Below are 576,716 nucleotides of genomic sequence, written 5' to 3' on the forward strand. Positions count from 1 at the left end.
ACGTGGCTACTAGAAAATTAAAAATTACACGTGTAGCTCACATTGTGTTTCTAGCGGATGGTGACACCTAGGAAACTTGAAATTACATATGTGACTCGCTTTATATTTCTATTAGATAGTGCTGTCACGCACAGTCATATCCATACATAGAATCTTTGTCACTTCTCCCTTAGCGTGTCTTAGAACTATCACCTAGGAGATTGATTATCTCAACTCCTTCCTGGAGTATTCTTTTCTTAACAGGTCTGTTATTCACAGAAGCATCATTGAGTTAATAAGGAAGCCAACATTAGTGGTTGTTTAGTTAGCCCTACCTTCCCCCAAACTTTTCTTAATCAACCCATGAGAAATCATTTTTGGTCAACTTAGATAAGGTTTCCTCCCCATTCCCCCCGCCCCCAAGAACAGGCCTGGCATGACAGACCACTAGAGGTCATAATAGATTTTCCTATCCTTGCCAAAATTGGAATAATTATCACCTCACTTAAAATGGCTGATGGGAAATGTAAGAGTTACTGAGCTGCAATCTAACTGCTCCGTACAGAGTTCCCATCCCTTTTTTTTCTCTCACAAGATGGAAAGGCAGAATCATCGTATGCCAGCATCTTCTTAGTGGGAAACACAAACTAACCAAGGTAAACCGAGAGCCAAATTAAAAGACTATCCCCTCTTTGTACAGCCTTTGGAATTTGTTGATACTGAAAGACGATGACCGTGAACGAGATGTAAGATGTTAGGGAGTATCTTGCCTATCTTTCTCTCCTCACTAACCCTAGCACCAAATATACAGTAGGCGTTCCAGAAATTTTTGTTGCATGGAACTGAATCATTCAGCAATGCAAATTAGCTTAATGAAACGGATGTGTTAGGGAGACCATTTGTAATAGAATAAAGAAAAGGAACTCAGAATAAGCACCAACATGTGAAATTATTCTTGAAGCGTCCTTCTAAATTTTATAGATGTAACAGGTTTAATTGAGCTAACTTTAGTTTGGGTAGAAGAAAGAGATTTCTACGCTCTTTTGAAGCTCATATTGCTACTTACCAGAACGCCAGAACTTCTGTCAGTCAATAGCACATGCAAAATTTATCCAGTATATTACTTGACATAGGGGTTACTCTGTCATTACCAACTGACTTGAGTCTGCCAGAGAATTTTGTAGGGAAGTACGTGCTGCCAGAAAAGAAGTGTCTCTTGATTGATTGCCACAGCTGACCTCAAAGCTCAAGGATCACTGGGTAATAACCCCTTTATCATATATTAACCACAAAGCCCAAGTCCAAATAGCAGCAAGAGGTCTTGTTCAAACCCACAAGACTTCAGAAAGGCAGAGACTGGGAGGATTTTTATCGTTTCTGCAACCCGCGACATCCCACAATCTCTGTGTGAGATTTGGTGTCTGATTTGCAATCCCTGAGAACAGATACGCTGAAAAATCTTTTGAATTAAAGGTTGTTCCATAATCCCAGTATTTCCTTCTTTTCCTTTGGTTTCTCCTCTTTTAAAAAACCCATTTTATCTGAAAAAATGTGAGGTATAATCATAATATTTTAAGCCATAAAATGATTATACATATAGATTGCTGGAATGTAAGCCAGACCAACAACATGTCATGAAAGTGGTTTATATAATTTCATTTCCTCTTTATTTTGGTACATGCCGGCTGAAAGGGGGAGGGCGGGAGGGAAGAGTGGAAGTGAAAATCTCCATGCTTTTGAAGTGAAGTACGTACACGAGAGTCTACACGATTGACTGTAATAGCACCTCAAGCCTATATGGTCTGCCATGTGTTATTCTAAATTTTCTTTGTGTTCTAAACTACAAGCTGCACTGGAAGTACCTAGGGAGCCTCAGAAGGGTTTAAATCGGGAGGACCTCAGATTTGGTCCTTGTATGTTTGGAAGAGAAGGGTCTGGTAACTGGATCCTCAGTCAATACGGGCATCGATAGATTTGAGATATTTGTATATTTTATATTTTATATAATAAATGTTATACAGCATAATTTATAAGGTTATATTTACTAAACTTATTAATATAAATCATTATGTTTTATTAATTAAATAATTGTGATATATAAATTATATATATATATATATATCATGACAAGCTCACTTCTGAGTCTATGTTCTATTGAGGAATCAAGTGTAAGGACTGTATATTAATGATGGCCTAATAATTGTCGGGTAGAAAGCTAGATATGCATTTGTATTTAGAGCAGATGAATAAATCATAGAAACCCCCAGGGATTATTTTTCTCTCATTTGTCTGCCATTAAGAGTGTGGTGTTTTGTTTTGTTTTATGTTATCACTTGGCAAGAAGATCATCTTTCTGGAAGTGAGGACAAGGGCAAGATCAGTAGCTCTCAGTGAGATAAGGCAGTTACAGTGTGAGATAATTTCAGCAATACTAGAAAAGTCTTTCCAATTTGGCTAAATTTTTCTATTTGCTGACTTGTGATTGAAACTTTGCCACTACTGTTTCATTTCTGCGATAAAGGCTTGCCAATGATCAATACTGTCCTCACTTCCATCATGGGGAGTAAGGTGGAAATGCGTGGAAACCTTCTTACTTGTGTTTTCCTTGGGTTTGAATCCTGAGAGAACATATTCATGGTGTAGAAGTGGACGAAAGAAAAACATCACAGATGGAATCATGAGAGAGAGACCGGCTGCAGATTTCATGAAGCTGAGTAAGGTTGATCCTAAGGAAGGGTATCTACCAAAACCTCTTTTATAGGCAGGGTGATGGTTTAACTGCAACCATGAGATCTGATCCTTAGGGGGATAAAGTGAGTAAGTTATTCTTGGAATGGCATCATATTTTAAGAAAAACACAAAGGGATCCAAGCTCCAGCTTGAGAAAGAGGGGGAGAAAGATAGGGAAGGGGAGAGAAAAAAAGAGGGAGAGATACAGAGAGAGAGAACGAACCACAGAATCACCACCTGGATCAGTCTGAGAGCAGCAAAACTAAATGGTGAAAATCTGCAGAGAGAATTCTGAATGCATGTACTGAGCTGATGTGTTCAGGTCTCTGGGGAGGGAAAGCTTACATTTTGGTCCCAACTAACTTTTATTTCAAAGCTAGAAGTGTTTATAACCAGCTATGTTTGGCATTGCAGCGTCACCGTGTCATTGATGGCACTAAGTAGTGGTTAGCTACCCAAATACCACCAAAGACTCTGTTATCATCTTCCACCCTCTCTAGCTAAGGAGCCAACATTCTCCCGTATTTACATACAAAATAAACTTTGTTTTAGACAGTTATAATTAGTCAATCTATTTTATAAGATTAATTAAAGGCATTTATAGCTATTTGTTAGAGCTAGTCCATTAAAAGGAAGATCTGTTAGATATGAAGATGATTCTTCTATTTATAGAACTCCCGGTGGAGAGCTTGTTTGTTTATGCAACTATGTAGCCATTTGTTGGCTATCCCCTAGCGTCTCCTCTTCTCCTGTCCTGTACCTACATTTCCCTCCTGGTTATCAGTGGACTACAGATAGGCAGATATGTCCCTTGTCTTTGCTGACTTGTTCCTTTGTTGTGGTCACTTATTCACCGCCTGACAAGGCCTGGCGCCTGCTTACGGGTCAAGGAAATAGCTGCATACCTGGTGATTATGGTTCAGTGAAATCCCGTTCTTAATTTGCCACCTGATATCCAATTCCCAACCTCAGCAATTGCTTAAGTACACTCACTCAGGTTTAACAAGAAGCTGACCATGTGATCTCCAAATCTGTCTGGAAGCTCAGCTAGATCATGGGAAAAAGCAAAAGACGCTTCCCAAGTCTATTCGATTATAGGTTACATGAAAGAACATGGAGTTTTGTTTGGCAAATAATGTCTTGGTAAGATTTGCTTCATTGCCAATGTATCACTAAACAATTAAGCATTTCATTTTCTTCATTTTCTTTTTTTTTTTTGTTTTTTTAACATTTATTTATTTTTGAAAGAGAGAGAGAGAGAACAAGTGTGAGTTGGGGAGGGGCAGAGAGAAGGAGACCCAGAATCTGAAGCAGGTTCCAGGCTCTGAGATGTCAGCACAGAGCCCCGACGCAGGGCTTGAACTCGTGAACTGCGAGATCATGACCTGAGCAGAAGTCGAATGCTTAACCAACGGAGCCACCCAGGCACCCCAAGCATTCCATTTTCAATTATTGATTCAGATGACCTGTCTGGAACAAATGTTAATGAAATGAGTTATAACTACCAGTTTCTATTCAGTATATTCCTTAAAAATAGACTCTCCACTTTCTTGCCTAGTAATATTATGAACAATAAGATTTCAAAGGTTGACCTCTTTTTTTAAATTTTATTTCTTTACTTTGAGAGAGAGAGAGAGAGATTGAGAGTGAAGTCAGGGAGGGGCAGAGAGAGGGAGGGAGAGAGAGAATCCCAAGCAGGCTCCACACTGTCAGTGCAGAGCCCAATGTGGGGCTCAAACTCACAAACTGGGAGGTCATGACCTGAGCCGAAGTCAGACGCTTAACCAGCTGAGCCACCCAGACACCCCAAAGGTTAACCTCTTATAGTACCTTGTTTCTATGAACAAACTCTGACAGTTAACGATACTGTTTTACATTATTCTCTTATTAGTTCATGTGTTGAAGCCCTGTTTTCCCAGTTATGGTTACAATTCATTGCAGGCAGCGTTCTGTCTTTTATTTCTTTTTCTTCTCTTAATATCCCACAAAAAAATTCAATATAGTGCTAAGGGCAGAAGTCAGTTCTGGACAGTTGCTTGTTCAATGGAATTGAATGGTTCCCCTAGTTTTCATCCCTGAAACTGCGCCCCATGACCAGTATCCACTGTGGTCTGTGATGCTTTGGTCGCCATTTGAAAATGTTGATCCTTCTCCTCCTCATCCATCAAGACCAACTTATGAACCACCTCCTCTGGTCGGCTTTCTCGGACTATTCTGCAGATAATGCACCTCTCCTCCTCCGTGCCCCACTGTGTTCTGTGTGTGTTTTGAGTCTTGTGTCTACCACCTCCTCTAGAACTTCTTATTATTCGTCCAAGTGGTCATATTCTCTGTTCGAATACGAACCTTTGTGAAGAGCGTCTCCATTATTAGTCCTTCACTGGCCTCAGCATATTATAGGCTGAATAATACGTTGAATCGTGAATAAATGCAAGTCATTAGGGGCTGTGTCACCTTTAATAAACTGCTGTTGATGCCTATTGATCAACTTTTAGTGAAAATTCCAGCAGACTTTAAAGGAAATTCCCTATGTTGTTTGATAGTTGAGGGTCTGTGTTGAACTTTTGGGTTATTTACTTTATGTTGTGCCTTGGCACGAGGGTCTGTCCGCATTTATTTCTTTTTTTTAATATGCCCGTAAGACTTGAGTTCCTCAAATTTCCCTTGCCTTTGCCTTCTAGGTCCTGCTCTCTTCACTTGCCCTTTGGGTTTAAACAATTCTCTTTGTACATTTCTACACTTGATCTGTTTGAGAGAACATTTATTTCAAATTCGGCTTTACTTTCTGTGCTGCCTAGAAAAAATAAGAGAGACCTCGTAAGAAGAGAAAACAATTCGGAACTCTGGAAGTTGTATGAGCCTCTGAGCTCCCCAGGCTATTTGGAAGAGAAGGTCTCTGTTGTGACCAAAGAAAAGTATGAATAAGAACAGGACTTAGAAACAAATGAAGCAGGGGTCGTATTCCATGATCGAGAAAGCACCTCTTCCTCCAAAATTATTCTCAGAAGGGCTCCTTTTGTAACTAGCTCATGGAGGTCAGCTGATATATCATTGAATTTGCCGAAAGACATCTTCACGTGAGACTTGTTCGCAACACACTATAATAAGATTTAGTCCTGCAGTGGTATCTGCAATCTTGAAAAGCTTTGCAGCGTTGCGGGTTTTTCACAAGTTGCCCTTCTTAAAGTAGTTGGATACCTATGCACCAAAAACCAAAATCATGCTTCTGACAAGGACACTGTTCATATCACCACTTGCTATAAGCTGCTATGCTTCCTTGGAGACACAAGGGAGAAACTTACGTTATGCTTCATGTGGTTGAAGCAAGGGTGACAGAAAGGACTGAAAGGGTCTCCATGTTGGGGAGAGGGAAGAGACGTATGACATCATCGAGACTTGTCGCTCTCTGGGCACGGTTCCACTGTTGTGTTTGAGGCTGTGTATTGTTTGCTTTCCTCATTTTTTTCTTCTCACAGGTTATAAGGAGCCTCCTCTCTTGAGGTTTCGGTTTTTAGATATTTCTTTTGATTTCCTCCCATATGTGATACTTCTTGGTGCCAATACTTTCTTGTCCAGCCGGTACAGTTTTCCTGCACGGTCTTAAGGGCCCCAAGAGAGTGTGGATCATTTTATATTTGGTCCTGCCTGGGGTGGACTTAAACTTTCCTCCCAGGTCAGGGGTATGTACCTTGGGCTCCTCCTGTTGGCTTCGGCAGGACCTGACAGAGCACTGAATCCGTTCCCACCATACTCGTGGGTGGTTTGCCAACCAGCGATGGTTTTCTCTGTGCCTCATGCTGGGCAGGTTGCCTGAATTCTGCTCTCATAGATGGGCGTGCTGGAGAGGGGGTGCCGAAGCAGCAACACAACTAACTACTCATTCTGTTCCAAAGGTTACTGTCTCTTTTCCTGGTAAGTGTGCATTGAAAAGCTTTTCATTCTCAACCACGTAGTTTCTTGTGAGGCTAAAACCAAGAAACATAAGAAAGTGGAGAAAAACTAGTGCTTTCTAGAAGTAAAAGAGGCTGACCTCGGTTGAACATGCGTTATGTTTCCGTTGTCTTGATTGTCTGTAAAGTGGCTGGAAGTCTGGTGAGGAGACTTCCAGGAAGAGGAGAAAATGTGGTCAATGGCTAGAAGGGCTGGCCTGAAACTGCAGAGCCCCCTGTGGCATGGAGGTGTTCGTCCCTAGGGGATGGCAGGGAGAGAGGAGGCAGGAGGTTCAGAGGCCAGACGCTGAGAGGGTACATTTCCCCCTCAGCAGGCTGGACTTTGGGCTGTAGGTGATAAGGAGCCCTTGCACAATTGCAAATGAAGGAGGCATGTTGTGGTGGAAAGAAGGGGAGCTTTGGAGGGAGCAGGTGAACAGATATCCAGACGGTCTGCTTAGCTGCGCGAACCTGAACAACAATAGCAGAAAAATTCATCTTCAGTTTCCTTATCTGAAAAGTAGATATAATCATGGTGGTGAGGATTGGATAAAGGTGTACATGCAAAGCATCTTGCCTAGAACACGGCACCCAAACACAGGCTAGGTAACTTAATGTGTATCCAAAACAAATGCACACAAATAGGGATATTTCTCCTTTACTTAGAAACTTGGGTGTTTGAATCAGGGGAAAGGCATAGTTGGCTAATTTGTCCCACATGAGTCGGGGACAATGCAGGCCACGACATAATATACTTGCTCCCCAACAAAGCTGAAAGGCACAGGGAGCATTCAACACGTTACATCAAGAAAAATACCCTAAACTTAAACAGAGTTGGAAAACAGAATAGCAGATTCACCCAGTTTTCTGGAGATGGAACGGAATGTTGTAAGCAGGCTGGCTAGCTGACTGATTTATAACAGGGACCCAAATGTCTAACACTTTAATATTCCCCTCCTCTGGCCTTACAGCTGGCACTTACTTGAAAGTGACGTGAAGGAGACAACTAAAAAACAGTAGAGTTGATCTAAATCACTAGAATCGCTTTTGGGTCTAAATGTATTTTGTGAATGTTACTTCATATTTCTAGGTTCAATATAGTATCGTCACTCCGACCCCAAGGCCCTTCTCCTTCCCCAGCATCTGCTCAGTCCCTAAATCTCCTCTGGCATTTCTGTTAGAAATCTGCACTTCAGAATCAGAGAGACTTTAATGCAAATCGCAGCTCAGTCACACATACTGACATAGGGAAGTTCATCTTTCTCTACATGTCAATTTCCTCGACAGGGCAACGGTATTATCGCCATTGGTGTTTCGAGACAATGCATGTAAAGTCCTTAGCACAATGTCTGATGTCTGGCAAGCTGTAATTATATATATAAAAAAAACCTCCCTTAGAGAGCTCTCGAAGGTGACTCTTCGTCTTCCCCTGGAATACAGAAACTGAACTGGTTCCTCTAACTCCAGTCCAACTCTTTGCCCTGGCAAGAGAGGCCATCTTTCGAAAGCCCATGACGTCACAACAGTGATAGGAAAACTTATGTGGTGGTCACCATAGAAATGGACATGGAAAAGGGGGATGCCTAGAAAAGCAGAGCCTGATTTGACATACTTGAGAGCAAATCTCTTGTGGTCCTGTTTAAGAGTGACCGAAGGAAAGGTCTTCTTGAACTTTCCAGGCCAATTTAACTCACGAGATTGAAGAAGAGTGGGTTGAGGTGGGGCGACATTGCCACCCTTAGCAACGGTCCTCTGTACACGGTACTCATGGCTCCCTAATTTTTTTTTTTTTCCTGAAACCTTCTTAAGACTTGTTTTGCTTTGGGAGAAGAGTCGTTGGTCTGTTGGGCAGAGGTGTGGTTGATTGACCTGTGCAGCCACTGGCGTGTGGTCCGACGGGGACCCGGGCTTAGGTAAAGGACGAACACCCTAAACGAAACCAGGCCACATCCTGACATTTTCAAATGTGATTTGGAGCCCAGCACCACTGCTCTGGCACCTTGCTGGAGCTTCATCCGCTTCCCCGTGTCTTTACTGAGATGTGGGGAAAAGGAGCCAGAAAAACACACGGACTACTACAGCATCAGTGATTTCAGTTAGACGCAGGCGTTTCCTGATACGAGTCAGTCCTACGCAGTGTCGTAAAATTCCCCGGGCTTTTCATTCAGGAGAAGAGTCTTTCTTGCCTGGAAAACAGGAGAACTCTCCCACGCCTAAGAACTTCGCCTTCACGACTGCCCTGCTAATGCTCAGGTTCACTGCTGAAGAAAAGTTAGCAGGACACAGCTATCTCAGAACTCAGGGAGCAGAGAGCTCTAGCGTGACACCCAAGAGAACTGAAGGCTTTTAAATCCCTTTCCATTTCAGGCCAGTGGTAGCGGCAGGGCCCAGGAGTGGGGAAGGGTGAGGGGGGCTGTCCGGGGCAGATGGGCGTCACATTACAGGGCCAGAGGGACTGGAGAAAGGGAACATTTGGCTCTCATTACAGAACAAAGGGACAGGGTGCTAGAAAACAGCGAATCTGGGTCAGAGGTACCTGACTCTCCCACAGGTGCTGGAGTCAATTTGCACATCTCCACTCTGGAGGGAGCCTCCCGAAGTCGTCTCTCCACCGACTGCATTTGCCAACCATAACATTTTACCAGGAACACAGCTTGTCAAGACCAGCCTTTTAGCTAGAGCAGCGGCATGATGAAAATCGCGTTTGCTCAGGGGCAAAACTCACCGCTGTTGAGAAGCTGGAGGTGTCAGTGCGTGATTTTCTTGAAAGCTCCTCCATATATTCGAAATCTTTGGTATCCTTTTAGTTTTTTTACAGACCTCCTTCTCTCATAAATTCTTCCCTTTCTCTTGGAGGGGGTGGGGCGGGGAGGAAGAGACAGAAAATCTGGGATTCTTGTGACGACTAGATATTGACCGTTAAGTCAAGATCTAAACACAACATTTTCCTTCCTTATGACAGAGTTGCACCCAATTTGATTGACACAGCATCGCCTTTTTCCCCCTTCCAGTTTTTGTTTCTAACTCATCACTCCTTCCCTCCCCCCCCCACCCTTTCCTACCTGCCTTCTGATGAAGCATTAATCTGAAAATCTGTATTTTCGGCAATGTGGCCATGAGTCAAAGTTTTTGGTGACTCCCCTTACTTTTTCCTTCTCTCCCCGCCCCCCTTCTTTCTTTTTTGAAATCATCTCCAGGCCTTAGAAGAGAGCGGCTTGGATGCCACACTGACGGCAGACCTGCCAACTTCCCACCCGAACCTTGTAACTGTATTTTAAGTCATTAACGATGAAGCCCCAGAAATGTTGGCGGAGGGTACGTTTCATCTGAAACAATATAAAGTGTACAATGAGAGAAAAGCAGGCCTCAGGTATTTGCAGGGGTCCTGTTATGTGGTGGTTGTGATGAAAATAGGCTTAGTGACTTTAACAGCTGGCAATTTATTAGCAAACCTGGTTCTACTAAAAAAATATGGAAAATCAGAATCGATGTCGAGTGTTAATCGCAAATCCTTTGTATTAGCGAAACTTCTGTATCGTGTTAACTTTTACTGTTGCGGAGAGCAGACATCCTCTGGAGCAAAGCTGGGCACATGACCTTCCTTTGTCAAACACCGCTCTGTAGGGATCCAGGCCGTGTCTGCCTGTGACATTTGGCCCAGAAGACAAAACCATGTTCCCTTAGGTGACTTGGCAAAACTGAGGTCAGTGTTCAGTCTCAGCGACTGTCCTTGGTGAGAGTCCTTTAAGGAGGCCTTTTGGGGCTGTCCCCTCCGTGTGCACTTGCGGTAGCTCCTTCTCGAGGCACGTCATCCTGCAAAGCTGTCCCTTTGGCTGAGTGTTTACACACAGCAATTGAAAACAACACGTTTTCTGCTGCCAACTGGAGACAACCGGAGCGATCAGTCTCTCTTTCTACTTTGGATTTAACAACGTGGCGGCGGATGAGATGGGAGACGTGCTCTGAGTATTCAAAATGAAAAACACCAGAACACAACTGCTATTTTATGAAAGAGGCTGGAAAATGGTTAGTAAAAAAAAAAAAAAAAATCGCAGATGTGTTTCCCAGATGAGGGGGAGATAGAAGGACTACTACATTCGGAAAATACCATGACAAGCGCAAATCTAGCCCTCGTTTTTCTCGACTTATTACTCGTGCGTTTGTCTAAGCTTGACTTGGGGGTTTATGGTCACTCTCAAGAGGATCGGTGCCGAGGGGAGGATTTTTGACCTTCCAGGGAAGCACGTTAGTGTTTGCTAGAATATTGACCATAGTTCTTTCCTGTATTTTAAGTAGCCACACTAAAGCAAGCTTGATGAATTGTGGAGACGACTACCCTCTCAAATTAGAAATTACATTTTTGAACATTGTTCCGGAAAAGAAACTCAGAAACATGGGTCTATTCTGATGGTAGCCCACTCAAAATAGACCTTTTGTTTTGTAAAAAACTATGATCACGAATTGCTCGCTTTTGCCTTAATTTCGACTCTACAGAAGTTTTGTTTTTTGAACGTCAAGATGGTGGCTTGTTTCGCTGGGCCACGTGCACAGCAGGCATTCGGTGAATGCCTAACTAGGGAATTAAGGAATTTTGTAGATGAGATTTCTCTATCCCTTCTGCTGTCTAAATAAAAATTTAAAAGAATCTTTTACTTAGACTTGACTTCTTTGAGCCTTTCTGTATATTTTAGTGATAATTTTTCAGATAGTTTAATTATGTGTCTAAGTGACACAGCTGGTTATTACAGTAAAATAGACACATACTGGTATTTAAATGTCTTAAATGATTGTGTCTGGGGGCGCCTGGGTGGCTCAGTCAGTTGAGCGTCCGACTTCGGCCCAGGTCATGATCTTGCGGATTGTGAGTTTGAGCCCCGCATCGGGTTCTGTGCTCACAGCTCGGAGCCTGGAGCCTGTTTCGGATTCTGTGTCTGTCTCTCTCTCTCTGCCCCTACCCCCCCTCATGCTCTGTCTCTCTCTGTCTCAGAAATAAATAAACATTAAAAAAAAATTTTATTTTATTTTATTTTTATTTATTTATTTATTTTTTCAACGTTTTTTATTTATTTTTGGGACAGAGAGAGACAGAGCATGAACGGGGGAGGGGCAGAGAGAGAGGGAGACACAGAATCGGAAACAGGCTCCAGGCTCCGAGCCATCAGCCCAGAGCCCGACGCGGGGCTCGAACTCACGGACCGCGAGATCGTGACCTGGCTGAAGTCGGACGCTTAACCGACTGCGCCACCCAGGCGCCCTAAAAAAAATTTTTAAATGATTGTGGCTGATCGGCAGCTACCGCAAGTGATGTCTAAGGATGATTGTTCTGGGCTCCGACAGTTCCAGTCCTGGAAGAGAGAGGACTACATTATAGGAACAAGAGTAATATTTTGGGGTCTTTGTTTGCCTTTCATAAAGTGTTTTAAAATATACTTTAAGGTAACTAAGCTTTTGTAAGAATGTATGTTTCGGTTCACCTCTGTTGTTGAGCATCCTTTTTATGGGACTTAATCAAATACGCTAATTCCTTATCTATTACAGATGTTCAGCTTAGGGCATCAGAATAACTGTAGTCAATTTACTCTCAGGTAGCCTCCATTGAAAGAATGGTGACCTACCTCTTCTAGAGAGGAACAATTGGCTTTCCTTTTTCGTTTGCAAGTGCATATATAATGTTTTCTCTATGTCAGGCACTATGTTAAGCACTTCACAAGACTTAATGCATTTAGTCCTTGTAACCCTATGAAGTAGGTGGTTGTATTATCACACCCGTTTTATAGATGAGAAAACCAGTGCACGGAGAGGTTAAGTAAATTGCCCATGGCCAAGCAGTAGTAGGCAGAGGAACTGACTTTGATCCCATGCAATCTGACATGAGAATCCTTGCCCTATTTCCTCTAGCACAGTGCTATCCCATAGAAAGACATCAGTCATTTATTTAATTTAAAATTTCTTAGTTAGCCACATTAAAAAAGTAAAGAATAAAATTTAACTTCAATAATATCTTACCTGATGCAACAGTTAAGGGGACATGTAGCATTTACCAAAGCAATACAGTTGTGTTTAACAAAAACGTGTTACATACTGCTTCTGTTTTAAAACTTAAACGCATGTAAGTTAAGCAAACTAAAAAATTCAGTTTCTCCACAGCACTAGCCATATTTCAAGTAGTCAGTAGCCACATGTGGCTTGTGGCCCCCATATTGGACAGCACAGCCATGAAGAACAAACTTTCTATAGAAATATATTCCTCGGAGATAGCTCCAGAGGATAAATTAAGGAGAATTAAGTTCATGAAATTTTGTTTTCCTGGTTAATCCAGGCATATTGCTACGACAGAAGGAAAAGCAAACATCGTTCTCAATTTCTGACTTATCAGAGGGCTGACCATCATTGGTTGGCATGAAGATATCCTCTTATGGAGCTTTCTGGTGGGTTTATGTTCTTCAAGATGCCATTTCCAACTGTGCTCAGACTATGACCTATTAAGGGCGGGGGAATCTGTGTGCCTATCTGGAAGCATTTCTCTCTTGAGAAGAAACATTAATACCACCAAACACAAGCGAAGAAAAGGAGGAGAGGTTTAGATACTCTGATTCTCCACTATCACCAGCCCCACGCTCACCAGATTTTACCCATGTTTTCGCCATTCACACATTAACAAAAGTCTAAAACGATCTTACTGTGGTTTTGTATTCCTTTCTAAATATAGACATAACCAATAACAAAATCTATTTGGAAGCTGGAAATACTAAATCAAATATGAGTGACTCAACTCTGAGTGGCAAAGGCCTTTTATTTTGTTTTCTCTTGATCACTAAGAATTAAAACATAAATCAAGGGGAGGTATATTCTACATTTAATGTGGCAAATCTGCATGTATTTTGTACTTATGTATGAGCCTAATATAAATTTAACTTTGCGGGAACTATTAATGTCATTTAAACTATGTTTTAATAATAATGGGGACAAACTTCCCACTCAGATCATTTATTATTAAAATATAAAAGTTTAGGGCTTCCTGGGTGGCTCAGTCAGTTGAGTGTCCAGCTCTTGATTTTGTGGGCCTGAGCTCAGTGTTAAGCTTCACGCTGTGTGTGGAGCCTGCTAAAGTTTCTCTCTGTTTTTCTGCCCCTCTCCCCCACTCATGCACTCTCTCTCTCTGAAATAAAAAATAAGGTAATTAATTAAAAAGAGGAGATAAAAGTTTACATTATTGCATAAGAATAAATATCTTGAGGGGCACCTGGGTGTCTCAGCCGGTTAAGAGTCTAACTTCAGCTCAGTTCATGATCTTGTGGTTTGTGAGTTCGAGCCCCACATCGGGCTCTGTGCTCACAGCTCAGAGCCTGGAGCCTGCTCTGAATTCTGTGTCTCCCTCTTTCTCTCTCTCTCTGACCCTCCCCCGCTTGTGCTCTGTCTCTCTCTCGCTCTCCCTCTCTCTCTCAAAAATAAACATTTTTTAAAAATTTTAAAAATAAATATTTTTATGAGCAGATGTAAATGTTGCTTAATTATGATTATTCTTTTTAGTTTTTTTTGTTGTTTTTGTTACTGAGGGGAATGTTAAAAAATTTTTTTTTAACATTTATTTATTTTTTGAGAGAGTGAGTGGGGGAGTGCGCAGAGAGAGAGGGAGTCACAGAATCCAAAGCAGGCTCCAGGCTCTGAGCTGTCAGCACAGGGGCTCGAACTCACAGACCGCAAGATCATGACCTGAGCCGAAGTCAGACGCTTAATAGACTGAGCCACCCGGCACCCCAGTGAGAGGGAACATTTTTAAATTGTAAGTTTTACCTTTTCGATTTCTCATTGAATGAGAAATCCTGTGGGGTGTAATACAAAGCAAAGGAGGTCTGGGGTTAGCAGATGTCATTTTTAATCCAGGAGAGCTGAATTTTAATCCAAGTTCTGCCACTTAAAAGCAGTTTCTCTCTAAACTTGAATGCTTGACTTAATCTTTGTGAGTCTCCAGTTTCCTGTTCTGTAGATTAAGGACAATAATGCATATTTCTTCAGGCTGTTAAAAAGAGTAAATGAAAAAACATATGTAAAATGCTTAGCCCAGTGCTTGACACATATTAGGAAGCTAATAAACGTTAAGTTATTTTCCACAGTTATACGCGCATTCTTCATATGAATGGCTCTTAATTCATCCAATGCCTCAAAATTTTAGTAGAAAAAAATGCTATTAAAATTGGTTTATGGCCTCTTCTCTTAAAACTCAAAATTCTTCATCGTGTCCTTTTTTTTCCATGACAAGTCACAAAATGATGCCTAAATTCCTGATTGCAGTGCTCAAAACTGATTAAACAGCAAATCATTTAGGGCCTGAATTTTTGAGGCCCTTCTAAGGAAAGGAAGACAGAAATGAACAAAAAAAAGAGGAGAACATAACATCTTGAACGATAGGAGAGGAGCTACCCTAGTGGTAATAGAGTAATAACTGAATTTAAAAAAAAAAAAAAAAAAAAAAAAAAGCTTGCTCTGGATTAAACCCTTTCAAGGGTGCTCCCTTGTAGCCTATCAGCAATGACTGGAGAGGCCCTGATGTCACGTCATGATGCACGCAGTTGGGCTATTTAAAGGCTGCCGTTTCATTTCCAAGTTTCACTCCCTTCTGACGTCTCCCGCACTGTTCATTTGGCACCGATGTCTACACTTCAGCAGATAATTTGCACGCTACATAAGCATTTAGAAAAACCCAGAGTTAAACCAGGGGTGAGAGTCATCGGTAACATTTATAGTTACTGAGCTCTTCGCTCCAGGCCCCAATGTAGGTCAGAGGGTGCATCTTTCCAGAGAAAAAGCACATTGTTTCAGTGTTGTTTCTTTCAAAGGGACATGACCATGATTTCCGGCCGATGTCAGGCGTGCCCTGGTTTGTCAAATGATTTTGTCAACAGATTGTTTTCCCCCAGTGCTAACCGCTCCGTGTCTCTTTTTGTTGAAACCAGAAATCCGGCCTTTGAATTACACTTGGCCAAAGGTAAATTCTTTTTCAGCGTAAGAACAACCCTTCCTTGGCAAGATTTTAATGTGAGGCAGTTAGAGAAACGTACCGAAAGCACGAAAAGTGCACTAAAGCCCCTTTGGGTTGAATAGATGAGCATGTCGTGGGGAGGGTTTTTTTTAGTTCCCAGGGTCGGAATATGTGCGCTGTTTAGGGCAACCAGCTGTCATGCCAGTTCCCAGAACTCAGGAAACAGAAACTTGCCTCCCTCCTGGTATTAACGCATGGGGGGGGGTGTGCCTGGAGCAGAGGGCAGGGTGGCTACGGAGCTGTGGGTAGTTTCAGGTGCTTGGAGGGCATCAAGGAGCTGTCCTTCTTTGTGCTTCTTTTCTGCAAAGGGGGCATCGCCTGAAACTGGCGCATTCAGCAGCACCGCGGGGTGAGATATGCGCAGGGCACCGTTTCCCTCTAAGGCAAACACCCTCGCTGTTGGCCCACGGTCAGAATTTGCAAGCTTAGCCGGCACCTTTGACCCCACCACGCAGCTGACAACACAGTTGCCAGTTGATCGCTTCCATTTATCCTACGTCAGCTTCTGAGGCACCGACAGAAAAGGAAATAAAGATTTGGGCAGTAACTTCAGGAACGAAAATGGAATGATCAAGGGTTTGCTTCAGTCCGCTCAGGCTGAGAACCATTTTTCCCAGCGGGTAAAGACGGGAACATCAGATCCATAAGAGAAGCTTCTCAGGGTAAAGAAATTGGACGCATTAGCTGAAGATCCAGATGAGGAAACCACCGCTTTATAAGAGTCCACCAGCAGATTGCTTAAATTGAGAATGCCCCAGGGGCGCCTGGGTGGCTCGGTCGGTCGGTTAAGCTTCCGACTTCAACTTCGGCACAGGTCACGATCTCACGGTTCCTGAGTTCGAGCCCCCACCGTGGGGCTCTGTGCTGACAGCTCAGAGCCTGGAGCCCGCTTAGGACTCTGTGTCCCCTTCTCTCTCTGCCCCTTCCCTGCTTGTATTCTGTCTGTCTGTCTCTCTCTCTCTCTCTCTCTCTCTCTCTCTCACTCAAAAAATAAATAGTAAATATTCAAAAAAGTATTGAGGATGCCACCCAGTTACGGGAGCAGAGATTGTTACCTTTCACATCCTCAGTGCCCAGCACTGTGCCTAAGAGTTTGTGCTCACAGTGTATTTGGATAATTAATGAGTGAAACCCACGACTGCCGACTGTCATTAGTGGTTCATCAGCCTGGCAGATGTGACCGGCTGTGGTTCCATAGATCAATTCTGTGACTTAATTCATTAACTTCGACACTAGAGCCACTGGTATTTCATCTGTAAAGTAATACTATTTATTACACCATGCACACTCACATACATGCACAGATTTTGCCACCAACTAATAGGACCAGGAGAAAAGTTATCTAACCAAATAATAAAAATGCACATTATCTATATGTGTATGTGTTTACCTCCAATTATTTTTTTTCTAGTTCATATATATCTAAAAGGTGAAATTTCCAACTCATATTTTTTGAGAACAAGTTGAGGAGGAAGGAATTGGTGTTTTTCCTCTATTCCCACCATTTGCTATACTTGAGGTCCGTGCTTTACAAAAGTTCTGAACATTGCCTCTCGTTGCCCACTCCAAGGGAAACATCAAGCCCCTTTTGTAGATGAGGATACAGAGGTTCAGACAAGGTACAACTTTTCAATTTTATGTAGTGAGGAAACATTTGAGCCGAGATGCAACCTACAAGTATCTTTGATGCCGGAGTCTGTGGGTTTTTCTCTTTACCTAAAACTCAAGATGTCATCAGCTGTAAAGCATTTGAAGCAGACACTGTATATAAGGAGATACTCTTCAAGAAGTGTATGTTAAAATAAATATAGAGAAACTAATTTCCTCACTTAGCGGAATATAATAGATTAAAAAGATCTCTCTCAAGAGGTACAAAATACACAAAACGACATACTGATTTGGAATAAACTTACAAGAAAAGTGCAGAAACTAATGACAACAAAGCCACAAAGCTTTATTGAACCAGAAGATATAAAACCCTAATTGGAGAAATATATTTGGTTTTAGAATGGGAGTTTTTCAGCATGGTAAAGTTGTCACTTCTCCCACATGTTAATGTGTACATTTAGTGAAATCCAAATCCAAAGTTCCACAAGCTCTTACTTAGAAATTTGATCACTTGGGGCGCCTGAGTGGCTCAGTCGTTTGAGCCTCCAAGTTTTGATTTCGGATAAGGTCACGATCTCACTGTTGGTAAGCTGAGGCTGTCAACACGAAGGCTGCTTGGAATTCTCTCTGTCTCCCTCGCTCTCTGCCCCTCCCCCACTCATGCTCTTTCTCTTGCAAAATAAATAAATCAACTTAAAAACAAAGAGTGTTGATCACTGATTCTGAAGCTCATTTGAAAAAATGCATAGAAGAAAATAGGCAACATATTTTTAAGAAGAATAATGAGGCACACTTACATTATTCCATATTAAAATAAATGATAAATCTTATTACTTGGAATATGTGGTATTGCCATTTGAATTTACAGCAGGACATTGGAAACAAAGAGATGGCAAATACATATGAGTAAAATGAATATGATAAAGAGGGACTTTCAAATTAGTGAGGAAATTATGGATTATGGAAATGATGGCAATAAGGTAATTGTTTTAAAAATGCAAAACTGAGTTAGCTATTAAAAATTTTATTCATGTGGTTTATAGAGCTAAACATAACAACTTAAAGATGAATGACTGAGGGGCGCCTGGGTGGCTCAGTCAGTTAAGCGGCCGACTTCGGCTCAGGTCATGATCTCGCAGTCCGTAAGTTCGAGCCCCGCATCGGGGTCTGTGCTGACAGCTCAGAGCCTGGAGCCTGTTTCAGATTCTGTGTCTCCCTCTCTCTGACCCTCCCCTGTTCATGCTCTGTCTCTCCCTGTCTCAAAAATAAATAAAATGTTAAAAAAATTTTTTTTAAAAGATGAATGACCGTGGAGTAAAGCACAAAGGCTGAAGACAAAAGAAAATATATATAGATCCGGGTCAAAATATCCTAAGTAAAATTAACGAACAAACTACAAATTCTAAAAAGTTAGTGTGGCATATTGTAGAGAGGTTGTTAAATCTTCAGATTTGTAATGACTTCCTTTTAAGTAAAAAGAATGAACCTAAAGGCAGAAAAAAAGACATGAATAGGCAAGTCACAAGAACTATATGACCAAGAAACTTCCTTTTCCTAAGATTTTATTTATTTTAGAGAGATAGCAGGGAAGAGGGGTAGAGATGGAGAGAGAGAGCGGGAGCGAGAGAGAGAGAATCTTAAGCAGCCCCACACTCAGCATGCAACCTGTCGTGGGGCTAGATCCCATGGCCCTGGGATCATGACCCCAGCTGAAATCAAGAGTGGGACACTCAACTGACTGAGCCACCCAGGCACCCCTGACAAACAAACTTCTAAGTCATTTTTTAAAATCCTTAGAAATCAAAGATATGCTAACTAAAATAAGGCATCATTTCTTAAAAATCAAATTCATATTCCAGGAGGTATCTTTCTTGCATTTGCAAGCTTATTCTAAAACTTACTTCCCCTCCTGCTATTGCCCTTGGTCAGCCCGGACAGAGCTGTCTTTTACTCACTCAGCATATGCTGGAGACCATCTTCTCCCACCCAACCTGCGACATTGAGAACCTCCAGATGCCAGATACCTCCTTGGGGCTTCTTGGATGAAAAGGGAATATGGCTTGTTTCCCTTATGCGATACCTCCTGTTGGAGGAATATTTGCACCATCCTTTTTATTCCCAGGGGCTTACTAAGTTTTATTGGAACAGCTTTTCATGGATTCCCCAGCTCTTTGATGGACTAAGGTATGATTTTAATAAAGAACTGGCCTGAGCGACAAATCCTGGCGTCAGAACCCATGTGGCACTCAGAATCTGGAAGATCAAATCCCTTTCAAGGGCCCAGTCTTTCTTGGAGGTTAGGTTCACTTTGCTGAGCTTTTCCCTTAGGCTTCTTGAACCTTCCTCGGTTTCACCTTCTGAGGTGAATCTCAGAGACTCCAGCCTGACCAATTTTCCCTTAGAGTTGAGTTTAGACACATCTTTTTTTGTTTCATAAACTCATCAAGTAGAGTTCATTTCTTTCCTTCTCTACGTTTTTAAAATGTCTCTAAATTTCTCTCATGAACTGGTACTGCTGCTATAATTTTATAATGTACTTTTAAGAGTAAATGTTATAAGTATGGAAAAATGCAAGTTTTATTTTGTGAAATCCCAGAATGTTGAATCCTTAGCACCACCATTTCCGTGAGCCAAGGATCAAGGTCTGCGTTTTGCTTCACTCCAGGAAGGATAAGCAACATTTACAGATATTTTAAATTGAATTAAGGCCTTAGTTTGTTTTTTAAATGCCTAGTTTTGTTAGTCATCCTAACTTTTTGCATGTAAGTTATAACTAGACTGTGGAGTACAAACTCACAGCTTAACCCTGGCATGGAATAATTCCGTTGAGGATTTGTTTCAAAATAAAATAGAATATTTTCCATATTCACTACCATTATGCTTCCCACAAAACACGTAAAGGATATTTGAGGAAATGTTTCTGATTTTCAGAGTGTCTCCTAAAAGCTGGTTTGGACATGGAAAAGAGCTAGAGTCATAAATTTTTTAAAGGTGTTTATGGGCAACTACTAATTTGTTCTAAGTTTACATTTCATATATTAAAACTCTATTATGATGACAAAGTTCCTGACATCCGCTGTAATACTTATACTCTAAAATCATTCTCATGTGGGCTGGTATTTATTTACTCTCTATAATTTGATTTTTGAACTCTCTAAAAGCAAAGATTATGGGCCTTTTTGTTTGTTTTTTAAATATTCCTTCCTGGCGATTAGCTGTGCAATCGGTATTTGAAGTTATTAAATAAATTAACATACGTTTATAGCCATTTATTATGTGAAATAAATAATAAAGAGAAGTGAAAGTCATTTAAAAGGAAAACAATCTTAGCCCATTACACCTGCTTCCTAATCTTCTTGAGGAAACAAAATATGTACACACAGACAAGATTAAAAACACTGAATGTCAGGGGCACCTGGGTGGCTCAGTCAGCTCAGCATCTGACTCTTGGTTTCGGCTCAGGTCATGATCTCACCATTCACGAGACTGAGCCCCATGTCAGGCTCAGTGCTGACAGTGCGGAGCCTGCTTAGCATTCTCTCTCCCCTTGCCCCCTCTCTGCCCTTCCCCTGCTCACGTGCTCTCTCTCTCTCTCTCTCAAAAATAAATAAATAAACGTGAAAAAAAGAGAACACTGAATGTCAACAAGTGACACAGCTGATATTGATTTCAATGAATCAGTATCCATACTGAGAAGCAAAAAATGATAATGATGATGATCCCTGCCATACGGTAGGTGCTTCAAAATTGCTGTCACTTGAATGAGTATATTTGTTAAATTACTTATCCAAAAAGTGCTTACTCCATGTCCCTTACCTCATAACAGCCCTGAAAGAAGACGTCGTTAACATTACTTCTGTTGAGGAGAAAAGTGATGGGCAGGGAGGACTCCAGTAGAATACGGAGTTTCATACCCACGTTTGTTTGACTCCATGGTCCATGTTTCCCCTTCCTTGTTCCACTGCTTCTTACAGAGAGACCACGGTCATTTCGGCCACTTTGAAAAGGTAGATCTACCACTGTAGACATGTTCAATTATCAAGTAATTCTGGCAAAAAATACTACTGACGACTCACTCTGTGCTACACATTGAGTAAATTGGTCAGTGTCTTTAGGAAGCTTAAAGCCTGTTCAAAAGGTAGCAACAAATAAAGAAAAATCCGAAATAAATGCAAAATTGAAATTCTAACAGCACCAGAAAGAAGACATACATTATACTAGACAGCTTACAACAGGTAGTTCCAATATAAGCATCCTAATCTCCAAAAGGTAAATAAGATTAAACTCTGTAAATTAAAAAATAAAGAATACCCCAGGTCCAAAGGATTTGGAGCAAGGGAGGGAAAAGATGATTAAGAAAGACGAATGATGGCTAACGAGGCTTAAGCTGAGGAGAGCAAAAGGGATAATAGTACGAAATGGAGCTGAGAAAGCAGGTAGGTGCAATACTATTCGGGGCGTTATAAACCATATTGATCATTAGTCTTATTTTTCTGAAAGCAATGTCAAACCAGTGAAGGGTTTTAACTGGGGAGTAGTTATGGTGAGGGTGCAATGAGAAAAAGCATCTTGACAGATGTGGAGTTGTGGTAGAGGGAGCCAAGTGAATTTGGGTAGACCAGAAAGAAGGTATTTTGTAGGCCAGTCAAGGGACGATGGCTGCTTGGATGATAGAGTCGGTGATGAAGAAACAGAAAAAGGAATTGATTTCCGAGCTTATTTAGGAGATAAATTAGCCTAATTTGGTGATGGATTGGATGTGGCAAGGAGATTGCTGAAGGAAAGGTAAGTTTCAAGGATGAATTCAGGTTCTTGGTTTACAGAATTTAATAGATATTACTTCCATTCACTGTGACAGGGAACAGTCCAGGTTTGGAAGGGAAGATCATGATTTTGGTTTTTGACATAGTAAATTTGTGGTATATGTGAGACTGCCTGGGGACATGTGAAATCAGCTGTTGGATACATATGTGTATGACTCAAAGAAAGGTCTCAGCCAGGAACACAAATTTGTGGATCATCTGAGTGTCGGTGATGACTAAGGATATGAGTATAAATGAGATTACTTAGGGAAAGATATAAAATGAAATGAACAAAGGGTCAGTGACCAAACACCAAGCAAAGACAACATTTAATGGCCATGAAGAAGAAAATGTACTGCTTCAGAAGACAGAGAGGTGACAGAAGGCAGGGGCATAGTATATCTAGAGACCAAGGAAAATGGTATTACAAGAAAGGAATGGTCTGATAGTGTTGAATGCTTTTGCAAGGTCACCTGAAAAACTTTGCACTGAGCCAGAGAAGGAAGGGAAAAGAATTTCTGACTGCCCCCACTCCCCAAAGAACTAAGGTGGACATATAAATTACTCTTTTCTTATTACTTAAATAAGAGAGAGAGAGAGAGAGAGAGAGCTTAGCCTGTTTCTGAATAATTGTTACTCAAGGAAGCCTTAAATAAGAGCTGTTGTATCTATTTCCTCTATCACCTTTCCCAATTTTGTCACCACTGGATCGTTCCATAGAGACAGTACTTAGATTAGTAATACAATGTCTAATATCTTTATCCAAGGATTCCTTATGCTATCTAAAATAAATTGTTATTGATGATACTTGCAAAACTGACTGAAAACCTGCTGTTGGTAATTTCTCAAATGCCCAGCCATTTCAAGATGAGAACGTTCAGGCAAGGGAACTTTCAGAAGGCTTTTTAACTTTGCTTTAGTTGGAAAGCCAGTTTTACATCCTCAAAGTAATTTAAAACTCTCTCCAAAGTTGGTTTTTTAAAAAAAATATGTATCTTTGACTCATTTAAATTGGCCGAAATGTCTTGTAATTTAAGAAAAAGCTGTAAATCTATGCATACATTTGGAACGAAAGTGCTCTGAGCAAGAGAACGACTAGATCATGAGAATCTCCCAGGAAGATGGTCTGAAAAGGGGAAGAACTGGAAAGTGGATTACCAGATCAGATGTCGTTGCAATAGTCCAAACGGGAAGCATTTATCACTCTCATCATGTAGAGTAGGGGATAGTAGTGGGAAAAAAGGATTGTTTCTGGAATAAAGTGGAGAAATTGAAATGATGCTGTGACTGAAGTGGAAGAAGAAGCACAGATCTGAGATTCAGCAAATATTTACTCAGCACTCTCTCACATGCAGAGTTTTCTCCATTTTGTGGAAGAGGAAACTCAAAGATGCAATAGTCCACCCCACAGCACTGCTGTAAGTTGTAGACCCGGGATTTCTACCGAACATTTCAGATACAAGGTTTTTGTTGTTTTGTTTTTTTCTAATATAAAACCATAACACATACCCCCCCCCAAAAAAAAAGGAGCTGAAAGGAGTAATTAAAAGTTTCGTGAGGAGTAGAATGCCACAGAACAAGTCTGATGAACAGAATGAACCAGAATTCTGTTTCAGATGGAAAAGTAGCTTCTTCTCTCTATGTCTTTCCTGCAGAGGCCTTGGTAACTACCACGAGTCTTTGACGGCACACCAAGAGAGTGGAGAAGGTCCATCCCGTGCAAGTGGTGTGGTCCCCGGTGACCACACTGAAGAACCACACTCTCACAGCAAATCAGTGTGGATCACCGGGTTGACACTTGCTCGCTCCTGGCTCCACAGGGAGCTGCCACACCAAATGCATGAAACAGTGACCATAGAAAGAATCGTGCTCAAGCCTTCAAAAGTTCTTATCAAAAGATTTCAGGTCGAACCCTGCCGTCCCACATTTATCATTTGCTCGCTCTCTCTCGCTCTCTCTCTCTCTCTTTTAAGCTGCGGAATAAAGGCTGTCAAGAATGCTGGACCTCTTGCAAAGAAATGGAAAGTGAGGTCTTTAAAGACATTGTTTATTCACCCCAAAGAAATCAGCTCTTATTTCAGTCAGGATCACAGAAGACTTGGATATATTTTATATTTTCTTTTCAGAAGTGTAAAAAAATACTTAAAAGTGCATATATAGACTGAACATAGATTTATTGCCAATGACTTTTGTAAGGCGGGGGGATTGAGGCTGCTGATGTAAGTTTATGAGTACAGCTGGTCCATTTAACGGCAGGTTTATAGGCGCACCTCAAGAACTGCCCCGTGTCTGTGGAAGGTAATAGTATCAAACAAACTCTGTTGGACATATGGGCCCATCTATGGGCAACGTACTATAAACCAACCCATAACTACCGCAGCTGTGATCATAAACCTTTTCAGAAAACAACCAGAAAAATCGGACTTAGAAATGTGTACCGCGCTTCCAAACGGGGAGAGGTGGGACCTACAACATGAGCGCCGACACGATGGCTTGGGTGAAAATATCGCCGGCTCAGGTTAAACCAACAAAACCGACTCCACTCTCCCACCGCATCGTGTTCATAAATCTCGGTTCAAGCATCAATGGCAATTAATTTTCTGCTTTTAAAATTCTAAGTGCCTGAGACCACTGGTATTCCACTAAACACTGGTACTCCTCCAGTAAAGTCACCAGGATGTCAGTACTTACCTGCCGTGTTGATCCAGTGTCTTATTACACAGGCCTGCCTTCAAAGATTTGTCTTCCATGTAACAAAGATACATTTCGGAGTTGAGACTTTTCATCCGTTAAAAGGGCATTTTGTCTGGCCTCTGACATTTTGAAATACTTATTTTCAAAACCATTTTATGGAAAGGACCACCAGTGGACGAGCTAAGTGCATTATAAAAACTGATAGAAATACTATGACTGGATATTCCCCCCCCCCCCCCCCAAAATATCGGTAGATATTTTGACTCTTTCTCTGCCCTGAGACCTGCCCTTGGGCCACACAGAGGTGGTAAGAAAGCAACAATTGCATTTAACTTATAATGAATATAGTGAAACTATATAATGACTATAACGAAACTCTTCAAAACCATATCCATTTTTGTATTTCATGGCGTCTAAAGTTCGGACTGGCAGAGTAAGTTTTGTTGATTGGCCAGCAGAATGCACAATGGTTTCATATTAAGGGAAGGCATGCACAGAGAAGTTTACTTACTTGTTCAATACCAACAAAATGTCACAGTGCGTCCCCTTCTGGGTTATGTTGACCTGTCTAGTTGGTGATGTCGACATGTTTCTCTTCTATTACTTCAAAATATTTTTTAAAATATGCATAAAGATCACTTATATTTTATCTACTATGATTTGAGAAAAATAAGTAATAGTAGAGAATAAAAATCTCTGTGTGTTGTATGTATGTATCCCTTATTCTGAGATTGACCTGCTATCTTTTTCCAACCAGTTACTAAATTTATTGAATCTACTTAGATACATTTTGAGTTGCACCGTAATTTGTTTCAATTAATACCACTTACACTAAAGGAATCTGTCATTGACTTTATAGTGTACTACAGTTAAATAGTGGGAATCATTCCTTTTTTTAAGAGGAAATATTTCTTACATTAGACCCCAAATTTTTAATATTTACCTCTCCAGTTGGGTCCCTTGCCAGACTTGCAGAATAGCTAATGAAAGGCTTTTAAGTTCCTAACTGTCATAGCATTTAGTCAGTTCACAGAATATTTCTGAAGGTTGATATTGTACCCTGAACCTTGTAAAAGATGAAATGACTAGTTCTTGAACAGAATAAATGAGTGTGGCTAAACTTCCCATTTTCTCTAGATGCCTGGTTTTTATTTTTCATGTTTTGGCCTTCTTGAGCCCGGGTGATTAGAAATCAGGGAGTACATCAACATATACATTATTTGGAAGTAATTGGATTTCTCAATGAGAGTTAATTTCAAGATGACTTTCAAAACATTGCAAGAAAATGTAGACAACTGTCTGCTTATGTGTTTCAAAAGGAACACCCACTTAAAAATGCTCAGAGTCTGAGCAGTTACCATATTCAAAATTCATAGCAAAATCAATCATTTAAATGAGTTTTTTTCACTCAGAAATGTTTATTAAGTACATACAAGGTATGTATATCTAGGACCTGGGATATAGCAGTGAACTGACATGCTAGCAGAGCAAAACAGACAGAAACAAAATAAAAAAAAGGTAGGTGGTGATATTATAAAGAATATAGTGGGGAGCCTGGGTGACTCAGTTGGTTGAGCATCTGACTTCGGCTCAGGTCATGATCTCATGGTTTGTGATTTTGCGCCCCGTGTCAGGCTATGTGCTGATAGCTCAGGGCCTGGAGCCTGCTTCGGATTCTGTGTCTCCCTCTCTGCCTCTCTCTCTCAAAAATAAATAAATGTTAAAAAAAGGAAAAAAAGAAATAGCAACAGGAGAGAATAAAGAGTGTTCTGTGCTGCAGCAATGAGAGGTTTTGGGGATGGATGGACTATATTTTACCAAAGGTAATTGGGGAAGTCTTCCTGAAAAGTAGGCCTATGACATTACGTAGAGGAAGAGAAGTCCAAGTAGAGAGAACAGCAAGTGCAAAAACTTGAATGAGTTTGTTTTTTTTAAATACAACCTATTGAGGTTGATACAATTTAAATTACTTTGACATTGTTTTTCAAGTACTGTCCATAATACTCATTTGAGGCAGGCAGTTCAGGAGCCATTTTTCTATTTTGCAAATGAAGCAACTAAAGCTCAATAAGTTTAGTGGTTTCCCATAAGTCTCACAGCTGCTTAGAGAGCTAGTTTGACCTTGAACGCAGTCTTAGATTCCATGATAAAGCTACCATGAAATTAATTCACTTGTTACCTAAGTAGAGGAGAGTCATATTTTTGATAGTATTATCGCTATTACAGTGGAAGGCTGAAAAGAGAAAGCTCCATACAGAACAGAACACATGGAAGGTACATTTATTGTAAGAGGGCCACTGGAAAATGTTGCCATTTATAGCATTGGCGTGGAAGGGCAGAGTTAGGTCACACTCTGGACAGCTGAAGGGAGGGGCTTAATGCACCCAGGAGTGATTGGGTATGGGATGTCAAGATGAGAGGGACCAAAACACAAGCATCACAATGTGATTGGAACCAATGGTGTGTGGGTAGCTAAATGGAATGGGGCAACGGTATAAAATACAACATTAGCAAATCTGCCTTTTAGTTATTTTTTATTTTCTTGTATTATTAAATATATAAAATGATGGCTCATTACGTTAACAACCTTGGGCAGAAGTTGGAAGTAGAAACCACATCAGAAGGAACTATTTTATTCATCCACCACATCTGTTCAAGTACAACTGGGCATTCCAAAAAAACTTTTGTGCTGGTTTAATTGTGCCAAATATTCTCTTTAGAGAAGAGGTCCGCAAACCACCTCACAAAATGTTATCTAATTATCTGCGAGCCTAATCCATCTTAATTTTTAGATGGCTTGGTGCTAATAACATTATTTATTTAATACTCTCCAAGTTTATAATTTAATCTTAGCTAAATTATTTTAAATATAATACAATAATATAGGTTGGTTCTTTTCCATTTGGATAATATCTTGAGAAAATAATGTTAAATAGTCTCATGTATATATATTCCTATTTCTTGATAAGAATTTTGAATCTAATTCTTGGAAGTAAGGAACGATAGAATGTCTTATTTTATTCAGCATATTTTACTCATTTTTTTTCTTTGCCTACCTCTATTACATCAATCAAATTTCTTTATTCCTTTTTTCTCTCCATTATAGGTTGGAAGCTTTGTAGTCTATTTCTACTTTATTAAAGATCAATCTTAAAATTTAATATGTATGGTGTTCTTTTCTTTTTTCCTTCCTTCCTTCCTTCCTTCCTTCCTTCCTTCCTTCCTTCCTTCTCTCTTCTTTCTTTCTTTCTTTCTTTCTTTCTTTCTTTCTTTCTTTCTTTCTTTCTTTCTTTCTTTCATGTATGGTGTTATTAACACATTTTAAATTCTAACTTTCCTCCTAGCCCGTAAGGGATCTTTGGAGAGTTTACTCCAGTGTATCCCTTGTATGTAACAGTTATCCAGTATTTTATTTCTATCTTATGTTTATGCTACCAGATTAATCATTTAGAAAATATACAGCCAAATATTATTTAGAATTACTCATCTATTGACCAATTTCATTTCACATCATTGCCTCTTGTATTCTCTATATTCCTTCTGGATTCAATTTCTTTCTTAAAATGCATTTTTGGGCCACCTGGGTGGCTCAGTCAGTTAAATGTCTGGCTCTTGATTTTGGCTCAGGTCATGATCTCAAGGTTGGGGAGATTGAGCCCAGCATCTGGCTCTGTGCTGACAGCAGAGTCTGCTTGGGATTCTCTCCTCCCCCACTCTCTGCCCCCTCCCACTCATGTGCGCGCGCTCTCTCTCTCTCTCTCTCAAAATAAGTAAACATTTTTAAAAATGGATTTTTATTTATTTTAGCCAATGGTGATCTTGCAAATGATAAACTGCCTAATAGTCTTTGTCTCAATATGCCTTTAAACCCTCTGTCCTGGAAAAATGTTTGTTTTATGTTTATTTCCAGTTATTTGTATTCAGTGCAATGAACTTGTTATTCCTTTTTATTCTGACTTCATTATTGCTCTAGAACTCCGCAGTTAATCTAACCACACAGTTCCTTTGTAGGTGGTGGACTTTTTCCTTTTTTTTCCTTGAAGATATTTTCTTTATCTGTGCTAGTATGTAATTTTGGTGCTATTTGTTTTAGGTGTGGAGTTATTTTTATTTATTATGCTTGGAACTCAGATTTCTTTAATGGGAGGACTCAAGTCCTCATCAATTTAGGAAAATTGTCAGGAATTAAATATTTGAATATTGCCTTTCTCCTATTCTCTTTTTTCCTCTTCATCTGAAACTTACAGATACATGTATCTTGTCATTCTACGTTCATATTTCTTCATCCCATTCACATTTTACAGCTCTTCATCCTTACCTTTGTTATTTTTGGGTCAATATGTTCTTTCTTTCTTTTTTTAAAATAAGCATGTCTATCTTCCAGTTTACCAGATTTTATTGGTGTCTATTATTTGGCCCTTTTTCGAGTCTGCCAAGCTTTCTTTCATTGATGTTTTTGGATTTTTATATAATTTCAACTCTCCCTTTTATGCTTTAATCATTTTTAAAAATACTTATTTTGTATGCTCTGTCAGACTTTTTCTATTATTCATGTTATTGGGGTCTAATTCTTCTACATGTTATGGCTTCTGAATCTCAGTCATGGGGGATTACCTCTCTGGATATTTTATAATTTTGGATTATAAATCCTAGACCATAGTAGCTACAACAGCTCATGAGCTAACCACCCTGGTTTAGCTCTCATTTTGTCCCCAGCACATAAGGAAACCCATTTCTTTTTGTGCATTTCTGCTATGTATTTAAAATAAAGGTTTCAGGGGCACCAGGGTGGCTCAGTCAGTTGAGCATCCAACTCTTGATTTTGGCTCAGGTCATGATCCCAGGGTTGTGGGATCAAGCTCCAAGTGGGGCTCCATGCTGAGTACGGAGCCTCCTTAAGATTCTTTCTCTCCTTCTCCCTCTGTCCCTCTCCCGTGCTCACACTTTCTCACTCTCTTTCTAAAATAAAAATAAAAAATAATAAAACTGAAAGTTCTATTTTATATTGAATTTCTAGGTGTTGGAGGTGGGAGGGCTTACAGGCTCTTGTTATACTTCATTTCATATGGATCAAAGAGGCATAAACTTGTTTCTTGTAGGACCTTTAAGCAAAATACATAAAACCAGGGAAGACTGAATTTCAGGTTCTTGCCTGTTTTTCTATCTGATCCTCAGACTACTGGATTATGGATTATGGAGATTATTATAGTCACTATTGAATTTCCAGGACAAACCAAAAAGAAAAAAAAAAAGAGAATAAATTACTCCCAAAGTAAAAAATTTGCTCAGGATTGAATGAAGCCTAGTCTTCACAGTGAAAGAAATGACTAATCTGGTTATTTTTCAGGGTGATTTGAAAAGTTCTCTTTCGATTTAAAAATTTCAATGCCATATGTTTATTCATTGTATTAATAAAAATACTCCATTGGGCGTCATTTTATAATTCCGAATTAGGCCATCTTTCATATTATCCCTAAATGCTTATCCAGATTTGGGGGCTATTTTGCTTCCTTTCTCATGTAAACCAAAATCATTCTAAATCACTGGAATTATTTCTTTATTAGAAAAAAATGTAAGATTCATAGTTTGTATAATTTTCTACTTGATTAATTTTTCTCTCTTCTGTGGTGTATTTGAAATAGAATGGTGAAATTATAAAGTTGGACCAGAAATGGAAGATTTGATTGTTTCCTGCCTCTTTTACATCAAAAAGTATATTTTATTTCAAGGGGGAAAAGTTTAGAAAGCTATCTATAGTAGAATGACTAATTTGATATACTCTTGGGTAGCAGTAATATTCATGTCAAGAAATTATGAAAATTTTATAACCTATGGTCTTTGTTCTAGTGGCCCTTCACTAAGCAGTAGAATAATGTTGGAATCACATGAACCATATGGTCTATGAATCAGTGTAAGTGTGTGTGCAATATAAAAATACATGTAGTAAGTGTGTGTATATAAATACACATATATGAGAAACTACTAACAATATGACTTTAACATACCAGTGAAAATCACATAAATGTTTCTAAAATAAATATTATTATAATTTAAATGTATATAGAAAGTGATTAATTCTAAATGTAAAAGGCTATCCAGAGGAAAAAAAATTATTCATTTTTTAATATACTATTCAGCCTAAGTATTAGGAATTTATTTATATTTTAAATAAAAATCAAAAGAAGCTTGCTAAAAGTAATATTTCAGAAGATTTATTATTAACGTCTTGATCTTACCTATTTTTTAAAAATTGTGTACAAAATTTGGTATTCCCGCCAGTTCTGCTCAACTTTTGGAGAGCTACCTGGAGTTACAAATAAAAGAACAGCACAATAACAAAACAAGAAGAGATTCAACCTGCTATAGCAGAAAAACAAGGGACAAAAACTGATAGCAAGCTTTTGGTTTTTTAAATGGGGAATTGAATAAAAGAACGTATTTTTCAAGTCTGAAAAGTCTGGCCTTGAAAAATAAGAGAAAGTCCATTTTCTGACCTTAAGCTCAACAAAGATTCATAGGATTGGGAAGAGAAGAAAGATCCAACCAATGGATACAGTTGCAATGATGTCTCCCACTTCCAGGTTTGGTACACAAAAACGTTCCACTGGATCCTTCATAGTCTTCCTTCTTTGGTCTATTGATGAGGTGCAAATGACCAGCCCAGGATCCATGAAATGGAAAAATCCAGCATACTTGAAGAACCACACAGAAATCTCTCCCCTTACCAGCATATCTACTGTGGACTTAATACAAATAAGAAATAGTTTGATGGATTTAAGCCACTGAGATCTGAGAGTTTCTTACATTAGCTACAATTATATAATAAGTAAAAATAAGTTAAAGTAAATATTCCAAACCTATATATCCACCAATCAGAAAGTTATTTGAAAGACAGCAAATTACAAGTTTCATATATAAAATAATTTGTTTTAATAATTTTTGAAGCTCATGTTAATAGCTTATATGAAATAGATACACTAAAGATCCTGGGCTTTGAGGAATGATAGGTTTCTTTCTTTCTCTCTTTCTTTCTCTCTCTTTCTTTCTTTCCTTCTTTCTTTCTTTCTTTCGTCCTTCCTTCCTTCCTTCCTTCCTTCCTTCCTTCCTTCCTTCTTTCCTTCTTTCTTTCTCTCTTCCCTTCTTTCTTTCAATAATGGGCTTCTTAGAACAACATTTATGGTAGAAAATCTAAGCAAATTAACTTAGGAAATAGCAGGTGCTTTGTTGAATAAATGCTCTAGTAATTGAACTGGACTTTGCCAGGGGGTTATCAGTCAGGAGATGACATTTTACATTGCATTATATACCTATTGCTACATAACAATGTACTCAAATATAAGCACTTAAAACAACAAACATTTGTTATCTCTCCCAGTTTCTGAGCTTCGCTGGTGGTTCTGGCTCACGTGGCTCCTCCACGAGATTGCAAACAAGAGTGGCCAGGTCCTTTATCATCTGCACGTTCAGCTGGGGCTGCAGGATCTGCTTTCAAGCTCTATGGTAGCTGGAAGGCACAGTTCTCCATTACATGCACCTTTACCTCTCCATAAGGCTACCTCATGCTATGGCATCTGCCTTCTCCCACAGCAAGTAATAAGAGAGAGAGAGAGATGGAAATAGAAGAATGATAGATGAGAGAGAGAGAGAATCCTGAGAGGGAAGCCTCAGTCTTTCACATCCTAATCTCAGAAATGACATACTTCCCTTCTGCCATATTCTACTGGCCATATAGACCAACCCTGATACAGTGTGGAAGGGGAGTATACAAGGGTAAGGATACGGTGAGGAGGCGGGGGTCGGTGGGACCATCTTGGAGGCTACCTACAACATACATATTATAACTTCTGAGATGTTTATAAAGTTAGATTATCATTGATGTTCCAAAAACTGTTAAATAATGTTTCCTTATTACAAAGAAACCCATGTTCATTAAAGACGAAGACATATAGACATGTGTAGGTACAGTAGAACTCTCCCTTCAGTGCCCTTTCTTTATCCTACCTGCATTCTTTATTTTATTTTGCTTAATCCAGAGCCATATTATCCCCAAAGAGTCTTCAACAGACAGAATATGTCAGAGAAAGATTTTTTGAGGATGCATAACTCAGTTCTAGGTTACTGGAAATCCTAGAAGTCCAGGGTTATGTTTTAAACTTCATTGTTTTCTGGATCACCTAACGCAGGATTTACAAGTGGTAAGAACTTAGTAAATAATTGTTGATTTGAAATGAATTTAATTCAAAGGAGTACCATGTATTTTCAATTCACAAAAGAAGAAAATTACATAGGCCTTTTTAAAATAAGAGCTTTGAAATAAAACTTTTTTTTCCCAATAAATCCATTAAAGAATTGGAAATAAAGAAATCCAGACCCAAAGATATATAGCAAGGCCCCATTTAAATGATGCTAAATTAGCTGAAACTTTGGTACTGTAGCTCCCTAAGGACTTCCAAAGATTTTTTGGCCCGAATACAAGGCTCACAAAATACTATCAGCTGGGGACCTAGGGCATGTTTTTCAAGTGGCTGCCTGGTTCCCTATTCGTGTAAAACTTTGTTTCTTCCAAAGCTTCATTTGTACGTTGCCCTACTCTATCCACCTTTCTAGCATCTAATGACAGAGCAATCTACCTAAATTTTAGTCTTAATTGACACATTGTTTTCCTCATTTATTGAGAAGGAATTGACACACATCATTGTATATGTGTATGTTTAAAGTGTAGAGCATGATGATTTGATTTACGTATATTATGAAGTGATATATATTATAGTCATAGGTTTTAGTTAACACCCAGCCTCTCGTACAGACACAATCCAAAGAAAAAAAAAATTCTTAAGATGAGAATTCTGAGCATTTACTCTTTTAACAACTTTCCTATTTATCATACAGCATCGTTACCTATATTCGTTATGCCGTACATTGTATCCCTCATACTTATTTATCATAATGGGAAGTGTATACCTTTTGACTACCTTCTTCCAATTCCCCCTCAGGTAACACAATTTTAACAACATGTAAATGGGCTTCTTAAATATTAGTAAGCTGTATTTTTGCATCAGCCAAACTCAGCCCAGAATATCTCATTCTAAATATGGAACATCTTTATGGTAAAAGCTTGAAATGAACTGTGCAATTTTTATGTCCAATTGCCTGGTGTAACTACTCATAACTAGTAAGTGCAAACGCTGTAATCAAAATCTTTCCCATAACAGGAAGTTATAAGCTTTTATTCTATAATAGGGACCCACCTATTCGTTTATTCCAAAATTTACCCTGAAGAAATGAATGTAAAGCTAAAGCACTTCATTATCGGAGACATTTTGATAGAAGAATATTTGTTGCTCAGAAGTGGATCTCTTTTGCTTCTTGAAAATCATTCATGCTTTTTAATTAAAGGGGCTACCATAGCATAGATTCACCGTGTGTAATCAACTTCAGTGTGGAATATTTTGGTAGAAACTTTGCTATAGAAATAATCCTAGCAGTTTTAAAGGCTTTCTTATATCACAGAGGTTTTTGTTATTTTATGTCACATGTTTATTGTGATCAGCATGTAATTTGTGTGTTTTTATTAACATGATCATTATTTTTCCGTATGTAGCTCGCAACTGTGTGTTACCAACTCAATGGCTATTTATTCATCTTTCTTACCCAGGAAAACTTGATTTTTTTTCAGATACTAGGCAATACTGCATTCAAGGAAGAGGTCCATTGTTTAAATCCAAAGGATAAACTATGACTGTTCGAAGCCAATCCTTGCAATCCATTCTCCTTTGTTGGTGAATATTTATAGGTGACCATGTGATCCATTTCTGACCGGGGTAAAAATAGCATAGGGTTTCTGGGAAAACACTTTCTCCCTGATAACAAGAGAGATGTGCAAGGAATAGCATCTTTTTTATTCTTGCCTTTGGATATTCTACTGAGAAGAAGTTATGACTGAAGCAGCTACAGCCAACACATGACCATGAGAGGAAACAAATTTCCCCCCAGTCCTCTGATCTTATTAAGCTGCGGAATTAACCACCCATAAAATCATCCACTTCCTGACTCTTTGTTATGTGAGATGTACAAAAAATGTTATTTGACCTTTATTTGAGTATTTCATTATTTGCACCCCAAAACATTTTAATATATTGTTAACGCTGTGTGCGTCATTTAACTGGCTAGGGTGTATGCAGCTAATTTATTTTTACCCCTCCTGGTGGTGTTTCGCTTGATTTTGTAATTATCAGCAATGGCAAATGTGAATAATGTTTGATATTCTCCTAAGGCGTTTCTGTGTTTATGTTTTTATTAAGTAGGCAAGATCATCTCCATTTTGCTAATGCCAAAACAGAGTGATCCCCTCAGCTACACAACTGGTAAATAATAGAGCTGAGGCTGAATTCTTTATTTTTTTTTTTAATTTAATGAATGAAGGAATGAATTTTTCAAAGTTTATTTATTTTGAGAACGAGAGAGAGCACGAACGGGGGAGGAGCAGAGAAAGAAAGAGAGAATCCCAAGCAGGCTCTGCCCTGTCAGCGCAGAGCCCAGTGCGGGGCTCGAACCCACCAACTGTGAGATCATGACCTGCGTGATGTCAAGAGTCAAGACGCGCAACCAAATCAGCCACTCAGTCTCAAGACTGAATTCTTTTAACTTCAAGTGTTTAACTTCAAAAACTGTGCTCTCGGGCTCTGCGTTCCACCACCTGCCTCACGGGCCACGATACCTGCAGGATACTATGTCTGCTACTCCAAGTCTTTGTGTTCTTAACTCGTTTTTCTTCGTTGTCATTTTTTCATGTTTTCCTAAATTGTATTTTCCCCTGTTATTAAGGATATTCGCGGGGCGCCTGGGTGGCTCGGTCGGTTAAGCGCCGACTTCGGCTCAGGTCATGATCTCACCGTCCGTGAGTCTGAGCCCCGCGTCGGGCCTGTGCTGACAGCTCAGAGCCTGGAGCCTGCTTCAGATTCTGTGTCTCCCTCTCTCTGACCCTCCCCCGTTCATGCTCTGTCTCCCTCTGTCTCAAAAATAAATAAACATTTAAAAAAAAAAGAATATTTGCAAGCATACAGCAATGTTGACATGCTTTTGTCGTGAACACTCGTGTTCCCACCACCTCAACCGTACTGTGAACATTTGACTTGTTCGATTGCATATTTATCCCATTTATTGCATCTCTAGTCAGGACTTCTCATTTTCTTCTTTAATTTTTAGTTCTTTTCTAACACGTGCACAGCCGCGCATTTCATTAGCAATGAAATTGGTGGTGGTCCTGTGGACACCGATTTCGTTGTCTGCGATCTGATGTTTCAAGTAGTTACCGGAGTGGGCGATGACTCTTTTTTTAATACCATTTTGCTGTATGTTAAAACAGTAGAGTTGCGCACTACGGGCATTATCACTAATGAGTTAAAATAATCATCAGGATTTACCAGCTCAGGTACGAATCTGTTTGGTCCAGTATAGAGAGATGGCATGTGCTGTTGCTATATAGACCAGGATTGCCTTTCATTTCCAATTACATTTACACAATGGTAAAAGGGTGTCATTAAATAATCATTAAAATAGACAAGTGAAATAGGTTTTTTTTTATTTATTTACTTTTGAGGGGGAGAGAGACAGAGAGAGGGAGAGGGGCAGAGAGAAAGGGAAAGGGAGATAGCACGGAGGCCAATGTGGGGCTTGAACTCACAAACTGTGAGATCGTGACCTAAGCTGAAACCGAGTCAGACGCTTAACCGACTGAGCCACCCAGGCACCCCTAGACAACTTATTCTTTAAGTTTATTTATTTTGAGAAAGAGAGAGAGAGAGAGAGAGAACGAGCGGGGGGGTGGGCAGGGGGGGCAGAGGATCTAAAGCAGGCTCTGTGCTGACAGCAGAGAGCCTGATGTGGGGCTCACACTCAAGCCCTGCGAGATGGTGACCTGAGCCAAAGTCTGACGCTTAACAGACTGAGCCACCCAGTCACCCCATTGACAGATTATTCTTACAATGATCTTGAAATTTTTCTGATTCAGAGTACTCATGCATGCCTTTTCTAATTTTAGAAATTGGAGGGGGTTGCTCTGCTGGTTCACCAGTGAGAAAGTCGTCTGTGTGTTTCTGTGTTGGGGGGGGGGTAGGTGCTTGTGAGTGAAGCCACAGTCCGCTGTCTGAGATTCCCCTGTGCCCTACGCCATGTGTTTCTGTTTCTGGACCTCTGGCCAGACTCACTTATGCCAACAGAATCATTCAGTGAAGTTCTTTAATTCAGCTCTAATAGACCAACTGGGAAATATAAAAGAAACCAGGTTTGTAGTTTGGGTCTCCAGCCTCTCCTTTCTGGTTCCATAACTTCTAACTCCTCGGCAGCTCATAGTAAAAGCCTTCCGTAGGCAAGTGGTGATGTTTTTAAAACTTATTTTTATCTCTATTATCTTCATCTGGGCAAAAAAGAAAGGTTCTTGTGTGTGGGGGGGTGAGATATTCAATATAATAAAAAATGATGAATGCATATCCTTATAGTCCAACTATTTGATGCACAAGATATTATTATAGGGCTTTTTCATTTAGTGTTTGCTATCTTTTCTCCTAAGGGAAAGCCATGCTACTGTTTAATTGTTCTGTGGTTCCTTTCCTTGAAATCGCTGCATTTCTCTGGGTACATTTTGTGTGCATAACAGAACTATTTTATTATCATTCTTTTTCCTTAGAATGCATTTGCTGGCCAGTTTCTTGGCTGGCACTCATTTCGATTCTCTTTAAACAAATGTTTGTTGACGTCCTTTGTGCAAGATACAGTCTGGGAAACAGATAAAATGGCCCAGAGCCTGTCTTCATACAGCTGATAGCTGATAAAATGCATGGCTGTTAATTATCTTATCTTCTTATTTTATCTATTTTTGAAATAGAATTAGTAAAATACATTTGTCAGTAATAGTTTTCTAAAGTTGTGCTTGGCTATCTTTTTTCTCCCCCACAACTGGGATATGTTTTATATCCTCTCAAAGATTTGATCATGTGTGGAAACAGGATTCCTATATTACATGCTACTTTATTTTTTTTTATATGTTTTTATTTATTTTTGAAGGAGAGAGAGACAGCGCATGAGCCAGGGAGGAGCAGAGAGAGAGGGAGACACAGACTCCGAAGCAGGCTCCAGGCTCTGAGCTGCCAGCACAGAACCCCAAACAGGGCTCGAACCCAGGAACTGTGAGATCATGACCTGAGCCGAAGTCGGACGCTCAACCGACTGAGCCACCCAGGCGCCCCTACATGCTACTTTAAATACTGAACACTTAGCATATTTCAAGGAAAGAGACCTAACCTGCAGTAAGTCCTGTGAACATAAAATGGAAAATACATTTGGTAAACCTTTTTTTTTTTTTTTAATTTACATTTAATTATTTTTGAGAGACACAGCGTGAGCGGGGGAGGGGCAGAGAGAGAGAGGGAGACACAGAATCCGAAGCAGGTGCCAGGCTCTGAGCTGTCAGCACAGAGCCCGACGCGGGGCTAGAACTCACGGACCGTGAGATCATGACCTAAGCCGGAGTCTGACGCTCAACCTACCGGGCGGCCCAGGGCCCCCCTTGGTAAAGTACATTTTTATTTTTTTTTAATTTTTTTTTTTTAACGTTTATTAATTTTTGAGACAGGGAGAGACAGAGCATCAACAGGGGAGGGTCAGAGTAGAGGGAGACACAGAATCTAAAGCAGGCTCCAGGCTCTGAGCCATCAGCACAGAGCCCGACGCGGGGCTCGAACTCACAGACCGTGAGATCATGACCTGAGCCGGAGTCTGACGCTCAACCTACCGGGCGGCCCAGGGCCCCCCTTGGTAAAGTACATTTTTATTTTTTTTTTAATTTTTTTTTAACGTTTATTAATTTTTGAGACAGGGAGAGACAGAGCATCAACAGGGGAGGGTCAGAGTAGAGGGAGACACAGAATCTAAAGCAGGCTCCAGGCTCTGAGCCGTCAGCACAGAGCCCGACACGGGGCTCGAACTCACAGACCGTGAGATCATGACCTGAGCCGGAGTCTGACGCTCAACCTACCGGGCGGCCCAGGGGCCCCCTTGGTAAAGTACATTTCTAAAGCAGCGGCCCTATGGTGCTCCCAGGCCTCCCTAAGGAGTGGGTTCGGAGGTGCTCACACATATCCAGGGCCTAATAAAAATGCTCACCCTGCTAAGTGAGAATGCACCCCAATGCCACAGCACCACTCACATTTCCTTTTCTCCAAGAAGCGATGCTTCCTGGGGCCGCCGAAGGAGCGTATTTGCAGTGGGCCACACACAGTGTGACTTCCACTTCCTCCGCTTCCTTGGGACTCGGCTCTGAGCATCTGCGTTTCTCTGGGAGAAGGCCATCTTCTCCAGGACCGTCCAGTCCTGGTGCCTTCTCCTTGCTCTGATCTTTGTTCAGAGGCCCCTTCTTCGGTCAGGCATCTTCTGTCGGCCCGAGGAAGTCCTGGCTGGCGCCCTTCTGTCCTCTCCCCACCCCACGCGTCACCGTCTCACGGATCAACGTCCTGGGGAAATGGGCAGAGCGATCTGAGAGTGACAGGAAAGGGACTCGCTGGGCTTATCCTTTGTCGCTGTCTCTCTCTCTCTCTCTGTCTCTCTGGAATGTGACCTCCAGGGAAGCAGAGACCTTTATTTTCTCATTCACTGTTGTGTCCCTCGTGCCTGCCTATGACAGCGCCTGGGACCGGGAAATCACGCTGTTATTACTGTTGCTACTTTTAACTTCTTGCTGGGGGATCCACGCGGCCCTCTAACGTGGCAGAACAGTACAGGGCGGGGGCTTGTCGCATTTTATCCCAAGGGGGCCTGGCAGCCGCGTGTTGTCGCGCAGGCTGCCTTGGGGTTTAGCCCACCGTTTTCTTAGGTTTCGTTGACTGACTAAATGAGCCAATGAGAGTAATAGAACCAGCAGGTGTTTATTACCATTACAACCTGACTTCCTCTGGCTGTTCGGGAAGGCCAGCTTCTAAACAGGGAGACACCTGAGCCTTTTGTGTGCCGCATGACAGTCTTGGGGTCCCCCCCCCCCCCAGCAGGTGTGAAAACAAAACAGGCTGGGCGACCTCTTTTCAGGGCACAGCTCAGAGTGGCCCACCAGGAATTAAGCAGAACATCGCTAGGGGCAAAACAGATTTCCATGTATTTAATAAGACCTGTGACCTGTTTAAAGTGGGTGGCCGGGGTGACAGGACATCGTATTCTGGAATAGTCTTAGATCTTCGGCTTTGACTTGTTGCATCCGGATTTAAAATCGTTACACGCCTCACGGTGTTCAACAAAATTTGTTAATAGAACCAGACTCTAGGCATAAAAAAAAAAAAAGATACACCCAAACGGCCCTTCAGGGGTCCCATGTGCATTTCTTGGGGAAATTGGTCTTTTGGATTACTCAGTTTATCAATCAACACTCTCAACAGGTGACAGAAAATTCGCATGTATGGTTTTGCTTCAGCTTCATTGCCTTATTTCAGACTGAGAGATATGGTAATATACACACCTAATTTTTCAATGCTAAAGATAAATTCTAAAATTCTTTTTCTAATTCCAGAGGCACTTCTTACAAAACTTGAAGGCTTGGTGCAGCCTTTGATATGACATGGGATCACAAATACCGATTTAGAGCAGCCTCATTATCTTCTAGGTATCATTCCACGTGCTAACTCATATATGTGTATGTCTATTACCATCTCTTAACCATAATCTGGTACAACACATTGTAAATTAGCAACACGAACCTCAGAGAGGTATAGTAATTTGTTCAGAGTCCCACAGCTTACAAACGGCAACACCGGGATATAAACATTTTGTCTGACTCACAGATTTCTGCTGTTTTCATCACACCAGGCTACTTCTCAGAAGACAAAGTCCTCAAAGTTCCCACAAACAGCACATTTAAATGTAGTGGCTAAAACCAATGACAACAAGGCTAATTTCTGTCACAAGGTGTGGTTCAAAATGGAATCCTAAGTAGTGTTTAAGGGAACTGCTCATGGTTCGCAGATTCAAAGCCAGAAGTTTCAGCGAGTACAGGCAAGGCCAACACAACTTGATGCCTAACGATGATGATTGCATTACTGGCAATTTTGTAAAATTGTCTTTGAAGCTGCATCGAACTGTAATTTGCAAACGAGTCTGAGCTTTGGTCCATTTTCTTGAACCTAGAGAAATCTGGATGCACGGAAGGAAGTTCTGGCCTGGAGGCCTCACCGAGGAGAATCTTTGAGGGGAAGAATAGAGTGCCCCTCTTTTCTCACCATCCATCACGTCCCGGTGTCCCGGGAGTGCGGGGCCTGGGACAGATTAAGGCAGCCAATAGTAGCAACAGGGGTGTGGCTTTGTTCACCTCCGTGCGATTCGTCTCCGGCAGACATTCTTTTCCTTCCTTGTGCTTACAGGTCAAAACAAACCCACCTCAGTCCCTCAGCGTCTCTTCATCTTCATGTCACTATTATTCTAGTCATCTGCCACACCCCATCACCACACATCACACAGACACACACACACACACCACACACACACACACACACACACACACACACAGAACAAAACTGAGTTTCTATTCTTTGTTATCACTACTTATGATATGGGAAGCTTGTGTCTTATTTTGATCACAAAGCAGCAAGTTCCTTCTGCTAATTAAAGATGGGCAGTGTGAAAGCAGAGGTCACTTGCTTGCAAAGAAAGAATTTTGATAGCCAACAAATGAAACTGTCGGACTTCAGTGGGAGTGAATAATGCTTTCAGGCATCTCTTCTGAAGTTATTCATTTATGCCTGGCCAGCTTCAGCTATGATAACTTCATTTTTGAAATGATGGATGATCCGTACACAAATAATTTACACGTCCAGAAAAAAAAAATCTTTGGGAAATTATGACTTCCAGGACTAGAGTTGAAACAATGCCAACTCCAAAGTTTTGTAAATTGGGCTCTAAGTGTGAAATCCTTCCAGCTGTTAAATGCATCGCATATCAAATTTTATTCACAGTTTTTTTCGGAGTATTTCCTTCTGTTCGAAGACTCATATATATATATATATATATGATGTGTATATATATATATGATGTGTATATATATATATATACATATATATATATGATTATATACACATCATATATATATATACACATCATATATATATATATATATATATACATCATATATATATATATACAGCTAATGTAAACATTGTTTTAAATTCTTGGGACATTATGAGAAAAGCATATATGCAAATTAGGTATACACAGGTCATATTTTCAGAGGGCTTGTGGGTTTTTTTTTTCCTGTATGGCTTCCTTACTTTTCAGAACACTTCTTCAAAAACAGAATGAACTATAACCTATAACCTGCCCACTTCATTATTTTAAAAGTCCCAAACAATCATACGTGAAGAGTGGCTTACACTCTTTCTTTGGTGGCTGTGACTTTCAGAGGTTGGCACGTTTCCCTGTTGCTACGACAGCTATACAGTACTGATGAGCCCCTGGAAGGAGGCGATGCGCTTCCTTTCCCCTTCAGGTTCAGCCAATCTAGTCCGAATTGAACCCAATCACAGACTCTTGCTTGTAGGATGTAACTGACTGTCAGCCCTGATTGTCAAGCTCTCTTTCCTCTTGAAGGATGCAAGCCTTAATCTGTGTTGTTGAGATGCCTAAGAGTCTGTAAACTCTAAAGTCTTTGATTTTCTGATAATCATGTTCTATTCATTCACACTTCCATGGTGAAATACCCCAAAGGGAAGCAAGTCTTCCCCCACAGGAACGTATGGTAATTTTTTCCACATTACCAGATGCAAGGGAGGAAAGCACAATGAATGGAAACTTTCTCGTGGATGTTTTCCTGACCTGTTTTGTAGGAGTCTGTCAAAGTCAGAGAACTGAAGACATACGAGTCCTTAACAGCATTAACTAATTCCTTCTACCTTGTACTTATTTTCATCCAATTTACAACTATTGTGAATATATAAACCATCAACATAAAAAGTTAATATGAAAGAATAGGTAAGCTATGAAAAACTTCGATTGGCTTATCAAAACTTGATTTATTCCTTTTTATAGTTTGCACCTTAGCTCTGTGGTATCTGTGAAATCCTTCTTTGCTCCTTGTACCACTTTACCGGCCAGTAGGAAACAGCATCACTGGGGACAGGGAGGTGACAAGACTGGTTCCCTGCTCCTTTGTAGAGGATATTGTGTTCTGACCATAAAAGTAAAGGGTGTTCCTGTGCTCCTAGTATTTACTCATAAACAAAAATAATCATCCATGCTCTTGCCAAAATTAATATTTCAGCATATCACTTTCGATTCTCTTTTCCTATGCATTTTTGAAAGCAGAAATTTTGAGACATGTGACAAATATGCACAATAGTCTTATAAACATGGAGATTTGAAATAATGAACCCAGTGAAGTGTTGCCGTGATGTAAGTGTAGATTTTGAGCTCTTCCCTTTCGTCCCGCTAGTACATACAATTCAGAATTTGGGGAAGGTCAAACACTCTTGCATTCACACACCAAGATAATTCCATTTACAATATAGTCATGGAATTTGTCATACTGTAATAATAGATCTTTAGTAAGCTGTGAATTTACAAAAGTTATACAGATTTCACTTTGTATGCATTTATTTTGCCATTAGATCACCAACTTTTAGACAAACACAAGAAAATGAAATCACAGCAGATTGTCCAGATTAGATTCATTCGTATGTGATAATAGCATGTCTTTCCTACATTCATCATTCATTTAACAAATATTGCCTGAGTGCATACTCTGTGCCGGGGACTATCTAGCTTAGAATACATCAGTGAATAAGGTCCTTTATCTTTGTCCTTGGGCACTTCCCTTCTAGTGAGCTCTTCATTTCTGTTCTCTAAGCTACTTTAAATAATAGAAATTTTTGTTAGCTTTTGATAACCTCTGAGTCCAAGGGGCACAGGCAGAAAAGATCTAATCCAAAAAGCACTGTTCACACCAATGTCCTATAGTAAGCTAAAAATTCCCGAGATAGCTGTCCGCTTTTATTTTACTTTAAAAGTTATTAATTAAAAATTCATTTCAAGGAGATAACATTGCATCAGTGTGGTCACCAAAGACAGATGTTGGGGTAATGAATTTTGGATAATACTGCTGAGGCGTTTTGGAGACTAAAAACTACAAAAGCCACTAAATTAGCACATTCTCTGTTTGGTCTTGTCCATGTTTGAAGGACCCTGATCTCTGCCAGGTCCACGGGGAAGAAGGAAACCATAAGGGCTAGTGAACTCTGTTCTTAACTGGAGGGTGATCTGTAGATGAGCCATTCATTGGAAGCATCCTATAATGAATTTCTTCCCCAAGTGTGTTGCCTCTTCCCAGACATGCCAAAATGAGGGTGTACACTAACCAGACCCAGGGGAATGACCTATCCCTTATAATTGACCTTCCTTGGTCAGCAAAGTGACCTCCAAGGATGTTCATACCCTAATGCCTGGAGCCTGTGACTGTTAACTTGCAAAAGGGATTTCCAGAGGTAACTGAGGAGAGACTGTACCCTGCCTTATCCAGGTTGGCCCAATATAATCATAGGAGTCCTCTAAAGCAGAGAACTTTCTCCACCTGGAGACAGGGCGGATGAGACAGAAGAAAGATGAAGAAGTTTGACAGGTGAAAAGAACTACCAAGACTTCTGGCTTTGAAAATGAAGGAGGCCATGCACTAGAGAATATGGGCAGCCTCTAGAAGCTGAGAGTGACCCCTAACAGCCAGCAAACAAAAAATGGGGATTTCAGTTCTGCAACCGCGGGCCACTAAATTCTGCCGACAACCTGAGTGAGTCTGGAAAAGTCTTCACAAGAGCCTCTAGGTAAGATCCAGGCTAGAGGATTCCTTGATTTTGACCTTAAAAGACCCAGAACAGAGAAATCGGTCAAGGCCACTCAGACTGTTGATCCACCCACTGAACTGTAAGAGGGTGTGTTGTTTTAAGCTCCTGAATTTGTGGTAATTTGTCATGAGAGCAACAGAAAACAAATACACCCTCCAATGTAATTTAATCCGTTAACACTAGGTATTCAGTCATGTTTTTGTTAGAAATAAATACATAAATTATCATATCCTGAGGTTGTGATAATTTGGCACTTACCTGCCCTCCTGCTTTTCCTAAGTGCTTTATTCAACATTCTTTATCCATTAAGTCTTTACCCCGGTACAGAAATAGGAAGGGCTTGAAGATGTTGCCGCTTAGTGGTTGTTTGCTGCCTGACTCCTTTCTTCTGTGACATGAGAGCCTATTTACAATGGTGAGTGCTACCGGGGGCCATCCACGGTGCCACCAAAGGCCTGGCCAACAAGGATCCAAATGAGCTATCTGAAAAGTTTGTGTACATAAAGTCCGGGTGGGGGTTCTACACTTACTCAGCAGTCCCTGTGCATCAAGTTGAGTTTCTTCTTCCTTGCCTAGAGCGTCTTTAAGTGGGTGACAAGTGTAGTATGAACTGGAAAACTTTATACCCTTATCTTCAGCCCAATTGTAAATCCAACAACATGTTGCGTGTCGTTCCCTTTGTATGATTTCACAAGGAAATGTAAACCATCTTTTTGGAAGACTGCTAAATGTCGTGCCAAAGACCTACTTTTTGTGCTTAACTCTCTCGACTGTATGCTCATTCGATAGCTATACGATTCTAAAAAAAATCTGATTTCAAAACAATTACCTTGGCTTCCAGGGAATAATTACTTTAATGATCTTTTAAATATTTTCCCCATAAGATTTGACCTTGCTGTAAATTCTTTATTGCCTATTTATATGGTGATAGGGGATTAGGCAGACACTGTTCTTAAGTCTTTATTGAGCTAAAGGAAAGTGGCTGATAGATGGCCTAAAAATCATGGGGAAATTTTAAGGGGTAAATGAAAATTCAATATTTCCAGAACCTACAAAACAACCAAAGTCAATGATAAAAGCAGACGTATTATGTCAAATTAACAGCAGAGCGAATCAGAAAATAATCAATTTTTGCATTGAGACTTAGAGTTGGAAGCTTTTGTTGTTTAGTGATTATGTACATTTCAAAATAATTTTATTGATATGTATAAATTAATTTGGAAACCACATTAATAAACTAATAAAATTAAAAGAAAAGAAATGGTGGAACTTTTTTTGTAAAAAGAGGAGACTTAGCCACTTAAATGATAGAGATGGAAATCATAAGGTCAGAGTTTGAACAAAAAGAAATGAATTATTTATTACATGTAACACACAAAAATGCATAATAGTTATGTGTTAAGGACTAATAAGCCAAATAAGTGTTGCATAGTTTTTGCAGTAACGATGGGTCTTCTAAGTTATATAAAATTTAACCACAATGAATACACAGGCTTTTATGGAAAAAAAATTTAAACCTACTAAACTGCCTGAAAGAACACTTGAATAAATAAATGGTATGATATGTTTGTGAACGGGAAAGTTTAACATTTTAAAGATATAAATTCTCCCCAAATTATTCCAAAAGTTTAGTACAATTCTAACATGAATTCCACTAGGTTATTTTAAGAACTTGACAAACTATTCTAAAATTGGTTTGGAAAAATTACAGATTTGAGAATCGCTAAATCAGTCTTGAAAAGAAGACTCATTCTTGAATCCACATGTGGATTGTAGCTGGCAGTGAAAGTACGCACCTCTCAGAAGTCTGATCAGTGGGTGTAATTGACTCAGTCCCCTGCTGCTCTGCTCTGAAATCCATTGCTGTGTTCGTGCTCAAGAATACACTTGCTCCCTATCAAGTATGAAGCATGGCAGATGCTATGGACTGAATGCGTCCCCCAAAACGCGTAGGTTGAAACCTAATCCACAATGTGATGCTATTTGGAGGAGGGACATTTGAGAGGTAAATGGGTCATGACGGTGGAGCCCTCCTGAATGAGACTGGTGTCCTTAAAACAAGAGAACCTGAAGAGCTTGCTTCCTCTTCTGGCTCCTGCCATGTGAGGATGCAAGAAAAGATGGCCATCGAAAAGCCAGGAAGCAGGCTCTTACCGGATGCTTGATATGCTAGCATTGTGACCTTGGACTTCCCAGGCTCCTGAACTGTGAGAAATAAATGTTTGTTGTTTAAGCCACCCAGGCTAGGCTGTATTTGTCACAACAGCCTGAACTAAGACATTAGGGATACTAGGGCAAACCCATTATCGGGAGACATGGAACGCTTCCAGTGGCCAACTTTGGTTCCAGGACTTTCGAACAGCCTTGCCAAGCTCTCCTTAGAAGTGCAGGGCAGCTTAAGAAGTTTCTTACTCGCTTCTCTTCTGCACTAGAGGTGAGACTGGCATTACCGTTTGATGTATCTTCCAGCCCCTCATTTTGGCACTGACTTCTTATGGACCCAGACTTAACACATCTTACATAGTCATTATGTAAAAAAACAAAAACAAAAACAAAAACAAAAAAACACCAGAGTGACCCTAGCACAGAAACAAACAGAACAATGAAGCAGAATAGATAGCTCAGAAATTAGTCTGTGCTTAAGTGTAGTTGATACACGATTAAAAAGCAGTACCACAAATTTGTGGCGAAAGAATAACCTGCTTATTGAACGTGGGGGGGGGGGGATGGGAAATTAGTTCATTACAGAGAGAAAAATTAAATTATGCATCTCTTTCACACTGTGTACAAAAATAAATTCCAAACCGAATAAAAAACTAAATGTGGAAGAAAGAGGAAAGAAATGGAGGTGGAGGAAGAGCGAGAGGGAGGAAGATATGCAAAGTAAATAAACTGGCATGTCACAGAAAGGGAAACTCAAATGGCCGATGAGATCATATTTTACACTCAAAAGACTCAAGAAACTAGAAAACCCATAACACTACTTTTGGAAAGACTTGGGGAAACAGGAACTCTCATGAACTGCAGGTTGAAATGTAAACTAGCTGTTCTGGAGAACAGGATTGTGGGTGAGAGAAGAGAGCTGGAAGCGACCTGGAGGTCCAAGAACCTAGGGCACAGATAGGTTACGTGTGTGTGTTCAGCAACATTCAGCAGCGGTAAGAGACAACAAATTAATAGGACCAATGTGGCTAGATCTTTAAATCATAAACATGATAGAAAAAAATTAGAAATAGAAAGAGAATTATTACGCAATATCATTTATATAAAGTAAGGGCACACACATACAATAGCTCACTTACACTCTATTATATGAGGATCATCACACAGCCAAAGTCTTATCAAAGCATGTCTTTAATGCGTTGGAGGGTCAGGGGAGAGGAGGGGAATAGTGGTAGGGATCTGGAATAAACAGAGAGAACTAAAACCAGAGGGAAACTTGTACAGACCAATGATCATGGGTGCCATGTACTGGGGAGTAGGAATAACCGACTTCTCAGAGCTTGATGTCCAAAGCAGAGTTGGGGGTAGGAGAAATATGAACAGATTTCCAACAACCGGGTTTTATTCTAGTTAAATCACTCTGAGCCCTTGACTCTGTCTTCTACCTTCATGTTTCCAGCCATGGTAGCATGCTAACTCTAGGAATTCAGCAGAACCAAAACGCTGAGGTTAAACTAAAATGCCCTGGACTAGTTTCCTTTTTTTCACAATAAGTTATGACAAATTCAGGAACCAAAAGCAATACACATTTATTATCGCACAGTTTCCATGAGTCAAGAGTCTGGTCATGGGTTTAACTGGACTCTTTACCCAGGGTCTCCCCAGGCTAACCTCAAGCCTTCAGTCATGGCTATGATTTTGTCTAAGGTTCAGGGCTCTCTTCCAAACTCACGGCTGGTGACAGAATTCAGTTCCTTGTGGCGTAAGACTGAAACCCTCGACTCCTAGAAGCCACCTGCTATTTCCTGTCATGTGATTCCTCTGTACATCATGGCAGTTTGCTCCTTGAAGGCCAACAGGAATATCACTACTACTGCTTTGAGTCTCTTTTAAAGAGCTCACCTGCTTAAGTCAGACTCACTTAAGGTAATATCTCTTTTGATTGACCCAAAGTCAACTGATTAAGGGCCTTAATTTATCTGCAAAATCTCTTCACCTTTGCCATCTAACGTAACTTACCCAGGGAGTTGTATTCTTTTGAGACAGCTGGGCAAATATTCCTCCATGCATTTGACAAATGCTAATGGCTCATCCATGATGTGCGAGGGACTAACAAAATACTTGAGAATGAGGAAGATAAAAGATCAACAAGATACAGTACTTGGCCATAAGGAACTCTTATTCTAGTGGTGAAGAGAGATGTATACTCATTTAGTTAAAATGAAGGAAAATAAAATAAGGTGGAAAATGGTGGTTAGAGTTTGGACTCTGGCGCTAAATTGCTTGTGTTCAAATCCTGACTGTTTCTTAGTAACTGTGTGACTGTGAAAAGGGGCTTAAATTTGCTATGATGCCAAGGAAGGAGATGAAGGAAAGAAGAGAAGAAATGAGGAAAATGTACATCATTTTTTGGGGTGAAGATTAAATGAATTAATAAAGGTAAAAAGATCAGAACATCACTTGGCACAGGTCTGGTGACGGCAGTAACCAGTGACGGCTTCTTCTGGAAGCACGGAGGAGTAGCCAATGGTAGCGCTTTATAGGTTTAAAAAAATGAGGCTCAGTAAGTTCAGTGACTGCTCTGTATTGACAAAATTAGTGAGTTAATAGAACTGGGAACAGAATGCATCAACCCGGATGCACAATAGTGTAAAGCATTGTACTCAGTAAACAAGGTAGTACTAGGGTTGAAGTCCAGCCAAGCAATTTGAGACTGGAATGGAGATGGTGTTTTTTGGTTTGGGTTTTTTGGGTTTTTTTCACATTGGCATAATGACCTTGACACAACTCCTTCATCATGTGACCTTGCACCTTTTGGCGTGGGAGTTCCGATGGATGATGATGCTAATTATTAAAAATTCGTCAAACCAAGAACAATTTTCAAAAATGTAGTCTCATCTAACTCTTAAAACAACTGACAAATGACTTTCATTACAAGCTCTCCTAGATCCTTTCCAGCGAACTAGGTGGACCATAATCGCCACAATTCAAGAAATGTCTTTAAATGATCTGTGTGTGTTACGTACATTTTGCTCCATTGCGTAAACAAACCTTGCTAACCAAAACAAAAACGATGCCAAATAGCAGGCCCATTTATCAGTACTCAATATTTGACAACGAACAACTACTTTGCACCAGGTATTATGGATACAAAAAGAGTAAGACAAATTTATAGCATCTCCAGGCAAGGAAAAATTCCAGCTATTCACCAAGCTGGGGCATCTGCTGCAGTAATAACACGATTCTAGGGAGACGGCTGGCTGCTTTAAACAGCAGGATAGCCTGCAACCGCTTAACTGTCCTCACCTGTGCCTGTCATGGCCCGCACTGAAATGAAAAGTCATTACTTGGTATTTGCTGGGATTAGTTTGAGCATCTGTTTATCCTGAACAGTAGATAGAAAAGAATTGCTACAAGTTAGTGAAGTTTGATCAGCTTAATAAAATCAGCAGTGCAATTCAATTCTGCCCACCAGACCAACTTTTCAATTCACATCCAAATTAATAATAGAAATGGACAGCTAAAAGATGCTTTGATCTTAAGGATTCCAAAGGCTTTGCAAATTTGGGTGGTTGGTGTTCAAGAACGGAGTTTACATACACAGCTGTTCGAAGTGGCAGAATAGTGTGGTAGTGTCTTCCACTGAGAGCAGAGTTAGGCTCCTAAAACATTCCGCTGTGTCACGGGGAAAGTAGGATTTGGGGAAATAAAGTCAAGACTCTCTGAGCAGTTTTATGTTCTTACAATAAAACGATGATGATAGTCACTGGCCAAATAAAGAGACTGTCCAGGAAATCTGGCTACAGATCAATGGTAGACAATAGGAACCACTGAAATTTTTTTTGTTGTTATCTGGTAAAATTTACCATTATCTGGTATATCAGATTTGTAATAAAAGTGTACAGATGAATGAATGTTGATGCTAGGCACACCCGATCCCATTGTTGTTGGTTATAAAGATTTTTTCCATACGTTATAAAAAGATGTTTGTTCATTTTAAAAAATGCCACAGGGGCGCCTGGGTGGCTCAGTCAGTTAAGTGGCCGACTTCGGCTCAGGTCATAATCTCATGGTCTGTGAGTTCGAGCCCCGCGTCGGGCTCTGTGCTGACGGCTCGGAGCCTGGAGCCTGTTTCAGATTCTGTGTCTCCCTCTCTCTCTGCCCCTCCCCCGTTCATGCTCTGTCTCTCTCTGTCTCAAAAATAAATAAACGTTAAAAAAAAAAAAAATGCCACAGAAGGGTGCCCGGGTGGCTAAGTTGGTTAAGTGTCTGACTTGATTTTGGCTCAGGTCATGTTCTCACGGGTTGTGAATTTGAGCCTTACGTCGGGCTCTGTGTTGACAGCATGGAACCTGCTTGGGATTCTCTCTCCCCCTCTCTCTGCCCCTCTCCACCTCTCAAAATAAATAAACAAATTTTAAAAGCGGCATGGAGACCTTATTCCCCTCTGTTACAGATAGCACATAACCATTTAACACAAAGTCAGTGGATTATATCTCGTGTCTTAAATGTTATTCGTCTTTCTTTGTGTGTAAACACAAGCCCTTCCAACATGATTTGAACTATTTTTTCAGGACGGACATTTCTTTCCTCAATACTCTCTACTATCTGAATATTTTAGGTAAAATGGACTGTCTCTAAGGATGCCCTAAAAGCCCTGGAAATAAAAGAGGCAGAGTGTGAGTGTAGTCTGAATGCCACCTTTTCAAATCCTTTACTCCGTTATCATGCAATGTCCTCTCAGCTCTATCCTTGGACCCCAAACCAAAGAAGACTTTCCAAAGCACGGAGCAGGACGGTAGAATCCCGAAACACCCTGCCTCCTGGAAGTAATTTGTACCATATTCACTTTCACGTGTGACAGTTTTGATTTGATCCTGCAATTAATAGGAGCTTTACAACCCAATTCGGATATGTGGTATGCCACGTGAGCTTTATCATCTTCTTAATTTCTTAAAGTTACAAACAGACATGTATGCTCATGTCAGAATTCCTCGTTGGTAGCAATTGCCTCCAAAACGCTGTAAAGATTTCAGTGTCATATCTGGAAGGAAAGCTAGCAACAGCATACCCTGCTTTTCTCAAAATTAATAATTCTCAACTCAATATACTGTTCCTGACAGACAAGCATGGAAATTATATAATAGAATCATAAAAAAAAATATCAAACAAATAAAGTCATTTCTCAGATTGAAAGTGTGGTGATTATTACCCAATGGCAAAAGTAGAGGGGAAAAGAAGGATTGCCCTTAGCCAATGAATTAATGTCGTTTTGGTCCCATCTGAGAAAAAATCTTGTCTTTCTGAAAAAGTCCAGTATTTATGCCCTTCCCGAAACATTGTCCAATATTGACTCTTCTGCTATGGGCCAAGGAAGTATTTTTTCTTTAGTGAGAAGGAAATTGGTAATAAGAAATTCATATTTGAGGAATAGTCAGATTTAAATCACCCATGCTTTCAGGGCACCTGGGTGGCTCCGTTGGTTAAGTGTCCAACTTCGGCTCAGGTCATGATCTTGCGGTTTGTGAGTTCGAGCCCTGTGTCGGGCTCTGTGCTGACAGTTTGCTCAGAGCCTGGAGCCTGCTCCGGATTCTGTCTCTCTTTCTCTCTGCCCCTGCCCTGCTCACACTCTGTCTCTGTCTGTCTCAAAAATAAATAAACATTAAAAAAATTAAAAGAACAAATAAATAAATCACCCATGTTTTCATCAGACACCACTTTTCCCTAATTTCTCTGCTTTATCTTTTATAATATTATAATATGTATAAAATATAATAATATAATATCATATTATAATTACCTTTTCTAATATTTCCAAAACATCCAGGAAAAAAAAAAAGAAAAAGAAAAAAAAGCAATGGGAAGCTGGCAGCCTGCAACCCAGCCCTTTATGTGTGGTCAAATAATAATCAGGTATTTACGGTCGCACTAGGACAGGATGGCCTGAGCCGAAGTGTATTGAGAAATTCTCTTCATGTAAGAATTCTGGGGGCATCTGGGTGGCTCAGTCGGTTAAGCGTCCGACTTCCGCTCAGGTCATGATCTCGCGGTCCGTGAGTTCGAGCCCCACGTCGGGCTCTGTGCTGACAGCTCAGAGCCCGGAGCCTGTGTCTCCCTCTCTCTGACCCTCCCCCGTTCATGCTCTGTCTCTCTCTGTCTCAAAAAATAAATAAAAACGTTAAAAAAAAAAAAGAATTCTGGTTGTTCCCTACCGTCACAAATAAAGGTAGCAATTATAAGCCCTAGGGGGAAGAATCACTAAAAACATTTTTGAAAAAATACTGTTTTCTAATCTAATAGAAGATTAAGAAAACTTTTTGTAATGTATGATTGCATACAGTTGTGTGTGACTGGTGAATGATGTCTAGGGGGATTGCTCAAGGTTACAGGAAAAACTCTAAGGAATTCTTGCAGCAACATCCTGAAATGAGAGCTCTCACATAATAGATTCACTGTGGTTTCCATCATGAAGCAAGCCTTACATGGGGAACATGCCATCTTTAACTCTCCAGGATCAGGGAGAGAATTGGCCCATACATCTGAGGGCTTGTAGCTTCGGTTCACCCTCTGTTTAAAGAAGAGAGTTAAGAGATTAGCTGACTTTGATCATTTTCCTTTTCCTTTTCATAATCTCCCGCTGGTGTTAGAAGATGTACGATGCTTCCTTTGCCCTTCAAATGGAAGCTAAAATGCATCAATGCATCAATAGATGCAACGTCAAGATTTCGCATAAGTGATCTGAACTTACCATATGCACAACTAAGAGTTGAAAGAAGAAAAAATCCTTCTCATCGCGAAGAATGTGCACACAGTAAGAGTGAGAATGTTCAGTTGTGTAGGGGTGGGAAATGGGGAGATTGGCATTTTTGGCCTTGAGTCCAGAAAGTGGGCCTTTACCTCAAGTTTTCTCTGTAGTTTTGACCTGATCATCCTTGTCTTTTAACCCCTTTACCATGATTTTTTTTTAATAAAAAGAAAGAATCTTTCTACCACTGTTGATGGATATGAGCCCTGGTGTTGTAAAGGTGGCAATTTTTCTCAAAGTAGGTTATGAAGGTAGTATTATTAATAGTGCAAACCCTAGTCAGATTTCCTTGAATTCATAAGCATCCAGAAGGCTAAAAAGGCAAGAAGTCAAAGAAATTTCTGAAAAAGAATGCTGGAGGACTTGCTCTACTGGCTACTAAAAACATAATACAGAACTGTAGTAACACAGCGGAGTATCCTAGGTTCAAGGCAGATCAAAGAGATAGAAAAGGAGATCTAGAAACAAATCTCAGTAATTGAAGCATTTTCCACATGGCAGAGTTACCACCACAAACAAAATTAAGCAAAACTAATGTTAACAAGCCCAATGAAATAATTTAATAAAGCGAAACTTTAAAAATTGAATGAACCACAGGGGAAGGAATTCAATGAATGATGCTGTGACAGTGGGTTAAATAAACTAGATCTTAATATCACAACCAAATAAGTTTCAGATACGTCATAAAGTAATGGCAACAAATAAAACTACAAAAAGAAGTAATTTCTATAAATAATAATCTGAGCCCTGATTTTAGGGGAAAAAAAAAAAAAGGAAGTAATCACCAAGGGAGAAAAAAGATCCAGCATATTTGAGTGCATAAAACATACTCAAACCCGATACATCAAAACCTATCAGAGGCAAAATTAACGGATCAGCAATAAACTTGGAAAAGGGTTTTCAGAAACATGACAGAAGATTATGCTATTACTTATAGTTCATGCCAATCAGTAAGTTTACCAATAGGAAAGTGGACCATGTGTAGATACAATTCACTGACAAGGAATATGTATGTGACTAATAAATACAACAAAACATGCCCTCACTATCAAATACATTTCAACTGCTAACAACTTAAAATAAGGTAGCACCATGACCTGCAGATTAGTGGGATAGAGGGAACGAGAGGTGCAATGGGATTGTCACACGTACCCTACCGAGCCCCCAGACCATCCTTTACTAGAGGGGTTTGTTACCCAACCTTCCTTTTGAGTCCCCAGTAAGGACGGTAGAAGGGTTGGTTGAGTAGAAGAAAGAGACAGCACGAGGGCTGTATTATACGAGAAAGTTTTTTCTGGGGCGCCTGGGTGGCTCAGTCAGTTAAGCCTCCGACTTTGGCCCAGGTCATGATCTCATGGTTCTTGAGTTCGAGCCCCACGTCGGGCTCTGTGCTGACACCTCAGAGCTTGCAGCCTGCTTCGGATTCTGTGTTCTCCCCCCCTCCACCCCTCCCCTGCCTGCACTCTGGCTCTCTCTCAAAAATAAATAAACAAACATTAAAAAAATTTTTTTTTCCAAGTTGATGTCCCAGTGTGACAGTGGGCCTGAAGGAATCGGTTTTTTTTTTCATCACATCCTTTTTCGGCAGGATCATGACTCTTTTCAGTAGACCCCTTCCTGGACTATACTGAAGAGAAAAAAAAATAAAACTCACATGGTAGAAAAGGGAGAACTTTCTAAAGTCCATCACCAGCAGCCTTTGTATGTATAGTTGGTCATTTGGGAGAAAAGTAAAGAGGTGTTCTCTATCATTCTGGGGGCCATGTCTGTGTGTTACGTTGTCTATTCCAAAGATTTTCTTTCTAGTAATGAACTCGTAAGCAATAGAGAATGGTTAAGAAGTTAGGTTATCAGAGCCTCTCCAAAATAGTCATTTATGATGTAAATGAAGCATTGTTGAGATAGTCCCTCTGATACTGATATTGGTAGCTTTAATTGCTACAAGCTTTCTAGAAGGCATTTAAGGTAGCAAGAGTTTTAACTTTTTAAAATATATCTTTTTGGCCCCTAATTACACTTCTGAGAATTACCCATTGAACAGACTTTTTTTTTTTTTTCTTTAAAGGCCTCCTTTGTGCTGGACCTTTTACTACGGGGGGGCCGGGGGTGGGGGGGGGCAGGGGTTGGTGATGGAGCATTTAACAAGGCAGACCAGGTGCTTGCTCTTACAGGACTTACATTCTCACGAGACCAGGGGTAGAACAGACAATAAACACGTACATAAACAAATAAGTAAACAGACAAGATATTATAGAAAGTGATACATAGAGTGAAGAAAAATTTGTTAGTGACCAGGGGGTTGTCAGGGAAATTCTTATTGATGTATTAAAGTTCTCCAGAGAAAGAGAACCGGTAGGATAAAGGTCTATTGATCATCTATCTTATCTATCTATCTAGATTGACCAATAGATAAATATAGAACTTTCAAGGAATTGGTTGACATGCATGTGAGGCTATCAAGTCTGAAATCATGAGGGCAGGTTGGAGGCTGAAAATTCAGGGAAGGGCTGATGTCTCAGTCTTGATTATAAAGGCAGTCTGGAGGCAAATTCTTTTCTCTTCTGAGGACTTTTGTCTTTTCTCTTAAGGCTTTCAAGTAATTGAATGAAGTTCACCCATATAATGGAATTTAATCTGCTTTACTCAAACTCTAAATGACTTAAATGATAATCACATCTAAAAAAATATCTTCACAGAAATGTCTAGACTGGTGTTTGACCAAACAACTGGGCGCTATATCCTAGCCAAGTTGACACTTTAAATTAGTCATCATAGGTGATATTGCAGCTTGACAAGTTAATGACAAGATGTAACCAGCCAGGTGTTCCTGGTGGAACAGATGCAAAGCCTCTAAGGTAAAAAAAGAAAGTGAGGTGTTTGGGCACAAAAAGAAGACCTCTATTCTGGGTCCCAGTTGCATGCCGGAACTTGCTCATATTGCCTCCCAAGAGCTGAATGTAGGACTATCTTTTCAACCCCACATTCAGTGACACCATGCTACTAGCTTGAAATCATTCAGAGAAATCAGCAAACGCTTCCAACCAGAGATTTTCTGACTCCCACTTTTTATACATTTGCCAGCATAATGCTGAAAAATGGAAAGAGATAAAGGGGTAGGCACGGCTTTAAATGTCCTGCGAAAAAATTTAGATCTCAGTTTAAGTGTGAAGATTGACACTGTTGAGTCATATGAGGAGTCAAAAGGACTCGTGTTGTATTGAGGACTGTGCTAGTGAGAAAGTAATTCAAACAATCTAGAGAAGAGATGTTGGTGCCCAGACTGGAGTTCTGGCATGCACAAGGAGAGAGATGGGCAGGTTTGTAGGACATGATTGGGAAGGACTGCCAATAGGTGGACGTAGGGAAGTGCAAGGAGAGAAATTCAGAATGACCCTGCATTATTGACCTAAGGGGCCCATTTGGGGGTCATTTTATGAGATGGGAACATTTGGGAGGGAGAGGTTCATCAGGGAAGTGGGGGAGGAGAACAATCAGTTGTAACTTTGGCTCCATTGACTTTGAGATGCCCACTAGACTTTGCAATGTCTGAAGTTGTTAAGGGAGAATTTTTATACATGAGTTTGAAATTCAGTGGAAAGGCCGGGGCTGGAGATGAAATTTGGGAATCATCTTTATAAAGAGATGCTAACTTTCCTAAGGAAATATTCCAAAATTCAGGGAAAGATTTAAAGATTGGGATAAAAGAAATACGCAAAATGTGTACATATACTGTATGACTGAGTAAGAGAGACATATGGAGGTAATAAGTCGACATATTAACAGGTTGCTATGGTTAGTGTAATTATGGGTAATTTAAATATTCTTTAAGGTTTTTATTTTTTCTGTGTCCTTAAGAAATTCACTACAACAAATAAATTATTCTTGAAATTAGGAGCCAACTGCAGTGAACTTGGATGACAAGTTTGGCTGTTTCTTATAAAACTAAACCCACTCTTACCAGGTCATGTAGCAATTGTGTTCTTTGGTATTTACCCAGAGGGGTTGAAAAGTTTGTCCACACAAAAGCCTGCACACAGTTGTTTATAGCAACTTAATTCGTAAATGTAAAAAAACAAAACAAAACTTGGAAGCAACCAAATGGTCCTTCAGTAAGTGAATGGAAAAATAAACTGTGGTCCATCTAGACAATAGAATATTACTCAGCACTAAAAAGAAATGAGTTATCAAACCATAAAAATTCATGGAGGAACCTTAAATGATATTACTAAATGAGGGAAGCCAATTTGAGAAGGCTACATAGTAGATGATTCCAACGATACGAATTCTACAAAAGGCAAAACTATCGAGATAGCAAAAGATCAGTGGCTGTCAGGAGTTAAAGAGGAGGGAGGAATGAAGAAAAGGGACAGAGAAGACTTTTAGCATGGTGAAACTATTCTGTAGGGTCCTATAACGGTGAAAGGAAGTCTCAACCTATATGTCTAAACCCATAGAATGTATAGCACCAAGGGTGGACCCTAATGTGAGTTATGGACTTTGGGTGGTAATGATGTGTTCATGTAGGTTCAGTGGTCATAACAAATATGCCACTCTGCTGTGCTATTTTGATAGTGGGAAAGGTAGCATATGCATGGGGCGAGGGAGAATGTGGAACATTTCTGTAGCTCCTTCTTAGTTTTGCTATAAACCTAAAACTGCTCTAGAAGAAACAGTCGTATTTAAAAGGAATGTAAAAACCTAGATTTATTAATGATAAAATTAAAATATCAAGTATAAGCAGCTAAAATTACATCTAGCTTTGACGTAACAAGCCTACAGTTATGTAAGTATGCTATTTTTATTTCGTTTCCCCATTACCACAATAATACATACCTGTTATAGACAAATTAGAAAGTACAAAAGAATAGAGGGTAATAACAGTTCACCTATTATTGGGTATTTAGTTTTGTTGATCCTGTTTTAATGGAGAATTAACTGAAATCCAAAGTTTGTGACCTATTTTTATCTTTCAATTATAAAAAAAGACTATGTGTTATTAGTCCCTTAATGGTGCATTTTTGTCGGAGGTCAAAAAAGGTTCACTGCTTTATATGGTTTTACATCTCGTGATATGATCTATAATGTTTAGCCTCTATGATACTGCTGCAGTCTAGTGTTTCACTGGAATTTTTCATTTTCACTTCAATGCCATAAAACTGCAACCTTAAATTTATTGCAATATTTACATATATGGCAGCTGTTAAAACTACAGTAGTTGAAATACACTTAGGGAATAGTTACGAGGGCAAATGTGTATACACACACACGCACACATACACTTTCATGTAGGTTATTTATTGTACAATTGAACTTCTTTTTTCTTGTGGTAAAAAAAAGGCATACGTATTGATATTTATGTAATAAAGTTACCCAATTCCCCAATTCCATTCATTCATTTCTTTATTCATATCAATATTTACTGAAAAGCTTATGAAGAACCTACTGTGTGGCAGGCGGTGAGCCAAACACAGCACAGTCAGGGAGAAGAAACACATAAAGAGAAAAACAGTATTGCCATATGGCAAGAACTGCTGAAAGGGGGTATAATCCGAGTCCTTTGGAACCACATGGGGGGATGGGAGAAGGTGCCCCTTGCTCTGGGTGTGAGTGGATGGATGCATTTCCCAGGGACGGGGAATAGCATTTACACCTGTGGGGAGCTATGAAAGAAGGAAGAACAACAGGAAATAAAGCTGGAAAAGAGGTTTGGATCAGCTTGTGATGAGTCTCGTGAACCAAGCTAAGGAATTTATGTATTGTAGGTCATGAGAAGTCAACAGAGCGGCTTCTTTGCATTGGAGACTATCACTGTCGGTTTGGCCTGGCGAGCTCATTCTGCACCAATGTGAGGACAGATTCCATTAGAAAGAAACTGGTGACCAGTGGGAGGCTGAGTTCAGTGCAAGCGATCAGGAGGACTGCAACTCCGGCTGCCTCAAAGGGTAGAGAGGAGCAAATTCATGGATCAGCAAACATAATAATATGAAATGATCGGTTAAAGGGAGCATAGGTGGGAAAGAAAGAAAATAGAGGATAAAAGTTTCAAAGAAACTTGGCTGTAAAAATCAGAGAAATTAGGAAGTAATTTGAGGGGGGTTAGAATCAAGCAGACTTTTTAAGGTTCAGGGATTTGAGCATGTGAATAAAGGGGAAGATACCGGGGGAAAACAGAGAGTAAGATATTTTTCTAATTGTGTGTAAAATAGTTGGTGTTTTCATTTTTCCTATGTGAGAGTGGGGGTGGGGGAAGGGCTGATAGATGTATTTTCATGTAGACTAAATAGATGACCTGGGAGAAAGGGTTATGGGAATCTGAAGATGGCTAGAAGGAAGGTGCCCCACAATGAAATAAAAGAACCCCAACTGGCCCTGTCACCACCAAGACAATTTCCAGGATGAACATAGAACTCAATAGGAACCAGAAGAATGGGTTGGATCCATTTTGTCTTTGCAGTGAAATGGTGCTCGACCTTGCCAGAGGAGACAGGTGCTTCCCTGAGTGTTGCCTTGCCAATAATGTCATCAAAGTGATATGCAGACCATACATGGGACCACTGACCCCACGACTCTAGTCCAGAGTCCACTACTTTCTGCCAATATGACTTCCAACAAACCACCTAACTTTCACTTCTGTGAACCTCCGTCCTCATTATGTATAAAATTTTGTTGCTATTATTATCTCCTTGCTACCCTCCTGGGTTTTATGAATAAATGATAATGCTAAGAAAAGGCACTGAGAGCTGTCAATAGCTATTCAAACATAAGACATTCATGTGGTTGTTGTCATTATTATTGTTACATTCACTCAATGAATACCATAGGACCAAAAAAAAAAAAAAAATTGGAGGAAAGCTACTACCAATACCTGACTAATTTGATCTAGCAGCTTAAGAATCTTCAACTTGTATGGTTGAGTTTTGCCAATCCGGGCTGTGCATTTGTGAAAAATTGAGAACTTGAGACATTAGGCTAAATTCTTTCCATAGCCCTATCGTTGCTTCAACTCACCCAGTATTAACTCCTTACCTGATGATCGTCGCCACCAGGGCTAAATTGCAAAGCAGATTTCATGGAAGAATTTCCAAAATTGTGCGATTTCTTTTATGCTTTCTGGACAGAGAAAGGGAAAGAGAAAAAAAGGGGGGGAGAACCTCACATTTATACCCAGCTGCCTCCCCCCAAATTTTCTTTTCTTTAAATTTTTAATTGTTCTTATTTATTTTAGAGAGAGAGAGACAATCTGAAGCAGACTCCAGGCTCTGAACTGTCAGCACAGAGCCCAACTCACGGCTTGAACTCACGGACCAGGAGAGCATGACCTGAGCCGAAGTCGGACACTTAACCGACTGAGGCCACCTAAGCACCCCTCCCCAACAACTTTCTTAGTACCTCCTCAGAGGTCCTGATGGAACACCCCCCTACACTTTTTTAGTTCCAGCTCCATGGACTTCATGTCAAGTTCCCTTCTGCCTCAATACTGCTCACACTTCCCCGACTATAAGGTAGGAAACAACAAAACATGACCAATCCCTACTTTCCTTGCCCTGCTTCATAACATTCGATCATCAGCAGATGTGAAATGTACCTATTTGTTTCTTCTGTGTCCTCTTTCATGTCAGTGTAAGCTCTGCAACGAGACTTTGTCTTCCTTACTATGGTAACCCTTGTGCCTGGTACATGGAGGGCATTCAGTAAAAATTGCTGAATAAGTGAATGAATGCATCTATGAAATGGATGTATCAATTTCAAATATCCTGTGTCTTTAAGAGGATTTAAAAAATTAAAAATATAAAGTAGTATGAGGACTGGTGCTGAGGATTTAAAAAAAGAAATAAAGAATGCAAAATTTAGGCAATTTATGGGCTTCGAAGTAATAGAGTAGAAGGTGTGGGAAAGAGCAAGATAAGGGGCTAGCACAACAGGTAAAACAGCAGGTTCTAATTGGGCCAACTCATCTCTGATCTCCTAGGAACTTTCCAGTTTTAGGGCCCAAATCACTCATCCCATAAACTCTTTGTCCCCGGCAAACGGGACCCTGGTTTTTAAGAGTCAGATGCCCTCATGAATTTGAATTCTCCATTCAACATTTATTAGCAATATGACCTTGGGTAAGATCTACTTTCTCTTTCATTCGTAAACATTTTCAATTTCTCATTTGTAAACATTTGTAGTTGGGAATGGAAATATCTGGGTCAAAGTTTTGTAGGGATTTCTTAAGGACAACTATGTAGACAGTGCTTAATAAAGTTCCTGGTACGCAATGAGTACTAGATAAACAGCAAATGGTATTCTTAAAGTGCCTGGCTTGTAATCGGCTTCAGTAAATGTCAGCTTAAAGGTGAGGGAGGATGCTAATTCCAGAGTATTTTTTGTGACTTGGACAATGACTTTTCATGACAGAATTATACTATTTCAAAAGGCATACTAAAGAATACTTTGTGGTATGGGGCACCTGGGTGGCTAGGCCAATTGGGCGTCCAACTTCGGCTCAGGTCATAATCTCTCGGTTTGTGAGCCTGAGCACTGTATCGGGCTCTGTGCTGAGAGCTTGGAGCCTGGAGCCTGTTTCAGGTTCTGTCTCCCTCTCTCTCTGCCCCTCTGCCATTCATGCTCTGTCTCTCTGTCTCAAAAATAAGTAAACATTAAAAAAATTTTTTTAATGGTATACTAAAGAATACTTTGTGGTACACTTTTACTACTGAATTTGCCATTCTGTTTGCTGAGATTTATTACCATTTCTTCATTTAGAAGACAAGGGTTTTTTGGTTTTGGTTTTTGGTTTTTGGTCATAGTCTTCGATATTATAAAGGAGAAAACTGTGTAGAGCATTTAAAAATAAAAAGTAAAAAGTATTTGCACATTTATAAAATTTCATACATGTTAAAACATTACTTAAATATTTCTTTATCTGTCAGTAAAAATAATCTACTCAAGGTTCTTCAAATAAGGTGGGTATAGGCTGGAATACTGTATTTTTAGGAAGGCATAATTCTTCTCATCAACAAAAACAAATGTTCCAACTAGTTGTATGAAATAAAAGCCTTTCAAATAGTCACTTGGAGTTGATTTTGGGGGGAAAAAAGTTCCCTTGTCTGTTTCTGTTAATGCCCACATGAGTTTTACTAGTTGCAACTGAAATCACAAAAACCAGGGCTTGATGCTTAGCTGGCAAAAAGCCAGGATAATGAAATTAATAACATATGCTGAAGAACCCATTTGTAACAATTTTTCCATTAAAAAAAAATGAGGCAGCTCAAAGTTACAGACAAGGAGCTCTCTCTCTGCCCCCACCCCTTTATTTTCTTTTGCCTTTAATATGTCTGAATGTTGAAGCCAATCGTTTTTAGTTACTTTCACAATCCACATCACATTAACATTTAAGCAACCCTCTGTTGGACGGTTTATTTTTGTTACTGTTTTTGTAAGTTTTTGTTTTGTTTTGTTTTTAGATTACAGTTGAATTATTTGAGTCTCCGCCAACCAGGGAAACTCCCCAGTTTGGAACCAAGCCTTATGCTAGGGACACTTATTAAGACACCATCTTGGTTGTGTTGGCTGGTTTCACCTGTCAGCAAGCTGTCATGGAACTTTTCTGCAAGGTAACTCTCAAATCGCAGAACCCATGACCAAAGGTACACACATCTCATTTAGAGAAGATCCTCCAAAGACCTCCCTCAGGGCTTCACCTTCAACTTATGCAGACCCCGGGTAAGCCCGGTAATCTCATCTGCAAACATATAACAAATTAGAGATGGCAAATTAGGAGGAAAGAAACAAACAGACTGAAAGTGGAAAAAGGCAACAACTCACAGCTAAGCAGGAGTCGGAGACGTGTTAAACATGCTAAAACCAGGCATTGGGGTTGGGGGGGGGCGCGGGACGGGAACAGGGCTATCATTTGTGGAAGGACTTTTACCAACTCAACAGTTTTGGAGGGCATCACAGAATTTCAGGAAGTGGTAGCCTTTAAATTATTATTATATGGTGATACGTGTTCATTGTAGATACATACACCTAAGTCGTAAGGAAACATCAAGTTCACTATTCACTATTGAAGAATGTGGGCAAGATGGTCATGCATTCTTTCATAGGTGTTAAAATAAAGATATCTGTATCTCTATATATCTTTATTATAAATCAACTCATATATTATAGACATATTTGTGTAATTGTATATGCCAAGAACATGTTCAGAAGGGTACACAGCAATGACGGATGCTAGAAGGTAGGAGAGTCAAGAGGAACTCCACGTCATATGATTCTGCTTTGCTACAGGTTTCAAAAGGAGCAGGTTTACTTTCATAATAAAAATGTTTAAATATTTTCTAAGAAAGCCAAAGCATTATTGCATTTTTACTCATGCGCACTTTATGAGTCACTATAAGCCAGTACGATCTTGAGGGACAGGGTCAATATTCATCCTTCCAACACACATATGTTGAACCTCTGTTCTGTGCTATATCTCTGTTCTAGATGTGGGGAGGAAAATGTGAATTAGCTGTGGGTCAGTCTCTTAAAGAACTAATAGTCAGATAAGCAGAGAAAATAGGAAAACTGTGGTGTGTGGAATGGAAGAAGTGAGAGCAGAAAGGCTTAGAACCTGTGGCCCCGAAGACCAAGCTAGACAGGATGCTGCCCGGGTGGATGCTGGGAGGCCAGCGGAAGCAGGGGAGCATCGGAGAATGGCGAGAGGGAAAAAGGGCTTTGCCAAAGGGATAACAGGGAGAGAGGTGAAAACAAAGCGCAGTGCTGTCAGTTACAGAGGTCAGAGTCATCTGCACTGCTCCCTTGTGTGGCGCCCAGCTTGTTCCATTGAAGATCATGGCAATGAACACAGACACCGCACAAAATCCCTCGACAGCATACCTGTGGGTTTACTCCTGCCCACGCCGATTACGCTTTTTTTTTGTGGCCCAACTCCCTCTGCTACGACCAGACACTAGGGCCCTCGAAGACGGCGCCAAGCTAGTGCAAGAGATACAGACACATTTAACAAACACTCTTAATATAAACATTTTTCGAAAGCATCGGTAACTTGTAAAGGGTTGACCTTGTAGCTCTTACAGATAGAACACTCAATATGGCTGTCCTCATCATTAGCTATACTTTCTTCTGCTTTTCAATTCAGGAATAAATCATGACAGTTCAACTGAAGATTCTTCCCAGTCAACGAAGAAGGCCACAACATTTGGCTTAAGGGGTCTTGTGTGCCTATCACCCTATTTCAAAGATAAGAAAGACAGAAACAAACTGTCAAAGGCATGCCATCTTCTTGACGTTTCTCCCTACACTGACTTCAGGAGTTGATATGACTGTATTGGGTGGGAGTGGGGGCGGGGGAAGAAGCGATACGTGTTTGGAAGGTTGTCACCGCACTGAGTCTTAGACCTGTTCATTGTCTCTAATTCCACGAGGACCGTACGCGTCTGAGCTCTGCAGCGCAAATTAAAAACAGCATGTTATGAGTGCTGCCCGTTGTAGTGACAGCAGAATAAACGTCACACAGCAAATTTCTCCTGGAGGAAATGTGCAGGAGTCGCTGAGGACTCAGGGCTGATTTCAGCAAGAAAGGCGGTGTGACAGGAGAAAGGAAATCACAGCTGTGTGTGTGTGGCAGGGTGGATGTAGGGAAAGAAGAGCACAGAGAAACTGAGTGACAGTAAAAGTCAGTGAATTGGCCATCCAGAGGTACTTACGGGGGGGAAATTGGGGGTGTGGTGAATAACGTGTCAGTGGCCAAACAGGTTACAGACACCAAATGTCATAACATGTAACTGAGAGAAAGAGGGAAACAGAAACAGAGAGAGGCTGTGCGCCACGGAACAAAATACAAATGGAAAGGAGGATTTGTGGCCTCAGACTTGGTGGACTGAGGCTATACAACCTAGGATTTCTTAAATATTTCTGTGAAGTCCTTAGAAGTCATACTAGAAAAATAAAACCTGATGAAGTATTTTTTTAAAGCTGTCGAGGAAGAAGGGGGACATTTGCTGTTAACTGGACATTAATGTAGTAAGAATGTAAGAATAATATGTCTGAGATAATAAACCAACGTGGAAGCGAATTAAGGATTCGTGTAAACCAGGAAAAAAAAAATGAACAGAAATTGCGAAGATGGGGAAAAGCCCAAGTCTTTTTATGACTTTGTGAGATAATAAAAAATGTGTATATTGATCTTTGCCCCCAGTTCCTGGTACAGAGCTCCTAAAATCCCTATTATTTTCTAAACAGTATGGAGATTCCTCAAAAAACTAAAAATAAAACTACCCTACGACCCAGCAATTGCACTACTAGGCATTTATCCAAGGGATACAGGTGTGCTGTTTCGAAGGGACGCATGCACCCCATGTTCATAGCAGCACTATCGACAATAGCCAAAGTATGGAAAGAGCCCACATGTCCATCGATGGATGAATGGATAAAGAAGGTGTGGTATGTATATACAATGGAGTATTACTTGGCAATCACAAAGAATGAAATCTTGCCATTTGCAACTAAGTGGCTGAAACTGGAGGGTATTATGCTACGTGAAATTAGTGAGTCAGAGAAAGACAAAAATCATATGACTTCACTCATATGAGGACTTTAAGAGACAAAACTGATGAACATAAGGGAAGGGAAACAAAAATAGTATAAAAACAGGGAGGGGGACGAGACTCATAAATATGGAGAACAAACTGAGGGTTATTGGAGGGGTTGTGGGGGGGGGAATGGGCTAAACGGGTAAGGGGCACTAAGGAATCTACTCCTGAAATCATTGTTGCACTAGATGCCAACAAACTTGGATGTAAATTTAAAAAAATAAAAAATAAAACAAGTTAAAATTAAAAAAAAAGAGTACTAGGAACATCTTTTGCTCCATTGAGGTGACTCTGAGTGGGCTTCTGGATGGGCACTGGTCACCCAGACCAAGCCATGATTAGAAGCTTTTCAGCCCTACCCTCATTCTTCAGAGAGGTGAGAGGGGCTAGAAATTGAGGTAATAATTGATCATGCTATGTGAGGAAGCCTCGGTAAGATTTCAGTAGAAGGGGGTTCGGAGAGCTTCCAAATCGGTGAACACATCCACATTGGGAGGGTTTCACACCTCAACTCTACAGGGACAGAAGTTACTGCACTTGACGCCCGCCCAGACTTTGTCTTCTGTGTCTCTTCATCTGGTTGTTCAGCTGCATCCTTTATCCCATCCCTTAATAGACTGGTGGATATGAAGTGTTTCCCTGAAAATGTGAGCTATTCCAGCAAATTAATTGAACCAAAGGAAGGGGATCATTGGAACCCCTGATCTACAGCCAGTTGGTCAGAAGCAGGGGTAATAATCTGGGCTTGAGACTGGTATCTGAAGTGGGGAGGGGGGGCAGATAGTCTTGCAGGACTGAGCTCGTAAGCCGTGGATCTGACACTATCTCCAGGCAGTGATAGAATTGAGTGAAAGTGTAGGACCCCCAGCTGATATCACAGAGAATTTCTCGTTGAGGCAGAAAACCCCCACACATTTGGTGACCAGAAGGGTCAGAAGTCAAATGCTCTCTGTGACTAGTAAGAGAAACTCACAGGAGAGAAACCGAGAAGGGAAAAACTGGGTTTTTCCTTACGCAGGTGGAAAATGGTAGGTTTTTCCTTTACAGAGCTCTATTCAAAGGAATCCATAGCACCCAAATCAGAATCAGTGTTAAAGGATGGAGTGTAGAAAATAGAGAATAGAATCAAACAAGGCTTCATTGCCAAAGACAAGAAAGGCCAGGATATTTTCAATATTTTTATCTTCCACATTGGCAAACACAATACGATGTGCCAGGCATTTTTCACAGGACTTTACAAGTGTGGGCTCATGGAATCTACATAATGGCCCTCTGAGATAATTATGCTGTGATCATTGTCCCCAGATGAAATGAATAAATGAAGAAACTAAACCCCAAGCTCCTCTCTTTTCCAAGACAACCAGGTAGAAAGTGGCAAAGCAGTTTTGAACTTCTATGTTTTTAACCTCTGTGCTGTATTAATTCTTTCCCTCAGCCATTACAGCTAAAATAGTCGGGAGGGCTGGTGTCTTTTTCTCATTCAAACGTATGTGACAATATGATCACTACTATTTGTTGGAGCTAACCTCCTCCAGTGAACACCCGATTATTAAATTATCCTTATTTAAATATATTTATCCTCACCTCTTTTTTTCCTTCCTTCATAAACATTTATTGACTGTCTAGTCTCTCCATAGATGTATGTTTGGCTCCATGGAAAAAGCAGAAGCTGGAGAATATACTTCCTGTTTTCAAGGGCCATGCACTAACTATAGAAGGCTAACTTGTAACAGTCCCAGGATCTCAGTGTCTTCTCACAATAAAATCTTACTTTTTCCAAGAAGTGAGGCTTGCATGGGCAAGGGAGACGGAGAGAGAAGGACCCTACTCTAGAGCTAATCAGGAACACACACTTTCTCTATCTTGGGCTGTGCCCTTCTCTGGGAGCCAGTTCCATCCAGCTGGTTGGTGGAGGGAAAAAAAGAGAATCGAATCAACTTTGGAAGGTTTGTAAGAACCAGACTAGACGGGTGCATCTGTTTTAGGCTCCCATTCGACTGGCTAGCTCTTGGGTCCAAGGCCACACCTGATGAGAATGTGATAGCCAAAAAGAGCCCAGAAACATCTGTCCTAGTCCAAAGTCAGGAAAAGACTCCACCGGCTTTTCCTGTTGGTAGCAATCGTTGTATTGATGAGGAATTAGAGAGGAAAAGAGAAATGGCTCTAGTGTGTGCATGTGGGAAGGGAGTTAATTCAGGGGTCAGAGACACAAAACCACTGGAAGAACAAGTTGTGCAAAAGTCAAGGAAGCTGCTGCTGATACTCAAGAAATCAGGAAGGCAGGAATCTCAGGGAGCCACCGTTGATAACCTCACTACCTATAGCCCTAATGTAGGTGGCTTCTAGAAAATTCTGGCAAAATCATCACATCTGTCTTCTGGACCTCTGCTGAGGCCCATATAGCTTCCAACCATGGCAGGAGCCATCTTGGCCCTTCCTCACTTCTGCCGGGAAAATCACACACAGGGGCCTGTGACTCGCAGCTCTTAAACTGGAACCCGGTGGCAAGGACATCTGAGAAATGTGGGTTCAGGCCTTCAGCGCTCACAGTAGAGGGAAGAACAAAGAATGGTGTGGAAATAGTTGCAAGATGTCAGCAGACAATCAAATGCAGGAGAAACATGTGTGTTTTCTTTGTGCGAGTTTTATTTTGGAAATTGAAAACTGTGTTAGAATCCTATGTATTAGAAATATATTCAGTCTTTCATTCACAGATGGTAAACTCCTTTTTATGTTTTAGAACCAGTTTTAAAAGAGTAACACTAGAGAAGTTAACATAACACATGTGCATTTGAGAAATTGTGCTTAATTTGGGGGTTAAGATCGATTTGTTTCCTAAGAGGTTTTGAGGAGAACAAATAAATATAAAAGTCATTAGATTCAGCACAGATGCCATTGTTCTACCATGATATTGATGGGCAGCAACCAGTCAATGAAATAAATCAATGTTAACATGTAATCCCTACCATTACGAGCAACAGTGGTCTCTGCCCTGTCTCTATTTTCAGCTCCAGCCTCCCAGGGGAAGGTTAGTCATATCATAGACTCAATATTATAGGTGATTTTGGAGGGGGTGTGGGGTGCTTGCTCAGTACAGTGAGGGATTTTTTTCACTTTGCCTGAATTCTCTGGTTGCTATCATTTTAAAACATGGCTTCAATGTAATTTTAACAGTTCTTGGTAAGTTTGCTTTCTCACTCCCTGTGCTGAAGTAATACGAATACTCAGGTGTTCGCATGCCCTGTTCGTTGCAACAGTAAAGCAAGTACCGTTGCAGATCACTGTGTGTAAATAAAACAATTGGGAGCCTAGGGCAATTCATAAAAGCCAGCCCCTGTCTAGGCCTGCATATAGAAACGAGGTTGTGCAAAACCACTGGTGCAAAAGTCACTTTGGGTCAGTGAGTTTGGCCAGTGGTTCTGTAGAGCCTAATCAAGTTTGATAGCTAAGCATCTAGGCATCAGTGGGGGCCCTCTGGGCACGATCCACCTCCACCATATCTTCTATGGGTTGACGGCAGAATGCAAGCATTTTGCTTTTATTATGAGTGATAAGTACATATTAATGTTTACTAAAAAGAGTAATAATGATAGCAACTGTTATTTACATAGTGTTACTTGTCAGACACTAAGTAAGAACTATTGGTATCTGCATTTTACAGATGCACTCATTTGAAATGCAAATAAGGCAGTAAGTTGCCCAAAGTTACACATAGAAGTAGTCTGCTTTCAAAATTCAAGTTCTTAATGTGGTAATATATGGTTCACAAGTGTAGTTATTTTGATCGCCTTAGTACACGTGGATCATCTGCCTATATGTCCGGAAATATTCTTACTAAACAAATCTTTATAAAAAGAGATGAAATTAGCCACCCTCTCTATTTTCACAATCCTGTATTAAGGCAGTAAGGCTAGCCCTTCCCTTGAGCGATGCTTGTCCTTGTTGGAAATGATTGGCTTCCTATTATAATCGCAGTGAAAGAAGGGGCGGGGAATATGGCTGTTTCCAGGAATATGTCATGAATTAGAACATAAAAATGAAAAGTCATCTTAGAGGGCCAGGGGTGTTCTCGGCCATCAACATATAATAGTTTCAATGCAAATGAATCTACATATGTATCTATAATTTTACTGAAAATCTATCTATTTCTATCTAATAGGCCAATGGAAAAGTACTATTTATAATAGCAAAAGATTGGAATCAAATTAATATCAATTAATAGTTAAGTAAATGGTAGTATGTACTTATAATAAAATGTACAATTTAAAAATTAGAGGAGGTCTCTGTATTAATGGGAAGCTATTTGAAATATACTGTTAAGATTTGCAGAAATGGATACATTACTCTTTATATAAAAGGGGTAAGAAAAAGGAGAAGCTATAACTGTCTTGGCTCACACACGAATACATTTTTTTTCTGGAAGGATAAACAAGAAAATAACAACAGGGGTCATCTGTGGGTGATGGGAATGGAGAAGATGGGGAATAAGATAGGAGAAAGACTTCTCAATGTATGCCATTATATCTCTTTTAATGTCCTAACTATGAAATTATGTTCCCTATATCACAAATTGATCAAAAAATTAAAAGAAACATTTACTGCATACTTGGGCCCGGACTATTTCAGCCAGGCACTATAGGTGGGGGTATAGAAAAGACAAGATTTTCAAAATCTTTATTGGGGTAAATAAAACATACACCACTTAACACTTACTTAGCAAGCAACATATAAGGAAACACAAATTAGGACAAGACAAACTGTTACCCTAAGTGCTAAGGGCATGCAGAGTAATGGCATGCAGAGAATGTGCTGAGTATAATCAGAGATGTCTTCCTGAGGGAATTGAATCGCAGGCCTTGTTGAGAGAACAGAGATATGGTGTCATAAACAGTGTGGCTTTGCACATGCAGCGTTATGGCAACTACCGTCAAGGGTGGGGAATCACGCTGAAGTCTTCAACATCATTGAGTAAGATTGAGGGGACCGTGCCTTGAGAGGGTAGAACACTGGTAGCTTGAGTCTCTCCTCACAAGAGAAAGGGGCTATTTTCATCTTATTTATGGAGGAATTGAGCTTGGTCTTAGTTTATATTTATTTTCTACTGGTTTAACTAACTGGATTCCATTGCTGTTTGTAATAGAGTTTTATCAACTCTCTCAGGTGTTGCTTCCGGGTACGTATTTACGCCATTTACGAAAGGAAATAATGTTACTCCTTTCTTTCCAATTTTTTGTGTCTCTATATTTTCTTCCTCTATTTAAAAATGTTTTAATGTTCACTTATTTGTGAGAGAGAGAGAGAGAGGGAGAGCAGGGGAGGGGCATAGAGAGAGGGAGACACAAAATCTGAAGCAAGCCCCAGGCTCTGAGTTGTCAGCACAGAGTCCAATGCAGGGCTGAAACTCATGAACCACGAGCTCATGACCTGAGCCAAAGTCGCTTAACTGACTGAGCCACCTAGGTGCCCCTCTTTCTCTATTTTAAGTGCATTTGGCTGGTACCTCCAATACAATCTTAAATAATGCCAATGATACTGGATATCTTTCTTGTTACTAACTTAGAATAATCTAGCTGGCTATTAGATTAAACATATTTTATTAGGTTAAAGAGCAACTTAATTAAGTGTTTAGTACTTAATTGTTTTTAAAAATGAGAATGGCTGTTGAATTGTGTTAAGTGCTTTTTCAGCATCTATGGAAGTAACTATGTTTTTTTTTTTTTTAATTTTAGGTTTATGAATAAAATGGATCATAATAATACATTTATAATATTGAACTATCCTTGTATTTCTAGAGTTATCTACACTAGATTGGAATACTGTGTTCTTTTCAGGTGAAGCTATATTCTTCTTGCCAATATTTTATGTAAACATTTTATATTGACATTTATACATGAGAGGTCCATATAGTTTTGTTAGGGGTTACAGTGGACAAACTTTTAAAGTGCGCTTGTGGTGTTTATGCCCTTGTTTAATTGTCTTCCCTTGAATATGGGTTGGATCCTTCCATGACTCGCTTCTAACCAATACAATATGGCAAAGCTGATGGGATAGAACTCCCATATTTACATTACATTATATAAATCTTTATCTTCCTGGCAGACTTTTTCTGGAGTCCCTCACTCCATTGTTGGCTTTGAAAAAGCAAACTTCCATGACTTCTACGGCCACAGAGAAATGAATTCTGGTAACAATTTAAGTGAGCTTGGAAATAGATTTTTCTTTTTTCAGGCATCCAGATTAGAGCGCAGCCCAACTAATATGTTGATGGCAGAAGACCGAGTAGTTGTGCCTGGACTCCTGACCCATACAAAATATGAGATCATAAACATGTGTTGTTTTAGGCTGCTAAATTTGTGATAATGTATGATGCAACACAGAAACAAATACAGGGATGATTTTCATCAGGCTTCAGTCCACAAGATACCTTATATTTTGTGGAAAATACTTGGAAACTTTCCTTTTTTATCTGTTTTTTGAAACTGATTAAATAACATTATCTTCCGCAAGTTTGATGTAAATTAGCCTATTTTCACTTGGTGCATTTTGGAAAAAAGTGACAGTTTTCTTTGTTTCCTCTTTGCAGTTAGATTTTTCTATTTCTTCTGGAGTCAGTTTTGGTAAATTACATTTTCCAATAAAAATGCCCTTTTCATCTAGATATTTTTCATTTATTGGTATGGAATTGGGCAAAATACTGTCGTAATTCTCTTAATTTTTTTCACTTCTGAATTTTTAAAAAATTAGGACAGTGAAAGTTTTAATCCAGCTTTTTCAATAAAAACAGCTTTCAGACTTATTTATTGCTTACAATTATTTTTTCATTGGTTTATTTATTTTCTTCTTTATTTATTTTATTCATTTTTTTTTTATTTGAGAGAGAGAGAGAGAGAGAGAGAGAACGAGGTAGGTGGATGAGAGAGAGAATCCCAAGCAGGCTCCACACTCAGTGTAGAGCCTGACCCAGGGCTCAATCCCACGACCCTGGGATTATGACCTGAGCCAATATCAAGAGTTGGATGCTCAACCAACTGAACCACCCAGGTGCCCCTGGTTTATTTATTTACGGATTAATGTCATCTCTATTAATCCTTACTAATATTCAATTTTTTATTCCTTTTCTTATATTTTTAATATATATGCCAATTCCATTTTTAAATCTTTCCTACTTATTGATAAAATATTTGAGACTATAATATTTTCTCTGAACATTGTATTAGCTATATCTCATAAATTCTAATATGAAGTGTTTTAATTATCATCATTTGTGAGACATTTTCTAATTTGAGATTAAAAACTCTTCTTAGTGAGTTGTACTTAGGACTTCAAATTTGTGGGAAATGGGGGCTTTTGTTGTTGTTTTTGTTAATTTCTAGTTTCACTGTATTGTGATCAGAGGATGATTCCTGTATTAATTTTACTCTTTGGAGTATACTGAGGTTTCCATTCGTGCCCAGTATGATTGATATATATACAAAAGGTTTATGAAAATTGAAGGTTTTTATTTTGAAAATTGAAAGGTTTATGGAAAATACATTTCAAATACTTGAAAAAGTATCTTTTATTTTCATGATCAGTTCTTGACACTTATCATTTGAGTTCTATTTCTTTTTTTTAAGTTTTTATTTTAATTCCAGTATAGTTCACAGAGAGTGTTATATTAGTTTCAGGTGCACAACATAGTGATTCAACACTTCCATAAATCACCCAGTGCTCATCAGGACACGTGCCTTCCTTAACTCCCATCACCTATTTAACCCACCCACTCACCCATTTCCCCTCTGGTAACCATCAATTTATTCTCTTTAGTTAAGAGTCTGTTTCTTGCTTTGTCTTTCTTTCTCTCTTTTTTCCCTTTGCTCATTTGTTGTTGTTTTTTTTAATTCCACATGAGTGAAATCGTATGATACTTGTCTTTCTCTAACGGACTTATTTTGCTTAGCATTATATTCTCTAGCTCCATCCCTGTATTTGCATATGGCAAGATTTCATTGTTTTTATGGATGAATAATATTCCATTGTGTATATCTTCTTTATCCATTCATCTATCAATGGACACTGGGGCTTCCATTTCTTGGCTATTATAAATAATGCTGTTATAAACATAGGGGTGCATGTATCCCTTTAGATTAGTGTTTTTGTATTCTTTGGGTAAATACCCAGTAATGCAATTGCTGGATCTTAGGGTAGTTCTATTTTTAACTTTTAAAAAAAGTTTTATTTAAGTTATCTCTACACCCCAAATGGGGCTCAAACCTACAATCCTGAGATCAAGAGTCACATGCTCTTCCAACTGAGCCAGTCCGGTGTGCCTATTTTTAACTTTTTGAGGAACCTCTGTACTGTTTTCCACAGTGGCTGCACCAGTTTACATTTCCACCAACAGTATACGAGGGTTCCTTTTACTCTGTATCCCCACCGACACCTGTTGTTTCTTGTGTTGTTGATTTTAGCCATTCTCACAGGTCTGAGATGGTATAGCATTGTAGTTTTGATTTGCATTTCCCTGATAACAAGTGATGGTGAGTATCTTTTCATCTGCCCATTGGCCATCTGGATGTCTTCTTTGCAGAAATGTCTGTTCATGACTTCTGCCCATTTTTAATTGGATTATTTGTGTTTTGGGTGTTGAGTTTTATAAGTTCTTTATATATTTTGGATGCTAAATACTAAATTCAATACAATATACATTGGATATATCATTTGTAAATATCTCCTCCCATTCCTTAGGTTGCCTTTCACTTTTGTTGATTGTTTCCTTTGTTGTGCAGAAATGTTTGTTTTGATGTAGTCCAATAGTTTATTTTTGCTTTTGTTTCTCTTGCCTCAGGAACCCTATCTAGAAAAAATTTATGTTGACAGCGGGGAAGTTGCTGCCTGTGTTCTCTTTTAGGATTTTTATTGTTTCAGGTCTCACATTTAGGACTTTAACCTATTTTTGAGTTTATTTTTGTGTATTGTGTAAGAAAGTGATCCAGCTTTAGTCTTTTGCATGTTGCTGTCCAGTTATACCAACACCATTTGTTGAAGAGACTGTCCTTTTCCATTGCATATTCTCTCCTGCTTTGTTGAAGATTAATTGACCATATAATTGTAGGCTTATTTATGAACTTTCTATTCTGTTGCATTGATCTAGGTGTCTGTTTTTGTGCCGGTACCATACTGTTTTGGTTAGTGCAGCTTTGTAATATAACTTGAAGTATGAAATTGTGATGCCTCCAGCTTTGCTTTGCTTTTTCAAGGTTGTTTTGGCTGTTTGGGGTCTTTTTTGGTTCCATACAAACTGTAGGATTATTTGTTGTAGCTCTGTAAAAAATGTTGGTATTTCGGTAAGAGTTGCATTAAATGAGTACATTGCATTGGGTACTAGAAACATTTTAACGATATTTGTTCTTCCAATCCATGAGCATGGAATATTTTTTCCATTTCTTTGTTTCATCTATAATTTTCTTTATCAGTGTTTTATAGTCTCAGAATACAGTTCTTTCACCTCTTTGGTTAAGTTTATTCCTAAGTATCTTATTATTGTTGGTGCAATTGCAGATGAGATTGTTTTCTTAATTTCTCTTTCTGCTGCTTCATTACTGGTGTATAAAAATGCAACTGATTTATGTAGACTGGTTTTGTATTCTGCAACTTTCCTGAATTCACTTATCAGTTTTAGCAGGTTTTTGTGCAGTCTTCTGGGTTTTCTCTATAGAGTATCATGTCATCTGTAAATAGTAAAAGTTTTACTTCTTCCTTACCAATCTGGATGTCTTTTATTTCTTTTTGTTGTCTGATTGCTGTGGCTAGGACTTCCAGCACTGTTGAATAAAAGTGATGAGAATGGAGATCCTTGTCTTATTCCTGACCTGGGGGGAGAGTTCTAAGGTTTTCCCTATTAAGGATGATTGTGGGCCACCTGGGTGGCTCAGTTGGCTAAGCATCCAACTCTTGGTTTCGACTCAGGTCATGATCTCATGGTTTGCAAGACTGAGCCACAAGTCAGGCTCTGTGCTGATAGTGCAAAGCCTGCTTGGGATTCTCTGTCTCCCTCTCTCTCTGTCTCTGCCCTGCTCAAATTCTCTCTATGTTTCTATCTCTCTCAAAAATAAATAAATAGGGGTCCCTGGGTGTCTCAGTTGGTTCAGCATCAGACTTTGGCTCCAGTCATGATCTCAAGGTTCATGAGTTTGAGCCCCACGTCAGGATATGTGCTGACAGCTCAGAGTCTGGAGTGTGCTTCAGATTCTGTCTCCTTCTCTCTGCCCATCCTCCACTCATGGTCTGTCTGTCTCTTTTTCTCTCTCAAAAATAAATAAACATTAAAAGTCTTATGGATTATCATTTGGTGTTTGACATTAAATTTTGCTGTGAAGATATATAAGAGAAGACTGATTTTCTGTCTCATATAAGTGAGATCTTTTCCCGGCTACCCACAGGATTCATTTTTTTTTAATCTAGTAAACTTACCAAAAATGTGCAGGTGTTGAACATCTGTAATACATAACCTGCTTTTTATATTTAGGCTCAAATGCTTTTTATTTTAGGAATGTTTTCTTGAATTGTATCGTTAAATATTTTACATATTCCATTTTCCCGCTTTCATTGTCTCCAATTATGCATACATTGTATCTCCTTCCCCTATTACCAACATTTTTTCTCTAATCCTTTTTAACTACCTGTTCCAACTGTATTCTGTTTATTTTTGTCATTTCTTTCATCTGTGTCCATTACTGCTTTTTCCCAGTATTTATTCACTTTTGAGCTCCTTCTGATTCCTTCTTCACTTTTTGATGCTTTAATTTTCCTGATGTCCTTACTGAGTTATGCTGGCTTACCTACTATTGTTGTGTCTCCATCTCTTCCTTAAGTTCTTGCTATTCTGTTTTGTGGTTTCATTCACAGAGGCCATTGCTACACTTACTTAAAATGCTTAGGTAAAATAATAAAATATTTGTTTAAAAGTTAGACTCTTCCATGGCAACATTCTTTTAAACTTGGTAAGTGGCTTTGTTAGTAAATTTTGTTGTTTGTTTTCTCCTTTATGCTTATGACTTCTTTGCATAGATGTGTACTAATGCCTTTTTATGGTTTATTATTATGACTTGAGTGTTTGTGGGCCTGTTGTAAGAAGAGTTTGCTGTAAGTGGGATGGAAGAAGGTAGAGCTCTAGAGTAACTGTTTTGTGTTTCGTTTTTGTTTTCTTGGTAACAGAGACCCTGCCTTATCTTCAGCTATCACACACCTAGGCTGCATGAAGCAAATATGTTTTTTTGTATAATTCTTTTTTTTTTTTTTTTTTTTTTTTTTGTAAATCCTTCTCTACTCTTTTTCTGATTTCAATCATTCTATTTGGTTAGGAGTGAAGAATAGTGACCTCTTCCTTCAACTAGTTCACTTACATTTCTGCATCACCCTTTGAAGATATAGACAAACAATTTTGGCCTTCAGGTATAGTTCTCTCCTCCAGGAAGTACATTCTGGTTACATATTCAGAACTCTGCCAGTGTCATGTTCCTATTCTCTAGTGTTCTCCACTCCTTTCCGTATAGCTTCTGCATAAACTCTATCGTCTGTGGAAACTTCAGACATTTTGTGACTTCAAGTGTTGTTAAAAATGGAATTTGTGGCTTTGTTTTTAAATTTTGATTGTTTTCTTCCTGATAGTACCTAAGAAAAGAGGAGAATCCTGAATGTAAATTGCCACATCCATACCAGAAGTCAATAAATTCTCCTTGAGTAATTCTGACAAGTAACCTCTAGTGAAGTTACATCACTTCAACAGAGTAACTATATATTTACTGTATCAGGGCAAACATCTGGTTTTATTTATTTTTTATTTTTCCTGTCCGGCTTCCTTTCCCTCATACTGTGATTATGATGGGGCCATCAATTTCATTACAATACTTCTTGGATATGAGGATAGGCACATGATTTTACCCCTGTAGGTATAATATTTAGCCCAGTTTAGGCACATGACCCATGCAGTATTAATCAGAGCTCTTTGGGGAGATTATTTAAGAGAGTGGGGAAATGATCTTTCTTCTTTCCAGATTTCAAGCTACCCGAATCCTATAACCCTAAGTAGGATTGCTTGTGGTAATCCTTTCTTTCACATAGGGAAAGACTTGCCTGAGAGTGAAGAAAGAGAGAGAGAAAGGACAATTTCTGATAACATCATCTAAGTGCCTGGATCCAACTATGCCTGAAATCAGTTTCTGTTATTATTTTATGACCCAATAAATTCTTTCTGTTGTTTGAGACAATTTGAATAGAAATATTTTCCCTGGCAAACCAAGCAGTCATGACTGATTCTAGGATTTTTAAGTTTTCCAGATTTATTATTCACTTAGAGAATTTTTTTTCCTCAAGTTCAAAACATTTTTCCATAATTCTGACCCATGAATATGATACCTAAAAGATTTTAATGTTTGATTAAATTATATTTCCTTAGGGGAAAACTTTATTTTAAAATTTATTTTCTCTTATTGCATAAATAAAAAACATTCTTTTATTTCTACACATCAAATATTGCTATTTATTTAAAAAAGGCATTTGCTCTGTTAAGACTGCAGACATTTATGAGATTTTTTTTGTGTGTGAGAATATCAGATAATCTTCCCACTAATTTTAATTCTTTTAATGCGTTCCCTCCAATGTAGCTCTGATTTTCAAGATGTCTGTTCAATGATTCGCTATTAACTGAAATATAGCTAGATGATACCATGACTTCCAGAAAGAAGAACGTTATACAGCCTTGATTTCCCAGGAGGTAAACTTGCCTTTGGTAGATTCATGAGGCCAGACCGACGGTTATTTTCCTTGATGTTAGAGCCAGATGAAAATATTTGCAACTCTCTGTGCCACAAAAGGCCTGAGCCATTGTAAATGCTGGAGGTCTAATGACTATTTGGTGAAAAGTCCTGGTTTTCAGGATTTGAGAATGAAAAGAGGTTTGTATAGGAGCAGTGTTCCTTATTGAAAAGAAAGATTTACAATTTATACATCTGGCTTTTGGTCATTAAGCAAAGACTTTTCTACGGCCAATGCAAACAAACTTGTACTTCAAAATCAGATAGGTCTTAGATTAACATTACTTCTACTGCCATCGTAAGGTACCCCACTAGTAAAAAATTGCCTTTTTATTAAAAAGTGACTCCCTGATAGGCACACTGGCTTTTGCATGATTTGTACATATTTTTTAAAAACCTGTGCCTGAAATGAAATAGAATTTGATTAATATCTATAATGTAAAAGTTGCTTAGTGCTGACTATATACGTAAACTCCCCTACTGTATCAGCCAATAATCCTTAAAGAAATTATCGTTTAAAATTTTTGAATAATATAGTATACACGTATAATCAATGCAAATGTTTTATTCTTTAGGAATAGGCATGCTGACATAAATGATCAAGGAACCAGATTAATTATCTGTTATTAATGAAGAAATTCTGTTTTTTCACAAATATAAGTAAAAATTAATCATTACAAATTTACATTCCACCTTACCTATAACAAAAAGGGACCTGGTAGTGATGTTAAATCCTGGGACGCTAAGCTTTCCCAAGTGTTCCTCAAAGTCAAGTGACTGTCTTGAGTCCTACAGCCTGGTTAGTCTGGGCTGCTGGGACAGAGCTATGTCCCAGGAGAGTCACTGTGGGGAAAGGGTGGTCTCACAAGACAGCACAAAAAGGAGCCCCAGGCTCCCGGCTACCTTTCTGTAGCCACCTCCCTTCCTCATCTTCAAGACTAATGGGCGTACATGGCCTGCCCCTTCCTCCAGACACACTGTGAATACTCTTATTGTGATTAATTTCTCCTTCTCAGCTGTCCACAGTGTTGAATTTAACCTGATTTGAACCGGCAAACATGTTGGGGCAAGGGAGCACAGGCCACGCACAGGAGCGCTAGTGTGGCCCAAGTTTTGTCTTATGTAACACTTTTGGATAATGATATGCATGACTCAGGATTTGGAAGGGAAATTATAATGAGAGCAAATGTTTATTGGGCGCTTACTCACCTCCAGGCACTGTTATTAGCACTTTACATCTACTAATGCATTGAATTAAAGAACCATCGTTAAATAATACAAGATGAGCGGTGATCTTCCCATTTTACAGAGGAAGTAACTGAGAGCTAAAACAAATTGCCCATCTTCACATAGCTAGTAAGTAGTTGATTGGGAATTCAAATCCAGGGAGTCTGGCTTCAGAATGCTGCCTGTTAACCACTACATTCTACTTTCTACCATTTGGCGTTTGATTCTCTTACCTATTAAAGGGTTTTGAGGAGGGGCATCTGGGTGGTTCCGTCGATTAAGTGTCTGACTTTGGCTCAGGTCATGATCTCACGGTTCCTGAGTTTGATCCCTGCATTGGTCTCTGTGCTAACAGTTTAGAGCCTGAAAACTGCTTCAGATTCTGTCTCCCTCTCTCTCTGCCCCTCCCCTGCTTGTACTGTCTCTCTCTCTCTCTCAGATATAAATAAACATTTTAAAGAATTTAAAAAGATTTAAAGGGTTTTGAGGAGAAGAAATTAAGCAAAACTTGAGAAAGGAAAAGAACGTTGACCTCTAAAAATAAGACAAGCGATCAGGGAAAAAGAAAGCATTAACGAGAAGAAACAGAAAAGAGAATAAGGAAAAAATCTCTCTCTCTCTCTCTCTCTCCCTCCCTCCCTCTCTCTCTCCCCCCCTCTCTTCTTTCTAACCTTCTCTCTAAACCTCTCTCTATCTCTCTCCCCCTCTCCCATTCTCTCTGTATCCACTCCAACCGCACCCCACCCCCCCACCCCCCCAACTTCCCCCCCCCCCCCGCCCTCTCGGCAATGATCTTCAATGTATTAACACAGAGGCAGGCTCAGAGGGAGCAGACTTGAACACAGAAGATACAAAAGATTAAAGCATTATCTTTCACACACTTAATTGAAGGTGAATTCCAATAATAAATGATTCAAAACCCATCAAATCAAACTGAGAAATGGAGTTTTAGAAACCAAGCCATGCAGTAAGTTTCCAGACAGGTCAAATTCATATGCACTCAATGATTTGGTTTAAACCCAGTACAAAAACAGCTTCCTTGGTAAATAAACACAAAAACTGGAAAACATTTTAAAGATACATGCAAAGTATTTCCTATTAAACTGATCACATATCTAGCCCGATCAATAACATTTAGGAAAAGAGAGTTGTAACACAGAAATTAAGCATACTTGAAGCTTAACTTAGTTTATTTAATGTAAACTTCTAACATGAAAACAAAAAAACTTGTCTTTAACTTTTCACACTCTTCTGTGGTGGAGACGTTCATTTATGTTTTAATCATTAGTATGTCACTGGTCATTTCAACACTGAAAAGATTAGGTACAAGCAAGATGAAAATGAGATATACTGCCTTAAATATATTCTAAGATAATTAGAGATTTTCCTTTGCTTTGGTTAAGAAAAAAAAAAATCTTTTGATGTTGTTAATAGCATTCCCGGCACTTCTGGCAAGCTTAAATGTTGCAAATGATACAATGGAGTATTCTAAAGAGATCATAGTAATATTGTTTTGGGCAGAGAACCTCGGAATGTCTGAATCATCTGCCAGACAATAACCTCGCCGTGGGAGGTCACTGGGAGAGATGATGGACAAGATAATGATTGACCAATGCAAGAATTGAGGCTTCTTCTTATTCGCTAGCCTAATAGTCTAATGCAAAACTTCAGTGGGTTAATGCACAAGGTCTTTTTCTCTTTAGTACAGGTAGCGCAAAAAAAAAAAAAAAAAAGCATTTCATATGTGAGTTTTGTCTACTTCAACTCTAACGACCAAACCCAAGACTCAAACTTTAGCACTGCCATGTGTAAAGAGGTAAATCCAAAGTACATCCATCGGCCCCAGAGGAAAGGGAATGAAGGTAAGTAGGAGAGAACTTCTTGGACAAGGACAGCATCTCTGAGCTCCACGGACTCATAAAAAAACAACGTCCTGGATTTCTTATCAATCTAGTTGAATAAATGAAACAGATGGCTACTCAGTGCTATGAAGAAAATAAAGCAGGCTGAGGTGATAGAAAGTGACAGGGTGGTGGCGAGTTTAGATATTGGAGACAGAAAGGGAGTCTCTAAGGAAGTGACATTTAAGTAGATACCTAAATAATATGAAGAAGGAACTCCAGCAAACATGGGGAGAAGACTATTCCAGGCAGTGGGACCACTGAGTATAAAGGCCTTGATATAGTCACAAGCTGGAGTGTTGCTGGAGGAACAGGAAGTCCAGTGTGGCTGGAGTGGCCCGAGAGAAGACAGAATGCTAGAAGATGAGCAAGGAGAGGAAGGCAGGGGCCAGATGCAGGGCCCATAGAGCATGCAGAAGAGCTTGAATTTTCTCCTTGTTATAATAGGAAGCTGTCAGCAGGCTTTTAAGCAGGGTGTGATGGGAACTTGCTTTTAAAAGATCACTGTCCTGCTGAGTATAGAGTCTGGGAGGGAAGAGTGAGATTTGGGAGACCAATAAGGAGGGAGTCTTACATTCATTTAAAAGATGACGGGGCAACTGATGAATGGATACAGAAATTGTGGTTTATATACACAATGGAATACTACGTGGCAATGAGAAAGAATGAAATCTGGCCTTTTGTAGCCACGTGGATGGAACTGGAGAGTGTTATGCCAAGTGAAATAAGTCATACAGAGAAAGACAGATACCATATGTTTTCACTCTAATGTGGATCCTGAGAAACTTAACAGAAGACCATGGGGGAAGGGAAGGGAAAAAAATAAGTCAGGGAGGGAGGCAAACCATAAGAGACTCTTAAAAACTGAGAATAAACTGAGGGTGGAAGGGGGGGTGGGAGGGAGGGAAGGGTGGGGGATGGGCATTGAGAAGGGCACCTGTGGGGATGACACTGGGTGTTGTATGGAAACCAATTTAACAATAAATTTCATATTAAAAAATAAATTAAAAAAAATGAAAGATGATGGGGGTGTGGATTAGCAATCTAGCAGCCAACTAGAGATGGGCTGTCTCCCTTGAGAGACAAATTTAGCAGAGAGATGTCAGAGATGTCCCGCCAGCATCATTGTGGGGCTGTGTCCCTAGTCTTTGGCCACTATGTAGCCACAGGGAATCAATGGAATCCCAATTCAGTCCCTAAGCCCTTTATAAGTGCCTGTTTAATGTTACCTCCAGAAGCTTCTGATAAGGCTCAGTAAATGATACAAATATTCCTTCAAGGCAATATTATACCGTATCTCTTGTTGTTACCTTCCATTCTCTCTTCACCTTGATCTATGCTCTGCTCTAATTCCACTCCAGTTCACCACAAAGGGTTAAACAACGAGCCCCAGGTTATCACACAGTGCCAGTAACACAATGGCACCATCAAATGTCTGATGTTTCCTGCCACCTTACCAAATGTACGAATGCAATCCCTCTCATTCTCGAACTCTCACAGATAAAGCCCCTATACCATGAATCAAATCTCCCCTTTCCCACAAATAAATTTAATCCTCCCAAAATGAATCCTCCCTCCCTCAATCCCACTGAGAAATGAAGGCCTACACTATTAAAGTCTTCATACCAAGGCCACCCACTGCCTGTTCTTCCCGTCGTGTCACTGGAGCTTTTGTAGCAACTTCAGCAAATGACAAAAACAGATCGTTCCAACTCTGAGCCTCTTATATTTTTCACTTTTCCAAAATTCTGCAGGATGGAAAGAACCCTTAAGTACGCTGCTAATCTCATTCCATATATATCCAATTCTACGTACTAAATCATTCAAGTGTCAACGCCATTATGGAATAGGAATCTTCTAGAATAAGAGTCTGGGACCCACAGATACCCTACAAAGCTTCTCATCAATCTCAGAATGAGATCACTCCAGACCATGCTTCCAGGAGCCCCCACCCCTGCCTAACTCTCCAAATTCATCCTCTGTCACAGCTTCTCATTTGGCGTATCTGGGAACGCATAGGGTGACCAACAATTCCCAGTTTATCCTAGCACTGAAAGTCATGTGTTCTGAGAACACCCTCCATTCCAGGCAAACTGGGGCAGATGGTCACCTCGCTACGAACTTGCTTTCTTTTTCTCACACAGGCAGGCTGGCTTCTCCGTGTGGAACATTCTTCTCTGGGCCTCTCCTTTTCAACATTCAGTTCTCTAGTCAATAAATCTTTTCAGGAAGGCCACCTCTAACCACCTGCATTATTATTTGGTAGCATTTATCAGTATCTGATATTATATCTTTTTTTTTTTTCATTTAATTATTTATCGTACGTCTCCTCCTCTAGCATGTAAATGCTACCAAGGATATTATCTTCTTTCTTGCTGTATGCCTACCTCCAAGAACAGTGCTTAACACTCAGTAGACTGTCCAAACGTATGGGTTGAGTGAATGGATGGCTTTTTTATTCTGTTCTAGTCTTTATGTCCTAAACTGTAAACATCATAATCATCTGTACCAACACAAACAGCAGTTTTATTCATTCGAGAATAAAAATTTCGAGACCAGTAAAATTTTATGGGCCATGAGAAGCCAGCAAGTGGGGTGAATCATTGAATTCAGTCAATCCATAATGAAATGCTTAACCAGATGGACAAACTCTTTAAGTGTTACTTCATAAAGAGATTGTTTTCCTTCATGTCCTTTTGGAACACTTGCGAATCATCTTCTTCTTCTTAACATGAATCCGTTCTTTAGGATGGGGATACTACCTTCCATAAATATTGTCTGTAGTCTTGCACAGGGCTGGAAGCTCACCATATCCTTGAACCCTTATTCCAAGCGTACTCAGTACCAGATATCGAAAACCATTTATGGACACCTCCTCAAGTCCCAGGGTATTTTGTTGTCGTTTCTAATTCTAAGATTTTCCAAAAATAGAATTGCTCCCAGACCTACAGAGTCCTTCAGCTGAAGTTACCATGTCAGACCATCTAGAAACCCTCCTTCCCCTCCCCTCGACGTTCCTACTCTACTAGAAGCCCTATAGACCCTTTTGAAGATAGATGATTTTCTAATCAACCCCCCGAAGAATATGAGGCTTGAGAGGGTGGGATACCTAGAGGTCCTCTTACTTTAAATTCCATTCTTGTGTTGCCAGGTAAAGAGCTTGATAATGTGAGAGTCCTTCCCAGCAGTGGACGACTGACCTCATTTAAAAACCCAACTGAAATAAACCTCACCCAGGCCGGACACTCCTTAGCCTTACAAAGGAACAAAAGGCTGGAGGGGTGGAGAGGTGGGGATCAGGTAGGCTCAATCCCAGAGGGTTTTCTAATGACTCTGCCAGGAAGGTAGGTGGACTGCTGATGATAAATAGATCGGAACAGCCTATTTTAAAGTAGGCGCCGGGAACCTGGCTACACAATGTTTACTGGGTCGTCTCCTGGAGGTGACTCAGTGGACAGGCATCTCCTGGAGGCCGGCCAGCAGAGCCCTGCCTAGGAGCGACACTTCCCCGCCTCCCACACTCTCCTCCTTCCTGCGGCTGAGCGCTCAGTGAGGGGGGAGACACCATCAGGCCACCAGGGTGCTGTGGTCCATCAGTGGGTGTCTCGAAAAGGTGGGGGTGGGGGAGGGAGATCACGATTTCTTTTCACATTCTTTCAAAATCGTGTCTCTCTCTAAAATGTGCGGCCCTTGTCGGAGGATTGCGATATTGGCTTGTTGCTATCGAAAACCCCGGGGGCACAGCCTGGTCCTGGGAGCAAGGGACCTCAGAGACTCAGTTGTCTGGGGCACCGCCTTGCCCACCTGGCAAAGCTCTGGGATTTCAAAGGTAGAACTCAGCACCCCCCTCCCCCCTCCCCGGTTTCCTCTCAACAGACCCCCATCCTCCTCAACCTCAGGGGCTTTGGTCTGTGCTGTGAGAAATGAAACATATTTTCCAATGTGTTTTCTTTCTTTTTTAATAAAAATATCAAAGGCGTACTGATCAGTGGCTGAGGAGGGAGAGCTGCGGCAAAGGCTATTTTTTAACTAGAACATGCCCCGTGCTGTGACACACTCATCCAGGGGCGGCGGAAGATTGATGGCTGGACATGTGGGGGGAGCTGCCACCGGCCACTGATTGAAATCAGACAACTGCAAGCTGGGAAGGAGAGCCAGGGGAAACCATTTTAACCACAGCCATCCCGGCCTCGCACACTTGGACGCGGCTTTTCCTCGGCCTGCCTGCCGGCCGCACCGCGGAGCTCCGAGGGCCCAGGGAGGGGCACACACCCTCCGCGTCTCTACCTCCCCTGCACCTTTGTAACAAGCGCCCACCCCCCACCCACCACCCCTTCCCCGCCACCCCTCCCCCGGCCAAACCGAGCGCCGTCAATTTCCCATCACAGGCCTGAGCGCTTGACATGCATCCCGGGCAGGTCCACGCTCAGGAGCCGAGGAAAGAGATAAACACGACCCCCACCCGCGTCTCCCGGGCCTCAATCCCCCATGATGCTACCGGCCTTTAATCTGGAGCAGGGTGCTTTTATTAGCTGTTCACTAGGCAGGGGCAGAAAGGAAGGAAGTCATGGGAAATTGTCAGCGCGTTACTTGGTTACCCAGTACCCATCAGCAGGATCGCAGCCAGAGTTCAGGGTTGTTAACAATTGCACAGCTATGCACTTGAACTGAGACATTTTTATTTCATTAGGGGTGTCCGCTTACAGCCATTAGCTAAGCAGATTGGCCGGGACCGAAAGGCCTTTTTGGTGCCTTATCGCCAGATCTCTCTTCCATTATTCAGGTCTTTAAAAAAGAGAGAAAGGGAGGGAGAGCAGCTTTAAACGCATTATGTTTTGTGACTTGTCTCTATCCTCTGGCCCGAGCAGTCTGAAATAGGTTTTATTAGAAATCATTATTTAAATTCCTGCCCAGGGGCATATCGATCTCCTGTGTATAATGGTTCCCAGATCACGGAAAGTAGCAGAGAGGGTCTCCAATGGGCCGACATAATGTCAGTGACAATTCATTTTTTTGCCAGTTAGGACGCTGGTTTAATATCCTGAAAAAGGCACTTAACACCAGCCTTTCATAACATCTGTCAGGGCCCGTCCAGGGGCTTGCTTCTCACACTGTGGGCTCCTGGGCAGTGCAGGGCCTCGCTCGGAAACATACACGTCTCTCCCAGGCCTCGGAATTCCTCAGGCATCCACCACCCCCGGCCCCGGGGCCCAATGCTGGCAGACCAGCTGTTACAACTTTCCAGGACACTCCTAAATTTTCTAAATGTGTGCCATATAAAAATAAAATTTAGGACGGTGAGCGTTCAGGAGCTTTGTATGTAAGAATATAACTCATCCCGTGTCTCGGGGTCCATTATTTCCACATTCTTCCTTAGCCTTGCAGCTTCCTCTGGTTTCCGAACAGTTCAGCAGGAATCTCGAGACTTCAGATTTGGGTCAAAAGATCATTTTTCCCCCCTCCTCTCCTTTTAAAGGCCCATTTTTATTTGAAAAAAATTTTTAAGTACAGTCATGTTTAAAAATTCTTTAATGTACGCTATACCTGGGATTTCGCAATGCTGAAAACTGCATCTCATTTCTGTCATTGGCTCACTCTCTCACTGTTACACTCACGCAATCACACACTCACACAGACCGTAGCTACCCTTGCGGCGAGCACAGCATAAGGCCCAAACTTGTGGAATCACTGTGGTGGACCCCGGGAACTCATGCAACGGTTGTGTGTCCACCAGACTTCAATAAACAATAATAAACCCACACTCCTCCACATTCACACCCTTATATACAGGCACACATACACACTCATGCAGTTTTCTCCGCAGTTTGAAAGTAAGTTGCAAACATCCTGACTCTATATTTCTAAGGACATCCGTGAGCATTTCCCGAAAACCATGTAACAATACTTTATCCCACTTACGAAAATTAACAATAATCTCATGATGTAATGTATTCACCATTCCATATTCATGTATCTCCAGTCATCCCCAATAGACTTTTAGAGCTCTTTTCCCCCTAATCCAAACTTCAGTCAAGATTTATACATTGCATCTGGTTGTGCTTTGTTTTGTTTGGTTTGACGATGTTTTTTTTTTTTAAAGGAATTGAGATCAATTGTCTTTTGTTTGTTTGTTTATTCATTTGGTTGCTTGTTTATTTAGAGCATGACTTGGGGAGGGACAGGGAGAGAGACAGAGAGAGACAGAGAGAGACAGAGAGAGAATCCAAGCAGGCTCCACGCTTGTCAGCGTGGAACCCAACGCAGGGCTCGAACTCATGAACTGTGACATCATGACCCGAGCTGAAACCAAGAGTCGGATGCTTAACTGACTGAACCACTCAGGTGCCCAGGTCAGTTGACTTTTAGAGTGTCCTTCCATATTTTCGGTAAACTTGGTTACTGAAATATACAGTGGAGTATACAAATCTTAAGCGAACTCTTCAGTTAATTTTTACAAAGGGACCACACTTAGGTAACCTGCACCCGAATCAGGTTCTGCAGCATTACTGGGATCCATAAGCTTCACTCAAGCTCTATCCCAGTCATTGTTCTCAGCAAAAAGTCACCCCTACTCTTTCTATCAGCATAGATGAATTTTCCTCCGCATCTCTCTTCAAACTGTGTTCAGTTAGTGCGGCTGGTGGCACAGGGAGTCTGCTCTTACTGGAGTCCTGGTGAGATCTCTTTTAAGCACATACTATGCCAAAGTTGATCTCCCATCTATTTCAGAGCCCTGGAATAAACCTGTCTTTAAAAATAACTGTGCACATGCCTCCTCATCTGCATTAGCTAGCGAAATAAAAGATTTAAGAACCTGTAATATTCTTAGTGTTTTAATATTGTTTCTCAATTGGATCGCTCGTGAAGACATTATATAAGTTGCATTGGATTCCATGTAAGTTTGAGTTTCTTCTCTTAAAAAAGAGTAAAACCTTAAGAAACCTAAACGCTAGGATGCTTTCTAAGTGCCCTTTCCTTACCTTCAGAAAATGAGATGATGAAACAAAAAGGTCACTGACTGGAACGCATCATTATGCTATAACCAGAATATTATTTAGAACGATTGAAAACAGGGTTTTCATGAGTAAGCAATGAAAAGAACATATCACATGGCCACAGCCTTCGGTTAAAGCCATGGCTTCTCCACTGTGTCTTTTAAAAGTGATATTCTATATTCTTTATAGTTGTTGAATCTGTCCTCCTTAATATTTGGGGAGATCTCAAGGTATTTTCATACTAAAATTTTAAGTCTCAGGAGCTAGCTGATGATTTTAAACATCCATTTTATATTCCTGCATGTGTGATCAACCTCCATCTTACTGAATTTGACCACAGAGTGATGGAAATTGCCTCTTTATGGAGGTTCTTTCATTCCCTGGCAAATATTAGTAGTGTTTTGGCTCCGAATATAATCTTATTTTGGAAGCCTGCTTGTAACACAAAGGTAAAAAAGCTCAGAGTTGGCTTGGGTTCCCTCCCGGTCTTTGTTTGAATGCCACAAATTACAGTATTTAAGAACTGGACCAGAGTCATCCTTCTGAAGGAAAAAAACAATGACAGAGTTCAGATAACATTGGAGCAGATATTAAGATTCGATGTCACATTCTTACAGGGAGGGTACTGAAATCCTTGAAGCAATGAGAGTCTGGGAAGTAGGCTTTACCATCTCATTTAAGTAATGGCCTCTTCAACCACATTAGGGAGTTTAACCTATTTCCAACTTAAACCCGGTATCCTGTATTACAAACTCTGTCAGACCATCACACATTCTCCACGTCGTCCAACACAAATTTGTGACATTTGTGGAAATCCCACTATGACTGCAGTTTTATGAATTGTGCTTCATTCCTCATATTCAGGTCACATGCTTCTCTTTTCTCTACATAAATTGTTAACCGGTCCCCCTAAGGAAGTGAATAAGGTGTGATTATTAGGTTCCAAACAAAAGCTTAGACATAGGATTTTCAGTTTTAACCTTGGTTAGGTAATCAGACAACTCCATCTAATTTTTAACGTTTTAGTATAATGAATTTTCTGTTATACAAGCAAAAGACTAGGAGTAAAGCACAACACAAGAAAAAATATTTAAACTGTTTCAACAAACCTGGAAGTCAAATGTGACTGATAAGCAGATGTTTGGACAACTCTTGTAATAGTCATATATTGCAATATACTTGAAACATTTGCAGAAGACAATGACCTGTAGTTTTTAGTACCCAGTGAAGCAGTGAGCTCTCTATTGTGATGTAATCTTTAATGTGTCTTTGTTTAGTTATTTTATAATACATATGTTGCTTTTTTCAGGATATAAAAATGCATTTACAGAATATCTTTCCTGAAAAATACCATGTTTATTACTTTTACTGGAGATAATTTGCTGTAAAATGCTGACGCTCAGTGAAACGATGAGAAAGAGAGAATAGAAAAATGCAACTTGCATTGAAAATTGAAACCTGCAAAGAAATAGCCTCTCAAATATGAAATTGATGTTAATAATAATAGCTAGTATTTACTTTTACCTTCACAGAAATTATACTTACTTCCAGTGGGAAGTGATCTTAGAAAATGTTCATCAACATTTTATTTTATAATCAGAGACATTAAAATAATGTGATTTGCCCATGTTTTCATAGGGAGATAATGGAAACTTTGAAAGTCTATTCATTCAACTAATAATTCCTGAATGTGCACTATGTGATACAGACTGCATTTGGTCTCAGGACTCTTAATCTGTTGATTTGTGTTCTATTCTAGAAGAACGTTTTGGTTGCAAATGATATAATTTCAACTCCGGCTGGCCTAAAAAGTAAAGGGTACTTGTTTGCTCATGGGACTGAAGCCATTCCAGAAGAACCATGATAATTTTATCTGTTTTATCTTCCGTGCGTCCACTTCATGCTTTGGCTGGTTTCCCATAATTTCGAGGACAGGTGCATTCTCACCTACAGTGGGGAAAGGGGAAGTGATAAAAAAAAAAAAAAAAAAAGAGAATCAAATTGGATTATATGCTCATCCCTAGCTCTACTGGGTGGCCGTAAAGGCTAAAAAGATTGTTCTGGAAAGAGGTATTTGGTGTTTCTGCAAGTTTTTCATCAGTTTAGAATAAAACTGTAAGTTCAAATGAAAGTTTTGAATAAGATTGTGTTGATATTTTGCTCATTCTGTTGAGGTTTCTGTGGTGGTGATGGTGGTAAGAACACTTAACACCAGATCAACACTTTAAAACATCTAAGTGCACAATACAGTATTAATTATAGGCACAGTGTTTTACACTACCTCTCTAGAACTTATTTGTGTGACTGAAACCTTATGCCTGTTGAACAACAGCTCCGAACTTTACCCTCCCCCCTGCCCCTGGCAACCATTTACTTTCTGTTCCTATGCATTTGACCATTTTAGGTACCTCATTCAAACGAATTCATGCAGTATTTGACCTTCTGTCACTGGGTTGCTTCACATAGTGTAATGTCCTTCAGGTTTATCCATGGTCTCACATACGGCAAGATTTGCTTCTTTGGTACCAAAGACTGAATGCTTTGCCATTGTAAATATACACCATATCTTCTTTATCCATTCATATGCCAGTGGATACTTAGATTATTTTCATATCTCAGCTCTTATGAATAATGCTACAGTGAATATGGGAATGCAGATATCTCTCCAAGATCCTGATTTCAATTATTTTGGATACATACCCAAAAGTGAGATTTCTAGATCATATGGTAGTTCTTATTTTTAATTTTTTTTGACAAATAACCTGATTTTAAAAATAGGCAAAAACACTGAGTAAGCCTTTCTTCAAAGAGGACATACAAATGGCCAAGAGGTATATGAAAAGATGCCCAACCTCACGCATCATCAGAAAAATACAAATCAAACCCACAGGGAGATGTGACCTCACACCTGTTAGTATGGCTATTATAAAAAATAAGAAGTGTTGGAGACTATGTGAAGACATTAGAACCCTATACACTGTTGGTGGGGATTTAAAATGGTGCAGGTGCTATGGAAAATGGAAAATGGCATGAGGGTTCCTCAAAAAAAAAAAAGATAGTTGTATTTTTATGTGTCTTCTTACTCCCCCAACTTCAAATACTCATCACTGAATATCAAAACAGAAGCAACCATTGAGATTAAGAGACATACGAATGCGGTGTTTGAGTGGGTTAAAGCAGAAAGTTAAAAAAGAAGAAGGAGGAGGAGAAGGAGAAGAAGAAAAGAAAAACTATCGGGGCAAACCAGGAGAAAGAAGTGGTCTGATGTAAATTCCGAATTTACGGTCATTAAATACCAGAAGCAACAACAATCATGAAGCTTTCATAGGTAACACCAATAATACACTCACTTAAATTCAAGAATCATGATTTTCTGACTTGTTTGGTTTCGAACTCTAAGCATCCAAGGACAAAACAAAAGAAGAAAAACATAAATGTTACCCTAGTACGCTGAAATATGCACGGGCACCAACCCTCAAGTGTATATTTTTATGCAAATTACTTGCCAGAAAATGAAGGCAAATTTTAATGTCATTCTCTTTTTCCTATCAAAATAAAAATTTCCTTGAAACAAAAATGATCTGATTCCATCAAGGGCAAAATTAGTGGTAGGAAATATTTTGGTATTAGTGGTAGTAATTAAATTACTTCTCGCTCTTAGATTCTCCAGCTTACTCAATCACTTCGCTTCCCTGTGTAAGAGAGCAAAAAGGCAAGAGAGTGAGAAAAGATAAAGGGAAAAAGACTTTATGCAGAAGGAAGAAAGTGGGGAATCACCATGGAGGACATGTTGGAGCCATTTTCATTGACCATTTTCATCCAGAGGTATTCCCCAAATTTGACGTATCATCTTTTCTTGCTGGATCCGTGGCCTGCCCCCTGCGATAATTAGGGTCACAGAAACCTAGTGAATCATGGACTGGTTTGCTGATTTGTTTCAGTGCTGTCTTCCAAATATAGCTATTTTCTCTAAAAGTGGTTTTGAGGAAGTGTACATAAAATGGCTTGGTTTAGTTTCAAAATGTTTTTCTAAGGCAGTATGGTCTGACCAGAGTTTCTTCTTCACTACATCTCATTCTTTAACTCCTCTTCTATTTGGCCTCCAATCCCAAATATTAGGTTGGAACTGTTCTCTCAAAGATCACCAGCAATCTCCTAATCACCAAATTCTGAGGACTTTCCTTTATGTCCATCCTTCTCAACTCTTCTATAGTTGGTTGGTCTCAAATGGGGCCGCACACCAGGTGATACTAATGTGAAGCTACCACTGAGAATTACTACAGTGGCTGTTCACAATAATGATCTCTTGAATTCTCCCGAAACTCTTTCCTCCCTTCACTTTGGTTTTTATGCCTTGGTCCTTCTGCTATAGTTCTAAGCAATCCCATGTGCGTTACTACTCTTGCCTCCCTAAATCCTAATTGTACTTCTCTCCTCATCCATACTCAAAGCTTTAAAAGTTCCCTTCCATGTTAACATCTAGCTTCTTTCCCGAACTCCAACTTATACTTCCTATAGCCCGCTAGAACTAGCCACCTGAATATTCTAATCACCTTTCCAGTTAAAACTCATCATTCTGGTGTGCCTAGGTGGCTCGGTCAGCTGAGCATCCCACTCTTGATTTCAGCTCAGGTCATGATCTCATGGTTCGTGAGCTCAAGCCCCACTTCGGGCCCCACACTGACTGCACAGAGCCTTGTTGGGATTCTCTTTCTCCCTCTCTCCGCCCCTCCCCTGTTCATGCTCTCTCTCTCTCTCTCAAAATAAATAAATAAAACTTTTTTAAAAATGTAAAAATTCATCATTCTTTTGCCTGCCAAACCCATCCTTTCCCCCTTGCCAAACAGCTCATCTTCTTGATTTTCCTTTATTAAAAAATACTTTAAGTAACAATAACAATAATACAATTTAATAATTTTAAAATATGAACGTCAAAGCCCTGCCAGAAACAAATGAAACAAGAATTTTGAAGGGTAAGCCTGAGCATCAGCATTTTTAAAAGCTCTCCAGGGGTTACCATGTGGAAGTCGAGAACATTACTAACCAAAATTCAGTATTTCATAAACACACTCTGCTTCCACTCATGGTGTCCCTTCATCTAGGACAGGACTCCTCCAAAACGACATGTTCTCCCAGGAAGTCTATCTCAAACATTCCTTTCTTATTTTCAGATTCTATTTTCCAGGCATAGTTTCTCCCTTTTAAAAATGTAAATCGCACTTGCCAATTTTCCCATTACATAAACCAAATTATGCCATATATCGCAGTAGCCTGTTAATTTGTTTTATTATTTCATTGAATGGAAGCTCAAAAGTAGTGACTTTCACACTTTAGGATACACACACGTTTCTGGGGGAAAGGGTAAACTATGTATTTCTGGGCCAAACCACCCAAACTGCTTATTCAATAACCTGGATGTTGCCCAGGCATCCAACTCCGTTGTAGATGATCCTAGAATCACACCTTGAGAAACACTCTCTCAGCCCAGAAACTGTGTCTTTCTCCCTCCACTCTGTATGCCCAGCAGCACCCTGCATGCTCACTGCACAGTGAATAACCGTGTCAACACTGTTGCTTGATTAATAAAGATCACCTCTCCTAAGCATAATGATCTACGAGGCTTTGTCCTTCATGGGTTGACTACATTTCCACAAGACCTCAAAGCTCTGGGTGAAGCTCTTACGTGAAACCACCAGCAAAGATAGTACTTTTCCAGTCCCTCCCTTACTGTGTGTCACTCCCTAATGCTATTCCCATAGAAGTGTACTTCCAAATCCATTCAATCTTATCCATGAAATAAGTTGAGAATTTCTCACAGTGAGAAACACTTGACTTTGTTACCATGCCAAAGCTCTCTGAATTAATCACACTGTCCACAGATTGGAATAGTTCCACCAGTCTGGATTTCATAGTTACTTAAAGCTGAGCAGACAAGAATCGCCCGGCTATGGAAAAGGAATCCACAGACTCTCTGAGGCATAATCAATTGGATTAGGAGTTTCTTTTCTGAAGCTAGTTTTGTAAGTTTGTCCCTTCTGAGTGTTCGCAGTCACCAGTCATCTGGCCTTACAAACTCAATTGCAGAGGTGATTTGTGCGCATGATTCAATAGGTGAAAATGATTACAATGCGGGTAATAACAAATTTAATTGTAAAAATGACCTTTTGGTGCCAACGCCAAACATTAAAATTATAGACTTATCTTGCTTTCAGATTCCTTAGAGAGCAATAAAATTGTTTTCTTTTATTTACGCTATAATGCTAAATGCAATGCCATTTTGTTCTTTACATTGCCATGGCTTAGTGTGAGAATGTTTTCATTAAGGTAGAAAGCAATAAAGAAGGAAATTTGAAAAAGTTTGGCCTGATTGTGTTACCACTCCTTTATCCTCCAGCAGTCTTTTTAATTAAGAAAGAGCAACCATTACACAAAATCAAAGTGGAAAAACCAGGAAGCAGGAAATATTTTTAAAGCACTGTGTTGTTTTAAGATTACCTAAAGAAAATATGACAAAATGAATTAAAATTTAATTAGACTATTACTGCTACAAAGAGATGCTTTTAAGTTAGTTTTATTTCTTATTAACAGTTTTATAGATTTTTTTCCACTTAAAAACACTGGCAATATTATCATCAAATAACTTTATTTTAACTTCAATAATGTGAGAACTAGGATACTTGAGATGTATAAACATCATCTCACTGGGCTCAAAGAGAGATACGAATCTAGATGATACAGCCTGTGTAATAATTTATTGATGGAAAGTATGATGTAAACCTGTTTCTCCTTTCTATGAGAGATACTTGGATGATTCCTGGATGATTTTTACTCTCAGGGCGTACTTAGAGCAGTAACAATTGTTGGTGCTTGTGAACCAGCATTTTATATAAGCAATTTATGTCTTTACGTTATTGGTCTTGAAATCATACATTTATTTAACAAAAATTTATTGAATCCTACTACCTCCTGAGGAGATAGTAGAATAAAGTAGAGTCCCCCAAAAGCTTACAATGTAATGGGAAAGAGATTAAAAGATAAATAATTTCTACCCATCCAGAGTGTAATCATCATAGCTTGAACAGGCTGCTATGAGATTACAGATGAGGCAGGGCCTAATCCCTTGGTGAACTGGGGAGAAAACATGACAGAAGTGATTTGAATTGAATCTCAAAAAGATAAGTAGATGTCCACTTGAGAGATAGAGGCTTTACACCAAGGCAAAAACAGTGTTTACCCAATGGGGAGCTTCAAAAAAAATATGGCTTCTTGGGGGGACTTCAAGTTGTTGAATGGTAGGAACACAAGTTGTGGATAGAGGAATTATAGGAGACCATATCTTAAACATCGTATGCCATGCCAGAGAGTTGGCTTCTATCTTAGGCTCTGTGGGCTCTGAAGAATTTTAACCAGGAAAGTGACATGATCCCATTGTGTTATTATTTTTTAAACATCTTTGTTGAGGTTTTATTGACATACAATAAACCATTTTTTTCATGGAAATTAGATATATCCATAACCACAATCAAGGTAATGAATATATCCATTACTCCCAAAATTTCCTTGGGCTCTTTTATTATTGTTCCTTCTTCTCTTTCACAGCCAAACCTAGGAGAATAATGAACCAGTGATCTTCTTTCCGTCAGTATAGATTAACATTTTCTAGAATTTCACATGAATGAAATCAGATGGCATGTATTCATTTTGTCTGGCCTCATTCACTCAGTGCAATTATTTTGATATATGTCAATGTTGTATGTGTCAGTGATTTATTCCTTTTTATTGCTGAGTAGTATCCCATTATATGGACATACTACAATTTGTTTATCCATTGTCTATTGACGGACATATGGGTGGTTTCCAATTTGGGGCTGTTATGAATAAAGCTATGGATATTGATGCATATGTCTTTGTGAGGACATACGCTTTCAACGCCTTGAATAAATACCTACAAATTCAATGACTACATAATATGATTTAGGTCATGTTTAACTTTTTAAAAGATTGTCAAATAGTTTTCCAAAGTGATTGTACCATTTATATTTGCCTCAATAGTGTATGAAAGTTCCAGTCCCACTGTATCCTCACCAATAATTTTAGCAATTATAAGAGGAGTGTGGTGTTTAAACATATGTGGTTTAAACATATATTTTCCCAATGACTACTGATAGTGAGCATAATTTTATGTGCTTATTTGCTACCTATATATCTTCTTTGATGAAGTATCTACTCAAATATTTTGCACATTTTTCCATTGAGTTTTTCAGTTTTACCTATTGTTATATTTTTAGAGTCCCTTGGATATTCTGGATACAAGTCCTTTATCAGATATAATTTTCAAATATTTTCTCCCACTATTTTTCTTCCAGGCTTCTTTTGTGAAGAATCAATGCTTTTAGTTTTTATCAAGTTCAATTTATCGATTTGTCTTTGTATAAATCATGCTTTTGGTGTCATTTCTAAGAAAGCTTTGCCTATCCTAAGGTCACAAACATTTTCATCTACTTTTTTGTAGAAGTTTATAGTTTTGGGTTTTACATTTATGTGTGTGGTCCATTTTGAGTTCATTTTTGTATGTGGTACCAGATGTCGATAGAAGTTCTTGTTTGTTTTTGCACACGAATATCCAGTTTTCCAGCACTATATATTTTCCCCTCTCCACTGAATTGCTTCTGTGCCTTTGTCAAAAGTCAATATTCCATCTTAGCAAACAACTATAACACATTCCACTCACCGACAGTATGATATGCATTCTTCGCAAGGATACATGGAACATTCCTCATGTTGGACCGTATGTTAGGCCACAATACAAGTGCCAATAAATTTGTAAAGGTTTCAACTGTACAAGGTATCTTCTCTGACTACAATGGAATGAAACTGGCAAACAATAACACAAGGACATCTGGAAAATTCACAAACATGTGGAAATTAAACAATACACTTTTAAGCAACCAATGGGTCTAAGAAGAAATCACAAGGGAAATCAGAAAATTCGTTGAGATGAATAAAAACAAAAACATGCTAAATTTATGTGATGCAGCAAAAGCAGTGATGAGAGGGAAACTGATAGCTGTAAAAGCCTATATCAAAAAATAAGATCTCAAATCAGTAACCTAATTTTACATGTTAAGAGAGTAGAAAAAGAAGAGCAAATCAAACCCAAAGATGGCAGAAAGAAGGAAATAACCACAAAATGCTGAAAAAGAGAAAACAAAAGAAACAGGTTGCTCTTTGACCCTCAGCATACTGGATATACTATACGCCTAAAATAATGGCATCGTCATAAGGAAATCCTAGTGTAGGTTCAAAATAATAATAAATGTGTAGTTGTGAGGTACATAATGAAGTTGACATTTGTATATCATTTATTATAGAAGAGAGTATGACTTTGGAGAACATAGATTTAACATAACTTGATCTCAAAATTCTACACATGCTATTTCCATTGTACAGATGTTCGCTCTGAGATTGTAGCTTATTACATAATGTACCGATGGGAAAAATATTCATTTCAACAGTACATGGCCAATGTTATTCACCATAAAATTCTGTCAGAGCCCAAAGTCCCTAAAATATACCTTGTTTGTGCATTAAAGGACAGACTGGAAGTTTTACAGGAAAATGACAAGGTTGGATTCAAGCAATATTTTTAAAAGACAAGCATAGAAATTGGTTGACTTTCAACCTCAGAATTTAAGAAAGTGTGATCTTACTCAAAGTGCTTCGAATTAATAGAAAAACAAAAATAGAATAGGGAGGGAATGGAATAAAATCCAGTCTTATGTGTACAGGGAATGATTTGTCAGTATCCCGTTTCTGGGAAGAAAGAAGCAACTTTCTGTCCTGGCTGATATTCTGAAAAAGCTAAATGATTGTCCTGAGTGAGGCTGCTAGGAAAACCACTGTGCATTGTTGTCATGTTTGATATATTTAAAACATAGAAAGACACGAAAAAAGGGATGGCATTAGATAATAAGTAAACCAAAATCAGTTCTTTCAATTTTTCTGTATGTAGCCTCATTCACGTAGAAGATGATGCCTGGTTATAAGCATAACCCATGACTATGTCTGCCCCCCGCACTGCACTCAAAACAAGAACCAAGCTGAGACCCAATGTGGCAAATTACATGATAGTGCTAGCCCGAGGTCAAGTACACGGAGAACACCTAACACGAATGGCACAAGGGAACCTAGGAACTGATACACCCAGAGGGTCAAGGCAACAGCGTTTCTATTCAAAGTCTGAAGCAAAATGGTCTCTGCAGGACATAATTTGGCTTCGGGGCCATCAGGCCCTCTACCCTTAGAGTCTAGAGTCTTTCCTATCAAAACCTTTTTAGCATCCACTCTTAAATGGATAATCATCTTTTCTCATGAAGTGAGAAGTCGTTTTACATTCTTAACAAAAACAAAAACAAAATCTTAAATAACCCATTGCAGAAATTTAGGAAACTCAGGAAGACGTGAAGTTAATTAAATCTGGAATAGGAATGCCCTAAGATTTGGATAGTTTCACATTCATCCTTGTATCTAATAACCAGTTGTTGCACACTGTGGGTGTGTGTGAGATGAAACCAGTTGTCCAATTAACTGTCCTGTGTGAGGCCGCAGGCTGAGAATACTGGTCTTGTCTGCATTAAGAATCTAGGGCTAGCTATATAGGATTGGGTTGGAATGGTGACTGGCTGTGGAGCGTGGAAAACCACAGAGCTGTCCAAAGCACCCCTTCTGAAGGGGAGATGGGCACCCCAGTCAACGATTCAAGACTGAACAGAGATAGGACTACAGCAGGATGGTGCAGGCAAGACCACAACCAGAAGAGAGAGCCAAAGGAGGAGACTTCAGGGGTTAGCATGGAGAAGGGAGCCCTTCTTTAAAGAGAACTGTCCCGTGCAGTAACGCAGTGAATACATTAGACGTCCCTGTTTTCCCAGTTCTTTTTTTCAACCTTGATTTTTGTTTTATGGAAACCATAGAAAACTTCTTGAAATATTTTCCATCGACTCCGTAATCAAAATATGGTATTTTGGGGAAGTGGATTCTTATATATTTAATTTTGCAGTCCCAGCCACCCACTCAGTGTCTTATAAGCAGGAAGGGCCTAATAATTATTTGGTTGACTTCCAATTAAAATTCATTATGGAAATATCGCACCAGTCCAATATGTCCTTGAAACATCTGACTATGATACAATTCCTGGACATCACTGGCAGGTGAATAATCATAACTCTCTGATGCCAGGTATTAGGAGTTGCCCCTGGGTTTCAGCGTGAGAGATTATGAACGCTATTCTGTCCCGCTTGTTCTTACTCTTGTAAAATCTATATTGAGACTTGAGACAGCAGGCAGTGCTCTGATCAGGTTTTCTGCCCCCAGAACCAGGAGTCAGTGGTATTTAAGCACTTTCTTGCTGAACTCCCTGGACATAGATTTCTGAATGCATGATATGGACAATATGCATTTGAAAAGCTCCCTCTTTAGTATTTTGTGTTATAAACAAATGTGCTTTAAATAATCTTAAAACAGTCACCCAAAGCTTTCCTGCTAGGAAAGACATAGCTGATGATACATTATCTTATTGCGTATCATTGACCACAGAAGTTTTCCTAAGAGCACCATACTTCTATTCAGGATTTCCACCCATATTTTTCTTTGATGTTCATTCTATCTTTTGGATACAAAACTGAAACTTTAAGACCCCCTAGAAAACACAAGCAAATAACTCCAATAGATTTCTATGACACTAAAATCCTTTAGCCTCTTTATTTATATTCAACACATAAATCCTCCTCTTTTTTCACAAATACTTCCCCCCAAATATTTATACATAGGTCTTGTGAGGAGGAAAGGCAGGCTCACACACACAAAAAGTGCCTCAAAAGAGGAATAAATTACAAACTAATTACAGGAGTATGCTCTAACTTGGAATGAGGGCACACATGAATTTCCAGTTGGAATGACCACAAGCACCTAGTATAAAAAGGTCAAAAGTGGCAAGTAATTCAGCAGTTAATCTGCTTAGCTGTGTTTGAATTTAACTCTCCCTTGAAGAAATTAGGTCTGCTTTTTTCCCTTCCATCATCTGTTCCCCACTTTTTCCTCCCAACACAGAAAGACTCAGCCCCGGCAGAATGGACAAGTGAATTTAATTACTCTTTTGTTTTATTTTTCCGGCCAGTAGATCACAGCTGATAACAGATATGAAAATGCAAAACCCAACCAAAAATATTCTGTTATTAATCTCTAAATAAATCTGATACTTAAGCCTATGTATCTCTGTATTCTCCCAAATAACCAAGCACAGAGATATAAGATCACTAATTAACATAATTAGAGTGCGAAAGTAACAAGCGGGATCTGACTTTACAATATATTTATTTCACTACTACGGTCCCTGTAAGTGGATTAGGGGCAGAGAGAGAGGGAGACACAGAATCTGAAGCGGGTTCCAGGCTCTGAGCTGTCAGCACAGAGCCCGAGTCAGGGCTTGGGCTCGAACTCATGAGCTGTGAGATCATGACCTGAGCTGAAGTCAGACGCTCAACTGACTGAGCCACTCAGGCACCCCTACACATTCCTACCCATATAAAAACAAGCTCAGAATCTAAAATGATAGCATTGTACTGGCATATACATCACAGACAAAATTAACGAAAGTGTGGCATGCATCTCCAATGCCACCAAATTGAACAAAAAGCTTATCGTGTCTTTATTGCTTTTCAGAATGTTAACACACAATTTTTTTTTTCCAGAATCAGACATTTTCAGAAATGCTATGATAAGGCCTTAATGGAAAAGCTCTGTTTTTCCCTTCTAGGAAATTATAGTGATTTTTCTTCATTGTCTGCTTGAGATAGTTTGGTATTATAAAATTATCATTATAAGTTTCAGAAAACCACCCTCCTGGATGGCATTTGAATTTCATTAGCAGGAAGAATCAAGGGGAAGTTTATGAAACTGAGCATTAGAGGGGTGAATATTTATTGGATTTAGAATATGTCCCGTGATGTGATATAAATGTGTCATCTAGATGGCTTTCAGTCTAGAAAGGAGAACATACTGGAATGCCCAGCAAGAGTAGTAACAAAAGTAGATAGCAATTCAATGTGGTCAGAGAGAGAAACAGTGTGATAGAGGGTGGCAAGATTTGGGATGACAGCGCGGAGACTGGATCCAGACATCGGCTTAGAATATAAACTGAGCTGCGCCCATGTAAAATAAGAAATGATGACTTCAGGAAAAGAAAATTGAGTCAGAAAAAAAAAAAAATGAACCAAAGAAGCTAGAACATCGTAGTCATCCAAAAAGAATAAAGAATCTTGAAAAAGATTTCTAAGATGGTCCAGAGCCTGGGGAGGAATCCTTGTGTGTGTGTGTGTGGGGGGGGGGGTCACAGAAGGAAGTTTGCACCTCGTCTAAGAAAGCAAAAACTAGGGATAGGATCCAGAAAAATTCAAAGAACAACATAATTGAGGAAGCTCAGCCAAGTGGCCAGGGAAATTATTTTAGGGCCTGAACCTGAACAAAAGTTTTAGAACTGAGTTTCTGAAAATCCCTCAGATTGGACAGTCAAGTTTTCCCTTAATCTACCTATTGCTACCGGTCGTGTGTTTTTATCTAGAATTCAACTAAGATAAGGCCAAATATATTTTACTTCCAAACTGGAACCAAGAAACAAGGGAGTCCTGTACATGTTCATGAACTGAAACAATATTACTAATACTTCTAAAAAATCGTGTTGGGCTGGGAAAGTGGACATGAAAATCAGTGCTTAACGTTGAAGACGAGTCTTAAAATCTTATGCTGTTTTACTCTCAGGTTTGCTATCTAAACCCAGATAGACACTCTTCCAGGTCTATTTCCTGCTCAATGGCATGAAAAAGGGACTTAGTCATTAAAAATCACACTGCAAGTCGCTTCAGGGTAGTGTATCAGTGATTTTGTGAATTGATGTTTAAAACCTCTGATGTCAGGCTACTTCTATGTTGGTCTCTCATCAATACTGATCTCTTCAATGTCTTAAAGAAAGCAAACAATAGCATTAACTCACCCGGAAGGGCATTGTTACTGGCTTCTCAGCACCTTGGAGATAACCTTTGATGACTGTGGTTGCATGGCTGAGAATCCATAAAGGTGCAGCAAAATTTACAACATACTGTGCAGACTACAATGGCAGCAACAAGTGACTTCACATACCCTTGGGAGATGTCCCCTAACAAATTTTTTTTTTAATTTTTTTTTCAACGTTTTTTATTTATTTTGGGGACAGAGAGAGACAGAGCATGAACGGGGGAGGGGCAGAGAGAGAGGGAGACACAGAATCGGAAACAGGCTCCAGGCTCCGAGCCATCGGCCCAGAGCCTGACGCGGGGCTCGAACTCACGGACCACGAGATCGTGACCTGGCTGAAGTCGGACGCTTAACCGACTGCGCCACCCAGGCGCCCCACAAATTTCTAATATAGGAGTAACTTTCCTATCTGTTGGCTTTAGGTAATCTCTGATTATTTCTGCTTATTATTAGTTGAAAGATCTGGGTGGTTGTTGTAGAGACAATGACAAAGAGACTACCTTGCCTTCTAGGGTAAGAACACCAAAGAGGAAATGAGACAGTGCTGGTTGTAAAAGAGGACAGCTAGATCGCAGCTAAACCCTGCTGAAGACGAAAATGAGTCAGAAAGATACCAAACTTGACCCTGAACTTTAGAAAGGAGGCTGTTAGGCCACCGTAAGAGCTGTATCACAGCAATAGTTCTCTGATTCTGATGAGAAATCATGCTGTGGTGACGGGCAGTGAGTACACCCAGTAACAGGAGCTTTATAGATGATCTACAGAACGGCCGTTTGAGAAACCTAACAGTCAAAGAAGGGACAGGGATAGTGCCCACATTTACTGAGGGTCTTCATATGTTATTACATTTCGTCTCAGCGACATTGGCACAAGATAGATGATAATCTTGATATATACAAAAGGAAACAGAAGGTGGAAAGAGTAATAGAATTGGTTTGAGATCTGGACGTAGGTATGTCCATCAGGTTGGGTCGAGGGTGAAAGATGTGGATGCTACCTCCCCTACTTGATGTTGGTTAAGATAAGACGGAATCTGCTTCGTGCTTGTGGACTCATAGAATCAAGAACTAAACACTGAAAACAGGACCTTTGAAGACTGATTTTCAAGCTTCGCTTTTCGGAGCTCTGGAGCTTTCTCCATAACTGTCTTGAACAGCAAAGGGGTTGAGCTGATGGGGCTCTCAGTAGCCACCTCCACTTTAATTAGAATCTCTGCTTTGTCTTTTTATACATCGGGACATACAATAATAGTTTATTTGGAGGAGGGACTCCACTGCTAAGGAAAATTTGAAAAGTAGATCTCGGAACTACCTAAAGGCAAACCGCTTTCATGAAAGTTCTCAACTCCACTGTTTTAGGAAACTAAAGTGATGTTTTTTTTGGAAACCTAAGAATTTGCTATGACAAGAATCAAATAATTTCTTGAAGACATGTATGCCATATTCCGATTGTCATTTGATCACAACTACTGTTTGGTTCTATTCAATAAGTGACGGTTTCATTACTTAAGGAAGAGATGCATCTTTTTTTTTTTTTTTTTTCAACGTTTTTTATTTATTTTTGGGACAGAGAGAGACAGAGCATGAACGGGGGAGGGGCAGAGAGAGAGGGAGACACAGAATCGGAAACAGGCTCCAGGCTCCGAGCCGTCAGCCCAGAGCCTGACGCGGGGCTGGAACTCACGGACCGCGAGATCGTGACCTGGCTGAAGTCGGACGCTCAACCGACTGCGCCACCCAGGCGCCCCAGGAAGAGATGCATCTTTAAGAAACTAAGACCAGGTGCTCTCCTCAAAAACCATTATATTGGCGTCTCTGTGAAGTCGTAGTGCTGGTTATAAAAATGGTCAAGGAATGGAGTGGCATCAAAGGCAATGGTAGAGGACCAGGACCCCTGTGCAGATGCTACTTATAGTACAAATAACACATCGTAACTGCAGTAGCTCTCTCTATAGGAGAGGATGAATCAGAGAGGATGAAATAAGCCTAAAGTTTATTTCTCTGTGTGATCTGGCAAGGTCTTTGTAACCGGGATTTCAAAAAACATCTTGGAAGGAAGCTTCCTACACTTTCATCTATTGAACCTAAAACATTAGTCCAAAAGATTACATTCTGGAAAAATCATCTCCAGGAATCAGCCATTTGAGTGTTTTAGTTATTGTCTTAGTTTTTCTGAGGTTTGGTGACCCATCCTTAATATACTAAATAGGAGAAAATAATGGCTGATATATTTTTTGGGCAGACTTCACCAAAAGCTAAAATTAACTTTTGAACAAAGACCAAGTTGGACAAGAGCCTTTTTAATTTTGAAAATTTTTGTGGGAAGGTCTGGAAATAAAAAATGACAAGTGAATGAGTTGGAAATTACTACAATAATTATACAACTTTGAACTTACCATCATAAATTGTAAATACTTGTTAGAATGCATACTACAGTTTCAACAAAGCAATACTAATGGGCATAATAAATCTTAAACTGGAGCACTCAAGTATTTAAAACAAGCACTAGACCAACCAAAGAAAATATTTTAAATGAGCAATGCTAAATGAATCAAGTCCTTTTCAGGTAGCACTGGTCTCCTGGATCTCATGGTCTGGAGCATACCAGATGGTTTTTGCACGTGTTAAAATCCTATTTGTGAGTATTAGTAATGGGGCAAAAAGCAATAATGAGATAGAACATTTAGGATGTAACAGAAGTTCTAACACTGTTTGAGCCAATGATAGAAGGTAGAAAATTAGTAAGGTGTTTTTTTAATGGAAGATTAGAGAAAAAAAGAATTCTGAGACAACAGTGTCTTTGCTACAACGTCCATTCAAGAGTAGTCATTTCTTTTTTTTTTAATCTGTTACAGAAATAAATCCAAATATTTAAAAAGATATGGTGGCATAATCACTAAGTATTGAAAAGTAATAAAATAAATCTATAGTATCTACATTATATATAAATTCTTGGGCCAATAAACAAGTCAAACTTTTGACATCTATAGTGGAGTCATTCATTCCTTCAAAAACATACTTTCTTCTGCGGTCTCCTTGCACTGGTCACCGACTGTAAGGGATAGAGAGCAATTGTTCTGAGAATATTAAAATGGAACAATAAAAACTAAAGTCTGCATGAGTTGTCAGCACCATTTTTATAGATGCAAATAGAGCATAATTACTTAGTCTGTTTGCATTTCCCATTCTCCTTCCTCACCAGTATAATGGAATGGCTCTTTTATACCATTGAAACTAATTTTAGCTATTTCCCCTCTCATGCGATGTGTTTGTGATGAGGAATCTGGCATAGGTCATTGGGGAGGTTCACATAGTTGGCAGACTTAGATGCTGTCTTTAAAGCGTGTGTCGGGGGCGGGGTGAGGAGTGAGGGCAGTACGCATGGGTGGAATTCATGATGCTGAAAATTTTAGAAAAAAAGGGGAAATGCCTTTGCTAACTCAATCATCTTCTGCTGACAGTAGCCTAGCCTTGGGGAAAAGGAATGCATTTATGTGAATCTTTTCTCTATTAACCTTCAGGCTGATTCAAATGTGGATTTTCCTCTTTTACTGGACAGGGCACAATGAGCCTGATTTCCCTTTTCTCTCTGGAGGACGTTGGCTGTTCCCGTAGCTGAATAATCTGTGCAGAACAGCCCTGCAGAATAGCAAGAAGCTATCCAAGAGCTTCCCACGTTGGGTCTTATTTTCAAATTCCAGAAAAGAAGAACAAATAGTCTCTTTGTACTTTACACTTTCCCTCAACTGTGGGGGGAAGTTCTCTGGATCCCACTCTAAGATTGAGTCTCTATATTTCTATACATCAATAAGTACATAGAAAGAAAGTGCATTTGATGCCATGAAAATGATCAGAGTTCAGCAGTATTCTTCCTTTGTCTCTTGAGTCTTTTATTTTTGAGAGATTTTATTTTTTTAAGCAATTCTAGGGTCACAGCAAACTTGAGAGAACAGAACAAAAATTTCCCATACACCTCCTGCCCCCACACAGGCATAGACTTCTTCATTATCAAATATCTCACCTATTACCAACATTTGTTACATTTGATGAACTTACTTGACACATTATAATCACCCAACATCCATAGTTTACACTAGGGTTCACTCTTGGTGTTACACAGTCTATAGGTTTGGACAAATAAATAATGGCATGTATCCATCATTATGGTAGCATACAGAGTGTTTTCACTGTCTTACAAATCCTTGCTCTTGAGCCCTTTTTATCTCCAGCTCAATCCATATATGTCATAGAGCCTTGAATGTTATAGCTCTTAAAAATATATGATGAACTAATAAATGAGTCTCTAAAACACCATAAGAGCATGCGGGTTAACTCAGCAAAGATCGGCCATGCTACCAATATGGTTCGGGACACCTCAGGACAAACGGATCTGAACCTTTTCTCTCTGAAACACCTGACCTAGGACGGGTGGATTTTTTTACTTCGTTATGCTCCTGGTACAGAGAAGGAGAAACACACAGAATGGCTGGGACTGGACAAAGTCTTTAGGAAACACTTCCGTATGACAGCCCCTTTGGCTGTTGTCAATGCATCAGAGATAATACAAGGTAGGATGTGCTGGGTAAGTAGTTGCTGTTGACTAATGACCTGATGATTACAGAAAATGGGCAAGGGTTTCTAATAAACAGCTTGTTTACATATGCGATTGAATTTAGTTCTAAGCCTTTATTACTTGAGAGATTAGCTCTCAGGAGTATAGAGAGGAAGTCACTGGTGTTCTGTGGGCAGCAGATAAACACAACAAGGTAAGAAAGTGTTTTATGTTCTGTGCTGGACCTGCCAGGGAGAGGGGCTGTGAGAGCACTAGTGGAACATTGGCAAGTCATTTTCCCATGAATTTGTACCGTCACCCGCAAGGCTCTTCCCGTGTGTCATGTCTGAAAATCCAAATGGTTTTGTCAGGGAATACTAGGCAAGTGATTTCGTTGCCCTACCTGGAGTCAAATTAGCAGCTGATTGTTACGAAGCTGTGATTCTGTAAAGTGAAATCCATTATGTGATGCTGGCATGGATCTTCTTTTCCCAAGGGAATATGCATAAAAAGCAACCAGTGGGGCGCCTGGGTGGCTCAGTCGTTAAGCAGCCGACTTCGGCTCAGGTCATGATCTCGCGCGGTCCGTGAGTTCGAGCCCCGCGTCAGGCTCCGTGCTGACAGCTCAGAGCCTGGAGCCTGCTTCAGATTCTGTGTCTCCCTCTCTCTGACCCTCCCCCATTCATGCTCTGTCTCTCTCTGTCTCAAAAATAAATAAACATTAAAAAAAAATTAAAAAAAAAAAGCAACCAGTATTATTTTTGAAAGAGATCTTACTTAAAGTGCTTCTCAATGAAAAGAATGATTCATAGTCAAAAGTTACTGTTTTCACATTAACGTCGCAATGTTTCACATTTGTTCCTGTTAATGTATTGAGCACTTAAGTTAAAAGAAAATTCATACTTGGGGCCTGTCGTCTCAAACTTTTGTTGTATCACGATCTTCTTGTAAATGTCAAAAATTCCATAAACCCCACATAACGTTATCGGTGAGGCACTACTCCTTGATTGGGAACTTACATAAGCAAAAGACATGAATGAATTCAGTGGTGTTTTGAATTGCTAGTATTTTGCTAATCACAACGGAAACTCCTTATATGTCAAACTGACATTGCATAAATGTGCAAAATATATAGTTTATCCATTCAATAGCAAATGTTTGACTTTATTGGAGAATGCATTTGTATTTGTATTTGCATTTGTATTGTCTTTGTAATATTTGTATTTGCATTTGTATTGTCTTTGTAATAGGCTTCTGGCCCACTGGGTTTTGTGGCCACAGCTGGAGACCCACTAATTTAGAGAATAAACCAGCTTGTATAAGAAAGATCTCATCAGTATTTTAAGAGGCCACTAGACAGCCTTCTGAAGGAGAAATATAGGAAATACTCTTTCTGTGTAACTTTCCAGATGACAGTACAACTTCAGGGGAAATGACTTGCCATCTGGATGGCTGTACATCTACACAGTGGGGATAGTGAGTAGACCACACTCTGTGTGGGCATATGAAGGCATCAGTCATGGACTTTTCACCTCATCCATCACTGACAGTTTGCTGCCATTACCAAAAAGCCCCACATAAATCTCTGTCCGTTTACATCAATCCGAATAATTTTGGGATCCAATTCATATTTTGGATGGTTGATTGGAAACATTCTTCACAATAATAATTTATTTTTTTTTAATTTTTTTTATAACGTTTATTTATTTTTGAGACAGAGAGAGACAGAGCATGAACAGGGGAGGGTCAGAGAGAGGGAGACACAGAATCCCAAACAGGCTCCAGGATCCGAGCCGTCAGCCCAGAGCCTGACGCAGGGCTCGAACTCACGGACCGCGAGATCATGACCTGAGCTGCAGTCGGCCGCTTAACCGACTGAGCCACCCAGGCGCCCCCACAATAATAATTTAAAGAACACATACACACAAGGATTCTTGGGTGGTTCTAGTTTATTAGTGGGAGTAATTAAATTTTACCTCATAAGCGATGTATCTGATACCAAAATAAATATAAAAAGGACAGATATATTATCTATGCCACTTTTTTAGATTTAGAATAGATCTTATATTAAAGTTATGAAACATAAAGGTAAGGTTTTCCTATTAATGTTGATGAAAAAATCCATTGAAGGACTTATTAAAGTACAGCACCTCACTGAGACATTTTGGAAATATCTGATATTCAATAGCTGGGAACATACCTTTTGGTATATTAGTGACCTAAAATCTGTAGTTAGTAATAATAGTAATAATAATAATAATCATAAGAAGAAGAAGAAGAAATAAGAAACTTTGACATTGCAGATTCCATGCTTTAGAAGAACTTTTATATATTTGTATAAGTTGCTATGAATAGGAAAGAATATAGGATACAGTTTAAGAGATTGAGAATGTGATTCATAAGAATAAAGTGTATGCTTGTGAAAAAAAATCCAACAAATCTAAGAAATACAGACTCAAATACAGTTTCATTGGCTCAACTAACCGTAAAGTAGAGGCTTTATTAAACTCTTAGCCTGAGAAATTGAAGATTAACAAAGCTACAATATATAATCTTGGCAATCAAATCTTCTTTTATAGTGGTCATTGTCTTCAATCGTAACGAATAAGCTCACTTGGGAAATTATTTTAGCAAAGGTATCTAGTATCCATGTAAAGTCCGAGATTTTAGTGAGTGTACCAAACACAGTTTAGTAGCCAGCTACATTACAAAGCTAACCAGCTTAATATAATTTTTCATAGATTTACAACAGTTATATATGATATACCATACGGTATATACCAGTTTCATACGACACTTTGCATTTTATATACAGTAAACCTCCGAGTGCATGTAATATTTGCATTTACTTGGTTTTCGTTTGACTTATGAGAAATTTAGATCATGAATACAAATAAGAATTATTCTGCCAAAAAACTGTTTCCTAATTTCCATGTTTTTTTTTCTCATTTTTAAGTACCTTATATTAATTGTATATGACTTCTAGTACTGCATTGTACTTGACAAGGTGGCGAGATTCTTGCTTTTCAGGTATGATTTTAAAACACAAACTAGAAATCGAATTACAATTTTATATCTAAGAAAATATTGTGTTTAAAATTAATTAGTTGAGGCTTTTACTCATTTACTTGACAACTACTTATTAAATTTCTACCATAGTCCAAGTATATTGTGAATGGAAGTAAACCTAAGTCCTGTGCCCTTGCGGAGCTCAGGTCTAACAGAAGTGACAGATGCCTCAAGATAGCAACATGTAGTAAAGATAGTTTGGACACATGTATGTGTGTGGCCTATGCAAACATGCCCAAGATGGGCTGTTTTCATACTGATAAGTTCTCCACAAGTGCATGGATTTCCATCAGGGCCTAGGAGAGTTAGAAAATGTCTACATCCATAAACATGATTAAAAATGCCTAAGCAGGGGCATCTGGGTGGCTCAGTTGGTTAAGCATCTGACTTGATCTTAGCTCAGGTCTTGATCTCAGGGTTGTGCGTTCAAGACGTGCAGTGGGCTTTGTGCTGGGTGTAAAGTCTACTTTAAAAAAATGCTGAAGCATAAAGCGAATTGCATCATCAGCAAAATGAGAAGGCAACCTACTGAATGAGAGAAATATTTGCATATATTTCTCATATATCATATATCTGATAAAGGGTTAATATCCAAAATATATAAAGAACTCATACAACAACTTAACAGCAAAGCGCAAACAATCCAATAAAAAAATGGGCAGAGGATCTGAATACACATTTTTTCTTTTTAATTTTTTTTCAACGTTTTTTATTTATTTTTTTGGGGACAGAGAGAGACAGAGCATGAACGGGGGAGGGGCAGAGAGAGAGGGAGACACAGAATCGGAAACAGGCTCCAGGCTCCGAGCCATCAGCCCAGAGCCTGACGCGGGGCTCGAACTCACGGACCGCGAGATCGTGACCTGGCTGAAGTCGGACGCTTAACCGACGGAGCCACCCAGGCGCCCCTGAATACACATTTTTTAAAATAAAGATACACAGATGGCCAATAAGTACAGAAAAGGATGTTAAACATCACTAATTATAAGGAAAATGCGAACCCAAACCACAATAAAATATCACCTTACACCAGCTGGAATGACTGTTAGAAAGAAAAAAAAAAGACAAGAAGTAAGTGTTGGTGAGGACGTGCAGAAAAGGGAACCCTTGTGCACTGTTGGTGGGAATGTCAATGGGTGCAGCCACTATGGAAAACAGTATGGAGGTTCCTCAAAAAATTCAAAACAGAAATACCATATGATCCAGCAATCCCACTTCTGGGTATTTATATGAAAAAAAGGCAAAAAAAAAATAATAACTTGAAAAGGTATATACAGCCACATGCTCATTGCAACATTATTTACAATAGCCGAGATACGGAAACAACATTTATGTGTCCATTAATGGATAAATGGATAAAGAAGATATATGTACAGTATATATATATAGTTGAATATTATTCAACTACAAAAAAGGATGAAATTTTGTCTTTTGTAATAACACGGAAGTACTTTGAAGGCGTTATGCTAAGCGAAATGTCAGATAAAGACAAATACTATATGATTTTACTTACATGTGGAATCTAAAGCAAAAACGAAAATATAAAATAAGCCCATAGATCTAGAGAACATACTAGCGGTTGCTGGGGGTGGTGGGCCAAACAGGTAAAGGGCATAAAAAGTTATAAAGTTTCAGTTATAACATAAGGATGTAATGAAAGGCATAGAGACTGTGGTTAATAATACCGTATTGGATATCTGAAAGCTGCTGAGAGAGTATTTCTTAAAATTTCTCATCACAAGAAAGAAACATTTCTATACCAGGTATGGTAACAAATGGTAACTGGACTTATGGAGGTGATCATTTTGCAATATATGCAAATACAGAATCTTTATGTTGCACACTTGAAACTAACATAGTATTATATGGCAATTATACCTCAATAAAGGGAAAAAAAGTGAATCCCTGTTGGTCCAGAGTTAGGGCGGTAGAGGAGTCTTCTAACAACATGAAGACTACCTACTAGCTATAATGTTGTCTCCAAGGCATTTTCAGTAAAAATGTACAAAATGACTGGATCAAGAGAAGATGTGAGTAGAGGAACGGACAGATAAGCGTGGTCTCCCTTAGTCCTTAAAACACCTGGATGTCAAGACGCAGCTACTCAAGGCCTTGGAATTTTGTGGGTATAGAACTTAATGCATGTATCATAATGGAATTTGTTCCTTTTGCCCAGCAGTTGGGGAGAGTGGATTCTACAAACTGTCTTCCTAGGAGAACTGGGAAGTAATCCCACTCTCCCATAATCCCCACAGGACAGGACTTCTCAGGTTCTGATTCACATAGGTGACAGGCCACTGCTGCTCCCTCTTTCTGCCCATCACTGTGGCCTCAGGCACAGTAGTCGGTGCCCACCATTAGGCCTGGTGGAATGCTAGAACCCCAATTTCGACGTTGTTTTTGTCTTTTGTTTTTCTTTGTCTTGGAAGGATGATGAGAGGCCAAAATGCTAATCAACTAAAACCAAGCAAAACATTGTACACAGATCAAGGGACAGACAAAATTTTTAAATAAAGTTTTGTTCCATAAATAGAATAGTGACAGAAAGGAGAAAAAATAAAATTTATTTCACAATAAGGTCTTAACTAAACTTTGATTCAAATTGTAATCATCCTTAATTAATCCGGCTCATTTTCTTTAAACTGCTTTTAGCAGAAACAAGCACATCATGAGAAAAGTTTTTCGAATGCTCCCAAATCTGACTTTCATGGTACGTCCTCAGACAATATACATTTATCCTAGATTTCTATATTTGCTCTATGTTTTGTTATGGTCCTAGCAGGAGAATTATTTGCTATTCAGGACTCTGAATAATGATAAAGTACATATTTGTCTAAGAAATAACATTCATATTCAGGATTGTAGTGTTTATGAACATATGGTAACACATTTTACAAATATTTTTGGATCAGACATTGAAATCTATAACTAGAATGTTTCATTTTCCAATGACCCCAAAGAGTTACAGGTTGATTATAGGTGGATCTTGTTGAGAACACAGTCAGAAGAATCTGTTCTGACCAGATTTAAGGAATAATTTATTAATATATCTGTATTATGATTAGAGTTAATACATCTATTCCTGCCTCAGAGCTTTTGTTCTTCAATTTTAATAGGCAAACGCAAAATGGTGATGTTTACAGATTTACATCACAGAGAGTTTTGATTCCAAAAATCTAATTTGTAGAAGATGGTTCCCATTATAAATGGATCTATTTATATCTATGGTACTCCTCTCTGTGCTCCTGATAGATCAGTGAACACAACAAACTAGGGGCCATGGCCTCTGAGACTTACATTTTAGTGGAGCAAGACAGACAACAGAACATGATAAAGAAGGGAATTACATGTGTGTTAGGAGGTGGTGAGAACTGTGAAGAAATGTGCAACAGCATACAGGGTATTGGGTATCCTGTGGTAGGGAAGAGGGTGACGAAGAAGGACGGATTGGAGTCTTTGACAGGGTGGGCATGGGGAGCCTTGCTGAGAAGGTGAAAAGTGGGCATAAACTTGAAGTAAATGAGTGAACCAAATGGTATCTAGAAGAACAGTGTTCTGGGCAGGAGGGAAACAGTGGACCAAATATTCTGCCCTAGCAATTTCTTAGGGCAGCTTCAACACTTGGCGTTCACCTCTTGATGTTGGCTTTCACTGATTTAAAAAAAAAAAAGGGGGGGGGGTTTGTTTCAGGAAGCACAGCTGCTTTTGGTCACACTGGGTAACAGAGAATCTATGCATCTCACACAGGCTATTGCCTTTCACAATTTTCTCTGACTCCTTTATTCCTATGCAAATCAAGCCAGGAAGAATCACTGAGGCACCACCAGGTAAAGATTCAAAGATTTACCACCTAAGAAACTTAAGAGAAGACCATGGGGGAGGGGAAGGAAAAAAAAAGTCAGAGAGGGAGGGAGCCAAACCATAAGAGACTCTTAAAAACTGAGAACCAACTGAGGGTTGATGGGGGGTGGGAGGGAGGGGAGGGTGGGTGATGGGTATTGAGGAGGGCACCTGTTGGGATGAGCACTGGGTGTTGTATGGAAACCAATTTGACAATAGATTTCATATTAAAAAAAAAAAAGATTCACCACCTATGTTGGCTAACCTAGAGACTTCATTTTCTCTTACCATGAATAGTCCTGATCCATAACAAATAAACCTGCATGATTTAATTCTTTCAGATGTTTAGAATCAACTCAGGTCCAAGCTAAATTCAGAGTCATCAATCCCCATACTGTTTTTTTTTAAATTAACTATATACCAACTGTTGCAAAAAAACTTGGAACATTGGGGAGAATATGGGTAAATGTTGCCAGCTAAAATACAGGAGGCTAAAGCAAAAATAAATAATTGTTTAGTATAAGCAGTCCCCAGTATTTTATGGGACATCCTCATACTATAAACATATTCTCTGTTTATCTGAAATTCAAATTCAAATGTTTATTTGGTAGACCTGGCAACTCTAAATAGAAATAAAATCAATAACATGTTTTTCTTTTAGCTGGAACAAAACTGATATCTGGATTAATTTCTGATTTTGGAGATGAGGCAAAATTTCTGAGCTGAGGCTGTTTACAATGTATCATGATACTTCATACCAACTTCGACTGTGTGGACAGCTTTCCATCAGATTCTAAACTGATACCGATACCATCTGATGGCCTGTATGAGGTCCTTGTTAGTCATCAGGTATGAATGAGTTCCAGTTCCAGCATCTCCCAGCATTGTCTGGAATAAAATCAGCTACTGTCCTCTGAGCTGAAAGGATGCCTTTTTCTTTATTATTACCCAATCTCTTAAAGCATCCAGTCCCTACTTCCTACTCTTTATGGCAGTCGGCATACAGTACTTTTTGTTCTAACAGGCGTATAATGATGTATCTGATTACTTATCACAGGCATTTTGTTTTTCAAGACACTCACAGAATGCCAGTGGAAGGAGCCTGGTCCTACTTAAACACGGACTCACAGTTTTTAAAATCCCTAAATGGAGAGGGCTTTTGCGAGATGTGTTTTAATTTATCGGCGATCCTATGCACCAGGCCCGTTCTCCCTCTTTGTTTGTCTATGTTAACAGCAAAGCCAGCTTAGTGCATTGAACGAGAGTCCTTGTGTAAGCCTGAATAAGAACTATCAGCTTTCCACCTATTTGATTCAACAATAAAGTTGTACTTACATTCCATTGTGTGCATGTGAAAACCAATTACTTCATGACATTATTCCTGACATTCAAAAAAAGAACAAAAACAAAAACAAAAAAACCCCCCTCTATCGGAATATCAGAGTAACAATGGTAGAAACATTCCCTTATGATAATGCAGTTTCCACATCCTATGTATTGAATTTCAGTAAGAGAAATACCTCTAGGAGCACAAAATCAACAGTTAGAATAGTGTTTGCGTGGGACAACCCAACCATCTGTCTCCAGAGGCAGGATGTAATGCTGGATTAGGGACTATGTCAATAATCAGACAATATCCACGCCATGGGGTTCATCATCATTTGAATTAGGGACTTCTTCCAAATGTCTAGAGTACATACACAAGGAAATTCGTGGTTTTATTTAATTTTTCTTCAGGAGTAAGGAAATACATCTACTCACTGTACTTTTACCAAAAATGATGAGTGTAAATCCTTTAGAATTATAAACACCTGTAAAAGAGGATCGATTACACCTCACAGTGTAAAATATGCTACTTTTGAGAGTATTTACTTAGCCACCCTCCCTCACCCCGCTAAATTAAGCTTTTGGAGACAATGTGTTGTTACTTTGCGTGAAACCCAACAAATGCTCAGAAACTTTTTCAAAAAAGCTATTATGAAATGTTTACATAGGACAATTACAGATGAAGCCTCCGTACATGTTAAAATCTGCCACCCTTCTGGGGAAGTAGAATATTACTAACATTTTGAAGTCCCATGCATACCCCTGAAAGATTATTCTCCTGAATTTTAAAATCATCACTCTTGTGGGGCGCCTGGGTGGCGCAGTCGGTTAAGCGTCCGACTTCAGCCAGGTCACGATCTCGCGGTCCGTGAGTTCGAGCCCCGCGTCAGGCTCTGGGCTGACGGCTCGGAGCCTGGAGCCTGTTTCCGATTCTGTGTCTCCCTCTCTCTGCCCCTCCCCCGTTCATGCTCTGTCTCTCTCTGTCCCAAAAATAAATAAAAAACGTTGAAAAAAAAATTAAAAAAAAAAAATCATCACTCTTGTGTTCTTTTATGGTTCTACCCCATACGTATGCATCCTCCCCCCCAAATATTGCTTGGTGTTTTCTATATTTATCTTACCTTTCTTTCAATAGCATTTGGGTGGTTTTCAAGTTTTTATAACTAAGACCAATGTTGATGAGAATTCTGTATACATGACTCCGATGTACACGTGAAAGTATTTTTCTGGCAGGGCGTGTGCATTGTAAACTTCACCACTGAATGCCAGACTTCCAACGTTGCTGCATTTACTTTTCCATCAGCAGTTTATAGGAATTGTCACGGCTCCACTGCCTCTTGATTTTGCCAGACATTAAATAATTTTGCCATTCTGCTGGGTGTAAAATGACTTCTCAACGGGATTTCCTGAGTACTAATGAGGTGAGCATCTTTCCCTACATTTGTCCATCTGATTTTGTTTGCCTATGCAATTTTTATTCAAGTCTTTCCCCTTTTCTCTACCTGGTTATTTCCCGTCTAAAAAAATCAGTATGTAAGAATGCTTTATACATTTTGGGTACCAATCCTTTGGCAAATGAAGATACTGTGACTTTTTTTTAAACCAGTTTATGCCTCCTCTTTCCACTTTCTATATATCTTTTGATAATAGAATGTTCAGTTTTATTATTGTCAAATTTACCAAGCTTTTCCTTTTTAAAGGGTTTCTTTTTGAACTTTTTAATGTTCATATTTATTTTTGAGAGAAATAGAGAGACAGAGCATGAGCAGGGGAGGGGCAGAGAGAGAGGGAGACACAGAATCCGAAGCAGGCTCCAGGCTCTGAACTGCGAGCACAGAGCCCAACGCAGGGCTTGACCTCACAAACTGTGAGATCGTGACCTGAGCCGAAGTCTGAGCCAACTCAACCAACTGAGCCAACCAGTAGCCCAGAGCTTTGCCTTTTTAGTTAGTGCCTTATGTGTCTTATTTAAGGAATTCTCCCTGTTTCAATGTTACAAAGATATTCACTAATATTATCTCCTAAAATGTTGAAAGCTCTGTATTTCACATACTATATGTTCATAATTCATCTGGAATTTAATTCACGGCGTAAGTCAGGAATTTTATTTAGTTTTTGTTGATATATGGATAACCCACTGGACTAATTTCATTTGTTGAACCTTTTCCCCAGCCATCTGCTGTCCAATCTTAGTCATACAGGAAAAATCCACGTACCCACAAGTGCAGTGAGGTGTCTGTTTTGTGCCACTTGGCAATAGGTTTACTCTTTTACTACATCACAAGTAAATGATAGATAAGTCATGATGGTTATCTATCATATTTGCGAGAAAAATAACAGATATCTGTTAGTTCTTTGTGAGGATGATCGGGACTGTGCTTGTCTTTTTCTCTTCCACGTATCTCTTGAAATCAGCTTGGGACTTTAATTGGAAGTAACTAAAATATCTTCATTACTTGGGGAGAATTGATATGCCTCAAATTATTGAGTCTTCCTGCCCGTAAATATTGTATGTCTCTTAACTTTTTCTTCAATGCCTTATGTTAAAGTTTACCATTTTCACCATAATGGTTCTATATTTTTCCATTTGATTTATTCCTAGGTACATTGCATATCATTATAAATAATATTATCTTTAAAATTTCATCCTCTATTTGGTTACTGTCTTTTGACAGCAAAATTCAAAAACTGAATTTGATTGGTGCTCTTGTATCAGTAAAAGAGCTAAAAAAAATAATTCTGTAAATTATTTAGGATTTTCTAGGTAGATGACCATATTACATAACAATAATGTCAATTTACTACTTATCTTCCAATCCTTGGGGTTTTATTTATTTTTCTCATCTTATATTTGTAAGGTGTTAAAAATTCAGAGTCGAATAAAAGTGATCATAGCAGACATTGCTCTGATGTTAAAGAGAATGTTTAGGGGCGCCTGGGTGGCTCAATCAGGGAGGCGTCAGACTTTGGCTCAGGTCATGAGCTCACATTTTGTGAGTTCGAGCCCCACATCAGGCTCTGTGCTGACAGCTCAGAGACTGGAGCCTACTTCGGATTCTGTGTCTCTGTCTCTCTCTGCCCCTTCCCCCCTTCTCTCTCTCTCTTAAAAAGAAATAAACATTAAATTTTTTTTTTAAAAAGAGAATGTTTAGCATTTCATCATTAGTGATGGGATATTTTTTAGATATTATATTCACCAATTTGAGAAAGTTTGCCAAGAGATTTTAGTTTGTTTTTTCTAAAAGCATAAATGATAGTGAATTTTGTTGAGTGTTGTTTCTAAAGTGAGAGAAGTGTATGCTTTTATGTTTTTCTTTTAATCCATTAAAGTGGTGAATTACATTAGTTTTCTACCATATTAACATTGCTTTCCTGAGATCAATCCAACTGGTCGTAACATAGAATCTTTTTACACATCGTTAACTCCGCATGTTGATCTTTTGTCTTTATTTCTCCCTCTATGTTCACAAGTGACATCATACTACAGTTTTCTCTTCTTTCCTTCTCTGCTTTTTTGAATCAAGACAATTCCTTACAAAACAAGTTAAGGAGCGTTCTCTCAATTGTTTTGTCTCTTAAGAGTTGGTAGCAGTAAGAACTATCTTTCCTTTGAATATTTTAGAGAACTCATGATTAAAATCACCCTGTTCTGAGTTTCCCTCTGCCCCCAAGGGGATTTTAAATGACATTTATTTTCCAATACAATAGCTCTCTTCAAAGGTTTTTTTTTTTTTAATGTAGTTTTAGCTAATGTTATAAATTATCTAGAAATTTCAATGAAGTATTCAAACGCATCGCAAAATAGTCTCTTACGTTTTTTTTCTTTTTCTTTTTCTTTTTTTTTTTTCAGAGAGGTGCGAGCAGGGGAGAGGGGAGGAGGGAGAGAGAATCCCAAGCAGGCTCCATTCTCAGGGCGGAGCCCGACATGGGCCTGGATCCCACAACCCCGGGATCATGACCTGAGCCAACATCAAGAGATGGGCACTCAACTGACTGAGCCACCCAGGCACCCCAGTCTCTCGTCTTTTTAATCTGTGCTGAGAGTTAAATCTTTTTTTTAGTTCCTAATTTTGCTGTGTCTTCTCCAGTTTACTTTTTTGTATATTATGCATGCATACATGTCTCTCTGCCTAGTAGTTAACTTAGAAGCTCTCCACTCTTTTTCTATTTTATTAGTGTTTACTCAAGACATTTTTTAATTACTAATTGCCTTAATATAGTCTATATTTAAGCCATTTATTTACTCCTTTCAAGCAATTCTAAACATTTAGAATGCACTCTAAACTGCTTTCCTCCAATTTATGTTATTCTTTTATTGCTATTTAGTTCCATGTGTTTTTTAACCTCACAGATGACACAATTATCATTTTATATAATCAAATTCCATACAGCTCATCCTTATATTTATCACTGTCTTTGCTTCCTATTTGCACCTCAGACTTTTCTTTTAGGAACATTTTTGTTCATGTTGAAGTTTGTTCTTTAGACATTCCTTTAGAGAGGGCTGATTGGTAGTAAACTTCTTCAGTGTGTGAGAAATATTTTTGTAGACCTTTGCATAGAATTCTAGGTTTGCAGGTAATTCTCTCAGGACTTCAAAGATCTCTCCTATGGTCTGCAAGATATTTTTCTTCCTCTTGAGAGATCAGCCTAGTTTTCATTCCTTCATAAGTAGTCTTTTTTCTCAGTTCTTTTGGTCTTGGAGGTCTATTATTTTACTACACTTTGTACAAGCGTGGATTCCTTTTTATGTATCCTGCTTGGGATTCATTGAATTGTCTCAGTCTGTCTGGTTTTTTATTTATTTATTTTTAGATCACTTATAGAAAGCTCTTGGACATTACCTCTTTACTATCTCTTTATATTGCCTTTCCCCCCACATATTATCCACTCTCTCGTTCTAGAATTCCATACTTACATGTTTTACCTTCTCACTGGACCTGGTATGTCTTTTTTCTTAACTCATTTGTTACGATTCCCTTTCTCTCTGTCTGTTCTACAAACTGGATAATGTCTTATACATCTTCCCATCTGTAACATCTCTCTTTAGCTATGTCAGATATTCTATTTAGCCTGTCCATTGAGCTTTTATAATACTTCTTATTTTTCATTTATCTTTCCCGCAAACATTCCTGAATATTTGCAGTGGTCTGCTATTCCCTTGTCATGTTCTTTCTACCTTTCTTTTTTTCAAATGCATTGAGCATACATATTTTACAATAAGTATATCCGTAGACTTGGTGCACTTTAGAATTTTTGAATTAAGACCTCATCTTTGTAACACTTTACAGGGGTACTTTCTGTGGCCCAGACAAACATGTCCTTCCCTACAGAAAATAACTCTTTGCTTCTGCCAGGTGGCTGGAGGCACTAGCAACCCAGGATCAGTTTATACTAAATTTTTATCTTAGAGTTTTTAGACCACACAAACAGAATGAATTCTGGCCCAGACCTACATAATGCCTTGCCTGTGGTTACAAATTCTCAGGAAAGGCTTTTTACCCCTTCTATCTGCAGCCAAATTTTTTTAGTTTTTAATTTTGTTGTGGTACTTTTTCTAATTTATTCTTTACTAAAGATGTTGTTTTTTGAAGGTTCTGGAATCATGAAGATGTTTATAATTAAACTTCCTGCCCTGATTGGTCCACAGGCTTTATCACCTATCGCCCACTCACTGGGTCCATTAAAAGAAAGCTTTGGGCCCCCGGGGCCTGGCAGATGTCCCCCTGGGCAGCTTCCAATTTAGTGCTGTAATAGATCTCTGGATTTATGCTTGCTTGTTCTTTTTGGCTTCTATGAATCTGCCTCCTTTATTTCTTGCCAGAATAGTTAAGCATTTAAAAAGATGGGTTTTGTTAAATTTTATCCAGCATTTTTAGGATTTTTGTACACGGAGCTTTGGGTTTTTTTAAGGATATCTGATCTGCATATTGTCAGAAATAAAAGTCCAGAAACCATCCATGCAAATAATTTAATAAGACTCTATTTATTCTTAAAAATATCTAAAGGCCCTTTTTATTAATATTTCAAGAGGTAAGAAAAAGTTTGCTAAGTCAGGTTTTCACTTGTGCCATGTTGCTTAAATCATAAATACGAAGTGCATCCTTGCCGTGTCTAAAGTTGATTTTACTGTAAATATTTTTGCTCATGTCCCACTATGAATTTGCTTTCACAAGCGTATCCAGGATGCAAAGTGAAATCTATTACAGGTTCTGATTCCCACATAATTTATAAGCACATACCAGTGTATCATGAAAACCAACTCACATTTGCATCCACTCTTGAGAATTTTTATCTTTCAGCCTAAATTTTGTGTGTAGGTAGTGGGAAATTTGATGGAAGTGTGTCAGTACTGGGGGGTGACTGCAGAAGTTAATAATCAATACCAATTCAAAGCTACAGATTTCAAATCACTCTAAGGCTGTGATTCCTAAATTTCCGAGTAGGAATAAAGCATTCACTCTCCTTTGGCATAAATTGTAATCTCCATTGCAACTCTACCTTATAATTGTCTTTCAGAGGAATTTCCAACATTAAACTACACATGTATTACCGTTGTATACTCCAACTCTATACAGAGAATCAGAATTGACTGTTTTTTGAGAAATAAAAGTCTTCAGCCAAAAGTAATGAAGATTACTGGAATGAAAATTAAATACTTCCCCAATTTGAGGATCAATAATAGGACAATAGTTGAAAGCATAGGGTAGTGGAGAACACTCTTCTCATCTAAGTTTTCTTTTTTTCCATTTTTATAACAAGAAAAGTATTCTACTGGTTGAACTGATCTAAGGTAACCAAGTATGATTCACAGTTACTTTTACCTAATAATTTAGGTTCACTTTTACTAGATCTGTTATTTCATCAGAAAGCTGCTTAAATGCTAATTTAATCTCCCAAAAATGGAACTATATGTATTGTAACATTTCATTTTTATGATTTTGGCTAGAAAGACCTGTACTCTAAAAACTGTAAGATATTGATAAAAGTAATTGAATATGCCACAAATAAATGCAAAGATATACTGTGCTCATGGATAAGGAGAATTAATATTGTTAAAATGTCCATACTACCTAAACAGTCTACATATTCAATGCAATCCCTACTAAAATACCAATAGTATTTTTCACATAACTAGAATAAATACCTAAAATTTGTATGGAACCACAAAAGGCCCTGAATAGTCAAAGAAACCTTGAAAAAGAAGAATAAAGCTGGAGGTATCACAATTCCAGATTTCAAACTATACTACAAAGCTACAGTAATTAAAACAGTATGGTACTGGCACAAAAATAGACACATCAGTGGGACAGAGTGGAGAGCCCAGAAATAAACCCACATTTATATGGTCAATTAATCTGTGACAAAGCAGACAAGAGTATACAGTGGGGAAAAGACAGCCTCTTCAAGAAACAAACAAAAAACATGTTGGGAAAACTGGACAGCCAAATGCACAAGAATGAAACTGGACCATTTTCTTATACCATACACAAAAATAAACTAAAAAATGGATTAAAGACCTAAATATAAGGCCTGAAGCCATAAAACTCCTAAGAGCAAACATAGGCAATAAACTCTTGAACATCAGCCTTAGGAATGTTTTTCTGGATCTGTCTCCTCACACAAGGGAATCAAACCAAAAATGAGCAGTTGAGACTACATCAATCTATAAAGCTTTCCACAAGAAAGAAAACCATCAACAAAACAAAAAAGTAACCTACTGGATGGGCAAAGGTATTTGCAAATGATACATCTAATAAGGGATTAATATTCAAAATATATAAAGAACTCCTACAACTCAACATCAAAAACCAAATACTCCAAGTTAAAAATGTGCAGAGGACCTAAATAGAGATTTTCCAAAGAAGACATACAAATGGCCAACAGACACATGAAAAGATAATCCACATCACTAATTATCAGGTGGTGCATGCAGCCACTATGAAAACTATTATGGAGGTTCCTCAACAAATTAAACATAGAAATACCATACAACCCAGTAATTCCACTTCTGGATATTCATCCAAAGAAAATGAAAACATACAGGTGCACCTCTATGTTTATTGTAACGTTATTTACAGTAACCAACATATGGCAGTAACCTAAGCGTCTATTGAGAGATGAATGAATAAAGAAGATGTGATATATGTACACAATAGAATATTACCAAGTCCTAAAAAAGAATGAATTTTTGTCATTCATGACAACATGGATGGACCTACAGAGTATTATGCTAAGTGAAATACATCAAACAGAGAAAGACAAATACCATATGGTTCCACTTATATGTGGAATCTAAAAAAAGAAAACAAACGAACAAATAGAGAACAGAAACAGACTCATAAATGCAGAGAATAAATTGGTGCTTGCCAGAAGACAGGGGGGCTGGGGGATTGGGTGAAACAGATGAAGGGTATTAAGAAGTACAAACTTCCAGCTATAAAATAAATAAGTCACAGGGATGAGAAGTATACCATAGGGAATATAGTCGATATAATATTGTAATAACTTTGGTGACTGTTATCTACTCCTAGCATGGTGAGTATTTTTTTAATATATATAATTGTGTAATCACTATGCTGTAGATCTGGAACTAATAGAATAGTGTATGCCAACCATACTTCATTTTTTTAAAAAAAGGCAATGTGTTTTTTAAATCATAACTAAATCAGTTTTCAGTTGATTGTCTTGGATTTTCCAGATTTGGAAAAAAAAATATATATATATCCAGATATATATCCTGTATACATGATTTTATATATGCATAAGATTATATGTCTATAATATATAAATGCAAATTCTTGTTAATATTTTATAATCTTGTCCAACTGGATTAATAACTCCTCAAGAATGATATTAAATAATAGCAGGAAAAAGTTGAATTATGTTAGGTGATAGATGTGTTAACTAACCTTATTGTGTAATCACTTCCCTAGATATACACACATTAGATCATCACATTGTACACTTTAAACTTATATAATGTTATACAATGTTGATTATATCTCAGTAAGTCTGGAAAACAATACCAGAGATAGCAACCTTTCTGGTTGTATTTCTAAATTAATGGCAATACTCTGTTTCACTAACAAATTATACATTTTAATTGCTTTACAGCATCTTTTTAATCCTAATTTATAAAAGTTTATTTTTCATTCAAAATGTAAACTATTATCAAATGATTGCTTAAGCATTTATTAAAACTATCATGCATTTTCTCCCTTTGAAATGCTACTCTGAAGCATTTTACAAATGGTTATTTAAATTTAAGCCATCAATTAAATGGATAAAGAAGATGTGGTATACACACACACATACACACACGCACACACACACACACAATGGAATATTACTCAACCATCAAAAAGAATGAAATCATGTTCTTTACAACCACACGGATGGAGCTAGAGTGTGTTATGCTAAGCAAAATAAGTCAGATCAGAGAAAGACAAATAAGATTTCACTCATATGTAGAATTTAAGAAACAAAACAGATGAACATATGGGAAAGGGGGGTAAAAGGAGAGAGGGAAACAAACCACTAACTACAGAGAAAAAACTGTGGGTTGATGGAGGGAGGTGAGTGGGGATGGGCTAGATGGGCTAGATGGGCAATGAGCATGAAGGCACTGGTCAGGATGAGCCCTGGGTGTTATATGTAAATGACGAATCACCGAATTCTAATCCTAAAACCGATGTTGCACTGTATGTTAACTAAAATTTAAATAAAAAGTAATAACTAACTAAATAAATGTAAGCTATCACTGTATTTTAAATTTAAACCATCATTGTTGCATTGTACCGTAACCTCTTTTAGAACCCGAGTCATTCCCTTCAACTTTTCTTGTCCTCATTCTTAGTTTGGTATTAAAATATATTGTCTGCTTGCGATTTTTACATGCCTTATCCCATTTAATTCTCACAACCACCTTGAAAGTTAAATGCAATTATCTTGAAGTCTGGGAAACAGGAAATGAGGTTCAATGAAAGAACTTACTTCATGTCTAACCACTGGTAACCAGAAATGTCTCCTGCCCAAATGTGGGCTCACCTCACGATACTGACTGCTGAACCTAGGGTGAGGTCAGTGGATGTTAACGAATTATGTGAACATGAACTCCACTGCTCTTACTTGCCAGTGGTCAAACTTCTTATCATCCTGGCTGGTGTGTGCCCCTCACCAATGTCCTCCCTCCCATCCACACACTCACACAAGAATATCCATAGCTACAGGGAAGACATACAGGTGAAGCCAATTTCTTTTCCTCATGGACAGTAGATGACATCCTATGAAGACCAGGTAACTATGGAAACACCTGAGTGAAGTCCCCTTTCCCTCCTTATTTCTTAGATCCTGGACTCGTTGTAGCTTCGTACCAGCCTTCTCTTCCTTGCCTCTGCTTCATCTCTAACTGCCACCAGACTGAGACATTCTTGATCAGGTAAGAGATAGTTCGTTCTTACCATCCCATAGGAAGGACTTGCACCCATTAGTTCTTTTTCTCCAATTCTAAAAGTTTCATCATCAAAGTTACCTTAATATAACATATTTTTGCCTTCCCACTCAAAATTCCCAAGAAGAGTTAAAAACAAAAACCAAACAAACAGACAAAACAGAAGTTGAGGGGTGCCTGGGTGGCTCAGTTGGTTAAGTGTCTGACTTTGGTTCAGGTCATGATCTCACAGTTTGTGAGTTCAAGCCCTGCATCGGGCTCTGTGCTGACAACTCAGAGCCTGGAGCCTGCTAAGATTCTGTGTCTCCTTCTTTCTCTGCCCCTCCCCCCACTCACACTCTGTGTGTGTGTGTGTGTGTGTCTGTCAAAAATAATAAACATTAAAAAAATTAAAAAAAAAAAAAAAACAACAGAAGTTGAAGCCAGTATCTGATTTACCGAAAGTCCACACAATTCAGTAATCCCAAAAGAAATTTGTTCAGGTAAATAAAACAATGCACAAATAGTTAACCAAATATCAGACTTAAAATAAAGTAGATGTTAGATTTGTAGAAGGCAAAGATATATTTTATTACCTTCATTATGTTCATGAAGGTTGAAAGCCATCCCATGCACCTTTAAAAAAATATTTGTGTTTGTGGAAAAGGGAATAAAAACACTTTCTAACCATCATTATTTAACTTCCTTTGAAAGGCAAAATCAAACATTGGAACTGATATATAATTATCTGGTTTTTACTTTGAGCGTATCACCTTGGAATGCAATAATCTGATTCTCAAACTTGATAAGATATATAATTTTTCTTTGCTTTCATTGAGCTTCTAAAAAGACTGTTTCTGTCCTGTAGGGTGGGGAGTAGACAAGGGTGATGTGGGGTGTTGGAGGGAGAATCCACAAAGGTAACAGACAGCTGAACAATTTAAAATCTCTGGGAAACTCCAGAGAATAAGAGCCACATACATGTTTCATTTTGATCAACAAACAGCCCGATTTCTGTTGCCTTTACATTCTTAATCATACGAATATGAAGAATACAAGGAGTAGGGTCTACGTTTCAGGAATACAGGGTTATTCATTTCTAGTCCCAAATTATTTGAGAACACATAATTATGCTTCTGATCACCATGCACAAAACCTAGTTCAACAAATATTTCACTCAATTTCTTTTCACACACACTTCTACAAAAGTCATAGAGGTTAAACATCTAGGATAAGGCAGGTAATTTGGCAACAGGTACAGGACCTCAGCATTTTGAAAGTGTCATGTATAAAATGAAGCATTGGGGGGGGCAGTGCCTGGATGGGTCGGTCAGTTAAGCATCTGACTTCAGCTCGGGTCATGATTTCACAGTCTGCAGGTTCAAGCCCCGCATCGGGCTCTGTGCTGACAGCTCAGAGCCTGGAGCCTGCTTCGGATTCCGTGTCTCTCTCTCTCTCTGCCCCTCCCCTACTCATGCTCTGTCTCTGTCTCTCAAAAATGAATAAATGTTAAAAAAAATTTTTTTTAATGAAGCATTAGGGTGGTGGGATTCTGCAAAGCAGCTATCTGGGGTCCAGCCATCAGTATTGGCACCTTTGAGCAGACTTCAGTACCAAGCAATGGCAAATCGAAAGCTTTTATTAAAAGCCCTGTGTTTATCGCAACTATGTTCACTGAAAAAATAGATGATAAAAGTGTAAGCATAAAACCCCACCCTTGTCCTCTAGGAGTTAACAGACTAGTTCAACTTACAAATCTTTCTCCACATAGCTTCAGGTTTTGGGGGAGGGGAAGGGGAAACCCTGCTCATGCCATAAATGGAAGCAATAATATCTCATGATGAATTGCAGGAACAATAGCGGTAATATCAAGGCTAGCCAATTAATCACTAATATTTTCACCAAAAAGCAAATTAGAGTAATACATTTTTTTGCCTTTTGCAATTCAAGAGTAGTTTGCCATTTTACACAATTGCACACGTCATCTTCCAAATAATTTGAATGGGAGACATGTAAGGAAATGTAAAGACCCTATTAGTATACATGTTCTAGTTCATTTACAGAAAACTGTGTCTCAAAAAGTGAATAACAGTTCATTTAAGGGCCATGAACGTCTTCATGTCTTCCAGACATCTAAATTCTTATATTTTGAAAAACGTATTTCTAAATCGCAAAAGAACAAGAGATTTGGGGCTCAACACAAAACAGAACACACTGTCAGAGTAGAAATTGTGGAGAGGTAGAGCATAAAGCTAGGATTTCATTCTGTTAGTAATAGAACCCAATAATCTCCATCTATTAGTAAAAAGCTGTGTGATCTGCACAGGTGTCTTAGCTTCTCTGGGTCTCCTTGACGAGGGGAAGTCGAAGTTAGAGCTGTATGTTCTCTCTAGCTCTTCCTCACTTGCAAATTGTATCCCCCGCGGGATATGGTGCCATGGTGCAAAGAAAACGTGGCTCAGAGACAAAGGCTCTGGGTTCCAGTCCCAACTCTGCAGCTAATTTATTTATTTCTTCACAGAAATGTCATCAGGCCTCAGTACCTACAAGTATAAAAATGTACAGTCAAATTAGATGATTCTGTGATATCCCTTAAGCTTCTGGAATTTTGTATTTGTTATGAATAGTTGCAAGTGTGTTTCAGGGTGCATTGTGCATTATTGTGAGTCAATAGGGGGAGCTCTCACATTGCCTTTTTAATGTATCCCACAAATAATAGAATTTACATGACCTTAATTGCAAACATTGGGGTGGATTATTTAATTACAATCAGGTACTTCTGAACCAGAGGAATCTCATTAGCCGCTACAGCAATCCACTCGGCTGTGCCCCTTTACCTTCGAGAGCTTTTTCATCATCCATCAAAGCACACGTTTGTTAGTCCGTGTAAGCCATTTCAGAAGTTGTTTTGTTTCTGTTTGTTTTCTGGACTCCAGCTCCAGATGAGGTTAAGGTTTACATTTGATTTGTACTCAAACCTAGAAGAGGTTAAGAGCAGCGGGAAAGGTTTATGGAGATCACAAAGCAAGAAACCATTTTGTTAGGACTGCAGTTCTGCAGGTTGAATTTGCTACATACACAGGCTGACATGTGTGTACTTAAATTATTATTACTCAATTAGATATTTCAGGGGTTGGCATCTTTGTCCTGTATTATTATTTTTTTTCAGTATGCTATATATAATTTACTGCCTTAGCTCACGGAATATAAAAGCAGTTTATCATTGAATCTCTAGGAAGTTTGCTTTCTTTAATTGAAACTGATCTCTTTTATGTTAATTAGAATATGAAACATGGGTTGTTAACTGTTGGCTTTCAAATGAAACTCATACGTTAATGTTCAGGTAAAATGAAAATGAGACAACACAATTTTAATAGATAGTTCTTCAATAAAGCTGTGGTTTATTTTTAGGATGGAATTTTATTGCTTACTGTGATTTATACCTACTTTATCTAAAGGTTCATGGTGGCCAACAAATAACGGCTCATATTTTTTGGCCATTTTTCCCTGAAAACATAACTACATTTTAAAATATGGAAAAGTAATTTATAAGGGAAATGAAAAAAGCTTACATGGAAGATTACATAAAATACATCTGTCTTTTCAAGCCATTGAGATATATAAACAACTCGTTAAAACCTTAAAATGCCAAGAGGAAGGACAAAAGATTCTTTTATTGCAATGAACTTTTGAAAATATGTCTTTTTTTTTTTACTTTAAAGGAGTAAGATTTTAGTTCACTTCTAACTAAAGCTCTTGATTAAATGTGTGTGCGCTTATATTTTTAAATCGTGTCACTTGAAGGCCATTCTTCAAAGGAATCCATGATAGAGAGAAAACAAAGGAAAAATAAACATGTTTGGCAGCCAAAAACCTTCCCCCCCCCCCCATGAAAGCACAGCCTTTTGTTTTTGACTGCAAAGGTTTTTCTTTTTCTGTCAAATGAAATTTTAAGATCACCTCTGAGTTTGGAACCGAATCCTTTACTGCCAAATCTGATTCCAATCCTTAAAATCTGTTTTTGTAATATTGCCAGCAATGCACTAACTTTAAATAGGTAGCCAGACATATTGGCAAAAAAATATACGTGGTTAATCAAATAAAACTATGTAGCAGTTTGGGAACAATCAATCAACTTTCAGAATCTTTTAAGTATGAAGCGGCTGCAAAGACATCATGCCTTGCAGTGAAATACTGCGATCAAACTACAGAAGCAGCTGCTTTTGAATTCATCTCCTTTGTTTTTCAGTTTTCATAGACCTCTCTTAACTATGAATTTTATAAGCTTTTGAAAGAAAAAAGCTGGCAGGCCTACGACTCCAGCTAACAAAGCAACGAGAACTGGTAATACTTTGGAGGCTGAGCACGCTTTGTGAACTGCCAACTTGAACTTATCTGGTTAGCTATTACTGTATGGATTGCACTTGAAATGTCTTACGATGACTGGCATCATTTCACTGAGAAGAAGCATATGTGTGAGGAGACTTAAACACTTTGTATTGTGCTTCATAACCTGATGATGATTCTTCTCAAATAAAAGACAGCATCCCCTAAAAACAAATCCCGATAACATTCTTCATTCTTTACCAGTACATTTCTGTTATGTGAGAAAATTACTTGTATCTTTTAATACACTCCAGTGCCAAACCCACAAGAATACTATTTATTTTTTAAGTGTTTCTCTTTTAAAGCAGGAGCTAAAATTTCACTTTACAAACGATTATTTGTGAAAAAAAGTTAGAATGTTTTCCTACTTCTATTTTTTCGCATTCTTGTTTTTTATAATCATGAATATGATGAATTGGGGTCTTAAAACTTGAAATAGTAATGAACAATCTGGTTCTATCAAACCAAAATGTTGGATCAGACCAAATATTAAAATTCCATTTCTAAACACTTGGAAAAAAAGTTCCCCTTCTTTTTGGTGGCTGAGGACAATTTTGTTGAATCTCAATAGTGACTAATAATATTAGCTCCTAATATATTATGTTTCTATGCAAGGTGTCTGTGTGTGTGTGTGTGTGTGTGTGTGTGTGTGTGTGTGTGTGATGGGCTCCCATTTTATTGAAGTCTTAGTATGTTTTTTTTCTCATATGTTTTATCAAATATCCCTATACTTAATCACAGATGAAAATCTAAGGATTATTTCTGAGGCAGAGACGAATATGTGTTTGGAAAATACGTGGCAACAGTGATAGAGTTTGTTTTTGAGCAATGTTCATCAAAGCATTGCAACAACAGATGTAATACTGAATTCAGAGCTAGAGAAAGTCAAAGAGTGGAAGAGTAGTTCATCATAAAGGCAAGACGAAGTAAGGAAAAGACTAAACCAATAGCTTAGCCGATACTGTCTCCCCACCCGACCCTTGGCTGCCCTAATTCCTTTGTAATTTCGAAAGTCCAGGAGAGAAGCCTTCTCTGCCCACATCTGTACATCCCCCTTGGTCCCCTCAACCCTGGCACACATTTTCCATCCTTCCCGCCTAGGTCAGGGAACCTTCCTCCGCGTGCTCTGATTCCAATGATACCTACATCATCACATTTACAAGTTTTATTTATACGTTTAACGCGTATTTCTCCGTCTCCAACTAAATTTCAATCTGGAAGGTGGGAGTGCCTATTATTTTCACATCCTCCAGTGCTTCATAAAATGCTTGCCTACAAGGCCAACGCAGAGCATGCACAGTTAAGTCCACTTGCCACCTGAAGACCTGAGTACTCTCAAGGTCAGACACAGAAGCCGTATGGGTTGGTTGGATGAGTTAAAAGCCGAGCCTGTGAAGAGTTGTGAGGGCTGATGAGCGAAGGACAGGCCAGCCATCCTGAGATCAAGCACTTGAAGTTCAGGCAGGCGACAGTAACTGAGTCACGTACAGGTCAGGTCTCCATGCTGACCCAGTGCCCAGCTCCTGTCAGTTTTTACTATGAGGGAATGTAGATGCAGCACTGCCAGAACTTGAAACTTTTCAAGTAATTGAGACAGATTTTGTTTTTTAATATGAAGTATCCCAGTTTTTAAATTATGGCTCAATATTTTTTAAAACACCCTGTTAACCAAGAAAACTGTGAACAAACCATAGACAGCAAGCGGGCCATCAATGTGGACTCTACACAGAAAAAAAAAAAATGCCATACAGGCACCTGCGTGGCTCATTCGGTTAAGCATCCAATTTCTCTCAGTTCATGAGTTCAAGTCCCACATCGGGCTCTGGGGCTGGCAGCTCAGAGCGTGGAGCCTGCTTCGGATTCTGTGTCTCCTTCTCTCTCTGCCCCACCCCCACTCGCACTCTGTCCCCCTCTCTCTCTCTTAAAAGTAAATAAAAATTTTAAAAAATTTTAAAAAACACTTTAAAAAAAGAAAAAAGAAAAATATACCATAAACATCTTTATTGAATTAAAATAGCAATGCAAATAATCAAAAACCTTCCCACCAAATTGGAAAAATGCATTTGTATGTATATTTTTATTTACCTTTGTTTGTATTTATATTTAAATATATGTTCAATTTTATATACAAAATTATACTTATATTTACACCTTTCTTTAAATGGATACATATGTGTATATTTGCATTTATATTTATACGGCAGCTTCGGCAGGTTAGGGCTCAGGATGCGGAAATTTAAGGTCAGTTCAGACCTGGATGGCATCGAGAAGTGTACAAGAAGTTGTAAAAATGCCGACCTTATTACTTGCGTTTGAATCCAAGTTTTCAGGCAGCTTGTTTTTCTGACCTGTAAAATCACCCCCGAATCTCCGATAAACACAGAACTAAGCTGAGAAGAAAAGGTATTTACAGCACCACCTTTGGATCATTTTAAAGCTGCTCAAGTATTTTTGCAGTGACCGGAGGGGATGGAATGCTGGGAAAATAACAGCGCTGGAAACAAAGCTGACTGGTTTTATCTCAACTTTTTATATCCAACTGAAGCACACTTCACCTGTGAACAGTGATTATTAAGTTTCTTTCACGGGAACGGGGCCTATAATTCATGAATGCTGCAGGTGTGAACGCCTCCAAGCCTTTTCTCGGAGTGAAAGAGCGTTAATCATTATTCATGGGTGAGATAGTCCATTTATTTCCACGGCAGAGAAAAGAATTCCTTTTTCATCTTAAAACATGAGACCTTCAATTTTTATAAGCTTCACAACAATAAAAGATTCCCTCTTAGAATTAGGTTCATTAGGGTTGTTCTTACCTCCTGCTTGTTTTTTAAACACGCGAACTTGTGTGAGTTACCAAACTGTCAATAAGAATCCGTGGTTAAAAATAACAATTATGTACTCCGTGAAATTTCCAAAGGCATCGGGTATTCTAGACCAACATTTATATCTGTGAACAGAGGACAAATCCCAACACAATGAAATGCAAGGGAGTGGCTACACTGGATTTTATTTGTATCAAATGTTGTTTGCCCTAAGGAAGCCATTGGCTGGAGCTCAGAAACTTTTTGATTGCACAGAGATTTTTAATTTGTTGTGAAAATCAACTGACCGTGTACATCCATAAATATTATCTTACTTGCCAAGATTTTAGCTAATATTCATTTAATTCCTTGCTTCATACATGTCACCCTTTTTCTATCCATTTTTTTCCAAATATTAAAAATATATTTAAAATATATCTACTTTATTACATAGGGACGGCTAGGCTTTTCTAGTTTTTGTAGTCAAGCTGCAGAATGTACATGGCATAAATTCCTACAGTTTATGTGAACAACAGATTGATGCTGAAGACAAATTAGGTATTTTAACAGTTTTAAAGCATTTTTCATTTGCCTTTAGCACTTTAAAAAAAAGTCATGCCAGATTAAAAAAAACAAAAAGCCAAAAACTTTTGTACCTAGCCAGATTATTATTAGTGCCTACTCAGATTATGAGTAACCAAAGAGGTTATTTTTTCCCCTATTGAGGTACAGATTATATACGTCACATAATAGAGAAACTCAGTCTTGTCAGCCTATAGTTGCATAAATTTATGTGATGTTGGAAGAGAAACTATAATTATTAACTTAACAGATGTAAGAACTAAATGACTTCTTTATTCAATGTAATCATCTTCTCTATTTATGTAGCAAAACCAAAACCTAAGATGGGAACTAACTGTTTAACTTTTAAATTTTATTCTTTAATGTTTTTAAATGTTTATTTATTTTTGAGAGACAGACAAAGAGAGAGGCAGAGAGAGAGGGAGATACGGAATCCAAAGCAGGCTCCAGGCTCCGAATGGTCAGCACAGACCCGATGCGGGGCTTGAACCCATGAACCATGAGATCATGACTTGAGCCGAAGTCAGAGGCTTAACTGGCTGAGCCACCCAGGTGCCCGTAACTGTTAAACTTTTAAACAAAGTTGCTGCAATCCTAAATTTGGTCAGAGAGAAGATAGTGAGATTACAATTTATACTCCCCCAGAGAGGTAAGATTTGTTCTGTAGTTTAAATCTATAGAGATTTTATCTTGGAACTAGTCTCAATAACCAGGAAACCCATTTAGATTCTTTTGTTCTTTTACCTTATTTGGAAATTTTGTCCAAATGTTAGCTAATACACCATTAAAAGTTTGGACAAGTTAGTGAGAAGATTATGAATTCTTCTGGTAGGAGGATGAGAAATTTAGTCTCCGTAAATTCAGAAAAGCATGCATTTTTATGTATTGGAAAGCCATGAATTTTAGCTTGTTCCACTTTGTGCTTGGGGTAAGACGTTCATTTACTATCATGGGGAGAAATGCCCTCCCATATTTTATCAATTATCTGGATAAAGAATTACAAGGCAGTCCTGATGGCCGTGTCCAGCCAAGGACCTAAAGTCAGAGACAACTGATAAACAAAAAACCATCAGCCAATTATTCCACAATGTGTTTCTATTTGCTAAGCAAAAGTGTCCCTTAAATTTTGTAGAGAATGGGGAATCATCTCCAAAGTCAAAGGTAAATCAGGCACTGTGGACCTATACCTTCGTCAGCTGTAACATAAATAATACATTAGCTTCAAGAGTCATCTTAGGGGTCAAGTTGACCTCTGACTTTTTCTATCCAAGCAGCTTCTTGCTGCCCTGACAGGATTGTGATGGTTTCTTCCCTAGCTATGCAGTGCACCTTTTTAACATTGCATCCTTCGTGTCTTACTGCCTCTTGCGTGCTCGCTCTCCTTGGCGGTGTGAACTGAATCCACCTTTAGGTCCTGCCTGTTTTTCAGGATGTCTCCACCTTGGCCTATGAGAAGACCACTGTCCAGGTTGGAGAGCTGTCAGAGCACCCCAACAGTGTATGTGAGGTACGATTTCCCACTCACTGAAAAACCTACCTCCCGTGAAAAAGCAAATTCTAGAGGAGAAGATGTACTTCATTGTTACATCTTTGCAAGCTTCCTTGAATCCCAGCACAAACGAATGGGATTGTTAGATTTAAACACTTGGTCTGTATTTCTCCAGAATCAATAGGAAGAACAGTGCTGAATTGCTTCCCCAACAACTTTCTCCAAAGTGAGGTAGAAATTGCTCTCAAATGCTAGTTATAAATGTGTAATCTGAACTCCAGCCACTCCGCAGGGCTGCAGAAGAATTTACGATGTGCTAAATATTTCCTTTGTTCTTCCCAGTGGTAGCCTGCTGTAGCAATTAGAAAGCAACTGACTCCACATGTAAACTGCTAGAATTTTCTAAAGAATTGTTGATAACTGTTCAACAGGCTCAGTGAACAGGATTTTCTTATTGTGCAGAATTCTGATTTTTTAATTTCCTTTCAAGGTTGTATTTTCTGAAATATTTTCTTGAATTTTCTTCCCGCTTCCCCTGGTGCCTTTCCATTGCCCTTTACAAGGAGGGAGGAGAGGTCAAAATGACGGCTATTAGCCAGTGGAAGTCCAGATTCTCAGACTCCTAACACTGCAATGTTTTTTAAAGCCTTATAAAGGTCCATTGTGTTGCTATCAAAAACACCTCTGACCTCCTCTTTCTCATTTTCATAGAAAGTGACAGCCCAGGCCCATCCTTCATAAAAAGGAAAAAAAAAATCTGCCAATACCATCCTTCTTCAGAAGCCAGACACTATTAATCATCAGCAGGAGGCAGTATGGCTTCAATTAGCTGCATAGTGTACAATAAATTCTCAGTTATTCAGTGTGTGTGTGTGTGTGTGTGTGTGCGCGCGCGCGTGTGTGTGTGTGTGTGTGTGTGTGCGTGGTGGGCTTACCCGGTGTTGGGCGCTTTTCAAATGCTTTACGTGTATTAATTCTCTAAGGATGCACTATCATTATTTCCACTTCAGAATTGAAAAAGGTAAAGTAGAGAAAAGAGAAACAACTTGCTCAAAATCATGTAGCTAATTACAGGCAACTAGCCCCTCACACTGAGCTAGTTGCAAGAGATCTGAGATGACTTAGGCACTGTGTCCAACCTAGAGTCCATCGTGGTTTCATAAAAAAAGTATTATGGTAACACGTGGTTGTTAACTTTTCTTTTCTTTCTTTGTCACGCCAGTGAATACCATTCAGAAGGGAGCAGTATGCTTAGCAAAGGCTTCCTAAAATGTGCTGGACATTTCTGTGTAAAACATTTCAGATAAGTATTGAAGGAAGAAGAGGAGTTAGTCATAAATGGGGTAGAGGAATTCCAAGAGGGGGAATAGCATAGGCGAGGGCAGAGATGGGGGAAAAGGTGTGGTGGATGTAGGCACTGCTCGGTTACAGTGTACGTGTGTTATTTGGATATAGAGAAAAGAGCGGAGCATATGACTACATTCTTTCAAAGGCTGGTTGACGCACAGCTGCCAGATTACTCTTGCTAATGGACAATTCTGTTCAAGACCCTCCCCTATTACCGAGTCTCCAACATTTCCCCACTGCTATGGTTTGAATTGTGCCCCTCTAAAATTCATATGTTGGAGCCCTTACGCCCCCAGTTCCTCAGAATGTGACCTTATTTGGAAATTGGGGAATTAGAGATACAATTAGTTAAGATGAGGTCATATGGGAAAAGGGTGGGCCCCAAATCCAATATGGCTGTCTTCTTTAAAAAGGGCGAAATTTGGACACATAGACAGACACACACAGGTAGAACGCCATGTAAACATGAAGAAGACATTGCATCTACAAGCCAAGGAAAGACAAGGATTGCTAGAAAACCACCAGAAGAGAGGCATAAAACAGACTCTCCCTCACAGTCCTCAGAAGGAAACAACCCTGTCAACACTTAGATCTTGGACTTCCAGGCTCCAACACAGAGGCAATGAATTTCTGTTGTTTAAGCCACCCAGCTTGTGGTATTTGGTAATGGCAGCCCTAGCAAATAAATATACTCACCAGTATAACATAAATGCTACATTTTTAATAGTTTTTTAATTTCTTCCAATAATCAGCAAATGTAGTAAAAATTAATAGGGAAATAACAGGATTGCACCTACCCTAGCTCCCTTTCCCACATTCTGAACTGGTATACCTCCTTCCTGAACTGATGTAAGGCACTATAGCACTTAACACTCTTAAAATCTATGCCTCGTTTTCTCGCATCCTTTAATTTATTCTTAATCACTTTTTACACCTAGAATATATTTTCTCTGCCCCATAATTACGACTCAAATTTCTACTCATTCTCAAACACCCAACTGAAATGTCCCCTCCCCCACAAAGCATTTCTTTAAGCCTAGCTCTGAAATTTTATTCTTCTTCATGGGGTCTCAAACGTTCTGCCTGGTACCAGACAAATAGTAAAACTGCTACTTGCCTTATGCACCTGAAGGGACTGTTAAAAACTTTAAAGCAGCGGGGTGCCTGGGTGGTTCAGTCGGTAAAGCATCCAACTTCCGCTCAGGTCATGATCTCACAGTCCGTGAGTTCGAGCCCCATGTCGGGCTCTGTACTGACAGCTTGGAGCCTGGAGCCTGCTTCAGATTCTGTGTCTCCCTCTCTCTGACGCTCCCCTGTTCATGCTCTGTTTCTCTCTGTCTCAAAACTAAAATAACGTTAAAAAAAATAAAAAAAAAACTTTAGAGCAGAGATATTAGGTACCTTACACTTCATTTATTATGGTATTTGAGATATGGTAAATAATCAGTATTTACATATCCATTCTACTTTAAATTTGAAACTATACCAAACATCATTAGTTATTCATAAAATGGATTTAGTTCTACATTATTGTAGTTGTCCTCCAATCACAAATGTGTTGTTCTACTTGACATTGTCCCCCATTTATTCATATTCTGTTCCTTTAATTTTATAACAGCTGCTTGAAGGCCCTTATGTTGCTAATTCTATCATCTTTGTCATTGCTGGGTCTGTTTTTATTGATTGATTTTTCTCTTCATTATGGAGCATGTTATCCGGCTTCTTTGTTTGCCTGGTAAGTTTTGACTGGATGTCAGACATTGTAAGTTTTGTTTTTTCATGCCAGATTTTTTTCTTCAGTCTTCATTACAGCATACAGATACATTTTTTGGAATTTTAACATTTGCTTTTAAGCTGGGCCCAGAGCAGCCTTGAGTCTCAGGGTCATTTTCTTCACCCTCTGATGCAATACCTTCTAAGGATTCTATGCCCCTCATGTACTAGGTCTTTGAATTATTCCCAGTCTTATGTAATACTTGGGGAGATGTTTCCAGGTATTTCTTCACAGTAATTCTTTCTCTGAATTCGGGTATTTTCTTCTCATATATCCAAACTGTTCAGCCAGAAATTTATAGGAGCACCTCTGTAGATCTCTGGAGTTCTCCTTCTGTCCAGATCCATTTTCTCTGATTCTACCGCTTGAATTCTAGCAACCTCAGTTTCCCCAAACTCCCAACTCTGTTTTCTCAATTCAACAAGATCAGTAAGTTCTATTTGGGCTCACTCTCCCTCCAAGGTAGTCTGACACCTCTCTCCTAGCAGAGTTCACTTCCTTTGTTTCCCTTCTCTCAGGAGTCACTGACCTGTGTTACCTGCTGTCCAGTGCCTGAAGAACCATAGTTGTTTGTTTGTTTGTTTGTTTTAATTTTTTTTTGTAACGTTTATTTATTTTTGAGACAGAGAGAGACAGAGCGTGAACGGGGGAGGCTCAGAGAGAGGGAGACGCCGAATCTGAAACAGGCTCCAGGCTCTGAGCTGTCAGCACAGAGCCCGATGCGGGGCTCGAACTCACGGACCGCGAGATCATGACCTGAGCCGAAGTCGGCCGCTTAACCGACTGAGCCACCCAGGCGCCCCTGAAGAACCATAGTTTTAAAGGTTTAGTCTAATTTTCTAGTTGTTTAAGGTAGAAGGGTAAATTTAGTCTTGATCACTCTACAGAAGCTGGTAAAGTCTTTATGTTGTGGTTCTTATTCTTGTGTGTTCTTGTATGTTGATTAGTGTGAACACTAATCAGAAGGTACTATAAGGGCACCTGGGTGACTCAGTTAAGTGTCCAACTTTGGCTCAGGTCATCATCTCACAGGTTGTGAGTTCAAGCCCCACATCTGGCTCTCTGCTGTCAGCAGGGAGTCTGCTTTGGATCCTCTGTTTCCTCTCTCTCTCTCTACCTCCCCCACTCTCTCTCTCAAATAAACATTAAAAATTTAAAAAACAAAAGGAGAAGGTACTATAAGAGTACAGTGACTGAGCTAAATGAATTTGCTCTTGTGAATACTTATATGGTATTATTTATTGCCTCTGAATCTTTCACTTTATGGTTTTTTTTTCTGTTTTTTTTTTTTTACCTCATGGAAGGACTATTTTAAATAAAATGTGGTTGGAAGGTCTACAAGAAGTGGATAAACATAGCTTTGGAGTTATGCAAACCTACATTCCAATACTGATTTCATCCCCTCAAGTGGCATAACCTATGGCTACTAACTTAATCCCTCTGAGTCTTTCTTCTTCGATTGTAAAACAGAAGCTAACACAATAATCCCATGTGGTTATTGAGAGGATTAAGTGTCCATCACATCTCTGCGGCTTTTATGGTGAAGCTTTATTCTGAGATCCACACAACAGGATGGATCAAAACTTGTAGGTGAAGTTCTCAGTAGAGTCTATCTCAGAACAGGCACCCGGTAAGTTCCTTCCACCTTCTCTTCCTCTCCAAACAACAGGAAACTTACTGCATTGGGAGTGCGGGGGATCTGAAGGTCGAATCTCTGTTGACTTCTCAATTTGGGGTATTTTCACAGGCACTTTTTTGCTGGAATTAAGAGGCTGATAAACCTAGTTCAGCTATTTACCACTCCATATCTTGAACCTGAGAGTTCAAAGTGGAACGATGAATTAGTTCATTTTGCATTTTGACAGGCTTTCTTCATATACTCCATAAACTCTTCTTTCAAGCACCTTGCCTAAAATTTGCCTGTGGTTGAGCCAGCTTCGTTCATGCGTTTTATTCTCTTTTATTTTGCTGGGTCCTCTTATTCTCAGGTCCTTCTCTGGACTTTCCCAAAGATTCATGTGTGGTCCCTATGCAAAATGCTAATAACTCCCAAATATTCACTGTAATTCTGTCTTTGAAATTCCCACTAATACCATTTAGTTACCCCTTATCACAGATTTATTCTCAACGTCTCATCACTTTCACTGTTAGCACACTATCATTCCAGTCACTAGCAGTCACACATCTTCCGCCAACGTTCTTTTATTGAAATTCTCACACTACCAAGCCCTGACAACTATTCCACTATGAGATCTTACTCACAGGAAGTGCTTTGTCATAAGAACTAGTTTGTGGCAAAGTGGAAAGAGCATAGAATGTGCTGACCAGTTAGTCTCGACAGAGAGAGAGAGAGAGAGAGAGAGAGAGAGAGAAGAGAGAGAGAGCAAGCAGGGGAGGGAGAAAGGAAGGAAGGAAAGGAAGAAAAAGCCTAGAGATCGTGCAGGCTTCTGGGAGGGTTCTTTCAACAAGTTCTTTCCATATCTCTTTTCCTTTAACAACAGTTGTTGGTTTCATCCAAGGATAGATCCCCTCGTGTCAAAAACTGAGGTCATATATTTCTTCTTCATCCAGTAGGAAAGGGAAATTGGTTTCCTGTGCCTTTATTAGACTCCAGCAAATGTTTCTTTTCATCTTATTACCCAGAACTGGATCCTAAGTCCCTTTCCTCAAACAACCATTGGCAAGAGATACTAGGGTTGCCTTTAGCTAGAATGGCCCACCTTTTGCGTGGAGAAAAATTCTTCACACTCTATTGCTGCTATTCAGTGCAGGAAGGCTAGAAGGGATGTTGGTGGTCTGAATGTTTATTGTCTACCTTCCTGATGGTATGGGCTTATTTTGTCTGTTTTCTTCACTGCTGACTTCCTGGTGCCCCAAACAGTGACTGGCATGTATATAAGCCATTCAATAAATAATTGCTGAGTGAGTATCAGTTACAGTCACAGGATGACTTCATATTTCTTAGAACTGTATTGCTGTTCATATCAGATCTAACAAATAATTGTTGAATGAATTCCCTGTCGAAGTCCTCTCATTGTGTGCTTCTAACCATTATACCTAATAAGGCTCCCTTTCTTCTCCATGTATAACTTCTCTCTTTCCCATCAAACACTAATATCAACTCTTAACTTGATCAGGGTTCATGAATCTTCCACATGGTTTGGTTTTGTGCATTTCCAAAGTTGGAATGATTCTCTTCTTTTTAAAGCAGTATATCTCTCTGAAGGCTTCTAAGATCAAACATTTCCAGCTCTGGTCACCGAATCCCAGCAAAACCGCAGCATTCTGGCATATTTCCTTTGTCTTTTGGAACATTTATAGGTATTTTCAGCTTTTTTTTTTTTTTCTGGTTCAATCAATCTGGGCAATGTATGTCCTCCATGTCTATTCTGGGCAATGTATGCCCTACAGGATACATAGTGGGCATGGGCAGTATATTAACGTTTGAGTGGCATAGAGATGATTAAGATAAAAAAGATAATATTGAGGCAAATGCTATTGCTTCTCATGTCAAATACGTGGAGTTCTCAAACCCAGTACCTCTGGGTTATTAGATAGCCATGAGAAACTTGCTTAACCTTCACATTTTCATATCCTGTTTCCAAAGGTTCCGATTTAGGTCTAAGGTAGTGCTGACAAGTGTGCTTTTTTATCAAATGTCTCGAATAAAAATTGGATAAACAATATTTGGCTGGATAAGCATTATTCAACCAACCTCTTCTCCTTCCATCAATGTCAGGATAAAGAAGTAACGTTTGGCGGGGCGCCTGGGTGGCTCAGTCAGTTGAGCGTCCGACTTCGGCTCAGGTCACGATCTCGTGGTCCGTGGGTTCGAGCCCTGCGTTGGGCTCTGTGCTGACAGCTCGGAGCCCGGAGCCTGTTTCAGATTCTGTGTCTCCCTCTCTCTGAGCCTCCCCCGTTCATGCTCTGTCTCTCTCTGTCTCAAAAATAAATAAACGTTAAAAAAAAAAAGTTTTAAAAAAAAGAAGTAACGTTTGGCCAGGTGATATATGGAATTGTTGAATCACTATGTTCCGCACCTGGGGAAAAAAAAAAAAGCGTGGCTTAATTTCTCATGCCAAATGAAAGAGTGAATGACTATTGCTGATCCCATGAGTAACTGCTAACCAGACTTACTGGAGTATTTAAACATATATTTAGAGAAGGGGTAGGAAGTACAGGAAAGAGGAGGGACGGAGAGAGAAGGTACTAGAGAGGAAGACTGAGTTCCAGTTGTGAAGGGTTTTGATTGCTCTGCTAAGAGGGTTGGATTCTTCTGAAATCAGTGGGGAGTCTTGCAGGGTTTCTGAGGAGGGAATAACACAATATAATTTGTGTTGTAGAAAGCTGACTGTGTCTGTGTGTGATGGATGGACCAGAAATGGAAAGCTAGGGGCAGGAGAAAATCACATGTGATCAAAACCACAAATGGTTTCTTCAGGCCACGGGGACAGGTGAGGGCCCTGGTGCTTAAGGGCCGATATACCACGAATCAATCAATCTCAGGCAAGTATTGTGAGTGATTGCCCAGGATTTCCATTTAGAGTCGCAGTGATTCATCTCTTGGTGACCGCTGGTGGCTGCTCAGAATATTTTCATTTTAGCGATATATCATTAACATACTTTTTAAGAAAAAAACTTCCTGTATTAAAAAAAAGTGGCTGAGACATATTGTTTACGTGTCAAGTTTATATTGGAAGAGAGACCCAATCTCCCAGCTGGCAGACTCAGGGTCAGGTGCGAGGAAAGCCCTGGTGCTCTATATTTAGAGCCCAGGAAATAGGCCATTGAAGGTGGCCAGGGAAACAGGCTTTCCCTTTATGATGAAAATATTCTCTGCCCTTGCCACAAATCTCTACTGACATTTCTCTTTCATGATCTTGCCAACGAGCCCATTTGCTGGACAAAGTGCTAGATGGTAAAACTGGAGACACTGGAATTTGTTCTTTCCTTTCGGAGAGGGCAAAGGACTGAGGGAGATTGAATATGCACCCAGATATTCAATGGGAAATGAGCTAATTTTTCCATTCTTTTACATGCTAAAGACAGTCTTTCAAACTCTGTATAACTCGGGGCACCTCTGGGTGGCTCAGTGGGTTAAGCATCTGACTCGGTTTTGGCTCAGGTCATGATCTCACGGTTCATGAGTTTGAGCCCCTCATTGGGCTCTGTGCTGACAGTGTGGAGCCTGCTGGGGATTCTCTCTCTCCCTCTCTCTCTCTGCCCCGCCCCCGCTCATGCTGTCTCTCTCTCTCTCTCAAAATAAATAAATAAACTTTCAAAATAAAATAAGATCTGTATAACTCTAACTGCTGTCAGCTACTTCCCAGTCCTCTTCTGGAAGTTTCCTTCCCCCACCCTCCATTTTAATCTTTACCCCAGGCCCCAGGCTTCCCCACCTATGAAAATCCACTGCCATCAAAACGTTAGCAAGAGACTGTAGGTTTCATTTTAAGATGACGCAGGAGAGAATTTTATCACAAAACCAGCAACCGCCGTTTGAAATACCCCTTTAGACACTTCTGCAATGTCACTACCTACTGAACTGCCTGGGAGGTCTCCCCCTTTCCCCTGGCCGCTCTAGCAGCTCAGTCTCCCTGCCTCCCTTTCCTCCCCCTCCCTCCCACTCTCCCCCCCTCCCCTTCAATCTGGAAGACAATTCTTCACAACTGATCCTGGTTCTTAGGAAGGCAAGGCAAGGCAAGATGTCCCCAATTTAAAAGAAGATACGTTTTCCTCCCATTATTTACCGGCATAACTCGGTTGTTGTTTTTTTTGTTTTGTTTTGTTTTGTTTTTTACCTATTTTTCTTTCCTTTTGTTTATCAGTGAATAAAAAAATTGGAAGATAGAACCAAATGAGGAGAGCATTATTTTCATAGTTAAATCTGCTGTAATTTGTGGGACCAAGGGAAACCCCAGGACTTATTTTTCACGTGTTCCTTGCTGTGTTTATTCCACGCTGGTCACTGTGTTGGGTGCTGGCATCTTTGCACTCAGGAAAGTGCCTGTAAAGAAACGAAGCCCAGACCAGCATCCACAGGTCCCTTATCCTCAAAACTTCTTTGAAAGAGAGAGAGAAAACGTGAGTGGGGGAGAGGGGCGGGGAAAGAAGGAAAGAGAGAGAAAAAAAGAGAATCTTAAGCAGCTTCCACATCCAGCATGGGGGTCGGGAGGGAGGGGGTGCGGGGGGGTAGGGGGAGTTGCTACCTTGCCAGGCTGGATCCCAGGATCCTGAGATCATGACCTCAGCTAAAGGCAAGAGTCAGACTCTCAACGTACTAAGCCACCCAGGCGCCCCTCAAAATTGATATTTTAACTGAGTGTTTCACTGGGTCCTTAGGCAGGTTTTCCCCATGGTTCTAACAACTGTCATGAGAATATATTACCTTTAAAAATTGTTGAAAATATAGTACATTAGGAGAAGTTTTCTCCAGGTTTGAACCACTCTGTCTGCCCAGCCCCAGCCACGATTCTATGTCCCAATCGTGCCACAAAGGGGGCATTTACTGCATACCTCAACTGGCCCTAGAACTAATTGGTCAAGCCACAAGATAGAGAAGAATCTATCACGTAGTCTTTTACTTGGGGTTTGAATAAGAACCTCAACCCAACTATGGAATCCAAAATGAGAATTGGAGGTAATGAAATGGCAGGACCAAGTACATCATTTTTAGGACCCAGAATGAAATGAAAATGCGGGGCCCTTGTTTTAGAGTAAGGAAAAGGTGTTGTTAAAATTCTTGAAATATAATGTCTTCTCCTTTTTCTACCGTCTCTCTCTCTCTCAATTTGTCTTGGTGTCTTTTTCATTTGTTTTTAATGTTCCAAGTAAAGAAACATTAAAACGTCACATGAACATGAACTTGGCCCTTCATCTTTATATCATAAAGGGCCAGTTTTATTTTATTTTATTTTTTATTTTTTAAGTTGACTTATTTATTTTGAGAGAGACAGAGATAGCACGAGTCGGGGGAGGGGCAGAGAGAGAGGGAGAGAGAGCTGATAGCAAGGAGCCCCACATGGGTCTCAAAGCCACGAAACTGTGAGATCATGACCTGAGCTGAAGCCAAGGATCGGATATATAACCGACTGAGCTACCCAGGCACCCCGACAGTGCCAGTTTTAAATGCAAACCTAAGATCATTTCACTCATATGCGAAATCACCAAAATTACACAACTCACGTTCCGTAGCCTATACATGCATATGTATTTTGTTCTTACTAGAAAAGCAGAAATGCTACAAAAATCACAACCGTAGCATCTGTCGATGTGCACACGTTGTTCCCAACAGTCTTTATCCTTTGGCTTCTTGATGGATAAGGAGAGACCAACAAAAGAAAGGACTTATAGGTTTGCTGTATTTCTCCCTTCCCTTCCATGTCATCATTTTTAGTACAAGATTTTGGCTAATTCAGGGAAGTAATGTAAGAAAGCAAGGATACGGGAGGGTTCTTTGGTGATCGTGCTTCTTAGAACATCATTGTGTTTTGGGTTTGAAGTATGTTCTAGTTCTAGAGGAAAGTATGGCTTCTTGGAGCTGTCAGCGCCCTGTTCACTCAGGTATAGACATAACATGTTTGGCATACACCCGGAGCATCAATGAACTCCCAATGCATTGTGAGCCTCCCAGAATTCTGTGCTTATGGGGAAACAAGGAACAGTGGACACACAAATGGAGCAAATCTGTACTCTTGAGTCCTCAATTGTGTCAGTAGATTTCAGTGGTAAAACACAAGTTCAAAAATAAAATCAAGAATTTCAAGATGGTGAAAATAGAATGCGAACCAAGTGTGAGTCCTTGCTGGGGGTGCAACTGCACAGATTACATGCCCAGGAAGCCGGTCCTGTGCAGTGACCGTTCTGTTTATCCCTCCCGCCCCAACTCCCCAGTTATCCTCATTCGGATGGGCACCTACTAGGCCATCTCCTCAGAACTGGGCAAGAAATCCTGCCTTCTCTTTTCTTCCTCATTTCCATGATCCTTTCCTTTTGTTATTTTTATTTTTAAAATTTTTGTTCTTCTCCCTAGAATCAGGCTCTCTGCATACTGGTTGGCAAACTTTTAGTCCATCTCTCTGTGCAAAAAAAAAAAAAAAAAAAATGGATTGGAGTGGTTTGAGAGAAAGATCCCCACTCTAGCAGAACTTCTTCAGCAGGTGATTTAGAAATACCAAGTCTAGTATGTTGAAGGTGAAGGGTATATCATGATGTTTTTGGAGTGTGTGCTGTGTTTCAAATCACTGTTCTAAATACGTAATGAGGAGCCCCAGAAGACTTAAAGAAGGAAAGATAATTGAAAAAAACAGGAACGGTTTCATTTTAGGAAAATCTTTCCGGCATATGCTAGAGACTTAAATTGGAGGAATCTAGAATAAATCCTGGGCACGTTGTAAAATGACAGTTACCCAAGACTCTAGTACTGAACGACACAATGATTCTTTGATTTCACTTATATGTTAGGGAGCCGAGTCAAGAATTAGTTGGTCAACAGCATCAGGACTGGGAGTATATATTTCCCAACTAGAAGAGACTGATGGTGGAAAGGGGACAGAAGGCATGTGGTAGAAGGCAGGTAACTCTTCCAGGGGCTGGAGAGAAGAAAATGTTTGGGCCAGTAGGTCCTGGTCTTCACCAAGTCAGCTAGCAAATGTGGCCCTTCATGAGGCTATGCAAGCTTGGAGGCAGCACCGGAGACTGTCGTATTGACAAATACTGGGAATCCCTTGGGATGAAGGGCCCCTCTCTGCCCTACTTCCGGACTGAGTTCTACATTGTTTTCATGTTTCTCCATGATGGTTTGGTCTAAAGATGTGAGAAAGGAAGAAGACAAAGTCATTACCATTCTCTACACACTCTGCCCATACTCCTTGGTTCTTGAGAGGCTACTTTCTCCCCAGACAACTGAATTGACTGAATTTTTTGTTGCATCCTATTAGAATAGAAAGGAACCCTATTAGTTGGCAGGAGTCGTTCCATTTTAGTTCTGACTTCACCTGGGTGTTTTGGGCTTGGTTTTGAATTGTCCGTTTTCTGGTTTGGGCCTGTCTTCAGACAATGGTCCGGGGAATTCAGGGAGATTTTCTGGGGATAGTTAACCTGTGGTCGGCTTGTGAAACTGCTTCTTATTTGAATTAAAGCCACGTGTGCAAGGCTGTGGGCAGTGCTGGGCTCTTGTGCATACATTTGGATTTTAAGAAAGTTTAGGTAGTTTGTCTTCAATAACAATGTCAAGATAAATGGAAACAAAGCTGTGAATACTTAATGTTTTCTTTTATGTCAATCTTTCTTACTGTCAGTATAGTGTAAAAACTGCTAGAGAAATATCATATGCCTGCTACCTCATTTGGAAATTCCCATGTGGAAATTCCAAGTTAACATTTGGAAACAGATAAATATAAATAAGTCAAGCTGAAACGCATGGTGTTTTCAAATTCTACTCTTAAATGTGTAAATTAGTCTAAGTCTCTCCTCATAATCTGGTGACCTAGAAACACTTTTCAAAGTTATATTAAAGAGGTAATGTAATTAGAAAGACCCAGAACATTCTTCCCTCCAGAGATAAATATTCTCAAATCTAGAGATAAAATTAAAACATCAGCAAAATGAATTTTATTATATTAGTATTGTCCATTCCATAGAAGAAAAAATGAAACGCATGCACTTCTGTGAAAGCTTTCCCAATCCGTGCCCCCAAAGATATGTCAATACCAGATTGATATTAGGGACTGGCTAGTACTTATAATTATCCCATAGTCAATTCTACTCAAATATTTCAAAAGTCTTTTCAAATTGCTTTACAAAAGTCACTTTAAGATATTATTTTGACTATCCTACATTTAAATCATTTTTTTAAACATATTATGTACAGTTATTTGGCAAGCAAACAGTATTAAATAAAAGACTAGTGGATCTCTTTTCTACCACCTAGACATCAGTAGCTGGGGACACTACACTCTGATTATTTTTATACTTTGTCAGGCATTTTTGAAAATGTCTTACTGTTTCACATCATTAGCACAGGCCCTAGCAAAGTTCCTTACACATCTTTAAAGACTGCTAAGTTGACAGGCATTTGCTGAACCCGTCTCTATACGAATCATGAGGTCTGATTGACAAGAAAAACGACCTCTCTCTCTCTCTCTGTCTGTCTTTAATGAAGCAGCTGCCCTTCTAAGCTTGATCCCATATGGTCCTGTTTGAGAAAAGAAGGGGGAAAAATTAAAATCAGTTCTCACTAATTAGAGGAAAATTGTATGTAAATAATGGAAAGGTCTTTTCATTCTTATGGCTGACATTTCTCCCAAGGCCTTAATTGACTGTTGCGTCTAAAGGGTTACATGCTTTTTTTAAGTGGCCTGTGCTCCTGGCCAAGTACTCGCTGGGACATGCTGAGAGTAGTTTTAGAACACCAGCAGCTCTTGCTATTTTAGTCCGTGTCACTGCTTGAAGTTGTAATTAATTTGGATAATACTAAAAATCAGAATTATGGGAGTTCTGATACTTTATGAGAATAAGCTACATTCAGTCTTGCCAAGGAAGTCATGGAACATTTAGCAGAAGGGCAAAAAGACTATACAGTGACAACGACTATCTCACATAGGAGCAGACCACAGAAGCCTTGGTAGGGCTTAACTTGTCCTTGTAAGTAATTTGTGGAATATTCCATGCTTGCTAATTAACTGTTCTGCATTTAAATTGTATTTTCTATCAGTAATAATGAGTGTTGTATTTGTTTTTGTTTTTAAGTCTGAAAATTTATTCATGGACAATATTTTAGCCAATGCCAATTTTAAATCATTTTTGTATATATAAATGCTCTGTGTGCCCATACAGCACAGTATTTCATTTTTTTCTCAATTAATACTATGATTACCTCCTGCCCCAAGCTTACCATCATTGTTAGAGCTCTCTCTCTTGCTCCTGATTTCTTTTTCTTTTAATTCAGTTTTACTTGTAACAGCTGAATTTCCTAATGGGTTTTTAATATCCTTCAAACTAGAAAAAGAATATAAAAAGATTATATAAAGGAAAAGTTTGAGAAATTAATAATGATGTCTAAGATGCTGAAGTATGATCGTTTTCTGATTTGTTGGTCATTCAAATCATGAACTTTGAAAAAAAATATTTTTTCAAAGTGATCTTCAGAGCACTGGTACCTTTTTATAAGATCCCTGTGAAAACTACTCAAGAATTATACTTTTAATATGTGCCCCTATTGGGTGGATAATAGGTATTGTAATAAATTATCTTTTAGAGAGATATTTATTTGGAGTCACTACAGTTACAGGTGCATGATTAAAGGAGGTAAAATATAATTTATAGTCAGAAGTTGTGCATTTAATAGTAACCACAGGCAAGGTGCCTGGCTGGCTCAGTTGGTTAAGCATCTGACTTCGGCTCGGGTCATGATCTCATGGTTCATGAGTTCAAGCCCTGCATCGGGCTCTGTGCTGTCAGCACAGAGCCTGAAGCCTGATTCAGATTCTGGGTCTCCCTCTCTCCCTGTGCCCCTCCCCCGCTTGTGCTCTGTCTCTGTCTCTCTCTCTCAAAACAAAAATAAACATCAAAAAATTTTTATATATTGACTGTCCTCTGTACCAGCTGTTTGATTTTTGATAAATTATCTTCTTTAAACTTCAGGTTCGTCTATAAACTGAGGATAAGAAATACAATAACCTGGTCTGTAGCGTTGAAATGAGGCCCAAATAAGCATGAGAATATTAAAATGTACGTTTATAGTCTGTATAAACAATTAATCATAATATGCATCCTAGTCCATAAATGCTTTCTTGCTTAATAGCAGTAGGGGAGAAATGACAATATAAAAGAGAAAAACAGCATAAGCTAATTCATTTTTTTGTCCTTACTGATTTCTTCGTTGTTCATTTTTTTTAAATTTATTTTGGAAAACTTGATAAGCAGGAACACTACTTTATTATGACTTTAATAACTAAGCAGCAGTTGTGAGGAAGTAACATGTGCTGAATTTAAGGACTGTGTTCTGTTTTCACCTATTGCTAACTCGATAGAGTCAGATAAAAGTCCTTGTACTGCCCCAAAATAACTCTATCAAATGGAGCTGTAAGTGTGGGAAATCTAATCAACCACGTACACTGCTTCCGGATGTGGCACACTCTTCTGAATGGTCAGGAATCGTCTGTGGTGAGCACAGGTAGGGGCACGAATGTCCTGTGCCCTGTTTTCCTCCCTGGATCCTGATGGTTTTTCTGACCTTTTTTCCCCCACTGGAGATAATTTTTTTTTTTTGGTCCCTTGGGAGAAATTGTTTATTGTTTCTTGTTCCATGAATTATTTTATGGTAATTGAGTAATTTTGTGCTCCCAGAAAATTAAGGAGAGAAAGAAAGAAGAAAGAAAGAGAAAGAAAGAAAGAAAGAAAGAAAGAAAGAAAGAAAGAAAGAAAGAAAGAAAGAAAGAAAGAGGGAGGAAAGAAAGCACTGTACCAATATAATGTGTATACAATAGGCTTCAAATGAGAGGGACATTTTGAATGTGTCCTATGGATTCATGTAAAGTATTTTGGAGGATCTGATGTTTCTTTCTCCAAAATGAATTTCTATGTGGCATTAACTTGAGTTTTAGAAATACTGCACATACTTGAAAATACATGTTTTTATTTAAACCACCTTCGTTTCTCCTTTAAAAACTGATGGAAACCTCTTAATGAAAACTTGATATATTTTATTGGTAAAAATATCATCCTAAAATGTGCCTTTGAATTAATCCTTCTCCAGAATACTTTCCAGAATATAAGCAGCCCACAACTATAAGAGAAAAAAAAAAGAAATAAAAATGCTGTGGATTTAGGTTTTTGGTTGACATTGTGGCTCTTACTGCCAAACCCTGTCATGTTTATTTATTTATTTCTAAATGGTTCATTTGTATTTATGAGTTCGAATGGGCTGCCTAGATATTAACTAGATATTAAGTTTAGTCTATATTGTTTTTATGGCACATCTCATAAACGAGTGCCTTAAACACTCTTAAACAAAAAAAAAATGTAAACACCCTGTTGTTAAAAGTATATCAGCTAAAGTTTTCGATCATTTCCTTTTTTTTAAGAGTACAATCCATGTTTCTAAGTTCAATTTTCCTTTATGTACACGTTCCAACTTTATTTCCTTCAGATCACATTGCTTTGTATGCTTTCTCTCAAGCATACCTACAATACAGCCATCTGTTGTCCAAGGGGTCATTCCTACATGAGTCATGCTGTGTCAAAATTTTGAGGTTATAAATGTTCAGCTAATTGAGCGGTCTGACTAGCTGAATACTTGTAAGTGCTTTATAATATCTTTCAACACTTCAAAACCCTGGCCCACTTAAAACTCCAGAATCCCAGAGCAAATGGGACAACCCAGTCACATGGATTCCTGCTGATAAAACTGAAACGTGTTGATGAATGTCTCCGAATTTGGAGCAAAATGAATGTATTTCTACTCTTAAATATTTATGTTTGCGCTCTGTCTATTTTACGACAAAGCAAGCTGCTGGGAAGTGAAAACTTAGTCAATCGGCCAATTATTTTGAGCACTCTGTATGAAACAACGAACTTGACTTGTTCTTCTCACCTATCGGTGTTTTGGCATCATGGATGCTTACAGTTTCTAAGATCTCTCTCTCTCTCTCTCTCTCTCTCTCTCTCTCCCTCCCTCCTCCAATTACTTTCTTTTCCTTTAAGAGACTCCACAGTGGTGAGATACTGAAAATGAACACACAAATGAACGTTTCCATAACTTATAGCCAGCCCACGCCACTCAGTTGATGTTCTCCCTGAGATTTCTGGGACACTCGTATTTTCGTGGTCTCTTCTGGCTTCAAGTGCCAAAGTTCACAGGATCCCAAGTCCCCCTCTACATCACCTCCACGCTTACGGCTCTGCATCAGTGCAAACATGAAACTCAGCCCTCTTCCATGATTCCCTCAAAAAAGTGACTCTAAACCAAAATTTCTGTGTAGCTGACTTTACTGAAGTTTTGGCAAGACTAAAGTAGTTTACTTAGCAATTACACAACATTTTGAATATTGGTGATGCCTTGACTTTAAAGTATGTTGGCCTCCAGCCATACATCACATGGACCAAACGCCCCCTTTTCCTTTTTGAGGATAATTCCACTTTCTATAATCAAGCCCAAACTGAGCTGTTGAGTTTCCAAGGCACACATGAGGACTCACTAAGTGTGCTTCTAAACACCTACTTCAGGTATTACCCATATTCTGTCCTTGCCCAGTCTCTGTACAAGGAAGTGAGATATATAAAAAAATTTTACTCTACTCTCTTAAGAAATGTTCATGCCAAAATCTCTCTCTCTCTCTCTTTTTCACACACACACACACACACACACACACACACACACACACGTGAGGGCACATCACTCTCCCCATGTTCACATTCCGTACAAGGCAGAATTATGTATAGTCCATTGGGTTTTAAGTAAAAATTCCCCTTGAGTACATTTACGTTAATGTTTAAGAGCTTTTAGTTGTTGTAGATATATAATATTTCAGTGGAAACTTTCAACTTGTTCTCCAGGTTAGCCCTCGCCTATTCCTCAGACTTTATCTCATACCAGACCACACAGGCCTTCTTGCTATTCTTTGAAGGGCAAGATCATTCCTTCTACATGGCTTGTGTACCTTCCAAGCTCTGTGCTTCTGGGCAGAACTGATTCACTCGCGTGATGTACACCTTATCCCCATTTTTTTCCCTTTTAGAAGTGACCATTCGATCTATAACCACATCTTCCCACCCCCGGTCATATTACCAAATATTCTCTATAAAATTCACTGCTTTTTTTTTTTTTTTGAGAAAGAGACAGAGAGAGCAAGCAGGGAAGGGGCAGAGGGGGAGAGATTAATCTTAATCCTAAGGATTAAGAGAATCTTAATCTTCGCTAACCATGGAGCCCAGCATGGGGCTCAAACTCACGACAGTGAGATCATGACCCGAGCCAAAATCAAGACTCAGATGCTTAACCAACTGAGCCACCTAGGTGTCCCACTGTCTTATTTCTTTAAAGAAATTAATTACACTCTGAGATTATTTTGATTTTTATATTTACATATTCTCAGTTGTCTGTCTATACTTACAGACAGGGTTCTTTTCTTTTTTTAATTTATTTTTTTATTAAAAATTTTTTTTAATGTTTTTTTTTTTTTTTGAGACAGAGAGAGACAGAGTATGAGCAGGGGAGGGACAGAGAGAGAGGGAGACACAGAATCCAAAGCAGGCTCCAGGCTCTGAGCTGTCAGCACAGAGCCTGACGTGGGGCTCCAACTCATGGACCGTGAGATCATGACCTGAGTTTAAGTCAGACTCTTAACCGACTGAGCCACCCAGGTGCCCCGACAGGGTTCTTTTCTAAATTGTTTACTGCTGTATCCCCAGGACCCAGAAATGTGGGTGATACTTAGTAGGAGCTTCATATATTAAAAAAAATACTTGTGTTTATTGTTAAAAAATGAAAAAAAAATTGCTTAACAATTTTAAAAAGTATAATTTTAACATAGCTTAAAAAACATCACATTATCTGTCCCCAAATAGCTAATATTAATTGGGTAATAATTATAATTACTATAAGGAGGACTTCCTGATGCTAATTTGATGGTAAAGACCACCATCTACTATGCCTGTATTTAGAATGTAAATGTTCAAATGAAATAGTATTAGCCTGGGAATGAACACAGCCTCGTTAAAGATTAGCATCATGGAATTCTAACCCAATCCTCTCATTTAACATCTGTGGCAACTTCGACACAGAAAAACTATCTTGCCTAATATTAATGGCAAATTTAAGTCTGGAATTCAGGTTTCCTGAATCTCAAATGACTAATTTTTCCCCCTAAGCCATGTCCCCAGTCCTAATCTAAGAGGAATCAGTTACTTCATGTTTCATTTATAGAAAAAGCAGGTGAAATTAGATGATCTCTCAGCATTTGCTGTTCAATCGCTCTTTTTCTCTCTTTCCCTCTGCTCATCAATTATACTCCGCAACTCGACTGGAAGCAAGTGTCTTAAATTCTCACTCATAGTCAAGCTCCTACTCAGGGATACCTGAGTCCCTAACAGCTCTCAATGTCTATTACTCAGGGGTACTGGTGTCATCTGATTGGTTGCCGATGATACACGGCACAAGAGAACTTACAACTACTGAATCCACACAATCCACACAATCCACACAAGTAGGTAAACAGGGACGGTGGACCATTTGCATGTACTTCTCTGAAGCACTTCCCGAGTATCGAAGAATAAGGCATAGCCAATCAAATATCATGTGGTAAAGTCAATTATGATCAAACTGAAGTTAAAGTTGCATTTAGGATAAAGTTAAAATTAAAGTACCTTGGGAGGCGGGGGGCGCCTGAGTGACTCAGTTAAATGTCGGACTTCCACTCAGGTCATGGTCCCAGGGCTCCTTGAGTTGGAACCCCCAGCCAGGCTCTGTGCTGACAGCTCTGACCCTGGAGCCTGCTTAGGATTCTGGGTCTCCCCCTCTCTCTGTCCCTACCCCTCTGGTGCTCTGACTCTCTCTGTCTTGCAAAAATAAGTAAACATTAAAAAAATTGTTAAGTAATTTAGGAAGACATCATTAGGACTTTCTGGTAACCAATGTATTTGGTTTAGGATTAAATTGCTTTGCTCATCATGGGGGTTGGGGAAATTTGTCAGGTGGGTTTCCTCTGTTCTCAGTGGTAATAGTTTGTGCTTTCAAATAAAACAGCTTACTCACAAATATATGTATAAGAATCTTACAGATTAGAAATAAATCTTATTCCATGATGGAAAAGTCCTCGGATGAATCAAGTTTATCTTCCTCAATTAGATCGTTATCCAATTTATTTTAATACCTAATAAAAAATTACAAAATCTACCAGTTAGTGCAAAATTTTGTATAGTCTAGTGAAGACTTTTTTTTTTAGAAGGAACCTGGATTGAAGTACATTTTCTGAGCTATTGTGTGTGTGTGTGTGTGTGTGTGTGAATTCAGAACCTTAGTTTCTTTGCGTGTTAGGATTTTCAAAAACACTAAGGAATTTAACATTTTTTAATGTGTTACCTTTGTGCCTGAAAAAGAGTTTCCTAAATCCTTTACAAGTTCCAGGAAAAGAGGTAATGATGTATCTTATACACAGACATAATAGCTTGTTCCTTCAATCGCTTTCTGTAGTATCTGGAGCATTTGGCTAAATAGGCCTTGATCTAACCCTCAGAAACCAATAAAGAGGTCTAGACAGCAAGTGGTAGGATGGGATAAAATATTGGGGCAAGAAATCTGAGATACATTTCAGAGGAAAATACAATTGAGATTTTTATGTTTATCTGATATAGTAGTGTTGATCTGGGATCTATGGACAATCCTGGAATATTCGGCGGGGGGGTCATCCAACTCCAGAATTTTAATGTAAAATTGTCCGTGTGCAGTTGTTGGGAGGCAAGGCAAGCAACAATCCATAGTTTTCATCGTATTTGCAAAGGAGGTCTGTGAGCCAAGAAGGCATTATACTGTGTCAACACATTATCAGAGAACGAGTATTATAAAGATGGAAAACAATATTAAGTTAGCATCTCTCTTCTTCCCATCTCCAATTGTATGTGACATTTTTTCATTCTCAGACTTGGAAATTAATTTCTAGGTTAGGACGGTAAAACTGAAGTAGATGAGAATAATTTAGTGAAGATTTAGGAGAGAATCTTCAGTGAAGATTTTAAGAGAACTTAGATTGAGTAGAACGTAAGAAAATATGGTTTAGTAGAAAAGAAACCAAAAAGGTTTGGCTAGATGGTAAAATAATAATGATTTCTATATGTAGAAAAAATTAATATAGTGATAGGAAGTAACTGTTCACCTTTATTAAATTTTGCTTTCAGGGGTGCCCAGGTGGCTCTGTCAGCTCAGGTTATGACCTCACGGTTCGCGGGATCAAGCCCAACATCTGGCTCTGTGCTGACAGTGCAGGGCTTGCTTGGAATTCTCTGTCTCTCTCTCTGCCCCTCCCCCCCACATGTGCATGCTCTCTCTCTCCCTCTCTCTCAAAATCAATAAATAAACTTAAAATTTTTTGTTTGTTTGTTTTCACTGGTATTGACAGCCAGTATTTACTGAAAACTTACCCTGTGCTTTAGGTAGTGCTTAAGCCTATCTTTTTTTACATCAAGTTCTCACAACAAATCAACGAAAGAAGGAAATTTGTCCCTCCATTTTTCAGACAAGGCAACTCTAATCATCCCGGAGGATCAGGAAGGACTTCCAAGAAGAGATGGCATTTAACACTGCATTTCCAAAGAGGCTCAAAACAGCAATAGCTACCTTTTAAAATATGAAATAAGCCCATGGTAGATCTGAGAACTTATTAAATACAGGTGCAAAGAACCCTGAAATTTCACTTCTTGGTATTGCCCCCAAGAATTGCAAGCAGGGACTTAATAGATATTTGTTCACCCATGTTCATAGCAGTGTTATTCCCAATAGCCAAAAGGATGAGGGCAACCCAAGTGTCCACTGGTGGATGGATGAATAAAGTATCAATTTTTTGGATGGTATAAGGCATACAATGAGACGTTATTGTTCTTATTATTTTACATCAAGTTCATCAAGCCTTGAAGGAAGAAAATTCCTACACACAGTACCACATGGGTGAGCCCTGAGGACATCATGCTAAGTCAAACCAGTCACAAAAGGACAAATGGTGTATGATTTCCTTTGTATAAGGTATCTAGATTCATCAAATTCACAGAGACAGACAGTAGAATGTGCTTTCTAGTTGTGACAGTGGTGAGCAATGAGGACTTATTTTTTAATGGGAACAGAGTTTCAGTTTAGGAAGATAAAGATTTTGAAGATGGATGGTGGTGATGGTTACAAAACAATGTGAATGAAATTCATGCCACTGACCTGTATGCTTAAAATGATGATAACGGTAAATTGTGTATTTTGTGTATTTTATCCATGCACCTGTCTATCAAAGATATCAGAGCTTAAGTTAATTTATTTGATATTTTTGAAGCAGATTTCTGTTCCTGGTTTTTAATACATATATGTCATTAAATTCCATTCTGGATAAAGCTGGGTTAAAAATTATACGTTGGTAAAACATAGTAGTTAATAGATTTATGTATGTGAGATCAATATAAATGTTTTTCCTTAACTTCCTGGATGTTATATAACTTAATTTAAATATGCTTAAAATATTATATAGTTAACATCATGTATCTCTATTATTTATTGAGTACAGTCCACTTAGAATTTCATTATCCAAATTGAAAATGTTGTTTGACATGGTTGATGACTAGTGGCTTATGTGGTAGGAAAATATTTTACCAGGAACTCTTGGCTAGTGGGAAGGCCAATAAGATGTATTATCAACACTTTAAAATGGTGGTATATTCATAGAGTGCACAGTCTAATAGATGGCTCACAATTTGACAAATATCATTTTTTAAAAATTAAATATACTGGAATGTCTCTATAATGTTTTCCAGGGATCTGGGATTTTTTTCAGTGTTACATGATCCTCTTTGGGCCCTTAGCCAGCCCTTTAAAAAATGAACATTAGCTGTAGGAAAATGTTAAATGAAGGCATATTGTGATGAATTTCACTGTCTAGTATTTATTTTAAAGGGTTTAACCTAATATACAACACAGTGAAACTTTACTTTCTCATACATAATGTATTAAAAATGTTAGGCCCTTAGAAAACCTTTCCAACGAGTTACAGTGAATCACAAATCCATATATATACTTAGAGCTGGAATTTTTTCAGTACAGTTTATTTTTTCATAGCTGTCTTGAATGGATATTTTAAACTTAAATGGGTTCCATTTCTCCTAAAATAAAGCATCTTTAGAGGAGAGATTTTAAGAGAACAGATGAAATTTCATTACCATACATGTGGTCACACCTTGTCAGAAGTTAGGTCCTAAATTTCACTGTGATATTGATATTTGCACACATTTAAAGTGACATTATTTGGCAAAAGAACAAGTATCTAGTTTGAGTTAGTGGTGCACATGGTGATGACTAACCACGTACTACAAGGTTAAAACAATTTTTAAAATCACTTGTTAATGTGATAAGACTAGGCTCATGTTTTTCCTAGTCTCGTTTCCAGTTGGCCTTTTTGTTCAGCCCCGCCAATAGGTGAATAAATGTTTGCAATTGACAGATGTATTCTTTACTCAAATAAAAAGGACACAAGGGCAAGATATTAATTGGAAAAGATTGATTCACACCTTTGTGGACATTAATACTTTATTTTAAAATTGAGTAGTGCTTTCGGTATAATTGTACCTAGTTTGACTCTGAACCAAGGATTCCACCTACATGGATGGACTGATGGGAGTGATCTTGTGGGAAAAATCGATTTCTGAAAGCATTCTGTTCTAGAGAATAATTTTGTGTATAAAGGGGAATTTCTCTCCCTTCTCCCTATCACTCTTCCTCTTGCAACCCATCATCCCACACAAAAAAGAATCTGTCAAGTTAAATAAATTCCACTAAATTCTTAGACTTTACTTTCCTTATTATCCTCACTCTACTGTGGTGTCCTTCACAATTAATGTCTTTTAGATATGAAACTTACTAGATATTTAACAGCTTCTATTTTTATTTTTCTTAAATTTTTATGGATTGACATTGTCAATAACTCTTAACAATTATTTAAGATATTTTTGGTTTTGTCTAATCACTTGAAAAATCAAAGCTTAAAAAAAAGAAAAAGAAAAATCAAAGCTTGCCATGGTTATAGTCACTGAGGCTATGCAATATTTCCACTTATATGTTCTATTCTTCACCTCATTTTCTTCCTTCCTTTCTTCATCCCTCCCATCCTCCTAACAGAGAAAATTCTGAAATGTTTGTTAACTGCTCTGCCTCACGGGAGCTGTTTTCTGCTACATGCAAAGTCCAAGCCATGGCCAAGGAAGCAATGGAAACTCTATTCTTACTTATCCCCACCATCTGAGTAACTCCCTAAATACTGGGAACCTGCCTCTTAAATTTCACTTTCTTCTACACCTCTGAAATAGGAATTTGCCTCCTCAGCTATGCAAAATCACTATGTTCTGCTTGCACTCCAATTTCATGTGCTCAAGTTCAGAAAAGATAAGGCTCATCTCATGTTTTCCGTTCTCTCAAAAATGACAGTTGTGTACCACCTGATGCCTAAAGCTTCAAAAGTCTCTATCACAAATTTACCGATGGTTGTATTGATTAATAGTGGGGGGACAATTCTCCTAGCAATTATTGCATCGTGATCAGAATTGGAAAGTCTATAGAATTCTTAAAAATAGTTTTAGATATAATTCACAGGTCATAAAATCTGCCCTTTTAAAGTGAACATTTCAGTGGTTTCTAGAATATTCACAAAGTTTATGCAACCATAACCACTACCTAATTCCAAAGAATTTTCAGCACTGCCCCCTGCCGCCACCAAAGAAACTCATATACATTAGCAGTCACTGACCATCATTCTGTCCCCTTACCTCCTGGAAACCACTAATATACTTTTTGTTTGTATAGATTTGCCTGTTCTAGACTTTTTATGTAAATGAAACCATACAATCTACAGGTCTTTGTGAACGGTTTCTTTAATTTAGCATAATGTTACCAAGATTCATCTGTGTCACAGCATTTATTGGACTTCATTACTTTTTATTGCTGAATAATATTTCATTGAGTGGATATATCACATTATTTATTCATTAATTGATGGTCATTTGGGCTGTTTCCACTTTTTGACTACTATGAATAATGCTGCTATCAATGTGTTTGTGTTTGGTGTGGATATATGTTTTCACATATGAGTCTGGTGTGGATATATGTTTTCATTATCCCTCAGATATCTATCCAAGAGGAGCACTGCTTGGTCAAATAGCATTTCTTGGTTTAACTTTTTGAGCAACTACCAGACTGTTCTCGAAAGAAGCCAGACCACATTGGGAATTTACATTTCCACCACAGCATCAGGGTTCCAATTTCTCCACCTCTGCCCACACTTGTTATTATCTGCTTTTTAGATTACAGCCAAATGAATGGGTATGAAGTGATATCTCACTGTGGCTTTTGATTTGCATTTTTTCCTGATGGCTAATGATGTTTGAGCATTTTTTCATGTGCTTACTGACTTTTTGTATATCTTTGGAGAACTGTCTACTCAAATCCTTTGTCTATCTCTTTCTTTTTATTTAAAACAATTTTTTAGACATTTATTTATTTTTTGAGAGACAGAGAAGGACAGAACATGAGCAGGGGAGGGGCAGAGAGAGAGAGAGAGGGAATCACAGAAGCAGAAGCAGGCTCCAGGCTCTGGGCTATCAGCACAGAGCCTGAGGTGACGCTCGAACTCACCAGCCGTGAGATCATGACCTGAGCTGAAGTCAGATGCTTAACCAATTGAGCCACCCAAGGGCCCTGTTATTTGTCTATTTTTAATTGGGTTATCTTCGTTATATGTGTGTTCTAGATACAAGCTCCTATTCAGATCTGTAATTTGCAAATTCTCTCCCATTTTGGGTGTAGTCTTTTCACTTTCTTGATGGTATCACTTGAACCACAAAGTTTTAAATTTGATGATGTCCAGTTTATCTTTAATTGCTGCTGTTGTTACTCAAGCATTTGGCATCATACGTAAGAAAGTTAACACCAACGAATTCATGGTCACAAAGATTTATGCCTCTTTTCTTCTAAGACTTTATAGTTTTACAAAACTTGCATTTGGTACTTTGATCAGTTGTTAGTTAATTTTTGGTTATGGTGCAAGTTAGGCATGTAATGTCTTTCTCTTGCATGAGGTTTCTGGTTGGCCCAGCAACTTATTGAAAAGACTCCTTCTCCCCCCATGGAAATGTCTTGGCCCCTGGTTGAAAATCAACTGGCTAAAAACGTGAGGGTCTACTTCTGGACTCTCAATTCTATTCCTTTGGTCTTTATGTCTAGATTTATGCCAATACCACACTGTGTTGAGTATTGTCGCTTAACAGTAAGTTTTCAAACCAGGAACTGTGTGTCCTCCAATTTCAATAATTTTCAAGATTGTTTGGGCTATCCTGAGTCAGATACTGGTCACATGAATTTTAAGCATCAACGTCAATTTCCCAATAACAGCAATATTAAAAAGCAGTTGTAATAAAAAAAAAATTAAGTTCATCTTGAGAGAGACAGAAAGGGGCGGGGAGAGGCAGAGAGAGAGAGAATCTCAAGCAAGCTCTACACTGAAAGTGGGGCTTGAACTCACAAACCACGAGATCGTGACCTTGGCCGAAGTCAGACAATTAACTGACTGAGCCACCCATGTGCCCCAAAAGCAGTTGCAATTTTTATAGGGATTATGGTGAATCTGCAGATCAATTTAGGGACTATTGAAATCTTAACAATACTGTCTTTTAATCTAGGAATATGATGTCTTTCCATTTATTTAGGTCTTCAATTTTTTTCAACCACATTTTATACTTTTCAGTGTATGCATTTTATGTTTTTCTTTTAAGTTTATTTGTTTATTTTGGGAGAGAGCGAGCGAGTGAGCAGAGGAGGGACATAGAGAGAGAGGGAGAGAGGATTCCAAGCAGGCTCTGTGCTGCCAGCAGAGAATTAAAGGATTAAACTCACAAACCGTGAAATTATGACCTGTGCTGAAACCAAGAGTCGGACGCTTAACTGGCTGAGTCACCCAGGCGCCCCTACCTTTTGTGTTTTTTTGCTAAATGTACACCTAAGCATTTTATTTTTTTATTCTATTGTAAATAGAGTTGTCTTCCTAATTTTAGTTTTGCTTTGTTCATTGCTACCGAACAGAAATACACTTGGTTTTATGTACCGATCTTGTATACTAAAACCTTGCTGAAATTGATTATTAGCTCTGACAGTTTTTAGTGGAAACTTTAGGAATTTCTATGTATAAGATCATGTCACCTTCAAACAGATATAGTTTTACTTCTCTTTGAATCTGAATGCCTTTCATTTCACTTCTTCCCTAAGCGCCCTGGCCAGAACCTCTAGCACAACGTTGAACAGTAGTAGCATTTTAAAGTTCCGCTGCCTCCAGCCGTGTCTCCAGCCCCAGCAAAACTAACCTCTATATTTCACTCAGCAAATATGGAATTTATTCAGTAAATATGGAGCATGTACCATGTACAAGACACCAGTCTAGAGGCTGCTTCTATTCTCGTGTTCATTATAAGGCGGTGCTCTTTCTAAAACACAAATCTAATTATGACATTCTTCCATTTCAAATTTTTATTGATGGCGCCTCATTATTATTAGAAAAGGACTTCTTAACAGGGCTTACCAGATCCTGCCTTTCCTGGCATGAGTATAAATCTCCAAACTTCTTGTTCGGCTGCTTCCCTCCCGAAACTCTTATCCAGGCAAACAATTTATTTTCGTTTTTCAAAAACTGAATACGGTCGATTTTCCTTGTTTGTCGATTCTGTATTTGTGAATTCACCTACCGGCTAACCTTTCCTTGTAACTTCAAAATCAAAGTCCCAGGGTTTTGCAGTTATTTGCAGACACGCATGTGCACATAGCAGCAAAACTTGTCACCTGAAGTGCACACTCCCAGTTGAGTCTGAGCAACTGCCCTTTTTTGGGGTCCATTTAGTATGATGTTTTTTCCCATTCTTGTGCTTTTTGGTGATGATTTTGTTGCTTCAAATGGCTTCCAAGTATAGTACTGAAGTATTGTCTAGTATTCCTAAGTGCAAGAAGGCTGTGATGGGCCTTGTGGAGAAGATATGTGGGCTAGATGAGCTGTATCGAGGCATGGGTTACAGTGGTGTTGGCTGAGTTCAATGCTAATGAATCAATAATACATATTGAAGCGGTGTCTTTAAACAGAAATACACATAAAACAGGGTTATATATCGTTCAGCAGATGAAAGTATTGTGACCAGGCTTGTGGGAGCCTAACCTTGTATTTTCCCAAGGGATGAAGATTCACTAGTTGTTAATTAAAAGTTTGAAGGGACTTCTTAGAACATAAGTTCGGCAAATAACAATAATAATGACAGTTATAAAAATAGCTAGTGTTTACTGAGTGTCAACTATGTTCCAGGTACTATGCTAAATCATTTATAGGAATTAACTTGTTTAATCCCCATTATCTCATTTAATTCCTGAGGTAGATAATGACTCCATTTTTTACATGAGATAACTGAGCCTGAAGGGTTGTTGGCAGGTGTCCCCATAAGCCTATTTTTCCCCCTGGTACACTGTATTCAGAGCCTGGGTATTACAAGTATTTCTTCAATGATAAATTAGCATTCTATTCTATTTGAATTGGTACGTACAGTCTTTAATATGTTTCTTGGTTATTTTCATTTTGTTCTTTAATAATAATAAGGGGAAGAAAGCCGTAACTTACTAGAACTATCTCTGATCCAGGCTAATCACTGGCATGTTTAGCAATTTCTGTGTTCAGTTGTGCCATTTTAGAAATCCAGAATTGTTCTTCATTCTAGAATATGTGAGGAGTATCTCTTTGGGGGGAACAGTGATAATTAAGTATCTGACTGCGTTCTTGATGATATTGAAAGTGGCAGGCTTCCTCAAAAGATGTTTGTTTTCTCCATCTGTAAGTTAGGGGAACTTTGTTATTATTATTTTTTTTAATGTTTATTTATTTTTGAGACAAAGAGACAGAGCACAAGTCAGGGAGGGACAGAGAGAGTGGGAGACAGAATCTGAAGCAGGCTCCAGGCTCTGAGCTGTCAGCCCAGAGCCTGATGCAGGGCTTAAGCCCACAAACTGCAAGATCATGACCTGAGCTGAAGTTGGTCATTTAACTAACTGAGCCACCCCAGGCGCCCCTAAATTAGGGGAATTTTTAAGCTCGTTTTCGATGCTGTAATTCTTTACAAAATTTTTTTTTCTTATTAAATATCAGGGGAACAAAAATTCATGGAATATGTTAATTTTCAATAATTTCCCATTAATATTTCAATCATTTGAAGCACTGTCCAAATAACGTAATGAAGAGGGGCGCCTGGGTGGCGCAGTCGGTTAAGCCTCCGACTTCAGCCAGGTCACGATCTCGCGGTCAGTGAGTTCGAGCCCCGCGTCAGGCTCTGGGCTGATGGCTCGGAGCCTGGAGCCTGTTTCCGATTCTGTCTCCCTCTCTCTCTGCCCCTCCCCCGTTCATGCTCTGTCTCTCTCTGTCCCAAAAATAAATAAAACACGTTGAAAAAAAAATTTTTTAAAAAAACAAATAACGTAATGAAGAATCATTTTAATTTTATTGATAAAGAAAACATAAAGGTTAGGTAACCTTCTGAAAGCATTGGATATACATATAAATGATGCCAAGTTCTCTTCACGAACCTAGATTTACACCGCATTATTCCCTTATGGTATTCATGTAACATCACACAAAATGTCATGAGATGGAATTACAGGGTTCAATTAGCACTGGAATTATTTATCTATAAGTCTTCTGTGATTTGTGATGGAGAATATGAGGGTTACTTAAAGGGGAATATTATGACAAGTCTCAAAAGGAAAAATGCCTTGAAAACCGGAACGAAAAAAAGGACAATATTCAAAGCATAATTTTATTTCTCACTTAGAATTCTGTTCCAGAGCTCTATTGATTGCAATTACAGATACCTATAGAGTTTCTGGGGTAGGGGCTATTCCCGAAGAATGCTTCTAAGACTCAGGGCCGGGTTAGCCTAGGAAAGGTGGACCAGCCCTTTTCAAAATAATATGAAGTCCTCAAACAAACATCAATTGATCAGACTTCACTTCCTAAATTTAAAACAGCCTATTGATTTAAGGATATATGTTCTATTTCGAACTATGAGGAGCCAGGGTACCTTCTTTTAAAAATGGGGAAATTGGCTGTAGGAAGGAAAAAGGAATCACAGGATTAAAACCCTATGGGGATCAAGCAACATTTTTGTTGAAAGACAAAAGCAAAGTTTTTACCGCCCAGAGGAACAGATCATCAGAAAAGGAAGAAGCTGAATACCTCCAGTTGACTTTGTAGATCTTTGTTTGAGGCCATCTTTCCTATCCCTGACAAAAAAAAAAAAGAGAGAAAGGAATCCACTGAGATTGAGAGTTACAGTGGGAAGTGTAATCTTTATTGCAACCCAAGGGAATAAATGATCCCAGAAAAATGAGATGAAAACAAGTGGCTTCTCTACTACATGTTCTCCCTGTAGAAACAGTGCCGTTTCAACACGTAGACAAAAATAAACACCATAAGGGTTCCATTACAAGGGCTCAATATTCGCATAGTGATACTGTTAAACACACAGGGAAAAGTCAACATTTTAAACTGGTATTAGATACATCGAATAGAATTTAAAGTGCAGGATATTTTATACTATTTTATTTATTTCTCAATTCTCTACCATGTTTTTAACTCATCAGCATGATTTCTAAAGCACATATTCTATTTGGGGTCCAGACCATCTCTTTTATTTAAAATTTTTATAATTTATATTTTGGCCGTAATTTCAAATTGTTGGAGGCATTTATGCTGGCGACTGCTGTTTCGATAGTCCATATTCTTATAGGTTTGAAGAGAAGGACCTAATAATGATATATGATGATGATGAATTCATCAAGTTTTCACAGAATAAGTGAATGAATGAATACAGAAAATTATTTTCCCTAAATAAAATTATCTCTGAGAAAACATTATTAATTGAAGCCCTTGTATTTAGTATTGGAACGCTTCTAAATTGTATTTCATGTATAAAATCACACGGTCTTACTGGTAACATTTACTGTCTGAAGTCCATACAGAATGAATGTTCTGTGTGGGTTGAATCCCACTTCCTTCCTTCCATTTTCAGCCTTAGTGAATTGTAAATGAAGAACTAAGAAAGAAACACTGTGTAAGACCACCAAGGCTTACAAGGAGAAAGGTATACTGTTCCGAATTATTAGTGAAAGTTTAATTCAATTCTATGTCACTTGGAATAACATCAACATTATTTTCGATTAGGCCTAGCCCTGGGCAAATTGTGAAATAAGAGAAGTGTGTTTTCAGGTCCTACCCTCCAGCTTTCCATTTTATATCCCAGAATCTCTTTCTCTCTTCCTTTGTCTGCTTGCACGTTCCCTGATCCAGGCCCTTTAAAGTATCCACAGCTGCCTCCTAAATGCAGCTGTACCCACACCAGCTCTCCCTCTGGGCCTACTGTGTTCACAAGTCTTTCAGATTCTCTGCCACCTTCCCATCCATATCAAAACTTTCTTGACTTTGGTTTCATCCTGTCAAGTCTCCACTGCCTGCTTTTTAAGGAGATTGCTAACTATTCTAATAAATGCAACCTAACTGATGTGATACTCAGATTCATGTATTACGGAAGAAATCTTCCTTCACCCATTTTTAGAAATTATTTTACTGAAGAAATAAGATAAATTCAGAAAAAAAGCACATTAGTCGTAAGTGTGCAATTCAATGAAGGTGAACACACATGTAACCAGCACCCAGATCAAAAAATAGGACATTATCAACAGCCCAAAACCCTTTTACTGAACACTGTATAGCCCCAAGACTCTACACTATTCTGACTTGGAATAAATACGGCATCAATACTGTCCATTTTGTACTTTACTTGAATGGAATCATACCACATGCAGTCTTTCGTATCTGGCTTCTTTCATTGCACATTATGCCTATGAAATTCCTCTATATTGTTGCACGTGTTTGTGAATCATTTTCATCGTGTATGTAATATTCCATTGTGTGAAAGTACCACAATTTATTCATTCTACTGTCGATCGGCATTTGGGTAGCTTCCGGTTTGGATATTATGAATTGTGCAGTGAATATTCTTCACATGCTTTTTTGTTTGTTGATTTTGTTTCGGTTTTTGGTGAACATACCTTTGTGTTCCTGGTGGATATAGACTCGGAGTGGAATTGCTGAGTCATGGAGTACACATATATTCAGCTTTAGTAGGGATTCAAAATTTTTTCAAAATGGTTAACCAATATATAATACTCTCTGCACAGGAGTTTGGCTTTTTCCCATATCTTCCCCAACCCTTGGCATTACTTCCTTTTTACTCTTAGTTATTCTTGTGTATCTCACCATAATTTTAATTTGCATTATAACAATGAAATTGAGCATCTTCTCATGTATTGATTGGTTTTCTATACACCATCTTTTGAGAAGCACATATTAAAGACTGTTGTCTGGTTTTCTATGATTGTCTTTTTCTTGCTGATTTATAGAAATAGTTATATTTGAGAAAGGAGTTCCAATCCTGGGAGCATGGAGGCAAGCAAGGTGTAGAAAGCCTGGGCAAGATGCCTATACATAGGGTTCTTTCTATTTGTCTCAGCCTTCTAGTGTAACTTTCTTGGTAACACAGGAATACAACTCTTGTCTCTAGCTACATAGACCATCCGAAACAATACCTTAGGAAAGGGATGACATTTACCATCCAAGTTACACATTAATGCTATTTTTCATCTTAAATTGGGGCTGAGAAAACCCTTATTTGAAGTCAAGATTCTGCCGAGCTGACATCAAATATCAAAACCCCAATGGAAAAAAAATGCAGAGAATGAGAACAAGTGAGGGTGAAATGGAAGAAACCTAGCCTTAGCCGTGTGTCTCTCAGCCATAGATGCCACTGTGATAATGTTATCCCACACATATGGTCACAGTAGCTGAAAGGACAGCATCACTGAAAGGCACCCGGAATTAACTAGCCCACAGTATTTGAACCAACCTGAGGAATTTTCTCATCAGTGCTTCTCCTACGAGAACTCAAGCAGCGATGCAGAGGATAACAATAATGCCAAGTTACTAATGCTGTCAGCTGGATTTTCCATTTTCTCTGAAATTTCTTACCTAGTAACAGGTCTACTCTAAGTTCTGAGGTTTGGCAATGATGTCTTAATTCAATTTGTATAATGGTGAACCCCTCGGTCTGCTTGGAAAGTTACACACACATCTTGGTTACTGACAATTTCAGTTTAGCCTGAATATATTTTTCCATGACTCCATAAATGCCACAGAAAGTAACCATCTTTTGTTTTCATTTTGGTCTGTTTTCTTTTCCCCAATGGTAGGTGCCAACCAACACCCTTCAACTATAGTGAGCTCTCTGCCAGGGTTGTTTGACAATCCATACCCATAGTCTCATTAACCTGCATTTGAATCTCTGCTGTGCTCAGCAGATTGAGTTAGACTAAGTGACTTGACCTTTTTAAGCCTTCGTTTTCTTATCTGTAAAATGGACTAAAAATAGTAGCTACCTTCCAGAGTTGTCAGGATTAAAGGAGATTATCCACATAGAACATTTGGTAAACTCGAAATAAAGTTGGTTAGTATTACTGCATTGTTTACTACATAAAGATTACTGCACACATCCTTACCATATATTTCCCTGTAGTTTGTTAACCTTGCTAGTATTTTGGTAGGGATTATTCTTTACCTACCTGCCCCTTAGCCATGGAACCTTCCAAAATCAGAGGTTAGGAAAAGTGACTTCTTGTTATCTCTATGCTAGATTTAGAGAAATCAATCAATTTATCCATGGTTATTCTATTTTATAAGCGAATAGAATTAACATGAAAACTTGGCCTCACAGAAGTTCCCAAGTGGTATACATGTAAAGATAATGTTTTAAGTACTAAGAATAAGAAGCATCATATTATCCAAGGTACCCAAGACATAAACATACACCAGCAACAGGCTCTAAATAGAGCAGGAAGTTGACTAAGTGTATCTTTTGTTACTCTCCTGTCTCTCCTTCTGATGACTTTCTTCTCTTGGGGTCTGAGGCTCCCCTCTTGAAACATTCTGGTTCCAATTTATCTCCGCTGTGACACTTCTCCCAAATCTATACTTCCCAAACCATTCAAACACTGTATCTTCCTAGTCTACATCAAACCATCTTTTTATTGTGTGACACAAAGTGTGACCCACTTTGCTATCACATTGGAAAAAGAAAAGTCCCACTAAGATACATTAAAAACATATGGAACCACCTATGCAAAGATATGTCCATGTGAACAGGTGAATCTTTGTTTATCTCAAAGAAAACAATTCTTTTTATAATATTGTTTTAATGTTTATTTATTTTTGAGAAAGAGAGAGAATGAGGAAGGGGCAGAGAGTGTGTGTGTGGGGGGGGGGGGCGACAGAGTATCTGAAGCAGACCCTACACTGAGGGCAGAGAACCCTACGTGGGGCCCGAACCCATGAACCGCGAGCTCATGATCTGAGCTAAAGTTGGATGCTCAACCAACTGAGCCACCCAGGCGCCAAGAAACCAATTCTTAATAGTGGAGTGTTGCAATCCCTTACAGAGCTGTGGGTGAGACATTTTGGGAGAAAACAAATGTTCCTAACAGATCACATCAGTCAAGACTATCGATGATTATACGGTCCTGTGGGCAATCCCAATCCTAACTAAACACATCCAGTTATGTGTATATATTTGTGTGGGTTTAATTGAACTCTCCCAGTACTTTTTTCACTACATGTAATTATGTCTACTAACATGACTCACTTCTTCCCCTCCTCCCATCACTTGAAAGTTGTTACAGGACACCATCTGAATGACGGCCATATTCACGCACCCATGATAAGCTGGACCTGAAAAGTAATTATCCTGGATTAGCACAGGTCCTCTGATGCGAAATTAGCAGCCAGACCCATGTACGCAGTTGGTCCCTGACCCCCAGTTACTCTTCACAGAAAATCTGCAGAAATATGAGTAGAGCAGCCCTTATGCTATTGGTTTAATTTACTTACCATTTATAGACCTGGCCTCAGTTGGGAAACAGATTTATTTAGTCACTGGGAAATTCATCCAACCTAGGTACATACTAGGCAACAATTAAATGCGTATTCATTGGCTGGCAAACAAGAAGGTGGGAGCGCCAGAATCAGTGCTAAAGCTGGAGCAGGCCTTTAGAAATAACCACTGAGCTGGATCCCCTTTTTCTCCAGATTAGGAAACTGAACACAGAAGTTAAATGCCAACAAATGGCGGCAGACGTGCCCCTGGTACCCGGGGCCCTGGTTTCCTATGTAGTGTTTCTTCCACTATGATCACTGGCCTATGCATCCAAAGGAAAAACTAAGGCGTAAAACACAGAGCAATGCTGAAGCTGTAAAGTGTGACCACCCGTTGTTAGGAAGGGCTTTGTATCCCACTGAGAGATAAACACCCTAAAATACATTTCACTCTCTCTGTGACTGTATAATGCTTATGACAGCTTCCACTCTTAGAGAGTTCTAACATATGCATTTAATCATTGTATCTCTCATTCTAGAAAAAAAATCACAAATTCATTTGTTTGCGGCTGGATCAGCAACTGGGCAATGAGCTCAATCTAAATGTCCTCTGATGGCAGATATAAGAGTCATCACCCGCAGTCATTCTGTTTGCTATCTATGCCAGTAACAGTAAAATATATGAAGTGTCCAGAACAAAAGTTTCTGCAGTAATTCAAGAATAGAAGAAGCTGTCTAATAGTGTCGTAGGCGATGGCGAGAATGAGAAGATTGAGGGAATAAAGCACGAAGTGATCAGTCTGATGTTAATATGAAGTTTTTTGTACTGAAATAAGAGTTAAAAGCTGGAGAACTGGAAAGATGGAAACATTGCAGCCCATGAATTTATATGGTACATATCATTTATTTTTTATTTTCTTAATTGTGGGGTTTTTGTTTATTTCTTTTTGTTTCGTTTCGTTTTGTTTTGGGTAGAGATTCACTGCCTAATGCCAGTACGCAGCACGTAGTCTGACATGTACTGACTCCTATCTGCTCACTAATTTGGAATCCATGGACTTTAATATTAAGTTACTTTTCATTTTGATTTCAAGGGCATTAAGAGTCTGCTATAAATCACAACTCAATTTAAAAACTGATGTATGTAAACTCTCGAGTAGGAAACAAAATTGAAACCTACTAACCATCAAGGGAAAACACCCTGTTGCCCTCTTGCACCTGTTGGAGAGTAAATGAGTCAGTCCTGACTCCTCTCTGTATAAAAAAGACAACTCTGAGAAACAGGAGGCATTGATCTTGTATCTTCCAGGGAGGCTCACATAAAAACGTGAGGGGTCACGGGGTGCCGGGGTGGCTCAGTCGGTTGAGCATCTAACTTCAGCTCAGGTCATGATCTCACAGTTTGTGGGTCTGAGCCCTGCACCGGGCTCTGTGCTGAACTCTTGCTCAGAGCCTGGAGCCTGCTTCAGATTCTGTGTCTCCCCCTCTCTCTGCTCCTCCCCCACTCACTCTCTGTCTCACTCTGTCTCTCAAAAATAAATGTAAAAAAAAAAAAAATTAAAACCATAAGGGATCAGTCACAGCCAGGCACACACAGAACTCCCAAAGTGTTCCCTACTGTTCCTGACCATTACACCACCTGCCTCACCCTGTGTGTTTTACCATCTCTATGACTTTTTGAAATAACAATTTTAAAACAGAAAATCCTAAGAAATTAAACGAAAGAGTTAAAAATGGGCTGTGTCCAAATGAGAACGACTCAAAACATGGAAATTATGGGTTTGGGAAAAATGTTTTCTTGGTTTATTTGATTAACACTTGCCACTGAGGAGAATTTTCCTTTGAGGTTTCTTATTCTGGATGGTTTTTAATGTAATTGGTTTAAGTGATACTTTACTTAAATATATCTTAAAAAGAAATCTGCCACTAACTATAAAATTTTCATGTTCAGTCCAATTGACTTCAAAGTAATCCAAAATGCTTATTCCCAAGTGACACCTATCAGTCTCCAGCTGTGTTCCTGATGGAGACTGACATCTGAAACCAACAATTAAAGTTACCTAATGCCAGGACTCTTTAAAGACTAAAGGGCTTTACAGTACCCTATCAAAGCGGCTCATAACCAACTCATACTATTATTGTTTCTATAAGTGTGGTGGGAGGATTAATTTCTTGACACCCATTTAACATTACAGGAAAAATAATTTTCAGAGCCAAGAGGTCATTCTTTGCCAAATCAGCACATTCACAATAGTATGTTTTAATGAAAAACTGAAAGTATTATTAAGGCTTTGACTATTTTTTTGTGTATTCTAGAACCATCCTGGCCCTTGTTCTCTCATTATCTACGTGACATCAATTAAGAGATATTACTTACATTTAAAACTTGTCTTAAAGTAACAGAAAAGTGAGAGAGAGAGAGAGAGAGATGAACAAGATACATTCCCATTCAGGTTGAGGTACAATAAAGCAATTTTCTTGTTCTGTGATGTAGAAGTCTCAAAACTCATGCAGCCATGACTGCCCAAAATCTCATAAAAGGTTGTTTTAGGGAAACAAACAAAAAATATCATTAGTATTAAGCTCGAAGCTTAAGATTGGATTAATTTATTTGTGCAACAAACATTTATTAGATACCTACTATTTGCCATGTCCTCAGATGATGCTTCGAGACTATGGGTTATGGATGATATCAAAGGAATTCTAGCTGAGACTGGGAAGTGAACATCCTTAGCTATGACTGCAACCAGAATCAAAACGTAACTCCTTTATCTAACCCTACCTCATTCCCCTGCTGCTTCCTACCACTCAGGTAGCCTCTTATCCAACTCATTCTTCCTTTGATGTTCACCCTTAAGAATAAGTTACCCGGACCACATCAAATTGATTAGAGAGATTTAAAGGGACTTAATAATGAAATTGTACAATTTGTTGAGAAACAATACATGATCTATTAACACAAAGAGTTAAGGCACTAGACATCTTGTACACTTCTAACAGGATTCTCAGTTTTTCAAGTTTCCAGAGGGGACACTCTAATCTATAGTAGACTGATGGATCTCAATTTCCTATTACATAAGCAAAAATGACATAAATAGCATATAAAATTACTGGTAGGATTAATACGTGTTGAATTCAAATTATTTTGGAGAAAGAAGCATACCTTTCTTGGGGTATTGCTTTTGTGTGTTATTTACTTTAGGAACTAGATTCTTTCTATATCAAAGATTCCATTATAAATAATAGGTTTTATTTTGACGTAGAGAATAACTGGCTTTCAGCTAGAAAACAGAACAGGATAAATGGCATTTTTGAGGTTTAATATCAAACAGGCTACTAAATAGAGAACAGACGTTTAATATATTTTTTCATTTTTTTTAAGTTTATTTATTTATTTTGAGAGGAAGAGGCAGAGGGAGAGAGAAAATCCCAAGCAGGCTTCTTACTGTCAGCACAGAGCCCCATGAAGGGCTTGATCTCACTAATCATGAGATCATGACCTGACCCGAAATCAAGAGTCAGACATTTAACCGACTGAGCCACCCAGGTGCCCCAAGACCTACAATATTTTTGAAGATGATCTACAGGGAGAAATTTTCAGTCAAATATCTCATCTTTTACATGATATTAAGCCATTCCGGTTTGTAAAATGTCAAGCAAACGTTCAGAAAAATGCTGTAAGGCTGCGTACATGAACAGCTTAATAGAGGTGAATTTCAGGCTGTGAACTGCAAGGCAATTGACTTAGCAAACAGTACCAGGAACAATACTTTGAGATGATGACTTCTAAATTGTAGGTTACAGTCCCGGAGGGATAACTGTTACAATCAGATTATTTCTGAAGAAATAGGCCGAGATGCTGGTAGGACTATCTTTGTTAGATTCTTGATGTTGTTTAGAAATACATTAGAAACGTAAGAGAAATGGTTCTACTTTTGCCCAGAATTATGGTTCATCTGTATCAGAAATGGGATTGCAGTTTTGGTGGCTACACTCCATGAAAAATCTGATGGGATTTGGGAAAGGCTAAACAAAAAGCAATTCCTGATGAGTTTTGTTTGTGTTCTTGTCTTCATTTTGTAAGATGACTGGACTCTTCAGTTTCTTCACAAGAAAATTCCAGAGGTCTCTTAATAGAACTTCATCAAGTCATGAAACTATGAAGAAGCAGTTAAGGATATAAAGAAAAGGGAAGAGTCTTTGCAAGAGGAGTTTTTGTGTTGTTGTTTTTTTTTTATTTTTTATTTTATTTTATTTTTTATTTTATTTTTTTTTTTTTTTAATTTTTTTTTTCAACGTTTTTTATTTATTTTTGGGACAGAGAGAGACAAAGCATGAACGGGGCAGGGGCAGAGAGAGAGGGAGACACAGAATCGGAAACAGGCTCCAGGCTCCGAGCCATCAGCCCAGAGCCTGACGCGGGGCTCGAACTCACGGACCGCGAGATCGTGACCTGGCTGAAGTCGGACGCTTAACCGACTGCGCCACCCAGGCGCCCCTGTTGTTTTTTTTTTAAAGTGTGGATTAACTCATATAAAATAATGAGTTATTAATAACTGGAATTTTGGGGTCATCTTAATAAGTACAAATTACAATTTTATTAGGCTATCTCAAATCTTAGATTATTATATAAATTTTCAAAACAACAAAAGAGCCACAGACATTCATTTTTAAACTGGTATGCAGTATTTGAAAGTACAAAATTCCATAGGTACTGAGTAGAGTAATCCTTTGTGAGTTTTCATATGAAACATTATTCATCTCCACCAATTCAGCAGAAATGCTAATGACGTTACAATAACAGATTTACTGCTTAATGATTTGAGGGATCTAATGAAATACAGATTGCAAAACTGAGGAGACAAAACATTTTCTTTTATCTTTGATCAAGAGCGGCACCAAGGTACAATTTGTAGACTCCATAACGAGCGGTAAAGTTAAAGTAGGAGTTAATCTAGCTAGTTACCCATGGTATACAGACCACTGATGGCCATGAGAAGCTATTTCATAAAAGCCCACACTTCAAAGTTACAATGACATGAAAAAGGAACTAAAGCAAGTTTTTATTTGTTTTGAAATACAACCCTCAATGAGGCATTGTTTGCATATTGAACTAAATGCATAAACAATGCATTGTGGGTTTAATTTGTGAAATGAGTGTAAGTCTTGATGAGCTGTGATGTTTGCTATTTGGAAATAGAAAACTACTTTTAATTTTACATATTCATCAGAGGATTGACACAAACATAAAATATGGAGGCTCCTCAAATTAGCTTGCAGTCTGATATTTTTGTCAGCAAGAATTTAAATGATTGCACAAGAACTGATTGTTTTAAAGGCTGTATGTTACAGGTTATGAAGTTTTATGAAAGCAAACACCGAATAAGAGTATTTTTAAATGTTCCGATATTAAAAGTACAAATGAAATATTTGCAGGTGTTGGCAATGGGTACCGAAAGCCACGCATGATCGTGTTCTCAATCTACATGAGCAGTTCTTGTGTGTTGTACATGTATCATGCTTTGTGTTCAGTTTGATAGTTTTTAAGTTAAGTATCACAGCAATGTGTTCAAAATGTAGTAGCATTGTTTTGCTATTTAATAGAAATCTCTTGATAAATAATATTATTAAATTATAATTAAAATATATTATCAAATACAATTAAATTATAAACTATATTCAAATAATGTATGAAATAACTTTGATATAAATGTAAATAATATAAATATGGCTAATATTTATCTAATATGGATAAAGCAATCACATCAAACATAAACATCTTTGAATTTTGATACTAAAAATAAAAGTTTAAACTCAAGTCATGCTTTACCTCAAAAATAGTGAATCTAAATTTTAAATTAAAAAAAGTGTTTTATGCACACATAACACTTCTGGTTTGTTCTTATTTGCCAGTTGCAACTTGCTGCTGAGTTAATATCCAACTCCTTTATGTAGCATTAATAATAAGGGTAGGCCAAACTCTCTTGATTCCTGAAATTTGATAACCATGGTAAATGGATCTAATTATTTCATCTGTGTAATAATATTTTGAATGATATGCTATAGGAAATCTATACCAAAAATTGTTTTATGCGTTTCCAATTATATTCAGAAAATATAAGATGCTAAAAACAATCCATCGGAACGAAGAGTTGGAAAGAAAGGGGGGGCATAAAAAGAGTGGGTCTTGTCAATTTCACTACTTCTCAATTAGTTGCATGTTTTCATAAAACTAATATTATATTTGGATTCCTGTTAAAAATGTGTCATCCACAGGCACAATAATATACACATGTTATGCTGAGTAACTTCAATCGTTGTGTGAAGAGTTGAGAGACCTCTACTCCATTTGCATTTCCCCAACATTTAATGAGCAAATAAATCACTTAACTTCTCTGCAACCAGAGTTTCGTAGCTAGAGAATGAGAAGTTTGGGCCACATTACAACCAAACTTATTTACAGATTATACAATCAGTTATTCTAGGACAATTATTATCCTACTGTTACAGAAAAAAGTAAGGAAATCTATTACCTGGAACTTTTTGGTGGGTTGCTGACAAGGGTGGAGTAAGCAAGTTAGAGAAACAGTGGAAGGAATTCATAAGAATGTATGATATATATATATTTTTTAAATGCAAGCTTCCTAAAATTCTAGCCCTGGAATTTTTTTTGCCTGTTTTTTGGTCCCATTCCTTGTTACATAATCATTCAAAATAGTGTGAATGCTTTTCACAGCTATTTATTTACCGGAGGCTTATGTGGATAAAATATAATTTATTTTTTTTTTTTTTAAATTTTTTTTTTCCAACGTTTTTTTTTTTTTATTTATTTTTGAGACAGAGAGAGACAGAGCATGAACGGGGGAGGGGCAGAGAGAGAGGGAGACACAGAATCGGAAACAGGCTCCAGGCTCTGAGCCATCAGCCCAGAGCCCGACGCGGGGCTCGAACTCACGGACCGCGAGATCGTGACCTGGCTGAAGTCGGACGCTTAACCGACTGCGCCACCCAGGCGCCCCGGATAAAATATAATTTAAAAAACAAAAGCAGGTAAGAAAGAAGATAAGACGGAGCCTTATATGTTGTAGAGGCCAACACTAAAACAAAAAGACACACGCTAGTCACCTCTACCCTTGCTGGGGATGAGTCCCAAATGTGGCTTTAAACTTTTTTGCAGGGAGCCACAAAGAGAAACTTGATTAGTTACACAATTCTTAATGCCTTCAAGATATAAATAGCATGTAATTCTGATGATACTATGACTTTGCCTCCACACACACGAAAACCAGTGTGTGATGCCATGAACCAATTCTCAACAACAGCCTACTCCTTCCACTGGCCTATTCTCCCTTTTAGGATTTCTTCTCTCTCTCTGTCTCTCTCTCTAATTATAGTTATGCCCGCTAATACAAAGGTATATTTCCATGAGTCCTAGGCAATACGAGAAGACTGAGACAGTATGTATGCAGTATATTTATTAAAGAATTCTCATTGATTTATTCAACACCTTTTTATGTAGTGACTACTCAGTGTAAGATTCTACATTAAGCGCTTCAGAGGATCCGAAGGTGAATAAAATCTTATAATCATCATACTTGTAGACTAGCATCCGTACCTCACAAACGACTATGGAGGAGTTCGTGAGAAAGAGCAAAGATCACCTATGGTGGGGGTAGCTGAGGGGCCGAGAGCAAAGCAAATAGCGCTGGGAAGACAGGATGGGACGAGAGAGTGAAAGCTCTGGGATGGTGATCATAAAGGTTTATTTCCCCCCAAAATAAAGTAGTGACATGGACAGAACTGTGTTGTAAAATGAGTAATCTGATAGAAGTGGGGAAAGGCATTAGAAATGGGAAAACCAATTGTATGGCTACTTAAATAGGATATGTGAGAGTAAATGAGGCAGAGATTAAGTTAGCATTAAAAAAAAAAAATACGAGGGCAGGGATAAAGCGAAGCTTATCACAGAAGTGAGACCTCTAGGATTCAGCAACTGATTGGATGAACAGGGTTAAGGAATGAAAGGAGTCATTTGTGCCTCCAGGTGGCTGGGGGGTTATTGGTGCCATTAATAGGTAAAGGAACACGAGGAGAGGAGTATCTTATTCTGGGGGTGGCTGGAAGGGACAGACAATGGCTTCTGTTTTTCTTGTATAGAATTATACATATTCCTAGGCAGAAACACTTCTTGGTCTGAAGGCCAGGGTCCAAATGCTACCTCCTTTCTTCCCTCAGATGGAAGCAAACTCTCTCTCTCTCTCTGTTCTGAACTAAAGTAGCAGGCTTGTCAATGTTTCTCGTAAGGAGCTTCACACTTTCTCTCTCATGTAATAACTATTTTTAACTGCCCTATTTCTTGCTCTAGACTGAAATTTTCTGAGGACAGCGACTATGTCTGGCTCATCGCTGTACCTCCTTACATTGAGTAAGCACGCTTGCATGCTAAGAGCAGATGCTAAGGGACATCCACATTTAAATGGCCAGAATGGATTCAAAGAAAGATAAAGGAAGAGTCAGAGGGGCCGGAGGTGAACAAGTCCAGCGCTGACCCATGGAAGCCGAGAGAAGAAAGTTTCAGTGAGGAGCTTGTCAGTGGGGCCATTCACCAAAGAACAGGTCTGTGAACAGGAGGACTGAGGAAAGGACTTGACAGTGAAAGAAGGGTTTAGGAATTTGATATCCTGAAACCCAGGATGAAAACTAGGCAACGCCACCAGGCTCTTGAGGTCCTCAGGACTGATGTTGTCGGTGGCATCGGTCCTTGCTGTTTCGAACCATTTTTTTTTTGGCAATAGAGCCAATTTGGGGGAAAATTAGAAGTGTTTGTGGATTTCTATTTATTGAAGTTGCTTCGCTGGCTCAATGGGGGCAAAAGATCCATGGTTATTATTTAGACTGTCTCTTTGAAGGTTAAAGAGAAAAATGCTACAGATTTTAAGCACTCAACTGTCCAAATGAGGCAGGATTAAGGAGCAACAGCACACAGACCTCCCCAAGGTTTCGTCTGACATGAGTATATAGCAATTTAGAGAGCACGGAGCTTTTTGCACTTTGTACTAGCCCATTTCATCTCGAAACAAAGGCATGTGCGCTCATGCTTTTATTTCAGATGGGGTAACTATGGTCCACTTTCAGTTAATATCAAGTTAGCAGGGAGTCTGCAACCAAATAAGTTCATTGAATCCGTGTAATAATGAGTGCTTATTAGATCCCCAGCACTACATGGCACACTAATCGAGGGAAAAAAAAAGGAAGTCATCCTGAATCCCTCTCCTCCTGCCTGTTTCTACCCCAGCCTTCCCTCTCGTCTTGGTGAGTGGTCCTCAAACTCTCCTCCTGAGCCATGTGTCCCGTTCTCTGTTGTTTTGAGCTCATAGGTGCTTTGGAAGTTCGGTCATGACGCTGGGATGCTTCGTCACAGATCCTGAACTGTAGGACACAGGCAGAACACTTCATCTCTGCTAATGTGAAACAGTACAAAGAATATAAAAGAGGGAAGTTGTTTTGGGCTTACAGGGTATCAAATTGCCCAAAGGGGATCCTACATGAGTTGGTGTTACCCAAAAGCAAATTAAGCAGGCAGGAGGATTCCCATCATACAGACTACTCTCTGCTCTACTGCAAGCAGAGGTGATCAACTGAAGTATTTGATCATCCTTCATTTAAGTACCGAATTTCAAGTAATTAATTAATTTATGTAAGTATTTATCTGGGGCGCCTGGGTGGCTCAGTGAGTTAAGCGTCTGACTCTTGGTTTCGGCTCATGATCTCACGGTTCGTAGGTTCGAGCTCCGTGTCGGGTCCCATGCGGCTGGTGCAGAGCCTGCTTCAGATTCTGTCTCTCTCTCGGCCCCAACCCTGCTCTCTCTCGCTCTCTCTCTCTTTCAACATACATAAACTTTAAAAAATTTTTATGTAAGTAAATATTGATCACCTGCTAGATACAAGGGACTACACATGAGAGAGAAAGATGGAAAGTTCTGGTTTGCCACATCTGCTCTGGGCAGTTCACTGCTGGGTTAAGATGTTTGCACTTTATTAAGTAGACATTTGAAACCTACTGTAGTTTTTTTAACTGAGAGAAGAACTGTACTTTAGAGAAAGAAAAACTCACATCTCTGTCTAATGGGTTAGCGGAAGAGAGCCTAGGGGAGCAGGATGGCAATTCTGACAGAAGAGGCACGTGTAAAATCTGGCCTGGGGAGGCAGCAGTGAGAAAGAAATGGAAGGACAGATATTTTGCCGGTGCAAAATAAACTTGTCCTGTTGACTTACTGTACCTGGAAGGTAAGAAAGAGAGTAAGGATGAACTCTAAGTGTTGGACCTCTATGAAGGTGGTGCCAGTGACAAAATTAAGTCAAGAAGAGGAGTCGGTGGGAGGGGCAGAGCGGGCGGGTGATGTGTTCAGCTCCAAGTATGTTCAGTTTGAGATGCCCAGACTTTTAGGAAGAAGATTTATGACCTAAAGTTGCCCATTTAGGGTGAAAGAAGGGATTACAGAAGTCAATGAAACTGTAAAAGAGAGAATATAAATAAAGAGAACTTATGTCTAGGTCTATTTTTAAGCATGATTAAGAGAATCTGTATCAACTAGGGAAGTACAGTCAGGGGATAAACACAGAATCATGGAAGTCAAAAGAGGAGAAGGCTACTGAAAATTAGCAGAAGGCTGTCAAGAGTACCAAATGCTTCCCCGAAGTCAAGGGTGATGCAGAAGAAATGACCATTAGGAGACCACTGATGATCTTAAAGAGAGCAGTCTCTGCAAAGAAAAGAGAGAAAAGCTAGATTTCTAGGATTTAACGAGGTTGGGAAGTGATGTGCTGAGCGTTGGCCACTTATTTTGAGACTGTTGGTGGCAGAATGAAAGAATCAGGTGAACAGGGAAGTCATTTTAATGTGTGTTGGGGACGGGGTGAGAATATACACCTGAAATTGGAAAACAGTGTATAAAGACATTGTTTCTAAATGTTTGTGTTCTAGAACACAGTGAAAAGAATGGACATTAGAAAGTTTTTTTAGGGGCGCCTGGGTGGCTCAGTCGGTTAAGCGTCAGACTTTGGCCCAGGTCACGCTATGGATCTCATGGCTTGTGAGTTGGAGCCTCGCATCAGACTCTGTGTGGACAGCTCAGATCCTGGAGCCTGTTTCAGATTCTGGGTCTTCCTCTCTCTCTGCCCCTCCCCTGCTCACTCTCTGTCTCTCTCCCAAAAATAAATGAACATCAAAAAAATTCTTTAAAAAAAAAAGAAAACTTTCTTTACAGTTATGGGGTACCTGGATGGCTCAGTCGGTTAAGCATCCAACATGGGCTCAGGTCATGATCTCAGAGATCGTGAGTTTGAGCCCCTCTGCCCCTTCCTTGCTTGAAGGTGTTTCTCTCTCTCCCTTTCTCAAATAAGCAATTTTTTTAAAAAGAGAAAATTTTCTTTACAATTTTCAGTTATAACACTTTCATTAAAAAATATTCAGTCTAAATAGATAGTTGCAATTTAGCAGTCTTCCTAGCTCTGAGATTTTATAAGATAAATAGGTAATGGAGCAAACCATGCCAAATGAATTACATTAAAATTGTCAAATTGATTTATTTGCCCTCCATTATTTGGGCGCTTTGGAATTTTACGTGTGTGTGTGTGTGTGTGTGTGTGTGTGTGTGTATTTTTTAAGTATTTATGTATTTTTTTAAAAATATTTATGTATTTATGCCTTGTGAAGGCACACGCATGTGCATGAGAGTGGGGAGGGGCAGAAAGAGAGACGGAGAGAGAGAATCCCAAGCAGGCTCTGAGCTGTCAATAGGGCTCCATCCCAGGACCCTGGGATCATGACCTGAGCCAAAATTAAGAGTTGGACACTTAGCCAACTGAGTCACCCAAGCACCCCTGGGCACTTTGGAATTATAATTAGCGGACATTCTTTATGTCGATGAACATCATAAGGATATATAATAAAGAGGTGTATAAAAAATAGATTAGTTAGGTCTCTCCTAGTTTGAAATGTAGGTGGGTAGAAGCCAATGAAATAAAAAAGGACAACAGTGATATTGTTCATGCATTGACTACCGTGATCATTTAAAACTGGGCATTTGAAGTACTTGAGAAATCAAGACTATTACAATAAGCCAGAAGAAACTCTGAAGTGAGAATAGAGAAAAAAGTTACATGTAAGTTTGTTAGAATATGAAAGTAGCATAAGTTGGGGGTGATTTGCAATGGAGCCAAAACATAAGGCCACAGAAGAACAAAAACAAAACAAAACAAAACAAAACGAAAGGGCTCACTGTAGTATGCTAATGAGACCACACCTGGAAGAGTGTGTTCAATGTGGGATACGTCTAACAAAAATGAACATCTAGGAAACTGGAAATAGTTCAGAGACAAGCAATAAGAATGATGAAGGGGTTGGAGAGACTGAGCCGAAACAAGATTAAAAGGCCTTACGTTTGTTTAACGTGGCTCACAGATGACTAAAAGTGGGCATGATATCTGTTTATAAACAGCTGAAGGTTGGGTGTAAACATGAAAGATAGAGTAGAACTGCATAATATGGTACTAAAAGGATTTAACCTGAGAAAAACTTTCAAGAAGAGAATTCAAAAGTAAATATAATGAAGCTGTCTCCCAGAGAGTGTGCACTTATTTCCTTTTCTTTAGAGACGTTGCCAAGAATGAGGAAGTTTAGTAGAGAGCCCAGCAGAAGAGAATGACCCAACAGGTCCCCTGCAGATCTGATTTCTTCACTTTCACCAACCAGTGGAAACCTTTTTAAGCTTGATCTGTTTGCACAGAATTACTCAGAATGTGTGTTTGTTTGCAGATTTTAGTGAACCAGCAGCATAGCACTTTAGATTCCTGGGCAATTGTGTCTTATCCTCCTTTGTTCCCGTGGTTTGTCATTGGGAGGCTAGTTGAGTAAAACAGTGGTAAACCTAGTTCATAATGATGCTGGCCTCTGAAAGGCCATTCTCCCCAAGCTCAAGGGGTTTGCTTAGCATTTACTGAGAAACGACTGAATAACTTTGTTTTTTAAGAATCGTGTCTACTACCAGCTGGAGTTCAAAGGTACACCACTGGAGTAAGTCCAGAGATCAGTTTTGGGATTGCTTCTATAAGCATCCAGTCTTCTGGCTTCTTCTTCTTCTTTTTTTTTTTTTTTTTTTTTTTTGGTGAATGCAGTGTCTTATTAACTTTTCTTAGCCTAATGTTTGTTCTTACTCAAGTGATAGAATGGTTTTCCCTTAAGGTTGCTTTTAAATTAAATAAAAGTAAAAATTATGTTTTGGATTATGAGCTCCTAGAGGGCTTTGTTTGTTTAATTTGTCTTCTATAAAACCCAATGCCAAAACAGTACTATGCACCCTTGACAAATAAACAAATAGTAGTAGATAACCATAGAAGCATCCCGCCCTGCGTGCGGGGGTGCGGGGCGTGGGAGAGGGGATTGGTTAAAGGAACTGTTAGTAAGAGAAACTTACATGCCACCAATGTTCACTATAAAGTCACAATATTTTTTGTTCCCAAACAAATGTCCTTTGTCAGATTAAGTCGGATATTTATGGATATTCTGATGGCCTGATTCGTATTATGTAGGGTCTGTATTTCTGAATCACTTCCAAATTTTCCAGAAGATTTTGGAATTTCCCCAACTGTCTTTTCAGGCTCTTTGGCCCCTTCTTACTGTTGTGCTTTCTCCTCTCCCCTTCATGGCCTTGTAGAACTTTGCTGCAGTACCAGACTGGGCCAATAGATGCTGCCATGTCACGAGGTTAACAGTTGGAACGTTTCTTTCTCAGAGGTTAAGGCCTAAAACGAAGTGTGAGTGTAGTCCAGTCAGAGGGCAGGGGAGAGTAATGAGCAACTGTGATAGCCTCTCCAGAGAGTAAATTGGCTTTTTAATTGTGTGCTTATGAACTGTTTGAATTTTACCACAAGTAAGATACTAAGAAAAACAATAAAAAGTAAATCAATTTCAAAAAGACACCTCAACTCCAGATACTTCAAGTATATTTTAGGCAAGGAAATCAATAATTGAATAAAAACAGAATGTTAAAAGTAATGCCTAAAAGCATCTTAGACTCAACGTTTCTTTACCATAATGGAAAGGAAAGGCCTGAAATATGTTTTGGGGAGCCTGAAGGACAATGAGGAACGTATTTATTTAAAATAGTATTTCTCAATTTATTTCATTTGCGAGGTCATTTTCTATTCATGGTAAATTACATTGATTTCTCATTTATGATGATGATGATAAAAAGTTTCCTTTGTTACAGAAACTTACAATACAAATAGTTTAAAGAAAAATATTAAGTTAATAATATTACAGGTGATCAAGCAATAATTATAAAAGTGACACTCAATAGACATGCTGGAAATAATGCTTGTTTAAACAACCGATAAGTTTCACCTATACAGCCTTAAAAATCTTTGTTTCCCATGCTCAATTTCTTATTTAAAACTTGGACTAAAATACGACTTTTTATATCACTAGTGTCCATATAATATGTGTACGTTTAAGACTAGATGGACTGGAAGACAGTAATAAGCTGAATGCTAGTATCGTGATATAATTCTAGGTTTTTAAAAATAACTCCGGTAAATACATTCTTATGAAAATGTACAAAAAAATCATGTGGGAGCAAAGTAAATTGAAAGCAAGGTCAGTCTTGCCTAAAATTTGATTTTAAGAGGGAGTAAAAAAAAAATGCTAAAAATTATATTTGTACGAACAATATAAAATTACATTTGTGTGAAATTTTATTTTATCCAAATTGTGCATCTCCCCACCTTTATTTAGAGGTCGGACTAACACAATATTTTATACCAAAATAAAATTCATAAATTTGTGGTCTTATGAGGAGCGTATTCAATTCAGCACTGCATTTACCTTCCACATGATATTTGGTATAGACATGAAACATATACACTACACTAAAATATTTACTATTCTTCTGACTACTCGGTTAATAATAATATTGCATCGCAGTGGCTGACAGTGGTCCTTGGGTTACACAGAGGCTGGTTTGAATTTCCGGTCTGCCATTTACTAGGAAGCTGCTACAAATTCTGTCCTCTTTGTTTTCTTACCTGTAAAATGGGGGAAGATAAGATCTGTAAAGGTAATTAACATCTTCCCATTGATATTTCTGACTTAAGTACATATTAACTGATGTCCTCTACAGGCCGGGATGTGCTTTAGACCATGCCCCAAATCCTCTTTGCACCAAATCCACCACCAGAACCCCTTCCACTTCAGGAAGCAGAGAAGGGAACCTGGTGACTGGCAAATCTAAATCAATCTGCAGGAAAGATCGAGACCCAGTGAGTGGCGAGAGCGGCAATGAGTGCCTGTATCGGTTTAAATTTACAACCTCACTTTTTCCATTGCCGGCTCATAGTTGTGGGTAATGCCCCACTGATGAAAAAATAAGTTGTAACTACAAGAATTCGATATGGGTTTTTGCTTTTGAACCTGACGGTCTTGCTGTCAGTTGCAAAAGACCAAGCGGAAACAAAGGGGAAATCTTGTTCCGAACTTTTCGCAGAAAATAATTCAGTTGAGAAAACATTAAACTGCATTAAATTTTCTTTGAATAGGGGTAAATTCTACTAGTGACCTCGTAATCTCTCCCACCACATCTAAAGCAATGCGGGGAACTGCTTGTCGAATCATCCGCTTTCTGGTTAGAGTCCACTGGGCTGTCTTTGGGAAAGTTACTTAGGTTTCTTTGGGCCTCGGTTTCCTTATCTCTTAGTGGGGCTTAAATAACCACCATGGAATAACCGCCTTAGAACTGTGAAAATTAAATGAACTTACCTACCTACCAGAAGGGACCAGTACAGTCATTGACAGTAAATTCTCAATAAATGAAAATACTTATAATGATGTGACAATTAAGGAAGATGCTCCTAAAATATAGACGGTAGGTGTCGGGGAGAGGTGATTAAATGGTTGCAAAATTTATGTGTTGTTTATTGTCTACTTTGCCGAGGCCTCTGGTTATGATATACACACACCTTCCCATAGAATATTAAATCCTATGTGGGTGCATAATGCATGCGCAGAAGGATTAGGCATGAAATGTCACTTCAGCAATGTGCCTGGGGAAGCTCTGACGCTGTCTGACCTTTGGGCGTCTGGGAGGGATGCCTATACCTGTGCCCAGCGCTGGAAGGGGCCCAGGCCCTGCCCAGCAAAGCCTACCCCCCAGACTGCTTACTCCTTCCTAGCATACATGTTCGCCGAAAAAGGTATTTTCTCCCTTCCGATTGGCGTAGGTTGGTTTTTCTTTTACGTGGTTGCAAGTAGAAGTCCCTTCAGTCTTCTCCCTTGGGGTAAGTAGAAAGGAATCCGGCCGGGGGCCCGAAGTGGCCTACACCCGGGGACTGGGTAGCTGCGGAGAGTAGGAGGCAACTCGTGGGCTGCCCCGCAGAAGCAGGTGGGGGCAGACAGCGGTTCGGTTCCCTCGTCCGGGGAGGGGAGTGCGGCCGCGGGTCCCTCCCCTCAGTCGCTGGTGGCAGCGGCCGACGCCAAGCCGGTGGGGGCGGGGTGGGGGCGGCGCGGAGGGCGCGGAGATTACTGCGGCGCCGCCGGGGACGCCAAGGGTCCCGAGCGGTCCCCACGCGGGACCGCGAACGATGACAAAAGACAGTCACCGAGATCGAATAAAAAGAAGTTGGTCCCCGCGCGCCGCCGGTCCCGGGGCCCCCGGCGGCCTCCAGTGGCCGCGGGCGCCGGCGGCGGCGGCGTCCCCCGCCCCCAACCCCGCGCGCAAGTGCAAGGCTGCCCGCCGCGCGGCGCACGCTCCGCGGCTCCCGGCTTCCGCGCAAAACTTCGAGCCTGTCCACGTGAAGTTGTCGCTCCCGTTCAGAGGGGCAAAGAGCTTTGGGAAAAGCTGGGCAGTGGCGACGGCGGTGGCTGTGCGCGCGCTCTCTTTTTCTTTTCTTCCACTTTTCCCCTCCCCTGCCTCAGTCCAGAGTTTTGGCTCCTCTCCTTTCCTCCTCCCCCTCGGAGCCGGCTTCTCCCCCCGCCCCGTTTCTCCCCCACTAGTGTACGCTATTTGTTGGCGGGGGTGGGGGGGTGGGGGTGGGTGGCCGAAGGGGATGTCCTGTTTTCACCAGAGGCACAGCGCGAAGGGGAAACTCCGACACTGGAAAGAACGAGAGTAAATACCTAAATACAGACGCACGGATCCGCGGCTGGGACAGACACTTGAACTTCGGATCCCGAGGCGGTTCGGGCTGCGGGAGGTGAGTGTCCCTTCTCCCCGTCCCCTCCCGCGGGTCCCGGTTTGCGGGAGCCTGCGGACTCTTTCCGGCGAAGTGCGCGCGGCTCCGCCGGGGACGCCAAGCGCCGGGGACGGAGGACGCGCGGCGTGTGGGCGCCGATTCCCGCGGGCGTCCGGAGGCGGAGTGCAGCACGCCCGAGGCCCAGGCCGCCGGGGCTGCAGTGGTGCCTTCCGCCCGGGAGGACGCCCCTTGCCCCGAGGGTCTTCTCCGAGCCTGCGGGGCCGCTGCGGGGCGGTGGCGGGACGGGGTGCGCCGCGCCCTACCTGTACCCGCCCTCGGCTCGCCGAGGCGCGCGCCACGGGGTCTCCCCTACATCCTTCCTGTGCCATTTATTACTGGGATGATCCCCCTAGATAAGCCTGACGCAAGGATGCTGACCCGGTCCGGTGGAGGGCCCGGGCTCCTGGCATTGTCACGATTCGGGATGCGTATGTACGTTCACGGCTGGTGCTCCGATCTCGAGGCACGAACGGGCCTTTTAAACCGCGGCCATCCCACTTTAATAGTTTTTATGCGGCGTGGACCCAATGTCTCCTGCAGCTTGCCAGGGTCCGTGAAATTAGAGGCGCCTTGTCAGAGGAGTCGCGTTCATTGGCTCGGGACGCGGATGCCATGGAGGGATTATAACTTCTCCAAACGAAGGGACCTGGCTGCGGAGAGCAGGTTTTCTCTCGTTTCAGAGCTTGCTGGGGTCCCGGGTGGTTGTGGCCCTGGAAACGGCTCTCTGTTTTAGCGTGTGGTTCAGCGGGATTCGGAAGTAGACCGCGTGTGTGCTGGTGTTATTTTGCGCCACCCAGCAGCCAGAACTTTCGTTTAGTAGCACTTTAAAGATGTTTCTCTCTTTGTAAGCTAGCATTATTGGGAGCAACTTGGAGCTGTAAGGAAGTTTGCGGACCGAGTCCCACGGCAGAGCTGTGGCGAAGCCGGAGAGCAGTCCCCGGTTGGGGTGGCAGTGTCTCTCCTCCCCATCACCCCTCTCGCCCCTTCTCTTGAAGGCTCGCGGGGTTCGTCCTTGGGGTGAGTGTGTGTGTGTGTGTGGGGGGGGAGGGTAGTGTTTGGAGACAGTCCCCTGCCCCCTCGCTTCCCGCGCCTCTCTCCCCAGCACTGCAGAGCGTGCAGTCATTCATGAATCCCTAACCTGAGACCCGAGGAGGGAGGCGCAGGTCCCTGGGCCCTTCCTGCCAGGGGTGCAGAACAGCGACGGGGCGTGTGTTTTGGTTTCAGAGCAGTTCCACGTGGAGCATCTCCGTGTGCGTGTCTGTGTGTTGTGTACTTGATCTGTGAGGAGGTAACAGGAGTCTCGTGTTCAAACCCAGTGGGCCGTTGGCCATTAATTTGCTTTCCTGGCTGTCATTACAGACACTTCCAAAATCTGATACCTCAGAGAACCAACAGGTTAGGTTTCACATTAAGAGCTCATACTTAACAGTTTTCTTTCTCCCTTACCCCTTTTGGCTTGGCACCCTGGGATCAACGTAATTGATGTCGCGAAACATATCTTCTCGAATATGGCATTTTGTTCCTCTTCTCAGCGGCCACTTTTTGCACCCTCCTGCATTTGTCAGTTTCTGTGCGGGCTCCTTCGGGACTTAGGTGGGAGTCTTAGGAGCTTTTAACAACCGCGGGCTCACCTTTAGCAGCTTCTGGAGTTTCATTTACACTTAGGTGACTGGCAGGACAAGGAGTTGAAGATGGTTTTTGTTTGTTTGTTGGGTTGTTTTTGTTTTTTATTTTTAACCCCCCCCTCCTCCCCCCAGGACAGGGATTGCACTTGATAACGTTTCCAGAACTTTGGTTTTAAACAGAAACGTTGCCTTTTTTTTTTTTCTTTTTTCTCTTATAATGTTTGTGGCCAGCTTGTAGCTGAAGAACCAAAAACCAGGAAAGGGGGTGGGGAGAGAATCCTAAAACAAAATATTTGATACGTGGTATGGTGGGTGCGTTTTGGGGGACTGCGCTCAAAAGGCAATTGTGTGTGTGTGTTTTAAAATAACATTATCCCAAGAAATAAGTAGCAGTAGTAACAAGAGACAAACTGTTTTGTGTGGAGCTCGACTGCCAGAATCTGATTTTTATGGCAACAATACCAAAGGCAGATATAACCGCATCCATTTTTATTGTCGTTATAAACCATAAAAATAGTTTGTTCCACCCGATTAAAAGTTGTAAGCCATTCAGAACTAAACCAATTTTTAGAAATGACTGTTCAAGAAAGAAAGTTAAAACTTTTGACAGTTACAGCTTTGAAAGTAACATAATTAGATTATTTGGAAACTCCTTTTTTTTTTTTTTTTCTGATTGGTAGGGACATATCCTTGTCTTTCAGAACAAGTGAAGGTCTAAAATCAGTGTAGTTTTGAAAAGCCTGTTTTTCTTTGTCAGTTACCTGAAAATAGTATTTTAATGTATTTATACATTTTAATGTATTTATAATTAGAGGTTGTTTCACAATTATAACAAGTAAGAAGATTGACTTGATTATGTTTTTTATTAGGAATTATTTCAGTGGCTATTAGATACTTAATTTCTCTTACAAAATGGAAAGCTTTAAGTAAATGTTTATAGCTAGTATTTAAATACTGTGTTCAAATTTTTAAAAATTAAAGAAATAAAACATAAGATTTGTATAAGAAGAAATTGGTTCAGGAGCAATCATTATTCTTATTAGAAAATATAGATGCTGCATTCTAGAGGATTTGTAGAAGCTCGTGGAAAAACTTGTCTTTGCATAAAAGTTTCTTTCTTGAAGGGAGTTTGGCAGATGAGTAGTTTGTCATTTTTTCTTTTAAGAAACCTCTTTGAATTAAAAAGAAATCAAGTTATCCATTTCTAAGAGTTTCCTTTTTATTTATGTTGTGATTTGGGGTGTAAATAAATTTTACATACCCACGGGAAATAGAGTGTCCAGTTTCATGTTTTCAATCTCTGTTGCAAGTTCTAAATGACTGATGCCATGTCTAAAAATATATTTATGTGGCTTGGTATTTCATTTAAAAAAATTTATGCACTGAAATGAAATTATCCAGAATCTTTAGAAAAGCAGAACAGTAGAAGATCCATAGCGATTGTTATGAAGAGTTAGGATGTCGGAAAGTTCCAATTCTAACTTTCAAATAATGAGGTTAACTTATTTCACCCAGTGAAACCTTCCATTTTAATAGAGAATTCAAGAAGAGGGGAGATAATCCTTTTCAAGACTTAGTGAAATGTTAAGTAATAAGAGTGCAGGTATTTATTATGTTTTTTCATTATCTTTTTTTTCCCCCTATTAGGTAAATGCAGGAACACTGAACATTCAGTAAAAACAGGCCCTCTTTATAAGGAGTTTATTCACCATAGTTCTGTATTGCAGCTGCTGATCATATTTCATGGAGCTGTTAAAGCACTTAAAACCTAAAATTAGGTACTGTCTGGTTGTAAATATTTCAGATCCCTCATTTAAGAAACAAACAGAAAAGCGTGGTATCAGAAGTAGAAGATGTTTTGAATCTTCTCATTGAAAAACTGAACAAACCTTTATCAAAGACCTTCTTTTTCCGGTGAGAATGTAGCCATGACAGTTGTTTTTAAATGGGTATTATTTTTACATAGTCTAAACTCTTATAATGTGTCTTCCTATAAAGTGTCTTAAACTAATTGTATTCAGAAATACAGTTGGGGGATTTTATTACAATGGTTACTAGGTGCATGAAATCAACACGGGACGGGATGGACGAGACAGTTGCAATGTACCTGCTTCTCTCATGAATGTTTCCTGGTGAACTAAGAAATGACTTGATCTTTAAGGCATTTGTTCTAGAGATGGATGAGATGCAGTGGTGTATTTAATTGCAGTGTGTGTAATATTGCATCCAGTTAGATGCATTTTAACACGGGGAGCCCTGAATATTCATTGAATTGTACATGGAGCAAAACTTGGCATCATTTATTTTGAACTTGAGTGGAAGAAAATAAACAAGAAACACATATTCAAAGGCAGTGCAAGCAATTTTGATTGCTTTTAAGAGGTTTGAAGACTTTGTAAACATTACTGTCACCTAATATTACTCCTGGCAGTTCACGTTAGTATATGCCTTGGTGATACGCCATTTTACTCTTGAAGTTTGTGATTCTTACCATGTATCCAGCTATGTTTCTGCTAGTAGAGAGGACTGAAAGTGAATACCACTACCCTTACTGCCCTAACTCCTTTTCTGTCTTCCAGAAAAAGAGATGAAATGCATTAATTTAAAAATAGGAACCATTTTGAGTTATCAAAACCACATTTTTATGGTAGTTTAAAATAGTTTCAGAGAGTGCACCTCTGGATCTCACTGTAACCTTTTCTGTCATTGAGAGGTGCTAATTGATCTTAGGTCACTGACATAATAGTATAGTTTGATATTTGAAACCGTTCAACATTGGCCTGGCCCTTTTCTCACCCTGAGATTTCAGTCCATGGCTGATGAATAACACCATATTAAAACGTCAGGAATTCTAATTTTTTTTTCTCTCTATGAAACATTTTAATACAACATACTCATTTTTGAAGCTTTTATTTATGTACAATAAGTACATTTATTTTAATGCACCTTTGAGCTATGGGAGAAAGACTGATATTATCGTGTTAGGATTTTTTAAATATTTTTTTTTCACGGGTAGATATTTTTAGAGTGAAAATTTGAGGCAGAGTTTGATTGCTGTGATCACATTGGAATACTTTCAACGCAAAGTTGCATTAAACTACTATTGAATAGCCATCTCGAGATTTCACACCTACAGTATATTTTCTTAGGCATGTTCAATATCTTAAAATACATCTGAAAATAGAAATTGTCAGGTTCGTTTTTGTAAAGTTGTCATTTTCCTTTCCCTGTAAATCATTCCCATTGTCAATGTCTGTCGTTATTCTCATCACAGCATCATAGCTGACATTTACTGAGGCTTTACTTTAAAGTGTGGAATAACCAATTTTATCTTTTCAACTCTACCATAAATTAGGTACTTTTATTATTCCCATTTTACAGGTGAGGAAACTAAGACCCAGTCATGCAATGGAGTGGAGCCAGGGTCCCAACTCTGCAGTCAGACCTCAGAGGTCTGATTCTCAAGGGCTGCATCAGGCAGTCGCTCCCAACAGTCATATATGAGTTCATTTTTGGTGCTTTCCGAACAGACGTTTTATTTTTTGTATTATTAATTATGTATTTCTTTAAGGGTATTAGAAAAATATGTAAAGTGACATATTGAACCTATAATTTCACAGATCATATTGTTGAAGAAAAGGACAGAAAAAGTATTGATGTAAAACAAGTTAAATTTTAGAAAGCACCTATTTAAAGAAACGGATGAAGTAACAGTGAGTGAGCGCTCGGCTAAAATAGCCCAAATCATGGAGGTTGGTGGCAAATGACTGAATTTGGAGAAACTATTACCCTACAATGCTTCCCAAATGTCAGGAACTTATGAGCAGGTCTTTTTAATATTTAACTTACGTACCAACTTTTCCTTTGCTTTTCAAGCCTTATCCATTGGTTAGATGTTGTTGATTTTGTTAGATGTTATTGGTTTTGTTGTTGTTGTTATGATGTTGCTGTTGTTTTAAGTCTGAATGCTGGTTGTGAATCTCAAATCTACACATTTATCTTGAACCAACTAATAAAGGCTGCTTGATGAATTTCTAGAGGCAAGTTTAAATTGTAATGGGTCACTCATATTTTGGAAACACTTTCAGTTTGCATGGATATCATATCAGACTATATTTTTAAGGTTTTCTCTAGGTGAACACTTGCTTTGCTGTTGATAATCTGTTTTATAACTTTATTGTTTCACTGACACAGTGGTTTTCATTTATTTATTTATTTATTTAGCCACAGACCCTTTTATTAAAGTGAAAACTGACACTCTGCCCACAGGAGGAATATTCACTGCCCTGAATGAAGCAGAACATGGGTGGCCCGTGAATCACTCACCAACACTGCCCTGCAACCATTGCCCGCTCCCAGTCTCTCTGAGGGTCTTTGAGTGTGTGAAGATCTCTGAAAAAAGGTCCTCTGAGAAAGGGGCCCATTCAGAGTACCTGCTGTATAACATGTTGAAATGTCATCCACTAAAAAACAAAACAAAAACAACTCTCAAATACCACAAAGTATCTCCAGTGTAATATGTGGGCAAAGGCATGCCTGCCCATCCTAGTATTACTTGGAATGTTCTTCTTAACCAATCTGCCACTTTATTTCAGTTTAGCACTTGGAAAATAAAAGTAGCCGGTATGTTTCCCACACGAAGGTTGAGGTCTGAATGAGGCACACTGAATTTTTACATGCAAATGTTTGCTATATTAGAGTATCTTTTTTCCTTTAATGACTTTCTGAAGAAACATCAGCAGTGGCAGAAATTGACATGCCCTTAGATTTTCACGTAAATTATTGCTGCCATTTCTGTGATTCTTTCCTCTTTTCTTCCTAAAATGAAAGGGACATTTTGTAGTGAAGGCTACAATTAAATCATAAAAGTTTACATTCATATGCCATTAAGTTTAATTCTACTCACAAAAGCAACAGCATTCGATTTGAAATTCTATACTTAATCAGGTAGGTGTACCACATACTGGGAGAGCTTATTCTCTGAAAGGTCACATACACAATTCACAGACCTCTGTGCGTACCCTACAGAGTGATCTATTCGTTACAGTTCACCTCTGACTCTGAACTCCCCAATGTTAAAGGATTTGAAAAGAACTAAATGTTCTCACTAAGAGATTGAATACTTCTAACCTGATGTGCCTAGTGTGTTGAAAGTGATGGTAACTTGGGGAAGTCAGCAGGTCTCTGAATTAGGTAATGCTTTTCACTTAAAAGTTTATATTTTAATGCAAATGTATATTCATGTATGAGTATGACTCAAGTAATTCTAGCCAGATTTAATCACAGGTGGGTGAGTCATGTTCAGATTCCCTTTTGCAGATTTTCTGTAATCTCAAACTTTGCTTCTAGTAGGTATTTTAGGAATGCAAACTTCAAAAATTTCTGTCAAGAACAGCAATACTACTAAATTTGTTCACACGAATCTTTAGGTGTTCAGATGATGTTGCTGCTTTGTTTTTCTTAGTTGACCCAAGAAGAATTGTAATTTAGGTCCGTTTTCTCTCCTTAATTATTGCCTTTGGATTTTAAAGTCTTCATTGGTGAAGATACCTAACAAATTATGGGTACCCATACATGATTTTTAAGCGCTTTTTCATTTTCAGTGTTGCTCAAGACATGTAAAAATTAGAGTGAAATGAATAGGTTTTTCCCTACCGTGTATTAATTTTGGAGACGTTGGGGCTTTTAGTCTCTTTTAGTACGTTTTACTTTTTCTTGGCATATACCATTCACAAGGAATGGTTAACGGTAATAAGTGAGTTAACCGTGATAACCGAGGTCTCAGGTTTAATTCTCAGATGATCATATTAGCTTTTTGGGTGGACACGTGTCCTATATACACTTAGTCATATTGTCTTTAGTTTGGTCCTGGGGGACCATCGTGGATGATGCTGGACCTGTCTCCAAGACTCTCCTCCCTATCTATAAGATGTTCAGTCACATTTGTTGACAATTTTTAGCAGGTACCTCTTGCACTTCAACATGCTTCAGAAAAATTCTCTGTTGCCTCTAGGACAATTCCCAAATTCTTAGGGAGTACAAGGCCTTTTGTGCCGAGAACCTTATTTCTCAGGTTGCCTTTCTCCTCCATCACCAGCTGGTCACAGGAATCTCTAGCGGTAGAGAGAACTGCAGTTCTGAAAGAAATACCCCCGCATCATTGCCACTTCATTGCTTTGTGCATGTGATTCTTTCTACCCGGAAGACAGCTCTTCTGCCCCTGAAACTTGCTTTTTTACTTCTTTTCCAAGACTGCAGACATCGAATGTTACCTCTTCTGGTAAGTTCATCTGTCCTCCAGAGGCTGAGTTGGATGTTTCTTTCCTTTTTGCTGTCAAAGCACCCAGCTTCTACCTTCAACCCAGCACCTGCCACATTGACATGTAATAGAGTTCATGAATTCAGATCCTGCTCTACACCTGTGTGTTTACTGATGCACTTACCGGCATTTTTCATCTCCGTATTTCCAGTGAGCAGGGGTCACTGTGGAGTGAATTTCTGTGGAGTGAAATGCGTAAGGAAAACGGGGATGAGAGCAGTGATGGTGAGACCGGACATCCTCTGTCATGAGATTGGGGGGCCCCATGAGCGGGGTAGCTGTGACCATGAGACGCAGGACAGCCTTAAGAACAACCTCAGGGATTTTTTTGTATTAGCCCAGTAGAATTACGACTCTGAATCTAGGCCCAGCTTATAGGATGTGTGTATGAGTGTAGAAATGCATTTATTTCCCTCATGACTCTTGAGAAGTCAGTGGTCCAGTGGGTCAGCCAAGGATCCTAAAGGTCTTTGAAGATACGAGTATTTCATTGCACTTGAAATCCGAGGGAGCTGATTCTTCTTATAGCATAATGATTAAGTACAAAGAATATGGAGGCAGGCTGCTTGGGTTCAAACCCCAGCTTTGACACTAAAGACTCTGGAATGAAAAGCATGTGACTTAAACTGGTTTTGCTTCAGTTGTCTCCTGTGGAATAGAACATACTCTGTGAGGTTCTGATGACAATTCAGTGAGTAAGTGTATGTGAAGTATTTAGAATGGTGTCTGATAAGAGTATTAGCTTCTATGATTATGATTGTTACTCTTCATCAGGTCACCCAAAATGTTCACAGAGTTTTAGAGCTGGAAGTCATTTTGGGGGTCATAGACTGGGGACTATAATTTGAGTCTCCAGTGGTCCAAATGCAAATTTGGCATTCTTGGGTGATCTTGGCAAAGCTGAGACTGTATTTGGATCCCTGAGAGAAGACATTAGAGGGGCCCCAAACTGGGCTTTGGCCATTTATGTTGCACAGAATTTCTTTTCACCAGTGCTTCCACATGCAGTATTCTAGATTTTTTTAAGACTTTGATTTATGGGGCTCTCCAACTTCCCTAAACAATTAATTTTTTAAAAATGTTTGTTTATTTATTTACTTTTGAGTGGGGGGAGCAGAAAGAGAGGGAGGCAGAGGGAGAATCCCAAGCAGGCTCCTCACTGTCAGTGTGGGGCTTGAACCCACAAAACGTGAGATCATGACCTGAGCCAAAATCAAGAGTCAGATGCTTAACCGACTGAGCCACCCAGGCGCCCCCAGTAATGCTATGACTCTTATCTCTGCAGAGACAATAGGGGGTTATAAGCACTCTGTTTCAGAATTTATCACTCAGTCCTTGGATTCAGATGTGATGAGTGTATAGCAGAGTGGGGCTGAGGGAGGAAGGGAAGTTAAGATAATTGTTAGTCGAGGTTCTGTTTTTATTGCTTACCTGGAACTTCCAGATGCATCTGTCCTAAGAAAAATGTACTCACATGGATGTTGTACTTGAATCCCTTAGCATATGCAGCCCAGTGTTTCTCAGTAGTTGACACATAGTGTGACATTAGTCTCAGGTGTTCTCAAGCTCTTATTGGCATTTGGGGTTGATGATTGTTGGCGTGTGTATATGGCTGGCTGATGCATTATAGGGTGTTGAGTAGCATTCCTAGTCTCTATCCACTAGATGCCAGCAGCACCTTCCTTGGAGTAATGGCAGCATCTCTCCAGACATTGCCAGGCATCCTCCGGAAGCCGATTGTCCCCATTTGAGAACCCATGACCAGAGTAGATCTTAAGATCACTTGATTTGGTCAAGAGACTCCCAGGCATCCGCATGAGCAGATCGTTCTATTTTCGGTCAAGTGTCAAGACTCTTCATACCTTCCGCCCAACTTTAAATACAAAATCATTGGTTGTGTTGATGGATAAGCTGTACACAGATGGGATTTACAGATAGGCTTTACACAGACTTTTAAAAATATTTATCTATTGAGGCGCTCAATGGGTTAAGCATCCGACTTCGGCTCACGTCATGATCTCACGGTTCATGGGTTCGAGCCCCACGTCGGGCTCTGCGCTGACAGCTCTATGCTGACGCAGGGCTCGATCCCACGACCTTGAGGTCACGACCTGAGCCGAAATCAAAAGTCGGATGCTCAACCAGCTAAGCCAGCAGGTGCCTCAGGCTTTGTACGGATTGACTACTTTTAGCATATTTATTTTTTCTGGGAATAATATATGAGTAGGGAGAGCAGAATACCCAGGGAAGTATATAGGAAGTAGATATTTCTGTGACTCACCTTTACGTCTATTTTTTTTTTACTGTTGCTTATTAGTAGATACTGTTGATTCACTTTAAATAATGACAATTACCTATTTTTTTCCCACAGATGAATAACTCAGTCACAAGAAACTTGTATTTACTGTAGTGCCAGAAAAAATAAAGTTTCCTATAATCAAAACTGCCTAAGATTAAAATACTTAATACAATTATTTGTTCATTTCCGATGAGAAATTTTCAAATGAAATATGTCTTAGCTTTCAGTTTGTACCACAATTTCAGGATCTTGAATTCAATAACATTAGTCCAGTCCAAAGAAAGTGAAAATGAAAATATTGCATTAAGCACTCCTGTGATGAATCACCAAATCCAGACTTAGTTCTAATTCTGTAGGTTTAATTTTGACAAACATTTTATCTGTGAACTCCTGTGTAGTTGATGTAAGTAAATGTGACTGTGGTCTGAGTACCACCTCTGTCCTCTGCCTAGTTTAGCCTATATGAAAGATGTTTGAAGATCACTTAAACGAACAAAAAGGAACATAATGCTAATGTAAAGTGAGAGAGGAAAACTACCTACATGAGTTTTGGATTGAATGTGAAAGGTATTTTGAAGTATGAAATAGTTATAGAAATATAATTTGACTCATATTCCTATGAGGTCTAAACAGTATATAATTCTTGTCATCTCATTAGTAATTGCAAAGATACTTGAAATTCTACACATATGTATTATCTAATTTAGTGGTTTTACTTTAATTATATTAGACAGGTAATCATGTTACCTGAAAGCAGTCAAACTGACCTAGGGATTTCACGTCATTTACTAATTGAGGCTCAAGCGGGCAGGGCGGAAGAACCTGAAAACGTACTCTGTCTCTCTGTCTCTCTCATACCTCTCCTTGATTTATGCTTTAAGTTTTGAAATGTACTTTTAACAGGGGAAAGTGGCTATGCATATAGCATACTGAATGTGACCAAAATGTCTTTCTGTTTTCTAAGAGGAGAAGAACCTTGCTCAGCCACTTGTTAGCAGAAAGATGAATTGGATTCTGGGCCACCCAATGACAGATGGGGGTCATTCCATGGGAGTTGGGGGGGTTGTCAGGGGCTTAAATTATGAGTTTTCAGTTTTCTTTTTTTTTTTAATTTTTTTTTAACGTTTATTTATTTTTGAGACAGAGAGAGACAGAGCATGAACGGGGGAGGGTCAGAGAGAGGGAGACACAGAATCTGAAACGGCCCCAGGCTCTGAGCTGTCAGCACAGAGCCTGACGCGGGGCTCGAACTCATCGACCGCAAGATCATGACCTGAGCCAAAGTCGGCCGCTTAACCGACTGAGCCACCCAGGCGCCCCGAGTTTTCAGTTTTCAGATGGTGGAGGAGAGTTCTGCTCCCTGTCTTGACAAGAAGTCCAAAGAAGGCGTAGCAACACTCAACTCCATCCAGGTGCTTTATACCTGATGTTGAATAAGAAGCCTGTTCATTGGAGAACAGCCAACAAACCAGAGGTTTGGTTTTTTCGAAGGAACACTTCCTGGGCTCATAAATTAGGGAACCGCCCCCCCCTCCAAGAATTTCAGGTCACATATCTACCTTCTCAGGTTGATTCTTTGTATAATGGGTCCTAATGTAAGACTTACATATTTTTATGAATGCTCTGTGTTACTAAGTACAATTAGGCACTTCCTTTTTGTCTCCCCGGGGTATTCTCTCCCCCCATTGTCTTCCACTGCCCCAGCTATCTCAACCTTCTCACATCTTACTTTTTTGCTGCCTACCTGTACAAAAAAATCTACTAACTTTTCAAGGCTTAGCTCACATGTCACCTCCTCTGGGAAGCCATCCCTAAGGCTCAGGCAGAATTCATTCTTTTCTCTCTGTAATACCATAGCACCTTTTTGGGGCTGTTAATATCGAAACACATTGTGCTGTGGCTGATTATATGTGAATCGTTCTTCTAGAGAGATCCTGAACTCACTGAGGATAGAGATCATATCTTTCCCCCACTGTAGTGCCAGGACCTGGGCATATTCATGGAAATGCACTAACTGCACTATTCCATGCATGTCTTCACAGGACATACAGCCAAAGCCAGACGGCTACAAAGAAAATCCTGTTCACCATTTAGAAACTGATTTTCCTTTTCTCATGGTCAAAGAAACACATTTATTGGTGGTGGTTGTTTTTTATGGTAACTTATTTGATATTTCATTTGTACTAAGATATTATTATTTTCTAGAAGAAGAAAAGATCTATCCAGCATGAACTGGTGTTTTGAATAAACTAAAGTTAAAAAGACAGATTCCAGTCGAGGTTTAATAGTCTTTGTATTTCTGTTTTCCTCCGAAAACAAACTTCGGCCTCTCTGGTTGCTTTCTGCAGAGATGCACTGCATGTTATTTTGAAGAATTTTTAACCCTCAGAATTATGGACTTCATCTGAGAGGAAGCATGTTCTGTATTTGTTTATGTCAATGTTTCAAAATATGGGGACCAGAAATCCCAGATGTGTCTTAAAGTATGTGTGGCCTTTTGGTGAGAGAAATTAGGTCTTTTTTCAGGCACAATTGAGGAAGGAAAATTTTTTGTTTAGTTTCTAGTGGTTTGTTTTTAGGCATTTTCCACAAAAAGATGAGCAAGACCCTTCAAAACCACCAACTTGCTTATTTAGGGGGAAAAAAAACCCCTCCCGTGTCCAAAAATAACATTAAATTAAAATGATTGTTTCCAATAGTTTCAAAAATTGTGGTTTTATTTCCTTGTATGAGTCACTTCTGAGTGCAGTATGTGATTGCACTACATCATGAGGAAGCATATTTGCTGGATAGTTTAGTAAGTCACATTGTTTATCAGAGAATCAGATCAGAAGAGGAATTTAGCTTACCTCTCCGTTTTGCAGCGGGGGAATGGATTAGGGACGTTAAGTGGTGTCTTCAGAAAGAAGCTAAAAAGAGGACCTCCTCCTGGAGACACCCCAGTGCTTCCAGCTCTCTGAATTGTTGCCTTTATTTTTCCTTTGGGCATGTCTGACAAGGAGTTGCAGATACTGGAATCAGACCACAGTCTGTCTGTGTCCAGGCCCTGCCGCCATTCCTCAGCCGTGCAACCTTGGGGAAGTTACTTACTGAGCTGCCGTAGGCCATAGCTCCAGGATGTGGACACGGGGAGTAATAATAGTACTTGCCTCTTGCCTCGTGGAGTTGCAAGGAATAACCCAGTTCATACAGGAAAAGACACGGAAAATGCTCAGAACATATTTTGAATTGATTTCTTTGAATAACCTGCTGAGTGTATTTAATATTCAAAAAGGGGACCTTCGTGCTGCTGAAGCAAGATTTTTTTTTTAATCAATTTTTTTTTAAGAAAAGTAATTCATACGTTGGGTAGCACATTAAAACAGAGATGATAGAAATTATTTTTGAGGGGAATGACTGGAAGAAGGAAGGAGAGAGCCTTCTGGAATGCTGGTAGTGGCCTTTATCTTGGTCCGATTGCTGATGACACAGGGTGCTTATTTAATAAATGTGTATCAGTTGTTTACTTTTGATTGTGTACTTGTGTATGTTTTACTGTAATAAAAAGTTAAAAAACAAAGATGTATTTAAAGCAAAAAGTGGATGTCCTTCACTTTATTCATTTCCTCTAGATTCCACAATTCAGGGTAAATCGTTTTATTCTAGTGCACTTCCTTTCAGACTTTTTTTTCCAGACTTTTTTTTTCCTGTACATATGTAAATGTAAGAACTATATGAGGTTGTAACTTATTTTTATTTTACGTTTGTTTTTATTTTGGTATTGTGTATCTTGAATGCTTTCCCACGTGAGTACGTATAATTCTGGGTACTCCTATTTAATTTATGCGTATGTTTTACAATGTAACTGTTCCCTTCTTGGTGTATACTTAGGTTGCCTGCAGTTTTTTCTTATTATGAATAGTGTTGCAGTGACGATTTTTATATAATTCTCTGTATATCTCCCCCAAATTCCTGGAGGTAAAACTCTACATGCAGGATTAATAGGCAAAAGAATATGAGTATATTGCATAGATGGTCCCGAAAGATTTTTCCAAGAAGTTATAACACCTTGCATCCCTATGATGATGCTTACATCTTCCTCATAAAAGAGATGGGCAAAATGTTATGCTCAATTTAACACTGTAATAATTTGTGCTCTAATTCATAGGAAAGCTAATAGTAGTAAATTCCTTGAGACTCAAACACTAATTGGAAGTGTTTAGTGATAAGAGCAAATCGTTCTATTAACCCCATATATAACAAATCTATGTTATATACAGTTAATATCTCATTTAAGAATTGTTAAATGAGTAATTATGTGAGTAATTATTGTGTTTATTCATAGTTCTTTAACTAATTGGTAGGAAGAAAAATCCATATATGTCCTATTCGTGACCTGGTTTTCCTCAGTACCATAAAACATTAATAAGAATTATTAGGAGAAGTGGCTCTAACTCATATGTTGTTGATGAGAATTTATGAGGAATTACGTATCATTATTCTGTTAAGAGCCAACTATGTGCCAGGGGCACATTCTAAGCACCTCGCATATATTGCTGTAGCTTTTTAACATGTATTTGAAAAGGATAGACATGTATTATTATAAGTGAGATTACTCCATCCTGAATGTATGTTGATAAATAATACTATATGCCAAAATATTAACTGTCATATCAATGTACTAATTTGTAAATCTGTGAAATGTTATAATCTGTTTAATGTGAAAATTAAATTTAATGTCTCAAAATCCAGAAAATTGCTACTCAAGGCCTGACTACCGCAATGTGATACATGAAGTTTAAGATGAAGTATATTAATCAGTTGACTTCATTGTTCGAATCTCCTATGTAGAAAATTCTGTTTCCAGAATAGTCAGTTCTTACAAGTTCTGGTTAACCTTTAAGAGTTATCTATTATCTTAAAAGAGTAATCCAACTCAAAATAGCTAACCTATTCCTCTAGCAGTGGATAAATATGGCTATCAATTTTTGTGGGTTTTTTTTCCTGCAGAATTTCCTGTTATTCCAAGGGACTCAATAGGACTTATGCACATAAAACTGAAAATTATATTACTACAGGGAAACTGCTTTGTGCCTTTGAGAAGGAACTCTCTTGCTAACTTAAGTACTATATGTGTGTAGAATAGCTAACATTTTCCTCCCAAGAAATTTCATGTATGCAGTTAAAACACTCTTAAATTGATTAAGGATTTGTTATATATTTCCAGAAGCACTCAAGAGTACTTTTATGGTTATAAGAGTAGAGTGCATTAGAATGCCAGAAACCAGCGAATACGCTAGAGGCCTTCAAAACCATGCCCAACATTCCTGACTGTACCATATAAACATGTGGGGCAGCCTGGAAAAACAAAACAACTCCCCATCCCCCCCAACAGAGGTAAACCTATGATGATAACACTTCAACTGGCTTAAATATTAATTTGATACTTTTTCTGTTGGAAGTAATTTTTATTACCTAGCAAACGGAATGGAGAAGTAATAAATATGACTGGTATTTCTTTCTCAAGTATCATTTTACATTAGATTTGACTAGTTACCTTTATACTTTTTGGAAAGCGTATTATGGAACTACCACAGTATTTTGCCTATTAATCAGGGAAGCTAAAAAACGTTTTATAAATGTTGAATCAAAACCTTCACTGCAGTGAGGGAATTAAATTTCAAGCAATATACTCCTTTTATAGGGTGAGAAACTGAAGTATGGAGAAATTACAAGATTTTCCCAAAGCTATACATTGAGTCATGGTAGACATAGAAATCTACAATTCTGTTTGCCTGATTCACTCTACAATTTCATGAGATGAAAGTTGTCTATTTCCTGACATGTGCCTGAGGAGTGTTTCCTCATTCCCTTGCTGGTTCATTCATTCATTTAGTTTATACATTACATAGGAATCAGTGTTTTTGCAAGATACAATCTTGATGTAGGGAGTGTGAATAATATTTGAATTTATCTATCTTTGATATTTTCTTTGAAGAAACTTGTATTTTTTTTTCATGACCATGAAAGAGAAATTAAGGCATTCAACAATAGGTTGGATTGTTCAGGGGTGGGCCACAGTAATATCTGTGAGGAACGCCTGAAGCTTCTTTAGGAGCTAATACATTCTGTTCAAGGGCTTGAACAAGAACTTGGCTGAAGCCCTAGTTAGTCCTGGAGCAGAGTGGTGGCCAGAAGAAACCATATTACCCATCAGGTGTACGGAAAGGACCAGTGTCCACATCTCTACAATCTCTTATATTTGGTTTGATCAGGAGAGGGGAGATTATCCTGCTTCCCTGTCATTTTCTCGAGTTTCAAATCTCACATTTTTAATTCTTATTTATTGTGATCTTTTTCTTCCTAGTTTAACCAGTATTTTCCCAAGCTTTCTTCACCCTTTTCTTTTTTCTTTGTTTCCCTTTCTTTTCTTTTTTCTTTTTTCTTTTTGTTTTTCTCCAAGCTGCAAGAGTCCTATTTAAAGGAAATAGTATTTCTCTGGGTCAGACCTCACTTCTCCTTGATTGAACAGCTGGTGCCACAAGTAATGTCAAATGAGGAAAGTATCCAGCACCTTCCCTCCGTGCTCCACCCCCTCCCACACAGTGCCCTGTAACAGAGAATCCAAATAATATAAAGGGGTGCCATGTGCCCTCAACCTTTTCTACAGAGTTTAGTGGACACTGTTTTTGGTTTGTTTGTTTGTTTTCTTGTTCTTTGCTTGCTGCTCTGAGACTTAGGACTGAAACTCAGTTCCAGCTTATGGCTCACCAGCTCTTTCCTTGGAAGAGTTCTTTCCCAGGAGGCTCTTCAGGCCCAAGAACACTTGGAGCCCTGGGAGCCTAACCCATAGATTCTACAAACAAGCCCAGGCACGTCCAAGTCCTAGGCAAACCAAACCTTCCGGTATCTTAAACATTAGTCTTTTTCTATGATTTTCCTGAAGTATAATTCAGTCTTTAACAAACAAGCAAATGAACAGAATCTTAAGGTCTTTCATTCTTACTGCTTTGAAAACTGATTCCCATTAATTTCCAATTCTGCTAATTGGGTTTCCTTTTCATTTTTGTCTGGATATTAATGTGATATTTGGTATACATTAATACTGATCTGTACTAATTTAATGTCCATTTATAATTGAATGGTTTAAAGATAATGATGCACCATGACCTAGTTGATATCGGTCTTTCATTTAATGCATTTCCTATGCAATTATGCATTCCTAGCAATTGTGGCTGAGTGAATTCTCCCATAATCCCTGTTGGGAAACAAAACTTTTTTTTTTTTTTTTTAAAGATGTGGTCTTATGAACTAGAGGTACTTAACTTGAGGAAAAAAGATTTAGAGGTGACATGAATGGTAGCACTCTCTTAATATCTACCCTACCTATTAAAGCAGGATTCAGTTTATGCTTTGTGACTCTGATGGGCAGACTAGAGTGGAAATTCGGAATGATAGATTTAAAAACTAATACATAAGGAAGAATTGAAAATGAAGAGAGGAAGAAGGAGGTGATTCTCCTCACTGGAGCTAAGAAGCTTCAAATGTTATATCTGCAGACTCATATGAGCACTCTGTAAATAAACCTCACTTATTTCTGTATTCCTCCAGATCCCAGGACAAAGAAATAACAGGACATACGCGGGTGCACAATATGGAATTGAACACCACCACCAAATTTATTAGACCTGTTATTTTCTGAATTCCTAGATCTTTAGCCCTTAAAACGTTTTTGGATTTTTAGAAGCTATAATGACAGTCTTTTTGTTAATGGGATTCTACTTGGATTTTTTTTTTCCTCCTTATTTTGAGAGAGGGAGCATGAACAGGGGAAGGGCGGAGAGAGAGGGGGACAGAGGATCCGAAGTGGGCTCTGCACTGACAGCAGCGAGCCTGACGCGGGGCTCGAACTCAAGAACACGAGATCCTGACCTAAGCCAAAGTTGGGTGATCAACCAGCTAAGCCACCCGGGTGCCCCAATGTGACTCTACTTTGAATGTGGGTATAAAGTCAGTGGATCCTACAGGGGAATTTATTGAGAGGAAAGAAGGTACTCAAGCTTTCCTGAACCCAGCCTCAATTAAAACTCCGGATTAAAAAAAAAAAAAAAGCAAAAAACAATTTAAGTGTCCCAAATTTTAGGAAGGCCAGTAGCATCATATTTGATTAAACCCCTAACTAATATTCACTGTGGACATAATTCAAGCAAGTAACTTGTTTTAGATAAGTCAGATTTATTATTATATTTTAAATTTCTCATGTTTACTTTGTTATGTATTAGATTCTGCACACACACACACACACACACACACACACCCCGCCTCCCCCAAATGAAAAGGAAGACTCTCAGTGGTCACATCTTGATTCCTGAGAAATTGGTGATATGGAAAATTTTAGAGAAAAATATTTGTGTTTGTGTTGTTGTTTTTTTGTTCCCATTAATTTCACTTCAGGGGCTAAATACTTCCTGCGTATTTTCTGTTAGCTTTTTTGTTTGTGTCATCTTCCTCACAAACAGTTTCCTTAGCTAAATATAATCTGATATTTAATTCATTCATTTCTTTCTGGAGATTTCAGTGCATATACTTCAAAAACACTTTTTATGTTGTTGGTTTTTTTTTTTTTACCTAAATTTGTGTATTTATCTTTCGCAGTGTGAGGTTCCTTTAATTTGGTTTCTATTCCTTCTATTTCTTTGGTTTAAGCATACTGACATTTTTCAGGTTGTCCTGTAATCTCAGATTTTGGGTCCCAGTTTCCCTGTTGTTACGTTTCTGTCTGTCTCTACGGTGTTTTGTTTCCTTACGTAGCTTACCATTTTTGATGAATTTCTCTCTCAGAATCTTTTCTGCCCTGGGAGCTAATTTTGCATTTACTTCTCCTGGAGTCTAGGGATTTCAAGCCTCTGGATCAGTCCTGCTTTTAGTTTTTTTGGTTTGAGGTTTCCATACCAGAGATACAGTAACAGTTCAGAATTTACATTTGAGCAAGACTGAGGTTTTGATTTATCTCAAGTAATTATTTTCTTTTACTCTCTTCCCAAAGGCTCCATCATATGACAAGCTTCCTTGCTGAGTCAGATGGCAGGCTGAGTTTCCTAGCCCTCTTTCAATGAAAGGGACAGAGTTTTCAGACTTTCTTTTTATACACTGCCTCTTGCTTTTGTTTCCTGCCCATCTCTATAAACAAAGATAATGACAACAAACGCAATAATACACAAAGAATATCTTTTCCTCTCAACTTTCCACATGGAACATTTTTCAAGAATCATGGGTGTGACACCTGAAAGTCATATTTGCCTTAGGAGTTATAGTCACATATTTTCAATGTCCTATTGATTTGTCTTTATTATTATCATGCATATCTACCTTTTCTCCGTGTGTCTACCAGCTGCCACATCAGTTCGGGTTCCCTTGACTTCTTACCTAGATCAGTGCATCGGCTTCAAGTGGCCCCTTAATTCTGGTGACTGTTCGTCTTGTTTTTCAAAAATCCAAAGTAGATGTGTGGTTGCAGTTTTATGACTGATGTCTTCCTTCGTTTGCATTATGACTGTATCAAAATATAGTCAAAACCCACTGTACTTATCCACTGACATTTAGCTCCTCACGCCTGCTTTTACCAGTTCAAAACTTCTTCTCTGGAAATGTTTTCTTTTCTCTTTCACATACCCATCTATAATTCTTCTTCTGATGGCATCAGTCTCTCAACACTAAAGAAACCAGTCCCAACTTTGATGTTATGTAGAATGGCAAACTAAAAAGGGGTAAACGGTAATGGCAATAATGTAATTACGATATTGTTCATTTTTGCAAACTTATGTAAGTTCAGAGAGTTGCTCAAAGACTAGTGACTTTTGGCTGCTATCTAAACATAGATAGTTAATGTAGCTTCTGGAGATCACTAATTAATATAATATTCTTAGGGATGAGTTAAAAATCATTACATTTCCATAGGAAATTGCACATATAATACTTCACTTTAAAGTAAAAATATTAAAATGTTTTAATTCATTATATAGAGAGCAAAATGAAAAAGCAGAGATTTGCTTCCACTCTGTCTTGAGTAATCAAATGGCTTGCATTTTTGAAATACAGGATTTCATTTAATCCCAACAAAATACAATACAGGTATTATTATTGTCCGTATTTTATGTATGAAGAGAATAACAGAGGCATTAATTAACTATCCCAAGGCCATACCATTATCCAGTGGTAACACAGGGACTCACGTAAAGAGAACTGTTGTATTCCAGAAGTCTTTACTTGTAATCAGTAAGTTTATATTCCCTCTAGCAAAACTATCATTTATACCTCTAGGGGGTCAAGAGGTGAATACTAAATTTAGGAGATGTATTTTTAAATTCTTTCAAGGTGCACCAGATTTTCCTCAGGAGGGGCATAAAGTCATCAGGTATGTGTTAAGTAATACATAGGGTCAGTATATTCTTTTTCTTTAATTTTTTTAACGTTTATTATTGAGAGACAGAGAGACAGAGCATGAGCAGGGGAGGGGCAGAGAGAGGAGGAGACACAGAATCCGAAGCCAGCTCCAGGCTCTGAGCCGTCAGCACAGAGCCCGATGCGGGGCTCGAACCCACAGACCATGAGATCATGACCTGAGCCGAAGTCGGACGCTTAACGAACTGAGCCACCCAGGCGCCCCAATATATTCCCTATGAAAAAAGTTTCCCAGGTGTGGAAGAGAGGTTTATGGCTGAGGGAAGCAGACTATTTATAAGAAGGGACTCAGATAGTTTTCCTGCCAGGCTGCAGGACAGCCAGAGCTTGATGAAGTGTTATGGTACACACAGTGCCCAGCAGAGCCATTGTGAAGTTTGCTGGGGAGGAACAACAGAAGCAGTACATGAACTTGCAGCATTTGCTTGAGGGTCTGTGGGGTAACAGAAGTTGCTTAAGCTCAGAGTTCTTTCAGAAGTTTCTCTGGGACCGTCTGCTTATAACTAGGTCTGTGTTTTCTAGGATAAGCAGCCAACCATCCACAATTAACAAACACAAACAACGCAGACAAACTTGGCTGGCCCTGCTTATCAAAAATCAAGCGATCGTAATTTATAACTCCAGGAAGATCATTGCCAAAAAAAATGACCCTATCCCTCGTGACCCAAGCGATTATCATGACATTGAACTAACTGGTTATAATTTTAGCATGAGAAATTAACCCCATCATTATTAATCACTTTGTGTTTAACGGACTGTTTTGCAAAGTCCACGCTCTGTAAACAGTTCAGAATAGCTCGGCATCTGGTTTGGCTTCATTTAAGGAGATAGCAGCTGGGCAGACTGCTCCTTACTGTTCACCCGGATCTGTTTCTTGGACACCTTTGCTGTTTTCCTTTTGTACAAGCAGGGAAGAGAGTCACATGCACGGTCAAAGAATGCCCACGTCCACTCTGATCAGTTGGCTGTAGAATTGGAGCTAGGTGTTCTTTGTGCTGTGAGCTTCCCTCTCTGGCGCGCTGCCTCGGCTGTTGAAAACAGCCAGTGCTTGTCCAGCTTCACAGACCCATTCGTGAAATTTGCAGGCCAGTGTAGGTAACTTGGTACATGGGATGTGAAAGCAACGCCCTTCTTAGTTGGATTCCAGCTATAATATCTCGATAATGTAATGCTAATTAACATACATTGTTAGACTTCCTAGACAATTGCACTTTTTTGTTAGGCAAGATGCTCCATAAAGGAGGGAACGTAATTGAAGATTATGAAGATAGATCATGGAGTCCAAGGAAGAACTGAGCAGCCACCCAGCAGGAAGGGGCATAGAAACAGCTGAGAAGTCAAAAGTAATAAGACCCAGCTCCTTAAATTCTGCCAGGACTTTCTTGCCATCCTCTCTTTTGCCACTCTTTCTGGGTCACTTCCCTTCTGTCTCTCTCGAGCCGACCAGGTTTATCCACATGTCTGTAACGGGTGCCCAAGTTTTATATCCTAGATATATAAATATATCTATATATCTATATATATATATATATATATATATATATATATATATCTCTATATATATCAATATATATAATGTTGCCACCGCAGGAGGATTAGCCTGGTACTCTGCCAGACTCACACCCTAAACAACAGGAAGGCATTGTGATATGTGTTAGATAGAAGTAATTTGGTGTGAGTGGGAAAGAACTGTGGAATCGAACGGGTCATGTGCTGAATGTTGAATGGGGATCAGCAAAATAGCTGCATATCGTATATTTATGTTGCCCCCCCCCATGTAAACAAGGTGTAATTTTCTACATGTTTCCGAAAATATACTTGTCCTTTGAAAATCTGAAGGTCAAACAATAGCTTAGCCGTTCTGAATGATAGAATGGAATGGAAGGATACCCTCCCCTGGCCCAGGAAATTCTGCACATGTACATAGACTCTTCAGAGCCCGCCCACCTGAGTTTAAAGGCGGCCTTGTCAGTGGTCATGGGTAGGACTGTCCACGTACCTCCCTCTGCATTCAGGGTCTGCACAGGGGCTGGGACCAAAGTTTGGGCAGCCCCGTCATCTTACATCTTTTCCTAAGGCTATATTAGGCATTTGGAGCATGGGTGGGGCTTGTAGTCTTTTCCCCACTTCTGTTTTCTCTGCACTGGGGCAGAGCCTGTACTGTGCACACACCGTCCCAGGAGACTCCTGCTACAGTTCCCAGCCCTTGGCTGCAGGGCACTGCGATGGATGTGTTGGTAGTGATAGGGGTAAGGGAATGGTGAGCACAGTGGAATGCAGGCTGGGGGAGAAGGACAGTGGGGTTCTCCCTCAGGAACCCCCCCTCCCCGGGACAGCAGTGGCCCTGGGGAACAAAACCAACTGACAAGTGGTTATCCTTCATAGGATTCTGTCAGGTACTGCCTGCCATAGCTTCAAGTAGATTGATTAAAGAATTTCTGGTTTATCTTAAAGATAGGGTACAGCTCTGAGTTGTTTTTTTTTTAAGAGAATCCTTTTAGGGGGCACTTGGGTGGCTCAGTTGGTTAAGCCTCCAACTCTTGGTTTTAGTTCAGGTTATTATCTCATGGGTTTGTGGGATTGAGTCCCACATCAGGGATTCTCTCTCTCCCTCCCTTTCTGCCCCTCCCCCCCCAAATAAATAAATAAACTTAAAAATAAAGGAGAACCCATTTAGATCCCCACTTTATTTAAAAAATTTTTTTACACTTATTTATTTTTGAGAGAGAGAGAGAGAGAGAGAGAGAGAGAATGGGGGGAGGGGCAGAGACAGGAGAGAGGGAGAATTAAAGCAGGCTCCCGAGCGTCAGCACAGAGCCCGACGCCGGGCGCGAACCCACGAACCATGAGATCGTGACCTGAGCTGAAACAAAGAGTCAGACTCTCAACCTACTGAGCCACCCAGGCACCCCTAGATCCCTACTTTAAAGTGAAAAGAAAGCTCCCTCAAAGGAGCAGCTCTGGAGGGTAGGTGACCCTTAAGATGCTCTTGGTCCCATCTGGCCAAGAGCCATTGATGGCTTGAACTACTGTAGCAGCATCAAGGAGGGAAACATGGAGCTATTTCAGTGAACTCCAGTGGGTATTGATAGCACTGGGTAGCTTAAGGACTGGCGAGGAGTCACCAAGGAGTCAGTGACAAAGCCCAGGTCTGGCTTTCATGGCTGGTAGCAGGCTGTGTCTTGTGTGTACATAATCCAGAGGGGTACCGTTCCCATGTGCAGCTCTGTCCTCAACCCATGCCAGCCCTGGCACTGAAGGCCACCCCCTTCACGTTCACATTTACTCGGCCAGAGTAAAGCCATGCGTGGGCAACCTAGTTTTTACCGAAGGTTTGACTGGAAAGATCAATCTAGAAGGTGAGGGCTGCATCCCACGAACTCTACAAACTTCTCAGAAGTCTCTCAACGTCTTCTCTTTGCTGTCACCACCGCTGGGACTGGCCCTCAGGACTGTGTTCCATTTCTGAGAATTGTTGTAAAACTTTACATATGAATATCTAAATTGGAAGAATTGGTGTTCGTTTTTTTTTTTTTTAATTCTAATGTTTCAAGACTCAAGAGTTTATAGCCCACTTCTAGAGCAGAGTTAAAGCAAAGGATATCATCCATTTTTCTGTGTATTGAGAAGCTAACTGCAGGAGAAATAATTTCACATGGCATGGGTGGGGTTGCTATTATTCCTGTTTGAAATTCACCTTTTCTGGGGCAATGGCCTTGAAATAGAGCCGGGACCTAGATTATTGCCTCATAAAACAGCAAGAGGTTATTGTTATTCCTTAATTTTATATCTTTATTATGAGGTAACACTTCTCTTACTTGAGTTAAAGAGTGTTCTTGTCTTTTTCTTACATATTTGTGAAAATGAAATGTTAAAAGATTTAGCATAACCACCATTGCTAAATTATGATGTAAAATAATACTGTGTCCACAATTAGCCTAGGTAGTTTTACTTGGTTCCGTAATATAAAATCAGTGGGCTCATAATATTTTAGTACCTTAGTGTGTTTGGCAAAAAAAGAAATTCATGTTACCATAAAGAAGTTAAACTAAGTAACAATCTCAATTTTAAGGAAACATAAAGCAAAGTATTACATTGTAACATGGAACGTTAATGCAAATAGCTTCCCAACTGGAATGTTAAATCAATTCTCAGTGGGCGGTTAACAAAAAAAAAAAAAAAAGGCTAGTTTTTGCTTAATTCTCTCTTATGTTCCAACATCTTTTCTGAAATCTTAATTTTTAATTTCACCCAAGTTATTACCAGTGCACTGAGATGGTAGTCTTTCTAGAAGATGATTACTTGTTTCCTAATGATCAATATCCTTAATTTTTTATTTTTATTTATTTTTTTGATTTTTGTAGTGTTTATGCATTTTTGAGAGACAGGGAAAGAATGCTAGCAGGGGAGGGACAGAGAGAGAGAGAGAGAGAGAGAGACAGAATCTGAAGCAGGCTCCAGGCTCTGAGCTGTCAGCATGACACAGGGCTTGAACCCACAAACCAGGTCAGATCCTGACCCAAGCCGAAGTCAGACGCTCAACCGACTGGGCCACCCAGGCACCCTTAATATCCTTAATTTAATTGTTAGGTGTGCTTTCTGGAAATACGACATTTAAACCTTGATAACATCTTAAAAATCATTGTAGTGTGGTAACTGTATGTGTGTTGTGGGTTGAATTGGGTCCCCTAAGAGATATGTTCAAATTCTAACCCCCTTACCTGTGAACGTGACCTTACATGCAAGCAGAGGAAATCAAGTCAAGATGAGGTTTTACCGGATTAGGGTGCGTTCTAATCCAGTGACTTAGAGGAATAGGGAAATTTGGACACAGAAGCACACATACAGAAGCAGGCAGGGAGATACTGTTGACCATGGAAGCAGAGATTGGAACAATGCATCTACAAGCCAAGGGACTCCAGGGATCGTCCGCAACAGCAGAAACTAGGAAGAGACCAGGATTGATCCTTGGGCCTGCCGGCACCTCGGTTTAGGACTTCTTGCCGTCAGAACTATGGGAGAATAAATTCCTACTGGTCAGAGTCACCCATTTGGTGGTACTTCTTTTTTTTTTTTTAATTTTACAGCAGCCCTGAGGAGTACTTGGCTAGTGGGTTATCCAGGGAGTGAGGAGAAAATGCCTCTAAAGAGATGGTCTGCCGCATTTCCACCTGGGAGGGTAGAAGAAGGGCTCGCAAAGCGGGCAGCAGTTGGACTAGGGGCCTGCGCTTACTGTGGTACGCCCATATCCAAGGGAAGCCTGAGCCCAGTGGTCTTGGTGATGGGTGGGGGGTGGGGAGAGTACACAGGGCCAGGGATTGGGATGGAGGTCTTGGAAGATAGGAGGAGCAAGCAAGAGGTCAGTAAGTATCTGGGACGAGGATGAAAAACCCAGATTAGACGGGAGGAACCAGTTCTTAAGAAGACAGGGGGAGGGGGAGAAGAAAGAGGGAGGAGGTGTGAGGTAAGGGGGTTTTCCAGGCACCATCTCTCAGGCCCACTCCCGACCCAAAAAGATAACATCTGCAGTTTTGAACTTCCCGCCTGCTTATCTTCCTGAGTTCAAATGCATGCTGCTGCACCTTTCAACGTGCTTGGGACTTAACCCCTGGTCTTCCCATCTCGTATATGCTTTAAAATTGGGCTGTTCTTTAAAGTGACACGTTTCTGGTTTTGAAGTGTATTTAATCACTGTCTTGCAGAGACTGTCACCTACGTACAAGTTACGTTACCATTTTATGACTTTTAACTCTCAGGATTGAAAAACATCTTTAATCTGTATCGCTGCGTTCGTATATGCATAAAACAGTTTACAATGTACAATTTAAATGTCCTTTGTCATTTAACGTCTTGTATTCTAATAAGGAAAATAACAGGTTTGTTGTAGAAAACACAACACAGGAAAGAAATTAAAGTCATGTCTAGGGGCGCCTGTGTGGCTTAGTTGGTTGACCATCCGACTCTGGATTTCAGCTCAGGTCACGATCTCACGGTGTATGAGATCGAACCCTGAGTGGGGCTCCATGCCGATGGTGCGGAGCCTGCTTGGGATTATCTCTCTCCCTCTGCCTCTCCCCCCACCTCGTTCTTAATAAAACCACGTCTACCTGATTGTAGTAGGGAAAGTGTGAATGGATAAATGTAAACCTGAGCAAAACACCTGCAAATGTTGAATTTCAATAAACTGAATGGGGAGAATATTGTTTCTGGAAAATACTTACTGGAATACTTATCTTCCATTTAAATTACATCTTCAGAGAATTTCGACTTCACTAAATATTCCTTGAAGTCTGAGTTTAATAATTTATATCTAATTTATGCCTTTATTTACATGAATCCTTTCAAAAGTAAATACATTCATTCATTCATTGATGAGTTTGTTTATTTATGCCAAAGAGAGAGAGGGAGAGAGAGATACGAAAGGCTCCCTCTCACCATCCGTGAGATCACGACCTGAGCCCAAATCAGAAGTCGGACATGTGCCACCCAGGGACCCCCATGTAAACTGGATTTTAACTCCATATTATTTTTATTTTTAAAATTAGGATTTGAAGGGCCACAAATGTCTCACGGCTCTTTTAAATTGCATTTTCTTTATTAGTGTGTTGAACACTGTTTTGTGCAACCATTTTTCTTTAGAGGTGTGTGTACATTTCGGTTTGTAAGAGCTTTTTCTATGTTAAGCACATTAGCCTACTGTGTTCGATATTTGTGCAGATAGTTCTTTTTATATTTTCATGTATCTTTTTAATTTTGATCTTTTTGGGGGGAGGTTTGTGAGCAGATTCAAGAGGTCATTTGGCTTTTTTGTTTTATATTCTACTGTTTCTGTTGCAAAATCCTTCTCCATCAGAGAATTAAAAGACATTATCCCTATTTTTCTTAGAGCTTTTATACACTTCACTTTGCCTGGAAAAATTTAAATACGGGGTATGGAGTAAAGATGAACCTTTTTTTTTTTTTGAATAATTAACTGATTGCCTCAGTATAGTTTATTGATGGATTGTCCTTCCGTATATATTTGTAATATCTTCTTTAAGCAATAATATCATTTTCACTCTCTTTTTAAAATTAAGCATGCTGTTCTGGGTGTGGAGCCTGCTTAAGATTCTCTCTTTCCCTGTCCCTCTCCCCTGCCTGTGCGTGTGCGCTCTCTCTCTCAATAAATAGATAGATAGATAGATAGATAGATAGATAAATAAATAAATAAATAAATTGAGCTTGTATGTTTTAACATTCTGTTCTTTAAAACTGAATAAAGATCATCTGGTAATCCAGATAAATATTCCCGTAAGAGAAAGCTGCCATATTAAGATACAGACTGTACTTTCTCAGTTCACGTGCTTTAGAAAGTGAATGATTAATGCAGACTGTCAATTTGTCATCTGCCAATTGCTTGATGACATATCTCTCTCAGTAAAATAGGATACTAAGTCTTTTCTGCAGACCGTGTCTCCAAAGTTGTCCTCAGATGTTTTTGTTTATCTACAGTTTCCTGAGTAGCTGTTCACATATTCCAATGTTGCCATGATGTGATTTTCAAGAGCATTAAGTCTATAAGATACGGAGATCATCCATAATGAGTTTTGTTCTTTGAAAATAATGCTTCTACAGATTATCACGTAAATCACAGTGTGTTTTGGTGATTTTACAAATAAATAAAAAAGATAACTTTTCCATTTTCCCCCTTCGTTTCCATCTTTTTGTTTCAGATAGTCCAGTTTTAACTGAAGGACGCTGCTTCTGTTTGGGGGTGGCTGGAGACGTGAGAAAACCACATGGAAGAATCCCAGGACTTAAATGAGCAATCAGTAAGTCTTAATTCAGTCTCAAGTTTGCTGAAACAAGTTGTGGTAAGACTGCTCAAAACCCTGCTAAAAGGAATTTGTTGTAAAAAGCAGGAGTTTTGTTAAATATGTATGTTTTAGTTGAATTTTGAATTCTCTTCCAAGACCATAAAACAGACTTTTGGAAATGTATGCTGTTCCTGCTTAATGATGTCACATTTTGAGGTCTCCCTTGATTGTCTGCTTGCAAAGCCCGTAGGAGAAAGACTAGGGCATTTAAATCATGCTAAGTGTTTTTGACAATCTGTAATTTTACACACCTCCTTTGTTAGGTTTTATTCCAAATGTGCTTACAGAGCGCATATATGATTGAATGTCAGAAGTATAGCAGGACACAGTATATTCCCGGCATCCCTATTGTCCATTTCAAGGATGGCAGCGACAGCCCTCATGTGCTTTCATGGCCTCCTTATTTTGCTAAGTTCTTGGCAGAAGGAAGAATGTGCAAGATGGGTGGCAGTCGTTGTAAGAGTCTGATTTCTCGAGGGGTTGATGTGGCCTTTGCTCCTGACTCCTTACTAGCGTCTCCATGGCATTAGTGCCTTAGCGTGTGGAAGTGAAGTCAGTGGGAAGTCTTCCCTCCCACTCCTCCACTGCTGCTAACTGTGTTTCCCACAGACAGCTAGGCACGTCACAAGTAAGGAGACACGTATCTGCCAAGGGTGTGTTACACAGATTGATGCTATATTTCAGTAGCTCGTACGGTCACGACTTGGCCTGAGAGTCTAATTGAGGCAACAGAAGACAGTGTGTTTGTGTATAAGAATGTGGTTCTAGAAAATGTGAGACTATGTTGAGCTCGGTTTTGAGTTACAGGGGAATATATGTTCTGGTGTGTACAGGCCGTTGCAAGTTCATTTGTTTTTTCAAGTAATTCACTGAAAAGAAAAGATAATGAAGTCTTCAGTTGACAAACGGACAAGACCATTGTCTAATTTCATTATATATTATCGTATTATTTAACATCACATGACATCGTTATAGGAAAAATGGAACAGAAAAAATACGAAACCAAGAAAGGATAAAAAGAAAAATCTGTCAAGTGGTAGAGATGCTGTTCTTCAGAAATTGCCTGACGATGCAAATAGCAATTAGGCAGCAGGTGCATGCAAGTAGTTATTTTTTTTAAATGCTGGTTATCGTAGTGTGGACTCTAACAAAATGGATGATAGCATGATGGTGACACCCACACCACTGCATGTTTAATGGATCCCAGTGGTGTCAGAGAGCTGTAAGTGACACCATATAAGTCCCTGAGTGAATAATGATGTCATTTTAGTGGTGCTGCTTCATGAGAGGGCCACTGCTGATCTATACTTTGTTCTCACACACTGAAGGTTACTTAAAAGTGTGTGTGTGTGTGTGTGTGTGTGTGTGTGTGTGTGTGAGAGAGAGAGAGAGAGAGAGAGAGAGAGAGAGAGATTGACCAACTGTCCCTGTTTCCCAGAGACCCTGGGGTTGCCCAGGACATCGAACTTTCAGAGCTAACGCAGGTGCAGTGCCTGCAGACTTGGGAGGTTGATCGCGTTGTGTGTGTATCCTCAAGAATGAGTATTTTTTTTCAGGGTTGCAGAGGTTAAAGGGATATGTTTTAATGTGTAACATTCGAATGAGGTTGTTACACAAGATGCTTTGTACCCACTTTTACAAAGAGAAACCTGGCATTTGTAAATCATACGTAGTATCCTCTAGTGTTGTTTCAGAGTTGTGGAGCTCAGCATTAAAACAAAGTGTTTTTTGTTTTTTTGTTTTAAGTTCCTAGTGTTGCTGATGTGCAGCCAGGTTTGAAAAGCAGAAATCTAGTGTGGCCTCCTGGCCTCTCAGCTCAAACTCAGCCGCTGAATTTGTGGTGAGGACCCAGGAGACTTTGAGAGAAGGAAAGAATGCCCCCCCTCCCCCACCCCTCCCCACTTCCGTATCCCCACGTCTCACTTTGAACTCGCCACCTGAGGGTTATCGTAGGTCTGGTCAAAGTCAAATTGGAAGCTCCTGATGTGTGGAGTGGTTTGATAGGCCATCGAAGTGGAGATAGGCCACTTCTGGTTTAAAACACAGGAAGCTTGAAGTTTGTGTCAAGTGTTAATGACTTTTAATGGCTTCGATTTTGTAAACATCCCAAAGCCTTTTTTCTTCAGGTTCCTCAGACTTAGAAGAACATCTAGGCCAATCTGTGCATCTCATCTTGTACATGTGCAAAGGAACTCTTGGGACTGTGAAATGACTTGCCCGTAATGCCATGGCTAATAAATGTCAGAGTTGGGACTTCACACAGGTCTTCTGACTCCAAGTCCAAAGCTCTTTCCAGAACATCAACATGCCTTATGGCTTTGGGGTTTTCTTATTTTGACATTCATCACTATAAAAATGGCAAACAAAACAAAACAAACAAACAAAACCTGATTCAACCCCTTTGCATTGAAATGATTTCTATTTGAGTGAAATTTTTAAGTGACATTAAATTTTACAGAGTATATTAAGGTTGTAAATATTTTGAAAAATAATACTTCATATTTACTAACATAAAGTTCAAATAGGGTACAATTAAAAGAAAGTTCATAATAAGATGAAAGGGAATTTGCTCGGATCATAGAAAACTTCTTTCTTTGGGCATAGATCTAACAAGTGGGTGCTAGTTATTGTACATATAGACTGAATCTAGCATTTTCTGTATGCTCTCTCCGATCCTTACCATCTTCTTCCCATGTAATTGTTATGGTCACCATTTTACAGATAAGGAAACTAAGGCTTGGAGAGTATCAAGGTCACACAACTGGTAAGTAGCAGAGATTAGAATTGAACCCACCTTTATCTGGTCTTAAAATCTGTCATGGATTTTGCATGATACAGCATCACATAGTGGGTAGGGACTTGAGCTTAAAATCAGAAATCCATGACACTTAAATACTTTGTAACCATTAGGAAATTAAACTCTTCCTCATCTGTAGAGTAGGGAGGATGATAAAAAGTTATATGAGGGGCGCCTGGGTGGCTCAGTCAGTTGAGCATCCGACTTGGGCTCAGGTCATGATCTCACAGTTTGTGGGTTCGAGCCCCGCATCAGGCTCTGTGCTGATGGCTCAGAGCCTGGAGCCTGCTTGGGATTTTGTGTCTTCTCTCTCTGCCCCTCCCCCTTCCCCGCTCCCACTCCCGCTTTGTCTCACTCTGTTTCTCAAAAATTAAAAAAAAAAAAAGTAAAAAAAAAAAAAAAAAGAAAGAAGTTATATGAAAGGTTTGGCATATGCCCTGCTTAGAGTAGAAACTTGGTCAACCTTAGCTGTTCTTACAATTACCTGACATATTCAGATGATCTTTAAAGGGTATGGGATGGTTCTTGCATATCTAGTTACCTTCTGGCAGATATCCCTGCCTGGAAGTTCATAGTTTACAAACTCAGCATATGAACTAAACTCACAAACTCCCTTCTCCCAGTTTTCTCCCTTTCTCCTCTGTTCCAGTACTTTCCATTGCCTCCGTGGATGGCACCCTCAGCTACAGAGTAGATTAAGTCAAAAAGCAGGTAGTCATGCTTTTTTCCTTCATCCCCATTCAAACTCCTATTTTTTTTAAAAAAATATTTTATTGCTTATCTATATTTGAGAGAGACAGACAGAGCATGAGTGGGGGAGGGGCAGAGAGAGGGGGAGACACAGAATTCGAAGCAGGCTCCAGGCTCTGAGCCATCAGCACAGAGCTCGACGCGGGGCTCGAACTTAGGAACCGCAAGATCATGACCTGAGCCGAAGTCGGACGCTTACCCGACTGAGCCACCCAGGCGCCCCCAAACTCCTGTCTATTCTTAATTTTTAAAACCCCTCAAAGCTGTTTTCTCTGCTCCAGCTCCTAGTTGGGGGTCTCAATTTCATCTCTTGACTGTCTTTTTCTTCTCTAAGTTGCTTCTAGAGTGGTCTTTCTAAAATACAAAGTGGGTCCTGTCTCTGTTCCACTTCGTACCCGTCACAGGCCCTTTCTTGCCCTCGGGAGAGAGTTTCAAGTGTGCAGTAAAGCACACAGGCTCAGTTGCTCACCCGTATCTCTCCTGCACGACTTCTGACTTCTCTCCGTTCCCTGAATCTTGCAGGTTCTCTGAGGTTTCTGTGCCTCTGCTACCCACCCGGGTTGCTTGTAAATCTGGAACACTCACTCTGGGTCTCCCTCCCTCTGAGCAAGCCTCTCAGATTGCCTTTCTTCCCCAGGCCACCAGCCATGCTGGGTCAGGGGCCTCTACGATGTGCTGCCAGTGGCATTTACCTCTATCCCAGGACTTACCCCACAGAACTGAAATCTTATCTGTTTATTTACCTTTCTACTGGATTATAAACTACTTAAGCGTAAGAGCGCATCTCGTTCATCTTGTAGCCTTACTTCTTAGCACAATTCTTGCTGACACTTAATGAATGTTTTCTTCAAAAGCTTATATATACTGTTACTTACTAAGGTATGTTACTGAGTAGCCTGGTGAATTTTAGAAACCAAAATATTGTTCTCAGAACGGATTACTGACTCACGAATTCATGTTCCACTTACATTTTTAAAAAATTGCACATAACATATAATACTCTTATAACAGCATGTAATCAAAACAGAGTTTTTGGTTCTTAAATAATTTTTTTTTTTTGCATTATATCTGGATTTTATTTTGCAGTGTGGCTGAGAGGGTCTAGGGAATTTTAAGAGGTCAGCAGTTAAAGTAAGGTTTAGTTTTCATGTTTGTCTGAAATTCTATATTAGAACTTCATAATTATTTGAAGCAGTTTCACATACAGTTATAGCTTACTAAAGTTTTAAACTAAATTTTGTTCTTATTAACAGAAAGAAATATGAATCTAGATTATATGTAACGGTACCTATACTAATTATCAGAAGTTTCTTTGGTATTGTGGAATATGTTATATTCCCTGTATTCAAATAAAGGCTGAGCAGTATTTACTGTTTTTCTAATTTCTATAGTACTCTTATATTTTGAGATATTTTGAAGTCCTGTTTTGGTAGTGAATATTCCCATAGATTTTTTTTTTTTCTCATCTGAGTCATTCACATCAAAGTGAGAGGGAGTATGGCCTAAATTCATCGTCAAGCTAGGAGTTTTGAAAAAAAAATACTGCTTGTGAATTTTAAGTACTGTCTGTTATGCCGTAAAACATTAGTAGCTGCTAAGTAAATTGAGGGAGAATGAGGAAGTTAACAGTTTACTATAGGGTAGCATTCCCTAATATTAGACATTAAAGGCCTGAATATTCCTACATATGTCAACACTGTTAGTGAATCACTTAACTTTTATTATTGATGAAATATATTGGTTAGTGAGGTCTAAATTCACGTCCTTTGGATCCATATTATAAACATACGTTGCAGCAATATTTTTAGAAGTTTATATATATTTGTAGCTAGTAATAGTATTTATTTTTTTGCATCAAACCTGTTAATAGTGTGAATTAAAATTCTATAGTTAAATAAATTAATCTCTTTTCTGTGCCAGTGTTTCTCCCTTAGAATACCAAATAATCTCCCTTTGGATTATTCCTCAGCTCTTAGTTCTTAGAGATTCTCTGGATCATTTTGATTATAGCCACTAGCCCAGTTTTAAAACCTGTGCTGTTTTAGGAGTCTTTTGGACAGGTTTCTAGTTGTTACATGGAATTGAATAGATCATCCAAATTACCCTTTAGATGTAGAGCTTCAGTGTCACCAATTTCTGTCAGTGTTTTAGCTCCATGCTGTAAAATACTTACTTGTGTTAATTTCAGTTTAAATCATTTTTTCGTTTTTGATAACCTGGCATTGTCAAAATCCTGGAATCCCATCATTTGATTGCTTTTTTCTTAGGTGCTCTAAATCAATTTCAGCAACTTGCATGCAATGTATTTTATTCTGATATAACCAAAATCAAATTATTTCTGAGGCTGCAAACCCATTAGCAAGAACTTGGCCTTTAAACTAGGCAAAGGAATCATGTTCATAACATGTATTTTTTTCCACCAACCAACTGGACCATATATTTGAGAGTTCAACGGACTTGTGCTTAAAGTTGAATTCCTTTCAAAAGTGTTGTAACTCCCAATTGCCAATTATATCTTTACTTTGCAATTATATAATAGAGTACCTGAAAAGTGGATACAGTAAATTTGATTTTTTAAAAAGTTGATTTATTTATTTTGAGAGAGAGAGAAATGAGCAGTGGAGGGGCAGAGACAGAGAATGAGAGTAAGAGAGAGAGAGAGAGAGAGAGAGAGAGAGAGAGAGAGAGAGAGAGAATCCCAAGCAGGCTCCATGCTCTTGCCCGAGCCCTTATGTAGGGCTCAACCTCATGACCTTGGGATCATGACACAAGCCAAAAGTGAAGAGTTGAGGCTTAACAGACTGAGCCGCCCAGGCGCCCCAGTAAATTTGATTTTTAATTTGTATTAGTTGCTAAGGCTTACTGTTTCATTTTGAACAATTTTCTAACTTTGAATTCTGTATCTTCACATGAGTTGATAAGGATTCAAAAGAAGATTCCATGAATTATCTATAAAACCTTCTAAGATTATAATTTAATTTTATTAAAACCTTCCCACAAATTTGAGAATACACTTGTCTATAGAGGGAGAGCCCCATATCATACAGAGTATGGATTGTGATTGCATATCATTTGCCATGTGATCTGGAGAGGAAATATTAGGCTTTTCTTCTGTTACCTGTGATCAGTTGGTTAGTAGTCACCATTGAGAAAGAACCTAAAGGTACCTCCTGGCTCAATGAAAGAGAAACATTATCAACTTAGTGCAGTCTGCCATGGACTTAGTTAGGAGGAGGAATGGTGTGGAGCCTCACACCTGCTGATCCTGGGCCGAATAGTTGTCAGCAGCTTTGAGCACTGGGTTTGGGTACTGTAGATGCAGATAAGAGCTATGACATCTTTAGGTACCTAAAGTCTCTTCTCTGAACTTGCAACTTACATACGGTGTATAGATTGTCCAATAATTCTGTCTCATGAATTAGAATGAAAATCACTTGTTTGTGATAGAAATGTTATCTGTTTCTTTCAGGCCTTAGTAATTCTGAGAAATGGGAAAATGAACGTCATGTCACATTTGCTGTAAGGTATACAGCGAATGGGCAATGTTGGCTGATGAAAAGAGCTTGCGTCCATTGATAGTGCTTTATGTGACTCATCTCATTAAACTGCCCTCAATGTCAGGCTCTGTCATGACTCTTCTTCTAAAGAAGAAGATACTGAAGCTGAACTTAGAGATCTCATTCAAGGCCATGACAGCTAGACCTCTGTGCTAGTGGAATGTGAGCTCGTGCCGTCTTCTTCCAGAAACCATGCTGCTAAGTGTATTATCTTACCTGCTTTGATCAATTTAAATGGTTTTCAGACCCTTTGATACATTTGATGTCTTGGAACATGCATTAAAACTCAACTTGATCTCAACTTATTAAAGTGAAAAGCAAACATTTTAGATATCTGGGGTCTTGGTGAGAAATAGAAGTTATTCTACCATGGTTACTAATCCACTGCACAACCTTCTTTACTAAATATTTTGAGCAGACAGTCATAAGATAGCAGTATGTATGAAAATTGAATGATAATCCAACAAACTCAATTAAAGAAATATTTACAGATTCCTAATTGTCTGTCAGGAACTTTGCTAAAGTAAGGATTAAAAGGTAAATATAATACCGTTCCTGTCATCCCCCCGGTATAAGTTTAATACAAGATTTAGTTTAATATAAGATTGTAAGATGTTACGTTGAGTTCTAAAGTTATTTTAAAATGAGCTTTGGACAGTGGCAACTAATTTATTCCGTGAATATTTGTGAAAAACTGTATTTGAAACGTGGTTTTAGATATTAGAAACCCACGGTGGGTGGGGTGCCTGGGTGGCTCAGTCAGTTAAGCATTCAACTTCGGCTCAGGTCTTGATCTCACGGTTTGTGGGCTCGAGCCCCACTTTACAAAGCTCTGTGCTGACAGCTCAGAGCTTGGAGCCTGCTTTGGATTCTGTGTCTCCCTCTCTCTCTGCCCCTCCCCCACTTGTGCTCTGTCTCTCTCTGTCTCTCAAAAATAAAATTAAAAATTAAAAAAAAAAAAAAAAAACCATGGCGGACAAAATGGGCAAATACTACGATTCCCATGGAGTTTGTATTCTAGTTGGGGTAGACAAAGAGTAAACAACTAAAGTATATTGGATAATAATAAATGCAAGGAGGAAAACCAAATAAAATAGGTGGGGGGAGAGGAAGTTCTGGGGGCAAGGTAGGTGGGTAGGGACGGTTGCAGTTTTGGGAGGGAAGTCGGAGAATCTTACCGAGGAAATAGCATTTCCACAAAGATTTGAAGGAGGTGAAGGAGCAAGCCTTAGGGCATCTGGGGAAAGTGAGTTTAGTGGAGGAAACAGCTACTGTGAAAACCGTGAGGTGGCCGCATGCCTGGTGTGTTTGAGGGATAGAAAGGAGGCCGGTGTTGATGGCACTGGTGGAGAATACAAGGTGGACATAAAGAGGTAATCAGGATGGAATTGTGAGGTGGAGAGTACAGATTTTGTAGGGGGGTTAGGCCATTTTAAGAACTTGAGCTTTAACCTAAGTGTTGTGTGAAGCAATTGGAAAGTTTGGAGCTTAGGGACGACATGACGTGATTTAAGCTTTTAAAAGATCACCTCGTCTGCTGTACTGAGAATGACAGAACGATGGCAAGGGTAGCAGTTGGGTTGTTGTTAGTGTCCAGATGTGAAATGGACAAGACAGCAGTGGGAAGGTGGTGTGAAACATTTGGATTCAGGATATGTCTTGAAGGTGGAGTCAGAGGACTCGCTGATGGGTTGGATAGGGGTTGTGAGAGAAAGGAGTCAAAGATGATTTCAAGGTTTGTGTCCTGAGCAATGGGAAGGACGGCTTTGGCATTTGCTGAGATGGGTGGACGTAGAAGGAACAGGTGGAGAGTGGAGACTAAGAGTTCAGTTTTAAATGTGATAATGGAGACATTGCTGTGTCTTCCCCAATCTGGTTTCATACTCCTCTTTTCTGGTGCATTGGGAACTATACTTTCTAACCTCCTTACATGTAGATAGGACCATATGGCTTGTTTTGGTGAATGAAATGCAAAGGGAAGTATCATTTCCAGGTTGAGACAGTGAGACGCTGCTGTGTGATTCTTTGGTCTGTATGTTCTGCTAGCATGAAGAATGGAGGGGAGGCTTCAGGTAAAGATGGCAGAACCCTAAGATTGAAGGATGTTGCATCGCTGAGACTGTACGGAGAACAGATTTCTGGGAGAGTATTAAGCAACTGAGTTCATAGAGACATATTAAGTTTTACCCGGTATTAGACATATGAGTGGAAATGTTAGGAAGTCAGTTCGATGCAACCATTTGGAACCCGGGAGTGAAGATTGGACTTGAAATATAAATTGGGAAGGCTTCAGGAGATGTGTGACATTTAAAGAAGTATTGGTTGATATCACGAAGAGAGTAAGTCTAGATGGAGACAATGAAAAGGACTGAGTTCTGGGGCGCCCATATCTAGAGGTTAAGGAGACGACAGTTTACGTAAGGTGGTTGTTTGATCCCTCTGTTATAATACCTATAAACCCTGTGTTATGCCACACCTGTACGTTGCTACAGCCAGTGACGTTTCTTTTGATGTGCTTGCTTCCAAACTTTCCAACAATCACATATCATATCTGTATTACTAGGTACTGGGTTCCCCTCTCTCAAGGAAGAAAGAGCCAGCATACAGCTGAATCGATACTGAGACATCATTCACCTCTTTGCATTTTCTATCCACATAACGAAGCCATAAATGTCTAGAAATCAGTCAACAAATAATTATTATTTTCTCATTGCTGTGTCTGTAGATACGAGGTTTCTAGACATTCTAAAATTAGCAAAGAATTGACCTACCTCGGGGTTTCTCAGTTCCAGAATTATTGACAATTTGGGCCAGATGGTTCTTTGCACTGGGGGGGTGGGGGGGGCGGTGGTTGAGGACTGCCTTGTGCAGTGTATGATGTGTAGAAGCATTTCTGGTATCTGCCCACTAGATGTCAGTAGCACCCACTTCCCTCCCGTACTTTCTCTCTTCAGTGACAATCAAAAATGGCCATCGATGTGGATAAATGTCTTCTGAGTGGAGGCGAAAACCGCTGATCTTTGTTATGTCTCCTTTCAGTGAGTCACTTGCTTATGTATTGGTTCCCTGCAGAATACTGGAGAAAGTTTATCTGAACATTCACAGTAGTATGCTTTACTAAATTAGAGGGAACTGGGACAAAAAGGCAAACACATGGTCCTATAGAATTTAGGCAAGAAAGCAACATAACATTGCCAAGTTTGCCAAGTTAACAGTGGAAAATAATAAGTACTATGCTATCATCAGGGCAAGTCTGGTTAAGAAAGGTGAAAAGAGGAATTATCCATAGGCTAAGTCACGCGTTAACTGGGTCTTAAAGGACAATATAATCGTACAGACACGAGAAGACCTATCCTGGCCTGGCAAATTGCAGGAATGAAGATTCGGAAGTGCAAAGTATAAGACAATAAGGTCTTTCCCAAAACAGTGGATGCATTGGAATGTCTGAATCGGCAACTTTGTGGGGACGGAGGTGGAGAGCGGTGGGAGATCTAGCTGAGAAATCCTGAGAGCAGACTGAAAAAAGATCTCTGAGGTCAAGCTTAGAGATTCACATGTTGCCTGATGTCCAGCGTGATGCTTGTCACTACATGCGGTGTAGAGACGTGGACGATACTACCCTGTCTTTTGGGACTTTTATCTTGGACATAATGGAAAGCGACATAATTTTTGAGCAATAGACTAGTATTTTTTAAATGATGTTTTGGGAAAATCAACCAGATGGTGGGAAGGTCAGCAAAGGTGTGAAACTGGGCATGGAAGATGGCTTGCGGGATCTGGAAGCAGTTTGTGGGTGAGCTGAAAAGGGCCTAAACAGGGAGGCAAGCTTTTTTTGTAAAAGGCAGGACAGGAAATAATTTGGGGACTTCTGGCCATCCAGTGTCTGTACAACTACTTACCTCTGCTGGTCGAGTATGGGGGTAGCCGTAAACGATGCATACACGAATGGTCATGGCTGTGTTCTAATAAAGCTTTATTTACATAAACATGTGGCAGGCCATACTTGGCCAGCTCCCAGTGCAAACTCGTGATGTGTCACTGGAAAGAAATCAAGGAAAGAATTAAGGAAAAGAACTTGAGAAGAAAGCTTTGCTGAGCTTGGTAACCAGCCAAACAGAGATACTAAGAGGAAGGGTGAGTGGTAGATGTGGAGAAGAAAAGAGCAAAGATTATCCTGGAACTTCAAGTTTAGGAGGTACGAGTAAGACGGTCGAGGAGCAGGTGTCAGTGACGTAAGGAAAGCGAAAGATGTGTTTGAATTTAGAACTGTAGACAACATGTCAAATAGCAACTGGTGAAGCTCTGTTGTGCCACGGAGGAGATGTCCAGGCTGGCCCTGTAGAGCGGAACAGTATTTTCCTTGGGGTGCTGTTATAAGGAGAAACGATGTCTGGAAAAAGGGCAAAAGCATGAGGATAAACCTGGGAGAATACCACGTTTGCAAAGTGGAAGGAGGAAAATGGGTCAAAAGAGACAGGGAAGCAGAAGGAAGATTGGGGTAATAACCGTCTTCAGAGCTACGGACCAAGACAGCTTTCAGGAGGAATTGGGCCATCACTGTCTGACGTTTCAAATGGTCAAGCAGAATGGTGACTGAGAAAAAGGCTGTCTCGGGTGATTAGGAGGTCATTGGTGGCCCTTTGGAATACAGCCTCATTTGAGTTGTGGGAAGAAGAGACATCTCAGAGGCTCAGCACAGAGAAGGGAAAGTAAGAGGGAGCTTGTGTGTTTAAAGAGAAACAGAACAGTAATTGAAGGGAGCACCTTTTTCAAACAAGAGGAGGCTTGTGTATGGTTGATGACAGGAGAGTAGGACACAGTGGGCTCAAGTTGGTGCAGAAGGGATAATGGGGCTCAGTGGAGGCCAGAAGAGGAAGACAGTGTTGGGATGAGGGAAGGATAGCACCCTCTGCCCCTGAAAATGCTAGGGAATGTCCGTAGTTTTAAATATTCTAAGGTGCTCCTCTTTGATGGCATTCATTTTTTTAGTAACATAGGAGGGAAGTACATTTGTTCACACAAGATCAGGAAGTGGATGGGAGCATGGTAGGATTAAATACTTAAGTGGTATAAAGAAGATTAGTAGCAACTATTACCTTAAAAACTGGTAGGTGATCTCCTAGAACTCAACATGTGGATGATTGAGAGATATTTTCAGTGTTCCTTTAGCAGAGTAGGTCTCATTGAATAGGACTTAAGACGGTGTGTTCGCATTGAACGTTTATATGTTTATTTTTTTTACATTGAAACCATTAAAAAGACACAAGAGAAAATAAACACTTTTGTGGTTGAGCCTGTCATCTTTGGAAGAAACTGCTTGCCGTGTTTTCTTTGGGTATCAGTATGTCTGACAAAAAGAAGAGCCTATTTACTTAGATGTGATTGTGTCAAATTTGACGGTAGAGTCAGACTGAAAAATACTCGTCTCAAGTACATGAAATTCTGTCGTCTCGTAGCTTCTTGGCTTGAGGATTGATTTCTCTGTCCAGACTCTTTTAGAATGTAAATACCCCTATAAGAGTAAATATGTTAAGTTCACATTAACTCCCTTGGCAGGAACCAGGATGGCAGGATGGAAGGTTGGCAAAAACAACAAACCAGAGTTTAAAAAGAGGAGACAAACACTGCCTGCTTACTTTGCTTGCCTTTCATTATTTTGCCCAATGCGCTATAGATGATGCACGTGGCCGGTGGATTATCACTTCATCGTGAACCCCAGAGCCTCATTGCTAACACTTATGTTGCCCTTGCTTGGGCTTTCTAAGTGCTTTATGTATATTAATTCAGTTAATTCTCATGGCTTGATGAAGTGGAGCTATTGTTATCTGCCAGTTTATAGGGAAGGGGTGACTCAGCCAGCAGGTCGGGGAGCCGGTTTACAAGTGGGCAGTCTGGCTTCTGAGGCCACAATATTAACCGTGAGGTGTGTCTGCCGAGAAAATGCCCTGTGCTTTTTAGTTGTCCACCCTGACTCATGCCTACAGCAGCAGCAACAAAATTTTGAAATTTTAAGTTTTCATATGTAAGAAGAACAAAATTTGATCTGTGTCCATTTCTTTCTTTTTTTTTTTTAAACAAATAAATTTATTTATTTATTTAGGGACACACAGAGAGAGAGAGAGAGAGAGAGAGAGAGAGAGAGAGAATGAATATCCCAAGCAGGCTCCACGCTGTCAGCACAAAGCCCGATGATGTGGGGCTTGATCCCACGACCCTGGGATCTTGACCTAAGCCAAAATCAAGAGTCAGATGCTTGACTGACGGAGCCACCCAGGCACCCCCATTTTTTTCTACTAACATTTTCTTTAATTCACAGATCTGTCACACAAGAAATAATATGAAGGGGTAGACTGAAGGTGATAAAATAGACAGTATTTATTTTTCAATCTACTGATTTAAAAAGGGGCTTATAACAACCTTGTATGGTGACAGATGGCAGCTAGATTTATTGTCGTGACTATCTCCTGATGTGTATAAATGTCAAATCACTGTGTTGTATACCTGAAATGAATATAATATTGTATGCTAATTATTCTTCAATTAAAAAAAAAATGGCTTAGGTTGATTTGGAGTCTCTGCTGGCTTTTCTACGCCAGGACCTGTAGGAGGATTCAAAAACATACTCACATTTCTTTCGCATTAAATGTCATACCCACTTTTTCGTCTTTTCACATTGCCATTACCAGAGGGCCTGTTCTACAGGTGGTGCGACCTTTAGAGGTTACCCCTTCCAGAGCCTTTATTTTTATAGATGCAAAAATGGAGGCTCAGAAGCTCAAGTACCTTATCAAGCTAAGGCCATTCCAACAACCCTGTGTTTCGAAATGACAACTTCTGATTTGTCTCAACCTCCACACTCACATTTGAATACTTTTGCATACGGCTTTTAACGCATCGGAATTAAAGTCTACCCCCCTGATAACTGCGACAATTCAGTTGAGGAAACAGTCGCCTTTCTTTGAGCTTGTGTTAAAGTTGGTAGATCGGGGTCATTTAAGAAAGCTCAAGCAAAGGCGTGAAACCCTTTATTTTACGTGTTTGTTTTTCTCGTGGTTATTATTTACTGCTCAATCAGCATTAACAGAAGAAAAATAATTTGGCCGCGAAGTTACTTTAGTATAGGATTTCAAAGGACCTTATTAGAGAGAGATGTAATTACATCCTCTTGGCCTTTTATATAACAGAGTGCATATTTGGGTTACTTCATTCTGACCCGGAATTGAACCATAGATTTAAGTGGTGCATAGGAAGTTAAAATCTTCATTCGACAAAGATTGAAAAATATATTATGGTTGTTTTTCATATTGCTAAGGATGTCTTCATACTTTATAGTTGTGTGCTCTTATTGTAGCTAAATCTTGTCTGAACAGCACCTGCGTCAAAATTTTCTCATTTCACAAATCTCGTAAAGCCTAGGTATTTGATGACTACCATTTTATATAATCAGTGGTTTTCAAATGGGTAACTTTGACACGTTGATAGACATTGTATCATTATATGTTTTTGTATGTTGCTTGACACTGTGGAGCCGTGGTTTAGTTACGATATTCTGTAACGGGAACGATAGACTGAATGTCACAGGTTGAAACAGTGATTCAAATATCAATATTAAGGAAAGTAAGCCAGAAAGTCCATAAAGTAAATAAAAAATGTAAAGAAAGAAAGCAAAAGGCTTTTACAACTTGCGTTTTGAGAGCGTTTGCATAAGAGAAAGAGACAAATAATGTCAGGGTGCTACTAACTCTGTGTGGCAGTGCCTGTGTATCTTCCGTGAGACTCTTCCCGTCGCCCCAAGACTGATTGCTCCCCCTTTTCTTCAGTACTCCATTTTGCATAATAAGATCCACACTGATCCATGTTTGGGGTGATGGTTTCCATCCTCACTGGGAGATTGTGGACTTCTCGTTTCTTTTCCATGAAATAAAGTTTTCATTGGCTGGGATCCCAGCTAGACTGATGTTTTTTCTCCCCTCATTTTGTTTGTTTGTTTAATATCTTAGATTTTGAAAGTCATTCAAAATTAAAGAACTTGCATATTATCCGAAGAAAATAAGTTGTGATTTGAATCCCTTTGTGAAAACTCAGAAGAGGTGTTTAATGTTTAAGTAACTTGTTATGGGTGGTTCGAGGTCTTTCTGAAGTACTTGTCTGCTGAAGATTTGTATGGTACTTACGGTAAGGGTGTTTGTTTACTCTGTGGGCGATTCAGACCCGTTCTATTGTGCCTGAGTTACTATGCAGAAGTAAGTCAGGAATCATTAATGATAATTTCAGGTTATGCATAATTATTTTAGAATGTTGAATGAATTCGCTAATCTTTGATGCATTAAACCTTATACTGAGCGTTTCTGGTCTAATAGGTTTAATATTTTAAGGCTCCATTGATTTTTTTCCTTTTGTTTATTTAATTGTTTATTGCACTGTCATTGGAATTGTATGTACATTATTTTCACTCTTGAGCCCTTAATGTCAAGCCCGAGGAATTTAAAGGAATTAATTGAAGGACTTCAGGATATCGGTGTTCCTTACATAATATGGATTGAATGTTAATGTTGGATCTTAGGCTGGAAGTTGCTTTGCTGTTAGATTCTATTAGATTGAGTGTACCAACCCTTTATGCAAGGAATTGGGAGGGAAATGAACTCCAAGCGCTTGGTTTTCTCTGTCTTTGGGACAAGTAAAAAATTGACGAATTGAGAGAAAAGGAAAATTTTTGCGTTGCTAAAATTTTTTTAGACCTCACAACGTTCTTTTAAAAAACATCCTTTGATGTCTTGGGTGTAGAGTAAAAAGCCCTGAGGAGTTTAAGTATATTTATTTAAATAGTTTTGCCCTTTTTCTAAATGTTGCCCCTTTGGCAGATTTTTTTTTTTTTTTTTTTTTTTTTTTTGCTCGTTAAAGCTTCAATAGACTGAAGAGACGAAATTGTCCAACTCTCTTGTTTCATGGATGTAATGAGAGTAAACTATGGACAAGCGACCTTAAAGAGGTGCTCAGGATCCCATAGCTGGTAGGTGGTAGAATGATGATTCAGGCTGGGTTTTTGAGGCCCAGGCTGTGTTCTTCATAATCACAGCATACTTGCTTTTTCATGCCCTAGAGCTTTCAGCTACAGCTTAGTTGAAGTTTTGAGTGCAGGAAACCTTTATTGATCATTTTTTTTTTTCCCCGAAGTCGTGCAGGAGAAACTTTCACTAAAAATTTCAGACTGATTTGACTCCACATGAATCCCCGCCGTATTCAACCTCCAGTATTTCCGAATAGAAAACGGTTAGCCAGGATATCTCATTCTCCATAAAATATGTCTGCGGCTTCTTATACCAAACCCAGCCCTAGTGCCCTACTGCCCAGAGAATGCGAGCTAATTTTAATTGTTTCAGAAGAAAAGTCATTAGAAAATGTCATTAGGAAAAACTGAAATGGTGTTAAGAAAGGATCCAAGCATTGCAATGCAAGTTGATAGTTCTCACTCTGTATTGTCCACATCAAGAACCGTTTGATTAGGCATGCTTTCCTCTCCTTTTTTCTTCCGTTGAGATTCAGAACTCATTATGTGCTCAGTGGCAGCAGTCGGTTTTAAATGCAGTATTCTGGCTCACTTCGCAATTACCAACATCTATGCACACTCTCTCTTTTTCTTTCAGTTTGGGTTAGGTGATGTACCCTTAATTTAAAGCATATTGTATCATAAACCCCCAGAAATGCTTGTTTTGAGACAAGGGAGACTGTGAATAAATAAACATTCATGTTCATTCTTCTTCGGTAGAATATGAAGCAGAGAGAGTTAAGTAATATAAAAAGGCTATTCAGGATTTCTATTTAAATTACTAGCCAACAATTGTAGAAGACATTTTCAGTTGCATACTAGTCATTTACCTCTTTTCTGTTTCGTTAACAGAATCCTGATTTTGTTGGGGGCCACTTACTGTCCTAGATGTCTAATTGGTTGAAGCCAGATTTATGGTAACTTTAGACTTCTTTGACAGTGATTGGTCTGCTATTGGGCAAGTGACCCAAGGGACTTCTGGGAAAGATCTTGTTTCATCTAAATAGAGAGCCACAGGAAGGAGGACTCCTTTCTCATCCTGCATTGCTTACTGCTCTGGAGGCTGTAGCAGGAGAATGTGATGCGTTAGCCATTCTCTGACAATGAGGTGATAAGCCTAAGAATGAAAAGCCAAAATGCTAAAGATGGCCAAGCAGAAGGACAGAGAGAACGTACATCCTTGAGGAAATCATTGAGCTGCCAAGCCTGACACATCCTCCTTCCAGACTGCTTGCTTGTGAGATAATTATTTTTCTGAACTGAGTTATCCGGTTGTATTTGTTAAGCCTTGTGTGTGGGTTCAGTCCCTGGTGGAAAGGAAAGAAAATACAGAAGTTTTAGTTCCTGACCTGAAGGATCACATAATCTCATGCTTCTCAAGACTGATTTTTTAAGTAAGATAAGAATCCTTCTGAAACTAGAGATTGCCTTATTTGTTTTAATTTTTAAGTTTTTACTGAGGAGTGATTTATATATAGCAAACTCTGTGTGTGTGTGTGTGTGTGTGTGTGTGTGTGTGTGTGTGTGTATGTGTGTGTGTACACTCTGGATGCAAATCGTTTATCCAATATATACAGGTATTTTCTCCCAGTCTAAGTCCTGCATTTTCATGGTCTTAGTAGTTTATTAATTAAAAAAAGAAGAAGAAAAAAACGAACTTTTTATTGACGTTACATTGAATCTATATATCAGTTGAGGACAATTGACATCTTAACAGTGAATGTTGAATCTTCTGACCCACATATATGTCTTCTTAACTGCTCTCAACAGTGTCTTAGAGCTTTCAGGATACAGGTCCTGCACAGCTAGTCAGATTCATGCCTTAGTCTTTCATATTTTTGGTGCTACTGTGAAAGTTTTTCATTTCCCTTTTCTGACTGTTCATCCCTTATATATGGGAATAAGTTGATATTTGTATATTCATCTTTCATTATGTAACCTTGCCGAGTAATTATTAGTTCGAATGTATTTGGTTTTCTGTGTAGACGGTCATATTATCTGTGCATAGTTTTACTTTTTTATTGATTCTGAAAAAATCATGCACATTTTGCATTCTCCTCTGTAATATATCTTTATATGTTAAAATACAAAGTAAATTAAAAAAAAAAACTTAACAGTTAAATACTCCCTTGAGCACTGCACTTCCCCTAACCCTCAATATGTATGAAACTCATGGTCCAGAAAGAGGTGCTGTATTTAATCCTCTGACTTTTGAGCGTGTTTCTTAAACCCTAATCTAAACCCTAATGAAATATGAGTCACTTATAAAATAGATCCTAAAAATGCAGAGTGATGTAAAAACAAGTGCAGGTTGTAGAACACCATATTGAGTTATATTGCGGGCTATGTGTTAATGTGTTTATCTTAGGCCTCCACACCCAGATTGTAAATTTCTTCAAGGCAGTACTGTGTTTTACTCTTCATTTTATCTACCGCAGCCTGTAGGACAGTGCCTTACACAGAATTTATAGAAGGACTTTCACAAGTGCTTCCTCAACTTGCATACGTAGAGATTACTGGAAATAAGTAAGAAAGTGATTATACCTAAGTGGTTAGGTTAGAAACCAGGTTAGAAGAAATAAAAGTGTATGTGAGTTGGGGGTCATGGTTGCATTGAAAAACAAAATGCTTATGAAATAGAATTAAACCATATGTCCATTATGATGGAGAAGTGATACAGACTGGTGTTTCTCATGTTGGGATCTGTATACCCAGGGGTCTGTCGATATATTTCTTGAGGAAGTGGGGCTCAAGTGCTTTATAAAACTACTAAAGTATTATATATGTGAGCAAACAAGTCCTATGCACATTTTTGGGTCGTGTAAATGACCCATGACCTTATAAACAAGTACCTCTTATGAGATTTTAGTACTGTGGTTTGCATTTTAAATTATATTTTATTGTCACCAACTGATCACACAAGTGTCAACATTTATCTGGTTAACCTAATTACTTACTATTTCTCAAGTCAGACTCTGCAGGTCATATTCTTACAGATCTTCGAGTCCGAGAAACATATTTCCAGGCCAGTGAGCCAGAATAGGGTGGATGAGACAACAGTGTGGTACCCCGGATGTTTATAGCCTCTGTACCTTCTGTTCTCCTACATCTTCCAGCTTTCCAAGATCAGCAGGTAGGAGCTGCTGTTCTCATGAGTCAGTCCACACGACTGCCTGCTTCTCTGCTCTTCTTTGGCTCATAGACCAGGAGGGCACTGTCCTCTCCCCACACTGCTTTGTCTCACACTGCCCACAGCCTTTTTGAGTTACTGCTGCCCTATTCCATGAACATACGGCAGTTAGTTACGAGCTTCTGGAGGAGGTTTTAGAGTGAGTACAGTGAAATAAGTATAAGAAAGAACTTGGGACTTTCACACAGCATAGTTTATAGAAATTCCTTGGTCATCATGGGTCACTGGTCACCTATCCCTGGAGGTCTCTGTCTTGCTCTAGAGTCTCAAGGCCTCTCTCTTACCTCTTTTGCATCTCCACATCTTCTCTCGGTATTCTGAATTTCTCTATGTCCTCAGTATCAAGTTCTCTCACTTTGTTTTGCAGAAATTCAGTTCCCTCTTTGTCATGGCCTCACCTTGCAACCTGTGACCAGAGAACTATGCTACTATTTTTTTAATCCAAAAATCCATTAAAAAATATCAGGGTTTTTGTTTATTTTAAAAATATTTACCCCAAAGTGGAATACAGTTATTTTTTGTGAGGCCATATCACCTGTAGCGCTATTTTTTTTCTCTTCACAGTCCATACACAAATGTGCATATTGTCTTAGTAAGTATATATAATATACATATATATGTTGCATTTCATAAACTGTTTTCCAGTTTTATATGTAAAATACTTGGGAAAGAGGTACATTTTCTGTTATCAAGAATCTCTCAGAAAATACTTGATGATGGAATACTATGGTTATAATTCACAAAAGACCAAGAAAAGGCAACACAGCGTTTTAGGAAGGATGCTGACTTAGGGGCAGAAAAATGGTTTCCAGCTCCCATCTCAATGTTCTAGTTACCTGTCACTTTGCCTGTAGCAACTTCACTCCCTGGAACCTCTTTCCTCACCTTAACTTTCATCCTTGCCTGCCCCGGGGGATGGGAAGGGGGCAGAGTGAGCCTGTGCTTTCTAAACCCTAAACTTTTATATCAACACAACTGTTCTGTATTTTTGTAGGGATCATCCTTGTCATCATCATCATCTCAACTAGAAAGGTCTTTTTTCCCTGTAGAATATTCACCGGCAGACTATTCACAAGCTAATCCTTGCAGGTGATTTGCATGTACTCAAATTAACAATGTGGGACTCGCTTAATCCACTAGAGAATAAGAAGAAGGATATTCTCGGTCACTTGCATTTTATATTGTCATTTAACATTGAAATAAACTCCCTAATATTAAGAAAGAGGTCAATATTACCATTTAAAAAGGACTACTCCACATTGCATTGGTTACACATTTCTTAACTTTCTCACTCATTTGAATATCCAGAGTAGTTTGTGTGTGTGTGTGTGTGTGTGTGTGTGTGTGTGTGTGTGTGTGTGTGTTTCCTGCTCTCCTGTAATATAGCTAGACTCTGAAACAGTATGGGTAAACATTTATCACCCCCTGCAAGACAGTAAGTATTATTCTAAATACATTTAAAGGTTTTAATGGTTTCAAAGTTAATATTTTAACTTTTCTGTTTTATTGAGACTTATTTTTTGAGTAGTTTCAGGTTCACAGCAAAACTGAGGGGAGGGTGCAGAGATTTTCCACATACCTCCTACCCTGGCATGTGCATAGCCTCCCGCGTCATCAGCACCCCTCACGAGATGGTACATTTATTACAATTGATGAACCCACATTGGCACATCATAATTACCCAAAGTCCATAGTTTTGGGTGATTAGGGTTTGCTGTTGGTGTTGTGCATTCTGTGGTTTTGGACTAAATGTATAATGACATGTATCCTTTATAACATCATACAGAGTATTTTCACTGCCCTAGAAGTTCTCTGTGCCCCACCCCCTGCTCCCAACCCCTGGCAACCACTGATCTTTTTACTATTGCCATAATTTTGTATTTTCCAGAATGTCATATGATTGGAATCACATAGTGTACAGCCTTTACAGATTGGCTTCTTTCACTTAGTAAGTGCATTTAAGGTTCCTGCATGTGTTTTCATGGCTTGACAGCTCATTTCTTTTTGGCCCTGAATTGTATTTCATTGTTTGGTTGTACCACAGTATACTTATCCATTCACATATTGAAGGGCATCTTGGTTGCCTCCAAATTTTGGTGATTATGAACAAGCGGCTGTAAACATCTAAATGTAGGTTTTTGTGTGAACATAAATTTTCACCTCCTTTGGGAAAATGCCAAGGGGCACGACTGCTGGAATGAGTGGTAAGAATATGTTTAGTTTTGGGGCGCCTGGGTGGCGCAGTCGGTTAAGCATCCGACTTCAGCCAGGTCATGATCTCGCAGTCCGTGAGTTCGAGCCCCACGTCGGGCTCTGGGCTGATGGCTGGGAGCCTGGAGCCTGTTTCCAATTCTGTGTGTCTCCCTCTCTCTCTGCCCCTACCCCGTTCATGCTCTGTCTCTCTCTGTCCCAAAAATAAAAAAAAAAAAAAAAAAAGTTGAAAAAAAAAAATTTAAAAATTAAAAAAAAAAAAAAAAAAAAAAAAAGAATATGTTTAGTTTTGTAAAAGACGCCATACTGTCTTCCAAGATGGCTGTTACCATTTTGCCTTCTCACTCACAGTGCCCGAGGAAGTCCCTGTTGTTTCACAGCCTCACCAGCACTTGGTGTTGTAAGCGTTCCAGTTTCTGGCCATTCTGATAGGTGTGCGGTGGCATCTCATTGTTTTAACTTCCATTTCCCTGATGATCTATCCTTATTTGACATCTGTATTGCTTCTTTGGTAAGGTGTCTATTAAGTTTTTGGTCTATTAATCTACTTGTTGGTTTCCTTATGAAGTTAGAGTTAGTATTTTAAGTTGTGATATGCTCTGTATGGAAAACACAAACACAAACTTGTTTGTGATCAATATAGTTTTTTTTCCAAGTTATACAAAATCAATGTGTCACATGACATCTGAATTTCTAAAGAGTTCTTTATATGATCAGCTCTTCATGTTTATGAAAGATTATATATAGAATGTTTATAGACGATTCTATAGAATCTCATCTGATTATATATACAGATGCTCCCCTAGAGTGGTAATATATGGAATCACTGATTAATACTGGGACTCTGAACTCACTTAGACAAAACCAGCTTTGATGCTGTATTCAAATAGCTTCATTTAGCCTCACCAGGGCAACTAGCTTTCTCATGCAGTATTCTAGGGCTTTGCATTGAGATTTGGTTTGATTGTTACAGAGAGAGGTACAGTAAGAAGATGTCTCTGGGATGCCTGGGTGCCTCAGTACGTTGAGAGTCCAACTTCATTTCAGGTCATGATCTTGCAGTTCGTGAGTTCGAGCCCCATGTCGGGATCTGTGCTGACAGCACAGAGCCTGGAGCCTGCTTTGGATTCTGTGTCCCCCTTTCTCTGCCCCTTGCCCAGTCACACTCTGTATCTCTCTCTCTCAGAAAAGTAAATAAACATTTAAAAATTTTTAATTTTTTTTTAACATTTATTTATTTTTGAGACAGAGAGAGAGAGAGAGAGCATGAATAGGGGAGGGTCAGAGAAAGAGGGAGACACAGAATCCGAAGCAGGCTCCAGGCTCTGAGCTGTCAGCCCAGAGCCCGACGCGGGGCTCGAACCCACGGACTGTGAGATCATGACCTGAGCGAAGTCGGACGCTTAACCGACTGAGCCACCCAGGCGCCCCAAACATTAAAAAATTTTTAAAAATATGTCTCCAAAAGTTAAAAAAAATAATAGTGATATCTATTGCTTAGTGATACTTAATTGCTTATTATTTACTAATTATAAAGCACAGTGATTTATATGTGATACATAATTTTTCATACATATTAAATATATGTCTGTACATTCAGTTTTTATCCTTGCAAAAATTGCAGTTAGAATTTAGGTTATTTACATTCCCTTTTAAAGATGGGACAATGGAGTCTTAGCAAGGTTAAGATTTTGCCTAAATTCACATGGCAAGTGGTAAAGACAGGATCCAAATCCAGGTCAGCCTGAGCCTACGGTTTTTGTTCGTTCTGCTATATTATATTTATCATTTATTGATGAATTTATTAACTCAATACTAATTGAATACTTACTAGGTGTTAGGCACTGTTAGAAGTACTGAAAATACTCCAGTGGAAAAAATACACCTCAAATTCTTGCTTTCAAATATTTTATATTCTAGTGAAGACAAGAAACAAAATACGTACATATGTCCTATAGTGGTGAGTGCTATGGAAAAAAGGCAAGGATGTATAATAGGATAGAAAGTGATGAAAGAGGGGTGCATACATTTTTCCCTAGGTTGATGGCCAAAGAAGGCACCTTTTGTAAAACTGACATTTGAGCAGAGGTCTAAAGGAAGTGAAAGTGTGAGCCATGGGAGTATATGCTAGAATGGCCTTCAGACTGAGGGAACAGCACGTGTAGTGCTCTGAAGATGGGGATTTGCATGATGATAGAACAAAAATGAGGCCATTGTGCCTGAAGCAGAATGAGTGCAGGGGAGAAGGTCAGATGTGGTATCAGAGAGTTGGTATGGGGCCAGAAACCTGTAGGTCATGGTCATAACTTTGGCTGTATTCTGAGGAAGATGAGGAGTCATTGGAAAGATTGGAGCATGTGTTTTTGACATGGTGCGGCTTGTATTTTAGATGGAAAAGAGACCGTAGGACAACAGGGAAGGATCTGGGGAACAAGTTATGGAGGTGATTGCAGTGGTTCAGACAGGAGGTGATGGTGGCTTGGACTGGGGGAATAACTGGAAGTGATGAGAAGTAGTAGGATGCTAAAATTATTTCAAACATAGAGCCCACAAGATAAGCTAACAGATAGGATGTGGGGTGGGAGGAAAAGAGAGGGTCGGTGAGGACAAGTTTTTGACCCTAAGCACTAAAATAAGAAAATGCTCAAGAGGAAAGATTCGGGAAGAAATCAGGAGTCCACTGTTTATATGATGCTGGGTAGGGACTTTTTTTCTCCCCTAAGTGGCTAACCGTTCTCAGCATATTTATTGGCCTTCCTTCTTTTTCACTTATTATAGGACATATATCCATTTATGTCCATTAAGACATACATAGACGTAATTATGTTGTTCAGAACTCCCATATTCCTGATTTTTATTGATTAACCTATCAATTTTGGGGCAGGATGGTGTGTATGTGTGTTACTGACTGTTAATTACCGAGATAAGTGTGTTTAAAATCTCAGTGTGATGGTGGATTTATCAGTTTATCTTAAAATTCTACTTTGGCTCTATACATGTTAAAGTTAGTTTACTGGGTCCATGAATATTTGTTGTTAATTCTTCCCGGTAAATTAACTTTCATCAGTATATGTTAATGTCCTTATCAAATGCCTTTTGCTCTAAGGTCTATTTGGTTTTATTAATCTAGCTACAATCATCTTTCTCTTGGTTAGCGTTTGTGTTCTTGTTTCTGAGTTCATGTTGTTTTAAACTTTATCTGTGGGAATCCTGTGGGACCTGGATTTAAAATATATTGCTTCACAGAATTAGAATTTGCTCTTGCCAGATGCGTAGAAACCCTATCATCTGAGGTTAATTTAAACTAAATTTTGATTTAGGCTTTTTTGGCGACTGATGTAGTTTGAATTTTTATTCTCAAGTTGAGTGATTATGAGCTTGTAGTTAGGAATTCTTAGGGAAGTGCTATCTTATTTTCCCATCTGGGTCAAGGTCAGGCCAGGTGCAAGGCCCCATCATTGCTCTCTGCAAGGTGGGGTTTTCCTACTACATCACTGAGGGTGCAGCTATTCAAGGATCCCATCCTGATGTGAATGCCCCAGATCTTAATATTTCCATTCTGTTTGGACTCCTTGCTTTGCCTCATTAAAACCCAAGTTTGAGTCCACTGGGGATTGGCTGATTCCAAGACAAACCCCAGTCTGTGCTCATTAACTCAGCCACATTTTCCAGTCTTCATTTTCATCCTCTGAGGAATTCCCTTACTTTCCTGTCATCCCAGCCATGTCTCAAAAGATAATTTTTGATACAGCATTTTTACATCTGCCTTACCGGGAAGGGTTTCTCTAAACATCTAGTCCATAGACGTTCTTGTTGGCACGTCAAGTTGTGAACACGTGAGGACTGAGGCCAAGCCCAGCACTGTGGTGTCTGTTCCCCAGCTTTATGGGGCAAACACCTTCAGACTGCATGAAGATCCCCTTCTCCAACAACCTTTCGGTGGGTGGGGGTTTTGCATCCGGTAATGATGATTGCCTGAATTCACAATTACCCCAAGGACTACAAAGTAGTGATTTTTAAGGTTTATTATTTCTTCTATATGTACTATTTGCCATTTTTTCTGGAAAGAAGAGCTTTCTCCTCTGACCTACCTACCTTTTTTCTTTTATTGTGGGCTCATGGATTATGTCTAATCAAATACATTTTAATCCTCTTCAGCCATTATCTTTGATATTGCAACTGTCCTGAATTTGTTAGGTGGGAACCCCGCCAGTCAACTCCTGTGTCCTTTTGACATACCCCACTTAAAGTTTTGAGTCTGTCTTTGCTTTTCAGAGTAAGATATCCAGGCTTGCTTTGTATTACCCCTCAACTAGATCTGGAATCGGTTTTCCCAAGGAGCCCTGCTACTTTTGTTGGGAAATGGTATTTAGAAACAGGATCAGAGTTCTAGATGTGCTTGTTGCTGGTGGAATGTCATTGTGTTTAGGACCTTTCAGTGGAAACAACTAGAAAATCTAACTTTAAAAATTTTAAGGGTCTGCTGATACTCTCAACTCACAGAGTTTCTCTGTTCTAAAATAAAACAAAACAGAACACCCAATGTCAGAAATTACAGCGTAGTGCTTAATAATCCCCATGCCAAACTGGCTGTTGGACCTTGAGCAATTTAGTTAACCAAACTGTGTCTTTCTTAGATCACACGTCTACAAAATCAGAATAATAAAAGTAGTTACCCTAGGAAGTGTGTATGAAAAATGTGTTAATTAACATATGTAAATTACAGACCTGTTCCTGGCCCAGAGTATGCACTTGGTGATTGATCATTTGCTAAAAATAGTAGGTTGGATTTTGTGGAACTATCACTATTTGACCATTTTTTGCTACACAAAAATGATAATTTCATGTGGTTCAACATAATAAATGTATCAACACCTTCATCCACTGAGTGCCTGTTAAGGGCCAAGCAGCAGCCTCTACAGTAGGCACTTGAAGATAAGGACAAGAGTCCCTACCCTGAAGGATTTGAGAGATAAGTGACAGAATTATGCATGAGGTTTCTCAACAGTGCTTTTTATGTAGTGGAGAGTGAGGCAGGACTCTTCCTGGGTTATCAGAGTCAGTGGGGTGCAAGGGACAAAGTCTGGACGACTGGAGAATGACAAGTGTGGGATTTTGGATTGGAGATCCCAGACTTAAGGTGGGAATTGCTATGGGATACCCTCAGGGAATAAATTAAAAAAAAATAAACCACATATGTGCAGCAATGTATGCAGTTATGCAAACAAAAATGCTGTAATCATAACCTGTTTTATAATACGAAAAAAATTAACATATGTATTAGAATCCTCCTTATTCCTTTGTTGACTTTTAAAAAAATTTTTCATTCCATCTTGCATATGTGACACAATCTCAATCCTGTAGTGATATTTTTATTATTGAAATGGTGCTGCTAAACACTCAACATCATGCTCACATCTGGTTATCCTTCACAATGGCACTAGAAACAGAAATTTCTATGATGAATGTTCATAGTTTATTCTCTGGTTCTCTTCTTGTCTCTTACTCAGTGTTAATGTAATGAGAATAACAGAGAATTGGTACAAATAATGTAGCTGAAGACACCTGACCTTCTTTAGGAAGTAGTGTCTTTTATTGGCTAATATTTAGTCCATCTTTTATTGGCCAGTATTTTATTAATCACAGATATTCGTACAAAATGTAACTTGGTTGGGGGCACCTGGGTGGCTCGGTCGGTCAAGCATCCGACTTTGGCTCAGGTCATGATCTCATGCTTCGTGAGTTCAAGCCCCATGAAGGGCGCTGTGCTGACAGCTCAGAGCCTGGAGCCTGCTTCGGATTCTGTGTCTCCCTCTTTCTCTGCCCCTCCCCTGCTCATGCTCTGTCTCTCTTTCAAACATAAATAAACGTTAATTTTTTTTAATGTAACTTGGTTTCTTTTAGGAGTGATGAATTCTTATACTGGCTGCTATCATTTTCAGAAATGCTTTAATTGGTGGAAGTCCCAAAATGGAGGAGTATCATGAGTACCTTCCAACGAAATAGCCTTTTAAAACTTCTGATGAGCACAATAGATTGTTACCACACTGCTCTGCTTGCCTTCTGTCTTCGGCATGCCCAATTCTTTTTTTCAGTGCTTGTAAAATTAAAAGCAAAGTTTTCTTGCAAAATTCTAAGAACATCTTGCTGAAGGCCATCTCTTGCTGGTCTTGACTTTTCTTACCATATGTTTCATATTTTATACACTTTTGACTGTAATGAGACTGGCATATCCATGTGAGTCATGCTGATGAATAGGATGTGTGTGTTTGTGTTTATGCCCCATATGAGGGTTCTGGAACATGTGCAATTATTACAATCATAAGAGTCTATTAAACCATCTTGATAAGAAACTTTAAATATGTAAACTATTCATTAAAGGACTCTTCAGAGAGAAATTCCTTAGGGAAAACATGATGAATTAATGTTTATCTTTTAAACATTATACTATTGTATTAATAACACATGATGAAAATGTTAACCACCGTTGTCTTTGGCTGGAGAATTTTTTGCTTTGTGTACATTCTGAATTTCCAGGTTTTCCCTTAGTGCACCAAATATGACTTTTATGATTATCAAGATTTTAGCGGATTCCTTGATGCCTTTGGGATTCTTCTGGTTCTTTTACTTCGTGAAAAGAACAATATTCTATTACAAAATGAATGAAAATAGCTGTACATAGAATCATAATGCCTATCTTACTGCATATCAGGCCGTATGTTAAGTATTCTGCTCGCATTGTTTTACTTAATCTTTATACAACCATATAAAGCATGTGCTGTTTTTAACCTGTTATATGTACGAGGAAAACTGGAACTTGCAGGTGTTTAGTAACCTGCATAAAGTAAAAGCCAGGTAGGTGGTGGAGCTGGGATTTGGACCTGCCTTCAGAATTCAAGTTCCTACCCACCGCGTTATGCTTATTTTGTTGGTTATTGCTGAGACATCCATTTGCACACCAGCTGTTTTGGTCAGTGTACGCTTTAGATGAGGAAATTGCTGGACTTCAGAAGCAGAAAGACGATTATGACATGTCTGTTGTTCTGAAGGAGCTCACAGTCTTCTGGGTTGTAATCACGTGTACATTCATGGAGCTCGGAATACGGGGAACTCGGGGGGGAATACAGAAGAGCAGACCAAATCCGCCAGCAGGGAAGACAGGGGAGGCATCAGGTTAACTTCTTGGAGGAGTATTATTAAGACTTAGCTGGCATAGGAGTGGGGGGGGAGGGTATTCCAGGAACTGAGGACATGTGCAAAATGATGGTTTTGCAGATGACTCAGAGGCCCCATTTCGAACGGTTTTGGATGCCTGGTGAAGGAGTTTTCTCTTTCTTGCATGTGAACTGTGGAGAACCATTAAAAGAATTTAAGCAGTGATAGAATTAGATTTGCTTTTTCTTTCTTTCTTTCTTTCTTTCTTTCTTTCTTTCTTTCTTTCTTTCTTTCTTCCTTCCTTCCTTCCTTCCTTCCTTCCTTCCTTCCTTTCTTTCCTCCTTTCTTTCCTCCTTTCTTCCTTCCTTCCTTCCTTCCTTCCTTCCTTCCTTCCTTCCTTCCTTTCCTCCTTTCTTTCCTTCTTCCTTCCTTCCTTCCTTTCTTTCTTTCTTTCTTTCTTTCTTTCTTTCTTTCTTTCTTTCTTTCTTTCTTTCTTCCTTTCTTTCTTTTTTTTTTTTTCTTAACAAAAATTTCTCCAGCAGCTGTTGTGGAAGTTTTGTTACAGTGGGGAGTTTGCAGTTAGGGAGACGAGGCTGAAGACTGTCAGGATTCCATAGCCTAAGTCTTTTTGGGAACAGGGCGGAGATAAAAATATCTGCACCCCTGAGATTTCAATTTAATACTAGAGCTGTCCTGTGGTGAGTTGGGTTTTGGGAGTCCAGACTATTTATTCTCATGCACCAAAATTAATAACTTTTTACAGCTTATTCATTAAATAATTGTTTCGCAACTGAATGAATTTGGAACTTATTCAACCAGAGACCTTGACATTCTGGAAACAAATCGTTCTTCATAAAAAAAATAAAAAAGGTCAGTTATGTTTGTTTTAATTTTTTAGCCTGTTAGCTTCTGCAATGAAGTTGAAATTTTTAAGAAAATACATATGTGCTCCACACAAATGTATACATTTAGGTATAGATTTTAAAAATGAAGATCTTAAATCTTTCTGAACAGATGACAGCATTGTCACCCTATGGTGACAATATGCTTATGTTTAGTAAATGAAAAGCCTTAGGAAAGTTTGTAGAATTAAAATTCTTCTATAGTCAAGAAATACTGTATCAGCTATGCCAGTCACAGATAAACGATATACAATAGTAGCTTAATGCAGGGGGTCTGTAGACTCTTTCTGTAAAGGGCTGGTTGGGAAATATGTCAGGTTTTGTGGGCCACACATTCTGTGTCACAGCTGTTTCACTCTGCCGTTGTTGGGTGGGAACAGTTGGAACCAATATGTGAATGAATGGCTGTGGCCGTGTTCCAATAAAACTTTATTTTACAAAAACAAGAGGCAGGACAGACCTAGTATAGTTTGCACATTCCTGCTCTATAGTTCTGTGTATGTGTTTGCTTTAGATTCTTAATTTTATTATAAGATGCACGCTGGCGCTGCACATTATTGCATTTGGTCCTAGTACACGTTTAATGTAAGCATGTTGGTATTCAGGGTTTTTTTCGGTGATTTTTTTTTTTCTTAGCAACGTAGATTCATTTTATATTTGGCAGAACTAGATATAGTCTTTTGCTTGGGTTTGGTTGTTATTTGTTCTTCTGTTTGAAACCAGTGAAGTGGTTCTTCGTGGTAATTTGACTATGTGACTGTGGTTTGTGGATTGTAATTATTTCAGACACTCACTTGAACAGACCGTCCAGTTCCCTCAATAGTCCAGTTGGAGGCAGGTGCCAGAGCTAGACCAGTGCTTCCCAGTTATAACCGGTATTATAAAACTGAAGAGGCCAATGTTCATCCGCTCCCTTTCTATAGCTTCCAACATGGTGACTGTGACATGTCTCCATTCTTCCTCTCCTTTTTTCCTTTCCCCATCCTTGGGGTCAGTTATAGAGATTTGGAATGTTTTACGAGCCTGTAATACATTTTTTTTTTTTTTTTTTGCTTAGAAACACTAAATTATTTGAGTCCCTCCGGTTGGCGAGAAAAGAGGAGGCGATTTCACTTTATTCCATCTTTTAAGATTTGGCTTAGGAGGAATATTCCTTTTATTTAATATAAAATAAAAATGCTACAATACCACCAGCTCTTTTAATTTAAACTAAATGTGACTTCATGTTGTGTTTGCTTCTCACTGCAGCCCGAAGTGATACCTCACGCATCACAGTTCTGGTAGTGTTCTGTTCGTATCACTCGTATGAAATTTATGTCGCACTGCATTTAGTATGAGCTCGGTAGCTCCTAGTCCGAGGAGGGGTGGGCTGGGTGTAGGGCTCAGGTGGGGGAAGACTTGCCTCCTGCATCTCCGTGGTGTCCGTGGAGTCTAACACAGTACGTCAGACAGAAGGTTCAAGTAAATTTGTTGGCCGAGTGAATGAATAAATGGCTGTTCTCCTTGAATGAACAAGAATGGTGTATACAGTATCATTGGTAGCAGCGATATCCCTCCTACACCTCGAACGGATAAACTTCCTAGTGAGTTTCTGTGGCCGTCATTCAGTTCAGACTTAATTGAGCCTTGAGTCTGTGCCATGTCTGACTTCAGATTCGGTGGATTAATTAATTATCTAATTAGTTGCTTATCTAGTAGGGAAGAGACATATGAGTATATTATTTTAATGAAACGTGATGAGCATCGCAGGGAACATGTGCGGGGTTCCAGGGCAATCCAAAGGAGGGCACTCCACTCAGGAATCTCCTTCAGCACGACGGACGTCCTTTCCCGCTCTTGCATTCCCAGCAGATTGTGAGATGTGACTATAGGCAAGCTAGGGAAATAGTAGGAAGAAGAAAGGAAGAACATTTAGGCTGAAGAATGAGGTGGTGCAGACGCAGAGGTGGCTGAGACATTGTGGCATGCAGTGGGTACCACAAGCAGCTCTATGTTGTTGGCAGGCTGGGAGAAGGGTCGAGGGAGGAGGGCTGGGCCAGACTATGGAGGGATATGTGCATCATGGTAAGGGGCCATGAACTTGATCTTGAGAGGCAGAATGGCATAGTGTTCAAGTATGCATTCTAGAGTGTAGGGTTTTTTCCCTCCTTTTAAAAAAAAGGTCACTTATTTATTTTGAGAGAGAGAGAGAACAGAGGAGGGGCAGGGAGAGAGAGGGAGAGAGACTCCCAGGCAGGCTCTGCTCTGTCGGCACAGAGTGCGATGCGGGGCTCGACATCACAAACTGTGAGATCACGACCTGAGCTGAAATCAAGAGTCTGATGCTTAACCTACTGAGCCACCCAGGCACCCCTAGAGTGTGAGTTTGAATGCTTCCACATCTTACTGCATGTTCAGATATCCATTCTTCTCACCTGTAAAGTGGGGATGTAATTGATCTTTTAGGGTTTGTTCATTAAATCAAGAATTAACTTATGAATACTTGCTGTGTTCCAGGACTTTTCTAGGCACTGGGAATACAGCCCTAAATGCCTAAACAAGAATCCTGCCCGAGGTTTACATTCAGGGTGCGGTGGAATGGGGAGACGGACAACGAATAATAGAAGTAAAATAGATGGTGTGGTAAATGGTGGAAGGGGAGGAGGGAATGCTGGGGTCACATTAGGAGCAGGGAAAGGGGAAGTTTGCAATTTTCAAGTTATCAGGGAAGACCTCTTTGAGAAGATGACAGTTGAATAAAGACCTGAAAGAGGTAGAGGTCCAATCAGTGATGATATCTGGGGGGAAAAGCGCTCCTGGCAGAGGGAGTAGCAAACGCAAGGCCCCAAGATGGAACGTGCTTGACACGTTCCGGGAACGTGAGCAGTGGAGACAAATTCAGCGTGCTGGTGCCGCCTGGAGTTTGTAGGTCTTTGACGGCCATTGTTATGGCTTGGAGTGAGATAAAGCCTTGGAGGGGTTGGGGCAAGCCATGACACGGTCTGACTGTTTTATTTTTTTTTTTCTTCAACGTTTTTTTTTTTTTTTTATTTTTTTTTTATTTTTATTTTTGGGACAGAGAGAGACAGAGCATGAACGGGGGAGGGGCAGAGAGAGAGGGAGACACAGAAGCGGAAACAGGCTCCGGGCTCCGAGCCATCAGCCCAGAGCCCGACGCGGGGCTCGAACTCACAGACCGCGAGATCGTGACCTGGCTGAAGTCGGACGCTTAACCGACTGCGCCACCCAGGCGCCCCGTCTGACTGTTTTAACAAGAACACTGTGGCTGCCGTTTTGAGAACAGACCAAGTAGGGCAAGGTCGGAAGAAGGAAGACCAGTTAAGAGGCTAGCGTGATAGGAAAAGAGCGGTGAGAAGTGGTCTTTGAACGCATTGTAAATCACTTCAGGTAGTAAGTGCCTGGCACGTGGTAAGCAAACAATACACGTTAGTTATTGGTCGTTAGAACTCGTAATGACATTGAGCGGAGAGGGCTCAATGCATATTCTTCTTTGACTTTTCACTGCTGAGCACAGTGCCTACCATGTCTTTTTTTGAAGTTTTGAGTGAGAGAACATTCCATTACCAGCTGAGACATGACCACCTTACCTGTCAAGAGCTGCCGGGAGGAGTTAAGCATAGGGATTGAGTGGACCAGGAAGGTGAATGCTACAATCTCTTGAGCACTCACAGTGAATGAGTGTTGTGTAGACTCCTTTTTTTTAAAATGTTTATTTTTGAGAGAGAGAGAGAGAGAGAGAGCGCAAGCAGGGGAGGGGCAGAGAGAGGGGAACAGAGGATCTGAAGCGGGCTCTGCACTGACAGCAGCCAGCCTGATGTGGGACTTGAACTCACAGACTGCGAAGTGATGACCTGAGCCGAAGTCAGAATGCTCAACCCACTGAGCCACCTAGGTGCCCCGGTACAGGCTTCTTAAACGTGTTTTCTCCTTTCTTTTCCCAGTAATCTCGCATGGCAGCTGTTGTTACGCCCATATGTATGCTTCCAATTAGGCTGTTGACAAAGTTGAACATCCTAGGCAAGACCAGAGAATTGGGCAGGAGTTGACTTGTGTTTGGAAACCAGGCCTGTCTTTTTCAATTAGGTTAGATTGCCTCGTATCCAAAAGTTCAAGTAGGTTATACACAAGAATAAAATATAGAAGTCAATAAAAATAGGGAGGACATATCTATATTTCTGCCATTATTCATAACTCTTAAATGATAATGATTATACGTGCGCTTAATACATGTTGTTATATGTGTGTGAGTGAGTGTGTGTGTGTGTGTGTGTGTGTGTATGTGTGTGTGTTTATTATCCTAGATGGTATGTCTGATATAATCATACTAAACATTGAGCTAAACAGAAACACTTTCCCTAGCAGTGTTAATGATGTAAAATTCTATGATGTTTAGGTCCTTTTCTCTGCCAGGTAGACAGTGTATGGTCGCACGATTAATATCACAAAGCACAAAAGCGAGGAGACTAGTTCAAGGAGAGCTTCAATGCCTTGGTGAAGATACTTGCCTAGGGAGGTGACAGAGTCTAGATGAGGACTGAGCAGATACAGATTGGCCCCAGAGCTCACTTTCCTATGGACTAGAGCACAGAGTAGATACAGGCGTCAGAAGGGATCTTATAAACAGAGCTCCTCATTTTACATGTAAAGAAAGTGGGGTTCTGATAGTGGAATGACTGGCTGTAAGTAGCTGGTAGAGAGACAGGATTGGAATCTGTGCCTCTCTCTTCCATGATCCCGCATTAGCTCCATCAGCTGTGTCTCCGGGTGACAAGCATCTTCTCCAAGGGGAAACACAAATACTTCTTTGAGTCTCTCAGAGTTTCTGAGCAACTTAGTTTTATTGCGGACGTTAAAAACAGAACCTTGAACTTGAAATCCAGGCTCGTGTCTTTCCGTTACCTTGTGTGTTTAGTTACATCGAAAATTGGCCTGTTCAGAGTCTCTTGTTGTTCGCATATCAGCTGATACTATTTAACATTTTAAAAACGGATACTGTCGCCATGTTTAAGTAGTTATTTCTATAAATCAGATATGAGGGATAAAATACGCCTTCTTTATAACCTACATCGATTTAAATCGTAAAAGAACTGAACTGGACAAAGATCCTCAGTAGGAACTGAAAAAAAAAAAAAGCATCACATGTATTTAATCCACACTTTCACTGCAACAAAGCGGGGGATGATTTATGTTTAAGAAAAACATTTTTTATTATTTCTGTAGTGGGGCATTTAGTGCACACACAGTAAGTGTTATAACCAAAACAAATATACAGTTGGGACATTGTGTTTAAATTATCTTCTGTCATGTACTATATAAACCAACAATAGTTTGAAATGTATTGAAAGTACCATATGGGACAAAGCAAAAGCTGTTCCAGGACCCTGCTCATGATGAATGTGAGCCGAGTTTCATTAGGAGCCTCCTAGCACGTCTCTGCATCCTGAATCATTTCTTCCACGGTTTGAAAGGATTCCAACATCCGTCCTAGCTCCCAGAGGTTTTGAGTATTTTTAATAGATCATGACATTTTTTTTTTTCTGGCTTCATAAAGAACTAAATCAATGAAGTTAAACGTTATTGCGTTTAGATTTCCCTTTGGTCTAGAGAGATCCAGTTCAGGCTTGTGTCTGAAAAGCTTCAGCACGTCTGCTCTGATGAGAAAAATTCTTGCTGGGATTTGACAGTTGGGAAGGAGCAGTCTTCTTTTTCAAGTTGACTCACTGCATTGAGAACCTGCTGCCATAGGAACACGTCGCTGTTTAGTCTAGTACCGGTTAATGCTCTGGGCTGGAGACATTTTCAGATTGCAATACTCATCTTGCGTTCTACTCCAGCTGACGGGCTCTAAAGCCTGTCTGAATGTTTTCCTCTTGGGACATTATGTTTGTTGCATTTGCCCCGTATAAGGACCACAATAGAAATTGTGATAGTTCTGAGTCCTTACTTTGTACCAAGCATGTTCTTAAGCACTTTATATAAATGATCTCATTTATTCCTAACAGCAGTCTTATGAGGTAGATAATACTTGTAATCACCATCCATTTACTTATGAGGACTTGTGCAAGGTTGCATGGCCAGTAAGTTCTGGCCTTCTAAATCAGTTCTTAATGCAGGCACTGTCTCTGTTTTCTCAAATGATACAACTAGCATCTGAGGAGTTAAGGGGCTCTCCCAAATCCTAGATCTAGTAAACGGAAAAAGCAGGAGTTGGATCCAGGACTTCTGATTCCAAGTTCAGTAATTTTAGACGAAAACATGTTGTCTCACTTTGAATAGCTTGATATTTAAAAAAAAATTTTTTTTGAACGTTTATTTATTTTTGAGACAGAGAGAGACAGAGCATGAACGGGGGAGGATCAGAGAGAGGGAGACACAGAATGTGAAACAGGCTCCAGGCTCCGAGCTGTCAGCACAGAGCCCGACGCGGGGCTCGAACTCACGGACCGCGAGATCGTGACCTGAGCCGAAGTCGGCCGCCCAACCTACTGAGCCACCCAGGCGCCCCAGAATAGCTTGATATTTTTACATGTATAAACTGTAATACACATATGTAATCTATTTTAAATGAATTTAATGTATAATTTAATTTTTTTTTATTCAGAGAGATTTTCAGGACTTTCAAATCTAAATCAAATCGGAGATGGTACAAGATTGTAACCGTGAATATGATGTTCTGTAGCTGCTCACCTTTCTGGTTATACTGGAAATGTTCACCCTTAAACAAAATAAACCACAAAACATGCTCACAAAAGCATTTTAGGTATTGTTTGAAGATATCGTTGAAGAGGTATTTAGGTATAGTTTTCTTACGATATCCAGTATAGTCCAGGTTCCTTTGGTCGTTACGCTAAAATCTGCATTTTTTGCTTTTATTAAAACAATATGATGTCCTTTTATAGGTAGTGGAAAAAACCACCAAACCCTGGAAATCAAAGATATTTAAATTGAGATTTGATGGAGATGCTGCTCTTGGTTTTAGGAAACACATTTCAGTACGTTAGAGTGTAAGTAGAGTCTGATCATGGCTCTACGCCGATCTAGAATTGCAGTTGTTCTAGACAGACCAAACCTTGAAATCTAATAAGATTTTAAAATAAATTAGGCAATGACATTCAAATAAGGAATACTTTCTTAAAATAATTCAAAATTTTAACTTATTAGATAGTTACATCTTTATGCAGATGTGATAGAAAAATACAGGGTTTTTTGTTTGTTTTTTGTGTTTTTTTCCCCATAAACATGTTCTGTTTTAAGGCCCTCCAGACAGGTTCAAAGAAATCTTTGTTCCCTATTCTGATTGAGGCAGTGGTAGTCCAGAATATTTAGGAGTAGTTTTCATTAGTTTACTATTAATCGTAACCATTCTCGCGTTCTTTCCACAGTCCTGGAGTAGTAAAACCATTTACCAACATGCCTGTTTGCTTTGAAACCAGACCTCTTTTTCTGGTTTGAAACTTGCCAGTCTTAGAATTCTCTGGCGCGGGGAAGCCACGCGAGGTTAGCCTGTAGGAAGAAGTCTGCACAATCAAACCCCGTGGTTAATAGATGGACCGCTGGGGTGAGAGCTTCCTCTTAGTCTTTTGCTTATGATACCGTAGCCTTTCTGATGAAGAAAGTAGCGGGGAAAAGGTTCAGGGGTTTGTAGGAGGAAAAAAGGGTGTACCTGGGAAAGCCTCCATGATTTGTTGACAATTAGAGAATCTTCCGCGTGAGGTTTTATGATAATGAGCAAGGGAGGATAATGAGTAAGAGGCCACACAGCCTGGAAAGTGAAGGGAAGGGGTACATTTTACTTACTGGGTGACTTAAAGTGGGAAGCCTATGTGAAACACCGGGCTGTGTTTTGACAATTACTGCTTTATAGGACCTCCAATAATTTCCACTTCCAGAAGGGAAAAGGCTTTTGCCGTAGCAGAATATTTATGGGCAAACAGGGATTTTAGTGCCTTGTTATTTCTTGACTATATATCTGTTGTCTGAGTCTGACTTGAAAACAGCTTAACTGTCTAGAAATATATAATTCTGATGGCGAATAATAATTCTAATTTCCTCCTATCGGTATGTTATTTGTATCTCATGCCCCTCCCCCCCCAGTCCGTTAGTTGTTAGACATAATTTTAATACAGTATACTAGGAAATAAATTTGGTTTGTTTGAATTGTGGTATTTTTCTTCCAACTTTGAGTGAACCACTAATTGTCATTGTAAAGCAAAAAAGTAGCATGTAGTTGACGTGGAAAATGGTTATCAGGTTTTCTGAGGACTTCCGAACTTAGACGTGATACTAAGATTTAGTTAACAGTATTTCTATTGATTTCAAGACTAGTGACTTGTAAATATATTTACAAGGAGTCCTGAGGAAAAAGAAACCTGGAAAGGCCCGGAAAAGAGATGTGAAACAATCACAGATTATAACAAAATCTTGTGAATTAGAAGCCTGGAGTTGAGCCGGATTCAAAATCCAAAAATAGAGTCTTTGTTTAAAATTTTTTTAATGTTTATTTATTTTTGAGAGAGGGAGAGAGAGAGAGAGAGCGAGTGAGCAGGGGAGGGGCAGAGAGAGAGGTAGACATAGAATCCGAAGCAGGTTCCAGGCTCTGAACTGTCAGCAAAGAGCCCATCGTGGGGCTCAAACTCACAGACTGCGAGATCATGACCTGAGCTGAAGTTGGATGCTTAACTGACTGAGCCACCCAGGCGGCCCCCGCAAATAGATTCTTGAATATGAAAGCGTTCCGGTAATTTAAAACCCCTATGGCTGCCTTTAATTTTGTGGGCAACAGCTGCAATTTTTATCTTTGAAATCTTTACATTAGATTCCTATAGGATCATATATTTCAAAATTTCCTTTTCTGAGAATCTTTGGAGACTCTGTCATTAAGAGCTCAGACTTTTTATTTTTCTATACTCATTTTTGAACTTCCAGTGTTCAGTTGCCTTTTGAGTACCTCAGGTCTAAAACTCAGTTTTCCTGTTTTCTGCTTGCTCATTCCCCTCGTGCAGTTCATTACCATTTTCAAGGCCTAGCCATTTCCTCACCATTATTATGTGCACAGTCAGTTTACACCTTCCTAGTTCGGTTGCTGCCTCATTTGCACCTGCCAGGCTGTGATGATTCCTCTTTGGGGCCATTGCAGTTGCTTCTACAAGTATTCCTTCCTTCCCCTCTTTCCTGTGTTTGCCTGTTCTTTATACAACGGCAGGAGTAAATATTTTAAACTTAAAATTAGATCATATCCCCCTCACCCCCAACATCCTTTAGTAATTTCCCACTGCACTCAGCTAAAGATCCAAACTTCTTACCGTGTCCTCTTAGCCTTGTCTGTTCCCCCTCTAGAATGTACACCCAATGGGGACATTCATCTTCGTTCAGGAACATTTATAAAACTTGCATACAATGCAGGTGCTGTGCTGGGTACTGAGGACATAGTTGGCAATCAGTTAATGTATAAAAACATATAAATGAGAGAGGAAAATGAAAATAAAAGTAACGTGTGTGGACCTGTATGCATGGGACTCTACTCTGTAGTGGTAGGGTAAATATTGATCAAATAGTCACATGCGACAACACCTGTAGAAATACAACACTGGTGAGAAATGCTGTGGAGAATGGGTTCATGGTTTTCTGAAAACGTGCGACAGCGCAGTCTTTCTGAGGCAGCCATGATTGAGGTTATAAGTAGGAGTTAGTTATCTTGAGTGGCAGATTGGGGTGTTTGTGTGAGTGAGGAAGGGTAAAGAGGTGTAGGGGAAAAGTTTTCCAGAAAAAAAAAACGAGTATGTCAAAAGCCTGTAGTAGCAGAGGTGGACCATGGCTGGAGGACATAAGATGTGACCATTTCTGCAGACTGTTGTGGGTCTTATTTAAGGATTATCTAATGGTTTAAATATAGGAAGGGTGAGGAAAAGGAAGGACTTAATAGGTTTTTAGTTAAGTGCTTGGGTGGATATCGGCAAACACAGAGACCTAAGTTCAAGTCCCAGTGGGTGGTACCACTAAGTTGCTGCATGGGGGATAGGTGGGTGGGGGACAGACAGACAGATAGGCACCAACCTACCTTAGACAAATCACTTAATTTTCTGACTTGGAGATTCCTCATTTATTTGTAAAACAGAAATAATAGGGGCACTTGGGTGGCTCAGTCAGTTGAGTGTCCAACTTCAGCTCAGATCATGATCTCATGGTTTGTGAGTTCGAGCCCCGTGTCAGGCTCTGCCTGCTTCGGATTCTGTGTCTCCCCCTCTCTCTGCCCCTCCCCTTCTTGCACTCTGTCTCTCTCTCTCTCTCCAAACTAAATAAACATTAAAAATAAATTTCAAAGACATAATAAAAATACTGAACTCGTTGTGGTGAGAACCAAATGTAATAGTGAAAGTACAAACTATAAATTAATTCGTCTGTCAATTTATATCTGTATATCCATTTGTATCTGTATCTATCTGTCTATCTGTCTACCTGCCTATCTATGTACAGATTACTGTTGCTACTGTTACTCAGATATTTTCCTGTATTCCTCAGTATTCATTTCTAGACATTCTCCAGCTGGACTGTCACTTCCATATCCTTTCTAAGTGTATCCATAGCATTTGCTCAGCTCTTCATATTCACTCAAAGCAATCTGTGGCACTCCAACTCATCCTCTTTGCTTCTTTGCTTTCATCTTTTTTTCTGCCTCTATTAAATATATCTTCCTGTCACGTTTCTTTCATATCATCGTCCTCATTTATTTTTCTCTTTAACTAGTCTTTCCATCTCGGGCTATATATTTCACTTTCAGAATAGGACTTTCTTCCATTCCCCGATAGCACTGAGTCCACAGATATGCCCTCCTAGATTTACTTCTATTCCCTTAGGGGATGAGGGGTTTAGGATTCAGTACAGAGGTACCCAGTCTCTCTAAGATTATTCATATTCTTCTGTATTTATTTTCATATTTTTCATCGGCTAGGTTTTCTTGCTTTAAAACCTCTCTCAAAGCTCACGTCTGTTTCCATTCATTCCGTTACTTCTTAAAGGATAGAGTTTACATATTGGATTCATAGTATGTGTCAGTATGTGTGGTGTTTATAAATGTGTTTGCGTGAGTTTATGTGGGCGTGGGAGAGCTTTATTGGTTATATTTTGTTTTAGGGAGAAGTAGATGCATCCTTTCTTTTAGGATGAGAATACATTGTCTCTCTCCCTTTGAAGAAGGCAAATTTTCCCGAGGCCAGGCATATCCCCTTCACTGGGAATGAGAAATGGCTATCTGCCTGTGTCTCCTGTGCCCATTGCCTAGAAAAAGTTATCGGATAGGTGGAGGTTGAGGATCTAGGCACATTATGTGCTTCCTACTCTGATTCATATTTAACATTTATTGCCTTTATTTCAAAAACAAAACAAAAAAAAACAAACCAAAAAAATGAAAACCAAAAACAACCAAACATTTAGCTTGAAGAGCCCTTCCTTTTTAATTTTGTCTCCCTACCGCAGTTGATCTACAGTATGTTTTCTAGGAGATTATAGACTTAAATGATGATTAAGTTAACTTAATGAAAATATAAAATATAAAAACCTGTGTGAGGTTAATTGTTGCTACTCCGATAAAGAAATTTACTTATTTTACTCGCTTACCTGTTTGTCATTAAAATTTGGTCACCGAGATCCAGCTGTACAGATCACATTTGAGTCTACATAGTTTATGTAATTTACTTTTGTTTTACTTTTGTGCACTCCCTTTTTTATTCCTTGTTACGCAAATATCTGCGATAACCCTCTGGCTTCTTTTCTTTATACAGTTGTTAAATTGGGACTTTGTTTTCCATCACCTTCATTCCTTTTATTGTTATGTTTAAGCCAACTACAGAGGAATCATGTTAGAGAATGTATATGAGTTATCTCTGCCTTTCTATGAGGATCTTTCTGATGTGTTATTCTTATGAGGAAAGCTGTGTGTTGATTTTGGTTAGAATGCTAACTGTTCATCTGTTCAAAATGCCTCTCAAGGAATTGAAAATGGCTAACTCCTACTATAAAGCTACATTTTTTTTTAAATTTCTTTTTAATGTTTATTTATTTTTGAGACAGAGAGAGACAGAGCATGAACGGGGGAGGGTCAGCGAGAGGGAGACACAGAATCTGAAACAGGCTCCAGGCTCTGAGCTGTCAGCACAGAGCCCGACGCGGGGCTCGAACTCACGGACCGCGAGATCATGACCTGAGCCGAAGTCGGCCGCTCAACCGACTGAGCCACCCAGGCACCCCTAAAGCTACATTTTTAAAGGTGCGGCTATATATATATATATATATATATATATATATATATATATAAATAAGTTGTAGAAAGTTGGTAGCTTCTGTGTTAGTATCTGAAGAAAGCTATCAGTGGAGGCACATGTGGTTATAAGAAACATGAGAATGCAAATGTGGCCAAATCATTCATCTGATAGAAACTACTTATGACTCTCCAGTTGCATTCAAAATTGGAAAGATAAGTTGAGTACTACCAATTCAATGCTATGCTAGAAGGAAAACATAGGTGGGAACACTGAGTAGTACAGTATGTGCTTAGGTGTGACTATATATTTGTACATAGAGACTTGTGTATTGCACACAAAGCCTGTTAACTTCTGCAAAACTTACTGTACCATTTTCAGCTTTCACCATTAATTTCCCTTTTGTTGATTTAGAAAGACTGTTTACAGTCTTTCTTAAAGTTAACTTAAAGTTAACTTAAAGTTACACCCAGGGGCGCCTGGGTGGCTCAGTCGGTTGAGCATCTGACTCCAGCTCCGGGCATAATCTCGCCGTTTCTGGGTTCGAGCCCCACGCTGGGCTCTGTGCTGACAGCTCGGAGCCTGGAGCCTGCTTTGGATTCTGTGTCTCCCTCTCTCTCTGCTCCTCCCCAGCTTGCACTGTGTGTCTCTGTCTCTCAAAGGTAAATAAATGTTAAAAATTAAAATAAATAAATAAACAAACAAACAAATTAAATAAATACTTAAATGAAACCTAAAGATCAATTTTAATTTGTAAAACAATAATCAAAAACATCTCACGGTTAAATACTTCTAAGATTAACCATGCATTGGGGCGCCTGGGTGGCTCAGTCAGTTGAGTGTCTGACTTCGGCTCAGGTCATGATCTCACGGTCTGTGAGTTCGAGTCCCACCTCGGGCTCTGTGCTGACAGCTCAGAGCCTGGAGCCTGCTTCGGATTCTATGTCTCCCTCTCTCTCTACTCCTCCCCCGCTCATGCTCTATCAAAAGTAAATATTAAAAAAAATTTAAAAAGATTAACCATGCATGGCTTATTTCCCTTATGTAAATCACGAAAAGTTAACTATTCTGACAGTAAACTATGTGGAAATGTACATATACATACATATTTATTTTTATTTTTCTACTTTATTGAATGGATTAATTGTCTTACATGTCTGTCTTCTGCGCACACGGATACAACTTGCTTCCTGCATGAAAGTATTTTAGCTTCTCAAGCCATATATCTCAACTAAAATTTAGTTAACATGGCGATATTACAACCATTAATCAAAAGCTAATATTAGACATAAGTTTAACTTTGATTTTACTTCATCGTCTTTAGCTGTTAAAACATTTTGAGCCCATAACACATTTTATATGGTAACCTAAAGTAATGTGTAGCTCTCTCTCCCTTGAGGGGTTAGTGACGGGAACTCCAATTCAATTGGAATATCCAGGTGAAATTGGAATCTGTTACGAACCAGTTTCAGAGATCGCCTAATTGTCTCTGCTTATCTAATATGGGTGTGCAGTTTCGGGTGCGGGCTGATTTTCTAGTTCATCTTCAAGAGAACATTCTATATAAACCTTTGTTTTTGCCCAGCACCTCTCAATGAAAAGGACACGCTTACACTGAGGGGTAAGCCACCCGCATGGAAAAGATGAGACATGGTTAATGGAGTCTCTTCGACCATAAAGAGCTGTGGTTACTGAAATGACACAGACTTTCAGCTTTCAGGCCACTGGATCACACGTGGGCAGCACAGCTGTATAGCTGGGGGAGGCCACAGATATTACTCAGGATGGCAACCACAACATCTGGGGTTTCATAAGTACATTACTTTCCTAGTAATTTTGGAAGCCCATCCGCTGTTAAAACTAAGTAAGTGTGTTCTCGGAAAGGTGAAGACATTTCTTGTATGGTGATTTCGACCTTAAGGTGAAATATTTCTTTAATCGTAAGTAAACTACAGTTTTTACTTGAGAAAATTATATTTATTTATTTGTTTTTTATTTATTTTGAGAGAGAGTGTGTGCGCATGGAGGAGGGGCAGAGAGAGAAGGAAAGAGAGAATCCCACGCAGACCCCTGCATTGTCAGCATGAAGCCTGATGTGGGGCTCGATCCCACGACCCTGGGATGAAATCAAGAGTTGAAGAAGTCAAGGAGTGCCTAGGTGGCTCAGTTGGTTACACGTCTGACTTCAGCTCAGGTCATGATCTCATGGTTTGTGAGTTTGAGCCCCGCACCAGGCTCTCTGCTGTCAACACAGAGCCTGCTTCCAATCTTCTCTCTCCCTCTTTCCCCGCCTCTCCCCCACCCCCATGCTCTCCCTCACGTGCACTCATGTACTCTCTCTCTCTCAAAAATAAATAAGCACTAAAAAAATTAAAGAGTCAAAATCAGGAGTCAGACACTCAACCAGCTGAGCCACTGGACGGCCTGAGAAAATTATATGAAAAATAATTTTGTGGGAAATTATTGAGCAAGAAGGAAAAAGCTGTCTTTTTGTGAGGTTTGGTTAGCGATTACTTCGCTGAAAATTCTCAACAAATGGTGAAGAATATTGAGGAGGTACATGCCCCTGATAGAAAGGTGGAAAGATACTAAATACGTGTCAGGCACAGAAGCAGTTAGGGTGATTGAAGCACATTCTTAGGGCCTTTAAATAGAAGTCAAAATTGAAACTATGTCTTGCCACAAACGTGAAGCTCGTGGGATTGAATTATGGTGAAACATGAACTTTCCAGTAACGATCAGGAAGTATATAGGTTCCTTTTAAAAAAAATTTTTTTTAAATGTTTATTTATTTTTGAGAGAGAGAGAGAGCGAACAGGGGAGGGGCAGAGAGAGAGGGAGACACAGAATCTGAAACAGGCTCCAGGCTCTGAGCAGTCAGCACAGAGCCCGACGCGGGGCTCGAACTCACGAACCTCAAGATCATGACCTGAGCTGAAGTCGGATGCTTAACCGACTGAGCCACCCAGGTGCCCCGGAAATATATAGGTTCTTACCTTAATTCATTTAAAAAGTATTTTTCTTTTGTCCACTGCTAAGATTTGTATTACTAAAAAAGCATTTTGCATCCCCGAATAGAAGTTCATACTGGGAAGAAGCAGCAGCCATCGTGTGGTAATTTCTCAAAAAGGGGGAGAGATGTAAAATCAGCAGCAACAGAGCATTTTTCGAAAGTGTCAGTGGAAAGGTCAGCCTGGCAGCTTTACTTTTTTTTCTCACCAAGTAGTTAATTGATGAAAGCTAATGTAGTGATTTCTTTCCTATTACAAGGTGCATAGATGAACACATAAAAAATGAGCTGTATTAGTTTGTTTCCTTAAGTTCGTAGGTACAGTGTCTCTACCACGTATGATTGTAGGCCCCAAGGTAGAAATCTTGTAGCCTTGAGTGTGTAGTTACAACCAATCGTGTTCTGTGATTAGCTACTTAAACAGGTTTTAGCCTGAGTATTTACTTAAGGCAAATCGACTAGAGCAGACTGTCCTGGGTCCTGTCCTTCTTTTTCAGGAGATGTTGAGAAGTGCTTTTTTTTTTTTTTTTTAAGAGAATTTGATAATTTACAAAATTCATACTCAAATGTTTAACTGAAATATTATTTTAGCCTACGAATTCCATCACTACCTTATTCTTCTGTACTTCTTTCCATTGATGTTCTCCTCTACCCTTCTTTGGCCCCTCCTTACTTATATATGGCTATTCATTAGTGTTGTGTTTTGCCTGTCAGTCATCCCACAACAACAGATACATAGAGTATCTGTCTCAATATTTTCCTCTCAATTCACTATTTTGATCTGGCTGACACTGCCTTCCTCTGTCTTGTGTATATGTATTTGTTCAAGGTACCTGTCAGTGAGAGCTAACGTTCTGACCACTGCCTAATTGCCTCTTGATGACCTTGGTCTCCGTGCAACATTCAGGCCCTCTGGTCCCCTGGGTCCTGGTGGCTTTACGGCAATTTCTTCTTTTGGCTTGCGTCAATCGCTTTGGACCACTGGGGCCTCGTCTAAATTCTTTGTTCATTATGGAACAAGAGAGAAAGTGACAAAGCCAGAAATGGAGGTTAGAGGGCCACAGGCTACCTAGGTGAATGTTACCACCGTAAAGCTCCACTCGTTCTCTTGAAATATCAAGAGGTCAAAGGCTCTCGGACTTCAAGAAATAGAGATATTTGTAGGTAGCTCATTTCAATGGCTAATGGCACACACCTGTAACTGCCAAATAACAAGTGTCTGCAGAACTTTCTGATGCTCCAGAGCAGCTCAGCTTGATTTGAGCAGTGTTGTTATTGTTACCCCACACAGGTCGATGGCTGGAGATTAATTTAGCTGCCAGGCAAGCAGTGTCCATATTGAGTTTACCATAACAAATGCAGTCACCGATTCTGGGCAGGCGTTGAGACCAAAGTGATGATGATTTTGTCCTTGACAGTTTGCATATGTACTAATAATACCAGTGTATTTCTGTTCTCCTCCTTTGGTTTTACGTTGGAATGATTCTACCTTCATAGAATTCTAAGTTTATGTGTGTTATCGTTGCACCATTATTTAGAATAGATGTGCTTAAATTAATAAACATAAAAATAACATAAGTTAGTACATATTCAGGGGTGAGGCCTACAAATGATAACTGACTGATAACATTTATCAACATACTACTGCCTGAAAGCCCCATTTGGAGCCAGTTCATGAAATAAGTTATTTTAAAAAGTGCCTGGGAAGGACCTAGCGGTTGTTCACGTCACCCTTTCGTGAAAAGAGTGTCTACAGAGAGACTGTGGGTGATTCATAAGGGGAGGACTATTCATTGCCTCCCCTTCGGTGTTCATTGACTATAATCAAAAACGCCACCACTGTATTTGTTTAATAAAAGTTACTTGTGGGCCAACGACAACAACAAAATAAATTAGTACGCATTTAGTATTCTGTAGTCACATTTCTCTTAAGTATAGGACATAAAAGAGAACAGTATTTTCAGTGATAGCAACGTAATAGTTTGGTGTGTAACCATCTGAGTTTTTATATAACCATCCTAGTTTCACCCTCCCATCATCCGCTTGGCCATCCATCTGTCTGTCCATTCATCCATGCATACATCATCTATCTCTTATACAAGTGTGACCGCGGAATGAAACTCGCTTGTTTTCGTGCAGTTTTGACGGTAAACTGACTTTTATAGACTACTTGTATTTGTAGATCTACATTTCGGAAGGATGATGCACCAGTGCTTTGTTTCTTAGCATCTGCTTATTCAGTTGAACAGTTTTTTTTGTTTTTTTTTTTTTCTGCAGCATGACAATTTGTGAACAGTTGAAGTATCTCATTTGTATAGGTGTTGGACCCTTCGGTGGGTGCGGCTGGTTCTTGTTTGCCAGCTCCCCTGAGGATAGAACTACAGGGGAAACATATGAGAGGAATTACCCCAGATTTAAAAACAGAATTTTAGGGGTGCCTGGGTCACTCAGTCGGTTGAGCATCCGACTTCGGCTCAGGTCACCATCGCACGGTTCGTGAGTTCAAGCCCCGCGTCGGGCTCTGCGCTGACAGCTCAGAGCCTGGAGCCTGCTTCAGATTCTGTGTCTCAGTCTCTCTCAGCTTCTCCCCTAATCACGTTCTGTCTCTCTGTCTCTCTCAAAAGTAAACATTAAAAGAAAATAAAAATGAATTTTAGAGCTGAATGGGCAATGGTGAGTGTTGAGTGTAATGCAATGATTTTTCTGCCAATGGATAAACTGTGAAGGAAAACTGGTTGTCTGTGGAGGTAAGCAAAAACTAATGTCGTTCTCATTGCTGGGACTAGTTATTTTCACACGCTAGTTCCTGTGGTTATCTGCGTATTCCTCTTCATGCCTTCTCTGTCCTTCCCACAAGATTCACCTTGCACTTGCTTCTATTTCCAGACGCTCTTTCCATTCTGCTGTCCACATTTTTCTAGTTCAAAAAGTAAACAGGCTTTTTTTTTTTTTTTTACCATCCAGGGTCCCCTGAACTCATTTAGTGACTTCAGCAGCTTGCAGTACCCTTTGAAACACCCAGAATACCTGAACACGGCCTGTACCCCTGGAGGTACCACTGACAGATGTCGCTCACACTTATGTTGACCTCGTCGCTCTCGTTGTTTTCTAAATTTTCCTGAATTCAGGTTTCCCTGTAAGTCCTGGACGACACTTTCTAGTTTCTTCTTTCACTGCCTTTGGCACTATTCATTTGTGTGCGGTCAACACTCTATTAATGGGATCATCTGAGCACGAAATACCATTTTTCTAAAGTCTGGATGGATCTGCAGAGCTGTGTCTGCGCAGGGAACCTATGTCCAGGAGGCCACATTTACAGCGTTTTCCCTTCCCACACTTGCAGCATCAACTCCAAGGGTGTTTTTCTGCCTAGTTAGCCCTCCTTCTGAGGAAGTCCAGTGCAAAATAAACCCCTGCCCCTCTTCCTGTCTTTCATTTTCCCTACCAAGGGTGACGCCCAGGAAGCCCGTCTTCACAGCTCGTGGTGGTGGTGGTCGGGGATTCTTGGTCCTCAGGGCTTTGCTTTAATCTTTGAGGATACCCACTTGGTCATATTTGTTAAGAGGTGGAGAACTTCGGAACAGAAACGAGTAGGGGATAGTCCTTCTAGGCTTAGATTTACCAACCAGAATTTGGATATAACCAGTTGGCCTGAAACTAGATGAATACAAATCTCCCTTTAAGATTGTGCATTTGTTGTTGTTCTTTTTTTTACATTGTAATTCTGTCACTTTTTTTTCCTCCATGTTATGTGAGTTTTTAAATTATTTTTATTCCCTTGTAGTTCATCTACAGTGTTAGATTAGCTTCAGGTGTAAAGTATAGTGATTCATGTCAGTTTTTACTTTGTATATTTTGAGATTATGCTGCTTGTGCATTCAAGTTCATATTATTGTGTTTTCTTGGTGGATTTTTTTGCTCCTGGACAATGTCCCTTTTTACTCTAGTTAGTGCTTTTTTTTTGACTTAAGCTTTATTTTTTTCTTGTCAACATTGCTGTACCAAATTTCTTCTGGTTAGTATTTGTTGAATATTCCTCTTTCAATCTCCATGTTATTATTTCATTTATTTATTTAATCTTGATCAATTTATTTTGAGAGAGAGAGAGAGAGCATGAGCAGGGGAGGGGCAGAAAGAGAGGGAGAGATAGAATCCCAAGTAGGGTCCACACTGTCAGCCCAGAGCCTGACATAAGGGCTCAATGCCACGAACTGTGAGATCATGACCTGAGCCAAAATCAAGAGTCTGCCACTTAACCAACTGAGCCACCTTGGTGCCCCTTATTTATTTTTTTTTTTAAATGTTATTTATTTATTTATTTATTTATTTTGAGAGAGAGAGAGAATGCATGCACATATGCATGTGTATAGGGGAAGGGCAGAGGGAGAGGGAAAGAGAGAATCCCAAGCAGGCTCCGAGCTGTCAGCATAGAGCCTGATGCGGGACTCGATCCCACAAACAATGAGATCATGCCCTGAGCTGAAATGAAGAGGCAGATGCTGAACCTACTGAGCCACCCAGGCACCCCCACCCCCACCCCCACCCCATGTTCTTATTTTAAAAGCAATTGTTTTCAATGTTTTTTTCAGGGATGTCCCTTCCAAGCAGAATACACTTGAGTTTTAAATTTTTAGATAGCTCTCATAATTCCTGTCTTTGAATAGGGAGTTCATTGTTTACATTCATTATATTTGCAGGTATATTCATATTTATGTCTTGTCTTCTTTTGAGTTTTTCATTCCCATCCTTTTGTTTTGCTCCTTTTCTTCCCCTCCCTTCTCTCCATTGGATTATTAGAGCGTTCCGTATTTCGTTTTATTTTTCTCTGCTTATTTGGAAGTCATGCGTTCTATTTCTTTAGAGATGGCTTTTATTTTTCAAATATATGGAAATTTTTATACATTTTGAAGTCTGACATTAATCTATACTTTTCCTGAACATGCCTTAGCATGTTATAAATACTCCATGAATAATTCTCATTGCTAATATTGACTAAAGTTTTGGTTTTATCTTTTTAAAGTGCAACATAATTTGTTATTATTTCACAGTAAACAGTTAATAAAATTTATAGTGTTTGACCTTTTTTAAAATGCTGTTGCATTCTTGTGCGTTATTTTTCTACATACTGAAGTATATCCCTAAAAAATTGATTTGGTGATGGTCTAAAGGTGGCTTTAATTTCATTTTTAGTAATATTTTCGCTGGGTACAACATTCTAAATTAGCATTTTCCCCCTCCTCCGTACTTTAAATATGTTGTCATATTATCTTCTGCCTGGAACACACTAAACAAAAATATTTTTTGAGTAAATAAATGACATCTCTTATTGCTGATAAGAAACTCCCATCAATCTAATGGTTGTCCCTTTGTTACTAATTTCCTTTTATCTCTCTAGTAGCTTTTGATAGTTGCTGTTCTTGTTTTTAGTTTTACTGTGTTGTACATAGGTGCAGATTTCACTTTATTTATCCTACATGGTACTCAGAGTAAATTATTGAGCTGCGGGATTATACAACTTTATGAAAATTCTTAACTTTTGTAGTTCCAAATGTTTGTTATCTATAATGGTGATCTTATCTGTCATGTACATATTTTTATCTATAAAAGATATTTATAAGCTCTTCTTTTTTCTATAACTCCTATCAGGTAGATAGTAGAGCCTCCCAAGTAGTTCTTCAGTGTCCATTTATTTAAACTGTTTTTAATTTCCTTTTCAGTATTTTAAATTTGTACCATTTATATCTCTTGTTCTTTAAAATTTCTGTCAGTTGTTGTTGGCAAACGTTATATTTTTGAGGGAGGGGGAAAAGGACCTTTTCCCTTATTTATCTATTTGATAATTCTAAATTTATTTCCATAAAAGTAATTTCATATGGGGGCGCCTGGGTGGCGCAGTCGGTTAAGCGTCCGACTTCAGCCAGGTCACGATCTCGCGGTCCATGAGTTCGAGCCCCGCGTCAGGCTCTGGGCTGATGGCTCGGAGCCTGGAGCCTGTTTCCGATTCTGTGTCTCCCTCTCTCTCTGCCCCTCCCCCGTTCATGCTCTGTCTCTCTCTGTCCCAAAAATAAAAAAAAAAAAAAAAACGTTGAAAAAAAAAATTAAAAAAAAAAAAGTAATTTCATATGGAGAAACAGTGTTCAAATTGGTGGCATTTTTTGGGATTAGGGGTTTTTAGAATATGTTCTGGAATTTTGGTAAGAGGGCTCATTTTGAGTTGAAGAATTTCAGCAAAAGTGTTTCCCACTTCTAAGCCTGTGTTCTTCAGGAGCCAAATTCCTACCCGGACATAGAAGCCAATAGATCCATGGTTCCTGTTTCCCTTACAAATTTTCCATTTCTTGCCTAAACATCCTAACGTTTAAAAAAAAAATCTCAGTGATAGCTTTATGACTTTATATTTTCTTATTATGTTTATTATTGCCATGGATTTTGAGCCATAGAGGGTATATCAGTGATTGAATGTGTGGAAGCATCTTGATTGGAAGTTGAGACCAACCTCAGGGAATAATTACTGAGACAAAGAAAAAATTGAGCATTGGTTGTTTAGATTGAGCAGCTATGTCATTTATTATGTAAACTGAGACAGTTTTGAGGGTGAAATTAGGCACTGTCAGTAGTTATATAGGACAGTAAGCAAGTCAAGCCCATTACCAGAAAACAAAATTGTATAATCATTGTGCTCTAAAAGACTATTACCCTTTAATTTTTATATATAAATATTTGTGACTCAGTATCATAGCTCATCTTTCCTTTGACATCTGTGCTCTGCCCAGAATTACAAGATGAATTTTCCTACAAGAAATACATGATGAGCGCATAAATACAAAGGCCGGTAGACTTTGAACACAGGGCTGTTGAGAAGACTCTGTGGTGCATGAATAAATCCGAAGTTTATTTTGTTCATTAATTTATTTAACAAATATTCACCATTCCCTTTTTAAGATATTTATAATACTGCATTTCATGATAGTTGAGCCTAATTTTCCAAAGAACAGACACAGGAGTATCAGTAAGTAGTAGGAGCCGATTCGGAGGTATAGTTGGACTCACTTTTGGACTCATTGTAAAGTGAGACAGTATCTTGACCATTAAGCTATGATTGCCAGCGAATCTTGTAAATAGATATATGTAGGAGAAATTCAGGAACACTATGCATCACAAATACTGGAGGAACCAATATCCAGAACGTTAATTCAGGCCAGCAGCACTCGCAATTTAGACCTTCTGTGTTGTTATAGAATTCACTTGTGTACTATAATGTGCTTGTTATGGGTGAAATGGGACAAAATGATTTGTAATTAACATGCTATCTTTGAGGGCCTGTGATTCTAGTGATTGTTTCTAAATATAAGTATTCTCAGGTTCTCAGGAAAGAAATCATTTTTGTTTTATAAATCTATATCTCTGCATACATATCAGTGTGTGTGTGTGTGTGTGTGTGTGTGTGTGTGTGTGTATCAAAAACCCATGATGAATACAGGCTTTACAATTTTTTCAACATTTTTCAACAAATGCTGGATTTCTCTTTTTAGACTAAGCGCATACCATCATATTGGTCAGACAGAAGGAGAGTCAGTCATCTCATCTTTTGTTTGTTAGAGACTTTCAATTATTTAATAAGTGCAAGTAATTAAGACATTAAGAATTAAAGTGGCCCCAAGAGGAGCTCTGAGACACTGAACTGCGGTGTTACCTCAGTTTCTGAGTTTGAATTTCAACAAAAGTGAAAAGGTCCTGCTACTGGTCTCTCAAATTTTTTATAAGATGCAATTTGTTGATATTTTAATCTGAATTAAAGACTGAGAACGAGTGTAAACTTTGGTTAATAGGAACAGATAAAAACTCCAAACATAATGCTTTTATTTCATACTAAAATTAGAAGTATTAGTATCACCAAATAGCGTAGAATAAATGTATTTTTCTTGCATGTATGTGATAACTTAATAGTTGATAGTGTGGTTCTAAAGGAAGCAAGGATTATTATGTGCATGTGTGCGTATGCTTGTGTGTGTGTGTGTGTGTGTGTGTGTGTGTGTGTGTGTGTGTGTGGAAAGGGAGGAGAGAAAGGAATAAAAGTGAATATTAAAAGGTCAAAACCTTTAAAATTTTGCTTTCCAGTTACTTAGGTTTTATATACTAATGTAGACAAAAATAATAAAGGAATCACCACAATTGTTTCTAGAACATTAAAATGCTTAGTAGTCTCCCCTCAGGTTATAAGGCAGAGGTGGCACAAACACAAGGTTTTTAATTCAGATCCATAAGAAGCTACATGATACAGTATCTGGATATCTGAGTGGCCACTCTTGTTTCTCATATAAGAACTTTTATGTATTAAAACTAATCCTCCATTATTATCTTTTAAAATTGCCACCGCCATTTGTATAATTTCAAATATTTTTAATGTCATCTCCTTCTTCTTTTGAAAATCAACCCCTCAGGGGACCTGGGTGGCTCAGTTGGTTAAGCATCCAACTTTAGCTCAGGTCATGATCTCATACTTTGTGAGTTTGAGCCCTGTGTCAGGCTCTGTGCAGACAGCTCAGAGCCCAGAGCCTGCTTTGGATTCTGTGTCTCCCTCTTTCTCTCTGCCCCTCCTCCGCTCGTACACTGTCTCTGTCTCTGTCTCTCTCTCAAAAATAAATAAACATTGAAAAATTTTAAAAAAAGAAAATCAACCCAAAAATCGAGTTGTTTTGAAAGACAATTTGTAAACTGGATACCAGTTCATTTATAATGCATATAGCACCTCCTTCGCTGCTGTCAAAACTGTCTTTCTGTAGCTTGAGATTAGAAATATAGTTAAAATTATTAAATTTGGATAGTGCATTAATTATTATACAGTACATCTCTTTATGTGACCAAAAATTTCTTTTATATTCTACCACCCCAAAATAATTTTGAATAGTGTCTGTAATTAGAAGTTTTATTTACAGTAACATTTCAGCTTCTGTAATTTTGAAGGAAACAGAAGAAATTTTAAGTCTTTGAAGATCTTAAAATTCTGTGGGTTTTGTGTGTGTTTGTGTGTGTGTGAGAGAAAGAGAGAGAGAGAGAGAGAGAGAGACTAGTGTCATATAATACTTGGTTCACTGCCTTTCTGTTTTCAAGTATTCAATTTTAGAAGTGTTTCTTATGGAATATATAACAGAAGCTACTGTTTTGGTTTCATGAATTGTTTTTTCTTTGTATGTGAAAGAAATATATAAAACCCCTCCCACTATGTGTCTGAAATGTTGGGAAAATAAAGGATCTCTGTAAAAGTGCAAAGATAGAAAACGAGGCCCGGTTATTTCTTGGTCCAAAACTGGTGCTCAGGACAGCTTAGGGCGCATAGTAGGTCCTCAGTAAATATTTGTTGAATGAAGCATTGCGTGAACTTTCTTGAATATGGATCTTAATAATGATAATGAATTAAAAAGAACATTTTTTTTTAAATTAGGGAATAAGCTAATATTAAAATAATAATAATAAATACAGTCCCTTCTTTTAAGTTTTGTTACTTTTTCCTGGAAAATTATAAAGCATCTTTCAACAATTATTTTGACAGAGGCAGTCTAATCTCTGAAAGGCAGCTGGCATATTTGTAGGATGCCAGGTTAGCTCACTAGGTAAAGTATTCATTATGGCAACCGAGTGGCCATTCATAAAATGGGCAGAATGTGATCCATGCAGCATGTCCGTTTAGGCAAGAATGAGTGGGATTTGTATGGAAAATGGTGATTATCCTAAGAAGGAAGAACCCATATAACCTAGTGGAAGGTAAATGCATTGATATAGTGGAGAAAAAGCAAGCATACATAGAGAGAGAGGGAGGTAGAACTGAAATAGCCCAGCTTATTGATGTGGACCATTTTGTTAGTATCAGAATCCTGATTGGTTTTTTTTTTTAAGTTTATTTTATTTTATTTTTTTAACATTTATTTATTTTTGAGACAGAGAGAGATAGAGCATGAACAGGGGAGGGGCAGAGAGAGAGGGGGACACAGAATCCGAAGCAGGCTCCAGGCTCTGAGCTGTCAGCACAGAGCCCGACGCGGGGCTCGAACTCACGGACCGCGAGATCATGACCTGAGCCAAAGTTGGACGCTTAACCGACCGAGCCACCCAGGCGCCCGGATAATCCTGATTGTTTATATCCACATCTGAGTGATTGATCTGGTTAGTGTGGGTTAGCTGTGGAGACTATCTGATATTTTTATGTTCTTCAAATCTTACAATTCTAAATTTTCACTGTTTATGCTTATTTCCATGTATATATTTGCATCTGGAAAGACTGAGATTTCCTGAAGGCAGCGGTCAGCAGACTTTTCGTATAAAGGGCTAGATAGTAAATGTTTTAGGCTTTGTGGCCTTATGGCCCCAGTTGCAATTACCCAGTGCTGGCATTGTAGCAAGAAAGAAGCCACGGTCAACGGGTAAAGGAATCAATGTGGTAGTTGACTTTCTACATTAAACTCAGCTGTAGGAAAACCGGATGTAGTTTGTTGACCTCAAAGCTCCCACACTTTCTCCACACTGTCTCCCACAGCTATTAGCTTTTCCCAAGTGCTAAAGGGAACCTTCTCTGTCGTTACCCACCTGGTACAATGCTGTATCTACAAGTTCCTCTTTGGTGTTTCTATTTGCCTTTTACGCTTTGAGGCTCTCTTCCGAGGGGATTTCCATCCTTCTTTGCAGGTTCGGATTTGGGAGGAGGTATGCAGCCTGTGCCCTTCTTTCCTGCTCCCTCACATGTGGAGGCAGTGATGCTCAGAGCAGCCTGGTTCCAGAGCCAGTCCTGACTAGAACTTGACATGTGCTGGGGACCTCGCGCCCTTGAGCTGGCATGAGTGGAATGGGTTTGACTGCTGGGACTGGTGCTGGTAGGACTGGGTAAACACCAGGCAGGGCTGTACAGCTGTGCGACTGGTCCTTCCTCATGTTCACAGACCCTCTTGCTCTGCTGAGACAGGCCCTAGCCAGCTTGACTGGACCGGGTGATTGACTTTTCTCCAGAGTTCTGCGTTATCTTCCTTATACCTTTGCTGTAGCTGAAGTGGCGCTCTTAGCGGGTGGCTGGCCCTCTGTTGCCTTCCTGTGTTCTTTAGGGACTGGTGGCATCCTGGGCTCCTGTGATTCTGTCCGGTTCTTTCATTTAGACTTTGTGGGCTCTCAGCGCCCTGCCTGAACCAAGCCTCTTGGGGCTTTCTTGTTGGCTCCCATGTTCCCTGTTTCTTGACCTCTTCGTGGCACCTGTTGCTGAAGATTCATGCCTCACTGTTGGCCCTGCATGAGTTATGACCAAGCAGAGATTAGGTTGCTTCTCAGGGTAGTGATACAAAATTTAATTTTTAGTTCATATCCTTACATTGTAAAGTCATTGCTGATTAAGCACAAATATGACGTATATGTACTGATCTTAAGAGACATTTTTCAAGGGCCCGCAATATTGGGGCTCAAATATATTATAAATCAATTAACACTGGAGAAAAGATCAGTGGGCTTCCATGTTGGTCATGGTACACAGAGAGCAGCACGGGGCCATTCACAAGAGATAAAAAGAAGGCTTCCCACCGCCCCCTCAGCCATAGCAGTGTACTAGGGGGGTTTCTGCTTCTAAATTGTCTTTTATAATTCTAGGGTCGTAGTGTGTGATCCAGTTCAGTAAGTGGGTGTATACCAGAGACTAGCGATTCTTTACAGTGTATATTGGAAAATTGCTAGGAAAAGATATTGAGTCATACTAATTATTTTATGACAAAATCAGCCTATAGAGACTGTTTAATGTGGGTGTGGACTGGAGAGTGAAAAAAAACCTAGATATCTAAAGACCAGTTAGAAGGGCGCTGACATTGTCCAGGTGACAGGTTGGATGGGGTGGGAAATGGGAAAAAATCCCTAGACACTTCCAACTGGTTAGTGTTACTGACATATGGTTCAGGCTGGTAGACTTTTAATAAAGGTCACGGTCATTTACAGAACGAACGTAACCCTTTGTGATAAAGGACAAATACCATGGAGTTGGGACTGTCTGACATTATAGCCCAGTTCTGCACCTTGGTGGTGGGAAGTTACTTTATCTCTCTGTGCCTAGATTTCTCATTCTTAAAATAGTTCTTTTAAGAGTAACCAATTTCACAGCGTTGGTTATATAAAGATTAAATGAGATTAATAACATGTAGGGCTCTGAGAACCTTTAAAAACTTTGTTATTATTAATACTTGGAGTCAGAGAGACATGGATTTCAATCCTTGCTCCACTGTTTACTAGCTGTATGACTGTGAGCAAATTAATTAAAACTACCTTTGTTTAAGTGTCCTTATCTCTATTCGGGGGTGGTATTACCTACTTCATAAATTGGTTGCAGGGATTTATTCAGAGAAGTGTAGGTAATCTTCTAACACATAGCAAGTGCTCACTAAATGATAGCTCTCATCAGCATTCTATAAAGAGAAAAACTGCCTGGCTTAAGTAATCTGATTCTTTTTAGAGAGAAATTTAAAAAATATAGACATAAAGTCTATCTCCAGTATGTCACTTACTTAAAATTAGTTTATAAGTTTCCTCTCCTGATAAATATGTTAAAAATATAGTCACTCATTGAAGAAAGTTTAGTATTTTGTATGGATGGAGAAATAGGTAAGAAATACCAGATAGGTGTGTGTATGTATGTATGTGTATATATACATACATTTATATATATGTGAAAATTGTTCCTCAAGACCTGATAGTGATGAATTTTAAGACCATGAAGATAAATTGCTTTGATAAATCTATAGGTTTGCAGAAGGCATATAGCTGATAAAAATGGGTGTCGATGTAAAAGCCTCATCTGATACCAAATTCAAAAACTTAAGAGATTTAGTACAGTTCCACAAACAGAGGGCGAGGAAATTTCTCGGTTAGGTCTGTTTCCAAAGTATCTTTCACTTTTTGGTCTAAATCTTTAAAAATAATTTCAAACGGCAAATTTCTCCTACTTCTTGGCGGAGTGACAGTTAATTCTGTCGTACTGTGACTTGATGCTTAGAGCTGTTTTTATACCATCCAAACTCCCAAGTTTTAAAACGTTTTTGAGCTTATTTTTCCCATGCCTGTTCTCCCAATATAAATAATATCTACCCTAAGAGTCTTATTATGTGCTAGCAAGTCTCTTCCCAGGCTACAGCCCACACCTATCGAGTAACTACAAAATTTTTACAGGCACTAATGAGGAATACAAAAAATGGCAATGTAACCCCCTCAGGAATGAGCCGAAATTTTCCTGAGCAATTGGAAGTCACATGATAATTTTTCCCAATTCACAGAAAAAAGAAAGTTGCTTTAATAGTTTTGAAAAACCTTAGCCTGTCTACTCTGAAAGAACAAGTCACAAAGATCAATTAATAGAAAAACCTCAGAAACATCCAGTCGTGGTTGAGTTGTGACTTTAGTTTTGTGGGAACTGTGTATGCTCATGGCTGGTTTTACATTGCACGTGTAGTCATAATGTCTTGCTATAAATCTGTTCCTAGTTCACAGTAGTAGAATTAAATAGCTGGTATTTCTCAGAAGGCCTGGTGTTTTCTCACAAATTCTCTGTGTATTATTTGCTTAAGACCTGCCATTATAGTATATTATATACCTGCGTATAAATCGCATGGTACAGACCACGTAAGGGCTATTAAGTATTCTTTGTGGAAGTGAATGGTGACTCGATGTCAGGGAATCCCGAAGTGACATGTTTGGGATCAACTCTAAAGGAGAAAAGACATGAGTTGGCAGAGAAGGAGCCTGGAATGCGAAGGAGAGAACAAGAGCTATTCGAGGAAGGTGGATCAGTGTGGCCAGAGTTGGAACCTTGCCCACAGCATGAAAAATGCGCAGTGGGCAGGAGAGAAAAAGGGAAGAAAGAGAGTGAAAAAATCACAAGTGATTCAGAAAGGACCTGTGTAAGGACTTTCTAACCCTATCGGCTGACTGAAAACAAAAGAAGCTAGATAAAAACAGATACTCATGTCAATAGTCTCTTTGTTAGATGTCTAAGGAATTCATAAATCAGATAGAACGTAGACTAAATGTCTTCCAAGATAAACTCCAGCCTCTGAGATGCTGTGATTCTCCTTCTTATATTGCTGATCAACCAATGAATATAGTATATGAAAGACTTGGTAATATAGTTGATCACTCTGTAATTAGAAACTACCCTGAGTTCCCTGCAGTGAGTTGTTTTTTTTAAAGTACTGAAGCAATACATTTCTTTATGTGGGAAGATTATGTCATATTTCTAATTTGATTTTATAATTTCCAATTTCAGAGAAATCTGACCGCTGCTCGAGAAAAAATAAAAGCCACAGTTTAGACTGAGATTTTAATCTACAAGTATCTTTTTTATATCCGAATCCTTAAGATAAAGCAAGTAGGAATATTTTAAATCTGTATGTTTAGCTGTGTGTTTGGAATGGCTTATATTTTGTCACACACTGTGGCATTCATATAAAAGCCCAGATTTTTTGCAAGGAAGTGAAGAAATGTCTCTTAAGTGTTTTCATTCCCTGCAAGGCCAGTTTAGTGGGTTTCATTGTTTTCTTATGTTGACCTGTCAGGATGTGTATCTTGTGCAGAGTGCAGTGAGAGCAGTATTTATAAGAGTGAAGTATGTGGTAACTGGAAGTGCTTAAAAATTGTGATTTACATTGGTTAATGGCAAATTAAAAAAAACACATTGACTTCGTAAGACTCTTTACTCGTTTATATAAAGAAATCAAACAAAATTCTGAAGTTTCATTCTTACTACTGTTTGATTATTTTGTATAATTCGTCTCCCTTTTTGCCCTTGCAGTGATTAATATGTTCTTCTCATTCAAGCTGAAATTTCAGGTTTTTAATTCTGAGACTCTTTTATATACTTATCCTATAAAATGAATAAATTATGTGGATTAAAATTTCTACCAAATGGATACAGTCTTGTGACCGACAAAACGGTGGCCCTAAATTTTCAATGGACTTGGAAAACTTTGTGAAAATATCAGCAATCCTGGGAAAATGGGACTTTGGAGAAAGATAGTGCATATGTGGGATCAATACAATTTATTATTGGCAGAACGGCAGAGCCCTATAAATAATTCACTTTCTTAAGACCCAACTGATACCTAGCGAATCCCTGTGTCATCATCAGCATTATTTAAAAGATGGCACAGAAGGTAACATCTGGGAGCCAATTCATCATTTAATTAAATTATCCAGTAATGAAATCTTCTGTAATGAGATTAATTTTAATTATTAATCAGGAGTTGACATGGGCACAAGGCACCATGAATAATAAATGAAAGGCTTTGTCGGTTCCATTTCTAAGAAAGGACCTACTTTACTGCGACAGGGCTTTTTATACAGCAGTGCTGAGTCCTCGCAATGTGATCGTCCAAGAAGCTGGCTTGATTTCTCTTTCAGAACCTAGAGAGAGAATAGTTGGTCAATACTTTCAGATTTGGATTCCAAATCTATGCATTTCCAGTGTGCTCCAGAGATTTTTAGGTGAAGCAGTTTTCAGCTTTCCAAGTATTTGGAAGAGGGTCAAAGATAGACCATACTCTTACAGAGTAATCTGAGTTCAGTTCCTAATTCCGGTACGAAAAAGGTCCCCATTTTCCCTCAACTTTATTAAATTACAATTGACATAAAATGTTGCATATGTTTAAGGTAGACAACTTGAGGATTTGACGCATGTGTATATTGCAAAGTGATTACCACAGTAAGGTTGGTTAACACATCCATCACCTGTCATAGTCACAACGTTTTGTTGTGATGGCAAGAACGTTTAAGATCTATTCTCTTAGCAATTTCAAAGTATATGTAATACCGTGTTGTTAACTATAGTCACCATGCTGTGTGTTAGATCCCCAGAACTTACTCATCTTGTTACACTGAAAGTTTGTGACCTCTGGAAAATGTCACCTTTCGTGGCTAAAAATACTTAGTGGACTGACATCACACTCTGATGTCAACTATGGGTATATAATTGTGTTCTCTTACGGATGGTCTGTCAATTGCTGACAGTCTGTCCAAGGGGGTGCTGGCCTCCAAAGAGGCTTTTGCCAGTCCTGACAGGGCAGGGGAGGATTAGGAGAAAACCACAATTCAGTGGGGGCTCAGCAGTGCCTCAGGCGGATGGGGGGATCTATGCGGTCACCAACGAGGACCTTCCCTGAGCCCCTGCTGTATTGGCTCAGGTCATATAGCTTCCCTTTCCCTTAGTGTCTACAGGATAGTCCTAAAAAAAGAGGAATGAAACCTATGCTTTGTGGCCATAAACATCAGGATGAGGACCTAGTTAACAGGAAAGCAGACTGAACAGTCTTAAACAAAACAAAAACCTGGTCATCTTGTCCCCTTGATTAAAGTCTTCAGTAGATTCCCAGTTTCACTTAGACTAAAATCTAATATCCTTAAGAAGGCCACAAGGCTTCTGCAACCTCTTCAGCTTCCTTTTACTCTACCCGTGCCCCGCCCCCGCCCCATTCTCCTACAGTCCAGTCCCTGTACCATTATTTTAGGAGCTGGAAGGTGCCATGATTTTTTCTATTTCAACACTTTCATTATACAGTTCCCGTTGCCTTCTCCTGGATCTTTTCCAGATGCCTTCTTAGTCATCCTTACTGTCTTAGCTTAAACACCGCCTCTCCCAAGAAGCCTTCCCAGATTCCCCAGTCTAAATTATGTCTCCCCATTGATACAGTCTCTCATCAAATCTCCATTGATTCATCTGATATTGTGCTAAATTATTTTAGACTTACCGTGTCCCATGCAGCTTTTGCTTTTTTTCAGACGACTTACCAAAATGTGTACTTACATAGTCATTTTCTATGATTACTTATTTCTCTCTCCTACTAGACCGTAAGCCCCAAGAAGGCAGGAAATGTGCTGGAACCCTGGCCTTGTACCTGGTACATAATCTTCTTTTAATGAATACTTGATACATGAGATCAACAGGGATGGGAACTTCTTAACAATTTAATCTATCAGATGCTAGAATGGGCTTCCTTAAAAGGCAGTGCGCTTTCCATTGGTGGAAATTTTAAAAAGAGGATAGAAAGCTCTGTGTTAGAGTTTGCTGATAGAAAAGGGATTTGAAGTATCAGGAAGGTAATGAAGTAAATGACCATATACAATTTTGCTCTAATTCTGTGTGGTGGTGATTTTAACTTCAGGAAATGACCAAGAATTAATTGCTTCCTAATCGACAAAGACATTATTACTTCTTTGGTGATAGTCTCTCAGTATTTATTTGCTTCAAAGAAGGAATTGAACATTTTTCTAATGTATTCTTTTAGCATTTGCTGAGAATATCATGTGAAAGTGGAGACTGCTGACTCAATATTGTCGCCATAGCAGTGTATAACTCCCCCAAATCCCCTGTGGTTCTTTTGCCCTTTATTTTCCACCAGTTGTGTTAGTAAGAACACCTTTCTTAATATACTAGAATAGTAGTGAGTGGATAGGAAAAGAAAATTATATAACATGGTAATTGTAGTGAATCATATCACATTCTCTAATCTGATTAGGTTGTACTTTATACTTGGGGTATTATTAATAGCTAGTAACAAAACTTTCACAGATAATAAAATTAGCTTGCCTTCTGAAAAATTTCCTCTATGATTAGGAACTTAACTCGTGGGACACACACACACACACACACACACACACACACACACACACACTGAGGAACTCTTCCTTTTTAATTGGTAAAATTCCACTGCTCTCAGCTATCTCTCAATCGTGACCACTTAGTGTAATTAAAAAGACAGAACAGAAGAAGCATTGAGCCTCCACACAATTCTGTAGCCCAGTTTGCTGCTTTGCTCAGTGACAATGAGTCGGTCTTAGGAAGGATATTTCCTACCCTCTGTAATAGCTTTCAACTTATAATAGGACAGAAACGTGAATTAGCAGATGCATATGCTAAAAGCAAAGCATCTTTTTTTTTTTAATTCTTGTTTTATAACCCTCAATTATCTGTGGTATACCTCAAAGGCACACAGGGACAGAATTCATGTAACAGTTTCTTCACACTTCTGTGTCTTAGAGAAGAGATTCAAACCTTCTGCATTTTGCAACCAGATATTCAAAATAGTCCAGTCCAAGGGCACCTGCGTAACTCCATCGGTTAAGTGTCCCCCTTCGGCTCTGGTCATGATTTCACAGTTCATGAGTTCGAGCCCCGCATGAGGCTCTCTGCTGTCAGCACAGAGCCTGCTTCAAATTCTCTGCCCACCCCCCTCCTTGCCCCTCTGCTGCTTGCTCTCTCTCTCTCTCTCAAAAATAAACCTTAAAAAATAATAAAATAGTCCAGTCCAGAATGGAGCATAGCTTTCACCAAGTTTTGTTTGCTTACAGGTTGGTTGTAATAGAAAGACTTTGAGAACAGGATTTTGTTGTTGTTCTTCTTGAGTGGTTTCTGGAAACTGTGTTACCAATTGTGATTAGCAGGCTCTGCCACATGTCTGGTTGGCATGCGCCACCAGGGCTGAACATTTTAGCACAGACTAGAAGTTGTATTGTGTTTCAGTAGTTTTCCTACATGAGTGTGCATTTGCCAATCTATCTATTTGATCACTCTGAGCAAGAAAAAAAGAAAACAACTCTGTGACCTCTACTCAATCTTTTATATCATAGTCTATTTTATTAAGGTTCACTTCATGAAGCCTCTGTTATGTACTCTGATGGATGATGAGTATTAGCATTAATATTAGAAATAGTATTTACGGTAAGAATATTTTAGCGCCCATTTATCTCTTGTTGAGAATTCGCTTTGGTGAAATTTCAGGATCCAGCCAGTAACAGAGCTACATAAAGATCTGGCCAGTAAATAATATTGTTCAGCTTACTTTAGAAGAATGTCATCAAAGCTCTAATTGGCCATTTTCTATCCCTTTTGCTGTGACACAGTGTGTTTGTTACAGGAGGAAATTCTTTATTCTACAGAAGAAAAAAGTTATACTTGGCCATGACTGATGATCTGGTAGAGGCCTTTCAACATTTATGTTTTTCAAGGTGTAGCCCAGTGGTTGCAGATTACTAAAAACTGGCAAATGCTTTTTAAAAAGGAAAAACCCCAGCAGTGGTTCACCAGTGTGCCCTTGTATGCTTAGGGCTTTGCTTTTTCTTTTTTAGGTAATTATAGATAGATTCAATAATAAATTCTGGAGTCTTGATTGGTAGTTGATACATTTTTATAGGTACTTCCATTCTGTCTCTAGGTCGTTCTAAAGGTATATAAAACTAATTAGTAATACCATGCCTCAGGTTGAACTATTTATTATTCAACAGGTTTTTGTTGAACATCTGCTATGTTCCAGGTGCTGTTCCTGGTTAAAAAGAAAATAACAGATTGTGTTCTGGCCCTCGTATTGCTTACAGTCATGTTGGTCAGAGAGGAATAAAGCAGGTAACCATGCAAATAAATCTAGAATCTGTCTTAAGTGCTTGCAAAGTCAAGTAAGTAGTTAAAAGGGTTACATTATAGGCACTTGTAGGCTAAGTTAAGGGTTTTTTCCCCCTTTATCCCAAGAGCATTGGGAAGCCCTTAAATGTTAAAATGTGTGTGCAATTGTGTGTGTGTGGCGGGGGGGGGGGGGGGGGGGCGGGGGGGGGAGATAGAAGGTTGAGAAGATACGCTTTTAGAGAAAATGTCTTTGAGCACACTGTAGAGCATGAGTCAGAGGCATTAGTAAAGGGTACTGAGATTGTGATCTATTGTAACCCAAATGGAAGACATTAAAACCCACTAATGCATTCATAGTGATGCTTGAGGGTAGGGGTGGTGTGGAAAAAACTCTTCTTTACAGAAAAAAAAAAGCCACGTATTTTAAAGAGAAGGAATGATAGAAAGTCACCATTTTTGTAATTCCCAATTTAATTCTCAATTTAATTTAAGGGTTGTTAACAGAAGCTAAAACCATGAATGCCTGTTGGGGAATAGTATATTCATATGGTACCAAAACATCACTAGGACATCACAAGACACGGAGTATTGATTACAGAAGAAAATTCTAACTTTCTAATGGAGGGTTACCACTCGAACCAAGGGATTAAACTTAGCTTCATTCATAGTGGGAGAGCCTGATACTGGAGACTTTGCATGTGATGCGATATGAAGTTCCCAGCCTCGCATATGAAGTATTTATGCAAAAGGGAAAAAAAGTTGAGCCTGACTATACTCCAGCCTCTAGATCTTACTCTGAGTTTGTGGAGAAGGTAAGCATGGAGGATCAGTTAAATGACGCCAGAAGGTGGGACATTCTACAAGGCTCCTGGCCTAGATGTTCTAGAAACTTGGTATCATGAATTAAAAAGGTGTTGTGGCTGTTTAATATTAAAATAGATTACTCTGGAAAACAGTATGGAGGTTCCTCAAAAAACTAAAAATACAACTACCCTACAAGCCAGCAATTGCACTACTAGGCATTTATCCAAGGGATACAGGTGTGTTGTTTTGGAGGGACACGTGCACCCCCATGTTTATAGCAGCACCATCAACAATAGCCAAAGTATGGAAAGAGCCCACATGTCCATTGATGGGTGAATGGATAAAGAAGACATAATATATATATATGTGTGTATATATATATATATATATACACACACACACACACACACACACACATACATACACAATGGAGTATTACTCGGCAATCAAAAAGAATGAAATCTTGCCATTTGCAACTACATGGATGGAACTGGAAGGTATTATGCTAAGTGAAATTAGTCAGAGAAGGATAAAAACCATATGACTTCACTCATATGAGGACTTTAAGAGACAAAACAGATGAACATAAGGGAAGGGAAACAAAAATAATATCAAAACAGGGAGGGGGACAAAACAGAAGAGACTCATAAATATGGAGAACAAACTGAGGGTTGCTGGAGGGGTTGTGGGAGGGGGGATGGGCTAAATGGGTAAGGGGCACTAAGGAATCTACTCCTGAAATCATTGTTGCACTATATGCTAAATAATTTGGATGTAAATTAAAAAAAATAAAAGATAAAATTAAAAATAAATAAAATAGATTAAAGAGATTTGTAAAAATCTTCACTGTATTGGTTAAAAACAAAACTATTTAAAAAAAAAAGACTTTCTTCGGACGACTGTATATATTAGAGGATTTTGTGGTATTGTTAATTCCACAAATGATAATGAATGTCTTCTTAGGAAATGACATGCTTAAGGGTGAAATGTCAACCTACTTCCAAATGATTGAAAAGAAATTGTAACTACAACACAGATCGAAATAAAGATGAGTAAACATGAAAAAAATTGTAAGAATTATGGAACCTAAGAGGAGAACATCTAAGTGTTCGTTGCACTCTTCTTTCTTTTTTTTTTTTTTTTTTTTTAAATTTTTTTTTCAACTTTTTTATTTATTTTTGGGACAGAGAGAGACAGAGCATGAACGGGGGAGGGGCACAGAGAGAGGGAGACACAGAATCGGAAACAGGCTCCAGGCTCCGAGCCATCAGCCCAGAGCCTGACGCGGGGCTCGAACTCACGGACCGCGAGATCGTGACCTGGCTGAAGTCGGACGCTTAACCGACTGCGCCACCCAGGTGCCCCTTTTTTTGTTTGTATAAAATGTTTATAATGAAAATTTGGAGGGCGAGAGTGGATGGACAGCAAGCTGGGTAGTTACTTGACCCAGTCCGTGCATCTGGTTACAGGGGTTTCTGGTACTTGACACATTACAGCTGGTGAGGTGATCCTTTACCAGCCTAACATCTGCGCCCCAAATCTGCCAAGTCTTCCAGGGTTTGAACACCTGGAGTGTAATTACATCAGGAGTGTAAGTGTGTATTTTGTGGTTATGAGTCTCAAACTCTGTTTGCCTCCACTGAGAGTGTGGAACTTAGGATTGACTTGTGCCTGCGGCAAATAGAATGTGCTTGACTTAACGCAGGCAAAATGGTTGTGGAATACTGATCGGGAGGCTTCTGCAGTATCGCAGGTAGTGGACGATATGATCGCTTTGTACCAGCATGGTGGCGATGAGAGAGAGAAGTATAAGACGTCAAAAAAAAAAAAAAGATAAATTTTAGAAGGTAAAAAAATGACTACATTTAATGTTATATTGTTACTGAAGAGTAAGGCAGAGGGGTATGATGGACAACTTGTAAGTGTCTGCCTCGTATCACTGGAAGAATGTTGGGGTCAGACATTGAGGGTCACAACACTGAAGTTTGGGCAAGTTTGGAAAGAGAGATCTAAGAATTGATTTTAGACATACTGGGCTGGAGATATTTTGAGGAATTCAGGTGGAAGCATACCATTTGATTATATTGGGTAGTTAAATCTAGTTTAGCTATAAAACAGACCTTTAGAAAGTATTGTAGTGCATTCTTTTTGCACAAACTAGCGTTAATTTGGTATGTTTCCCTAATTACTCTCACTTGAAATGGTTTCCAGACAGTTAAATAATGAGTTCTGTCTAATTTTGAACTTTTTATTCTCTATGAAGCTGTGCTATGTAAAAATATTATGTAAGTTTTGTTTTCAGAATTTCCCCCAATATAAAAGGTAATGTTAATTCTCTGTAAGGATTAGAAAAAGCCATATACCTACTCTGAGAGCTTACTCCGTGGGCTATCTAATCATGGCCAAAAAAAAAAAAAAATTAACAAAATATTACTACTACGAGTAATAGATGCTCATTTTATTTATTTTTTATTTTTTTTTAAAGTTTATTTATTTATTTTGAGAGAGAGAGAGAGAGAGAGAGCACACATGTGAGTGAGCTGAGAAGGAGCAGAGGCGACACTCCCAAGCAGGCTGCACACATCAGCACAGAGCCTGACGTGGGGCTCGATCTCACGAACCGGGAGATCATGACCTGAGCCAAAATCAAGAGCCATACACTTAACCAACCGAGCCATCCAGGTGCTCATTTTAGAAACATTAGAAAAATTCTGTGAAAAAAAGCCATTGGTAATTTCACCAGCATTGCTATTGGGAATTTATGCTAATTTTGAGCTCAGATTATATACATGCCTCGTAGGTAGTGTGCGAATATACTACTTTTGTACTACCTGTATACATTTTGCCATAATTATTTAGCAAGAGGTAACCGGATAGTTTGTTTCATTTCACCTGACTGTGCATTGCTATTCCAGGGTGGCTCTTTTAGGAAGGTCTCTACTTTACTTACATTGACAGCAATTCATAAAAAGTAAATCTTTATTTTTGCCTGTAGAAGTCAGATACCGTGACCATTTGGTTTCTATCACATCTGTATCTGTAAACAGCTGATTCACTTAAGACCATAGCCCCTGATACATCACTGATTGTGTTGTTCTTTTACTCACTGCCGCATTTGTGCCTGAAAATAATTTCTTAGGAAACATTACAGCAGCCACACTTGTAGCATTTAACTTAAATACGGCATGGTAATTCTACAAGAGGTGACAATTTTAGTTCTTGCTAAAACTACACACCGTTGTCTGTGCATATACACGTGTGTACACACACACACACACACGTACACACACACATAATAAAATTTAGAAAATGATCGCCAATTACTTGTCTTTCTTTTGTCATCTCAGAAACAGAATTATGTTAGGTACTGGTCTTTTCTATGCATCGGTTGTCATAGTCTTTTTGATCCTATCAGAAGACCTTATTAGGTGCTGAAATCAATGTTGGGAGTGCAGGATGTGGTGAGGAAAGCATTGTGCTGGGTATCAGGAGACCAGGTTCTTTGCAAACTGGGCCACAAACCTGTCCTATGTCTTTGCACAAGCCATCATGGATGAAATTGTCACCTGGTGAGAGTTCGTATCGTCTGTCAAGGCAGCTGGCTCTGTGGCCGGGAAAAGGGACTTCCTTTTGGGCTTCTGCTAAAGCAGCACAAGGTAGTGAGGTCCATCCCCTGAGATCTAGCTCGTTTTTTTCTAGGCCTCCGAAGAAGACAAGGTTAGACACAAAGTCCGAATTGCTGGTGGGTTGAGTGGAGCTATAGCTTCCGAGTATCCAAGCAGCTGCTGTAAACACCAGTGTGTTTTACTCTGTGCCTTTAGAGACCAGTAGGTGTATGATACTGCAGTTAGGTCAGACTGGTTTAAATGGCCAGAGGTGCTACGGAGCCACCAGTGGAAGAATATCAGATTTGTTTGTGTTTAGAATTGGGGGAATATGATCATGTGTGTCTGCAAAGCAGAGCTCGTCCCTGGAGAGCAAATGGAAACATGCAAAAGAAATGAGGGGAAAAAAGTCATTTTTGCTTATTGGTAAGATTATCCTCTGAAAGGATGATCATGGATTCCTGGCTTCCTGATGAAACGAACAAGCAGAAGGGGCCTGTAGCTTATAGTAAGGGCAGAATGTTCAGGGGAAATGTGGTTTTTGAAGTGATAAAAAGAGAAGAGCTTGTATTTAGAGATGGTCTACAAAGAGTTTAAGCTTTGGTGGGTTGATTAATAACAAGCATGACAAGATCCAGGTAGGTTTTTATAAGTAGCTCAAGTGGAGAGGAACTCGGGAGGTCATTGACTTGGAGGCACTGAAGGACTGTGCTTCCGGAAGACAGAAAAGGTTAGTAACATGACGTCGAATTATCAGGGATGATGGCCAAGGAAGGATTACAGAGGTGTGTAAAATAATAGTTGCTGAAACCAGTAAGCAAGTTTGGAAGGTAGATCATGGGATTGGTAAAATTCAGCTGCCAGCATGGTTAGAGGTCGGCATAAAGTGGTGGGAAAACTTAAAGGAGAAGGGAATGTTGGGGCGCCACCTGGGTGGCTCAGTCAGTTAAGCGTCCAGCTCCGGCTCAGGTCATGATCTCACCGTTTGTGGGTTTGAGCCCTACATCAGGCTCTGTGCTGACAGGTGGAGCATGGAACCTGCTTCAGATTCTGTGTCTTCCCCTCTCTCTGCCCCTCCCCTGCTCACACTTGCCTCTCACTCTCTCTTTCTCAAAAGTAAATAAACATTAAAAATCTTTTTTAATAACAATAGAGAAAGGAATGTTAAATCACAGTTTCAGAATTTGTCATATCCGTTGCAGTGGGTTAAAAAAATTGTCACCAGTGTTAAGAGTATACGTAGGCTTCGTGTGTTAAAGTGTGGGCCGAGGTTCATTCCACACCCTTTATGTTTACGAGAGGGATTGTGGTTCCAGACACGGACGGAATTTAAAAGCAAAACAGCAGTTTGTATAATCTCATGTCCTGTTCTTCGCCAAATTGGGTTTGGACCATTTCTCTGGATATGAGAATGGTTCTTCTCTTACCTTTACCTTTAAAACATACACATTTTTCACTCAGGACTTGTGCCATTTGAAAGGGCATGGGTCTTTTTGGCCTAGAGTGCCTTCAGACTCATCCCTAATTCTTCTGTTCACATTTCCGTAATATAGGTCCTTCAGGTAGCCTAGACCTCTGTTCAGTGTGTTTGTCTAGTGCCTCGTTTGGCAGAATTTTCCATTGAAGACTTTCTGCTAAAATGTGTGTTCAGGGTGCTCAAATCCAGATAAATGGCCAAAGTCTATACAACAGCAAGTAGCAATGTAGGGGGAAACCACACTTTGTCATTGTCTAAGGTTTTGGTTCCCTAATAAGTAACTGCCATTTAAAATCCAGTCTGTCAGCAAATCGTGTTGGCCAAATCTTCAAAATACGTCCACATTTGAACCACTCCTCACTACGTCCCCTAATTTCACGCTGATTAGGGGCACAGGCTTGAAGAAATCTTCCTTTGTGTTCACTTGCTTCGCTACATTTCTTTCTTCACAAGGCAGCCAGAGCAATTTTTTGAAAACTTACCTGAGTCACGACACTCCTCTGTTCCAACCTTCCAGTGATTTCCTGTGTGACTTACAGTGAAACTCATCTTTATTGGCCCACAGGGCTCAATGTCATATGTCTCACCACCCCTGTGGACCTCAGCTTTGAATGTTTTCCTCTCTCTCACTCACTCTCTCCTCTGCAGTTCCTCGGCCTCCTTGCTGTTGTTACACATGCAAAGCACAGTTCTACGTTGGGACTCATACGCATCCATTTCTTAGAAGGTTTGTCTACTTAGACTTCCTTCTCTGTTGTCTGTAGGTCTCTGTACAAGTATCATTTTATCCATCCACACCAATCCTCTCTACTCTCTTTTTCTTTTTCTTTTTTTTTTTTTTAAACATTTATTTATTTTTGAGACAGAGAGAGACACAGCATGAACGGGGGAGGGGCAGAGAGAGAGGGAGACACAGAATCGGAAGCAGGCTCCAGGCTCCGAGCCATCAGCCCAGAGCCCGACGCGGGGCTCGAACTCACGGACCGCGAGATCGTGACCTGAGCTGAAGTCGGACGCCCAACCGACTGAGCCACCCAGGTGCCCCACTACTCTCTTTTTCAACTACATTTTCTCATAGACCTTATCACCATCTGGTGTAACATAGAGTTCACGTGTTTAATTCCTTGTTTGTTCAATTCCACTAGAACGCAAGCATCAAAAACAGATATTTTTGTCTGTTTCACTTAAGCTTTATCTCTAAATGCCTACAAAGTACTTGGACCATGGTAGGTATCCACTCAGTGCTAGTTGAATGAGTTAAGTGGTTGGATGGACATGTGGATGGATGAGTTTAGCCTATGTGGTAATTTAAATTATAAAGCTAGGATTGACACTCGGGCCACATTTTGGTCAAAGTCATTCTTCTTTCTGTATTACCATGTGAACTAATCTGGATCCCTTCTGGAGAGACATGGACAGACATTAACAGTGGAGCCCTTTGTAGAGTCGGGTATAATGTTAAACTTTAAATCCCAGCTGCGTTTAGCTTTATGAACTTACAAATAAAAACAGTGTAATAAATTCTAGTTTGGAGGTGTAGCATTGAGCAGAATTTAGAGAATTCTTTTCTGTCATTGAAACAAAGGACTTTTGCAATAGTTGAATAAAAAAAAAATGCCTCACAAATGACTAGCTAAGGGACAGAAGGATTTCTAGATAAGCAAGACAAAAAGAAAATTCCAGTTTCTCACCAACTATGTAGCTAATGGGGATGGTGGCTTTAAGCCAACTACCACTTAAGGAGGAAAAAAAAAAAAAAGCTTACCATTCAACAAGTGAATCGTTGGTGTGGAATGGATAGCATCGACTGAAATTTGATTTTCAGCAGTCTCTGCAAGTGACTGAATACACTTTTTCAACCTGTTTACTTTTGTAACATACCTCCTAGTCAAGCTCCGGGTTAATGATATGAGAGCATGTGGTCTCATGCTACTGAATTTTCTCAAAAATATCTTGAGGGGTTATTTGAAACATCCTGGGACCCAAAATGGGCTGACTGACCAGGGGCATAAACTCACAATGGTCAGGGCTTAGGGACAACTTACTGACTGTAGGACTATGAGCTCCAAATCCAGATCATAAAGTCTCAACAAATGAGCTGAAATTGAGACTAGCCTAGATTGGAACCAACAGCTGTGAATTTTTTCTGTGCCAGGGTAGAGTCAGGTGGGTGGTACCATGAAGCCATTTTGGATCTGGGCTGATGTAAATCAAAGGATGAGTTCTAGCCAATTGATGAGGAAGGTATGTAGGCAGTTCCAGTCCCCAGAAGGGCTTCATGAAGCCTGGACACGTTTTCAGTGTCCAGTCAAATGGGCTGAAATGTAAGACACTTGTATGGACCCATCTGCGAGAAGAGAGATAAATAGAGGTCAGCAGGCAAATCAAGGGGCAGGGAATAACGTTTATCGCATGCATTTGAATTTAGGTCCTTTATTACCCAAGATTATCTGATAACAGGGTACATTGCTGCTGTCTATTTTAAGACACACATGTAACACCTGTGGTTTCTAATATCTTTCTGAACTTGACTTAAGTCATTTGTTGAATTTATCCTTCTGACTATAATTCCTTGGCATTTTTTATATCTGGGTCTGGCTAGGGTAAACAGGTGTTGACAAGAGAACTTGGAATTTCTTAAATCTTTATTCAGTATATCTGAATCATCAAGGAGGTTTTGACACAAACAGCACTGATTTTATGGCAAAAATTCTCTTACATTTCAGTGCTGGTGTATCTGTAATATGGTACAGACTTGTTTCCTAGCTGTGTATTGTACTGAGAGTTCTATATTCTGAACATTTTATCTGTATTGGGCTTATTGATTTTTATGATTTTGGTAGAATGAATTTGTCATTTGTAAGTTATAAAGGAATGAACAGTTGCCATAAATAATGACAGTTAACAGATCATTGGCTATTTTGAGTTACTTGACCTGTTGGTTTTAGAAGTTTCTTCTCAGAGGGGAAGAGTGAATTGATCTTCTTTGAAATGTTTCATGGACTGTTCTAGATTACGTGCAGATACCCTGGGGAATGAAGGAGTGGGCCACTTTAAGAAGAGCTTGACCTTAGGCTCACCTAACAAAAGCTCAATTGTGAAGAGATCCATCAGAACAAACTTGTACACATTAGCAGATATACTTCTTACATGTGACTCCTTAGCTGAATTTACTGGGATGGGTCTGTGACCTGTCTTTTACTTTAGATCTGGTAGTGGTTTTCCTTTCCTACTTACTTGTATATTCTTTTACTCTGTCCCAGCTCTGCCCTCCTTGAGTCTCAGCCCTCTTCCTCCATTTTGGTTTCCTTGGATAGACGTTGATCCTACACAGGGACTCAGTTTCAGCAGGTGTTCTAGGTCAGTATTGGTCTCATTCCTTAGCAACTAGTCCCACCCTAGCCCAATAGTCCCTCCACCTCACCATACAGACATTGGTTAATTGTATTTTGATGCCCTTGCTTTATAGACTTCACAAAGACTGATGATAAATAACACACCATTTTACCATTTACAAAGTGTTTGTATATTTATTTTCTTATTTGAGATAGTGGTTGCTATTTCAAAATAAAAAAGGAAAAACTATACTTTTCATAAATACTTATACATATTTACATATAAGTAAAAAAGTGTCCACATGTTATAAATATTTTCTTTTTACAGGATAGGAAATCAAATATATATGGACTTTTTCTTATATGTACAAGTCTCATTTTCTTATCAGAAAAATATTGTCCCCAAAGTCTTACAATTTGAAAGCCATTTTTAAACAATTAATATTCACTACTAAAGAATCACTACTTTGACCTTGTCAAACTCTGATATAAAAGTGATCTCTGGTTCTTGAGAAAAGAAAGCAGGAGATTCTTCATTCAGTTAGGGGTACAGATAAAGGTAGCAAACGAGAGCATTATAGAACAGATAGGCATATATTGACACTGACTAAATGCTAGGCACAGCCAAGGGCATTGGGCTGGAAGTCAGGAGACCCAGGCCCATGATTACATGACCTATCTGACTTCTGTCACGTCTTTGGTTTACTCCAAACTGGAGTAGATCTAGGACCCTGTAATTTCAGGTATACGTAGCAAGGAATGCCCATGCACCTTTTCCTCTTGAAAAGATTTCTGATATATACTTGTTTATTTTTGTACAATACAGTTTTAAAATTAAGAGTTTAAAGCTATGTTGCAGTTTCTTTGAAGAGTTTGCTTTTGCTTGTGACGGTTTGAACTTGTTATTTCAGTCTTTTCTGACTGGTCAAGATTTCAGGTTAGTTTTACAGTCTGTTTGATTTGGTTCCATTTATACATCAACATGATTAATTTTAGGTAGTAAATCAATTTAGGGAAAAAAACGGCTTTAGACAGAATTGGTCTTTAAAGCAGATGGCATTTGCTGAACATTGTATATTGTTTATGTGTTATACATTTATAAATTATATAAATGAAACACTTCAGTATAGTGTTCTATATAAAAAATGTGCATTTATACATAACCCAAATTGTGGATTTTTAAAATGTATTTTAATTTATTTTTTTAATTTACATCCAAGTCAGTTAGCGTATAGTGCACTAATGATTTCAGCAGTAGATTCCAGTGGTCTATCCCCTGTGTGTAACATCCAGTGCTCATCCCAACAAGTGTCTTCCTTAATGCCCCTTTACCCATTTAGCCCATCCCCCCACCCTCAACGGCTCCAGCAACCCTCAGGTTGTTCTCTGTATTTAAGAGTCTGTTATGTTTTGCCTCCCTCCTTGTCTTTATATTTTTTTGCTTCCCTTCCCTTATGTTCATCTGTTTTGTATCTTAAAGTCCTCATATGAGTGAAGTCATATGATATCTGCCTTTCTCTGGCTGACTAACTTTGCTTAGCATGATACCCTCTAGTTCCATCCACGTAGCTGCAAATGGCAAGATTTCATTCTTTTTGATTGCCTAGTAATACTCCATTGTGCATATATACCACATCTTTATCCTCATCCATCGATAGACATTTGGGCTCTTTCCATACTTTGGCTCTTGTCGATAGTGCTGCTATAAACATGGGGGTGCATGTGTCCCTTTGAAACAGCACACCTGTATCCCTTGGATAAATACCCAGTAGTGCAATTGCTGGATCGTAGGGTAGTTCTATTTTTAATTTTCTGAGGAACCTCCATTACTGTTTTCCAGAGTGGCTGCCCCAGTTTGCATTCCCACCAGCAGTGCAAAAGAGATCCTCTTTCTCCGCACCCTTGCCAACATCTGTTGTTGCCCGAGTTGCTAGTTTTAGCTATTCTGACAGGTGTGAGGTGGTATCTCATTGTGGTTTTGATTTGTATTTCCCTGATGATGAGTGACATGGAGCATTTTTTCATGTGTCTGTTAGCCAACTGGATGTCTTCTTTGGAAAAGTGTCCATTCATGTCTTTTGCCCATTTCTTCCCTGGATTACCAAATTGTGGATTTTTATAAATATTTTTTTAAATCAGATCAAAGCTGCAACTCTTCTTTCACTCATGTGTTTTCAGCTGTTTTGAATTAGAAATGTTTTTAATGCTTATTTATTTTTGAGAGAGAGGGAGAGAGAGAGCGCGAGCGAGCGGGGGATGGGCAGAGAGAGAGGGAGACACAGAATCTGAAGCTGGCTCCAGGCTCTGAGCTGTCAGCACAGAACCTGATGCGGGGCTTGAACTCATGAACTGTGAGATCATGATCTGAGCCGAAGTCAGATGCTTAACTGACTGAGCCACCCAGTCACCCCACTTTCAGCTGTTTTGTAACAACATGAATGATATGAAACTTTTATCGCATTTATGTAATATTACACCATATGTCAATATCTTCAGCACTGAGAAACTTCTTGTCTTATCTCCTAAAAATACTACTAATTACTTGGGTTTTTCTCTTCTCCATTTAATCTGGTTAAACAGATGGCTTCCAGTTTGGAAATAAGTACCCTCGCTTCTGGAAAAAAGAGTGGATATTCTCCAAGTTTCATTAATCAAGTAAAATTGTTAGCTATTGACATGCTGCTTTCATAACTATGTGACTATATGCAAATGCAATCTTATCTGGCTTTTAAAAAGGAATCATAGGTTTAACAGTTTATAAGAAAAATGTGTAAAGTTACTCTGTGGAAGAAAGAAAATCATTAAGCGTGATTTTTCCGTGTAGTTTGCTCATTAGGTATTGCAGCTCTTTCGTGGAAAAGAAGAGGCAAAAAGGAGCTGTGGACTTTGCCACTTCAGTCTTATGAAAAGTTACATTTTGTAGCATGGATTATTTGGCCAATCTCTTTTACCAAACTAAACTTTCCCACAGTCTTTGAAGGCATATGGTTCCTAGATATGATGTATATGATGCATCTTTGCATAGACACACAGATGGAATCAAAGATTTACTAAAGTATTTTGAATTAAAGATGTAATTCCAAAACCTGCATACTCAACTTTTAACTTCCAAAGATACGTTACCGACTTTGTTGATTATGAGTCTTGTTATCCATTAATGACAGTTTTCGGAGCAAACCCAGCAAATTTCTCTGTTCTGATGATAGCGATATGTGGAGTAAGATTATACAAATGCCTTAAAATTTTTATATTATTCGGGGCGCCTGGGTGGCGCAGTCGGTTAAGCGGCCGACTTCAGCCAGGTCACGATCTCGCGTCTGTGAGTTCGAGCCCCGCGTCGGGCTCTGTGCTGACAGCTCGGAGCCTGGAGCCTGTTTCCAATTCTGTGTCTCCCTCTCTCTCTGCCCCTCCCCCGTTCATGCTCTGTGTCTCTCTGTCCCAAAAATAAATAAAAAACATTGAAAAAAAAAAAAAATTAAAAAAAAAAATTTTTATATTATTCATGTTTTTATGAAACAACTGAAAATGGAATGCAAACAGCATATGTAAAGAGATTACTGACTGGGCATTTCTATCTAATCATATGCTTTAGTAATAAGTGACAGTGGACACGTTTTTAAATCACATTTTAGATGTAGCTTTAAAAGTTAAAAAGTGAGAATAATAGTAACTAAAATGTGAATTTGTCTAGTTCAATTATAAGGATAGTGATTCTGGGATCCCGTAGGTGGCTCAGTCAGTTGAGCATCCACCTCTTGATTTTGGCTCAGATCATGATCTCAGGGTCATGGGATTGAGCCCCGTGATGGGCTCCTCACCAAGTGTGGGGCCTGCTTAAGATTCTCTCTCTCTCTGCTCCCTCGCCTGCTCATGTGCTCTTTCTCTCTAAAATAATAAAAAAGAAAAGTGATTCTGTAATAAAAAGTCTATCACCGTATTGTCCCTCAATTTTCAAGACGTTCTGAAACCTATTTTACTATTTATTTTTTTACAGTATATAATGCTGAAGAGAAGATAAGCACATCTTTAGAGAAAGAGTGTGTCTAATTCAGTGTTGTTCCAACCCGGGTTACCTAGAATGAAAGATTTGGGTAGTATACAGACCCACAAAGAGTTTGGGGGTATAGATTGCCTTGTTGGCAGATGCTTCCCTTGCTCCCTCCTTTCTCTTTTCTTTAAAAATTTTTTTAATGTTTGTTTATTTTTGAGAGAGAGAGAGAGAAAGTCTCGAGAGAAAGACAGATCACAAGCGGGGAATAGCAGAGAGAGAGACAGACGCAGAGAGAGAGACAGAATCCAAAGCAGTCTCTAGGCTCTGAGCTGTCAGCATAGGGCCCAACGTGGGGCTCGAACTCAAGAGCAGAGTTTGAGATTATGACCTGAGCCGAAGCTGAATGCTTAACTGACTGAGCCACCCAGGCGCCCCCCCCAACCCCCCACCGCCACCTCTGCTCCCTTCTTTTTCTTTTTCTTGAGTACACTTGCTGAAGCCCGTATGTGGGGGACTATATCAGGCTTAGTAATTTGGAGAGGAAACTGCTCTAGGAAAATGATTGCTTGATATGATTTGTTCATCCGTTTGTCTTCTGAGCTCTCTAGGTTATGTCTCCAGTGTGCTCCAGAGGTATGAAGTTTATTTATTTTTTTATTATAGGTTTACACAGTTTTAATTTGGGTCAGACTTCATGCTGAAATTTAACACAGATTACCCCCAAAGGATAGGTACATAATCTTTCTTGACATATACTTAGAGAATGTATAGTTTGGGCTTGAAAAAGGAGTACAAATGAATAATTAGAATTAGTATTAGATGAAGTCTTCCTCACATCAATTAAAATTGATAAAACTTGAAAAATCTCATGGTTAGAAACCTCGTGGACTCAAAATTATAGCCCTGGGATATTCTAGAATTACCTCTTTGCTGCTTATTTGTACAGTTCCTTAACTATCCTTTTCTCAAAATAACAGCTAATATTTATTGGGTGATTCCTACGTCACCAGAAACTACATCCTTCTCCTAACTGATTTTATTCTATTTCTAACTGCTTGATCTGGCAGGCATGTCCATTTTTCAGTGACAGGGCAGTGGTTTGCCCTCGGTCACATAGCTCGAGAGTGGCCACGTGCAGATTTTCATCTTTTCAAGCCAACCCCAGGCTCTGAGTTTTAACCCCATACCATATTTGGCCCAGGCCATGAGCTACACATGATGCAGAAGGACTTCTCCTGTTTCTACAACTGTGTATCTTACAGGAATAAAAGCATTGTTTTGGTGATGAGGTGTGGTCAAAATACATTTACAAAGTCTTTGGTGATATGGTGTTTTGACGGTAAAGATCCAAACCTTCCCCTAAGGAACTCATGGTTACTACGGATACACAGTTTAACAAATAATCACAGTGGGTTACACGAGTCAAAGAAGAAAGTGGCCAGTCTGCCATCAGGAAGGCTCTGGAGAAGCCCAGACACTTGAGATCAAGTGGGTACAAGATACTCCATTCCTTTGACCTTTTCCTGGCAACGCTCTCGAGCGTTTGATGATATCCTTCCCATATCTTGATTCACATGAATCTCTGATTATTGTATTCATCCCAAACTGGACATTTCTATTCGCTTTCGTTGTAGTTGGTTTTCATACGCTTTTCAGTTTCTCTTTATGAGTATTTAAAATGTGTGTTTTACTTTATAAGGTTTCTGCGGAAAGATAGTAATTATTTGATTTTTTTCTTTTCTTTTTTTTTTTTTTTTACCGCAACATCGTGTTTAACTCTTTCCCTTTCTAAAGGGAATAAAGCGTGTAAATTATATACTTAAAATTGAGAATCACGGGGGCACCTGGGTGGCTCAGTTGGTTGAGTGTCCTGACTCTTGATTTCGGCTCAGGTCATGATCCCAGGGTTGTGGTAGCAACCCCCGCTCTGGGCTCTGCTCTGAGCATGGGGTCTGCTTAAGATCCTCCCTCTTTCTCTTTGTGTAACAAACAAACAAACAAACAAACAAACAAACAAACAAACAGTGGTAGTGCCATGTGAAGTGGTGATGATGCACATCTGCCCCTAGTCCCTATTTTGTACCTGTCATATCTAATAGTAAATACTAAAAAGGGCAAGGTAGCTGCATAGGGTCTAGAAATAATCATCGCTGGTCCATATCATGAATTACTCTCCACCAAACCTCGTTGTCAGCATTTCTCATAGATTATCTTATTTAATGCCCACAACTCTATACATAGGTAACAATTGCCATGCTCATTGTAGAGATGATGACACCGAGACACGGAGTTAAATAACTTGTCCAAGGTCACATGTCTACATAGTGAACTGCAGACATCTGATTCTAGAACCTGGTTGCTTCTTCCCTTGGGGCTTCTAGGCTTTGAGAGAAATCTGTAATCTGTGGACTGGTCATAACTTTGTCTTCATTCAGTAAATACTCAGTGTGTATTTGTTACTCCAGATTAGAGAATCCTTTTTCTGTATGGTGATGGTGTTTAATGTTGTCAAGAGAGGCAAAGTTCAGAGGAGCTCAGATGGTTAGGTGTGCCCTGTTCACGTCAGGGCTCTGCCATAACTAGTTGTGTGACTTTTGCGAAGTCACGTCGTTCTCCAGCCCTCAGTTTCCTCACTTGGCAGATGGTATTTTCAGGGCCTTACACCTTGAACGATCAATGGTACAAGGTTGTTGTAGTATCACTCTTGCTTATCCCTAATAAAAAGTATAAACTGAAGCCTTCAGACCTATGTCATGGGTGCTCTTCTCTCTCTCATCTTTTCACATTGGCTATTTCCGCCGTGGTCCTGTCAGGCCCTGTATTTTAAATACCATTTTATAATGAAGAGTCACACATTTATATCTCTAGCCTTCACCTTTCCCCGGCTCTGTAGACACCTAATCCATTAGCAATGCTGTTGTCTCTACCCTTAAAATATAGCCAGAATGTGATCAACTTCCATTATCCTTATTTCTTTTTTTTTTTTTTTTTTAAACGTTTATTTTATTTTTGAGACAGAGAGAGACAGAGCATGAACAGGGGAGGAGCAGAGAGAGAGGGAGACACAGAATCCGAAACAGGCTCCAGGCTCTGAGCTGTCAGCACAGAGCCCGATGCGGGGCTCGAACCCACGGACCGTGAGATCATGACCTGAGCCGAAGTCAGACGCTTAACCGACCAAGCCACCCAGGCGCCCCCCATTATCCTTATTTCTGCAGCGCCTGGCGCAGAGGGCTTTACCTCCATCTGTATGATGAGTAGTAGCGTCTTTGTGAGCATTTTCAAACTGAAGTCAGATCGGGTCACTCCTCTACTTAAACCTTCCAGGGGCTGCCAGTCTTACTCAGCATCAAAGTCGCAGTCCTACGGTGGCCTGAAAGGCTCTACGCGATTGATCAGGCCCTTGGTTGCCACTTCGCGATTACCTCCTTCTTCTGTTTTCCTCAGTTCTCTACTGTAGCCAAATTTGCAGGCTGTGGTCTTTGAATACACCAGGACACCGGGAGGTGAATACGCCGCCCTCAGGGCCTTTGCGCTTTACTCCCTGTCTAGATACTTACAAGTCAAATGTCTCCATGACTTACTTCCGTATCCTCTCTTAGGTCTTTACTAAAATATCTTTTGAATGAGGCTTCCCTGACAACCTGTTTTATAATTGCTTCTACTGCTCACACCCATCCCTTATTTGCTCTATCATGCTGATAGTAATGAATATCATCTAGCGTAGGAAATTTTTACTTTCACTGGTTACTTTTTTTCCTGTCCCCATCTTTAGTATGTAATGTTTATGAAAATGCAGAGTTTGTATGTTTTTATCTCAAGGTCACTTACCCACCACCTAGAAAGCTACTTGTCACATATTAACCACTCAGTAAACATTTTTTGGGCGAACTCGTGTTTGGGTGAAGGAATGAATGAATGAATGAATGAATGAATAAGTGAATAAACGAATGAATGTGTCTAAATTTTACCAGGAGCGTGTATCTTCATTTGGAAATTATTACAAGGTAGTGTTAGTCTCTTATTCCAGTAGCTAGGACTTACGAGTGCATGCCAAAAAGAGGTGCCCAGGCAATAATGTAAGCATATTAATGCTTTGAGTGTAAAGCGGTCCAGAACTGTGGGGGCGACGTCCAGCCAGAAGGTTGAACCTTCATCTAGGGGCTCCACCTCATTGGTGTCATGGGCAAATGGCACATTCCCATTTGACTTTGAAGAAACAGCTGGAAATCCAATTTTTTGTGTGTGTGAGTTCTAGCAATTCGTAAAGTTTCACTACGAATTCAAAATTTTGTGCAGGTCAAACAAAACATATCTTCTAGCCGGATTCAACTTGAGGCTTGCCAATTTGGGAGCTCTGGTAAAAGCATAACTATCAGAGATCGACATATTTTAGCAAGCCTTATCTGTATACTGTTATCAAGAAAGTTTCCAAAATAGCTTGATGGAAAATAACTAGTAGAATCATCGAATTATGTATTATCTTTTGAAGTGTTTCTGTTCCTTTTACCATTTCTGTTTATTGCTATTCAGGGAGACAGAGGCAGCGTTTATGATATTGACAGTGCAATTAAACAGAGAAACCAACAAACAAAATTTATTGAGGCCCCATTATGTGCCTGGCATTACAGGGTTGAAGACAAGAAAGTACATCTTCAAATGAAATCTCCAATCCATTTCAAGGGAAGAGGGTGACAGTCATCAGATTAACTAATGAAAAAGCTACTTTGTCCATCGCCCTAAGTACTATAAAGATGTAAAACAAAATGTTCTGGTAGAGAATGCTGGGGTAGGAGTAGTGCCTAATTTACAGAGTAGTGAATGAAGGTGTCTTTGAGATGGTGACATTTGAGCAGAGACCGAGGAAAGGAACCATTCAAAAATCTGGGGCAGAGCTTCTAGACAATGGGATATAAATGAAGAAACTGGAAAGCAGAAAGGAGCTTCCTGGGTTTGGGGAGCAGCAAACAGGACTGACGGGCTGGAGGGTGGAGAGTAAAGGAGAAAGCTGAGCAGGGTGAAGTCAGGGAAGTGGGCAGAACATGTTCCTTATAATGAAATTACAACAGTGACCTTAGATCCCAGAGTGTACAGTTTATGTGAAGCGTAGTAAGGAGGAAGGCAAAGGATACGTTTACCGTATCATCTGCTTTGTATTTGAAGCAGAGACCTTCATATTTCTTTTAGTTCAGACTCAGAAATATTTTGCACAGCTACCCAATGCGCACACACACACACACACACACACACACACTCTCTCTCTCTCTCTCTCTCTCTAAGCTTGATGAAAATATTCTGTGCACAGGGAACTCTGATATTTTCTTTTCTATTCCATTGCACAAAACAATCCTGGCTTCAATTTTATGACCCAGTAAAGTAAAAAATTGTATGACCCGTACCCTACAGTTTGAAGAACAGTATTTTGTTTTGTTCTGTTTTATTTTGTTTTGAACACAAGGTATCTTTCCCTTTATTTAGGTCCTCTTTTTTTCAACAATGTCTTGTAATTTTCAGTGTACAAGTAGTGCACTTCTTTTGTTAAATGTATTCCTAAGTATATTATTCTTTTCTGATGCTTCTTTTTTTTTTACTTTTTAAATTTTTATTTAAGTTCTAGTTAGTTAATATACAATGCAATACTGGTTTCAGGAGTAGAATTCAGTGATTCATCACTTATATATAACACCCAGTACTCATCAAACAAGTGCACCCCTTAATACCCATCACCTAACTCTTTTTTTGTTAGGTTTATTTATTTTGAGAGTGAGAGAGGGCGTGGGTCAGGAGGGGGCAGAGAGGGAGCCCAAGAAGTTTCCACAGTGTCAGTGCAGAGCTTGATGTGGGGCTCGATCCCACAAACCGTGAGATCATTACCTGAGCTAAAATCTAGAGTCGGACACTTAACCAACTGAGCCACCCAGGCCCCCTTACTCTTCACCCATCTAGCCCATCCCTCACCCACCTCCCTCTGTCAACCCTCAATTCGTTCTTTATCGTTAAGAGTCTCTTATGGTTTGTTTCCCTCTCTCTCTCTTTTTTTTTCCCCTTCCACATGTTCATCTGTTTTGTTACTTAAATTCCACACATGAATGAAATCGTATGGTATTTGTCTTTTTCTGACTTAGTTTGCTTAGCATAATACACTCCAGTTGCATCTATGTCCTTGAAAGTGGCAAGATTTCATTCCTTTTGATGGCCAAGTAATATCCCATTGCATATAGATACCATACTTCTTTATCCATTAATCAGTTGATGGACATTTGGGCTCTTTCCACAGTTTGGCTATTGTAAATAATGCTGCTCTAAACATCAGGGTGCATGTACCCTTTCAAATCTGTATTTTTGTGTCCTTTGACCAAATTCCTAGTATTGCAACTGCTGGATAGTAGGACAGTTCTATTTTTGTTTTAAATTTTAATGTTTATTTATTTTTGAGAGAGAGAGAGAGAGAGAGACAGAGACAGACAGACAGACAGATAGAGCATGAGCAAGGGAGGGGCAGGCAGAGAGGGAGACACAGAATCCAAAGCAGGCTCCAGGCTCCAGGCTCCGAGCTGTCAGCACAGAGCCCAATGTGGGGCTCGAACCCATAGACTGCGATATCATGAACGAAGCCGAAGTCGCCGCTCAATGACTGAGCCGCCCAGGCGCCCCAGGGCAGTTCTATTTTTAACTTTTTGAGGAACCTGCAAACTGTTTTCCAGCATAAGAGGTGAAGAACAGTGTTTTAAAGCACTCTCACTGGTCTATAGATGAATTGTGGTGGTTCAGAAATAGAAGGGAGAACATGGAGAAGGCTTCTGCAGCAGCAAAGAAGGTGAATTATACTGTCCTGGACTAAGATTGTCATTGTGCAGGTGAGAGAAGTGTAATGGAAACGGACTGAATCTGAAGGAGTTTTTGTTTCTGTTGTTGTTTTGTTTTTACTCAAATTTATTGAGATAGAAGTTACCTACAATAAAACGCACACGTTTTAAATGTGATGTTCCGTGTCTTCTGACAAATGTCTACATCCATGTAACTGCCACCGTAATCAAGATGTGGAACATTCCTTTCACTCCATGAAGCCCCTCATTCCTCTTTGCAATTAGTAAATCCCCAAGTCCAGGCAACCATTGCTCTTTCTATAACTATAGCTTAGTTGTACCTTTTCTAGAATTTCATCTGAATGCATTCAGACAGTGTGGTATCTTTTTTGTTTAGCTTCTTTCTCTTAGCATAATGCTTTGGAGCTTCACCAGATTTTTGTGGGCATCAGTAATTTGTTCTTTTCATTGCTGGCATAATATCCAGTTGGGTGGCTGTACCACATTGTTTACCCATTCAGCAGCTGGTGAACATTTAGGTTGTTTGCAGATGTGGGGGGCTATTATGGATAAGCTGTGAACATTCATACACAAGTCCTTGTGAGAATTTATGGTTTTATTTTTCTTGGGGAGTCAGGAGTAGAATTGTTAGGTCATATGGTAAATGTCTATTTACGCTTAGAAGAATCTGCCGAACTCTTTTCCAAAATGGTTTTACCATTTGACATTCTTACCAACGGTGTCTAAGAGTTCCGAATGTTCCACATTCTCACCAACACTGGTAGTGTCTTTCAGACTTTAACTTTCCTGGTGGATGGGTAGTGATAACTCCTTGTATTTTTCATTAGCAATCTCATTAATGATGCTGAGCATCATTTCACATGGCATTGACCATTGTAGATCTTTTGCGTACGTGTGTAATGTCTCTGGTCAGCTCCGTTGCCCATTTATTATTGGACTTCTTCTTTTTTGGGGTAGTAAGAGTTCTTTACACGTTCTGGATGCACATCTTCCATCAGATGCAGATATTGGTCATATTTTCTCCCAGGGTGTCACTAAAGGTGCCATTTAAAGGGCACATATGCCTAAAATCTTATTTTCACCAAATTTGGCAAAGTTTTGACAATTTTATATAAATGCTTCCTCTCCCCACCTCAAATACATTATATATTTGATTGCTTAATATTGCCCCACAAGTCCCTGTGGCTCTGTCTCTTTTTTTAAATCTTTTGTTTTTCTTCCTGTGTTTAAGTTTGCTATGCCCCCGAGTTTGCTGATCCTTTCTATTTCAGTGCCAGATCTGTTGTTAATCTAATCTAGTGACTATTTTCATTTTAAATATTCTGGGGTTTTTTTTTTAGCTTGAGAAGTTCTGTTTCATTATTTTTTACACATTTCATGTTTTTGTTATACTCATTTCTTTCATTTAAATCCTGAAGCATATTTATGATAATGGTTTTACTATCACTGTCTCCAGATTATATGATCTCTGGTACTTCTGTCTATATTTCTAATGACTGATTTTTCTCCTGGTTAATTTTCTTTGCACGGCTGGTAACATTTTATGCAACCTGAACATAATGAATGTTAACCTTGTTGAATATCTGGATTTTATTGTCTTGCTGTGTGGAGTGTTAAACCCTGTTTTCGAAAGCCATTATTAATTAGCTTCCAGATCAGCTTGAATTTTAGAGGTTGCTTTTAAGTGTTGTTAGGGTGAGTCCAATGGAGCCCTTAATCTAGTGTTAGTTTTGCCTTACCATTAAGACGTAAACATTCAGGGTTCAAGGTCTCAACACAATGTCCCAGACATTCGCTGAGGTCTTTTCACTCCAGCTGGGTGGAATGCAAGTGTTTTCTAGTAAACTCTGCACAATGTTAAGATTAGAGCTCAACAATTGGTCATTTTTCTTTTCACCTGTCGTGTGGAGTTTCAACCTTAAACGTGTAAAATTTAGTTTTAGCAACTACAGGAAGAGGCCCCATGCAGATTTCTGGAGCTCTTTGTATAGCTCTGTTATTCCAAGGACCCTGCCCCATGAATTTTAGGCTTCATAACCGTCCAGAATTCTGATAGCTGGTTTCTTATCTAAGATATTCCCTCCCTGCCTCACAATCCGGAAAGTGATTCTAGACGGAAAACTGTTGCCATGGTAGTGCTCACTTTCTTTGTTTCCCTCCTTTCCTGGATGACTCTGCTGGCATTGTCTAATATCTAAAACCAACCATTTTATATATTTTTATCTGGATTTCTACTTGTTTTATTATGGGTGTGGTTGTGGGGAGAGTCTGATACAAGTTCTTTAACGTGGTCAGGAAGAGATGTTCATAAGAGGTATTTTTTTTAATAATATATTTTTTAAAATGCTTATTTATTTTGAGGGAGAGAGAGAGCATACAAGCAGGGTAGGGGTGGCGTGAGAGAGAGAGAGAGAGAGAGAGAGAATCCTAAGCAGGCTTTGTGCTGTCCTCACAGAGCCCGATGCGGGGCTCAGTCTCACAAACTGTGAGATGATGGCCTGAGTCAGTTTCAGGGTTGAGATTCGGACACTTAAGCAACTGAGCCACCCAGGTGCCCCTTAAATAATATTTTCATAGGACATTTCAAACACATACAAAAGTAGAGAAAGGACCCTAATGAATTCTTACGCTCACCATCCATGTTAATAGTTAAAAGCAGAATACCAGCTTTGTTCACCTGTACCTCCTGCCAGTCGCCTCACTCGTCGTAGTTATTTTTAAACCAATAGTGGAGAAGAATTTAAAGCAAGAAATGGCAAGACCTAACGCTGTGTTAAAGACAAAGATAACAAGAGAAAATAGTATTTATCGAATCCCTACTTTATTACTTAGTACTCATTCTTGAACTAAAGATCTATTTTTTTAATCTCAGAAATCTTACAGCCTAATCTTTTTGAAGGCTGCAAAATATCTTTTAATTAATAAACTTTACTTTTCAGAGTATCTGTAGTTAATTTTTGGAGTAGGTTCATGGCAAAACGGAATAGCACATTGAGTTCTCATATTCTCCCTAACCCTCCATGTACATAGCCTCTCACATTATCCACACCGCAGCGATACAGTTGGTAAAAAGTGACAAACTTACGTTGACACACCTTTGTCCCCAAAAGCCAAATGCTTTCTAAATGTACATTGGATTTGTGTCTATATTTTTGTTGCTAACAGGAGTTGCAATTAGGCCAGTAGTTTCAATAGTTTATATACTTTAAGCATTGTTTTGTGTACAAAATGTGCTCTCATTTGGCTAAAACTTATTTAAAAAAAACCTCACAATTCAGTGGCTTCCATGGGAATTGATCCATTATTTCTTGCTCAAAAGAGAGTTTGTATTGAGATTTTTTTTTATTACGATGGATAGTCTGGAGTTGGAAAAGATCAGCAATGTAACAGTATAGAAATATTTTTAAATAATATACTTAATTTTTTTTTTTTTTTTTTTTTTATTTATTTTTTTTGGGACAGAGAGAGACAGAGCATGAACGGGGGAGGGGCAGAGAGAGAGGGAGACACAGAATCGGAAACAGGCTCCAGGCTCCGAGCCATCAGCCCAGAGCCTGACGCGGGGCTCGAACTCACGGACCGCGAGATCGTGACCTGGCTGAAGTCGGACGCTTAACCGACTGCGCCACCCAGGCGCCCCAATAATATACTTAATATTAAATGAAGCTATGCAGTATGTTCATGTGCGTTATTATTTGTAGAATTTATTTCACATATTTTACATAAATCGTTTAAAATACCACAGGCATGGGGGCGCCTGGGTGGCGCAGTCGGTTAAGCGTCCGACTTCAGCCAGGTCACGATCTCGCGGTCCGTGAGTTCGAGCCCCGCGTCAGGCTCTGGGCTGATGGCTCAGAGCCTGGAGCCTGTTTCCGATTCTGTGTCTCCCTCTCTCTCTGCCCCTCCCCCGTTCATGCTCTGTCTCTCTCTGTCCCAAAAATAAAAAAAAAAAAATAATAATAAAAAATAAAAAATAAAATAAAATAAAATAAAATACCACAGGCACACATAAAAGTGATATAACATAGATAATGTGAAAGATATCTTAAAAGGAATCCAGAAAAATTGCATAATGTCAATAGTTTTTCGGACAGAGTAGTGGGAATATTTTTTCTTTTACAATTTCCTTTAATACTATTTCCTCAGTAACCGGAAATGAAGATAAATGGAAAAGGAAACATTTGGAGACCTATAATTAATGAACATAACCAGTTGACTTAATTTTCAAAACATGATGATAATGGGGCCAGAATTGCAGCTACACCGAAAGGAGAAAGACAGAAACATAAAGTTGAAGCCAAGTTTAATAAAATGAAGAGCCTTGCAATACAGAATGAAAGTTGAGAGATCAATCACCCATAGCTAAACCAACAAATTTAATACTGCTAATGAAGCTCCACATGTCTTAGCGTAAAATATCACGGTTGGCAGTTGTGAAAAGTTGATAATCTTGCTGTCCCAACACCAAATATATTTTAGACATGTGTGTACAAGTTCAAATGATAATAAGTTCATAGTTTATTACCAATGAAAGCAAGTATGTATTACAATAAAAATCTCACTATAGGTAGTATTTTCTCTACTTTGGATAAATTTCACCTTGATTTAAAAAAAAAACATCATGACCATGTGTTGTGCCTGAGAATGTATTTCTGTAACAATGGGGACAATTTTCCTGCATAATGTATGATGATGATAATGATGATGATGGTGATAATTGTTATCGAGTCTATTTCAAGTTTACATAAAATTGCTCAAATACCTGTTAATCAATATTCTGTTTCTAACATCTTGCCAGTGAACAGCGCTGGTGTGTGAATATGCCTATGTTATGAAATTATAGTCCTTCGTTCTGTTAGGTAGTTAATGTTGAGTGAGTGAAGGTTCTCTACCCTTCCTTCCAAACCTTGCTCCTGGGTAAAAAATGAATGGAGACCCAGCCAAATTCTGCCTTCTATATAAAAACGTGGTGAACATGTATTAGCAAGCGAATACACAAAAAAAACTGCTCCTATAGTTTGTTCTATGGGCTTAAAGAAGTTCTATCTCTCTGTCCTTTTAAGGTGTTATGACCACCACCTTGCATGGAAGCTTCAGTTGGTACAAATGTCAAAATTCCCAAATCAGGATTCTCTCACCTTATTGGCCAGTATCAGGCAATCAGAATCTTCTGTCGTTCATGACCCAGCTTAGGATTGCTCAGAAGTTAGCCAAAGACATCCTAAAAGTGAAGGCTGCAGGCATCTCTGATTTTTATACTCAATTTATGCAAGAGTGGGAAGTATTGCCAAAATATTTTAGCGATCACTTCTCTTGAATAGTTTTAATTTCATCTGCGGGAGCCCATTGCTTACATTCACAGTGCTAGTCAAGAGGCTACTGTTTTCATCAGTAAAAATTCCACTTCTGACAGTAAATATTCTCATTTTCAGAATGTTAATTCTTGATGAATATACAGATACCAGAAGACTTTTAGCAGCCATCCCGGGGAATGTGGGTTTCCTGATGAGAAAGTTACCCTTCTGTTATTTCATTTTTTTCACAGAATGCTTACAACACCTAAATCGTAGCTTAGTCTAAGGAACCACACAGAAAAATACATTGTATACGCCACAGTATTTTAAGAAAAGTTACTGCCCTCCTAACAGTATATGTTTGTAATATTAAGAGCACAGCTACATATGCTTTATGTATCTTTCGTTACTGCTTCTGTGACAAAATGTCAGCCGAACTCTTGAATGAACTCTGTGAAAGTTGTAATCTTTAACTGTAGGATTGAACATACCACCAGTGGCTCTACTGTTGTTGTGGGTAGTAGTGGTGTTAGTGTATTTCAAAACCATAGTATTAATAACAGTCATAATAGAAGAAGATGATAAAGACGAGCTCACGTTTCCTGAGAGTCTATTCTGTGCTATACGCTTCCGGTTCATCACGATAGTTATTCAGCAAAATGACTCAGGTACTGTTATTCTATCTTAATTTGTCTTTTTTTTTTTTAATTTTGTTATGACTTAAATTCCAGTTAGTTAACATACAGTGTAATACTACTTTCCGGTACCTTCATTTCCCTAATGCAGAATCGCACATAATTGGTAAGCAGCAGAAATGGAACACACAGATTCTCTACTCCCTGATTCCAAAGCATGTACTCATTTTCTCTGCCTTATGCTACTTCTTTTTCCGTCAAATCTTTTGTGAAATTTCCTATAAAAATGCTAGACTCCTTTCTGCAAGGACTTCGAGAACAAGAATAGTTGATAGTGAAAGAATAGCTTACAGGGCAAGAAAGGACCTAGAGTTCTTCAGTTTATTAAGACTTGTGCCAGGAGAACAAGATGTGAGAAACTTAATTTCTGTTCGTGAAGGCATTCAGCTTCTGTCTAGAGATACTACTCGGAGCCATTGAAAATAGGTTAAGAGGTAGTTTTTCTGTTTGCTTTTTCACATGGAGGTTTATGGGAAATCACAGAATCAGGGCCTGTCTGTAGAACCTAGATTTTCCCCAGAGTATGGTCAGCTCCTCATGAAGACTACTGCTTCAGCTTTGGACAGTAGAATACCCAATCTATCTTTTGGGTCCATGGACATGCCAGTAGAGGTTCAGACAGATCGTTTTGAAAAATAGTTCTTTAATGATTACCGTTTCCTGGGGATGAACCCAGTTCCAAGCTTACTTGTGATGGCTTTACATCAGTGAATTACTGCAGAAGTAATTTGGCAAGGTCTCTAAATAGCTATGTGTCATTATTTAAGTACAAAGATTATGCTTCTTATATTGACATTTTTTATATTATGTATTTTAAGACTCCAGGTTCTTGAGTGTGAAATCCCCCCAAAAATAAATATTTAAAATAGAATAAAAAATAAAACAGGAGCGCCTCGGTGGCTCAGTCTGTTGAGCATCCGACTTCGGCTCAAGTCATGATCTCACGGTTGACGAGTTCGAGCCCCGCATCGGGCTCTGCGCTGACAGCTCAGAGCCTGGAGCCTGCTTCGGATTCTGTGTCTCCCTCTCTCTCTGCCCCTCCCCCACTCATGCTCTGTCTCTCTCTGTCTCAAAAATAAATATAAACTTTAAAAAATTAAAAAAATAAAATAAAACAAAGCGCATACCTTTATTAGAAAAATAATTACCAGTATGATTATATTATATAGTTTCATATTGTCTTAGCTGGAGCTGCCCTAACAGCATATTATGGACTGGATGGTTTAAACAACAGTACTTTATTTCTCATAGTTCTGTAGGCTGAGAAGTCCAGGATCAAGATGACAACATGGTCAGTTGCTGGTGAGAGCTCTCTTCCTGGCTTTTAGACAGCTGCCTTCTCCCTGGGACCTCCCACGGTAGAGAGAGAGATGGAAAATTCTCTGGTGTCTCTTTTTGTAAGGGCATTAACCCCCTTCGCGATCTCCTCTAACCTTCATTACTTCCCAAAGGCCTCATCTGCAGATACCATCACATTGGAGGTTAGGGCTTCAGGATATGAATTTGCAAACTTTCAGCTGATAAACATTCAACTGATATTGTCAACCTTAAGGTCAAGTGTCATACCACTTATTTGCAGTGTTTTACTCACATGGAATAATGCACGTGTACTGTATTATTAAAATGGTTTGACTCAAATTTATTGGTACATAATTTGATGGTGGTGATGATGATGTTAGGGAAATCAGTGCCTGACCAGAACTCTCTAAAGGACTTTTCCTAAAATGTTTTTATTTCTGAGGTTATTGTTTACTGTTATAGCTGTTACACTGAAAGCTGTGCAGAAGGTAGCAGGAGTTGACTGCTGCTGAGGCCATAGTGATATCTGCTCAGTTTCAGGTTTAGAAATGGTAGCTATCGTGGGGTGCCTGGGTGGCTCAGTCAGTTAAGCGTCTGACTTCGGCTCAGGTCATGATCTTACGGTTTGTGAGTTCGAGCCCTGCTTTGGGCTCTGTGCTGAACTCAGAGCCTGCAGCCTGCTTCAGGTTCTGGGTCTCCCCCTCTCTCTACCCCTCCCCCACTGTCTCTCTCTGTCTCCCAAAAATAAATAAACATTAAAAAAATTAAAAAAAAAAAGAAATGGTACCTATTGTTAGGAAGCCAGCTATTTGATATTATGAAGACCAAATGGCACAATGAATATGAAAATGTTTTGAGAATTTGCTAAAGACTAGTATTAGTATTCGAAGTGTCAGAACGAACGTTTTAAAGAGAGAGTGATGAACATCAGTAATTCCAAGGAGGGTTTTGTTTTGTTTTAGTTTATTTTTTTTTATTTTGAGAGAGGGAGAGAGTGGGAGAGGGAGAATCCCAAGCAGGCTCTGCACTGACAGCAAGGGCTCCATCCCATGAACCCGCAGATCATGACCTTAGTGGAAATCAAGAGTCAGATGCTTAACCAACTCATTCACCCAGGCGCCCTAATCCAGTGAGTTTTTAAATGCAACAGCTTCTATCATATTATAGCATCATAATAACTAATAGGAAAACCTAAAATAAAAATATAGTAAATACCTACATAGTAATCACCTTAAATATCCATTATTATAACTAGTGTGGTATGGAGTAGTTTAGGAGAAATTAATCCCAAACTTTCAATTAGACTCAGGCAATTTTTCTGTCAATCAACATTATTTATTTAAACCATAAATCGGGCTGAAATTGTTATTTTCGTTCATAATTCATGATAAACGTGGTTAAGAATAATTATATGTATTGAAAGTTAAATTTAAAAGTTAAATTTTTTCTGTATATTTACAGTTATACTATGTGTAATGGCCCCTATTTAATAGCTTTTGAACAGTCTTTTATTTCTCGTTTTTTCTCTTTTGGATAAACTGAGTCTTTCTGAGTGGAGGTAATCTTACTTTAAGAGTTGATTTTCTAGTATGGGAGAGCAGAAAAAGTTAACTAGTCTCCTATTTACATATATACTCTGCCATTTTCGTTTCCTGGCAAAGAAAAGGGAAGACCTGAGTATTCTCACAAGATCCATTTTGTAGAAATACCAGAATTTTGAAGTAGGAAAATGAATTTTATACAAGTAATTTCTTTCCAGCCTAATTAAAATTTATTTTATTTTGAGAGAAAGCGAGAGAGAGCGCATACGCGTGGGCATAAGACGGAGGCACAGAGAGAGAGGAGAAAGAGAATCCCAAGCAGGCTGTACCCTGTCAGCCTCGAACTCAGAACCGAGAAATCATGACTTGAGTGGAAATCAAGAGTTGGATGCTTAACCAACGGAGCCACCCAGGTCCCCCCTGCCCCTCCCCCCCCCCCCCCCCCCCGCCAACCTAATTAAATCATACTACCTGATCTAACTGTAAGATAATTTTTGGACTGAAGAAATCATTTGGAAAAATTCCTAAAATATCTCTCACCTTGTCTTACACCATACGTTTCAGAATTTGACATAAATCCAGACAACCCCCTGTCCACATCATGCCCCAGAATCTAAACTGTTTTGCAGTAGTTTTCAAAGACACGAGAGCCTACTACACAGAATCTGCTGTTTTCTTTTTTCTTTTTTTTCTAAATATATAGAAATTCCTATTTATTTATTATTGTTTTAAATATAATTTATTGTCAAATTGGCTAACATACAGCGTATGCAGTGTGCTTTTGGTTTTGGGGGTAGATTCCCGTGATTCATCGCTTACGTACCACACCCAGTGCTCATCTCCACAAGTGCCCTCCTCAATGCCCATCACCCGTTTTCCCCTCTACCCACCGCCCCCCAAATCAACCCTCAGTTTGTTCTCTGTATTTATTTTTTTAATTTTTTTTTCAACTTTTTTTTTTAATTTATTTTTGGGACAGAGAGAGAGAGACAGAGCATGAACGGGGGAGGGGCAGAGAGAGAGGGAGACACAGAATCGGAAACAGGCTCCAGGCTCCGAGCCATCAGCCCAGAGCCTGACGCGGGGCTCGAACTCACGGACCGCGAGATCGTGACCTGGCTGAAGTCGGACGCTTAACCGACTGCGCCACCCAGGCGCCCCTTGTTCTCTGTATTTAACAGAAGCAGCTGTTTTCTTATTAACACGTCTTTCTCTGACGATGCCTTCACACAAAACGGGGCTCTTCATCATTGGTGTTGTTGGTTGTTTGTTTTGTAATTAAGGAGAGAGTAAAGGCGTCTTTTTGATAGCTTTGCTTGAGTCATAGATTTCATACTATGGTATGGCTTATTGATATTTGGGGGACAATAATGTGTATATCATATCTATATAACTTATATTTATTATGTATTTATATATTATATTCAGGACCAATAGTTATGTGTGTGCGTGTGTGTGTGTGTGTATGTACACACGCACATGTTATGTATATTTTATACACGTATCAGTAGAGCCCAGTTTGCCTGAAGTATTACTAAGTCTTGCTACTCCATAATATTTTCCTTTCCATATGGTTTGAATTAAAGCAAATGTTAAAGGTAAAACAAACCCGAAGGTGAACCCCACTGATAACTTCATAGCTTCTGTTGATTCACTGTTAATTTTATTGAAGCTCTTGCTTCAACACAGCAAAAGTCACTGGTCTGAAACTAATTTGATAGTAAGAAACCAAAATGTTTGTATTTCATCCTTTGACCAGAGCCTTCCCTTTATTATTTTTTTTCAACGTTTTTTGTTTGTTTGTTTGTTTGTTTGTTTTTTTTTTGGGACAGAGAGAGACAGAGCATGAACGGGGGAGGGGCAGAGAGAGAGGGAGACAGAATCGGAAATAGGCTCCAGGCTCCGAGCCATCAGCCCAGAGCCTGACGCGGGGCTCGAACTCACGGACCGCGAGATCGTGACCTGGCTGAAGTCGGACGCTTAACCGACTGCGCCACCCAGGCGCCCCCAGAGCCTTCCCTTTAAAGCAGAGGTAGCACAGTGCCCTGGAGGGGGTACTGGACTTGTATCAAAGGACTTGAATTTGAATTTGATTATTATTATTGTGACCACGAGGAAGTTGCTAAATATCTGAATTTTCAATGATTTTTCCTTGTGGAATTAAGATAATAACTGTCTCACAAGATCAAATGAGATCATGAGTAGGTGATTCTTAAAAACTCTTTTTTTCCACTGGAAAATGCATGTACAGAGTCATATTTATGCTACTTGTAACTCACAGTGGAAAGGAGTTGTTTGTTTGTTGTTTTTTTTTTTTCAGATACCCTAGGTTCTGCCTATTTAAAGTGCCAAATGCTTCTCTAGTTGAACTATTTTGATTGGGCCTTTTTCCAAAAATAATTTCACTTATATTAGCTTCTTAAAATGCACAGATACTATGGCCTTATATTGACATATTCATTCATTCGGTTGTTAAAATTTTGTAGAGTGCTATTCTATGCTGTGCGTTCTGCTAGGCCTTGTATATAAACTGAAGGAAAAACATAGGTCCGGTTTTTGCAAAATCTGTGACCTAATCGGGAGACAGGAATTAGGTAAAAACAAACAACCACATACAAATTATGATAAGCACAAAGAAGGAAAATGAGAAAGGGCTACAAGAATGAACAGGGCAAAACTGTTTTAGATTGAGTGATCAAGAAAGGTCTCTCCGAGACCTTTTTCTCTCTGAGAAAGTGAAATTTAAGCTGAGATCTGAAGGGAGAGAGACCGCCAGACTTACAGAATAGGGGGAGGGGATTCCAGGCACTGGACACATGGATGAGAGGCCTTGGTAGGAAAAAGGACCTTCTGGCTTTCAAGAAAATGACAGAAATCCATGGCGACTGGAGTACAGTTTCATGGAGAATTTTCTGACCCAAGATTTAGAGTCCTGTACCGCTCATAAAGGACATTATAGAAGATAGCTCAAGGCAATGTAGGTAAGACATTGTTTTGTTTTTTTTGTTGTTTTGTTTTTGTTTTTGTTAGTTTGACAAATATAGACACTGTGAGTTAAGGAGGATGACTTACCCAAGGTTACTTTGCCAGTCGTTTAGATGAAAGTTCTAGTCTCTGACACCTTGTCCTGCGATCTTCCTCCTGTGAAAATCTCCTGGCTGAACATTTTCATATTTTCCTGAGGGCCAAGGTCATCATTGTGCAATCAGTTAATGAACTGAAACCCTAAGAGGCCGTTGGAGTGTGGAAGGCTGGTTGTTCTTATGTGAATGACTTTTGGATTCTTCTATTGGGTTCATAGTTTTCTGTTTTCTTTGGGGTTGAGTTACTTTTCTCACTCAATGTCAGCTATTCTTTTCCCTTTCGTTTATGTTTGTTAAGGAGCTACAATATAGAAATTAGCATATTTCATTTCTTCGGCATGTATAAAGTAGTAGTAAATAGCCTCTGAGTAAGAGTCCATTGAACTGTCCTGTTAACAGGTGTCCAAGAGGGCACCTGGGTGGCTCAGTCAGTTGAGTGTCCAACTCTTAATTTTAGCTCAGGCGTGATCCCAAGCCCCATACTGGCCTCTCACTGACTGGAGCCTTCTTAAGATTCAGTCTCTCTCTCCTTCTCTCTCTCTTTCTCTGTCCCTCTCTCCCCACCTAAAAAAAAAAAAAAAAAGTTTAATATAGTTTCAGGAATGCATGTGTATAGACTTTGATATTGTTTCTGACTGTTAGGAAGCAATTTTTGACCCTTGTTTGGTCCTTGTTTAGTCTTTTCCTGATAGAAGAAGTTGTGAGGTTTCAGGGTTAGATAGTTGACGATTAATGATGTCTGGGAGTGAAACTGTGTTTCTCCCAACATTTTGTTGTCTCAATAGACCAGGCAGGGATGTATAATTATTTCTAATTGCAGAGTTGATTTTACTTTGGGAACATTTGCCTATAAAATAAAACACATTCCTCTGTAGCAAAGGGCAGCATGTTTGCTGACCATAATAAAAGATTTGGGTTCCCTAAGCTCTGAGTTGTTTTGCTGTAATGCAACCCATTGTGTGTGCGAATGTCATATCACCCTGTAGAAATTAGAACTCAGGAACTGTCACAAGAAAATGCTGATATTCTGGCTTCCACTATTGCCGTGAGTAATAAAGTCCTTAAAATCTGACCTAGAAGTCTTGTATATTCTGTCTGCATCCGTGAAATTGTGACAGGCTAACTTATTAGCTTGTAAATAGAATAAAACTCCAGATCCTTCATAATTTTTGGCAGTTTTAGTGATGATGTAGGGATACTGATAGAGACATGGCTTTATGAAAGAGAAAGGATAAGGACTTCATGGGCAATTAATAGGACTGGAAAGAAATCCATGGACATTATTAGTGAACATGTTGACCAGCTTATTTGGTCATCTGGGGAATAAACGTTTCTCTATTTTATTGCCAGTTAATGGTGATGAATTAGAGAGGTGGTTGTAATCCAAGTACCTGGAAGTGGGTTCAAAGTCAGCTGCCTGAAAGGTGCCCTGGTTGTCGCTAACCCTAGTCTAGGCATGGGGACTTACTCACCAATCTCAATGTGAGCTTCAGATTCACCCATTGTGACAAGTAGTACAGCGACCCATCCTCGTCCGGAGGAGGTTTTTGACCCTCTCCAGACAACAGTTAATAACTTCATAGGCGAAGCATGAAAGGAGGGAAATTCAAAGCCATATGGGCACTAGCAAAGCAAATGACTAGAACTTTGGTGGTTCACCTGAAAGAGGAAGGTATGGGGTGTATAAAACTTGTGTAAAATGGCAAGACCCGGTCCTTTTATGTCTCATCTCCCCTGTAGTCCGTCTTACGTCCATCAGGAAACAGTAAAAGGTCTTAGAGTTCTTGCAGTAGGTCTGGGCTGCTATAAGGGAACTTTGTCCCTCTTGGGGAGATTTCCCAAAAAGCTCCGGTGGAGAACCATCGATGAGATATTGACTAGTACTGGGACTTTTGCTGCCCTGGAGCTCTGATGAGGGTGATCTGTTGGAAAATGAGAAACTACCCCAAGAAATCTCGACACATCCCTGCAGTCATCCTTTTTTCATTCTTACGTCAAAATAGGGAGAGCACTTTAGAGAGGTTCTCACAATAATAAGGCAGTAAACGCCCTCGGTTAAAAGGGACTCTTTAAATAAAAACAATCTCTCCTATGCAAATCAAGTCTGAGCAAATGCCCTGGCCACAGCCAGAGTGGTTATGGCTGCTAAGTAGGGATTCCCCAAACTGATATGAATTCAGTGAGAACACTCTTGCTGCTCAATACAGAGCGTCGCACGAACTGAAAATATTAGATGTTCATTTGCTTGAGTCCTGAGCCTGCTGCCAGTCAAAACTGAAATTAAATGCATCTCATTTTACTGACGTGGAACTGTTCTTCTCTGTGCCCTGAGATCTCTCCCCACCCCTCTACCCCAATTTCAGCTTCTTTAATGAAAAACAAAACAAAACAAAACAGTGATGAGGCTAAGTTTCGCCCTATCCTGGAGGGCCAAAATTAATTACTTAACCCACCCAAATGTGGGTTAAAAAAAAAAAAAAAACATGTAACGTGGGGGGCGGGGAACTCTGGGGAGAGGAGGAACTTAAACTTTTATAGCCATATTATATGCAAATACCCAATGCAGCAACCTACCCGTCCAGGGAAGTAAGGGATACCTGAATTCAGCTCATGTGGCTTGAGCAGGGTTTGCAGTAGGGGAAGGAAACTAATAGCCTTTGTTGGTGGGTCCTATGGGCCAATTCAGTGTCTTCTTGTTGTGACATCCATTACTGAATTCTACATGATTATCCTGTGAATGCTTATAAAATCTAGAGGGGATTCTTCTGATCTTAAAGAGCTATATGTGCGGAGGCACTAGTACTTTGGGGACCCCGCAACCCTAATGACCTCTTTTGAGCTTCATGTTCGCCTTGACTTGGCTGTTTGGAGCCTCTGCAAAAGGAAGCAACCTCCATGGGGTGGTACCACATCCCAGATGTGGACACCGGGTACAGTTCTTTGGAGTTAGACGAGGCCTGTGGAGGCCTTGTAACTCTTCAGTCTGATATTCACACTCGGGCGTATATCAGTTCATACTCAGTGAGTAACAGGGTAGGAAAGGCCCAGCAAGTCTGGATTGTCACATGGCAATGGTATTATCAGGAATGAAGCCAGCCTGACACCAGCAACATCTTAACCTCACATGGAAAAGTGGCAGCTCTCCCTTTAGGGAAAACTTGATCTCCTGACTCACAGGAGGTTCCTTTAAATGCCTGGGCCCTGTTCACTGATGGATGGGCTAAATTGAAATAGAATTCAGTTAGGTTTGGGCTGCCGTGACTATTCAGGTTCATCGTCAGCTATGCAGAAAATGGATATTGTCTCTGCTCGGTGTGCAGAATCCAAGGCAGTTCTTACAGTACTGGCCAATACTCCCCTTGATCAATCTTTTTTATGTATTTACGGTCTCTGGGAATGTTGCCAATGATGTATTTGTTTGCTTTGCCACTTGAAAAACTACCAACTGGCAGATTGAAACCATCCCTCTTGGGGGTCACAGGCTCTGGAAATGGTTAAGCTGTCAGGGTCATTCATGAAGAGGTTTATGGTAAGGGCCTATTCTCTGATAAGAACCAACTGGAATCGAGCTGCTGGTTCCGTTCACACCCAGACTTTTGCCACTGCTGCCTAGATTCATTACTGTACCAGACAGGCAGTAGACCCACGGCCAAAGACTGCTCAGGAGGTAAAGCCCTCTGTGTTTCCATGCGGAGGTGACTGGCATGGAAAACTGTGACTCCTGCTAACAGTTGTCCTGCTTTTCTCAGTGAGGGAAGACACATTTGATAGTGGTTTACTCCTGCCATTCCTAACAGATTGATTGCATTGGACCCCCTCTTGGGATGTCAGTGGTACCTCACTGCTGTTGACAGGTTGTCAGGTTATGGTTTTGCTGTTCTGGTCCAATCAGCCAACTATAGCTGCACCATTGTGGCCCTTGACATTAATCTGTATAAGTCTGACAGTGGTGCCTCTTCTGTCACAGAAGCCAGGACCGATAGGAGGGTATTCAGTGGCCCTTCTCTGCGCCCTGTCATCCGCAAACATCCTATATTGTTGAACGCTGGAACAGCCTCCTTAAAATTAAGTCAAAAGATTTATAAGTCTTCCTCTCTGACCTCCTCTGGTCCACATACGTTATTAGTAAGACACTTTGGTTACTGAATCCACCCGGCTCCAGTTATGGATCGTCTCTTGATCACTTCCTGAGTTATGATGAGGATGGAAGGGGTGAGAGGTTATATCAAACTTTGCATTTTGAAGATTTGGGGTATCATCCTGATCATTCCTAGATGTGATGTCTGTCTTTTCCCTGATAGCAACCCCAGATCATCCTCTTTGGTACACGCTTTGGGTGGCAACCTGGTCAGAGGGGGAAGAGAGGATTCAAACTTAATCTGGTTCAGCCCCTTGAAATGTCCTGTTGGATTGAATCATCCTAGCTCATAATGACATTGATCACTTGGTTGAGTGAACTACTTGCTGATTCTCCGTAGAGTGGACCTCTTGGGCCTCTGTAAGTTTTATAAAAGTGGCCTTGGCCCTCTTGCTCTTGACCTTTCTGGATGAAAGGTCTGTGTAAGTAGGGAATGATTAGAAAAAGGTGAAATTGGAACTACTTGAATATGACACATGATTTTATGGTGATAAGAGAAAGGCGGTGACTGAATCTGTGGATAGAAAACCTTAGACCTGGGAAGTGCAGTGATTTAATAAACATCAATGGTTTTGTTTGTCTTTCACAGCCATTCTTGGAACCTTCCTCTTGAAGGAAACTGCCCTAGTGTGGCTCCCCCACACTGTTAGAGACACCTTGCATTTAAGTGACTTGTGGCTCTGCTATCCCCTGGCAGATGGCTCTGACGTGATTTGAGCACCATTTCCCTTTACCTGACCAAGGAGTTTATCAACAACAGCGGAAGGTGGCCCAACTCCTCTACCCCATGAAAAAAACATATGAACACATTTAGATGTCTTCCCTATCATTTCCATAGCTATTGTTCACTACATGCAACAAATAAATGCCACGAATTAGTGGTATGGATAAACAGAGATTGAAATAACTAGCCCCCAAAACTAGACTCAGTTATTGAAGCTGAGCCGGGAATCTTTTTTATTTATTTATTTATTTTTAAGTTTATGTATTTACGTTGAGCACAGTGGGGGAGGAGTGGAGAGAAGGAGAGACAGAATCCCAAGCAGGCTCTGCACCATCAGCATAGAGCCCCATGCAGGGCTTGAACCCACGAACCATGAGATCGTGACCTGAACTGAGATCAAGAGTCAGACGCTTAACTGACTGTGCCACCCAGGTGCCCCTCAACTGGGAATCTTATGGCCTACTAACTGACCTAGAAGTCACACTGGAGGCACCACCCACCTGTGTGTCCCCAGCTGATGGGGCCCCCAGTATTGGAAAAACCACTTTCTTTGTGGGGGCTTTGTATATATCTTAGAACTGTGCTTTGTTTAGAACTTTTATGTTAGGGATGTCATAAGAGACGTTCAAGTATTTAAGGACCATGGGTTGGGGCGCCTGGGTGGCTCAGTCGGTTGAGCGGCCGACTTCGGCTCAGGTCACGATCTCGCGGTCCGTGAGTTTGAGCCCCGCGTCGGGCTCTGTGCTGACAGCTCGGAGCCTGGAGCCTGTTTCAGATTCTGTGTCTCCCTCTCGGAGCCTGGAGCCTGTTTCAGATTCTGTGTCTCCCTCTCTCTGACCCTCCCCTGTTCATGCTCTGTCTCTCTCTGTCTCAAAAATAAATAAACGTTAAAAAAAAAAAATTAAAAAAAAAAAAAGGACCATGGATCATATACCTGCCAAATGTGGAACTCTATCCAAAATAAAGCTACGCTTGGTCACTCAGAGAAGTTTGATGGAGGGGTAGCTGACTCATTATTCGTGTGTATCCTGTGGGCCATTATTATCTCTATCTTTAATTAGAAAACGTGGTATGAAATTTATTTCCTATTTTAGCTGAAGTAATGAGCACTGTCACCTTGATCCTGGTGGTATTCAGCCTAGTCTCCAGTCACTGGCCAAGGTTATTAAGGATATCGGATTTGCCCTCAAGTTCCTCTTGTCGGACTCATCGATGTCTGAATACTAGGTGGGAAGGTCAATACAGAAACTTAAGGATAAAGCCACTTGGCTCTCTAAAGGTTGACTTCAGTGGTTTATGAAATTTGTTCAGCTGATTTGGTCTAACACTGTGGGGAACAGGGTTGAGGTTAGTTCTTCAGGCTGGTCTAATTCTGCTGCATAGGTGAATTTAGATACAGAGTTTGAGGAAAAGGGAGGACCCAGTGACTCCAGCTTTATTTATATGGAAAATTTTGGACAGTAAAGGTAGGATTGGCAGAGTAGTAATAGAGACTAGCAGTGGGCATATAAAAGTTTGATACGGCCGTGAGATCTTTATAGAGAGATATAAATTAGGAGAATGAGAGTTTGGAAGCCAGATGATGGATCTCAGGAGGTGACGAAAATTTGTGACTCTACAGCATACAGATGGCATTTAAGACCTGAAAATGCGTGAATGATTGTCTAGGGAGGAAGTACAGAATTTGAATGGTTTAGGGAAGGTCATGCGCTTTGCCAATAGCCCAACCTCCACTTGACTAGCTTCACTCGAAACTACCCACTTGGCTCTTGAATATAGTGGAGGTTGACAGCCTTAACAGAAAAAGAAAGAAGATTAATCAAATGGCAAATATAATTACTGCATTGATTATTATTATTATTTGGTATTTGTTCTATAATGGCATGGACATAATTTACTGTTTGTTTTAAAATAGACTCCTAGATATTGGATTCTGTATTCCAATGTAGATACCACATCAGTGACCTAGCTAAGGAGGTACTTATAGTTTGTGGTGGCTGTTTAGTTTTGATTCCATATGGGCTTTTTCAAACCAGCAATTTGGGAATTTATCATACCTACAGACATTCTAAATTGTTTTTCTTTTCCCTCTCTATGATTTTTCAGTTGTTGTCAGAATTCTATGATTGCACTTTTGGTTTGGTTTTGTTTTTATTTTGTTTCCCCATGTTGGCTCTGTTTTATCCCTTGATTTTTAATATGTTTTCTTGGAACTTCTCATAAAGCTGTCTTATATTGAATTAGATATTAATGAAGAGAAATGTTATAAAAGGACCTGGAGATATTTTATAACTTTGGAGAGGGAGGTGTTTGATAGATTACTAGATGATGTACAAAACATGATGCCATTGAGTGGGAAGAAATAAAGAACAGGGAGCCCAGAAGCACCTGCCCTGGGCTAAGATTTTATGGAGAGTGAGTATTCACATTCCAAATGTGAAGAATGCACTCCATTAAGTGGCAGTCCCCAATCTATTTTCTAGATTTAAAAAAAAAAATGGTGTGATTTCTGCCAAACCTAAGGGTTGTTATGACTGACTAAACTTAATCTCATTCTGCGTATAACTTTGAAGGATATCCGTGCGTTAAACAAATAGTGCAGCAGGATCCCTGTGCAAGTCACTGTGGTAATGCATTGACTGTCAGTGGTTCCTGATAGTTTCACGTTTATCAGAACATGGGACAGGTCCTCACCGATTGCCCTTAAGTCACTGAAAGGTAGTCGTTGGAGATCGAAGCGCCATTTTCAATATTTTAAAATAAAAGGGAAACCAAATATTTACCCATGAGAAGGCTCTACTGGCTTTTAAAGCTGTCTAGTTCCTTTGATTTGGGCTATTTTATTAATTCCTTTGTACCTACAGGGTATTTCATAATAATTGCATTGATTGACAGCTCTCTGCTTGATTTTAACTGTGGGTAATCAAAACAATTATTAAACGAAGTATATTGGATAGATAAAGTCTCAGAAATAGGTGGTTCACATTGAAAAAATAGCTACTATACCATTGACACTCTGCGATGGAAATCTTTGCTTCACGGGAGGGAGAATAGATGCTTAGACAGATTGGTTTGTCTCTTTGTTCCAGTTCCTTGGTAGAGGTGCATTGGGGATGGAAGAGCATCTCAACAATCTCTGTTCATAAATGTTATTAAAAACCCATCAGTGTAATTTCCCTCCTCAGTTTAAACAATGTAAAGTAATGGTATACCATTTGCTTTTATGATTCTAGGAACACTTTGATGCCTTAATGTAAGCTGAGATAAAGATTACATTTTTCATCAGAAAGATTGTAGCTATTTGTATTCTTTAAGCGTTGCAAGGGCACCTGGGTGGCTCATTCCGTTTAAGCACCTGATTCTCCATCTCAGCTCAGGTCTTGATCTCTCAGGGTCGTGAGTTCAAGCCCTGCATAGGGCTCCACGCTGGGCACAGAGCCTACTTAAAAAAAAAAAAAAAAAAAAAAAAAAAAAAGGAGTTGTAACTACAAATGACATCTTTTTTTCATGTTTGTAGTTCCCTTATTTATAAAGTTTTCATCCCAAGTTGCTAATTGAACCCTTTCTCACTGCCCCCTATCGAGCCAGCCTTCTTTAATTCACGAAGAACTTCTTTTGTCCTTCTTAGGGCTTTAGCCGTGGTTCACTGGGGCTCTCTTGTAGCAAGAACAGACACAGATTTTGCTTCAATGAATGTTTCTTGGGCTCTTCAGACTTTAGAAAATTCCAAATGACTACAGTCCCTTAAGAGAGTTAAGAGAGCGGTCATTTCAGAAGCATATTCTGTGGAGATTAAAAACTCAAATTTATGCCACAATACTCAAGAAGCTCTAAACTACTTAAGCACTGGCTGCGAAGATGACATTACTTTCACTGATCCAACCATACTGGGAACAAAGAACTGAATCTGTCAAAACAGGGCCTCTAAAATAAGTACTCAGCACATTTTATTTATTTGTTGTAATTTTTGTAATGTTTATTTATTTTTGAGAGAGAGAGACCGACAGACAGAGCATGAGTGGGTGAGGGGCAGAGAGCGAGGGACACGGAATCCAAAACAGGCTCCAAGCTGTCAGCCCAGAGCCCGACGCGGGGCTCGAACCCACGAACCGTGAGATCGTGCCCTGAGCTGAAGTCGGACGCTGGACCGACTGAGCCACCCAGGGGGCCCCTAATCAGCGCCTTTTATGAACTCTAATAGGCCCAGTCAGCTCTGTGTCAAGTAAATACTGTAGTGGCATCCAAACCTGGGCGGAACCAGTGCTGCAGGTGGATTGCTTATGCTTCTCCAGTTTCTCAGCCACTGCGGCGAGAGCAGCCAGCACCGTGGGAAGACAGCGACGTCCTCAGTTCCTGAGGGCACTGGGGTTTCCGCACTGCTGCCCAAACCTGAAGTAGGTAATGGCTTTTCACTCAATTCCTCCCTTGAAAACGAAAATGACTGCAAGAAATACTGGCCCTGAGAACCACTCAGATTGAGCTGCTTATTCGTCGGCTGTCGGTCTCTATCTTGAGCCCTTTGCCTCAGTGTATCATTTCGAGCCCCGCTGTAAAGATGGAGAAAAATGGGAGAAATCATCCCAGAATTATGTAGATAAATTGGAGGCGGTAATTCCCATAATGCCTGTAAATGCCAAATTGAAATATTGTAGGAGGAACTTACCAAATGAGCTTAGTCTTTCGAGATCGGCGAGATACATTTTTAAAGGGTGAAGGGATGAAAGTTTCATAACATTGTTTTCTTTAAAGAAAACAATTCTTTTTTTTTAATTACAAAGGGAGCTTCAGTGCCACAGAATGGACTTAATTGCATTATCTTTATCTCTTGAATTTAGCTGTCTTTTCATTTTATTAGAACTTAACATATCTCTTCCTTTTAAACATAAACGGCTTTATTTTAGAAGACATTTTACATAAAATGATAACCTCTGTGTGAATATTTAGAATTGTGATCAGCCCTTCCCATACCTTACATAAAAATACATAAAAAAATGAATTACATAAAAATACCTGTAATTATTTTCCCACTTTGTCAGCATACTTGAGTGTAAGGGAAGAAGAAAATGTTGTACTTCCTGGAGAAATGTAATAATGAAAGTAAAAATTTACAGGACTTCTTCTTCATCTAAAAAAACCTAAAACCAAAAAACAAAAACCCAAAAATGAACAAACCGAAAATGTTGGGTTTGGGACATTGAGTACCAGTCTTCATTTAATCCTTATTTTAATGAGTACCAGTGCTTAACTTGTCATGAGGCATTTCTTCTCCTGAAATATTTTGCTTTAAAAGAAATTAAAGTAAAATTTGCTTTTAGAAAACTTAGCGCAGGGATTTAACTTTTCGAGTAGCTATACCAGTGGGCTCTGAATGGTCACGAGGATTGCAGCTTGGCGGCCTGGGAGTCAGAATCAATACTGTACTTCTCATCTGTGCCCACTGAGAGACGGGCACTGTCCATGGGGGTGACCTGTGATGGTATGTCATCTTACCATAAACAGAAGGGCGTGGAAAGCCATCGGCTGGAGCCAGGAGTGTTTACTCACCAGGTGTCCTCCTAGTTACCCTGAATAACTGCACTGCCTCTAGAGCCAGAAGGGTTCATTCCAGAGCAAGGTGTTTTTAAGGCTACCTGGATGTTGGTTAGACACTGTAAGCCTTTCAGAGTATTGTGTAATCCTCCAACCGGGTTTCATTCTACTCACACTGGAGAGTGGAATTTACTGGCTGTTGAACTTCACACACACACACACACACACACACACACACACACACACACACACCTTACTTCCAAGTAAAACTGGATTTAGTTTCAGGTTTGGGGACTTTAAATGAGGTAAGTTGTATTTAGCTTTTGATTGAAACATTATAACTGCTATTATATTATGTGGTAAGCCATCCGTGTAAGTATAGGCAGTTCTATCTCAGAGAAAGATGTTAATTACAATAATTTGGATTTTTCTCAGTTTTAGCACAAGGATGATAGAAGAAATATACATAAAATTGAGCAAGCAGATCAATATAGAGAAAATCCCTAATCTGTACATGCTGAAACTTTTAAATATGTTTTATTTTTACTACTTGAAACTTAATTACATTTTGTTAATGCTGGGAGAAATGCAGGCGAAACAGTAATTGATAATTAATAGATGAGATTTCATGAGAAAACGTTACTAGTTGACTTTGAGGCGTTTCCCTTATAGGTGCATGCTGTAGGATTTTTAAAAAAATTAATACCATCTATTTAGATGAATGGCCATTTTTTTCCGGATAATTATTTTTGTTTTGAAATTGTATGCTGAATTTGGATTTTTCATTAGATTTCAGATGTAGTCATGTCGACGATACGGGTTATTGTATTTTTTAAGAGAGCAAATATTTTTCTGTATGGGATTTTGTTTTCTGCTTTTTCCCCTAAAACACTACTAGTAAAATCAGGTTTAATTTTAACTTCTTTAAAAAAAAATCTTAAGTTTCTAGTTGGTTTTACCTTCATTTGGATGTGCAGCTGAGGAGATACTTTGATTTAGAACCTTGGTGTGGAAGCATTTGGTGTGCTTTGGTTTAGATTATTTACATATATTTTTGTGTCTTGGAATCTCATGAAGAAAGAGCGTGAATTGCCGTGTCTGCTGCATCAGGGGGCTAAAATGTGGGTAAATTGTCACCATCCTTCCGAAATCTAAAAGAATTCTTTCACTCAAGACCACCGAGGAAAGCCTTGCTCTGTTAGTCCTGTTTTATTATTCTTGTGAGAAAAACACAATTCAGGAGGAGAAAATGTCCTCCAAGTGTCTGTGGCCCCTGATTTACTGCCAGAGTTAGATTGTTTAGGGAACCTGTTTGAAGAAAGAGAGAATGAATTATCACAGCCAATAAGTTTTCCAGTTTGGTTTCCAGGGTCTACTGAGCATCAGTCCACGCTATCCGGTTTCCTGCTTCTTTTCTTGATTGCAGTTACTATTTTCTGAAACCCCGTCTAATTGAACAATGATGTTATCCTACCTTAGTTTGCTTTTTGAGTGTTCGTTTTTCACCAAAATTTTCTACACTACTAAACTATCACTTACCAAAATGGCGACAGAAACAGATACCAATAATCTATAATGCTTTGTGTTATAACTTCTCAGGGAGAGGGAGGGAAGGAAGGAGAGAGGGAGGGCAGGAGGGAGGGAGAGAGAGCAAAAGGACAACAGAGAGAAAAGGCAATTTAAAAAATCTCTACTTTGATTTTTCTCTCTCTTCCTCTTAAGTCCTTTATAAAATTACTGTTGTTAAAATTTTGAAAATTACACGATCTGACTTTTCAAGCTCACAGCCACCCGCAGAAGGAAGGTGGTTGTGTGTGTCCAGGGCAGACTTACATTTTGCTTTGGGGAAATGGTGCAAGCCAATTTTGAAGGTAATACAGCTGTTGAAGAAATACAAAAGCCAGATGACTTCATAAGTGTGTATTGAGGAAACCAGGATAAATTGTCCTTAGAACCTGCTCTCACAGAGCCATTTTAATTGAGGTCAAAGAGGAAAAAATCGTAAGTACATTTCAATTATTTATTAGGTTTACCTAGAATGAGACCTTCACTACAGATAGCCCTAATCTATAATTCCTTTCCTCTTTAACCCTTGAGCTTAACCACGGTGTGGTTCCATTTTACTTTGAGACCATAGATTGTTCTCCATTCCTTATGATACATTAATATTTAGGACCACAGAAGTTGTGAAGTTACCTGACTAAATTTCACTTCCATCTAAGGCATGAACTTCTACATTTAAAAAAGACTTACAATAAATTGCTTAGTTTTTATTTGAAATTACACAGTTAATGAGAATATTTCTTATCACATATTTGTACGTGTGAAATATGTTTCACACGAAACTGTTTTGTCTCATGCTCTTAGCCTGCAAGTAATTAAAATGTTCATTTAATTCGATAGAAAATCTACTCAGACAGAAATCACATAATTTGTGTTTTTCAGTGTGGAAATTATGTTACAGTCTGTGTTTTATGAATTCTGCTAAGGAGGAATTTCATTTTAAGATTAAAACTTAAGGAAAGGTGATTTATAAGCTTTTTATAAAAATGGTTATACAAGATGGCTTTAATAGAAAACTACTTTCAATTTCAAAACTGAAAAACATTGCCAAAATGTTGTAAAAAATATATGATTAAAATGAATCATGCCACACAGTACATTTTTTTTATTAGTGTATATAGTTTAAATAAAAAATAAAAAGCTTGATGCCAACCAACATCCCAAGATTTTCTCTTTATAAAAAACGTTTTCATTTTATGGGAGATCAGGAATTTAAAATTTACACAATTTGAAAATAGAACTCTTTATCAATACACTGTGCAAGAAGTGTATTTATACCATACGTGCACTAATCTTCAAATTAATTTACAGATATATGCTGTTCAATTTAAAATTGCCTTTAACATTTTATTGCATATGTTCTATCTATTAATTTATTGTTAAAGTTAAAGGTTGCATCAATTTTCTTTAAGTTATTATGATACCTTTGGGCATATTAGGAAAGTATGTACTAACTTAAAATATCTTTTAGAGTTTATACATTTCAAACTAAGATTTTAACAGAAGCTTTTACTAAAATGATTGCCTATCTATTCTACAATTATATATCAATAAACTGGATTATCTCTATGTTAGTTATCATTCAAGTCGAAAAGGTTAGCTATCAGCTATACCTAACGGGCAGAGGATGTTAGGTGCACTAGAGTGTGTTACACAATGATTGATATTTATGCTGCAAAACAAATGATAGCTAATCTATGCCTGTGGCCAAATTCTTTTGAAGTTTCATGGCTAAGATGAGCTGAATTTGTTAAGTGGTAAAGGGCTGCGTTGTCTAGGGGCCTGATGTGCTTGGCAGGTCATGATAAATGGGGAAGTTTTTCTTAACCTTGTGGCCAAAACATTCCAATATCTAAGAAAAGGGTGGGGGGGGGGTGGGGAATGACCGCAGAAAGATGTAGAAGACATTGCCAAAAACATTAGCAAGACTTCTCCATCTAGGGAAATAGGGTGAATTCTAAGATTATTTTTAAAGCATTATTTGTGTGAATTCATAAATCTTGAACAGAGGGAAATCTAAAGCTAAGATTTTTATATTTAGTATCAGTAGAATTGTTCTATCCTGGCTTATTGAGAAAATGTACCATAGAGTCAGCAATTTGAATTCGATTGCAGCGGCTTCTACCAAATTAACGTTATGCTCGTTGATTACTAGTTCTTGGTTTGGAATTGATAATTCTACTTTGCCTTTTTGTTGTTTTATCTGCCTTGTGACACCCATGACTGCAAAGAAACATGTAAACAAAATGTATAGAGGAGACCAAGATTGATCTATGGGTAAATATCTCTTAGATGTTTATAATCAACGTTTGTAAGACAAAAAATTTCCTTTTAAGACTCATCTATCATATTTAGGCAAAGTATCATCGTTGAACAATCAATCTAGTCTTGTTTCCAAACCTGGAGGGGAAAAACTTTCATATGTGCTGTAACCTGATATGTTAAGGCATCTTATGGTTCCTTTTGTGGCATTTTAAGTACTTTGTTACCTTTGATATAGTCCCTATTGGGTAATAATCAAGAAACATACCTTTAGAAGGAGTTTGAAATTTTCCTGGGTATTTCATACAGTGTATGTAGAGTTTATGACAGGTGACAAAGGACTATGGCATAATTAAGGAGAAAATGTGCTTCCAAACTCTAAAAGCATATGAGGTTTGACGTTTGATTTAATACTTCTATGTTGTACATATATAATTATGCTTTGTTTCCCTGAGTCATTGTTACTAAGTTGCTTTTTAAATCTATCCAACCTTGCAATGAACTCTCAAATAATGTGAATACTATTGTGACAGTTGTAGTTGATGAAGAGTTATAGCCCATAAGATTTTTTTACTTTTAAATATAATTCCTCCCCAGTGGGTGATTTTGTATAACCTCCCTCCCCCAAACCTGGGTCCCGGAAGGCCCCCTGCTTTCAAGGCCACAAATCAAGTGAAATCTTGCCCATGACAGCCCAATACTAGAGGGGTAAAATAATTTCTACTTCAGGTTTTTGGTTGTGGATTTTTACTTCTTAACCTTCTAACCCTCCTATTCTTAGTGTATGTGTTTATTTTGTTTACTGTTGCAGTCAAAAATGGAATATTCAATTGTTTCTTTGTACTTTATCTATGTATAGCATTTAAAGAAAGGATATGGCAGTTTTTCTTTGAACTGAGGTGGATATAGACTTCCAGTTTTGTAGTAGACTTCACTCACTTTTGTAATAAATAAATAGCATGGTCTTTGGGGAAATGATAGTTGGTGTTACAGGGGAGAACTTGGGGAAGCAATGATAAAGAGGTTGAAAAGGGATTTACTAAGAAAAGGGAAGAGTAAAGAAACTTTCCTAACTCCATGAAAAGGATTTCAGAAATCTGTGAATTTTAGAGCAGCCAAGTTTTTGTTTCTCAGAAAGAATGACACTTTATAAAAAGTAGATTTAGGTTATTTCATAATTAGATTTTTATAAAATCTATCTCCAAGTCATTAATGTTTTGGCCACTATTTGGCAAAATGGCATTTCATTTCATTTCATTTCATTTCATTTCATTTCATTTCATTTCATTCATTTCATTTCAAAATCTCTCAATTTGTATGGGCATATAAAAACAGGTATATTTTTGGGGGCGCCTGGGTGGCTCAGTCGGTTAGGTGGCCGACTTTGGCTCAGGTCATGATCTCACGGTCCGTGAGTTCGAGCCCCGCGTCGGGCTCTGTGCTGACGGCTCAGAGCCTGGAGCCTGTTTCGGATTCTGTGTCTCCCTCTCTCTGACCCTCCCCCATTCATGCTCGGTCTCTCTCTGTCTCAAAAATAAATAAACGTTAAAAAAAAAAATTAAAAAAAAACAGGTATATTTTTTTAAAACTCTATGTGACAACTTTGTGTTCCAAAGTTTTTTTTTATACTTTAAGTTTTTAGGAGTCAAAAAAGGAATTGTAACCTGTATAAAAATGTAGAATAAGTCCGGTTGAAGAATGTGAAGACATTTTAGTTGAAACTGATTTAGATAATGTCTAAGTTTGTATCTGTATGGGACTATTAGAATAGCAATTCTATGCTTATCTTATCAACATAAATTACATTTACTCTGCAGCACAAATAATCATAGATTATCTCATTAAAGTGTACATCCCATGCTAAGTTCTAGAGTGGTATTAACTTGTAAATATTATATTTACAAAGTGAACATATATTCTGTTTGACTATTCCAAGTAAATAAATATTAGAATAATTTTTGGCAAAGCCTCCATAGTAAAAATTATATATTTTGTTGAATACTCCAACTATTATTATTTTGGCTCAATTTTTAAAAGTTAATTCATATACCTACTTTTCTGTTTTGTCAGTTTTGTTACTGTATGCATTCTGGAGTAAAATTTAAAAAAGGACAAATTTTGATTCATATTTATTTAATGCTACTAACTTGAGAATAAGATGATCTGAAGAAACCCTTCAAACTCAATGTCAGCTGGTTCAACTAAATGAAAAAAATCAAACATTTTAAAAAGGGTCATCTAATTAAAACATATTTAATGAAGGCGCCTGGGTGGCTCAGTTGGTTGGGCATCTGACTTCAGCTCAAGTCATGGTCTCGTAGTTCCTGAGTTCGAGCCCCACATCAGGCACTGTGCTAACAGGTCAGAGCCTGGAGCCTGCTTTGGATTCTGCGTCTCCCTCTCTCTCTGCCCCTCACCCGCTCACACTGTGTCTCTCCCTCTCTCAAAAATAAATAAACATTAAAAAATAAATAAAAATAAATAAAATGTGTTTAATGAAAACATAAGTTACATTCCCAGGATACAGCTGGAATAATTATAAGAAAATACTTTTTCACTCCATTATGTAATTTGGAATTCAGATATTCCAACTTCTAAGTATTAGAAAATAATGAAAAGTGACACATAACAGTTGATATTTCAGGAAGCTTCTTATTTTCACTAAGTCAGAATGTAAAGGAAGTGAGGTTAGATACCTATACTTCCTTATTAGGCAACTATTTACAACTTTATCCAATCCAGTCATAAAAAATACATTTTATAAAGTGTACAGACCCTCGGCATTGATACTTTACAGTACTTGTACAAATATTGTTTACTTATAAACAGAAGTCACTTTTGCATTTAGAGTATTTATATTTGAAATACAACCAAAGTTGGCAACCTGAATTTTTGTGGTTGACAATAATCCTGTGTCACTTTCTGTGTTCACAAAGAATTTCCATGCAATGATCTATAGTATAATTTGCATTTGGAAAACAAATTTTATTTTTCTGTCTTTTAATCCATTTTTTTCCTTAAACATACTGCATGTAAATCTAATTTACGTTATATTTCCTACACAGTTCAGTGAAGAAATAAAGATTGTCTTATATACCACCCATAAAAATATGCATAATGAGTTTCATTACATCAGCAAACTTTCATCTCTGAAATTTTCATCTTTGGATGAAATTATTGGAGTATAATTGCAGAACTGATCCTTTATTATCACTGTATAATATATCCTAAGACTTAATCATTAAAGTTCATTTCCAAACAAAATGAAGTTACAAAAGAGGTCTTTTGAAAATGTCATCATCCATTATTCCATGTTTTTTTTTTATTATCTTTAATGTTTCAGGATTTATAAATAGCAAGATTAAGTAGAAAATAATTGTAATAATTGGTTCCAGCTGTTTAGAAGATGATGGATAGGATAAAAGAAACTTGTTCTTCTTTGCAATTTTTTTTTAAATGAGTTAATTCTGTTTCTCTTGAAAAGATTGTAACCTTCTCAAAGCACCTAGTGGCTAGAAAATGTTTAAAAATTTAAGGGGATTTTTATACTTGAATATGATAATCATGATGCAAAACATTCTATACATGATGCATTCTACATATATTTTCCAGACGTTGGCAATATTGATTACTCTCTCAACAAATCCTACATTCTTTATAATTTATTTTAAAAGTACAATTTATGTTACTTATATACATACCGCCTTAAAAAACTTGAAGGATGAATGGTATTGTGAATTAGAACTACTTTTATGATTTTCTAACTAAGGTAATATTATTGACCAGTGTTCTCTATTCCTTTATTCTGCCTTATTTTCTCTTGGCACTTACCTCTGACATTATATTCTTTGTTTACTTGTTTACAGATGTACTGAATGTCTTCCCCATTAGAATGCATGATCACCAGGCAGGTTTTTGTTGGTCTGAGTCAGTTTTATTCAACAGAAATAGGGTGTAAGCTGTATATGTATTTTAAATTTTCTAGTAGCTGCATTCGAAAAATAAAAAGAAACAAGGGAAATTATTAACCTCTTATATCTCAAATATTTCATTTCTCAATATAAAAAAATATTGAGATATTTTACATGTTTTTCTTGCTAACTCTTTGAAATCCTGTGTGCCTTTTATATTTACAGCACATCTTAGTTTAGACTAGGTTCCTTACAGGTTCTAAATAGCCACACATAGGGGTGCCTGGGTGGCTCACTTGGTGAAGCATCTGATTCTTGATTTCAGCTCAGGTCAGGACCCCCACGGGTTCGTGAAATCAAGCCCCATGTCGCCTGCATAGGATTCTCTCTCTCCCCCTCTCTCTGCCCCCTTACCCCCGGTCACGTTTTCTGTCTCTCTTACTCTCTCTCTGCCTCTCAAAATAAATAAACTTAAAAAGAAAAAAGCCACATGTGGCTAGTGGCTGCTCTGTTGGACTGCTCAGGTCTGGTTCATCTCCATGCCTACAGCGGTACCTAGAATACCCAAGGCATTCAGGAAAGCTCTGTTGATGAACAGATCCTGTTTATTTCAGACGAAAAACACCAACAAAAGCACAAAGGTTGTTTCTCATGGTAGCCCTTTTTTGGAGTGGGTGGGGTGTTGGTAACATGGCTAGATGCTAGCGGTATTTGGATAATTTCTTCAAAACTCCATTTCACTTCGCATATATGGACGTGAAATGTTACCAGTGCTTGGTGAAAACAGGTAACTTCAGTAGTCCAGTTTAAAAGATTCCTTCAACGGTTACCGTATTTCAGAGATAACTAGTAGGTTCTTTAAACATTTTTCCATGGGATGTTAGTTTCAACTCTTAGTTTTTAAAACACCTAATAAAAACAAGTGGCAAATCTGGCCTAGGAGAGAGAGAAAGGCTTGATGTATAGGCTTCAGTTCTAATTCCGTCCCTGTTAGTGCTAGCTGTGGGACATTGGACAGGTCGTTTAACCTCTTTGAGCCCTTCGTGTTCTCATTTGTGAACACTAATGATGTGCCCATCATACCTGTCTTCATAGATTAAATGAGATTACACATATACATAGTCCAGCATAGTGAGTAGGAAAAAAAAAATTGCTTAATAAACGACAGCGATTATCATTATTATGAATTAGTAAAAATTGAACTTGTAAATAGCAAGATGTTTTGAACTTCATTTTAAACGTTTTAGGTTGTATATTTATGAATTTTAGGTTCTTAGCGTACTGATTAACATGCCTTCATATATCTGGATTTGAAGTTTACTACACAGCTTGCTTGCAGGTTAACCTTTCTGGTTCTCAGTGTTATCCTCTATGAACTGGGGAAAAATAGTATCTAGCTAAGCGTTGTGCCTCATATATAATAAAAATTTAGAACTTTGAGCTATTATTCATTCATTCATTCTAAAAAGTTAGTGTTTTGATATTTTTATGTTAATTACATACTAAATAGTTATTTTCTTAAAACAAACTTGTAATTCTTTTTTCATTTCGCTTTGATTCTGCATGTACTTTCATAATGTTAAGTAGGGTTAAAATTCACATTAGTGCAGCCTATTAAATGCATTTAGCACTATTCATTTTTTTCTTCTTGGCATGTTTTTGCCCACCTCCTTGTGTGTCTTATGAAAACTAGGATTTGGATTTAAATAATGGGCATGAAATTCTGCCTCATTTCTTGGCCTCCTTGTTTCAACTTTGTTCAGAAACAAATTCAAAACTAAATTGGTGATCTTGGCAACAGAATATATTCTGTAAGGATATTCTTTCTCCAATAGCATACCTACTTTAGCAGCCACCATTTAATGAAGCGTTGTTGATCTCTCAGATGGGAGAGTGTGTTCATGTTTAGATAAAACTATCTCTTTTCCCCCTAGTTCTGTGATCAAGACACAACAGACGTAAGTTTTTTAATGATTCATTTAACTTTTTTCTCTATGGGTTCAGAAATAACAGGGTTTTGAAGTATTTAACAAAAGTTACAAGTTAACATCTTTGTTGTTCTTTGGCATTATTAAAATGTCTTTTCAAGGACAGGTTAAAAGATCAGATCATGTTCTTCTTTATACTTTGCTTCAGTCAGTAACCGGATTCTGTCAATTCTGTCTCAGAAATATCTGCCAGAAACATCCTCTCAACTCTGTCCTCATGGCTCTTAATTTAGGTCTTCACCATCTCTCACCAATGGATTGAATGTGATCCACTTAGTAAGCCAGGATTTGGGGAGCGTGTGAGTCCATTTGAGCTGCCATAACAAAATATACCACGGACTGGGTAGTTTATAAACAACAGAAATTTATTTCTGTCCATTTTGGATGCTGGAGGTCTAAGAACAAGGTACTAGCATGGTCATGTGGTGACAGCCTGCTTTTGTGGTTATTGTCAAATGGTGACAGCCTGCAAAGTGCTTTCTCACTTTGTCCACACATGGTGGAAAGGTTAGGGAGCTCTGTGGGGTCTCCTTCATGAGAGCATTAATCCCATTCATAAAGGCTCCACCCTGATGACCTAAGTACCTCCCAAAGGCCCCACTTCATCCCAGGGGGTTGGGATTTCAACATACGCATTCTGGGTGGAGGGGGGGGGGAGGGACACAAGCATTCAGACCATAACAGGGAGCGTCTGCTCAAGGCGAGGGATGTAGTGATGTGCAAGGTCAATGCCATCACTGTTTTCATAGAACTTAACTTTCTCTCCTGTTGCATTAGTCTCTTCAGCCCTCACCTTGTCCCCCTTCCACACTATCTTCTACATCATCTCTAAAACGTATTCTTTTAGAAGTGTTCAATTCAAAGATTAAATTCTGAATTCTTTGCCGTATATAAGGTCTTTATAATAGGATGCCTCTGGCATATCCCATGATGTTGAAATATCTTTCTCCAAACAGTCTTGGAAGACGTTACCTTTTAGGACTCAGTTGAGAAGTCACTTCCGTTGTTACTGTCCCCATCTTCCTTTGGCTGGGGTAGATTGTTCTCTGAGCACCCATAGCACTGCGTAGACCTTTCATACTGCAGTCCTAACACTGCATAGACATTTCACACAGCAGGATTCTAAGTATTAACTCTTCCCCCATTTGACCAGGAACAAATGAATGAAACCTGAAAAAAAAAATCACTTTGTGGAATTTACAGCTGTAACAGTATGTATTGACAAAGACTGTCTGTATGTACTTCAGTCTTTCATCACATACGTATTAAGTGTTAGCTCTGAATCTGAGACTCAGTGGGTACTAGATAGTAAGTAATCAGTAGATGTGTTCCCTGCCGTTATAATTACCACTTTGAGGATAAATTTTAAAACGTCAGAACTGTATGGTTAATTATTTGGAGAACGCGGTCTCATAAAACCATGGGTATTAAAAAAAATTCTTTGTTTATTAAACTACAGGAAGTCATCTGGTTCTGACTCTCAGGAGTGTATGTGTAGTTCGCTAGGATGGTCTGGAACTTCTTCAGCCAGGTGCAAAGTCCAGTCAGCATAGTCTTGAGGAAAATAACATTGACTTTGAGGGGATTTCTGCATACTCCCTGGACAACTCGTGTAGTTTCTGGTGAGGAATCATGGGAAGGAACCAGTGGGAAATAAAGGTTTTTTTGTTCTGGTGGCCTTCCCTTAAAAAAAAATTGTTTTGACAAGTTTTAGTGGACATAAGACTTTATGTGGGTTTCATAGTAAATTTTATATTTTAAGAAAAGTATTCCTTTTTTTAACTCTTCTTTAATTAATCTTGAAAGCATTTCTTTACCTCATGGTGCTGAGTTCCATGTCAAGAGCATAGAAAATGTTATATGCTAGGAAAGGAAGGATAATCTCTTTGCTCAACGGTTTTAGTTTCATATTGTGTAAATGTGTACGCAGGATGCAGAAGAGAGCGTGGTTAATCAAGCAGGAAAAAGAATTGATTTCCCAGATCATGAAAATGCCTTGGCTTAGCAATGAAAGCAAAAAACATGGGTTTTTGAAAGTGTGGGAGTTTTTTTTATGTGTTTTTTTAAGATTAAAAAAATGTTTATTTATTTTGAGAGAAAAAGAGAGAGCAAGCAGGGGAGGGGCAGAGAGAGAGAGGGAGAGAGAGAATCCCAAGCAAGCTCGTGGGGAGCCTGACGCGGCCTGGTCTCACGACGCTGAGATAATAACCTGAGCCGGACGCTTAACCGACTGAGCCACCCAGGCGCCCCTATGTATTTGTTTTTTGAGTATTCCGAGTCAGAGGAGGAAAGAATTACTTTATGAGCTGGAAAGACAATACTGTATCTTTAAAATTCAAAACTTACTCCCAAGCGTTGCCATTTGTATCACAGTTGACACGCAGGGTATGTGCCCACCGTGTACTTTTAGTGGCCTTACTTTTCACTTCCAAGCTATGCATTAGAATTTTAAATGTCTTGGATTTTGTAGGTGGCACAGATGGACTATCACAGTATAAACACCCAGAGTATGTAACGGTAGACTTGGAAATGTGTATTGTTCATGCTCTGTATTAACTAAGGAATTTTTGAAATAGCGTCTACTTTGCATATAATATACCGTGAAGTCCATAGTAGTTAGATAAAATATCTGTGCTTGAAGTTAAATTATGAAAGACCATGGATTTTTGCTTTACCTTCTTTTAGAGAATGTAGCACCCACTGTTGTCCAGAAATGGGTAGCAAGTCCTGGAAGCAAAAGTCATTTTTGTTCTTTACCTTTTGTGGGCTAAAAACCGCAAAGTTGAAATATAGCCTGCAAAATATACTGCAAATATATGTGAGAAGTCTGTGAGCAATGCTGGAACTTAATTGATATGCTGAGAAATATAGAAAACATACAGCCACCGGATTGAGAAAATGAAAATTAATATGTGAATGTTTTAGCTAACACCATACTTTGCCCCAGAACCTGGTGTTTATTATTGTGCACTGTGGTAGGGGACAGAAGTGATATCAATTGGAAAAACATTTCTCAGTGAATTGAGAACAGTATGGCTTTCTTGTTCCTAAGTGGGAAACCTGGTTCTTTGGTTTCTTTGTTCCTAGTTAAGCTAGTCCCAAGCCATTTTGACTGAACATTTTACATACTTACGGAGTCCAGGGAAGTGCCGTTGGCAGCTGATCGTGGGATAATAATGAACTACACTATTTAGCCCCGCATGCTGCCCTTGTAAAATGTGGAGATTATTTTATGGAGATCTCGGTGGGCAGGGCTGTATCCACTTTAACAAGTGTGCGAACCTGAGCGAGGAAGTTGTATTTTCACAGGAAAATAACTCGCGCTCTTTTCTTTTCTTACAGGTAAAGAAAACGTGCACAGAATCAGATGCTTCAGAACCTCAGAATTCCAGGTACTGTAAGATAGAAGTCAAGACTCCACTAAGGGAAATGGCAATTTTGGAGAACTAGTCAGATGTTATACTCCAGATACAACTGTGATTTGAAGCATTGAGGTCCAAAGAACTTTTCTTTATGCAAGCTACATTTCATATTGGCAAGGGTACCATTAATCGCAACATGAATAAAAAGGATTCTGATTGAAGTCACCTTTAAAGAACAATAGTAGAGACAGCTCTAGAAACACTGGAAAACACTGTCCCTTCACATTCATTATTTGAGTTCAGCTTCCTTTTTCTTTATCTTTTCTTATAAAGTATTTTCACATGTGAAATTCTTCCAGAGATTCCACAGCTTTAAAAAATCTGTGTTTACCAGTAGAACTACAATATTTTTTTTCAATAAAACATTGCTAGATTTTGAGAATGCTCTCAAATTGGAAAAATCAAAATCGACTTGGCACTCTCTTTTTGGTTATTTGGAGCCTGTAGAAATGATGCAACAAAGTGCTCAGACCATTGCCTACAGGAATTTAGCACCGTGTAATTGTCTGTGTGTTTGGTTCAGATACCCAACAGATGTTTTCAGGCCTACACGTGTTCACTTCAAATCCAGGCTTGAATTTTAAATGGAGAAAGAAAAGTATTGTAGGTACCATTACAATAATAAACATATCCAGAATACGATATTGATGATATAAGCTAGCTTATTGCGTCAAGAAATTTGTATTTAATGGTGAGATGGGTCTCATTTATTTTGTCCTACTTGCTTTAATGCATGATGTAAGTAGTGATTTTATTGCTCTAATACAGCAGGACAGATCTAGGTAAAAAGTTAATGGCCACCGTATATCTTTTTTGGAGAACCAGTTTATATTATGTACGGTACCTTTTCAGTTTGAGTAACACCACCTCTGTTTTATGCAGTGTGATACTCCTATAATTAATCCCTAGACCTATTATATTAAAATGGTTATAAACGGTCTTTTCTTCTGGACCATCAAGAGTACATAACAGGATAGAGGACTTTTTGACATGTGTTCTTTGGCATTTTGATCTTTGTCCTTTATAATTAGGGATCAAAATATAACCAAAGAGTTTTACCTTGTTGGAGCCTGAAGAAATGGATGAACCATTCCAGTTTTTCCTACAGAACACAGTAATTCCAGGGCTCATGGAGAGAGAGAAAGGCCCAAACTCAACTCCTTGTGAGCATTTCCTTTCTAGTCATTTTGCTGACCTTCCTGAGTGACCTACCTAGGGCTTGATATTTAAGTAATTAGATAATTTTTGCAAAGCTGATCTTAAGGCTTAGTAGGAAAAAAACAGCAATATCATCATCCTTCTTAATATTTCATATTAAAATGTTTTACCCATAAGTCCACTCAGGATTTTTGGACCTCGTGTTATGCTAAGATAAGTTTTAAATAAGCAGAAAGCCACCAAACTGATTTTCTTCAAAATTGTTTTCAGTAACATAGAGGAAAAACAGAATTTGTAGCTCAGTGTATTTAAACCAGAATTAGATCATTCTTCTTTTTTTTTTTTTTTTTTTTTTTATCTGTCAAATCCTGGCTTATAAGGCCTTAAAAGTACAATATTGTTTTTAAGGTAAATAAGGGTTATTTTTAAAACACTATTTACATATATTATATTATTTTATAATATAATTATTATATTAGCATATAAAATATAATGTATAATATATATTAATTGAAAGCTATCTGTACTTCCTGGAAACAAGGAAGTGGTTGCCACAAATTAGCTGCTTCTAAAAAGTTTCCCAATTTGTAATATAAATAGGTAAAATTAGGCAAATCAGTATCTAATGACTCGAAAGCTTTTAACATGAAAATCAAACAAACAGTCCTTACTTACTAAAACACAAAATGGAAAGGACCTTCAAGATGACTGAGGATCATTTACTGGTTCAAGGTTGCCTACACATTTTGATCTTGACTGGTCTCCTCTCCTAACTTCTGGTGCAGGAGACAATTTCCACACCCTAGAAACGTCCGTAGCATACAGACATGACTATTCTTGAATTCTGTATTTATTCATGGGTATGAGGTATTGGAGTACCAAAACTGGCACTTAGTTAATGCAGTGATGGAACACCAAGAGAATAAAAATATGTAAAATATCATTCTGTACAGGCTACAGTAACTTGCTGAATAGTCAACAAATCCAAGAATGCCAAAAATAGTATTTATTATAAACATGTACTGAAGTTCACTTTGTATCACCTATTAAAACCCACACACACACATACCAAAATGTCTTTATTACAGACACTAGGCAGTGTCGCTTTAGCAATATACATATATGACTACATTCTTTTGTGCTTATTAGGAACCACAAACCTTTCTGTATTCTCTTTCTGTCTCTCCCTCCCCTGTGTGTATGTGAGAGAGAGAGAAAGAGACAGAGAAACAGAGAGACTGAGAGAAAGGAGAGAGAGATTGATTGATGCAGATTGAGATTTAAAGCCTGGGGCTAGATAATTCTACTGTAAACAAATCTAAAGTAAAGAACTGAGCTCCAAATGAAATACTGCATCAGCATAAAATGCATGCAAGCTGGAGACCCGCTGCCTTATAAAGTGCTGCCTCACTTGGAACGTAAAGCTAATATAATTCATTTATTTAGCTAGCTTTATAGTGTGTTGGTTTTGGATATGAAAAGATTAGAATAAATGTAGATGGAAAGTGTTTTTACAGTAGGGAAGTAATTAAATTGGGTGTGGAGACTTTGTAAGGAAAATTCTTAGGGTGACATATGTGTATCAGCAAATTCTTTGTCTTGCTTGGCCTTAATTCCTCTTTTGGAAAGAAATGTTTGAGCTGCAGATGTGATTAGTAGATGGGGAAAAAGAGACTTTACCAACCTATGTAGGTAAGGTAAAAACATCTTAGAAATAACATTATATGCATATATTAAAAGTCAGATATTAGGGACTGCATTTTCTAAGGTTCATAAAGCGATATTGAATTTGATGTCGTATGGAAAGTCATATGATGTGCTTCATAGAAAAATGGACATTTCTTTTTTTTTTCCTTTTTTTTTTTTTTTTTTTTTTGCTTTCCTCTGTGTTGCTAATCATGTAATAGTATCATTGGCTTTTGTTCCTAAAACTAATGTTAACCATAAAATGGATACCATTGAAAACAAAAATCTGTATTTTTCATATACTTTATCTAAACCTAAAATTGTCTGTTACTAGATAGACTATCCTAAAAAGTAAATTGAAATACCATTTTTATGTTGATTTTTCCCCCCCTGTATGGGTGGTGAATTTATTTGTGTAGATTTGTGCCTCATTTGAGTCTTCACTGAAAATACATGGATCTGATTTAATTGTGCGATAATGAATTACTTCTGGACAGGTGAAGTTGCTAGAAGTTTCTGTAAGTCTCGCGTATTTTTAACTCTTCTACTTTCAGTTCTTTCTCATAAGAGGTGAGGAAATCATTTATTTCATTCTTTAATTTTGTTCTTGGCAAATATCTCATATGCAAATATGCCTGTATGTTAAAATAGTCCCCGTGATACCTGAATGATTTCTTTGGTGACATTCTTTGGTGGAATTTGGTTTCCCTTTCCCTTTCTTCCTGTTTGGGTCACTAAAAATGAATGCAGCATTTTCACCAGGAAGAGACCAAGAATGTAGACAGGAAATAAAACTCAAATCCGGCAATTTTGTTTTCTACTTCTGCTATTAATTATGGAGTGAATGGAAATGAAGCATTTTAGTGACATTGGCTGTGTGAATTTGACTTCTAGGAAAGTGACTTCTAGGAAACATATCCATTCTTTTCCTGTTACTGCTTCCTCTCATCCCGGCCACAGTATCTACCACCAGCAGATTATAGTAGGGAAACACAAGGGAGAGTAGTAAAATATGGACAGTGCTCATGGTGACTGTGAGCTAAGATGCTAGGTTTTCCATGTGAAGAAGAAAATGAAAGGATTCCGTGGGTAATGGTGAGGGGTGGACTCTTCCCTCCTTCAAAGGTTGAGCAATTTGGTTTGCTGGGAAATTGGGTTTCCTGAAATCAGCAAAGCCTCCGTTGTGTGCTGTGACTTGCCCTAGTCTCTACTGACTTGACAATGATCACAGAAAGACTGAATGACTCTCAAGCTTTGAATGAAGCCCCGGAATGAATCTCAGCTTACTATCTAATATTTCAATGAGCGTCAGGAATTTGATCTATTCAGTGTCTATGTAGAAAATCTTTACAAATGCTACTAATTCATGTTGTGTAAATAATTATGATTTAACAATGTTATACTTAAGGCATTACGTTGTACATATTTGTTTGCTGGTAAAACGATTATTGTAATGCTTCCAGAAGCCTGAAATGTTTACTGACGTAGAATTTCGTGTCAAAAAATTAAATGCTGTGTTTTTTTCATGACAGTGAAAGCTGAGGGCCCCTTTGTGAAAACACACATTTGTATTTCACTGTGTCAGATCAGAGACCCATCTAGCCCAATATTGTGTCTCTAAGAAGCATCAAAATCCATCACTACCAGGTTGCCTCTTCTCAAACCTGCAAATCTCAGGATTACGTACTAATACACAGGTTCTCTCAGTAACACAGTCTAAGCTATTCAGTCCGTGTTCATGTAACCATTTCATGGACTTAGTTACGTTGCTAGCAAATACTATCTTTTGGACTATAGAACCCAGAAAATTAATAATCACACTACAAAGTTAATTACTTTGTATTAATTCCTTCTACAACCACCTCTTTCAAGTCAGAAGGTATACTTGCCCTGAAGATGATTGATGGATATGCTGAGATAGTGTGATTTAGTTCACAGGTCTGGGGATTTGGAGAGAAAGAACCTGGAACTCCATGGATACATAGTTAACCGGAGTCATACCGTAGCTCAAACTCTTTCTTTCCAATTGTGCAACCATTCTGCCTCATTTGAAAGCCCAGCCTCATGAGGATGCCTCTGTGGTTTCTTTATTATTTTGGCCAGCATTTATTGGAGGTTTTCTGAGTCCGTTTGCCTTCTCTGGTGTGTGTTGACAGATTCCTACAGAGGTGGAAAGAGCTGGGATTCTGAACAAGAATGAAGTATGTGTTCTGTTTTGCAGTTAGTCATATCCTCAGTATCGAGATATCTTGACCCTTTCGGTCATGGTAGCCGTTGAGCTAGTCTCCTCAGATGATTATGTAAGGTATCCACTAAATCCCTGACATCAGTTAGTGATAATCGAAGATTTAGAGAACAGTCTCAAAACTTAGATTATTGTTTTCTAAGTGCCCTATCATACAGGTTTCGGATCAGCCTTTTCCTATAGTTCATGGGAACCCCTGGTGATGTACCTTCGTTGGCCAGTACAGCTCTACCCTTGTGTAGCTCTATACTTGTTCATTGTTCTGCTTGTTTCCCCTCCAGAATGAATTACCTTCCAAGATTAAATGAGTAAATGAGAGTAAAAAAATGTATGTGAAAGGCCCTTACACATTGGTACTCACAGAACAGTATGTCTTTAAAATTGAACAAGATAATGGAGAAGGCTAGGCTGCAAGTAAAGGGAAGAAGGGCCTCACTGTCGATACTTCATTCACACGCACTTATGTGCTTTTTAGCTTTGGCTTTATGTCTTAGGATCCCTAGGTCTGGTTCATGATCTTTTTGCTTACTTCTCATTTCATGTTTTTCTCATGTAATTTTTGTTCATGACTCTTGACATGGCCCACCATGCCTAGCATGCTCTGGTCACTGCTTTTCTCTAGCTTTGGTTTCAGGCCAGCTTCCCGTGGTGGAAGGGTCTGAGCTCACAGATGCCACTGTCCTTCCACAGAGGCTGGGACTGCTCTTTCCCCATTTGTGCTATGCTCCCCCTCCCAGCTTTGCTCCCCTACTTAATTTCAACTAATCCTTCGTAGGATCTCTGACCTTCCCCGGTGAGCCAGTGGTCTGGACCCATCGTCGTGTGGCTGCATGGCCCCATGTGCTTCTCCTTCAGGGGCACCTCATTTGATTAACGTTGGCTTCATTCACTGTACTATAAGCTCTACAAGGTCAGGGTCACATCTACTTTTTGCTGTTCCCTATTATATCATTATGTAGCACAGTGCTTACTTAGCAGGTACCAGGTTAGTATGTACCTGTTTAGTGAATAGTAACTTCCAAATATGCAAATCTAGCTAGTAATCTCTCCTGGAACATCTCTGGTAGCCACAAATCCCTAGTTCAGTTTTATTAGGGATTTCGCTCTGTCATCTCAAACTGCTCTTACAAAATACGATTATGATTACACCGTCTCCCCCAGGATCGGTTCTTTCCTGTGATAATTCTCTCAGTTGTATCCTGCCTCGGGACTGTAGAGTAATCTCTGACCTCTTTCTCTCTTTCCTTTCCCAAGTCCTGTTGGTCATCAAGTTATGTTTAATTTTCCTCGGCTGTGTTTGGAATCTCTTTATCCTGCCCTTCCTACTGCGGCTGTGAAAGTTCAAGCTGCCCTCACCTCATCCCTGAATCAATACAGTGCATTTCCATGTGGCTCTCTCGTTTCCCTAAAGACCTTGCCTTTCTGTTCTGCCAAGCTGTCAGATGAGCACTTCTTGATGACATTTTCCACATGGCATTACCCTGTTCATTGATCAGACAAACGGTATTTAGTAGGCATTCAAAATTCAAAATATACACAGAAGCATGAACAGATCATCTTAATAATAGAATTGTGTGCATGAGGTAAAAATGAAGACATACGTGTTCAGACCTAATTGCTGTCTGTAAGAGGCCAGGGATTACCGGGATTACCTGTTACCTGCTGCCCTGTTGCCCTTAGTCTAATCTGCTAGATATTCATTTAGTCCTATTTCATATTCTTCCTTTAGTTGCAAAGTAACATAAGAACACACGAATCTACCGTGGGTCTTGGAAAGTACATTCCTGAAAAAATAAACCAGTTACATATACTGTGATTTTCATTTTTTCCCTTCTCCTGCCCTCATTTCCTACATGGCTCTTAGAGGAATACAAGATCTTTGGGTACTATGTGGATGTTGAAAGCATCCATCTTAGGGTACTACTTGCTTGGTAGTTCTCTACAGGTGAGCTCATTTCACAAGAGAGTTAGAGGAAAATGGTGCCACCAGAATGCAGCTTGGACAGTGAGCACTGGGGACCAGAATGCCCATGAAGAGTTTCAGGGAAGATTAAGGGCTGTGGTGGAATGTCAAAGAATAGATAAGATTTGAAGAAACGGGGAAAAGAGAGCCCAATGATGTACAGGAAAGGACTAGAAACTGAAACTGACAGGAATTTTTTATAGGTGGTGAGTAGTCCCAAATGATGCATGTTGGAAATAGTTGATGAGATTGGAAAATAGGTAGATAATTGCCAGCTTGGATTCCTAGGTTTTTTGGTTTTGTTTTTTTGTGTTTTTTGTTTGTTTGTTTGTTTTGTTTTGTTTTGTTTTGTTTTGTTTTTTAGTTAGGATTCATTGGTTGTAGCCACTACTATGAGGCAGTTTAAGCACAAAGGAGGAAATTTGTTTTTTTGTTACTTTGTGGTTTTGATATTAATCTGAGAGAACGTGAGAAGAAAGGGTTAGAGGGTTTGCTGGATTTTGTAAGATGTGCGAGCAGAGTAGGGCCCACCTTCCTGATCATTTCTTATTCACCCAGGTCCTGGCCTCTTTGCTACTTGATGTCTTTACGTCTTGACGAATATTGGCTGATTGGCCTTATTTTCTCTCAAGGTCCCACAGTAGGAGGAAAATGCCCATGTTACAGTGCTCCTGATATAATTTTTACCTCTATAGGTAAAATTTCTAGACTAGAATTTCTCTCTCTTTTTCTTTATCTCAGCTCCAAATTTCTGGGGAAAGGAATGGTATCATTCCTTTTCTTAAAAAAAAAAAAAAGTTTATTTATTTTGAGAGAGAGAGAGAGTGAGGAGGGAAAGGGGCAGAGAGACAGGGAGAGAGAGAATCCCAAGAAGGCTCCATGCTGTTAGCACACAGCCCAACACAGGGCTTGATGTCATGAACCTTGAGTTCATGGCCTGAGCCAAAATCAAGAGTTGGACATTTAACCAATGAGCCACCCAGGCACCCCTACCCAGGGCTAGGTCTGTTTTATCCAGCACCCCTTCCCCGAGTCCTAAAGTTTCATAAAACCCAGCTTTTATCACTGTCTCCCTCCCTCATGAGATATAACTCAGTGGTTATCCTTTTCACTAGGATGGAGACTTGGAGCTTGATTTCATAGGTTGAACATCTATAAACTGTGGTCAGCAAAGAAGAGATTGTGTGACAGAGCTTTAAGCTGAGTGGCAGCCAAGCTTCACAGTAAGAGGAGCTCTATTCACCTCTTTCTGAAAAGCCTTCTTGTAGTTCTTGACCCTCCTGTCCCCCTTCCCCAAGCTGACCAATTGCTATTCAGTGGACCCAGTCCTTCTCTTCTGCTCTCAGATGCCAGTGCAACTGAAAATTGCTTTCTCCATTTCCTCCAGTTGTTAAATGATTGTCTGATGAATGCGCTTCATGCCACAGTTCAAATTATTTATCTTTCTGAAGAAAAATTTGCCAAAATGAGGATACAGGTTTGGTCTTACTTTTTTTAAGAAGCCAACTCTCAAACAAACTCAAAGAAATACACTGAGTGATCAATAACTTAGAGCCCCCAAATTTGAAATTTACAGATATTGATTGGGAGGTCACTGGTGGGTTGCTGATCAGGTAATAACGTGATTCAGTTGTACTTGTGATGACGGAGCAGCCATTGCACAGGTGCCTGGAGGCAGGGAGGCTAGTAGCCATGGGACTTACCTTTTTTTTTTTTTTTTTTACATTTATTTATTTTTGAGAGACAGAGAGAGGCAGAACACAAGTGGGGGAGGGGCAGAGAGGGAATGTGACACAGAATCCAAAGCAGGCTCAAGCTCCGAGCTGTCAGCACAGAGCCCGACTCAGGGCTCGAACTCACGAAGCACGAGATCATGACCTGAGCCGAAGTCGGACACTTAACCAACTGAGCCACCCAGGTGCCCCGCCATGAGACTTACTGAAAAGGCCTGAGAGACGTTGAGCAAATAGTGTTATTTTTAGATGGCATTATACAAGTTTTTTTTTTTTCCTATGGTTTAAACACAGTTTCCAAATTTCCACATCATGTATTATTTATTTATCTTAAGAAAAATACACATATTGTAAAGCATGAAATAATAGATTTGGCTTGAAACAGGCATGGTGGCAGTGGGAGGGATCTGGCTTCTTCCTGACAGCTTGCATTATTCTCTGAAGATGAGGAGACGCTTGACTTCCCCACATGTATTAGTGATGAATTCCAGAGGATCGCTGTGTTCCTGGTCAGCCTCTCTTACAGTAAACGGAGTTCTTCTGAAGTCTTTCTGGTTAATAATATGAAACAGTCTTTCTGGAGACCGTGAGCTGCTCTGAATTAATTTGGTCAGAGTAACACATCACATAGGGGCGCCTGGGTGGCGCAGTCGGTTAAGCGTCCGACTTCAGCCAGGTCACGATCTCGCGGTCCGTGAGTTCGAGCCCCGCGTCGGGCTCTGGGCTGATGGCTCGGAGCCTGGAGCCCGTTTCCGATTCTGTGTCTCCCTCTCTCTCTGCCCCTCCCCCGTTCATGCTCTGTCTCTCTCTGTCCCAAAAATAAATAAAAAACGTTGAAAAAAAAATTTTTTTTAAAAAAGAGTAACACATCACATAAAGTAGCATTAGTTTAGCGTCTTTTATCCAGAGGACCCGAGGAGCCCCAGAGTGATCATCAAAATCATTATGGTCGGGGGCCATGGTGGCCTCTGAGATATGCCATGTTGGCTGATGGGATGCCGTGTTGGCTGATGGGGCTCCTGAGCTACATAAATCCTTACCGTTATCCTGGACCTGGTGTATTTTCAGTGCAAAGTTCTTGACTCAGCTGAGTAGAAAATGGAAATTTTTGGAGGGTCCTCTGCAAGTTGGGCCAACCTAAGGCGGCAAGAAACCAGATCTTAGTTTTCTTCTCAGTAGTTCACTTAGAGCAACACTTATTCTTGCCCTTAAAGTTACTACTGATCGAGCATCATCTGTGTGTCGGGCACAGGTCTGAGTGCTTGAGATACTTCGGTGAACAGAACAGGAGCATACGTGATGAAGGATTATTTCAGGAGATGAGAAGTACTAGGGAATAAAACAGAGTCTGAGAGGTTCTCATTTTAAATTGGGCAACATTTAAGCAAAGGCTTAAAAGCACTGGTAGTAAACCACGAATAGGGCCGGGGGAGTGCATTCCCTTGGGGATAAGCCAATGCAGAGCCCTGCCTGGTATGTCCAAGCAACAGTGGGGAGGGCCTTGTGGCTAAAAGGGAGTGAGCCCAGAGTTTCAAATTTGAAGTGGCAACATTCTAGACAAGCTGCGATTTCTGTTATTTCCTGTATTTGAAAATATTTGTTAAGAATTTTAATAAATCAGTTGTAAATATTTTTTTTTCTCCTGGCCTACGGATGATAATCTCTGACAGGCAACTCATGCATCACTGCCACACGATGGGCTTGATGGCCTGCCGGGATCACCTCTTTTTGCCACACCACACGCATGTTGCCAAGACAAGGGCTGTGTCCTGATCAGAAGGCTTCAGACTTCTTCGTCAGCAGAGCTCCAAAGTCTGAAGGCATTTTTTAAAAGTAATACTCCTAAGATTTTAGCTATATACATATGTAGAGAGAGATGAGGGCTTAGATTCCAAAAACTTGATTCATAAAGACACGGAGATTCTGCTCATTATCTCACAGTTAATCATCACATCCCTGTTGTCTTAGCAACTTACAGTGTGCCGATTTGCTTTGCAATCAGCCAATAGATGAATGGATTCTTTGTTCATGTGTTTTATAAATTTCTATCACCTGATACCTGATGTCTTTCTGGCATGCTTACTGTACTAAAAAACTGCGTTTTTATTCTTCAAGTTTACATCACTAAAATACTTTATCGTTCTTAAAAATCTAAATCTCTAATGAGAAAATATCAACCTAAGAATAACTGGAAAAAATATATGTGAGACTCTATTATAAAAAACGCTTTCATTTTCATTATAATTAATTTCCAAGGCTCAGTAAACTTGGCAAACTGAGTCGTCTGACACCCTTCACTTGCACAGGCATATATGCGAACTACAGAGAAAGAAACGACTATCTTTGCCTGACGACAGATCTAGGTGTCATAGACTTGATTCCCCCAAACTCACATGCTCGCTTTTCTCAGATGCTGTCTCAGAGCATATTTGTCTCTTACGTAATTGCAGAGCTTTCAAGTTCATAGCTTATTAAGGTAGATGTGGGCGTTGCTTACATGCGAGCGTGGGCAAACATGGCAGACTGGATGAGTTCAACTCCCAGGTGTTTGACCTTGAGCAAGCTGCTTCATTTCTCTGTGCCTCCGGTTTTCTCATCTGTAAGTGGGGATCATGCCGTATTGTCCTAGGGGGTATGTTATCACTGGAATATTGACAAATAACAGCCTAACAATTAAAAAGAAACAAAACTAATAAAACATAAATGTAAGCATGCAAAATGTCTAGTCATGCGGGCTGCTGAGGCAGTGACACCAGAAGCTCTGTTCTTGAGCAGTTCCCAGCGGATGTCTGATCACGGTCAGCAGGGGCTACTGGGTATCTTCAAAGTTCAAAGTTGCTTGCCTTAGTACTGTATAAGCATTCTCATTAGTTCTGATCACTTTGATTCTCTCAGGAGAAGTTAACTTACGTGTAGCATCATGGCACGTGGTGGAATTATTTCTATACAAGAGCTTCTATATTTGGATGTGCTGTTGCTTAAGACGACACACATCTCAGCCACCCGGACAACTTGGCTAAACCCTAATGATCATTTCTTGAAGGTTCTTGATAGCTGGAATTTTGTAGAAATATTTCTTTTTCACATTGATAAGGACAAATCAATGCCTGAATCATTTAGGGATTTTTTTTTTTTTTTCAATTCAGTTCAGGTACCTAGCATAGTACCTGCACGTAGTAGGAAAGCCATCAATACTTATTATACGAATGAATGAATGAATGAATGAATGAGCAGCTAAGTTATTACATTTTTTTGTGCGTGGAAAGTTCCTCATGCCTTTACCTGTATTATTCTCACTACAGTATGCCACAGAATAATTAATACGGCTCAACTATCATTTGTAAACAAGGTCAGGTTTAAGAGAGACCTCTAAGCTTTCGGGAGCAAGTAGGGTGACTCTGTATCCTAGCCTGCCAAGTACAGTTCCAGTTTACATCTGCTGTCCCAGTGTCCCTCTGGAACTGGTTAGAGATACTTTGCTTTCAAGAAAATCCCAGTTTGCATGATAGGTTTTACAGTTACTCGAATTAAATGATCACGCCGTTACCAGACTTTCTGAGGTAGAAACGTAACAATCACTCTCTCCTTTTCCGTCCCTCCCTCCTTCTCTCCTTCCCTTTCTCTCTGTCTTCCTCTCTTCCCTTTCTTAGGATGGCTTTAGTGAGGGGCCTTGCACTTTTAGCCTTAAGGCAGCACAATATGTGTAAATGCTTCTTGAAGCCAAAGGTCACTGGGAAATAATTGTTCTGTTTTTACAGCCTCAACTCAAATCGGGAGCTCCCCTGTTGCATTCTGCCACGGGATCCACTTACGGCAATTCCACACCTCTCCAAAATAATACTGTCTTTTCAAGAACGTACACGGTCTTATTAAATGAAGTGACATAATCCTTTGTTTATCTCCCCTATGTTGCCCATGCTCTCACTTTCTGTTGTTCTTCTGATGGAATATTCAGAGTCCCAACGATATCATGCTCGTTGCCTAGGGGAAGGATGATGAGTGTGGTTTGGAAGAATGTCAAGGTGGCTGCACCACTCCCTCCACGTAGCAGCTGTCATAGTGAAGGATGCTGGCTTTAGAAGGGACCGTGGCGTCTGACAGCGAGGGGGGGACACAAAACAGGCTGCTGTCGCTCAGACACCGACCTGACATATTCTCAGACACGTTACGTACGTGCTTTTGGGGTAGTAAGTATCATAGGTTTTCTTACAAAGAGAAGCACCGATGGGGACCATGGTGTGGAGGAAACATGAGGTGTACGTGTGCAACGTGGCTGGAAGCGTGGCTGACCCACCAGTATTTCTCCAGGGGAGATTTGGAGGAGTCCATTCTTTGTTATGCAGGACTGCTCCACACTTCACAGGACTGTCCTAACCTGACTTCTTCCAACTCTAGGTGGCAGTCCCAGTTGCAGTGAGAACCCCAGATTCGCTGGCATATTTTCAGACAGTTTCCAGGTACGCGGCGGATGTCTGATCACCGTCAGAGGGGGCTACTGGGTATCTTAAAAGTTCATATGTCTTGTAGACTAAGAGAAGTTTGAGAAACACAAGGCTTAGAAAACAGTGCTAGTGAAGCCAGCCTTCCCAGGGCCCAGAAGAAGTTGCTCAGCTCTGCTGGAAAAAGCACTCTCATCTATAGCCTCTGAAAGTTAACCCCAGAATGGCTCTCACAGACACTTGACATTGGAACAAGGGCATCCATGTGAGAGTGTAGGCAGCAAAGCACAACCCATCAATACCTGGGAAAAACAACTCAAGGTCAGTATCCCAGTAACATCATTTGATTGTTGATGCTGCTTAGGCAGAGTCAATAAACTCGACAGCCAGAATTCAAGGAACTTTCCTGACGGTGGAGGTTGGGTAATGTGCAGTTTCAGAATTATTTCCAAAATTCTTAAATGCCCAGCGCCTTTTTAGTCTTTCCATTCCGTCTTTAGTCTATCCACCGCATTCCGTGTAACCAATTCTTAATACCAGAGCACAGGAATTTTCCTAAGACTGAATTTTACTTCATGGAAAAGCTTTTCTTTTTCTTTTTCTTTTTCATGCAATGAGAATTAGTGATGATTGAAGAATCTTAGAAACGGTTGGCTTTTAAATATCAATATCCTCTTCTTGATCTATCACTTACCAGTACTTTGAACAGGAGCCGGAACGCCTTTAGGATTGGTTTATTTCACTTGCATAGATGACGGGCTCCCAGATTTCTCACGCTGCATACTTTTCTGTGTCCTTTCCCCTAGGTTCATGCCTTGAGGTCCGTTTAATGAAAGCAGCTGAGCGGCTGCTAATTAAAGTTGGAAAAAAAGAGAGGATAGTGCAAAATGTAGGCCTTGTCTTCAGGTTAAGAGTCAGATGAATAGCAAAGGAATGCCTCCTTCCCATCTCTGTAATTCCAGGAGTGACCAAACTGGTTTTACAATCCATGTGAATTGATTCTGTGTGTATGGTAAGGGTGAAGGGGTTGTTGAGACCAGTTTACTTGGAGTCCTTCGAGTCCTTTTTTGCTTTATGAATAGTCTTACTCCTTTTCTTATGGGAACAGAAATTTTGCGCCAGTAGGCTTCATTAAAGTGAACGTTCATATCCAAATTGAAGCCAGATCTGTTGGTCGAACTCTAGCTGAGCACCTATTAAGCCGGGTTTCCACCTCTTCATATTCAGGGAGTCTGATTTTTTTTCAGCTGCTGCTTTTTTTTCTTCATGCTACTTTTACTCAGTTGGCCTTTCTTTTGATATGGTTGATAGTACGAGTTAGAACTTCTCAGGCTGACGTGTGTTTCTTATTTCAAAGTTCTGTTCTAAAACTACTCCCTTTGCACGCACGCTATAGAAGGTTTCTTTGAAAACTTTGGGAAGGTTCTAAATCAGTAGAGTCCAGAATTTCACTAAAAGTGAGGACATTTGGGGAGGTGAATTGACCACAGAATGAGAAAGGTCAGTTCCCTAAAAAAATGTTCTGATACAGCCTCTTTGAAAAAGAAGAAGAAAAGCCAATTTTCAGTACAGAATCGTATTTAGTAAAATCTTGTCCTCAACCGCAACCGAGGAAATGTGCACAAACAGCAGATCTGCACCGGGTCATTTTAGCTGGTGCACTTGGTGTACGATGCAGGAGGATTGGATTTGTTTAAAGATGAATCGCAAAGCGCGCGGATGATAGTTAAGCAACTATAAGGTATAACATAACTACACGGTTATGTGTCTTCCTGGCTAAATGTGTGCTTCCAAGGTCTGCAGTGTTTCGCTGTTCTGTTCAGAGCAACGCCAGCTCGGGGCGGCTCGTGCCCGCACCAGGTCATGCTAAATCCAGGTCAGTATCTGAGGGAATCCGTTTGCTTTGCTGGTGGGTTTTCTATGCATAATTTACACACGTTCAATTCTTCCCGGTGTCACACCAAGCATATTTATGTTATAATGTATTCTTTTTTATTGTAATTTGGGACAAGTGGCAATTACTTCTAGTGCAGCAGTGGGGACAGAAAGAGATTACTTCGGCTAAACCCGTACTTGGGTACGTTCTTCTCCCTCTTTCGAGAAGACGGTTATTACGAGACGGTTATTACGAGAAATTCAATATTATTCATTACCTGGTTAGTTCACGAGATCAAGATGGTGGTGTGAGGTGCAGGAAGGTGGGGAAAGTTAGGGAGTTAAAAACAGGTTGATAGAGCCGCTGAGAAAAAAAAAAAGAGTCAAATGAGGCCACTTACGTTTTAGATCAAGAATATGTTTTCGGTGAAAATATTCTCTAATGATTCACAGAAGAATGTTGTCAACTTTGACTACCTCTGTGGAAAATCAAAATATAAGTAGTTCTATAGCATAGAATTCTGGCAGGAGCCTATGCTGTGACGTGAAACAAAGTTCCCGTTAAATGATGATACTTTTGTATTCTTCTGGTAGTTAAAAGTAGTTTCCTGACTTAAAACAACGTTAACACCATTTTTCTCCTCCACATTACATGGATAAATTGGCACATGCCTGTGTGATTTCCAGAGTAGTTTTCCTAAAATAGTTTTGATGGGAATATAATTGTTTAATGTCAGTGTATCAAGTTCTGCTAGAGTATAAACAAATTAAATAAGAGAAAATAAGAGGAGGTTTTATATAATTACTGGGAAAACATGGAAGGAACAATTAGGCAGTTAGATCTGAAAAAATGAGGACTAGTATTTCCAAATTTCATAATACTGAAATCTTCATAAGCATTCCTTGCCTTATTCTCTGACGTAGCTTGATTTTTATGTTACTGAATTCGCACATCAGTATAGCAGCATATTTATTTCCAAGTGGGTTTTTTTTTTTGTGCTTATGTATCGTATTTAAAAGAGTTTCATATAAAAGTGAAACATAGGGGCGCCTGGGTGGCGCAGTCGGTTAGGCGTCCGACTTCAGCCAGGTCACGATCTCGCAGTCTGTGAGTTCGAGCCCCGCGTCAGGCTCTGGGCTGATGGCTCGGAGCCTGGAGCCTGTTTCCGATTCTGTGTCTCCCTCTCTCTCTGCCCCTCCCCCGTTCATGCTCTGTCTCTCTCTGTCCCAAAAATAAATAAAAAACGTTGAAAAAAAAATTAAAAAAAAAAAGTGAAACATACCTAGGACATACTGTGTACAAAACAACATCTTTACTAAAATATAAACTGATCCAGATGCTGGTTAGAAAACTCTGTGCGAGCCCCCTTGCATAAACAGTCTGTGCTTTTATTTAGCAAAACCCATGAAAATAGACTCCGAGTTGGTGCCCTGAACATCATGTTGAAAACTCTGTTAGAGTGAAGTCAAAGGTAATAGTATAGTGTACAAAGTACTGTTTGTTCCCTTTCCTCGTGGCAGTGTTATTTTAAAAATACTTCGGAGATGCTCTAAGTTGTGATTTGGATCCAAACCCACCTCATTGTGCATGGGCCCCTTTCACGTTAAATTGTAGACTTTTTCTTACTCAGTGGGCATAAATTCGAATCGCTTCCAACCCCTTTGGGTAAGAGTGAAGAGAGAGAATTTGCAGTGGTTCATAGGGTCAGGTTTGGTTTTGGAATTAAACTGAGGGGCGCGGCTCGAGTTCCCCTACTTGGTTCTAACACCCTCTTCTTAGAAAATAACATCAGAGCCAGCAGACTCTAGATGGTCGGAGTTCAAATGCCATTCCCTTCCCTACTAACAACTAAATTTCATATCCTCTTTTGCCCCAGAGAACCAGTTTCCTCTTCCGTTGTCATGAAGACTAAATTAGCTGGTACTGTGTTCAGGGGTCGACACGTGGTAAACATTCCACGGGAACTGGCCATTACCTTCCCAGTCTGCACAGCTCGCCCTGGGGACTTGTGACTTGACCTGATTGAAATGTGGCAGAATCCAGGACTCAGCCTACCTAGGAATAAGCGGCTCGGACTGAGGGTCTTTTCTTGCATGCGTCTCTCTAATGTCAGAAACTCAGAATTTGGACAGACACAAGCAGCCGCAGCGCCACGGTGTGTGTGGGGAGAATGGCAAGGACTGTGGCTTTTGCTGACCTTTGAACTGTAACCACAGTGACGTGAGGGTGGGAGAGGGAAGAGCTGGGGGCTCCCCACTACCGCAGAATGACCTGCGCACATTCCCACTGGATGTGATAGGACTTGATGCTTTTGTTACAGGATTGTGGCCCCCAAACATATTCTTTTCAAAATTATCCGTATGATTCTCGGGGGGGGTGGGGGGGTGGGGGGGGGGGGGGGGTGGGGATTATATTCTTGGGAGAGGGGATTGCATATGTGCATGGACATACCTGCACACAATACACACACACACTTCTTGTCTATACCATTGTACATTTGTGAACCTAACATGCACACCTTCCGCGGATTGCATAATGACACAGAAGGACATCTAATGACAGTTCTTAAAACTTCTCCATAATACCTTAGTAGGGAAAAGTACTTCGATACGTCTGTTAAGCTGTTGAGTGCCAGGCAGGCTCTTACGTTTCTTTATCATTGAATTTGTTGCTCATTATTTAGTAATTAGCGATCTGAATATAATACTTGCCCTTTTTATTCCCTTCAGATTTCTAAAAAGGTAGCATTCATGAAATAACACAGCATTACAAAAACATTCCAAAGTGAGAATCTGGTTAAGTATCTGTAAGCTTAAATTCAGACTATCTAGGCATCAACACAGATATTGAAATATGTAGTGAAACGGTTTAGTCCATTTTTCCCTTTGCAAATTTGGGTTTGTTTTTTTGTTTTTGTTTTTGGGTTTTTTTTTTGCTTGTTTTGTTTTGCTTTTTTGTTTTTTGTGGGGTTTTTTTTTTTGAAAGGGGTGGATATTTATTTATTTTTTAATGTTTTTTTTTAATGTTTATTTTTGAGAGAGAGGGAGACAGAGCACGAGCAGGGGAGGGGCAGAAAGAGAGGGAGACACACGTCTGAAGCAGGCTTTAGGCTCTGAGCTGTCAGCACAGAGCCCGACGTGGGGCTCGAACCCTCAGACCGCGAGATCATGACCCGAGCCAAAGTCGGACACTCAACCGACTGAGCCACCCAGCCACTACAGATTTGTCTTCATGAAGCACTATGGGAATTTTTAACTGTAATTAAGAATCAAATGCTTGCCTCTTTGTCTGGTCTCGTGATTCAGGGAGCAGTGCAATAGAAAGATGCTGTCCGGGCATGACTAATAGGAGATGGTGCTCCGTTGTAACCCCTTGTGTAACAATCCTGAGCCATTGCTAACTACAGTCTTTATATATTAGCTCAGTCAATAATAATTAGGATTAAGTTAGAATTCAAGACCAAAAGATTCATAGAATGAGTCCATTTGAAAATAGAATAGGGGCGCCTCGGTGGCTCAGTCGGTTAAGCATCCGACTTCGGCTCAGGTCATGATCTCGCGGTTTGTGAGTTCGAGCCCCGCGTCGGGCTCTGTGCTTGACAGCTCAGAGCCTGGAGCCTGCTTCAGATTCTGTGTCTCCCTCTCCCTCTGCCCCTCCCCTGCTCACGCTCTGACTCTCTCTGTCTTTCAATAATAAATAAATGTTAAAAAAAAAAAGAAAGAAAATAGAACAAAATGTCATGTTTATACAGAAATAAGAGGGAAGGTGGCAAGTGACAGGATCAATAGAATTAAGGACGAGAATGGGCTGTAGAACTGTTAATTACTCGATCCCACTGTTAATTGTGAAAATACTACTACAAATAAATGCTGAGTGATTGAGAAATGGCATTTGCAGTGGTGAAGCCTCTGGGCCCTGGAGACGCACAGGCTGGGGTGGGATTCCCACGCTTGGCATTTGCCCCACCGCCTGGGCCCTTCTTTTAACCTTCGGCTGCCTCCGTTTCATCGCTTCTGTCCGGGGGATACTCACGGTGCCTGTCTTCGTGAGTCGTTGCAAGGATTAAATTAGTGAAACCAAAGCACTTAGCGTCAAGTGCTATTTTTTTTTTTTTTTCCAACGTTTTTAATTTATTTTTGGGACAGAGAGAGACAGAGCATGAACGGGGGAGGGGCAGAGACAGAGGGAGACACAGAAGCGGAAACAGGCTCCAGGCTCTGAGCCATCAGCCCAGAGCCTGACGCGGGGCTCGAACTCACGGACCGCGAGATCGTGACCTGGCTGAAGTCGGACGCTTAACCGACTGCGCCACCCAGGCGCCCCTCGTCAAGTGCTATTTTTATTGTTTGTGTTGCTACTGTTGTGCTTATGCGGAAGCATTAGTATTGTAGATGCCAAGCTGTAAAAACAAAAAAGCGTTAGGCCAAATAAGAATTGATGTGGTTTTCACGCACCTGAAAATAAACAGGGTTCTGGGACTCTAAAAACAGAAAAGGATAACACAAGATCCTTCCCGACCATCTTAATTTGTTTATACCTTAAAACGGGCCAGACGGAGAATGAAAACTATGATCCAGCTAGTTGCCTTCCGTTATTGATATTCTCCACAGGTTTTGTGTAACTCCGAAAAGGCTTAGCCTGGGCACTAGAGTTTTAGAGAGCATTGTCCTATAAAACGAATGCTGGTTCAGTTTTCCTCCAAATGCCCTCTTTAACCGAAGGCAGGAAAATAAAGACTTCGTACTGGTATATTTAAGCCCAGGGTAGTATGTATATTTAGGGGTACAGTGTTCCACATGAAAATGATAATTTGTTGAAGGCGTTTATTAAGAAAGATGACATTTTAACTTCAAGGATTTTTCCCTCATATCAGGCGTATGGTATTTTTCACGATCGAGCTCATCTCCATCCAAATCTGAGTGATTATAGTCTGCTTTTTGGACCGTCATAATTTAGACTGCGTTTTAGAAAGAAAGGAAGCTATGTCCATAACTCATACTTCAGAACTGGGAGAGAGCTTCTCCTATCGTGTATGCTTAATAAAAGTGTCTTGGGAAATTGAACTCTTGATGTCCTCGGACTGCCTCCTTTGTCCACTTTTTCAGATTCAAAGCTAGCGTTGCAAAAAACAAAGATGGAGTCGATGGGAAGCATAAAGCACATGGTCTCTTTTCTTTTTTTTTTTTTCTTTTTTTTTATTAAAATTTTTTTTTAATGTTTATTTATTTTTGAGACAGAGAGAGACAGAGCATGAACGGGGGAGGGGCAGAGAGAGAGGGAGACACAGAATCGGAAGCAGGCTCCAGGCTCTGAGCTGTCAGCACAGAGCCCGATGCAGGGCTCGAACTCACGGACCGCGAGATCATGACCTGAGCCGAAGTCAGACGCTTAACTGACCAAGCCACCCAGGCGCCCCCACGTGGTCTCTTTTCTAACTGATGTTACATAGTTATGAGAGCGTAGCAGTTAAGATCCCTAATTCCTGAAGCAGTGAGCGACTTTATTCCATTAATTCATTCCCATCCATTTAGCCAGCAAAACACGAAGACCCGTCTTTGCCCAGGCCACCGTGCTTCTTCTGAAAACACGGTCCACGGTCTTGATGGGTCTCACATGTAGTGGTTCCTCATTCAGTGTGAAAAGTCTATTTTTTCATATTATAAATGTAATACTTTGTAGATTCTTTAGAATAAAAATGCATCCAGTCACACTGAATAAAACGAAACAAATCATCTATTATTTCCAGCTCCTACCGTCCTCTAGTGATAAGCAACCATTCCAGTCGTTGGCTTGAATATTTAAGGCTTTTCCTAATATAAAATACTTGAGACTAATAATTTGCTATGCATTGAATTAGTAGCTAACATAAGCCTAAAAGTAATAGGCAGCACTTTTCACTTATTTTGGGGATGTAGTTCTGGTTGCATGTGGCCCTCCTTCATCAGGCACCTCGAAGTGGTTTGCTTATATCAAGCTTCCGGTCCCTTTGGCTCTTCATGTGAGGGAAGGAGAAATGGGAAACCCTGATTCCTTGTTCACTTGATTCGACATCTACTATTCCATTCTATTTTAAAGCTCTCCGGGGCGCCTGGGTGGCCCAGTCTGTTGAGCGTCCGACTTCGGCGCAGGTCATGATCTCAGGGTCCGTGAGTTCGAGCCCCGCGTTGGGCTCTGTGCCGGCAGCTCGGAGCCTGGAGCCTGTTTCGGATTCTGTGTCTCCCTCTCTCTCTCTGACCCTCCCCCGTTCATGCTCTGTCTCTCTCTGTCTCAAAAAAAATAAATAAAGGTTAAAAAAAATTTTAAATAAATAAATATAATGTGTGTAGATAGATAGATAGATAGATAGATATAAACTCTTCTCTGATAGTACCTGCTCACTCATTTTTTGTTGCCTTTAGTTATGCTATTCTTTCTGTTTGAACTCACTCTCTTGGTCTTTCTTATGTTATGGATAACTCTTGCCTTGTAGGACCCGTTCCAGAGAACCATTTCCCAGTGCCATAGATTCAAGGTGCCTTTCCTATCCATCCCTGTGTTCCCTAGCCTCACCACTGCCATGGCCTTAACACATCATGCTAGAATATTACCTGACTCCCTGCCACCCTAACTGGACTTTGGTTGGTAGGGACTGTGGTTTTTGTCGTCGTCGTCGTCATCGTCGTTTTTTTCTTAGCCGTCTGCTGGCATCCGAAGTGGGTGTCATGAAGTATCCAGTGGATATGTGAAGGAGTGAATGGGTCAGCATCATTTTGGCAACCTCTTTTCTCCAATAAAAACCAGGATGGAATACACTTCTGAAAATCTAAATGGTTCTGACTGAATATAATGGTTTTCTGGGCGACAGAAAGCACCATTGATCTGATAAGGCCGCCTAGTAACGTATTTCTTCTTGCATTTGTCACAGTGAGGTGACCAATTTCCACAAGAATCCTAAAAACTCAGCCTCAAAATTGTGTATCCTATCGATGTATACATTGCAAATACTCTTCATCCATAAATTCAAAAATATTTATTGAATATGAGTAATGTGCCAGGCGCTATTTTAGATAGGGGTACAGCAGGGTAGAAAAGAGACTCAAGTTTCCCTTTTGGGGTTTACATTCTAGTAGAGGGGGGCAAACAATAAGCAAGATTAATACATAAAATAAAGAGTACTATTGATGTCAGGTACTATGGAAAAAAAAGCAGGAAAAGAAGAGAAGGAATGTGTGGGGACAGGAGTTTGATAATCTTGTACTGTATGGCTAGGGAAGGCCTTAGGGCATGAGACAGAGGAAACGAGGTGGTTGGCCAAGCAGAGATCTGGGAGAAGAGTTACAGACAGAACTGCATGTGCAAAGGTCCTGAGGTGAGAGTATGTTTGTTGTGCTTTAGAAACACTGTCTTCAGCTGGAGAGCAGTGAGTGGGAGAGAGGGGTAAGGCGATATGATGGGGGATATGGTGGAAGAGGAAAGTGGCTTACTTAAGGTCATTTTAGGGGTTTTACCTTTGTTCTGAATGAGCTAGAAAGCGATTGGAAGGCTGGGAGCTGAGGATTGAACAATTTGACTTTGTTTTTAACAGGACCACTTTGATTAAGTAGTGCTATAACTGTCTGTGATGGAAATGTGCTATAATCCGTGCTGTCCAGTATAGTCACTACTAGTCAAGTATGGCTGTTGAATGCTTGAAATGTGGCTAGTGAGTGCAACTGAGCAAGTGAGTTTTTAACTTCAGTTCATTTCTATTTAAACAGCCACATGTAGCTAGTCCTTACTGTATCAGACAACATAGATACAGAGGAAAGACTAAAGGGAAACCTAATGTTGGTATCTATATCAAGTATTGCCTTGTATATATACTGTAGGTGGTTAAACTTCATTACTGTTTCCAAGTATTAATTTGACAGGTGGTGATTCAGCACTTAGTATGGGGCAGGCTCTGTCCTAGGTATTGTAAAGAATTACACATCTGTTAGATGCTGTTCTTGCCCAAAAGAGGAGAGATAAGACACATACGGAAGTAGTGACACAAGATAGACTGTCATAAAGAAATGACTATTAGTTGGTCAGAGAAGGAGAGAATGAGTGAAGTCAGGACTTCCTGGAAGACATAGCATTAGCTACACCTGAGAGGTGTAATGCACCATGCAAATTCCTGTGCCATGGCATGAATATGAGCATGCCTACAGGTATCTCATACTCTAGGATCTGTGAAAGCAGCAGAAGGCTGGGAAGAAGGGTTTTGGTAGCTTTGGAAAGCCTTTGAAACAATGTATATTTTGTGAATTTTCTCTTCCTTAAAAATGTCCTAAGATTTCAGGATGTTCAATGCCTTAGTCTTCACAATTCACTGTTGTCCTCAGCTGAAAGCCAATATGCATCTGTTAGATTGCATAGCCTGGATGCATCAGACTGCATAGCCTGTACACATTGAAAGCTGTTAACAACTTGCGTAAAATCTGTTTTTATGCTTTAACAAAATATATAATTTCCAGGTACACAACTATGATTTTTTTTTAATTCTAGAAAGCTTCCCATCAGAATTAAAATTAAATATATGATTATTTCACTCCTCTTATAATTTCCTGAACAGAATAAATTAGGAAGAAATGCAGAAAAGTTTTAATAAGCTTCTTTATAATTACACAGACAAGTGGCCTGGAGAAATAACATTATCTATAGCCTTGGTTTTTCCGGAAGTTGAAAGATAAATCACTTATTTGACATTGAAGTTTTACATGTATCATGTGTGTTTCTCTTTAGTAGATTTTGCATACAGCTATTGGCATAATATTTCAGTATATATATACATGGGTGTGTATATGTATATACATATACACACCCATGTATGTATATACACGTGTGTATGTATATATATATGCATATATATGTGTTTGTATGTATATATACACGTATATATATGTGTGTGTATGTATGTATATGTATACACACACACACACACATATATATACGTGTGTATACACACATACACACATATATGATATGATAGCTTTGAATTAGAAAGAAAGAAAAAAGTCTTTGCTGTCAGTTTTTTTGTTAGGGAAAGGATTAATGAAAACTCTTAACTGTTAATTGTTCATATGCTCGTTCAGTGTTATCAGCCACAGGTTATCAACCTACACAGTCAAGATAACTGCATTTAGACATTTTTTAATTGAAAGAAAGCTATTCATCTCAAGAGGTTTATTTAGATCATTCTGCATATTTAGTCTTGTTGGGACTTTGTTAGTGTTTCTTAAACTAAGAGAGGACTGGACTGGATATTGCAGGGGGAGTACAGGGGGTAGGGAAAAAAAAATAGATCCCATAAAGATCCCGTAAGCCCAAACTCTGTCACATCACCTGGACTTTTGTTCTTGCTCACTCCTTTCCTGCTCTACAAGCCTGCCTCCCCTGCCCCCTTCCATGGCGTCACATTACAGCACGCTTAACAGAAGCAGTTCACAGGGTGCCAGCTCCCCTGACTCCTGAGTAATCCCAAGACCCCCTGTGCCATGGATAAAATGCAATAATAAATCTTCTCAGCTCCAGTGATTTCAGTCTCCTGAATTCAATTAAGTTGAGCCTAGTAAGAATTTGTAAATCAAATAGTGAACTCTATGTAGATTCAAATTCAATTTAGGGCTCCTATGTTTGTTACTGATTTTCTTTTTCTGGAAAAAAAAAAAGAAGGAAAGAAAAACACTGCTGCTGTTTTCCATTTTTCAGCTTCCTTGTAAAGGTATTTCTTATTGAAACCAAACTCCTATTCCTTGAATTCCTAGACCACTATCTATCATGCAATTCAAGTCTGTTTTCCAAATGGTAGAGTGCCAGAAATCAAAAGCTGCTTGTTTTGGGTGCCTGGTTTTCTCTAGCATTCTTTGGAGGATTTGAAGTAGGGGGAAGAAAAAAAAAAAAAACTGACCTACATTAAGAGCTAAACATGGAAAGGGGATTAGGGCAAGCTTTAACTAATTTAATTATGCAAACCGTCGCAGAACTATAATGCATACCTTTATAGGCTTTCTTTTATTGTTGGTGCCGCAGTTGGGTTTTGCTGAAGAGCGTTTGTTATGCTAACGATCTGCGGTTCTTAATAAGCACATCATGCGTTTTACCTTTGGGCCCTTTGTGTGAGGATCAGACCATCCCTCTTCTGTTTTTTCTTGGCGGATGCCCACCTCGAGGTGTGGTTGAGGAGCAAGGTGACGTACTCCGCCTCTGGGGGACGACAGCATCTGGCTGCTTGGCAGATGTCACGTACGGTTTTGTTAATGGGCTCAAGTTTGCCCGCAAGTCCTTTATGTGGTTACATTGCAGATGGACTGTCGGCATAGTCTTGTCCTCCTGAATGATTTGTGTGGGGGTGTAAAACAAACAAACAAACAAACAAACAAACAAACAACCAAAAACCTTTGGTTTCTAGAATATACACATAAGACGGAGTGAATCTCAGCAGGAGAAAATTTTTTTTTAAAAGTTGTTCTGCTATCTGCTATCCGGTATGATGGCTCAGAATATAGATTCTAGAGCCAGACTGACTTAATGTGAAACCTAGATTTACCGCTTGCTAGCTGTGAGGCCTTGGAGAACTTACCTGACCTCTTAGTGCCTCAGTTTCCCCATCCAAATATAAGGTGATCAGAGCAGTGCCTATTCCTGTGTTTCTGTGAGGGTTAAAAGGGCTTACCCCCAAAGTGTTAGGGATAGTGCCTGGCATACAACGGGCACTCAGTAGTGTTGGTTATGATGTGATGTCAGCCATGGTATTCTGAAGACTGGAAGGATGTTCTTGGTTGTGTCGATTAAATTCAGTTTTAACTGTCAAGTGGTTTAGGCTATTTTTTTTATGTTTGATGGGGCTCATGGAAATGTGTGGTTATTTTTGTGGAGATTAACTTCAGTTCCTTTGTAAGTAGTGAATAAAGAGTTCACCTTCCACCATCCAGACTTTGATCTTGCAAAACTCCTGTGCCAGTCTGGATTTTATTATTATAAGTGAAAATGAAGTTGGTGAATCAGTGGTCCTTAGGTCCTGGGTCTGCAGCGGCCATGTTACATGGAAAAGACGTGGGCCCTGATGAGCCTTTTGGGGTTGGATTGGCAAAATTATTTGGAAGCGTCTGTTGCTCCCCACCAAAATTAAGCATTGAAATTTATGCTCATTTCTTCCAAGGTCACCTTAATGGACTTTTTAAAAAAAAAAAAGATAACGAGGACTGTTAAGCTTTTGAAACACTTCAAATACAACTACGACCGATGGATGTCTGTTAAAAGTTTAACGTAGCAGATTTACTGTCATTTGCAAAACCAGACCATGCATGACCTTAGTGTCCTATGTGCTACCAATATCTGTCGATTGAATCTATTTCAATAGTTTAGTGAGATTATAGTGGTATATACTAGAACTTGCCTAAGCGAACAGAAAAATTAACATCCTAGAAAGCTTCCCATTGAATGTGACAGGAGTAAAATGTTCATGCAAAAGATACTTCTAAAATATAAGAATGTGTTATTGGTGTTTCTGAAATATAAATTACATGCTGCTTTTTCTCCAAGTCTGACTTGAATTTTAGAACGACCATCAGTGTATGAGGATTGGAGAGAGATAATACACACTTTGAGAAAGGATTTTTTAAGTTGGTGTGTAAATCCAGCTTCTTTAAGGACATTAGATAATTAGTATTCAGGTCACACATCTTCAAAAATTTACCACCAATCATAAAAATCAGCAGTTTCTTCCAAAAGGTTACAATTTGACTATTGGAGCTCCTTCTAGAAAAAAATTCTATTTTTTTGTTGAACTAAGTTCTTAATTTCTTCTATCAATCATGAGCCTTCCTTTTCCCCTTGAAGGCTCCCTACTCTCTTAAGCAGCCCTGAAGGTCCCTCCTGTTGACCTGGCTTTCCTCCCCTCCTGTGGGCTCCCTGCAGTCCACTTCAAACAGGGCTCAGGTTCCCCAGTGGGCCAGTTAAATGATTACCCCCAGGTGTTGATTCACCCTTGGCATTGTTGGATTTTACCTCCTTCAACCTTGAGTCATGGGGCAAGGGGAAGGGAGTTGGAAGAAGATCAAAGTAGAAGTCCTCTAGTTGGAGCATTAGAGGTGGGATTGAGGCCTCAGCCCCATCCTTAGCTCCTCCCTGCCCTACCCCCGCCACCCCTTGGACCTTCTGCCCTCCTGAGCCTAATCGGAAGATGGAGGAAAATGTGTGGTTAAAGCATAAAGCAGTTAGCAGTGCTTTTACGTTTGAATACACACAGCAAACAGTTTAATGCCACATGATGTTTATTTAACTGTATGAAACAATTATGGAAATAGAGGATAACAGATGAGCGCTTGATGTTTGATTCAGTGAATTTCCAGAGTAGAGACACTATTCTCCGTCAGGTGGAGTTAAGGGGGGCAAGTTAACATAAGTAAAAATACACCCTACCCTCAGGCAGTTCAGAGTCAAATAGTTAATGCAATTGTTGGGAAACAGAACACAGTTGTTTTCTGTGTTGTTATAAAAATGTAAAACTTTATGAGAAAAGCAAACAAACATGCAAAACAGGCATGGTATTTTTCTCCATAATCAATAAAATAGTGCATACTTTTTAAAGAAAATGTAGGAAATATAGAATTTATTAGAACAAAAATCATTCTACCAGAAGTAACCACGCTTTGGTTCCCATTTTTGGATGGCTATTTGCAATAATATTGGATATTCACTTTTTCTGTCTTGCTTTTTAAAAACCTTTATATTATGGACATTTCACTATGTAATTGAAAATTATTTGCATAATTATCACATCACAGGATATAACAGTTTATGTAGTCATGTCCCTGTTTGGGGACATTTCTATTCCTTTCAAAGTTTCCCCTCTTATAAATAATTCATTGAATATATTTATGCGTAAGCCTTCTCATATTTCAGATTTTCTTAAAATGAACTTCTAGAAATGGAATTCTTGGTCAAAGGTCATGCATATTTTAAAGCTCGTGAAACATTTTGCCAGATAGCTTTCCACCAAGCTTATGCCATTTTAAAGTCAAACCAGAGGGCATAGGAGCCTTGTCTCCTGCTTGCCAGCACTGAGGAGTGCTGTGTGTGTGTGTGTGTGTGTGTGGTTTTGTTTTTTGATTTTTTGACTTGGAACATCATAGTTTAATAGTGTCTGGTTTTTACTTTGTGTTAGTGGCACTGTGTGTGCTATCGATACTTTTGTGTGTGTCTGGTTTCTTTTGCTTACCTTCTTTTGTCGAATTCACCCATATTTCCATGTTGTATATTTTAACTTCCGTTGATGCTTTCACACTTCGTCCATTCTGTGAAGTGACTCTAATGTTGTGTGAGACTTCATGAAGGCACCTAGTCTTTTGACCCAATCTGTCACCTCCAAATGATCTTCACCGCCTGTCTGGCTCTGGCTTAAGCCTCATGGCTCACCTTTTCAACTGGTGGCCTGCCAGTAGTCTTACTTTCCTATCCCTTTTTCTCTTTATCACACCCTTTAGCAAAATCAAGACTGCCTGCCCTCTCTGCTCATGCACTCACGGCTTCTTAGTGTTTAAGACTTAGTATTAGCTTGGGGCGCCTGGGTGGCTCAGTCGGTTAAGCGTCCGACTTCGGCTCAGGTCACGATCTCACGGTCCGTGGGTTCGAGCCCTGCGTCGGGCTCTGGGCTGATGATGGCCCAGAGCCTGGAGCCTGCTTCCGATTCTGTGTTTCCCTCTCTCTCTGACCCTCCCCCGTTCATGCTCTGTCTCTCTCTGTCTCAAAAATAAATAAACGTTAAAAAAAAATTAAAAAAAAAAAAAAAGACTTAGTATTAGCTAGACCACAGGCTAAGAGAGAAATCTGGAAGCGCCCGAATTAAATAAGGTAGACGTTCTTCTCGTACATAACACTGCAGAGGTCAGTGGTGACCCACGGCGAATGGCTGGTTCCGCTTTCCTCTTCACTTGACAGGGATTGGTGGGCCCACAGTGGTTGCTCTACGTCTTGCATTCTCCCAGCAGCTGGAAGGGTTAAGGATAAGGAGGACAAACACAACTGGAAAGACAAGTGAACAAGTGACTCTTAAGCTCACTCCTTTTAGAGAGAATGCATTAGTGGGTACAAATCTACGTGTAAGAAAGGTTATGAAATTCAGGATTATGGCTGGGTGGCCATATTTGTTAGGAAGGAAGAAGAGAATCCCCAAATACTGAGGAGCAACTATACATATGCCAGAAACTTCTACCAATTCATGCTTTGTTTTCAACGAGGTCTTCAAACGTGCCTGGTAATATTCCAAGTTTCATTAGTAGCTCTATCATTTCTGGTAGTGTTTATTTAAAACTTGCTTCACTCTGCTGAAGCTTACTCCATTTTCCCGTCCCGTTCCCTCATGTGTAGAGCCTCAAAGGCAAAAAAACTACAGGCCAGGGATTTCCTTTACTTCTCTCTTACCTGTATCTGCACACATCTTTCTTTGCCTCTTACCCTTATTCTGACACAAAGTGCTACCATGCTGTCAAAGGCCAGCTCTTTCTGCGTATGTTCAGGATTCCCCGCCATGTTAGAGGTCATCAGTCACTTCTGGTGCTAGTCCAGTGCACTTTTTAACGATCCTGAGACCATACCCTCCTTTCTTTTCTGTTGGCCTTTGTATTCCCCTTACATGCCTAGCCCTTACGTAATGATCCTTTCCAAGATCCTATCACGTTTATCTTCTCACTGGCGTTGTATGCGGCAACCTATTTCACTCGCAGGGCGCGAACACAACGTGTATGCAGATGAACCTCAAATCTGTCTCCCACACAGGCCGCTCCCTCAGCCTTCCTGTTGACTGCCGGATATCTCTCCTTGCATGTCCCTTGGACACCTTCATCCTGCCATGTCAAAACTCACGTGCATCCCCAGAATTTCTCTCTCCTTTCTATCTCTGTGACTCATGCCTTTTCTATCACAGACATTTGGATGTCCATCCCCGATGCTTTTCTCATGCTCTCCCCTCATATTTAGTCAATGGTAATTTATTAGAAAAATCTACCTCCCTAGAGTTTTTAGAATCTATCGAGTTTTGATCTCTACTATTATTACCCTAGTTCGTACCTATTATCTGTCACCTAAATAGCAGAATCTCCTAATCATTTCCACGCATCTGGTTTTCTCCTCTAGTCTACTTTCCACACGTTAGCAAGAATGATTTATACAAAATACAAATAAAAGTAAGTAATTTCCTATTTAAACCATAGGTGATTGCCTACTGCCTGCAGTACGAATCCCGTTTTCTTAGCCAGACGCGTAGGGCCCTTCAGGATCTGAAGCCTGCTGACCTCTGCACCACCTTCTCCGTTCCTTACCCCCTTGTATGTCTATGCTCTTATGCTCATTCCCATGTTTGGGCTTCTACATGTGTTCCCACTCTGCTTGGATTACCCTCCTTTCCTTTGTTTAGCTTTTATTTAGATTTTAGAGTATAGCTTATGATTTTCACTGCTTAAGAAACTTTCTCTGATCTGTTTCCTCCAGGGCTGGTGGAAATCCTTCTCAGATTTTCCCAAGTGATTATGTGCTTGGCCTTCTCGTAAAGAACTTAGAAAACTATATTGTGATTTTTCATTTATTTCATCTGTATGCCTACTAGACTTTGAGCTTCTGGAGGACAGAAACCCTTATTCCCCGCCCCACCCCCACCCCCCCTTTCTGTGGATGATATTAAAACTGTTTAACACGAGACATAACGTTGGAACAGGCCCAACGAAAAGGAGGCCAGGCCCCTTTTGTGCCAGGCTGTGTCTCCTCAATTCGCTGGGCTCCACCTGGGTTTAATTGTCTCTAGAGACTAAGCTGGAGGCCTCACCTCCATCTCTCTGGGACCACTGTTCTGTGCTGCCTGATGCTCAGTGTCTTGAGAACCATTGCGTCACATATCTGGTTTGTTAAGTTGTTTTAGGTGAGAGGGTAAACGAGCTCCCAGTTACTCTGTGTTGACTAAAAGCAAAAGTTATAGCATGTGTTTTACCTATTTGAGGTGGATTATGTGGGGGATGTGAGTGAAGGACTTATTAATTAATAAATTGGGCTTTGGGTAGAATGTCAACATAACCTAGGACAAGTAATGCACTATGTGTATTGTATATTCCATTGTCATTAATAAGCAAAGCTACACATGTATGGGCATTTCCACACCTGTATTTTTGCATTAAGAACAATTGGACTTTTGCATCAATAATAAAGGCCCCAAATCACCTGACTACTCTAGCTTCCTGGTAAAAAAAAAAAAAAAAAAAAAAAAAAAAAAAAGTAGTAGAACCACATCCCTTTTTTTAATTTTTTTATTTTTTTATTGTTTATTGTTTTAGAGAGAGAGAGAGAGAGAGAGAGAGAGAGAGACTGAGAGCAAGCAGGGAAGGGGCAGAGAGAGAGGGAGACACAGAATCGGAAGCAGGCTCCAGGCTCTGAGAGCTCAGGACAGAGCCTGACGCGGGGCTCGAACCCACAGACCGCGAGATCGTGACCTGAGCTGCAGTCGACCACCCAACTGACTGAGCCCCCCAGGGGCCCCGAAACCACATTCCTTGAGGTGAAACTGTGTTCTCTCTTTATGTCCCTCTGCACCTAAAATACCGTGGCTCCCACATGAACGGGAGAGTAGGGCAAAGCACCATCTCCCTATAGCATCCTACCTAATTTCACAGAAATGAGTGGCTAGAGAGAGGCCAGTTCCCTCTGGAGGCATGCCACGTGGGTGCGCGGCTAGGTTTGGGTGCGTGCTAAGTACACACTGCGCATGTGCAGCAGGGTAAAGCAATAGGTTGATAAAACAGCTTGTTGCTACTGTTTCTCTCCTGGTAATTATTGATTTGGGACAGTTGTCTTGACTAGCAGCTGTTGTAATGATGTTTTTGATGTATCATTTGAATATGAAATTTAAAATTAAGAACATTACAGAGATCATTTAGATCAGATTTACTCAGCTTCTAGAGGGGGAGCCGAAGGCCAGAGAAGTTAAGGAATTTGGCCCATATTTGGGTTAAGGTTGAAGCAGAACCAAGACTCAGCTGTAGTTTCTTGGCTCACACTTTTTTCTCTCTCTGCTTCACTCTGCAAACTAAACAGGGGATTGGGGCGCCTGGGTGGCGCAGTCGGTTAAGCGTCTGACTTCAGCCAGGTCACGATCTCGCGGTCCGTGAGTTCGAGCCCCGCGTCAGGCTCTGGGCTGACGGCTCGGAGCCTGGAGCCTGTTTCCGATTCTGTGTCTCCCTCTCTCTCTCTCTGCCCCTCCCCCGTTCATGCTCTGTCTCTCTCTGTCCCAAAAATAAAAAAATAAAAATAAAAAACGTTGGAAAAAAAAATTTATAAAAAAAACTAAACAGGGGAAGGAAAATCATCGTTGAGGGAGGTGGGTCTGTTGGTAGAACAGCAATTCATGTTGAAGCAAGCAGGTCTGGACAGTACTGTGGTGATTCAGACCTGAGACAGAGGGGGCCTGGACTAGGTTGGAGTAAGTGGGAACAAGAAAGTAAAAGGTGAATATGAGGGGCGCCTGGGTGGCTCAGTCGGTTAAGCGTCCAACTTCAGCTCAGGTCACGATCTCGTGGTCCGTGAGTTCGAGCCCCGCATTGGGCTCTGTGCTGACAGCTCAGAGCCTGGAGCCTATTTCAGATTCTGGGTCTCCCTTTCTCTCTGACCCTCCCCCGTTCATGTTCTGTCTCTCTCTGTCTCAAAAATAAATTTTAAAAAGTCAAGAAAAAAATTTTTTAATTAAAAATAAATAAATAAATTTTAAAAAGGTGAATATGAGACTGTTGTCAAGATTAACTCATTGGGCTTGTGATGAGTTGGTTAATTCATAGAATTTGCATAGGATAGACAGAATATATAGGTCGCAGACGGTTGAATGAATAAGGGTACGTGTATGTGTGTGTGTGTATATGTATGTATGTGTATATATATGAATATATATGTGTGCATACATATACATATGTACACATGTACATATACATACACAGAGCCCTTGTGTATATCACAGATACCCTCCATATTGGACATTCATAATCAGGCATGTTATTCGCATAAAATACAAAAGAACAACCAAAAAATGATCTGTTCCTTTAATTTTTATAACATTCTGAGTTACTATCCCCACTATACAGATAGAAATAAGGCTCTGGGAAGTTAAAGGTTGGCCTAAAATCACAAATTAGTGTGAGTTGCTGAGCTGGGATTTAAAGACATATTTCTTGAATTAAAATCTGGATCTTTTTACGGGAGCCTTTTTAATTATCTAGAACATGTAGAGAATATTTCTTTCTTTTTTTTTTTTTCCTGTCATGGCTGGTATTTAAACCTGATAAGTCATTCTATCCCTTTATTATATGTAGTGCATAGTATTCCTGCTCAGAAAACATATACCCCAGCCCCTTGTCAGTAATTTTCCAGATTTGTTTCTCCTTCACTGCTTTTCTCTGCATTTGACAACTAACCCCGTGTTGCTTAAAGATACACTGCTGCATTGTCACATTAGTTTTGCTTGTGGCCTGTAGTCTTCCTACGTAAGCTTTGTTTCCCTCAGCAGTTGGAGAAAGCAATACGCCTTCTGAGCCTGTGTGCTACCTGGCAAAAAATCTGTGGAGTCCACGTGGTGGTCGACCACATTCTTGGAGTTTGTTCAGAAGAGCTCGACTCTCCGGGGTGGTGCCTGAATGACAGCTTGCATTTTTCACAAAGTGGATATGACAGCTGTAACTGCCCTTTGGACTGTGTTATGTGTATGCTGGACTGTTAGAAGGCTTGTAAATCTTTCTGCATACAGTGCCCAGTGCAGCACCTTGTGTATACGAATAGCTCAAGAATATGTGTTGAGTGCATAACTAATGGCGGTTAATATTGTCATTATATTATAGGCTTCTATGCTGTAACATTTAACATCTATATACACCATATATATAAACACGCACAAATGTAAACTCTCCATCCTTATGCTCAATATATTTAAACACATAACTGTTTCAGTTAACAGTAAACAGTGTAACAGTAAACAGTAAATCGTATGAAGTTTGACCCTGAAGTAAACAGTAAATCGTATGAAGTTTGAACAGTAAATCGTATGAAGTTCAATACGAGTACTTTCTGTTTTAGAAGGTTAGCTGGGGAAATATTAGTACAGTAACAAAGATAACTCTATGAACAGATGAACCAAATAGATATAATCAGGGATCTGAAGGTAAGTTTTATGAAGTTTACAGCTTGGGCATTTTCAAGTTCGAATATTGAATGCGATTCTCTTTGATATATGAAAGTAGAGAAAACAGTGAAGTTAGAGCAGTAAGTTTTAAATTGACGGAAGACATTCTGCCGTGGCATGCTGTTCCTTTGAAAATGGAGTGATACGATTTTCTGCTTTCTCTCTCTCGTCTCTGGGCCACTGTCACCCTCTCTAATCATATCCACTCCGTAGAACATGAGATGGACCCTCCCTCTTGGTATAGAGGGTAGATTATGCAATAGTATTTCGATACTCCTTTGTATTTCCTCAAATTCTTTCGTCCCTGATGTGGTTTCAATACGTGTAGATTTTGCACAGCCTGACAAATGGTGGAAAAGGGACAGAGACTGGGAGAAAGGTCCAGCAGCACAATTTCCGCTCGTGTAAACTCATGAACCGTATGTCATCCAGCTGTGTGCTGTGATGGGGCATGTGCTCGCCCCGACATTGTTGGTCCCATACCAAAATGAAGTATTCAGTTTGCACGCAGATAATTCTCCCTTTGCAAACCATTTGTGCCTTCTCAAAGTTTGGCCCTTTGGGATCTAGCCCTTTGGGATCTAGCCCTTTCCTTCACAAGGTGTCAGCGGTCCTGTGTCTCAGGGCCCCTCAGGACACACCTGTACATCGTCACTGGGACTTCGTGATAGACGCTGCCTGGGATTCTCTTTTCACGTGTGGTTCTCACCGTGTGTCTTCTTAATTAAAATGTAAATTCTTGCAGGAAAGAAATTCCAGCTTACAAAACCTGGTAACCCCTAAATGTGCCCCAGATGGAAGTAGATGGCAGGTAAATATTTGCGAGTGAACGAGATAATTTCATCCTGTATGAAAATGATCAGGCAGGTAAACCACGAGTACCGTTTCCTCCATGTGCACTCTTCTTGACGGGAAAAGGAGAGTCAAGCAAGCCAAAACATCATACTACCCAGACCCAAAGGATTTCCGTGCCTTTAAAAAGGGGTGCAATACACTCTAACGGTATATTGGCCCCGACAGTCTGAGTAGCCGTGATCGCGTTATGCAGTACAAACACCCAGCTTATCCATCTTGTACGCAGAGTGCCATGCATGGTGCCCAGCACACAGTGGGTGTCAAAGAAAGACATTTATGAAAGACTGACCGAAATGTCTCATACCTGAAAACTCAGAAGAGATGTTCCATTTTATTACCCCTGCTCGAGGTCCTGTTAAGAGCCTTTGTGGGGGAAATAGTGTCAGTGTCAACACGGGAAGTACATTTCTGAGGTGACCTGCCAGAGTTGAGAAACGGTGAGGGTGTGCTTAGGGAAGTGACTCTACACAATAACGTTCTCATGAGATCTGTAGTTCCAGTCTCTGGAGAATCACCCAAACAAACAACAACGACGACAAAGAACACCCATACCTTAAGAGGTAGAAATTTCCCATAATTTAAGAGACATTCTTTTGAAGGAAAGCTATAACTTCATGCGTCATTCATATTCATTAGTAAGCCCATGAACAATTATTCAGCCTCCCTGATGGGCAGAAGCGACAGCATGTTGATAAACATCCCGGTGTTAGGTAAGGACTGTCGAAAGAAGGGGGGTACTTTGTAAATATAAGGTCTCTCGTTCTGATTATCATTTTTGCCACTATTATCAATAGTGTCTCGCATTTGTTTGCAACTTAGTTGTTTTTTTTTTAATTTTAAGAAGTTTTTAAATTTTAGTTCCAGTATAGTTAACATACAGTGTTATATTAGTTTCAGGTGTACAATATAGTGATTCGGCAATTCTATACATTACTCAGTGCTCATCGTGATAACCGTATCTTTAATTCCCATCGCCCATTCCCACCATCAACCTCCCCTCTGGTAACCATTAGTTTGGACTCTGTTTCTTGGTTTGTCTTTTTTTTTTCCTTTGTTCGTTTGTTTTGTTCCTTGAATTCCACACGTGAGTGAAATCATACGGTATTTGTCTTTCTCTGACCGGCGTTGTACTCTCTAGCCCCCTGCCTGGTGTTGTAAGTGGCAAGACTTTATTCTTTTTTATGGCTGAATAATAGTCCGTTGTATATATATATATATATATATATATATATATATATACCACATGTCCTTTATCCATTCATCTATCAATAGATACCTGGGCTGCTTTCATAATTTGGCTATTATAAATAATGCTGCTATAAACAGAGAGGTGCGTGTATCGTTTTGTACTCTTTGGGTCAATACCCAGATGCCATTACTGGATCATAGGGTAGTTTTATTTTTGATTTTTTGAGAAACCTCTGTACTGTTTCCCAGAGTGGCATCACCAGTTTGCATTCCCACCGACAGTACCAAGAGGGTTCCTTTTTCTCCACATCCTCACCAACACCTGTTGTTTCTTGTGTTTTTTGGTTTTAGCCATCCTGACAGGTGGGAGGTGATATCTCATTGTAAATTTGATTTGTATTTTCCTGAATGATGTCAAGCATCTTGTCATGTGTCTGTTGGCCATCTGGATGTCTTCTTTGGAGAAATATCTGTTCATGTCTTCTGCCCATTTTTAATTGGCTCATTTACTTTGGGAATGTTGAGTTGTATAGTTCTTTCTGTATTTTGAATGTTCACCCTTTGTTGGATATGTCTTTTGTGAATATTGTCTCCCATTCAGTAGGTTGTCTCTTGGTTTTGTCATTGTGCTTCGCTGTGCAGAAGCTTTTCATTTTGATGTAGTCCCAATAGTTTATTTTTGCTTTTATTTCCCTTGTGACAGGAGACCTATCTAGAACAATGTTGCTGTGGCCAATGTCAGAAACGTTGCTTCCTGTGCTCTCTTTTTATGGTCTCGGGTCTCACATTTACGTCTTTTATACATTTTGAGTCTATTTTTTGTGTCATGTAACAAAGTGGTCCAGTTTCACCCTTTTGAATGTAACTGGCCACCTTTCCCAACACCATTTGCGGAAAAAGCTATCTTGTTCCCCACTGTATATTCTTGCCTCTTTTGTTGAAGATCGATTGCCCATATAATCATGCGTTTGTTTCTGGGCTTTCTATTCCATCTTCTTGATCTAGGCGTCTGTTTTTGTGCTGGGGCTGTACTGTTTTGATTCCTGCAGCTTTGTAGTATAATTTGAAATCTGAAATTGTGGTATCTCCCGCTTTGTACAACCTATACCGGTTTTAAAAGCATCTTCCCAAACACACGTTCTACTGCTTTCACTCCATCTTCCTTATTAGGCAAGACCAGGGCTGTTTTCCCAGTCCCATCCGTGAGGAAATTGAGGGCAATAGAGTCCAAGGCCTGGCTCTCCTCAGGGAAATAGTGGAGCAGGAGGAGAGTCCTGGCCTTGCAGACATGCCTTTTTGCTGCCAGGCCCCTCGGACATTTAAACCACAACCCCAAAAGTAGGTGCTTGAGCTTACCTTTCGTTCAAACAGTGTTTGAAGGAGGGACAGCCTTGATGACATCGAGAACTTTAACACTCCTGAGAGCAGGAGAAATCTCAGCTCTTCCCAGCCTGTGGTTGTGCCGAGGTGACGGTAAGCTGGGGAGCTGACCCTGTGGCGTGGCTGCATTTTGAGCTGTGTGTAAACGGCCCAAGTCAAGGCCAGGGGGGCATAAGCCTGTGGAACCTGACCAGCAGCTGTCTAACACCGACACTCAGTGTGACACAAAACGAGCAGGCCCTACACTGCTTTTTACAGAATAGGCCACTATTTTTTTTTTTTTTTTTTCCATTTCATTTCATTTTCAGAATAGGCCACTATTGAGCAGCCTCTTCTCTGGCTCCCTTCTCTCCCGCTTGCAGCCTGCCCCCCCCCGCCAAGTCAAAGTTCCGTGTAGAAAGGAGATGGAGACACTTTTAAAAAGTCCCCCTTCCCTCCTCCTCTCCATTTGGCTCATTCGTGGACCGAACCCCCTCCGCAGTGAACACCAGGTTCTGTCCAGCACAGCCATGCAAGAGGCAGGTCGAAGCCAGCCTCCGCCTTTTCCCCGGGGCAGATGGGCACAGCGGAAAGATCCACCACTGCTCCCACCGCATGCTGATTATAATTGCACCTGGAGTCGTATTCCCATATAAATGTCATTCAAATTAGCTTAGCTCTTCTATCCAAGAATTCTTGAAAGAACCCAGGAAGAAGAGCTGCTCAGACTGCCAGCACATTCATCCAAACATGCCAAGGAGTCTAAATAAATCAAGTAACATCTCATTTGGGATAAGGTTTAATATACTGAGCCTGTGGCAAGCCACAATGTTTTGAATTTATTCCACATGCCTAAAATTTGGTTACAGTGGGTTTTATTTAGCATGGGTTCTCGAGAGTGGCCTGGATGTTCTTTATTTTCGTGTCCCTGTATCTGGGCGATGTGTCTCTGGGTGTCCCCGAAGCTCTACCTCACTTTTGAGGTGGCACAGAGAAATTGAATTGCGGAAACCAGAGATTTCTGAAATCGGACGTTACTTTATGCACAGGCATCGAAACCATGCTTCTGTGTTGTTTTCCTCACAGCTAAACTTGAACAAGAACAGCTCAGCTTTAGATGTTTTCCTGCAAGAACGTGCATATTATTAACAGCTGAACCATGTACGTGATCGGTTTAACCAGGACACTTGCCTAGAGTTCATAAATTCATAGATGGGGTGTGAATTCAGAAGGGAAGCCTAGTCAGCTGTAATTATGTCTGTTATAACTGAACAGTTCGCTCTTTTCCAGTTAAATGGGGTTTTAAAGGTATCCTGTATCTACAAGTCTTTGTTTTCTTTTTTGCCTTTACACTTTTTTTTTTTTATGTGTACACTTTTTTCCTACTTGTTTGGTAGAAATAAAACTCATTTTTACCCACTTGTAAACATTTGTACCCACCCGCTACCTGTATGAGATTTTAACATCACTTTGGATCTTTAATATAGACACACACACTGTCTACTCCTCTGAGATACCTTCTGTCTGTCCTTGAGAAAGTACTATCCTGAATTTAGAAGGTATCATTACCATGAAGTCATGGTATTTTACTACATATTTGTACATTTATAAACAGTATAGAATATGTGTTGGTCAATTTTTGAAATCTATGTGAATATAAGGTAATATGCACAGTTTTGTGGCTTGATTTTTTTTCTCTGTGGTTGTATTCTTTATCCATATTAATTCATGTAGCTCTAGCCCACTCATGAACATTGTGTAGCAGTCTATAGTATTTTTAAAAATTTTTTTAACGTTTATTTATTATTGAGAGACAGAGAGGGACAGAGCATGATCGGGGGAGAGGCAGAGAGAGAGGGAGAGACACAGAATCCCAAGCAGGCTCCAGGCTCCGAGCTGTTCATAAAGAGCCTGACGCGGGGCTCGAACTCACGAACCGCGAGATCATGACCTGAGCCAAAGTCAGACGCTTAACCAACTGAGCCACCCAGGCACCCCAGTAGTCTATAGTATTTATATAATCCAAATAATCTATGCATTCTTTTCTAGATGGACAGCTAAGTTGTTCCTAATTGTTTACTCTTAAAAACAAACGATGTTAGGGGATAATTTTTCTGGAGTTGAAGAAGAAAAGAGGAATTTGGGGACTTAGTGCCTGGTGTTTGCTGTACCAGAACAAATGTAACTTCAGAACAATGTAAGCACTTCAGCATTTATTCCGTAATACAAGTAGTAATAACAGAATTTTACAATGTCAGAATGCGCACATCAATAAAGCCATTTCGTGACACTAAAAATCTAAAATACCTCCATAAAAAAAATAACAGCTACAAATCATAAAATTAGAATACTACCCCTCTTGCTGTGCTGCTCTCGGTGTTCAGTTAACCTCATCAGAATGCCCATGGAATCAACATTTCTTCCACAGCCTCAGTACCTTCCTGCTGTGTTTACTTGATGTCATGGCCTTTCCCTACCCACCTTCCCCTCTGTTGGACTGTCCCCATCTCAGAGGAGAGATGTGTCTTCCTCACATGGTACTTCTGATCCCTGCTCAGCCCTTTTTTGTGGGGGATTAGGAGACATGGGGTTGGGGGGAAGGTTGGGATGGAAAAGAGAAAAGGAGCTTCTAAGAGGTAAGGGTTTTCCAGATGGGGGCGGGGGGTGAAATGACCTCAGGGTTTGCAGCGAAGCTAGCAAGGGAGGAAAGCTACGGAAAGGGGGAGGAGAGAAGGAGAGAGAGACTGCAGAGGGACATCTAGGAGAGACGGACTAAGCTGTGGGCGTCTGAAATGTCAGCACTTACGTGGAATACACCTAGAAAATGTGTGCTCTTACTTTGCAACGGCCCTGATTATTAGAATCATGGAAAATGGGAAACTTGTTCGGAAGTCATTAGTGTAAGCACAGTTTCAACTTTGCTAGATATTGCAATATTTCTTTCCAAATTAGCTGTCCAATTTACATTCCCAGCAGGGGTATGAGAATTACCCACTTTACCACATTTGAGCTGACGTTTGACCCCATCTGATTTTGTAATTTTGCCCCTCTGATGGGTTGGATACAGTGTTTCGTTGTTGTTTAAAGTTGCAGTTTCCTGATGACTGGGAATAGTAGAGTACCTGGCCAGTGCGCTTTTTGTAATTTTTATACTTTTTTTAAGTTTATTTATTTTGAGAGAGAGAGAGAGAGAGGCAGGGAGGGGCAGAGAGAGATGGAGAGAGAGAGAGAGAGAGAGAGAGAGAGAGAGAGAATCCTAACCAGGCTCTACGCTGTCAGCACAGTGCCCAATGAAGGGCTCGAACTCACGAACCATGAGATCATGATTTGGGCTGAAATCGAGAGTTGGCCACTTAACCGATTGAGCCGCCCAGGTGCCCCTAATTTGTATAAGTTTTAAAATGAATTTTACTGCGAAGGTAATACAGTTTTATAGCATCATGTTCGAAATACAAAAAAGTAAAAAAGAAAAATAGTATTAACCCATAACCCACCACGTAAAATATACCCATTGTTTTATTTTTTAAAAAATCAGTTTTATTGAGGTACATTTAACATGCACATTGAAAGTGTTCAGTTTGAGGTTTGGACAAATGTATATGCCAGTGAACCCATTACTACAGTCAAGATCATTTGTCCACCATCCCAAAAGTTTATTCCTGCCTCTGAATTTATTTATTTTTACCCATCCACCCCCTCCCCGACCTCCCATCTCCTGCTACCCACAGATCTCCTTTCATGATTATTTTCAGATTCCTCCGCGTTGTGAGTATCGATCAACGGGTCTAGTCATTCCTTTGTATGGCTGAGCAGTATTCTGTCGGGTCGCAGTACCATAGCTTGTCTGTTCTTAGTGGACATTTGTGTTTCCAGTTATTTAACTGATTGACCATTTAACTTTTTGTAGAGGAATATGTATGCATACCCCCACATTCCCATAAATTTTCTCATAAGCAGAACATTAAACATGAGACAATCCCTGTTACTGATCAGAGCCTGGGACAGCATCTGGCATGTATCGGTATTCAGTATTTATGTGGTAAAAGGACTAGCTATCTTCTGGCAAATCTAAAAGCTAATTAGGAGAACAAAGCAAAGCAAACTTAAGAAGTTGAAACGCATGGAGCAGTTGAACCGCACCGAAATCCATAATACGCTGCTTTTACCCAAATGCCAGGGGGTCCCACACCGCCACCTGGAAGAGTTTCCTTTTCCTCAAAGCAGCACATCACTCCTTCTTCACTGAAAACAGTCTCCTCCTTTGGTTCCTTTTTTCTTTCATCCTTTTCCCGACCACTGAGTTCCAAACCTTCCGATCTCCGGAATGTCCCTCTCTTCACGTCTGATTTGTTTCCAGGCTCTAGGAATGTAGCTTCCTACGTCACCGTCAGTGCATCGCCCAGTAACGCTTTAGTTTGGCGTCTACCCATCTCCCACCTCGGCAGTCTCCCAGCCTGCCTCCGTGACTTGTTTTCCCCTCCCGGGTTCAGCCTCCACGGGGTCATCGCACGTTTCTCTCTCACGTGATTTGGTCCATGCCGCCTTGCTGCTTCCGGCTCTCTGTTTGCTCCTCGGTCCTCAGCAGGGACCTAAGGAGCTCTTGCTTTTTGCCACCTGCTCCCTGACCTCAGTGCTGCAGAAACATTGCACCACTGGCGGCTGCTGTGCCCCACCTCTGTGTCTTTGAGTTTCCCGCCTCTGTGTCTTTGAGTCAGCCTGTCCTCCCTCTTCTGGAATCCCTCACTAACTCTCACAGGGAGAGTAATCAGAACCCCCTTTCGATGCCTTCTTTTATCCCCGCGTGCAATGTGCGTATGTGTGCATTCACCCAGAACCCAGCGAAGTGACTCCCGCCTCGTCTCTGCTGCCACTGTCCACGGCACTGCCCGGCACTGAGCCGTCGCGCCATCTCCCTCACGGGACCGTGCCCGTAGTCACGGAGTGTGGAGGCCACAGCATTTTTACCACCTTTGAACCCCCTGACAGGTACGAAAGCAGATATATAAGTAGGTGCTCACTAAACATGTTGGGCGCTCGATACACGAGTGACTCAGATCGTGCTGCCCCGTACATATGAATACATGACTGTGTGATTGAAAGGTCTGATTATCAAGTTGTAATTTCCCAGCCAAAATATTCTTAGTGTGTGTTACCTGTGTTCAATCCCACTACCCACCGCCTTGGTCAGAAGTCTTTTAACTCCCTGCCTAAAGTGTTGCATCAGCTTCCAAACCAGCCTTCGTCAATAAGTTCTCCCTCTTTTCTATACCAAACTAATGCACATTAGTCTCTCCTGCAGTGACTGCTCCAATCACAGTCCCCTCTCGTCAGATCCCAGCGCCTGGCCTTCAGAAGCTTTAGTGAATCTCGTGCTCATACCGCTTTCTATTCTCCAGCATACATTCTCTATTTTAGGTCACCCATTCATTCTCCCCCTCCCTCACGCCAGCTGATGTTCCAGGGCTGAAATATATCTTCTTGCCAGAATATCCTGTCTGCGTGCCTCCACCTGTCTGAATTCTGGTAATAATCTGTCTTTCCGAAGTTGTACCTTTGTTTTTTTAGCCAATATTTTTAAATAGTATCTTCTTTTTTAAATGTTTTTTTAATGTTTGTATTTATTTTTGAGACAGAGCGAGACAGAGCATGAGCAGGGGAGGGGCAGAGAGAGAGGGAGACACAGAAGCAGAAGCAGGCTCCAGGCCCTGAGCTGTCAGCACAGAGCCCGACGCGGGGCTTGAACTCACAGACTGTGAGATCATGACCTGAGCCAAAGTCGGACGCTCAACCGACTGAGCCACCCAGGTGCCCCTCGAAGTTGTACCTTTGTGCCTGAGCCACATCCCCTCTGGACTCTGTAGGTATTTCTGCGCTATGGCACTGAGGTTCTAAGTTCATGGCAGAGTCTTATAAATAGGTGAGATAACCCACTGCGAGATTTCAGAGTGAATCCCCATTGCAGTGTAAGGGAATGTCTATCCCTCTCCCCTACACCACACTAGGAAGAAGCTCCACAAGAGTAGAGAATTTGTGTCTGATTTGTTCAGAAAGGAAAACCAAGCGCCTAGGCACCCAAATATTTGTCAAATAAATAAATAAATAAATAAATAAATAAATAAATAAAGGTAAGAAATTGTGTACTACGTTGTGGGGATTTAGATAATCTTCAGAACAAAAGCACTTTGAAGAAAATAACAAATTTAAGCAATTTCTGAATTTTTAGGCATGTGATCATTTGGAGCTAATTTCTTAAGTGGAATCACAAGACCAGCAAATCACCTTAATCATTTATCTAGACTGTAGTATTTAAATTCTGAATTTTTGAGCAGCTTCTGAAGAGGAGTGATTTCTGTACCCGACATTGTCAATTAGTCAGTCATGTTTTCTGGAATTTTTGTGCATTAATATAAATGGAAATTAACTCAAGATAGTTCTAGTTCAGGTCTAGATAGATGGAGTGTAAAAAGGGCCTGAGAATAGTCTATCAGAGTAAAAATAGATGCAGGTTCTTGGATTCGTAGTGATGTGAGGATACCTTATTTTGCCATGGCTGTCATTTGCCAACTCTTTCCCAAATTGTATGATTTTTATTTTTTTAATTTTTTACTGTTTATTTTTTATTTATTTATTTTTTACTGTTTATTTTTGAAAGAGAAAGAGATAGAGTATGGAATATGAGCGGGGGGAGGGAGGGGAGGAGGAGAGGGGAACGGGAGGTGGGGGCAGAGAGAGAGGGAGACATAGAATCTGAAGCAGCTCTAGGCCCTGAGCTGTCAGCACAGAGCCCGACGTGGGGCGCGAACTCAAGAACCACGAGATCATGACCTGAGCTGAAGTCAGACGGTTAACTGACTGAGTCACTCAGGCACCCCTGAGTTGTATGATTTTTAAATTAAGTAAATCATAATTCACTCTTTCAAATTCCTTAGTCCAAAAGCCAACATACAGTAGACATTTACTCAGTATTTGAGCTGAAGCCACTGGAGGGTTTTTTGTTTCTTTGTTTGTTTATTTTGTCAGTGGGTAAGGTATTTCAGAAGGGAAGTGACATATAGTTGTATTTTGTATTTGAGAAAAATAATTCTTGGGGCACCTGGCTGGCTCAGTCAGTAGAGCATATGACTCTTGATCTTGGGGCTGTGAGTTTGAGCCCTACGTTGGGTGTAGAGTTGCTTAAAAATAAAATCTTAAAAAAAAGAAAAAGAAAATGAATTCTGATGATTGTCTGGAAGATTATTTGGAGGGAAAACAAAAACCAGAAAAATCAGGCAACTGTTTGTTCATTCATCAATCAAGGTATGGATGATAGAGCACCTAACTACTTGGTATGCACCAGTGAGTGAACTGCTAGGATTCTGTGTGATAAGTATAGTCTATAGAACAAGTTTAGGTGAAGAATTACAAAACCTATTTTAAGTAGTGATTAGGATAAAAAGGAGTAAATACTTTGGTTTCTATTTAGGCAGAAGCACTGAGAATATTTGATGAACTCTGTAAAGGCTGAAGGCTTGAGGAGATCACCTAGGGTTCTGACTTGAGGGAATAATCTAATGTATAGTGTGAGGTAAGAATCTAAGTAACTGTAAAGGGAATGGTGAGTTGAGCTGTGAACATACTCTGTCAGGAGAGGCTGTGTAAATCCCTGTGGGGGTGACGGTATAGAATTATAAGTAAGATCTGGTGCTTAGAAGGCAAATGGGGCTGAGGAGGGAGATGGCTTTGGGAATTGATCAACCCAAAAAAAGGTAGCCTTTGAAGACACAAATACATATGGAAATTCCCAGAAGGGGGTTTACCTCAGTGGAAGGAGATGTGGGCTGAGTCTGTAAGATTATGGACATCAAAAGGTTAAGAGTACACGTGAATGACCCACAAAGGAGACTGAAAATTAACGGCCAGACGTGACGTCAAGAAACCAGCAAAGGGTAGTTGTATCAGTGAAAATGGTTTCAAGGGCAGGTAATAGAGAAGCTGACTCACCCAGTTGGAAACAATGAAGTAATTTATTGGAACACATAAGTCGAATTCCAGAGGTAGAATGGCCTCGGGCGTGGTTGATCCCGGAGCTCAACAGTTTCACCAAGAAACCACTTTCCTTTGTGTCCTTTTGCTCTGCCGTCCAGTCTTGGATTTGCCCTGAGTGTGTTTCTCCTCTGGCGATAGAATGACTGGTTGCAGAAATTGGGGCCGCGTGCTCCCTCGTTCACATCCAGATCCAGTTTGGGTCTGGACGCTCTCCTAGAAGAGTCAAGAAGAGCGTACCACGAGTCTCCAGCAAAGTATTCCTTGTGCTCCATTGGCACGGTGAAAATCAAAAGACAAACGGAGACCAGGCCTTGAAAATTCCCTGAACAGACAAAACCAGTTTATTCATACAACAAAGCTTCACTCAGCTGATTTTGCAAGGCTAACTTGACCTGGGTCATTTCTTGTTTATGCCTCTGGAAATCATAAGCAAAACTTGAACCGTTGCCCAAGGTTGAAATGAGGTGACCACTGATCAATTCCCTGTAATGTGAAAGAATTCTAATGTTACAACCAATCCCTGTGAAGAATAAACAGTCACTGCTTTCTCACCTCTAAGATGTCTTGTAACAACATACCCTTGAGCCTCGGCTCACGTTTTGGTTTGGGGGCCCCCGGTTGGCAGACTTTTTTTGTTTTTATTTTTTTTTTTTAACATTTATCTTTGAGAGACAGAGCGAGACAGAGCATGAGTGGGGAAGGGTCAGAGAGAGAGGGAGACACAGAATCCGAAGCAGGCTCCAGGGTCTGAGCTGTCAGCACAGAGCCCGACGCGGGGCTCGAACTCATGGACCGTGAGATCATGACCTGAGCCGAAGTCGGACGCCTAAGTGACTGAGCCACCCAGGTGCCCCTGCAGGCTGTCTTTTTTGGTGTGTGCGAGTCTACGCCTTCAGTGATTCATTGGCTTCTACTTTGGCTATTTCTGAACCTTAACAGCCCAAATCTGGTTACCTTACTTACGATTCCTGAGACGGTCCTTAACTTGGGAGAAGAATTAGGCTGCCATCTCCTGGAGCTGAGCGCGGATTTAGCTTTCCCCACAGCACTTGTGCCTTGTGGGTGAGAAATGGATACCTGCACCAAAGTGGAGATTTCTTTGTTTTTTTAGGTGACAGTGGAGAACCCACAAGCAGGCAACAGGACCACTATAGAAGTATTTAGGAAACCTCAGAGGAAGAAAGTTGGAGGAGAAGTCATTAACACTGTGAAATGCCGAAGAGGGTCAAAGTAAGAGTTGATGGGAAAAAACAAAAAGCCCACTGGATTAGTAAATCAGGAGGTGACTCTAGTTACTGGAAGGAGTGTGGATTGTGGTCCAAGTGGAGAGCAGGACAGTGAGGTGAGGAGAAGATCTGAGAAGATGTGAGATCACACCGAGATCTGACTCCAGTGTGAATCTGGGTTTTGAAAGGAAGAGGAGTGATAATGAAGCAGCCAGAGGGGACAGCCAGTGGGAGGAATGGTTTTCTTGAAGCAGGGTAAATTTCAGAAGTGTTTTAAAGAGAGTATTATTATTTATATTTTAGTAACATACACATGTTTAGGAGAGATCTTAGATGTTATGCTGCACGGAGGCTTCAAAAAGTTTTATTTGGAGGGGGTGGTGCCTGGGTGACTGTCAGTTAAGCATTTGACTTTGGCTCAGGTCATGATCTCACCGTTCGTGTGTTCGAGTCCCCATGGGGCTCTGTGCTGACAGCTCAGAGCCTGGATCCTGCTTCAGATTCTGTGTCTCCCTCTCTCTCTCTGCCCCTCCCCCACTTGGCGCTCTCTCGCGCTTTCTCTCTCTCTCTCAAAAATAAAAATGAACGTTCAAAAAAAGTTTTATTTGGGGATCGAAAATGGAATATTTTTACTTTTTACCTCAGTGCTTAGTCTTGTGGTCTGAATGTTTGTGTCCCCCTAAAATTCACAAATTGAAATCCTAATCCCTAGAGATGATGGTGTTAGGAGGTGGGCCTTTGGGAGGTGCTGAAGTCATGAGGGTGGAGCCCTTATGAATGGTGTTAGTGACCTTATAAAGGAGGCTCCAGAGAGGTCCGTAGCCCTTCTAACCTGTGAGGGCACAGTGGAAAAGTAAGTGCTAGCTATGAACCAACAGGAGAGCCCTCACCAGGGAATTCAGCCCTGCTGGCACCTTGATCTTGGACTTCCCAGCCTCCAGAACAGTGAGAAATAATTTTATGTTTATTTATAAGCTATCCAGCCTATCATATTTTGTTAAAGCAGCCCGAACATACTGAGACACTTAGTCCCAAGTTAAAATTTGTATTTTGCAAAGAAGGCAAGAAAATGTTGAATTTCAGGCAAAACTGTGTTTTTATCAAAATTATAGAAAGTAATGCCTAGGCACTCATGCAATAATTATCAAATTATTCTATACTTCAGATTTAAGGATGAAAACCTAGAGATTCTCTGTCAAACTATAAAATTCCCTACACTTCAACCGTATTTTTTAAATTATTGGGGAAGTGATTCTAAAAACTTATAAAACTATGCCATAGAAAACTAGTAATATGAAGCAATGGAATAAAACCTAAGTAACTAGGACTAACTAGGTCAATCGGGTGAAATTAGTGGATACTTCATTCACATACTCAGCAACTATTAATTGAACAATTACTGTGTACTTGGCCCAGTTCTAGTGCTGTAGATACAGTGAACAAATAGCCCCTGCTCTCAGGGAGCATTAGATTCTAAAGGGAGAGATAGTTAACAAATACATTAGTATATATTGAGTCAAGGGAGATAATTGCCTTGGAGAAGACTAAAGCAAGGTAGCGGGATAACAGGCAGTTGTTGCGTGGGGGTGTTGCTGTTTTATAAGGAAAATGAAAGGCTCTCTGAATAGGAAATGTTTGAGCCGAGAAACAGGACAAGGAGGATGGTTGAGGGAACTGTATTCCACGGACGGGAAATAATCAGGTGCAGAGGCCCTGCTCTGTGAGCCTGTCGGGCATGTTGGAGACCTGCAGTCAGGGTCAGGGACATGAGATATAGCAGGCGGCGGGGAGCTTCATGGCTGAGGGCAAACACTGGGATCCAAGGTGAGAGAAATGAGGCACTGGAGTGTCATGTGAGGAAGTAGGCCTTAGAGGCCAGGGGAGGAATTTGGGAATTACTCTGCGAAGGACAGAGTGACATTAGGAAGTTCTGAACAGTTTGAGTTGGTTACTGCAAAGTTCTAACTGCCCCGGGGAGAAGAGACTGTGCTGGGGCACATGTGAAATTGACAGAGTTAAAACCAAATGCAACTTTTTTTTTTTCCCTTAAAAAAAAATTTTTTTTTAGTGTATTTATTCTGAGAGAGAGAGAGAGAGAGAGAGAGAGTGAGAGCAGGTGAGGGGCAGAGAGAGAGGGAGAGACAATCCCAAGCAGGCTCTGCCCTGTCAGTAAAGAGCTTGACATGGCGGGGGGGGGAGGGGGGGGGCCTCGAACTCATGAGTGTCAAGATCATGATCTGAGCTGAAACCAAGAGCCAGATGCTTAACCAACTGAGCCATTCAGGTGACCCCTTTTTCTTCCTTTTTAATACATAATAAAAATAAAGTGACCCACCTAGGAAATTTGTCCAAGTAATAGAACTGATAGATCTACTCTAATACATGGATAATATTGATTTGTAATTATTAGCAGAGTCAGTACCCATCTAATCAAGTAGACCCTCGTTAACCACTCATCATGTGTTTTTTTTTGGTTTTTTTTTTTGGTTTTTTTTTTTGTATGTCATGAACCTTGCTTTGCAGCAGGTAGAATATGAAGCACACCCTCCCCTCTCCATCACTGACAAACTATAACAGATCTCTGAGATGGGTATCCTAAAAATTAATGACATCATGACATTTTTATTGTAAAGAAATAATTACACCGTAGTGTATGTTCGTCAAGCTTTTGGGAACTGGTCAAGCAGTTTAAATTCGGAACATTGTGTGCTCCCCTTAAATGTTAATGGTTGGAACACATTTAAGTTTATGCAATATTTAAAAACCTTTTTGGCAGCGAGATTCATGGGATGGTGATCTCAAAGCCTCTCTCATCCTACATTTTATAGGCTAAACAGCCACTTATTTCTGAACTTAGAAGCAGCTCTCTGTTTTTTTTCCAGGCAGAAGTTACAGGACGATTTTACTTTGGAAAATGAGAGACGAGGAAAGATTGCACGTGAGCCTAACAAAATACTCAATTTGCCTGATGTATTTTGTCAGGATTTTTGTTGGGAGGATTATTCCACACCGCCAGCATTTGCAAAGCACCGAGGCATCTCCTGAGGGGCCTTAATAGATGAGACATTGAATTCTCTGCAGTGTTGCCTTCCACCTGGGAAAGAGACAGTCCTGTAATTGAAACCTAGCCTATGCATTATCATCCCTCCTGCCTGCCCCTCCGGTGCTTTACAAATTAAAAGATCTCCAAGGCTCAGCCTGCTTTCCAGCTGCCAGCCCCTGGTAGACATGAGGGAGCCAGAAGGGACCAGGTGGAACAGTTTTGAGTTGCACTAAGCACACAGCACAAGGAGGTTGGCCGGAACTTCCCAATGAATATTTATACCAGCCCCATTTCTCATCTTGCTCTCTGGCATGGATCAGAGTCCTGAGCTGCTGCTGATTTCAAGGGCCCTGCATTGTTTTTGGACCTGCTCCGTGAAGTATTATGTCAGATGAGAAATGGGCCCCAGGTTCCTATCACTAAGATGGCTGGTCCACTTCTTTTTTTTTTTAATGGAGACTATCATGTTATAGTGTCATAAAGATGGGGCAGTGGGGGAGTTCCCTGACGTCTCTGGCATTGCTGGCCCATGAGTCATACACTCAACTACTGTTTACTATGGAGTGGAACTTTAATTGCTTATGTTTACAGCCACACAGTACTCTAGTTTGTGTATTGCTGCATTTTCTTTTTTTTTTTTTTTTTGTGGGGGTTTTATTTTTGTTTGCTAAGGTCACTTATCACAGGGCTCCCTCATCATATTTCACATTCTGATCCCTCGTGGCAGGTGCTAACTTCCTTGCGTTCAAAGTGAATGGGTTGAGTAACCTCATAAAGATACAGAATGTCTTGGCATAAAAAGGAAGAGAGCGCAGAATGCCTGTCTATGGAAGACTCTCGGTGTTATTTAGGGAGCCCTGTAAACCTGAGAAGATATTTGGAAAACCATCTACACACACACCCATTAACTTTTTCTAGGTAGTAGATCACAGACTTATATTCATGTTCCGGATTCCCAGTCCGTATTTTTATGTAATACATAAGCTCCCACCTTACGTATATTTTATCATCGTATTGCTTAAGATAAGTAATTTTTTCATTGTTTCTTTATGTGACATAAAGGGTAGAGAGCAAAATTGTTATGAATTGTTGATCCCAAAATTATGTTCTTGGACAATTAAATGTAAATAATTAGTGGGCTGTGATCACAAGAATGCAGTACGAGTTCTCTAAGCAGAAGGCATACAGAATAGCTTCATAGTCTTCTGTGACGGCAATACCAGAAACGAGGAACAAAGGCATGCGTTATATGAAGTACATCTAGAATTCAACAAGGTGTGTGTCAAAGCCTCTTGATATGTTTATGAGGGTGGGGGAATGACAGAAAAACACAGACTGCCTGATGGTACTACTATTAACTCGATAATTATTCCTGAGGAGTTGAGATAAGTCTGAAGGTACACCTCTAAGCGTCCTCTTCAAGATCTGTCCTTGACCTTGGCCTTTTCAACATGCTTCTGTGATTCGGCATCGAAGGCATGCTAAGGAAGTTTATTGGTATCATGGCACAGGGGAAAAGTACATTGAACAGTAGAATCAGAATCTAATGGGACAAGCGGAAACAGCAGACTTGTTCCAACAGGATGGCATTAGGAGGAACGCACGAGAAGCTGTTTACTTGAGGTCCAGTGCCAACTCCGTGTGTAGTGACTGAGAGAAAACAGGACTGTAAATCCTAACATGGGACAAAGACGTACGGGTCTGGTTAGCTGACTTTCAGTATTAGTACCACAAAGTGCCTGCTGGCTAATGTACTCTTCAGGCTGTGCTGATGCGTCCATAGCGAGAGTTGTAAGGTTTTGCATTTTGTACCTACACTTTGTACCTATAAAGGCTCTAGGTCAGGACAGCCCTCTCTGATGTTTGAAGGGCGGATACGGGAAAGAAGGTTAGGCTTGACCCATGTCAGTGGGCTAAATTTCTTGTAAAACCAAAGTCCCGTGGAAACTGTATATGGGAATCTCCCTAATAGTAAGATTGATCTGAAAATGAAATGGGCCGCCTCTTAAGGAAACCGGTTTCTTGTTAACACAGGTTTGCAAACAGACAAATCAAGCATTTATTGACGGTGTTGTGGAAATGATTGTAGTAATAGCTAACATTTATTAAGATCTGTATGCCAAAGTCCATGCTGTGTGTGTGTGTGTGTGTGTGTGTGTGTGTGTGTGTGTGAGTGGGGGGGGGGGGAGAGATCTTATTTAATTCATGCAGTAGCCCTCTAGTGGATATTATTGTCTCCATTTTTGAGCCTAAGGTTCAGTGACTGGTAAATGGTAGAGGCAGATTTTAAAACCCAAGCCTGAGTCTACTGTGTAGGCTCTTAACGCTGCCTTCACAGCCTCAAGCATAAAATGGTATTGTTTTTTCTTTTTTTTTTTTTTCAACGTTTTTTTTTTTTTTTTTTTTTTTGGGACAGAGAGAGACAGAGCATGAACGGGGGAGGGTCAGAGAGAGAGGGAGACACAGAATCGGAAGCAGGCTCCAGGCTCCGAGCCATCAGCCCAGAGCCTGACGCGGGGCTCGAACTACGGACCGCGAGATCGTGACCTGGCTGAAGTCGGACGCTTAACCGACTGCGCCACCCAGGCGCCCCATGTTTTTTCTTTTTTTCAATGCCTTTATTTATTTTTGAGAGAAGAAGAGCACAAGCGGGGGAGGGGAGGTGCAGAAAGAGAGAGGGGGGCCGAGGATCCAAAGCAGGCTCCACACTGACAGCACAGAGCCTGAGGTGGGGCTTAAACTCACAAACCTTGAGATCATGACCTTAGCTGAAGTCGGAGGCACAACCGACCGAGCCACCCAGGCACCCCGTAAAATGGTATTTTTGCATTTGAGGACATTGAATGTCCCTTCAGAGCCTGAAATTCTGTCATCTTTATTTAATATATTATGTTAATGCTTTGCTCTTTTTTAATTCAGCTTTCTAGTGTTGAAAAACCCTCATTCATTCCTCCAGTCTGATCCCTACTGGTAGAGTTTTTCTCAGAAAAAGAGTCCATGTATTCTGGTATAATTGATGGCATTAGCTGTTTTAATTGTGGCCTTCAGCTTTCCTTCTTACTAGAGGGAAATAGTTTCCTGCTTCATTAACCATGGTTTGTAACTGATCTAACAGAAACGTGAGTCCTGTACCATTCAAATAGCGCTTGGAAAATTCATTAGACTTTTTTTCTTTGTTTACAGGTTAAGTGGGAGGGAGGGCTTTAAAAGCCTAAATTTAGAGATATGCCTCTGTTTTTAAAAAATATTTACTCACATTTCTTTGGTGGGGAAACCATGTTTTATCGGGATAATTTGTTAGGATCATAGTGAAGAAAGGGCCAGAGTTGCAGATCTCAAGGGTAGAGCTACAAGCCCTGGAAAGGAAAGACTGTAAAAGTGTCCAGAGAACAGTGTGTTCATGGCTTTATTTGCTTTTACTCCAGGGCCTGAGGTCACCCTGGCAGACAGGTCACATGTGCTGCAAGCATTCATGCTGGCCTCAGGGACAGGCATGAGGTCACTGGCAAAGTGCAAGAACAGCTCCCATTATGCATGGACCATTCTCTTGATACTTGTTTCTAGGGGTCTTCTTTGACCTACATTTCCTCTTCTGTATAGTGGGACCCAGTTCTGACCATGTCTGGGAAAATGGGTTCATGATGGCCTCCTTCCAGGGCTGTCTGTTCACCTGATCAATGACATAATGGATCTACATCCACTGGAGAGGATCCACACCTCCCAATCTACTGCCAGAGGAGAAACTGGCATAGCTTTGCAGCTATGACAAGGGTTTCTTGGATTCTAATCTGAAATGTGTTGGTTTAAGATGGCCTGGCATTGTTACCTGGTGAGCTTTCTTCAGAATGTGGGAGCTGGTACTCAGTAGTGACATGCCGTGACTTTCATCTGATCTAAGTTGACCGAGTCGCTGTATCTTATTTTTTTCTTCCACGGTGGCTTTCTTTACCCATGCACAGCATCTCCCCTTTCCCCCTAACACATGAGTACACACACACACACACACACACACACACACACATACACACAATTTCTTACTTGTTTGGGAGATCTAACACTGTACATACAGATATGAAAGCTTCCACACACATTCACATCAGAGAGCTGATCCTTGTTTCCTTCCACCTCTTCCCTTGCTTTCCACTGGCCTGCAAGTTCTCTGAAGACACTTTATGTATTCTTAGAACTGTCTCTAGCACATAGCAGATGTTCAAACAGTGTTTTCTGAACTAGACTACATTTGACTCCAAGTGACTCAGACCACTTCATCTACATTTTTCCTATTCCTATCTTATTATTCACTCATTAGCACTCACTAAGTATCCTGCACAATTCTAAGTGTAGAGAAAAAAACAAACAATGAATAAGATAGAAAATAATCCCTGTCCTAATGGAGCTAAGATGCGCATTATTTAAGTGGAAGCTGATGTTGTTACTCCTACTTTGCAGCTAAGGGGAATTAAGGTTTATATTAGGAAAGGAAGTGATAGGGGCGCCTGGGTGGCGCAGTCGGTTAAGCGTCCGACTTCAGCCAGGTCACGATCTCGCGGTCTGTGAGTTCGAGACCCGCGTCAGGCTCTGGGCTGATGGCTCGGAGCCTGGAGCCTGTTTCCGATTCTGTGTCTCCCTCTCTCTCTGCCCCTCCCCCGTTCATGCTCTGTCTCTCTCTGTCCCAAAAATAAATAAAAAACGTTGAAAAAAAAATTAAAAAAAAAAAGGAAAGGAAGTGATAAGCAAAGCAAATGCTTGAACTCTTTCCTTAAATTCATTCTGGTGGTTACAAGGAAGATCAACAGCGTGAGACATATAGCTGGGCATACATATCGTCCACTTTATGCAAAGAAAATAAGCTGGTATGATAGTGAATGTCCTTGAAAGTATTGGATGCTTTTGCACATTTCTTGGGTCATGAAGGATTGATGGAATCTCAGCCTATAGATTACCAGGATCTGTGCAGAAGGAATTATGGCTTCTGAGTTAGAGTAGACTCTAAAATACACAAATATAAAGCTTACTCCATCGGGTTTCAGGAGGATATTTCAGTCGGTTAGAAAGAAATTCCATTTATGCTACAGAAGAATTTCAGAAAAGGACCATGACACTAGTTGAATGTGACCTGCAATTCTTTATTTTTTAAATGAGTTTTTGTGTTTGTGGATAAATTCATTTTTTTAAATTGTCCAGATTGATGCTAGTATTCACATGGCCTTATGACATAAGGGCCACTAAAAAAAGGGTTGAAACAGACATCTCGGGGGCGGGAGGAGGGGGAAAGGGTCATCTTTAAAGATGGTAGTAACAAGTATAGATTTGGCAGAGTTGATGCTTGTATTGACCTCAGTAACTTTTGAAAACCATTCAGGATGTTTTATTGCAGGGTTATACATTCCTGATTGTGGTTTCACAGTGTGAAAAAATTAGAGTCACTTTGAAAAACGGGAAACATACAGTGTGCGACAGAAAGAACCTGGGCTTTGCCATCAGATAGACACAAGTTGGAATTCTAGTGCTGCCGCTCTCTACCTACATGGTCTTGGGCAGGCCGTGTGTCCTCTTTAAGCCTCAATTGCTTCACCTATAAACTGTGGAAAGTAATACGCATATCAGTGTGTTATTGTAAAGACCAAAGGAGAGAATATATATGTAAGAAGTTCCAGGCATAGAATGCATCATACCGTAGGTACTGAGCAAAAATGGTGCCATTAATCATTTTCTGCTGTTAAAGTCTATGGTAAATTTTATATTTTGTATATTCCGTTTTACGCAAAGCAGATTTAAACAGAAACTGACATTTCAGAATTAAATTGATTACAGAACATGCAGTAGGAAGCACAGAAATCTTGCTATATAGTGTGTGGTAGTAATGCACGTCTATTCTCGAACGGGTATTTTAGTTTTAAGAAATCTCAGCCCACTAAAGTGATTCAAGCAAAGAGAACTTATTGTAAAGGTTCAGATAATTGCACTTTGGTTTCCTGGAAACTGGAATATAAAATACCAAGACCACTTTTGTTTTGCAGAAACAGCATAGTTGTCCCCCTCTCTTCAGTGTATTTGACTGTAATGTGCCTAAGTACGGTTTTCTTTTCCTTTGGCTCATTTGTCGTTCACTGTATTTCAAGGATCTGTGGGTTGGTGTTTCATCGAATTTGGAGAAATTTTGGCCATTACTTACTTCAGTATTGTTCTGTTTCGTTCTCTTTCTTGCTTCCCGATAATATTACACAAGTTACTTATACTCAGTTTAATTAGTCTGCCCCAATTTTTGTCATGCTGCTCTAATTTAAGTAATTTCTAATGGCCCAGCTTCAGATTTACTGATTCTTTCTTTTGCAGTGTCTAATCTGCTGTTAAATTCATCCAAAGAATATTTTTATTTAATATATTATAATTTTTGTTCTAGAATTTTCATTTTTTTAATTTCCATTTCTTTTCTATATGCAATATAGATATATATGTATATTGCATATACATATTAATGTACATAAATCTGAGATATATATAAATATGTACAGATTATATATATAAATGTATTATATGTATATAAATATATATGGCACACATGTGTATATGTGTGTGTGTGTGTGTGTGTGTGTGTGTGTGTGTGTATATATATATATGTAACATATTTATTTATATGTATATACCTTGTGTGGGTATATATCTTTTCCTGTAAATTATTTTATATATTTATAATAATTTTTAAATCCTTATCTGCTAATTCTAAAACCTGGGTCATAAACAGACCTGCTTCTGTTTACTATGTTTTCTCTTCACTAGGGTTCACATTTTCCTACTTCTTGTTATGACTCAAAATATTATCGCTGTTTGAGATTCTCTCTCTCCCTCTCTCTGTGTCCTTCCCCTGCTTGTGCTCTTTTTCTTTCTCAAAATAAATAAATAAGCTTTAAAAATATTTATGGCGTTTTGAACATTATATACAAAAACTCAGTAGAGACTGAAGCATAGTATTTGTTTTGTTGTGTTTATTTCTCAGGTAGTCTAAGTAAGTCCTTGTCTCTGGCTGACAGTTAAGGTGAGGGTGTGAGCATTCACTTTCCCCTTAAGAGTTGAGTTGAGCAGGAGGGGAACTTCCAATCTCTTGAACCACCATCATTCGAACTTCCAGTCTTCTGAATAACTATCATTTTGATATTTCAGTATTTGAACTGGAGCAGCATTGACTGAAGTTTCAGATATTTTTGGTTCATGTTTCAATCTAGTACTGGCAAGACGTTGTACCTGTAATTTGGTAAATGCACTCATCTATTCTAGTGTGTTTTGTTTTGTTTTTATAGATTTCTCAGTGTTTTCTACATAACTAATAATGTCATCTGTGAATTAGCAGTATTTTTTCTCTCTTTCAAAACTTTACCTCTTTTATTTATTTATTTTTGTCCTCTTATACTAGCTAATATTACCAGGCAAATGTGTTGAAATGGGAAAAACAGCTAGCTATCCCTGCCTTGATTCTGATCTTTAGGAGAAAAAATTCAATATTTTTTCATTAAATATGATAGATTTTTCAAGAATGGTCTTTATCAGATGTGAGGAAAATACTTTTAGTTTGCTGAGAGTTTGTATCATGAATGGATGATGAATATTGTCAAGTGCTTTTTTTGTACTCAAAATAATATTCTGTTACTATATTGAATTGCATTATTTGATTTCCAAATGTTTTTTAAGTTTATTTGTTAACATGAGAGAGAGGTGAGAGGCAGAAAGAGAGGGAGAGAGAGAATTCCAAGCAGGCTCCACACTGCCAGCACAGAGCCCAGGGCAGGGCTTGACCTCACGAACTGGGAGATCATGAACTGAGCTGAAATCAAGAGTCAGATGCTTAACTCACCCAGGCACCCCAATTTTCAAATTTTAAATAAACTTTTCATTCTTGGATAAAACCCACTTGGTTATGATATATTAATCATTTTATTGCTACATTTCACTTGATAATATTTTGTTAATTATTTTTATCTACGTTCATGAAAAATAGAGATCCGTATTTTTTTTTCAAAATTGTTTTTGTCAAGTTTTAAATGAGGGTAATCCTTTTCTCATACAATTGAGTGAAATGTGTTCCCTCCTGTTTTTTTTCTCAAGAATTTATAACAGACTGAACTTTTCCTTAAATATTTACTAGAATTCACTAAGAAAACTATATGGCCCTAGAGTTGTTTTTGTTTGTTGTTTTGGGGTTTTTTGGGGGAAGGGGAAATGTTTAATTATGAATTCAATTTCTTTAACTGATAGAGGACTATTTGCATTTTGTATTTTTTATTGGGTCAGGTTTATAGGTTGTGTCTTTTAAGAATTTCACTTATTTTATCTAAAGTGGTGAATGCTTTGACACAATGTTCATAATATGTCTTCATCATCCTTTATAATATTTTAGTATCTCTAACAGTGATCTTTTGGATTTGTAAATTGTCTCCATTATACATAGATTTTCTAGTTTAATTATTTATCCTCTTTATTGTTCCTTTTATTTACTTTGGGTTTAATTTGCTTTTCTTTCACTAATTTATTAGTGTAGAAACTTAGGTCACAGATTTTAAACCCTTTTCCTTTTCTAATATAATCATATAAAGTTATAAATTTCTCATTAACTACTGCTTTATTTGCATTTCACAAGTGATTTGATGTTGCTTTTTTTGTTTTAAAGACTATTTTTTCTTCAGCTAAAGTTCCACAGCACAGTTGAGAGTATGGTACAGAGGTTTCCCATATACCCTCTGATCCAACTTGAATTCTCTTGACATTGACTTTTGAAGAGAAGTTTTTAATTTTAATAAACCCAGCTTATCATTATTTTTTTTTTCATGGATTCTGTCTTTGGTGGTGTTTTCAAAACTCAAAGTCATTCCCAAAGTCATCTAGTTGTCTCTTATGTTATCTTCTAGGAGTTTTATAGTTTTGCATTTTATATCTAGGTCTGTGATCAATTTTGAATTAATTTTTGTGAAGAGTATAGTGTAGGGTCTGTGTCTAGTTTGTGTGTGTGTGTGTGTGTGTGTGTCTAGTTTTTCCAGCTCCATTTATTAGAGAAACTGTCTTTACTCCACTGTATTGTCTTTGCTACTCTGTCAAAGATCAGCTGACTGCATGTGGGGTGATTTGATGTGTTTTCATTATTATTTTGTCCTGAGTATTTTCTACATTTGTTTCTACATTTATTTGTGATTTCTTCTTTGACTCATAGGTTACTTAGAATTGTGGGGTTTAATTTTCAAATATTAATGGTTATTTCATGTATTTTACTATTATTTTCTAATTTAATTCATTGTGGCCAGATACTATTCTCTATAAGGTTTAATTTAAAATATAATGATGCTTATTTTATTATACCTACCTTATAGTCCTTTCGATGGACATTCTATGTGCACTTGAAAATAATATGTATTTTTATAATTATTGGGTGTTAGTGTACTGTATCAGTACAGTCAGTTATGGCATGTTGATGATAATGTCTACTTTTGCAGTTGGTTACTGTGGAGAGAAAGTTATTAAAGCTCCAAATATGATCATGGACTGATCAGTTTCTTCCTTTGATGCTGTTAGTTTTTGCTTTGTATGTTTTGAGGCTTGGCTAGTAGGTATGCACATCTAGGATTATTATATCCTGAAGGATTTATCATTTATTCCATTTTCTTAATTATCTCTTTGTATCTGCCAATACCGTTCATTTGGAGGGCCGTTTTGTGTGATATTATAGTAGCCCAAACATTTATGTAATGTTTATTATTTACATGTTATATTGTTTTCTGTCCTTGACCCTGAACCTAGTTGTGCCTTATCACGGTTCAAGTTTCCAGGGAACAGGCTCTAACATGGAGATTTATGTGCCAGGAGTTTATTGGGTTGTGCTTTCAGTAGTAATACATTTGAGGGGATGAAGGAAACATGATTAGACTGAGAGACTTTGAACTTCAGTGTAGTTGCAACAAAGGTCTCAACTGATCTTATGATGGCTCTAGATTTGAGTGACCTTCAGGGTGTGCGAAGTCTCTTTATACTCCTTCATGACCAGTCAGTAGATGAGGGCTAAAGGAAAGAGTGTGATTTGGGGCAAAATGACTCTGGTTGAGATCAAGTCTTGGAAAGGAATTTAGTTGAGAACTAACAGTTGGTAACACTCCCAGCAGCTGTAGGAATGAATTCTGAGCAGTACACCATAGTATCACAGTGTATCTGTATTTAAAGTACTTCTCTGGTAGATCCCTAATAGTTGTCCTGTGTCTGTTTATTCCAATCTGACAATCTTTGGCTCTTCATTGGAGCATTTAGTCCATTGATATTTAGTGTAATCATTGATCTGGTTAGGCGTGAGTATGCTATCTTGCTGTGTGTTTTCTATTTTTCACATATGTTGTTTTTTCCTTTCTCTTTTCCTGGTCTTTGAGGTTAATCAAATTTTTAAATGTTTTATTTTAATTATTCCATTGACTTTTTGTTATACCTGTTAGTATTTTTCTTATTAATATTTAATATTGGGATTACTTGGTGTATCCTAAACATCTTATGCCAGATGAAAGAACCTTAAAAGAATATCATTTTGCCCCACTATCCTTTGTGCTATTGACACATATTTTACTCTTATACCATATTATAAATCGCATAATACAATGTTATAGGTGTTTTTTGTTTCAGTTGGCTGTCTTTCATGAATTAAAAGAAAAACAAAAGATAATCTTTGCATTTACCTATATATTTACATTTCAGCCACTCTTCATTCCTCCCTGTAGATCTGAGTTCTTATCTGGTATCCTTACTTTCAGCTGAAGGTCTTCAGTATTTTGTATAGGGTTGCATGTTGGTTATAAATTCTCTCAATTTTGGTTTATCTCCTGTGTTTCCCTTCTTCCATTGAAGCATGTGTGGCTTCTTTTGGACCACTGTGAAATTCTGCTCTTGTAGTTTCTGTTTCCAAAGAGGGTTAGCCTTTCAAGAGTCTCTGCTCAATTCCAACACATTCCCTGAAACAGAAGTTAAGTCAAGTCTTCTATTCCTGAATAGATACTAAAGTTGTAACAACTCTAACCCTCAGTCCTTAGGCTCAGTTTTAAGCTCTGGGTCCACAAGGTCAGCCAGAAGTTTCTGCTCTGGCTTTGAGTTTATACTTTATTTCACTGGTGCCTGGGGACATCAAATTTTAGGAGTCACATATTTTCAACATTTCTACATGTTTATACTGAAGATGATTAACGTAGGAGGGAGGATAATCCATATCAACTCAAACAGCTAAGATGACAGAATCTGCTATCTTCTGTACTTCATTATATACAAGAGTAAGATTACAAATAAACTAATTACGAGGCTCATTACCGTGGAAGTTTTATTTATTTACTAATTGTTGATGGACTGTCATGTTCACCTGGTTAGCAAAGAAGTCTTAGCTATCGGTTTCAGTTCTTACTATGAGATTTCATATGTGCTCGGTAGAATGATATATGTAGTTTATTAAGAAATTGTTGCTAAGATTTCAGCTTTCTCTCTGTTTTTTCCTGCTTTCCCAGGTCTATGGAAATGCAGGACCTAGCAAGTCCTCATCCTCTTGTCGGAAGTGGTGATACTCCTGGTAGCTCCAAACTGGAGAAAGCTAATCTCAGCAGCACATCGGTCACCACAAATGGGACAGGAGGTAAGTGTACCACCCTGAAGAAACCCGGAATGACGTTTCAGTGTTCGCTATTATTCCACATGTGAGGGATATGCTAATAAGTAACCTTATTAACAATAACCTAGCCAGTATTATATCCAAGGAGTATATATGGCTAATAGGTTATTGATTATGCTGTTGATTTTATTGAAACTTTTACATCTCCTCGGTAGCTGGAAATTTTCGGAAAGAATAAATAGCCCTGAATAACATTTTAAGGGCTTTTAACAAAGCTTCCTTTTTGTATTTGCCCTTGTCAGTATTCGAAAAAAAATACAGAAAATGTGACCGAAAAGATTTGCACTCTGATCTTGAGAGAGAGAGAAGAGAAAAGAAGAGAAGAGAAGAGAAATTATACTAGTTACACTAGTTTTCGGTTTAATTTCGAATTGTAGGGGAAAGGCTACCCCAATTCTTTCTTAAAAACCTTTTTCTTAAAAGTGGTTTGAGAATAGAAAAATATGCCTGCTGCATTTTCTTTTCAAAGAGGGTAATACCTAATGTATTTAAAATGAGGATAAAAATTTTTCATATATTTTCTCATTTGATTAACCTATAATTACGGCGAAGCATATGGTAACAATAATAGTCATTTCAAATATTCTGTCCTACTGATTTTATAGAATGCATTTAGCCATCATAAAATTTGGTCTAATTTTTGCATCAGAATATACAGAGATGACATATATACACACATATTATGTGTAAGCTACTTCTTAAATTATTCACCATTGTTTTTAAGTTTTATATATCTGTTTTAGTCAATAGGAGAAAAATTACATGAAATTTGTTTTAAAATATAAACTAATCATATTATTAGATAACAACATTTGCCACATCATATTTTCTTTTAAATTTTCAATAAGTATTTGTGAAACTGGTACACCTCTTCCCATTTATTTTAAAATAGCTGTGCAAGCTAAAAATTTTTTTTGTAAAGTTGTGTGCATTGCAACTCGCCTGTATTTAATGATGTTTTACACCAAACCCTCTGTAGATTAACATTTTCCTTGTTGACAATGTTTATTTGTCTCTAAACATGCATCTATACTCTTAGCTTATTAATTGGAGGATTGCAAATTTGTAAGATTGTTCAGTGATGATTCCTGGTGCAAGAACATTTGTACTTAAACCTTAACTTGCGTACATATAATAAGATTTTTTAAAAGTCTGGAATCAAACCTTGGGAATTCACTAATCGTCAGGTATATATATTTAACCGAACTAAAACAGACCTGTTAAAATACAATGTAAAAGTCATACAGCGCAGGTATAATTTGGGCTAAAAGGTCAGAAAACAGTGCAAGCTTTGAAGACTATTCATGTACGCAGGGCAGGCATTCAGACAATGAATCCTTACGCTGTTCCTGTTCTCAGGGGACAACATGACTGTTTTAAACACTGCAGACTGGTTGCTGAGTTGCAACACCCCCTCTTCTGCAACAAGTATGAGAGATGATGGTACACTGCATGTGTTTGGGTGTGTGGTGTTGCCCTTCTGGTGTGCTTTCTGTCGCTATTTCTGTCTGCACTTCCTTTTCTGTGTTCGGTACTTGTAAAGAAAAAGGAGAGATAAACGTGACTTTTTGTTGTTTATAGATAAGTTGACTATGTTTTTTTTCTTACCAGCTAGTATTCTAATAGTAGTTTCCTTAGATCAGTAGCCTTCTTCTCTGACATTTTTTATAGTGTACAAACAGATGCATCTGTTGTTTTTCTAACTACATATCATTTGATTAAGTGGGTAATTCAGCACAGCACTCCTATCAATAAAAGCAGGTGAAGCATATTGTACATGTACACAACCTCAGTCATCGCCATAACCTACAGACTGTCTTTATTTAAATTCTGAACGTGGCAAAAAGATAGTTGCAATTTTATGGACTTCAATAAATATTCCTATTAAAATACCTAAAGTAAAAACATTTAAAATTCCACCATTTAGGGGCGCCTGGGTGGCTCAGTTGGTTGAGCGTCCGACTTTGGCTCAGGTCATGATCTCACAGCTCGTGAGTTCGAGCCCTGCGTCGGGCTCTGTGCTGACGGCTCAGAGCCTGGAGCCTCCTTCTGCTTCTGTGTCTCCCTCTCTCTGTCTGCCCCTAACCCACTCGCATTCTGTCTCTGTCTCTTTCAAAAATAAACATTAAAAAAATTTTTTTAAATTCCACCATTTAAAGAATTATCAGTGATGAAAGCTGTACATTTAAAATTATAAATTAATATTAACTCTTAGAATACATTGAAGTATAGATATTTACTTCGTATACGTAAAATATATAAAAGTATAAACAAACTCTTTCTAAATCAAAAGTTAATACACTAACAAAGTTAAAAACTAAAAGCAAAACTATAACACTAACATGGAATCATCCAATATTAAGATTGAAAAGAAAACCTCCCTACCTATTGGAAATGTGCATTACAAGAAAGAAGTTAGGATAGGCAGTTTGGCTGGACCTTGCTGTGTCTCTGATTAAATCAAAGTATATGACCAGTGAATGAAGAATACTCTGTTATGCCCATTATTTATATCTTTATAGTTCTGGCTTGAATTTTTTTTTGATTCCACACTTAAAATATACTTTCTTAAAAATTTTTTAATGTTTACTTATTTTTGTGAGAGAGAGAGAGAGAGAGAGCGCGCGAGTGCGCATGAATGGGGGAGGGGCAGAGAGAGAGGGAGACACAGAATCCAAAGCAGGCTCCAGGCTCCCAGCTGTCAGCACAGAGCCTGATGCGGGGCTGGAACTCACAGATGGTGAGATCGTGACCTGAGCCCAAGTTAGACGCTTACCCAGCTGAGCCACCCAGGTGCCCCAAAATATACTTTTTATACTTAAAAATATGTTGAAGAATTTAGTTTCTCTTAATTGTAGCTCAGGGGTCTCTTTCTGTAAAGAGCCAGATAGCAAATATTTTAGCTTTTATAGAACATACTGTGTTTGTTTCAACTACTCAGCTCTGCCATCATAACTCAAAAAGCAGCCATGGGCAATGCATAAATAAATTAATGAGATTCATTAGGTTCCAATAAAACCTTATTTATGGGTCCCAGTATTTAAATTTCATAATTGTCAAATCATAAAATATTCTAGTTTTGATGTGTTTTTTTAAAACGGTGTGCTGAAAAACATTTTTTTTTTTAGCTCACGGCTGTTGTTCTGCTCTAAAATATTCATGTAACACGGACAGCTTTACCATAGTGAATGCGTACAATCAGTGTTTAGTGATTTAGATCTAGTCTCAACCAGAAACATTTTTCTAAGTGTTAAGCATCAGATTTTCCAAGTTCTTAGTGTTAACGTTAAGATTCATGTGGCCGTGTAAAAAAACGAGGACTTCCGTGCCAAGAGGAGGAGCACACTTACTAGCTGTGTCACCTTGAACAAGTTACTTAACCTCTCCAAGCTTCAATCTCTTTCTAAACAGGAGGATGATAATATTTCCTTGGGAAAGCTTTTGTTTTTAATTAGATAGTATATACAAATTGTTTGCCAATAAACATGAGTATATTTCCCTTTCTTTAATTAATAATTCAATTATAACTAGGCAACAGTTTTTAAGGAAGTTGAAAACATGCATCGTGTTAAAAGACTCTCCAGTGCTTTGTCACGTAATAAATTCTTCTGCATTTAGAATGTGTAAACCGGCCAAAGAAGATAAACTTTTAGTAGTAAAATATTAGGTGTACTTTGATTATTAATGATACAGTCCTAGTGGCAGATTGAGATGAAATTTATGAATTTATGGATTTTAATCACGTTGGAGTACTTACTGTATGGGTGTATGTTGGGTGTCTATAACACAGACAAGGGTTTAGTGCATACTCTCTCCCATTGACAGTAATCTTGGAGTTTCTTGTTGGAATTGGATCACTGTAAAATTACAATGAAAGGAAAAAGCAAAAGCTAAGTTCGTAAGTTCGTGGCTTTTCAAAATCCTTCCATTAACTGAGATTTTCAAAAAGATTTTAATTGCATAGTTTTTACTAATATGAATAAATTCATAGTGTCACCTTAATATCCTACCATACTACATTGGTACTCTTTAAATGTATTACATTAGGGGCGCCCGGGTGGCTCAGTCGGTTGAGCCACCGACTTCAACTCAAGTCATGATCTCACAGCTTGTGAGTCCGAGCCCCACATTGGCCTCTGTGCCTACAGCGCGGAGCTTGATTCGGATTCTGTGTCTCCCTCTCTCTCTGCCCCAACCCACTCGCATTCTGTCTCTGTCCCTCTCAACAATAAATAAACATTAAAAAAATTTAAATATATTACATTATCCTTGAAGTGATTTAAAATGCTTCAACACCGTAGTCTTAATTGTATAATTACATCTGCAGACTGATACCGGAAACTAATTTTCCTTTCAAACTTTTGTTGCTTATAAAATTGTTAAAATGTAGAAGTGTAATAAATGCGCTCATACCCTAGCATACAGACCAGTGGTCAACACACTTTTTCTGTAAAAGGTCAGATAGTGAATATTTCAAGCTTGCAAGCTACTGTTGCACAAAAACAGCCATAGACAATGCATCAATGAAAGGCCTTGGCTGTATTCAAACACAACTTAATCTATGAATACTGAAATTTGAATTCAAAAAAATTTTCACAGGTCACAAATATTCTTCTTTTGATACTCTTCAACTGTTAAAAAATGTAAAAGCCATTCTTAGCGCACAGACTATACAGAAACAGGCCATGGGGAAGATTTGGCACGTGGGATGCAGTTTGCCCACTCCTGATACAGGGCTATACGTATTCTCTATATACTTCGTTATATGCATATTTAGGCATGTAAATGCATGCCAGTCATATGAAAAGGTACTTCCAGGTATAGGTAAGATTTTAATTTGCTTAATGGTGTCAAGATTCATGATTAGCTATACTTTACAAAAACACTTATGTCTGTTGGGATTGCTTAGGGTAGGATCAAAAAGTGGATTTTCACTTTCTCAATTAAAACATATCAAGTTCCTGTTATATGCCAGGTTCTGTGCTAGGAAATGGGAACCCAGTGACCTATAGAATGTGATATTGTCCAGCAAGGGACCAAAAGTCTAGCAGAAGGAAACAGACAAGAAAATAATGAGTGCATAATGTGTTCAAGGTGGGTACATAGCACAGGGAGGGAATATTTGATTATACATGGAGATTAAGAAGCTACTTTAAAGAGAAGGTTTGGGGGAACCAAAATTGGACATTCTGATCAGGTTTATAGCATTTTCTGTATTTGAAAACCTACATGTCGTAGGAAAGAATCTTCCAGATTTTTAAAATTTTTTTTTTTCAACGTTTTTTATTTATTTTTGGGACAGAGAGAGACAGAGCATGAACGGGGGAGGGGCAGAGAGAGAGGGAGACACAGAATCGGAAACAGGCTCCAGGCTCCGAGCCATCAGCCCAGAGCCTGACGCGGGGCTCGAACTCACGGACCGCGAGATCGTGACCTGGCTGAAGTCGGATGCTTAACCGACTGCGCCATCCAGGCGCCCCCAGATTTTTAAATATATAGGTGATTGACTCATGCAAGGGATTTGTTTCTGGATGTTCTGTGTTCGTGCAATAGAGCCATCTACCATCGTGGCTCTACTCTTTTTAGATTTTCTTTTTTGGAATGAAAGCCATACATTGCTTTGTCAAATTGCTTGACAAAATTAAACACTTTCTGGATATTTAGGAACGAAAGGCGCTTGGAGCTCATAGATTTTAAGGTGAATATATTGGTACAGACGAACATAAATCATAGGCTGTACTAATTATTAAAACCGGTAGGCGATACTGTGTGCTCCCCTGTAGTGTTATAAATTGTACCTTCCTGATCTCACTGTGCCTGAAATTCTTTTTAGAACCTGTGCTGTCAGAAGGAGCTGTGGGTGATTTTGTGGTTCAGAAAGGAGGATATTTTGAGTTAACGTATAGATGTCTTTTAAAGGCAGATTTTGGAAGTGAATGTAAAATGTAAATTACTTGCATTACTTTCTCTTTCAAGAATGAAGTCTGCTATTACAACTAATGAACACCAACTTTGAATTTTTACAATAAAGCAGACTTTCTCCACAAATAATTAATGTACATTCATGTTGTACTTGAGTTCCAAAGATAATCTGAACAGGCAAGGTTAAATGTGCTTCAAAAATATGCATAGGAGGGTCTGGATGAAGGTTGAGGCATGAAGAGAGGAAACCAGTGTAGCCATAGCTGAAAGCTGACAAGAATCACATACAATCTTGATTTAATCCATAGATATCAATTATCTCTGAAGGTAAAAAATAAAAGCCAATTATACCAATATATTAAAATCAATATATTAAAATTATTTTGACTTTTTTCTTGTTTTTCCCCAGTGTTTCCAATGCTCTCTGAAAAACATCCAAATTGTAAATGCATAACTAGTAGCGGGGTGCTGACAATACAAATATTTCTTGAATAATAAGTACTGTACAAAGGGCTATCTATAGTTTCTCATTGCATTGTAAGAAAAACCCTGAACTACTGGATTAATCCTGGATCCTAAATTACTTATTTTGAACATATAGAAGGGCGAAAACCACAGTGCTCTTAAGGGCAGTAAAATATTATGATCATTATTTTTGATATCAAAACATTTGTAAATTTCATTTTGTTGAAAAATATGTCTATCTCTTATAAAAGATTGTCCCAGGGACGCCTGGGTGGCTCAGTAGGTTAAGCATCCGACTTCAGCTCAGGTCATGATCTCACTGTTGGTGGGCGTTGAGCTGACAGCTCAGAGCCTGGAGCCTGCTTCAGATTCTGTGTCTCCCCACTCTCTCTCTCTCTGACCCTCCCCCACTTGCACTCTGTCTCTGTCTCTTGAAAATAAACAAATGTTAAAAAAAATTTTTTTTAAGTGTCCCTTCCACTTTATAGCATGTAATAATTGTGTACATTGTCCTGATAAGTTCAAAGCCCTATTGAACCTCTATGTTAATTTGAGAAAAATGAAATACAGTCAGAAAAAAATACATTTGAACATGACACTGAATATACACTGATAATCATTTGGAATGAGGATTTTGTGTGTTTTAGAAAACAGTAAGATATTTCATTGATGGCTATCTTTCTAGTAATGCCTTACACATATGTAACTAAAAAAATTTTGCCTGCCACTACAAAAGTATATAGTATATCAATTTCAAGTGCAGAAACAAAAGCAAGACAAAAAATGGAATACATTTCAAATATATTTGGACCTTTATTGAAAATGACCTGCCGTGTTCAAACTTTATAATTAAAGTAGTGTTTTCTTTAGACGAGTTACCTATTTTATTATAAATATTAAGATACTCATTCATATCCTAACATCTTTCTAACCAACGAATCATATATGGAATATCCATTTCACTTCTCTTAAGTTTCCTGCCCCTGAAAAAGCAAATTATTGATCATTATTTGATGGGTTTTTTTAAAAAACAAACCAAAATAACTGCATTTTACTTGAAGCTCAAGAGATGTTTGTTGATACCCACTTAACTTGAGAATACTTTATTTTCTGTGGTAGCGTAATTAAAGTTCCCTCTTTTCCCCTTTGTTCTTATCTGCATATGAAAAATAGATGAGCATTAATGTGCAGTTTTTCCCCAAATGTTAACACCCATTTGTTGAGTGATTGCTTTAAAACCCATGCATGTTAGTACACTGAACATACCTTGACATTTACGCTTTACTTCATGTACTTTCTACGGATGCCTTTTCTCAGTAAAATGAAACTTCTCTGTCTGTCTTTGACTAAATGCAGACCTTTAAAATTTTAATGAGAGATGTTTCCACTATAATGAATGCAACCACAAACTCTTTGTCTCCCTTTTCTTCCTTCTCCTTTGACCATCTGAAACTTTCAAATTGAGGACATTATAATCACTATCAATACAAAGTTGGGATCCACAGTAACATAACTAATCCCTGTGTCTGGCTCCTGGACTACTTTCATAGACCCAGCTCACGTTCTGATCCTTTCTCCTCTATTCACAAATATGTAATACCTTCTATTTTACAAGTATTATTTATAGATTTAGGAAATTAGCCAGTATTAGAATTTGGAAGTTTCGAGAGACTGTCTTCTTGTATGAGTTTTGAGGAAGGCTTCGAACTCTGCTTTTTTTGTCAGAAGTCACAAGTGGACATTGCATCGCAGAGAAAGCTTTACATGCATCTAGGTCACACTCTGGGTCATCATACAGATGAAAGGGATTCTGGATTAGTTAGTGCTTCCTGTCCGGCAGTAGGGTTTAGAATCTGGATTCCGAAACCATCGAACTCTAGCTCTTACTAGCCGTGTGACTATAGGAAAATTATTTAGCTACTGTGTACTTCAGTATCATTATCTGGAAGAATTAAGATGGTAATATTATCTACCTCGTATGATTGTCATGAGAAAGAAATGAGTTCATATCTGTAAGGCACAGCAACAGCACCCAGCATGGTTAAGTATCTTCGAAGTGTGTGCTGTTTTTATCTGCTTTCAAACTGGCTGCTCATTGTCTTTTATAAGATTTTGTGAGAAAGAAACAGAAACCATACTTTAGTAGCCTATTCCCGTATTTTGCAGTTTTCATTTTTCTTTTTTTTTTTTTTTTTTAATTTTTAGAGTTTATTTACTTATTGGGAGAGGGAGAGGGAGGGAGCACGCACAAGCAGGGAAGGGGCGGGGAGAAGGAGAGACAGAATCCTAAGCAGGCTCCACACCATCAGTGCGGAGCCCTGTGCGGGGCTCAGACTCACAAACTGTGAGATCATGACCTGAGCCAAGATCAAGAGTCAGATGCTTCACCGACTGAGCCACTGAGGTGTGCCTTGAAGTTTTCATTTTTAGCATAGTGTTCTTTCTTTTTTTTTTTTTTTTGTAATGTTTATTTTTGAGAGAGAGAGGGAGAAAGTGTGAGTGGGGGAGCGACAGAGAGAGAAGGAGACAGAGTATCTGTATGAAGCTGGCTCTGTGCTGACAGCCGACGGCCCGACGTGGGGCTCAATCTCACAAACCGCGAGATCTTGACCTGAGCCGAAGTCAGACGCTTCACTGGATAAGCCACACAGGCGCCCCAAAGTAGTTTTCTTAAGTATGCTGTCTAGGGGATAACCCCGTTCTTACCACTCTCCGAGCCTTTGTAAAGAGTCCCTGCTGGGAACAATTATGCCATTTTCATGCCTAAAGGAAGGCAGCTGGTTATGGTGGAGAGATTGTGGATGTAGAGCTAAAAAGACCTGAGTTCAGATCTTAGCTCCCTCCTCTCCTGCAGTAGAACATATGCAAGCTCTCGAGCCCACCCTTCAGCAGCTTCCTGTGGTGGAAAATGGATAAAGTGGTTCACATTGGTGGGAGTTGTTTTAACGATTAGCTACGTGTAAATGGTCTAGCACATAGCAAGCTATTGATACATGATTTTGTAGTAGTAAATAATTTTTTTGTGTTAAATATAATTAGTAGTCAAGTATAATGTACATGGACTGCTCCACAAATCACTACTGTAAAGTATTAACCACCAGTTCATTATTTATCACCCTACAAGTAACTAGACACTAATTCTTAGATTATCGTTGCTATTGAAAAATAGGTCAACCTTACACTTCCTTTTTGCTGGGATAAGTAATCCAGATTCCTTTACTTCTTCTTTCCGACCTTTGCAGTTCTCCTCTGAATCTTCCATCAGATCTTCATGATATTATTAAATCATGGATGCGAAATTAACCTCAGGGCTCACTGAGGGAGGGTCCGGTCCATTCTGTCCATGTGAAAAGAGAGCATAATCGTTACTGCATGTTTCTCCATCAGTTAATTGCTTTTCTAACAGAGTAACTTTGCTGACTGGCTTGGTTGATGGGGACGCTCTGACCCCACTATTCTTTTGGTCACGTTTGCTCTTGGTTGGCGAGTCTTCAGTTTTCTTCTTTATAGTTTTCTGCTTGCTTCTAACTTCTTTCACTTTATCATCCCATTTTATGACCAGGAAACCTAAGAGGTGTTAAATAGAAAATCATTTAGTTTATCCCCTTGCTGCTGTGATCTATGTAGCAGAGCGTTGCCCACGAAGGGAAAATATGGTGTGACAAAAACAGGTGGAGGCTTTTTCACGGCTCCCCTCCCCCACTCACTGCATCTAGTAGTGACAATTATAAATGCCAGCCTACATCATTCCCAAGTGAAGATTTTGGCCAAATACGCCACTTCAAAGTAGAAATAACACATTAAAGGGTTTTCAGAAGATGTACTTGCTGCTGTAGAAATTATCTCTGTCTCTCTGCTTAGCTCTGTAATGCAATAAAAATTGTTATACCATTAAAATAAAAAGCCTAACATCTTAAGACTCTTTATATTTTTTAGAGCAGAAATTTATTGAGTGCCTCATTTTCCACCCGTCACCGGAACAGGTCTATGGTTTCTGTATTTGCATTCGCCTCCATTGTCCTCTCAGGCAGTCAGTCTTTTTTTTTTTTTTTTTTTTTTTTTTTTTTTTTTTTTTAATATCTCCTCGGGAAGAATAAAATATAAGCTAGTAAATCTCTTTGTTATGATTTGGATGAAATGTGCTGAAGACTGACTGTGATTCCCTTTTTCTGTCTTGTGACTATAATCCCAGCGTGTGCCTAGGTGAGTTACAAATGCAGATAAGTGTACTGCCGGTTCCCTGTTCAAGGTGGACTGCCTTGAAAAACCGGATCTGAGAGAACTAGCTTAGGCAGAGGACTCTCACACTGAATCCTCTATAAATGCATGCCCACTTTCTAGAAGCTAAATTAACAAAACTCTCCTCATCGACTTCTCAAGTCTTCTCTTGCATGCCCATGGTAGCGTGAAACACCACTAGTGGAACAGTCGGCGTCTTTGATAAAAATTTAGAATTCAAACTCACATGTACTTATTCTTCTACATAGTGTCTCTCCTTGCAGTCAAAACAGAGCCTTTGAACAGCAGTGAAGCGGCCACCACCTCTGGAGATGGAGCCCTTGACACTTTTACTGGGTCAGGTAAAGCCTTAAGCTCACGTGTTGCTACGTACACATCGGGGTACATACACATGGTCGTCCTAGCGAACACGCGGCATGAATACCAAAGCGGAGTTTTGAGAATGCGGACTGTTACAAACTTAGCAAGAGGCTTACTTTTTTGAGAACTTACTGTCGCAACCCTGTATATTTTTAAAAAATTCTGTCTGGAATCGTGTTGCTGGATTTTCAGTGGCCAGCAAGACAACCCTCTGACGTTCTTGTTAGAAATAGGCAGAGCTGGGTCCCTTTGTAATTATTTTATACAGTGTTTAATTTGATAATTAGGTTGTAATGGTTGCCTTTGTTCCCTTAACTTGTCCATTTAAATGGCATTAAAAACCCCCTTCTCTCCCTACATTCGAGATGTAAAACTATCCATTTGATTCCTTCTAAATAACCTTGTTTCCTCTCCGGGTTTAAAAAAATCCTCCTGTGTAAGCAGCTGAGTGACAAGTATTAAAGGTTAATGGGCTGCAGGAAGACACATGCTGGTTGCATTAGAACCCAGCCTGAGAGCACTACTTTGACTCAGTGCTTCAAAGAGAACAATAGCGTGTCTTTAAACGTCAATCCCTTTAAATATAAATACCTGATAACTCCCAGGTGGGCCCAAAGGACTCGCATTAAGTTGACTTCATTAAAGATTTTAAGTTCCGCTACTTTGTTTAGTTTATGATCCGGTGAAAGGATTTTTTTTTTTTTTTAAACCTGAGGAGGAACTTGAATAGCACAAAGATGAACAGTAAACCTAGAAGAGTATCTGTGGTAATTACATCTTGATTCTGTTATTCGACTGTAAGATGTCTTATGTTTTATCCGTATTCTCACGTACAAAGGTTTTATGTGAAAAGAGTTGAGGTATATCCTTGAGTCTAATATCATTGTAGCATACATTTGATTTTTATAGATACAGATGATCCCAGTTCATTTGTTCACACGCTGATCGGGGGCAGTTACCATGTATTCATATAAATAGTAGTACCCCAGACAGAGAGAGGTAATAATTCATACAGTCTGCATAGAAACTCACATGTGCTAATCTGTATCCTTTCTAGCAATTCACTTGCCTCCCAGGAGATAGATAGGTACCAGCTTACTCTAGCATTCTTTATTGTTCACCTACCATATCCCTTGTAAACTTTTTGCAGAGCGAATGCTTCTGAACACATTTTTAGGGAAAGGAACGGAATCACTAATTGCTGACATCCTCAAATAGTATACCACCAGCTAATTGAAAGCTAAGTGACAAAATCGTACAATGGTAGCTCCAGAAAGAATTATGGAGGTCTCTGATCTGTTTTATAGGCGAGAGTACAGAGACACAGATAAGCTAAAGGTGGTTAAGGCCAGACGGTCCAGGCCTCCCAGCTGGTCACTGGTATAAATGAGTACAGAACAGTGTTCTGATCAGTCTGGCCATGACTTCTGGAAGACCTCATTGGAAAATACAGAACTGGAAAACAAAAGTGCTGTAAACAGTCATCCTGTCTAAAATTCAGTCACATTATCTTTACAAATAGTTTGCCAGTTTTCATTTAAGAATTATCCAGGGCTGTGCTGTCCAGTCGTCACTGGCCATATGTGGCTATTTAAGTGTAAATTATTGAAAATTTGGCTTTAAAAGTAAAAATTGTGTCTCTCGTCACACCAGTCACATTACAAGCGTTTAATAGCTGCATGTGACCTTTTAGTGGCCGCCACGTTGAACAGCTCAGATATAGAATATTTCCAGCACCACAGACGAGGTTCTTTTGGACAATGTTCCAGGTCAGGGATTCTCAACAGCAGTACTATTAAAAATTTGGCTAACTTTTTTTTTTTTAGTGGAAGATCTGTCATCTGCATTGTTAGATGTTCAGCAACACCCCTATCATCTATCCCAGAATGGCAATATGACAACCAAAAATGTCTCCAGACATTTTAAATGTCCCCCAGCAGGCAAAATTCCTGCCTACCCCCCTACCTCACTCCCCATCTGCCACTCCCTTGAGAGTCACTGATCTAAGGTCTCACAGTAATTAGAGTAACACCTTAAAATTGTTTGCATCACCCTCTGAGAACCTGGTAATATTGTATAGAAATTTGTTGTAATTAATTCTCAGGACATTTTGAAAACAAGCAGGTTCCTTACTTTTATGTGCAGCAATGATGAAGTATAATGAGCTGAGTGCTTTGGGTAATGTCTCTTAATTAATTAAATGACAATGGGGAATAAAAGGAAAGTCTCCCAAATCTGTACACGGTATCTCCAGAAACCCTACTGGAGATGAGACTGCCCTGTGGAGAAACGGACTTTACTTTGGTCAGCATAATCTCACCCCACTTTAGCCACATTTTGTTGTTTCTTGTTATCTGCAGATCCATGAGTTAGAATACATATGTCAATTTTAGTTAAGAAGCACCAGCTCTCCAAGTTTTATGTGAACGTGTCAGTTTTCTGAGCCAACGGTTTTGCATTCTGTTTAGAAAGTGAATATAAAGACATTACTATGACATTTCAAAGGTTGAGTCTTGACACTGGCATGGGTACATTATTTTCATGATTGTCTAGATTCATTCATTCGAGGGAGGAAGCATCCTGTATATTCAGATTCATTCAGATATATGGGAGGTTTTGTTTTGGTTTTTTTTTTCTGAAATAATTTTGCTCTTCAGCTCATTTTATAAAAGCTGCTGTGGTGAATGGTTCTTTTCATTATTTGATGTCCCTTCGGAAAAGCCTTGTGATCTATAATCTTGAGAAGAACTGATTACTGTAAAGTCTTGAGTGTGCCAAAGCACCGTGTTATAAACAAGGCACAAAAACACATGGAGTTTTGCCTCATTTAACTCTATTTTTGCCAAACAGAGCGTTCACTGTTGTGAGCTAATTAATCACACTGGATTTCCTGTGGAATAACACTATTGCTATTGTGTAATATACATTTAGTGCCTGTGGTGTGGTAAAACGACAGCGACGACAACAACAACAAACTTGTTCTCATGAAATTGATTTCAAAGGTTTAAACATGAAGAGACATTAACATTAACACGTCAACACATTAACATCCTACACAAGGCAGCCTAATGCTAATGTCTTTATGTTAATACATAAGTAGAAAATAGTTCATTGGTCCGTTTATTTTCAAATACGTATGGCTAGTTCACTTAAAGTTTGCTTGGTAGAACACAACACACCTCTAGTCGTATTCAATGATTTTCCAAAATGACTCATAATATCTTTGAAAACATGCTTCCTGCACGATTGCTGTGAAAACTATAATATACTTTCCATACCCAGAGCTTACAGGCCAAATAGCATTTCACATGTATTCAATCCTACGTGTTTATGAAATGACAGATCACAAGGGTACTTAATAGCATTTGGATATGGAAATAGATCATGTTTCATAAAATAGTTAGCAACCTAAACCTATTTGTCACTTTTACAATTCTAAGAGCTTAGCTCCAGTACTGCTATGAACAACTTAGAAGGGACATACCACTTTGAAGTATAACCATGATTGATTAGACTAAACTAACTCCAGCGCTGCCTTGTGTACTACTTTAATCTTTTTGAAAAGTGAATGAACAGCAGATGGCCTAATGAAGACACTCTGTGTGCTTGCCCAGTATGGATTGGCTCTGAGGGACCTGCCTGAACACTTTGGAGTCCATGTATTTGCAATACATCTGTCTTAGTCAAGGCAGGTGGTTAAAGGAAAGAGAACCTTCCAAACTTCCGAATGTATTCCAGTTTGGGACGAAACGTTAATAGGACCCAACATTCACCTTGAAGTTCTTCCCAAAAGCGGACTCTCTGTGATAGTTCAGAATATATTTGTAAATACGATGGCTGCCGTACCTTGCAAACGTGTTTCTTAAGAAGTGGTGCGTTATCACTCAGGCTTTCTATCCATTTTCCAACTACTAGTTGAAAATCTCGGACTCGGCATTTCTCACTACTCCTGCGATTGGTACAAGGAGAGGAAATAGAAAATGATAGTGTTTTACAATTTCGAAACGCAGCTTGGGACTTCACGTTGTTCTTAAAATTTTAGTAGAACAAATGTGGAGGAAGAGCAGTACGTTGCAGTCATATATTTGGAATTTAAAACATACAGTTTGTAAACTTTAAAAATGGACTTTTACCTCGTGAGAGCTTGAGTACCTGTAATCAAAGATAATTGTTCATACGTATTAATACAAAAGAGGAGGCTACTGATGCGAGAGAGCAGAAGAGTGACAGAGAGGAAGGGTTTGTGACAAGAATGAATTTCATTCTCTTACAACACACTTGAAACCGTTCAATTAGGATGAAATGTTTAGGCATCTGTCTCTGTTTAGAAAATGAGATTTTTCCGTGTAGAAAGTGTGTGAATTTTAAGAAACATCTCTTCAGCACAGTAACGTCTTCAAATTGGTTTGTTCCTTCTAGTGAAACATATTTACGAAGCAACTTTTTTTGCACTGGTTTTTGTGTCTTACAGTAATTACTAGTAGTGGCTACAGCCCCAGATCAGCGCATCAATACTCCCCACAGCTATATCCTTCCAAGTAAGTGGTCAATAGATTCTTTCAGATTTGCGAGAATTCTCCGGGGTTAACTTTATTAGTCTGTATTCACACAACATAACTTGAAATTGGGATACATTTATGTCCATCTACATAAATGTGTTATAGAAAGATAGCTGAATAGATAGACACTTGGATAGACTAGTTGGCTGGATTAGACCTATAGATAAATATCCTGTACAAATCTAGAAATAGAGAGATACTCATGTTCTTCCGGACAATTTCCCTTAATTCTGGTTATTTATATACCATGAGGAAAGGCATCAAGCTCAAACCAGAACACACTGATTTCTTAATGAACATGCAAAAAATGCTGAGTAGCTTAAGGAAACTCTAACGAGATTGCATTTTATTCAGACATTAGCACTCCATAATTTGTTCGATCGTTACATCATTTTCACTGGATTTCAAGTTCTAAAAACCGTATTTTTGAATAACATTAACAAAAGTAGTCAGCTTATTGAAGACAACGGTAGACACGTCATGTTGAGCAATGTTAAATGTATATCTGAACTCCGTTATAATCAGCCAGATATGTTGAGAGATTGGATCCATGACTCCCACACATTTAAATGTTATTTTCTGTAGCAGCTACAGAAAATAACCTTAAACAGGGGCTGGTGTTTGGCTATCCATTTGGGAGCATTCTGTAAAATTGGCATGATAAAGGGAATGGCATTCCATTTCTTTTCAGGAAGCAGCTGTCTCCCTTTTTCCTTTCCTTCCTTCTTCATTTTTTTTTTTTTTTTTTTAAGATTTCCAGTTCAGGGTAGAGAGTTCTTGGTAGGGCTTTTGATGACTCTTGTATCCATTGCATAACATTAGTTCACTCCTACCGAGTAGAAGTATACTCAGGAGCATATTCACTGGCCTGTACTCCACTTCCCTTGTCTGCACATTAACTGGAGTACGATTTCAGATATAAATAAGAATTACAGACCCGGAAGACACTTTAGATATAATATCTGATCCCAATTTCTCATTTCGTAGGTGAGGTGCACGTCTTTAGGGAGTTGAAACTATTTGTCCACAGTCATTAGACTGATTTGTCGCAGAGCCTGGGCTCCTGGCATTCAGACTCTTTCTTGTCCTTTCCTTGTTGTTACAATTGTATTGCGGATAAAGAAGGGCATTACCTCCTGGCTATTGTAAGGTTTCACTGAATCTAAGCTGTCTGAATTAATGTGCAGTCTTTGTTGCCACAGTAATGCTATTTTTCTGATATTTAGGCCCTATCCACACATTCTTTCTACACCAGCAGCTCAAACAATGACTGCCTATGCAGGCCAGACTCAGTATTCGGGGATGCAGCAGCCAGCCGTCTACACAGCCTACTCACAGACAGGACAGCCCTACAGCCTGCCCACTTACGGTATTTCACATCTCCTCTCTTTTCCTTTGGTTATGAGCGGGCAATCCTGCTGGCCAGTGGTTATATATTCTAATGTAAGCTACAACTCAGAAGTAGGGTCATCTGACTAATGAAATGCTTTGCACATGCATTTCCCAAACAGATCTGGGCGTGATGTTGCCAGGGATCAAGACAGAGAGTGGACTTTCACAGACTCAGTCCCCGTTACAGAGTGGGTGCCTCAGTTACAGTCCGGGGTTTTCTACCCCCCAGCCAGGCCAGACGCCTTATTCTTACCAGATGCCAGGTGAGTAGCCACACAGGAAACGTGTTATATGAGGATGAATTCCTTGACCGAGACTCCTTGACTTCAGACTAAGAAGATGCATCCAGGAAAATGGTGGTTTTTTTTCTTTTCTTTTTTTTCACGTTTATTTATTTTTGAGACAGAGAGAGACAGAGCATGAACGGGGGAGGGTCAGAGAGAGAGAGGGAGACATAGAATCTGAAACAGGCTCCAGGCTCTGAGCAGTCAGCACAGAGCCTGACGCGGGGCTTGAACTCACAAACTGCGAGCTCATGACCTGAGCCGAAGTCGGACGCTTAACTGACTGAGCCACCCAGGCACCCCCATGAAAATGGTTTTAATTGGCACTGCTGTTCACATCAGGAAAGACAAATACGAAGGAAAAAAACGCAATGACAGTAATTGAATGTACATCAAGCAACGTGCCCCGTGCCAAATTTAAATACTTAATTTAAGTTGCATAAAACTAGGCCCAAGCAAAGTAGCCTCCAAGTCATGCCAGTCACACATTTGGCATCTACTTAAGTGACATTCACAGATTCATGACAGTACTCTTTATGTACATAATGCTCTTCGATTATCTTTAAAATTGGGTTAACACTTTTCTAAGTCCTATGTACCATTGAATGATTGCGGATTTTATTCCTTCCTACGTACCTTTTGATTAACACTATATTTCTTAATAGGAATATTTATATAATTTGCACCTCCCCCCGAAAACAATCCTCCATATACAAGTATTTAATTTTGCCTCTATGTTTGATCAGTACATAGTAGTTGCAGAAAGAATTTTAGTGGCATAGGAAGACATTAAAAGCTTGTTTCCATCATTTTGTCCATAGTGTTAGTGATACATTTGGGGCTACAAGAACATATTTTAATCAACTACTATTGAAATTTCAGTTCATCGACTACAATGAAATTAATTACTTAGACCTTTCTAGCTAAAGTGGCAGATCTCTTTTTACCTAGAATGTAGGTAGAGATATAGTTACACACAGTCGAAAGCCACAGTGAGCCACTCAGCTTCAGTTAGCAGTATTAAAGTGTTCAGAGCATGAACGGGGGAGGGGCAGAGAGAGAGGGAGACACAGAATTGGAAGCAGGCTCCAGGCTCTGAGCCGTCAGCCCAGAGCCCGACGCGGGGCTCGAACTCACGGACCACGAGATCATGACCTGAGCTGAAGTCGGATGCTTAACTGACTGAGCCACCCAGGCGCCCCTCAGGTCATGATCTTAATGGTTCGTGACATTGAGCCCCGCATTGGGCTCTGTCAGTGCAGAGCCTGCTTGGGATTTATTCTCCCTCTCTCTCTCCCTCCCTCCCTCCCTCTCAAAATAAATAAATAGATATTAAAAACTAAGAAAACAATCAGCTGTGTCAGTAGTCTTTAATTTTACTTCTTCACAGGTACGTTCCATAGGACATGTATTTTTTTTAATGTTTATTTCTGAGAGACAGACATGCAAGAGCAGGTCAGGGCAGAGAAAGAGGGAGGCAGAGGATCCGAAGGGGGTTTTGCTCCGATAGCACAGAGCCCTACGTGGGGCTCAAACTCAAAAACCGTGAGATCATGACCCAAGCTGAAGTCAGAGGCTTAACCGACTGAGCCACCCGGGCACCCTTCCATAGAACATATTTTTTAAAAAATAATCTTTAAATTGATATTACACTTGCTTTTCCCTAATTTAAAAAAAAAATAATTAAGCTTCTGACCTTGTAGTAAACTTTCAATTTTTTTAAAAAAAAATTTAATGTTTATTTATTTTTGAGACAGAGAGAGACAGAACGTGAGCAGGGGAGGAACAGAGAGAGAGAGAGGGAGACACAGAATCCCAAGCAGGCTCCAGGCTCTGAGCTGTCAGTACAGAGCCCGATATGGGGCTTGAACTCATGAACCATGAGATCATGACCTTAGCCGAAGTCGGATGCTCAGCTGACTGAGCCACCCAGGCACCCCTTGTAGTAAAATTTTAGGAGGCTTCCGAACCTTAGGTGATTGCAGCATGAGCAGTTCTCCCTTGAGTCTAAGCCCTAGTTCACATCTTTCTTGGTTCTAAGGAAAGGACATAGGAAGAAAGAAAACACAGGTTGCTTTAAGCATTAATTCTCAGTGGGTTCTGTGTTTATTTCCTAAGCTAACCCTATCCAGATGTTTAACTCAAATGGTTTTTTGTGTGTATGCAGTTGGTACGACCATTTGAAAGTTCCAGTAGTTTCCTAGAACTACTCTGCGTAATATTTTATTCTTTGAGAACCTCTGCTCTTCTAGATATTTAACCTTTAAATGTCTTTAGCTGCTGTCCTTAAGACTGTTCCCACATGCTCCTGTTCAGTCCAGCAGACATCTGTACCAAAGACTTTAACTGTTGTCACAAGAGGGATAGAACTAAGCACATTTTTCCTTATAAATCTTTCAACTTCAAATTGCACATTCCGTTGCCTTAACAAAACTTAAAATATATTTCTCTCATTGGATTCTGCAAAGTGAAAGGTTTTTATTATTTTGCAAAGAAATACTTTTTAAATGCAATTTGTTCTTTCTTTCTAGGTTCTAGTTTTGCCCCATCATCGACTATTTATGCAAATAATTCAGTTTCCAATTCAACGAACTTTAGTGGTTCACAACAGGTATCGTAGCTTTTCTGTATTTCCACTTTTTATATCTTTCAGATTTCCAAAGAATAGTTGTAGGTTGTCATATAAGTGCGTGTTCTCCTAGAAAAAGGTTTCTGTGTTTAAAGATGGCATTTCAGGTAGTAAAAATTAGATATCTAGAATTCTTGGGATCTGTATTAATCTGGGTATTTTAGGTTTTCTGGTTGCTAAAAGTTTGCCCTTTAAACCTTTAAACGGTGATTTGTTTAACCATTTGGCATGGAATTGCAAAATTTATTGCATATTTTCCTATTATCTTAAGCTGTACCAAACATAATTTTATTTTCTCAAGTTATTGTGAATATTAATGAAGAGGTTCAATTACAACCAGTAATTAAGTTGTGGCATTTTTAATCCAAAATCTTTGTCATTAAACAAAATGCCTCTTGGATTTATTTTTTTCTTTTAGTTCTGATTCATTTTAATAAATGTTTGATTCCTACTTTCCTGACAGCTGTCATTTTTTTGCTTTTGTCACTGTGCTTGCCTCTAGCAGTCCTTAGTCCCCCTCCTAATTATGTTTTTTTTTTTTTTTTAGTATTTTGTGAGTTTTGAAATCTAGTTTGGTAGAATTATGTGTGGAAGAAGAATGAATGTTTCTGAGGAGTGACTGTAATGACACTTGAGAATCTTTTGTCTTTATTCCTTTGTTCTCAGTCATGCTCAGAGTAGTTGAGATACAAGGGTAGTTGATTTCCTTGGTAGGCAATACACTATTTTACTTTAACGTAATTGTTGGGCTTTTTATGTAGTCTAAAATCTAATTTATTGCACAGGTGGGCTCTTTGGATTTACTGAAGGAATCATATTAATTGCCTTCTTTTAATTTTTATTAATGTAACAAAAGGCATAACAGAAATCATGATTATTAAACAGTGTGGAAAAATAGTATTTTTGATAGAATTAAACTGTTTAATTTGGCATTAGTCAGAAAAATGGTTTCTTAAAACATGAAACATCAAAGCTAGTATGCTTATTTTATGTTTAAAAATATTCAGAATCCACGTAGCTCATTTTACTTATTTGTTGATATAGCAAACATTTATTGATCACTTACTATACTTTAGACTTTTAAAAATTTTTTTTAACATTTATATACTTTAGACTTTTGACTAGGCATTGAAGATTCAAAAGTAATGTCATTGTTCTCTGCTGTCTGGAGGGAAGCAATTCTAAAGAAACAGATATGAAAATAATATGAACAGAGAGGGTAGGATATAACGAATATACTAATAGAAATATATGCATGAAAGAAAGACTTCTCTGTTCTGCTTGGGAGGATTTAAAAAAGATCCATAAAGGAGAAGACAGATTCATGTTATAAAATAGATCCAGTACTATCTGAAAAAATTTAAATCCAGTGGCTCCAAAATAACATAACCTGTATTTTGGACCATGGTTTGAATACCAGTCTATTATTTTAGTTCATACTTACTGAGTAGTTATTAGGTATTAGGAACTGGTCTATATGCTGGGGACATGTAAGAGGGGACAGGAGTGGATAGGACCTGATTCATGCCTCCTGGAGCTTCTTAATTACTGAGAGAAGCAAACAATAAACCAATAAACACATAATATAGAATTGAAAAGCGTGAGGAGACAGAACAGGGTCCTATTAAAAAATATTAATAGGAATCTAATATTGAGTAGGGAGGATTTTGCGGAAGACGTATCTGTAGAAGCAACATTCAGGCCAGTGCTTCTAAGAATTTGGTGGAGGGCCAGGATGTTTGGGCATGGGAAGTGGTAGGTACCAAACTCCTGAGAGGTGAAATCCTTAGTGTGCTAGAGAATTCAAAGAAGGGTAGGGTTTAGTCTGTGCATGAGGGCAGATGGGGAAACTTACTTGTGAAGATAGGCAGGGCCCTCCCTGTATGTGTAGGGCTCTGTAGTTTACAGTAAGGGATTTCAATTTTATTCCAAGCCCAATGGGAAGCTATTAAAGGATTTTGAGCAGGAGAATAGCATCATAAAGTTTATGTTTTGAAAAGACTACTCTGGCTTCCAGCACTTTGGAGAAAGCCAAACCTAAAAATGAGACAAATTAGAAAAACAGTCCGTTGGTTCCAACAGGAAGTGACGGTAACTTGGACTAGGGTGACAGTAGAGGAAATGAAGAGATGGGAAGATCTCTGAAATACATTTGAGTATAAAAAGACGTTTTAGGCACAAGAAGCTAGTAGTCTGGACCTTTCCTGTAATTTCATCTGCCCGTATGGGCATTTCGCAGCCTTAGAGAGAGCTTCAGCATGCAGATGTTGGCCTCAGCCTCTCTGGGTTCCATTTCCAGTTCTGAAACTTGCTAGCTGTCTGACTTTGAGCAGGTCGCATAACCACTCTGTGCCTTCGTCCCCTTCAGTGTAAAATGGGGTAAAAATACCACATAGGTGGTTGTGAGGAATAAATGAGTAAATTGACTTAGAGTCTTAGAACAGTGGTTGTGAGGAATAAATGAGTAAATTGACTTAGAGTCTTAGAACAGTGCCTGACACAAAGTAAGTAGTAGCTACACGTTTTACTCTGAGAAATTATGTTGTCGAAGTATTGCTGAGAGGTTTTTTTCCCTTGGTTTACAGGTGGCAATGAGGGAACATCAGGTCCTGAAATGAGCAGTCAAATAGATTTTTAGTGTTTTGCCATATTAGAGTTGGACCAGACAACGTGGTTGATGGGGGGTTTGGGGCACCAACCCCTGACACAGTCAAAACTCCACATATAACTTTGGACTCCTCCAAAACTTAACTAAAATTTAGCCCACTGTTGACAAGAAGTCTTGCTGATAACATAAACAGTCGATTAACACATACTTTATATGTTATATGTATTATATATTGTATTCTTACAGTAAATAAGCTAGGAAAAAAGATAATGTTATTTAGAAAATCAGAAGGAAGAAAAAATACATTTGTAGTACTGTATTTTATTTATCGAAAAAAAAATCCGTATGTAAGTGGACACACAATTGAAACCCTTGTTGTTCTAGGGTCAACTATACTTAATCCTTTTTGATAATACATATATTTGCTTATACACATATTTACTTTATATAATGAATTTCTTCTTTGCGGGGGGAAACCACATCAAATGTGACTTTGTTCCCTTAGGAACGTGTACCACGAAATCTTAATCCTGACCAAGGATTTGTCATCACTGATAACAATTTGGGCTAAAACATGCCAGATACATTAAACACCAATAGTGCAACAAATTTCTATGTGTTACCTTAATATGTAAAAAGGATTTTGAAGGATTATTTAGATCACTTTAAGGTTCTTAGGATTTTTAAATAAAAAGCAGGTCAGAGGAGTTGACCCAATTCTTTTTTCCCTGTAACAAACAAAGCGAACTAAATATTTGAAAACCTCACTTCAGACTTTTAAGTCAAGACCTTAGATGCCATAGCCTTTAAAGGGCTGGGTAAAAAAAACTCTAGTATCCATTTGCTTGTATTTACTCTTTATTCCGTGCATAATGATCAAGAGTAACCCAGAAGGGTAACAGAAATCACAGTAATGCAGACTGAGGTCCCTATGGAAGCTGAGAAGGGCAGTCATACTGTCTCCTTACTGGCGATGTTAAAAGATGTGTAAGAACTACTGCTGTGAATGTGAATTCATTCCATTTCCTTCTCTCCTCTTCCAGTACATAAGACCTTATGATGTACATCCTTGGATAAGTACTTACAGATAAGTGAAGCAGTATGCAACCTTTAGGAAGATGGAGAATTATGTGCGGGACCTGGTTCGCAAAACCAGCAGGGTCATTCACAGCTATGTGCACTCGCTAGAATCCCCTCAAAACCGTGGACTCTGCAACAAATGGAGCCAAACACTAATCTTTCAGTTGCCATGGTGATTGCTTTGCTTTCGAGCATGCCAGGAGTAACTTCTCTTTCAAGTGCACACATGTCTCAATTGTTATTTCAGGATTATCCATCCTACACAGCCTTTGGCCAAAACCAGTATGCACAGTATTACTCAGCATCAACGTATGGAGCATATATGACATCAAATAACACAGCTGATGGCACATCATCTTCGACCTCAACCTATCAGTTGCAGGAATCTCTTCAGGGACTGACTAGCCAACCAGGTACAGATCTTCATCCAGGTGAAACACTTTTATGTTTTGCTGTGTCTAATAATACGGAGAAAAAGAACATTTTTCAAAAGCAAGGCTGAAAGTTCTGATATAGTTATACTGATGTTTAATCTGTGCCAGTACAACTATATAAGATGAGGCTTTTCTTCTGGCATTTCAGAAAACCCTTCTTTTAGATGTGGATGGCTAAGAGATTTTAATTTCAAATGACTTTGTGTGTGTGTGTGTGTGTGTGTGTGTGTGTGTATGGATATGGATACAAAAAGGCCAGTGAACCTTTTGCCTGATATTCTTTCTTTTGTAAAGATCTTGACAACTTGGAAAAGCTGTAATATTATCTTCTTGGGGTATAACTGATAATATTTCCCTTAAGCTTGAGAGACTGTGTCACTCCTTCATCTCGGTGAGTCATCAGTAGCGCTAGCCAGTGAACATTTCCTACATTCCTAGGATTTGTAGGATGTTAGTAGGTAGTTTAATATCTTTGTCTGATTAGCACTTACTTAAAATCCACTGTATTCTCCATTGTCTGAAGCTGATCTGCAGTGCTACTGGACTTGAATTTGCTGATGCAGCTGAAGTATTTAAGGTTAAAAGCAAATTTAATAAAGATTCATTGTAATCCTATCCAGAATTCCAGCATGACTTTTTGGAGAAATCTATCAAGATGATTCTAAAATTACAAGGAAAGGCAAAGGAACTAGAGTAGCTGAAATCATTTTGAAAAATAGGAACAAAGTTTGGGGATTGACATTCCCTGATTTCAAGACTCATTAGAAAGTACAGTTATCAGAAATGTGTGGTAGTGACAAAAGGATAGATACACAGAACAATGGAATAGAATAGAGATTGTAGAAATGGACCCATATACATACACTAGAAAATGGATTTTTGACAAAAGTGCAAAAGGCATTTGGAAAATAAAGGATTTTGTTTATTTTTCAAAAAATGGCGCTGGAACAGTTGGACATCCATATGCAAAAATAGCAACAACAATAACAGCAAGAACAAAAAGCAAACCCCAAAACAGAATCATGACTCGTAACTCATGCCACATACATACAATACATATAAAAACTAAAACTGTAGGGGCGCCTGGGTGGCACAGGGGTTTAAGCGTCTGACTCTTGATTTGGGCTCAGGTCATGATATCATGGTTCATGAGATGGAGCCCTGCTGACGGTGTGGAGCCTGCTTGGGATTCTTTCTTTTCCTCTGTCTCTCTCCCCTGCTCACACACTGTCTTTCAAAATAAACAAACATTAAAAAAAAAAAAACACCTAAAACTATAAACCTTCTATAAGATAACATGGAGGAAATTTTTGTGGCTTTGGGTTACATAAAGATTTTATAGGTACATTAAAAACACAATCTCTAAAAGAAAAGAAATTAGCCTTCATAAAATCAAGAACTTCTGCTCTTTGAAAGACACTGTACAAGAATAAAAAGACAAGCCACAGATTTGGAGAAAGTACTTGGAAGACACATCTGCTAAAGGACTTATATCCAGAATATATAAAGAACTATCAAGATTCAATAAGGAAAATGAAGTTAAGAACTTTTATAAACACCATTAGTATGTCCAAGCTTTTTTTTTTTTTTTTTTTTTTTTTTTCTGACTTCAGTTGTTTGCAGGATTCAGGCTCATCTGTTTATTTTTCATCCAGTGTTGGAAGGGAAAGAAAATAGGGAAACATGGGCACAACACTATAAATTCTTTCTAATTGGACCAGTGATTCCAAGAAGACTTAAGGCCATTTAACAATTATTTATTGAGTGCCTATTAGGTACCAATTACTGTTGATGTTTCAATTACTGTTAAAGGAATGAGCTCTCTGCATTCCTTTAACTTCCATTTGATAAACAAGACAAATATCAAGCAGATAATTAATATTGTATGAGTGTCAAAAAAGGGAATATTAACAAGAAAACTAATTTCAACAAGAAGTTCAAATAAAGCTGACACTTTAAGGAATAGCCAACATATGCTTATATCGTGAATTGATGAAATGGTGACATCCTTTCTTTTTTGTTCTCTGTTCAAAATAGTGTCTCTGATCTAACTGTGGATCTGAGGGAATATGGTCTAGTATGTATACTAAACTTTGCCTTTGGTGCCTCTATATTTCAGTTTCTTTCTTCTTATCTTCGCTTTAGATCCTTTCTCCTGTGACCACACAGCCCCTTTGAATTTCTGGTCCTTGTCCCCTTAAGGCTCCCGTTGAGGCTTTTCATCTAGCCTCAGCCTCTCTGAGTAGTTATATCCTGTGCAGGGCCAGGACTAAGGTAAAGCCAGGAAAACCGGAGGTACAAAATTGAAGGAAACATTCATTCTCAAAGCCCTTAAATTTTATGCCTCTGTGCCTGACTCACTTGAACGTCATTTCAGCTTAAATCCCATGATCTAAATCTGTCCTTATCCTCTTTGAGTCAGCACTTGCATTTCATCAAGAATATGACCTTAATTTAAAGAATGAGTGATTTCAGAATACTTGCTTCACAGACAGTGAAGATACTTTAGATAAGGAGGTATCTTATCACAGTGGGAAAGGTTTTTCTCAATAGTAAGTGTGTGGGGAGAACAGGGTAGGATGACTGTGTTCAAAAAGAAAATCACAGAAGTAATTGATGATCAAGATACTGGAGACTGAATGATAGACAGGACTGGGCAGACTGTGTTACTACAATAGAACCGCCATGAGTGAAAACCATGGTGTTTTTAAATACATATACACTGGATAACACTTTGAGTAAAAGGTTGATTTAGCTCTAATTTCAGTATTATCACGAGAGTTTTCTCTGTAGGATAGACACAGATGGATACTTTCCATTAACTAAAAAGTAATAAATATTCAGAATAGCTATTTTATTTATATTTAAATACTAAATGCAAGCATGTAGATGTTCTCAATGTGTGACTTTGGTATGACACATCTACATGTGACTTTCTCATATTCACTATCAGGGTGCAATTTCTTCAGGTTTCCATTGATTGCTAATGCCAACAAATATAGTTCGACATAATTTTCAGATCTTATCAGACTTGCTGTTATATTTAAAGAAGAAATAATTTTTACTTTAATTATATTCTTCTTTTAACCAAAATTAAAATAATATACATGTCTGGATTTTTAGGGGAGTCTGTGATCCCAGACCTTCAGACAAGGTAGTTTTAAGTTTGATTTTTGCCTTTTCAGATCTGGCATGCATCCAAAAAGCAAACAAGTTGATAACTGTGGGATTCATTATTGATGAAATTTGAGGTACTTAGTTCGAGGGTATGAAAAGTATTTCCCGTTAACCAGTGCTGCATTTTGGAGTTAAAACAGAGCCCTAACAATTACATCCACATTTTTTCATAAATCATGTACTGTTGACTTCTCTAATTTTTAAAATAGAAACATGCTTGATGTTCTATAAAAGACGGCTGGTTGTTGTGGTTTAGGGATAAACTTAAATGGAATTAGGTTGGATCTAAATATCTAAAACTTGGAAGGTGCATTTATTCATTTCTGTACTGATTAAAGAATAATTATTCATCACACATAGCGTTGGCCCAAGAAAAAGCCTACGGCAATTGGTAACGACTAATGTTATTTGGAAACTGCAAATAGCATTCAGTTATTGACTTTACTTTACTAGGCAGTTTGACAGTCTATTTAAAGAAACTACCATCTATAAAATTAAATATAATTAGTAATTTGTAATAGTATCATCCTTTACTCTGAGACCTTGGCAAACATTGCAATACATTAGCTAATTAAACTTTACAATTGCTTCAGAGAAGTAAAAGATATAGTAAGATCACTTCACTCTTTGAAAAGAAGCCAGTTTCTTAGGCAGAACTCAGTAGAATTTCCATAGCTTGGTGGCATTTCACACAAGGACAGGAAGGAAAGTAAAGTGCTCATTTATTTAATGGAAGCTAACAAGAGGATTTAGATAGAAAGGACTGACCACATTTAACTTCTCTGACAATTCGCCTTTTCCCTACCTGCAGCACTAAAGTTCCCTAGTGCAATTACCTGAGTGAAATTTGGCAGACACTGGAATTAACAGCTTTCTCTTAGAAAAAAAAAAAAAGTGTCAACAAATGTTTAATGACCAGTGGAGCTCAAGTTCCTGGTTTTACCCTTTATCAGAAGAAAGGATAGCACCTTCAAAAGATATAGAGGCTCGTACAGTTCTACCTGGGTGGTTATCTGTAGGAACCCAGATTCCACACACACACCCTGAAAGACCTCCAATTTTGCTATGAAGATCTTTCAAAGAATTCATTGGCCCTCACTCTCCCAGAAATTGTATAAAGTCTATCTATTCTTTTGATAGATAGATAAATTTGACCTCTCTGGAGGATCTGTTGCTGTTTGGTGGAGGAAGGGTAGCCTAGTGGTTAAAGCAAGAATTCTGAAATTATACCGGCATTCCACATACAAGCTATTTCATCTTGGTAAATTAATTTAAAATCTCACAACCTTCCCGTTTCCCATTGTTAAAGGAGAGTAATGAAGGACCAAATTCATTGGCTCAAAGTGAGATTTAAATCAGATATATATATTTCTGTATGTGTGTGTGTGTGTGTGTGTACACACACATTTACACATATTTATACACACACATGTATATACACACACATGTATATATGTATACACACATATGTAAAGAATATATATATATATATGTATATATACATATGGGGGTGTGTGTGTAAAGAATGTTGCACAATAAAGAGCTCTGACAAATCAATAAGAAAAAGATGACCCAAGTTTTTAAATGGACAAAAGATTTAAACAGTTTCCTCATAAAAAAGAAGTTCCCAAATGGGGAAAGAAAAGTGTTTTTGCATCATTATTCATCAAGAAGATGCTAATTGAAACTATAGTGAGATACAAACATACCCTCACAATAACTAATATAAAAAAGGCTAGCAATACCAAGTATTGGCAAGGATGTGGAATAACTGGAAATCTCACTGCTAGTCAGAGAGAATTTGTATAACCACATTGGTAAAAAGGTGGTTGGTGTCTACTGAAGATGAATACCTGACTTCCCCCTGACCCAGCAGTCCCACTTCTGAGTATATACCCTAGGGGAATGGGGGCTTATGTCCACAAGATGTGAACAAAAATGTTTCTAGCAGCTTTATTTGTAATTGCCTAAAACTTCAAATAGCCTAATGTTGATTAACAAATAACCAAAGCGCCGTATACATAGATAATGAAGTTCTAGCCACATGAAGGAAAAAGCAAACAACCATTCCAGGTTGTAAAATGGAAGAATCTGGCAGCATAATGAGCAGTGAGTAGAGCCAAACGCATATTTCAGTAAACTTTTTAAGGAAGAAGGCAGTCCGTGGCACATACCAAGTGTTTCATGAATGTGGAGCTACTCGTCATAGTTTTCTTAAAAGGATATGCCTTCACTCTCATCGAAACACTTCTGTCCATATTTTGTCCAAATTCTTAGAGCCCTTTTAAGGGCTCCTACTTTTATTGAAACCTGGACACTTCCTGTGACCAGTCTTTTCTTTTCTTCCTCCTCCTGCTCTTTAGCAGCTGGCTCCTCATTCATTTAATAGCTGACTGGTTCCTGCCAAACTCCTCCTTTATGGATCCAGTCAACAATCAGTCACCCATAACTGAGCACAATGGCTTTGGAATTTTGCAAGTTTTTTTTTTTTTTTACCTTTCAGCTCTTGTATTTTTGTAAGAACAAAGCTGCTTCATGATAGTTAACAGCTGAAAATTGGTCTGTAATGAGTAGAAAGACAAGTTTTTATAGGATGCGATCCAAAAATTGTTATAAGCTTATGAGGCTTAATTTGAATCAGTATTTTATCCAAACAAGAACATTTGACTTGCAGAGCATAGTAACCATAAGAAAATTCTGGCTAAAAAAAATAACTAAAAATAGAAAAAAAAATTGTGTGATATATTTTTTTTAAGTTGGCATGTGTTTAAATACCTAAAGCCTCATTTAATACCTGTGCAAGTAAGCTCAAACACGATTTACTAGAGGTAGGGTGATATTCAACCAGAAACTAAAGAACTTTGTATTACACTGTCTATTCTCAACAGTCAATAGCAGAGACCCATGGTATGAAATATGCTAACAGTGTTTTAAGAGCAAATAATATTTGAAACACGGACATGTTTGGTTTTTTTTTTTTTTTTTTTGATGCTGTCCTGACATGCACAATGTTTTCCAAAGAAAATGTTATAACCATTAAAATAATTAGAGGTTAGCTATGTAAAAATCACTATTTATTTGGAACATTTCAGAAAAAATACTACCTAAATGTTCATCCAGTTTGTTCATATTTGGTTATTTCAATCAGAAAGTTGTTGGCTGTCTTCATAATTATTTTTCTTTAATTTTATGATGAAGCATAATTGTCATAACTTCTTTATATTTAAAAATGTTATCATTTAAATTTGTTGTAGCTTGTCATCAGACCACCCTAGAAATTTTTGCTTTATGCATACGATTTAAATCAAGTTAAATATAGATCATTTTCACCACCATAATTTACAAACTAGCTATGATTGCCCATGCTTTAATATACAAGGAAACTGGGACTCAGAGATTGAGTGAAGTGCTCCAAGTCATAGAGTAAGTCTGACTCTTGTGACTCGTGAGGTTTTATGGCACCTCGCTGTTGCCTCAGTCTATCTTAACCCCCTCCCGTAGATTTGCCACTGCTCAGTGCTCCTTCCTGATAAGACACCCTATCACCAACTTTAGACATGTCAGTCTTTGAGGTCCCTGTGGGACATGGAGAAGTCAGTTAGGTGCAGTCTAAAACCGCTGTAGGATGTGGCCTCACTGGAGCTATAGATTTGTGTGTGGGTCATCACAGAGAGGGTGATTAACCTCTGAAAGGGTTAGGTCGCCCAGATGGTGTGGAATGAGGAGGAGAGTGACCGAAGTTTGGAACTCTTAAATACCAACATACAAGGAATGGAAGGAGGAAAAGGAGTCCATGCCTCCTAAACAGAGAAGGACTGCTGATAGAGCTTCCAGAACTGGGAAGCTGCAAGGTATCAGCTGCCACATAATGGCACTATGAAGGTGGTGTTTAAGAGGATCAAACACAGCACAGGAATCTAAGAAGATAAGGGCCGAGTCTGTCTATTGCATTTGTTACTTGGGTGGTTCGCCGGGACTCTGAGTCAGAGTAGTTTTATCAGAATTTTGGTGAACTGATTATGACAAATCCAGTGTCAGGAAGTGGCGACAAATGTGCTGTCCACTACTGTCACTATCGGCTACATGTGGCTGTTGAACACTTCCGTGTGGCCAGTACAGGCTGAGGTCTGCTGTAAGTGTAAAATACACACAGGAGTTCAGAGACTTGGTATGAAGAAGGGATTATGTAAAACATGTCATTGATAATTGTTCACATTGGTTACATGCTGAAATGATCCCATTGTGGTTGTATTGGGTCAGTTAATATATGTGAACAAAATTAATTCTACATGTTTCTTTACATTTTTTACAGTGGCTTCTAGAAAATTTTAAATTATACATGTGGTTCTATTTGTGGCTCACATTCTCTTGCTTTTGGACAGCACTGTTATGCACTATTCTTTTAAGGAGTACCAGTTTAAAAAGAGAAGATAACAAGCAGATACCTTCTAGGTAGAAAGGCAAGGTCATGGGAAGGATTTTAAACTTGTCTGTGGCCCACAGAAAAGCAAGACATTGGAAGGAAGATAAGAGAGGGTTTAACTAATGGAGCATGATTCAGTTGGGAGTCAAATTTGCAGGTGGAGAGATGGGATTGATCCAGAAGAAGACATCTCCTCCTTTGAGCTCTGACATAAGGAGGTGAGAATAGATATAAATGTAGATAAATACGTGGGTAAGGGTAGGGACAGGGAAGGTGAGGACATACAGAATATAAAACACACTCATGTTTAATAGATCACATAGACTGAAACTACAGGGGATTTGCGTGACCTGGAACATTTTTAACAGAATCGCGATTTTGTCTATTTGGGTTATAAATTTTCTTTGTCATGAGGAGCTTTCTCTGACGTATATGGATTTGTTAAGATAATTAATAACAAGGACTCATACATGATCTAAAAATGAAGTGCTGTTGTTGTTGCAAATCCTGTTATTCCTAGGAGAGTTTGATACCGTGCAGAGCCCCTCCACACCTATCAAAGACCTCGATGAGAGAACTTGCAGGAGTTCTGGGTCAAAGTCCCGAGGAAGAGGCCGGAAAAATAATCCCTCCCCACCTCCTGACAGTGACCTAGAGGTATGCCAACTTACCCTCAAAGAGTGGAATATGATGTCTTATTTTACTGAGTGACATATTCTATACCTTATAGTTCCATAAGGTTTCAAACTTAAAAAAAAAGATATGTTATGAAATGAGTGGACCCCAAGTTTGAGATTTCATCTATTGTAATGGCAAAATTAAAAACACTAACAACTTAAAAAAGATGATACTTTACAAATTCTAGGCCTGAGATAATTACATCTTTTGATTCTAACTGGCCTAAATGGAAATTTAAAGCGTAAAGCCATTGTTTGTAGGATGATTTTCTGAGAGACACTCTATTTTGTAGTATTAAGGTAACAAAAGATGTGTATGTGGGTCGATAAAATTTAAAAAGGTAAAATTAATCTGTATGGAAAGGAAAAGTTGTCTTCTGAAAATAGGAAAAGAACAATCATTTGATACATGTTAACATTTTTATATCTGTAAAAGTCTCCATGTGTCATCTTTTTCTGGTTGAGAGCTCTTTTGAGATATACCCATACTGAGCAGGTTGATTTTTATTATAAAACATCAGGAGAAATTATTCTTAACCATATTATGTTACTTCTTACCCAACCGCAACCTTCAGTTAAGAAAAAAACCTAAATTTCCAGATTTGGTAAAATAAAATAATAGTCGTTGTGCCTCTTCAATCATTTCCTTCAGCTGAGTGACAATAGCACATTCCAGTGCCTTCAGGAACCCAGCAGGTGATATAAATGAGTGAACTGGGCCAGGGAGCCAGCAGACTGTGGAGCTTAGGGAACATTGGCCCAGTCTAAGGGGGCCTGCCCATCACTGCCATGTGAAATGTCAGCATGATTGTATCTTCCAGTTTCTCTGCTGCCGCTAGAGCCCTGAAGTTTGTGTGAAATCTCCTGAATTTGAAATGCTGATCAATAATTTGAAATCTTTCTAAACCCTGTGCACGCTAAACAACCCATCGGATGGCCTAATCTGACCCGAAGGTCTATACTGCACAATTTCTGTTTAGGGATCACTCACTGACTTTTTGAAATACTTTAAAAAATTTAGTGCTTTGCATGAATTGAAAAATCTCGTGAATCCACCAGGTGAAAGATTAACTTTTTGGGCGTTCACTGCAAGTAAGTATTTGGAAACATTCATTCAAATTAGGGCATCTGACTTTTAAGCTTACGATTACTTGTGTCACTCTCACCCCTCTGGTTTTATAGGGGGGATGCCTGGCAAATTTGGAAAAAAAATAAACGGAGTAGCACAGCTTTTTCTGAAATGGTATTGAGATTATATCCAACAACAACAAAGTCAGATGTGTTCCATTTGTAGAGATTTCTGTTTCCTTAGAATTTGATGATCGTTTGACATTTATTTTTTTCTTCAGCGTGTATTTGTCTGGGACTTGGACGAAACCATCATCGTTTTCCACTCACTGCTCACAGGGTCTTATGCTCAGAAGTATGGCAAGGTAAGGGATCAAGAAATTTTACCCCAAGACACTCGGTTAGAATTTTATCTTGTTCAAAAATCTAGCACAATTTAAATACATTTAAGTTTTTGTTTCAGGCTGTCAAATCTGCTCTTAATTGATTTCCAGTGGCTCATTGTTCTTTGAGGAGAACTGGCGAATTTTACAAAAGTAATTCGAATTGAATTTGTTTTCTTTCTTCAAGATGCCTTTGGGTTTTCTACATCAAGAGCAAGCTCATTACTCTGACATAATCATCTTAGAAAAATTATTTTGTAAATTAAAATGGGCTTTCGATATTATAAAATCATATGTTACTCTCTAATAAGGAAACTTTCAGAACTAAATGTTGCTATAGAATGCCAGTTGAAGTAAGGAAGTAATCTCTTGTCTGAGAGATCCTTTGGATTTAGGAACACCGGTATTTTTTGTAACTTTGAATAAGCATATGAACAGCACATCACATCCCCCCACACACACACACATTCAGAGACAGATTCCCCTTCCTTCTTTCCTGCCATGCTTTTCACGGTTGGTTGGCTAGCTTCTTAGGACCGCGTTGGTGTTGGCTGTGTAGGTGCCGTGACAAAGATCAGTGTACCTCCAAGGTGCGTGTCAGATGGAAACACAATGGTTCAGGCCATTGCTAGGTGAGTCCCTGACTCTGTGGGATTCATATTCTGACCAGAGTCAATTACCATATTCAAAGTTATCTAACTTTGGTTCTTTTAACATATTCTACTTACAGAAATGCCTTCCCTGTGCCTTTATAGCGTCACATTATTTCTTAGGGTCTCACGTCAGCCCAACACACAATTTTTAGCAAGTTTGTTAAGCCTTGCTAGTAATGATGAAATTGCGCTCAAGTGTTTCCTACTTGAAATATACAACTACCGCACTCTTGATGAATCTACATTGTATGTGACTTTTAGTGTAGGTAATATATGTGACTAAACAGCTACGTAAGGGAAATTTTGCTTACCAGCCATATAGAAAAAGAGGTCTTAGCCCCTTTATGACAGTCATCCTCATTAAAAACAGTGGTCTCCAGAGCAGAATGTATGCATATATGCGAGATATACACGAGATGCTTCATTGAAATAAGGAAAGAAAATAGTGTGTATACACACACACACGCACGCACACACACATTTTTGTCTTGCAATTTGTATTGTTATATGTTTCATAATGCACATACTTTGTAAATACATGCATATTACTATCAATTAAAGAATATGTATATAATATATGAGTAAATTAGCTGTATATAAATTGGGGGTGCACACTCAAAATTCTATTACTGGTAGAGTATACAGTCTAAATAAAGTTTCCAGATAATAATCTAAAGCATTTCTTCTGGAATAGTTTTGGCTTCTGAGGAATACATGGTAAATCCTGCTGAACTGATTGCAATATTTTTATATGGCCAAGTTTCATGTTACATCAATGTTTAAAATAATCTAACTTGAACATATGAATCCAAGTAAAGTTCCCTTCAAAATAGTCACCATTAGAGGCTTTACCCAGATATCCATGTTGCTTCCATTGTGTCAGATCAGTGGTGGAACTCATCTTTTGGAATGACCTTGAGATTTTTAAAGTATTTTCCCAGTTCAAATCTTCATCCTTTTTGTGATGGTTTTGACCTTTAAAATAATAGTAAGATCATTTGAACCCCAGGTGATAAATAAGCAGCCTGGTCAAAATGTGACTATATATATTATATATATTATAATATATTTTATATATATATATAATATATATTAATATATAATATAATATATATTATATTATATATATATTAATATATATTATATATATAATATATTATATATTATATATATATTTATATATATATAAAAAACTACATATATATATACATATATGTAGTTTTTTTTTTCTTTTTCTCAAAAATATCATAAAGTTGCACCCATCCCAGAACTGAATATGGACTTCCCTTTGGGATAAGAAGGGGCACCGGTAATGAGGCAGAGAGGGGTGGAGAGCCACAAAAAAAAAAAAAAAAAAAATCTAATAACGAGCTGCCTTTCAGACTGGTTCTGAGAGCAGTTTTAACAACAAAATTCCCATGCTTCCCTCAGCACTGGTGCATTGTTGAAATAACTGTGTTACTTCCCTGGACGCCCACCCGGACATGAAGGGCTTACTTCACGCACAAGCTTCGTTATCCTAAAATACTGTCAAAAAGCTTTGTTGGAATACAGAATAGAGACATTTTCTTTTCCTTTCCTTTCTTTCTTTTTTTTTTTTTTTTTTTTTTAATTCTCAAGTTACTTAACATACAGTTTAGTCTTGACTTCAGGAGTAGAACCCAGTGATTCGTCGTGTACATATAACACCCAGTGCTCATTCCAACAAGTGCCCTCTTTAATACCCATCACCCGTGTTCCCCATCCCCATCAACTCTCAGTTTGTTCTCTGTATTTAGGGCTTCTTATGGTTTGCCTCCCTCTCTGTTTTAAATAGCAGAGCTCACAGAAGGTGCGGGGCAAAGTGAGGGGAGGAGGGCAACTAATGTTATTTAGTGCCCCCAGTGTGCCAGGCATTAAGTGTCGCAACAGTTGCAAGAGAGAGGTGGTTCTCCCCGTCTCTAGAGGAGGAAGCATACTCAGGGAATAAAATATGTGCAAAGTCACACAGCCAGTCAGTGGCAGAGATGACCCAGGACTATTTGACTCCATAGCCCATCTCGTTTCTGCTACAGCACATCACACAGCATACACAATCCATCTGCCATGGATGCAATATGTGACATATACTAAAAAGAGTGAGGACAATTAGTGAGGTACCGTGTAGGTAGTTATGTGAGTTCTCCTCAAGTTGAAATAATTTGAGTTATCTTCCCTCAGATGATTGGGATACTTTTTCATCCACGAGTAAAACCTAAGCGGGGCGCCTGGGGGGCTCAGTCGGTTAAGTGCCTGACTTCGGCTCAGGTCATGAACTTGTCATTGGTGGGTTTGAGCCCCGCATTGGGCCCTGTGCTGATGGTTCAGAGCCTGGAGCCTGTTTCACATTCTGTGTCTCCCTCTCTCTCTGCCCCCCTTCTCTTGCTTGCTCTCTCTCTCTCTCTCTCTCTCTCTCTCCCTCTCTCTCAAAAATACATAAACATTAAAAAAATTAATTTTTTAAAAAAGAAGCAAAACCTAAGAAACATTCAGTGAAATGGATTGTGGCAGACAGATATCAGTACCTCATGGCAGCACAGAATGGGAAAAGAATCAGGGCACTATTGAAAAGTTTAGGGAAGATAACCTTCCATCTGTAAAATACCTACCGTGTGGTAGATGGAGCCTGTATTTGGCATTTCACAAGCAGTAGGGATAATGGTTAAGGACCAGAACCTTCGAGTTAAATAAACTTGACTTTGAAAACCCAGTGCTGATGCTTGTAGCTCTCTGATCTCAGGCAAATTACTTAATCCCTCAGCCTCAATTTCTGTAAAATGGGAAAAGTACTGCCTGTCGTGAATAAGAATTAAAGAGAAAACATGTTTAAAGGACTTAGCAGAACAGTTGGCATGAATTAACACTCAAAAAAATTGTGATTGATCGCTTTCGCAATTGTTATCCCACTTAATTCTCTGGAAGACTCTGCTGGAACTTCTTGTGATCCAGGTCGGATGGATGCAGAAACCCAGGGCTATGAGGGGTCGGGAAACTTGACCGAGGGCACGGAATGATAAATGCATCTACTGGAAACCTGGTCTGTCTTATAGCTAAGTCCTTGCATTTTTACACTCTTCTCACAGGAGGGGAGCCTGTTGCAACTGACCGTGTTGAATAGTTTTACTCAGGACGATTTAAGGAAATTAAAAGAAAACTTTGTTTAAGGCTCTATTTTTTCTCATCAAAATGAGAACACCCTTCCTGAATTTCATGCAAAACAACTTAGATGACCCTATTTATTGAATTATTATTTATATTTTTCTAAAAGGCATTTGATCGTTGACATTTTTCTTAACATCAGAGGAAATTGGCATGGTCTGTTGGCCAGGAAGACAATAATAGCTTGGCATATCGAGAAATAGCTAAATAAGGGATATTAGGTCAGACCCATCTTTTGAAGCTGGAGACCACACACAGCTCAGGGGTCATTCAGAGGGGACCAAGAGGGCTTTGGGGAGCTTCAACCTCACCACACACCACAAGTGAAAATGGGGACACGAGGGACTGTATTCATCTAACAAATAATTTACTTACCACAAGGCAGACCCGCATCCTGCTCTCAGGGAGCTTACAAGCAAACAAAATCATTGCAGATAGTGATAACTGCTGTGAAGACAATGAACCTGGGTCATGTAGAGAGTGGCCTGGGGGAGGAGGGGCTGACCCTGGAGGTGATGATGCTGAGACCTGAATTTCAAGAAGGAGCTAGCTATGCAGATGTCGGGGGAAGGGGAGAACAGGGAGGAGCATTCCAAGCAGAGGGCACAGGAGGGCCCTGCCACAGGAAGAGTCTTCCACTGTTCCAGGAATATGAACAAGTGTGGCTGGAAGGTTGTAAACCAGGGAGGGACTGACCCAGGGTAAGAACAGAGTGGTGAGCAGGGGGCCGTGTCATCTCCCGCAAGGCACTGGGGATTTATTCTAGGTGCAGCGTGTCGGAGGGTTTTGGGCTGAGTGGGCACATGATGGTTTAGAACTGGCTGCTGTGTGGAGAGCAGGCTTCTGAGCAGTAAGTAAGAAGTGGTAGGGGCTTAGACTGGAACAGTGTTTCTCGAACGTGTGTGTGAGTCACCATAAACCCACAGGACTTGTTAAGCACAGATGGCTGCGTCCCACGCCCAGAATTTCTGATTCTGTAGGTCTGGGGGGGGGGGGGCAGCCCGGGGTGGGGGGGCAGCCCAAGATTTTGCATTTGGAATAAACATCCACTGAAGCTGATGAGCCATGCTTTAAGAACCACTAGAATAGAGTATTTCCCCAACTTTTTTTCTTGCAAAAATGAGATCTGAAACATGTTAATTGATAGTCTTTGTGGATAGGCTGATGGCCAAAAAGATGTAGGGAATACCTGCATTTGATGGTCGCGTCATCGTGTTAGAGGTCTTGAGGTGTTCTACAGTTGAGAATCCTTTGTAACCGGGTTTAATTCCTCAGTGCTCCAGTGTCTTCAGTAATGACCTTGAGGACCGAGGACTGAAATGAGGTCACACTGGTGATTCGCTGACAATTCAGAAGGACTTTGCGCTGCTAATAGCAAAAGTGAACAGGGCCATTATTTCCGCAGAGCAAAAAAAACCTGCTACTACCTAACGGTTGTCTAAGCTTGAAATTGTCAATGTCTTCGGTCCTTTTCATTTGTTACGTGAATCTCGTTTCCGCAGCACACATTTTTAGAGTGTAACATTTTTGTCAGACAGTAATTTTTCAGTTCTTCTAGCCTGAGAATCCTTTGTGCACAAACTATGTCACACCGAGCATCTTTCTATCAATACAGAGGCAGACCTGCTCTAGGTAAAATGTAGATGTTGAGGGGCTGGAGAAACTGCACTTTTCTCATGTAGCCGATCCTTTCCCACTGTTCTCAGTCACCCCAGAATGGTTTGCAGGGTCCTGGGTGCTGCTCAGAAAACAGTGCTGTAAGGCAGTAATCCAGCTGAAGGAGCATCCGGCTGGAAGTTAGAAGGAAATCCTGTTCTGGACGTGCCTTAGGAAGTCATTTGACCTGTGAGCCTGTTCCATCTGAAAACGGTTATAATCCGTTTCCTTCCTGGGGTTACCGGATGGATTAAATGAGATAATGTACATGTATAAAAGTAACACTTGGCTCTGAAAGCTGTCATCCACATCCTAGGCCAGAGGAACTTAAACAAAAATACACACCGTTTCCCCCAACTGAGAAATGACTAAGGGCAGTTATTTCTGGACACACAGAGGTCAGTGTTTGTATGAAGCGGTGTTATAGTGGCCTCAAAAATAGCGAGCTGGGAGCTGGAAACGTAAGTGCCAGAGATAGGAAATCATGTCCTGACATAGCCACACCTACCCACCTACCAACTTACCTCTCTTTCTGTCACCCATAAAAAATAAGTACCATTTTTGAATTCTTGGTATGTGCCTGACATTTTGCCCCGTGTCCCTGTTAAATGCATTATCTCCACTTTCATCATCACCCTGTGTGGTTAGTACTGTGTCACATAGCCCGTAAGTGGCACGGCTAGTCAGAACCCACATCTCTCTGACACATTCTTAATTTCTGCATTCTTTTGGTCTCATGTTTTTGTTTCTTTTTTTTAACATTTATTTATTTTTGAGACAGAGAGAGACAGAGCATGAACAGGGGAGGAGCAGAGAGAGAGAGAGGGAGACACAGAATCTAAAACAGGCTCCAGGCTCTGAGCCGTCAGCACAGAGCCCGACGCGGGGCTCGAACTCACGGACCGTGAGATCATGACCTGAGCCGAAGTCGGACGCTTAACCGACCAAGCCACCCAGGCGCCCCGGTCTCATGGTTTTTTTTCCCCCCACCACCTATAAAAATAAAATGCATGTTAACCTACTAATTTAGGAATGCCCTTTTACTCATAAATTGCCCTGTGTAACTAACTTTTGCATATGAATTTAAAAAACCTTCTGGAAAATCCTAGTTCCATGTATAAATAAATAATATTGTGAATTTTCCAAGGATCTTCCTTAAAACCGCCATCACTTTTTGACTGTGTTCAGTTGTCAGCCACTCTCTTCCCAAGCAGAACAGTTCCTTTGTATTTACCTCGATGGCGGGTGAGATATGTGGGTGTTTCAGTTCTGCTACTGATGAAGCTGATGATGGGCTTTACAGCAGAGCACCTGTTGGCCTGTATAGTTTTTGCCAGAAACTCCAGATAGGAGTTTGTAAATTTGGCAGGACATGGACAGGGAATCATCTCATCCATCATCTGTTAGAGTTTGTGAAGATTGTTCCTATTCTCTATTTGCGTATATTATCTTACTTGATCAACTGTAGTAATCCCTCTTCTTTGGAGGAGGGGTGCAGGGAGGGATGTAGGGATTTGATTCACTTTGGAGCATTAATGTGGCACACGCTATGAAGCCATGATTCTCTAGAGTTATTCCATAGAATGGAGGAGGATGCAGAGGAAGTAGCCCAAGTCAGGGAAAAGACTGGAAGAAAAGTGAACAGTTGCCTTGTATTGTAAAATTGAAATTCGGGCTTCCCGAACTACTTGCGCATTGTAGGCAACATTTTATATAAGAGCAGCACTGGGGAAATAATATGGCCATCAATACAAATCAGTTGGTTATTTTTATATTAAACTGTGTACACACACTTACATAGAAAGATTTCTGAAATGGCACCAGCTAAATTTTAGGAGAGTCACGAAGATAAATATTGACTTATGTTCATGCCAACTAAGGACAAGCAACATGATTTAAAAGAAAGTGATTAGAATTAAGTGTTGGCGCCATGGATTGGAGGCCACCCTAAGGGCAGTGTTAACCCCAGTGTAGGTTACCCTCTCTCTCGGGATAATGGTTAGCGCATCCTGGCTTTGGAGGGAGAATGAATCTGGCTTTGAATTCTAGCTCTCCCTCCCACTATGATGTGATTTTGGTAGCTTATTTAAGCTTCGGAAGCCTCGGTGACCTTCCATATAAAAAAGGGAGAATAGTAAAATTAATAATGTGATTAGGAAGGATTAGTGAGTTGATGCATTAAAAGTCACCACATTGCCTACCACAGGATAAACATTCAGTCTATAGTGTAACCTACTTCATCTGGTTTCAAGGAAATCTGTATATTGGGAAACTGAATTTGGGGAAAACTGAATGTTTTCTAAAGAAATTTGCATATGGGCACCTGGGTAACTTGTTCGGTTAAGTGCCCAACTTCAGCTCAGGTCATGATCTCACGGCTTGTGAGTTCAAGCCCCGTGTAGGGGCTCTGTGCTGATAGCTCGGAGCCTGGAGCCTGCTTCAGATTCTCTCTCTCTCTCTCTCTCTCTCTCTCTCTCTCTCTCTCTCTGCCCCTCCCCTGCTTGTGCTCTTTCTCACTCTCTCTCTCTCAAAAATAAATAAACATTAGAAAAAAGAAATTTGCATATATTTATATCCGTTGTTTTATCTCATAATGTGAGATACTCGGCTTGTTGTAGGAAAGTGGAGGCACATACGAAGAGAGTGAGTACAGAATTTGCAAGCCTCAAAAATTCGATAGTGTGTTACATGATTGCTCACAGTGTGTGTATTTGGGTGTACATATGTGTACGTGAATAGCGTGTACATAATTATGGTACATGTGTATATATATAAGTAACACCAAGTCAGAGACTATGACATTTCTCAGACTCTGTCATAGGGAGTTTGAGAGACAGTTCTGCCTACTAACTCCTCTTGCAGAGCTCTACGTTACTCTTCTGTTGAGTATATGTTCCCTTCAGAGAATTTTTTTTTCTATTGGATTCAGTGGCTCATAAGTAGCCAAACACTGCGCTCACCTTTATTGAGGACCAGCCTTACCAAGTTATTGCTGGGAGTACATGAGAAAAGGGAAAGATCTTGAAGGAACACCACATTTACTCACTTGAAACTAATATACCAGAAAGATGAGTGGTAATCAGTTTCTTAGAAACAGAATCTTCTAGAGGAGCCTTCTATAACCTCCCTTGAAAGTTTAGTCCCTGTTTATGATCTCAGTATATAATCTCGTTCAGTCTCACATCTTGAGGAGGGGGAGAGGACAGATTAGATTATTAACATCCCTTAAATTTCCTTAAATCAGCAACTGTCCATTTTCTAGGTTCACATCTCGCCTCTCTTCTCTACAACCTTCCTCTCATGTACCACTCACCTTTCCCCGCTGAGTCTAGAAGCCGCCTCTGTTGGGTGTGTTCGCTGTCGTCTCTCCCCTCCTCTCTGCTGTCAGTCCTGAGCTTCCCAGCTCACCCTCCCGTGGCCATTCTCACCAACTTGATTACTTCCTTCCCACCCGGTTGCTATGCTATGTACTACAAAAGTAATGCTATACTGTTTTTGTATCTACAAGTACTTATGGCATATGATTGGCTACAAGGGCCAAAGATAATAAAAATTAAACAAATCTCATTGATCCAGAGTCTCCACAATAGCAATAGTATAGCATAGCAGCTGTAAGCATTGCATGTTACTACTGCTGTAATCCCCCTTGAAGTGTATGTATTCTGTCCTTAGTTTAACAGATTTGGGTGAGCTTTACTCAATCGGATTATCTTCTAATTGCAACAGAGTTGGCAATGGTAGATAAACGGCGTGATGCCTCCATCGTGGCTTCTGATGGCTTACTATTGACTACTGTTCAATTACAGATATGTTGCTTACATCAAACCGTTGGATTTTGGACAAACCCTCTTAATCAGAGCAAAAGGATAGCTAGTTTTTCCCCTTTACCAGCTCCTTAGCAGGGATCTGGCCACGTGACTAAGAGTCACAATGGGCCATTTGGTCGCTAAAGTTAAGTCCACAGGTAATCTTTATGGAAGTGAACTGGAGCAATGTACTCTTACTCATAACTTAGGGAAGCCCAGTTCCCAGAAAATGAAACTGAACCGGCATTCTACTCAGTGATCAGACTGACTCAGGTCTTAGGGTCCTTTGGAGGCAACCCAGAGACTTAACTCTTGGGAAACCAGACGATCATACCAGCTGTGGTCTTCCTACTGTCCCAGATCTTCATGGGCATTCTTAGATCCGTGCTTCTTAAATATTAATATGTGTATGAGTCACTTGGCGATCTTTTCAAACTACAAATTCTGCCTCCATACGTTTGAGCAGCAAGGTGCTAATCTGTTGATTTTGTCTTACTTGTACATCGGAATCACTGGAGAGCTTTGAAATTACTGATGCATAAGATCTCACCTCTGAAAAGAGAATTTCATTGGTTTGTGAGGTATGATGTGGGCAGTGGGAGTTTTAAACAGGTGTTTCTCATGTGTGGTCAAGTTTGAGAGCCTCTGGGTTTAGACCAGCATCCCGGCAGCCCAAGATGTCCTTGGAACCCCACTTTTGCATAAAGCCTTGCTATTCTTATCCTTCTTTTTCTGCATCAGACTCACGTTGCAAAAAACCCCACCCAACTCTCTACTTGTGTCTCAACAGCTGCCTGTGACCACAGATCTCAAGTAGACCCAACTCTCTTGGGTTCATTAACTCTTCTGGCTGGCTGTTTCAAACCTTCTCTCTCCTCAGACCTTCAAAGCTGCCCCTCCCCTCAATTCTGCACAAAACCCCCCTCCCTGGGGGGGAAAAAAAAAACAAAATGAAAGATTGAAAAAAATTGCTTCACCTTCACACCATAGGCATATTCTCTGCCTTCTCCGCTCATGTCCTGCATCCAGACCTCGTACTTACCCAATAAATCCACTCCGGAAACAGCTTCTTTGGTTCCAGGGTCCCCAGTGCCCCACTCTTCTGGATTATTCTCTTTGTCATATTTCATGCTGTAATAGTACCATCACCAGAAGAGCCTCTGGAGCCCATTTTCCAGTTGCCGCCTTCTTTCCCGGCTTGTCCCTTCAGGTCTGAGAAATAACCTTGCCAGATTCCTGGTTTATCGTGCTGGGGCTTCTCACCTGTGTCTGAAACCAGTTGAGCACTTCCTCTTTTTTTTTTTTAAGTTTATTTCTTTATTTATTTTGATGGGGGGCGGGGAGGAGGGGCAGAGAGAGGGAGGGAGGGGATCCCAAGCACACCCCACACTGTTAGCACAGAGGCTGACATGGGGCTCGAACTCATGAACCTGCGAGATGATGACCTGAGCCGAAGTCAGGAGTCAGGCACTTAACTAACTGAGCCACCACCCACCCCAAGCACTCCCTCTTTCTTCAAATGTTTGCTCCACTCCACTTTCCTGACCTGGGTTCCTCTGCCGCACACGGCTCCACACACGGACTTACTCTCACCTCCGTACCTGCTCTCTTCCTCTTCTCTGCATGGCTGGTTTCGTCACCCTCTTCAGGTTGTTACCCTCCACTGTTACCTCCTGAGAAAGGCCTTCCCTGAACTTCATTTTAATGAGGCATCACTACCCATCCCCAGAGCCTTCTGCATCAGCTGACCCTGATTATTTTTTTTTAGCCACCCGACATGCTGTATATTTATTTAGATTTTGTCTGTTAGGTAGCTCATCCACGAATAATATTAATCCCACAAGGGCCGAAACTTTGCTTAGTCGATTCTCTGCTCTCTGCCCAGAATGTGAACATAGTAGACACTCAGTGAATATGTGTTAACGAAATGGATGTTCCTGAGACCATTCTCCCGTTCCCCTTGAGAACTCTTTTTTTTTTTTTTTAATGTTTATTTATTTTTGAGAGAGATAGACACGGCGCCAGCAGGGAGGGGCAGAGAGAGAGGAAGACACAGAATCTGAAGCAGGCTCCCGGCTCTGAGCTGTCAGCACAGAGCCCGACGCAGGGCTTGAACTCACGAGGCCTGAGATCATGACCTGAGCCGAAATCGGCGCTCAACCGACTGAGCCACCTCCCCATCTCCCCTGCCGCCCGGAGAACCCTTCAGCCCACCGCCTGTCCGTCATGGAGAAACATCTCAATCGAAAAATATTCCTTCCGCTTCATGACTGAGTTTCATTTCATCCCTTGTCACTGATTAGAAGAGTTCATGCGTCCTCACGAACCCACAAGTTGTCCCTACCTTAGTTCATAGCACTAGTGTTCTTCCTTCTTCTGTGGTGAATTTGCACATATCCTCTGCCTCTGTGCCCACAAGTCTACAAATGTGCATCCTGTCCCAAAGGAGTAACTGTTCCAAGAGCTTTGGTTCTTTAAAAAAAAAAAAAAAAAAAAAAAATCTCCCTGTTTCTTTAAAAATACATAATTGCTGCCTCTCCTGAGATATTTTTACATTGTGTCCCTAGAGGAGGGATTCCAGCTGATGGCCCAGTGCAGGGCAGAGGCCCCGAGACAGACAGTCTGGCTCCAATTTATGCTCTGTGCTAACATGGCTAATAGGCATTAGTATTTTGATACAGAGAAGTGCCGTACTTGATCCTGACTTGGTTAAATACTGGTAACATCTGGCTTAGAATCACACATTTAAGGGCCAAGAGTTATTCATTTTCTTCATCCTCCCTCGCTCCCTCTCTCTCTCTCCCTGCCTTTCTCTCTCTCTCCCTGCCTTTCTCTCTCTCTCCCTCTCTCCCTTAAAATGTCTTGGGAATAGTTTAAGTATTTTCATAGAGCAGTACACAGTAAACTGGCAGGAGTTCAGTTTGCACCATGTTAAACTCTGCTGTAGACACTTGGAACCTCCTGGAATTGTTATAGATGTCTAATATGTATCAGGGCTTCCACAAAACCCTGCGAGTGCCCTTATTATCCTGCTTTCCCCATCACTTCATTTCAGACCCTAAACTCAGCACGCACTACAGTTAAACTTAAGAGAGGCAGTAACTCTTGATTCATAAGGTGCCCATAATTCCACAAACATCTAATGAAAATGAGCAAACATCTCTGTATAAAACTTGGGTTCAGTCCAGAAGTATGTTTAACTCTCAAATGCCTGGTAAAACCACGGAATTTCTGGCTCTGGCAGCCCCTTCATAGTAGTCTGGCAAAGCAGAGCGTGCCCGCCATTACGAAGATCCTGCTAAGGCTCCCTCCACCAAATCGCTGGTCATCTTTCCTGGATTCTTACGTCTGGGAGCTCCTTAGCTGGAAAAATGGGGTCCTGTAATCTGCAGTGACTTAGTAAGCTGCAGGGGGTGGGGGCGGGAAGCTCGATATTTGAAAGTAAGCCCTCACTAAACATTCTCTTAGAAACAAGATCAACACTTCTTACAGACATGGTTTTCCTTGGCTCGTGACATGACTGTCCCTCGCCCATCTGCGCCAAGCCTTTGGCATGGCTGACGCAATACCCCCCCCCCCCCCCCTTTCAACAGGCCTTGTTCTCTGGAAACCTTAGTAAAATACAGCGAGTTCACACTCCGGCAAATCTCACACCTAAACTTTCCCAGCGAACAAATGATATTTTGCCAAAATGCCTACTAAGTCCTGGCCCTAGCTGAGTGTCATGTGGAATCGCCCATAGCCTGAAACCCAGTGCACAGCTCCTTCTTGTGCCGTGGGTTTGCATTCCTCCAGTGGGGTGCTCAAATCAAGTTTTCATCATACCATACGGTATGCTTACTTGTTAGAGAATTCTTGTTGGTTTTTTAAAAATTGTGTTCGCATGCTTATCAGATGCACAAAATGCATTCTTCATGGATTTGCCTATCATGGGTAGCGTAGAGAGTTATGTACTTCAGAAGCGTGGAATCAATGAAAGTAGCAATCAAAGAGGAACAGTATGTTTTCTCCCAGCCCCATAAATCTGATCTATAAGTGCAAAGAATGTGAGACATGATTATAAGAAATTCAGTCATTTCATTTAAAACTTAAAAAAGAAAAATCGCCAAATCATAGAAGAATTTAACCAACCGAGTCTCCAGAAGGAAAGCCTTTTAAATAGGACATTTCTGAATCCCCATCTGAAATATATATCTTTAGGGCAGTAATCATCAGAAACATAATGGAGTAGTGTGGAGTTCAGTTTTATTGTCTTGCATCAGTGAACATTCCTCAAAAGCAGAGAGCGTCACTAATGGAATTATATGTTTTCATGCTGTAATTACATTTGATTTTTCCTGATATTTCTATAGACTTTTTTGTTCATGGTCCCATGACTAGACAGAATATTTACAAGTTTTCCATCCTCAGCCTACCCCAAAAGAGAGTCGGAGACTAGAAATAGGAATTTCTGAACAGAAAAAGACAAATATATAGTTTGAAAAACAATTCAGCCTTCAGGGGTTTTCTTTCAACAACAAAAAACATGAACAACCACAACAGAAATAAGGAAAAAGAAGAACTCTATACTTGAAGGGAACAGCAAGAGATCCTTCTGAGTTCCGAAACTCCTTGAGACATGAACTGGGCACTCCCTGTATCTGTTTTTGTTCTTGAACGAATATTTGTTGGAGCCAATGGAATTTATTTGGTGTTTGGGTATGCCATTCCAAACAATCCTATCACTGGAAGACAAATGAATCTAGCAGTCGAATCCGACTGACTGGAGGACGCAATACCCAAATGCCATCAAGTATGTGAAGAGTGAACATCTGTTTTTGAGAGGAGAGTATCTAACTATGAAATCCACAGAAATCTCCAAGGATTTGGATTCTCTCCAAGGAAGAGATACAAACAATTAGAAAATTGTGTTGACATCCAGCATATTCTTACCGCCCTATCTTCATCTTTTCCCACCTCAAGGCTCTGCTTTGCTCAGCACACCTCAGTGACCTCTTTGTTTCTTACGACTCAGTTCCTGTTCTCTAGGTTTTAATCACTATAATATATGAAGCTGACACTCACTTCAAATATGTTTACTCTAGGGCTTCCTCCTCAAAGCGTTATGGAAGGGAGTATAGGCAGACAATTGGTTGTTGCAGAGGAGGAGTGGAAAGAGGAAGGGCTAATACTGCTAAGTTTAGGGGTGTATATGAATCCGGCTTGGCCTGTTGGGTTGCTCATCCTTATCATAAATTGAAGTCAAGTTAGCATTAATTTCCCCAGGTCTAAATACATTTTTTGAAATGCCATTTATTAGAACATTGAAAACACAAGTTTGGTTCTCTCTCCTCAAATCCCTACAATCTGGCTCCTAGCCCAGCCACTCAACCCAAATCACCCTCTAAAGTCTTCCAAAATAACTTCTCAGCCAAAACCAACAGTATCCTTCTAGACTTGTCAGCTTTATTCGAAACCATATTCTTCTCCCTGTTAATACCCATTCTGGCCTCAAATTCTGAGGATTTGTCCCTTCCAGGATTTTGTTTTCTGTGTCTCCAGAGTCATACCTAACCTATAGCAGTTCTCCTTTAGAGATCATTGCAACCTCGATCATTTCTTTCTTTCTTTCTTTCTTTCTTTCTTTCTTTCTTTCTTTCTTTCTTTCTTTCTTTCTTTCTTTCTCTTTCTTTCTTTCTTTCTTTCTTTCTTTCTTTCTTTCTTTCTTTCTTTCTTTCTCTTTCCCTTTCTTTCTTTCTTTCTTTCTTTCTTTCTTTCTTTCTTTCTTTCTTTCTTTCTTTCTTTCTTTCTCTAAGCACAATGTCTGTACATGAATTACTTCCCTAGCCCTAGCCCTAAACTCTCCTTACTTTTTAAAGTCTTCCACCTCCAATGCTAGGCTTTAAACTATAGTTAATCATGGGAAAGTACCAACTGTGGTCTAGGGTCTGAGCTTCTTGCTGCTGTGTAATATCTTGGTTTCTGTAAACAAGAATTAAGTCACTTGTCTTCTTACTAACCCCTTACTTTCATTAAACTCCTAAAGGTATATATTTTCTACTTAGATTACTTTTACTGAGTTAATGTTCCTTTAGTTATCCTTGACCCTACCCTCTTAATCTCTAGTCACATTCAGGTTAGACCAAACCATATGCATATCCAAATAAATATTGATCTATATTGTAGATCAAACACAATTAATATTTAAGGGGTGGTTTTACCATGGGTCACCCGCTCTTCCTGGCCCACCTTCAGACAACAGTGTCTGCTCCAGCCCTATAGACATCCGGAAGTCCTATTTTTCTCCCTTTCCTACTTGTTACCTGTTATTCTTAAAGGGATGTCCTTTCCTCTTCTGTACAAGTCTGCTCCATTCTTCAGTACCCCATCCAGGTATCTTTCTCCAAAAGACTCTCCATGGAGTATGTGTAAACTGGGTCCTATCAACTAGTTTCCTTCCTTCCTCCTCCTCAGATACATATAGATGTACATGAAAATATATTCTAAGTTGTCTTCATGTGTGTATGAATTTCTGTAAATTCACAAATGTAGCTGTATATTTAGTGTGGCTTGGATTATCCTTTGGAAAGGTACCCTTTTTAGATAATTGGGAAATATTTTGGATCCTAGGTAAAAATCCATACAGTCTACCCACCCCACCACCCACAACAATATGCACTTAAAATATTCTTGATAATAACTAGTCACTGAAATTTTACCTCATTGGATGTATTTTTCCTTTTCAGGATCCCCCCATGGCTGTAACTCTTGGACTCCGAATGGAGGAAATGATTTTTAATCTTGCTGATACACATTTATTTTTTAATGATTTAGAGGTAAGAATTTAAAAAGGTAGGAACTGTCGTATCCAACCGTTAAAATGTTTAGATGGTTTCTATACACGCAGATAACTTCGAGAAATCTAAAAAAAAAAAAAAAAAAATTAGCTCAAGAGAATAGTAAAAGTTTCTGTCAAGAGGAAAATGTGTATACAAATATAAACAAAAGCTAAATTGCATTAATTAATTATACCTATGTACTGGCACATGTTTAAAACAAAAATATCTCAGAAGGGGAGGTCTGTCTGCTTTGCTGTCTCATACTATACAACCCATTTGATACCTTCCCCATCAGCATTTGCTTTTCCAGGCTACTGTTCACGTTAATCGCTGGACAGCAGCCATAGATATTAAGTTTTGTAGATCACCTGAAGCCAAATTTTAGACAACGTTATTGTTCCTTGTTTCCTCCCCATGTGGATAAAACGGTGCTAGGGCTATTTACATATCACACACATCTGACTGGTTTCATTGCGTTTATTTTTTCTCTTTCTAATTTATCTTTTCATTCCCAACCTCGAAGGGAGAGTGAAACCAACAATAACAAAATGAAAGACTCCCCCCCCCACCCCACCCCCCCACTCCCCGATAGCCTCAAGGTAGCTGAATAAGTACTGTAACGAGGTATATAATCTGGGTGCTACTGATCTAAGTTATTAGGCATTCAGATGGTAAATTGGAACTAACCGTACAGACTGGGCACTGAGCCGAAGTACTTCTCAGTGACATGCAACTACGCTGAACTATTTTTTAAGTGACATGTTTACATGTACATTTTATCTCATGGTTTCACAACAAAGTAAAAGTGTCTATAATCATATTCTAAATGGCAAGAGAGAGGATTATTGCCAAACACCCCTTGTACAGACTTTGTATTGGATTTTCCATTAATGAAGTAATACTCTTTGAAATAAATATGTTTATCACATTGTTTTTGTCAAGGAGAAACTGTAGGGTCCACAAGCATAAAAATCACGTCTAAGGTTACCTGCCAGCTAAGTGGTAAAACTGGGATTTGAAACTCTGGAGCCTCTCTGGCTCCAGAACACATATTTCTACCCCCATGCCTCGCAGACGTGTGTGAGAAAGAAAAGCTAAATTATTCAGTGTCTTAAATAAGTTTTAAAAATTGACAAGGTCTTAAATCCAGTTTTAGCTACATTTGAGGCATAAGAGTAAAAATTCTGTGTTTTAGTATATCCCATAAATGTATGTGTTGGAAATCTGGGTAGTATCATTTTTTTTTTTTTTTTGGTGTTGTTTTCTCTGCAGTGAGTCACTGTTTTTATTGGATAATAAAATTACTGTCTGTTTGAAGAGGTTTTATTTGTTTTCTTTAATGGCCAATATGAAAGATCAGTGTTCCTAGGCAAGTTTTCCAGTTTTAGATAATAAGAAAAAATAATCACCTCTCTAAAACCTGATTTAAATTAATCCTGCTACTTATTAGTAGTATAGTATACAGAATGGCTTTATATATCCATTATAATAGAAAACACATTTTAATCTTTGGAACTTGAATTTTTATATAAGATGATAACTTTTAGGTTGGTTTTTCTGTTGGTTAAAATGGATGAGTCTTATTTTTTAAAGAAAATTCTAAGATTATTCATCTTTTTAAACCCCCCCAAAAAAAGGAAAGAAAGAAAGAAAGAACGAAAGAAAGAAAGAAGAAATCTTATGTGGTTTTATGCAAGTTTTAGAGTTTTTATTTCTTTCATTAATTATTTTTTACTAGAAATAAATGGAATAAATAACCTTTTAGCTTTTTAGTGGCACACTAGAAGCCAGATGGAATAAATTTACCACCCAACTTTTAACAGAATACTAAAGTAAGAAAGCGAAAGTAACATATGATGAATTTGCGAATACTTCTAGCTCATTGGACATGAATATTGGCATATCAGAAGCATGTGGTCACCTATGGTGCTTTAAGAATTTTTATTTTGGATTATATACTATATAAAATATATTTTTAAAATACCCAACAGGATCTCTGGTAAAAATAGTAACTGAGAAAATAGTGGTATCGACTTTCTCTTCTGATTATAGCTTTTTAGTGATGTTCTCAAATGTGATAAAAATTCCACTTGACTCAAGCACTACAACTTAGTGTCCAACAGTAAGTACCTAATCGGTGAAATGATTGAGTGTCTGCATATAAGTTAATTAAACTCTCATACACGTGCACATACATACCCATGACCCCTATGCATGTACATCTAGATGAAGTGCCCAAGGAGACCCAAAGGCTTATAAATAAGCATGAAAACAAATAACGTCTGAACAGTAGCTTTTAAGATCGTTCAGTGCACTTACATATATATCCGCTGTCCTCCTGCATCTGACTTTGAAAGTCAACTTTACTCTCACCCAATTTTTTATTTCAGTAAACCTCTTGTAAGCAAAGATAATCATGGGCTACATAACTGGTGTTAAGCTATTTCTGCTTCTGCTAACAAAGAGGCAAATTCCTCAAGAGAGTAACTCCATCATTCGCCTATTAAGTTTCCTTTTTTTTTTTTTTTTTCCTGGTGTATTTATCCTCTCAGGGTTCCTTTTCTTAACCCAGAAATCTAATTTGAGACTCAAATCCTTCAGTAGATACTGTAACATATATAGTGGCAGCTGCTTTCACATAATTCTTTAAAAGATACAAATTTAAATCCTAATAGACACTTCTCTACATCCTGCCCAACTGCAGAGAAGGCAAATGCTCATCGTCCTCCTCCTCCTCCTCCTCCTAAGAAGAGAACACTCCCTGTTGAAATAAAATGTTATTTCAGTTAGAATAACTTCCAGAAAGGAAGGCACCGGGGAGTTCAGCTTCACAACAGTGAGAGAAGACTGCTGTGCGGGTTGTGACTGATAAAGATCAGTGACAACTTCGTGGTCACCTTGTAAGACAAAAATAAAGAATTTAACATTAGCATCAGAATTATTACAAATGTTTGAGTCTTTAGACTGAAATTTGTTGAAGCCAAGCATTACACTGTTTTTAGTATTTCAGGTTTGGGTCAAAACGATCCTTGCACAATTCCTCTGAGTGAAAACTAATTGAAGAACAATTATTTAGAATTTTCTAAAAATGTAAGTGATTGAAGTTCAGGTTTCTTTCACTGGACTGTAATCCTCAGGCAAGAGTCCAGAGTCAACAAGCATAGTTAACTAGGCATAAATTTAAAGAGAAGTTCCATTTGGAAAAATCTCAAACATAACTTCAAATATGGAGCTCATGGTCCAGTAAGTTTGATACACTGATGTCCTCAGGAGTGAAAAATAAATCTCGGGGTAAAATGTGCAAATGAATCATGTGAGTTAATACTTGAAATGTCAGAGGAGTTTCTCCACAAATTAGGATGAGAAGGTATGAAATATAGAAATAGCTTCTAAGTAATTAGAAGTAAAAGAGTGATTCATAAGGATTTCCCCCACTTTTTTGGATATTTACTTATTTATTACTGTTTATTATAAGACAGAGATGGAAATTTTTACGTGGTGAAAGATCTCAGAACTTCAGTAGAATCAACAGCTTTACATGATGCCATTTTGATAGTGATTTAGTACACTTTTCATACTCACCAAGAATGTCACCGTCTCTAAATAAAAAAATAAGTCTTCTTTAGAACTATTTTGCTGCCTCCTTGTTCTGGAAGAACTTTATTTCCAATTTTCATGCTAATAATGAAACCTCCCCACCCTTTCCTTGAGAGCCCAATCCAGTAGCCACTACTGTTGTTTTTTCCTATACTTTTCCCTAAGATTTTTCTGGAAGCATAATGCCTCCTTCGGTTAAAGTTTGGGCTGTACTCTTTTTTTTTTTTTTTTTTAATTTTTTTTTTTAACGTTTATTTATTTTTGAGAGAGACAGAGAGACAGAGCATGAACGGGGGAGGGTCAGAGAGAGAGGGAGACACAGAATCTGAAACAGGCTCCAGACTCTGAGCGGTCAGCACAGAGCCTGACGCGGGTCTCGAACTCACGGACCGCGAGATCATGACCTGAGCCGAAGTCAGACGCTCAACCGACTGAGCCACCCAGGCGCCCCTGGGCTGTACTCTTTTCAACCCGTACTCAGTCAAAATGGGGAAAAAAACCCTTTCCAAAAATTCTATCCCACTCTGACACCTGCAGCCTTGGTTTGTACCCCATTCTCTCTCCTCCCCTCCACTCTTGGTATAAATATCTTCTTACAGTCCTTATACTATAAGCATCTGGAATATTATTTTTAATATAATTGAAATGTTGTCTTAGAAAATTTAAATGACTGTGGTAATTTTGTCAAGAACTGTCATTTGTCTGGACATCTGCCATTTAGTCAACCAAGAGTTGCTGAGTGATTACTGTGTGCCAAATTGTGCCTTAAATGGGGGTATATCCAGGTGACCCAAACACCCTTCTCAGGGAGCTTCTGGTCAGGTTAACATTTTGGAGCCCTTCCTTACCCTTGAATATTGATAGACATTTATTCAAAAATTCCTAAACCCATAATTTATGTAAATCACACGAACCTTCAATTTACCTGGATTTTCAGGTTATGTACTAAAATTGTATTGATTGGGCTAACCTTAGATTTTATATATTTTTTAATGTTTATTCATTTTTTGAGAGAGAGAGAGACAGAGAGACAGAGCATGAGTTGGGGAGGGGTGGGGAAGGAGACACAGAATCCGAAGCAGGCCCCAGGCTCTGAGCTGTCAGCACAGAGCCCAGTGCAGGACTCAAACTCACGAACCACAAGTCATGATCTGAGCCATAGTCAGATGCTTAACCAACTGAGCCACCCAGGCCCTCCTATGTTTTATATTTTAAAAGAAGCCTGAGTCAATGAGTTCACCCCAGACTATAATAGGATCTAACATATTCAGTGTAGAAAACCAGAGATGATAAATATTTCAGTACCAGGCACTTCCCAGGTCCTATAATGAATATAAATGGTAGCTGAAAAGCCCTTGTTTGATATGGCATTTTATTGTCAGAGTTAATAATTTTTAAAAATTGACTTTGAGGGGCGCCTGGGTGGCGCAGTCGGTTAAGCGTCCGACTTCAGCCAGGTCACGATCTCGCGGTCCGTGAGTTCGAGCCCCGCGTCGGGCTCTGGGCTGATGGCTCGGAGCCTGGAGCCTGCTTCCGATTCTGTGTCTCCCTCTCTCTCTGCCCCTCCCCCGTTCATGCTCTGTCTCTCTCTGTCCCAAAAATAAATAAAAAACGTTGAAAAAAAAAATTAAAAAAAAAAAAAAAAATTGACTTTGAATAGTAAGTACCATGTATACAGTCAGCATCTGTGAATATGACTGAAATAATTTGAGTAGAGAAAAAGAGCCCAAAAGGCTAAACTTACCTATCCTAAATTTCATAAGTACTCGGTATTTTAAATGCCCTAGCCAGATTCCACCTTCAGATCACATGCTGTTTCACTGGAACTTTTCAGATTATTTGAAGAGAGAACAGGATCCTTAGAACAGCAAAGAAGAATTTAATCCTTATCCAGAAAAGTTACCGTTTGTTCTGAGAACACCGTAACTTAGATCAGGTCAATTATATGGGTATATGTACCTCAAGTTTGTTTTCCTCTGAATTTGTAGCATATTGGAGATGGTAAATCTTCATTATTTCCCTTTTGTTTCTAAGTATTGTTTTCAGCTTAAAGATTTCAAAACTTGAACAAAAGTGAAAAAAAAAAAAAAGAAAAGAAAAGAAAATGTCGACTTGTGTGGTTATTAGCTTTTTTCTGCGTTGAGAGACCAGGACTTTTAAAATAACATCAGCATGGTTCTTTCATGGTATCCCTGGCCCCGCAAAAGGCAGGAAGTCACAGAAGTCTCACAGGGCACCATAAGCATCAGGGCCCTCTGTTGTTGCTCAACAAATACCAAAGAATAGTAACCACCTGAGGTTCGGACCAAACGAATTCTGTGTATCTTCAGATCAGCGTTATTCCCATCCTTAAGTATGCACAACAGAGATGGCTGGAAGTGAACAGCAGTCATTCCTGTAGAGACTCAAAGGTAATTTCTTATCCATAATTTTAAGATTAAAAATTTTTAAACGGCTCTAAAGAAACCTACAGGGCATATGTTTTCAGACCTGTTTTTATGGCACTCTTCTGGGCTTAGAATAGAAATGATGCCATTTCCCCAGGCTGGCAATGGGATGGACGGGCAAATGCTGCCACCTTCTGGCCATAGCCTGGCCAAATGGAAAGCTGGAAGACCCTCCAACCCCATACAGACATCGTTGGAAAAACAAATAACTTTTCCAATGTTTTTAACAGGAGTGTGATCAAGTTCACATAGATGATGTTTCCTCTGATGATAATGGGCAAGACTTAAGGTAAGCCATGCCTTTCAGTATGCTATTTCCTACAGAAATTCGGCTGCGGAGTTTTGCACATGTAATTATTTCTTTTATTTCTTTTTTAATGTATTCTGGGTGTTACAGTACCTACAGTTTTGCAACTGATGGCTTCCATGCAGCTGCAAGTAGTGCAAACCTTTGTTTGCCAACAGGTGTAAGAGGAGGGGTTGACTGGATGAGGAAGTTGGCTTTTCGTTACAGAAGAGTAAAAGAATTATACAACACCTACAAGAACAATGTCGGAGGTATGTGCGGCTCCTTAACTCTAATAATGCTGCTGTAGACAGAGGTAGGGTTTGAACTGTAGCGCCGTGTTCCATATTAGAGACTATCCTACTCTAAGGTAAATTACCAAGAGCTCATGCTGAACTACTCTGTCAGAATTCTAAGTCCCTTAGAGTTGGTAGCAGGAAAAAAAAAAAAAAATGTAAGTGCAAAATAAAATGTGCATCTCTGCCAAAAGAACTGGGAATTCTTTGGGCCCAGATACTTGGTTAAGATTCACAGCAGGGCATTTCGCTTACCCCTCGTCAGCAGACATTGTTGGTGTAAACCAGACAGAGGAAGCGATTGAGACCTGTCTAGAAGCGAGGGCCCCCAGTCATTAGAGCACAGTTGTTAGTCATCATTACCTTTCTGGAATTCTTTTAGAAATAAATATCAACAGTGCTTTATGTCATTTCAAAGACTTAAGTCTATATTTTGCAATTGCACGTTATCTGACAGTGTATCTTTCCCATGTATAGTATTAAATGTGATTATCATGGTTTTTTTTTTTTTTTTTAGTTTATTCATTTATTTTGAGAGAGAAAGAGAGAGTGAGTATGAGTGGGGGAGGTCAGAGAGACATAGAGAGAGAGAGAATCCCAAGCAGTCTCCACACTGACAGTACAGAGCCCAACATGGGGCTCGAACCCATGAACCCTGAGATCAACACCTGAGCCGAAATCAAGAGTCGGATGTTTAAGCGAATGAGCCATCCAGGCACCCCATCATGGTCTTTAAATATTCAGATACTCTGTGGGTTATATCTAAGCCATTTTATTTTCTTTCATATATATGGGTGATATTACAACTTGTGACCTCAAAACTAAAATCTTGGATGTTCTTCTTGGTAAGATAAACCATAATTATTTCTATTATTATGATCAGTTGTAGGTCAGCAAGATTCTAAGATTAGCTATGAAGTCATATAAATTTTTTCTCCCAGGGTTTTCTGTCTGTCTGTCTCTCTCTCTCTCTCTCTCTCTCTCTCTCTTTCTCTTTTTAAAGGACGGATGGTTGAGGAGTTTAAATCAGAATCTAATACTGAATGATAAGCTATATATACTTATGCATACTATACAAATGTGTATTTATATATCATAGAATACAATACACAACAGTAAGTAACATTTTCATCTCTAGTATATATTATTACACACACCACACATGTCATGAGGGCAGGGCTGTGTGTCTGTTCATCATGTATCCCCAGTGTCCAGCTAGCCCTAGGTGCTTGGTAGATACTCAGTAGCTACAAGAGAACAAAGAAAACATGTAGAACCTTAATCAATACTCACGTTATTATTATTGTTGTTAGAACCAAAAGGGATCTTAGAAACGAGAGATCTTCGGGGCACCTGGGTGGCTCAGTCAGTTGAGCGTCCACCTTCAGCTCAGGTCACGATCTCATGGCTCGTGAGTTCGAGCCCAGCGTGGGGCTCTGTGCTGACAGCTCAGAGCCTGAACCTGCTTCGGATTCTGTGTCTTTCTCTTTCTGCCCCTCCCCCACTTGTGCTCTGCTTGTCTTTCTCTCTCTCAAAATAAATAAACATTAAAAAAAAACCACAAATGAGAGATCTTCATTTCCCGGTGAGAAATAGGCCCGGCAGACTTCTGACTTGTCCAGGGTCCTGAGCAGACAATTCCAGTTTCCTAATTCACTGTAAAGTTCTATGTAAGACTCTTTGGTAAAATCAAAGAAACAGGTGTTCTCTTTCACATCAATTGTGGGTAATATGCTTAATTTTGAAATAATTCCTTTGAGAAATCTGAAGTAAGTTTTATCATTCAGACGTGACATTGTTCCCCTCATGAAGGGTGTTACTAAAATCATTTAAAAATGAACAAGATGAGTAATAAATAGTAGTATAGCTTTAAAAGTTTGGTGACATGTAAGTCCATTTTTCTGTGCTAATCTGTTAGCATCTCTATATTGAAATAAGGACAAATGAGTTGCTAAAAAATGGAAATTTTGATTTAAAAAATCCTCCACCTGGGGCGCCTGGGTGGCTCAGTTGGTTAAGCGACCAACTTCGGCTCAGGTCATGATCTCACGGTTCGTGAGTTCAAGCCCCCGCGTCAGACTCTGTGCTGACAGCTCGTAGCCTGGAGCCTCCTTCAGATTGTGTCTCCCCCTCTCTCTGCCCCTCCCATGCCCATGCTCTGTCTCTCTCTGTCTCTCAATAATAAATAAACATTAAAAAAAAATATTAAAAAAAAATCATCCACCTGTGTATGCGCTCCTGATGCCCTGAAATACAATTTAAATAAGAAACTTATTTCTGGTGGATTGCATGATCTTATTTTTTTCATAAAAACAAGGGCTTTGGAAATAAAAAAGATAGCATGCCTGCTTCTTCTCTTACCCCAACATTAGTGCAGCTTTAACCATTGTTTATAACTGTGTCGTATGCTTCCGAATTTCAAGCGCAGTTCTTGCCTTTTTTAAAAACAGAGTATTTGTGATAGCTTCAGTACTACGTGGCAACATAGGATAATGTCATCACTGCTGGTTAAAAGCGGTAATGATTGTGATTATTAAGAAGTGAAACATGTTCAGATAGCCAGAGTGTTTGAAGTTTGAATCCCTAGACTGGTGAAGCCCCGCCTTCTTCTCCACCTCTATTCTATCACTGTCTTTTGGAGCGGGACCCAGGCACGGGAACTGTCGCAGCTCTGCAGGTGGTGGGCGCCCACCGTGCCAGATTCTAGGTTCAGTGAGTACAGAGACCGAGAGCCACTTTTTCACTGTTACATCCCCAGTTTGGGGCCCAGTACCTGAAACCTGAGTTGTTCAGTAAATGTTTGTTGGATGAAGGACTAATTAGTTCTGAAATGAAGGATCGGTATTGATCTAAGTCCGTCTCTCTCGGCTTCCGATGTTGTCTATACTGGACAGGAGGGAGGCTAAACTAGGTTTTCCTGAAAACTTTTCATCTGTTGATTCTACCTTGCTTTTCATCGTTGCAGGACTCCTTGGCCCTGCCAAGAGAGACGCATGGTTGCAGTTGAGGGCAGAGATTGAAGGTCTGACAGACTCCTGGCTAACAAATGCACTTAAATCATTATCGATTATTAGTACTAGGTAAGTGGTATTGTTGCAGTTTCTATATTTATTATATTCAAGATGTAGTTTTAATAGTATAATATACATCTTTTTTTTTTTTAATTCCTAGAGTATTTTAGAGTTTGAAGGAACCTAAGAATGTAGTGAATCTAGTATTTTCAATGTACGTTGAGGGGGAGGTGTATGGGGGGTGGCAGCTGGGAGTTGATGCTTCTCAGAATAGCCAGGAGATCCTTTCTCTTTACCCTTCTTTCTGCATAACTACTGGCAGTCTCCACAGGAAGGTCATGTGACTTGCAAACAGGAGCATGTAGTTTACCCACAGAGTGCGTATTTTAAAGTGTCTTAGGCCATTATAGATAATATACGTGATTTAAATGCAGCAAAATAGTAAGACAAGCCTCTCTGAAGAACTTGCAACCCTTGTGTTGTTTGAGCTAAACAGGGAAATACTGACTTACTGGTATAGGCAATAGAACTGAATAGACTTCTGACTACATGGGTGTGGCGTGTGCCATAAATGCTACCTAATAAAATAATATACACCTGGAAAGTGATAGCTAGTTGGGGTGGGGATGAGTCTTCGCACCATCCTGTTCCCTCATTTTACTTCTGAGTTAGGTGGGCAGGTAGAAGCATGCTTAGCAGACCTGTAAGTAGCACACATTCAGAGAAAGACTATGTGGACTGATGGAACCGGGATACAGAAAGCCTTGGCAGGGTCAAAGGAGAGTCCCGGATTAGAGCGTGGAAGTAAGTGTGTGTGCCTGAAATCCTGCACGTGGCTTCTAGCCGCAACACCGGCAGCAACCACATCGATGGTGGGAAGGATAAATGGGGCGGGAAGGGAGCCGTAGTGTCCTGGGTCAGGCAGGGAAAGCCAGAACAGAGTACTTTGCTTTAGTTCTGGGCACCATATTCCAGCAGGCGCTCAGTCAGACATATTTGAAACATCTTGTTGGACCAGCAGAGTGTCCAGAAGGGTTTTCGGCCGTGGAAACCACATAAAAGGAACAGTTGGAGGGAGGAACCAAGGAGTTTAGTTTGAAGAAGAGTCCTACATGGAACACGATTACCGATGTCAATTGTTTGAGCTGTTAGGCCGAAAATAAACATCTCTCTCTGGTCTGTAAAGGAGAGAATTAGGGATGAATAGGAATCCTGGGAAGGAAGGTTCTAGGTCTGTGTAAGGAAGAATTGTCCCACAGTTGAAGCTGTTTTACAATGGGACCTGCTGCCTTGTGATCTCTGTAACTGGTGATATGGGGCTGAAGGGTCAAGGAGGCTGGGATGTAAGGCCTCCCAAGTCCCTGAAATCGTGTGCAAAATGTAGGGACATGTGCATTTCCCTGCGGAGGAGGTCAATGGCTTTCATTATTTCTAAAAGAGTTCTAGATAGTTAAAAACCAAGGCTATCACCTTGTTGTGTAGATTATATGTGTGCATTCCATAATATAGAGAGATTATTAGTAAACGCATGGCCTTAAAGCAACTATATGGGTATGTGATTTTCAGAAATAAAAATATTAACAAGGAAAAGAAGGGGAAAAATAAGTCTTTACACATTGAAGATTTAAATGACGTGAAATTTGCTAAGCTATCCACAGGGATGACCGTATTGGTCATTTTTTTTACAGAATTTCTAGGACATCAGAAAAACAGAGGCTTTTACAAAATGGCAGAATTATATATCAGAGTGTTTAGCAAAGGTTGTCCCCTCCAGCTTTAATTCCTCTCCTGTGAGTATAGTCAAAGGACATACTCAAATGTGTAGGAAATTTTTCTATGTAAGGCAGCATGATTTACAATATTTAGAAAGCAAAACCAGTGACTGAGTGAGCCTCACTTTAAAGAATTATGTTGGAGCCACATACAGTCTTCACACATTCTGTCTTGTTAGGAAAAGAGGACTAGTAGACAATATGACATAAATGAATAGGCTCACGATATAAACGAGTGAAAAAAGTAGATATATATGAAGATATATATGAAGTAGGTACTAATGAGAAAAAAAAAAAAAACCCCTGTACACAAGGAGAAATTCTGAAAGTAAACACACAAAATGGAGAAACCAGTTACCATCTCTGGATGGCTAAATAATTGATGCTGTTCGCCTGTTCACGTTCTTCTTTATGTTTGTTCATATTTCACACAAGTATATACATGCCATATATAAATATATGCAATGTTTGGAAGTGAAAGTTACAAAGCATTATAAACTGGATATAAATATATGCAGTGTTTGCCACTTGTAAACCTGTAATTTATAAATGTATGCAACGTATGACATTTAAAAAATAAGTGATATAACTCCAATTATCACACGGCGTAAGTGGCAAAGCTAGATTTCCCAATATTATTTCAATCCAGTGATGTGTTTGTGTATTATGCCTGATAATCTGCCATTATTTGGGGAGTTTCTTTCTGATGATAGGCAGGCAAATCACTTTTCGGGTCTTTATTTCCTCATCGGCAAAATTAAGGATTGCATTGGTGGTGCTTATTAAAGTTCTACCTCTCGAAGGCTTTGTTTCTTTAGCCCATATAAGTGATAATCTCATCATTTGTCTCCAGGAGTTAGAGCTTCTGTTACAAGATCAGGGTACCTCTGGAAATAATTTACAAATGGAAATGTTTAAAAGGCTGTCATTATAAAGATTTTATCATTGTTTTTGAATAAAATGTAGTTTTTCTTTATGCAGGATATGTCTAAAGAATATAAAGCATGATATTAAGTGTACTGGGGGCTCAGTATATACATACCCATGAAGAGCTGACACTCAGCTTGCTCTTCCTGACTTACTGTTGAAACCAGGCTTCTGACAATCAATCCAAAGAATTCTAGGGGCCCTTACTAATACGTATTTAAGGCTCCTGCTACAAAATACCAGTAGAGAAAGGCAATCCGAGTCCCAGTTTCATGTGTGTGGTGTGAGCCCCTCAAGGCAGGATGGCTCAATTTTCCCATAATCCAGAAGGAAGGACCACAGTCCATTCTTTCCAGATCTCTGCCTCACAGTTCCCACTCTCTTGGTGTTTCCTTTATCTCCCTGCAATATGACTGTGAAAGAAACCACTGTAAATTGTAAAATGGAAGATTGTTACTTTCAAAGAGGAAGGCCTGTGTAGATGGATTAAAACTGGGTCCATTAAATGCAACCCTATGTTGTTGTTGGAAAGGAGATTCAGAGAGTCACGTCTTCTGGACTAAATAAGGGCCCTCTCATTCTTCTCCAGAATCCCCATCTGTCAGCCCCTTGACTGGGACACTGGGCTATTTCTTGCACAAAATCCAAAAACTACTTTCACCCATCCCATTACCTTCTTTCTGCCTATGTCCACTACTTTTCCAGGCTCTGAAAACCCTGAGACATAGAGTCTTATCACCCTAAAAAATTACCTCATCTGGATACTTGTAAAACTTAGAGCTAAGCCATCCCTCTGATAACCTTCCCATGATTGCCACTGGCTGAGGTAGGTATTCTTCTCTGAGGTTCCACAGGAGCCTGAAGAGATCCTTATTATAGAACATATTTCATATTGCAGGTATCTGTTTACTTGTGTCTCTCCTATATCTCTGGGATGCGGGGGGCAGGGGAGGGGGACAAAACCGTCATTCATCCATGACTTTGTTTTGCCCATTTTCTTCCACTCCCCCCATTTGTCGGATGTATTCCTCGCACCTGTCATGGTACCTTCCAGATAGCAGGCACTCCATGAATAACTGTTAAAGGTCAGCTTATCAGGACGCATTTATTATGGAATTGAAAGACCACAGTGACAACTTAAAATCTGTGCCATTCGAAATTATTTAGTATTGGAAAACAACTATGCATATTTCCTCCCTATCTTAGGAGTAACTGCGTAAATGTCTTGGTAACGACAACCCAACTGATCCCAGCTCTCGCGAAGGTTCTACTCTATAGTTTAGGAGGTGCTTTCCCCATTGAGAATATTTACAGTGCAACTAAAATAGGTAAGACAATTACTTCCAACTCTGTGTGGAATGTGCTCACAGCTGGGTTTTGGGGGATTTCCTTAATATGTCTGTCTGCGTGATTCCCTCTTCCATGAGTTTTGCTATTAGATTATCAAGCAAATTTGAATGGAGTGCAAGTAACAAAGTACCCTGAAACCCAATGTATGTGTGCAAATTTTATGAAAACTGTTGCCCAGTGAAATTCTGAATTCAGTATCTGGACAATTCTATTTGCTTTCTTATGTGTTTGTATTTACACTTCAGGACGACACGTTTTTCTAAATACTAGACAGTGTCTTTAGCCATGGTATTTAATACCTTAATGATTTAATATCTTAAATATCTTAATTGCCTCTTTGCAGATGCAGTAATCTAGATCTAAGATAAAATACTCTTTTGACATTACAGGGGAGTGCCGGATGGATTGAGTAGGATCCTACACTTCAGAAAAAAAAAAAAATAACAATTCCATGAATTATAACCCATGAATGGCTAGAAATACACATTTCCAAAAATGTTCAATCAGTAACCAAAGAACTCCAGCCTTGTTCATTTGCTTAATATCTATCTGCGGAGCCATCTTGGAGTTTTAACTGCCTTTCACAGACCAAGTCTCTAAGCATCTTTCAAAAACAGAACTTCCTAACTTCTGCTGTCCTGAAAGAGTTAAAAGAAAACAGCTCCTGTATTCCACTGTCTGTCAAGGAAATGACTGGGGAAACAGGTTGTCTAATGCACCCTGAAGGTCAACAGACTTAGGGTCTGGCACCTTGACAAGAGTTCAGAATCCTAAAATCCCCTACCAAAAATAACCTGCCCTGGGTCTCGCCGAGTTTTGATATTGGCACAGGCAGAAAGAGCCCCCATTTGCAGCTGTTCCAGGAGGATAGTTAAAGAGAGCCAAGCCTTCATGATGTCAATTCCACATTGTCACGGCACTACATACAGTTCAGAACCCTGATACCAATCCCATTGACTTCTTACATAAATGTATCTATTTATGCAGCAGGATTAATGTATCACACTTTGTCTTCCATTCTGGCAAATCAAATAATTTGACACCAGCATAAACATTTCTTCTAGGAAGGACAATATTCTTTTTTATTGGTCAAATTGTTCCTTATATTTAATCTGAAAAAAAAAACACAATCATTCTTATTTTTCCCCTTAAACTAGTATTTTTTGGAGTTCTGAACTATCAGATTAAGAAAAAAAAAATGCAAAAATAGCCATGACTGCATGAACATTCTGGGAATGAAATTCAGAGGATTATGGCAGTGTTGTAAAATGAAGAACATGTAGAAATTCCACGGTGTTATTCTCATAGAGGATACGGGGTGTCACCCGTGCTGTGGCCCAGACAGCACCCTTGGTACAATTAATCTGAGCAGACTAGCTCCTAGCCACTTGAAGAAAGGAGGTTTTGGTTTTTTTTTTTTTATCTTTTTTATCAAGGTAAATTTACATCTTAGTATTTCCTCTTTCCTTACAGATCAGCCTTCAGTTTTTTTTTTTTTTACAATACTGTTTTTAGCCTACTTGTCTATACTGCTCAGACGAGACACAATTGATCCGCAGGGTTAAACAAATAGATATTAAAACTCACAGTTGCTTATCAAAGTTGTTCCAGAATTCTCTCGCTCATGTGCAAGACGCTCACGTTTTCTCTGGGCCAGATGCTTAACCCTACTGGCTTTTGTGGAGTGTGAGACACATTTGTTTAATAATCTGTCTCAAGTGAAGACTGACATTATTCAAACATACTGGTTGATTTCGTAAACCCAGAGGTTGCAAGCTAGTTTAAGTGATTGATGTTCGAGAGAAATTAACCTAACACTTTATGAATCTTTAGGTTAATGAATGCAGTGGCTGGAAGAATAAGCAGTGCATTGTTTTTCAGGCAAGGAAAGCTGTTTTGAGCGTATAGTGTCCAGGTTTGGCACTAACATAACTTATGTTGTGATTGGAGATGGCCGAGACGAAGAACATGCCGCTAACCAGGTAACTTCACTCTGAACTGTATCTCATTTATCTTCCAGGGAAAGAAAGTTGCTTTGAACGAATAATGCAAAGGTTTGGCAGAAAAGTAGTATATGTTGTAATTGGGGATGGTGTAGAAGAAGAACAGGCAGCAAAAAAGGTAACCTGTCTCAAACAATGTTGGTGCGATAACTTCTAATGCAAGCTTTTGTGTTTGCATTCCTGTAGTTTGGCCCAATGGCAGCTTGACAAATGATCTAAATTTATGGATGCAAAGCAGTAAAGAGCATGAGAAGGTCGATACTTACATTCAAATAAACCATTTGGAGTCTAGCATTTTTTGCCTGAAATTTGATAGAAATGGAGGAAAATTCAGTCAGGTTTATTTACGTGCGTGCGTCATGCACACAGATACAGTGATCTTTAAGAAAGATGGGGGGGGGGAACCATTTTTAAACACGAAGGTCCACCTGATAAGTCTAATGAGCTCCATAGAAATCACACGAGTGACTCAGTTCTTCCCTTTTTGCTCACCTGGCTTTTATGCCCTATGGTCCTGGTGAACGCCTTGTAGTAAGCGTGTTCCGTGGTGATAAATGCTGAGGCTATTTTTAATAGCTGAAGAAAAACCTTGCTAGCGAAATTAATAAAGGCTGTTGGAATGACGTGTATTATCCAGATCCTTTGGTGCCAACTTGTCATAGAGACTCAGAGGCAGTATGCCTCGTATCTTCTAGAAGAATGTTGTCTGTTTTAGTGAGATGTCAGTGCGTGATTGCAGCCAAGCAGCTGGCGTTGAACATATTCAGGAGACCTCATAGGCCCTAGGTATTTAAATAAGCCCTTTCATCTGGCCCATATTTCTGAAGAAGAAACTAAGGCAGTTAAAAGCCATGAAATTATCAAAAGATCATTAAAAGTGGTCAAAAGATCAAAAGAGGAGTGATTCCAAGATTGGTCCTAGACACCAAACTATCAGTCAAAACAACACTGAGATCTAATGCTTCCTTTACTGAATGACCGCAAAATATCTGTCATCTGGCCAGGATAAAAATCATAGAATTCATAAAATAAAGCAAAATGATAACTGCTGTTTTTAAACAGCAAGACATTGGCTTGTTTTACATAAAAAGAATGTTGTCCTTATCCTGAGGAGACCTCAGATCATCATCGAATAAAGCCTTCACTGAAACACTTGTATGTGCTCGTGTGTTCACCTGATGTCTGTTTTCGAAAAACAGGAGGGGGAGGGCTTAAGAAAATTTATAGCTATACCAGAAAGATAAAAAACGTGATTTATGTCTGTAGATCATTCAAATCAAGCAAAGTGAAGAAGGAACTTCTACTTTAGAAGGTTTGGTCAAGTATTGGAAGCCGTAATTGAAAAATATCCTGCTTTTCCATAACCTTGAGAGAGTTGGTGCAGGCTCTGACGCCCGCAGAGCTCTTGGTCTCCATGGGCGGTGTCAGTGACCCCAGACCGCACCCTGCCCGCCCCCCCTTGCCCCCAGGACGTTCTGTAGAAGGCCAGGGATGCAGCCTCAAGAAACTCCACTTTCAGTGCGGACTGCTACATAGAATCCTCCTCGTGGCACACAGTTGAAATAACTTCTGGAGTTTGTCAATGGCCTGAGTCCGTGTTGTTTCGATTTTTCATGTTGGCACCAGAATTACACACAAGTAGTCAATGCAGCCACTGCCGCACACATTTTGCAACTCTTGCAGCTTACGCGAAATTCACATCTCTCTAGGTCAGGGCTAATAAAATGCGCTTTTCCAAACCAGGAATGTTATATGCCTTTGAAAATGAAAATGTATAGAGTCTACACCGTTTGCCCGTGGTGTGAAAAACAGGATGTGACCCAACAGTTGTCCTCCCCTCTGCTTTACACCTGAAACTTCAGGGGAAAAAGGCCTGACTCCAAGTGGATGAGAACCTTGGTTAGAATGCTACTTCCAAATGGTTGTTTATGTAGGTGCAGTTTTGGTGATGGTGAAGGCTTACAGCTCTGTTTTGAAACACAGGTGGCTGGTTCCTCTAGTATCCAGGATGCATGCTTTTCTTTGGATGTGGCTGTTACCGCATGCGCAGACATACAAAGTACTATTTTGTTACTATAAATAGATCTGAGCTGAATGGAAAAACAAAATGTTACTTTACGTGAATAGCTGTGCTTTCATTGGACCTAGAAACATGCTTTGTTTTGCAAATTTTAGCAGAAATTTGAAAGTTTAAGAACGTATAACCGCACTCCCCCATAGGAATATATAATGTGAGCCATTATTGTACTTTTCAGTTTTCTGGAAGCTGCATTAAAAAAAAAAAAAAAAAAAGTAAAAAGAGACAGGTAGAATTAATTTTAGTAATATACTTTAGCCCACTATGCATCAAATATTACTGACTCGACACCTAACAAATGTAATAATTACTAATGTGATGTTTGTATTCTAAGTCTTTGAAATTCAGTATGCATTTTGGACAGGACTTGCCATATTTCAAGTGCTCACTAGACACATGGGGTTGGTGGCTACCATATTGGACAGCAAAGAATTATAACAATAGTGATTTAGTTGAATGTTTAACTTTTATAATAAAATATTTTCCCTGGTTTATATATATGGATATATTTATTTCCATTGTATATATAGATATATATTCCATGCATATATATTCTATAAGGTGCCATCAGCCCAAAATTACAAGTAATGCTTGACTTTGTTAATTGCTATAGTGCATTATTTCTTTGTTTTCATTATTGTCCATAATGGAGAATTTTTCAACATTTTTTTTTCTAATCACATTTTTTCATGAAATTTACCACACATATACCGTATCCTGGTATATCTTTGGAGAGCCACAAACTATTGTAATGTCTAAGCATATTTTTCCCCACAAGAGCCCATTATTGTTCCTTCGGGGACATATCGCTCCTATTGTGAATGGATGCCGGAGTGCGAAATTTCTCTCAGTCCCACACCATGAAGTAAGTTGAGTCAATGCTACCGGCTTAAGTTACTACTTACCCGAGACAAGGAAGAAGACTGATTATCCCTGCATTGTTTTCTACCTTACATAGTCCAGCTTCAAATTATTTTTTACATACAAAAGAATTCACCTTCTTCCTCTCAAATAGATAAAAAGCCTGGGACTCAGGAAGTGTGTCATTGTCAAAATTTTGTTTCTAACCGAGAGGGGAACCCTAAGGAGTGTTGTGGTTAAAAATCGTGTCCCCTCAGCCAGGGAGGATTTTGATGCTCAGCTTGCACCCCCAGATGCTAATCTTGGTAATGATACGTTCCAGAATGAATACTAAACCACTTCAGAAATTTCAGTATTTGCTTTTATAAATATTCAAATCCAGTTCAGATCTATTTCTCTCTTATTCGAAGACAGTATGATACTGATGTTACCAAGCCTTCCAATACAATCATGCCTCCCTTGAATGTGGGTGAACCACACGTTTCTGTGTCCACTGTTGCTTCGTTGAGACAATAGTTACGATTTCTCTCCATTCCTTCCCCTTCTCTCCCCCGTACCTCCCTCTGTCAACACACAGCACAACATGCCCTTTTGGAGGATTTCAAGTCACTCGGACCTCTTGGCTCTACATCAAGCACTGGAATTAGAGTATTTGTAACTGTGTTCTCTAGCTGGAGATCCATTTTTTTTTATATATATATATTTCAAGTACACTGAATTTTTATGTGTGATCCAATGCCTCTGGCTTTTACACATATAAATTGTCTTAAAGGATGAAATCATATTTGGAATGACAGTTCCAGAATGAAGAATTCAGATTGCTGAATGGAAGTTAAACTTTAGTGCTACAGAAAGGAAAGCTCTATGGTCTTATATTTACAACACTTTAATGTTTAAAACAAAAAATCTGTGGAGGTTGCTGGTACGCAGCGAACAAGTCCTAACTGGAATTAACAGCTTTAGCAAAGAACTCTTACCCTGGCAAAGTACCAACACGTGCTCCGTCCGACAAGGTGGTGCTCAACAACATTCCTCAAAATGGGAGATCTTCTCAGCCCTGAGGTTTGAATCTGACTTTAGCCTACCTAGCCCAGAAAATCTGAATTGGAATGCACTCAGACTGTATAAGGACAATCCTATCTAGACCTGTAATTTGTGTAAATTATTGATGAAAATAATTTACTGTGACTTTATTAGCAGCGGACTTTGAAAGTGGATGCAATTTTTCTTTCATTTGTTGGGGGGGGGGAAGGGGGAAAGTGGGGGGTGGAAATGGGAGTCTGAAATGTCTCTTTTTTAAGTTTGGCAAACAGAATGTTCATACTGATGTGTTGTGCCTTAAAGACAAGACAGCGTTTGTGTGTTACAATGTAACTTTGGTTAAAATCTGTAGATAATGAAAAAAAAAAAAAAACCTTTGTGATCATTCTTAAGATGACCAAATTGAAAATTCAAGCTATCAAAAGCTTAATACTGCATCAGCAAGAAACTGAGTATTTGTTGCAATAAGAAAACAATGATAATAAAAGAAAGCTTGTGTTTTATTTGGGTTCTTAATAATTCCAATAATTATATGAGGCAACTACTTGTGCATCCAACCATAAGCAGAAGGTTTGAGAAAGACTGTGGGACCTTTACTTAGAAAGTGAAATGTATGTTGAAGTCTCGAGTACCCTTTCTACAGTTCTCCTGGAGAAAACTAAGAGCCATATTCATGACTAGTTAACACTATTTTGAGTTTGACCTTCCGATATGTGTAAGTCGTATAGAGGAAAATAGCCTCATTAAAATCATAAGCAAATAGTACCCAAACTTTCTTAGGAGAAGCCGTGAATATGGCTTAGAATTCACGTCGAGTGAACTATGGCTTAACGTCAAGCTAAGTGCATTCATTCCTGATGCCATGGCAAAAATGAAACGTCTTCCGTGGTGGAAGGCGAATGCCCAGATGGTTTCTGAAGGAAGGAGTGAATCGATGAAAATTTTACCTAGAATATCATCATAAAGTAAACTGGCAAGTGAGCCAGATCTTGGGAGCAAGACCGAAATTGCAGCAGTGAAGTAGTATCTGGTTCTCTGTCTTAATGCATCAGTCCAGTTTCTCTCCCTTAGAGACCCCTGCACCTCCATTTCTGCCTGCACTGTTTCTGCACAATGACCTGCATTCATTGCAAGGAGAACCTGTCATCGTCGTGTGTGCATGTGTTGTTTTTTTTTTTTTTTCGTGGTGTGTAGCCCACGTTAGGAACACGATACGGGTTCTCCTGTCATTACGTATGACATGATTTCCCTTGTGGGAATTTAAGACTTCAAGATCTAGGAATGTTTGGATGGGGTGTGCACCTGCAGTTCTGTGTTTAAAATGTCATAATGTGGAACCAGGAGTCCAGTCCTTAGGCAGAGCCCCTAACCAGAGGCTGGTCCGTGATCGCTTCGGTGGCTCCCAGAGATCAGTGCTTTGCACACTGATCGCAGCATTCACTATGGAAACGTGGTTTCATTTTGCAGGCTATAAACCCGTATTTCTTTACTGAATGCCGAGGCCATACTTCCATCGGGCAGAAAGAGCTTGAGATCCAATGTTGCAGATTGTAAGACTGTGATTTCATCATGCGAACCTTCAACATATTCTTTAAATTTTGTACCTTTTGGCTCTCTCTGCCCCAGGTACTGGTGCAGATAAAGTAAGGTTGCAAGACTTTTAATAATAACGATAATGATAATAATACTAATAATAATCTTACATTTATATTGGCCTTTAGCTTGAAAATAGCAGTTTAAAAAAATCAAAGAGCTGCACTGGCTACCAATAATTATGTTTTGTGCACTAAAACTTTAAATATTTATTACTGTGAATAAAACGAAGTTATCTTTATCGCCAGTTTCTTTAAATGATAGAATTGCGGCATTATACCTAGATTTTTCATTCTTTTCCATATCAAACAAGCAAGGCTTCTAATGCTGCTAAACCAGCAGGTACAGAGAGGAATACCCCTTCACAGGGCAAAGGGAGGGTCACCAATTACATCACCTAGTGCTGTTCCCCACACACATCTTCTCCCCCAATAGTGTGTTCAGAAGAGACTGCAAGCATAAAACCTAGAAGCCAGGTTGACAGAGAACACTTTGGCACAATAATGGCACAAGCCAATGTGGCCGAGCTCGCAGCGTGTCGTGCAACTTTGAGCATGCTCAGTCTAGAACTCTGCCCTTCCTATGCTAGGAGCAGAAGATCCTCTAGCTTTCTGATCTACAAAAACAAACAAACAAACAAAAATCAGCCAACAAGCAAACAAGAAGGACAACCCCTTTTGGAAATTCCCACTTTCTGTTGACATGGACTATTGTGCCTTACTGTAAACCAATTTGAAAAGTAATTTGGTCACTGAAAGGAATTTTCGGCTACTACATGTACACAAGTTGGTTTATCACCAGGGAAGGTAACCACCTTGGGTTGCACCTGAAAAATAGAAAAGCAGGTGGCCCGACTATAGTAATATAGCATACAAGATTAAGTCACTGCACCCCTACGAAAGTTTGTAAGTCAAATTCCGAGGCAAAAAGTAGATTTTAGAATCATGCGTTTGGCGCACAAAAAGTAGATAACCCTCTAAACGTGCTTTTTTTTTTTTTTTTTTTCTTAGTCTCTGGTGAGCTAAGATTCAAAATAGCGTGAAGAGCATGCTTCAGTCTGAAGTTGCTGGGTTTTGTTTTGTCTTTGTTCTGTTAAGCAAATTTGTCTGTGATGAGCCTACTTTCTCAGTGAATATGGCCTTCAGTGTTTCCTTCAGAAACAAATTGAAGCATCACGCACCAAAGTTGCATCTTGACTCGCAACTATGGTGGCATTATGGAAATCTCACAGTCCAGCTCAAGGGTTTCTGTTATGTATTAGTAAAGTATAGATTATCGGGGCCTACATAATTTAAAGAAATGTAAATTAATATTAAAAGCCTGTAAAAATATGTACATCTTTACTATGTCTCAATAAATACCCTTGGAAACGTTTTCATTTTCTTCACCCTCCCAGGTTGTATAGAGTCTTTGTTGTGTGGATTTAGCTCGATTCTAAATAATGTGAAATCTATACTTGGGTTCCTTGGTGTATTCTCACCTTCCCTTGCTTGTGCCTAGATTATGTAGTTTGCATTTTTTTTTTTTTTAATAATTTATTTTTGGGACAGAGAGAGACAGAGCATGAACGGGGGAGGGGCAGAGAGAGAGGGAGACACAGAATCGGAAACAGGCTCCAGGCTCCGAGCCATCAGCCCAGAGCCCGACGCGGGGCTCGAACTCACGGACGGCGAGATCGTGACCTGGCTGAAGTCGGACGCTTAACCAACTGCGCCACCCAGGCGCCCCTGTAGTTTGCATTTAAAGCGAGCTGAGATGTAACAAGGCAGAAGGTCACTCATCAAGACCGGAAGTGGGCTGGTGAAGGGAAAGGCTGTGAGTTACTTGGGTTGTTACATAGAAGCAGTTACATTCCTGTGTTATGCAGAAAGTAGTTGCCGTTTGCTAATGACAAAGCAGTGCCTTTTAGAGTATTTAAAGCAAGGTTTTGTTTGGGTTTTTTTTTTTTTAAGATGAATATGGGGTGTCCTTTATAAGTAGCTTCCCCAGAGTGATAGGAGTGTATTTCTTTTTTTTTTTTTTTTTTTTTTTTTTTTAAATTTTTTTTCAACGTTTTTTATTTATTTTTGGGACAGAGAGAGACAGAGCATGAACGGGGGAGGGGCAGAGAGAGAGGGAGACACAGAATCGGAAACAGGCTCCAGGCTCCGAGCCATCAGCCCAGAGCCTGACGCGGGGCTCGAACTCACGGACCGCAAGATCGTGACCTGGCTGAAGTCGGACGCTTAACCGACTGCGCCACCCAGGCGCCCCAGGAGTGTATTTCTTAAACAGCTTTTAACAGCTTTATTACCTTGTGTGTGGTACTGATTTATTTGCAAATCTGTTGTTCAAATGCAAACGGAAGGGCAATTTCAGACGGCCTCATTCACGAGTTTTTTTAAAAGGTTCACGGCCAAATTGAGGAGGTCCTCTCTCTAAAATTGCACGTTTCTATAGAAATAGCATTTCTATCCTTTCCCTGCTTCACCGTCAAATACTACCTCCTCCTTGGACTTCCCGTTATCCAACATGGCACATAGTTTATCTTTTGTATCCGATGACTCACCCACTAGAATGTGTGCTCTGCGAGGGCAGTGATTTTTATCTTATTGTGGTTTGCTCACTTCTATATAACCAGTATCTAGGAAAGTATCTGGCATAAAGTAGATACTCAAAAGAAACAGTTGTTGAAGGAATGTGTAAACCATAGGAAAACCCTGAACATGATCATGGTCTGAAATTAAAGAGATGTTACAATGTTGGACTAGAATTAAAAAGAGAAAATGTGCAGTTAAGTTTGGTTGGTAAATTTTTACCACTTAGATGGAGTATCTGCTGGACTAATAATTCATGAAAATAAAGAGCAAGGATGGCCATAAGCAAAGATGTATTTGGAAAAAGAGTTACGCGTGAATGGAGAATGATCTGAAAAGAAAAAAAAAAACAAGTTTGTAGTGAATCAGTAATTGCTTTCTCTGCCCCCATTAGTCTTTTATTAAATAATAATAATATGCAACATCAGTAGCTTTAGTTGATTTTAATTACTTAAAGCCAGAAAATATCACATAAAACTTAGATCTGTTTGCAAGGTCTGTCTGTGGTTTGTGATTCTGAGTTCCAGGAACAAAAAAAAGAAAGAGAAATGTATGATTTCGCTTAGCTAGCAAAAGAGAACCTTTACTTAACATCTGTGTATGATACGCATTTTTTAAATTAATTATCAGATACAGTAGTGTAAAAGAACATATATTCTCATTCATGGGCCACGACTCAAAAACTTCTCAAAGCTGACCAGGCCTCAGTCCATTCTGAGGATGTACTGTGGTAAACAAAGATGTTTCTTCAGAGCACCATGGGGAAAAGTTTTCAAGTTCTGTCTTGAAATGCCTGTCCCTCATTCAGAGAACCTTCCAGGACTGTGTTAACATACAATTTGAAAAATGTCCAAATACCATGTGCTCATTTCTGACAAAGCAGATCGCCCTATGCAAGCTAGAATATCATTTTCTCTTCTTATAAAATACTTCTTGACTGAGGCTTGTGGGAAACACTGTTTCTGGGCCTAAAGGGTACCGTGTTGCCTTTGTAGTCATAAAATCTTAGATTGTTATGTCTGGTGGGTGACTGCAATGATGATGTCAGTCTAGTTCTCTGGGAAGCCTTCGGTGAAAATACACAGCCCTGAATGAGAGTAAGTGTTGGAGGCGGTGAAAGAGACACCGAGTAAATTAGTCTCCACAGAACCACAGGGCAGGCTGACTCTGAACTCATCACACTGTTGACCCTCAGGCTCTTAGGCAGGTAGATACGGTCGGGGGGTGGGGGGGTACTCTGAGGACCTTGTGCGAGTGAAGGTGGGGGGCTCCAATGGGTGCCATATGGTACATGGCAAATAGTTTGCTGAGGCACTTAACCAGCCCTCAAAGGGAAGATTCCTGGAGAAGATGATTTCCAAGCTAGAACGCCAAGGACAAAATGGAAAAGGCAGGCCAGAGAAAAGGGATTGGAAGCATCTAGACAAAGTGGGAAATATAGAAGAATGTAGGTCAGAGAGAAAAGTAGAATGGTGTGGTCAGAGAACTATTGCAAATAATTACTGTTTCTGGAACACAGAGTGAAGGGAGGGAATAATAAGAAATGAGACTGGGAAATAAACAAGGGCCAGATCATGAGGCTTTCAATCTACCATTTTATTTTCAGTACACATTTCGATTTTATCATACGATCAGTAGGTGTCAAATGAAAGGTTTGTAAACAGAGGATGTGTCTGGATTTGCAGTGGGTGACAGTCCCTCTGGCCCTACAGTGGAGAATAGGGGACCTGCGAGGCTGGCACAGGGTCTCAGAGAGTTACCGATAGGTTCCTGAGTTAGGTGATGGCCTTGAGTATGGACACATGTACACAGATTCAAGAGCTTACCATGCTAAGGATAATTAGCCTTTATCAGTTGTTCCTGCTTCTTCTCATGCCCTCAGGCAAATCCAGCCTTATCTCTGGATTCTGGTTTGGGAAATTGGATTGATGCAGTGCCATTCACAGAGATGAGAAACACAAAAGAAAAAAGGATTCTGGTAGCTAGTTATTGGAGGAAGATACTGAGTCCAGTAATTGGAAGTGTTACTTTGGAGGTGTGGTGGGCCTCAAAGTAGACTTGTCCAGTGGCATGTTGGACTTGCAGTGACTTTCTGGTTGGTTGTGAGACACCTTGTCGGGCATAACTGAATCACTCTGAAAGCAGTCAATAAAATCCTAAGTAATTTCATCGGATCGCGTCCGTTAGTCATTTAAACAAGATTTGCCACTTGTGCGACCTTGAGACAGCATTAGTGAAAGCTAGAAATGATGGCAGGAATGCAGAATGTGTACGTACAGTGTGCATCATGGGAAATTATTTGGGATTACCAGTTGACTTAATATCCTGCCTTCCCATCTCCTGCCTTACCCCAGTTTCTAGTAACGATAAATAATACTATATCTGGATTAACAACCCTGAGGCAATTCAGATGCCTCTGTGAACTTCTCACTGGTGTCTTTTCTACAAGTCATTGCCACCTTATGTCTACTTGGAAACAAACATGGCATTTCTAATCTATTTGCCAGAGAAGACCTATTTGAGCAGGAGCTCTACAACAGATTGACAGGTGATTTAGTCGCTTGTTCTTGGACAGATTCAGGTACCCCCAAAATATGGCTTTCATTAAAATATATGTTATGGTGAATAAACTGTTTCATGAAAGTGGGCAGTAATAACGTGTATGTGAAGAGAAATTAAAAATAATGCCAAACACATCTATAAAACCTTCCTATTTGGCTCATGAAATTGCATGTACATCAGATGGAAACATTAGGGGTTAAAGCGGAGGAGACATTAGAGTGGGCTCTGGAAAAAAGATGGAATAACACGTCACTTTTTAACCTTGCACTAGAGTCTTACAAATGACCAGTGTATTTTCCAAATTCCGAGGACCGGCTGCTTTCGTAAATAAAATCTACTACCACAGATTGTTACCACGTCTGGCAACATATGTCGTCCCCATGCTTGGCTCAAGCACTCAACTGGCTCTTAAGAAGAGGAAAGAGAACATTTTTCTTCTGTCTATCCAAAGTAAGGATATTCATTCATGCACCTCCTTCTGTCTCCGTGAAGCCTGCGTTATTGTTGTCGTAGGTTTTATCCATCTGACCTCAGCAGGGACAGACCCGGGTCGAGACAGCTGGAACCATTGAAGCAAGGTGAGGAATGGGAACAGGCTGCAGGTGGCCAGGCTTTGATTTAATCAGTAGCTTTGGAGGCAGCTCTGAAGTGAGCACGGAGGAGAAGGGAGGGGAAGGAAACTCACATTGGAAGAGACTTTAAATGAGCCAGGAGCTTACCGTACGTAACCTCATTTAACTACTACATCCTCGTGAGGTGGTATCTTTAGTCCTACTCTCTAGTTTAAGTGACCTCGTAACGTCCTAGGACTTGTGGGTGGCACAGCTTGGAACCTAGGTCCATCAGGTGGACTGTCTAGACCACAAAGTTATGCTTACAGCATTTCTGCGTATCCCAGTTGAGATGCTCAGAACTTGCAGAATTCTGATCTGAGGAAAAGTGCCATCAAGAGCATGTGAGATGGCAAGCAGTGGAGTTACCCGTGACTCTTTTCCGTCCCTGTGGGCATAAATGCCCTGCAAGTACCATCCTGTGTGGCCATTTGGGTGACAAATGGCCCTCGTGCCGTAAAAATGCTACTTCTGCAGATGAGTGGTAGGAGGGGCTCTCAGCTGATCATTTGGCCCCACGGTCCCAGTGAATATCCAGTTCTATATGGGAACCCAAGAGATAACCACCCAATGAAAGCTGCTGAGTTGGTTTTCATTTAAGCAGAAACACATTTTCCCGATGCCCCCTCTTTAAGACACCTTTCTTGGATGTGACACATACATCAACAGCTTTTGACACAACTGACTTATAGGCACACCGAACTAAAGGATGAGCCTGAGGAGGCTGCTGACCAGAGTGGGGGATTATGGAGTCTCTAGAGCTACCTAGTATGGGGAAAACAAATCGGGGAGGGTGTTGAGGATTCAGCGTGACTGCAGGAGTATCTGCATAACATGTTCAGAAGAGAGTCCCTATGGGATAAGTGGAGAAAAAGGTTTTCAAAGCAACTGGGACAACTTTGCATCTTAAAAAAAAATTCTAGAGTGGACATGCCTTTTTTAAAAAAGATTGCAGTAAAATACACATCAAGTTTACTGCGTTGACTGTTTTTAAGTGGAAATCAGGACATCACGTTGTTGGGCTGCTGTCACTACCATCCGTGGGCAGAACTCCACGTCTTGCAAAACTGAAACTGCACCCAGTGAATAAGAATCCCCCATTCCCCCTCCTTCCAGCCCCTGGCAACCAGCATTCCACCTTCTGTCTGTGAATTTGACTACTCGAGGTACCTCATATGAGCATAACCCTACAGTATTTATCCTTTCGTGACAGGCTTACTTCGTGTAGCATAATGTCCTCAAGGTTCATCCATGTCCTAGTGTGTGTCAAAATTTCCTTCCTTTTTAAGGTTGAATGATATTCCCTCGTATGGATACACCACATTGTGTTTATCCATTCGTCCAGGGATAAACACTTGGGTTACTTCCGTTGCAACAAATGGTGCTATGACCATGGGTGTACAAATACCTCTTTGAGTCTCTGCTTTCAATTCTTTGGGGTATATAGCCAGAAGTGAAAATGCTTGATCATGTAGTAATCTTATTTTGAAATTTTTGAGTTACTGCCACCCTTTTCCATAGCAGTTGTACTGTTTCACTTTCCCGCGAATAATGCAGGAGGGCTCCAGTGTCTCCACATCCCCACCATTGTTATTATCATGTGTTTGGGTTGTAGTCATTCTAATGTCTGTGAGGAGACACCTCATTGTGGTTTCGATTTGCATTTCCTTCATGATTAGTGATGTTGAGCATCTTTTCATGTGCTTATTGACCGTTTGTGGATCCTCTTTGAAGTGTCTAGTCAGTCCTTTGCTCATTTTTTTAATTGCGTTTCCTTTTTGTTGAATTGTAGGAATACTTTATTCTGGACATTACTTATCAGATATATGATTTGCAGATATCTTCTGCCATTCTGTGGGCTTCCATGTCTATAGTGAACGTGAGCTTTTTTGTGTGTACTCAGTGTCTCCTTTTTAGGGAACCACCATATCTCTGGGCATATGGCTGAGCCTTAGCCAATCATACTCCATTCTATTTACCACAATAACTTATCTGCCCAGTGATGGATATTGGACCCAACCTGCGCCTGTGAAAACCCACCCCAAGATTTTTCTCCAAAGATGTTGTGAGAGATGCACTGTGTTTCTGAGATCATAAGCCCCAGGCTAGGATCATCAGCCTAGAACACCAGGACCATCCTTCCTTCTACACTGAGAGAGAACGGGAATATGAAGCCGACACAGTGGGAAACAGAGCTGAGAAATGTAGCCCTGGTGATGCTGTTGAAGCATTTAGCTTCAGCATATCAGGAGACAGGACATCTACTCAACAACCGTACCTGGAGTTTTTAGTTTTATCAGTCAAAGCTTTTCTTTTCCTTTTTCTTCTTTCTTTCTTCTTTAAACTTGTTTGACTTTGGTCTGTATCAGTTGCAGTCAAGACAGTGCGCACTAATAACCAGCTGGAAAGGGTGATTCCCAGAGCAAAGAGCCCTAAAGCATACCCTTCAACTGATGTTTTGGAGAATAAAGGGGTCACTCAAAGTATAAAGTGGTTTTGGGAATCTCTGAATCTCCAGGTCTTCTACTCTTTCCAGTTATACAGTGGCCAACAGATCTGGGTTCAGCAAGGGATGGAAGGGAGGGGCTTTGTCTTGAAGAAAGGGGCCGCATGTACCCCCACAGTTGTTTAAAATTGTTGCTTTCAAATATTAGCCCCTGTAAATTACAGTGCTCTAGATAAACCCTGATACCTCACTTTTTGTCACCCTACAAATTGGCCATATACCCTAAGAACTTAGATATCTAGGTGTGGAATCTCAGGACTCCATCTGCCTTTCCCCTCTCCCCCACCCCTGTGACCCCATCACCTAATCATCTGTAAGATGCAGTTGAGAACTAACTTAGCCAGTTGGATGCCAGATCCTGTGATTCCTTAATTTTTCTTTCTTTGGAAAAAATATTGGCCTCGTGCCCTGACTCATTACTGTTCCACCTACAGGCATGCAATGAGTTCAGTAAAAACGGCACTGCTGAGTCACATAGTCTCCAACGTTCTGCATGATCAAAAATAACATGGTGGTTAAGAGTGTATAGTTTCTTCTTTTTTCCTATTTCTCATATAACTCCAAAACACTCATACTGAGAGCTTACATATTTTGCTTTTTGATCAGCTAGAACCTTTTTCTTAAACAGCTGAATGATGAACCCTAAAGGCAGGAGTTTCTTTTACAACAACTGACAGAACCTTAGGGCTAGAAAACACTTCATGCTAATGAAACAACAAATCATGGGCTTGACAGAAATGAGGCTGTTGCTGTTTTCCTGGGCAGTAATTTAAGCTTGTAGGTATGTACTCCCTTAACATGAAGTCAAGGGATAAGATGCTTTCCTAGCCTGAAATCCCCTTCTTTAATGGCAGAATTGTACATAATTAGTGCATCTTTTGTGTTTTGTTTTTTTAAGAAATGGTCTAGCAGACTTTCCTTCTAAACACTTCATTTTAATTGTGTTGACTGCTACAAAGCGTGAACTTTTTGACAACTCTGACCAGAGAGTGTTCTATATCCTGAGGCTGCTTTCTGTTCTCAGGAGAATAAGAAGAGAAGTATCTTTAAAATAACTAATCCCATCCTGAGAAACTTTCCACTTGCTCTCTCTCCTTGGGATTTTTTTTTTTTTTTAATTAAACCAAACTGAAATAAATAAATAAATATAAAATGATCTGTAATAGTGGAGGCAAGTGGAATTAAAGGACATTTTCCATTCAAAACAATGTCTAAATAAATGTCTAAGTTCATCAGCCTTTCACTGCCTAATAATGTGACATGTTTACAATGTTGAAGGAAATCAGGTGTTTTCATGCTAAATGAAAATAAAATTTATGTGCTGTTATTACCATATTCTTTGCCTGGTGTTTCTCACTCTATTCATCATTAAAGGCTACCCAATAAATACTGTGCGAACTGCAATCGGGGAAGTTATGCGGCAATAACTCAGAATTGGCTATAAATAACCACCCACCGGGGCCTTGGGAAGAGTCAAGAGCTTAAGGGGGATTGTTTGCACCCCAGTTGCTATATTGTGAAGAAGAGTTGGTGGGGCTATTTCCACTTCATATTTGATACACTAGAGGCAAAGCTTGGACACTTGGATTCCAGCATAAAAGAAGGTCTTTATCTGTCACCATGTAAGCCAAGGCAGGAAGTAAGTAGGTTAAAATGGTGTGATTTCGGAGACTAAACCTTCCTTTATCCAACTCTGTCAGAAAGCTGATAGAGAAAGACTTGTCTACCCTGTGTATTAGTTAGCTATTGCTGTGTAACAAATTACTCCATAACCTAGCAGCTAATCAAGCATTTATTATCACTTGGTTTCACTTGGTTTTTTGACACTGAATCGGAATGTCAGTAATCTAGGAGCAGCATAGCTGAGTGGTCTGACTCAGAGTGGCTCACAAGATTACAATCAAGCTGTCAGCCAGGACTATAGTCATCTCAGAGCTTAACTAGCTGGAGAATCTTTTTTCAAGCTCACTTAAATGATCATTGGCAAGAATCAGTTCTTTCCTGTCTCTTGGCTTCAGGCTTTAGTTCTTTGTCACATGGAACTCTCAGTAACACTGGTCACAATATGGCAGCTTGCTTGTCTCATAGTTAGAGATCCAAGAGGAAGAGTTGGAGTGAGCTAGCAAGACATGCCCCAAATGGAAGTGCCTCAAATGGAAGCTTCTACCTAATCTCAGAAGTGGTATACCTTTTGCCATGTGGTGTTAGTCACACAGATCAACCATGAGATAATGTGAGAGGATGATACACAGAGTGTCAATACCAGGAAGTGGGAGTCATTGGCGGGGCGGCGGGGGGGGGGGGGGGGGGCGGTGCATCTTGAATCCTGTCTACCTCACTCTTGGATAAAGCTGTCACTGATACTTACAAACAGGCTAAAAAGTGAAATAAACCAGCACAATCAATTCAAAAGAGCACAATTTAGAGTAGGACACCCCTGGTTCTAAATCCTAGAGTGCTTCTTACTACCTTATGGTAATTACATACCTCCCTGAGCCTTCAACTAACAACCCATCTTATACAGTTGTTGTGAGTTAAATGAGATATATTTAAAGAGCGTTCATTCTGTGGACCTTCCTCTAAAGGAAATCAACAACAAAAACAGAATGTATTTTTTGGTAGGGTAGAGAAAGAAGCCCACAGATGGCAGGCATTACACAGTATCCAGAGGTTACAGTATCCTGAGGCATGGGCTGCCACAGGTGACTTGAGTGTGTTGGTCATGTTCCAGAAGATGCTTGTATTGCTAAAAACGACGGTAGTACTTCTAATCACTGTATTGGCCAGGGTTTCCTGGGAGTGTTTTTTGGTGACTTTCCAAGCATTGGTTAATCACCAGTGCACAAGGCACAGCTAGGAGCTAGGATTACAAAAAACAAACAAGACTCAGTTCCAACACCAAGTTGGTCTTCCTGTTGACTCAGGATAGAGAGCAGGGCAAGGAGATAGGCAACAAGCCGATTCTAACCTTAGGTGGAAGTTTGAAGAAAGAAGTGTGTTCAGAGGAAGGAGGACCTGACTGCCTGGAGAAGAATAGGCGGGACCTCAACCAGCTCTTGGCAGCCAAGCAAAGGCATGTCAGCTAGAGGAGACCAGAGCAGCATGCCTGGCCTGGGCATGAAGGGGCAGATACCATTCCCCAGAATTCCTCCTGGAGTGAGATGCAGAGTTAGCAAATACAAATGCAGAAGGACACTCAGCTAAATTGGAATATCAGAGAAACAACAACTGATATTTTAGTATAACTATGTTCCAAGTATTTCATTATTTGTTATTTCTCTGAAATTCCGATTTAGCTGGGTATCCTGTATTTTACCTAGCAGCCATATCCTGGAGAGAACAATGAATTTGCACGGAGCGGTGGAGATTGAACATAGGGAAGAAGGCATCAGGATGGTTAGGAAGGATTTTGGACTCCACGTTGAGGAGTTCGAACTTCACCTAATACTAGACGTGTGTGGGAGAGCTCGTGGGTCTCAGCTAGGGAATGACATGGTCAGATTTAATTGTGAGTAAGACTGCCCTGGTGGCTATATGGAAGATAGAGGGGCGTGATGGGGACCAGAGGCTGCGTCCAAAGCAACTTCAGTAAAGCAAGAGGGGCAGCTGTAATCATCTCTGAGGGCAAGGATGGGTGATGAAACAGCTAGTCATTAGGACACACATTTTAAAGGGTTAAATTATTCAAAACCTTAGCTGTGCATTTGAACTACATAGGAGGTTTTTTAAAAAATACTAAAACCTGGGGCACCTGGGTGGCTCAGTCAGTTAAGCATCCGACTTCAGCTCAGGTCACAATCTCACAGTTCGTGGGTTCGAACCCCGCGTTGGGCTCTGTGCTGACACCTCAGAGCCTGGAACCTGCTTCGGATTCTGTGTCATCCTCTTCTCACGGCTCCTCCCCCGCTCATGCTCTGTCTCTCAAAAATAAAAAAAAAAAATTGGTTTAATAAAAATAAAAAATACGAAAACCCCTCTCTCATTGATTTTGATTTAAATGATTTGAAGTGGAACCTAGACAATGGTTTTTGATTTTGGTGTTTTTTGTTTTTGGTTTTTGGTTTTTGGTTTGGGTTTGGGTTTTTTGGTGTTGTTTTTGTTTTTTGTTTTTTACTTCTCCAAATATTTTACTATACAGCCAGGATCAACAATTATTAAATGATCCTATCTTTTATTATTCCAAGGAATGCCCAATTTTCTTTAACAGTCCACCTGAAAAAGAGCACATTATCATCACCAAGTATCTTCCCACACCCTTCTTCATAGGACCATGACCAGTCACTTCTACATTCTTCCAGGGTGAAAAAAAAAAAAAAATTGGCAATTCCTGTTCAGGAACATTAAGAGACTATTTTAATCATTTTTCTAGGTATATTATCTCATTCTGTGGTTGAAAAATAGCAGGGGAATAATATCAAAGGATTTACCTGGGCCCCACTTAAACACCCACATGTATGAACACCTTCTTTACCCTCCTCTGGTTATTGCCAGTTGACTCACAGAAATGTAAATTTGCATACATAGTTCATTAATATCTTTCAGGAAAACTCCCTGATTTTTGCTAAGGGCACCTTGGTTTTTTCAAGTGTCTACAAATTAAATACTACCATTACCTTCAATTATTTGGATTGTTTAGGTCAATGGAATATGAATGTCCTATAGATCTTTCCAAGTCAAGTGGGGGTTCCATTTCAAGGGAAAAAAAAGAAGTCACGAGGCTGTTACTTGGTTTCATATCAGCAACCCAAATCAGCAACCCATTGTGTCTGCCTTTAAGAAAAAGAAAGTATGGGCATTTTTTATATTTGTACTTGAAGGTTTGTTTTTTTTTTTTTTTCCACTTACGAAAGACTTTTATCCAAGATTCCTTAGCAGCAGAAACTCTTCAGTTTCTATAAAGTGTGATTCCGTTCACAAACGACTTCACAAAGCCACATATGCTAGTATTTTCTAGCTTATTTCCTTCTCACTCAAGGTATGTTCCTTTTTTTGCTCCTCAACAAGTAGGTTCCCTAAGGTCAAGAGTTGTAATATTTGCTTCTGCCTGAGAAAATAAGAAATGACTGATTTGAACACAAAAGATCATCACTTGTCAAGGAAAACCAAGAGGGTGCCTCTTTAGCATATCAGACCACGGGTGGACCAGATGTTTTGATATTTAATCAAGCCTGAAATCTAATCTGAAATCTAATTTAAATTATGATTTATCTTGTGTCTCCTTCCCTTTGTCATTAGAATTCTTTTCTTTGGAGACATGTCTTCCTGTGATATCAACATAGGAAGAAGCTGAGGGTGGGAGCTTGAAATATGAAGTGACAATCATTGGGAAAATGTCTTAGTGCTTTAATGCCGGCAAAAGAACTGATTGCAAGAACTCTGCTCTCTCACTCTGATTTTAGTGAAAATATGGAAACTAAATTTAAATTGTCCAATGAAGCTGATACAAAAATGAGGTTTAGAAACTGTTTTTGGACTCATAGGTGAAATAAAAAATATTTTTTTTAATTTTTTTTTTTAAGTTTATTATTCTTGAGAGAGACAGAGCATGAGCAGGGGAGGGGCAGAGAGAGAGAAGGAGACAGAATCTGAAGCAGGCTCCAGGCTCTGAGATGTCAGCACAGAGCCGGACGCGGGGCTTGAACTCACGAACTGCGAGATCATGACCTGAGCCGAAGCCAGACGCTTAACCGACTGAGCCACCCAGGCGCCCCAAAAATATATTTAAAAAGACCACTATGGGATGATAGGAAAAGCCCTGGATTAAGAGTCAAAAGACCTATTTCCTGATCTTAGTTTTTAGTTCTTTTTTAATGAGATATCATTGACATATGATATTATGTTAAGTTCAGGCATACAAGATAACGATTTATCATTTGTATATATTGGGAAATATTCATCACCATACATAGTTACAATTCTTTTTCTTATGATGAGACCTTTTAAGATCTACTCTCTTAGCAACTTTCAAATATTCAAGACAGTGTTGTTAACTATGGTCACTGTAGAGTGCATCACATCCCCAGGACTTACTTATTTTATAACTGGAAGTCTGTATCTTTTGACCCCTTTCACTCGTTTTGCCCGGCCCTCACTCCCCACCTCTGGCAACCACCAATCGTTCTCCGTGTCTGTGAGTTTGGGTTTTTCTTGGTTTTATTTTAGATTTTACACCTACGTGAGATTACACAGTGCTTGTCTTTCTCTGTCTGACTTATTTCACTTAGGATAATGCCCTCAAGTCTCATCAAAAAATTATTTTATTCTCGACTCTGTTTTTCAGGAATCCTTATAAAGTAAAACAAGGGATTGGAAATTATTGTTTCCAACATTTCTTCCTGTTTGGGGATTCTAAGTATTTATAGTTGAATGGAACTTGGAAATGAGCATAATAAAATGAATATGTTACCTCTGCATTTAAGAAATATTTTGGCATCTGGCATTAGAATCTTACTGATTTATTTATCCAGTGAAAGCTTATTGAGTACGTATTATGTGTCAAGCCCTCTACTAGGCATGGGGCCAAAATAGCAAAGGAAGAAGGCCTGATCCCCAAGGGTGTTGGGAACCTGGGGAGGGACAAGGTTAGGAGCATTGACAAGTACTTTGCCTGGGATAAGTGCTAGAAGGGGGGCTCTGTGGCGTGGTATTTGGAATCGAACGCCATTTTCAGTTTAATAATTCTTGAAGCGGAACCCTTTTTCAGCTGTATTAAGAGAAAAATTAAAACGGCTTCCAAAGCTTACATCACAATATAAACAGTATAGTGGATTCCAAAAAATGCAGGCCTTCTGTTGATCCAGTGCAGAGAAGGCATATGTACTTAGACATCTGTTTAGACATCCACTTAGCAAGCATTCTGTCAGCCTGTCGGGACCAACACCACAGCTGAAACACATATAGCTCCAGACATCAGCTGTAGGGGAACCAAATGGTGCCTTACCAAAAATTACCGTAGAATTCAAAGTATCTAAACAGTTTGACAGGCACAACCGATAATTTACAGAAGAAAACGCACAGCACACGGTCCTACACAACCCCTAAGCTAAATTCATTCTGAATTTCAACTGTCCCACTTCCGTACTGGGTTTGAAATCTTCATAGAGTGAGACAATGCACAACACTGTGAAAATAAGCATAATGAAAAGATAAGTTGCGTGCCAGTCAAATTATGGAAGGTTAATCAATTGGTAAGATCACACTGATTCAAAATACTTGGCAATGTTGGAAATCTTTGTTGGTTGATACTCTGCTATTGTTAGGAGAAGTTAAAAAAATGGAGATGCTTTTTATTTGCAGAGTAGTAATGCATTGAAATCGACAATTTGGCCATTATTGCCTTGGTTTCCTGTCTATTGAGAAGAATTAAAGAAAAACCAAACTCCCAAGGCTCCCAGGAGAAGCCTGAGAGTCTTAGAGCTTTGCTAAACAATAAGGGCTAGAAACAAGTGTTTACGCTGTTTAATCAATAAATCTCAGCTCAAGGGCAAACACAAGCAAACAAACTTGCCTAATCAGTTAATGCCCGTTTGTTCTGAGGAACACAGCTCTGAAAACCAACCAATCAGTGTCAGCCTTAGATTTTCAAAGCCAGCCGTTGGGTGGCACACACACACCCTATAGTGAATAAGCCTGTAAGGCTGGAATCAACCCAGTCTTGCCTCTGTCACCACCACAAAACCCTGCTTCCCAGACGGTGGCAACCTCCTCTGGCTTTGGTAACCAACACCACCCAAAATATGTTCTTCCCTAAACCCTTTGTAAGATCTTTCTTTGCTCGATACGACTAGCCAAGATTTTGCTTACTGAAGCAAGCAGTTAATTCAACTTTGTATCTTGAAGATCAAATGTATTGGTCCCTTTCTTGTTCCACCTTATATACACATTATTTGAAATTACAAGATAACTTTTTAATTGTGTTTATCACGCGATGACTTTATGCGGACTTATTTCTCTACATAATGACCCATTAAGTTAAAACATTTTAAGGAAGCATTTTTTATTAAGTATAAATTCAGACCCCGATGTAAATCCTGTCTGCCTCTTTATAAAGCTATCTTTACTTACAAATTCTGCGCTTCCTGCGTCCAGAATTCAGCTTGGATTCCCTATCTTTCTTTACACCATAGCCATCCACCTTGTTCCCCAGACTACAAACCTTGAACTTTATAGTATAGCCCCTCCACTCTGCCTTCCTTCTCCGGGCTCCTCCATACCATTTCTGAAATGTTCTTTAAATCTCTGTCCTCACCTCACTCCTTTGTCCCAATCCCTAACGGAAGACTTCAGATCCTTTTTGCCAAGATGGTTAAGTGTTAAAGTGTTACTTGAAGTTGCTTCCCGCCCTTCGAATACAATCCCCTGTGAGCCAGCCCACTGGGGTAATAGAGCAGGACTAAGCTTGCCTCCCTGCTCTTTGAGAATCTGTTTGCAAGACCCCAGGATCTTGTAGGAGATCAAGCAGAGATCCTACCATGACACTGGGGCACCAGGAGTATTGGATCCATCCTCCTCTCAGCCCACTCTCACTCTGGGTTGCCCATGGACCTCATTTGCCTCTTCCTTAAACACCTTGTACTCTCATTGCTCATAATAATGAATTCCTCTTCCTGAAACTTGTCTTCTGAACGTGAGAATATCCCTGTCTCGGGTTGGCAAATCCCACTCAGACTGAAACCATCTCCCCGTAGAGTACAGTCCATTCTGTAGCAGGGCATGGAGTTCAGTGCATGCATGCTCAAGGCATAGCCCTTGACTCCCCTACTAGAAGCAGCCTAAGGCAAAGGCAAAATGTTATTCCTCTTTGACTTCTGTTGGTCAGAACAAAAGGTAATATAGAGTAGGATTCCAGGAACAGTTAGTTGAAAAGGATTTCATTGGTATAGAGACTAGTTTTTTACGGCAGACTTTAATGTGTTTATAGGACTTGCAGAATTTCCCTACTGAAAACTCTTCATCCTGTTAATTCACTTGACCTTGACCTCTCAGCACTGCCTATATTAAGGTCTGTAAGTTTCTATGAGCAAATGTTATTCTCTGGTTTCATTTTTCTCTCTGCCCAGCTCTCACTGAGCTATTCTTATGAGAGAATGCCAAGGCATTCCAGAATGAATGTTTGCATGTATTTCCGGAGGAATGTTTCTTGGACTTTCCTGTCTTCACTGGCATTTTAAAGGAATGACTTCTTAGATGGCAACAGAACCACACGGTCGGTCTCAGTATGTTTGCCTTGGCAATTGTTACCAATGCTTTGGCAGATTCTACACCTCGTCCTTTGGGAAGTGGGAGTTTAAAGAAACATTTACTGAGCTGTTACTATATGGCAGGTACTAGGCTAGACGATAAGGGTACAAAAACCATGAAAACACACATCGACCCTGAAAAAAGTTGGCACTCTGGTAATGGATGAGCAGGCAAATAGTGTACAAGCAAACAGTAAAGGCACTCGAAGAAAAGCTGGTGTGCAGGCGTAAACAATGTGTCCCCGAAGCACAGAGAAGAACCGAGAAGGGCTTCCCTAGCAGGTGATGTCTGAGCATATAAGCATGTGCACAGGAACATGTATCCACAGACATGCTGTGTGGAAAACACACCCATAGAAGGACCCTGAAGAATCTCATGAGGCTCTGCCACTAGGAAAACAGAAGGCTCTTTCAAGGTAATAATTTTAATCTCTTTTAAAAGTTTTAATCACACAGGCCCTTCACACGGACAACACTCTGTCGTCGTCGTCGTCGTCGTCGTCGTCGTCGTTGTTTCCTGTTGGCTTGGCTTTGCCACTTCCACACCTCTCGTGTACAATTGCACAACCACACTTCTCTTGCTCTCTTCCAGTCTGGGCTTATGTAATGTACGTACGTTACAGAAGCAGATGTCACTAACCATCATGAGGCCACACTTCTGAGAACCTCCAGGTTCTTAGCCTGGACAAGGGGTGGGGTCCCGACAAAAGGCCAGTAAAAACGGGAAGATTGAATAACTCACACGGCATTGGGTAAACGTGCTGGTCACGTTCTATGGCGGTGGCAGCCCTTTGAACTGATGTTGCCTGTTGACAGTGCCTTGGTGCCCACTTGACTTTTACACGCCCAACTCACAGGATCAGTGCCGAGTGCTCTAATCCCTCCTGCAGAGCTCAGGCCATTAAATACTCGCCCTACATTTTACAGCTTCAACCCCGTGACAGGGGAGCTGACCCCAGCTCTGTGCCAGGCACCCAGCAAAACGGGGATTAATAAACCCCGCCCCAGTGTAGCCAAGGGCTCTACAGCTGCTTCTTGCAATTAGGCTTGTCATCATTCTCTCAAGAAGCCCCTGTTGATTTTTAAATCCTAATTGGCAGGCGACACCTGTTTCCCAATGGGAAGGATGGGAGGGGGTCATTCACTTGCAGCAGGCACAGGATAGTGAGGCTGAGAAGCTCCGTGAACCGGCACAAATACTTTGGGCCCCGAGGCTGTTGGAGCTTCCATATTTTTTCCTTTCTTTCTCTTTCCTCTTCCCTCCTGGCCCCCCACCGAAAACAGCATGCTCAGAGTCAGGCTAGTCCTTGGGAGTAAGTGAGCATTCGGCTCTGAATCTCTTTTATGAGCAGGACCTTACCACTGGTTTCTCCCTCAGGCGTCCATGTTACCATCCAGCAGCCCCCTCTTGGTGTGAGTACTTTTTTCCTGGCTTCTTTTTTTTTTTTTCTTTTTTTGCCAGGATCCTGGCTGTCATTCATTCTGCTGTTAAGGTAGTTTTTAACTGCCTGCAAGCTGCTGAAACTCTGTAACCTCTTTGTGCCTATAAAGAGCGTTAAGTGTATTTTTAGTTCCTGTCTTCACTGAGCTTGCATTCTAGAGGCAGGCGTTAAAACCGCCTGCAACAATCCATGTGAAATATTCTTTTCCCATTACCATATTTAAGGCAGTGTCCATGAGTAGAAAGAAGAAATGACCGAGATTCTCGGGAAAGACTTCCTAGAGGCTTAGGCATTTTGATTTGCACCAAAACTTGATCACCTTAGGGTCTCTGCTAAGATCTAATGCTTGACGTTGTCTGAACGGTAGCAAGTGATGTCTGATGGGATTCACCAAGACCATTTCTCTTCATTAATACCGCTGGATGTTTTCAGAGTAAGCATTGCAGGTATTTAGTAGGCTCTTCTGCTCATTAGGGCAAATAGGTAGGGAAAACAACGGGATGGGATGTGGAGGAGGCTGTGAGTCAGCGAAAAGGGAGAAGCACTGGGATCACAATGTTCATTTTCATGCCACAAGCATTTATTGAACACCCAGCATATGCCAGGGCCTTTTCTAGCTCTAGGACCCCTTTTGGGGTCACCCTAGGTTTCACCTCAGTCCATAAGCACTGTCCTCTTAACACAATTTTGCCAATGAGCATTTAAGCCCTCTCATCCACCTTCCCGTGTCCTTGTGGGCTTCGTGAAAGTAGGCAATTGGGGAAGATGTATCCTGACTAAATACCAGTGGGATATTCCTTTAAGGGTAATACAATAAATGCAAATAATTGTTCTGCCTTATTTCACTTACTCTATGCTGCATTTTATGTCTAGTCTTACAAGACTATTTGCCCAATTTACTTACAGCAGCATTGTTATTGCCACTGCTGAAAATCTAAAGGAAGGGAGAGGCCGCACTATTGCCCCTGAGAGATTTGTATGTTGGGGGAGGATTCGTACACAGTAAGAACAACCACCTACCTTCGGGCAGTTCTGCAGGAGGGTTGAAAGCATCTTGGAGCCCACTGTGTCCCATGCTAACTCTTTAGGGGATTCCATTGTTAACTAGCGATCTGAAAGTCTCTTAAGATCCTGGTGAAATGGTTCTCAAAATTCAGTGTCCAAAAAGAGTACCCATTAAAATTAAATACGTTAAACAAATTAAATTAAATTAAATTAAATACATAAAAAATTTAAAATCCAGATTCCTGGGGCGCCTGGGTGGCTTAGTCGGTTAAGCGGCCGACTTCGGCTCAGGTCACGATCTCGCGGTCCGTGAATTCGAGCCCCGCGTCGGACTCTGTGCTGACAGCTCAGAGCCTGGAGCCTATTTCAGATTCTGTGTCTCTCTCTCGCTGACCTTCCCCTGTTCATGCTCTGTCTCTGTCTCAAAAATAAATAAAACGTTAAAAAAATTTTTTTAGGGGCGCCTGGGTGGCGCCGTCGGTTAAGCGTCCGACTTCAGCCAGGTCACGATCTCGCGGTCCGTGAGTTCGAGCCCCGCGTCAGGCTCTGGGCTGACGGCTCGGAGCCTGGAGCCTGTTTCCGATTCTGTGTCTCCCTCTCTCTCTGCCCCTCCCCCGTTCATGCTCTGTCTCTCTCTGTCCCAAAAATAAATTAAAAAAAAAAAAAAAAAAAAAAAAACGTTGAAAAAAAAAAATTTTTTTTTTAAATAAAATAAAATACAGATTCCTGAGGCCCCAAACTTTAGTGATTCTGTTTCTTGATGGGGGCTGGGAATACACCGTTAGCAAGCACCCCAGATGACTTTGATGGAGATGGTCTGCCCCCTACCCTCTTAAGAAACCATGAGACTCTCCTGCACCCTTTATATAAGGGAGGCTGCAAATGAATTAAATAAAATGACAAAAGAACCACTTCTACCTGTTTGATTTTTCACTTAGAACCCAGTGGGTTTCAGTCATGAATGCTGAAGTCCTTCTAAGGTTCATGACTGCCTCCTTAGGGTCCCATACCTGTGACTCCATTCAAAAAGTGGTTGATGGTATACCTGCTTTAAACATGTCTTTATCACGTACATAAAAAAAAGCCCCTCTAGGTTGTCAGCCATTGATATTGTCTTTGACTTCCATGTTCCTTTCATAGATAGTGCCCTGCTCAGTCAGGGGTTCAGAGCTCAGCTGTTACCATATAAGGGGGGAGAGGAGACGCACAGAGGCTAAAAGCTGTTTTTAGATGTTTGAAGCAACGTGGGAGGCTTGCAACCTCCATGTGTTTACAACGTAAGCCACAGGGAGCAGCACAAAGAACCTACAGAATCGGTGACTCATTCAGGCACCTGTGTGGGTGCCACTTGGCGTTATCAGGGTACTCCACCAGCTGGAAGCCAGCCTCTGTCCCCAGACGAACTGACAGCTTGTAGATCTTGTGCGCAACGGGGCCTCTTTCACTGTTACGTTTTGCTCTTGGAGTGAAAGCAAACTTACGACTCGCAGGGGAGCTGCGGGGAGGGATGAGCTTAGTAGCACTCAGTCTTGGCAGGAGGGCAGCCGCCACAGACACGGGATGCGATGTAATAAGCACGTGTGTTCTTACAGTACGCCTCACGGCCAGGCCACTTTATCTTCAGTAATCCCGATCTATGTCCCAGAATCACATTATTTGGCTGTGGATCAGACCCCGTGCATTCTTGGCTCGGGGCATAATGAAACGTGATCTCAAGACAAGATAGGATCCTGACCTGGAGAGGCACTGATGTATTTCTCTCTGCCGGCAGCACAAACGTTAAATGTAAGAGGGCATCGGGAAAATCTATTTAACGTGCTGCTGGTAGAAAAGCTGAAACATTGCCTTCCGTGTATGGAATCTTGCCTCCATAGCTTATGATCGCTGACAGGAACAAATTTATGTGAAATATAAAAGAACATCAGAAAACAAAGCTTCAGTTAATAGGCGGCAGTAGCCCTGACTGTATTTTCTGTCGCTGGCAGCAGTCGTTTCTCTTTGAGAAAGCGCTGCATGCTATTATACCCATCATTCAAAGGGCCATTTATCAGGAAAAGCCCTTCAGGGTACAATAATGTTAAAAGAAAAAACCTTTGTGCTTACAGAGTGTGGTGAATGGGACTCAGTACGTTGTCTGTTCTCCTTCTTTGAACAAGCCCAGTGCTGTGGGCCAGAATCTCTGTGACCTAGGGAGGGTCACTGGGAGGGCAGGCTTCTAGAAGGCTCTAGGCAAATCAGGGTGGAATCCCTACAGCCACTGATGATCAGAAAGTGGCTGGTGTTGGATCCAATAATGGGAAAAGGAATCATTTCCTTTGGAAAACCTGACTTTCTTGCTATGAAGTCACATATATGTCCTGTAATCTCTTAAGGCTGCGATAACTCTTTTCCAACCTCATCCTATTGGCTATGACTGAACCTCTGGCTTGTACCGCAGTGAGCCCTCTTCAAAATATAAACTGTTCTTAAGCGCACTGTTCACACCAGGGACACATATGTGTATTGGACAAGTCAAAAAGTCCTGGCTGCAGAAGATAGGAAAAAAAAAAAAAAAAGTACAGGGTGGTTGGGGAGGAGAAATGAAAATTCTTTGACTTTATGTGAATATACCTAAGAGGTTCCAGTCAGTATAGGCACTTTTATATCTTGATGTAATACAATTTAAAAGATATCTCCAAGCTAAATCTCCCAAAGTTCCCCAAAGAGGAAACACACACACACACACACACACACACACACACACATATATATATACACACTTATATATACATTTTATATATACATATATATACACTTATATACACATTAATATATACATATAATATATATGTGTGTGTATATATATTTATGTGTATATATATGTGTGTGTGTGTGTGTGTGTGTATATATGTATATTCCATATTTTCAAGGAAATAGTTTGTCTTCTTTTTTTGGAAAGAAAAATAACAATGAAATTCTTTTTTTTACCTGTGATAAAATGTTCAGGTTTGGTAACTTGATTTGTCCTATAGAAAGTATGGATTTACGAAAAAGGCAGAAATAGTCAAACACTGCCACCTGCTGTCACTTTTTCCATATTTACTGTTAAAACAAGTTTATTTGGCCTTGGTCACATAGAGGTGAAGCTGTTCCCAGGTTTCAGCTGGCATCTGAATCACCTGGTGGGTTTTGAAACCCACTCCAGGGTTTTTGATTTGGTCGGTCTGGGTGGGACCGGAGAATTTGCATTTCCAACAAGTTCTTCCGTGCTACTGCTGCTGGTTCAGCCCTGATCTATTTAAAAATGCCAAGGATGCCCTTCGTTTGCTTGCCTAAAGGTTTTCAGACAAAAGAACTCGGCTTCGATGGCTCTGTGAAGATTTACATTTTACCGCTTATTCTAATCTATCCTATGTAAGGACATAGGAAGAATAAGTTGTCTGTGAAAGCCAAATCTGAAGGAGTGTGATCAGAGGTGTAATCAATCAGGTGTACCCGTTGCTGTGCTTGAAGCTGAATGATTATAACAGAAGATCATGGGATGAACTGAACTGCAGGGAATTGTTTATATAAAGAAATGGCTTGGCCTGGAATGTGAAGGACCCACCCATATGTTAGAAAACTGCTCTCAAATCAAATGGATAGTGCTGGTCTTTGAAGGTCTGGGCAGAGTCCCAATTTCTCTGCCTCTCTTTCATATGCCACATGTTAATTTGTCTTCAAGATTCACTTACTCTAAAAAAGCAGATGGTCAGGAGTGTGAAATTTTGGTGGTATTAAGTGCTCTCATTTTTGTCATCACCAATGTTTTCAGTAAAACTGGAGACTTCATTGATTAAATAACTCACTGAGCAAACCTCAGCTTTTGAACTTCAGAAACTGACAAGAAGAGAAGGAATGTGTTTTACCACTATTTTTTTTTATTGCGGTGAAAAAACACATGACATGAAATTTACCGTCTTGACCATTTTTAAGTATATGGTTCAGCAGTGCTAAGTATATTCACATTGTTGTACAACAGATTTCTAGAATGTTTTCATCTTGTAAACTGAAACTGTGACCATCAAACACTAATGCCCTCCCCTTCATCATTTCCGACCTTGATAACCACCTTTCTACTTTCTTTATCTACAATTTTGACTACTTTATAAATTTCATCTGAGTAGATTATATAGTATTTGTCTTTCTATGATTGGGTTAGTTCATTTTGTCTAATTTCCTTGAGGATCGCCCATGTACATCCATCCATCACATGGGACAAAATTTCCTTCATTTTTAAGGCTGCATAGCCTTCCATTGTATGTATATCCACATTTTCTCTCTATGTTCATCTGATGATAGATTGGTTGCTCCCTCCTCTTGGCTATTGTGAATAATGCTGCATAGAACATGGATGTACAAATATCTTTTTAAGACTCTGCTTTGAATTCTTTTGGGTATATACCCACAAGTGGGATTGCTGAATCATAAGGTAATTTAAAAAATTTTTAGAATAAACTCTATACTATTTTTCATATGACTGTACCATTTTACATATTCACTAACAATGTAAAAGGATTCCAATTTCTTCACATCCTCACCAATACTTTTTATTGCCAATAACCTTTTTTTTTCTGTTTACTTTATAGTAGTTGTGCTAATGGGTGTGAGGTGATATTCATTGTGGCTTTGATTTGCTTTCCTTTTATGATACGTCATGATGAGCATCTTACATGCCATTATATTGGCTATTTGTATATCATCTTTGGAGAAATGTTTATTCAAATCCTTTACCGATATTTAAATTTAGTTACGTGATTTTCTTGTTGTTGTTGACTTGTAGCTCTTTATATATTCTGGATGTTCACCCATATCAAATATATAATTTGCAAATGTTTTCTCCCATTCTACAGATTGCCTTTTCACTTTGCTGATTGTGACTTTTGATGCAAAAAGTTTTTAAATTTGATGTAGTCCCATTTGTCTATTTTTGCTTCTGTAGTCTATGCTTTGTTGTCATAGCCAAGAAATCATTGTCAGATCCAATGTCAAGAAGTGTTTCCCCTGTACTTTCTTCTAAGAGTTTTATCACTTGGGGTCTTCTGTTTAGGTCTTTAATACATTTCAGTTTAGTTTTTGTAGAAAGAAAAATAAGGGTCCAACTTCATTTTTTTGCACGTGGATACTTAGTTTTCCTAATACCATTTGTTAAAGAGATGGTCCTTTCCCCCATTGAATGGTCTCGGCATTCTTGTCAAAAATCATTTCATCATACGTGAGGGTTTATTTATAGACTCTCTATTCTATTCTCTGTTCTCTATTCTTTCTACTTGATTGTATTCAATTGTATTCGATTGTGTTGTATTCCATTCTATTCTATTCTATTCTATTCTATTCTATTCTATTCTATTGTCTGTCTTTATGCCAGTACCATAACATTTTGATTATTGTAACTTTGCAATATGTTTTGAAATCAGAAAGTGTATGTCCTCCAACTTTATTCTTTTTCAAAGTTGTTTTGGCAATTCTGGGTCCCTTAAATTTTTATATGAACTTTTGGATGGGTTTTTCTTTTACTGTAAAAATAACATTGGGGTTTTGATAGGGACTGCTTTGAATCTGTTGATTGCTTTGGGTAGGATTGACATGTGACCAGTATTTTCTTCTAATACATGAACATGAGATGTCTTTCCATTTATTTGTATCTTTTAAAATTTCTTGCAGCATATTTTATAGTTTTTAAAAATTTTTAATGTTTATTTATTTTTGAGAGAGAGAGAGAGGGAGACACAGAATCCAAAGCAGGCTCCGGGCTCTGAGGTGTCAGCACAGAGCCTGATGGGGACTTGAACTCACAAACTGCAAGATCATGACCTGAGCTGAAGTCTGATGCTTAGCCAACTGGACCACCCAGGTGCCCTGATATACTTTTCAATGTATAATCTTTCACCTACTTGTATTCTACAACTTTTCTGACTTTATTGGTTTTTAACAGTGTATTATTTTTGGTAGAATCTTTAGGGTTTTATACACTTTTTTAAAAGAATTTTATTTTATTTAAAAAAATTTTTTAACTGAGAACAAACTGAGGGTTGATGGGGGGTGGGAGGGAGGGGAGGGTGGGTGATGGGCATTGAGGAGGGCACCTTTTGGGATGAGCACTGGGTGTTGTATGGAAACCAATTTGACAATAAATTTCATATATTGAAAAAAATAATAAATAAATAAAAATAAATTTTTTTTAATGTTTATTTTTTGAGAGAGAAAGACAGAGCATGGGTGAGGGAGGGGCAGAGAGAGAGAGGGAGACACAGACTGCGAAGCAGGTTCCAGACTCTGAGCTGTCAGTACAGAGCCCGACATGGGACCTTAACTCACAAAGGTGAGATCATGACCTGAGCTGAAGTCAGGCACCCAGCCGACTGATCCGCCTGGGTGCCCCTAGGGTTTTCTACTCTTATGCTGATGTTAGCTGTGGGTTTTCATATATGGTCTTTTTATGTTGAGATGGTTGCCTTTTATTCCTAATTTGCTGTGGGAGTTTTTATCATAAAAAGGTGTTCATATTTGTCAAATGCTTTTTCTGATTTAATTAAGATGCTGTGTGGCTTTTGTCCTTCATTCTGTTAATGTAGTGTATTACATTGAGTGATTTTCATTATGTTGAAAATTCTTGCCTTACAGGGCTTTAATCATTTCTTTAAGTGAAATGATTCTGTTATTTTTTTTCCCTTCAAAATGATCTGACAAGATATTACCGCTGAGGGAACTGCGTAAAAGATAGTGGGATATTTCTGTGTTATTCCTAACAACTGCATGTGATTCATCAATAATCTCAAAATAAAACTTTTTTTTTTAAATGACCTTAAGTACATAGTATTAAATCAGAACACATTCATGAGATCCCATGTGTCTGGGAAGAAAAAATTGCTATTCTTCTAAGTGAGCAAAAGTATAACTTCAGCTGACTCTTGAACGACACAGGTTTGAACTGTGTGGGGACACTGCCTTGAAGATTTTTTTCCAATAAATATAAGTACAGTACTGTAAATGTATTTTTCCTTCTTCTGATTTCCTTAATGACATTTCCTTCTCTCTAGCTTACTTTAAAAATTCAGTATATAATACTGTAACATACAAAATATGTGTTAATCGACTGTTTATATTATTGGTAAGGTTTCCAGTGAACAGTAGGCTATTAGTAGTTCAGTTTGGACGAGTCAGGAGTTATACATGGATCTTCAACTGTGGGGGGGGTTGGTGCTACTAGCCTTTGTATTGTTTGTCCAAGGGTCAATCGTACGTTCTAATAGTTTAAGTAATTGTGCCTTCCGCATGCTTCTGCGGGTTCTTGCTCGCTCTCATTCTCCTCTTCACTTTTCCTTTCATTCTTGCCGTTCTCCATTTCTTCCTCTCTTATATGCTTGTTCGTACACTCTCACACTAGTTTTTTGAGGACTAGGAAACACAAAGTTTTTTGGTTCCAGTTTTGTTCTGATTATTGCAGGAATTATCTATATCTATGGTCATGAGTGAACCAATATGAAATCTAATCTGACTTTGGGACAGATTCAAGTCATTATTGCATTTTAAATTTTAACCAGATTTCATTCTATAGCCCTGTATTTCCCAATTTGAAATCTTTACTAACTGTATGTGGATTTACGTGGGGACTAATGACAAAGGAGCTAAAACTTCTTTTAAGAGTGGGGAGCCTGGGTGGCTCAGTCAGTTAAGTGTCTGGCTTTAGCTCAGGTCATGATCTCATAGTTTGTGGGTTCAAGCCCCACACCGGGCTCTTTGCTGACAACTCAGAGCCTGAAGCCTGCTTCAGATTCTGTGTGTCCCTCTCTCTTTCTGCCCCTCTCCCACTAGTGTTCTGTCTCTGTCTCTCAAAAATAAGTAAATTAAAAAAATAAAAATAAATAAAACTCCTCTAAGAGTAAGTAAAATGTCACACACACTTCAAGAATAAAGGCAAACTTCTGTCTCTACTGTATAGTGTTACTTCTTATGGATTTTTATAATCTAATGAAAATTTGTTAGCCCTTTAAGGCTGCTGGGGAATCAGCATGGTAAGACCAATGAGGTCAGGTAGAAATGGGTTCAAATTTTAATTTCGGCATTAGTCATCTTTGAGATCTTGGAAACTTTTTTTATTTTTGAAAACTAGTTATGCATTTATAAAATGAGGCTATGTAGTGTATAAATTCAGCCATCTATAAATCTGTAGTAGATTCATCTCTGGTAAAATTTTTAAATGGCCACAAATTCTTTCCTGTCCTAGATCCAGAGTAACTTTGAAGCTCCTCCAATCAAAACTTCTCTCCAGCTCTTTCATTTGGACCGATCCTGTGACTCGCTTCAACCAACAGGAGAGTTGCAAATGTAATGCAAGCAGAAACGTGGAGAGTACTTATGCTCTGGGACCTGATGGCTTGATGCTCTTGGAATGAAGCTGCCAAGCTGCGGAAACTGTGAGCGGTCAAGCAATTTGTTATTAAGAATTTCAAACTTTAGGGGCACCTGGGTGGCTCTGTTGGTAAGCGTCCAACTTTGGCTCAGGTCATGATCTCACAGTTTATGGGTTCGAGCCTTGCATCAGGCTCTGTGCTGACAGCTCAGAGCCTGGAGCCTGCTTTGGATTCTGTGTCTCCCTCTCTCTCTGCCCCTCCCTTGCTGGTGTTCTGTTTCTCTCTCTCTCAAAAATAAATAAAAACTTAAAAAAAAAATTGAAAAAAAAAAGAATTTCAGACTTTAAGAGAAAAACAATGATATCTGGTTTCTTAAGTGAACTTGTACAAACTCAAATAAGTATGTTTATAGTCTCTAAAGAAAAACTAAAAGTCTCTCCCATCAAATTACATTTCAACTATATTGAACTCCTGTAATGGGGAGAGTCTAATTAGTGCACATTTACCATCTTCTTACTTGCTAGAACATTCTTAGCCTATTCTTTTTCTGCGGTTTTAATGATACAGGTGTTAATTAATTTTGCCTTCATGTAGATCACTGAATACCGAGGAGCCTCCACATAAATAGACAATGTTTTAGGGTTTTTTAAGTGTGGCATCTCCTGATTGTGCTATATTCAAAGAGATGCAAAGAATGTGAATGCTCAAGAAAGAATATACATTGTTAACCTTTCTGGAAATTATTCTGCATAGCTGATAGGCATTTCTCAAATCCTTTCCCCAGTATATGAAATTATATAGCCTTTGTTCAGCCCATGATAAACTTCTATCAAAGCTTTTAGTGGCTTCGAAAGCTGCCCAATTGTCATTCTGAGAAGAATTGGTTTATTTTGTCATGCCTTTCCCTTTCTTTCTTTCTTTCTTTCTTTCTTTCTTTCTTTCTTTCTTCTTTCCTTCTTTCTTTTTTTGTGTCTGTTTCTGCTCTGTCTTTTATCTGCACCCATTAAAAAACGTTAATCATTCAGTTCCTGTTTCTTTCCCCAACTTATCCACAATGGGAGAGATTTATGTATATGAAGCTCAAGATTTGCACTTGAAGAAAAGGTACACAAATATAATACTACTAAGTAGTATTGCAGAATGATTGATATGACCCACAGTGCTCTTTCAGTGGAGCATATTTTTTCAAGTAAGTTTTGCTTCTTTAAGCCAGAAGTTTTTTTTTTTTTTTCCAAAATGGGTTAAACATATGTTAACACCTTATTAGAATACCATTCCACGTACCATTGGCCAATGGAAATGTCAGTTTCACAAGGTGTGAACAAATGTATTCATGAAGGAGGTGTGTCCATTATCATCATTATCATCATCAACAATTAACTTTTATCACACACTGCCTAGGTGCCAAGCATTGTGCTAAGTACCTGATGAGTACTTCCTTGCCTTACCTCTTAGCAACTGCCCTAGCTATTCCTGGAAAAGGTTCAAGGCAAAAGACTGTAGCTCCTTAACGGAATAAAATTGCCTCCATAATCCTAACTGCTCTTTAAGGATAGATTGTGGGCATTGAAGGCCCGTTGTGTTCTGCTCAGAACTTTGCTGTGTTTGAGAGAACACCAATGGTGGGCCTGCATCTCTGTTAGAGACTGAGATTTGGAAAGCTTTTTGTGGCTGAGTGAGAGAACTTAGGACTCTTTGGGCAATAAGGCAAGAGGTAATGCAACAAGAAGAAAGGAGTTGTACTGAGAAGGAGTCAGCAAATGCCAAGTGTTCGGGAACTTGAGAAGTATGGAGCAGATTCTAGTGATTTGGAGGTCAAAGCAAACAAGGACATTGTGTCCAGTATTTCATGGAACAATTAGTTTAAGGGACCTGTCACTAATGAATAATTACTAGATAATTTTAAATTACTTTAAAAAGAAATAATCAGAAGACATATACAATAATGTTTTGCATACACGTATATGTATATCTATCTATCTAGGCTCAGCAAAGGCATAACGTTGAAGTGAATTATGTTATATCCATATGGTGATATATTATGGAACCTTGTAAAAATCACATTTATAATCATAACGAAAAAGAAAAATGCCCACAATATTATAGAAAAGTAGAATACTACATATAAATGCAGAATGAGCCAAATTTTAATAGGGAAAATTAGAAAACTGTACATCAAATGTTTATTTTTTGAGAGAGAGAAAGAAAAAGAGAGAGAGAGACAGAGTGCAAGCAAGAGAGGAGCAGAGAGAGAAGAGACACAGAATCCGAAGCAGGCTCCGGGCTCCAAGCTGTCAGCACAGAGCCTGACCCTGGGCTCAAACCCAGGAACCATGAGATCGTGACCTGGGCCAAAGTCAGAAGCTTAACCAACTGCCACTCAGGCACCCCTGGAAGACTATATACATCAAAATATTACCAGAGGTTCTCTCTAGGTCATAAGATGATAAAATATTATTTTCTCCCTTCATTTTTATGTAATTTTATCACTTTTACAATGAATATGTTTCACTTCTTGGAGATTATACTTTTTAGACTTTAATTCATAAGGTATCATTTTAATTAAAAAATAATGTAAATAGTACAAAATTCATATTTGGGGAATATGTGAGTAAATGATAAATATTATAAAAAAAAGAGTACAGCAGATTCGAGTAAGGGATCAAATAAGGAAGCTCAGATTTTAGCATGTCAAAAAGATCTACGATTGTCTCTATTTATTTATTTATTTTAAAATGGTTATTTATTTATTTATTTTGAGAGAGAGAGAGAGAGAGAGCGTGCGTGCGCGTGAGCAGGGGAGATGGGGAGAGGGGCAAAGGGAGGAGAGAGAGAGAATCCCAAGCAGGGGCCATGTCCAGCATGGAAGTAAACCCGTAGAGCTGGAAACAGGGCTCGATCTCAAGACTGGGAGATCATGACCCCAGATCAAGAGTTAGATGCTTGGTGTCATAAAGCAGTAACAAGAAATAAAACAGGCTGAAAAAAATAAAGTCAGATGCTTAATCAACTGAGCCATCCAGGCTCCCCTAAAATTATTTTGTTTGTTAAGTACTCTCTGCCATAAAAGCTTAGCAACCCATTAGAATAATAATCCAGTGTTACAATTAAAAATCCTGCAATGGAGGTCAGGTCATAATCCTTTGAAAATAACAATAAAAACAAAACAAAGCAAAATAAAAGAAGATGAAATGCATAATAAATACAAAAATGAAATAAAAATCTTGGTCTAAGTTAGGATTACCTTTAACCACTTAATAAATGTAGTCTAGATCAAGGACTCACAACCTGAGGGGATGGTTACAGAATTATAACAAATGCTTCAAATGCATGTAGTCACCAAGCACTACCTGCCTCCTGAAAAATACCTCACACATATGCACTATCATTTTCCAAATACATTTTGAATTGAATATCATTTAATACCAAGGAACATTTTAAATTTTGTTAGATGTGATAATGGGATTTGGTATTTTTTTTTAAAAAAAAATGTTCTTTTTGAGATATACACACATCTACAGGTGAAACAACATGATGTAGGATTTGCTTTAAAAATATTTCAACAGGGGTGCCTGGGTGGCTGGGTCGGTTGAGTGTCCGACTTCGGCTCAGGTCGTGATCTCGTGGTTCATGGGTTCGAGCCCCGCGTCCGGCTCTGTGCTGACAGCTCAGAGCCTGGAGCCTGCTTCGGATTCTGTGTCTCCCTCTCTCTCTCTGCCCCTTCTCTGCTCATGCTCTGTCTCTCTCTGTCTCAAAAATAAACATAAACATTAAAAAAATAAAAGTATTTCAACAAAGGAAAGAAAAAGGAATAATCAAGCAAAAGCAACAAAGTATTGATAATTGTTGAGGTTATATAGAGGCTCCCTTATACTACTCACTCCACTTTAGTGAATGCTTGCAATTTTTCATTGATATATATATTTTTAAATTTAAGGCAGTCATTGTATACAAACCCTGGCAATTGTTGAATTGGGTAACTTAAAAAGAGAACAATTAATTTTTTCAGAAAAACATTTAATGGAGAAAAACATTTAATTTTCTATTTTGTAAAAGTGTTATCTCAGTTGGGGCGCCTGGGTGGCGCAGTCGGTTAAGCGTCCGACTTCAGCCAGGTCACGATCTCGCGGTCCGTGAGTTCGAGCCCCGCGTCAGGCTCTGGGCTGATGGCTCGGAGCCTGGACCCTGTTTCCGATTCTGTGTCTCCCTCTCTCTCTGCCCCTCCCCCGTTCATGCTCTGTCTCTCTCTGCCCCAAAAATAAATAAAAAAACGTTGAAAAAAAAAAAAAGTGTTATCTCAGTTTTCAGGATGCCTTTTTTATCTGTTAGTGACTCTTGCAGTCATATGAGGTTACAGGTCCCATGGTCAAGTAGCCAACTTACCAAGAATGTATATTTCATGCCTATACCTTGCACATGGTCAATTTCTAGGCACAGAGTCAAGCATCGCAAAGTAGCAATAAAAGGAGCGATCTTGGTGGTTCCGCAGTGCTCCCCAAAAAAAGATGATGGATGATAGAAACCATCGCTCTGAAGAGCTGAATGAGAATCTCTTTTATTCCTCGGGTAAAATATTGGTCTCAGAAACCCAGGATTACGATTTTTTTGAAAAAGGAAACCAACTTACAATGATAACAAATTGCCAATGAGCAAATGGTTTATAATATTTGGGAGTAAAACATTGCCTGTTTGACAAATGAACATTGATTCTTAAATAACTGTAGCCACAGAGTCAGCAGGATCAACGGGTTTACCAAGATCAGAGGCCATCTCTCAGTGAAGCGATTCAAACTGCTTACACAATTTTGCTGGAGGTAAAAAACCAAAAAGAATACAAGAGTTTTTAATGGTTTTTAATTGAATTTGACTAGATTACGATTACTTGTGCTCACTCAGAAAGATGTCCTCAAGTCTACAAATTTCAGGACAATTAGTATTGTTTTAACAAAAATGAGAAGATGGGTCTTCTGGAAAGACATAAAGTGCAATCTATGATTTTCCATTTTATTCACTTCATTATTAACCTTGGTAACCAACCATCAGAAATCAGCCATTATTCTCAGTGCTGACCACCAAACCTTGATTCCCCTCGCAAAATGTGTCACACCTGAGATTTATAGAGCAAATGCACTCATAGTATGATTGAAATTTTAGAAGATGCCCAGGAGCCTCTTTTGAACGCCATTTTATATACTAAGCAAATAAGGAACTTTCTATTATGCTTCTTTGTTTTTTATTTCTTATTATCACTTGTTCAAGCTTCTGACAGCCCGATATAAAACAGAAACTTAAAAGCCACATCGTTACCCCAACATAAATGACTGACCTGGTCTCAGTTTATCTACCCTCCAGTTTTTAGAATGTACCTTTATCATTCAGTAGTTCGCTCCCACAGCAAAGTATTTTTTTTCTTTTAACGTTTATTTATTTTTGAGACAGAGAGAGACAGAGCATGAACAGGGGAGGAGCAGAGAGAGAGGGAGACACAGAATCTGAAACAAGCTCCAGGCTCCGAGCTGTCAGCACAGAGCCCGACGCGGGGCTCGAACCCACGGATCGTGAGATCATGACCTGAGCCGAAGTCGGACGTTTAACCGACCAAGCCACCCAGGTGCCCCAGCAAAGTATTTTTAAATCACTTTTCTTTTGTTAACAAATACATCCTGCACTGGATGCTAAGAATACAAAAATGAATAAGACACAGTCTCTGATTTTAAGGGGCTCTAATACAAATGGGATATGTAGACGTGGAAACAACAAACACAACTCCAGCAGCTAAGTGCTGCAGTAGAGATGTGCAAAGGCGTGGTTTCAGACAATGAGAATGAGATTAAAAGTAATTAAAATAACAGTTTCGGGAGTCTGAAATTGTACAGGTACCGCTTACTGACCTCTAACATACAAAGAGGGAGAAGATATATAGGTAGAAAAAAAAGCAGACTAATTTCCAAAGAACTTCACTGCATCATCCAACTCAAAGCTCTGGGACTCTTCAGGCTCTGGGCCAACCTGAATTAGGGATATGATTTTGGTCTGCAAGCTCGTCAGATCCTGAGATGGTGGTGAGGATTCTAAGAAGACAAGACAGAAACAAACATGAAACATGGAGGGTGTGGAACCATGGCTTCACAAATTCCTTCCATATCTGCATTTCTCAGGCAGCTTCTCTTTCAGTCCCTGATGCACTTTGGTTCAGATCTCAACCCCCTTTGTTTATCTCTATTTGGATTTTATGACCCAGTCCGTTCCTGGACTGTTTCCTTCTTTGCTAGCTGAACCCCCAGGACACTGCATCTGGTAATTTACCTCTAGGATCACCTACTCCAGCTGTGTCTTATTGCCAAGCCCAGGCCGGGGAAACTGTTGGTCTTTTACCACTTGAGGAAGGACAGGGGCCATGCTATGGTATGGGGGTGTCACCATCTCCTTCCTCTAGGCCACCAGACTGAATTATAACACACCTTTTCCAGTGCATCTGGCTCTACATTTTGCACGTTCTCATTCCTGCCGCAAGTGTCCGGTGTCCTCAGGGTTCTTCCTTGCCCTGTTTCTCCGGCTAAATCATTCATTCCAACCAACGTTTTCTTTTAAAATTCTTTTTAAACGTTTATTAATTTTTGAGAGGCAGAGAGAACATGAGCAGGGGAGGGCAGAGAGAGAGGAAGACACAGAATCTGAAACAGGCTCCAGGCTCTGAGCTGTCAGCACACAGCCCGACGCGGGGGTCGAACTCACCAACCGTGAGATCATGACTTGAGCCGAAGTCAGACGCTTAACTGACTGAGCCCCCCAGGCACCCCCCCCACCAACATTTTCTGAACAGTGCCCAATGTTCCAGAGCTCTTCAGTTTCCTTTTCCAATTATTGATCCCCATAGAAATGAATGCCTCATCCCTCCAAGCCGATTTCTGCTGAGAGAAGTTAGTTCATCTATAAGAGAATAATTCGCAAGTACACTTGAGACAACTTCAAAGATTCCCAGAAACTTGGGAGAAGAATTCCTAAAGATCAAAAGGAAGCTGATCCTATGTTAAGCCGGAAGCAGAGGGAGTGAGATAAGAGGTTCCTCCAGCGGGTTCACAAGAATACCTCACCAAGTCCTTCCCTAGAAGAACTCCAATTGTTATTAAGATGGATTCAAAGGAGAAAACTGTATAAACCATTACTTTCCTCCTCTTCAGTAATACTGAAGTTTTAAATCTTCCAACTGGCAATACTCTGAAGGAACACCAGAGGGCGGGCGTTCCATTTTAAAGGTTGGGAATCCCTCTAAAGTCCCGTCTCTCGGAGAACCCAATCTCACAGATGGATTCCTCTAAGAACTAGTCCACGAAATAAAGTGAGAAGGAGCATGCCTTGTAGAGAAACTGCGGTGTAACTTATTCCCCTTCCATATGAAGATATCATCTTGCACCGAATGTGTGCAAACAGCGAATATGAAGATAATTCCAACTCTAAAAGGGGCCAACCTTGAAGAGTGGTCAAAGCTTTAGAAAACAGTGGTTTGCTTCATGTTGTGGTAGCTGCCCTGCTGGGAAAAGGCTTCTTTTCTGCACCTTCCTACTTGACAAGTGTGGTATTGTTACAAAGATCTAGGAGAAGCAATACTTTTCAGGGGGAAAAAAATACAGGAAGTATCCCTGTTGCCACATAAAAACAAGTATACATAGACACATGCGTACCTGCATATAAGTGCATATAGGCAGATGTGTACTCACGTGTCTCTTTGCACAAATGAGAGCCCCTCAAAAACCATGATCATTCTCTCAAGTGTTAACATTACAGATATTATTTCGTCATTACTTCACTACTCATTTACAGCACTTTTGCTGGTGAGTGGGGCTGAGAGTTTTGGTGACTGAAAGCTTAGCTCCTTTTCGCTGTCGCGGAAGAATGTGTCACACGTGGATCGAGGGCCACCGGCTGTCCCTGAGGAAGGTGCCTCAAGCCCGCTCCTTCCAAGTGGCTCTTGCCATGTTCCCTTCTGCTAAAACCTGCCTATATCCACCTGACTCCAGCACACCTGATCTCCGGATGCCTCATATAAATGAAAGTTTGTCAAAAAGTGCCAGAAACTAAGTATTAGAAAGAAAATGACTGATTTGTTAATGAAAGTATACCCCTCCCCCTAATATCTCAACAGTGATTTTAAAAAAATGAACTGATCGGGTTAGTGGAGTTTTATTTATTTGTTTCTTTGTCTCTTTGTTTATTTGTTTATTTGCAAACCTAGACTTCTTTTAATCTCCTCACAGAAGAACTCCTGAACTCCTTAAAACCTCTCTTAAAGATAAGCTAAGATGGTTACCTTTGTTCCCAAATGCCAAAGTTTTATTTTCTGGGAAGCTACATTTAATATTCAAAAATTATTCTGTGATTTCCCATATAATAACAGTTAGGGGGGTGTGCAAATACAATGGACTCAACATATACAAGTAGTTGAAGGGACTTGAACTTGTAAGTAAAGTCCTCTCAAACCCCAAAACATTTTAAGTACACTGAAAACATTTTAAAAATTCAAAAAATAACATTAAAGCCAAATAACAAGTGATTGCGAGTTATGACTAATATCAGCAAAATCAATGGAGGTTCGACTAAATTAAATCTACAAAAATCTGGGGTTGGGAATACTTATTCATAATTTCTACAGATGCCAAGGCACAAATATTCTACCTAGAGAATCTCTCATCAATATTCAGGCAGATATCAGATATATTGTGAGTTTGGTTTCAGACCACCTCAATAAAGTGAGCGAAAGAAATTTTTTGGTTTCCCAGTGCATATAAAAGTCATGTTTCTGCTATACCATAATCTATTAAGTGTGCAATAATAATATGTCTAAAATGTGCATAGTTAAGTAAAAAATACTTTATTGTTAAAAAAAAAAAAATGGTCGCCATAATCTGAGCTTTCAGTGAGTTGCAATCTTTTTATTGGTGGAGGGTCCTGCCTGGATGTTGATGGCTGCTCGCTGAGCAGGGCGGTGATTGCTGGAGGTTGAGGTGGCTGTGGCAATTTCCTAAAATAAGACGAAGTTCGCAACACTGTTTGACTCTTGCTTTCATACGCAAATTCTCTACAGCACGTGATGTTGTTTGATAGCATTTTACCTACCGTAGAACTTCTTTCAAAATCGGAGTCAATCCTCTCCAACCCTGCTGCTGCTTTATCAGCCAAGTGTATGTAGTATTCTAAATCCTTTGTCGTCGTTTCAACAATCTTCGTGGCATCTTCACCAGGAGTAGATTCCATCTCAGGAAACCACCTTCTTGGCTCTTCCCTAAGAAGCGACTTGCCAGCCATTCAAGATTGACCATGAGATTGCAGCAACTCGGTCCCATCTTCAGGCTCCACTTCTAATTCTAGTTCTCCTGCTGTTTCCACCACACCTGCACTTACTTCCTGTCAGTCATCCCTGTCAGAGTCATCCCTGAACCTGTCAGAGTCATCCCTGAGGGCTGGAATCAACTTCTTCCAAACTCCTCTTAATGTTGCTACTTTGACCTCTTCCCGTGAATCGCCAATGTTCTTAATGGAATGTAGAATGGTGAATCCTTTCCAGAAGGTTTTCAAATTACTTTGCCCACATCCATCAGAGGAATCACTATCTGTGGCAGTGATCACCTTATGAAATGTATTTCTTAAATAAAAAAATTTAAAGTTGAAATGACTCCTTGATCCACGGGCTGCAGATTGGCTGTTGTGTTAGCAGGCATGAATACAACATTAATCTCATTGCACAGCTCCATCAGAGCTCCTGGTTGGCCAGGTGCATTGTCAAGGAGTAGTAATATTTTGAAAGGAACTTTTTTTTTTCTGGTTTTCTTTTTCTGAGCAGTGGGTCTCAACCGAGGCCCCAAATACTCAGTGGATCATGCTGTAAACAGATGTGCTGTCGTCTGTCACATTTATAAATGTGGTTCCATTTATAAAGCATGGGCAGAGTAGATTTAGCATAATTCTTAAGGGCCCTCGGATTTTACAGATGGTAAGTGAACATCGGCTTCGACTGAAAGTCACCAGCTGCATGAGCCCCTAGTAAGACGGGCAGCCTGTCCTTTGAAGCTTTGAAGACAGGCATTGACTTCTCTCTAGCTATACAAGTCTCAGATGGCATCTTCTTCCAGTAGAAGTCTGTTTCGCTGACACTGAAAATCTATTGCTTAGCGTAGCCACCTTCGTGAATGATCTTAGCTACCTCTTCTGGAGAATTCGCTGTGGTTTCTACACCAGCACTTGTTGCTTCAACCTTGCACTTTTCTGTTACGGAGATGGCTTCTTCCCTTAAACTTCCCTTAAAGGAAGTTCCCTTAAACTTCCCTTAAACTTGCACGAACCAAGCTCTGCTAGCTGCAAACTTTTCTGCGACGGTTCCCTGTTCTCTTTCAGCCTTTGTAGAATTGAAGAGAGTTAGGGCTTTGCTCTGGATTAGCCTTTAGCTGAAGGGAATGTTGTAGCTGGTTTGATCTTCTATCCAGACCACTCAGATTTTCTCCCTATCAGTAGTCAGGCTCTTGGGCTTTCTTTTTACTCATGTGTTCCCTGGAGTAGCACTTCGATTCCTTTCAAAAATGTTTCCTTTGTGTTCACAACCTGGCTGTTTGGTGCAAGAAGTCTAGCTGTCAGCCTATCTTAGCTTTTGATGTGCCTTCCTCACTAAACGCCATCATGTCTAGCTTCCAATTTAGAGTGATAGGTGTATGACTTTCTTTCACTTGAACACAAGGCCATTGTAGGGTTTTAATTGGCTCCATTGGTTGTGTCTCAGGGAGTAGGGTGGCCTGAGGAGAGAGATTGGGGAACACCCAGTTGGTGGAGCAGTTGGACACACACAGTGTTTTTCGATTAAGTTTGCTGTTCTAGGGGCGCCTGGGGGGCTCAGTCGGCTAAGCGTCTGACTTCGGCTCAGGTCACGATCTCATGGTTGGTGAGTTCGAGCCCCGCGTTGGGCTGTGTGCTGACAGCTCAGAGCCTGGAGCCTGCTTCGGATTCTGTGTCTCCCTCTCTCTCTGCCTCTCCCCTGCTCAGGTGCGTTCTCTCTCTCTCTCTCTCTCTCTCTCTCTTTCAAAGATAAACATGAAAAAAAATTATTTTTTTAAGTTTGCTGTTCTGTATGGGGCACTGTTCATGGTGCCCCACGACAATAGTAACATCAAAGATCATTGATCACAGATCACCATAACGAAGATAATAATAACGAATGACTTTGAAATATTATGAGAATTGTCAAAATGTGACACAAAGACAAAAAGTGAGAAAAAAAAACCCTCAGAAAAATCGCTTCAATACACTTCCTTGGTACAGGGTGGCCACAAGCCTTTAATTTGTAAAAAAAAAAAAAAAAAAGGCAGTATCTGTGAAGTTCAATAAAAGCAAAGTGCAGTAAATGAGGTGTGCCTCGATAATGCCGTGTAAGCTAAATAAATCATAATTGCAGCTTCAAAAGTTAACTGCATTTGGGGGGTGTTATGGCACAGGCTGTATTTTAATGTATTAGAGAGTTTTGATCAGACAGATTTGATACTTGCTTAGTTTCTATTCTAGTGAATATTTCTTGCTTATCATCCGGTTTCCCTGAATCTCATTTTCCAAATCTGAACCAACAATTACAAAAAGCAAATATTATTAAATAACAAACAAGAAAATATGTCCAAGTCCATACAGAAATGTAAATTAATACATATTATATAGAAAAATCTTAAAAGATTGAAGTATTTTTAAATCAATGAAATACCCAGTTTTTTAAACTTTTTTTTTAACGTTTATTTATTTTTGAGACAGAGAGAGACAGAGCATGAACGGGGGAGGGGCAGAGAGAGAGGGAGACACAGAATCTGAAACAGGCTCCAGGCTCTGAGCTGTCAGCCCAGAGCCCGACGCGGGGCTCGAACTCACGGACCGCGAGATCATGACCTGAGCCGAAGTCGGCCGCTTAACAGACTGAGCCACCCAGGCGCCCCCCAGTTTTTTTAATAAAGATGGGATAAAACCAATATATTCACATAATTCTAGTTTTAATAAATGTTAAGGCGGTAATTTTGAAAAGCAATTTTGGCTAAGAGAGTTCAAAGGCAAGGTTTTATTCACTCAGAGAATTAAAAGATAAGTACCGAGTACCTGTAATACACTGGTTTAGGGTCTGGCTGGAAATCGATGGCTGGACTAATGTTATACACTAGATTTGTCCTCATGTTGCTTGCTGTCTGGTATTATTTTAAATTGAAAGGAAACATTGTATGCACATGCATATCCTCTGATATCCTCCAAACATAATCTAAATGCCCAACAATTGAAATGGGAAAAAGAAATTTTAGCTTATCAATATCTTGTAAAACCATATAACCACTAGAATTAAGAATAAAGCAATAAGAAAAATGCTTCTGGCATGGTATTTTGAATAACAAAAATAGGAAATGGTAATATGCCAAAAACAAATCTGTATGGACGAAGTCTAGAAGGGAATATTAGAGTGAGAGAATTAGGTGAATTCAGTATTTTATATTATATTCCCCATTTTTGTCACAATGCTTTTATATAGTAATTTGAAAGCATTAATAACAGAAAAATAACATCTTGACATCATGGAACTTGCTGTGCGTGTGTCACATGATTCTTCTAAAAAATCTCATGTTTCCCAAACTGCATTTCATTAAGAATTCTGTATAGTTTTAAAAAACTGATATTTTAATTGGTTTTTTGGAAATTAATCTATGAGACTTTTTTTTGCTACTTACATTAATCTAAGGATACTTTAGTTCTCATATTTTTCTATTATACCTCTGCTTAATATGCTGGGTCAAATGAGTTTGAAAATGCCAAGTTAACAGATGTGAAAATCCTTTGAAACCTGTCAAATATGTTGTAAACACAGATTTTATTAGTATAATGCATAGTTCCTTCGATCATCTTCTTTTGTTTGTTTGTTTCCACTAAGAAGAGTCGTTTTATACAATTTTTAACTCGGAAAAACCTTTCTTCTGTTGCTTCTCTGTATGGGTAAGAAAGATGGACTTCTTCAAAGGAACGTGTGAAGACACAGTTGGTTTATTGTGTTTAGAACAGATTTAAGGAATAGCTGATCAAGTAAGTCCTTATGTCATGAGAACCTTGAGCAGTGGGAGATGGCGCCCCAGGATGATCCACACACATCACACCCAGTGTGACCTTGCCTGAACCCACACACACGGGAAGGCCCTTTGGATACTTTTCTCCGGCAAAGACAGAGCATCTGAAATTAGAAGGATGCGTGCAAGAGGGGGCTGTGTTGGAGTTGCGCGTCCCACTGGCCAGCAACTGAGAAATGGAGATGGGCATTTCAGTTCAAGACATGATAGTCTGTTTTCTATATTCTGTTTTCTATATTCTGTTCATTTTGCTACTTCTTTTCCTCTACGAGAATGGCAGTAACCAATAGAGGCTGTAAATTATTCAGGAAGTGGGGAGATGTGTCCCACTGGGCAGATGGGATGGCGGGAGGGGAACCCCCAGGGCAGCACTAACCAGGAGAGGTATGCAGGCTGAGATTTGCACCTGGAAGAGGAACTGAGCACATAAGAGACAGTGTGATTCCCCCTATTCCAATCACAGTTGCTATGTCTTGTCCTTGTCTGGTTGTGGCAGCTCGACCCACTGAATGATATTGAAGAAAAGTAGGAAATTTTGTCTTGATGTGGATTTGAAGTGAATGCTTTAAATATCTTACCAAGTTGTGTGATGTTTGCAAGTGTTTTGTATTCTTTTATCATGTGGAAGTCGCCTTCCACTCGTTTTTACCGAGAATTTTGATAACGAATGAAGTTTGGGTTACATCAAGAGCTTTTCTTGCCTCTGAGATAATTATATGATACTTTGTCTTTTTAATCTGTGAATATGTAAATTTTTTTCCCTGAAATATATTGCGTAATATTTCAGGCATACAAACAAATATAACAATGTGTGGCCACTACCTAGCATAAGAATACAAATTTAACATTAGGAGTGAAGCCGCCATATCCCTCTACGTGATTGAATTTTCCTCTTCCTTAGTGATAGTTGCTACCCTCATTTTGAGGTTTATCATTTCCAACCATTTCTTCACACTTTTATTAACTAGAATATATTCACCTACACGATACAGGTTTTGCATGTTTTTATGCTTTATAGAAGTAGCGCCAGGCCGGATGTATTCCTCTGCAACTCACAATTTTCAGTCAACATCATATTTTTAATTTCATTCATTCATTCATTCATTCATTCACTTTCACTGCTGTATAGTAAGTCATTAAATGCATGTATCACAATTATTGTTCATTGTTATGTTGTTTAGCATTAAGATAAATCTTCCCATTTTGGAAATGTTTCCCATTTTCAGGGCATCTGGGTGGCTTAGTTAATTAAGCATTCAACTCTTGATCTCAGCTGAGGGTTATGAGTTCAAGCCCCATGTTGGGCTCTGTGCTGGGTGTGAAAATTACTTAGAAAAAGATGTCTCCCGTTTTCTTTTAATATAAACATTGCTGTTTAGAATTTTGTATTTTATTTATGTACATGAGTCAGAATTTTTCTGGGGATATAGACACGTGGAATTTCTGAGTCCTAAGGTATATGTATTTTACCAAACCTCTATGAAATTGTTTTAACAGGTCACACTTCAAGCATGAGTATATAGTTTTAATGCTGTTCAGCATCTTCCATGACAATAAATATCGAGTTTTTTCCACCAATCCAATGACCGTGCAGTTGCATATCTTGTTGGCTTTGTTACATATTCCAGTTTTCCAATGAGTATCTTTCCATTTGTTTACTAGTCATTTACTGCCCTCTCCCTTCAATATACTGGTCATATTCTGTTGTCTATCATAAATAGACATATTTTATTTGTCTACCAGATTGTCCCTTATTGGCTTATTTTTAAGAGTTACTTATGTGTTCCATTTTAAATCCCTTGTTGTGTACATGCACTAACAGTACCTTTTTTTCTTTTTGTGGTTTACATTTTTTCCCTTTTTATAGGGTCTTGTGTAACACAGAAAATTTAAGTTTTGATATGATCAGTTTTACCTTTTTTAATAATTTGTGCTTATTGGGTGTTTTTAGAAAAACATTTACATCCTATAATTGCAAACACATTCTCATATACTTGCTTTAAAATTTTCATTTTTTCTTTTTATGTTAGATCTTCAATATACCTGCAATTGTGTGTGTGTGTGTGTGTGTGTGAGAGAGAGAGAGAGTAGAGTGAGAGAGAGATTATTTTAATTTCTTTTCCTTCTGCAACAATTATGTCAGCACGGTTTCTTGAATAATCATCTTTTTCCACTCCTATGCAATGATAGCTCACCGTAGCTTGATATTGTCCATATTTCTTATTTTAGTTATTCTAATAGATGTGTAATGTTAGTTCATTATCTTAATTTGTATTTCTCTAATGGTTAATGATGCATAACATATTTCATGTGCCTACCATTTTATTTATTTATTTATTCAATTGCCATTTTATTTTTTATTTTTATTTTTAAAGTAGGCTTCACTCTCTGACCTCAGCCATAGCAATCTCTTACTTGACACATCCCCAAAGGCAAGGGAATTAAAAGCAAAAATGAACTACTGGGACCTTATGAAGATAAAAAGCTTCTGCACAGCAAAGGAAACAACCAACAAAACTAAAAGGCAACCAACGGAATAGAAAAAATATTTGCAAATGACATACCGGACAAAGGGCTAATATCCAAAATCTATAAAGAACTCACCAAACTCCACACCCGGAAAACAATACCCAGTGAAGAAATGGGCAGAAAACATGAATAGACACTTCTCTAAAGAAGACATCCGGATGGCCAACAGGCACATGAAAAGATGCTCAACGTCGCTCCTCATCAGGGAAATACAAATCAAAACCACACTCAGATATCACCTCATGCCAGTCAGGTGGCCAAAATGAACAAATCAGGAGACTATAGATGCTGGAGAGGATGTGGATAAACGGGAGCCCTCTTGCACGGTTGGTGGGAATGCAAATTGGTGCAGCCACTCTGGAAAACAGTGTGGAGGTTCCTCAAAAAATTAAAAATAGACCTACCCTATGACCCAGTAATAGCACTGCTAGGAATTTACCCAAGGGATACAGAAGTACTGATGCATAGGGGCACTTGTACCCCAATGTTTATAGTAGCACTCTCAACAATAGCCAAGTTATGGAAAGAGCCTAAATGTCCATCAACTGATGAATGGATAAAGAAATTGTGGTTTATATACATAATGGAGTACTACGTGGCAAAGAGAAAGAATGAAATATGGCCCTTTGTAGCAACGTGGATGGAACTGGAGAGTGTGATGCTAAGTGAAATAAGTCATACAGAGAAAGACAGAAACCATATATTTTCACTCTTATGTGGATCCTGAGAAACTTAACAGAAACCCATGGAGGAGGGGAAGGAAAAAAAAAGAGGTTAGAGTGGGAGAGAGCCAAAGCATAAGAGACTCTTAAAAACTGAGAACAAACTGAGGGTTGATGGGGGGTGGGAGGGTAGGGTGGGTGATGGGTATTGAGGAGGGCACCTTTTGGGATGAGCACTGGGTGTTGTATGGAAACCAATTTGACAATAAATTTCATATATTAAAGAAAAAAAAAGTAGGCTTCACATCCAATGCAGGGCTTGAAATCACAACCCAAAGATCAAATCCTGAGTGGACATCACGAGTCGGACACTCAACCAACAGAGCCACCCAGGCGCCCCTACATTGCCATTTTAGAAACGTATTTAAGAAAGTATCTGTTCATGTCTTTGCTGACTGTTTAATTGGCTTGTTTAATTTCTTTTTTATTGAATTTTGAGAGTTTTTTAATATACTGGAGAAAAGTCATTTGTAGATATGTGATTTTCAAATAAGAAAATAGTAGATATAAATCCAAAATAATTAAATGATAGCTATAAATCTGAATATATCCATATTGCATTAACTATGCATATATATATATATATATATAGAGAGAGAGAGAGAGAGAGAGAAAGAGAGAGAGAGAGAGACATATATATACCCTCTCTAGTCAATAGATATAACAGGAAATGGATCGCCTGGGTGGCTCAGTCAATTAAGCATTCAAGTCTTGATTTTGGCTCAGGTCACAATCCCAGACTCCTGGAATTGAGTCCTGCATGGGCCTCTGCACTGACAGCGTGAAGCCTGCTTGAGATTCTCTCTCTCTCTCTCTCTCTCTCTCTCTCTGCCTTTCCCCGCTCATGCTTTCTGTCTCAAAATAAATAAATAAACTTAAAAAAATAGATATAACAGGAAATCAAATAAAGAAAATCAATGAAGTCAAAAAATGTTTCCTTTAAAAGATCAGGATGATGGATAAACATCTCGCTAAACTGACAAAGAAAACAAAAAAGAGAAAACACAAATTTCCCACACCCAGAATGAATGAGGATGTGTCTCCACAGACACTGTGGTTAGTAAAAGAATAATAAAGGTATGTTACCAACAACCCTGCATGATGTTAAAACAAAATAGAATGGAGACCAGGTTTGACAATCCCTCAAGCAGACAAAACCATTTAAGCCATGTAAGAAAAACTTAATCCAGCTTATTTCATGAACATAAGAGCAATTTACCTTAGATTGTTTCTTGTAAATGTCATAAAAGAAACTTAAGTTGTTATCCTAAAATGATGCAAGATAATCAGCATTAGGCAACCCCCTGCCATCTGGAAACCCCTGGTGTAATAACCAGTCATCGTAAAGGTTAAACAGCTTCCTCATTTTTCACTTTTTAAGCCACCCAGTATAATCATGCCTCTAAGCTTCATGTTCGTTTTGGATTTGAAGTATCTCTGCTCACAACTGGTTTATTTCTTGCTTAATAAATTATTCATATCAAAAGCAAAGCTCTTTAAATCTTCTTTTGACAATACATAAATTCAACAACTTAGAGAAAGGAAACGAGTTTCTTGGAAACTACCACAACTCAACCCAGATAAAATCACTTGAATAATCTACTACTATTAAATTGAGTTAATAGTCAAAAACTTTCTGAAAAAGACATCACCTGGTCTAGATGCTTTCCCTGGTACCTTCTAACATTTATGAAAAAAAATACATCAGTCTTTCATATCTCTTCCAGGATATAGACGTAACCTTCACATTATGCACAAATTAATGCATAATGAATCATTGATTTAAATGTACAACAAGAAACTATAAAGCTTTAGTTTTAGTTTTCACTTAACCATTACTGGAAGTCCTTTCCTGAAAGTCACTTCTTTTTGAACCCATTTCTTTACCTATAAATTGGAAGACTAGTATCTCTTAAATCAGTACCCAGAAAATTGTTGCAAATATCAAAAGAAAAAAGGCATATGCAAACTATTATTATTATTCTACAATAATATTTCTCTAATCTTCAATCAGATAATATCCACCATTCAGATATTAATAAAGAAGATATTTCATGCGGTGGTGAGTTCTTGAGAAATATCACGATTCAGAGAAAGCAAGCTGCCAGATCTGGATTACTAAGTTAAGTTTAATAAATAACTCTGTGTTTAGAGCAAATTGTTCTCAGTTTGTGCTTAATAAAATGAAGTTTATTTTCTTTTATATTTTATTATTATTGTGTATACCCTTATTAGTGCACCCTTTTAAAGGGAATATTATTGTTGTGTGCAAGATTTATTACTATGGTCTATGTTTTTAGAACTTGTTCTTTAGTAAATTTAAAGAAGGAGGCATATAGCAGTGAAAAAATTTCTAAGTGTCTAGAAAGCTGTCGTTTACTGGGGAAGCAAGAGAATCTAGTTAAAAGATACAGTAGAGAAGTGTGAAGGACAATGTCCTGCCAGTAAATGTGATGACTCAGATTAAATGTACAGGTCTAGTGACTCAGGAGTATAGGTTGCATGGTCCCTTTAAAACAATAAGCTTAGAGTATTCTAGAATGCCTTTCCTTTGGTTATGAATAGAACCACAAGGCAAGTTCATCAGAAAACTAGGTCAGTAACCAGACGATGAAGTGTGAGTGGGAAGCTCGTGGGAATGATGGACATGGGGCATGGGAGGTTTGCCAAAGCCAGATTTCATCACCCTTTTCATTCCTAAAAGGGAATTTCTGAGAACTCAGAAGATTATGCCTTGGGTTATACTTTCAAGAGCACAGGTCAAGGATGAGAGTGTTCTCTGTGAGTGAACAGGAAAAAAGAGTGAACTATTTGCCAGTAAAGCAATACTCATCTAAAATAACTTAAAGAAAAAAATTACCCCCAAATTAGAGAATATTTTAGACTCTATAACAAAAGTATAGCATATCAAAATTTGTAACACACACATAAAGCGATGTTTATTTTACATGCTTAGAGTAGAGGGGAAAAAGTTTAAAATCAGTTATCTAAGCTTTAACCTTAAGAACCTAGAAAAAAGAAGAGCAAATGAAATCCAAAGTTAGTAGAGGAAGGGACATAATAAAGGGCAGAAATCAATGAAATAGAAAACAAGCAATAGAGAAAACTAAAAAACCCAAAATTATGCTTTTGAAAAATGAGCAAATTTAATGAATTCCTAGTGAGAGAATTACCTATATTGGGAATGAAAGAACAGACATCCCTATGGATCCTATGAAAATTGACTTTCACTGTCAGGAAGATGGAGTAAATGTACATTCCCCTATTTCTCCCACTCAGTAGAACAAAAACACCTGAAAATAATATATAAAATAAACATAAGAAGATTCTTTCTTTTTTAATATGAAATTTACTGTCAAATTGGTTTCCATACAACACCCAGTGCTCATCCCAACAGGTGCCCTCTTCTATGTCCATCACCCACTTTCCCCTCCCTCCCACCTCCCATCAACCCTCAGTTTATTCTCAGTTTTTAAGAGTCTCTTATGGTAGGGAGGCAAACCATAAGAAGATTCTGAAAGAGGTAGGCAGATCAGTTACAGACCTCAAGACCTGAAGTCTGAGGTGGTGAGTTTGTGGACTTTCTTTCTGCTTGTTAGTTTCCAGACACAGTGCTGGAGAAGTCACTGATGCCAATGGACACAAACTCAAACAAATCTCCAACAGAACCTGCTCTCCCTAGTCCAACGTCCAGGCAAAGGGTGGTCTAGCAAGACAAGTGTTTTAGAAAGTAACTGCTCTACTGTGTCTAAACACCACACACACACACACACACACACACACACACACACGATAGCCAAGGTGAACCTGTGCTTCCCACCTTTGCCAACTGAGTAGGGAACTGGGACTTTCATCCTTGCTGGATGGTAATAAAGCCTCTCCTCACTGCCATGTCACTGGAGACCACATGAGAGGAAGGAACTTCCATATCTAAAAGGCATTCATAAAGTGCCCATCGTACGTCCCGCTGGGGTGGTGACAGAGGAGACATAGTGGAGAAGTGACTGTATCGAGGTTAAACTCCCCCACCTCTTCGTATGTCAGTGACATGAGGAGCTGTGACAAGACATTCAAGGTGGAAGAGCCAGTAGAGACCTAGTGGAGAGCAGGAACTTCCACCCCACTCAGCGGTAACAAGAACCGCCCCCCCCCACACACACACGTGCGCGCTTTGGGTGTCAAGAGATGCTAAGTAGAGAACCTGAACTTCTACCCCCACCTGGCAGGAATTAGGTGGTGTCCCCTATCAGAGAGGTACCAGAAGAAAGTTTCAATAAGATTCAGAGTCTCATAACATAATAACTAAAATGTCTGGATTTCAACAAAAAGTCCCTTGTCATATCAAGAACTAGTAAGATCTCAAATTGAATGAAAAATAAAATCTGTATATACCAACATTGAAGAGACAGAGATGCTAGAATTATCTGGCAAAGACTCTAAAGCATCCATCATAAACATCATAAAATCACTCCAATGAGCAATTAGAAACATGCTTGAAACCAATGGGGAGAAAAAAAAGGCGAAAGAAAGAAAGGATCAGCAAAAAATAAAATAAAACAAAAGAAATCAAAAGTCTAAGCGGAGAATTAGAAGATATAAAGAACTCTATAGAAATTTTTGAAATAAAAATATAATGGAAAAGTCAATCCCAAAAGATTGCATTGGTATGATTCCATTTATATAACATTCTTAAAATGAGAAAACTATGGAAATGGAGAACAAGTTAGTGCTTGACAGAGTTTAAGTGGGGAGAGGTGGGTAAGTGTGTCTATAAAAGAACAACATGAGGGATCCTTGAGGTGACGGAAATGCTCTGTGTCTTGACTCCATCAATATCAGTATCCTGGTTATACTATGTAGTACTTTTCCAAGGACTCTATATTGGGGGAAATTGGATAAAGAATACAGGGGCTCTCTGTATACTTTCTTACAATGACATGTGAAGCTAGTTATCTGAAAATAAACACATTAATTGAAAAAACAAGGCATTAAAGCTAACAAAATGTCAATTGTTAAGTGCAGTAAAATGATATCATGAACAACTTCATACCAGTAAATTTAATTAGGTATAATGAACAAATTCCTAGAAAAACAAAATTTGCCATACCTGACACAAGAAGATGCAGAAAATCTAAATAACCCCCTATTTAAAAAAAATTATAATAAAAAATTTTTCCACAAAGAAAATTCTACAGTCAGTTGGATTTTGGGGTTAGTTTAGTGAAACATGTGAGGAATACCAATGTTACACGGAGCTCTTTCAGAAGATAAAGTAGGAAGCAACCCTTCCTAACCCAGTTTATGATGTCAGCATAACTGTGATATCAGAATCCAATAAGAACATTACAAGAAACAAAAATTAGCAAGTTGAATCCAGTAATATCTGAAAAGACAATGCATAGTAACCAACTGGAGTTGATTCCAGAAATGTAAGATCATTATAATACCCCTTTAATACTTAAACACAGGCACCTCTGTGGTTGAAGCCTGATTCTGTGCATGCTTTGGTAGGATGTTGGGAACTGGGATTGTATTTCTAGTAGGTTGAGACCTGCATCCATAAGTCTTTGAAGAAGGTAGAGGAGGAAGATAGAGGTCTTTTATGGGAAGCCAGTTTCCCTTGGGGCAGTCGTGAAATAACGCCAAATTTTGGAGTCATTTACCCTGATTTTTGAGAGTGCTAAGATGAAGTTTTCAAATACATCATCTTTTGGGTGTTGTCAGCTTCTTCTCTTCCTATACATAGGTTAACCAAGTTCACTGTTTAAAGCAATGTGACCGTTTCACTTATCAACTTGTTTCTAGTTCCTTCTGGTAGGGTTTTTGCCCATTACCTCAACCTGTGCTCCACTTTCCTATGGCCTGCAAAGCCAACTGCTACTTGGTAAGTTGGAGCCATCCTCTCTGAAATACAGCCTAGAGGGGAAATTTCAGAGTCCCTAGTTAAAAGACCATCAGATGCTACAAACAGCAAGGAGGTGGAGACTTTTATAAGAATTGCCAAGGCTTTATTGTTGCAATTCCAGGATCTCTCCCTCTGCTGTTTCATCCCAGGATTCAGGTGTATCTGGGGAGTTGGGGGCCTGAGGGATAGGGAACTCTTATGGGCAAGAATTCATTCTAAGGAAAGAGGAGTTGAGGAGGAGAGTGGAAGCTGGAATATTTCTTATATTAGTCCCTAAGAAGACCCCTCTGTCCATAATAGGCCCAGGCTACCCTAGAGAAATTTCAAATGGGCCAAAGCTCCTACAATTCTCTAGCTGGAGAGAGTTTGGAAAAAATCTTTTTATAGATTTGGAACTAAAGCTCATGAGTCAGTGAGCAGAGTCCATTTGTATTCCCAACAGTTCCTAGCCCACTGCCTTGCTCGCGTTGGTAAATCAGTAGCTATTTATTAAGGGTATATTTTCTTGCTCTACAAACTAGGGGAGTGGACTATGATCCTGGCATTATGGAGAAATTGCAAGAATGTGCTGTAAGCCACTGAGCTTTCAGTCTGGGAAAGAAGCTAGCAACTAAACTAGAGGGGCTATTTGGAAACAATAACTAAATTATTTTGGCTGAGGATCAATTGGGTAAATGCCAAATGGACTAGGATACTGGTGATCGTGAATAGAACTATGGGCTAAATTCCATGAGAAGAAATGAGGTTGTTTTGAAAAAACGACAGGAAAAGCTAAACAACTTGGTAGCTAAAATGCAAGCAGAAGATGCTGTTTTGCTACACGAGAGGTTTTGCTGAGAATTTCTCGTTCATTCCCATTCACATAATAAACACTGATGTTTATTTTGAATGGTATGGATAACATGATGAGTGCTCATTTGGTAGTCAATTTGTGTAGCTAAATACAAGGTGTCTCAATAAAGTTTAAATGCACAATTTAACATTTTTCCATAGTCAGTTATGTTTTGAGTTGTGACATATTTAATTTTTCTTTTTCTTTTTTTTTTAAAAATTTTTTTTTTCAACGTTTTTTATTTATTTTTTTGGGACAGAGAGAGACAGAGCATGAACGGGGGAGGGGCAGAGAGAGAGGGAGACACAGAATCGGAAACAGGCTCCAGGCTCCGAGCCATCGGCCCAGAGCCTGACGCGGGGCTCGAACTCACGGACCGCGAGATCGTGACCTGGCTGAAGTCGGACGCTTAACCGACTGCGCCACCCAGGCGCCCCATATTTAATTTTTCTGATAACCAAAACTTTAAGGTTTCCCATGGGTAGGTGAATCCAATTGTATAGGGGGTATTATGGAGCTCTGACAGGTGACTTATTCTGCCTTTGAAGTTTTTCCAGGGGCACCTGGGTGGCTCAGTCGATTAAGCGTCTGACTCTTGATTTGGGTGTAGGTCATGATCTCACAGTTCATGAGTTTGAGCCCTATGTTGGGCTCTGAGCTGACAGTGCAGAGCCTACTTGGGATTCTCTCTGCCCTCTCTCTGCTCCTTCCCCACTTGTTCTCCCTCTCTCTCAAAATAAGTAAATAAGAATTAATACAAAAAGAAATTTCCCCAGAATTCCTGAAGTGCTGGGTGTCAATTCTATGTACTTGCCTGTAAGACTTTCTCAACAGAGGGCTTAAGTCTTCAGAACACAAAATGCCAAGACAAAAGCTGCAGGATGAGAATACCAAAAACCAAATGGAAAAATAGAGATAAGAAAAATATGAAGAATTCCGCTTTAAAACAATGGTTGTTTTCAATTGCATATAACTCTCAAGTTACTATCTTTTCCCTGAGCTATTGCAATAGCCTTTTTTTTTTTTTTACTGTTCTTTCTGTTTCCAGTTTTCACTCACTCCAAGCTCTCATACATTTTACCCTCAAATTATCTTTCTGAAGTTCAATTCTGATTGTGTCACTCCTCAGCTCATCAGCCTTCAATGACGCCTCATTCTCTGAACAAGGAAGTCCGAACTCGAGCCGAGCATTTGCTCTCCAAACTAGCTTTCCCATTCTGCCTTCCATTTTATGGTCTTTATAGTTCAATTTCCTTTATGGCCCTTGGAGTCTGGTCAACTGGAACTACTCTTGCTTTATATGTGTACCCTGGATATTCCTACCTCTGCCTATTTCGTTCCTTTGTTTCCAATACTAGAAATGTTTGTGTATTTCAGTTCTATCTAACTTTACAAACCTCGTTCACACAGCACCTGTTAGAGATTGAACCGTGTACCCTCAAAATGCATATTAAAATTTTTTTTTTAATATTTATTTTTGAGAGAGAAAGAGAGAGGGAGAAAGCGTGAGCTGAGGAGGAGCAGAGAGAGAGAGGGAGACACAGAATCTGAAGCAGGCTCCAGGCTCTGAGTTGTCAGCACAGAGCCTGATGCGGGGCTCAAACCCACAAACCGTGGGAGCATGACCTGAGCCAAGGTCAGAGGCTTAACTGACTGAGCCACCCAGGCACCACTCAAAATTCATACTTGAAAGGCATACCCCACAGTGTGACTTTATTTGGTGAAAGGGCCTTTCGGGAGGTCATTAAGGGTAAATGAGGTCGTAAGGGTGGGGCTGTAATCCTATAGGAGTGATGGCCTTATAAGAAGAGGAGACCAGAGATCTCTCTTTTTCAGCGCACACACAGAGGACACACGGAGGGAAGAGCCATGAAGAGAGTCCTCACCCGAAATCAACTCTGATACCACCTTGATCATGGAGCTCCAGCTTCCGGAACTATAATGAAATGAATTTCTGTTCTTTAATTCTCTCAGTGTGTGCTATTTTGTTATGGCAGACTGAGGGACTAACATGCCACCTCATCTGATCAAACCCTCTCTAATCATTACCATTTCCCCATCCTCTAGTCTCACGACATTTTATTTGCATCTATATAATAGCTCACTTCCCAGCATTAATTACAGGAATTTAATGTATCAGTTACTATTAGGCTTAAGACAGAATTTAATTGTTCTCTAATGTAAAAGCAATGGGCTCTACACCCAGTTTAGATCTGCTATGTAGACCCCTTACTGAAAAAGGACCCAGTCTCGTTCTGTCTTTTGATTTGTCCAGTCCAGTATTTCCATCCAGAAGGTCACCTAATTGTTCAAGATAGCTGCTAAAGCCATATGTGTTCTAGGAAGCAGGACAGTGGAAAGGTCACAAGGGAAAGGGCAGAGGGTCGGTCCACCTCTCAGCTCCCTGGAGGAAGCCTTCCCAGAAATCCCAAACAGCACTCAGTTTACATTTTGCTAACTAGAATCTAATTATATGTAACACTTCCTTAAAAGGTTTGTGTAGCCTATTAGATGAATGATAAGGAGATACTGAACAGTAAATAGCAGTCTCTGCCATTCTTCATATTCATTTTATCACCTCTTGTAGACCGTAATTTCCTTAAGAGCATGTTAATTATATCTGTGCAGCCTCAATAGTATGTAGTACTAAGATTTGCAAATATAGGACACTCAAAACTATTTGTTAAGTGAATGAACTAATCAATATTAATTTACTTGAATTGCACACAAAGACCATGTAGGTAGTAGGGAAATCTTTCCTATTTCCTGTTACCTGCAGGGCACCCTGCGGGTTTTTTCACGGTAACACTGTCGTTATGCTCTAAATGTTATAGTTTATACCATATTGTCTCAAGATTGAGGTTTCTACTCATTTTTTATAAGGGTCAGATAGCTTATCCGTCAACGCTTTTCCAAAGGCAGCACGTTTTTGATGTGACAATATTTCCATTTCTTTTTACCCCCCAAAGATCCTAAGAGCAATTTTTTTTTCCTTTTAAACAAAGGAAATAACTGTATACTTCCAGGAGAGGAGATGGCATCTCTACACCTTTCTATTCTAAATTTGATGACTTCAGCACCATCACATAATCAGCCTTGATCTTTTCCCATGGACAGCGGTGAGTTGGAATGGATAAGATGCCACATCATTTTGTTTTCTTTCAAAACCTATTTTCTTCTTTCAGGATGGTGCCAAGTGCATCATTTAAGTTCTTCTTAAATTTTCTACGATCTCTTCTACTTTTTTTTTCCTTTCCTTTTCCTTGTCCTACTCCCTCTTAAATTTTCTACGATCTCTTCTACCTTTTTTTTCCTTTCCTTTTCCTTGTCCTACTCCCTCATACTCTAAACCAGCCTTAAACATCACAAAGGATGATGAAGGATACATGAGATAAATGTAGGTGATGGGACAGAGATATGGGAGGGGTAAAGTCCCACTCTCTCAACCCTTGCTTTTGTGTCCCAACTTGTGTAGGTACAGGGGACATCTAGCAGAGGTGAATTCAGAGATGGAACTAGGTGGCCATTCTTTGCTACCTCCTTTCCAGTGTCACACTGGACTGAGCCAGGGGAAGGTTGGTTAATTTGTTGTCCCAATGTGAAAATGTTAGGCTCCCTTTAGGCCCTTCTAACCCATAATTCTGTTCACAAGAGCCCAAGTTTCTACTGGAATTTTCTCTGAAAGGCATTTCTTAAAACAGAACACTACCCTGGCCTTACTCCGCTGTGTCATACCCCTGTGAGCACAATCACCATAGAAGTATTCATACTTAGCAAGGGATCTTTGCCAAATCTAGCAGGAACACATAGAGAAATAGAGGCATCTCTGTTTGTTTATTCTAACTCCTCTTTTCTCCAATATATCCAATCAGATGGATGGTAAATAACATATGTTGTTAATAACATAGTAAGAGCCACGATTATGCCCATTTCCCCAGGAGAGCAACTGAAAGGTCGTCTGTGAATATGGTAACAAGTGACAAATTGTTCACGTCTATTTTCACAACATGTTTTGACTGCTGAAGTTGTTCTATAGCAGTTCATTAAGAGACCCATAAAATATGTAAGTTTACATTCTATAAAAAGATCATCAGGAATTTCTTGGCTGATAGTATTCCTTGTATTAAGCATCTGTTTTCTATTTTCTAAAGGATTGCAGCAGGGGTTGTCCAATTGTATATTAAAAATAGTTGATTTAAGCTGGATGAAAATGTTGTACTTTCTTATTAAAGATTAGTAACCCACCAATGAAGCTTCCTTAGAAGGCAACCAGCAATGTGTATGTAGCACATCTGGTTTCCAAATATTAAAAAATGATAAACACTCACCGATCTAATCCATCTGTTCTCTCCATCTGCATAATTGTCTTATTTTAAAAACTAGGACATGCACTGAACTTGACATTACACGAAGCTGAAGAATTTTGCTCCTCACTGTCTAGGCAATGGTGAGTGATTGAGGTCAATTTCAGAGGAATGTCATGTTTATTATTGCATATGTAGGCATTCTGGAAAACTCGTTAAAACCCACTTCCGATGTAAAGTAGGCTATCTTTGACTTGAGGTTGTGGGTGAGGTCAACTGGATAGATTTAAAATTACAGACTAATGTTTTCGATCAAAGAGTTCCAAGAGCTCAATAAACGCTATCTAATTTAACACTGTTAACAGTAGCTAGCATTTATTAAGTGCTTAATTTGTGCCCAGCACCATTTTAAGCACTTTACAGGCATTATTTCTTTTAATTCTCAAAGCAGCGCTTATTAACCCCATTTTAGAAAACAAAACCTTAGGCTCAGACAGTTAGTGGTTTACCCAAGGCCACACAGCCAGTGCAAGGTAAAACCATGCTTCATGTTCGGGCAAAACAATTTCAGCGCCCATTCCTTTATGCTCTCTGTGATACGGCACACAAAACACTTTTACAAGAATATCAGTCTTCTTAGCCTTAACAGTTCTTTCCTAGGGGGTGCCAGCGTGGCTCAGTTGGTTGGACATCCGACTTCAGCTCAGGTGATGATCTCACTGTTCATAAGTTCGAGCCCTGCGAACTCTCTGTGCTGACAGCTCAGAGCCTGGAGCCTGCTTCAGATTCTGTGTCTCCCTCTCTCTCTGCCCCTCCCCACTCACACTCTGTCTGTGTCTTAAAAATAACTAAATGTTAAATAAATAAATAAATAAATAAATAAATAAATAAATAAAAAGTTCTTTCCTAAAGACTGTATCTCTCGAATGTTAAGGACTCTTTCCCAACCTGTACCTCATTCATAAATTCATTAAATGATACCATACATAATAATATGATAGTAACTGACATTTGTTAGTGCTTACTATGTTTCAGAGGTTGTTTAAATCTCTTAAATCAACTCAATCCTCAGGGTAACCCGGGTAACCCTACAAGAGAGGTGCAGTTACTACCCCCGCTTTTCAAATGAGGAATATGAGGCATAAACAGTTAAATAAAAAAAAAAAAGCTAGAGAGGGAGGGAGGTAAACCATAAGAGACTCTTAAAAACTGAGAATAAACTCAGTGTTGTTGGGGGGTGGGAGGGAGGGAAAAGCAGGTGATGGGGACTGAGGAGGGCACCTGTTGGGATGAGCACTGGGTGTTGTATGAAAACCAATTGGACAATAAATTTCACTAAAAAAAATAAAATCAGTTAAGAGAAGAAACAAGGAGGAAAAACAGTTAAATAATTCATCCAGATCAAACAACTAGGAAATGAAGGTTCCAAGATTTCAACTCAGGAACTCTGCCTCTAAACCTATACCAGAAATCATTTGCTAGGCATGTGCTGGGGGCCATGGGAAGTCGTGGATGTCCAAGAATAAGTAAAACATGGTCTGCTTATTTCAGTTAGCGTATTTTCTTTTTTTTCCCCATTTTTTAAAGTGTTTTTAAAAATTTACTTTTGAGAGAGAGAGAGAGAGAGAGAGAGAGAGAGAGCATGAGTGGGGGAGGGGCAGAGAGAGATGGAGATCTGAGGCAGGCTCCAGGCTCTGAGCTGTCAGCACAGAACCTGATGCAGCGCTCGAACCCATGGACCGCAAGATCATGACCTGAGCCGAAGTCGGACCCTTAACTGACCAAGCCACCCAGGTGCCCCTCAGTTAGCATATTTTCAAGGGTCAATCATGTTGGAGTACCCGTCTGGACTTCAGCCTTTTTTTATGGCTGAATAATATTCTATCAATAGACCATATTTGGTTTATCCATTCATTGTTTGATAGACACTCAAGTTGTTTTCATCTTTAGGCTGTTGTCAGTAAAGCTGTTGTGAACGTTGGTGCATGAGTATGTTTACATATATTTTTAACACAATAAAATAATAGTAAAAATACCATGGTCTGTATCTTTGGGGGACCCACATATTAATATGACAGATTTGTACTAATTATGAAAGTAGCAGGATGTGTGCTATATTGGTAGCAAGTGCAAGGTGCTGTGTGAAAGACAACATGCCCAATATCCTTTAGCGTGGGTTGCAGGGCTTCAAGGAAGACTTCCAAAATGGCATTTGGGAAAATTCTTTTTTTTTTTTTTTTAATGTTTTTATCTATTTTTCAGGCAGAGAGAGACAGAGCATGAGCAGGGGAGGGGCAGAGAGAGAGGGAGACACAGAATCCGAAACAGGCTCCAGGCTTGAGCCGTCAGCACAGAGCCCGACGTGGGGCTCGAACTCACAGACCGTGAGATCATGACCTGAGCTGGAGTTGGGCGCTTAACTGAATGAGCCACCCAGGCGCCCCAGATTTGGGAAAATTCTTAAAGCAGGATGAGATAGTCTCAAGAATAATGCTGGTAGCTAATAGGAGTGGGGGCGAAGAGGGTCAGGAGAGTGGAAAAAGCGTTTCAAACAGAGGAATTTCCATGAGCAAAGGCTTGAAACTGTGCCTAATCCCAGAGGTTATGGTTAATTGTGTGAACTTGACTGTGCCACAGGGTCCCCAGGTATTTTGGTCAAACGCTCCTTTGGGTGTGCCTGTGATGGAGATTTTAGATAAGATTTACATCTGATTCTGCAGACTGAATGAAGCAGATTCCTCTCCCAAACAGGATGGGCATCATTCAATCAGTTGAAGGCCCATCTAGAACAAAAAGGCTCACCTTTCTGCAAGTAAGAGGAAACTCCACCTGCCCGGCTGCTGAGCTGGAACATCAGTCATTTCCTGCCTTTGGACTCAAACTGAAACAATGGCTTTTCTGGAACCTGCAGGCTTATGGGCTACAATTTATGGTATCAGCTCTTCTGGTTCTCAGGCCTTTGAACTCAGAGTGGAACCACACCATCAGGTCTCCCAGGTCTCCAGCTTGCTGACCACAGATCTTGGGACTTCTTGGCCACCATAATCCCTGAAGCCAATTCATTTTTTTACATCTCTTTCTGTATAAATATGCATTTTCTTGTGTGGTTTCTCTGGAGAGCCCTGACGAACACACTGACAGATTGTAACTCGGTGTGGCCTTGTATGAGTGAGGGGACGGAGGGGAGGACATGTTCTGTCATATTTCTAGAGCTAGAAACTTTACACTCCCCTTGGACAGTTCTCTCTGTCTCTCTCTCTTTAAAATCTATTATCTGTTTCAAAACTCTGTTGACTCGTCTTTGTGGCACTCAATGCCCTGGGGCATTTGTGTCCATTTTGACATTCATCTTCCTCTTCACACCTGTGCCTAATCTGTGCTTCAGCCACCCTTAGCTATTACTGGCATGTTCCGCCACATACACATCCCTCCCTCTGTGCATTTGCCTATGCTTTCTTCTCCTCCAAGGATGCCTTTTCCCCATGTCTGTGTGATTATATCTGACTCATGCTTAAAGGTTTATGAAGCAATGCAAGCTCATAAATGTGGAAACTTCTATTTGCTGTGTGTGTTTGTTCACTGCTCTATCCACGGTGGTGATTATCACATCAGAGAGATAGGGGTAGAGATAGAGATGGAGATGAGAGAGAGGGAGAGATAGATGGAGAGAGAGAGACACACACACACACACACACGGAAATAGACATATATACACACAGACCCACAGAGAGAGGTATTAACTGACAGAATTCAGGACCTAGGATGAGCTGTCAGAGTGTTCAACTCCAGCCCTACCCTTCCTAGTTTAGGTACATAAGTTCAAATTCGTTCTGGTTTATGTCACTTATAACCAAAGAAGCTCTGGCCAATCCCCCACCTATAGAGGTTTATCCATTAAAACTACTGCAAAAGAGATTTCTTGCAAAAAGTTTTGTTGCAAGGATGATGGTTCAGCATTCTCCACGGCCTCATGCTTTTCCCATCCTTTAAAATATGTAAACACTTAAATTTTCCTGTAATCACAGGACCACTCTGAGCCACGGAGAATTTCTTATCTCTGAATACCTTAAAAAGTAATGTTCACTAAAAGCTAAAAGAAATATTTGCAGTCAATTTATGAATCACTACTCTTAAGATAGCCACTACTCTTTCCATTTGAAATGAAAGCACCGCTTTGGCTCACCGTGTTCTTTTGAGTCCTTTTTAAATTTTTTTTTTTTGAGAGAGAGAAAGAGACAGAGAGACAGAGCAGGAGCATGGGAGGGGAAGAGAGACAGAGAGACAGAACCTGAAGCAGCCTCCAGAATCTGAGCTGTCAGAGCAGAGCCCGACGTGGGGCTTGAACCCATGAACCACGAAATCACAACCAGAGCCAAAGTCAGACACTCAACCGACTGAGCCACCCAGGTGCCCCTGTTCTTTTGAGTCTTAAATGATATATTTCATTAATTTAATGAGATGTTTACTAGAAGTTTAAAATGAGCCTCAGTATTGCATTGCTTATGAATCCCATCATGTTTGATTCTGTTCCACTGCTAAGAAGAAATAATAATTAGTCTCATCACTTAGGACTTCTTCAATTATACTTTTCCTTTTTAGCACATAGTGAACGAGTTTTCACATATTTTACATCTTCTAAGTGCCAAGTGTCCTTATTAAGTGAGGGAAGCTCTTAAGTCTTCAAGGAAGGAAACAAAAATAGAGAACACGTCACACCCAGACCTTGATAACCATGCTGGTTCCACCTGAGGGCTTGAACACAGGCGGCCTGGTTTCCAACTCAAAGTTCTTATTCCCTTCTATATTGCTTTCCTCTTTTTAAAGAACACTTTCACATACATGTAAAAACTTCTCAAAGTTTGTTTCAAAACATATCTCCAGCTAAGTGAATGAAGCAGCCGATTATCACTAACAAGCTTAAGAATGGAGCAACTTCATGCTTTTTTTTTTAATGTTCATTCACCCTTGAGAGAGAGAGAGAGAGAGAGAGAGCGTGAGCAGGTGAGGGGCAAAGAAAGAGGGAGACACAGAATCCAAAGCAGGCTCCAGGCTCTGAGCTGTCAGCACAGAGCCCGACGCGGGGCTGGAACCCACAGACCATGAGATGACGACCTGAGGCGAAATCAGACGCCCAACCGACTGAGCCACCCAGACGCCCCTAACCTTGTGCTTTTTAACTTATTAACCTTTTTAAGTTTTTATTTAAATTCCAGTTAGTTAACATAGAGTGTAATGTTAGTTTCAGGCGTGCAATATAGTGATTCAACACTTCCATCCATACAACACCCAGTGCTCGTCACAAGTCACCTATTTCACCCATCCCCCCACCCACCTCCCCTCTGGTAACCACCAGTTTGTTCTCTATAGTTAGGAGTCTGTATTTTGGTTTGCTTCTCTCTTTCTTTTTTTCTTTCCCCTTTACTCATTTGTTTTGTTTCTTGAACTCCTCATATGATCGAAATCATACGATATATGTCTTTCTCTTACTGACTTATTGGCCCTAACCCTAACCTTAGATTTGGAAAAAAAAAAAAAAAAATAGACGATGTGATATGGAATTTTACTCAGCCATAAAAAAGAATGTGGAGTTAGAGGGTATCATGTTAAGTGAAATAAGCCAGTCAGAGAAAGACCTTGTGCTTTTTAAATAAAAGTACATTGGAGGGTTTCTAATACAATGTTAACAGGTCCCAGGCTCTATAACTCCTTAGAGAAAGCCCCTGGGGGAGGCCTTTATGTTTTAATGGCTCTTCACAAATCAGCATTAGAGGGATTTTTCAGGATAATAATACTTTTAAATTTTCCTTAGCCAAAGAGGGGTGTCTGGGTGGCTCAGTTGGTTGGGCGTCCAACTTCAGCTCAGGTCATAATCTCACAATTTGGTTCCTGGGTTTGGGCCCTGAGTTGGGCTCTCTGATGTCTGTGCTGAGTGGGCTTTGGATTCTCTGTCTCTGTCTGTCTGTCTGTCTGTCTCTCTCTCTCTGCTCCTCCCCCCACTCGAATTCTCCCTCTCAAAAATAAATAAACATGAAAAAAATTTAAATTTTCCTTAACCAATGAAAATATAGAAATGTTCTTTGGTGTTTTTATAAAGCTGATGCATAAATTTCTCTCCATCTGTGATGTCATTTAATGCAGTGAAAAAGAAAGACTAGAATGATGATATGTAAGATTTTAATGTTTCTGACTTGAGGCTTCAAATTTTACTGATCTCTTTAGAAAAAGTTTTTCCCTATCAACGCTTTTTATTTTGCAATGGAAAAGTAATTCTTTTAGGTTTGATGAGCTTGACTTACTAAAATATTTTCTTTTCCAAGAACTCCAATGAAGTTTTGTTGTGATAAAAGCAGACAAAAAGTCAAGAAGCCCATTTTTATTATTTACGTTATAAATATTATTTTATGTTATAAATATAACATATATTTATAACATATATTTTATATTTATATTATATATATGATATTTATAACATATAAATATAATAATATATTATGTTATAAATATTATTTATGTTATTATTCTCGCCACTCCCCTCACAGAGAAATAGTTATCATGATGAGTAATATCTGAAACAGCTTTCACTTGTTTGATTTCAAATGCCAGCCCAGAGGTGCCTGGATGGCTCAGTCAGTTGCATCGGACTTTGGCTCTGGTCATGATCTCACAGTTCTTGAGTTCAAGCCCTGCATCAGGCTCTGTGCTGACAGCTCAGAGCCTGGAGCCTGCTTCAGATTCTGTGTCTCCCTCTCTCTCTGCCTTTCCCTGCTCATGCTCTCTCTCTCTCCCTCTCTCAAAAATAAACAGTAAAAAAAAAATTTAAATGCCAGTCCAACCACACTTTTGTTTATGGCTCCATGACATATCAAAGTGTAGATAGGTGAGTCATGAAATATCACTTTTCTCAGATATAAGTTTGATAGCAACAAGTTTCAAGGTTTTTTTCTGATAGAAGAAAAAATACATCATACATTTCCCTCATTACATGTTCACTTATGTCAAAAATTTCTCTATACTTTTTTTTTTTTTTTTTTTTTTTTTTTTTTTTTAATTTTTTTTTTCAACGTTTTTTATTTATTTTTGGGACAGAGAGAGACAGAGCATGAACGGGGGAGGGGCAGAGAGAGAGGGAGACACAGAATCGGAAACAGGCTCCAGGCTCCGAGCCATCAGCCCAGAGCCTGACGCGGGGCTCGAACTCACGGACCGCGAGATCGTGACCTGGCTGAAGTCGGACGCTTAACCGACTGCGCCACCCAGGCGCCCCTCTCTATACTTTTTTTTAATCTGAGAGAGAGAGAGAGAAGGGGGGGAGGGCAGAGAGAGAGGGAGAGAGAATTTCAAGCAGGCTCCAAGCCCAGCACCAAGCCCCACATTGGGCTCAATCCCAGAACCCTGGGATCATGACCTGCGCTGAAATCAAGAGTAGGTCACTCAACTGACTGAGCCACTCAAGCACCCCAAAATATCTCTATACTTACTTGTTCAGGTATTAGATCTTGGAACTAGTTGAAATACAAATGCTTTGGAATAGTTGCTAGGAATATTCATTTTTCTAAGCTCAGAAGAAAATAGCAACATCGTTGTTGACGTTTTTCCTTTCCTGTTACTGCTATTATTATAAAATTGGCAACTTTGCTACCTTTTATATCATTTGTTTGCAAAATCTATGGTTCTAGGTGCTATTTATTTTTTTTATTTTTATTTTTTAATGTTTATTTATTTTTGAGACAGAGAGAGACAGAGCATGAATGGGGGAGGGTCAGAGAGAGAGGGAGACACTGAATCTGAAACGGGCTCCAGGCTCTGAGCCGTCAGCACAGAGCCCGACGCGGGGCTCGAACCCACGGACCGCGAGATCATGACCTGAGCCGAAGTCAGCCGCTTAACCGACTGAGCCACCCAGGCGCCTCTCTAGGTGCTATTTAAATATAGGTAAAAAGAAAACATAGTGATTCCACAATAAATGCAAAGGGCAATTGTTTTGAAGGATTCTCAGTGTATTTTATATGCAGAGGAAATCCTGTTAGTTCTAGCAGTAAGAAATATTGCAGACAAGCTAGAGTCTAACTCGCAATTTCATGAAGGACAGGACAGGATTTGCTCATTTATAGCATAGTAGATGTTTAATAAATAATTATGAGATAAAACATTGAATGAAGGAATGAATAAACAAACAAATCATAGATATAATGTGAGTTAGGAGTTTCGATTAGAAAATCTTATTACTTAGAACAATGCAGGTATCCTTGTCTCCAAAAGGTTAAGGTTACTTGCATGTGATGCAAGACAGACAGAATCAATTGAGATGGGATACAGCATACCAAATGTGATTTTAGATTTTTCTTTACATAAGAATTATAAAATATAAATTAATGGCCATTTGGTTGTGTGTGTTCTCCTTCCTAAAAGAACTAGAAAGCATCCTGATAACTCTTTGGCCTTTTGGGTCAGTAGGATAGCTGAGTTTTACTTAACTTAGAAGAAAAGAAGCTCCACAGAAAAATACAAATATAATGTCACTTCAGGGCTTCTCACTGATGTTTTAGCTGTGGATTGAATGTGGAGGGGGGTGGGGGGATGGGCTAAATGAGTGATGGGTATTAAAAAGGGCACTTGTGATGAGCACTGGGTGTTGTATGTAAGTGATGAATCATTAAATTCTACTCTTAAAACTAATATTATACGTATATGTTAAATATCTGGAATTTAAATAAAAATTTGAAGTCAAAAAGAAGAAGGAGAAGAAGAAGAAGAAGAAGAAGAAGAAGAAGAAGAAGAAGAAGAAGAAGAAAGAAAGAAAACACTGCAAGAAAAAAGCTGAGATTAGATCCAAGATTAAGTAAGTCATGTTTTTTGTTTTTTTGTTCTGTTTTTGTTTTTGTTTTCCATTTTAGAGAGACAAAGAGAGTGATGAAGCTGGGGAGAGGGGCAGAGGGAGAGGGAGACTCAAGCAGGATATATGCTCAGAGCCTGACATGGGCTTCTACTGACTTGAGCCAAAGTCATGACCTGAGCCAAAGTCAAAACTTGGATGCTCAACCGACTGAGCCACCAGGTACCCCAAATAAGTCATGTTTTAATGGCTAAACAGAACTTTCAAATTATGGCAACCCAAATGAGCTTAGGTCAAGATGTGTTATTGTTTATTTTACTTATTTATTTATTTATCTATTTATGATTTATTTCTTACTTTTTTAAATGTTTATTTTGAGAGAGAGAGAGAGAGAGAGAGAGAGAGAGAGAGAGAGAGAGAGAAAGAGCATGAGTGAGGGAGGGGGAGAGAGAGAGAGGGAGAGAGAGAGAAAGAGGATCCCAAGCTGGCTTCTCACTGTCAGCACAAAGCCTGATGAGGGGTGCAATCTCACAAACCGTGAGATCATTACCTGAGTTGAAAGCAAGAGTCTGACACTTAACCAACTAAGCCTCCCAGGTGTCCCTATTTTTTTTAACTTTTTATTTAAATTTTAATTAGTTAAACTAATTAAACAGAAGTTTAATTAGTCTAATTTGTTAACATATTGGTTTCAGGAGTAGAATTGAGTGATTCATCACTTACATGTAACACCCCGTGTTCATCACAACAAGTGTCCTCCTTAATACCCATCACCCATATAGGCCATTGCCTCATGCACCTTCCTCCAACAATACTCAGTTCTCCATCCTTAAGAGTCTGGTGTAACTACACTAGGTGATCACTGTCTAGGTAGGCGAACTTTACAGACCCATTTATGGTTTTCCTTTTACTATAGGAATTGTTATTCTTGCAAAATGATCTTTGAAAAGTAGTATTTTCCTGTCTTTGTAACCTCACATTAAGAAAACACTCATATTTCTACTTTAGTTATCACAGAGGAAGGCTGACTTCCCGACTTTAGGGAGAACAAAGTTATAGTCTTCTGAATACATGGGTGGTAATTTGAACTTGACCCAACCAAGTCAGGTTCACAACTAGCCTAACTTCCAGAGATAGAATGCATACATTACAGGACAGAAATGCTATTTTCTTTCTGCAACTTTGAGGAGGGCATATATTTAAAAAAAAAAAAAATTCAGAAAAGGTGAATCAACCACTGTCTTGAGGGCCAACTTCCACTACAGCTTTCTTCTTTTCTATCCATTACACAAGTGTGAAACAAAATGTTTGAATGGAACATTTAATAACAAAAGACATTTATGATGTTTACTTAATGCTTTGGACCATTCAGCATCAATGACATGAATTACTGTATGGAATATCTGGCCAAAAATCTTTTGACCAAGCTGTGTTTTACTGTTCTTGGAGCTGCCAGCATCCCGATTTGAAACAAAAATCTGTGGTCAAATCCTAGTTTTCTCAGAAGATTTGGATTTGAAAATATCTCTGGTTGCCAGAAAGTACCTTTTGAAGTTTACATTAAGATGGATATTTATTTATTTTTTCCCTATAACAATGACAGTGGTTGAGATAAACTGTTTAATTCTAAATAGAAAATACATCTGCTGTGTCTGCATTGTTTGTGGTTGCTGGAGGGGTGACAATTTAAACCAAGTAGCACACATGACATTTTAAGTGAGATGTTGTGTGAGGGCTCACAGCTGCCGACGCTGTCCTCTCCTACTCAGCTGGGTCCGTGGGGCTGCCGGAGCCAAAGCCCCCATTCGCGAGCCTGCTGCAAATGGGGATGTCTTCTGCTTTCCCTCCTTCTCCAAAAGTGGAAGAGTGGCAAAGAAGAACTCAAACATCAAAATTTTTCCTAGTTACACTTACCTGCTGATTTGTAAAAAGAAACCTAGCGTGTGTTTTCTCCACCCCAAATCATATTGGTTCTTGGGCAACGCACAGAACATATAGGTTAGAGAGTGGCTATCCTTTTCATGTCAATTTCTTCTATGTACTTTTCATGCGTTTTATATAATTTTCAGAAATTTCTTTGTACAGTCTTTCATACTTCTTCTTACATATAAGCTTAAGGGGTTTTGCATTTTTCTTGCCCTTGTGAATGAGATCTTGCACAATGTTCCGTATCATAGGTTTCTGTTGTTTGCATCCGGGCAAGGTAATGATTTTTACGTTTGTGTTAGAATCAGTACTTTTACTGATTTTTAAAATTCTTTTCTAATAGGTTTTCAGTTCGTGTTCCATAAATACTTTTTGTAGTATAAGATAATGCTACTCTCTCTGCTGTAGTTATTATATTATATATTAATATTATTAATTCTCTTACCTAAGTGTCGAACACCTTCCGAAATAAAATTAAAGAATGATGATCATAGTGGACATGTTTATCTTTTTCCTGATTAAGAGGAGATTTTCACCAGTAAGCCTGATGCAAGTTTTAGTTCTATGGGTTTGTTTGCTTATTTACTTACTTATTTATTCAATTCATAGACATTTTAGTATACATCTAAAAGAGAATATTTTTTAAAGATCTGACCACAATAATACTAATGACATTCAATAACAATTCCTTAATATTACCAGCTATCCAGTAAACAGACTCCAATTGTCTTATAAATGTCATAAACAATGTTTTATATATCAGTATCCAAAAAGATCCACTTACTGCAATGAGTTCATAGTTCTTATCTTTTTTAACCTAAAAATCCACCCCACCTTTCTTTCTTTCTTTTCTTCTTTTCTGCAATTTTTTTCATTGAAGAAAGTAGATTATTTGTCCTATGGAATTTCCCAAAAGCCTGGGTTCTGCTGATTGCACCTGCATAGTCTCAATTAACATGCCCCCAGTTGTCTGTGGCTCCTGTATGTTGGTTGTTTGAACTGCAGACATGATCAGATTAAGATTTATTTTATTTCATTTTTTTAGCAAAAGGACCTTGTAGCTTGTGCTGTGTTGTTCCCTCAAGATGCATAAAATGCCTGTTGGTATTTCTGTGTGTGTTTGGGTTAGTAGCCCATAATGATCAATGCCTAGATCCGTTAGTTAACAGTCATGGTAAGATATCATTTTTCTAATTTCACTGTAACTGATTTATTTAGTAGCTGCAGTTTTTCCATAAGAATATAACTTTTTAAATTACAAGGTCAATTGGGGCTTTGCCGCAAGACAATTATTGCCCTCTTGTATGCAGCAGAAGTGATTTATTTGTCTTTCCCATTTCATCACACAGAATATTACAAAGACGTGTATTTTAGGGGTGAGATATAATGAAATGAATCACTGTCCTGCTTCGACAGAGATTGTTAAATGAAATTAGCGTTTCAAAAATTGTGCATGCTTAATGTTAAAAAAAATACAATGACTGCTAGTACAGTTTGTTACCAGTTTATCCCTGCTTACGGCTTCACAGTTTTGCCTACTTTTGCTTTTGCAACATCAGTGTCATTGCCAACACGGTGACGAAAGTCAAAAATATCTTATTATTGATGATATATTACGATAATTATAATAATACTTCTGACCTTATGGACCTCGTAAAACCTCTTGGAACTCTTTAAGACCACACTTTGAAAGCCACTGCGCTAGACTCGAGGTCCCTATGACTAGGAATATTCTCTTCCACCTCCCCTGTTCTGTCTCCACCCGCAGAGCCAAGGCTCAGCTGAAAGGTGAACTTCTTAGAGCAACCTTTCCAGGCCGGTCAATGTAAAACATCAATATCTCATCAATATCACATCAATATCACAGAGAATTAAAATAATTCTCTGTGGAGTGTTTACCACGGTCTCATGATTTTCTTGGTTATTTTCTGCAGTTTACTTTCTCTCGCCTCTCCCTAGGATATAAATTATTTGAGAAATGTCTTTTTTTCCTGACTTTATATTCTTTGGCACATAGTAGGCATCTAAAAATATTTAGTGAGTGAATAAAAATGACTTTACATATATAGATAATTTCTAGATTATACCGGAAGTAGGGATCACTTGTGGGGAAAGAGAGGAGGGATGTCCTGGGACCTGGGAAGAAGGAGGAGAGCTGGGGTAGCCGGAGACCACGTTTGGTCTAAAAGATGCTTTTACTGTTTAACTGGCTCTCATTTAGCCAATCATCTCTTATTCTCTTTCCAGATTTCTTTGGCTTTTACATCTCATATTCTATTTTATCACATTTAACATACTGTGTTATTTCTACCCATTCCTATACTCATGTCGATGTAGTAATATGACTACGAAAACCAGAATGGTAGTAGCCTGCCTCATCTGTTATTTTCTGCTCCCCTCTGAACATCATTCTTTATCTATACTCTGGTATGTAGAAGATGATTGCTTAATAACTTCCCATTTCAAAAGCCCGTTTTATTTCTATCCTGAGAAAAAGCAATCTTCACCGAATCGCAATCTGAAATTTCGCAAAAAAAGGCAGATAGTGAAGATTTTTTCGCCCTCATTGACAGACAGGTACATACCTGTGTCTATTAATTCTAGCCGGAAGACCAGGGACACATCCAAAAACATGGTTGTAGGGAGCCTACCTTTGACGATAGAGAGGCTCTCTTAGAAAGAAGGTCAACATGAGCTAGGCAGAGAGCTAAAATGATATTTTCTACAATTTTCATTTCATTTTGTCAAAGTTTTTAATAAAAAAAATCTTAAAAAGTACCTAAATGCTTAATGTTTAAATTAATAAATTCAAGTAAATTTTGGTAAACTAACCCTGACATTGTGCTTGCTACAGATGAAAAGCTGAGCAGACCCCACTCATCCATTCCACAGAAAACGTGGTCTTACCTGCAGCTCGTTACCAATATCCCTTGAGACAAGAGTGTTTTGCAAACATCACAGGAGGGTTTTGCAAACATTCCATGACTCGTCTTCTGCGGTCCTTTTAGATCCATGGGAAAGTTTTCCCCTTGGGTACCAGAATTCTTCTCTCTATTGGATTATTTATTTTCTCTTTCTTTTTTTATTCAGGATCCCAGCTCCATCCTGCCATAAGCCTCTGTATCCAGCAGGTATACCCTATGTCTCATGGCTTCTTCAGTATTGGTTCTCTCAGGCTCTGTTGTCTTAGATCTTTGCTGTGTTTAGAGGGTAGCAGACCTCAGGCAAACCACGCTCTCTCTTCCGCCAAAGCTCGTCTCACGGAACCTTACTTTCTTACTTCTCAAGAATTCCTCTGCAAGCACAGGAGTTATTGAAAAAGACAATGGAGGTAACGTATCCAATCACAGTGAATTCCAAAAGCTAACGCAGTTATCATCCTGAAACATGAACAAAGGTGCGTTAAAAGATACAGAAAAAGCTGCCCCACCTTACCCTCCATGTCACCGTTATCTTACTTTAAAAACTTAGGGCAGGGGAAATGATTTAGTTCAATTGTCCTCCACACTAATTTGTTGTTAACCAAAATACCTCCAACCTACAAATACCTGCAAAATACCTCCAACCCTAAGAAATTAGCAAAGCATAATTGAATAAGCATTGGATTAAAAGGTCCTAGTTTTGAAACTTGAAACTAAGTTATGTGATTTAGGAAAATCCTCTCTGAGCCTCAGTTCACTGATTTTACTTCTCTGCATTATGTGCCTAACAATACTTGCCCTATTCAAGTTGCAAGGGTGCTGTAAGGATTGGTCAACAAGTTTTCTGATAAAATGTTTCGCAATCTATAAAAAGTTTTATTTTCTACTAGCTTGTCAATCCTTTGGGTTCAGGAGCTTATTCTTGGCCATCTTTACATTTCATCAGGGCTCAGTCAAGTGCTTGGACCTCAGTCTTGTTTTGATGAATGTTGAGTAGTGAATTAATTAATCTTTGGCCCTATCATAACTTTCTATTTTGTTGTTCAGCATGGCAGACCTTTTGGGGCTCCTGTTCTTATGTCACTCCATGTTTACTCCACACTTACTCATTGTCCTCATCTAAGTTCATTTCCTTTGATCTGTCTATTCTTTTGAGTCCTACCAATCATATACCTAGCACCCTGGACACTCAGCGGAAGGAGAAAAATCTATTAACTTATGTCTCTGTATAATACAAAGGCACAGATACAAAACATTTGAAAATTGAGAGACAGAGATTTTAGAATACTAGATGAGAGAGAACTGATGTAGCTTCAATCTAGATGAAATCCTTAAGAGGGAGATTGAAGTTTAGAAAAATAAAATCATGGCATTCTTTTTTTTTTTTTAATTTTAATGTTTATTTTTGAGAGAGAGAGACAGAGTGCGAGCAGGGGAGTGGCAGAGAGAAAGAGTGAGGGAGACACAGAATCTGAAGCAGCCTCCAGGTTCTGAGCTGTCAGCACAGAGCTGGATGTGGGGCTTGAACTCACAAACCATGAGCCGAAGTCGGACGCTTAACCGACTGAGCCACCCAGGTACCCTTAAAATCACGGTATTCTTAATGTTGTACATTTTATCACCAAAAAAGTTATTACTCCATGCTGCAATCAATTTATCTCCAATATATAGTCTCCAACATACAATGCTCCCCCAAATGTGCTCCAAATCAGTCTGTTGTAATCTCCAGCAGTAAGGTCATCTCAACTCGATTTCCCTTTATTTCAAGGTTCTATGATCTCACAAGCCTTTATCAAAAACAATAGATTCAGTTATTTCATTCATATAGTTATGGCCTTCTTCATGATAAGATGGCATAGGTTTAGCCAAAATATTCCATTCATGATTCACAAAGAAAAACAGAAATGAACATTTTAGGTGGTTGAGCTTATAACTTAAATTATATGTGTCAGTCCCTGTAAGAGGTTCTGGGAATACAGATATTAATGACATGCCCAGTCTCGGTTTTCGGGGTTACAACCTCAAGTGCTGGGAATGACTACCATTTTGTTCAACATGCCGTGTCATAGCATGACAAAAATTGATTGATCCATCCAAATTTAAGACACCTGAAATTTGGAATTAACTTCTGAAAAAATGTATTTCCCATGCACTACACACCAAACGTGAAGGTGTTTTAGCTGAATTTTTAAAGTTAATTTTAACAAGAATCCTGTGAGATAGGCATTATTGTCCTCTCAGTTAATTCACCCAATGTCAGCTAGTAAGTAGCAGGAATCAGCTTTTGAAACTGTTTGTCTCGCTTCAAAATTGGAAAGGTGAATCTCTATCCTATGCTATCTCTGATAAAGAAGACCTACTTTTGAGGTTCCCACATGATTGACGCTAACCCATGTGTCTGCACCCAAAAGTATGCCACCTTCCTCATCTCCACTGGAAGGACTGGGGTTCCAAAGAACAATCTATAGCCGAGGAGGAACTCTGTTGTGTGGAGAGCATCATCTAATCAGTAAAGGGCAAAACATAATAGAAGTCTATTTAGAATAACCAAAACTATTTTCAAATTTTTCCTTTGGGGAAGCCTATGATATAAAATATTCCTTTGGCATGATGCCACAAATAGAAACAATAAAGGAAAAAATGGATAGATCTGGCTGTGTATAGATCTAAACATCTAAAACATCGAAAGGTTATGGGGCGCCTGGGTGGCTCAGTCAGTTAAGCGTCCGACTTCGGCTCAGGTCACGATCTCGCGGTTCGTGAGTTCAAGCCCCGCGTCAGGCTCTGTGCTGATGGCTCAGATTCTGTGTCAGATTCTGTTTCAGATTCTGTGTCTCCCTCTCTCTCTGACCCTCCCCCGTTCATGCTCTGTCTCTGTCTCAAAAATAAATAAACGTTAAAAAAAATTTTAAACATCGAAAGGTTAAAAACAATCCACAAACAGAATTGAAAATGCAAAGGGCAAACTGGAAAATCATGGCAATGTATACAACAAAGAGATATTGATATATTAAAAATATGCTTCCAAAATAAGAAAAAAGGAGTAAAAAAATAAAGAATAATAGTAAGAACTTGCACGAGAAGATATATAAATGACCAATAGATACTTGGTGGGAAGAAAAACCTTCGTGTCATTTAGCTAAGAAGGCAATGAACATTACAATCAAAGTGTTTGGAAGATTGATGATACCTATAATTTACAAAAGTAGAGAATGGGCGGTTTCATTGGGGTGGGAAACAAAATTTGTTTAAGGTTCCTAGAAGGCCACTTGGTAATATGCATCGATACCTTTAAGATGACCGTTCTAGGAGTTTACCTTAAAGCAACTACTCAAGATGGACTTAACAATTTAGCCAGTGTGATTAAGTGTGACGTGATTGTAAAAGTGAGAGGTGAGGGGGAAACATCCAGCAACCGAAGGACAGGGTAAGTAATAGACAAACCATGGTGTATCCAGGTGAAAGAATATCTAGCCAGAAAACTGAAAGGGAGGTGTTTTATCTAAACTGTGGAAAGCTGTGGGGCGCCTGGGTGGCTCAGTCCGCATCCGACTCTCCATTTCGCCTCAGGTCATGATCTCGTGGTTTCACGGGTTGGAACCCCGCGCTGAGCCCTGCACGGACAGTGTGGAGCCTGCTTGAGATTCTTCCTCTCCCTCTCTCTCTACCCCTCCCCTGCTCGTGCTGTCTCTGTCTCTCTCAAAATAAATAAATAAATTCAAAAGAAACCTAAAAATGTGGAAAGCTGTTCCCCAGAAATTACGTAAAAAACAAAAACAAAATTAAGGTAAATTAAGTAAAAAAAAAAGACTGGTCACAAAAAGTCGTATCTAGTCTTCCCACAGATGCGTGTATCTGGGCATACACGTGTGTGCCCATATTGGAAAGGTTAGTCACCAAAACCACAGCTGAGGCTATTTATGGGTGACGGTATACTATAGGAAGCTTCATTTTTGTCTTTTTGCTTTGATAAGCACGAGGCACGTATATTAATCTTTAAGACTTTTTGTCATGTAAGAAGTCTATAAAATAAGCTACCATATGATGTGATTGACATTACAGATGCTTGATGTTTGCAAAATAGCTTACCTTGTTCCGTTCCTACTTTCTATGGGGACGTTACAGAACATGGCTATTTGTGTCCCTGCAGACACTGGGCAAGTTATTGGTCAACATTTATTATGTGAGAACTGCATACTTCACTCTAAACAAAACATAAAGCCGAGGAAGGAGCCGAAACGAAATGAGAAGCCCGAGGAGCCGTCGTGCTGATGGCCTTTTGGCAGGAGCTCCCCTAATGGCTGGGATCAGTGGCATATTTACTGCATGGACTCCTGACAAATGGATCTGGACAGCCTTGGGAGGCCTCTTTGGCCTCAGCTGGCAAGCAGGAGGAAGGAGAGAGGAGTAGGTGGTGACGGAATTTAAGGCCACAGCCTGCGTCCCCCCAGGAGAGCCGGAATCGGGGTCATAGACCAGGTGGCAAGTGGAGGAAGCTGCTGCATTTTTCCTCTATCAGTACAGCATTTTCTATTTTAGTCCGTGCACTCATAAATGCTGGGAACTATCTGGGAAATTGCAAAAGAAAGGGCTCTTATTATAACGAGAGTTTAGTATTTTCTAGAAGAATGAAGTCCTATGTTGGCTTTGGGGTGTCTACTCTAATTAGAGATTTCTTCCAGGAAAGACTGAAGGGGAAGTGACTTGGAGGCGAAAGCAAGGGAAGATTGAAGGCTATGCAAAATCTGGGTCTGCACCCGGATAATATTCTTCTCTCTCCTGTTTCCGGTTTAGACGAACCCACCTACTTAATCTCTCTCCCCAAATCCCTTTTGATCTTGACACACAAGAACACTAAGACCCTGTAGCTCCACAGCAGCATTTCACAGAGGGTGGTCCTTGGTCCCGTGGTGTCAGTGTCACCTGGGAACTTCTTAGAAATGCAGATTCCCAGGTCCAAACTCAACCATTCTTAGGATTTCTGGGACTGCAGCCCAGGGATCTGTGCTTTGACAAGCCCTCCAGGTGATTCTCATGCAAGCGCAAGTTTAAGAACCCCTGATCCAGATGATGCAACTTTCAAATGTCTTTGGGTAAACGTAAAAAAAAAAGTAGTCGATGATAGAAATGTAGAGATTGAGGCATAAAGATACATAAAGATGTAACACCAAAGAAAACCAAATTAGTTTTCAATTTCTTTGAGGGGTATTTTATTCCCAAGTTCAACGTTTTCTTCAAATTAATGAGTGTCAGGGTGCCTGGGTGGCTCAGTCGGTTAAACATCCCACTTTGGCTCAGCCCATGATCTCATGGTTCGTGAGTTCAAGCCCTGCGTGGGGCTCTGTGCTGACAGCTCAGAGCCTGAAGCCTGCTTCAGATTCTGTGTCTCCTTCTCTCTCTCTCTCTCTCTCTGCCCCACCCCACTTGTGCGCTCTCTCTCTCTCTCAAAAATAATGAACATTTAAAAAATTTAAAAAAAGTGAGTATCATATTTAATGGACCAAATTTAATATATTCTGTCTGTATACACACAACATAACATTGAAGCTATGCAAAATTATACATATGTATATTTGCACATGGAATTTTATTTTAAAGACTGCTTATAATACTGTCACCTACGTCTGTCTATTCTTAGGGTTTTTGTTAATATGGGGCACACGAAGAGAAGGAAGGTAAACGAGTACTCTTCCACTCTCCTAGAGTATATTTCACCACCTCTTCTCCCTTCTCAAAGCTCCAGTACTGCCCTTCTTGTCCTCATTTAGCAGATGACCTCTATTTCCCTCGGAAAAACTCCCAGAAGCTGTCAGAGGAGTAGAGGTAAAAGTTCTTGGGGTGCCTGGGTGGCTCAGCCAGTGGAGCGTCCGACTTCGGCTCAGGTCATGATCTCACGGTTCATGAGTTTGAGCCCCATGTCAGGCTCTGTGCTGACAGCTCAGAGACTGGAGCCTGCTTCGGATTCTGTGTGTCCCTCTCTCTCTGCCCTCCCCTGCTCATGCTGTCTCTCTCTTTCTCTCTCTCTCAAAAATAAATTAAAAAACATTTTAAAAATTGAAAAAAAGGAGTTCCTCTTTTACCTCATATCCCCACAACTTCTCTAGAGATGAGCCCAATTTCTCCCCACCTCCTTTTACAACACAGTTCGTATACTTACTGTCTCCCCTTCTCTCATATTTTCCTTTGAAACCACTCTAAGCCAGCTTTCATCCCAACTGCTCACCCAACACTGTGCTTCTTGGGTCACCAGTGACCTCCACATTCCAGATGAAATGGTCACTTCCCCATCCTCAGATTGCTTAAACTGTCATCTTTGATACAGTTCTTTGCTCTGTCTCCATCTCAAAGTGCTTTTCCTCACTTGGCTTCTCTTAGATTCTGCTTTCTCTCTGTTTTTCTCCTACTTCAGTCACCATTGTTTCCTAGTTTCCTTTGCTGGACCTTTCTCATCCTCCCTCAACCTTCAAACACAGAGGGCCCCACAATTAGTCCTTCGACTCCTTTTTTTCTCCACCTGTTACCAGGAGATCTTACACAGTGCCACTGCCTTGAGTATGCTATAGGGATGAACACCAAATTTACATCCTTAGCTCCAACCTCCTCTCTGGCCTAGACTTGCCTTCTCAACATTTCCACTTGGATGTCTACAGGGTCAAAGCCCTCTAGCCAAAGACCACCAGCAACACACCCCCGAGCCTAGCTGGGTAGTCCAAGGCCAGCTCCCAAATGTCAGGGGATGCTTTCCTCTTTTCTCATGGGCGTCTCAGACATGAAATAGCCAGAACGCAACTCATGCTTTATCTCCCTCTCTACTTCCCACTAAACCTGGGCCTCTCAAGTCTTCTTCATTAGCAAACAATGACTTAGGCTGTCATCGCTAAAGTCCTTCACGATTCCTCTGCTGGCCATCTAATTCATCAGCAAATTCTGTTGAGACTACCTTCAATCTATGTTCCAATCCTGATCGTTTGTCAAACCCATGATCCTAGACCAAGCCCTAATCGTATCTCACTTAGACTATTGGAAAGGCCTCCTTAGTGGTCTCTCTGCTCTCACCCATGCCCGGTTATAGCCCTTCCCCAGACAGCAAAGCAGAGTGATTACCTTAAAGTGCAGACGTGATTATGTTAATCCTCTACTTTGAACCTTCCAATGGCTTTTCTTTTCACTCACAATGGAAGCCGGAGGCCACGCCCAACAAGCCTTAAGTGATCTGTGTTCACGCCAACCTCCAGACCTCATTTGCTCTCTCCCCTTGCTCAACCTGCTGCAGTTCTGCTAGCCTCCTTCTGCTCCTCAAACCCACCATGCACATCTGCCCTTCCAGAACTTTGCAATTGCTGTACTGTTGTTCCCATGTCCCCCAGCTCCGCACAAGGGTCTCTCTTCTCTTCGTCATTCAAGCTTCTTTCTCACGTCATCTTGTCAGAATGGCTTTCCCTGGTCGCCCGTCTAGTCATTCTTTATTCATTTACCCTCTTCTATTTGTGATAGCACTTATCACCACCTGACACCTTTGGTTATCTGTTTCTTGTCTGCCTCTTCCCACTAGAATGTAATCTCCATTGTATTTGGGACTATCTTGTTCACTGCTATCCTAGAGCATTGCTTGGCACAAAGTAGATGCTCCAAGAACATTTGGGAAGTGGTAAAATCGTAAAAGTAGACATAGTTTAGGAAAAGGCCTAAATATTGTAGGATCTTAGAGCTGGTCTTTCTTTGATGCACTAGAGAAATATAATGCAAAGTTTGGCACTGTTGGGAAAAGAACCTTTTGAATAAAAACCGTGAAGAAAGGCAGCACGGGCAGCGGGATGGAGACAGAAGCTACAGCGCTGCTGAGCGCAAGAGTCATAACGGACAGAGTCAGGACACGGAATTCTTGTGCCCATTCTCCAATGGCTGTTGAACAATCTTGGGCCAAGGAGGCAGCCATATTCTCCCTGGGTCTCAGTTTTTTTTATCAGGAAGATAAGGTTTAAATGATTATTAAGGCACAGAATGTTCTGATTATAAAAATATCATACCTCATGATTTTGTCTAAAGGATAATTAGTAGAATTATGTCTTCATCTTCATTTTCCATTCCTGTTTGTTCCCTCCCCCAATGTCTCATCACCCTCTCTCCCTCCCATTTTTTACAAATGCTCTGTTACTTTTCATAGCACCGAGATTACCCCACCCACCAGGCTCCTGGTTGTTGAGTCATTTTATTTATTTTTTTTTTTTAATTTTTTTTTTCAACGTTTTTTATTTATTTTTGGGACAGAGAGAGACAGAGCATGAATGGGGGAGGGGCAGAGAGAGAGGGAGACACAGAATTGGAAGCAGGCTCCAGGCTCCAAGCCATCAGCCCAGAGCCCGACGCGGGGCTCGAACTCACAGACCGCGAGATCGTGACCTGGCTGAAGTCGGACGCTTAACCGACTGCGCCACCCAGGCGCCCCTGTTGAGTCATTTTAAAACCAATATTTTTACTCTTTTGCCCACATCCCCAGTCCATCATCAGTGCAGGCTGCTATCCCATTGGTAAATTCCCACTTTGCTCACCATGACCCTCTCTGCTCTCTTCTGAATCACTGCGGTTATATCTTTCCCAGAACTATCTCGCGCTTTCTCCTTTGATTTCATTCAAATGCAGCAGGTGTAGTCCTTGGCTTGGAAGAGTATTTGTTACCTCACTTTTTACCCAACCACCCCCGCGATTTCTAGCTTTTACCACCTAATTAATGACTAGCTCCTCCTTTTCATGTTAATCTCTTGCTCAGTTTTGTTTTTTTTTTTCATTCTGTCTCCTCTCCAGTGAGTTTGGGGGTATTTCGCAATCTCCAACAAGATTTTTTTCCTCTCATCTCTATGCCTTTGTGCATACCAGCAACTCATCTCCTTTGGATTACACACACACACACACACACACACACACACGCACACGCACTAAAGAATTCCTTTAGGGAGGCTTAGATCGTTTTCACTTTTCTCTGACCATAGATGAGCAGGACATCTGTGAGATAGCATATTCTTCTGTGCTATGTTCTCATGGAGACGGCTGGATTCTGCTGCTGCGCTGTTCTTGAGGCAAGGGTTCTGTGCTGAGGCTGGTAGTCCCGTGATAGAGCCTCATCTCCCTACAGGGTCCTAACCACTGTCCCTTCTACTGCAACCATCTTTTTCCTCCATGAGCCCACCTCTGAAAGCCCTACAGGTGTTTTGGTGCTATAAGGCTTTTGGAAACCCAAGCCAGAAAGTGGTTCTGCCTTGCACTCTGTCACAAGGCCACCACGAAAGTCACTACCTGCTAAGTGAAGGGAAGGCAAAGGGGAAAGGTAGAAATAAAACAAAATATTTCCTAGCCCCAAGCATGGAAGCTAGCTTTTGCTGGAAGATAGACCTGTGTCATATCCGACAATACAAAATTTCTCCTTTAAGGTATCTGAGGTGGGTACACGACAGAGGGTTTGTTTACTTTCTACTTCAGATAGATACAGTTTGGATCCCATAAACCCTGTATGACATTATGGGAATGTTATCCATTTGTACTCAGCTGGAGTCCTTACACTTTGAAAAGATAAGAGGCATCTCCCAGCATAAGCTCAAGAGCATATGTAAGAATTGATTTGTTGTAATCCTTTTGCATTTCTGAAATGAAAGATACAAAAAGCACAGTGAACATTTGAAACATACGAAGATGAAACTTTACCCTTCCAATTCGCAGGGAACTTGTCTGGAATAAGTGGTAATTATACCCGTGACCCATATAGCTCGAGGGCAGGCATTGGTGAGTGTAAGAGAAAACAATGTTAGAGAGTCTTTTCCAGAAAGTGAGCAGGGCAGTAGCCTTCTGGAGTGAAGTGGAAAAAACATGTGCTTTATCTTTTTACCCTGATTTCTAATTCTGAAACTAAGTTTTCAAAGGACTTTTATGTTCTTGTCTCTGGACTCCTTGTAAAAGCAACAATACTTCATTTCTCTATGGTAATCACATGTGCAGCATAGCTTTGGGAAAGGTCTTAGAAGTTCTATACCTATTACTGTTTTCAACACAGATGGTTAGCAGATTGACTTGTGGGTCCATTTCCTCCTTGTTAAAAAGGTTTGTTGCTGTTCCTTTTTAAATATGGATCGAACGCTTTGTCTCTCTGCCTGATCTCTACTTTGGACTGAGTCAAGATCCTTTCAGGCTTCTCAAAGACATGTTGATAAAGAGAGATTTTGCTCTTTATGGGCATTCACATGTTAGGCAGTAAACATTCTGCTTTCCTTTTGTTTTTGTTTTTCTCCTGAAGTACTAAAAGGATGGGATAAGTCTGCAGTCACAGAATCAACCCAAACCACAGCAGTTTGTTGTGTTTTTTTTTTGATATAAACTAAACCTCAGATTAGTTAATTTGTTAAAAGTGAAGCATCTTGTAATGATAAAATTGGGAATGGAAAGAAAATTATTTGTGTTCTAGTCTTTTTCAAAAATGACCCCAAGACAGACGTCTATTTTATCTACTATTGACTGTATCACTGGGCCTAGCACCGAGTATGTATGGAACAATGAGATGTGTCATAAATATTTGCAGAATGAGTTAATAAAAAAATGTCCAAATATGGACACTAAAGATGATTTTAGAAATGATCTAGAAAAACATCTCTAAATAAAAAATAGATACCTTGTGGATTCATTATGGTCTTAGGCTGATTTCTGGTCAAAGGTACTTTCCAAGGAAATTGATCAAATTAATTATTTACAAATAATAAAGGAGCATGGTGATCCAGTTATCATGCTGAACCAAATTAATTTGAGGGCCTGTCTATGTAACTTGCATGGGAAGTGCATGTATGTCATGGGTCTGTCTGTGATCACATGTGCCTGTGATTGTATCCTTCATACCCAAATGCGGTGTTACTGACACTCTGTGTGTCAAGAGTCAGAAAGGCCAAAATTTGAACAATGGTTGGCGAAGTATGGAGGAATGCAGGCCTATCTGAACACTAATCAAAAGAAAGCAGGAGAAGCGATATTAATTTCAGACAGAGCAGCCTTCAGACCAAGGAAGGGTATCAAAGATAAAGAGGGGTATTACATAATGACAAAGGAGTCTCTTCTCCAAAAGGACATAATCGGATGTATCGGTAGGTGCCCCTTCCTCAGCACCCAGAGGCACAGGCTGCCCGTTAGTATTACAGCAAATAATTAACCCTCCATCTTTCGTTACTGGAAAATATTTAGACATTATTTATATTTTAAGCTGTAAGGTAGAAGGGGCTCTATTCTTTCCCCAGCTTTTGATAATCCCACACACACAATGAAGACTCAAGACACTTTGGTTACTGAAGTCCTCTGTGCCCTTTCCAACTTACTGGAGATCCAAAATCAGGATTTTCCTGATTACAGAATGATAGAGTGACAGTTCGCAGTCATGCCTCCTTAGCACAGAGCTGGGCTCCTAAGCAGGATATCTATTCTCATGCAGACTGGCCACTGGCTTTGGTTAGGGTACTGAAACTCTCTGCACCCCCATTTCATCATCGCTTAGATGCCAACGATGATGATAATGGTATGTATCTCACGGGCTTCTTGGTTTGAGAATAAAATGTAAATACAGATAGAGGAATAGGTATATGCTACCAATAAAAGTAAGAGGCTCCCTTTCCTCTCTCCATTTCGAGACTATAATTCAGAATCCTACAAGGATTGGCCAGGGCCAGAATGACAGAAAACAGAGCTAAGGAATAGCGTGGAAATTTCATTAATATCAAGATTTGGTCTCACCAGCTGCTGGATACAAAAGGTGAGGACGGGAGGTTTACACAGACTCGAGAGTTCAAGGAAAAATAGTAAAGCACTTGGAACTTGAAGAAGACAGAATCTCGGCACAGACGTGCCCAGGAAATACCAGTTCATTTGCACAGTCACTCCTCATCCCCAACTTAAAAATCTTGAGAGCAGCTGTGCATTTCCTCTGTTTCCAAAGCTCAGTCCAACTGCCTCTTGACCCATGGTGCAGTTTGGCAGTTGGCTTCACATTCTGCTCTATCCTTTGCAGAGAGAGCAGGCCTGTGGAGACGCCAGGCCCCTCCTACCACGGGGCTTCTGCTGGAAACACCCACGGACGGGGACACGGCTAGCCACTGTGTCCCGCTCCCCTTCTCAGTTCTCCCTTTTTGGCATTCTCCTTACTCTCCGACAGACTCTTCCCCTCTATTTGAGATTTGAGGCAATTATGTTTAACTCTATCTTCTTTCTTTCTTTCTTTCTTTCTTTCTTTCTTTCTTTCTTTCTTTCTCTTTCTTCCTGTTTTTGTTCCTCTACACTTAATTAATAAGTGTAGTGTTCAGCTCTGTTATTTAAACTCATCTGTGCTCTTTCATATTTGAAAGAGGGGAATGAGAATTTTTACTTCAGAGATTAAGTCTGAGAAATGGCAATTTAAAAAAAACATGGGAGTGTTCTAGGAAAATTCCTTTTTTTTCAGATTCTATGCCAGGAAACTTTTTGGTCTTACCAATTTCCTCATTGGTCATGGGATGAAGAAAATTTTATGTATGTGATTGTTATGGATATTCTTATTCAATTATAAACCATAATGGGACAGGGAGCTGAGGAGGTTTTGAGTGTTAATTTTTAACAGTTAATTTCCAAATCAGCATAATAATCAAAGGCTTCTTCCAAAGGAACTGAATAAAAATGGAGTCATCCACCGGGAAGCATGGTGCTTGCCCACCTGGCAATTGATCAAATTAATTATTTACAAATAATAAAGGAGCATGGTGATCCAGTTATGCTGAACAAAATTAATTTGAGGACCTATCTATGTAACTTGCATGGGAAGTGCATGTATGTCATGGGTCTGTCTGTGATCACATGTGCCTGTGATTATATCCTTCATACCCAAATGTGCTATCACCGACACTCTGTGTGTCAAGAGTCAGAAAGACCAAAGTTTGAACAATGGTTGGTTAATATCAATTTTCTTTCAATCGTACATTCACATTTACAAGGAGGAGCTAATGTGCCTCTGCTGTAAAGCCATTAAACAACTCTATTCTAATACACAAGTTTGATTGCATATCTCAAAATTGTTTACCAAAATTCTATTTCATACAAGGTAAAATTAAAGCTCCTTAACCTGCCATTAAAAAAAAAAAAATCTTCAAGAGGCGCCTGGGTGGCTCAGTCCATAAAGTGTCAGACTTCAGTTCAAGTGATGATCTCATGGTTCATGAGTTCCAGCCCCGCATCGGGCTCTGTGCTGACAGCTCAGAGCCTGGATCCTGTTTTGGATTCTGTCTCCCTCTCTCTCTTCTTCTCCCCCACTCGTGTTCTGTCTGCCTCTCTCTCTCTCTCTCTCTGCCAAAAATAAATAAAAACATTTAAAAAATTAAAAAAAAATCTTCATGATAGAGTTAGTTTCTCTCTCAAAACTCATTGTAGCAGCTGCATTTGAAGGCCAAGCTAATATTCACTCCCCACTGTTCTCCCTTAATACTTTGTGCTTGGACCTAAAGAGCTAAACTATCACTCCCCACCCCCCCCCCCCAACTTCCTTTGGAGTGTCATGTGTCACAGGCTGCCATGTGACACAGTGTTTGCCAAAGAGAGAGTTGCAAGAAAAATCAGTGAAGAAACTTCTGAAAAGTTTTTGTTCTTCTTAGAAAAAGGGAACACATATCATAATGGCTTCTACTTCCCCTCCTCCTTCATCTTCCTGACCTTCACCCAGACAAGATGGCTGGAGCTACAGCAGCCATTCTGTGACCATGAGGAAAAGGCGATTCGAATGGCAGAGATAATGGCCCTGACAGAGTTGATCCACTAAAACAAAACTTGCAGATTTATATGAGAAAAATGAACTCCAATTTGTCTGGTTAATTTGGTTTCTCTATTATTGTTGTAGAATGGCATACTCATCTTCAACCATGGTCCTTCCCACAAAAATATGTGCCCCAACAATACTGAAGTGCTTATATTTTTTTCTAACGTGCTATGACTTTTCATGGCCTTCATGCCTTTGTATATTTTCTTCTGTTCCGCCTTATCCACTGGTCCTCTCTCCCCTAGCTGTATCTAGTCTCATCTGGGGAAACCCAGCTCTCATATCACCTCTTCCAGGAAATCTTCCTCTAACACCTCAAGCCAAAAGTAGTCACCCTCCCTCCTCTGGGTTTTGTCTTTATGTTGAAGATATGTTCCTCATTGAACTTCTCACCTAGTGTTATCATTTACTTATTTGTATATCTGGTATCATAAATAGACATGAATAAAGGGTTGTGGAATGACATACAAAGTATTAGCTATGGACAGTGTTGGAGAATATAGACATAAGGCTTCCAGTCAGCTAACAGAGAAGGGCAGGCTCACAAACAACTAACCAGATTCTAAGACACAAGAAAGTAAAGGCTGCCTTAAAGAAAAATGAACATTATATGAAGTCAGAATAAAAGAAGTGTTTATTGTAGCTGGTGGCAGACCCTACTTCTTTAGGATTCTATCAAAAGTGAGACGTAAAAGGAAGAAAATCAGTAAGTAAACAGAATTCAGTGACTGGCTGGCTGGATAAAAACTGAGAACGCACAGTAGCTCTTAGGAAGCAAGTGGCCTAATTTGTAAAAGGAGGGAATTGTACTAAAGCGTCGCTACGAACGTTTCTAGCTTGATCCTTTTACTCATCTAATGTTCTTTGATGAATCTAATCAATTCATATGATCACATTGGCACTAAAATCAGAGTAATGCTCTTTTAATCTTGCTTCTTTGTTTGGACAAAATAAACTAAAGAAAAGAAAAAGAAAGTGAGAAAGCCAACAGTTTTTTTTAAAGTCACTAGTTAAAATGAAGAAGAAAAGGGAAAAGAGAGAGAGAGGAGAAAAAAAGTGAGACCTACACCAGAGGCAAGTTTCAACAAAGGCGACCATTTAGGACAAAGTCCCCCTTTGGGGTTGTGCATATTCCACTCCTGTGACCTCTTCCACAGACATTCAAGGAATAGATTCTGTAGCATGATCACCTGTAAACTCTTGAGGGGAGCTAGAGTTCAAGTCTGTTTCCATCCACTCTGGATGGTGTGAATGGAGTACGATGATGGTATGGGGTGGTGATGCTATGGGGTGGTGGTGATAATGATGACGATAATCATGGTGATGAGGAAAAAAGAATATTTAGCACTTCACTTTCAAGCTTCCATAGCATTTGCTTTCGTCCCAAACCAATGTTTTCCTAGTTAACCGGGAAATCCTAGGGTCAAAGTGAGTTCCACCATCCCACTAGTGAGAGGAATCTGAGACTTTTCATGCCTCTTTCCATTAGCATCTGTTCCCAAAGCTCTACCTCTCTCAGATAAAATTCTCTGGAGAAGCTACGAGGACTGGTTTCTAGGGGTGTGGCACTTAGATGCCACTTGGTCAGAGCATCATTCACATCCTACTTCATATCTCTTTTGCAAGGGACACATCTTGTTTAGAGATACTTACATCATTTGCTTGTGGCTAACTGGGAAATACTATGCCCATTAGAGACTAATCCATTTGTAAGAGAGATGAAAGGGGGCCATACTGTTTCCCTTCTTAGGTCTAAGGTACAAGCTCTTTCCTCTGTCCGGAAATATTTGTTCTCTCCGGTCTATCTGGGGACCACCCACATCCCTTCAGTTCCAGTTCAAGGAAGTTCTTCATAGAGAACATTTCATTTCCATTCTCCCTCTGGAGTTTATCATTCTCTTGTTCAGCAACAGTACTTTACATGAACCTCAATTTTAGCACTGATCACACTATGACGTGTTTGTTTATTTACACATCTATCTTTTCTATAATATGGCAAGTCCTTCCATGCCAGGGCCTGTGTCTGATTGATCTGTGATGTTTAAGTGTCTGAAAAAGCATCTTGCACAAATACTTGTTTAATGAAATAATGACATTCATTTTATTAATACGCTAACATTCTTCCAAGAAAAAAGTGAGAGAAATACCATTTGCCTCAAGATTCCAGGATTCGTAGATGAGATTCTTTGGTGTATAGCGTCTTAAGAATAAATGACCAAAGTACGTTTATAAAAATAAGATGCCACAAATCATTTGGAGAAGTAACAAATTGTAATGGGAGTTTAGCTCATCTGCTAACAGCTTGCGTTGTCACAAATGGGCCCATTCTGCTGAAGTGTAATTGTAGAAATTAAACTGTTCCCTCATCTTTTATGATTTTCCTTTCCTTTGCATTAGGCAAGATTTGTATTTGTAGCTTAGATATTATCCCCTTTTGGATGGAGTCTTCAAATACCACCCACAAATTGTTTAGGCAGCATATCAAGGAGTAAACCCTTCTGCATGAAAAACATCAAAACGTAGAACACATAGCTCATAAAATTTCTATAGAACATAACTGTGCAACTCTGTCATGAGGTTTTCAGTTAGATATTATTAATTGTTGAAATTATTATTATTGAAAGAGTCCCAAAAGATTGCAATGTGATTAGGACCAAAAGAACTAATGTTTTAGCAAATATATCGGCTGCTTATGGAATAAACTGCTATTCCACAGCCAACTTTTTGTTATAACCCATGTTATGCAATAAAATACAAGCTCCCCCAAAACTGACATGGGCCTTCACTATCTTTTTGGATTAAATTATAGCATCTTTTAAATGATTTTTGGTATGTGTATTACTTTATCTTCACTATAAAGAAAAAAATTTTGGATTTGGGCTTTGGAGAAAATTACAGCCTCATCAGGACACAAATGAATTACATATGGCCCATTAAAAACTGTCAGTTCAATTCAGATAACATTTATTTATTATTAGTTGAGTTGTTTTAAAAGTTTTATAGTCATTTTCCAGATTATTTCATTGCACTTTACTTACCCTCATTTAAAATTCTTTTTCTATGGTGAACTTACTGGTTTAGTTTTTTTCCCATTACTTTCCTACTGAAAGTTAAATTAAAAGATGATGTCGTTTGCCATCTGCCTTCTAGATCATTATTATATTCTGGGCCATACTATTCTCGGAATTGCCAACGAACTCTATGCCACTTATTTTCATGGACCGTGTTGATACATGACTGTGGAGAGAAACGAATTTACCTTATTAAGTTGCATGGATTATGTGGCATCATGTGCTATCCCAAGGAAAATCAAACAAGGGACTGTGTCCTCCAACTATTCTAATATTTTGGACAACACCTTAAAGTTTTTGTAGACTAAAATTAGTAGCTTTGGTTGTATCTCACATAAGTTAGCTATAGCGATGAATTTAGTGGATGCATGATTCTTCCTAGTTGTGTCGATGGGTTACAGGGACACAAAAGCCGTTTACCGGTCAAAGGCTATTAAAAGGAGTGTATATTTCCAAAGCTGACGGCCTGGCGTAAGATAAGAAGCACAGGATTTAGAAATAGGCAGGCATTATTTCAAATAATGGGTCTGCAGTTTCCCAGCCATGTAAGGCACGGTTTCTTCATCTGCTACACCGGAGGTGGTAATAAATACCTCGGGAGGTTGTTGCAAGGATTACCTGAGATAATATACGTATGAAAAATTGAGAGCCTGTATAGTACTTCAATAGATGATGGCAGTACTAATGGGAATAATTAGAGCCATGTGGGAGTGGTTATCATATAGATCCATACGAGTTGATTTTTACTTTTCATCCAGAATGTGACTGTTCTAGGTAAGCACACACAGCCGGGATTTCATATGCTTTCACATGAATCTAATTTGGCAGCCAAAACACCACGATGTGGGAAGATGAGGCTGTGGTGTGAACAGTTTGTATTGATGACAGTTTAGTGTGATGAGGGCGTGGTGGGACGATGGTTTGGTATGGTGATAGTGTGATGTGATAATGGAGTCACATGTCAGAAGGTAAGGGTGTGGTGTGACAGTGATGTGCTATGACGACAGTACAGTGTGAGGACTGTGTCGTTGTGCTTCTCTGGCTGAATTCTGACTGGTACAAATTTGGGAGGAAGAGTGATTCTGATTAGATTTATGACGATTCGTTGGTATTCTCCCAAGTCACCTGTTTTCTGCACAGGCCAAAATAGTGGAACTGAATGTGATGGGAGTCACCATCCTTGCAACTTCCGAGCCTTGGACAGTGCCAATAATCGCTATAGTCCCTCCGAGAATGCAGTATTACCTTTGGTTTACTACTTTTTGTAGGCAGAAGCAGTTCTCGTGGCTTCTACTTGGCCTTTCCTACTACCTTTCCTGATCTCTCCAAGGTCACAAAACGAATATGGGGATTTTGCCAGCTGCTGGGTATATCCATTCCAATTATGCATTTGGGAGCCAAAGAAATAACCACAAGATAGGTTCAGAGATCCAGCATGATACCACTCTGAGCTAAACTCCATTGATCACCCCTACTCTGACTGGTAGTTCACAGTGATGCCATGAGCAATCAAACATTTGTGTAAAAGCCGGTGGGTTAGTCTTCCCATTTTTATTCTTCTCAAAGTGTTGGAAGAAATGGTAGCAGTCAAATTTCCAGAGAAATATAACTTTACAAAGGTTACAAATTGTGCACCACCCAAACCTTTATAAGGTTACACAACCTTTATAAGGTTACAAATCGTGCACCACCCAAATCTAGTCTGGAGTTGTCTTTGCTCCAACAGAAAAGACTAGCTCAGGTTCTGAACAAGGTTCTGAAATAGGTCTCTCCATCAGATGATACTGACCCTAAAGAAACTACTCTGAAGCCTGCAGCTGTGCCCTAAGTTATAACACAAATGATATCCTAGAAATGTTCTAACCCCTTTGGATGGGATTCCAGAGATCATTATTCTGCATTCCATGCTATAGAGGGCTGTGTTGCCACCAAATTCCAGAGCCACAATGCAACTGTTTACTCCTTCTCAAAATGTCACATCAACATGACCCTAGAGAGGAGGTATTTGTTTGTGTGACTTCTCAGGGCAAGACCTTCTCCATCGCTGAAGCATCATGAGTTGTTTGCATATTAATTCATTTAGTCTTCACATTATCCTAGAAATAGGTACTTTGACTTTCTCCATGTTTAGATCAGAAACCTGGGTCCAGAAAAGCGAAGTGGTTTGCAAAGTTAGTACAGTTTCTTAGTGGTAAATCTGGGATTTGAACTCAGGCAGTCTCAGCTCAGAACCTGCGCTTTTAAACACTATGTTCTACTACCTTTAAATAAAAGCCAGTAAGAGCAAAATGAAGTGGAAAAGGGTAAAGAATTAGAAGAATTTCTTCAATAAACATTTTATCTGATAAATATTTATTGAGCTGGAAAGACAATATTTATTGAGTTGTTGAGGAACACACAGCTCCTGTAATCAAAGAACTCACAACTTGGCAGAAGAGAGAAAAAGGGAGGAAAACATCAAGTGAATGAGTGCCCTAGAATACAAGAACCATGGCAGGACATTACATTGTGCAAGGCCATGGGTGCACACATGCGAAGTCGGTCATCTCTGCCTGGGGAGCTGGTGGTGATGTGTAGGGCTTCTCCAGGAAGGGATGTCTGGTGGCTCAGAGAACCAACTCTGGCAGCTGAGCAGGGGGAGTTGGGAGAAAGTGAGGCCCAAGAGGGGAACAGTTAGAGCCTTTGTCACAGAGCTGATGAAGGCCAGAATAGGAGCATTGGCAGTTGGATTAGAGAGGATGGCATGAACTGAGATTAGGCTTGGAAGAAGAACGGCCAAGAGCTCTTTATCCACCAGGAGGGATATCATGAGTTGACTCCCACTTTTCTGACTTGGGCAACATTATGGTGCTGCCAGTGAACGTGGGGAGGGAACATGGACAAAGGGGCAACTTAGAGGAGCTGGAAGAGAGGAGACGATATAAGGATAGTAAGTTGGGTCTTACTGAGTTTGAAATCTCCATGACACTCCTAGGTTGAGATGTCTAGCGAGCCGTATGTGCAGAATATACAGATCCGACCCACTTGAGTACATTGTGGCACTTAACATCCTTTAGAGTAGAAGGATTGCTGAGGAAATGTGCCTAATAAGAGAAGATTAGAGGAGGAAGGAGCTCTAGAAAACATCAACAGTGGGAAGTGCACAAAGGAGGAATAGCCTGAAAAGCAGTCAGAAGCAGAAGAGAATCAACCACCCAAAACAAGGGAAAAGAGTTTCCAATAAGAAGAAATCAGTAATGATGTCACATGCCACAGAGTGACCCCACAGGATACATAGTGCAAAGCATTTATAAAACTTAACTGCTAGGGGATTATTAGGACCTACAGCCCAGACGGAAGGCGTTTGAAGAGAAGGGTTAACTTTTTTCCCAAGAGAGGAGAGGAAGGGAGAAGCTAAGGATAAAGATGTAGTTGCGAGTGTTTTAAATGGAGGACAGAAGTTTAAGGCTGTCCTGTGAACTAGGACATGAGATTTCATTCTGGGATGAACATGGAATCCGTAACAGTGGGCAATATTTGAAACACCCACTGATGGAAAAGGATAATTTAAAAGGTTGCTGAGTGACAAAGATATCCCAACTGGGACTGAGAAGGATCAATTTCCAGCTACAAATCTGCATTTTGACTGCCCCCTGCAGCCCCCCAACCCCAGCCCAGCAGGAATGTAGGAGGTTGTGATCAGAGGATGGGATATTGGTTTTAAGAATTCCAAGGTGGAACCTTATGAATGCTCACATATAAAGGGAAATCGTTAATGAGAAACGTCTGTTTTCTGATTATTATTTGTTAAGAGAAACATTTATTGATTACCTACTCTGTGCTCTGTGGAGAATAATTATTCAACTAATCACAAGCATCCACTGAGCACCTACTGTGTGCTCGACTCTCTGTTAGGCACCCAACATTCAAAGCTAAATGTCCCCTACCCTTAAGGTGCTTCCATTCTGATAGAGGAGTCACACAAGAGTTGCAAAGGCACAGCAGCGTAATGGACACTCTGATGGAGGCACGCATAGGATGCTGGGAAATTGTGAAGCACACAAGTCCAAACCCAGAGTGGATAGGGGGAGGAAGAAGGAAGATTTCCTGATGTGGCCATGCCTGAGATGTAAAGACAAGTGAAAAGGGGGTTAGGCAGCGTGGTTGGATGAGGCCAAAAAAGACACACAATAAGGGTAAAGAGAGAAAGAGGGCCAGATCATAACAGACTTTAAGGACTATACTAAGGAATTTGAATTCTATCCATTAATTCTCCTTTTTATTTTCATTCTTATTTTTTGACAAATTACACTAAAAGCAAGCAGGTGTTTACCTCCAGGGACATAGTAGCATAGCCTAAAATGGGTGTTGCTTGTGTAAAGATTCTTTGAGGGCCTGTGTTTAAAAACAAATGTGAGGGGCGTCGGGGTGGCTCAGTCGGTTAAGCGTCCGTCTTCGGCTCAGGTCACGATCTCACGGTTTGTGAGTTCGAGCCCCGTGTCGGGCTCTGTGCTGACAGCTCAGAGCCCGGAGCCTGCTTCGGATTCTGTGTCTCCCTCTCTCTCTGCCCCTCCCATGCTCATGCTCTGCCTCCCACAGTCTCTCAATAATAAATAAACGTTAAAAAAAATAAAAAAAAAAACCCAAATGTGAATGTTTGAACCTATTCTAATATACAATTTTAATATTTTTTGCCTTCAAATCAATTAATCTTCAAGAAGGTGCATCACGCTCTTGCAGGAGTTTCCTGCCTGTAAATTTTGGCTGTAGGTAAATAAGAAATCATTGCATTATTTTAAGCAAGACCATTGCATAATCAGATTTCTGTTTTAGAAAAATAACCTGGCAACAATGTGTTGTATGGTTTGGGAAACCAAGACTAGCAACAGGAAAAGCATTTGGGAGGCTTTACAGTAATCCAGACGGGAAATGATGAATTCCTCACCACCATCAGTATGAGTAGAAAGACGGATGTATAGTCAAGGATAACTAAGGAAACAGAGTTTCAGTGAATTATGCTGTGAGAAGTGAAAAGTTAACATGGCTACCAGAATTTTCGACTGAATGCTATTCCCTAATATGGTAGGTAGAGAAGGAGAGCCGGGGTCTCAGGATTAGAAGAAATAGTTCTGTTCGGGACACTGAATTTGAGGTTCCTGTGGGCCATCCATGTACTGATGACCAACATACAGTCAAACACATATTTGGGAATGACCGGGATATATGTGGAAAGTAAGGCCCCGTGAGTGGAGAAGGTCACCAGACACAAGGCCTTAGAGTTTATAAAGTAGTTGGAGAAGTGATATGGAAATGAGAAATATAATTGCTAGCAAGTAAATCGGTACGTCAGTTCCAACAGAATGTAAAGTGCTGTGGGGACAAGAGAGTAAGGGACTGACCGAATGAGATGTGCTCCTCAAGGAAAGCCATCCTTGAGGACTGGAAAGCAAATCCTTGAATATATAGTTTGAATATAAATGTATTTTAATCTCATCTCTAGGACGTTTTTGTAGCTTTAGGGGCAATAGGGCATAATATACGAATTAGGCCTGCCCTGCCTTTGTATCTATATGGGACTTTCCCAAGTAGTCCAGAGAAGGAGAGAGGGAGGGAAAATGGTCAAAAGGGGTCCTTGTCGCTAGTCTTTTTTTTTTTTTTTTTTTTTTAATTTTTGGGACAGAGAGAGACGGAGCATGAACGGGGGAGGGGCAGAGAGAGAGAGGGAGACACAGAATCGGAAACAGGCTCCAGGCTCCGAGCCATCAGCCCAGAGCCCGACGCGGGGCTCGAACTCACGGACCCGCGAGATCGTGACCTGGCTGAAGTCGGACGCTTAACCGACTGCACCACCCAGGCGCCCCTCGCTCGTCTTATTCCAGCCTCTCGGTTTCGCATGTCAGAGCTACATTTACGTAAGTCGTGGGCTCCTGGAGCTCTCATCTTAACTTTCTTCAGAACAGTTACTTCTCCAGTTTGCAACCTGTGAGTGGGTGGAGCCTTTCACCGTACTAGATTCAAAATGACATAAATTAAAAAACAATTAAATATCGGTGAAACATGCCGACAGGTAGAGGAAGACAGACATAAAAACCCCTAAATTCTCAGTCGCATCTGACCCGGCAAACCTTACTGCAACTTGTTATGGCGTTTATTTTTCACCAAAAACATTCTTTAGATTTTCTCCATTAAATATGTCTGTCTTTTGTACTGGGCAAAGAACAGTGCAACCTGTTTAAAAACCAAGAATGCCAGGGCGCCTGGGTGGCTTAGTGGGTTGAACATCTATCTGACTTTGGCTCAGGTCATGATCTCTGGTTCGTGACTTCGAGCCCCATGTTGGGCTCCACACACTGACCTCGCAAAGCCTGCTCGGGATTCTCTCTCTCCTTTTCTCTCTGCCCTTCTCCCGCTTGTGCTCTCTCTGGCTCTCTCAAAATAAACAAATGAACTGAAAAAATTAAAACACAAGAATACTGTAATTGCGACTAAGCTTTCCTGTCCACATCTTACCAAGTCTCTAGTCTCTACCACTGATGTCAGAGCCAAAGTCAAATGAGCTCAGCAAATGTTTTGTCTCCTGAACGGCCCGGATCAGCTTTGCTCTACACAGGCAGGTCACCTGTGAGTTCTCTGTGACTCTAGTTTCCAAAGTCTTAATCTTGGAACTTTCTGAAGGGCCACAAGATTTATGTGGCCATAAGTGAAACAGTTCTTCTGGAATGAATAAGATCTAAAAGTTTAGAAATCCTCAGGCTATTCTCTAAACAAAGATGTGGGAAACTATTAATGTTTATATTGAAGATTCCCTAGTGTTCATTTTCTTTCTTTCTTTCTTTTTTTTTTCTTTTTTGGTCCTTGCAGGATATGAATGGTTATATCCTTTGTAATCCCTGTGTACTTGCCTCTATGCAGGCTACCCCCTGCTTGAGACGTGGGAGAAGGTGGAGAGGTAACTTACCTGCATTAGTCATAAAAGGGGGCCAAATGTTCACACATGCATGAGCGTGCACGTGTGGCACACACACACACACACACACACACACTTACACACACACACACACAGTCTTCTTAATCCTTGTTTAAAAACAGCTCTGAAGACCTGGAAGGACGAAGAAAGTAAATAAATTTATTCTTTATCATGTGCGGCTAGGCTGACTTATTCATTAGGCATGATAAGGGCAGGGTCCAGGGTCTACAATACTTTTAGCAGCCCACAGAAGTGTTTTGGTTTCTTTTAAAATTAGAAGCAAAAAAAAAAAAAAAGAAAAGAAACCTTGAAATGTAAGAAATATGTAATGTTAATATATTCATCTTTCTGCCCACGCAGCTACAAATTAGAGCCATTAATACTTTTGTTTTGTTTTGTTTTGTTTTGTTTTGTTTTGTTTATGAGGGGAGAGATGACAAAGACAAAGGGGCAGGGCTCTTAAAAGCCATATGGCGGCCAGCATGTCTGTGCTCCATTCAGTTGGCTGTAGAGACCCTGAAGACAGTAACTGAGCCAAACCTCTCAGTTCCAGAAGCAGGATGCTAACGAAGCCAGAATCTGGCGTTTCATTCCTAAAAAATCAGTTACTTCGGAGAATTCCGAATGAATTCACTTGCTTCAGGGAAAACATATTGCATAGCAACCAAGCCATCTGCCATGGGCGTGATGCGATCACAAAGTGAGATCAGATGTGACAAAACATAACATGGCTCAGTGCAGACTCCGTCACTCCTGGGGAAAATGACTAGGAAATCCGTGTGCTTTAAAAAATTAACCTATGGCAGCACTTACAATGTTAACAAACCACCAGGAAACTCTGTGGTTTGGAAAAAAACAAAAAAAAAAACCACCAGCATTTACTATCTCCCAGTTCTGGGAGGTCAGGAGTTTGGCCCACAGCTGGGCAGTTCCCTGCAGTCAGTTGGTACCTCGGCAGGGACAGGAGGCTTCACTCACTGGCTGGCTATGGTCAGAGCACCCGGTTCCTCCCCATCATGGCCTCTCCTGCTGGCTAGACCTGGCCTTCCTCATGTCCTGAAGGAAGCAAATTCCGTTTCTGTCATACTTACCACGTCCGTTGGCCAAAGCAAGTCGTGTGTTCAAGATCAGCTTCAAGAGATAGAGAAACAGACTTTTCTTGATGGGAATGGCTGCAGAGTCACTTTGCAAGGGGTGTGCACACAGGGCTGGGAAAACTCAACGGCCATCTTTCCCAACCTCCCACACCCCTTCCTTCAAAATCCTCGTATCAATACTTGTACCGTGCCACCTTCTTGAACTTTCATGTTCCCATGATAGTTTTTACAGTTTAAGCTAAAGCTCAGGTTGGTTTCAGGAGAGGAGAGGGAATGGAGAGACAGCTGAAACAAGCCCAGCATTTCCTTTGAAACTATGTTTTGTATGATGTTTTTAATGTTAAAGCATGGTGCAACAGAACAAGGCTGATTCTGTATCAGGCCAGTCTGACTTCATATCACAGCTTTGCCCCTTGCTGTGTGACCATGGGAGAGTTACTTACTCATTCTGAGCATTGCTTTCCTGTTCTGTGAAATAGAGATAACGCACCTCCCACCCAGGGCTGTTGGAGACCGAGAGAGAAGTGCATAGTTGGCCAAGCACGAGCAGGCACCTGATAGTTCTTACCATTGGGATAACAATGATTACATCTGGTAAGTTGCTAATTAAAATAAAATCAACTCAACAGTGACTTTGAAGTAAGTTCTGTGCACAAATAAACTCTCCACAGTTTATCTCTGTTTTTCACGTGCTTTCCTGAATTTGACGTATTGAATGGTTATACATCCTGGTTCCACGATTTCTATTGCTAATGTGAAACCAGCTCTGAAGTGGAATAGGGATGTCTTCCAAGAGCCAATATAGCTTCATTGGAAAGTTTTATAATCAAATCAAACCAATCACAATGTAATGCCATACTATTAGAATTTAAAATTTTATTTCTCCCATTCGTATGTCTGACCGCAGTCTATTTTTTTCTTTCATTTTTGAATTTAGCGATTGAAGTATAAACTGATCACGACTGTCTCTTTCAAGTTGAATGCATGTACTTTTTCTCAATTACATTCCTTGTGTTCCACTGACGGTTACCAGAGGGGAGGTGGGCAGTGGATGGGTGAAAAAGTGAAGGGGATTTAAGGAAGGCACTTGTGATGAACACCGGGTGTTAAATGGAAGTGTTGAATCATTATGTTTTATACCTGAAACTAATATTACACTATATGTTAACTAACTGGAATTAACATAGAAACTTTAAAAATTTCCTGTTTTTGATTTGCTCTTTTCCATTTTAATCATATCAATGACTTATTATCTCAAGCTATTTTCTTAATTTCTCATCCTGTAGTTCCACATTGTAAAATAAAGGCCTTCCTGTTTCAAGATTCTTAAAAGACAAAATCTCCATCTTTGTACATCAAAATACATTCACTTGTTTTATACTTAAATGATGTGTAACCTTAGGGTATCATCAAGCTTTCAAGATGCCATATAGATGAAGGTCTTGGACTTTGTTCTTACCTGGGGTATGAGATTACTCACAGTTAAGTTAAATAGAGGTTATATAATAAATGTGAAAATAATATCAAAACACAACTAAGTTAAAAAGAATTTTATCAGGAAAGTATAGTCCTTTTCTACTGATATTTACATGTCAGTGACATGAAATTTCATGATTTGTAACTTGGAAAGAACATATATGAAATGAATAATGTCTATATAATTTGAGGGTAGGCAATGATACCCCTAGCCTTGTGATTCAAATTGTATCCTTATGTATGTTAATTTTCAGACTCTTCCTTAGGCTTTCTTTGTAAACATTCCACTTAAAGAAAGAAAGGTAAACTCTTAGTACCCTCACTCATTCAGTCTGATTTAAAATGAAAACCCAATTTTTACTTAGAATTTGTAAACTTGACTGGGGCGCCTGGGTGGCTCGGTTGGTTGGACGTCCGACTTCAGCTCAGGTCATGATCTCATAGCCTGTGAGTTCGAGCCCCGCATTGGGCTCTGTGCTGACAGCTGGAGCCTCTTTGGATTCGGTACCTCCCTCTCTGTCTCTGCCCCTCCTCCACTCACACTCTGTCTCTCTCCCTCTCTCAAAAATAAACATTAAACTTTTTTTTTTCAATAAAAAAAAGAATTTGTAAACTTGGAAAGTGGATGACATTTCTGGATTGATTAGGTTTAATGAATTATTCATCCCTCTTTTTTGTCACCAGATACAATAATGCCAAAAAACATGGCATATGTATTTATGTAAATTGCATATATGTGTGTAAATTATGAACATATAATTAATATAAATTTTATATTAAGACCAAATATGTGAGTCTATATTTACACACACTTGTATTTTCGTGTGTATGTGTGTGTGCATGTGCAGAATACTAAAGGAATTTTTCTTCCCAGGTGGAAGGTGGAGAAAGTTTACTTTTCTCTAGATCTCATTAATTGCACAGGAGGTAGTCAACAGCGTAGGAAAGATACTCAACAAATATTGCCAGAACAAATTCATGTATTAATAATAAATGTTTGGGAAAATAAAGAGCTAAAACTTAAGAGCATATGTCTTCATTATCTAACTTATTCTGTTCTAAAAGCCTTTAATTCTGCATGGACAGTTCTATTTGCCAAGGTTCCCTTGATAAAACCCCAAGATTTACTACCAGTGAGCAAAATCTAGAAAGTTTCTCATCTGGCCCACTTTTCGCACCCACTCTACTTCTACTACCTAATGTATAAATAACTCAGGGAGGGATATGTTTAGACGAAATCAATGATTTGGAAATACTAGCTGAACATGAGCTTACCCAGAGAGTGCATCAATGAAATAAACTTGGGCTCCACCGTGCCTTCGCTGTCACTGGTTTATGAGCATCAGAAACCGTTCTCCTGAAAGGTTGGTTGGATGAGGTTAGGTGTGAATCAAGAGAAAAAGGTTTTCTCAGCAAGAAACATACCAGAAAAGGAAGCATAACTGTGTGAGTGGCAATTTTCTTAATATTCATTAAGAGATCTATGAGTTTGGTCATCCATGCATAGAAAATATTAAATATATGCAAATTTATCTTCTCTGAGTTGATTTCTTTAACACGCCTATAAGAAATAAATAATAATAGTTTCCTCAGTCTAGAGATATGTAGGTATGAGTTCGCTCATATGTATTACAGAAAAATTAAAACATGGTTTCAGAATGTGCAAATTAATGACGAACTCTTAACCATTAGGATTATCCAGTGAAATAATTTCATGGTGAAATAATTTCTTCATACATGAGATGAGTAGCGGTTATGCTTCCCTGTTTTTGTTTTTGTAAATTTTAAATAGAGCTTCTAATAGATCTATTAGATGTTGAAACCATGAACTATTTAGTTACAGCTTGCATGCAAGTTTTTGCAAAATTGACTGTATTTAGCATAATGTTTTTGTGTTCTGTGATAACAGTCTTAATCAGAAATTCTCTTTTAGTGTAAAAGTATAATTTCGTTTCCATTTCTTTTCCCTTTAATCACGTGTTTATTTCATGAAACATGTAATCTCCAGGGGAGCGATTTAACAGACTGTGATATATTCATATATAAAATACAATTGTTTCGTTGTGACAAAGAGAACTAGGTAGAAGCGTGGAGAGAAAATGATCTGGAACCAAAAATTCACATAAGAATTATGGAAGGAGTTAGTTGAGAAAAACTAATAAAATCAAAACGGAGTAGAGAGTTTGTAGGTAGTGTTATAAGTCCTTGAAATGGTTGTAGTTTTCATATTGCTACTGGTAGTAGGGCTTTTTCCCTGTAGTCTTCTTGGAGGAATGGACTAAAATATACACATATAACTGGATGTTGCATATTTCCAAATCATTGGCTGTATGATTAATTGTCACATTTCAATATCCTGAGTGTGACGATGTAAAGAGACATTTTCTCAGAAGAAAAGAATGAAATGAATTTTGTGTTTTCCTTGTCAAATTTCAGCCATGTTTTAAAAATTCTTTCAGTTCATTAAAATCCCAGACTCTAGTCCAAGTGATAATAAATCATTTTGATAGCATGTGTCTTTTCATACGTAGTTTTACTCCAGAAAACAAATCTATCTAGATTCTTTGGGGAGCTTGTCAAAATTAAATGTAAGTCCCAACTTAGGAAAAGAAGTGAAATCATCCCCAGCCATACGTGTAACCTGGTAGTTTGGAAAGACACTTTGCTCTTGATATGTAGCTTCTAAAATGTGGACATGAAACCAATGGTAACTGATACCGTCGTTAGGGTGTTTACTGTGTTTCTGCAGGGTGCACTTGACGAATAGTATCTCTAATCAGTATCTCATAGTAGCCGCATTTTACACTCAAGGAGACAGAAGAACAGTAATTAGCACTGTGCATCAAATCACCTGATTTCTGAAAATATGCAACCTAAGAACCATTGTAGATACTTTTCCAAGAACATCTTTTCCAAGAACATCATTTATACCTACCAGGCATTTCCTGTGCAAATTTGCGTATTATGATATCAATACTCCAGATAGGAAAGCAGTAAGATGGGCATTGGCAGACATGTGTTCTAGATCCACTTTGCCATCAGTTAGCAGTGTGAACTGGGACAGTCAACGTCTTCTGGCTATGGTATACTCATGAAACAGCAGGGTTGGATAAGACTGCTAGAGGCTTATTCCGACTCCCAAAGTTTCCTTACAGGCTTAAATGCATCTCTGGACAGAGATTCCTTTCTGTAGGAAGAACTAGGGCTGTCTATTGAGGGACTTTTGCTTTAAAAAGAGAACGTCCTTGGGGCGCCTGGGTGGCGCAGTCGGTTAAGCGTCCGACTTCAGCCAGGTCACGATCTCGCGGTCTGTGAGTTCGAGCCCCGCGTCAGGCTCTGGGCTGATGGCTCGGAGCCTGGAGCCTGTTTCCGATTCTGTGTCTCCCTCTCTCTCTGCCCCTCCCCCGTTCATGCTCTGTCTCTCTCTGTCCCAAAAAAAAAAAAAAAAAAAAAAAAAAAAGAGAACGTCCATGCTGACTCTCAATTGTGCTTCAACATCGTCCAGTAGTAAGACATTCACTGCAGTTGATCTGTGTCCTTGACATGCTCTCTCTCCTTAAATACTATATCCATCAGACAAGAAAAAGTGTGTGATTGTTGATTAAGGGAGAAAATCAAGTGTCCTAGATTGACCAATTTATTTATGTTTGATGAGGGGGCGGGGGGAGTTATGTACGTTAAAATGATTGAGGTTTTATGAAAAAATATTTCAAGAAGGCAGTATGAGTGTAAACTTGAATCAGCTATTTTTCTTCTTATGTTTCTTATTTTTATAAGAAATAAAATAAAATGAAAGCTGTCTTATCACTTGAGTTAATGCTTCTTTATTTGTTTCTCTCTGTTCCTATCTGTGTGGGTATATATGATCTCCCCATAGTCCAACAGATGAAGCCTTAAAGGATTTTCAAGCGTTCTATCTGTATAAGATATTGACTCAGTGTCTAGCTAATAGGCTAGCTTTTACAACAAAAGCAGAATGGGAAGCAAAGTTGCCTTATCCCCGACTCAGGAATATTCTTCTTCCAGCCCTAAGTTTGGAGCCCTTGACTTTAACCTCACTGTGCTTTTTGTCTGATCAGGAGGGGCTATTTATGAGGAGTCATACAAAATAAACATGGAAAGTTCACTGTAAAATATGACAACCACTTTAAATAATGTTGACTTAATTAAACTTTAAACTTTATTTATATATTTTATGGCTTTAGTGTGAGCTCTTCTCGGATGTTTACTTCAGCGGAAGATCCATCATGTGAGGACCTTGAGAGGAATTAATCCCCCTACCCCTGGCACAGAACTGAGTTCCAACAATTCAGATCTAAATATTTAGTGGTGGATGATACATGTTTATGGAACAGAGGGCAGCGTGACATTTAAATGTGAACTGCAGTTTCCATCTTGAACATATGGTTGAAAAGACACTAGAAGCTGCAATTATGCCAACCGACGGAAGTCAAGTTTTTTTATGCTTGTCTTTTTTTCCCCTTTCACCCATTCCATCTGTTTCTGAGGGCTCTTAACCAAACCATTCCTACAATCAACTTTCCAGAAAAGAAGTTCCCGGACTCTTACACGTTTGGTAGTGCATCCCATGGTTAAACTAATAGCCTTGCTGGGTGTCAGCCAAAGGTTACAGGCCTCTCAAAATATTCCTGGAAGAAAAAAAAAAAGTGTATCACTAAACTGAAGTTTCTCATTAGTAACCCTGTGGTGTCTAATCTGTGAAATTATGTGATTAACTCCTTTGCAGAGTCAGCTTTGATTGAGGTTTGCAATCCCACAGGAAGTTATTAAAAGTATCACCAAGATAATTCCCTAGCTTTGTACTTGGCCCCTGGGGTAAAGGAAATAGATCATTAGATGAATATTTTATAATAAAGTCATAGATCACTCACAATTATTAAATGACTGTCAAGGAAGATTATTATTTTAAGAGTTGAGGACAATGTGATTTGAAAAACAAATAAAAACCATGAAAGAATTTCTTACTTCCTTTGTGTTGGAAAAGAAAGGGGAAACATAACTGGTTTCTCCCCCAAGCTTTTTGAAGCTGATATTTTAATGTCTTTTTTTCAAATACAGATATCTTACCCTGTGTGTCTTTTCCCTGAAGTTGCTTCGATGTTCCTTCGATGAAAGGGATAGTTATTGTAGGGAAAGTGTGCAAAAGAAAATATGTTTAAAAACATAGTGCAGAAATACCTCATGAATATGTCTAAGTAATGTGATATTTTTCCTGCAGGAGAAGACATGTGGCCATGTTCATGGTCAGTAGCCCACCAGAGGTTTATAGAGGTTACTCTATTCATTAATTTCATTCACAAAATAATCTTTATCAGTCAGAACTCCTAGCCGATGGTAAAGAATAAAATACAAAAAAATAAATCTTATAAAGAAAAACAATACCAGAGAGCTCTCATTTTTATTCCCAAAACACCACTCATTGGAGCTGTTTGTGGTAACTTCAGCTGGATGTTTGAATTTTGAAGCTCTGCTCTAGGTTCTGAATCTAATTCAGGTTCAGACAAAAATACTTTACATGTCCTTTTCTTATTTTGCTTTTCAAAATATTTACTGTAACTTTTTTATTTAAAAGGAAACCCTAATTAACAAAGTACATGGTTTCTTTTAGAACCAGTCTCTGACCAGGTTGGGTTCTATAATAAAAAACCCCATTGGGTTATTCAACCAAACCATTTAGACACCTGAGTTTAGTCACACTGGCACTTGACCCTCATTGGATCGTGATACTTAAAGTTGGCAAGTGGATTCTGTAGAAAAAGCCTGTGACGTGAGAAAATCTTCGCACACGTAATACCAAGCCTTCTATAAATGTTCAAATGTCAAACTCAATGAATAGAGGGAGCAAAGCATGGCATTGGTAAAAGACTGAATCCTTTTTTTTAGGTTCATTTATTTATTTTGAAAGGGAGAGAGAGAGAGAGAGAGAGAGACAGGATGGGGGAGGGGCAGAGAGAGAGGGTGGGGGACAGAGAGAATCCCAAGCAGGCTCCTTACTGTCAGTGCAGAACCCGATGCTTGGCTTGAACTCACAAACCATGAGATCATGACCTGAGCTGAACTTGGATGCTTAAACCAACTGAGTCACCCAGGCCCCCCAAGGCTGAATCCTTTTGATTTGTTTTTCTGTTTAGTTTGTTTCCTTCTCTATGATTTTCTCTTTTTTTAAAATTTTTAGAAGTTTATTTATTTTTGAGAGAGAGAGAGAGAGAGAGAATGCAAGTGGGGGAGGGTCAGAGAGAGAGAGGGAGACATAGAATTTGAAGCGGGCTCCAGGCTCCTAGCTCTCAGCACCAAGCCAGATGTGGGGCTCGAACTCATAAACCATGAGACCATGACCTGAGCTGAAGTCGGAGCAATTCCATTGAATAGTTACACCCTTCTGAAAAATAAAACATTATTTCAAAATAAGAGATTACACCAATGTGCATAGCCTTTTTTTGTTTTTTTCGTTTGAAGTCAATAGAAGCATAAAGTGCAGTGTAGGATCCAATAAGTAGAGAAATACTGAAGACTGATGTAGAGGGAAATAAGAGCTTTATAGATGCCCCATGATGCTTTCATAGTCCTTTTAGAATGGAGCCTAGTGGGGACTCTAGTAGTGTGTGTGTGTGTGTGTGTGTGTGTGTGTGTGTGTGTGTGTGTATAAGCACATCTAGTTGCCACGCCAACACTATTTAAAGAAGGCAATAAGAAATGCAGTTCTGGGGGCACCTGGGTGGCTCAGTGGGTTAAGCGTCCGACTTCAGCTCAGGTCATGATCTCGCGGTTCGTGAGTTCCAGCCCCGCGTCGGGCTCTGTGCTGACAGCTCAGAGCCTGGACCCTGTTTCAGATTCTGTGTCTCCCTCTCTCTCTCTGACCCTCCCCTGTTCATGCTCTGTCTCTGTCTCAAAAATAAATAAACGTTGAAAAAAAAAAGAAATGCAGTTCTGGTGGTTCTTCCAGTAATTTTTGCTTGCTGTCATCAGGGCTGCTGGAAAGCGTGGACAGCCATCTGCCCAACACTGGCAACTGTGCACTCACAGAGCCAGCTCCCTGATTCACAGGGAGCTTACATCGTGTGATGTGAGGACTGCTGAAGGGGTTCTTACCCAACACGCCCTCCTCCACGGGAAGTCACTGCTAAGAATTCCATTCGGCTCATTAACATACAAGGATGGGAAAAACGCACGTTCGTGTTCAGGGATAGAAAAATGTGTGGCCATCCGTGAGTATGTAAGTGACCTACTATTTCATAGGTCACATTACCTACCCAGAAACATCTAGTCCTGTCTTTTATATAATATATAGTGCTCATTTACCCTGTGCCACGCACTGTGCTACACTTTTTGACACAGAGGAGAAACCTGGAGCACAGAAATGCGAAGTAATTTTCCCCGTGTCACCCAGCTGAGGGATGATGAAGCCGAGATTAAAACCCAGATGGCCTTACCCCAGGGCTAGAACCACAGTGCGTACTGCCTCTGTGTGAGACCCAGGACGAGGCCGGAACAGACAGGTCTGGAGGACGTATGAGAAGCAAGCCCAAGCCCATTAGGAAAGTCTGTGGCTGGAAAGCTGCCTGCAAAGGACCAGATCTAAGGAAGATGCTACGAGCAGGCAAGATGCATGCTGTTTGTTGTTGGGTGCCCAAGGCCAAGAGGAAATAGATGGGGGAAGGGAGACCCTTACAGGTCAGTCTTACCAACAGGCTGCCCTGACTCTGCTTTCTGGACGAATTCTGTCTTAGCTGTAGTTCCATTACACAGGACTTGGCTTTTTAACAGATAAAAGCAAAATGCAGAAAACTACATCACAATATTATAAAATGCAAGACGTAGATGAACACAAAGACGTGGCCCGCCCATCCCCCCGTCTAGATGGAGAAACTGACCACTCAGAGAGGTTAAGCATTCTGCCCAAGGTCCCACAGTACGTTCGTCCCAAGGCTCAAAGCAGGAGTTCAGCCTTTTCCAATCTTTCACCTGTGTAAAAGGCTCCCACCTCCCACCTACCGTAAGCACCTACCCCCTGCTCTGGCTTCTAAGGAAAGTATCTAATACTCTCTCTATATCTGAACTCTGATGCTTTCTGCTGCTTAAGAAATGCATCAGGATTCTGTCTGTGCTATAGCTGCGTGACCTCTGCAATTAGACAGATGGCACCAGCATAATCCCCATTGCTTTGTGAATAAAGTGCTTATATTCAAACACCCAGGTTTCAATTAACTTGAATCACCAAGGCTTCGAGAAGGAGCAAGCTAGCTGAAGACCGTACCTCAGGACCTCTTCGCCTCTTTTGCAAGGCTACGCTCATTCCCCAAACCACACACTGATACACACAAATTATCAGAATTCAGGAATGAAAGAACCGTGGTACTTTTTTGGATCTGCCCGGGACACTCGAGTTTTTTTTAAATGGTCGAATTAGCCCAATGAAATGGTCGTTTTCATGGGCTTCAGAGTCAGAGTTACCTAAGTCGGAATCCTCAGTCTCTCCTATCCAAGCTGGGTCAACTTGGAAAAGCTAACTCCCCTCCAGAGGGAAACCTTGCAAAATGGCAAACATGGGCTTTGGGGAGGAGGCCTCATTTGTATTCTTCATCCACCCCTCGTTAGCTATATAGGTTCTTGGACAAATTTCCTAACTTTTCGGAGCTCGTGTCTCCGTCGGTAAAACGTGTGTTCCAAACCCTACTTCTTACAGCGTCCAGTTCTTAGGTCTGAGATGATGTTTGTAAAGTGCTTGAGACAGTGGTGGGCACAAAGCAGATACTCAGTAAACGTGAGCTTCCCTGTCTTTTCTTTTCGGATTCTTACTTCCCTTACCTGTAATCGGTGAATATCATACTTGACCTCAGGAGGCTGGTGTCAGCTCACAATCGATGCGAAATCGTAAGCACCAGGCGCCCACACCGAAGAAGCTGAAGATAAATAAATTCGCTGCCAGGTGCCCAGTGGCTAAGCCACGAGGCGCGCTGAGCTTGGATGACCGCGGTCCCCCGCCAGCACTCTGGGGTCAGGGCATAGCTCTGAGGCCCAGAGGGAAGGAGGAGCACTGGGGAGGAGTGGGGATGCTAGCCCGCACAGCCTCCTGTAAATGGTTCATCTGTGAGCGGAAGTAGGCTGCAGAGAGAAGGCAGGAACTTGTAATGGAGAAAATTCCAGTAACGACTCTTAGGTCTCACGTCACCAAGACACGGCCTCCGCGGGCTGGTCCACCCAGTGTGAGCAAGAGGAATGCCACCAGGAACCGCTTTGTAAACACACAAAGCACGGTCGTAAGGACCGTGGGATTTCACTCCACCTGCACACGCATCTGGACGGCTACCAGCCGGCCCCAGAAGTTACCTGGCTGCTATGCCTATCCCAACCACATTCCTCACCGAGTGCAGATGGGGAGTATCCTGTGATGGGACCAGAAGCCACCGCACAAAGCAGAGGCAAGGCTTCCGTCACGTGGGCACTTCATAACATTTTGGGCAGCCTCGTTTTTTTATTTTATTTTTTAAAATTTTGTCAATGTCTGCTTGCTTATTTTTGAGAAAGAGAGAGAGAAACAGAGCGTGAGCAGGGGCGAGGCAGAAAGAGAGGGGGACACAGACTCCGAAGAAGGGTCCAGGCTCTGAGCTGTCAGCACAGAGCCTGACGCGGGGCTCAAACTCACGGACCGTGAGATCATGACCTGAGCCGAAGTCAGACGCTTAACGGACTGAGCCGCTCAGGCGCCCCCTGAATTTTTGAAAAAGTAGAATCTAAGTAAATGATTCTGTACCTTAAAGTAAGGTAGTACGTAAAAACATTAATTATAGAAGCTGTTATTAAACAACAGATTCCTCTATTTCAGGTTAAACCTTAGAAACATTTTTCTTAAAACTGTGAAATAAACTCTATCCGTATAAATTCCATTGCTTTTTAAAATTGTAATGATTAAGAAAACATACAGTGCTAAAATTTCTCGTGACCTACTCTGAGCTGCTCTTTTAGAAAAATAAGTTTGAAAGAATAGCTCATCAGCTCACATTACTGATCTTGCTCACGTATGCATGCAAACACACATAGTTAAATTTAAATGCCAGGTAAATACCAAAAATATTAGCGTGAGTATGTCCTGTGAAATACGCTTAGTTGCATGCGATGTCTTTGCACTAAAATACTCTTTATTTTCTGAAATTTGAATTTAGCTGTGTGTTAATTATTTTATTTGCTAAATGTGGCAACCTTAACACAGCTGTACATATGCACACACAGAGGATAAGTAAAAGAATCTTTTAACCCGCTATGCCTCCTGTGAAGGTTTTGCAAAGCTACCTACCCCCAAGTTTTGTTTTGTTTTGTTTTGTTTTAAGTTTATTTATTTATTTTGAGAGAGATAGAGACAGCATGAGTGGGAACAAGGCAAATAGAGAGGGAGAGAGAGAGAATCCCAAGCAGGCTCTGAGCTGCCAAAGCAAGAGTCCGACCCACAAAGCTGGAGATCGTGACCTGAGGGGAAACCAAGAGTCGGTGGCTTAACCGACTGAGCCACCCAGGCCCCCCCAACACACTATGAAGTTCTAAATGAATCTTTGGGTCTGGAAGTTCTACACAGCCTTCCATCGATAAGAGCCAGCATAATCACTAAACTTCGAGGTGAATGACACGTGACTCCAACCTATCTCGTAATTTCCTGCTTCCTGTTTCTTCTTAGGCTCATTTGCCTTACCCATCTGCAGACTCCTGAACTCTTGTCCCTCTCTTGCCCAGCCATCCTTGGCCACCTAGTTGTGCATCCATCATCCTGTTGGATTCTCCTTCTAATCCCCTAGAATCCCCAAAGTATTCCTTCTTCTCCGCTGCCTCAGCCAAGGCCGCCACTGACATTCACCTAAGCTCATCCTACAGGCTTACTCCCCTGCCCGCCCTCATCGCTGCCGTCTTCAAACCTCAACTTCTTCAGTGGCTCAGCCCTGTTTTCTTTCTGTTCTTTCTTTCTGAAATCTCTACCATCAATTCAGATTTCCTCCAGCCTCCACGCTGATGGCACTTTCAAAACAATTGCTTTGCCGTCGTCTGATTTTAATCATGCTCCTGGTTACTCTGCTAAACCATCACATCCACCTTCAATGCGTGCGACACGTGGAGTCTTGACCTTGCTCCCTCTGATCGTAGCCTCTTAATATCCGTCATAATAAAAGCTCTATGTGAAATGGAAAGAGAAGAAAACTACTTAAGTATGATAAACACTAGTTAACAAAACCCTAGTGTATGAAATAGTTAAATACTGAGATAATTTCCACTAAACTCAGAGCTATGTGAAAGATACCTGCTAATACTATTATAATTCAACATCACTTGGAAGGCTTTAACAAATGCAACGTGAAAATAAATACAATTAATCAATATTAAAGAGGACGAAGCAAAGTTAGCTATACATACTTGCAAAATGATTAGATGCCCAGTATACGTAAAAGACTATATAGGGGCACCTGGGTGGCTCAGTCGGTTAAGTGTCCAACTTCGGCTCAGGTGATGATCTCGCGGTCCGTGAGTTTGAGCCCCACGTCAGGCTCTGAGCTGTTTTAGATTCTGTGTCTCCCTCTCTCTCTGAACCCTCCCCCATTCATGCTCTGTCTATGTCTCAAAAATAAATAAATGTTTAAAAAAATTAAAAAAAAAGACTATATAAAAATACAATAGGGGTGTCTGGGTGGTTCAGTCAGTTGAGCGTCTGACTCTGGCTCAGGTCATGATCTCACAATTCATGAGTTCGAGCCCCACGTCGGTCTCTGTGTTGACAGCTCAGTGCCTGGAGCCTACTTCAGATCCGTGTCACCCTCTCTCTCTCTGCCCCTCCTCTGCTCTCTCTCTCTCTCAAAAACTAAACAAACATTTCAAAAATATACAACAGAGTAGCCAGATAAAAGAAAAAAGTAACAAGAATAGACTTTCTTTACATTAGCTACCAGTTCAAGATCCAAAGTGAAAAACAAATATCAGTCATTACTAGCAAATCAAACAAAAAAAAATACTTAGGGATATTTTTGTAAGAAAGGCATGGGACTTAAAGAAAATCATACAATAGTAATACCTGAACA

At 39.6% G+C, this 576,716-nt stretch overlaps 1 protein-coding gene, 1 long non-coding RNA gene and 1 pseudogene across 18 annotated transcripts; 1 reads left to right on the top strand and 2 right to left on the bottom strand.

Moving 5' to 3' along the window:
• The first annotated feature begins 149,187 nt into the window (after positions 1-149,187).
• EYA4 (EYA transcriptional coactivator and phosphatase 4) lies at positions 149,188-467,446 on the top strand. Of its 17 annotated transcripts, none has more exons than XM_058735320.1 (21): positions 187,319-187,424; positions 187,626-187,754; positions 216,189-216,287; positions 336,015-336,064; positions 397,611-397,735; positions 399,131-399,199; positions 408,646-408,738; positions 413,229-413,295; positions 414,543-414,685; positions 414,828-414,971; positions 417,524-417,603; positions 421,557-421,740; positions 429,864-430,000; positions 431,370-431,453; positions 447,489-447,578; positions 453,856-453,914; positions 454,023-454,183; positions 457,173-457,287; positions 461,124-461,245; positions 463,149-463,249; positions 466,786-467,446. In XM_058735320.1, exons 3-21 carry the CDS (start codon positions 216,255-216,257, stop codon positions 466,864-466,866), a joined length of 1,938 nt encoding a protein of 645 aa, XP_058591303.1. In that variant the 5' UTR covers positions 187,319-187,424; positions 187,626-187,754; positions 216,189-216,254; the 3' UTR covers positions 466,867-467,446. The 17 variants fall into 17 exon arrangements, with proteins under 17 accessions (XP_058591304.1, XP_058591303.1, XP_058591309.1 ...); XM_058735326.1 differs by having other exon boundaries at positions 466,981-467,446; XM_058735319.1 differs by lacking the exon at positions 463,149-463,249 and adding an exon at positions 463,288-463,388.
• A 35,649-nt stretch (positions 467,447-503,095) lies between these two features.
• Positions 503,096-507,909, bottom strand: LOC131515483 (tigger transposable element-derived protein 1-like; annotated as a pseudogene).
• Positions 507,910-568,799: 60,890 nt separating this feature from the next.
• LOC131513514 (uncharacterized) lies at positions 568,800-573,747 on the bottom strand. The gene is made up of 3 exons (XR_009262613.1): positions 573,469-573,747; positions 572,346-572,416; positions 568,800-569,291 (listed from the first exon to the last, which is right to left on the bottom strand). It is a non-coding gene; the product is annotated as an uncharacterized LOC131513514 (long non-coding RNA).
• Between the last annotated feature and the right edge of the window lie 2,969 nt (positions 573,748-576,716).

This window comes from Neofelis nebulosa, chromosome 6, assembly GCF_028018385.1.
Source record: "Neofelis nebulosa isolate mNeoNeb1 chromosome 6, mNeoNeb1.pri, whole genome shotgun sequence".
Taxonomy (NCBI): Eukaryota; Metazoa; Chordata; class Mammalia; order Carnivora; family Felidae; genus Neofelis; species Neofelis nebulosa.

Excerpts from the sequence above, each read along its gene's own strand:
- EYA4 (XM_058735321.1), top strand. The coding sequence starts at position 216,255 with ATGGAAGAATCCCAGGACTTAAATGAGCAATCA. Across the intron at positions 461,246-463,287 it reads TTACAGTGCAACTAAAATAG|GGAAAGAAAGTTGCTTTGAA; the intron begins GTAAGACAATTA and ends TTTATCTTCCAG. Across the intron at positions 463,389-466,785 it reads AAGAACAGGCAGCAAAAAAG|CACAACATGCCCTTTTGGAG; the intron begins GTAACCTGTCTC and ends GTCAACACACAG.